General features: G+C 51.9%; 7 protein-coding genes across 14 annotated transcripts; 4 read left to right on the plus strand and 3 right to left on the minus strand.

Moving 5' to 3' along the window:
* The first annotated feature begins 152,882 nt into the window (after window positions 1-152,882).
* On the plus strand, window positions 152,883-397,124 carry SDK2 (sidekick cell adhesion molecule 2). The gene is made up of 45 exons (XM_045182412.2): window positions 152,883-153,829; window positions 267,319-267,478; window positions 295,256-295,362; window positions 303,488-303,635; window positions 309,609-309,742; window positions 314,955-315,066; window positions 316,718-316,908; window positions 317,037-317,120; window positions 318,705-318,899; window positions 320,068-320,184; window positions 321,761-321,928; window positions 322,949-323,051; window positions 328,787-328,963; window positions 329,548-329,684; window positions 330,291-330,438; window positions 334,283-334,423; window positions 336,171-336,352; window positions 336,767-336,882; window positions 344,323-344,518; window positions 344,704-344,802; window positions 345,201-345,392; window positions 346,538-346,659; window positions 347,954-348,063; window positions 348,166-348,316; window positions 350,551-350,788; window positions 351,509-351,624; window positions 352,298-352,487; window positions 353,766-353,864; window positions 354,827-355,021; window positions 356,041-356,242; window positions 357,079-357,182; window positions 357,721-357,791; window positions 358,643-358,778; window positions 360,254-360,310; window positions 361,507-361,608; window positions 361,721-361,836; window positions 366,095-366,281; window positions 368,812-368,949; window positions 371,234-371,395; window positions 373,824-373,949; window positions 377,798-377,962; window positions 379,252-379,392; window positions 379,660-379,798; window positions 381,955-382,081; window positions 392,608-397,124. The coding sequence occupies exons 1-45, from the start codon at window positions 153,766-153,768 to the stop codon at window positions 392,959-392,961; spliced, it is 6,519 nt and encodes a 2,172-aa protein (XP_045038347.2). The 5' UTR covers window positions 152,883-153,765; the 3' UTR covers window positions 392,962-397,124.
* Window positions 397,125-411,666: 14,542 nt separating this feature from the next.
* On the plus strand, window positions 411,667-431,350 carry CDC42EP4 (CDC42 effector protein 4). Its single transcript, XM_024573292.4, has 2 exons — window positions 411,667-412,173; window positions 428,531-431,350. Exon 2 carries the CDS (start codon window positions 428,637-428,639, stop codon window positions 429,696-429,698), a length of 1,062 nt encoding a protein of 353 aa, XP_024429060.1. The 5' UTR covers window positions 411,667-412,173; window positions 428,531-428,636; the 3' UTR covers window positions 429,699-431,350.
* A 12,392-nt stretch (window positions 431,351-443,742) lies between these two features.
* CPSF4L (cleavage and polyadenylation specific factor 4 like) lies at window positions 443,743-451,481 on the plus strand. Its single transcript, XM_053911640.1, has 6 exons — window positions 443,743-443,905; window positions 444,348-444,398; window positions 446,026-446,178; window positions 448,930-449,025; window positions 449,955-450,048; window positions 451,357-451,481. The coding sequence occupies exons 1-6, from the start codon at window positions 443,803-443,805 to the stop codon at window positions 451,448-451,450; spliced, it is 591 nt and encodes a 196-aa protein (XP_053767615.1). The 5' UTR covers window positions 443,743-443,802; the 3' UTR covers window positions 451,451-451,481.
* A 2,176-nt stretch (window positions 451,482-453,657) lies between these two features.
* Window positions 453,658-468,301, minus strand: MTNAP1 (mitochondrial nucleoid associated protein 1). Of its 6 annotated transcripts, XM_045182216.3 has the most exons (7): window positions 468,194-468,292; window positions 467,661-467,916; window positions 467,400-467,509; window positions 463,966-465,466; window positions 458,594-458,701; window positions 457,952-458,056; window positions 453,661-456,913 (listed from the first exon to the last, which is right to left on the minus strand). In XM_045182216.3, the coding sequence occupies exons 4-7, from the start codon at window positions 465,437-465,439 to the stop codon at window positions 456,894-456,896; spliced, it is 1,707 nt and encodes a 568-aa protein (XP_045038151.2). In that variant the 5' UTR covers window positions 465,440-465,466; window positions 467,400-467,509; window positions 467,661-467,916; window positions 468,194-468,292; the 3' UTR covers window positions 453,661-456,893. The 6 variants fall into 6 exon arrangements, with proteins under 6 accessions (XP_053766365.1, XP_045038151.2, XP_024428726.2 ...); XM_024572958.4 differs by lacking the exon at window positions 467,661-467,916 and having other exon boundaries at window positions 468,194-468,301; XM_024572957.4 differs by lacking the exons at window positions 467,661-467,916; window positions 468,194-468,292 and adding an exon at window positions 467,957-468,168.
* A 36-nt stretch (window positions 468,302-468,337) lies between these two features.
* VCF1 (VCP nuclear cofactor family member 1) lies at window positions 468,338-485,700 on the plus strand. Of its 2 annotated transcripts, XM_024572961.4 has the most exons (4): window positions 468,344-468,614; window positions 473,088-473,187; window positions 481,609-481,668; window positions 483,345-485,700. In XM_024572961.4, exons 1-4 carry the CDS (start codon window positions 468,394-468,396, stop codon window positions 483,585-483,587), a joined length of 624 nt encoding a protein of 207 aa, XP_024428729.2. In that variant the 5' UTR covers window positions 468,344-468,393; the 3' UTR covers window positions 483,588-485,700. The 2 variants fall into 2 exon arrangements, with proteins under 2 accessions (XP_024428730.2, XP_024428729.2); XM_024572962.3 differs by lacking the exon at window positions 481,609-481,668 and having other exon boundaries at window positions 468,338-468,614.
* On the minus strand, window positions 484,572-497,093 carry COG1 (component of oligomeric golgi complex 1). The gene is made up of 14 exons (XM_053910389.2): window positions 496,739-497,093; window positions 493,738-493,979; window positions 493,411-493,592; window positions 493,101-493,271; window positions 491,104-491,260; window positions 490,498-490,708; window positions 489,319-490,110; window positions 488,662-488,808; window positions 488,046-488,207; window positions 487,083-487,225; window positions 486,458-486,566; window positions 485,952-486,061; window positions 485,795-485,873; window positions 484,572-484,765 (listed from the first exon to the last, which is right to left on the minus strand). The coding sequence occupies exons 1-14, from the start codon at window positions 497,051-497,053 to the stop codon at window positions 484,628-484,630; spliced, it is 2,958 nt and encodes a 985-aa protein (XP_053766364.1). The 5' UTR covers window positions 497,054-497,093; the 3' UTR covers window positions 484,572-484,627.
* A 16,035-nt stretch (window positions 497,094-513,128) lies between these two features.
* On the minus strand, window positions 513,129-519,221 carry SSTR2 (somatostatin receptor 2). 2 transcript variants are annotated; one of them, XM_045182396.2, is made up of 2 exons: window positions 519,148-519,221; window positions 513,129-514,641 (listed from the first exon to the last, which is right to left on the minus strand). In XM_045182396.2, exon 2 carries the CDS (start codon window positions 514,548-514,550, stop codon window positions 513,441-513,443), a length of 1,110 nt encoding a protein of 369 aa, XP_045038331.1. In that variant the 5' UTR covers window positions 514,551-514,641; window positions 519,148-519,221; the 3' UTR covers window positions 513,129-513,440. The 2 variants fall into 2 exon arrangements, with proteins under 2 accessions (XP_045038331.1, XP_024429228.1); XM_024573460.3 differs by lacking the exon at window positions 519,148-519,221 and adding an exon at window positions 518,669-518,884.
* Between the last annotated feature and the right edge of the window lie 39,513 nt (window positions 519,222-558,734).

Raw genomic sequence — 558,734 nt, forward strand, 5'->3', positions numbered from 1 at the left:
GAAGCCCGAGAGAGTGCAAATAAGAGAAAGCTAGCCAGTGAGAGCTCCTCGGCAGCCAGCCTGAGGAAGTCTGAGAAGGAAGCAGGCAGCCCTCATCCTCGGCCCCCACCAGACCTACAGCCCCCTCCAGGCTCACGACAAGCCCCACTGTCGGCATTAACATGGGCTCCGAGCCCCGTAGATGTGGCTCCAACCCAAACGTCACCACCAGGGTGAATTTTGGGCAAGGTGCTGAGCCTAAGTCTCCATTTCCTCATCTGTGAAGTGGGGATAATCAAAGTAATGGTGCTTTGGGAAGACTGACAAAGTTAATCAGTAACCCCCAAGGCTCAGGTTGAAAATCAGTGGTGCCAGTCTTTTACCCACCCTGCCTGAGATCAGGGACCCAAATGGGGATCAGAGCGACTGGTTTATCAGCAGCGGCCCAATGATGCCAAAGCAGATGGACAACTGCTGCCTGTTTTTGTAAATAAAGTTTTATTGGAACACAGCCATGCTCATTCATTCACATATTGTCTGTGGTTGCTTCAGTGTCACCAGGGCAGAGTTGAGTCATTGCAACAGAGCCTCTCTGGGCCACAAAGCTGAAAATATTTGCTCTCTACACCTTTATAGGAAACATTTGCAGACCACTGCTCTAAAGCCCAGGGCTCCTAAAACAGCTGGGCTAGATGAGAGAATGCCCCCAGGGCCAAGGTCAGGGCTTCCCACACCAGGTCCTAACCTGAGATTCTGCATGGGTGAGAGCTTGGCTGGCCAAGCAGGGTCACTGCCCGCCTCGCAGACCCTATCACGAGTAGATTGGAGAGCTGGCACCAGGAGATAGGGCATGGTGGCCTCCAGGCTGGCCTCAGGAAGCCAGGCCCTAGCCTGGAGCATGTTGACAGTAGGGGACAGGAAGTCCAGCCGGGTCTGCCCTTCTCACCAGGTTCTCACCAGGCAGAGCCAGGGAGTAGTCACATGTGACCTGACTGGGGACACAGCCCAGCTGATGTCGGGTTCTGTTGAAACAATCCTGCTTCTCCTCCTTTGGGAGGAGGGAAGGCTTGTCCGCAACATGCTCCTGGAAGGTGCTGGATGGTTCTCCTCCATAGCCCCAGATGGAAGCCTAACCGGTAGGTAGGAGGAGAGGGACCCCTTGTGCCTCACACACCGTAAGTGCTGGAGAAGGCTGGCTCTGCTGTGCACTGAGCCCCCACAGCTATAAACCCAAATGTCTCCGTGCTGCTCCTACCCACTGGTCCCCATACCGCTTTCCAACACTTCAGGATAAACCTACTCCCTTTTCAATAGGGCAGCTTTTAAAAATATTTGAAGGTTCTTGCCTCAAGTCACCAAGGGACAAAGTGGCAACTCATCCCACCTGATTTTTAGCAGTTTCCATCAAACCGAGTCACCTGTTTCATTTTCTCAGCGTGGAGAAGATATACTGTTGGAAGGGATAAATAAATCTGCAGTATATGTAGTAATCCTGTAAACCACAGTATTTCATTAGAACAACCTGTTCACAGAACTTTCTGGATACATTGAAACTAAGGCACCAAGTATAGTTTGAGTGCTCAGTGATCATTACAGTATTGGGTAAGAAGCAGATCAAACTGGGCACTGGAGGCTTAATTCTGCCATTGCTTACTCATGCAATTGAAAGGAGACACCTCTGCATACCTCCAATGTGAGATGGAAATAACACCCCCCTTCCAACCTGTGGGATTACAGGGAAGATGCTGTAAACGTGTTCTGGCCTCCTGGCCTCCTGACCTCCTGACCTTCTGTAAATGCATTCTGGCCTCCTGACCTTGCATGTTGGAGGTGGTTGCACCTTGGTTTGCAGACCCACGCTCTCTGCAGTGAGTGCAGCCCGTGTATTGCTTTATGTGTATCTTTGATAAATAGCTGTACTTTTATACTCTAATTGGTAACAGAAACAACACCTCAGAGGCCCAGAAGAAGCCCCAAGTCCCAGCTCAAACGGGAGATGAAAGGGTTTCCAATGAGAGGCAAAGATTGTTACAGGAAAAAAAATATGCAGGAGGCAGTTGGGAGAATTCTCAGGAAGTGGGGACGAGGGAAAAATTTGTTCTTGAAGACAGGAGATTGGGCCTCCCGGACTTGGAGAGCAGACAAAAGCAGCTGCTTCCGTGGGGTCAGGGGAAGGGTAGGGGTGCAGGGAGTTGGAAGCAGGGGTAATTCTCAAGTGGGAAGTCAGTGTTCTTGAATATCCAAAAAGAAGGCTGGGACACGGCCAGACACAGGTGATGGCCAGCCCTGGAGGTAGAAAGAAAAACATCCCATAAGCTGGCCCCAGACGGCTCCACAGCCGCCCTAGTTCCCCGGGGCTTCTCAGCCCTCCGACGTGTCCTCGAGTCCCTCCTCTCACTCCCCAGAAAAGCAGAGCTGGTGCCAGGACAAACAGCAGAGAGTGCAGTGTGGTTGGTCGGTCACTGTCCTGCAGGATAGGCCCTGGAGCTCACCCTGGGCCCCCAGGTCTAACTCGAGTGTGCAGATTCCTGGTCAGCACGGAGGTGGGGCTGGGACTCTGCCCATCAAACAAGCTTCCAGGAAACTCAGTGCTGTGGGTGTGAGGCCCACTTCAGGGAGCGGGGGTGGGGGGTGGGGGTAGGGGCGGGGTGGGGGCGGGACAGAGAGAGCAGTGCTACTAGGAGGCTGGTCTTTGCAGTCAGCCAAGAGTCTAGGTCCTTGGTGTGCTGCTTACTTACGGACTGTGTGACCTTGAGCAAGTTGCTTAGCCTCTCTGAGACACAGTTTCTCCATTTGTCAGATGGGGATAACACAGCATCATAGGATGGCCAAGAAGTTGCGCTCAGCATCTGGGTTATACTGAGTCAATAGGCGGGTTTGAGTTATTACTAACGATACATGCCTGGATGTCAGAGCCTTGTCAGGAAGAGTAGGGTGAGAGAGGAGGAGCATGGTCTCATGGCCTCTGCTGCAGGAGGTCACCCAAGCTCTGGGTGGTGACCCCAAAGGCAGGGAGACTGCTCTCATATCCCTGTGGTATTAGGAAGGGACAGAGGCCTTAGGGCGACTGCATAGGCCCACCCACCTCCCTCCTCTGGGGCCTTCTGGCTTCAGGCCTGTCACAGAAAGATGCCCAGTCCAGTGGGAAGCCAGCAGGGAATTGGAAGGTGTGGGGGAAGTTGTTGAGGTCAGGGAGAAGACTGAGACACCACCCCCACCACATGCCTGCCTTATGGATATCCCAGGACTAAATAAGAAATAGGGCCTGTGCCAAAATGAGGAATGATCCCATGCCTTCTTTTATTTACTACCGACCTACTATTTAAGTGGCACAGCGGCCCGTGCAGCCTAGCAGGTGAGCAGCATTAGTGTGGTGGGTGCATGAGACTCTCAGAGGTAAGGAGCCTGCCCTAGTCAGCCCTGACTCCATCACAACCCACTTAAAGCCACGGCACTTGGAATGCACGTGTGCGTGTGCTGGGAGGACCTGGGTAGACGGTCAAGGTGCTAATCTGAGGAACAAATGTGCGTGGGGAAAGCCAGAGGAAGCCCCCTGGAGGCAGGTCAGCCAGTCGGCACCAGGATTTGCTCAGAGCAGGTTTCTCAGGCCAAGTTCTACTGACAACATGGGTGTGGTTGTCTTGTGGGGGAGGCCGTCCTGTGCGATGTAAGATGCATAGCAGCACCCTGGCCTCCACCCACCACATGCCAGGAGCACCCTCCCTGAGTCGTGACCACCAGAAATGTCTCCAGTCACTGCCATGTGTCCCGGTGGAGAAGCCACTGCTGTGGTTTTGCTACATCCTCCCCTTGGCCCGGATATGTCTGGAGGAAGCTGGGGCTGAGGGTCTGCGAACTTGGCAGTGGGCAAGGGGATGATAAATAGACACATGAGCTGGATTTCCTGTCTGCACGCGACCAGGAGTGTGCAGTTGACAGCATCTCAGAAGGCTTCTGTGCAGAGCCTTTATCGCTCAGCCTCCTCTGGCTCTGGCGGGAGAGGACAGCCTGGCTCCCGTGCAGGAAGCTAAGGAGTGAGGGATCCTGTGGGGACAGGCCCAGCAGGCAGCAGCCTCACCCACGCCCTGCATCTCTGGGGCCCAGAGGTTCCTGGCCCAGCATCTCTGGAAAGGGTAAGGCTGGAGCTGACGCTGGGCGTTCTTTCTGGAGAAGCCACGGGATGCAGGGGGAGGCGGGGGCTGAGTGGGGAAGAGAATGTTATCACAGAAACCTGATTTTTCTACACACTCTATCGGCTCCCCATCTGTTCCTTGATTAAATGTATTACTGTGCTCCCTCCCCACATGCCTGCTGCCAGGATGTCTCCAGAGCCCTGATTACATCTGTGGAGGGAGCCTCAAACCTCACAGATGAGCAGGCCTATCGATCAGCCTGGCAGCTGACGTGTGTTTTATAATCTGGACTAGGGTGAGGAGCAGGAGCAGAGCTGGGATCTGCAGGAGGCTTCTTACCCCGAAGACACCGTCTGTCACCCTCTTTTGCACCTTGACAATTCAGAGCCCATGGCTTAGGTCAGCGCCAAATATTGATCCCAGCCCCTAAACTTGGGCAAGCCTACTACTGCCCCTTCTTGGCCTCATTTTCCTTCTCTATGTCACAGGGTTGTGGAAACAGGTGATTTGAGAGTCTTTCCCAGAGCCAACACTCCACAGCCTGGCAGTGCTAAGCATGAACCTGCAGCCAGGCATCCCCTAGGAACTTGTTAGAAATGCAGGCTCTCAGGCCCAGCCCAGGGCCACCGAATCAGAGCCTGCCTTTTAACAAGACCCCCAGGGCCGCATGGGCACAGCTCCATTCATCTGGCTACTTCGGAGGTGAACTTGAGCAAGAGATCTCTCAAAGGGAATGAGTCACTACGTTCTCTGGCCTCAGAAAATGTTTATAGAGATTTTTTTTTTTCCTGCACAAGAGCCTTCACCTTGAAAAGGAACCAGCTCTGAAACTCCAGCCACTTCCTGTGGCTGGAGCTCCAAGATGGCAACAGTCACTCAACCAACCTCAGTAAAAGCTGGGGGTAAAAAAGTGAAGCTGGACCTACTTCCTGCCCTCTGGGAACCCCCTCTCTAGTGGGAACACACAAAGCCCTCCCTCTGGCTTGGAAAGATAAAGAGAGAAAGGCTCTCAGCCTGTGTGATGCTCACCAAGCATCTCACTCTCCTCGGGATCTGACCAAATCCCCAGGGGCAGCGCCAGTCTCTGACTCCCTGAATTCATGTCCTGGGGCTGCTGTAATCAATCACCAGAAACTTGGTGGCTAAAAACAACAAAAATGGATTTTCTCCCAGTTCTAGGAGCCAGAGTCTTCAATCTGGTGCTGGCAGGACCCAGCTCCCTTGGGGGACTGAGGGAACTCTAAGGAACTGTCATCTCTGCCTCTTCCAGCTTCTGGGAGCTGCCGGCCTTTCCGGCTGCGGTCACGCCACTCCCCTCTCTGCCTTCTCCACTCCTCTGTGGAGGCAGAGCTCCTGCAGCCTTCTTAGGACACTTGTCAGGGCCTTTAGGGCCCACCTGGATAATCCAGGATCATCTCCTCTCAAAATCCTCAACCTAACATCTGCAAAGACCCTTTTTTCCAAATAAGGCGACACTTGCGGGTCTGAATTTGACAGGGCTACCTTCTGGGGACTACTTTTCAGCGGACACCATGCTCCAATCAAGATGTGGCCTCCCTGTGGGATCCTGGTGAGTTACCCAACGTGGCTGAGCCTCAGTCTCCTCCCCTATAAATGGGGACAGTGCTTCCCCCAGGGCGTGTGAGCTTGAGTGTGCATTGTCATCACCTGGTGGTCTTGTTCAACACAGGCCAGGCCCAACCCAGGAGTCTCCATTCAGAGGGTCTGGGAGGGCCTTACACATTTGCATTTCTAGCAAGTTCCAAGGTAATGCTGAGAGCCACTGGATTAAATAAAGTGATGCATCTAAACTGGCTAAAAAGTCCTCACCTCAAGTAAGTTCTGAACAGATGAACGTTGGTGGACAACCCACGAAAATGGCTGCTTGGGAAACTGGAGAACGGAGCAGTAGGCTTCCAGCAGAAGGCTAGTCCCTGTGGGCAGGGCTGTGTCTATGAATCTTCATCCACAGCTTAGCGCTTGTGGTTCTACACTATCCCACTGTCACGGGACATGAGCCAGGCATTGTGCTGGGCTGGGCCTTGCCTCTATCAGCCCTGGCTTATCCAGGGGTCTCCCATATAGGAAGATATAGAAATCAGACGGAGGAGGGAACGATGATCCCCTCCTGAAGAAGGCCCCCAGGAAGCAGTGGTCCTGGCAGGGTTTAGGGAGAAATAGACTTGGTAGCTGCCGTGCAGCGAGTGGGCATTACAGGCAGAGGGAGCAGCATGTGAGGTCGCATGAAACATCAGTGTCCATAAGTCCCTGGAGAGCTCAGGAGAGGGTCAGGGACCTCGGTACCAGCTGGGAGGAGAAGAGCCTCTCTCTATTTAGGAGTAAGGACATGTTTCCTGCCGGCAACATGGGGACATTCCAGGGCTGTCTTAGGGAGGGAGACTTGTTTAGCTTCGCATTGGGGAAGACTGCCCTGTGGTGGGGAGTGGATTGAGTGAGGGAGAGACTGGACACAGGAAGATCATTTAGGCAGCTGGTAAGACAATTCAGGCAACAGATGATGAGGGCCCAGGCTGAAGCATGTGCCAGGCGTGTGTCTGGCTTGATGGATGAAGGTGTGAGTGAGCAAAAGAGCTTATCATCCATTAGGCTGGTTTCACCCCGTTTCAGAAGAGATAGACTCAAGGCCAGTGCCAGTGATGCCTTGATGTCCTTGGGCCATTTACACTAGGAGCCTTGGCGCTGGCTTCTGGGCAGGGCGTCCAAATTTCTTCCACACCTCTGTCCCCTCTCTCCTCCCAGGAAAAGGCGCATCCTCCGTAATTACATAGCACATGTTCTGCTGAGCATCCCTCAAACGTTAAACTGGTTAATTTCTGTGGGGATTTTTCTTTAAGCCAGCATGACACAGGCTTTAAATCAATTTGAAATCCATTGTCTACAGATCCACATGGAGCGGGTCCGCGGAGGATGGGCACCAATTATTCTCATCAGTCAATGGGGACAGAACAGGCTGTGATGGGTTTGGGCCGCAGTGGGGAGACACAGGTTTCCATATGCTGAAGGAGTTAGAGGCCTGAGGTCTCCCAGGAGGGCTGGATGCTCAGTGCATAGGGACACTGCCCGAGGCCATAGGGAAAGGGCCCCAGCGTAGGGCTGAATGAAAAATAGAAAGTCATTTAAAAGGGCTGGGTATGGTATTGGGGGTGGGGGAGGTATAATATGAGGTCCCTGCCAGGTTCAAGGACTTTGGCCTTGCCTCTCAAGGTCACTTTCTCTAGGATTCCCTCTATTAAACAAATAAAGTTGATAAAGTAGGAAAGAGGGGTAGGGTCTGGGTGGGGTGGTGGTGATGTGTAGAGGGAAGGTCAAAGAAACTCATTAGCAGCCATTGGCAGCCCGCTTTGGAGCTCAAGATCACGGACAGTATTTATGGATAGAATCAATCTTGCCCCCGATACAAGGAGACAAGCCAAATTCACTGGCACCATCTTTACATCCAAATGGCTCTCTTCTCCTTCAGGATATTGCTCTGTAATAGAGCCCATCCTTGTCATCCTCTCACCCTAGGGAGGTTTCTAATTTGTCTGCCCTAATGTGAAGGACTCACGAAAGTTGCTAATTCAGCACTGACCTTGACCAGACCAGCAGGTGGACTGGGGAGGAGGTAAGGAGAAAAGCTTTAAGGATGTGCAGTGGACTTTGTGTATCTCGGGTAGCCCCACAATGTGGGGAGAGTTGCAAGATATAGCTTTGCTGCTTTCACTCCTCAGTCCAAAAAAGGGACTCTCCTTTCCATCCCCCTGATAGTCAGGGCCAATAGCCAGCGCCCAGCCAGGTGACTAGACTGAGCCAATCCTGACAGCCAGGAAACAGTCAGGTGACCCAGCTTGGCCAATCCCAATAGTGAGGGCCCAGCCAGATGAACCAGTTTGGCCAATCCCAATAGCCAGCAGCAAGGCAGGTCACTCAGTTTGGCCAATTTCAATAGTCAGGGCTCAGTCAGGTAACTTAGATTGGCAAGTAATACATTCCAGCTTTGACTTTGGAGTGTGCGATAAGAAGACATTAGTATGTTAGAATTGTTTGCAGTGGTCTGTTGGGGCAATGACCATGTCCAGTGACCATGGTGGCAGAGGTGTCACCACTAGATACATTCTGCTGCCCAGCTTCTAGGAACCCCCTTACTCTCCGATTTCCAAGCTATCTCTTCATTCTCCCATTGACACTATGAGCCCCAATATCCTTCCAGAACATCCCCTAGTGTAGGTTTCTTTTGCTTGCAACCAGAACCCTGATGAATTCAGAAGGAAGTCCTTCCAAGTCTGTGAAAGACAGAAAAAGTATATTTGCATGGAGGGGGAATGAAGTGTCCTTTGTCTGCACAGAGGCTGGAATGCTATGCTGAGTTCCCCTCCTGCTTTTTCTGCTACAGTGACTTCTTCCTGGAGGGTGAATAATAAAGAATAAATTGATCCTCTTCCCGCCTCCCCAAAGAATGGGAAGCTCTTTTATATCCAGTTCTTGCTGAGGCCTAGCCTGTGCCCCACAGCAAGTCAGAGGTGACAACAAAACATTTCCTCCCAACCTCAAGGGCAGCAGCCTGGTCTCATTTGTGGCAGTGGCCTTCAGGAAGAGGCTAGTAGGGATGAAGCATAACACGTCTTACTTACAGGGCTCTCCCTCTATGCCCAGTTGTTATCCCACGTGCTTTACATAAATAAGTTCACTTCATTCTCTCCTTAGCTCTATGTAGCAGGTAGTGTTATTGCTCCATTTTACAGTTGAGAAAACAGAAGCATAAAGATGTTAAATAACCTGCTCAAGGTAACCCAGGGGGGCAATCGTGGGATTTGGACCTGAGCAACAGATTGCTGGCCTTGCAGAGAAGCTGAGGGAGGGAGGGAGGCGGGGGAGGAGGCCGCATGAGCCACGTGGAGCATCAGGTCCTGGAGTGGGTGGGGTGAGGGTCTCTGGCCCTCCCAATGACCCTCCCCAGACTGGAACTGAGAAAAACCAGGTCCCGAGGGCAGCCTCCACACTGACCAGAGCTCAGCTTTCCTTGAGTCATTGGACAAGTTTGACTAATGACTGATCAGTTCCTAATTTGAAAGTGGCTGAGTGGTTGGTGTTGTCATCTCCTGTCAGCAGCAGCCCTAACAGGCTTTTCCTCTGAGACGTGTGTTGTCTGCTCTGCCAGAGCCATAGCTCTGGGCTTAGAAGCTATTCGCTCCAGGCAACTGGTCCTCTGAGGGCAGGGCCCCAGGGCCAGCTCCCTGAACTGCTTCAGGTTCATGTACATTCCCCTGAGAAAGACATTTAGGCCTGTGTCTGGAACTACTTGCACTAAACTTCAGGGAGGAAATTTAGTCAACATCTGCAGGTTTACTAGGGGCCAAGCAGAGTAAACAAACGAGCAGATGTCAGGCGGAGTCTCCCTGTCCCTAGACACCTAGAGAAAGTGGCCTGGTCCCCTTCCCTCCCACGGGACGTCTTGGCCATGTCCTTATGGTCCCCTCCAGCTCTGGAATCCTCTTCCATGGGTTTGATTTGACTTCTGTCCCACGCATGCTGTCCCTGTCCTAGGCCATATGGCAGGTAGACCCTGTCTTGTTCCTCATCAAATAAACCAAAGCTACCCTCTTCCTCCTCCTCCAGCTTGGGGGTTTGGAGGGCTTGAAGCTCTGTAAACAGTTCCAGAACTTCATGCTCAGAAAGGCCTTTGGCCAACACGATGGCATCAGTTATCACCAGACGCTTTGTTCCCTGTATGGCCGGCTTCCTCTCTCCCCCTTGCTGGCTCCTTCCCTTATCCCCATCCCACACCCTCCAATCCCCATCCCTCTGACCTCAAAAGCTAATCTACCTGTTCCTCGGTCAAGGAGGGAAGCTCAGCTTTCCCAGGCACTCATGCAAACCCCAGGCCCATCTCTTTATCTCCCAACCATCAAGGCCCAGAACACAAAGGCCCCCATGGCACGAGGTCTACTGCATAGAAGCAGTTGTGATTATACATGGGGAACACCTGATTCCCTTGAATGTATTGTTTTGTGTAACCTCATTAGAGCTCTGTAAGGTGGCTACATCTGAGAGGACAGTTAAACTGCAGCTGATGGCAGTGATGAGGGTCAGAGGTCAGAAGAAGGGATGGGGGAAGGGATGGGTGAGCCCTGAGCACATGAAGGGGACGCAGGCTGAAGGGCAGGTGAGGTGAGAGAGCCAGGCTGGTCAGGAGGCCTGTGCCTGGAACCCCAAGTGCTCCTGGATGCACTAACCTCTGTCCTTCAGCTGTGGCTCCAGCCATGTGGGTCCATACAGCCTCGGCTTCCTGTCCCCGCACCTCCCTGGGGCTCCAGTGATCTGTAAAACAAACCTCGTTCCCAGCTGTCCCCTCCTTGGCCACACAGGTGGCCCCACAGAGCTCCCTGCATCTATGTCCTGCCCTCTGCAGACTTGCTCACTGGGCTCCTCCCTGGGCAATGTCAGAGGCCCTGCAGGTTCTTGCATGCTCCTCATCCAGGTCACTCACTCCCTAAAAACTGCAAGGCAAATGAAAAACCCACGGATCAATGCCAGAAAAACGACCGTCTCCACAACTTCCCACCCCGGCCAGGAAAGAGGCTTTTGGCTCTTCCACCTTGGGTGCAAGAAGGGAGGTGGGGTGGGAGCTGAGTGCTTTCAATCCTTTACGTTTTGTCTTTTCTTGGGCTGTGCATTCTACAGCTTGGGGCCAACTCATTTACCTCTCACAAGCCACTGAGGCGGTCACGACTATTAATGTGGCCAATGGGGTGTAAGGGTGAACTGTAAGCCTTGCCTCTGGCTGAAGATTTGGGGCATGCTCCAAGCACCCCAATACTAATGTGCCTCTGCCTCAAAGCAGATTATCAGATGCCAAGTGGAATGCCTGAGGATGGATGGCGAGGCCTGGTGCTGCCTTTCACCCAGTGTGTGAACAGATATTAGGGCTTATTCATGCCGCAGCTGGAGTTGGAGCTGCTGGCACCTCATTGAGGGTGTGGGGAAACCATGGTGCTGCCTCTCTAGAATTTGGCAGCCAATGGGACGGGAGCCCCTGGGCCACCCAAACCATCCTTCTTCATCCAGGGAACAGCCTCTTCTACGCGTAGGGCTGTGCCTACACAGCACTCAGGCCAAGTCACAGGGGAGGGAACTTCCAGTCTGGATTTCCCCCAAAGCAGACCCTCAGATGAAAATTTGATGCAGGCAGTTTATTTGGGGGCTGATCTCAGGAGGTATGTGAGGGGCCAGGAAAGGGACACTGGGAAAGAAAAGCTAATAAAGGGGTGCCATAGTGAATGAATTATTGCTGCAGGCACCACATTCATCCATGGGCCCAGGATTGGGGTGCTTCCCCACTGATCCCCCCGATCTTGACCTGAGAATGGCTCCTGAAGGAAAGGAGTGACCCCCGGGACTTGCAGAGATCCCCTTTGAGCGCAGGAAGCCTGGGTAGGATGGCTCTGCATGCAGGTGGGCTCTGCAGCAGCCCAAGGTGCTATGGGTGGGCACTGGCTGTGCCAGATAGGAGGGGGCCCTGCAGCGAGGGACATTCAAAGAGGTAGCCAGAAGTCATTTAGGATGACATGGCTTCCTTCCCTGGAAGGGCCTGAAGAGTAGGTCCTGGGTCAAGGCCCCTTCCTCCTGGTCTCTCTCTACCACCCCCAGTCCAGGATGATTTGTTTCCTGGGGAAGCCAGCCCTGGGAACCCAGCCTCCGTAGGCCAAGGAGAAAGAGAGATGAAACAGGAAGAGGCCTTAAAATACCCCTTAACTGTTTCAGGATTAGAGATCCGCACTAAATCTCAAGGAAAAGGAGTAATTACGCTGTCAGCAAAGGTGATATAATTTTTAAGACTCACTTCCACAGCCGTAATTTTTCCTCATCCTCCCCTTGTCTCCTGGGGGATTTAGGGGCCAATTACCTGTCAGTTTGCTTCGAGGGGCTGTTACCAGGCAGGACGGCATCACCTGCTACGGCTTCCTAAGCCCCGCTCAACAGCAGGGGTGTCTAAGTGTGTCTGGGTGGGGCAGACCTCACAGCCAGGAGGGGGCTAGCTGTCTTCAGTCACAGGCAAGTATCCATGGAGTTTCAGGGAGGTGCCCAGGAGGACAGCAGAGGCCAGCCCTGAGTCAGGGAATGCCATCTGGTCCTTTCCCAGTGAGACCAACCCAGCCAGAGGCCTGGGTGCGGGCTGGGGGTCAGGTGGGGATGGGGCAAGGGGCTGTGGTCTCTGGGCAGTAGGGGGTCTTCTAATAGACCCCAAGCCCCTCAGGGAAGGCCATACCCCTTGAGCTCTGTATAGGATTGCCATACAGAGGGAATGGCCTTAAACACAGAGGCTCTGCATTTGGAGTCAGCCCAAAGGGAACCCTGGCCCATGTGACTTTGCACAGTTACTTTATCTCTCTGTGCCTTAGGGGAAAATAGGCTAAGGATGAGACCCCCCCTCATCAGGTTGTCCATTATCATGATATAGTCCTACCCCTATCTAGTGCCATGTGACCACCACTCCATGCCTCAGTTTCCCCATCTCCACAATGGGGATGATATTTGAGTTGTTGTGAAAGTTAAAGGCATTAACTTTGAGAGCATTAAGAAGTTCCCCATGAGTGTCAGCCCACATCATGAGTATTTTTTGGCAATTTACCTCTGACCCCAGGCTTACCTGCCCCTCTACAATGCAAAGTCTTACAGGTAGCCCACCACCCTCCACAGAGAGAAGTCTCATGACTATTGCTGCTCAACTGCGTCCAACCTCCCCAAGCTTCTTGTCCAAGGATTCCTCCCACTCTCCCTGGGATTTCTCCCTTGGTGACATCCCAGTAACTTTTACTAAGTCTTGTGGATTGGCGTTTGGACACATGCCCTATTTGGCTGACCTGCTGCTCACCTGGCCCCGACTTGGAAGAATCTCCTTCTTCAGGAAGCCCACCTAGGTCTGTAGGATTCGAGGAGCAAACTGCATCCACAACACATCCTTTGGACACCACTTCACATCCTGATGGGACTTATTCATGTTCGTTTTCCCTTTTTTGAGTCCTTGTAACTTAGAGACCCAGCATTTGAACCCATGGCCAACTGCATGAATAACTAATACCTATTCTTCTATGCTGTAACTATCTTCCCTTCTCCCCACCCCCTCCCCATAATCTCACAGGTTCCAATACATAGAGTCATGTAAATTATTCATTTCTTTCAGTTTTGTGGTCCGGGCATTCTATAATGTTAGCTTCCCACTAGGGCTGTGAACCTTAGACTGTGGGTACGGTTTGAATTGTTGTCTAGGATGACTAGAGGTTCTTTACTGGAACATCCAATGCAGTAGCAGAGCTGGAAAAACTGTCTAATGCATTCTACTTATTTTATACCGGGGAAAGATGAGGAGGCTGGGCGGGTTGCTGATGAGTTAGCTGTAGGATAATGAACAATGGCAGCACTAGAAATTGGGAAGGATTCTTCCATCCACCCACTCATCCACACACATGTGCTGATAAGACACACCAGGATCCAATGAGCTCCCTTTCCCTCAGCAGACAAGTCTTAGCGAGCATTTGAATATAGAAGGTCTTGGCTATCACCAACCCGGGGCTCTTCCTTCCTCAGAGCCACCATGGAGAGTTGTGGTTGAACATGATGTAGTGGTTAAGGGCATGGCCTTTGGCTCAGGCCAACCTGGGTGACATCCCAAGCTGGCTGCTTGTGACGTGCATGACAGGTGTCATAACTTCAGGTTCTACATCAGTAATATGGAGATTAACAGTATTGGATCAGCGTGGTTATAGAGGAATTTAAATGTGGTCAGGCTCACCAAGCACCGGGCACTCAGAAATGCTCAACAAATGGGTTGTTTCTGTTTTTACTGGAAAGCAGGAGAGGACACTTCACCACTATTTTGGTACTTCCTACATTTGGTAGGGTATGTGATCCCAGCCATGTGGGGACACCCAAGTTTCTGGATAGGAAGCAAAGCAGGGACCCCTCCCCTGTACCTGAAGGCCAGCTGCTCTCTCCTAAGAACCATGGAAACTGGGTATATTAACACTGTACATGATCCAGGCAGTGGGGAAAATAAGTGCTAACTTGTCATTTTTTTAATGAAGTTCTGGAGTTAGAGATTTATAATTGCTAATGAGCCAGGCTAATAATTAGTTGCTTTATAATAAGGGCAATGATCACTCAGACAGAGGCAGTGAGAGCCAGGCTCTGGCCTAATTTTTCTCCTGTAATTATGTGACATGCCCAACTGCCTGGAACTCCTCTTCCCCTTCCGCCCTCCTGCTCCAGCATGGTGCCAAGCTCCCATCACCCCTGTCTCTGGACCCCAAGGGCCCAGCGCCACCTGCCAGGCATGCATTCTCCATTGTCTGTCTCTGTGCTGTCCTTGTGACCTGAGTCCCCTCTCCCCTTCCTCTAGAGCAGGGTGGGCTGAGGGCTGGTTCCCCCAAGTTGGAGGCTGAGGGGGGCGGGAAGCTACTTGTTTCTGGACTGCTCCCACCCCCACACTCTCCACCTTGGAGAGGGAATGGCTGCTTCTGTCCTCCCCCATGGTGGCTCTGCTCCTGCACCAGGCAGAGAGGGGTCCTGAGAATGCCATGACTGTATCACTCTGGATGATGGAGCAGAGCAGTTAGCAGGGAGAGAAAGCCGGCTCAGAGTAAAGTCTTCTCAGCTTCCAAAGGCAGAGGGGCTTAGCCCTGGTTGGGGGGATGGGGGGGGTGCCACAAAATGGCTTAGAGGCCATGTCCCCATTACCTGGCTGGTGACATCTTGGGGCCTCGGTTTGCCTAGAAGTAAAGTGACAGAGTTGTACTAAGGACTGCGGTCTCCTCCAACACTGAGCGTCTGGAGAAGCAATTTTCACCCTTTTTCATCTCTTGGCACACACAATCTAATTACTAAAATTCTGCAGCGCACCAAAAAATTATTTTTTGCCAATCTGACAAAAAATAGGTATAATTTTGATTCGTTCACACTGGTCAGCTATCATTGTCTTCATTTTTTTATTTGACAACCTAAGGGAAAAGAGGTCAGCACCCTTGACTAAATAGTCAAGTAGTGCATGTTTTATAAATTCTTGTGGCACACTGGTTGAAAATCAGTGCTCTGGGGGTTGAGGGCTTCTGTGACAAGGGCATGGTTTCTCAAAGAATTCAAGTCCACAAGCATATGGCCCCCTGCAGTGATGAAATCTCCAGCAGCCCTTGGAAAGTACGGGCTCACAGGAAGGGGGGTGGCCAGGGGAGCCAATGACAATGGTCCCTCTATCCCGTTTGCTTATGGCCCTGGACTTGGGAGAGCAGACACTTATACTGCTTAGGGGTAGACCAGATGTCTGAGCAGCCCTTGTCTTTTTATCTGCATCTATGTTGAATCAAGCAAGTAAGCCACAACCTGGAGAGTTTATTCATTTTTCCATGGTGGGAATGATTATTACTCCCCCCCCCAACACACACCTCTAGGAGCCTCCCAAGGCGGATAGGGCTCCTATGGTGTGACTGGGAATTAGTGAGAAAACAGACCCACGCACAGACCACAAACAGTACACTAACCTAATGTGGGCTTGTAGCCTGGGGTCCGTGATAGGTTCAGGGGGCCTGTGAACCTGAGGGGGGGACAATTCTTTATTTTCATTAACCTTAAATATAATGTATCACTTTCTTAAATTATGGATGTAGGCAACAAAGCACAGGAATATCAGCAGCACGTGCGACTTTTGCACCAATAGAAACCACACGGATTTTCACATTGGGCTACAGTTGTGGCAGATATCTCAGAATATTGTTTTCACTTCTCACCACTTTAACATTGTGGTCGTTATTAGACCTGAAGCTACACCTTGTTTTAACATGTTAACAAAAGAGCACACGAATTATATATATTGTATATCAGGTTTTTAAACTACAAATTTCTACAGATTTGGGTTTTTAAAAAAATAGGTTGATAACCGTGTTTCAATATAATTGCTTTCCTTTGTAATTCTATGTATTTTGTTCTCCCCCCTCCTTCCCCTACCCCACATTCAAAATCCACCCTTCCCTTCCTCCATCCATTCCCAGCATGGGACAGGTTGCTGTGATAGAGAATTGCTTTGGATAGAGACTGAGAATTAATGCTGGAGGCTTGACACAGAGGAAGCCAGATCTTCAGGCAGGAAGCCACAGACTAGGAAGGAGAAGACATTCAGGCAAAGGCTGGTCTCAGGGCACTGTCCTTGCTGGTTCCCTGCTGGCCAAAGAGGTGGCTACCTGGGGAATCTTGAGGTGTGAGTATGGAGACCTGAGCCCACATTCCTGGTTCCCACCACATTTTGGAGTCTGTGCATGTGGGATTACATTGCTGGAAATAGAAGAAAACAGATAAAATTCCGAGTATGCCAGGCTGTGGTCCCACTCCCAGCCACAGCCACTGTGGGATTCCTCCAGGATGGCAGCCAGGATTGTAGACCATGCCTCGGTGGCCTCTGGGGAGCCACCTGGACAGTAAGATTTCATGGTGTTGACTCTCCCGCCTACTTCCTTCCAAGATAAAGAGCATGTTCTAGGAATATTTTTGTTCATTTTTTTATTACTTTTGCTCATTCATTTAACAAATACATTGAGAATCTACTGTAAATAGCTCTTGCTCTCATGAGCTCAGGTTAGAGCTGGGGAGACACCCATTAGGCAAATAGTATGCCCATAATTAATGACAATTAATAAATAATAGTAATGATCATTGATGTTCAGGGCAGTGAGCAGCTCTACTAGAGACGTCCTCGGGCCCAGCTCTCAGCAGGCGCCTGCACACTGCTCCTGTTATGTCACCTGCTTCTGACTTTGTCTTGTGGAAAATTTCAAGATTAGATTCCCTGGGCCTACAATGGTTACTGTACACCCTGGATTTTTTGGAACAGCTTCGATTTCAAGACTTCAATTCCTTCGTGCCCATAAACCATGGAAATAAAAACATTTCAGCAGTAGAACACTGTCCCAGGTGTCCATCACCCAAATATTCTCACATGCAAATTCTCTCTGGCTGGGAGTCCTGATTCGGAGTCCGGAAAAGGTCTCCCTGGGCTGTTCTGCTGCTTGTCCACTCCTGCTTCCTCCTCCCTTCCTCCCAACTCCCCTCCCGGCTCAACCCTCCCATCTGTCTCTGCCCACGCGAGTGCAGGAAATGAAAAGTCATTCTGAAATTAAAGTAAGCAAAACAGAATGTGGAGGTAAGGCGGCAGTATAAAGAGGTCATATAAATACATTCTTGAGCCGAATGGGAAAAGAGTGTTTCTTCCCTGCCATTTGTATAGATAATTGAGCATTTTCTGTTCCCTCACCCAGTACAGCCTGTCTCCTGAGACTCTGTGCGCATCGGAGAGGACTGAGTAACTTGTGAGCAGATGGAGTAACTGGGGAAGTTAAGTCTGAAGGGAAAACCCTGCTCGGGAGGTGCAGGACTCGCCAAGGAGGAAGCTGGCACCTGTGCAGGGGTGGGTTTGTGCAAGGGGGCTATTGCCTTTGTCTGTTGCATGTGAACCAAGATTTCTTTACCAAAGGCAGATGTAGAATAGTAGAGTTCCAGTCCCCTGGGAAACCATCCTCCCTCCTTGACAGACATGGTTCATCATGAGGTAGCTGTCATTCATTGAACACATGCTATGTGCCTGGCCCCTAGGAAAGCATTTTCATGTGGGTTACCTCAGTTAAGCCTAACAGCCCTATGAAGCAGGGACTATGTTTTTAATGAGAAACTGAGAATTGCAGGGAGGAAATATGTCATTCACAATAATTGGGTCCAAAATGCCTCCTCCAGGAAGCCCACAAAGATTGGTATCTGCTTTGGTCTAATACCATCTGAGAGCCTTGATCCTAACAGATCCTCTAACAAATACTTATTGAATGAAAAAGTGGTTGAATGAAGACACACCTATTTTAATATCCCCTTAAGAAGAGCAGATGCTCTCTCTGGATTGGGGTCAAACTGCCCACCTCTTTGGCCCTTGTTCTGTCCTTGTCCATTTTTCCTGGTCTCTTATCTCCTGTTCTCACTTTCCCTGCCTTCTCCCATTAAGAGCTATAAAGGCAATATGTGGCTCCAATGCTCCATCCAGCTGCCTCCTCACTGCTGCTGAGAACCATGGCATAGTATTTAAATCCTGTTAAATAACCTGTTTCCATGGGCAATCGCAGTCAGGTTAGTAAATCCCCGCACGCTCACTTTAGACAAAACCGACATCCCAGGTCCACAGAAAATTGGCCATTGTCCTTTAATGGTGGAATTGAACAGAGCAAATGGTGGCACTTTAAAAGAAAGTTGTCCCCATTCAGGCCAAAAGTTCAGCCTACTGCTCTGGAAATTTTTAGTTCATGGCCCATTTCTCTGCAGGTATAAAGGAGAAAATAAATACCCTTGCAAAACAAGTGATTAATTTCAGCCAGCATGTCCGAGCCTTCTGCTAATGGCTGGCTTTGGGGCTCTTAATCAGTGGCTCTGGTCGGGTCCATCTCTGGGGTTTCCACCTGGCAACTTCCCGGCTGGCACATGACTCTGAGGCCCAGGAGGAATATACTTCTCATATTCCAGAAGACGGAGCAGTGCTCAGCAGCGGAGACTAGTGGGCGATTACTCATTCTTTTCCTGAATCTTGGTGGCTTTCACCTGGGCTTCTGTCAGGATCACTACCACCACAACCTCCATGCTTTTATTAGACACCACTGTGTCCATTAATTACATTAAGGGGAGCACAGAGGATGCTGGTAAGGTGTGCATGTATGGGTGAGTTTGACAGCATCAATTTGTTTCTGAGGGTGGCTCAGAAGGTGTCCAGGTTTTAGGCCATTCATTTTTATTATACCCAGCAGCCCCCAGAAAGGCACCACCTTCCTGCATTTGCCTGAAGCCAGTCACATCTTGTGAATCATCTATTGCCGTGTAACAAATGACCCCAAACTTGGTGACTATTTACTCAATCTTGGTTCAGCTGATTGCCACTTCGACTGATGTGGACCAGGCTTCTCTGAGCTCAGGAACTCAGCAGCTCAGCTGGCTAGGTGGGGGCCTGGCTAGTCTAGGATGGCTCAGCTAGGTCAGCTGAATGACTGGGCCCCTCTCCATCTGTGTCTCATCCTCCACAGGCTAGTTCAAGCTTGTTCCAGGCCGTCTCAGCATTCAGAGAGCAAGAGCCAAAGCTTCGTGGCCTTAGAACCAAAACAAACATCATCACATCTACCACATTCTATTGGCCAAAGCAAGACACAAGGCCAGTTCAGATTCCAAGGGTGGTGTCATAGGTTGAATAGTTTCCCTCCAAAATGCATGTCCACTCAGAACTTGAAAATGTGACCTTGTTTGGAAATAGGGTCTCTGCAGATATAATTAAGTTAATGTTCTCTGAATAAGATCATTCTGGATTTAGGATGAGCCCTAAATTCAATGACTGGTGGTCTTACAAGAGAAGAAGTCACAGGAACAAAGAGACGTGTGAAGCTGGAGGCAGAGATTGGAGTAATGCAGCTACAAGCCCAGGAACGCCAAGCATTCACAGCAGTTCCCAGGACCTGGGAGAGAGGCCTGAAATGGATTCTACCCCCGAGGCTTCAGAAGGAGCACGGCCCTGCTGATGCCCTGAGTTTGGACCTCTAGCCTCCAAAACTGTGAGGGAATAAATGTTGTGGTTTAAGCCCCCCAGGTTATGGTCGTTTGTCCCAGCAGCCCTGGGAAACGAATGCAGATGGGAGGTAGACATCTCTTGATGGGAGAAGCTGCAAAGTCACATTGCAAAGGGTGAGGATACAGGAAGGAAGAGAGAAAGGGAGCCACGCTTGCGATCTTGCACCTCGCCTCACCAATCCCCACTCTGTTCTTGGCGGGCACCTTAAATCTGATGAGCAGACACAGGATGCTAGGTGCCAGACACTCACTACACTAAGCGAGTGCTATTCTGACCCGGGCTCCAGAAGGAGTGCGGCTGTGGGTGCTGATGCTCCTCAACACATCCAGCTCCAAATCGCCTCCGTCTCAGAAGGGGCCGAGGAAGGCAGCCAGCCAGGAGATTGGGGCTGGCCACGTGCTGGGTCCAGCCCTTCAGTGCCTCAGGTACAGTGGCCTACAATGAGCAGACCAGACCCCAGTTTGTCCCTGTGCCCAGGAAGGAGCATGTCTTTGAAGTGACTGACATCATGAGGGAAAGGGGTGTTGGCAGAGGCTGGAGTTCTGGTTCCACTGACACCTCAGAGAGAAGCCTGCTCTCTCGGAAGTTCTGACTGTGGCTTCGTGGCGTCATACATGTGTCTCAATACCTATATGGCGTCCAAGCTCAGTGTGGCATGCAAGGGGCTGTGTGACCAAGGCCTGCCCTGGACAGCTAGCACAGTCACTGAGGCTGCTGAGGTGGGCTTAAGGAAGCTGGGAGGGGGTGCAGTGAGCAACAGAGACAGTCCAGGGCTGTGGTGGGTGCCTAGCCCAGGGTCTGTGGGCCGTGGTAATGATTTATATTTCCTTCTAAGAACAATGGGGAGTCATCAAAGAATTTTAAAGGAAGGAAGAAAGATGATTGGAAGTCCATGTTTAAAATCAGCTTCTCTGTGAAGAGTAGATTCGAAAGAGGCGAGAGCTGGCAGAGGACAGCCACTTTGGAAAAACAGTCTGCAGTTCCTTAACTCTCTAATAAGAAAGTCACCACATGACCCAATAGTTCCACTCCTTGGTATGTATGTACACAAGATAATTGAGAACATATGTCCACACAAACACCTGTGCGTGAACGTTTATAGAAGCATTATTCACAAAGCCCAAAAGGTAGAAACAACACAGTGTCCATCAACTAGTAAATGGATGAACAAAGTGTGGCATATCCACACAATGGAATATTACTTGGCCATAAAAAGGAATCAAGTACTGATACACACCTCAGGATGAACTGACCTTGGTAACACCAAGGTGCTAAATGAAAGAAGCCAGTCACAAGAGACCACAGAGTGTATGATTCCATTTATATAAAATGTCCAGAATAGGCAAATCCATAGAGACAGAAAGGATATTATTGGTCGTTTAGGGCTGGGGGATAAAGCTAGAAGGGCCTCCATGCTCTTCCTCCGAAGCTCAGCAGTTTTTACAGCAGGAGTTCTTCTCCGCTGCAGCACTGTTACTCCTGAGCTGTACAGTTCTCTGGGGCGGGCGGTCCTCTGCATGCAGGGGGTTCAGCAGCATCCCTGGTCTCCACCCACTGGACACCAGCAAGACCCCTCCCTCCAAGGATGTGGCAACCAAGAATGTCCCCACACATGTCGAGGTGGAAGCATCTCCCGAGGGAGGCAGAATAGCCCAGGTTTGACAGGCACTGGCTTGGGACCCCTACTGGGAGGGAGTGGGGAGGTGAGCTCTTCTATGTTTACATAAGAGCTCTTAACTGGCCTGTCTTGGGTCACTCTGACATCACTGTCATGAGGATACAGCTGAAGAAGAAAACCATAGCTTCTGGATTAAGAGAAGACCCTACCACATTTCTGGAGACCCTGAGGAATATTCCAGAAGGTTGGGGAGGAGGCAGACAGTCAGTTCCCAGAGACCTGGACTCCCTGGAGGAGCGGAGTCCAGCTTCTCTCCTTGCTCTCCTCAGTGGTGAGTATACCTTCCTCCTTGGTCTCCTTTCTCAAGGTGGCAGACAGGAAACCACAAGGGGCTTTGAGGCCAGAAGACACAGGTGTAATTCCACCCACCAGCTGTGTGATCTTGAACCTGTTTCATAACCTCTCTGAGTCTCTTTTCTCATCTATGAAAGACAGCTAATAATAGCTGGGGTGTTCCAAGATAAAAAAAGAAACAAACAAAAAACCGTGTGTGAAACCCCTGGCGCAGAACTCACTATCTGGAAGCTAATATGTTTTGTTCTAACCGTGAGCAAGGCCCTAACCCCCTGGAGCCCTCATTTGTCCCACAAGAGCCACAGGAAGAATACTGGCTCCCCCAAGGGGGCAGAGACAGCTCAGAGGGAAGATTGTGAGTGAAGAGCGAGGAGCATAGTAGAGGTGTGTCTGAGAAGGGGACTTTTCATACTTTCGTGAGTAATTAAAACTGGTGTTTGGTCCGCCGTGGAGCCTCGGTGAAAGAGCTGTCACACGATTAGCTTCAAGGGTGGCAGCATTCCCCAGATGCTGGCACTGACTCTGCTTGGTAGCACTTACATCCCCATTAAGGAGCCGCTGTGGCTGCAGGCAAAGCTGGGCCCACGCTCTCCTTGAAAGAGATCGAGTCCTCTCTTGGAAATTTGATTTTAATTGTGATTGTTCTTATTCATTTCGAAATTCCTTTGAGACCGTAAATCCACTCTTTCTGCCTTCCTCTCTTAATTCTTTGAGGATTAAAGTGATGGAAAAAAATATGCTTCTGAATACAGGTAAATGAGCCGGGGCTTTGATTTTGAGCAAGAGTTGACTCATACAAGGGAGGGTCCTAGAAACTGTGCATTAAGGGCTCTGCCTCTGCTTTAAAGTTCTCTTACAGGCTCGGCAACTCCTTTCAGATACTACTGAAAATCTAAAAGAAACATAATTCTACCCTTGAGGAGCTGACAGTCTAAACTTTTTAAGGAATGAATGCCAACCTGTTCTCCAACTCCACATAGAACAACACAGAAGAGAATCTTCCAGAGGAGAGGAGAGTTTAGCAGAAGAAACTTTGTTCTTACAAATTCTAGAGCCAGCAGAGACCTGCTTGAAGTGTCCTTGCCCTGACCCATCAACTTCTTTATTTGCAAGAATAACATTTCTTTACTCTTCAAAACCTCTAAGAAGGGCCACCTCCTCTGGGAGGCCTTCCAGGAATACCCCTAAGGCACAAGTTAGTCTCCCCCTCTGTACTGCATTTACTTATTAGTGCTGCTGATGTCTGTCTCCCTATTCATTTGAGTTCCTTAAGTATTTTTGTCTCACTTGCCCCTTTGGCCTTTATTTGGCAATTAAATTTGGCAATAGAGTCACTTAAAGATAGAAACCTGGCCCCATGACTCCTGGAAATTCCTGCATCCTTCTGGAGTTTCAGAATTGCTCTTTCTCCATGAGACAGATACTTGGCCATTTAGTGAGGAAAATGGAAGGATAATTTGCTGACCTTTATATGCAAACTGAGATTTTTCTCAGCGGTTAATGATCAAAGGGCTGCCGGGCCTCTCTCAGCACAGAAGTAGGAGGGTGCATACCTAGCTGCCAGGCTTCACAAATGGCTTTAGACAGTGAAATAGCCCAGGCCTCCATAATTAAATTTTGCACATTAATCTGAGTAGGATCTCCCTAAAGCGCTTCCTTTGAGCCTTGCAGGGCTCATTCAGGGGAGCCCCCACCCCCACCAAGCCACCATTAGGGGACAGCCTTTGTGAAACAGCTGCAAATGAGCCTCTGTGAAATTGGAAACTGAATGGCTGCCACCTGCAGGCTGGGCATTGAAAGTGACCGTATGCTAATGAGGGTGCCCCAAATCCTGGGGAAGAGCCTGTGTCCTGGCAGTGGGTGGGCCATTTTGTGTTATTCTTTCCACGTTTGGAAATGAAGTTCTGTGGGTGAGCTCTGATCCCTGGATATTAGGGAAGCTACATTGCTACAGAGTCTGTGCAGGCTTTGAGGCTGGGAGGGGGGGTGGGGCAGGGGATGCACTCTCTTGCCCTGAGGGAGAACTCATTTTTAGCCCAAAATTGAGGACCCATAAGAATTGCTTCAGGGAGCTGGTTTACACCCAGGTTCCCAGAGTCTGGAGTGAGCCTGGCGACCTGGATGTCAAGGAGGGCAGCCTGATGCTGGCACTCACATGACCCTCACGCATATGGACCTCTCTTGGGGAAACCCTGCCCCACGTGTCCAGATGAAAACAGATGGATAGGCAAGGCTGCCCTGTGGACCAGAGGGACCCTACAAACCCTGCTCATCAGAAAGCAGAGCCCATATTGACTTTTTAATTACAAATGACACTGTGCAGCTGAGACCTTCTCTCTGTCCTCCCACACACTTGGACATCAACTCCCATTTTGGGATACAACAGAACAAAATGATTACAAACATTTGGGTAGAGGGAGAGTAAGTTTTCTTAAACCTCATACCACGGGGCAGACTAGATGCCTGGTCTGCGAAATCTCATTTATTCTTCTATTAACCCAACTAGCGGAGCGTTATTATCATTCCCATTTTAAAGCTGAGAAAATGCAAGCTCAGCGAGTTTAATTGACTTGTTCAGCATTGAACATGTCTGAGCAACAAGGGCTGAAATCCACCTAACCTGTGTTCTTTCCACGATGTCCCTCTGCCTCTGAAATATCACCACATAGACTCATAATAGACACGCTGGTCCATTTGTCCAGACTGGTTAAATCTAGACCCAGCAGGGATGCGCAGAGTGGACAATGAGACCACGTGGTCTTGTACTCACACAGCCATTCATCCATTGAACAAATACTCCTCCCAAGCACCATGCTAGGCATGGGGGCATCTCAGCAAAGATGCAAATCTAGGCCCTTCCCTGGCCCCCTGATGCCAGTGATGTCTGCGAATGCTGGGCTTCCAAGTGGCACCAAAGACTTGCCCAAACACAGTGCTAAGATACTTGACCAAAGCTCAGCCTGGCTCCCACCTGCACTGGTCTATGTCCCTAAAGGTGACCCCAGATCCATGCTGAGTTTCCACTCAAGAAAATGCAATTCTGCCAAAATATGTTACCCTTTCTCATTTCTCAGTAGCCCTCTCTGTTCACCCTATCTGTTCCCCCTAAAGGGTCATCTTCGTCTTAGTTGAAACCCTTAGTTGAAGACCCTCAGTCATCATTGTGTTAGTTGAGGGTGAGCTCAGTTTATACTGGAGACTCTCTCCCTTACCATAGCATCTTAATAAAATTTGTCTTTCTACCTTTAATGAATGTCCCTTGCTGTGTTCCTTTGACACTGGCCCCATTAGAACACAGAGATGAGGTCAGGGAAGGCTCTGGAAAGTGGATACAGGTCATAGACGCCATGCTAAGGAGTTTGGCCATTAAGAGAATAATTTTGTTTGTGAAGCCATGACAAACAAGTTAACCTTCTCTTACCTGGGAATGCTGAATATGCATAAGAGCCAGCAGGTCCCCCCAGGCCTCTCTGCTCTGGGTTAAACACCTTGGGTTCCAACAGTTCTTCCAATGACACAGTCTGAGCCCCTCCCCATCCTGGTTGTCCTTTGAGGGTGCACTAGGATTGGGGGAACCCTTCGATTCCCAGTGTTGAAGACACAGGCATCCCTCAAAACAAATTGAACCCTGGCCATCTGTACTTTGTTCAGCTTTTCAGAGCATCTGTACTTCTAAGTAACAAGAATGCCCCACTGTGGGTCCTAGTGGGCAGCAGGCGACTAACTGCCGTCCAGTTCTCCACCCCAGAAGTAGGGTGAGCACACAAGGCTGGAGTCAAGCTCTTCAATATTTCCAGAGGACACTTGAGTATTGAGGGAGCAACACAGGCTCATCAGGGAAGAGGGGCGTCCCTGCAACAGGGATGGCTGAGAGTGTCCTGAGCTGGGACTATAAGTGGTGGTTGTGTGCAGTGCCCTAGCCATTTTGTCAGCCTGCTGTCTTTGATTCCTCATTTCTTCAGCTCAGTTCTCACTGTTCCCATCAACTCTGTGAGCGTCCTGCTTTTTTTCCTAAAGCAATCTCTTTCTGCAGAAGTTAGCCAGGGTTGGCCTCTGTGGCTTGCGACTGAGAACCCATCTGATGTTCCAAAAAGGCTGCTGGTGGGTGAATACTATGATAGTGTCATCAGCATTCTCAGGTGGCCATGGCATGGGGGGAACAGAGGCAATAGGTAAAGCACTACACCAGGGGTGTCCAACCCAGGGTGGCTATGAATGCGGCGCAACACAAAATCATAAATTTACTTAAAACCTTTTTTTGCTCATCAGTTTTAGTTAGTGTTTGGGTATTTAATGTGTGACCCAAGACAACTCTTCTTCTTCCAGTGTGGCCCAGAGGCACTTATGATTTGTGGTCACAGAAGAAAGCCTGCAGGTGGGGAAGCTCAAGAAGCTGATGGACGTAGCTTGGACAAACAGCAAGGGACCAGCATTGGCCCTATAGGGAGAAGGTAGCAAGTAGACAGAAAGTGGTACCTATGAAGCTCCTGGGAAGCTGGGCCTTCCCCAAAGCAACAGCCATCCCCAATAAAGCATCCTGTTGTTGGGATAGTGGTGGCGATGGTTTAATGAAATCATTCCTGCTCTTTCTCTTTCTCCCTAGTCTGGGAGGAGGATTAGCTTTACTCCCTGTTTCTAATGTTGGTTAAATATCGACAGGGCCTCAGAGAAAAGCTAGGAACAAAATCTTATCACCATATTTCATAGACTCTAAAACACTACCGATTCTAAGATGCATCATTTTATGTACCAAGGAAGAAAAAAGAAACCTGCCAGATAAATTATGACATTGATTGTAAATTGCATCTAATTCTGGAAATATTAAAATATGAAAAACTCTGTCTTGGAATCAATACGTGGTAATAATAATAAAATACTAACCTCAGCTCTTATTTGTGAAGACCTGTGCCAAGCTCTTTGCCTCTGTTTTTTCATTGAATCCCTCAGGAGCTTATGTGGCAGGTGCTATTATGATGCAGCAAACATGAGGCTTAAAAGTTTGAGTAAATTGGTCCCCCAGCCAGTAAATGATGCATGCTGAATCTTGGGCTCTCTGACTTCTTTGGGGTGAGCTGGAGAAAAGGTCAGAGCCAAGGAAGAGAGAAACTTGTCTGATTGCTTATTGCTAGAAACGCAGATGCTCAATAAATAATTGAAGGGAGTGGCTTGTCCAAAAACATAAAAGGTGTTCAATTGATTTTTGATGGGGGAACAAACTCTGCCTCCCTGTACCCCTCATACTTTCTGAAAATCTAAGTAGAAGGTAATATGTGAACATACTCTCCTTGTGAAAAATTAAGGCACTGTAGTTAAAGCTAATGTCCATTTGACCACGGACCTAATCACAGTGCTATCCCCTACCTCCAGCCAGAGGTCACAATACAGCCACTTGGGTTCCCTCCTTCTGAATATTTCTATGCCTTTGCATATGCATATAGAAATGTGTATATTTGCACAACTATGGAAAACATATGTTATCATACTATGGGGTTCCCCATGCAGTTTCTTAAAATTAGCTTTACTGAGGTATAATTTACATCAAACAAAATGTATTCAGTTTGATCAGTTTTCACAAACATATACATCCATGAAATCACAACTCCAAACACCAAACAATACAAAGTGTCCTCTTGACTATTTACAGTCAAACCCCCTCTCCCACTGCCGACCAGCCCTAGGCAACCTCTGATCTGCTTTCCGTCACCATGGATAGTTTGTCTTTTACAGAATTTCTTATAGCAGAACCATACAGCGGCTACTCTCTGGCATCCTTCACTCAGAATGTTTTTGAGGTTCATATGGGTGTTGTACATATCAGCAATTCATCCTCAGTATTATCAAGTAGAGCTCTATTGTATGGATACACCACAAATTATCCATTCTGGTGGTGGGACTTCCCTCAATGAAGCCACTATGAATCTATGCAGACAAGTCTTTGTACAGACATGTGATTTCCCTTCTCTTAGGTAAATAAATATGTAAAAGTAGAATTGTTGGATTATATGTTAAGTGTATGTTTGGCTTTATAAGAAACTACCAGATTGTTTCCCAAAGTGGCCGGTCCATTTTATACTTCTACCAACAATGTGTAAGAGTTCCAGTTGCTCCACATCCCCCCCAACACTTGGAATGGTGTCTTTTTTAATGTTGGCCTTTCTAGTAGGTCTGTATGGTGGTATCTCATCCCTGATGACTAATGATGTCGGGCATGTTTTCATGTGCTTCTTTATTTTAGTGAAGTGCCTATTTGAATCTTTCCCCCTTTCTTCCATTGAATTGTCTTACTGAGTTGTAAGAATTCTTTATAGATTCTGGATACAACTCTTCTGTCAGGTGCATGTGTTGTGACTATTTTCTGGCAGTCTGTGGCTTACTTTGTCACTTTCTTGATGGTGTTTTTGAAGAGCAGAATTTTAAAAAATTTTGTGAAGTACGACTTAGCCATTTTTTCATGCTTTTTGTGTCCTAAGAAGTGGTTACCTAACTTCAGGTTACAAAAGGTTGTTCTACATTTTATCCCAGGAGTTTTCTAATTCTTTATTTTATGCTCAGGTCTATAGTACATTGTACTGATTATGCTGGTCTGTCTCCCCCAGGGCATGAACAACCCAGTTGCTTGTCGGTGGTTAAAGAAGTGTCAGTGTTCTAGGTACAGACTTTCCTAGTTGCATGCAGGAAAGAAACCCACCTCTCCTCTCCTCCCTCCCATCTCCTGCCCCTCCTAACCGCCTTTGGAATTCCCACCCATCCATCAGAACTTGCCTTTTTAGTGAACCCACCATAGGCCACCGTATACGGTGGTGAGCTTGCCTACTCCGGAATAGTTCTGGCCTTTGCCGTCTGCATCTCTCACTTGGAACTGGGCAGATTGCACCTTGTAGCATTAGCTTTTTATGTGCAATCCCTTAAATTTATGTGATTAAATTAAAGGAAGTGATGTATGTGTGCACACCTTTATCTAGCGCTTTCCACACAGTATCCCAATGGCTGGTTGGCGCATGTTTTCCCACACTAAGCTGTGAGTGCCTTGCATAGAGATGTCGTCTGCCATCCCTGTATCTCCAGTGCCCAGCACCCTCCCCCCCACCACAGTAGATGCTCAACAGCATTTGAATGCATAAATCTCTGAAAGCATTTTGTAAACTGTAAAGCACTAAATACTCCCAGAGTATGGTGATGATGAGTTTTGATGATGCTGTTTACAAGTTAGCAAGGACTGCATTTTCTTCTTCCACGAGTTCATTACAAGATTCAACCAGCTGCCTATGTGTCAGGCGGGCAATGCCTATACCTGCTAATTAATTTTAAGCAGACTCTGGAGGCCTTCTCATGTCCTTGGCGGATCTCTTGGAACGTGCAGCCAGAGCTCTAAGCCGGAATAGGGAGAACAGAAGGGTCCTGCCTGCTTTGCCTCTTACCAGCCAGGTAACTTGGGCAGGTCCCCCATCGTCTCTGAGACTTCTTTCTCATTTGCAACACGAGAGGCTGTGCACTTGATCCTGAGGTACATTGGGCAAACTCCCATCTCATCATGGGGCTATGTCACCAGCAGGGACCAGGGAGAGCTGGGGTGTCAGACAGATGTTCACAAACGCCACCTCTTCCACAAAAAGTCTGGGGAGAGGGAGGGAAGGGCTGAGGATCAGTAATCAACAACAGCATACGAGTACATCTGTGATGGGGAGGAAGCTCAGCACAGAACCAATCTCCCTTTAAAATTCCAGGCCCCATTGTGTGCCTTGGATAAAGTTCAGGTAATTGTGCCTTCGGCTTCCCTCCCCTTCCCCTGCCTTTACCCTGCTCCGAGCTGACAGAGTTATAATAATTGGGTGCCGCTGCTTAAACTCATCAGCTCCCGCTTCCTGAAAGGAACGTTGCAATTAGCAGTCCTCACCCTGTAATAAAGCCTTTAATATCCACTTTCATGGTTCATATTACAGTCATTCAGGCCTGTCCTCTCGCACATAGCCTGTCAGGCAGCAGAGCTGGGTGCCCACGAGGGAGCTGCCTCGCTGAATGTCTTGGCAAACAATTGCTCCAAAGGCCGAGCAATCGGGGCCAGGCAGCTGGGGAATGGTGCTGGAAAATGAGAAGGGATATTTCTGCCTCCATGGCTTCAGAGGACCAATGGGGGGAGGGGCACAGGAGGGAGGAGGAGGGGTCAGCCTTCCACCAGTCCTCCAAGCCTCCCAGCAATGAACTTCACCCAGAGCCACCTTTATAGTCCACTGCTGGAAATTTTATAAGGGAAGCAAGAAGGTGGAGCTGGTACTGGGGCTAAATGGAAGATCCTGGATGGAATGTCTGCACTCGTGCACACCTGCTGGGACAGGTCACAGACCTTGGGTGGGGGGCATCCCTGAAAAAGGAGGGTAGTGAGGAAGTGGAAAACAGCTTCCACTGGAGCCTGACCACTTGCACCAGAGCGGGGAGCCATCCTGGGAGGCACCTGGCCTTTCTGGAAAGAACATCTTCCCTACAGGTTGGGCGAGTTATGATCAGTCTCTCACTTCATCGTTAATTTGCAAACATTTCATGAGATTAGTTGCCAAGCACAAAAATAAGTGAAATACAGACCATACCTTTCAGGAGCCAGAGAAAAAATAAAAAATAATTGAGATATGTGTGTGTGGACACTAGAAGCAGGCACAGGAGTAGCCTAGAGGAGGGAGAGGGGTACCTTAGGGCTTCCTGGAGGAAGAGTGGTAGACTAGGTTTTCCCAGAGTGGCCACATTTCTGTTCAACATGGTCTCTCAGAACTTTGCCACTCCCTAATTAAGACGTGGCATCCAGTGCTCACTTCAGTAGCGCATGTACCAAGATGTGGCCTCTGTGTCTGTTCCCTTCCCCTGAAACTGGGCAGAACCTTGTGACAACCTCAGTAAAGAGAATGCAGAAGGGACGCTACATGACTTCCAGGGTTAGGTCACAAAACGCCAGCAGAGCTTCTGCTGATTTCTCTTTTAAGATGCTTGTGCACAAACGTGGCTGCCATGTTGGGAGGAAGCCCAGGCCACATGGAGAGGCTGACAGCCCCAGCTAAGGTCCCAGCTGACAGCCAGCATCAACCCTCAGGCCTGTGAGTGAGAGAGTGCTCGCGGTGACCCCTGTCTCAGCCACTGTCGGACTGCAGCCATTTGAGAGAACGGACAAGAACTGCCTGTCTACGCCGGGTCAAGCCCAGAACTGTGAGGCAGAATCCTAAAACGATTGTTGTGGTTTTCAGTCACTGAGTTTGAGGTGACTCATCACACAGCAATAGATAACCAGAATACTGATTCTTACGGTACAACAGAGGCTGGCCGCATGGTAGACGAATGGTCACCCAGGCAAAAGGAACAACCCACACAAGGCACAAAAGCATGAGCTAGATCTTTACGATTAGAGACCCACAGCAGCTGGTATCCCCATGGTGCCTGGTGGGGAAGGGCCTAGAGGGAAGGAAAGGCATGCAAGTTTGAACCGAACAGGGGTGGGACTTTCTCCTGCGCATCATGGGGAGTCACTGAAGTTTTCAGGGAGAGGGAAGACGATCATCTTTGGATCCCAGGAAGAGGACAAGTAGCCATGTGGACAATGGAAGGGAGGGAAGTGAAAACAAAAAACATCTTTATTGCCATCCACCCAAGTGCCAACCTCCACTCCACAAATTTGTTCAAAAAGGAAGGCAGTGTTGGTGAGGGTAGAAAAGAGAATCCTGGGATATTTAAGGTATAAGATCAGTTTTATGGCCAAATAACTAGGAGAAATGAAGGAGAAGAGGAATTTTGGAAATTGTTAGAGTAGGGGCATGCCAGAAATAGCTAAAGGAGGAAAAAGAGGCCTGGGGAGGAAGACAAAGAGGCACAGGGATTTTTTAAGTAGACAAAGATATTCCACAGGCTTCTAGATTGACATATTCTGGACCTCAGAAGAAACAGCTGAGCTTTAAATACAGCTATGGGCTTTATCTGCAGTGTGAAGCCGTAGAAGGTTCCATAAAATGGGAAGAGAGGAGGGTCAAGGGCAAAGGCCTGGAGAGAGCTGGTGCAGGAGGGCAGAGAGGAAGAAGGGTCAGAAGAAGAGGGAGGGGGATACAGTGGGAGAGATGGGGCAGCTGGGAGAGCATCCAGGAGCCAAGGACAGAGAGTGTGTGCAGCCGACAGGTGTCAGGTGGCCATGCCAGGCATATGGCAGCATGATCAGCTTCTAGTTCCTTGTGTGAGAGGTCGGGAGGACAGGGAGGACAGGGAGGCAGAACAGGGGAGGGCAGGACACAGGCATTCCTCTCCGGGAAAGGGTGGATTGGATCTCCACCAAGGGACAGGCATTCCTAACTGTGGAGGAAAAGGGCTGATGGGAGGCTGAGGCTCACCTCTTGTCCAAAGTGAATGTTGGGCAGCAGAGAACCAGTGGGACTTTTGGTCTTTGCTGCAGACATGCTGGGACCAGAACCCAGTGGCCCAGCCTCCCAGGCCCATGTTCTCATCCTTCTTCCCCACTAAAGTCGCAGGAGCACCAGCAAAGCTGAAGGTTCTCCCATGGACAGGTGGTTTTTGGTCTTGGGCTGATGGCTGTCAGTCCTGCGCCTCTCCCCGTGCATCCATCCTTCATCCTTCAGCATGATTGCTCCAGATTCTGCTCCAGCTGCAGCGGTTTCCTCCCAGCCTTCTCAGGCCATTGGGGACTTCAAGTCCAGTGCTCTGGCCCCTCAACCTGTCACCAAGCTCACAGAGGCCCCCAGGATTGGGTGGTGGTGGGCTCAGGAAGGCCAGAAAAGTAAGGGAAGGAGCGGGATTGGGGGTGTTGGCTGGGTTTAGGGAAGGCAAGGGGCCAGAGAGCAAGGGCACCAAGAGTGGAAAGCTGCAATGCTCTCCCAGGACACCCCTGCACCTTCCCCCCCTACTACCCTCCTACTTCCCCACCAGCCCGCCTCTTACCTGCCTGCCTTCCCCGGCACCTACGCACTAAACTGCATTAAGAGAAGCCAGGCAGGTGCTTAGCGTCTCTAATGTGTTCCATTACAAATGCTCCACAATAAGGTAATTACGTTAGAAAATAATAAACGTGTCAGTCTTTCTGGAAATATTTTTACTTCTAGTGAGGGAAAACAGCACCATTGTTCTTCAAGTGCATCTCTGCTCCTGTACATATTAATTAACTGTGCTCCGGCTCCACCACCTCGCAGCGTTTGTATTATTCATAAATGTCTTGGGGCTGCCGTGACTTATGTACTTCCCTCCTTGGCTTGGAATCATTTTTTAATTTCAAGTTCTTTTCTGACTAATTGCACTTGTGCTTTGTGCCTCCTGTGCCAGAGCTACATGTGCTGCCCGTGTCCCCACGCTCTTGTCCCTTCCTTCTCCCTCTGTGGCTTCTAGGGTCTCTGGCTCTCAAGATCCTTGTTGGGTCCAAAAAAAAAAATAGGCAGGTTTGAGCTTTGTGTGGGAAAAGTGGCTTGAAGAAACCCCGGGAAACTGTGCTCTTCGCTGGCAACGGTCTTCAACCTCCCTCCTCCTCCTCACCTGCACCAGAATAATTCCCAGAATTATTCCACCCTTCTCAGTATTTTTTTTTACCTTGAACTTTTAAAAGAATTAAAAGACTTTATTATTTTGAGGAGTTTTAGGCTTAAAGAAAAATTGAGTGGAAAGGACAGGGATTTCCCCTGCACCCCTCACCTCTACCCCAGTGTCCCCTCTTATTAACGCCATGGGTCAGTGTTGGAACATTTGTGTCAGTGGATGAGCCGATGTTGATACATGACTATTAAATGAATCCGTAGTTTTCAATGGGTTCACCGTTGCTGTTGTACATTCCATGGGTTTCGCCACGTCTATTTACAGCAGAAGCTGAGAGTCCAAAGTCCAGGCTGGAGCAGCTCTGGAGGGCAGCGTTGGTGCAGGCCGGCCTGAAGGCATGCCTGGTTCTCTCTCTACCCTGATCGACCCTCAGACACTCCCAATCAACAGTGCTGGCGGCCAAGGTGTTGATTCAAAGCTTAGAAGAGGATTCTTCCCGGATGGACTCTGGGTGGTGATTCAAAGTGGACACTGCTTTCTGGGATTTAAGTCTTTCTCTTCTGGGCAACCCGAGGCTTTTTCTATTCTCCCACTATCAGTTTTGTTCTCACATAAGGAATTAAGTTCTGGGCAATGGCTGAGAAAGCTTGAGTGGAAGCAAAGGCTTGGGCTCTGCCCTGACTGGGGTGGCTCAGTGGGTTGGGCATCGCCCCGCAAACTGAAATGTCACCAGTTCGATTCCCCATCAGGGCATGTGACTGGGTTGCAGGCCAGGCCCCCAGTTGGGGGCATGCAAGAGGCAACAGATGCTAAAGGCATCCGATCGACATTTTTCTTTTTCTCCCTCCCTTCTGCTCTTTCTAAAAATAAATACATAAAATCTTTAAAAAACAAACAAACAAAAAAACCGTGGGATCAAATATATCTTGGCCAGTATGCGCAGAGTCCCGTATCAGAGGATGCGTGTAAGGTAAATAGAGTCCTTCTGCCCCATGGGCACATGTTGGCACTGTCCTACTCCATGGGTTGGGGTGGGGTGTCTGGGTAAGCGTTCTCCCACCCATCAAGACTGGATTACATGTGGCAAGAATCTCCCTGGGATATCCTCTGGCCAAGCAGCTGGGCCACCCCTAGCCCCAGTGTGCCCTGCTCCAGCTGCCTTGCTGAAGCAGGGTCCCAGCTAGTGCACACCCCTCTGGCCCCTGGCCAGTTGAGCCTGCCATCCTCCAGCTCAGCCTGGCTGGCTGCTTTACAGCCAGTTCTGGGAGGCGGTGTGGGTGGCAGTGGGGGAGTAGGGATGGGAGACGCTTTAGCCCTCCCCAGGGCCTCCATCACCACCTCACTCACTGGCAAGGTGAGGGGTGAGGCGTTCTGCCTCACCCTGCTGCCCAGGTGTAATCTGAGCACTCCCACCTCACTGCTCTTGGGTGCTAATGTTGAAGTGTCCTTTGCATCTGTGCCTTTTTGTGCCCCGCTACTCCACAGCATGGCTATGTAGCAGCCGCCCTTGTAGGAGGAGACCCACTCTGGGCAGAGCCCATTCCTCCTGCCCACACCGCCCCCTGCCCACCCCACAGGTGGAGGGAGGGGCTGTCCTGAAATAGGCAGGTCATGTCCATATTTAGGTGCTGACTTTTTTTTTTTTTTGCCTCTGTGCTACAAAGACAGCCCCTCAGATTTTTGTTTTTGTTTTTTTGTGTGTGTTTTATTTTTATTTTATTTTATTTTAAAATTTTTATTGTTATTCAATTACAGTTGTATGCCTTTTCTCCCCATCCCTCCACCCCACCCCAGCCAACCTCACCTCCCTCCCTCCCCCACCTCCACACTCCCCCTTGATTTTGTCCACGTGTCCTTTATAGTAGTTCCTGTAACCCCCTCTCCCCACTGTCCCCTCCCCACTCCCCCCTGGCTATTGTTACATTGTTCTTAACTTCAATGTCTCTGGTTATATTTTGTTTGCTTTTTTCTCCGGTTGATTATGTTCCAGTTAAATGCAAATTAAAGCCCCTCAGTTTTAAAGCCACAGGTCCTTGGACTCAAAACTGACTCAACTCCTTACAGGCCTTGCGGACTGCAGACAAGTTAGACTCCTGCAGCTCAGTGTTCTCATCTGTAGAGTGGGAGTAGCCAGTGAAGGAATGCTGTGAAGGCAAAGGAGTACTACTCATGAAGTCTCTAATTAGATCTTGGTTAGCAGTAGCTGCTCAGAGCCTCAGCTCCTTTCAAGAACCTTCTTCTTAAGCTGAAGAACCCCTGCATGCTCCATTCCACCAGGCGTCCTTGTCTTCTTCCCTCCTGCCTGCCTTCCTCTCTCCTTGCTGTGCCACCTTTTAATGTCACCTTTGCAGTTCTTGTGTATGTCACTGAGCAGTAGAGTTTGCAGCTCTCTCCTTTTGCTTATCCAATAAATATTTATCAGATGGTCACCCTGCAGCAGGCCACGTGCCAGGCACTGGGGTGACACCTGTGAGAAAGACAGGCTTGCTTGCTGCCCAGTAGAAATGCCACTCTTGGTAAAGAAGACCGATGTTTTTAAAAAAGCCATTTACATAAAGAACAGGAATTAGCGGCACTTAGCACAAGGCTGTGAGACCAGTCCTGTCAATCAGGAAAAGCTTCTCTGAGGCGGCAGCCCATGAGGAAAGACTGCAGCCGGGCTGACCCGGGGATGCTGTCCTTCGGCCACAGGAGCAAGTTCCGTCCTCATCAGATTCACTGCCTCTGCCTGTTTATTTACATATCCACATGCCACTTCATCCCCTCAAAGGATTCCTGCTATTTTACACCAATTCCTCGAAGCAGGAAAGTATAATGAAAAATTGATACCAGGGTAAGCAGAGGAACCTAAGGTCAGAGGCAAAGGCAACATGCAGCTGCTGGAGCCACAGGGACCCACTGTCTCTAAATTGAACCACAATTTAATTCTGCACAGCTGAGCAGCTGATGTAACAAGACAAACATGATTAGTGACAAAATTCTCTTTGTCCTTCATACCTCATGTTCCAAGAAAATAAAGCTTTTATGGATGGTTGTTAATATGGTGGATGCTGGGTAAGACAATGAGAGGCGTCGCCAATTTTCTCATTTGCAGAGTAAACTCAGTAACCAGTTGTGTGGATGATTCTTAAAGGGTCTCTCAATGGAGGCCAAGAGGCAATTCGAGGGTGAGACAACTCCAAGACCTGGAAGCAATCTGATCTAATCTAGGGCTAAATGCTGGGGCCCGTGCTTCTTGATCTGCTGATGTCTGAATCACCTGTAACACAGATGCTGAGGCTCCTCCCCAGGAGGTGGATTTTAGCAAATTTCAGCATCTTCTGATTCACAGTCAATGTTGAGAAACACTGATCTCTACTAAGAATTCTCAAACTGTTCTGTGAAGCCCAGGCATCCCGCAAGAAGTCCTGGGGAATGTTCGGTGACCTCTGGGCTCCCTGCCTTGGCTATTGGCAGAGGTGGGGTGCTATGGGTGCCAGTGGATGGCGTCTGGGGCCAGGACAAACCATGAATGCCTGGATCCTCCATTTCACCTCTTGTTCAGTCCAGGAGGTCCCCAAGGAGGATGATGCACAAGGAAGGCTATGGCTGGGACAAGGAAGCAAAGTGGTAACATTAGCCTCCATCCCTGCAGAGAGAAAGGCAGCAAGCCAGCTGAACCAGGCATTCTCTTTCTTAAGCTAATTAAACCACAGGTCTTTCTGGTCAGCTCTGTCTTGTTCTTCCTCCAGGGCAGGAGTGTCAGACTTGTTACTGCAGTGGGAGGAGAGGTGGGTTCTGCACACACACAGACAGAGACTGAAGCAGAGGAAACAGGAGGGACAGTGTGAGCCTGACATCTAGGACCAGGGGCTCTGAGGAAGGCAAGGAGGCAAGAGGCTCCTCCCCGATGTGAGCTCATGCTGGCCCTCCAGGTGCAGCCACAAGAAAGGAAGGATGGCAGGTGAGCCACACCTGTGAGCACATCCTCACAAAACAGTGCCTCTAGCCAGGAGAGGAAGATAAAAGAAGAGGCTTTGAATTCCTTATCGTGGGGACAACAGCCACCTCCAACAGGGCAGCTCTGCTTTTATTGGGGCCTTATACCCCAGCTTGCTAGAGCGTTCCTTAAGATCTCATATGAAAAAGAATTTCTTCAGCTGAAGCAACAACTAAAACACAAGATAAAAACACAACCTTCCAAAATACTGAAACCAGTGGTAGAGACAGTGAAGGGCGTGTTGTTCAAATGAGTCTCTGTGAATATTGTCCTTCCCAGGCCAGCTTTTGATAAGAGCTGAGCGGCAGACAGTTCAGGTGTCTCTCTTCTGGGATGTGGATTTTCTGTTGCTAAGTGTCTGCTCACAAAGGGACTATTTCCCAAGGTGAGGGCAGAGTGGGTGGGAGCCGGTAACTAAGGGCTAAAAGCAATGCAGCTGTTTTCCCCCAGAGCTGAGAGGACAAGCGAAGGGACTAGTCCACTACCCAGGGCAGACTCCTATGGAAGAGGCAGTCACAGAGGAGCCGTGGCCTTTGGTGGCAGGACCCAGGCCCCCCGAGGTGATGCCTTGCAGGGTGGTGGCCAGAGGAATGAAGACCCAGCCTGACTCTCCTCCCTGTCTTTGATCTGTGGCCAAGGCGCCATGGGATGAACCCCACTGGGAGCCACAGAGCATGAGGGCCCCCAGGTGTGGTCCATTCTGGTTGACCTCCCTGGGCCCAGAGCAGGGTGGAGAAGGGCAGGGAATGAATGTGAAGCACAAAAAAAGACCTCAGGACATGTGGCTTTCTTCTCACAGCCACTTCCAATTTCCACTACGGGACCCTACGTGTGTATGTGTGTACGTGTACAGGTGTGGCTTTGTCATGCTAAACCTGACTGTGGAATGGCAAGACCCATAATGCACCCAAATGTGGAATTGATAACATCACCTTTCATGGTCATTGATCCACTGATAGGAAGTGACAGCAGAGGCCACAAACTTGAGGCACTCCAACTGGTATTTTCAGTGACCCCTGAATACCAGAGTTTCACACTGGAAGTCAAATGGTCCTAACTTCCCTTAGGGCTTCTCAAGGTCCTCATCGATCAGGCCCAGTGACTGGCACTCTCTCAGCTCCTTCCTGGCCCAGCTCAGCCACAGGGTGCAGGTGGAGGGGGGCCACAGATAATCTTAGCCAGAAAGAATCCCTGGGGATCCCTGTGCCTACAGACCAGTGTGTAAGACATCACAGCCTCCCAGAGATAAGAGCCTAAGCCTCCAGAAACCCAGGGATGCCAGAGTTTATCCAGGCCTTTCTCAAAAGCCCTGGGCAAACACCAATTAGTTCCTCTTCCTTAGAAGCCCTGCTGCAGCCTGAGAAACTTCCCCCTGAGGGCACACCCTCTTAGGCAGCTACAAAAGCTTTCAGAAGGGAAGCTGGAGCCTCTGCACCTCTCCAGGGTGAGCTCAGCATTCAAGACTTGTCCTGGGGTCCTGGGGTCAGGGATGGCTCACATGTGTACCTCAGCGACCCCACCGTGGAAGTGAAAAGCCCAGCTTGGTCTGGGAGTTTCTTCATCCACGTGTATGTGTATCTGGAGAAAGGGAAACAAGGCGGCGAGGGAGGGCTGATGGCTGGAGGAAGGGAAGGAGAGAGGGAGCCAGCCTGTGCACAGGCACGCAAGGGGTAAGAAATAGAGAGAAAATCTCAGAGTTTAAACATAGGAGTATAAATGCTTGAAAATCGGGGGAGCTTTACACAGGTGGAAAACGCAAAGGTGGTTTACGAAGTCAGATACCAGGAAGCAAATTATTCATTCTCTTGAAATATTGTAAAGGGAAGACCATGTCTATTAAGAAATCTCACACAAACCGATGCACACTCAATTGTAGGAGCATAAAAACAGTGACATGGAGACAGAGAAACGTGCACCTTGATACCCAAATACACAGAAATAGAAATACATTAAAATATGTACACGTATCTGCCTTTTGCCTTGAAGGTGTCCATCCATCCATTCATTCATTCACAATGATCATTGAGTGCCTCCTGTGTGCCAGGGACAATCCTGGGCGATGGGGTAAACAGGGCCCTGGGTCCTCACCTCATGGAGCTTGTAGCCTACTGACATGGCCGAGACCTAACCCCACACGTGCATGGGGCCCCAGCATGGGGTTGGGGCATTAGGGACTCTGCACCACCTTGGACTCACCTGTACTCTTAGGTCTCTGAAAAAAGGGAAGGGTTTGCATATTGTCAGCTGGAGTAGAGCCCAGGGATGGAGGAATGCTCCACTGAGGCCACCTTCTCATCCTGCTCAGGGTGTGTGTGTGGGGGTGGGGGGGTGTTGTTTGTGAGAAGCAACCGATCCAGGTTTCCCTCCCTCCCTTCCAGTTTCTCTATAAATACATAAAATCTTAAAAAAGATAAAATAAAAAACTGTTGGGGCGGCGGGGCCGGAGGTGGAGGTGGTGGAGAGTGATATCTAAGAGGTGCAGGTTTGCTTTTGGTGGGATGACAATGTTTTAAAATTGACCAGTGATAGCTGCACATAGCTGGGAATAAACTAAAACCATTGAATTGTGTACTTGAAATGGGTGAAAGGTATGTAATGGGAACTATATCTTAATAAAGCTGTTTTTAACGGGGACAGTTGGGTGTAGAAAGAAAGGTTTAGCTTTGGGGCTGGACAGATACAGCTTTGGGTTCATTTACTAGCTCCATTAAACCTCCTTGAATCTTCAGCTTCTTCGAGTTAGAATACTTTTCAGGTTATCGAGTAGACCGAAGATGCTTTATAAAGCACTTTAAAAGTTCTTGGCACATAAATGGTACTTAGTTTTAATAATTTTAATAATTATAATTAACACCTGAAAATTATACAGAACCTGCTACTATAAATCGCCATTTCATATTAAATTCTCATTTGTTAGAAGAGAAGGTAATTAGTACTAAAAAGAAGCATTCTTTTCAAAATTATGTTTACCTAATAACTGGGTTGGTTTAAGTAAAGAATTAGGTAAGAGAAGGGCTGAGAAAGAGACTCAGTATGATTATAATCTGTCTTAAAAATGCTGACCTCCAAGAGAAATGATCACAAATGAAGAGACATGAATGCCACTGGTGTTAATACCAGGAGAAACATCATTTCTCTCCTATTTGGAAAAAATGTAGGTAAAAGGGGGGTCCATGGGTTTCAGGTGCAGAGGCAAGAATAGGACCCAGATTCAATGATCAAGGCCTGGAGGTTGTTCTGTTGTTCTTGAAGGAAAAGGAGACATAGCTTAGTACAGCTTAAAATCAGGCGAAATTTGGGACCACCAGGGCACCATACCAAGCCCAAGTCTCGTATTTCTTTTAATTCTTCATATAGATTGAATTTGTTTATTCATCTCACAGGAAGGGGAAAGAGAACTAATCTGTTACTATTTTATATCTAGAGGAAAAGCAATCATGATTGAAAGTATGTTTGGTTTGTTTTAGTGTCGCCTCTTGCTTATCTATCTCCTAAGTGCCCAAGTTTTCAAGGGAAGCAGATTTAGATGCCAAGTCCCACCACACATTACGAGTCAGCCTGGCCTGCCACAGTTGCTTGGCGTGAGCGGAAGACGTGAGACTCACGGGTCCGAGACACAGGATAGATTATCACAGCAACAACGGGAGGCAGGGTATCACGGTGTTGCAACGGTTCCCCAAGGCACAGCTCTGATAAAGCAACGCAGAGAGCCAGGTGGCCCCTGCGCATACACAGTACCGTGTGTTCAAAGAGAGGAGCCTTGAGCTTGGGGAACCTGAATCTTTCATGAAGGACAGTCAACATGCCTACCGTGTGCTCCAGAGGGTGACATTATGTCTTCCAAAGCTGTTCACCACACAAACATCCTTACAAAGATCAAAACAAAGGCAGTCAGCTTCTCTGCTTGCAGGGAATACAGAGATGTGAGAGACCCACGGAAAGTTGTCTCCCAACACTCCATAGCTGTATAATCTTACACCTCAGTTTCTTCATCTGTAAAATGGGGACGATATCTATCTGGCTCAAAGTTGGGGAGAATAAATAAGCCTTGTCAGTATAGTCTGCCAAATACAGTTTCTGGAACACAATAGACACTCAAGAAATATTCATTACTTCCTCCTGCTGCCTCCTCCTTCAGCTAAATGACAGTTCAGTGAAGACTCTATTCTGTGCGAATTTCACCGCCTTGTACCAGTTCTCATTAGAATCCATTAAAATAATATCCATATGAAAACCTTGCCATCACTGTTTTTTTTTTTTTCAAGATGGCAGCCTTCCCAGGAAATGGAATCTAAGTGTGTCTTGATCCCATTAGCAGAGCTTGGTCAATTTCAGCCCACAGACTCACCATTAAACAATTAAAAAATCCTAAATGTGCCAGCTCAGTGAGTCTCAGATTTTGTTGTATGTTAAGTCACCTGAGAAGCTTTAAAAAATGCCCCTGCCTCCCATACCAATGAAACCATACCCTTGGGGCGCGAGACTAAGGCAAGAGTCATTTCAAAAATTCTCCAGGTGGTTCCAACAGGCAGCCAGGGACAGACAGCTGCTCAGTTGCTCTCTCTCTCAAATAACTAGGATAGTTTGTATGTGCTGCTTAGCCATCCTGAAGCTGTTTCACCCAAGTGTAATTGGTCTAAGTCTGAAAAGGTCACTAGATATTTGCAGGTGTTTCACCAAATGCAACAGGGAGTTGCGGCCTGAGCAAGGGGAGTGGGCACACAGAAGAAATGACAAGGGGCAAGTGGTCCGTTCTCTGAAAGGAAGTAGAGGAGCACCCCTGTGAACTTTGGAATCCCGCCAGGCCTGAGGAAGAGGGCGCTGCGGGGGCCCAGACGCTCCATGAACGCTTGCAAGTGGTCTCCAGCTCCTCAGCTCCGCCCTCCAGGCATCAGGCATTCTGCATACACACTTGACTTTGAAAATAACTTCAGTCCTTGCCTTGCTCCCTGGCAGACTAGATTATAGGATTAAATTTTCACCTCCTGGCTGGGCTATGGGGAAATCCTCTCTCCTCTCTCTCCTTGGGCATAAACAATCAATAATAAAGATTTTCTCACTTTCTTCTCCGGTCTTTCTTTGGAGCTGTTCTTAGGCCGTGACTTTTGTTTTGCTGGCAGATCCTGGAAGAGAAACTAAGGCAAGACCCATCACCGGGGACGGTTGAGCCTCCTCTGTCTCCTGTTCTGTGGTCACCTGTGACACTTCTCACCTTCCATCCCTGCCATTCGGGAGATGGAAAGCAGAGCTACACAGGCGGGACTAGGGGAGGCAACATCAGAATTCTGAGTTTGCTTGGAGCTGGTGTTCAATCCCCTCACTCATAAACATGCAAATTACTGAGGTCACTGAGACACCTGAAGTCCAGGTAAGCTTTACTTCTTTACAGAATTCAGGCTGCAGGACACACTGCCTGAAACTCAGGTAAAAGCGGGCTTTTTAGACGGTAGAGCCTGCTGGGTGGAGTCTTTGTTTCCAGACAAATGGGACAATTTCTTCTCCATGCCTGGCTGGAATGGAAGGAACCAGAAACACTCAGGGAGTTGGAGGAGCAGTTCCTGGGTCACTGAAATAGCAGCCATGGTCCCAACGTGGCTCTGAAAGCCGCAGGCACTGGGCTTTCCTGCAGACCCCAGACTGTAAGGCAGGGGCCCTAGAGCTGGATTCTGCTGGGGGTGGGCACGCAAGCTGATGGGTTGAGCCTTCCTTCATCTCACACCATCAGAAGCTGCAAAGGGTGAGGGACAGTCTGTGGAAAATGACCCACTGGGGAAACTGAATCCTCCCGTGACTCACTAGGCAGTTTAAAACATAACTAACTATTCAGGCCGGAGTGTGGGGACTGGGCAGGAGTTTGGGGAAAGGGGTTAGGGGACCTCTCTCCACCTTCTCTAGCTGAGCTCTGAGAGTTGGGAATAGTTTCACCCTTCAACCTGCCCCCCACCCCACCCTATTTCCACACCCCCACCCCGGATGTCCATTACCTAGAGATGATAGCACAGAAACAAGAGCTTTGTTCTCTCCTTTTCCTGGGCACCTGCTGCTCCCATCAACCCACCCAAAATCTCACAGGCCTCCACAAGGGACATCACAGGCCTGTCACCCCAGAAATGGACAATGAGGTCAGGCAGCGTGGGCTTAATGGCTTCAGACAGGGAAGGAGGGGAGCGGAGATTGAGGGGTCCAGGTTTCAGGGAATGGGGCTCAAGAGGGATTAGACTAGGCAGAGGGAGAATGAAAATGCACCCAGAGAGCTTCCCAAAACAAGGGCAGCTGGAAGGCCTGGCCACTGCTGAAGTGCTAAGGTGATTGTCACTTGCTGCAGGAGTCGCCCCCTGCCCAGTGCCACACCCTGGAGCTCGGTTGCCTATTCAGAGCTAGTTCTACTTGTAATGTGTTGGCTCAAAGGTTGGAATGGACTTCTTAGAAAAACAGATTTCCTCCTGGCCATTCTTTGGAGACTGAGCTTTATCGATACCCATTGTCCCAAAGTTTAGCCCAGGGTGGGCATCCTGTTGCCCCTGGGGGTGGGAGTGGCCTACAGGGGAAGGGAAAAAAGAAAAGGCAGAAGAGAGTGGGGGCAGGGTCTCTATGTCTAGAGTGGCAGGGGCTGGCCTAAGTGTGAGGATGGAGGACATGGAGGGCTGATGAGGCCCCAGAAGGCAAGGAGGGAGGGCACTTTATAAATCGCCAGCTCCCCTTTAAAAATAGAGCTTAACCTCCCTTAGCTTTGCCTTTGAATGTATTAGCAGTTTCATTTCCTTCGGTAATAACTCATCTCGTTCTCAGCCCAGGGAGCGGCGCCAGCCCAGATGTGGCATTTACCTTCCACACCTTTCTGTGGTGCTTTTTCAGCTGTGTCATCTTCAGATCACTCTCAGCTCTGGCTCCACGACCCCATGCACTCCATGGATGTCACAGAGCCCCTAGGTGCAGGTGGACCGACTGGAGGATGATGTCCAAGCCGGCCTGGTGTCCCGGCACTCCTCTGCCCGCCTCACCCACCGGCCTATCTTTCTGATGCTATTTGCACCAAGGCTCCCTTTGGGCCGAGCCTCTCTCTTTTGTGAAGAGAGACAGCTGCAAGTTGTGGTGAGATAGAGCCTTTCTGTTGGAGTCGAGATAACTGCTGCAGGCAGGGAACCGAAACCGCATGGCGGGTTGGAGGGGGCCACAGTGTCGGCTTAACTGGAGGATCTGAAAAGCTATTTCAATCCCATCTCCAAGTGGGAGACAGGCATATGCCCTTCTGTGGAGTGAAAGTTTCCTCCATTCTGTCTGCCAAGGAAAAAAGCTTGATTACCAAGGAGAGTGATGGTGCTTTGTCACCAAGAAAACGTCCTTTCCCCAAATCCCTTCTCTCCTCACATCCCAGAAAAGACCCCAGCCTCGCCCCCAGTCTGTCAGGCTTGGAATGAGCAGAGGCGTTCTTCCCCTCACTAGCCAGTCCCCTCCCGAAAGGATGAGGGCAGCGGGTTTCTCCTGAGACATCTCGTTTGTGACATTAGTCCGATTGGCTGGGTGCTTACTCTGCAAGGAGTTTGCCGAGTAACCTGTGTCCTCCACCCACTGTTACGGCTCCCTTCTACAGGCAGCTATGTGGAGGCTGGCTCCATCCTCTGTAGCAGCGGGTCCCTGATTTGCTGCTCTGCCCAAGGCCAGACCAATGAACTCAGAAGCTCTGGGATGTCAGTATTGCTAAAGTGCCCAGGGGATTCCCACAAGGGCCATGTCTGAGAATCACTGCCCTACAGCCTTGCTGCCGCAGTGCAGTCTGGGACCTCAGCATTGCCGAGGGCCTTCTTCGTACTGCTGGCCCTGGGCCCCACTCCAGGCCTGATGACTCAGAATCTTCATGTTAACACGATCCCAGGTGACAGTTGAGTTACCACCACCTCCTTCTGTTCTAAGAGGCCTGCTGTGCTGTATGTGGGGTCACAAGTCCCCAGGGTAGGAGAGAAATGACACCTGCCTCCTGGTTGTTATCAATTTGCTCCAACTCAACCTATCAGAGAAAGGGGCTGAAGAAAAGGGGTAGAGAGGAGAGGAGGGCACCTCCAGACTCAGCATGCCAATCTCACGCACATCAGCACCCTGGAGGCTTTTCATATCAGGACTGGAAGAGCTCGCAACCCTGCAGGTGAGATTAAGAACTGGTGGTGAGGTTGGGGACTGCCAACACTCTAAATCCTCTCCTCCGGGCTAACAGCTCCCGTGGACCCAGGCCTGGCTCCGGAAGCATCTCCAGGCTCCTTGCAGGGGAAAGGCTGGCAGAGTGACATCTGGTGGGGGCTCCTCCTCCCAGCCAAAGCCTCCACTCCCCGCTGTTCCTTACCAGAGCCAGCAGCTGTGACTGGACTGTGGGGCTCTTGCCATCTCACGCGGCTGTGTCTTATTTGTCAAAATCATAGCTCAGTGTCAAGACCTTAATGGCTGAGCGTTTCCGTCAGATTAGTGCTGCTCTCCTGTTAATGGGCAACACCTGTGTTTTGCTGCAGCGGGAAGGCCGCAATGGGGGAAAGGCTAAGAAACAGCCCAACTTGTTCAGCTCAGCTGGGGGTCTCAGGCCACTGGGGGCCGCTCCTGAGCCACAGGTTGCTGCCTAGGCCTGAGATCTGCATCCCTTAGCCCTAGAGAGCTGCCTGGGAAGATGTGTGGCAGGTGCCGTCCTGACTCAGCTGCCAGCTGGCCGAGCCCTCCGGACCTGCTATGGGGTCTGTGTCTATCCTGTCTGCATAACCATCACACACGAGGATCTCTCACCTGCCAGGGAGCTGCCTTCCTCAGATGGCTTCCTCCTCCTCTTCAGGTTCCTCCTGGTACAGTCTCTCTCCCAACACTAGGTTCCAAAAGTAATGGAGAAAGGGGGACACTGAAACTGACACCCTGAGGTCAGAATTCAAGACCAGGCTCTGTCATGTATGTACAAGTCACATGACCCTGGACAAGCTATGTACCTTATCTGAGCATCGGTAACTTCATCTTCCAAAATTGGGAAGAGTTCAGCTTTGCCGAGTTGTAATGGGAATAAAATAAATACGATAAAGCTCCTAACACAGGGTGGACATATTGGAGGTGTTTAAATATATATCCATGTATAGATTCAAAGCCTGAACAGTTAGTGTAATCCAGTAGTTCCCAGACCAGGAGCAGCTCCAGGGAGCTTGTTAGAAATGCACATTCTTAGGCCCTGATCCAGACCAACAGAATCAGAAAGGCTGAGTGGGGCCCCTCAGGTGGGCTGCTGCACATTCAAGTGTGAGAACCACAGGCGTGATCCCTAAATCCTACACCTAATAAGCCATGAATCACTGTGAGCTACCTTCAATGTCACATTGATATGAAGGGGCAATAATGTGTAAGAGTTCACCAGAGAAAATGAACAATAGCAGACATGGGTAGGTAGGAAGGTAGGTAGCTTGACAGGTAATAAGGAATTGGCTCCCATGATTATGGAGGCTGACTATAGGTGTGCCCTTGATCAGCCATCGACAAGCTGAATGGAGACCCAGGGAGGCCGATGGTGTAGGAAGGCCTGAGAGTCAGAAAGCTGATGGTGAAGATTCTGGGCCAAGTGTGAAGTGCTAAAAACCAGGCATCTCCTGCCCAGGGCAGGAAATCAATGTCTCAGCTCAGGCAGAGTGAATTATAGGTCCTCTGCCTTTTTGTTCTGTTGGGGCCCTCAGTGGATTGGAGAAGGCCTACCCAGCACTGGGGAAGGCCCTCTGCTTTCCTTGGTTCACAAATTCAAATGCTAATCTCTTCCTGAAAGACTCTCACAGACACACCCAGAAATCACAGTCAGCCAGCTCTCTGAGCATCCCATGGCCCAGTCAGGTTGACACTTAAAATTAACCATCACACAAAACAAATACAGGAAGAGCCGCTTGCACATCTATGGCACCTACCACATGTGAGGTGCTCTTCTACTAACCTGCTTCATCTTCACAACCACCCTGATTGTAAGGCACTGACGCTATACCCATTGCACGGAGGAGGAGACTGAGGCAGCCAGAGGTAAGTTGGAGGGATCTGAACCCAAGCATTCTGGCTCTGGAAGCTGTGGGTGGGGCTTCCTCACCATTCGTTGGAGGATACTGAGGATAGGGAGCAGGAGTCAAGGGAACAGGAGCAGGATGCGGCTGCTTTGGGGGATCCAGACTCCACAGCTACTTTGTGTCAGAGCTGGATCTAGGACCAGTGTCCTTTGATACCCAACCTGGAGCTTTATTCCTTGCACCCCCTGTCTGATTCTGGCTAGCCAGACGTCTCAGCCTCACGTAGGCAGAGATACACAGGGCTTGCTGACTGGTGCACCCCAGCAGCCAGGACCCGGGGGATCAGAGGGGTCAAAGGTCAGAGCCTGGTGCAAGAGGGTGTGTGCACACACAGCCACTCACAAGTTCTCCTGTGTTGTGCTCCTAGCTCCCTGAGTGTCTTTCAGTGCATTTATCACTAAAGAACATCAGACGTATTAGGTTATTATTTGTTCCATGTTTGTATTTCCCACTAGGCTAAGCTCCATGAGGGCAAGGGCCACATCTGTCGTGACATATGGAATCCCTGACATGGCGTGGCACCTGGCACACAGGGGACGATAGTTGCTGAATGAATGAACAAGCATGAGTGCGCCAACCCTCCCCCACAAAGTATTTATTTGCATGTCTGTTTTCCTTCCAGACTGAGACCCCCATGGCCACACAGACTGTCTCGGCTCTGTGCACATAGTCCCCAGGAGCAGTGGCTGGCTTTTCACATGCTTTTGGAGTTGAACACAACCAGAGTCTGAAGTCTAATGGGCCATCACGTCTGCGTGGGGCAGAGGGACTGCTGGATCAAGAGTCTCCAAAACACAGGACTGGGTTTTCACAAGTTTCCCTCTTCATGCTGTACCCACAGATTATAACTCCCTGAGGGTGGGACCCAGCATCTCATTTCCTGGGTACCAGGACTGAGCTTGGGTAACAGGCAGCTTAATCCACCTGCTGGAGAGGCTAAAGCTTCAAGGTAAATAATTGCTACAAAAAGGCTCCACTTAACCCTCTTTTTTGCAAACCTAAGATTGTGAGTCAACCCTCAATTAACCTCTCCTCCCAGATTCTGCTCAATGCAAAAGGTTGTTCTGAAGGCAGGAAAGCTGTTTTAGAATTACTTTTGTTGTTGTATGAATACCAAACCAGAATAGGTCAGCACTCTTTCTGTGCCACCAGAAATACATTGTCACAGTCACCAGCTGAATGTACAATGCATGCCCCACCCCTACCTCCCCTCCCTTGTACACCAGGGCGGCTGCAGAGAGGCGTTAGCGTTTTGCTTAGAGACTCCATTAAAATGACGAGGTCCCTCTTCTCTCTTCTCTTCCATTGTCTCCTGGCATTTCCAGTTGAACCCACAAGCCATCTTTGGTGGGCAAAGGGTGCATCCTCACATAGGGATACACAGCAAGGCCTAGGGAGGTCTATTTTTGGAAAATTACTAAGCTCATATAGCAACCTTATTTTTATCTCAAACTTTTTTTTTTTCATGAGCTAATAGGACACTTGGCTCTCTGCTCAGGGCGCCTGCCAGGAAACAGAGACCGGGGACACATGAAGACCAGAATGAGGTGATGTGAATAGGTCAGGGCAGGTCATGATGCTAAGGGCTTCTGGTCCTCCAAGAATGCATCATGGAGATATTGATTTGCTTTGGTCTGTGCCTTCTTTATATTAATGAAGTAGCCACTTTGATATTCTCTGAAATGTTCCAAATATACATTCATTGACTGGGGACTCTGAGAGCAGCAGTTCCTCATCCAAGTAGTTAAGGTATTAACGGGTGGTGAGGAGGGGAATGGATGCAGGGGATGGATGAATAAATGATGACATAGCCGCAAAGGAATATTACGTGCCCATTAAAAATATATATGCACAAAGAATATTTAATGACATCGAAAGTGCTCCCAGTATAATATTAAGTAGTAAGAACAGGACTTAGCACTCACGGTCAGTGGAAGCCACACGATGTACGTAGAAAGGAACACAGCCAAGGTTTCCTTCTGTACACGTATCCGGATTCTCCCCATTCCCTGCAGTGTGCCTTCGTCCCCTCTAGGTTTAAACATTTCATTATTTTAAAAACCTCTTAAAGTACAAAATAGGAATTCTCCATGTAGAAATAAGTCATAATCATACAAACATTAATTAATTATATAGAAATGAAAGTTGTTCCCTGCCATCACCACTGTCATTTGGTGTAGTCTCCAAAACATTATATGTGAGGTATGTGTATAATATCTGTGCACCTGTGCACATATGCATGTCCGTGTACACACGTGATGACACTACACATTATAAACATATAAGATATGTGTGCATATGTCCATGTGGATTTTAATACTAAAAGGAAATGATGAGATAAAGTTACACATATAACATGGTATCATTCAGATTCTTTGTTGGATTAAAATTCTTATTAAAGTTATAAAAAGTCCTGAACACACAATCAGTTGATGACCAGTGTCGAACACCGAACCGTGCTTCCGCTGGCTCTAGGCTCCACTTGCCAGGTCACAGCAACACCTGTGACCATCCTCTCGAGGGCTTTTTTCCAGTTGAGGGAGCGAGGAAGACACAGGTGGGAAGTGCCAGAGAGCAAATGACGTTGGAAGCCCTCAACCAATTTCCCGTTGCTGAGGACACCTGCACATCATCTACCCCAGTGCATCTTCAGCTTCGGGGTGTTGCTTCCTCATCCCACGGGGGGCCTGGGCTCCTGGAAGTTAATGAAAGCCTGGGCCTTTGTATTTTAACCAAGCGCTTCAGCTGAGTGCCTGCTACAGACTGACTTGTGTCTCCTCCAATTCAGATGTTAAAGTCTTAATTCCCGATGTGACTGCATTTGGAGATAAGGCCTTTAGGAAGGTAATTACAATTTAATGAAATCATATCTTCTGGACTCACCTACCAAATAAATGACTTCTTCTTGAATCCCTATGTTGTCGGCAGAATAATGGCTCCCCAAACACAACCACGAACTAACTCCTGAAACCTGTGAACATTTTATCTTCAGGGTAACAGGGACTTTGCAACTGTGAATAAATTTAGGATCTTGAGACTATCCAGGTGGACCCAGAGAAGGAGATGTGAGGAAGGTGAGAGGTCAGATAACAGGATCGCTTGGCTGGAGGTACCACACGCCGAGGAAGCCAGGCAGCCCCTAGAAGCCAGACCAGGCAAGGAGCAGATTCTTCCCAGGAGCCCCCAGAAAAGCACACAGTTCTGGTGACACCTTGATTTTAGCCCCGTGAGACCCATTTTGGACTCCCGATCTCCCAAATTGTAAGATAAAAGATTTGTGTTTTAAGCCACTAAGTTTGTGATAATTGGCTACATCCGCCATAGGAAGTTCATGCTCCTTATCTCCTGGCCAACTTTGGGAGGAACCCACCCAGGCCCCGAGATGCCAGTTAATTGCCTTTTGTTCAGCATGGTGGCTCTAGGATGCCTGCCTTCCACAGCAGGAGCTTTTCTACATGTTCTACTTATTCATATATTATTAGGAAAATTGTTGTATGTGGGGGTGAGGGATTGCATTAGCTGTTGAATGCCTACTGTGTGCCAGCTAGTATTTAAGCATTTGGAGTATACCAGTGAGCAAAACAAACATTTCTGCCCGCATAGAGCTTATGTTCTAGCAATTCTGGTTAGAGAAGACACATAGTAACATAAGAAATAGGTGAATTATGTTGTAAGTACATGCAGTGGAATAAAAGTAAAAGCCTAGCAGCAGAGGGAGATTAGAAGTGGGGCTGGGATGAGCAGCTGACTTCATATTTAAATAGTGTGGTCAGCATCAGGGTCATTTGATTTACTGCTTTAGTACTCATGTGTTTCACACTGAGTCTGTGTCAGGTTCTAAGTACCTTAGAAATTTTAGGTCACTGAATTGTCATTTTAACCCTATGAATAAATGTCATTACTATCCCCATTTACCAGATGAGAAGACTGAGGCACAGGCAGGCAAAATAACCTGTGCAAGGCCAGATGGCTAGCAAATGGCAGAAAAGGGACTTGAGCCCAGGCAATGTGGCTCCAGTCTGTCCTCCTATCCTCTACATAATGCTGCCTGCTATTTGGGTAAATACTTCGAGGCATCAAAGAAGTCAGCCATGCAGGTCTCTGTGGGAAAAATCATTTCAGGCCAAAGAAACAGCCAGTGTAAATTCTCTGGGGCGGGGGCATGCCTGGGTTAAGTTATTCGGCCACATTGGCAAGGAAGATAGTGTGGTTGGCAGGGGTGAGTGGGGAGTAGGGTAGTCACACAGGCCACATGTATGGGGCCTTAAAGCCACAGGGAGGACTTGATTCTTGCTCTGAGAAAAGAGGGTACTCTGCAGCATTTTGAGCAGTGGGTGGCTCACTCTGGCAGCTGCGTTGAGTGGGGGTTGTCGGGAGCGGGGTTGGAGCAGGAATACAAGCCAGAGATGGTGGTGGCTCAGCCAGGATGGCAGCATAGCAATGGAAAGGCAAGGATTCTGGAAAACTTGACGTGGAGCAGACAGGATTTCCTGATGCATGGGATGTGGAAAGTGGGAGAAAGAGACACATCTGTGATGGCTTTGAGTCCTGGCTTGAGAAACTAACCAGACGGAGGACCTTGCTCTCTGCTGAGATACAGAGAACATTGGTGTGTTTGCCAACAAGTGGGGCAACTCCCTCTGAGGGTGAATCTCAGCACAGCCCACTGGAATTACAATTCCTCGCTTTGGAGGTGGCAGATGGAAGGAAAGGGCTTTCAAAGGCGGCTGCGGTAGAGATAAGAACACTTGCTTGATGCTTGCCATATGCAACTGGTCAGTGGCCAATGAGCAGGTAGAGAGGAGCAGCAGAGAACCCAAAGGGCTCAAGGCCAAGGGCCAAGGTCATATCTTCAAGTCAGCCTTTGGAGTTAGAATGAAACATCTCCTAACTGCCCCAGTTGGAATTTGGGGTAATGGTGCCATAGGAGCCCAACTTCATCCCCAGCACCTGCTATGGGGCCACACCTTGCTTCTGCCCATGGCACATCCATGGCTGTACATGAATAGCTCCAGCGTCAAGCCTCTGAACTGCCATTGTAAAGGACAGGATGGGATTCATGAATGATTTTTTAATTGGTTACACAGGAATCCTCAGAGCATCCGTGTTTCTTTGCAAGGGGGGCAGGAATGAGGAGTCTTCTTCAAGTTGAACTCCAAGCAGAAGATACTCTTCATGCCAAAGAACTAAACCTCCCTCCCCCACCCCCATCACCACCAAGCTCCAAGAATTCTGACTGTGACAGAGAAACACAGCCAGTGAAGACAGTCGAAACAGGACAAAAATAAAACACTCAGGATAGAGAGACTGAGAGCTGTAGGGTCTGACTATCACTGCCAACATTTATAGAACATATGGCAGGGACACAGAGCCTGTCAAAGAAATTAATCCCCTAAGGAACTCAGTACCCACAGAACAGACACTCCTCGAATGCATGAACAAGGAGAGAGACTGAGTCACAATGGCCTCCAGGCAGGAGCAGTGAGCCTGGTTCCACCCGTATGCCATCGAGTAACGAGGGCTCAGAGGAGGACCTCAGCTGGCCGGCCCGCCCAGTCCTGTGGCTGTGGCTATCCCCTTCTCAGAGTGAGGAAGGCAGGGTCCTGGTAATAGAACCTATAACAGCCCTTCTGGTTTCTTGAACCCAATGAGTTCATAGAGGTAACTCTACGTACAGAGTACAGTCCTGCTATCTTCTGAAGGTGTTCCCCAAAATCCTATGTTGAAATCCTAACTCCCAGGTGATAGGATTAGGAGGTAGGGTCCCTGGGGGCTGATCAGGTCCTGAGGGTGGAGCCCCTATGAAAGGGATTAGTGCCCTGAAAAAGGAGGACCTAGAGATCTCCCACTCCCTTTCTATCATGTGGGGGTGCAATGAGAAGTCTGGGTCCCAGAAGAGGGCCCTCACTTGACCACATGGGTGCCCTGAGCTTGGACTCCCAGCCTCCAGACCTGTGACGTAAATACCCGTTGTCAATAAGCACCCCAGCCTATGGTGTTTTGTGATAGCAGCCAAATGGACTGAGACAGTTCTGATTCTGTGAAGCCAAGAGTCAAAGGACCCTGATAAGCTATTGATATCTGTTCCTTCAAGCGCTCACTTGACAAATATTTACTAACCACTTCCTACGTCCCAGGCACAAAGTTCAGTGTGAGAAGTCAGGCATGGTACTTTCTCTGATGGTACTTTCAGTCTAATGGATGGGAAGGACCACTTTGACAATTTGAGTCAAGGTGCTAGTGTCCAGAGAGCAAAGCCTGGGCCAGCAACCACCTCCCACACCACAGGGTGTGCAGGACCACCCCTCTGGGCTTCCCCCTTCTGGAGCACTTCTAGTCTTTCCTCTAGAGCAGAGCTGGGGCAGAGGATGGAGAAGCCTTTTCCCACCTGTCGACTGGATCCCGCCGGTCATCTCTAACTCTCCTTACTCATCTATGTTTCAACTTGTGTTGGGGAGGGATTTTGCAGGGCATCATGAAAGCTTTCTGTTAATCAGTTGCTCTGTGAACATATATCTGTATGAGGTTTACTTTGTGCCAGAGCTGTGCTAAGCACTGTCATATAATAGGCTCTCAATAAATATTTGTGGGCCTCCAGGGACATAAACCTTATGAGCCTACCTGGGCAGAAAGCCAGTTCTTATCTCCAAGTATTTCCAGACACCTTCCCTTGAAGTGATGTCCAGGGGGAGAGGGCAGTGGGCATGGAGTAGGACACCCAGGACAGGGAAGGATGGGACCCCAGGTGCTCTGCATGGTGTCCACACACACCTGGCGCTTGCCGGACTTGCTATGGCCATGATGTCCCTCCCACCCTGTTAGTCGGCCATCCTTCCTGGGAAAATTCTCTAGCCAAGGGCCTCACTTGGTAAATCCAATCTCCCAGCCCCAGCTTTCACCCTGGGCCTGAGTCCTTCTCTCCAACACTCAGGCCTGTTGGCCAAACTGAACTGGATCTACATTTCTGACTGGCCTGTCACATGGGACCGTAGTCTCGTGCTTTAGAGCTGATGGATCACAGCTTCGGGACAGGTGCCCAGCCTGGGCAGACCCACATACGTGCAGTTGCGCTCAGTTATAAATATCTATAGAGTGCAATACCAAATAATTGTGGGGCATATTTCACCCTGCCTGTTGAACACATTGCAAGAAAGGAATTGATCCCTGCTGTTTCATTTATTAGATGGTGTAATACCACAAAAATCGTTTCCACAATATCCCAAACTAAATCATTTATTCTTGACAAAAATCCAATAAAGAGCTCAATCCTTCTCCATAGGCAGATAAAGCACAGATTAATGGGGCTGCCTGGATCAAAAAATGCTGGAAAAATGAAAGCAAGATAGGGAGAGAAGGCCCCTTCCTCCTCCTCACTTCCCCAAGGCTGCCTGGGCTCAGGGCTTTATTACAAAAAAGCCGCCTAAGTATTACATGCTAATCCGTAAATCCCAGCCTAGTAAAATATGTGACGGATTTGTAAATTGTGCCCTTTACAAATCTGATTGAACTTTTTTTTTTAATCAGGAGTTCTGCCTTTCTCCTCTTTCTCTTCTCACCCATCCCTGCCTCTCCTCGCAGCTCAAGGCCCTGCACTGGGCAGTGTGGGTGCATGCAGCTTCCTTCCATGACCTTTTTAAAAAAACACTTTATTTATTTATTTTTAAAAAGAGGAGAAGGGTGGAAAAAAGAAAGGGAGAGAAACATCAATCAGTCGTCTCTTGTATGCACCCCGACCAGAGACAGAATCAGAAACCTAGGCATGTGCCCTGACGGGGAATTGAACCGGTGAGCTTTTGCTTTGTGGGACAACACTGCAACCCACTGAGCCACACCAGTCAGGGCCATGACCCCTCTCTGACTTGACTTATGGAGGGTGGAGATTGTTGGCAGTACAAGAGACTGAGAAAACCATAAGTCTCTTTTTGTATAATGTCTACAGGAAATCAGATTCTGGTGGGGTCAGAGGCTTGGGGCACACTTGCAGCCGAGTGTCAACATGGTAAAGAATTATGGGGCTCGGGGTTTATACCTCATTTCCAGCGGAGAGGGGAGAGGATCAAGCTGTTGATCCTCAGAGCCATAGATGGGCTGATGGGAAGAGACTTTGCAAGCAGATCTCATTCTGCCCATGAACTTGAGGCTTAAACTATGGTAAACCCCATGGCAGGTGGGTCTCCAAGGCCCATTGTGTGTACCCATCCCACACTCTCCTCTGTGTGCACTCCATCCAGGTCTCCATCTTAGTTTGCAAGGGATTGAGCAGGTCCCCAAAGGCAGGACTTTCAGTACTAAAACCAAAGAAATCCCTGGCAAACTTCTCTACCTGGTCTGCCAAAAAGTTCTGATCTGCCTGCACTGTGAGAAGACCTAATCGCTCAGGCTGACTTTTAGCTCTCTCTGCCTTACACCATTTCCCTTGCAGGGTTTGGGTCCAGGATCTGTCACCTACTACCTGTGCACATTGGCAAATCCCATAGCCTTTCTCAGCCTCAGTTTTCTCATATGAAGAATTGGGTAGAAATCCCTGCCTCGCAGAACTGCTGTGCAAATTAAAGAGATAATGCAAGTGAAACAATAGTAACAATATTGCTGTCATCATCACTGACATCATCACCATCAGAACACAGGTCCTCAGGTAAGGCTGTGAGACGGAGGATGAAAGTGGTGAAAGGCCCTCCTGGAAGTAAGAGAAATGACATCCTTCCCTCACCAACTCACAGCCAATGCAGCCCCTCATCCCTGCAACTTGAGACCTGGCTGGAGCCCAGATGTGAATCTTTAAAGGAGCCACTAAAGCGAGCAGCTGGGAAGCAGATGGTGGGCTGGGGACCAGGTCTTTCTGCTTGGCACTGTGCCTTGCATAGTTGTGATCCTGTGGGGCTGCACCCCGGCACCCCAGGAAAATTACTGCTTCCTCTCCTTAAAGATTTCCAAAGACAGAGGAAATGGGAGTTGGGATGGTTGCCCTGGCAACTCCATCACCCTTTCCCCGCACTTAGGCCCTGCTTAGGGCTGGAGAGAAACACCGAGAGGGGTAGGCTCAGGGTCCAGCAGGCTGCAACGACGTTTGCAGGTTTATGAAAAGTGTGACAGACCAGCAACACTCCTGAGAACCACAGCACTGTTCCCCCTGGTTCCTGCTCATTTCCATCGCTGCCCCTGAAGCAATCATCCGGAGTGATGACTGCTGGGGAGTTCTTCCTGCCGGTTCACCTCCATCCTTTCAAAGCAGAAAGGGTGCATTTGGTGCAAGATGGAGAAGTCTCAATCCAGCAGTTGGCCCTGCAGATCTGATGCCTTCCCCAGGTCACAGGAACACCATGACATCACAGTGTTGCTCGAGTGCTGAGCTGGACTTCCTACAGTGCCCTGGGTGCATAAGGAGACGGATGGAGGGAGGAAGGGACAGAGATAGGGCCAGAGGAGACGAGAGCCTCTTGGCTGCTCCCACAAGAACATAGAAAACCCAAGCTCTCTGCAGAACAGAAAGCAAGAACAGAGGCTTCGATGAGCAGGTGATCCAGGCAGTTGAAGAGCAACTTGTGGGTAGGCCATTTGCTTCCCAAAAACATCCTAGAAAAAGTGGGGCCCCCCATCTGCTGCGTTTCCAAAAGCAGCAGGGCAGACCATGTGACCTCAGTCTGTGCCCACAGAGCTGAGATGCTGCTCTTTTGTCCCTGGGAACAGCCACTCTGTGCTCTCTCCACTTCCCTCATTAACCTTTCTCCCTCTGGTTCCAGCTGAGGTTTAATCCTATGTCCTGTATTCAAGGTATTTGGCCTGGCAACCCAGAGAGCCACTCCTTTGTACCTTTCCCAGGCCCTGTCTCAGCTGAGAGAGCACAGAGAATAGCCTCCTGCAGCACTTGCCCTGGAAGGAGCTCTGTCTCCTGCCCTCTTGGTTCTTGGCATCAAGATACAAAGATTCAGGTTAGCCTCATTATGGGATGGTAGTGCCAGTGGTAAGGAAGGCAAAGGACAGGGCAGTGGAGGGGCAGGGACAGTCCCCTGAGCACCCAGGTGTGTGTGTGTGTGTGCAGTTACACAATAGAGACATCCTCTTTTGTGGACTCAGCTTTATGGGAAATGGCTGCATGGAGATGCTTTTTTGGCTTTGAGGAGGGGGTGGCATGACAAAGCAGATGCAGAAGAACTGGAAAAACAGGGCTCTCCATGGTGCCTATCTCTCCACCCACCACTCAAAAGGCCCAAGTTGTCAAGGCGTGGAACTGGGGGAGATGGCACAGCCTGGGGTCCGGATGCCTCCTTAGTCACTCTATGGGCTGTCCAACTCTGCTCTCCACAACATCCCCATGATCCTTCCGAGAGGCCTAAAGTCAAACCCCCACAGATGTGGGCACTTGGGCTCCAGCCAGCCCCTGTAGGGCCATTGGCGTGATGGGTGGAGGGACGGGCGGGAGCAAACCCAGCGGAGTCAGGGTGAGCGTTGCAGTAACCCCTTATTTATTGGGCTCCTCCAGCCCCATAGTTGCTGGTTCTGCTCAATATTTCATCCCTGTTGCACCTGCTCAGGCAGCAGGCTGCAGGCGTGTTTTGATAAATGGATTGAAAGGTTTGTCTAGTTCTGCTGAAGCTTCGGTAAGTGCCTCTGTATCTTCCACCGAAATTATATTGCCCAACTTCCTATGGTGATTTCTCTCCCCAGTGACTCCTCTCTCCCTGTTTGCTAGCTCTCATGTACTCTCTCTCCTCCCTCTCTATGCACAGGCACGCAACATGCAAAGATACACGAATCTGTGCGCTCACACACTTACCCGCACACAGGATCACTCAGGCACTTGATGTACAAGAACCAGCGAGTGAACCTACCCACTGATAAGGAAGTACAGGCATGCACGTGGCACACAGCCTCACTTGCATCAGTGCAGGTACAGTGAAGTCTTTAGACTACCCTTTCCGCACCCATCTGATCTCTGAGTTCTGCATGAATGACCTGAGGGAGGGCTGCAGAGACCAGGGTGGAGCTGGATGGACAGACTCCAACAGGAGAAGCATGGTGCCCAGGGATCCCTGCCGAGTGCCCAGTGAGGCTCCAAGGAGCCCTCCCACCCCATCAACTGGCTGCCTCCCCCAGGCTTCCTCCTTCCTCGTCCGCCTGCCCAGCCCTGGCGGCTCCTCTGGGCCAGCTGGAGGCTTTATCCCAACCACATCTGAAACAGCTCTGGAGCTGCTGAGTCTGGCCGCCAGCCTTTTCCATAAATAACTTGCTGGGCCTGGCTCCTTGCCCTCCTGGTGATGTCATTGGACACTGGCCCAACCGGTGAGGTCACAGGCTTCCCTTTCCCCTGTGCTCCCTCCCGGGTGGAGCACGAGATCCTGTCACAGAGCCCGTCTGCACCCCATCCTGTTCCAACCCAGCAAGGCAGTGGATGTCAGTTCTCCGCCATCTGGGACTGGCTGCGTGGTGGTGTCAGACAGCAGCGTTCTCCCTCCTTGTCACAGTTACCGAACAGCCTCCCAACTTTCCATCTCCCTGCTGGCTTCTCCCCTCCTCTTGATGGAGTTTCCAGGTGACAGCAGATTCTTGTGCTCCCAGAGCTGTGGTGAATGGCTGGCACCTCGATGGAGCCCAACCAGGTCCAAATCCTGGCTAACCCACCGGCTAGCTGTGTGACTTCTGACAAGCTGCTTAACCTCTCTGTGCCTTTGTTTTCTCAATCTCTAGGTCAAAGCTAATAATAGGACCTATCTATCTCAAGGGTGGTTGTGAGGCTTCCATGGGCTCATGCATGTAAAACAGCACTTTAGTAAGCAGTGAACACATGGATTCTGTGACCACAGTTCCATGCACGTAGACAATAGGGTAAGCCTGTGTGTGTTGGGGAGTGGGAGACCCTAGCTTTTTCCATTATCAAATATGTGATGGACAGAAGTGTGGGTGGTCTCCCCTCCATGGCTCACAGTCTCCAAAGCTACCACTTTCCCAGTCCCCTCAGTCTGTACCGATGGCATCCTCTGCTCATTCCCAGAACCATCGCCTGGGCACTGGAACCAGGAAGAGCAGGGGGGTTAGACACACTTTGGAAGCAGCTTCTGCAGGGGGTGCTCCGAGGCCCCACCCCGACCCCACCCTGCTATCACCTCCAGCAGAAGGAACCTGGCTCCCTCCCTGGTCGGCTCTAAAGTCACCAACACAAACCAACACCCTAAGACACCCCTTGACCAGCCAAGAAGCCCTCGGCCTTTCGTCTGCAGATGTGCGTGTCTGGGGGAGCACACTGAGGCGACCATGGGTGATGGGCCATCGGTGTGCCACAGGGGAAGTTTTCCTCTGTGGTTTTCTACGCCAGTCCTGTCCCAATGGGAGCCACAAGTCACACGTGAGCATGGACACTGGGCCATGCTGTGCTCTAAGTGTAGGTTACACACTTAGTACAAATAAGAATACAAAGCAGCTCACGAGCAATTCCTTTTAGTCATTACATTTTGACACGATAGTATTTTGCGTGCTTTGAGTTAGATAAAATATACTATTAAAATTCATCTCACCTGTTTTATGTTTTGCTTGTATATTTTGGGGTTATATTGTGTGTGTGTGTGTGTGTGTGTTTACCTTTTCAATGTGGCTGCTAGACAGTTTGAGACCGCATGGGTGGTTTGCACTGTATTTCTGTGGGGCAGCACAGGTCTGCCGTCTGGCTGAGTTCTGCAAACACACACTGTCCTCCCTGCCCAGGGTTCTGACGTGGTTAGCGTTGTACCTTCCAAAGCCGAGGGCTGCTACCTTCAGCTGCAATATCCCCCCATTCAGTGTTCCCAGTGAACAGGGCTGCTGAGCAGATATTCTTGCCTGCTTTCTCCCCCTTTACGGCCCCTGCCCACCCACTGCCCAACACCCTGAGCTCAGGCTTACCTATTTAAGGGGAGGCTCCCCAAAGCTGGCCAAGACACCAACCTCCAGTGCCAGGTGGCCCCCTCTAGGTTTGTTGTCACACCTCCGTGATTTTGCTCATCGTGGAGCTCCTGCCTAGAAATGTCGCCCCTCTTCTTATGGGTCTTATTCATCCTTTAAAATCTAAGTCAGAACTCACCTCCTCCATGAAGCCTCCCCAGACCTCTTCAATAAACAAATCACTCTAGGCCATCATAGAACTTTGCCCCTGAACTCAGACTCTTTATCAAACTTTGCCCTGACAGAAAGCACTATGTAACAGCCACTTCTATTAATATAAATCCTCAGAACAACTTTAGAAGGAAGCTACTCTGATTATGCCTATTTGCTATGTGAGGACACTGGGGCATAGAGAGAGGAAGCATATTGCCCAGGACGGCAGAGTTTATAGTAGAGGAAGCAGAGTTCCAGCCCATGGGGTCCGGTGCCCTGGCCACTCCTGATGGTCTGTCACCGTTAGCACAATTCCCGGCACCTCCAAAGCACAAGAGGGCCTTGAGAACAGGACCCAGTTTATCCATCGCTATAACCTCCCCGCCATCAAGCCAGGTCTTGATACATGTGGCCTGAATGATATCAGCATCGAGTTATTGGCTCTTTAAAGCCCCCTCCTGACTGTGCTTTGAAATCGGACTCCGGTGCCCGCACATGCCACGGCTGCCTCCCACCCCTCACTCCATCTCCTCCACTCCGCTTCCCCTGTCTCCCCAGGGTCCTCTCCATGCCTGTTTAAAACTCAGTTACTATCCTTCGACCTCTGCCAGCCGGGAATTAATTCCCCTGGTTACCACTGCATAAAAACTAAACTCTCTTTTTATGGTCTCTCCATGCTTGCCCTTCCCTTTTACACAGCTCCCTCTGCACTTCGCAGGAATAAATAAATGCAGTGGAACTTTGATGAGCCTTGATCAGCTGTAGGCCTCAGGGCTCTGTCTGGAACTACCCAGAACCTCAGCCTCAGCCAGGGGTAGGAGGTGTGGGACTGGAACCACTTCAGGGGGATCGGGCACCTGAGCCTAAAGTTCTCTGTCTCAGCTCCCTGGGTCTTCACCTACCAGGCACGGCTCCCTTTGTGGTCCTCAGCTGCCCCCTCCTGTCACAGGCTCCCTCCAGAAGAGGCTATAGGCCCTATGCTGCACCTTCTCCTGAAATGTTTCCAACCAGCCCTTCCACTGGGATGCAGCTGGTAGCACCTGGAGAAATGCTCCCACATTTCAGGAGTGGGTCAAGCCCCAGCACAGACAGAGGCTGGGCCTGTGGGCACAGGGTCTGTGGTCACCCTGGAGAAGTGAGGTGCCCTCCCCCCCCAGGCTCTGCACAATCTCCATCTTGCTCCTACCTGACCACCTGGGACCTGGACTCCATGCTTTGGCCTGCTGCCACGGAATCAAAGGCCTGCAGCCCCTGATGATGTTTCGGGTCGGGAAGGTGGGCGGTCTCTTTTTCCCAGTTCCCATGGAAAGACCTGCATGAGGGTCCAATGGATACTCTCTGTTGGATCAACCCCATTTTGCAAAGAAACATCCCTGTTGACAATTGTCTTTTAAAAAAGGTTTCCCTATATAGTACATGATGACTAATACCAAAAATTACGGGCCTCTTTCCCCTCCTTTCTAGCTTTCTTATGTCTGAATCCCAAGGCAAAAAAGCTACCTTGATCTGTCGGTTGCCTAGTGAGCACACCCACCTGGATCCACGAGGGAGCCTCTGGTTTTCTGTCCCAGCACTCAGAACGAGGAGTGCCTTCACCGCCTCCAGCCCGGAGCTCTGTGCCGCCTCCGCTGGACCCAGGCACTGCTGGGGATGATCGATCGTTCTCATGCTTGGGAATCGTGGGGATTGTGGGGAGAAGGTATTGGGAGGGTGGACCCTGGGGAGGGGTGGCTGCAACAGACACTAAACATGTGTCCGTTGTTTATCTGACATTCCCATGCATCGAGGCACCCCATTGGGGGCCTGGCAACCCTAGCCCTTGGCTACGGGCTCAGGCTCGAAGAGCTGGTTAGGTGTGTGTGTATCAGGTGCCTACTCCCCATCTGTGACTGTGTGAAGTCTACGCACTGAGATGGGTTAGCCTCGGGCTCCAGGACAGGCAGCTTGGGGCGGGGGGTCCAGCTCTGCCCTCCCATCGACAGGATGAAGCCCCCTCTCCTTCTGTCCTCCAGGACTCCCAACCTCAGCTGGCTTGCTCTTGCCTACATTAAAGGACCTGTCACCCCCCTCCCCCCAACCTGAATCTACTCTGCATTCTTTGGGGCTTTTGTGGGCTCCATTCTCCTGGTATGAGTTAGTTGCCATGAGTGTTTGGCTCCAGGGATGGCAGCTTTCGGACCAGTTGGCTACTTTCAAGCATGTCTTTGAAGTCCATTCAGCCAGCTCTGCAGTGGCTGCCACCTTCAGCTCCACTCCGCAGAGAAGCCTGCTGTTAGGGTGTTTCTATATCTGGGCCTTCCCAAACACTACACCCCCGTCCTGCTCCTCCCCATCCTCCATGAAAATGTTCCTGGGGCTGGAAGCAGCTATATCCGAGATAATTGCTTAATTAGGGGGAAATTACTTAAATTTCAGCAGCAGCAGCAGCAGCAGCAGCAGCCACTGGGCCATTCTGACTATAAAAGAGTCTAAAACTCAGCTCTCTTAGCTAGGAGATCACTGCCCACTCATCACCCACTCCCTCTTCTCCAAAGGGAAGGGAAGGGAGAGTCTGGGGTGTGTGTCATTGCTGGGGCTGGGGCCCTTTGGCACCCACATTCACACAAGCACACACACCTGTACCCACATAACCCCCAGCACCATCTCAGTTGGGTTCTGATGGACACTGACGAGGCTGTGCTTTTCTCCAAAGCCAGGGGCCACACTTCTTGGTAAAGGGTCAGAGAGTAAATATTGCAGGTATTACGGACCATATGGTCTGCTACAAATATGCAGGTCGGCCCTTCGAGCAGGAAAGGCACAGACATAACGTAAACGAATGGACATAGCTATATTCCAGCACAACAGATTAGGCCCGTAGGCCAGCTTGCTGACCCCCAGCAAAGGCTAATCGCTGGGGATGCAGCTGGTGGAACTGGCTTCGGTAGTTCTTGGTGCAACAGGGTGAAGAGCCCTGTGAGCAGCCCACACCCGCCACGGGCCCAGGGAGCTCTGTGGGATGACTGTGCTCAGCAGTCACAAATACAGGCTTTGCAGAGGGGTAGTCCTGGCCACCAGCCTGTGCTGTGTGATCTTGGTCCAGGTACTAAACTCTCTGAGTTTCTGACTCTCTTCTCCAGATTCAGAATAATAATCACCCCTTCCTCCTAGGGCCATGGCGACCATGAATGGGAAGGTGCACGGGAAGCTGTGTTTGCTCTGCAGTAAGCACTTGGCAGTGACAGCTTCTACAAGTGGTGTGAGAGAGTTTTTATCTTCCTGTTTGGCTCTCAGGAGAGTCCTTGCAGGAAGGATTAGGATTTCCATCCCTTCTTTCCCTAAACATATAATCCCATCTTTTCTTTTGATTGTGCTTCTAGGGGACCACTGAGCTATTCCAAAGTAAGTGGAAAGCTACAGGGTGGGCTCCCCTGACCGGCAGCATCTCTGGCCCCCCTGATGCCCCAAGCAGACTGCTGCCCCCTAACAGCTGCCCTTGCCTTGCTGTCCCGCAAGGGGTGCTGTCCGGGCAGGGAAGGGCACCTTGCCCAGATGCCCCCAGGGGGCGCTGGAGAGCAAGCCCCGGGACCCCTGCTCCTCACTACACCCAGTCTTCCTGCACTCTGTTGATTCTCTTCCCTCTTTCTAAACTGCTTCCTGCCCTCCAAGTGTCCCTTAGATAGGAACACCAGCCAGAGACACTCTCCTCTGCCCCATGGAACATAAGCAGCCTCCTCTTCAGTTGTCGTGGGCCGGGGAGAATCCTCAGTCTGAAAGGAGCAGTCAAAGAATGTCACTGGGCTTTTGAGCCCAGATGTCCCTACTAATGTGGGTACCAGGAGAGATAGTGCATGCCTGCGTGAGGGTCAGCTGCTGAACGTGGGGCAGCCTGGTGGGGAAGAGAACGGAAGCCCCAGTAGTGACAATGTTGCCATGAGTGTGACCGGACAGATTATGACGGAACTTGGGGCCACGGGGTCAGCAGTATGAAAGCAAGAGCAACTCAAGACTAGGATCCTGGGGGTGGGGGCAGATGCTCAGGAATGAGCGGGTTGTGGGCATGGAGACCCCACAGATCTTGCAATTGACCCCAAAGAGGCCACTGCACTGGGGTTACTTCTGGGAGAACAGTCTTGGCTGGGAATAGCAGTGCTGGGATTGCGACGGCCAGAACGCTGGCACAGAGCAGTGATCATGCTTATTATTGTCTGGCCCACATAAGCACAGGCACCGGTGAGCTGCTGAGTCCACGCCCATGGGAGCTGAGGCCCATGTGCTTAAACTGCAACTGGGTATCAGCTTCTCTTAAGTCCCGGGAAAACAGTTTGTGTACGTTAAATAAACTGCTCAGTGGGTCACACTGGCGAGAACACAATGGAGGAGGAGGGAACAGGACTCAGATCCAGGGACACTAGCGGCCTTGGAGACACAGGGAGCAAGCACCAGGAAGTTGGGGAGGTAGCTGTTTGGTCCCCTTAGCTGACAATGCCTGGCCACATCGTCCTGGGATCTGTTTGCTCCCCCATCCCACCCACAGTCCCCTGCCCTGTTCTTGGGCTGCTGCCAGAGCAGACGAAAACACCGCCTACTGCTCTGCCCACAAATTCTGCACCCCTCCCAGGAGATGGGGAGGAGATCAGGCTGTGCCCTGGCTTTGGGGCTGGGTCTGAGCAGGATTCATGTCACTGGGGAAAAGTCTTGGGTCGAGTCTGTCCGTTTTGATGCTCCTGGGCCTCAGCTGCCAGTCAGGGGCCAGCCTCAGGGCGCTTTGACTGGGCTGGTGCATGACCACACAGAGTAAATCAGATTTTCTCCCACCTGGGCTATTTCTGAGCCAGCTCTGCCTGACTCACCGCCCTCACATAGGCCTGACCTTCCAATCCAGTCCCACTGGCAGCTGCAACCTCCTCCCAGACCTGAGGCCTGACTGAAGGTGGGAGAGTTTAATGAGCCCCCAACTCTGCAAGCTGAGCAGGAACTCTGACCTTGGCCCGTGTCTGGCCTCTGGCCTTGTTCCCAGACCGAGCCCTGCTCCTGTCCCACTTCCATCTCTCCGCTCTGCGCTTGTCGTCGCCTCTGTCCATCACCTGCCGCTTCAGCAAATCCAAGACTGTATCATGATTCTGCTCCCTCCCCCCACACCTGGGCCCTACGTGTCCCCGGGCCACCATGTGGGTCTGTCCGTGCGCCTGCCCACCTGAGGGATCTGTTAAGCCCATCTCTTCATCATCTTTCATTGCGTGACCATCTTTTCCCAACTGGGCTCTGCTTCCAGCACCCGCCCCCAACGCCAAGCCCCCAACACTGTGGTTTTCAAAGGGTAGTTTGGGGACCAGCAGTTTGTTAGAGATGGAAATTCTTGTCCTGCTGACTGAGAAACTATGGGGCGGGGGCCCCAGTGTTTCAATGAGCCCACAGGTTGGGAATCGCTATGTCTAGCACAACCTCCCCGCAACTTCCAGAGTGTTCTTTCTAAAACCGCGGTCTAAGTCCTCTCTTTCTCCTGCTCAGCAGCAGCGGATAACTTTCTCATGCCTTCAGAATTAACTTTTAATTAATTTCTTAAGCACAGTGTTGGAGGCCCTTCACCATCTGGCCCAAACTCCCCTTCCAGACCACCCCCACCCCAACTCTCTCTTGGCCCAGGCCCTTAAGCATCCAGCTCTTCTCTTTGACAAATGAAGGAATGAAGGGCAGGTTCACCAACGATGCCTCTGTGAAGTGTTGCCCATCCTCCTCGTCCTCCTGGGGGGCATAAGTATACCCTCAGCACTCTGAGCTTCCCCCCTAACATGCCATGAGTACCTGGGGACACGTTGGCCTTGTCCATTCACAGCCAGCTTCCAGACGCAGCAATAATGGTCTTCTTCCACATCATATCCCCTGAGCCAGGCACTGGGCTGGGGTAGAATAGTCGCCAATACATATTTACTGATGACAGGAACAAATCTATGTCTTTATCAGAGCCCCACCCTTACCCCCCGCCAGCCTCCAATCCTACCCACCCCAACATTTCGATCCACTGCCCACCTGCCTAGGCGCTCAGGGCCTCCTGAGACCTCTCTTGATCCCTCCTGTATTCCTGTGCACCCATCTGGGTTGAGTCACATCCAGCCCAGTCATTCCACAGCCAAATGAGATGTAGGAAGAATGAGGGAGGAGGCACCTTTGGGCTGGTGTGAATCTCTTCCCCATCACAGGGGTGGGCTGGGGGCTATCTTCTTTCGATCCTTCAAACAATAATGTCAATCTCAACATACGGGGGAAGGCTGAGACTGGATACTTCAAACCAGCAGCCCACCCTCCTGGTACTTGACTCAAGATGCCAGCATAGGGTTGGGGGGTATTTATTTATTTTGCCTGGGTGGTTTTCTTTTTCCACTAGATTTACCTTCCTAATTATGTCTGTTTACACCAGTCTTAAAATGTGTTTGTATTCCCTGAACGCACGGCAACTGATATAATAATGGCAAGGCGACCGGGGGCAGGGCTGTCCAGAGGCTGGGTGGGTGGCTGAAAATCATGGAAATTAAGCCTCTGCCTCAGCCTGCAAAATGAACAATTCCCAGGTAAGTAATCAAGAGTTGTAGTAATTTTTTCAGTGGGGCCTCAATGATCTAATTACTTTCTAGGGGATATTTTTGACCGGGTAACAAATTCAATCTTTAGGTGTGTTTGACGAATAGATAGAGCCAAGACGCCACACAGTGGGGCTCTTGCCGGCTGCTCGGGCCGGCTGGAGGAGCAGCAGCAAAGTTATGCCCCTCCACGGTGCTGCCCTTTAGGACTCGGCCCAGACCCTCTGCTGAGCCCTGAATTCCCTCCCACCGAGGGCCCTCCTGCGTCTTTCACACTTGCATGTTGGAGACCCTCTGTGAAGGGAATGTACTGTCCTCGCCACCTCCTACAGTTCAGCTGTGTCACATTAAATCTCAATTATGATTAAGCACACCCATGCCAAACCCAGGATGATACCCAGGAAAACAGAGCAAGCCTGGGGGTCCCCTCTGTAAGTGAGAGCACTATACCCATCTTCAGCTTCCATCTCACCTGCCCTGGATGTGATATGATGGAGACCAGTGTGGTACTCTCTCCCCAAACCTGGTGCTCAGGTTGCCTAGCAACTCTGACAGGCGGCCAGCCTGGCCAATCACCTGTGGCTGCCGACATCCACCTGCTTCCCAAGCTAGAGGGAGCCTGAAAACCAAGCACGTCCCCCCCTCCCATACCCGCCACCTCTCAATGACACTCACCCCTTCGAGGCCCCTAAAGAGGCAGGCACAGTGACCAGTTTCTCACCGCACCCTCTGCTCCCCACCTGAGGCCCATTCTGGGGCTTAATTTGTGACATTTAACATAAATAGTTTTCTATTCCCAGCTGACCTTTAGTGGCTTTTATCATCAGCTGTGGTTCCTGGCAGCCGTACAAGAGCTGCTGTCTGCTGCCTCAGTCCATTCCAACAGAATGCCCCTAGGAGGCCCCACAGTTTTAGCCACGTGAAGTCTGGGAGCCCCTGGAGATGTCTGCCCGGACGTGAGCCTGCCACTCTCCGCCCGGAAATATCATTACGTGTTTCAATTAGGATTAGTGGGGAAGTCAGTTATTAAGTGGTTAGTTATTATGGTAATAGAGACACTCCACGTTAACTGGAGCCAGCCGCGCTCGCCTTCCTCTAATGGCCACTTTTTAAACCCAAATCCCTCCTGACACTCAGTGGCAAATACAGCAAGACAGAAATGGGAGGGAGGGCACCAGACATGGTGGGCATTATACCCCCTCCACCCGGCCACACCCCCACTTCCCTCTCCCACAGACACCATCCCCAGGAGGTAACGTGCTGGAGTGACATTAACAAACCCTCCTCCTGAAACCACAAGTCACATCTTCACACCACCAGAAGCAGAAGCAAGCCATTGTCAAAGCCAGTGCCCGCCGCCACCAAGCCCCCTTCAGCATGTTCTCTCCTGCTCGGTGTGGGGGGGCTGTCATCACAGAGGGTCTTACCAAACTCCTTCTGCACAGCTTTGGGTTTGGGCAAAGGCCCTGCAGATACTGAGGGTGCAGACGAGTGTCAGAGACCCCTAGGCTGGAGGGTAGGGGAGGCAAGTTCTGGTCTCCTCCTTCCAGGAGACCCCAGGCAAATCACATGACTTCTCAGAGCCCCAGCACTGCCCTGTGTACTGAAAGTCCGGGTCAGCAGTTTCTGACCCGCTCCAGCCTGCCTGACGGACGCAGCATTCCCTGATTGGGCATGCTGGTCTGCTGTGGACCCAACTGTGTCCACCTCGGTTCATGTTGAAGCCCTAACCCCCAATGGGATGGTGTTTGGAGGTGGAACCTTTGGTCATTAGGTTCCATGAGGTCATGAGGGTGGGGCCCCCATGATGGCATCAGTGCCCTTATGGGGGGCTTGCTCCCCTGCCCCAGCACTGCACAGAGAAGAGGCCGTGTGAGCACACAGCAAGGTGGTGGCTGCCTGCAAACAAAGAGAAGAGGCCTCAGAATGAAACCTACCTTGATCTTGTACTTCCAGCCTCCAAAACTCTGGGAAATAAATGTCCAACACTTAAGCCCCCAGTCTCTGGTATTTTGTTATGGCCACCAGGGCTGACTAAGCCAGGGTCCATTGCAGCAGAAATTCTCACGTCAGGCAGGCCTATATCAGGGTCCGGAGGGGTTCTGGGATCCTGCTGCTCCCTCTCCTACTGATGCCCAGTCTCCTCTGTCTGGAGGAGATGCCCTCAGAAGTGCCTTCCGGTCTTGCTTTCAAACATTCCCTTCCAGCCATCTCTTTCCCCTCCTTACCAAGACCGGACCTCGGGCAGCAGGCCCCCAGCCACCTGCACAGTCAACAGCTGCGCTCATAACCCTGGTTCCAGCCTTTTCCGGACTTCTGACCAGAAGCCACAGGACCACCAAGCCTCAGTTTCTGTACCTGATAACATCTGATGAGGATTTACAAGATAATGCAAGAGAAGCACTGCACACAGGGCATGTCAGAGGTAAGTGCTCCGGAACGGGACATTATGGTTGCTATTATTTTAAAGATCATCAGAAGGGGTGGTGGAGAAAGCCTACAGTGGCTTCCTTTTGCTTTAAATCTAATGAGTATTTAAGGAGGAGAAGGGGGAAAAAAGGCAGAGACCAAACAGGAGGTGAGAAGGGACAGAATGAAGACAGCTAGGATGGAAAGCAAATGAGAGAGAGAGAGCAAGAAAGAGAGAACGAGTATAAACAAAGTTTTCTGGATCAGGAAGGGGTGTGCATGATGGGGTGGGGAGGTGGCCGAGGGAGAAGTGTTTAATTTGTTTTCTCCTGCTCAGCTGTGCCAACAAAAAAGGAATGTGAATCCGAGGAGCCCAGACAAAGCTGTGGAGACTCGGTGCTGACAAGTGGCTCAGTAAAGGCGGCAGAGGCAGGCGCGGGGCCCAGAGAAAATTATCTTTCTAACCACTACCTTGGTACCATAATTGCCTTCACGCAGCAGCTCTGGCTCTTGGGGGAGGGGCTGCTGGAGAGCCACTTGGGTTGATTCCTTTAATCTTTTGACACCGCCTGTCACGGAGGAGTGTGTAATTAGGACGCACTCTACCTCCCCAGCAGCCCCAGCCGCTCATGCCCTGGAAGATGAGAGCCCGTGCTGCCTGGGCCTCTGCAATGGGCTGGGCTCTTAATTGGCGCATTTGCTTCTCTTGGAGTCTGTTCTGTTTTTCTAGGGATGACACTACCGCCCAGACCTCAGAAGCCATTGGGGCAAGTCCTCGGAGCCCTCCAAGGGATGAATGACCCTGCCATGATGCTGTTTTGGGAGGCAGGGTGGTCAGTAAAACCATCACCAGCCTGAATCCCCAGCTGGAGATCTGTCCACAAGCCAGAGGCCTGAGAGTGCCCACCTGCTCCCTAGACTGGGTCATCCTTGACCAGAGAGACCTGGCTACTCACAGGTCTGAACCCCCATCCCAAATCCCTGCCACTTGCTATTTTATTTATATACATAAAATATATGAGATATATATATATAAAATCAACTCTGGAGACACCCCACCAATCACCCCAGCACCAGGAGTGACATTGTACTTCTCTGTGGGGGAGGACAGGGTGAGCCTCTTGTTTTCCATGCGGGGAAGTGCCTCAGGGAGGGCTGGAAGCTTTGGAAAGGGAGAGGAGATTGGAGGGAGGTGTTGAGGTGAATGTTTGCAGAGAAGAGGCAGAGAGAAACAGGAGGTCCGTTTTGACCCTAAATGATGTGGAAATCGGTGCCCGTTGTCGACCCCACAGCCCACACGCTGGAGGTGTGTATTCAGGCAATGCTGCTACTCAGAACCGGCCGCCCCTCCTTCTGCCCAGGACCCGACCTCTCCTTCTACGTTCGGGAATCTTGCCCTCCATCCAGCAGTGGTCGCAGAGTCCCTAATGAGGGTGGCTGTTTTTCCCTCGTCCACAGCTGGTGCCCGTTCAGCAGCCCCCATGGTGGTAAGAGCTGCAGAGGTGGCCGTGTCTGATCATCCTGTTGGGAATACAGGGCTCCGCGTACAAGTGTGGAGGAGGCCACATCTAGGGACCCCTGCCCTGTACCTGTATTTCCTCATCACTGGGCCTGGAGGGTGAGGGCATGGCCATGAGGACAGGACACCGTATGAAGCATCTACAGGATCCGAGAAGACTGTGTAGTACACTGGCAATCAGGACAGGGTCCACAGTCCACAGGCCAGGTCAGCTCCCAGCCACGAGACCTAGGGCACACCTCTAACTTCTCTATGCCTCTGTTTTCTCATCCGCACAATGGGACAATAATGAAATACATGAGTCGTATGGGGACTAAAGAAGATAGTTAACACAATAGCTTGGCACCTAGGGTGAGCTCCACAATGCAAACTGTGGGATTCCTTAAGCATCTTCTCCTCAAGTCCCTGCACCCCAGGCAGGGCGAGAGTCCAGGCAGTTTTAAGATCCTAAATCGTTCCATGGAAAGGTGTCTCCCAGGTCTTCCGGCCCAGCCTTCTCCGGGACATCCATCTCAGCCACCCCAGGTCCTATTTCATTGCTCAACGGCATTCCAAGAAAGGAAGGTTGGGTTTTACTTTGGCCTACTTATGGGTCCTAACAAGACTCCCCTCTCCTCCCTGCCTCCAAGTAGCAACCCTGAATGTTCTGGAAACTGAGCACAAGCCTCTCTGGATCCTGCTATGCAAGGGGTAGTCCACGCACCTGCAATGCCGCTATCGCCTGGGAGCTTGTTAGAGGGCCAGAGTCAGGGGCCCCACAAGGCCTGCTGGGTCGGATCCTGCATTTGGACTAGACCCCAGGTAACTGCGCATACCAACCTCGAGAAGCTCTGCTCTACAGCAGTGTTGAGTCTCAGTGATGTGTCAGGAGGAAGTAATAATTTACTGCCAGTAAATTATTATTAATAATGCTGACAGTATCAACATCTGCAAATAATGTCATTTTTTAAAAAGAAAATTAGAGCTGATTCAGGGTGATTCTTATGGTGTCACTGTCACAGACGTGCCTTCTGATCTGCTTTCTTGAGTGTGAGCACGACAGTCATGACCCCCACCATCCCAGAGATGCCCACGGAAATGTGTCCCACAGCCTGACCCATTCACCAGGTGTTCTTTGGGGACAGGACAGGGATAAACCATGGATGCAACCTGCCTCCCTTCCTGAAGCAGGATTCCCGGCCAACACATGGTCCATCAGATGGTGAGCCCAACCCAGTCATGTCATTGATTGATTGACAGCTCTCATTCCCAGAAAGTTCTTTCTCTGAAATATGACCCACCCAAACCTCCACCCATGAACCCTCATTCAGTCTCTGGCACCACACAGAATTAGCCCAGCTCCTTGTTCATATGATGTCTGTATTTGTTTCCTGAAGCTGCCATAACAAACTTCTGCCAACTGGGGGCTCACAACAACAGAAACTCATTCTGTCACTGTTGTGGAGGTCAGAATCCAAAATCATGGTGTCGGCAGGACTGTGCTCCCCCTGCGGGGTCTCAGGGAGAATCTTCAGCCAGTTCGGGCTACTATTAGAGAACACCATACAGGCATGGACAAAAGTATGTTTACAGTTGTGAGTACATGAAACAGAACTTATTCTTGTACTATCATTTATTAATTATTGTATTGTTTGCCATGCGAACAACTGTAAACTTACTTTTGCCCACCCCTGTAGAATGAGAGGCTGAAACACATTTATTTCTCACAGTTCTGGAGGCTGGAAGTCCAAGATCAAGGCACTGGCAGGTCTGGTCCCCGGCGAGGGCCACATTCCTGGATTGCAAATGGCTGTCTTCTTGCTGTGTCCTCATATGGTGAGAGCAGAGATCAAGGAAGCGGGTCCTCACGTCCCTTTTGTAAGAGCACTAATGCTATTCTTGAGGGCTCCACCCTTATGGCCTAATCACCCCACAAGGATCTCCACCACCAAATACCATCGCATTGGGTTTAGGGCTTCAACGTATGAATTTGGGGGAGTGGGAGGCACTGACATTCAGTCCATAACACCTTCTTGTCCACTGACAGCTTCTGGAGGCCCCTGGCTCCCTTGGCTTATGGCTGCATCGCTCCAATGTCTCTTTTTTTTAATCCTCACCCAAGAATATGTTTATTGATTTGAGAGACAGAAAGAAACATCAATGTGAGAGAGAAACATTAATCTCTTGCCTCCCGTAGAGCCCCTACCGGGGATCGAACCCATAACCTAGGCATGCGTCCTGACTGGGAATCAAACTCACAACCTTTTGATGTAAAGGATGATACTCCAACCAACGGAGCCACTCAGCCAGGGTGGCATCACTCCAATTTCTGCCTCCATCACCACATGGCCTCCTTCTCTGCCTGAGTCCCAAATCTCCCTCCAACTTTCTCTTATGACATATGGCAGTGGATTTAGGGTCCAAAACAATCTCATTTTGAGGTCCTTAACATAGTTACATCTTCAAAGACCCTTTTCCAAATAAAGTCACATTCACAGATTCTGGCAGTTAGGACATGGGCCAATCTTATGAGGACCACATTTCAACCCACTGAAACATCCATTCAAATATTTAAAGATGGGTTCTTGATGTGTCTCCTCTTCCCCAGGTAAAACCAAATCCCAGCCAGCATCCTTTAACAGCTCTTCAACTTGACCTGCCCAAAGCCTGGCTAAGCCCCACTGGACACTGGCAGAGGCTGGTCTTCTCTTCTGGGCAGACAAGAAGAGAGTTCCTAACCTGTTACGTAGGGTGACACAGGGTGGGCTGTGGGTGGCATTTGGGCAGAACACTTGAAAAAGGAGGTTCCGAAAGCAGAGTCAGGACTAGGGTGAGACAAGTGAGGTATCCAGGAGGAAAAACTTAAGGTGGCCTCACTCCAACGTACCTGGCAGTGAGCACTACCTTAAATTTGCATGCTGGGTACCCCTCTCTCTCACCCTAGTCCTGGCCCTGACCTAAAGAACCAGCTTGGATGATCTCTGTGGTCCCTCTCTTGAGAAGTGTCCCAAAATGGAGATATGGACCCGGGGGAGCTGCCTGGGAAAGTGAGGGGCAGACTCCCTGCACAGGTGCTGAGAGGCCTCTGCAGCTTCCCTGTCCCCATCTGTGCTGTGCAGAGTCAGGCAGGGCTCTGGGTGAAAAATGGCACAGCGCAGAGAATTCCTTTCCCTAAGGGTCTGAGCCACTGCACCGAGGACAGTGACCCAGGAGTCGGGGGGTAGACGGGTTCCGCGGATGAGGGAGGGATTCCTGCAGAGCCCAAGGGCCCCGCATCCTTTCCATGGACCCCTAGTCATAAGTGTCTCAGACACTGAGGGTGAGTTTTGTCTAGTGTGGTGCCCTCCAGGTGTCATGCAGGTAGCCTGCTGCCACCCCTGGTGGCCAGTCACTGGCAGGTTTCCTACCCTCTGTCCTTCTCGCTCACCCTCCTGGACTCTACTAACAACTATCATTTGTACAGCTCTTCTGCAATTTGCTAAGCACTTTTTACATCCCCTTTCATTGGACCTTCACATTAGCCCCACTTACCAATGGTGCACCTGAGGCTTGGAACAAGAAAGCTGCCCCGGGCTCCACAGCCCAGAGGCAGGGCTCAGGCCTGGAATTCACTCGGCCCTCCAAATGACTTCTGCTCCCCATATGCCAAGCACCTTGGGCTAAACATCCAAAAGGTGAGCCCAGTGAGTCCGGGGTGGGGGCAACAGGACCACGGGCACTTTGCCCAGAAACCTATGGTCACTTCTTCTGACCAAGAAGAATCAAAGAAAAACGGGCCTCTCAGCCTGGCAGGAAGGGGATTAGTCTGGTTACGGAAAGCTGCCAAGGGGCCCCGAGGAGACAACCAGCAGGTGCCCAGAGCCGGATGGGCCAGGAGAAAGCAAGACGTCAGGTTTCCAGCCATCAGCCTCTCTTGCCCTCGAGCAGCGATTTCTCAGGCTTCATTCACAATCAGCTCCCACCTGAATTGCTCATTCCTGGAGGATGCTTTCCAACGGGCCCCCTTATTTCTCAGCCACTGGCCCGGGCCTGGCATTGCTCTATGCTCCATGTTCCACCCATTCTACCCTGGTCTGGTCCACGGACAGCCAAAAATTCTGCAACTCATGCCCCCTTGTTGACTTCCAGCTCCAAGGGGCAGGTGTCTAAAGCATAGGGCACGACTGGCCCATCTGAACCCACTTGGGAAGCTCCAGGGAATGGCTCTCCATCCAAGCAGGTAAAGTGAGCACATGCCCAGCGCATGCCCAGACTCATCAGGGTAAATGCCACTCATGGGTGCTCAGGCCCCAGGGCGGCAGGGCCCTCTGAACTGATCTGAGATGACACTTGTCTTGCTGCCAGCTACAGCAGTATCCATCTCAGGGTACAGGGGTCCCATCCGCCACTGGTCCTCCGGCCTGGTTCTGTAAACCCACCCGGGTTTACTCCTTAACTCCACTATTTACTGGGTGACCTAAAACTAGCGACTCAATGTCTCTGAGCGTAGGCGTCCTCTCTCTGAAGTGGGAATAATAGGACCTCCTACCTCACTGGTTGTCGGGAGGATCACATGAGTTAACTGGTGGATGGAAAAGTACTGCGTGTCTGCCATGTGCCTTGAGTGTTGCATTGGAGGGCAAAGCTGGGCAGCAGGAGCCCCCTCTGCCATGACATTGACCTTTCTGCCCCCTTCAGGATCCCAGCAATGACCAAGCTTCCAGTTATAGCACCAAGATCCACTGCTATTGTTATGGTGCAATTGTGCCCCACCCCAAATTCATAGGTTGGAGTCCCTCAAGGAATGGACCGTGATCCAATATAACTGGTGTCCTTTTAAGTAGAGGAAATGTGGACACAGACTCACACAGAGGCACAGGAAGAAGGCAGCCATGTACAAGCCAAGGAGAGAGGTCTGTCTCGGAAGAAACCAAACCTGCCGTCACCTTCGTCTCAGTCATCGGACCTCAAGAATTGTGAGAAAATAAATTTCCGATGTTTAAGCCTCCCGGCCTGTGGGACTTGGCTGTGGCAGCCCAAGTGAACTAACGCAGCTGTCACCACCATGGGCTCTGGGGAATGTGGGTTCTGTAGGGTGTCAGTTGGGGTTCTGTTGCCAAGCAAGTTTGGGAACCACGAGGTTGAACAAAGCCACATGGATTTACTTTTTAAATGCCAGACGCTGACCTACGACCACGCTGGCAGGTACTTTGGATCTCTGGGAGGGGACAGGCTATGGGGCATTTCCCAGACTTACTTGAATATGGAACCCTTTCGTGGGGAAGCAGCCATGAGATTTGTATTCTGTGTAGAACATACCGTCCCATGTTCTGGAAACCTCCACTCCAAGAATCATTCTGTATGGAGGGCCCCACCTTTTGCTCCCTCCTCCTCCCTCTCTCCCCACCTGCCAGGGGGCGGGGCCTGGCCCAATGGGGGTGGGCGAGGCCAGTGGGTTCCTCTGGCTCCCTGCCATCTCCCTGCTGCTGGGGAGTCCGTCCATTTGCCTTATCAGACAGGCAGCAGGGCAGGCAGAGCTCTGTGTTTTATGGTCCTATCATGTGTGAGATCTTGCCCATTAGGGAGAGGCTGTCAACGCAAAACATAGATTTCGAGACACACTTTCTACTCCAGGATTATGAATAACCCCTCCGATCATTAGAAGCAGAGCATTTTTTAAAAATCCAATTTGTTTCCTACCTCGAAACCCATTTACTTTGCTTCCTGCCCTCCATGTTAGGAAGGGGGGCTGGAAGCTGGAGCCTTCAAGAATCCTGGCCCTGAAAACTTCACACCCCCAGAAGCAGGGCAGGCCCCTCATCTGAAATCTGGATTTTCCCTGGAATTATCTGTTAGCCATTTCCTGTGGCTCAGCATGTCTTTCTATGGGAAGGTATCTCGTTATAGTCCAACAGAGCAGGAGGCGGCCAGCGTCCCCAAGGAAGGGTGGGCACGCCCCAGGGGGACCTGAAAGGGACCACAGGGAAATATTCAAAGGGTTCCCCAGCAGGAAAATTTGGGAAGGTGCTGATTTTGATTTGGCAAACCTAAAACGATGTACAAATCTGAGACGAAAAGAAAACAAACATACAGAGTTAGGCAAAAGGGCTTGGAAAATCTCCATCTCTGCTCTCTCCTCCTCGGTGACCGACGCTGGGGCTTCCGAGAAGAAACGACATGTCCCCACCCCCACTCCGTGCGGCCTCATCATCACTCTGCAGTGAAAACTGACGCGGGAGATTCATCGGCACAGGTGCCCTCGTTCGACTCTCATCAGCCCACCGCAGGGACGGGAGCTGTTCATCTTCCTTTCGGCTCACATTGCAGCCTCTGAAACACTGGTGAGGGCACCTTGCCTGGCTCCATGATCAGATGAGGCAGGGGACCCCTCCCAGAGAATGCTGGCATTCTCTGAAGTCACAGTTTGTCCACTGGTTCAGGCCAGGCCAGAGTGGACCATGTCTTCTCAGCAGGCCAGACAAATCTCCTGGCAGGCTGGGACTGCCCAGGTTCAAGCTGGCCTCCTCCATCACTCACCACACCTTCGTTTCTGTCCACCTGGTCCTGCACTGTGCGCTGGACACAGCAGTGAGCCGGACACCTTCCCTGCCCCGGAGGTCAAGGTCTTGGACACAGAACAGATGTTTATATAAACTCAAGTGCTGTTGCTATGATGGAGCGAGGGCAGGAATGACCAGGAGCCCAGGGGAGGGGTGGCTGACCGCTGGAGGCATTAGGGACATTCCAGAGAGGGGCTGCCAGGCCTGGGCCTGCGAGGACAGTGAGGCGTTGAAATGCTGTGCTTTCCTTGCTGTGGCCAACACTCGCTGAAAGGACCTTATTTGTGCATAGCGACTAACCAGTTGTCTTTCCATAGCCCTGAAATGTCTGAAATCTCCATCCTCGTAAATCAAACTCAGCGAAACCATGGTCTTTGTCTATTTTGTTTGTCTATATGTCCCCAGTACCTAGATCAGTGCCTGGCACATAATAGGTCCTCGAAAAAAATGTGTCAAATGGTTTGGAATTAAGGCAGAGGGAAATTAAGGCATATGGGAGGGCCAGGGTGAAATATCTTTGTGCAAGAATAGTAAGTACCTGCTTTGCTCATGGTCTTACAGAAATCTGCTCCAGACTTCCCAGCCGGACAGGTACCAGGTGGCCTTGCCAGGAGATCAATGGCCCTGACTATTTTCATTATGACTCCCAGGTCCCCAGTGCTGCCATGGAGAAGGACCCAAATGAGAGCCCTGGGCTATGTCCCCTGGTTAGCAGGGCCAGGATGGTGCGTGGGAGCCACTGACCAGCCAGCCCTGCCCCACACCCATCTTGATCACCCACGCGGCCCAGTTTCTAGGGTGCCCCACTGCCCTCACTTCTGCCTCTACCGAGCCCTGGTCCTTTTAGCTCTCATTTGTCAGTGGGCCTCAGCCCAAGCAAAAGATTCAGCAGGAATCCGGCCGGGTTCCCAGACACTTAATTGGAGCTGGGCTTTTCATTACCACACACCTGTTCCCCAACAACATATGGTCCGAGGTAAATAGACTGTAATTGTTTATCCAGAGTCAATTCTGCCAAGGGGGAGGGGGAGGGGTGCAGGGCCACAGCCGCCAGCTCCCCCCCTGCGTCGCTCCAGCTGCCGTCCATCCCCAGGCTGCTGAAGGACAGAGCTCTGCCCAAGGTGAGGGAGTCCAGGGCCCAGACTGGAGCAGCTTCTCTAGCGACTCCAAGGCCCTGGCTGTGTTAGCTGTCAGAGCTTGGCAGCCGCGCCTCTGTGCCCTTGCCAATGTGGCCGAGCAGGTGGGCACCTCTCAAGGCCTCGACTCATTTGCCTCTTTCCCCTGAGGAGGCTCTGAACTCGGCTTGCAACCTGCCACCCTCTAACTCAGTGGCCTTGGGCAAGTTTCTTAATATCTCAGACCCTCGGCTGCTGTGTCTAGCAGAAATAAAGGTGATGACTTCTGCATCCCTCGGTCATTAATAACAGAAGGAGCTAACATTTCCGGGGCGCGTCCTGATGCGTCGGGCATACTGCCAGATGCTTTAGATAGAGGCTCTCGTTGAGTCTTTGTAACAGCTCTCGGAGGTGGGGACTTGGATTACTCACATTTACAGATGAGCACATCGAGGCTTAAGGGGGTTAAATCACTTGTCTGGTGCCACCCGGCAGCACCCAGGGGAGCTGAAATTCTCCAGCTCTGTCGCTTCAGAACCCAAGCTCTTTACTGCCATGCTATCTTCTCATCATGAGATAATGCATACAGTGGGGCTGCCACGGTGCCGGGAGCGTAAAAGGAAATCAATACTGCCCATTCCCTTCTCTTTGCCCTTCCTTTAGTGAGTGTATCCCTCCTTGACCCCACTCCAGCCGCTGCACAGCATCCAGAGCTTCAGGCTGCCCGCACGCCTTCCCCCACCACACAGTCTACATAAGGCAATCCCTGCCCCCTGCCCAGTTTCCTTGTCTTTGCTCTCTGACCAGTCTGCTAGGGAGAAGAGGTCCTTCCACCAGGGAGAGCTAATCCCTGGTGGGCCTGGGCAGTGATGTAAACAGGTACAGGCCAAGGAGGAAGGCAGCCAGCAGTGTCCCTAACAGCAGAAGGTTCCTGGCTTTGGAAGAAGTCAGACGAGTTCATCTTAAGAAAGAATGAGGGCCCCTGAGCATTTTTAGGGTTCTAGCCAAAAAGGTAGCTTCATGCAGGAAGCAGACTGCTTGGCTCCTGGGAGGGAACCAGAGCCACTGGAGTGGCACCCCACACCCACCGAGGGTATCATTTCAAAGTCCAGGGAAAGGACTCCTCACCATGTTGCTACCTGGGTCCTTCCCTTCCCAACCTAGAGCTCTCAGCCTACCCCCAAGTGGCTGCAGAAGGGTGGATGGTTTCCCAAAGCCCAGGAGAATAGATGCTGTGTCCTCCTCGTCTGTACCGAGTTGATCCTTAATATGATGAAGGGGTCCCAGGCCTCTCGGCCCTGATGGATCCCTCTGCAGCAGAGACACTGGGCTCAGATGCAGCTCTGCCCCCATCTAGCCGGCTGCAGCTGCCCCTGGGCCCAGGCCTTGAACCAGACCTTGCAGGAGGCTTGGAGAAAGGACAGCACACAATTCCTGTCCTCTGAGATGCTGTCATCCCTCTGGAGAGATAGACATCAAGTTTCCCACAACACAAACACTTATCAGACCTTAAAGACAAGCTCAAGTCAAACATATGACCACCAGGAAGCCTGGACACCTGAGGAGGGACACTGGAGGCCTTGGGGGTAATTAGGGAAGTCTTCCCGCAGGAGGTGCTCCCAGAGGGTTTGAGACCTCTGATTCCCATAGGCTCCCTGCTCGCTCTGTGAAAGTTAGGGGTTGAGGCAGGAGCAGAATTTCCTGAAGGAGAAAAAACATGTAAGAAAAAAAGAAAAGAGCTTTTCCTAGCAAGTCTTCCATCTGCCCAGAGGGATGCCCTTTGAAGAAAAGCCTGGGGCCCTGAGCAGCAGCCGCTGACTCCCACGTCTCCAGGAGAAGGAAGGAGTTTTAAAAGATATTTAAGCTGCTGCATAAATTGGCCCCTCAGGGGATGCCTCTCGGTTCTGCCTTGGATTGGTGAGTACAGGGGCATGTTCAACCCCAGGCACCCGGCAGGAGGCTGCTAGAGTGGCTGGCTAAAGGGGCATCAGCAGGTGCCCTCTGCCTGGCAAAGGTGCACAGTATCCCAGACCTGCTGACTCCCTCACCCCTGGGAATGTAAGTCTCAGAGGAAATCCTCATAAGTCAAAATATTCCAAACCAGAAGTGGTTTTGGGTGGCAGTGGGGCAGTGAAATGATTGGGAAGGGAAATGATTGGGCACTGGGCTCTTATTCTATGGCAGGCACAGGACTGGGCAATTCATGGACAATGCATCATTCAATCCCCTAAACCAATGCTGCAAGGTGGTATTGCTCCCATTTCACAGGTGAGGAAACTAAGAGCAGAGAGATTAAGTCACTTGTTCAAGGTTACATGACCAGAGGTGCAGGAGCTGGCATTCAATCCCAAAACACACTCTGGGCCTTTCCTTGAATGCTGCACTTGGGGCAGTGTCAGGGAAGGGGGAGCCGCTAGTGAAGCCCTGGTCCTCTGCACCTGGCTGGCATGGTGTCGGGTCTGATCAATCCCAGCGCTGGCAGGGAGTGAGGGAGGGAGAAGGGCTCCTCCCCAGGGCTCATCCTCTGATCAAAACACACATTTCCAGACCTTACAGCCCATCCATCAGTCACTGCCAGTGCCCTGCCACCTCCTGGGCACCCACTGGACCAGCATCGGTGACTCTCCAGCTGGGGCCAAGCTCAAAGGCCTGGGGAGCCAATGGCCCTGGGAACTGCCTGGTCAACGTGAGATCAGAATCAGAGGATGAAAGCTCTAGCTTCCGTCCCTGGGCGGGATGACTTTGGGGTGCTCCTCACCATCTCCCCAAGTTCCCCAGCAGAGCTGAGCATGGTTGCGCATGGTATTAACCTGCTCGACAGCACAGCATCATCCCTAAGTGGCTTCCTCCCCACTCTGGCTTCACTTCCCCACCCATCACTGGTGCTTCCTAGGATCTCATCCTGCATACACTGCTGGCACTCACTACCCCATCTCAGGTCAGCCTTCGGGGGGGCCCCACCCTAAGGCCTCCTGTGTGTCCTTCCTCCAGCCTGCACCCTCGCCAAGCCTCCCATCCACCCGACTCCCATTTATCAGAAGAAAGGCAGTAGGTTTTTTCCTCGAAGTGGCATAACTAATAACCAGATCACAAGGGACCAAAGACACAGGATCAGATGTTATACAGCCTGAGTGAGATCGCATCTCCATCTGCAGCACCAGCTTTATGGCCGCAGCTGCACCGCCTGGCCCTCCCATTGATGAAGTGTGTTGTAAGTGCTAAGTAATAATAATACCGTAAAATGCTTCAGTGCTCGAGCATGGGCTTTGGGCTCCAGATAAAATGCCAGACAGATTAGCAGGCGGAGGAAGTGTTCTGGGAGCCGTCTCCCCACACCTCCCGGGGCCTAATAGATAGGTCCAATCAGACCACTTCAATTACTACTCAGGGACTAATAGCTGAGAGTCTGATTAAACCTCTGCTCCACACTGGTGTGACGTTGCGCGTGCTGTGCAGAGCTGGTGACAGCAGGCTCAGGAGGGCAGGGCGCTGAGAAAGGGGAGGAGGGGAGGCATGCTCTTTTGGGGGACGAGGTTCCTGCAACTGGTCTTCCGTGCTGATCTGGGAATATCTTCCTGCAGCTCCCCAGTGTGTTCTCACTGAGGCGTGCCTGATGCCCGAGCCCAGCAGGTCTGGCATCCTCTGCTGCCCTCCTTGGCCCTCTCTTCTCCTCGGGGCTCCAGGGAGAATCCCCTTCAGCCCCAGGAGAAACTTTCCACTAAGGAAGATCTGAGTGTCTGTCACTTCTAATGAAGAGAAAATGAAGGGACTGGACAAGGCCAGAGAAAATCAGGACAGGTGATTTGCTTGTCTGGGGGTGGGGTGACAATTGGGGTGAAGGGGGTGGCTTTGCCTCAGTGGAGGGCCATCAGAGCCAACCCGAGGTGGATGGGGCAGGGGCCATGAGAAATGGTTGGAAGCAGAGGTTCTGGCTCTGGAACACTGCCTTCCACGGGGAGGCACAGGTGGTGACACCCCCGGGCCACACAGGGAGAGTTGTGCCTCAACCCCAGTGTGTCCCACACCTGCACCCTCTGCCCGTCTCCTTCTAAGTAAGAAACGTCAGAATTGCCGCTGCTGCTGAGGGCGTTTGAGTACCAAGGGGCAACACAGTACTTCCCCAAGCAGAAAAGTACCATGTGTTTTGCTGAGCTGGAGAATCTTTTTCCATAGAAGGCTGTGGACTATCTATAAATTGTTTGACTCAAGGTACATACCAGGAAAAAAAAAAAAAAAAGGAGACAGAGGAAGGAGAGAGGAGGGAAGGGGGCAGGGAAAAGGAGGAGGAGAGGGCAGCAAAAACAATTTACACCAAAATCTATACTTGAGTGCTAAAGTAAGAAAACATTTGATTCCTTCAGAGTCCTTCAGGGAACACAGCGGTATGGATGTGGGTTGTTTTTTCTTTTTTTAAATGAAAAACAGTGAATGTAAAATCATATCCCGTGCACACAACAACTAATATTTAGATGTTCACCATCAGGTTTATTGACCCTAAGGGACAGTGGCTCGAGGGGAAGCCAGAGGTGTGCCCCATCAGGAAGCTTCTAGGTCCCCGATACAGTGAAGCTAGTGGGATGCACCTCATGTTGGGGAAGAACACAGAAGTATTCCCACTTATGGAGATGGAATTCATACATTTGAGTCACTTGTAAGCCAGAGACAAACTGACAGGAAACAAAAGTGTGGTGGACAGTGGGGCTGGGTCCCCATGGGAGTAAGGAGGGGCAGGGGATTTGACAGTGTGGCCGAGGGGAGAGGAGAGGCCCAAGGCTTGGAGATGAACCAAGGGCAGGAGGAACCAAAATGGGGTCAATGAGGCTAGCGGAACAAGACTAGGACAGGTGGCTGGAGGATGCGCCATCTAGATAAGACACCAAGTGGGGATGCATTAGAAATTCGAAGAAAAGACTCCTGCTTCCTCCTTAATCTGGAGGATTTGGGGGTGGGGTCCAGGTGTCCCCTTGAGGTGGGGACAAAGCAGGCCCCCTCATCTCTAAATTAGTCACATTCGGAGGTACTAGGGGTCAGGCCTTCAAGCCTCCTTCAGGAAGTATGAAGGTTGGGGTACACCCAGCCATGAAACTCACAACAGAGGTGGCACATGACAGGGGTTTAAAAGTCGGGGCCCAACTGCCCACACTGAAGTCTGTCGAGGGGACTTCTTTTAATCCCCCCAGTGGTGTCCCGGCCAGTGACCTGGGCAGAACGCAGGCAGCCCCTCACCTGAGTGAGCCCCAGCTTAGGTCTCATGCATCTTCCAGTTCTTTCTTTGTCTGCTTGGGCAGGGCCTGCGGTGCCTGTCACCCTAAGTCTTAGGCAGCAAGTGGGACAGAGGCCCCAGAAGGGGGGACCTGGCTATTGTCATCAACACCCCTGTTCTGCCTTCTCCCAACCTCAGGGCTTCGAGGAGGCCAGAGGGCAAGGGGTCTGGATCAGCTTTAATGAAAATGCGCCACTGAGGAGACTGAGGCTGGGCCACTGCTGATGAAGAGGACAGGGAGGGACAGCAGTCAAGGGCATCCATGTCACTTAAGAGGAGGGAAATAGAATTGATATTTGGCCACAAGCCATGCTGTGGAGTGCTTTGCATGCATGATTTCAAACCCACAGCAACCCTATGAGGAAGGTCTTACCATCGGCCCCATTTACAGATGATTAGACAGAGGCAGAGGTGAGGGACTTCCCAGCACTACAGTTTGCAGGGGGAGGCCAAGGAGTTTTCACCCAGGTTGTCGGACTGGCCAGCTCCCTGTCCTTTCTGGCTCACAATGCCAGTTATGTTCCCCAGCTGGAGAGTGAGGCTCCTGGGGTGCAGGAACCAAAGGTTAGAGCCAAGTTTCCCTAAATCTCTGAGGCGCAGGGGGTTATATAGTCACCGCTGGACATCAGTTGGTCCTGATGAATCTGCTAGAGGCCAAAAACATGAGCCCCAGGTGGAGCTGGCTCCCCATCCACATGTTCTCAAGGCTGAAACCTAACATCTCAATGAAACCAAATAGACTTCTGCACTGAGGTCCCCACTGTGTAATTTCCCTGAATTGCAAATGGCAAAGACAATTGGATGTCAGAGATGGTCTGAGTCTCCATTCAGGCCAGTGACTTTTATGGAATTCCGGAGTGACAGCCTCCAGGCTCGGGGAAAATTTCCCTAGTGGCCGCACTCTGCTCCCAACCTGCCGTTCGCCTCTCAGCCAGCACGCTATTGAGTCCTGTGTGATTGTCTCCGGGGCCCAGACTGGAATTTTATCAGGGATCCTGTAACTGGAGAGCTTATTTGCAGCCTTCTGCTGGCGGCGGCTCTGGATAAAGAATGCAACGCGGGCTCCGGTGTCAGAAACTGTGCCTGGTCACCATCCATCACCCTGTCAAGGCGTCACTCCGGACAGCCCTGCTTCAAGCAGAATCAGGTTGGGGTTTTCCTCCCAAGAATGACAAATAGCAGCAAAGTCAGGTTGGGGAGTCTTTGCTCCCCATCCTTCATTACAGGGAAATGAATTTAGGGTTTCCCCAGGTTGTCCCTCCTGTCCCCCTTCCATTTTCTTAGAGCCTGGAGAGACAAGAGTCACTCACCCTCATCTGGTTCTAGAAGCCTCTCAATATCACTGTGGGTTTGTAGCGTAGCAGGTAAGATGCAAAGACTGAGATGATAGAAATGCTTTGCATGCAGAGCGCATTTATAAAATTCATCCATGGCCCTTATCCCATTGATCTTTACAGCCACTCTGTTAGGGAGGTATTGCAAACCTCCGCTGACAGATGAGCCAAATGAGGCTCAAAGAAGTTAAGTGACTTGTCCAAGGTCATCCAGAGAGTCAGGAGGAGTTAAAGCTTGAAGGTCTGTTGATTTCAAAGCATGCACTCTTTCCACTCCTCATGTTGGAGCTGTTCTGTCCCCCCACCCCCAGGCTCTTCCTCTCTGCAACCCTCTTTCATGTCCTTCAGTTGCTGTCTGCCCCCCAAACCTAATTCCCAAGCACAAGTGCTGCCCTTGGTAGTCTGCAGGAGAGGGCTCGATCTTCAGCCAGGCTGCCTCCCTCCCCTGAGTCACATGGAGCTGGGATGAGCGAGGGGGCTTGGCGCCAGGGGTGTGGCAGTGATGCAGTTACTGTCTTTGATCGGCTAGATCCAGGAGCCCAGGCCAGGACTGTTCCCTCTGGTGAGAACGTGCAGGGAGATGAAGGGGCTGGACCTGGCCCCCTGCCCCTCTCCCCCACCCAGTGCAGCCATCACCTCCAACCAGGAGAGTCAGCCCCCAGAGGAGACTGCAACTCACCCATCTGAAAACGACGCTTCTGATGGAGTGATGGCATGGACCAGGGTTTCCCCCTGGCTTACTCCAGTGACATGGAGCACGGTTTCCAAACCAAATTGTCACCGGGGACCCAAAATGAGGGAGGGTTGGAAGGAAGAGGGAAAGAGGAGCAGATCTGCTTCCAACATCACTGAGCAGAGGGTATAGGAGAGAGAGGGTGCCAGATACACACCTGCACCTGTGCCCCTTTGATTGAGAAGCACCCGCATAATCTGCAGGAGCCAGAGAGGAAGTGGGAGGCGGAATAATAGCTCCCCACGGGATGCTCCCATCCTAATCCCTGGAACTTTACCTAATGTGGTAAAAAAGGGACTTTGCAGATGTAACTAAATTAAGTTCTTGAAATGAGGACAGACATTATCCTGGATTATCTAGGGTCCCAAAAGGATCACAAGAATCTGTATAAAGGAGGCGCAGGAGATGTGACCACAGAGGCAGAGCTGAAATGGGGCAGCCACCAGAAGGCAGGAACAGTCTTCCCTGGAGCCCCCAGAGGGAGTGTGGTCCTGTCAACACTTTGATTTGGGCTCATTGAAACTGATTGCAACTCCTGGCCTCCAGAACACGGAAGAACATATATCTACTCTCTAAAGCCACCCGATTTGTCATAATTTGTTACAGCAGCCGCAGGAAACTGATACCAGAGACCAGAACAGCACTAGTAGTAACCACTGATGTGGCAGATCTGTGCAGAGAGAGCCAGGCCCAGGCCCTCAGGAGCGGGGGCCCCCACATAGAGCAACGGCCTGTGCCTCTGGGAGAGGAGGTGGCAGTGAGCTGGCTGACAGGTCTTCCATTTCTATCCAAATCGAATGTGATGTCCCCTATCTCTCCTACTCACTCTTCTCCCGTCTCCTTCTCTCCACCAACCCCACCTACCTCCCAAGAGGTGCTGGCCTTTGTCCTGTGGTTTCCCTGGCATTTACATGACAGTCTCTCTCTCCCTGGTGAATCAATATAGTCCATGTCTGCATCTGTGTCTTAGGGGACCTCGTCCTAGAACTGGGACCCCGACTGTGCATCTTCAAGTCTGACCTGGGTGATAGCTGTCTGCCTCACAGCCTCAGCCATGTCCCCTGTGTGGAGAGGAGAGTGTGGCCAGCACATTTGCTCTGGGCAGATGATCCTCCTTTGATGCAGACCCAGCCCCCAGGGTCTTGTGGACACTTCCCCTCACACACTCAAAGGTTAAGAGTCACTTCTTGGGGGCCATGTCCCCCCTGTCGGGGTGGTGTCTGGATGGGGGGAGCAGGGAGAGGAGACGGTGGCAAAGCCATGCAGATAAAGCAGGTATGCAAGTGGGCTGAGGGGGGGGGGTGCGGGGGGACGGGTCAGGGACAGGAGAGCATCATGGGGAAGTTTCTAAGGACTCAGCTGGAACATGATGGGGGGAGGGAGGAGGGGTGAGCCAGGGGCCACAGGGCGGGAGAGTTAAAACAGAGCAAGAGGCCAACTAGGTAAGGATAAGGAGCCGTCCTGGTGACAGCCATCTAGAGGAGAAAGGGGGATCAGAGGAGGAGGTAGGCAGGTAGAAACAGAGCAACCTTTGGAAGTTCTTGCAGCAGCCAATGATGGTAGAGCCCAGTGAGGTGGTAGGGCAATAGTAACACCGTACAGAGAAGTCCTTCATTTGTTCACTCACTCACTCACTCACTCACCCCTAGGCTGGCCCATGCTCTGCGCTGGGCTCCCTCCTCTGAGAAGGCCAGGGGCAGAGTCTCGGCATCCACCCCAAGTAGATCCCACGGGAGCAGGGCGTGAAGCCATGATAGAAACAAGCCAAATGAAAACTGCAGCTGCCCCCAAAGAGTTAACTATCAGCATGAAACTGTGAGAGAACAGAGCATGTTTCAAGGCAGCACTGTGCATGATTAATTAACAAATAAATTGCACAGGCTAAAATTGTTTAAAAGTTCAGAGGCCAGAGAAAGCACTTAGGGTGTCCATTGTCAGGAATGGATTTCCCAAGAGGCAGGATTTGACATGGGCTTTGAAGAAGGAGGTAGAATTGTACAGAAAAAAATGGGGGAGGGGGTGCAGAAAAAGACTGGAGCTGAAGGTGTGCGTGAGGGGGCACGGGGCCGAATGTCCAGGCCTGCCATCTTGGGTGATCAGGGGTCAAGACCTGGAGTCCTTGAGAGGGGAAATGTGGCCTGCGTGTCAGGCCAGCACTCTGGACTTGGTCCTGCCAGTGGCTTGGGCAAATAAAGGATTCTTAAGCAGGGAAAGGATAAACCCAAAGCACTCTTCCTATAGTTAACCTATGGGCTGGATGGATTGGAGGGGCAAAGGAGCAAGGCAGGGCCTCTCGGAAAGCCATGACAGCCACGAGAGCCACGAGGTGATGGACAGCATTCGAATGCAGTGTTGGCAGCCAGAATGCAAAGAAGGAGGTGGTGGGAAAGAACTTTCTAGAAGACTAGAGGTGGAGGATGGAGGAGTGGGGAGGTGTTGGTTTGGCTTCTGCAAGCTCAACAGCTAAGACCCTGGAATGGAGAGCCCCCCAAACACCCCCACCTACCCACACAGGGCAACTTTGTTTACTTTGTTTTACCTTATTTTTTATTTTGGCCGCCATATGGAACCAGCAGGGCTGGAAGCCCAGAGCTCTGCTCAGCAGCAGGCACCCAGGATGATCTGGGGAGGGGCTGGACAGCTCAGGGGGCCCGTGAAGAATGCCAGACCCAGGCCCCTCTCCAGGTGACTCCAGTGGAACCACCTGCCCTCACAGCCTGCAGGGCATGACTCCCTGCTCCTTATCACCTCCTGCACCTTTCCCAATAAATGTACTGAAGCAGGTACAGGAAGAAAGAAATTCATTCTGGATTCCTGTCCCCGACTCAGAGCTGTATCTTGCCCACAGCCCTATTTCCCAATCTCTCCTCTGGCATGTTTTAATATTTATGGCTGCATGGACAGAATGTAGAGTGTCAGAGCGTGTCAGCCTTGGGAGCAGACCTAGGAGAGCTGCCACCCATTTGAGGCCCCACAGGGGCGGCCCCAGGGCCATTCACAGCAGCTCACCCGAGATAGGCCCTGGTGATTGTCTGGTCACTTCCCTTGTTTTTGCCCACGGCTCTCCCTGTACCACGATTCTCTTCCACTTCCCTCATCCCCATCCATCCCATTGCCTGACTGCCAGGACCAATTTCCCTTTCTCCAGTAAATGTTTTCCCATGAATATATGTTATCTATTGCTACATTTAAAAATAACCACAAAACTTAGTGGCTTAAAAGAACACATTTATTATCTCAGTTTCTCTGGGTCAGGGATCTAGGCACAGCTTCCCTGATCCTCTCACCAGCTGCCATCAAGGTGTCACTGGGGCTGGGTCTCATCTGAAGGCTTGACTGGAGCAGGATCTACCTCTACGCTTACTCCCTGGTGTTGGCAGGATTCAGTTTGTCGTGGGTTGTTAGACTGAGGCCTTTCCTTATCCAGGATATCAGTGTGTTCTAGGGCCGTGGAGTCCTTCATCTGCTCCCAGTTTGGCTGCCTGGGAGGAGGGAGAGTCTTTAAGGCTCAGGCCTGGAAGTGGCAGCATCCTTTCTTCCCAGATTGCATGGGCCAGAACTTAGCCACCTGGCCCCCCAGTCTGGTGGCGGGGCTGTAGAGGAGCCCACATGTGTGGGCCCAGGAGGAAGAGGACTGGGACACTGGGAATAGTTCTCCAGCCTCTGCCCCACACAGGGGATCATAGAACACAGTGGGACAGTTAGTTTTGTGTGTCAACTTGACTGCACAGCAGGTGCCCAGAGAGCTGGCTAACCAGTACTTCTGGGTGTGGCTGTGAGAGTGTTTAGAGAATACATTAGCATTTGAATGGGTGAGCTGAGTAAAGCCGAGGCCCTCCCCGGGCTGAGTGGGCCTCCTCCAATTTCCTGAGGGCCTGAATAGAACAAAAGGCAGAGGAAGGGTGAATGAGTGATCTGCCAGGCTGCTGAGCTGCAACACTGATCTTCCCTGGACCTCCACATGGCTGATTCTCAGGGCCACAGACTGGACCGGAATCTTCGCCATCAGGCTTTCTGGCTCTCTGGCCTGCAAACTGCACCACCGACCTCCCTGGGTCTCCATCCAGCTTACAGATGGCAGATCATGGGAAGTCCCATAGTCAGCCTCCATAATCAAATGAGCCAATTCCTTGTAATAAATCTCATTGTGTAGAATGATGTATATGCACATACATAGATATGCACACACATATGTGCTGTTGATAATTATGTGTACATACTACACATATATCTAGACATACATATATATGTTCACACCACTGTATATCCTATCAGTTCTATTTCTCTGAAGAATCTGACGTGGTTGGGGACAGAGCCAGGCCCTTCCCAGCCCAGGACTTCTTCTTGCTCCCTGCTGCCCACCATCTCCTGGCCTCTCCCCAGCCCCACCCCCCCAACACCTGGCCTCACCCCTCTGACCTGCTCCCACCGAGACTGTAGACGTGGGTCCCTGGGTTCTAGGAAGTGGCCCTCTTCCACAGCTGCCTCTTCCCCAGCACTGCACAATCATTCATCTTGTGGAACCTCCCAGGCAGACAGTCCAGCTCATTGTCTCGCTGGCAAAATAAATGGAACACTGGGCTTACAGCCCAAAATCTGACTTCAAGTCTGGTCACTGCTCCTCTCTCTCCACTTCTAGGTCTTGTGCTATCAAACAGTGGGAGCGGGTGGGGGTGGGTAAGGGGGAAGGTGGAGGAGAGCTTTGAGCTAAGTGATCTCTAAATCCCTTCCTCCTGTTTCTCACCTTAACTAACTCAAGCTTTGCTTTTCACCAGATGTTCTCAGGCAGCTGCTTCCTGAGTCCCCATGCCCCCACCCCACTCCCACGCTTCTGAGTTCCCACACATCTGTCACTTGCCTACTTACCATAGACACCCACCCTCCCCTGCCACCCAATGAGGGAAAGAGCCATTAGGTGAGAGCTAGGGCTGGTTGGGTCCTCTGTCACACATAGCTGCATGATTAAACACTCGACCCACGCTGCCCAATAGAACTTCCCATGGTGATGGAATTTCTCTATAGTCTGTGCTGCCCAATCTGCAGCCACCAGTTACAAATGTGCCTTGAATGACTGAGGAGCTAAATTGGTTCATAGTATTGTGTTTCCGTTCGTTTACACATAACTGACAGCCACATGAGGCTGGTGGCTACAGCCTTGGGCAGTATCAGAAGGCGGGGCTGGGGCTCAGCCCTCTGACTTGCCCCTGAGGTTCTTCCTCTTAGTTTCAGGAACCTCACTGGAGCCTCACATGGCTACGGGGCTAAAGAGAACCAAAGCACTGCTTCTCAAACATTCATGGGCAAACCACCCACCTGATTAAAAAGCAGATCTGGACACATGAGTCCGGGGCAAGACTGAGGTTCTCCATTTCTAACAAGGTTCTGGGGGGTGACAATGGACCTCCACATTGGATAGTAGGGCATGACCACCTCCCACTTTCTTTGATAGGCCCATAGTCCCACTTTTTTCTACCTGTCTTCATTCACCCCATTTCCCATAGCCTACATTCTGCATTTTTCCATCCCCCTTTCCTCTGGAGGCCTCACCCAGGCTGAAATAATGGAAGAAGGGCCTCTGGGTCCCCCACACCAGCTTGGCTCAATCTTCCCACGTCAGCCAAGCTGTTTAATAATGGTGTCTCACCAGCTCAACATCAGCCTATTAAGTCCAAGAGTCCAAGACAGGAGTCCCAGAACTTCCTTCCTACAATGCACCAAGCCACCTTCTGGGCATTTCACCGACTTTTCTCAGTCTCACTACCCTCTGTGTGGTGGGCACTGCTATGAGCTCCTCTTATAAATGCAGGAGCTGAGGCACAGAGAAGTTGAGCATCTGGTCTGAACTCACACAGCAGAGCCCCAAATCCAACCCAGGCAGCCTGGCCACTTGCCTGCTACGTCCTGCCTCACCTGTTGAATGGAGGGCCCCAGGAAGTGACAGCCTTACCGCCTGCCCAGGAAGATGGAGAAGATCCCAGGACACGTGGTGTAGGAAGCCTTGTGGGGTCTAAGCACTAGGGAAATACAGGTTATTGTTGGAGGGGCTTGTTAGGGTGGAGGGGAGAGGATCCCAGGGAACAAGTGGCCCCCCTTCCCCCCACACACCCATTGACTCCCATCTGACACCCTCCTGGGGAAAGGGCCTGTCAGTCTTATTTATGTGGCACCCCAGGGTGCTCTCTGAGCAAATATCCTCAGGGTTCCCCTATCCACACAAGAGTCCTTCCCTCTTTCTCTCCCCCACAGGCACAAGCTTCTCTTGGACACCTCCCTCCAAGAACTACCAGCTCTCCAGTTAATTCTGTCCCTGTTAATGGGTGGTGACAGCCCCTCAGGCCACCCAGCACCCATTCCCATTCTTGGGTCTTGGGCAACATCATCCTTCCTCTATCCAGTCCATATGGGGCTGGTCCCGCCCTCAACTCCTGGAGCTGCAAATTAGCGGGCACAGGATTATTTCCTGGATCACCATGTGACGCAATTCAGGCCAAAGAGAGTGGCTTGTGTTGGTCAAGGAAGAAAATCCACTCTTTTCCCAAGGCAGGGAGCTGAGACCAAGCGCCATCTGCCTCAATTGCCAGTGGGGAAGGAAGCAGAGCTGATGACCTCATCTGTGCTCCTGGAGTCAGGCAAGTGCAGGCATTTCAGTGAAAGGAATCAGTAAGTGACCTCTCCACCCCCTAGCTTTTCTGAAGCCATTTTGGGGTGGGTTTTCTGTCACCTTCGGCCAAGAGGCCTGACACAATTTTTTCTCTCTCACCCTGCTCCCCACCTCCACTCCCCAACCTCCAACCCTACACCACAGCGTCCCTGCCCCACACCTGCAGACCCGGGCTCTGCGAAGGGAGGTGCTGCCACAGTTCCATGGGTATGGAATAGGGTGGGGCCCAGGGGGCTGCCTGCTGTCCTCCTGTTCACTGGGCAGCCACCAGGCTTGGCCACCCACCACCAGAAATCTGACTCTGTACTTCTCTGCAGAGCGAAAGCCAGGCCTGTGCCCCGGGCAGGGCTGCTTACTGCCTGCTGTCTGGCTTCCTCTGCACTCAATGCCCTGGCCCGGGGGGGTGCCTAGGCAGAGAGCTGTGACCCCAGGCGCCACCGAGCAGGACAGTTCTTGCCCCTGGCTGGGACCTTAATGAAGACAGAGCTGCCATATTGATCAAGCCCTGGGACAGCTACAAAAACCCTCCGACTGCTAGTCAATAGTTTGCTGCCTTCTCTGCCCACACTGTCAGGAACACAGATAAATGTGCAATGCTGTCATATGTCCTGAGCCACTGGCCCCTCTGCCTTCCCATGGCCTGACAAACAAATAACAGCCCTGGGTGAGGAAGGGCACATGGACACCACCATCACAGGAGCTTTATTGAAATCTTCAGAGCTGAAGACCCACTGCCCTGGAAGCTTGTCTAGCCTTACTGTGCCTGAGTGTGACAGATCCGAGGGACCCCAACCCTAGTGTGTCACTTACCAGCTATCAGACCTTATGATGAACCTCTCTGGTCCTCAGTGTTCCTGTCTGTAGAATGGGGCCACAGCAGCCCCTCCCCAATAGGGTTGAGTTTAAGACAGACCAAGGTGATGGGTAGAAATGTCAGGTGGTTGTAGGAAAATGATGCTCATTAGCACTGCCCTTGTTGTCACTGGGTTGGGCTTCACATTTCCTATCCCCCAACATGCACAGGCCTTCTACACACATACACACACACACACACAGTTGTCATCATCATCCGTTCCCAGTTTTCCCAAAGCAGATTTCTCCTGAAAACCTAAAACTCGTTGCTGGGTTCTTCTTCCTGGCTCAGCATGCACAGGCTCTGGCCCTCGCTCTGCCATAGGCCAACGGGTTCAGGAAGGGAAATTTGTTGAAAATTGGAATCTTAATGTGTTCCAAATAGGAGTGAATTTTGTGTTATTGGCTGTTTGGGCAGAACCGCGAGGCTACCTTCTCCACAGTGTGTATGGGGGCAGTTGTGGGGCACAGTTATCATTCAGGGTTGGAGGCTGCATTTGAGTCTGTCATAGAAACAGTCCAGAATCTCAGACGAGAGGCAGCTTGCATTACTCCTGCAGGGGCGCTCAGACCAGAGCTCCAAGCTCAGCTGCTCTGACAAAGTCCAGTCCTTTGTCCTGTACCCTATGTGGCCAGCAGCAGCAGCATCTGAGTCTCTTCCATCCATGGGGACATTTGCCAGGAGCAGAGTTGGAACAGCCAGCCCCCTCGCAGGGAAGGAAACCCCCAGGAAGCCTGAGGCCCCAGGAAACCCCTGCCCCTCTGGGAACTTCAGTTGGGCTCTGAGATCTCAGAAGCCCCTTCCATTGGTGGCGGTCTGAATTTTGTCCACACCTGTGTGGCTGCCAAAGATCCCACAGTGGGCACATCAGGGGGAAGCTGCTGGAGGGTGCTTCCCTTAGGCCTGCAGAAATGGGGGCCTTCGACTGCTGGACAGACCAGCTCCACCATCTCCCAGCTTCCCTCTCCATCACTTCCAAGCAGAATTGTGAAGAAAGGGAGCTACGCATTCAAGTGGCAACTAAAAGGCCCTCACCAGCTCTAGGGTTGTGCTGAGAGCTAGGCAAAGCTTAATTAATTGCTCCAGCCCCTGGGAGCCGTGTCAGCCCAGCCAGGAGCTCCATCTATCTGTACTCTCATACCTGAGAGGGAGCTGGCAGCAGAAGCCAGATGGGCACAGGGCTGTGGAGGGGACTGACCCCAGGCTAGAGGAGAATGCTTTTTCTCTTATTGCCTCAGAACACAGCCACTCATCACATATGCAGACACACACAGCACACATATACACATGCCCATACAAAGTGGCAGGGCCTAGGGCCACAGGAATCTCCTGCCTGTTTGCCTGGACACCTTCCATTTCTCCCTGTCATTCTGTGTAATTATTAATAGTGCCCCTGCTAGTTTAGATGGTAACTTGCGTGGTCACTCATCCGGGGGGAGCTTAGGAGAGACGTGGAAGTAGGTGGAGCAGACTGGAGAGATGCTATGGAGAATGCAGACATCAGTCTTGGTTGCTGTGCGCTCTCTCCAGAACATGTAACCTGGACAGGGACCCAGGCAGGAAGAGGCTCAGGAAGACTGCCAGGTCCTCCCAACCCAAGCGAGGATGGTTCTCACTTCAACTGCAGGGGCATGGATCACGCGATACTGTGATGTGAGATCTCACAGTGTGGCAAAAACCTTAACTTTTAGGCAAGGTGAATGGTCATCTCTGCTATAATTGTCATTAAACATTTTTAATCAAAGTATCTACATAGCTATTACATGTTTATCTGTGTCAGTGAATCCATTTTAAACTATAAGCTCCAAAGACAGACATGGAAAATAAGTTTCATCTTGAATGCTTGGATCTTAGTGTTCTTCACTGCCCAGGGAAGAATATTAAGAAGGACTCTGAGGCTTTATCCCAGTTGCTGTGTCTGAATGGGAAATAGAGTGATGATATCCAGCCTATTATTTGTTCCTCTTGACCCAGAGGGTGTTAGGAGGCTCAGGGTCTTGTTCTGTATGCAGCCTTGTTCTATTGCTATGCTTGTGTGACTGCTTGTGAATGACCTTGGGGTCCTCTGCAATGCCTGTGGGGTGGCCTCTCCACCCTGCTCTCTCTCCCACTGCAGTACAGCCTTACTTCAAAGAGGGCTCAGTGTCAGCTGCCTCTCCTCAGGAAGAAAACCAGACAAGTCTGAGAGCAAGAGATAGCTTGGGCAAGATGCCTGCTCAGATTAGCATCAATTCTCCAGGAAAATTTCTGCCTGAGAACAGGGCCAAGCGGAGCTGTGACACTTCCAGGGTTGACACTCTCACATCCTCCCCATCCCTCCCCCATCTTTCTCCCTCCAGACCCCAGCCCACAGCTTCCCAGGTAGGTCAGCAGGGAGCCTGGTGTGAATCCCTCCCTCCCACTCCCAGACTCCACACGCAGCCACCTACTGAAAAACTCAAACCCCTAGACAAACAGGCAGTGACACATGACTTCTTGGCTCTGCATACAGACACTGCTACTTCTGTGGCAGGTGTTTCTTTGAGGTCTGCTCAGTCTCCTGTGTCCAACCACCCACCCAGGACAGGATGTTGTGTGTACGGGGTATCTAAGGAAGTATTTGCAAACAGGCCCATCTGTCCCCATGAGAATCAGGCTCCCCTCCTTCCCTGCGAGGTCACAAAGCCTAAGGTACCCGAAGCTTTGTATGATGGTCTATTATTTGTCCTTTCAACCAGCTGCAAATGAGAGCTCAGCTGTGTTACTTGGCTGTCAGTTCTTATTCAAACCATGTTGCCCATTTGTTTGACCCAGAATGGGGTGGTCCTCTACGTCAGCCATTCCCAATAAACTCCATAAAGGATGGAGTCCACAAGGTGGGCTACCGTGGTGAAAATAAATGATGAGTATTTGCAAAGTTTGTTCACAAGGGACCCAAGAACAAGGTGAGCTTTGGGAAGCAGGTGAGGTCCAGGTGGCCATGGAGTCAAAGGGCTCAGCTCCTCCATTTATAAAATGAAAAGGTTGGCCTTTGAGATGCTATGACTGAACTGTGGCCAATGTGGAGCTCACCCAGGAAACAGCCACATCAGCTGAACCATGAGGCTAAGGAATTCTGCACCAGAAGTGCCACTTCCCTTGTGGTATTGGCAAAGGAATGCCCAGTGTCCGTTTCTGGGTGATGAGAAGCCTACAGTTTTCCCCCTTTCCCTTAATGCAATGTTACATGAAGTCACAGTTAGCAACTGAGATTCAGCCCAAATCTCTGATTCAGAGACTGGAGTTGAAAATGGCTTAGAATTCCAACGAGGAAGCCTATTCCCACTTTGGGGGGAGACGGAGAAGACGGAAGAACCCTTTCCCCCTGCGACTGCGGTATTGCACCGTCTAAAGGGCCGGTTGATGAGTCTTCGCTGGACTCCAGTCACATTCCGGGCTGACCCAGAGCAAAACGATTAAACAGGGAAGTGCTGCTCTCAGTGTGCTCATCATCTCTGCCCCATGGGATCTCTCCCCTGTCCCGCCAGAACATTGGCGGGTTCTCGGTGCCTGGTTGAACTGCCCTAAAATCAACCCATATACCCACAGAGGCTGACATTTGCCATCCTGGTCTCAAGATCTGCCAGACGGGAGCCTCTGAGTCACCCCAGCTGAGGGGCATTCACACACCTACCCTCTTCGGTCTGGGGGGAGAGCTGCCCAGGAAAGAGGATTTCCGAGAGCTCCCCGTGCTTCTGGCAAAGCAAACTTTTAGGGTTCAGGAAAAGCCCTCAGGCAAAAATATGGGGCTACTAGCAGGTAGATGGCAATAGGGGACCCTCGTGGCCGCGGGTCCCCTATTGGGCATTTGCTATCTCATCTTGCCTTCCCTTCTGTGTGCCCTGTCCCATGCCAAGAGACATTGGGGACAGAAGGCCTACACGAGCCTTCCTGCTCAGTCCCAGTAGCCCCTGCACCCTCGTCTATGTCCCTTTTCTACTGCCACCTGGACCACAGAAGGCAATATACACTTCTAGAAATATCTTGGAAGTCCTTAGATCCATGACTCAAATGCAAGTGCCCCTGGGGCTGCAGACAATTAAGAGTGATCACAAAAGGGCCCCTGTGTCCTTTCCTTTCAGGCAGCAGATGTTCCTGTCATGTGGTCTGAAGAAGTCAAGATGTGTTTGCACAGAATACAGAGCCAGAGCCTCCCAGGAACAGGGATGAAAGAGCAAAGACCCAGCAGCTGGTCTGCAAAGGAGGCCAGTGCACACTGTGCCAGGGCAGGAGCCTGTGCACACCAGGATGGCTGGGCGTTTCTATGGAGAAGGAGCCAGAACAGTGGAGCATGGCCCAGAGGCAGCAGCACCAGACGCCTGGGCCCTGCAGTGGTGCTGGGCCTCCTGGTGTCTGGGCCCTGGACAGGGGCAGGTCTAGGCTTGGAGCTGGAGCACACTGTGCTGGTGTTCACTGGATAGGGAACCCCAGGCATCTTCCTGCTCATTACATGTGTAACACAGTACACAGTACAAATGGGACATCAAGGACAGCAGGCAGGCAGGGGCACAGGTGACAGAAAAGACAGTGTGACTCATCACAGCACTGGGTAAGGGACCATGGGGTTGAGGTGGCATTTGGGGACATAGGTGTGGGTGAGAAGTGACATTCCCCCAAGTGTTCACCCCAGCTTTCTCCACTCAGTAAACAGCATTTCTGCCCTCTTGATCCTCAAGCAAAAAATCCGAGAACCATCCCCCACGCCTCTTTCTCTCCTCCCCCAGTCTGAACACTCTGCTTTCAAAGTGGATCTAGAGTCCAGCCACTTCCTCTGTCATCACCATGGTCCCAGGTGCCATCAGCTCTGTCTGCACGTTAAATAGCTGCCTGTGCCCCGCCCCCCCCCCTGCCCTGGCCGCCTTCTCTGCTCCAAGTCATCCATCGCCCTTCTCTGCACTGGACACACATTCAAGTGTTTCTTTGGCTGTGGCCTCTGTCTCCCTCTCTTCCCAGTAGAACAGAAGCTCCCTGAGTCCCTGACTTTGTTTCATTTGGCCTCTTATGCTTCCCAGTGCCTCGGACAGTGCCGGGTACAGAGCCAGTAAACATTAGTTGAATTAATTCTAGCTGAAGACTCAGGACCCCGTAGTGTCACTCTGCTGTGGGTTCACCTTGTCCCCTCCCTCAAGGGTCCCAAACCCCTTCCTGATTTTCTCCCCATAGGTGGAGAAGAAAGAAGCAATCTTAACAGAAGTGCCCAACGGTGATAAACACAAGGGTACAGACACTGGGGCCTCACTTCTGTTGTGCAGCCCCACGGGAGTGGAGTGGTGGAGGTGCTCTGGACACAGATGTTGAATGGAGTGACCAGCATGCCTTCCCCATGGCCCAGGCTGGCTGCCCGGTCCTCTGTGCTCTCTCAGTTCCCAGGGCTTCTCTCTAAGGTGGTGCATGGGGCAGAGTTAGAGCAGGACTCCTAGGGCAGCAATGGGAGTTGGGTCTCTGTGTCCCTAAGTGTCCTCGGGATGTCTGGGTCCGTGTGTTTGATCCTTGGCAGCTATCCAATATTGCCAAATGATAAATGAATGAAGAACAGAAAAATCAGGACGGTGGACCCCAGACCAAAGTTGGCTAAGCCTCCTAGTACCGACTGGGCACACGCCACCGCCCACAGCTGGGTAGGACTGGATGAGCCAGGGGAGATACCTCCCACTCAAGTAACAGGAGAGGTGCTTGCGGACGCTTCCAACAATCATACAAGAATGCAGGCATAGCTGCAGCAGCTGCTCAGGGTCCCCTGAGCAACCCGGGACTCCAGTGGGTGACAGGCACGCCACAGCCACCGGAAAGGCTTCCTGAGCCCTGGCAGCTTGCATGCAGGCGGAGCCCTAACTCCGCTCAATTGCAATCTGTGTTTATGGGCCCATAATCAAATGGAAGCGGGAAGTTTCTCACGAGAATCATCTGTCAGAATTGTGTGGTGTCCAGGCCCCGCGCTGGGAGATGGGGTTATAAATACCGAGCTCTGCTCCAGCTCCGGGTATCTCCAGAGACTCGTGGGTCATTTTTCAACCCAGCACTAATCCAAGGAACTGGATCTTCCATCAAACACTGTGTCTAACAGGCTGGGTATTTGAGACACTGATTGTCCCCCATGGATCGGGGAGGTGAGAGCGATCGCGGGAGATGAATCCAGGAGCCCGGCTTGCCTGGGCTTCCGCAGACGGACTCCACGGCCCCCTGCACCCCGGACTCTGCTGGGCAGCTGCCTTGCTCTGAGGCAGACGCCTCCAGGCACCACCAAGGGCTCTGCCGCAGAACCATCTCCTAAAAAAATTTAAAAATTTCCTTATGCCAAAGGGGGCTCCATGCAGCAAACTTGGAAGCCCAAACAGCATAAGAAGAAAAATTGCCCATAACTCCATCCCCTGGAGAAAAACTCTATACTATTATGGGAGCATAAATTTCCAGACTTCTTTCTCTCTTCCCCCAATATTTTCTCTCAATAAAATATACCTAATACTGTACCCGCTGTTGTCTCACTCGCTTCCCTGGCCCCCGCTAACCGTGATATTGTGACTATCCTGCCCTCCACTGCTTTGCCCACAGTGTGATTTTTAATAGCCACATTAATTGTCTTGGTCAGGCCCTTTCATTGAACATTAGTTGTTTTTACTTCTCCAATCACATAAAAGGTGTCATGAAGAACATACTGTGTGTAGCTCTCTGTGCAGATCTGGCTATTTCCTTGAGTTAAGTTGGTAGGGGTGAAACTGTGCTGGCTCGAAGAGTACGGACACCTTGCACCAGTCGTTGGGTACTGTCTACATTATCTCTCATTGCATTCCTGAGCTTTAGGAAGAGCTAAACGTTTTTGGAACCCTTTTTAACCAGTGGCCACTGTCGAGGAAGAGCCAAGCAAGGGAAGTGACTTCCTAACTTACTGTCTGTCACAGAGGTGGCAGATGGTCCATTTCTCTGCTTACACTGGCTGTTTCCGGAATCACAGCTTACCTCCTGTGGCAGCGGCGGATCTGAAGACACAGTTGCGGATGGGAGGAGTGAGTCCTCTCAGAAAAGTAACTCTGAGCCTCCAAATGCTTTCTAACTCTGTTGGGTCTTTAAAATTTATTCCAAAGGTAAGACTGTACCTGCTCTTTGCTCTTTAAGACTGACCCGAATTTGGTTACTTAATTGGATGAACAGTGAGGGGCTGGTCTGATCAGGTGGGAAGATAGGGAGACCCCTAGAATTGTTCTGAAGAGCAATTCGATGAGAAAGGGCCTTGACCTTCCAGGGACTGCAGAGGGCACAGAAGCCTCTTGCCTGGTGCTGGGCTGTGTGCAGGCTGTGTGCACACGCTGCTGATTGAAAGCTTGCAGACTGCTTGGGTGGCCGATTTAAGTGCACCTGAAGAATCAGGGTTGGGGGAAGCAGAGTGGGGTTGGTGACTGCTCCTTGCCCTTTGCTATCTAATAACCATTCATTCATTCCTTGCACGTGCTTCCCATGCAGAACTTTCCCTTGAGGGTTACATATCATGGCACCCAGGGGAAGGGCCAACATTCTGAAAAAATGTAAATAGGGCCAAAATTGTTTGGGGGTCCTCTGACCTCCCTGGCAGTGCCCTTCTTCCCCCATTGTTGGAGAGCCTCCAGCCAAACCACCTGCCGCCACCCTTGACAGACAGCTGGAGAGGAAAGAACACAGTCTCTCAGGCCAGAGAGATCTGTGCCTCAAACCCAGGCTCTCACTTCGCTCTGCAACCTGGGGGAAGTTACTAAGCCTTTCTGATCCTCCGTTTACTCATCAGTACGATGGGAAAAAAATGCTTGTCTCACTTCTTGCTGCTGTTGCAGGGTTAAATGAAATGCCTACTAAATCAAAAGTGCCCGATGCACTGCTTGGCACATGAGAGGTGCTCATTGAACATTATTTACCATTTTTTTCTATCTCCAGATCCAGGGCTGCCACTCGCAAGAGGCCCCCTGAACCCCGTACCAGGGCCCTGGCTCCAATCTGCTTGCTCTAATCACTCTGGAAATTATCAGATCAGCTACATGATGCTAAATGGTGAGGATCCTTCCAGAAATTCATCTTGAGTAAATAATCATGCATTTCCCACCAAATTGCTCTTGACAACATTGTTTATAATACCTGAGGGCCAGATGCAATCTAAATGCAAGATACAGCAGACCAAATGCAATATAAAACATCTATACTATAAAACACTGCTCGATACAAATTTCCTTCAATCGTTGAAGTAAAAAAAAATGGTAATGCCATTCCTGGTCTCCACTTACATTTCTTTAATTATTTAATGAATTGCTGAGTATCTTTTCATTTGTTCATTGATTCACCATGTTTCTTTTTGTGCGCACTGCCCACAATGTACCACGTTGAAGGTACATCTTTAAGTTGGGTTATTTTAATGCTTTTTTCTCATGGGTTATCTGAGCATTTTGTACATTCATAAATTGGCTTCTTGCTCTGTGCTGTAAATATTATCCCCTGTTTTTCTCTTGTCTTTTGACCTCCATTTGTCCTTTGTCTTTATTTTCTCCACACTGAAATTTTACTTTTTTTGCGTTAGATTAATCCATCCTTTGGCTGCTGGCTTTTGTGTCCCACTTTGAAAACCTGTTTCCAAGTCCAAGGTTATAAATATACTCACCCAAATTTTATCTATAATAAAATGTTATCTTTTATTGCTTCGTTTTTTCTCTTTACCATGGAAATCCTTGATCCACCTGGAATGCAGTTTGGTGTAGGAGTTAGGTGAGGATCCAGCTTTATTCCTCCGCAAAGCTTAGCCAGTTATCTCCATACCATTTACTGGATAGCCCTCCTTTCAGACAAACCCTTTTACGAGGGGCGTCAGAGAACCCTTTGATGAAAGCTATGGACCTTCTCCCCAGGAAAAGAAAATGTACGTATAATTCACACTAAATTTCACAAACAATTTCAGCAGAGCCCACAGACCTTCCAAAGCCCATTTGCTGATTCCTGAGGGGTCTGCAACCCCCTGTGGAAACCCCCAACTTTAGATGAAAGAAACAGCACTTACATGGTGGGATTCCAGGCTCCAACGCAGGTTAGCAAGAGATGATTTTGTGGTGGACAGTGTGCTGAAGAATAGTCCCAGGACCTCCTCGGGCAGAAGTCCTCTTGGCCTAGCCTCAGAGCTGTGGGACAAGCCCAGCATACCATCCTCCCATGTACTTGGAAGTCGAAACCCTTCTCTTGTCATTCTTCTGGCTCACAGCATCTAACCAATACCATGAATGTCCACAGCAGACTAGCCTTCTTTTCTAGGGTGCACGGAGCTCCCTCCTGAACCCCAGGGCAGGTACAGGTACAGTGCTTCACGTGACTCGGTTTCCCTTGATTTGACCTAAAGGCTCAGCCCATTTCAGACTCTTTGAAACCCTAAATCTGCCTACTGCTCCAGAAGCCCGCTCTTTACACCATATGTGCCTTTCTCATGCCCTCACCCTTAATTTCTTCCCACCCACTGAAGGCCGGAGCTCATCTTTGTCTCTCTGGCCCCTGAGGGGTCAAGGTTTGACCTCAGCTGCCCTCAGTGCCCCCCTTGACCGCTGACTCAGCAGCAACTCTGACCTGGTCACAGGGCTTGTCTGAGCTGCCTTTCCTCCTGCCTCAGCGCCCCAGCTCCCAGAATGTTCTAAGTTCTCACCTAAGAGCTTGTCAGTAATGCAGATCCTTGGGTCCCACCCTGAGCCTCTGAGTCAGACTTGCTGGGAAGGGACTCAACAAGGTGGGGTTCACAAGCCCCACAGGCAGGACCAGCTATATCAGTGGCAGGGCGCCGCACAACATGGAACCACAGGGCGCCTAGCTCAAAAATGATGAAGAATCTCGAGATGGCAACAGCAGAGCTTTAAACCCTCTGGGCTGCGGGGTCTCTCTGAGTGTGGGGTCCTGCGTGACTGCGCGGGTCACAGGCCCCCTTCTGCCCCTCTGCCCCATGCCGACACTGGTGCACTTGGAAGGCTGAGACACACTGTCCGAGTTAACCCTGACGGCGCCGCTCCATGTATTCCTCACCTGGCTCAGGAGTGGGTCCAAGGCGCATCCTCTCATGGCCCCCATTGTGGGGACTGCCACCAGCTCTGGGGTACTCTCCTCCAGTTCCTCCCTCTCTGGCCCTGGCGCTGTCAGACTAGTCTTAACACTCTAGATTGAATTTCTACTGCTAACTATGGGTATCTTGTTCTGGCTTCAGCTGGATTAAAGAAAATCTCAGATCCACATTATTTACAGGGATAAAGGTCTGTTACACACACACACACACACACACACACACACACACACACACACAGAAGATGGAAGATGGACCAGGGCTGACCAGGGTGAAGCCCAGGTGTCAGCTGCCTGGGGTGCACAGCCCCTCTGCTTGTTGTGGCACAGCTGGATCCTGGCAGGTGGATGGGAACAGGCACCTGCCACTGTGAGTCCCCGTTCTCCAGATGCTTCATCGGTTAGGTGCCCAGACATGACATCTGTTTCCAGTCCAGAGGCCTCTGCTGCCCCTGGCAGCCTGCAGCCTCAGGGACCACCTCCAGGTCTGAGCCCAGGGCCCTTTCTATCCCCCTCTGTCCCCTCCTTTCCCTCCTGGTCGGCAGACCTTGGGACAGGGATCCGAGCCTTTCGAACAGTGTCTGACTCAGGGGAGAAGGGGAAAGGCAGTGTCTGCAGAGGGAGCTCTGTCCACGTGGTCCTCTGCCCCTGGCCTCAGTGCTCAGAAAGTCATCTCATTTCAACACATGCTAGTTTAGTATCTACTTAGTTCCAGTGCAGGGCACTTGGTTACTGTGCAGGGCACTGTGGGTAGCTGGTCATTAAAACCCAGTCCCTGATCGTGAGCGGCCCACAGTCCAGTTCCTGGGGAGGGAGACAGCTGTCACAGTGACACTTTGGAACCTGCTCATACCAGCTTGCATGGACTCATACTGGCTCTTACCTCCTTGCAAGAACCAATTGCTAAATTCTCAGGAATAATGTGAGCCCATTATGAAAGCATTGGTAGCATGAAATTGCCACTTTTAGACTATTTACACGAAGCAAATGGGCAAATGCGACAAATTAGACTTTTTTTTGGAGGACCACTGCAGCTGTGTGCTGGTGGGCAAGTTATCTATCCTTCTGAGCCCCCATTTTTTGCATCCTTAGGCAGAATCGTAATTGCATCCACCTCACCCACTGCGTGAGGATGAAATGAGATAATCCACAGTAAGTGCCCAACAATTCACAGCTGTTCTTTTTTACATGTAAGGATATTAAGTGACTCTAACAGTGTGCTCAGCCTTGTGACGGTGTTGCAGGAGTGCAGAAGAGAAGCGGTTAATTCTGCTTGGGAACAGGACAGCCGTCAGGAAGCCTGAAGTGTACGTCAGCGGTGGCAGGTAGGGCAGGTAGGCCAGGAAAGGCAGGGAGGCGTGGAGGGGCTGGCAGAATGATCTGAAGTGCCCAGCGCAAGGGGCCAGCAGGGGAGAGGCTGGATATAGGGTACCTCGGGGCTCTGTCCTGCACCAGCCTGCAGGATGACCTGCTGTATCCAGAGATGGCAGGGAACATCCCCAAGAGTTACTGACAGGTGCAGCACCAGGAGACATCACTGCTGAACCCCAGCACCAATTCTCAAAAGTAGAGGGAGCATCTGTGGCTCCCCAAGATTCTCAAAGGCATCTCCCATTATCCCCCAGGTCCCTAAGGCCGGCCCTCACAGCACCATTCCCTTCCAGCCCTGTTGAGACGAGAGTGGCGGAGGTTTGCTATCACACCCACATCGTCCTCATGCACACATTTATTCTGTACCTTGCTCTAAGGGCTGGGATGTGTTGATACAGCCACTCAGAGAATGACTGATGAGACGAGTCATGATAGATATTCTTTCATCAGTCTGTTCTCCCCCCCATGACCCTCTCTGCCTCTCAGACGCCCAGGAACTCATCCCTCATTAGCAAGCCCATGTCATTCCTCCATTGGCCAGAAGGGGTCACTACTTCCATGTGCCCTAAATCTCCTGGATAATGGGATTTCTGGCCAGCTCACCTCCATCCTTCATCTCCCAAGGGAGCAGCAGAGAGCCCAGTCCTCCACCCCCATCAAAGGCTGTGTCACCTTCAGAGAGACTTGCCTCAATGAGCAAAAGTGGCTCACAGCAGATGGGCCTTGGCCATTGTCACGGCTATAAAAAACCATGTTTAACTACTCTTAAGTGATCTTCTTTAATACCATCATCATTACCACTTAACACAGGTAGGTGAAATGAAGCCAGCTTGACCTCTGTTGACCTTTGTCATTCTAAGGGTGCCCAACCCAAGACAGGCCCAAACCAGCTTCTTTACTTCTGCCAGAGGGACAGGTCTGGGTGAGGGTGTGTAAATTAATGGCAAGTATGTCTATGATTCCCACTCCTGTGCCTGTGGCAGGCATAACTAATGGAGCCCTGATCTCTTTCCCCCTGAGTCCAGAGGCAGCCTCATCTTTTCAACACGGCACACCTAGAATCACCACCCATTTCTTTGTGCTAGAATTTGAAATGAAATGAATTTGCCCTGGCTAGTGTGGCTCAGTGGATTGAGTGCTGGCCTGTGAACCAAAGGGTCACTGGTTCGATTCCCAGTCAGGTCACGTGCCTGGATTGCGGGCCAGGCCCCCAGTAGGGGGCATACAAGAGGCAACCACACATTGATCTTTCTCTTCCTCTCTTTCCCCCTCCCTTCCTCTCTCTTTAAAAAATAAATAAATAAAATCTTTTAAAAAACTAATTTGCTATCTTGGGTCTAGAGTAATCTTTCAGAGTCTAAAAACAATTGTGAAAAAATGATTTTCCAACCACTCATCTGGGCACAAAGTACAGAGAAGTACATAATGATCTTGCAGAACACTGAACTATGGAGATATTAGGTTTAGCTATGTAATGTTCTACTAAATCCTACAGCATTTTATCTGAGACTCTGATATTGATGATAGAATAAGTGTCTAAAGGCTGAGAAAATTTGGACAAAAGCCGAACAATTGAAGAAATTATATGTACTAACATATTCTATCTGCAAATTGAGAAAGATAGTCATTACCCTATTTCACCAGCAGAAAAGGCACCTCGGTTCAGCATGGAGAACCCGAGTTTGTTCAGAGCAGAGCCCAGGAACCAGAGCATTGAGGAAGAAGCATGAAATTTGGAGTCAAGGGCTAGAATTCTGGTCCAAGCCCTGTTAGGAACAATGTGTTGACACCACTGTTGGATTGTGGGCACGGAGCCCCTGCAGCCGCTTTGCTCACTGAGGTCGGCCTCCCTGAAGGTGGCAGACCTGTTGGTGGATATGGAGAACTGGATTCTCTGCTGCTCCGCTTGGGCAGGATGCTCAACATCTCTGTGCCTCAGTTTCCTTATCTGGAAAATGGAGACCATAATTTCTACTTTGCCTGGCTACTGACCAAGTTAAGAGCGATAATATATGTGTAAGTGCTGTCTGACCCCTGAACCAGTGCTTCTAGGGCCTGGCAGAGATGGAGACAGGACCCTGAGCTGAGGCAGAGAAGACAGGTCACGTCCTAGTGCAAATGAGCAATCCCAGCAGGCGGGTGCTATGGCTGTTGAGCACCTGCTCTTGTCCATGCTTTCTTGGTGGACGCTGGGGGAGCAAAGCACCTGGATGCTCCCCCAGGGGTAGTTGAGTCTATCCAGAGAGGCTCCCAACCATCTTCCTAATTTCTCCATCCTTGTAAACCTTCTCTTTCTTCTCCTTCCTCTACCCCTCTGGTTCCCTCTCCCATCCTCTAAGGATAGCAGAAACTGCAGACAGGGTCACCTCAGAGTGTCTGTATGCTCACCTGGGCAAGTGGGGTCCAGGATGGGGGTGGATACCATGGTCTGTGGGCCAGTCACTCAGCCAGGGCTGGCAGGAAACAGATGACATGCTCAGATAGGGTGGTTGGGAGACTTTGTTAAAGGGTGGACTTCAGGGAGACCCAGAGGGATGGTGTAGCATCCCAGTGTTCCAGGGCTGAACAGCGCAGGGTGGGAGCAGGTGCCAGAATCTTGGCAAGAGTTGCTGCAGCAGGGAGCAGCCCAACAGGGGTTGTGGCCTTGGGTGGAAGGACATGGACAACCCTGGCCACTGCATGGAGGAAGCTGGGGAAACAAATACTCCACCCCCTTCTTCCCTCACGCAGCACAGCCAGGAACTAGAGAATTGTAGAGACAGAGCAAGCTGACTCAGGGGTAGCCAGGAGGTGAGAAGCAAAGAGAATCACAGAGGCCTGGAAAATAGAAAAGGAAAACCTCTTTCAGAGGCTCAGAGGGAGCCTGTGGACCACTGTTCACCCTTGCTTGACACAGCTCACCTTCCAGCCACCTTTACAGCCAGGGCTTGAGCACATGCAACATCTATGGCCGGTGGGACCTGAACCTTTTGGGGATTCTGGAAAAGGTTTCACTCCCTGATACAATGAGATATGGGAATAGAACCTGCTGTTGGATATGGCTGTGTGCAGCCTTGACGTTAGGAGCTATGGCAGCCATTTTGCAACCATGAGGGGACATATGTCACACAGAGAAGGACAGATCATAGAGACAGAAAGAACCTGGGTCTATTATCACTGAATCATCACACAATTTTGGAGCCACTTCACCTCCAGGCTTTCTGTTGGGTGAGAAAATAAATATCCTTGGTTTTTAGCCCACTGGCATCTTGTCTTCTGAGATGCAATTGCCAATGTCTCAGCTGATAGGTTAAAGTGGGGGGACTGGCTTGGGCAAATGCACTACGCTCTTTTTTGGTCACCACTGTTTCCTGGGACTCAGCAGAATGCCTCACGCACAGTAGGTATCCAGTAAACATGTGTTGAATGAATCAGTGAAGTAACGACCGGGTAGACATGTGAGTGAATGCCAGGTGTCACTGCAGCCTTTTCTCTCTGCCTCTCCCGGTAGCTCAGAGGAACTGCACCTCCCCGAGGGAGGAGAAGGTCGAGGACTGCCAGAGCATCTTTAGGGGGAGCACAGGGAGGCCACAAGGCTCTGCACATACAGATGACTCATAAAGGAGTCTTTTTACCCCCTTCAAATGGTGATGTTCCTGTAATAAAGAATTTAATAACCCGCTGTGCCTGTGTGGAGAAAAAACTCATTTGTTTAATAGGCAGCAGTTTGGCTTTGTCATGTTCATTTAGTTTTTAATGACACACAGTTGTGCCAATATTGATTTTAGCTTATAGGGACTCAAAAAATTTACTGTCTGGATGGATCAAGATGCAGCCGTTTCATCTTGCCTGCTCTGAAGACACATTGCCCGCAGCTCCGGCCTGGGAGGGGTCTCGAGGTCCAGGGGCTGGCAGTGCTGGCGGAGAATATATAACCTCCTCATTGGCAACACCCTCCCTGTTCCACCGTCTCCCAGCCTCACCTCCTGCCCTCATCAGAGGGGAGGGAGGCCGCTGCTGTGGGAGGCGACGTGTTTTCCATCTTGGAAAGCAGAGCAAGACTGTGTCAAGGAAACGAGAGTTAATCTTCCAGGCACACGCTCAGCCATGAGTTATTCGCGTGCATGCGCGTGCGTGCGAGCGTCCACTCCAGCTCAAGCCCAAAACGAGAATCCCACATAGAGCTGGGGCCTTGCTGGTTATTCGGGGAGCAACTTCAGATGTCACGCAGACCCGCTGGGCTCAGGCACCTCTCTTTAACGTTACTTACGGTTTTGTTTTTGTTTTTACTTTTAACTGGGGGCTGGGTAAAAATAGCAAAAGGGATCCCAGAGACCAGGCGAGCCTTCCCTGTGTTTTCTGGACCGCCCATTTAAGCATAAACACGTCCGGCAGACCCTGGGTATTTGTGGGTTTGACATTTGGGATCTCAACTGTGTGCAGCTTCCATTATCTGAGGATGGCAGCACTGAAGAGTGGCCTGGAAGAGCAACCGCCACCATTTACGCAGCACGTTCCACGTGCCAGGCACAGAGCCCATTGCAGTTTGCAGGTCACCTGATTCGATCTCCACATCAAACCATTACGGTGGGGAGGAAAGTATTTTTATCTCCATTTTAGAGGAAATTGCTGTTCTCAGAGGTAAGGTGACCAGGCCAAAGTCACAGAGAGTGCATGCCTCCAAAGCCAGTGCTCTGCTGTGCCCTGCATTTTCGATGGTCCTGAGTTCAAGTGCTTCTTTTTTTAATCTTTATTTATGTATTTATTTGAAAGAGGGGAAGGAAGGGAAAAAGCAAAGGAGAGAAACATCATGTGAGAGAGAAACATTGATTGGTTGCCTCTGGTACACGCCCCAGCGGGGTGGAATGAACCCGCAACCTAGGTATGTGCCCTGACCGGAAATCGAACCAGTGACCTTTCGCTTTGTGGGACAACACCCAACCAGCTGAGCCACACTGCTCAGGGCCTGAGTTCAAGTCTTAACCAAGTGCTGTAAACTGGTGTCCAGAGTGTGTCCCCCTCTTCGCGAGTGACCCTAGCTGACCAGGCAGCGTCTGCACCTGGTGGCAAGTGCGTGTCCGGGCAGGGCCACTGCTGCATGTCCAGGCCACCGCCGCCACACATCCGCCACACATGTACCATTGGTTTCTCTGCTGCAGCTGGACACGGCCTGATTTTCCCCAGGGAGCCATGAGGCATGTGCTCTGTGGCTGCCTTGCCTAACCCGAGTGTTGCCATAAAAATGAGGCAGGCATTAGGGAGAATAGAGATGGCTCTGTATATAGCACATTAGGGTAATGAATCATATTAGATATAATTTCACGTCGTTGGCCTATTTAATCTTCTTATGTAAGTTTTAGCAAGCACTTTTCTTCATGATGGGAGAGTCATTGAGAATTGATTCTTAGATTCACAGAATTCGAAAGGACCTATAAATCATGCATACAGGCCCTGTCCCCAGAGAGGTGAAGTGACCTGCCCAAGGTCATGCAATTAAATGGGAAGTTGTAGCCTTTTCTAAGAAAGGTGGGCATCGGACCCTCAACAGGAATACAAGCCTTGCAAGGACCTCGGTGCTATTGGATAATTGGGTTTTGCACGCATCATTTCAACCAGGAGCCCCATTTTCAGGGGAGTTCTCACCACGCTCATTAACCACCCACCTGCTGCCCACAGCTGCTGCTCCAATGGCTGCCATGGCCAGCCTCCTGTCACTCTCCTTCTGCCTGCCCAGATCCTCAGTATGGCACACAAAGGTGGCCCTGCAGGGTCTGGGCCCTGTGCTCCTCTGGCCTCCCCTTGTTGCCCATCCTACTTCCTGCCCCAGGACCTTTGTTCATGCCAGAACCCACCTCCTCTTACCCCTGTGAAGTTTCCCTTCCCTTCAGAGCTCAGTCAATCACCCCTTCCTCAGGGCCGCTTCCCTGGCCTCTCCTGGTCAATGTACTTTCATAGTTTTTCAAGGTAGCACTGACCTCAAACATAACTTTGTGTTAATTTGTAAGAAACTTTAACGTCCACCTATCCTACCAGACTGCAGACTCCATGAGAACGTGTTCCAGTTGCCTGTTGCCATGTAACAAATCACCTTCAAATTTAGTGGTTTAAACAGCCATTGCATTTCGCTCCTAGTTTTCTGGGTCGGGAACTTGGAGGAGGCTCCACCAGGCAGCTGTCACTTGGATCTCTTCTGCAGTGGTAGTCAGATGTCAGGCGAGGCTGTGGTCACCAGAAGGCTCAGCTGGGCTGGACACCCAAGGTGGCACACTGGCACACCTTGCAATTGGCCACTGCTGGCTGGACACTCGGCTAGACTGACACCGGAGTATCACTGCGTGGCCACCCACGCATGCCAGTCTCAGGGCACGTGAACCTCTCATAGCTCCCCAAGTGACCTGCGTGGCTTTTTCTGATCCAGCCTAGAAGTCACTCAGTGTCACTTGACTTCAACTACATTCTATAAGCTGAAAGTATGAGTCATAGAGCCCAGCTCGGATTCAGGGAGAGGGACCTGGGCTCTACCTCTTGATGGGGGCGTGGCGAGACCACATTGCAGACGAGCGTCTGGGATGGGAGACATTTTTACAGCCATTTTTGATAAATGCAATCTGCCACACAGCAAGAACAATGCCATTTTTCCTCCTTCCACTGAATCCCTAAAAACCAGCACAAGAACCCAAAAACGATTTGACAAGTAAGTGGACAGACAAACGGATGAATAAATATATATAGTGCTACAGTCTGAATGTTTGTGTTCACCAAGAACTCATATATTACAAACCTAATGCCCGTGATGATGGCAGTGGAGGAGGGCCTTTGAGAGATGATTAGGTCGCAAGGGCAGAGCCCTCGGGAATGGGTTTAGTGCCCTTATACAAGAGGCTCCAGAGGGTCCTAGCCTCCTCCACCATGTGGAGGTACAATGAGAAGTCTGCGGCCAGGAAGAGGGCCCTGCCCTGACCGTGCTGGTGCCTGATTTGGGGCTTCCAGCCTCCGGAACTGTGAGAAATGAATGTCTGTTGTTTAGAAGTCCCCAGTCTAAGGCCTTCTGTTGCAGCAGCCCGAGTGGACTATAACATACAGAAACATGAAATCAGAAAGGAAAGGAAGGAGGGAAGAAAGAAAGGAAGGGAGGGAGGAAAGAAGCAGAGAGAGAGAGGGAGGGAGGGAAGGAGGAAGGGGAGTTAAGGAAGGAGGGAGGGAGGGGAGTTAAGGAAGGAGGTGTGATTAATCAGGAGAGCAGTAGACACACCTGTGGACCTGCAGGAACACTAACCCTCTCCCGCAATGGACTTTTCCATGTTCTTGTCCAAGAGGTGGCTGTTCTTCAGCTCCTACCTGGCACATTCAGGGACAATTCCCTGTCAACTTGTGGGCATGAACTCAGAAAGGTAAACTGATTTCAATATCATTCAGAGAAAAAGTAAATAAGAAAACAAATCTTCTGTAACACACAACAACAGCAATGGAGGAAGCAGCCAGACAGGCTCCTAGTGCATTTCGAGGCTCAGAAGAAATATAATTTAATGATCTAAGCATCCTAATTTTGCACCTGTCACAGTGGAGAGGTGGCTGTGTTTTATGCTGCATCGCACAGCTGGGGACATGGAGCAGAGACAACGTATATGTTCCTAAGGCCAGCGGTTCAATAACGTGGACTTCGGTGATTTACTCTCCTCTGTGGGTGGCAGGTTAATAAAACTTCAGTCAACTTGGTAAATGGCCACCCGTCCTGGCTTTCCTGACAGGGCGGAGCTCCCGCAGAAATCCTCACGTCGGTCTGATACCAAGAGAGCCACTCCCTGGGCCTGCCCCATGGGCCCCAGCACCTCCTCAGGTCTTGGGTGCTGGTAGTCCTGTGTGGCCAGCTGGGGACAGGTTCTGGCCAAGCCACTGCTCGCCCACAGCCACAGCCTCCTTGCCCTGGCCAGGCTTCTCTCGTTAGCAGGAGGACAGGAGCCCGCTGAGCCTGCTTGTCACATGGGTCAGGAGCCTCATGGCTCTTGCACAAGCAGACCCACACACATTGGTGCACCTTCCCTGTCAGCAGACCCCACAAGCTCTGAGTCCCTTATCCCTCCTCCCATTGTACAAAGTGACAATCGACAGAAAATTGTATTGACAGAACCTTATTGAATATAATTACCCAACAGGAACCATCCTGAATCCATTAACCAGAGTAGAACTCAGCTGTGATTCTGCCCAGGATTCTGTCCAATCAACAGCCGGGTGTTAATCTTTTAAAAGGCCCCCAGCCTGAAAAAGGGAGGATCCAAATGGCACATTCTCCTCTCCAGTACATGTTTTACCTACTTCAATAAATAGCTCTTCTCTGCTTATTGTTAGTAGTGTTAGGTGCTTAAACTATTATTTCATTGTTACTATGATCTACTGAGGTGCACAGCATCATCCTTCACATACAGGTGAGGATACTGAGGTTCAGAGAGGTTAAATGGCGGGCTGCAGGCACTGCAGCTGGTGAATGGCAGGAATGAAACTGAAGCCCAGGTCTGCAATTCGGAAGCAGGATCTTCTCCCTGTTTGCATGCTGGCCTTCCACCGAGAGGGCTTGCCCCTCCTCCTAGGGACAGGGGTGGCTGTCCTGCAGCGCAGAGGTCTGCCCAGTGTGAGTGGACCAGTCCCTTTGCAAACCCAGCCCATAATCCCTCGGGGCTGGGAGCCTCCCAATTCTCCGTTTCTGAGGCCTGAGAGGAAGTGGTCCTTGACCTTCACAGAAGGTCGTTCAGAAGAAGAGTGACCTGGAAGAGGAGGGGCTTCCAGCCTGAGCTTTCAGAACTCACTGGGGTCAGCTCACACGGGTGGAGACAGGGCTGGCTGGGGCTGGCTCTGTTCGGGGTGCTTTCTGAGTGCCCACATCCTGCGTTCTCCTTGTAACCACCCTGTGAAGTCGCATTGTCATATTTTATAGATGAGCCAACTGAGGCACAACAAAGGTGAAGAACTTGCCCTGGGCCACACGGCCATGAGTGGTGCAGCTGGGATTTGACGCTGCTAACCCACAGCCCACCCTGCAGCCACTCCTGCTGTCTAACACGGCGGTGGGCAAATAGAGGCCTCACCGGGTGTATGTGTGTGAGTTCCCGTAACACAGGACTGCAGACTGGGGGCCTTCAACAAGAGAAATGCATTTTCTCACTGTTCTGGAGGCTGGAAGTCCAAGACCAAGGTGTCAACAGGTTTGGTTTCTCCTGCAGCCTCTCTCCTTGACTTGCAGGTGCTGTCTTCTCACTGTGTCCTCCCATGGCCTTCCCTCTGTGTGGGCACATCCCTGGTGTCTCTTTGTCTGACCAAATCTCCTCTTCTTATGATGACACTAGTCAGATTGGACCAGCGCCCACCCTAATGGGCTCATTTTAACTCAATCACATTTTTAAAGGCCCCCACTTCCAATACAGTCACATGATGAGGTACAGGGGGTTAGGGCTTCAACAAATGAATGGGGGGGTGCGGTACAACTCAGCCCATAACACCTAGAAACTGGGGGCTAGGACCAGGGACAGAAACAAGAGGGAAAACCTTCAAAAACCATGGGATGGCTTTTTGTCTTTCAAGAGGCTGGAGTAGGTTTTCCTTCTCCTAAATAGAGGAGGGTGGGAAAACTACTGGTCCTTCAAGGGAAGAAGGGCAAGACTTGGGCCCCCAGACTGGGGTGGTGCAGGGAATAAGTTGGCTGGGAGAGTGAAGCAGAGAGCACCTGCTGGGAAAAACAGAACAGGCGGGCACTGAGACAGACCTGGGAGGGCAGCAGAACAAAGGACAGCCCTGGGGCCTTGGGAGCGCGAGCAGAGAGGTGGGGATTCCTGCTGGCTGGTCTTATCCCACCAACCCTGGCATGTGGGACATTCGGGTAATTACACCTTCTTCTCCTATGTGCGGGGGATGCTGGCAAGTGGGGAACCCAGGCTGTTTAGTGGGGCTTATTTCTCAGGTTCCAGGCAGGGGTATAATGTTTAGTAAAGGAGTTATTCCCAGAAGAGTGACCCTGGAGCCGCCCCAGCACAGGGAGCCCCAGCACAAAGACAGAAGGTAGTTGCAAATCCTCCTGTGAGCGTGCAGTGTGCTGCAAAGGGAAAACCAAGCAAGAAGCCAACAGAACCAATTACCCGGAACAGCAGTACCCCAAACACTAACAAGGAGATCGTTTGCTCTAAAGGGGGTTTCTCCCTGGGCCCCCAGGACGCTGGGGTTTCCCGACAGCCCCTGCCCCTGTGATTGCAGCCGCCGCACTGCCTGACGAGAGGATCAATGGAAGAAGCGCTGTGTTTTTCCACACCTTGAATTGGAAGCAAAATGCATGGGGAAATCGAGAAATTAATTTCCAACCTTGGAGACTTGCTAGGAGATCATCCTTCTCCCCAGAAAGTGGAAATGAAAGGAAGAGTGGGGGCGCTGGGCCCTCAGCCAGACCATGGCCTGGAGGGGAGGCCTGCAGACTGGCCACCAACGTCTCACCCTTGAAATGCTGAGTCTCAGGAGCCATGGGAGGGGGCAAAGACCCCTACACCGGGATGTGGTGTGTGTGTGTCTGTGAGTGCGTATATAGCTGGGTGTACATGAATGTATGGTCGTGTCTGTGTGTGCATGTATGTGTGATTTGGGGGGTATGGCTATGTGTGCCTCTATGTGTGGTGGCTATGTTAGCCTGTGTGGGTGTGGGCGGATGGGGGTCACACTAGCGAATCCTGAGATTTGCAGCTTCCCCGGAGAATGGAGGGCAGGCTCCTAGCCTGTCTGCACTAACTAACCACAAGTTCCCTGTGGTTTGAGCTCCGGGAGGGTGGGACCCAGTCTTGGGACAGGTCTCGGAAAGCAGACCTGTGAGGGGGCTTCTTGTGCGTGTGGTATGAAGACAGTGATCTCAGGAGAAACAGGTTAGGCAGTCAGAGAGTGGGAGAGAAGAGAGAGAGAGTTAGGCCAGAACTGTTCAAGGGGTGTTTAGCTTCCGCCTGACACCTCCCCCACCCCCGAGAGCTCTGGAGAGTGAAATACCCCACAGGCTGAGGCCCTTGCACCTGACATCAGTGGATCACTGGCCATGATCCCCACCCCCACCCTGAGAGGGGTCTGGGGAGAAGTAGCCTCCAGCAGGGCCAGGTGCAGAGCCCTTCCTATCACACACCTGCAGCAGCTGGGAGCAGCAGCTGGGAGCAGCAGCTGGGAGCAGCAGCTGGGAGCACCACCAGCTTAAGGGGATCCAGGTGGGCCCTCAATGGTATTTGTGAAAGACACTGTAGGGCATGTCCCTCCTGCCGGAGGCTATCTGCTGTGACCTCCCGCTGCAGCACCGGTCCCTTTGGCCCTGAGAGGGAGCAGCTGCATTGAGTCCCCATGCTCATGGGGACCTGCAGGGTGGGCATGATCTGAGGTCAGCAGGAAGCAGCTGGAGAACGGCTGCAGAGGGGTGGAGCAAACCTTCCTTCTAGAAGGCCTCTCTGGCAGCCTACACCTGCTCTTGGGGCAGCACAGAGCCCCAAACTTCACTGTCACTCCATGCAGACCCTCCTGAGGCCGTGTTCGGACGCTGCCAGGTAGGTCTCCACTGACGGGGAGCACCCTGAGGGACAGGTGAGGGGCAGTGATGTAGACACTGGTATGGGAGCATTTCCTTTCCCAGGGTGATGGAGCAGCTGCAGTACAAGGGGAAGTGGGTCAGCCAGCATCTCAGACCTAGAGAGCCCTCCCTCAGCTGGGGACCAGGGACCAGGGACCAGGCCTGTCCAGGCACAGCCTGGTGCAGAGTGTGCCCCTGAGGTCCAGGGCCAGGGGAGAGGGGCCCTCCCACATGTCTGTCTCCAAACACAGAGATAGGAGGCACCACCTTGGGCAGTGTCCATAGCGACTGGCACCACTTAAAACATAAAGATGACAGTCCCACCCTTTGAGGCTAGAGTTCGGTTCAAGCAGCTCTGGCCACAAACTCTCTCTGAGAGACAGGTGAAATCTCTGCCAGGTGGGCTTGTGGTCTTTCCACAAACGCCATGCAGGAGCAGAGAGGACCTGACCTGTTCTGCTGGCCCACTCCTCACTTGACCCTCCATCTTGCTTCCCACACACCCAGCCGCACCCCTCCTCCCCTCCCCAGTTTGAGGATGCAAACTTCATGCACACATACCCCAGAGGATTAAGCTACAGGAGGAAGCGGCCCAGGCCAGGCCCAACGGAGGACTTCCCATGGCTTGGAACCACATAGAAAAACCTTCAAGTCCTACTACCTTTGGCTCACAGCAGAGTGAGGACTGATCTCGATCCTTTTCTCATGGTGGAGCGGGAGAAAGATGCAGAGTGGTCGCTGGGCCTGCAACCACAGGTGAAGATACAATACATACATTATTGATGTGGCCGTGATTGATAAAGAATCCATTTCCAGACACTATGGCCACCCTGTACTGCCCACTGCCCAGGCTTGTCAGAAAGATTAAATCAGAAAATAGCTTGTGCCGAGTGCTCCCTATGTGGTAGACAATTCCGAGTCCTTTATGCATGTCGGCTCATTTAATTCTCCTAAGAAGCCCAGGAAGCAGAGGTTATCTTGTCCTAAGGGACAGATGAGGAAATTGAATCAGAACGGTGTTGAGTAACTCAATCAAGTGGCAGACTTGCGAGTGGATATGCACTGGAGTGGAGGCAGGGAGGTGTTGACCCTGTTGACCGTCGTGTTGTGACTGAATGCAGCCACCTCCGCCAAGGACATACCGAGCCTCGCACACATTGTGATCTGCTGGCGGTGGTTGTCATGGAAGCTCAGAATAGATGGGCTTGGGGTTATGCGGTCAAGTGGCCTCCTGGTACTGGGCTCTCCACCCCACCTAACGTCATCAGACACAAGAGCTACCTCTTATACAGTGGATTTAAGAGCAGGTGTCTGAGCTGACTTCCAGTTGTGTGTGTGTGTGTGTGTGTGTGTGTGTGTCTAGTTTTGGACCATTGGCGTTTCCACAGTGAAGAGTCAGAAGAAATGGGAATCAACCCGTGTGTGTGATCTTCCCCCAGCTATGCTCCTCGGCTATGTTTGAAAGGCAATCTGGCCCCAGCCAAGGCAAGGAGACAGGACACTGTCTCATGATGGAGAGCCACACTGTACTCCCAGCTCTTTGTGTCCCTCAGCTTGGCAAAGCACAAAAACAGGAGGCAGACTTGAGCCAGCTCAGATGCCTGGCTCCGACAAGCACAGCCAAGATGAAGAAGGGGAGGGAGGAGAGGCCGAACACAAGAAGGAGAAAGAAAGGAAAATCTGCTGCTTGGGGTCAAAGCGGTGAGAATAACAAGAGAAGGCTGCCAACTGAGCGGAAGCAAGACACCTTCAAGGTTGGAAATGTGACAACAGAACTGTTGTCGCCTCTGGGCTGGTGTCACCATCGCGGTCCCACTAAAGACTGAGATGCTGAGTAGAGGGCTCAGTAGGGGAGGCCCGCTGGGCTCCAGATCTCAGATGGGGGTGTCAGATCCTCCCAAGGGGGTATGGGCAACTGGCCATAGTGGCCTCATGACCACAAAGGGTGGTGGCAGGAGGGCCTCTTTGACTCTTGAAGGCGACTCTTGAAGGCTGATGGCACAGGGCTTTGACGGATGGTGTGGAGGGGATGGCATGCAAATGTATGCAAACGAGACCCTGGTGGTGCTTTCCTTCGTTTGTTTATTTAGTTAAGACAGAAGAAATATATGCTCATTGTGAACGAATCAGAAAAGACAGCTATGCCCAAGGAAGGAAATCAAAATCCTTGTTAGCCCACCACCCAGAAAAATACAAAACATTGCTAACATTTGGGTATATATTCTTCCAGACAGTTTTCCACCCATTCATGTATAGTTAAGGTTTTCTTTCCCTCCTAACCAAAATAGGTTCTTACTTTACAAACTCTTTTGCAGCCTGCCTTTTTGCATTGAAAATATATCATAAGCGTGCCTGTGGCACTATAATTTATTTAACAAACTCCCTATTGCTGGAAATCCAGTTTGTGTTCAGCTTTCTTAGCCAAGGTTAAAAGGCCCCCATGGCTCAACTGCAGGAGGCAGGCTGAGGATTACAAGATTTAGGGGAACCCCACCATTCAAAAAATGGTGCGTGTGGCTGGGATTGGGGTGCACAGAAGAAGCTCAGACCACAGGGCTGTGTAAATAGAATTATTGTTATTCTCTTAGGGGCCCAGGGGGGAAAGTGCTGCCCCAAAATTGGGCCTGAAGACCAGTTGCAAGTAACCTAGGGCCCCTTTTGCCACCCTGGCAAATAACTGATAGGAGTTCAGCCATCTGGAGGTATGGTCAGGCAGCTTCCCAGGGACAAGGAGAAAGGAGACGCATCTAATAATTCACCATCTCCTCTGTTAGCATGAAACATTTGGCAGCCCCAGCACGTAGAGAGAGCCCTGCATCAGCTCTTGTAAAGGACAAATAGAAGCAGAGATCACCCCAGTCTGAGAGGAAGACACAGTTAAGGGACAAAGAACATATCCACTGCAATACAAGAACAAGAATGCTCCACAAGAGTTCTGGGTCTAAGTTGCAAAGGTGCAGGATAATAAGGTGGTTCGATTAACTTCAGCTGAATATCTGCTACATGCCTGACTCTCTATAAGACCCCTCTGCACAGAGTATCTCATTGAACCCTTGGAACATGAGAGGAGAAAGCAGCCTTCAGTGGATGGGGACCAGAGAGAGGGAACGTCTCACCTAGGGTCACACAAGTCACTGGAGGGCAGAGCTCACCTGTGGAGTCAGCTCCTCCCTAAGAAGGAATGTGCAGTCTGCAAAGGGTGGGGTGAGGAGGAAGGCTGCTGGGAGAAGGGGCTGCTGAGACCTGCTTTGCAAACAGGAAGGGGCACAGAAGGTGAGAGAAAGGGAAAGGGTGGGGAACAGGCTGCAAAGGCCACAAACAAACCAGGAGGGAGGGAAGGCAGCAGGTCAGGCTGACAGTAGAGGAAGGTCTGAGCTTGGAGGGAAGAGGTGGGTTGTGAGCTTGGAAGGAGCAAAGCCCCCAAGAGCAGGTCAGGGCAGGAGCAGAAGTGAGGGAGAGGGAGCCGTGGTACATGCCCTCCTGGGGGGACCCAGGAATCAGCATTCTGCAAAGCAGAGTGAGCGCTCTTCCTGGGCCTGGCTCCTGGCTGCCCCTCCCCCTAATGACCCTAAGTGAGAGCCACTTTGGGCAAGATTTACTAGGCTTCTTCCTCTGAGGTAGAGCTCTGTTGGTTGTGCTCCATATTTGCTGGTGGTTCTGGCATGAGGTTCATGGCCTGTGTGGAGCCCATGATGCCCTTGTGTCCTCTCGAAGCCAGAGGGGGCAGCCAGGCTTTTTATCCACCCCCTGGCTTGCTTTGTAATTATGCAGAGCGGGCAGAGCAGAGTACTGCGGCAAATATTTATCATTATTGTTATTATTTTCACTACTAATAATCCTGGCAAATGAGAAACTGTAATCCAGAGGATTTGGGTTGTTAATTGAAAAATAACACCCAGAAAAGATGCAACGACGTGCGGATAGAGCTGCAAGCAGAATGGGGCCGGCTGTGGGGGAACCCACCGAGGCCCTCCTTGCCCAGCAGAGGGGGCTGACCATGCCCAAGAATCCCAGAGAACATCTGAGGGGGTTTTTTTTGGGGGGGGGGGGGGCGGGGTATTGTTTTTTGTTTAATTTGGGTTTGATAGTATTTATGGGCTCCAATGGACCCCTCAGGGGTGGGGGGTGTAGGGTGGAGGAGGCAAAGCTAGTGGGCAGCCAGGAGGAGGCAGATGATCTTTGAGTCAGCTCCTTGATCAGCCACCCCTACACCCAAGACTGTAAAAGGCTGGCTAAAGAAACAAAAAGATAATGTGCACTGTCGGCAAGGAGATGGGCATCGGCTCTCCACCCCACCGCAGTGACAGACTGGTGCACCTTCACCGGGAAGCCATTTGAAAAGAGGGATCAAAAAAAAATCTTACAACTGTGCATTCTCTTTGACCCAGCAATTCTGCTTCTCAAAACGTATCCCATGAAATTCAGAGATAAGGACAAGGGTGGATGCATCCATGGGGACTTGGGGACCAAAGTCTCCCAGTCCTCCCCACCCACAGAGGATGGGCTGGAACCATGCTGTCCAGTACGATAGCCGCCAGCCACATGGGCTACCTATGTGTAAATCAGGGAGCTGCACCCAGTCCCTCGGTCGTGCGACCCACATTTCAGCAGCTCAGTGGTCACATGAGTTGAGTGGCTGCCAAATTGCACAAGCACACACGTTTCTGTCATCCCAGAGAGTTTCACTGGACAACGCTGGTCTGGAAGTCACCCTCCAGCCCTGGTCTCCACTCAGTAACCCTGGAGGATGTTTTTGAAGATGTAAATGTAATGTCATTGTCCAAACTATTCTCTCTGGCCTCACTTGGGCCAATCTCTGCCTTGTCAGAGTTTAGAACACTGGCCTCCAATGGGTCCAGAATAGGCAAACCATTTATAACCCCAGGGCCCTTGCACTGGCCTTTCCCTGAGGCTACAATCCTCTTCACTATATCCCAGGCCTGACACAGAAAGGTGGATACAGAGCTGGAAAACAGGCCCAGGAGCAAGTATATTTAACCAGGCCCTGGTAAGGAGGAACTTCACATGCCCACCCACCACTCCCTCTAGAGATGGGGCCCTCTTGGAAGTCATCTTGGCCTTTATTCAAGAAGTGGAAGGTTCAGGCTCTGAACTAACTTTTGATGTTTTGGGAACAGTGAGTGTAAGGAGAGAAACAAGTCCAGATCTGTGTCTCCCGCCCCCAACCAACATATGTGCCTATGATTTCTTTGCCTTATGGCAAATACACAAGTTGACAAGTTTAGATTTCAAGGTCATGGTAGCCATGTTTCCATAATCACCAGGCAATAATGTCTCCATAATTCCAGGCAATGGCCATGAATGGTAGCTGTGTTTTCTATCAGCCTCTCCGGACTTCCGGCTCCCTCTACCAAGCTGTCCTTTCCTCCTGGGGGTGGCCAGACCTCGCCTCCCACCCAGAGCACTCACTAACGACTCCTAGGGCTGTCGTTCTGAAAGGAAGGCAAGTTCCCCAGGGACAGGGCCCTGTCTTGTTCATATTTCCACCCCCAGGCCCAGCTGAGGAAGTGTGGCATCTAGTAGGTGCTCAATAAATACTTGTTCAAAGCCTTTCAAATTCAGCTTTATGAAGCAGGCTGTTGAATTCAGCCTTACTGATCCCGAGAAAAACTGAGCCATTCACATCTGGGATACTAAATCGAGTTGAGGTGTTCCTCGTGATCTTAATGAGTATTGTTATTTTAAATTAACTAATTTAACATCTGATCGAATTTTAATGTACTCTAACAATGTAGGCTCATCATCATTATTAACATTATTTGATAGCTCTGATGAATGGAGCCTTGCAGAGCAGCCATGCCCCTGTCCACCTGGTGTATCACCACCACTGACTGTTTGCGTACAGATGTCTGGGCTCCATTACAGACTCCAAGGACTGACACTAATGTTCGTTCATAGCCACTGGACTAGCCTGCTACTAGTGTTGTTATTGTTTAGAGCATGGTTTGAAAGTCCCTCTCCAGGGGGTAAAATGAAAACAGTGATATGTGCAGGAATATGAGATATACTACATGAGGTTTCTCTCCCGTCTCCTCTCTCCCTCATTCTCTTTGCTCATGATCAGGGCAAGCTCCCCTCATCAAGCCTGGGGTGTTGGCATCCTTGGTAGTTCATCGTCCTGCCCCCAGTTCTTCTGAAAAACACCCCACAGTGCACAGCCAGCATCACTTTCCCAAGTCTGGCCTTCACTCCTCTCTTCAACTTACTGTACCTTCTACTCCCTGCTCACCTCCAACCAAATCCCCTTTCCAGCCAAGCTCTCTATCTACAGCCAGCCCTGTGCTCAGCCTGGACACAGTAAATGCATGGACTGGCCATGCCTTGACAGGACTCAGTCTCCTGGAGCAGACCCACGTGTAAATAAAGAGAGACCATGTTAAGAGCACAGTGGAGCACAGAGTGCTCACGGAGGTAGATACAAGGTGCCGAGTTGCCCAGAGGAAGGAACCTTGCAGGTTTTGGTGGAGGGAGGGAAGTCAGGGAAGGCTTCTCAGCAGAGGTGATGTTTGCATTGTTTTGAGGATGAGCTGTCCTGCAAGTCACATGTCCATATCCTTGTGTCCTCACTATTTTGTCTCCCTGCCCACCCTCCCTGCCTCCTCTCTGCATACATAAACTCTCTCAACTACCGTAGTTAGCTCAGTCTGACCTCTCTGGAGGGACCCCAGGACTCTGAGCCCGTGGTCACCTCCACCTCCTCTGAGTACCTCAGTCACAAGCCCCCTGCTGCACTTACAGGCTGCCCTGCTTCGGCATTTGATCTCCAGGTAAGTCTCATCTTCCCAGCTGGATGCAGTCTTTTGGCCAAGTTCCCTCTGTCTGGACTGTTCCCACCAAATGTCCTCAGGGTTCACCCCTTTGCCTCCTTCAGGTCTCTGCTCAAAGTCGCCCTTCACAAAGGCCTTTCCTGGCCCCCCAATTGAAACAACACACCCCTAGCCCCTGCCGTGCACTTCCTGTCCTAGCACTCTTGACCCCCTTCCTTAATAAAAAATATAAATAACTCTTTCCTGACTTACTTCTCTCCCTAGCTCTTCTCATCATGCAATACACTGTGTATTTCATTGTTTATTGTTTGTCTCCCTTGCAATTCCAAAGCCCGCGCACCCAGCAACTACTGGTTGACTGATTGTAGGCAATCCTAGAGGTCCGTATGTACCCAGCCTTCAGCAATGTTCTTGTGCACAAGAATCACCTGGAGATCTTGTTAAAATAGATTCTGACCAGCAGGTCTGGAGTGGGGCCTGAGATTCTGCATTTCTAATAAGCTTCCGCAGGGGGTGCTTCTTATACAGGTTCATGGGCCCCACTTGGAAGAGCAGGGGCTGGCGTAGGGGTCTGATCCATAAGCAGAGGACCCTGGGTATCCCCAGAACTGCGGCGAGGAGAGGCCAGGCAGTAGGCTCTGAATCCATGAGGGCCCAATATTGCCTGATATCAGAATCAATTACACGTCTCTCGAATATCTGTATTAGTATTCCTCATGCTGGCGAGGATGAATAAAATACATTCATTTAAAATCGTGACTGAATTCATAGTAACTTTTCAATTGTTATGCATTTTTCCAACTGATAAATGCTGAACATATGAGGAATGGTGGAAAGGGGCTCTAAGGGACCTTTTAACATTTTTTAAAAACAAGGTTTTTAAGACATGTCTGAAAGATTCCATGGCCTGTGCCCTCCTCTCTTCAGAGTCTAGTTGGCAGGAAATAGGTGTTACAAAGAAGAACACCCTGAGGGACCAGGGAAGAGAGAGAGGAAAGGACAGGGCATGGAGAGACGTGGAGAAGCAGCTTCCCCTGGAGCAGGGCAGAGGATGCTGTCATTGCATTCAAGATACTCTCTTGGTTGGCATGGCAACAGTTATCATTTATGTAAATTGCTGACCCATATTTAATTGATAAAAAGAAAACAAGGGGATGGGAGGAAGAGGGAGAAGGGTAGCCAGGCTGACTCCTCACCTAGCAGAGAAAGGATTGCCAGGCCTCTACCTGTGCTGGTGAGACAAGACACTGGACACGTCAGAGCTCTTCTCAGGGAGCCTCCGCGCCCCCCCTGTGGGAGCAGAGCGAGGCCCTGGGCAGTGTACCATGGAGCAGGGACTCAGTAAACAGAACTCTACAGTAACCAGAGCAGCGGCCATGGCAATGGCATTGATGATGGTTAACATTATCCTGTACCAGGTGCTTTCCCTGTATCACTTTATCCAGTCCAGACAAGGACACTGAGATAAGCAATAGCACTATCCCATTTTAAAGATGAGAAAATTGAGGCTCAGAGAGGTTAAATGACTTGCCCAAAGTCACATGGCTAGTAAGCAGCTGTGGTAGTCTATCCATCAGTCACCTTTGTGCTGTCCCTTCCCCTTGAATCAAGGCTGGCCTTGGGACATACCTTAACAGATGCAATGTGACAGCACCCAGCCCAAGCTTAAAGCTGGAAAGCTCCTGCTTTGTACTCTTGGGAGACCTGAGCCACCACATGAAAAGTCCAGTGATCCTGCTAGAGAGACCACATGGAGAAGGAGAGGTTCTGAGAGGTCACAGGAAGAGAGAGTGGCCCTGCCCAGCCAGTGTCCCAGCCAATCTGGCACTGAAGACCACTGGCAAGGCCAGCGGAAGAACCCCCCTGCTGAGCGCACTCCAGACTGCCAATCATGAGCTAGGAAAATCGTTATTCCTTTGGGTCACCAAATTCTGGGGTTGTTTGTCATACAGCAATAGGTAACTAACCCAACCAGGTTTGTCTGAGTGATCTGCCCAGCCTTGCCACTACCGATGTCCCTCGTTTGTCCTTCCTCAATGAGTACAGACCCCCTGGCCCACAAAGAATCACTCATTTCTCCATCTTGTGGCTTTACCTTCAAAATATAGAGACTTCACCTTCAAAATATCGAGAATCGGATACTCTCCCCCTCCCTCCCCACGGCCCCTCTGGCCCAAGCCCCACCATTCCCTACCTAGATGATTATGGTGACCTCCTAGGCGGTCTCACCACTGCCCCTCTCTCCCTCTCTAATCCAGTCCCCATGTGCATCTGACTATGTCACCCCCTTTGTCTCTTCCTATCTGAGTTATGAGGTCCAGCCCAATCTGGTCCCACTCAGCCTACACCCAGCCCATCTGCCGGCCCCCACACACATTGGGGTCTTCTCTCTCCCACCTCCAGGGCTTCCTGAATGTGGTTTCCTCTGTCTGGAATGCTCCCCTTCCCTTCACCTGAGGCTCATTTCTACTCAGTCTTCAGGACTTGTTTTTTGTTTTTTTTGGTGGGGAAGGGATAAGGTATATTTTATATACAGTAAAATGCATAGCTTTAATGCATAGTTGGATAAATTCTGACAAATACAGGCACCCACGTAACCATCACCCAAAGTAAGATATACAGACCATTTCCAACAACCATTATTCAAATTAGGATGAACACTTCCATCACCACAGAAAATCTCATGTCCCCTTCTGGTTGTCTCTACTTGTTGGTTACTAATACAGTGCTGTGAACTGGACGTTGGCCTACAAAGCCTTCGTATGGACACATATTTTTATTTCTCCTGAATAAATACCTAAGAATGGAATTGATCAGTTGAGGAGTAAGTACACACTTAACTTTATGAGAAACCAACAACATCACAAAGTAACTGTACCATTTATATGCCCACAGGCTATATGGAACTTCCTGTGCCTCCCATATGCTTGTCAATATTTGGTATTGCCTGTCTTTGTTGGTTTTTTGTTTGTTTGTTTGTTTGTTGGGTTTTTTAAAAGATTTTATTTATTTATTTTTAGAGGGGAAGGGAGGGAAAAAGAGAGGGACAGAAGCATCAATGCGTGCTTGCCTCTCACACGCCCCCTATTGGGGACCTGACCCACAACCCAGGCATGCACCCTGACTGGGAATTGAACCAGTGACCCTTTGGTTTGCAGGCCGGTGCTCAATCCACTGAGCCACATCAGCCAGGGTGCCTGTCTTTTTAATTTATCCCTTCTGATGGGTCTGCAGTGGTATTGCACTGTGGTTTCCATTTGAATTGCCCTGCTGAATAATGATATTAAACACCTTTTCATTTGCTTTTATAGGCCATGGTATGAAGTATCTGTTTCAACTGTGTCCTGGTGTGAAGTATATATCTGGGAGTTTTATCCATTTTTAATTGCATTGTTTGTCTGTTTTCAGCTGTTTTCAGAGGGCATCCTCTCCCCCACCTGCCACCAACATTTTGTTTACTGGCTATCCTTGTGGATTTTATCTATTGTTTTTCCATTTTCTGTTGTATGGATTTTGGCTCCTATCTTTAATATCTCTATCCTCCCAGTTTGGGGTTTAATCTGCTTTTTTCCCTAGCATTTTAAAGTGAATTTTAAATCCTTTTTCTTTTCTATTATGATCATTTAAAACTATAAATTTCCTTACATTAGCTTCATTTCACAACTTTTGGTATTTGGTGTTTTACATGCAATTTAAAATATTTTGTAATTGATTTTGCAATTTCTTTCTTTGACCAGTAGATTATTTTGAAGTATATTGCTTACTTTCTGAGTATTTGCAGATTATCTAGAATCTTATTGTTATTGATTTCAAATTTAATTATGTAATGTATAGAGAATATACTCAGTGAGATTTCATGTTTTTAATCTTTGATGGATTTTTTTATTCAGCATGTGGTCAATCCTGGTGGATATTTATGTACATTTGGAAAACATGTGTAGTCAACACTTGTTGACTGCAGCCGTGATCTATAATATCAACTACTGTGTATGAGATTATAAGAACTATTCACCTATAAGGTTTTTGGCAGTATTGTTCAAACCCCGTATGTCCATTATGGATATTTTGCCTGATTGTTACATCAATTAATGAGCAAGGGGCATTAACATCTTCAACTCTGATTGTGTGTGTGTCTATTTCCTCTTTAGTTCTGTCCATTTCACCTCATGTACTTTAAAGTTCTGTTACTATATACAAATCAGTAACTGTGAGGTATATACAAATACAGTAACTGTTAGGTATATACAAATTCTGTTAAAGTTCTGTTAGGTACGTAAACATGTGAGGCTGTTAGGTCTTAAATTCATCCTTTTATCAGTATGGAATATGAATAGGATAAGATGCTGTGAGTACTCCTTATTTTCAAGTCTGCTTTGTCTGATCACGTCTAGACACATCAGCCTTCTTATGTTTGCATTAGGACCCTTTTTTACTGTTCTAAACTTGTCCATAATTTTACATTAAATTGGGATTTTTATCAATAGCATATAGTGAGATCTTGCTATTACCCATTCTGACTATCTCTGTCATTAAATTTGAGTGTAGTAGGCCCATTTGTAGTTTTAAAGATTATTAATATGGTTGAATTTAAGTCTACTTTCAATATTGCCTTTGTATTTGTCTTATTTGTTCCCCTATTCTCCATTCCTTGTTTTCTTATTAGATTTATCATTTCCAGCGTTCCATTTTCTCTCTTCATTGTTTTTTAAAGTAAAGCTCTTTGTATTAATTTTTAGTCGTTACTCTAGGTTACAATATATTGGCATAGTTTATCTTCACATCATTTTGTATTGCTTTACGAACAATGTTAAAATCTTCCTACGGCATCATGTGCTTTTGCTGTTATACATTTTACTTCAAAATAAGGTATAAAGCCACACTATGTGGTTATAATTTTCACTACAGTCAGTAGTCTTCTATAGAAATTTAAAGCTATCTTTTATAAAATATAAAGATAATTTGTAATTGTCCTCACATTTACACTTTTTGGTGCTCTTCTTCCCACATACACAGGCTCCCGTCTGCTATGATTTTCTGACAGTCTGACTAACTTCTTTTAGCATTTCTCGTGGTGCAGACACGCTGGAAAAATCTGCTCATCGCTTTCATCTGAAACTGTTTCTGTTTCATGTCGATTTGTGAAGAACATTTTCACTGGGCATAAAATTCTACATTGACAGCTCGATGTTTTTATTTTTAACACTTTAAAGATATCATTCCATTGTCTACTGTCCTCCTCTTTTAAGGAGAGGTCACTCATTATTCTAATTATGACTCCCCTTTATGTATTTTTTAGTTGGTGGCTTTAAAATTTTTCTCTTTACTTTTGTTTTTGATCGTTTGTCTATGTTATAGGTAAGTATGGTTTTAAAAAAATATTTATTCTGATTGGAGATTGTTAAACTTCTTAGATCTGTAGATGTCCTTGACAAACTTTGGAATATTCTTGACTATATCTCTCCAAAGGTTTCTTTTGCTGAAATTTATCTCCTTTCCTTTTGCAACTAATTGTACACATATTAGCACATATTGATATTGTTCCTTAGGGCTCAGATAGTCTGTTCAGCTTATTGTTATAGATTTCTTTTTCTACTTAATCAGATGATTTCTATTGACCATTCTTCAAGTTCACTGATTCTTTCTCCTCTTATGTCTAGTCTGATATTAAGCCCTTTGTTTCTGATTCAGTAGCTTTTAGGTTTAGAATAATTTGGCTGTTATAATTTGATGCTGAAATTTGCCATCTGTTAACATACATCATTTACTTTTCACACTGAATCAATTCAACTGTTTAAAATTGTTATTGTAAAGTCTGTTCTCATAGAAATATCTGAAATATCTGTGGTTCCACTGCAATAAATTCTTTCCCCCTCTTACTTATAAATCACATTTTCTTGCTTCATCCAGTGCTTTGTAATTTTTAATTATATTTCAGACATTGTAAATAAAGAAGTAGAGATTAAGTACATAATAATTACTAACATGGGAGGCCAAGTCAAGTTAATCTGTGATTGAGATGACTTCATAATCTGAGTTTTATTGCATCTTTAGTTACAGCCAGTCCACTGACTTCAAATGTTGTAAGGGTTCAATCAGAACTTTCCCTGTGGCTTGGGATCTGAACACCTGCTAATCTTCTGAACCACATGAATGTCTCTGTTTCAGAGACCAGGTGGTTGGGTTTGAGGTCCACTGGGAGTTTTTTTGCTCTCCAGCTCCACACCTGGCTTTCTTCCTGGCAAAATATCTCTCCACCCTTCATCCCTGCCCATATGCTTGGGTGGATTCTGCCTTGCACTTGGTGAAGGCCTGGTGTACAATGAGGACATCTTTCAGCTCTCCTGACTCACCTTCAGCCACCTCTGTGCTCTTAGGAAAGAATTAGAAGGTATGGCTGGGCTCTGCAGAATATAAATCTGTTGTGTTAGCCTCCATGCGCCTATTAAAAATTATTAAAATTCGGCTTATTTATTTCCACCTGTGGTGGGTTTAGCCTTCCTCCTGACATGCCCACAGTCTTGGGTCTCTTCTATCCTAGAAGACTTGTAAATTTCTGGAATTTGTGTCCTCAGCTCTCTGATGGGTTTTTTAAAACGTACATATGTAGTTTATCCAGCTTCTTTTCAATTTTAGAATAGAAAGAGCAGAGTGGCTGGGGGAGTTCTTGAAACTTTCTACAACCTAACTGATAGCAAAACTCCATTCTAACCAGAAGCAAATATCCTAATAAATAATTATTAGATAAACGAATATTCCTCCTGGCAGCTCCTGTGCTCATTGTCTCTCTGAAAGATGCTTACTCAGCCCTTCACCTCTTCGTCCTTGAAATCTTTCCCAACTTCTCCAATAGCCTCGGGTACTTCTTATTCTAGTCTTCTCTGTTCTTTGATCTTGCCTATATTAATCCCATTTTTCTCGTTATATCATAATTGTTTGTAGATTTGTCTTCTCTGCTGAACTTGGAATTCCTTGCAGGCAAGAACCCTGTGGTTAATAATAAATTACAGAGAGAGAGGGAGAGAGAGAGACTAATTACTAAATCAATGTGTGCTTATTGTAACAACTAACACATGAATTATCATTTTTTGTGCCCAGGACCAGGCCCTAGTGCCCTGTCTGACACATGGTAGAACACTATACATATTTGTGGAGATAATGGATAAATAAATGAGTGAAGACACTCTCTATTCTGAAGCTACGTCAACATAAGATATGGTTACCACCTGCTAACATGTGATCTTTTATTTTCTGCTGGCTTGGGAGAGGAGTGTGTGTAGGCAAGTATTGATTTCCATATGCAAATTTGTGACTCAGTCTGAGTATTCTAAGTTTGGGATGTTTGCTTTAAAGATTAGATTTTTGGCAGCATGAACCAGTGTCCAGAGATGGCAATAGGCAAAAGATTTTGGAATGTGCCCAAAGCAGGCTCGTGGTTAGTAAAATCGACTCTGAAGGGGAAGCTGGGCTTGGAACACTGAGATGCTTTGCCAGAAATGGTCTTAAGTAGGCTGGCACTTCCTACTTCTATTCTTAGAATTTCGGATCCAGTGCAGGATGAAGGTATCAAGGGCATCTTATTCTAACCCTTAAACCAAATCAGATGCTTGAATGTCTCTTTCCTATCTCTCCTCTGCCCCCAGAATTCTCCCTTCCTACACAACTGCTCAACTATACATAAGATTTGGAGTTAGAGAGACCTGAGTTCAAATCTCAGCTTTTCGATTCTCTGAACCTCTGTTTCCTCATCTGTAAAATGGGGCTATCAATGCCCACCACTCAGGGTTGGTTTAAGTACTCAGTGAAATCCTGTTTCTGAAGTGCTTACCTTCTCTGGGTTTCTTCTCTTTCCCACAGACTTCCACCCACTTCAGTCTAAGCATCTCTCCGTTGTCGCTAGGAAAAGTCCTGCCAAGGTACATCACTACACTGTCTAGAGGGCACAGTAGAGTGGTCACCTTCATTCTCCCTCTTCTTTGTCATTTCAAGGCTGCACTCATAATTCAAGGTCAGTCAGGGCAGGGCATGACCTGGAGAGAAAGGAGCTGGGAGAATTCCATCACCTAGGTGCCAAGAACTTTGAGGTGACCAGGCCAAAAGAAAGTAGGTAGGGATGGTGAGCGACTCCATGCATGTGAGAAGGAGTAGAGCCAGTGCTTCCTAGGGGAGGGCACAAATAGTCCCCACCCCTGCCCTGGGTCCAGAGAATTCTGCCCAGACTCAGCCCTGCCTCCATGGAATCTCCAAGCTGGGCCAGGCATACCAAGGTGGACAAATAAATGGGCCAGTAGCTGAAAGCATGGCCAATAAAGAGAGATAAGCACATGATTTGATAATAAGAGAGTATTTAAACTCCAGCTACATATTAATTTTTAAAAATCTTTTTATAAATGCAAAACAAGGATAAGTGAATAGAGTGAAGGATGTCAGGGAATTAGAGCTGGGACTCCAAGTGAAGAGTGCTGATCCTCTACCAACCCAGCTTAGTGAGCAGAATCATAACAAAACAAGAAGAACTGGGATCTATAGACCACCTGCTAGGTGGCAGGCACCCAAGGACAGCCTCTCCAATCTTCACAAAAAGGCAGTTAGTACCCCTGTTGTGCAGATGAAGAAACTGTGCCTTGTCAGTAACAAAACTGGGATGTATTTGTGGGAGTGAGTGTCAGAGGGCAAAGTAGAAGCTCTTTCCATAATCCCAGCTAGACTGCTGGTCAATGGAGTAAGCCTGGGTGGGCAAGTTGGGTTTGCGTGTGTAGGACGTGATGGACTCAGAATAGCAGTTACAGTAACCAGTTATCTCTAACCAAAGTGTTTGGATTTTCTTAGAGGACTGAGTGTGACACTGTGTGAAAGAGAGAATGAAACACACATGGGTGTTTCTCTCCTTTCATAATAATGGATAGTAATTCTGAGAACATTCCCTTTGCAGGATTCAGGCTATGCTGGGCAGTGTGTTTGCCCACTCCCTGCAGAAAAGTTCATCAATTTTAGAAACAGCCCCTTCTGTATCAAGATGACAACTGGGAAAACAGGGATTGGTTTTTTAGCTGCTGGGTTTGCTGGGTAGCCCCCACCCCCTACTTCTATGGGACCACGATTGGCATTGAAATATCTCAACAATAAGCAGCTATTGATGGCCCCTGAGGTCAATACTAAGATTCATTGACCCAGGCTGCAAATATGGAAAGCAGAGAGTCCAAGGTCACTATTTACCTGAAGGGAGGAAAAATAAATCTTGATAAGAACCAAAAATAGAAATCAATATGCGTACTGTGGTGTGCATTGCATTACTTCTCTACAGCAGGAGGCTATTTTAGGAGGTTTTGGGAGCTTCTGTGCCATCAGAAGCTCAGTTCAGGATGGGAGAGGAAAGAGGCAGAGAAGATGATCCTTCTCTGGCTGCCCTAACCAAGGAGAACAGGCACCCTACACCACCGGTGGGGATCCGCCCCCTCACCACGCAGAATCTCAGCCTCTGTGTCTCCAACCACTCTGGCCTCATCCTTTGGAGAAAGAGCAGAGTGGAATTTCCAAACCACCTGTGCTATGATGAGCATGGCATGGTGGTCAATATTTCACCGAACGTTGCCAAGCACCAGCTGGAATGATTAGCATGACCTTCACCTTTGGAGAAAACTTCAGCTTTGAGTCTGATGGGGGAGGGGAGACCTAGGTCACCAGTTGCTAGACCCAGCCTAAGACAGGTGGAGCTGGCTACCTGGTGGGGATGCGCCTTGCTTTCCTAAACACTCTGAGGCTGTGAGTTGCTGTGCTGTGACATTTCCTCTCCTTTCAAGGCTATTTTTATAATTATTTGTTTAGGCTTAATTAACTTTTTTCCAATTACAAAAGAAATGCATGTTCTTTGTAGAAAATGTCAAACCTATTCGTGATGATCCTTTTAATCTCACCCAGAGTACTCAGGCTCTCTGATGCAATGAGCAAAGTACGGGTTTGGGGTTCAGACAGACTAGAACTGAGACTGAGTCCCAGCTTTATAACTTTAGTAGGTGTGTAGTCTCAGGTGAGGAAAGGAATGGTATTCTGCCACAATTTCCTGATATATAAACCTCTTTTGTGAAGTTGATATGATGATTAAATCAGGATTTATGGCAAATACCAATATAAAATAGACAAATGTGTGACAAATTTGATCACAAAATACAAATGCAAATAAATGACTTTAGAAACAGAAGTGGAAACATACCATATTTTTCAGACTAATAAGACACACTTCACCCCCCTCAAATTTGGGAGGAGAATGGGGGTGCGTCTTATAGTCCCAATGTAGCTTACCTGGCTTGCGGGGGGGCGGGGCGGGGAGGAGGTGGAGCGGGGTCACAGGAGACAGGAGCAGGGTCTCTGCTGCAGGAAGTCTTATGGTCTGGTGCATCTTATAGTCCAAAAAATACGGTAACTACTAAAGCAAAGATGATTTTAAAAATTATCAGAGAACACTATATACAACTTTATCCTAACAAACTTAAAAATTAACATGAAATAGATGGCTAACTAAACAAAATAAGTGATTAAAGTTGATTAAAGAAGTGGTATCAAATCAACATCTGTATGAGCTAGGCATCAATCAGAACATAGAAATCATGCTAGGTCTTTCAAACCAAGGGAATTTAATACAGGGAATCGGCTACATAGGTGATGAAAGAGCTGAGAAAGCTCACAGGTTGCCTAGCAACAGTGGACTTTGGAAAGGTAAGGAGAGGAGGTATCTCCAGCAGAGGCCAGTCTACTGGAAGTTGGACCCATTGAGGGAGGGACTGAGAACAGTGACTTAAGCCACCAAGGGGATGTAGCTGCTATCAGAGATGTTACCCAAAGAAGGGTAGCAGCTCCCCATTTCCAGTCTTCCACTTTTCACCTAGTGCCTCCCACTGGCCAGCCTACCTGGAAGCCAGAGGGCAGTGAGCCTGGAAATGCAGCTCTCTGAGATACAGAGCAAAGCAAGGGCAGAGTGGGAAATGGGTCTGAGGGCAAACAGGGCATGACCGGTTCAAGGTCATAGTCCCAAATAGTTGATGGGAAAGTTCTTCTAAACTGTCAAGGAACTGTCGATTCCTATGACAAAAAAACTATTCAGGAACATAGAAAGAAAAGACAGTGTTCCAAACAATTCTATGAAATAGTCACATGGACACCCAGCCTGCAGTAGCACAAAAAGTGAGCAAACACCTAACCAACACCAGTTTCATGATTAAAAATGAGAGGCAAACAAATCAGCTTTATCAGTGTGTTCAAAATAATACATTACACTCAAGTTCAGTTCGTTTTAGGAATAAAAGGATGTTTTGATATTAGGAACTATATTAATGTAATTTCTTACATGAACAAATTAAAGGGAAAAAGATGTTCCAGTCATTTCAGTGGATAGTAAAGAGAGATTTGATCAAATCCAACACTTCTCTCATTAAAAATGAAAAGTGTTGGCAGTTATGACAAGGTTTTTCTTGCAGAATTCAATTCTGTGATTGGAGCTACGTTTTCCTCCTCATTCTCAAGAGGAAACATGAATCCACTTGGTATCCCACCTCCGCTGGTGCTCAGGTGGCCCATGGAAGTTTGAGTTTACCTGATGGTTTTCTGGGCAAACCTCTTCTGTTCCCACTGACTCTCTAACTGACATGGGGCCATCTCAATAATAAATGATGGATGGAGCGATGAAATGTGTTTCAACCTGGTCAAGGTTCCTTCACACCAGTGTCAACTTAGCAGTCACCAATTAAAATAATTTTCATGAGTGCTTCCTTCGATAGCTCAGTTGGTAAAAATAATTTTCACTATAAACAGTTTCAAGAAAGGTTTAAATGCCATCATTGCTACCATTTAACATTGTAGTAAATGTACAGGCCAGTGCAACATGGACTGTAACTAAAATCAGGCGTAAATATTGCTAGAGGACAGACCAAACTGTTGCTATTTGCACACAATGTGACTATCAACCTTAATAATACAGGTGAACCAACTGAAGAGCCATTAGAACAAATAAATAAAAGTAAGTTGAATGTAAAGTCAACATAGAAAATCCAGCCGTTTTCTAATCACTAGCAATAAGCAATTAGAAAATGTGATAAAAAGGATGTCACTCATAATTATAAAAGGAACTATAAAATACCCAGCCCAACCTAATAAAGCATACAGATAGGAAATAAAACTTCCCAGAAAGACAGAAATGAAGGCTTAGGCAATATTCCTCTGTGGAAACACTGAACCTTAAAAATACATTAATTTTCGTTATATGAATATATACATGTAAGGTTATCTCAATTAAAACCCAGATAGGAGATTTTTCACTTGATGAGCCGATTCTAAAATTCATATGGAAAAAATGCCCGAAACCAGCTGAGACATTTTGGGAATGGAAGCACATTGAAGGTAGCAAAACATACTATACATGCATTTGTTAAGATACCTTGGTAATGAGGCAAGAATGGAAAAAGCAGACCAAGAGAGCAGGAAAGAGGCCAAACACATGTACATCTACGCCAGGTTATTTGGTTTAAGATTCAGTCGGAGGACACCATAGTCAGTACATTATGTTAGGGCAGGGGAGTGAGGCCCTGAATCACAAAAATAAACTCAAAATAAATTAAAGATCTAAACATAAACAAAATCCAGCCTTTTATTTAAAATATTAGGTTAAGACCACTATTTAAAAAAAAAAACATGATAGGGAAAAATTTCCTAAGAAAAATACAGAGAACCTAGTTGTCATAAAGATATATCCCAACAAGTGTTCTTAAAAGACATGCCAGATCAAGAATGGCAGTCTGGGAGAGCATATTTGCAACGGGTAAACCAATAAAAGAATAACTCACAGTAAGACAGGAAGCATCCGCAAGTCAATAAGCAAAGCCAAAATACTTGATTTAAAAGTGGGAGAAAAGACACAAGTAATTTACAGTCTTGAATGATTTAAAAAAATGGCTAATAAGTATTTTTCAAACTACTTGCTATTAACTGGTGATCGGGAAAAATACAAATCAGGATAGGAAGATACCATTTGTTTGCAGTGTTCATTAAACGAACATTGTTGCTTGCTGTGGGCCCCACGCCCCTTTTGTAAATCCTAGGTTCGGGTGACCCTACTTCTTCCCTTTGGCGTCCCCGGTCCCAGGGGTGGCTGCGGCTTCCTAGTTCGGTGACCTCAGCCCTAGGCGTGCAGTAACATCTGAGTTATCCGGTGTCCTCTGCTCCTCTTTTAACCTCTTGACCCCCATGTAACCAATTCCCTCTATAAAGTCCCTTCAACGTGAAATCTTTAATGTGGCTCTCTTTTCCCACAGGGGAAGTAATTTAATAAATCATGTTATATCTATGTCATACAATACCATACAGCCATTTAAAAAAGTAAACCCATAGGCATTGTCATGAAGAGATTTCTGAGGTATATTATTCGATGACACCAGCCACAGAAAAATATGCATACAATTATTCGACTTACATTAAACATATACACATTTGTACACTGGAATGCACAGAAGGGTGACAAAGTTGATTCATCACCAAACCTGTCGGGGAGCAACCGTAGAAAAGGTAGAAGAGGTGAAAGTGAGCAGTGGGAGAGGTTTGCTTTTCTCCTTTATATGTTCCTGCTCCGTGAGCCTTGAGAAATATATTTACAGAGAAGGACGTCTTCTGTTATGTTTCCTAGGAGCAGAGTCCAAGACAAGGATTCTTGTGCATGTAGTTTTTTTTAAGATTTTATTTATTTATTTTTAGAGAGAGGGGAAGGGAAGGAGCAAGAGAGGGAGAGAAACACCAATGTGTGGTTGCCTCTTGCTCACCCTCCACTGGGGACCTGGCCTGCAACCCCTGTGTGTGCCCTGACTGGGAATCGAACCAGTGACCCCTTGGTTCACAGGCTGGCATTCAATCCACTGATCCATACCAGCCAGGGCTGCATGTGATTTTTGTTTGTTTGTTTTGAGAGAGGGCTCCTAGGAGGAAGAACCTTTTGGGAAATGGGGATAAGAAATAAAAAAGGGGAAGAAGTTTAAGCAAAAATGTGAGTTTTGCTGACATTCAATCTCAGCCTGAGCTCACAAGGTTCTCTGGAGCATAAACAGTACACAGAGCCAGCCCTTTTGAGGTAAGGGGGCAGAGGGACTTTTGTACCCCCATACCAGTGTCATTGCTTGCAAGTGTCCTCTGAGTGGGGAAGGAATGTCACTGCTCAGTTTCTCCAGGGAAGGCAATTCCTGATGCCCAGGGTCTCAAAATCATGCTCAAGGTCAATTTTCTAGACAAGGACACAACTGCTGAGCCATAGGTGTCAATTCTCAACTGGGGAGTTGGTGCATATTCCTGGCAAAAGCATTCAGGACAGGACACCAACATCACCCTTTACAGCCACCCTCTTGCTTCTCACTTTAAGTTCACTCTATCTAGGTCAGCTCCTCCAGAATTCTGTTTGGTCACAATTTCTGGAGAAACTTAAAAGAGGAGGGTTAGTGGGACAAACACTTCCCTCACTGTTGCAGCTTGTCCTGAGGCCGTAATTAATGTTCATCATCTCCCTCTTTTGGCATCCACTCTAGCTCACCTGCCGCTGCTGGTAGGTGGCTTGTCCGTGAGCTCTGAGCCCCTGGATGCCCTGCTTATCGGGCCACAGTGTTGTGCTTGCCTGTTTTCAATAACAAGTATACATGAGAGTAACAAGAGATGCCCAGTTGGTCACCTAAGTGTTAACACACCCCTCCCTGCACCTCTCCATTTTGACACGAAGAAATTTATTCCTTTCCTTGCTGCCCTACTGGAGTGAAGACCCCCACATGGCCAGGGGTAGCAGCCACAGCTTCAAATTTAGGGAGATCTTACTGTGTGCTCAGTGGAATCATCCTCCCTGTGGGAGCTGTATTCTAGACTTACAGACCTGGGATGCAATGGATGGGACACACAAATGACCCGAGTGAGTCCCTGGGACTGAGAGAGCAGCTGCCACTTCCATCCCGTGGCTTCAGAGCCTGTGTACCCCATCTCCTGTGGATGCCGCTCTGTAAAATGATCATCATCTTGAGGTGCATGCCACATGCTGAAGTGCAGCACCCCACCCCTGTGGGCTGTCACCTCCCATCTTGTGTCTCAGCAGCAGAGGCCACCCCCCCGGCTCTGTCACACTGATGCTTCTGGATGGGGCTGTGTGTGGTGGGTGGCCCAGAAGCAACACTTTTTCCTTTATTTTGGAGGGAATTTCCTAGCATGTCCCAGATTACAGGACTCCTAAAAATTCCAACTGATGTCCCAGATTCCGGAAATTTTATTGGGCTACTTCCTACCCTTGGGAGAACATATGTCCTGCCAAGGTGTCTGGAGCACTTACACTTCTTGTTGTCAGGTCTGATGACCAGGATGCCAGCCACAGAGTGCCCAGTGTAACATGCACGGGACATCCAGACATCCAGGTCCCTTGGGGAGGGAAACCCTGGGCCCAAACTGTGGATGTTTACTGACGACTGTCTTAAACGAATGCAAACTGCTCAGAGCCTCCTTCTCGACAGACATGGGAAAGAAAGCATTTGCCCGATCAGTATCTGCTTGTCCTATACCAGAAACCGTGTTAATTTGTTCTGTGAAAGATTCCACAGTAAGCGCAGCAGCCACAGTCAGAGCTGCTACTTGCTTACGTGTGTGGAAGTCCCCTGTCATCCGCCACGTTCCATCGGGTCTCAACAACACGAATTCGATGAGGACCAGCACCCTGCATCCTGGAAGCCCCTGCAGCCCTGACCTCTGCCATTGTTCCCAGTGTGCACCACAGTTTTTGACGTACTGCCTCAGTCAGGTAGGGTGAAGCAGTCAGGTTCAAGGCCTTCTTCCACTTGGCGTTTTTCCCCCCAAATAGCTCTTTCCTACTACGATAGCTCTTACTCTACAGGCCAAGGAATGAGGTGAGGATTATGCCAGCTTCCAGGCGTGTTAAGGTCAATGAGACATTCATGAACCAGGAAGTGACCACCCACTGCGTTCATGGACCTAGTGGGGTCACTGTGAGATAACCCTGGGCCAGGGTCAGGGTCATGTATCACCTGACTCCATGTGTCGCCTGACTCCCCCCTTTCTGTGCTTCTAACAGGGGAGCCATGGTAATACTTTGGGTCCCTGAATGTCACTGTCAACTTGGACCTGGTTTCCAACCCTTGAAAGACTGGATGGTCCCTTTCCCTGATGTACAGTTGCCTCAGTTAATGCACGCTCTTCCTACAAGGGGGATTGGGCCACTTCTGAAGGCCCCAGGGGTTCAGAGGAAGCCTCCAGGCTCCCAGTTATGTCTATATGGATATAAGGACTCCTAAATATGATGGCCCTTCCTGTCAGGGACCCGTTGTTGGCATGGGAAACCTGCCAAGGCTGAGAATTCAAACTTCTCTGATGTTCTGCATTTCATCATATCAGCCAGTGAGCCTGGATTTCAGCACAGACTTCCAGCCACAGGTTCAAAGCCAAAGAGGTTCTATAACTTTCCCACTTGGCTCTGAATCGGTGATTAATTGGCTTGGGCCTACTGTTTTCCTTTCTTTGATGTACTGATGGCTCTTAGAAACAGCCTCCCCGTTCCACAATCCTTATAATTACTACCTCTGCTATCCTGCTCAGATGCCAGAAATATCACAAAAGCCAGTACATCCCCTTCCAGCTGTGAGCTGTCACAGAAATAGTGTTTAACCACATGCCAGGAGCAGTCAAGTCTCCCCTGACCACCAGCATTGGGGTCCTCACTGCCAGCAGGTCATCCAACTCCAGACGCCCCTCCTTAGAACCCGCTTCTCTTGGCACCAACTGTCTTAGGCCAGGTGCCCTAGAACAGCGGCTCTCTCAGTGTGGTCCTTGGGCCAGCAGCATCGGCATTAACTGGGAACTTGATAGAAATGCACATTCTTGGCCCCCTCCTTAGACCAGCAGACACAGGAGCTCAGAGCGAGGCCCAGCAATCTGTTGTAGCAAGTCCTGGAGGCGATTCTGATGAATGCTGCAGCTTCAGAGCCATTGCCCAAGAAGTAGAGCCTGGGATAGGCTTCTTGTATAAGTGATTTCTCAAATGAATGCTCTCAGGAGGAAGGTGTGAGTAAGTGAGGGAAGCTGAATAAGTCAGAGGAAGGAGAGAGGCCAAGATGGGGTTTCAGCTGAAGTTCAGCCTCAGCCTGATCCCACAGGTGGCTCTGAAGCGTAAATGGTGCCAGAGTTGTCCCACCTTATGGCCACCTTGGTACCACTGTATTGTAACTGCAGGCAGGTCCAGCTGCTCGCCACTGCAAAAGCCAATACTTGCGAAGCAGGTGCTGATGAAAGGGAAGGTGGTTTATTCAGATGCCAGCCATCTGAATAAACCATCTAGAAGATTGGGGACTCAACGTCACAAAGCCCATCTCCATCTCGAAGTGGAGGTAGAGGTTTTTATAAGGAGGGAGAGGGAAAGTAGAACAAAGAGATCAAGGGAGGGGGTTGAAAAGTTCTCTGCACGCAGATGAGCACGGTCCATTCTGATAAGGACAGTGAAGGTCCAGCATGCATCATCCTGGTTTAGTCATCCTGGCTTCATGTCATCCTGGCTCCATGCATGAAGGTCAGCAAATCTCCCAGAGCTGGGATACTTGAAGGTTGGAGTCTATATCTTCTAAAGTTAGTTCCTAGAATTCTTATATGAACACCCTGTTTATCTGCAAGCTACATATTAGTCAGAGTCAGCACTTACAGAAACAATGCTAAAAGAATGGTGGGGTGGGTTACAATTTCCCACTGCTACAGTATCATTAGTCACTGGCTAAGGAACCGCCCCCCACCAAAGACAGTTGAGACAAATTTCCAGGCATCTCCAAGTAAGGCCACTGCAGATGGTGTGGGTAACCTCTGAAGAAGAGACAGCTGGGAGCTGTTAGCAGCCAACACTTCCAGTCCCCAGGGCATGAGTACAAGGCCTGGTGAAGGGCATCTGGCTGGTGCACCAACACCATCGACTAAAAAGTGCTCGGAGCTTGTTAATTTTCTTCGCAGCATAAAAACGCAGGGAGGCAGTTGGGGCAATAGAAAATGCACTGGGGAAAAAAGTGAGACAAGTGGGACTCGAGCCCTGCCACTGAACTACAGCTGCGTGTCCTGACCCGTGACCTCAGTGCCCTCACTTAAAATACGGGACGAACACCACTCTCCCGCGGTTGTGAATGAACTTAGAGAACATGGGAAAATGTACTGTACACTTTACAGTGTAAAGGAGTATTGCATATTTTATGCTTTCTGTTGAACAGAAAAGAAATATATAATTTCCTTTTGGTGATAAGTATTTATTACAAGGGAGATTTGCTGGGCCATGAGGTTGAGCATTTTCATTCTAACGAGATATGATCAAATTGCTCTCTCAAACGATTATATCAACTTCTACTCCCACAGCAGATGAGAATTCCCATTTCCGTACAACCTGGCCAGTCCTCCCTCATTTGTTTGGGCCAGTCTAATGGGGATGAGGGGCATGTGCACGGGGAGACACAAGTTCAAGTACATTCTTCCCAGCATTTTTGTCAGAGGTAAAATGGGGGATAAGCCTGGTGCACCTCATTAAGGAAATGAATAAATCAATTGTGGTGAATTGATACAGTGGACTGCTATATTACATTACAACCAAGGAACTAATGTACCACCTGCGTGCACCCGCACACCCACACATGACAACGTGGAGTGGAAAATGGTTGTATGACCTTATATAGCATATCATGCCATTAGCACCCATTTGAAAAGCATGTAAAACAATAGTATGCATTGGTTTGGGATACACACGTCTGTGACCGAAATGTGAAAATATGCACTGAACATGCACCAAACTCACAGTAGTGGTTGCTCATGGGGAAGGAAGGACGTGGTCTGGGCGGGGAACCCAGGAGACTCTAATCTTTCTGAAGTTGTAGACCTTATAAAACGACCATAAAAATATGAAAAAAGTACTTCACGTTTGTTGATCTGGAGTAGCAGATACATGGGTTTTCAGATGCTTGGTACTTTATTTTTCATTTTAAGTATTGTTTAATTGCCTAGGGAACATCGCTGCAGAAGGGGAACAAGGGCGTGGCAGCTACCTCATTTCATTTTGCAGCCCTGTGCGGGTGTTGGTGTGCACACTAGGGAACAATATAGCCGTGAACTTGGCCCTCATGGCACGCACGGCCTCATGGGATAGAGAAACCCAAACGGTGGTAAGTGCAGAGCTGGAAAATTATAGGGTGCTGTGATAAAGTAAATGAGGGAGGTTAAATTCAAATTGGGGTATTGGGAAGGGCATTTCTCAAAGACTGGTTTTAAATTGAGGCCTGAGGATTATCGGGAAGTAGCCAGTGAGGAGTGGGGGGAGTGGACTGGATTCTGAGCCTCGGGAACAGTGTGGGAGAAACCCCCCGGGGCAGGCCAGAGCATGACTTCCCTGGGAACCGAAAGGAGAAGCTGCCCGGGCAGGAGGCTCGCAAGGCAGAGCCCGGGGGAGGGGCTTGTCCGTGGCAAAAGACGGGCCAGAAGCAGGGGCCGCACAGGTTCAGGCCAGAACGCGCAGGCCCCAGTCGGGGTGTTATTGTTTGTTTGTTTTAGTCTCATGAGTGACGGAGTATCTTTGCAAGTTGTTTTTGAATCTTATGAGTAATGAAGTATCCTGGCAAGTTGGTTTTTTTAACTTGCTTGTTATAAAATTTCCAAACACACACACACAAAAATAGAACAGTGTGGTGAAACCCTGCGTGTCCAGCTTCAGCGTGGCCAATCTCTCAAGTCCCCTGGTCCGCCTGGCATTATTCTGGAGAGAATTCAATACACGATATCATTTCACATGGAAATATGACAGTATGTGCCTTTAAAGGAGAGGAAAAATAACCAAAATGCAGTATCATACCTAAAACCTGAATAATAATTTCTGAATAACATCAAATACTTGAAGAGTTTTAAGAAGGAGAACCACATCATGGGATTTGCTTTTAATAAACAGTCCTGGCTGCGCTGTGCAGGGTAGACTCCGGGCAGGAGCAATGGAGGCAGAGAGTTAGGAGGCCAGGGCCGAGGTCCAGCGGGACTTGGCGGAGGCTGGACCAGGGCAGTGGCAGAGGACGTGGACAGAAGAGGACATAGATGGCGGGTCTATCAGAAAGGGATGTGCACACACTTGATGATGGCTGGGATACAGAGATTGAGATAGGGGAGATTCCAAGGATAGTCCTTAGGCTCTATCCTGAGCGCTAGGGAGGGTGGCGATGCTACTTACTGAGATGAGGACCCTGGGTAAGCAGTGGCGGAGCAGGGGCAGGAGAAGGGGAGATGGAGACTTCAGCTTTAAGGACTCTTTGCACTCTAGGGTGTTTACTCAGAGGGGTGATGAGAGAGGTGCCTGCCACACTCCTTGGCCTCCACTGCTCCTCTTCCTCCTGCTCCTCCTCCTCATTTACACCACTGCGCCCTTGCAACATGCCCTGGGAGCAGGAGGCCTCATGTAAATGTTATGCAAGCTGAGTCTTCAGACAAGGGAAGCAGAGAAGCCACTCCATTTCCTAGAAGGGCCACACATGGTCTGTGGATGGCCAGGGGCTTCATTCTCACTTGAGGAGTGAGTTCTGCCCTCTTAAGCCCCTAGGATGCCTCCACACCCTGGCCCTGAACAGTCGTCTCTGCAATATTTTCATGCCATGGCTATAAAAGAGAATGGGAGTTTTCCAGACATTAAGACAATTGCTTTGACAAGATGCCCCAAATTGGCATATATACTAGAAAGAACATAGAGGAGGTATACCACTGTGCCAGGGACACTGCCACCCCATGCAGTGTCTTTGGGCTAAATAGAAGATTTCTAGTCTATTTCTATTTCTCCTTGGGCAAGGGTAGCCCCCAGGCACATGACTTTGAAGCTAGATAGTATCTTCGTGAAAATGAAGAAAAGGTCTTCCTGTTCAGGGTGGTGCAACTCCTTGTCCAACTGTCCTCAGGTCATGGAAACAAAGCAATCGCTCACAGCGGCACTGGCCTTTGTGATGGCCTGTAGTAGCTTCTAATCTGCTTGGTGGGATGAGGAGCACATTGCAATAGTTACATTATTCTGTGCTTTGTCTCGGCTTTGTGTATGTGTGCCCCCAAGGCGAGACTTGGGCGGGAACTAGATGGACTCAGTAGATCCACATGAAACAGGATAGCCAGGAAAAGACTCTTGGAAGTGGCCAGGTTTGAGCTGAGCATTTAGGGAAGGGCAGCAGAAGGAGACCATTCCAGAGGAGGATGTCTCCACTCCGTCAGTGGGATAAGACAACACCAAGGTGACATGAAAATCAAAGGAAGGGCATTATCCAGAAAGGCTACAGGGGTCAGCCACAGCCAGTGCTGCTAAAGGAACCAGAGAAGAAAGGCTGAGAGAAGACCTTTTAGAAAAGTTTTTTCAGAGCAGTGAAATTTCAAGGGGTTAAGGAAGGGAGGTACATAAAGAAACAGAGGTACAGCCTGTTTTGCATGAATTCAAGAAATCTGGCATAAAAAGCCAGCTGAGAAGTGGGATGGTAGCTGGAAGAAGCAAAAGGGTCAAGTGAAGCTTTTTCAGGTGGAACACGCGCTTGCTTCTATTTAAAGGTGCTATGAAAAGAGCCAGTGCGAAGTCAAAGACTGAACATCCCAGAGGGGAACAGTACCCAAAGGAGGGGGATCCCTTGGGACCTGGAGGAGAAACACCTGATTTCTAAGCCTGGTAAGATGAGAGGATGTCTCCAAGACAGATGTAGTAATAAGTGACAACTCTTCAGGTGTGTAGCCTCGATCATTTAAAGCAAATATGAGGTGAGAATGAGTTAGAGCACCATGTCTTTAAATGTCTTGTGCATACACATCCCTAGGGATCTTGTTAAATACCAATTCTGACTCAGTAGTTCTGGGGTGAGGCCCGAGCATCTGCATTTCCGACAACTTCCCAAGTGATGCCCCTGCTGCTGGTCTTCCTGTACAATACACAACTGCTGAGAGCCTTAGAAGTCGTAACAGAGAATGTGGAGAAGAGGAAATAATCAAAACCTAAGCCGGAAACTTCCTTGAGGAGAGTGCAGATCCAAGGCTCCAGAATGAAAGGGCTTCCTAAGCAGGATGAACAGGAAGTCAACAGAGACATGCTGGTGAAATTTCAGAACGAGGACAGGAAGTTCTCTCAGAGATAAGCAGCAGGCTGTCTGTATAGCTTTGAGGATAAAACCGGTATCATGGTTTTCTCAGACAGACGTGGGCTCAAATACCTACACTGTTTTCAGGGAAGAGAACTTGGAACCTGGGATTTATATACCCAGCCAAACTGTCCCTGCAAGGAGATGAGGCTCTGGTGGGAAGCACAGCTTAGTTAACAAGAAACTTGGGGGTGTTTCTCATGTCATCTTTCCGTGGGTCCACTGGCATAAGGGCGACCTGAAATTCAGTAAAAGCAAAGCAGTAAACATAATGAAGTCCAGGTCCACAGATCTGACTTCATCTAGAGGAAGTCAGGAGTTGAAGGAAATAGGAAAAAATGAGGTACAGTCATTTATGAATGCAGGGGGAAGTGACGTCATCCATGAAAGACAAGGAGAGGCCAATGGCAGAGACTTGAAACAACAGATGTGGAATCTCAGCGTGAAGAGGCCTACCCCATCCTGAACTGAGAAGGAGAGGTGGTCCTATTTTTTTGGAGACATCTTTAGGGGGGATTCAGAGTTCCGTTAAGATAGGGAGGCAAAAGCAATACAGAGGAAATTGCTTTAGGGTAAAGGAAACGCCTGCCCATAACAAAATGGGGTTCCCCAAAATGCAGTAACAAACCAGGATGTAGAGAGATTGATTTGCATTGGGATGAGCTGGGTGGTTATCAGCATGTGAAATAGGACGGCAAGGAGAGAGCAGCTGTCAATCAGGGGGACACAGGGGTTTCCAGGGAATCCTTAAGCTTCTTAAGTTTGTAAGAATCATGGAGATTTAGTCCTAAACAGAGTATGTGGTAAAAGTTTTTTAAATGGGAAAAAATGCCCAAACTCAATAACCCCAACTAAACTCCCTGCTTGTATTGGTCAGTGCCCTGGTCAGCAGGGCTTCACTGGCCCGGGCAGACCCAGGCAGATCCAGGCAGGGCTGACCTCAGCCAGAACCTTCTATACAGAAGGGTCAAGCCAGCAAGGGCCCAGGATGGGGAGGAGTCGGTGTGGATCAAAGCAGAGGAAAAAGCAGAGAGAGTGGACCTGAAATTGGCAGGTTCCTGGGCAAAGAAAGCGGTACCAGCCAAGCAGGCTGGTGCTTCTGCACACAAGACAGAAAGCATTCTTCCCTGGACTATGCTTCATGTCGTATGAATGTCTACCGGGTGTGATTGTCAACCAGATAAAAGTCAGCAGCAGGGAAGCTAGGACCTTCTCACATCACTAAGCTGCTTGCTGCCCTCAGGGGGCCTCAGGCACGTGTGGAGGGCGGGCCAATAACTTCGCCTGCAGGGTGGTGGTCAGGCCACGTATCCTCAGGCTCCTCAGACAGGCATGGATGGGGCTGCTTGCCTTCATCTCCTTCGAGAGCAAGAGTTGGCACGCTTTTCCTGCAAAGGGCGGATAACTGATATTTAAAATCTCTTTGATGCCACATCCCAGCTCTTGTCCACCCTTGCATGTTGCCTTCTAAAAATCACCTCCATTTCATCCTCGGCATGGGTAGACTTTGGTCTTTGGGTGTAAATTGAATCACATTGGCTGTGCAGTGGCTTTTAAGAATTCTGTAGTGTAAACTTTTATAAAAAGAAGAGTCCTTTTCAGAAACCTGGTAAGCCTGCCTAACTCCTCCATAGCACAAATTAGAATGTTAATTGCCTAGTTGCTGAGAAGTGGCCTCGTGCCTGAAACGCACGCCACCTCTCAACTTCTTTGGCTCTGCAAAAACCTTACTTCTTAGAAATTAAATAAATGTGTGTGATTGTATATGTTACAGATATTAGTCAAAGCTTGGGTTAATTTTCAGGGAGCAGTGAATGTTTGTGGTAAATACAAATATCGGAAAACACACATGAGGCGTAAATAGCTTAATTTGCAAAGTCAGTGGCAGGAAAGACACAGTAAAGAAATTGAAAGGCTGTTCACACTTTTTTTTAATACTTTCCTGTTGTTTTGAGTTCATTGAACATATGTCATTGCTTCTTGGTCTGTTTTTGATTATTTTATAAGTAAACAGCAAAACAGGCAAAAATCCCTACCTTCAAGTTGCTTACATTCTAGTGGTAGGAGAGGGGCAATAAATACACTAACAAGCAAAACGTGCAGCCTGTCAGGTGGTGGTGTGTGTGTTAAGGGGGGAAAAGTCAGAAGGGAGGACAGGGCGAGTGGGGTGCGAGTGTGGACATGCACATGTGTGTGTGTGCACATGGGTGGGTGAGTCAGCAGGGCGGACGCACGGCAGGGTGGCCTGGCGGCGCAGCCCAGGCAGCATCTCTTCTGATCGCCCTCCCTCCGAAGCGGATTGCTTTTCCAAAGTGGTTAACAGGCAGGCCTCCCTGGTCAGGTACCATTCAAACAGGGGCACAGTGAAGGTGGAAAAGTGAGCCACGTGGACACTTGGAGGAAAGGCATTTCAGGGCCGGGGCAGCAAGAGCCAAGCCCGGAGTCAGGCCTGTGTGTGGCATGGTCACAGACCAGCCAGGAGGTGAGTGTGGCTGAGGTCATCTGTGCCCAATCAGAGGCATTTGCACTATTGGCTGAGAGAGCTGCCTTTGATGGCGTGGAAAGACAGATCCACAGTTTCCTCTTATCCTAAGCAGATTAAATAAACCCTGTTCAAGTTAGAGTTCATGGCTCTGTGATTTTGAATGGCCCTAAATGATTCTAAATCCTTGTCCAATTTAAAGATCAATGTCTTGGCCACCTAGAGGCAGGCTTCTGCATGGTGCTTATATACCTTATTGTAGACACAATCATGAGTAAAATGTGCACTGGTTTTCTTTCCGAAACTACCACAAAGTACACATTCTGCCCTAACTCCCGTCCTCCTTCCTGGACTTTCTAGCAGTGTGCGTTGATAGCGCCTTCTCCTGTCCAGCTTTAGCATTACGTTTCTCCACCAGAGTTGGTTGCACCCCTGACAGGCTGAGCCCAGGGCTCCGAGTGACTGTAACTGGCCCAGATATAGAAGATGTCTATGTTTCCTCATGCATCCACTTCCTTCCCCAGCCTAGCCTACATTTAGCAGTTTTATTGTTTAAAAACACTGTCTCCTGTGGTCTGTTAACCTCTATTCTTGCCGGCTTGCATCTGGCTCCTGACCAGCAAGCCGTTGCACACTTCTGCATGAATGTTGGCGGCTTTCTGCTCCATTTCTCCGTGTCTCTTTTCCCTTTTTTCCTGGAGAACTGGTGAGCAAAAGCAGAAAGAACCACAGAAGACGAAACCTTAGTCTGTTTACGTATATTCCCAGCCAACCAGAGCCCAGGGCTTAGAGGCCAGGAGCTGAACCCATGGTAGTTCTGTCCTTAACACAGAGGAGTTAAAGGTGCAGGCTACCCCCCAAACCAGCCACGGACATATACTGGGCTCTTAGGTCCTTCCCCCAAGGGAGTGAAAGTAAATTATAACAGTATTGGAAGATGGGGTGGAGCCGGAACTGGGGGACTGCTATGAGCTAAACTGTATCCTCTCAAAATTTGTGTGTTGAAGCCCTAACTTCCCCGCCCACCCCAATGTGACAATATTTGGAGACGAGGTCTTTGGGAGGTAATTGGGTTTAGATGAGGTCATAAGTGTGGGTCCCCTGGAGATGAGTGTCCTGGGGAGAAGAAGATGAGAGACCAGACCTCATGTGCCTTCTCTGACTTATGAAGACAGAACAAGCAAGTGGCCATCATCTGCAAGCCAGGAAGAGAGCCTTCACCTTGACCAGGGCCAGCACCTTGATCTGGGACTTCCCTGCCCCCAGAGCTGTGAGAATACATGTCTGTGGCATTTTGTTATGGCAGGCTGAGCTGATTAGGGAGGGACCCAGAGCCTTGCTAGCTTCCAATGGAGATTAATAAACCACTTCTGTCTATTCTATAACTCCCCTTTTCCCATCTGTAAAACAGAACAAAACAAAAAAAAGAATGTCATTAATTATTTACTGGAAGCCGTGTTTCAAGACAATTATTTGTCTGAGTTCCCTTCAGGTGGAGCAGAGATGGGTCTCCTGAAAGTCCCTGCTCTGGGGTGGGGGCTCCTTGCCCGGCCCCACCCTTGACACCCCCCAGAGCAGCTGGGGAAAGACGAGATGGCAGGGATGGTGGTGTCAGGGAGGAGGCACAGGTGTGGGAAGCACCTTGCCCCGAAACACCATCATTGGGAGGCCACGTCAATTCTGACTCTTTCGAGCCTCCCTTTCACTTTGCTTCTACACTGAATCATGTCCGACTCTTATCCCCCGGTCTTGATGGTCACTCTTCCTGCCTACTTATCCTCAGCAAAGTAGCCACAGAGAGAGCTTCTGGGCTGAGCGCAGCAGCTGGAGACTTGGGAAGCAGGGAACAGGGGACAAGGGAGTGGGGACAGGGCGGGCATAGGGAGGGGACTCATGTGTCTTTGCCTCTTCAGTATCATTGCCACGTGCCTGGTTCCCACTGGTGACTCTTGTACCCGACCCTGCGACGGAACACTCTGTTCTAGCTGCTGTTGTTACATTTGAGATGAAAAATAGGAAAAATATACAATAATCACATTGGAAAGCCAACTCTGCCCTGCCTGCCCTTTGGTTTCTGTGTGTGCAATGGGGCAGAGCACAGGTTTGCTGCTGGGGGATGGTAGGGTAAGGAGGAGAGTGGCCTTCTGAGATACTGAGAAGCTCCCTCTGACTGTCCTGGGTTTTGTCTTCTTACTCTGGTCTGGCACGTGGTTGGATGCGCCTCCCACTCCGAAGGCCCCTGGCAAAGCCCTGCAGTAATGCTCTCTCACTGGCTCTGTGTGTGCAACAAGACAGTCCAGAAAAAGTGGTCTTGTTGGGGTGCAGTGAAGGTTTTTCTAAGAGGAGAGTGACTTTTTAAACACACATCATCCACTTGGAAAAGAAGAAGGGGAAAGGTGAAGCAGACTGATTCAGGTCTTTCCTTCATTTTTGAAATGAATTGTGTTACTCTCTGCCACCCCCCCTACACACACACACACACACACGCACGCCCCAACCTTGAATTTACAGAGTGAAATATACGGACAGAGCATCTCTGAGATGAAGAGCCTTCTACAAAGTGCTGGCTCTGGGGATGGAGGGAGATGGGATAGAGAGGAGGGAGAAGACCCAGAGCCTGCCCTGCGTTTTCCGGGAGAGCTGTAGGCACAGACTCAAACCAGAAGGGGCATGATTGCAACAGGGGGGCAGAGTGGAGCCTGGGAAAGCCGCTCGGCCTCTCCTGATGGGGCACCCATGGTCACTGCACCGTTTGCAGCCTTTCATTACGCCGCTGGTGGCAAGAATGAGGTCATGGTGTCTGCAACTAACTTTCCCAGTAATGAGCCCCTCTCGAAGTGGCAGGCTCCCTGCTCAGCCTCCTCCTGGGCCAGAGAAAGTCGAATAAGAAGCAACATCAGATAGTTCCCTTCCTCTGTGTGTGTGTGTGCGCGTATGTCCAGGTGGAGCCCAGAAAGATTCCATGAGTCCTCTTCTCCAACACACAGGGATGGAGACAGATTTGTCTTAAGAATAGCTAGTGGGGTATGGTCCCCTCCGCACTCTAACATGATGGAATGCCTGTCAACTTCTGTCACAAAAGAAAAGTCCCTGAAGCCCCTGGTTGGTGCCCTGCCCTGGCCTTTGGGAATTAAACTCCCAGAAGAAGGTTCTGGGGCTACACCTGGTTGTGCAACCATGTCTCTCCTTTACAAAGAGAAAAATGCTTTTCGGGGTCCCAGGAGCATCCTGTTCAGACTCCTGGCTTTCGGAAGTCTGGGACCAGACATGAAGAGGGTGGAACCCACCAAGCTCTCAGACAGTTGTGTAAATGGGAGCTCCCATCCTCTGAGAACGGAAAAACAGCCTTTCTGCCATTTGTCTGCTGACTGAGGAGGAGGAGAGGTTCGTGCAAACCTGGCTCTCAGGCCCCCTCTGTGAGCGAAGGAGTGAAACAGCACCCTGCAGACCACAGCTGTTCGCCATGGTCTGGGAGCGCAGGAGCTCTCCAGCTGTCGCTGGGGTGGTTAGAGCACCTGGGGGTGGGGGGGATGTGAGGTCACAGCTGGGCATCCCTAAGCATCTGACAATGGTGTGGCCAGCAAGGGGCAGGAGGATTGGCCATATCTAGGCCACCTACACCCAAAGCCCTCTCATTTACCCATTAGCCAGCCAGGAGGGCTCCAGCCTGGGATGGAGCACAGGTTTCCAGGGGGAAATGGCAAAACATTGTTCGAATTAGGTGACTGAAGGACTATGGGCAAGGCAGGCTAACTTCTTAACCATTTTTAGAAAATGCCACAGTTCTTTTTCAGAGGCAGATGGAATGAAAATACAAAGGTAATGAAATGTTTTTGGTGACTGCCATTCCACAGCGATCGGACTGGGTGCCCTCAGGGTGGAGGAGGCCACCAGGGAGAGAGGGGAGAAAGTGCCCTGGCAAAGGCAGGGGGTCTCAGTGGCTCTCTGCTTGCCAAGTGGACGGGCCCGCTCCTCCATGTGACTCAGCAGGCAGGGAGTCCGTGAGCACAATTGTTTAGGGGCCCACGAAAATATTTAATATCTTTTAAAATCGGAAGAAATAAATGAAAATTTTAGGTTGAAGAAAATGTTTTAGCATGTAATATTAATATATTTATCTTTATGCCAAAACAGTCATAAAATATTAGTTTTAATGGAGGAAGGGAGTTGGGGAAGCAAAGCTGTCTGGGGCCCGGGAAAGTTTAACTGGGTGCTGCAAACTGGAGTCGGGCTTCTCGCGGTGGAGGTGCTGGCCCTCCTGCCCACTCCTCTGGACCACAAAGGAGGAAGCCTCCCAGTCCTCTTCTTTGGGGCTCGCTCACCACTTTCCCTTCTCCCCGTTGCAAACAGAGCTCAGAACAAAGAATGCATAGATCTTGGCACCAAATTCACTTTCTCAGCCATCTGTAAGTCCCTGGCCTCCCTTTTGTCTTGCTCTCTGCCATGAGCATTTCCAGACTTTTGAAAGCCTGACCCGGGAAGAAACTAGAATCAACCAGTTCACCGACCCTCTCTGCCCAACATAGCCTCCACCTCTGTCACTTAATGTCGGGGAAGGGTGTTGGGGTTCGCGGCTACGGGAGAGAGTGGGAATCCGATGAGGCCTTTGAGAGAGGCGTGGGGGCCCAGACAGCGGAGGGGCTCAAGGCGCATCTCTTCTCCGTACCGTTAGAGGTTGGCACTGCTGCCCCCCGGCGGGTCCCAGAGACCGTGGGCGTCCGCGGCCGCGCACACGAAATGTGTTTAGCGGGGCTCGCTCCCGGGCCTGGCTCGGGGCCGCCGCCGTCGTCCCCCTCCTCCCCGCGCGCAGGCTGCTCTCCAGTCGCGGCCACTGGGTAGCGCTCGGCCCTCCTCTCCGCGTCGCCGCCTCCGCCTCCGCCGGGCTCGTCCCCGGCTCACGCTGCCCCCGCAGCTCCGGCTCGGCGCAGGCAGGCAGGAGCGGTTCTCCGGACACCAAGCCCGGGAAACGGGGCGGCGGGCTCGGCGAACGGCAGCGGCTACCACGGCGGGTGGCGGCGGGGCCGCCAAGGTGCTGTGGCGGGCGCAGCGGCCGCTGTTCCTCAGGCCGGTGCTGTTGGCAAGGGCCGGGCGTCTGAGGAGGCGCCGCGCCCCCGGAGCCTGGGCTGCCCGCCGGGCTCTCCGTGCGTCTCGCCGAGAGCTCCGGCCAGGGCGCGGCGGAGGGCAGAACCGCTGGTCTCCATCCTCAGGGCGGCAGGAGGCTCTGTGCCCGGGCGCTGGCAACAGCCCGGGTCACCGAACCCAGCAGTGGTCCCCGCTGCACGGCAGCCGGCACGGACAGGGACGCGCGGGGCTGCGTGCCGGGCCGCGGGACCCGCAAAGTTTGCTAGCCGGCTCGGTGCGGAGGCAAGGGCGCGCCCGGGCCCAGCGCTCCCGGGAGGGACCGAGAGTCCCCGTATTGGGCACCAGGGCGGTGGAGCCGACAGAGGTGGCTCGGCCCCGTCATATGCCGCCTGCAAAGTTAGAAAGAAGAAAACTTCAGCTCCAGGGAGATTCGGACCGCGATGCAAACCGCGCCCCCCGAAACCCGCGCCCCTGAAAGAACCTCCGCACCCACGTCTGCCGCCGCACTTGGCTCCAGCCCGGCCCCCGGGGCGCAGCGCCTGGAAAGGCAGTGACTGCGTCCGCCTGGACGACCCAACCAGGGGGCGGGAAGGGGGCGGGGGGCGGGCAACGTGGCCACAGGAGGAAGTTTGCTGAAGTTGTCCTTTTATTCCGGAGCCCGGCCAGCGACCCAGCCGAATCGCAGAGGCCTCGCCGCCTGGGAGACGAAGTCGGAGTTAGGGTGCTAAGGGAGGGAGGCACCCTGAGTCTGAGAGCGCGGCTTTTTCTTTTTGCTCGCCCATCGCCTACCGGGCGCGCTATCCCACCGGCATCGAACTTGGACAGAAGCGGACGAGGAAGCATTAGGGGCGCCAGAGCTGCCCCTCTCGGGCATATACCGCCCCGGGCCAGAGCCGCGTAGACAGTCTCCCGGGACGAAGCCGCAGGGTACTGGACCCCACCAGGATTATAAAACAGTGCGGAGGACCCCCACCCCACCGCCCGCACCATGTGGGGGCTGCTCATCTGGACTCTGCTGGTCCTACACAGGATACCCAAGGCCAGAGCCCAAGGTAGGAGAGTCACCCCCACGTGGGGCTGGGAAGGGGGCTAGAGGAGGAGGTAGGGATGGTGCTAGAGGAAGGGGCTGAGACAGGGCGGGAACCTGCTGGCCTCATGGTGGCCCCCTGGACACCGGGCTTGGCCCGGGCAGAGCTTTCTCACGGGAATTTCAGGAACCCCTCCTCGAGTTTTGGGGGCTCTCTTTGGGGGGGGCAGTCTTTCTGAGACTTGTGGCTTCCAAATGAGGAGAGAAGGTGCGGTTCCGTGCCGGGAGGCGTCGCTCGGGAAGGCTGCGAAGAGCCTAAGATAAGGTGCGTGGGGAGGGGGGTCGCTGCTCTCCCACCCGCTGTAGGTACCCCATTGGGCCCGCGAGGGAGGGGCGCGCCACTCTGAGCCGGGCTCAGCCCCCGCCTCCACCGAGCTCCTCAGGCCGGGCTCCTGGTTCCCCGACCAGTGTCAGCGGAGAAGGGCAAGGCCCTGCCAGGCAGGCGCAGACCGCCCCAGGGCGAGGGTGCGGGGTAGGGGGGCGGCGGGAAGGAGCCCGAGTCGGATGCTGGGTGCCGGTTGGTATCCCGGGGAGGGCGACTGCCGGGCCTGGCCACGTACGGAGCCTGCGCCTGGTAGCTTGGCCCGCTGCTGGGGCTGGGGGCGCTTCAAGGTGCGGGCGGGGAGCCCTGGTCGTGGTGCAGCCGCGGACGCACCAGGGGGTGGTGCACAGGGAGGGTCTGAGACCCCCTCTCCTCCCACCCCTCAGACACACACAGCTCCTGCCTTTGCCTTCAGCTCCGCGGGCGCTCAATTGTCTCTACAGCCGCCGCTCTGACCTGTAGCTGCCTGGAGCAGCCTCGCAGAGGAGAAGGGCTGGTGGATTTGGGGGTGGGAGTGTTAGGAAGGATGAGGAGGTGTGATCCGCACTGCCCACCTCCAGAGGGCGGATGCCCAAATGTCCTCCCAGCCCCCTGGCAGGTCCCAGAAGGGGAGGGCGGCTGCACTGGCACTTCCTTGCTTTGGGGGTTCGAAAACCCAGACAGCGGTGCCAGCGGTGTCCGAGCGGCGCCTGCTGGGGGCGGAGGGAGACAAGCCTGGACTGAGCTCCAGGACTCGCAGGGCTTGGCTTTGTGTCTTCCAAGCTCGTGAGGGGCCTGCCCCTCCCCCGACCCGAGGCTGCTCACTGGTGGAGGCTGCCGCCTGGAAAGGGGCCCTCCTTACTTGAGGGGTTGCTGAGCGGGGTGGGTTGAGGGAAGACCCCAGTGCCCCGGAGTCATTCAGGCCAGAGGGCCAAGATCAAAGAGATGAAACTAATCAGCTCTCACAGAACTGAGGGGAGGATTTTACAAGGTAATTTACTTTAAAGCACTTAGGAATTTTGTTGAGGGGCCCTGTAAATGTAAGGTAATAAAAGTTATTATTATTTTTATGATCTTCATAAAATCTTCCAGCAGGCGGGACCTCAAAGGTCATCTTATACTAGCAGCCATTTACCAGGTGGGAAAACTGAGGTCCGGGGGTGTTAAGTGACACGACCAAGGCTGCAGGGAGTTCTGGAGGCGGAGTCAGGGCTGGGCTCTAAGCCCCTCTCCCTGGAACGGGGTCATGTGTAGCTGGGGTGCACTTGTCCCTCCCAGGAAGACTGTGAGGCTGCCAGGATAGGCACAGATTGTAGTCTGCCCTGGGGCACCTCCCGGGTTTGCTCTGAGATGCCCACGGGGTTACCAGGCAAAAGCCAGGAGACAGGAGGGGCTCCAGGGGGTGTCAGTCTCCCTCTGGATGCTTCTGACTAAATCACTGCACACACTCCAACAATGGCGTGATTTTCATGGCCAGGTGGCTCCCTTCTTCTTGTCCCATCCGGGCCCAGGCCCCTAAGGAGTCCCCAGCACACCTGAAGGTGCTTCCTTTTGAGTCACCAAGTCTCTTTCATGCCCCACTTCCACACCTGTCCCCTCCCCCTGCAGTCGAGGTTCCCACCCATCCTGCTGAAGTTAAGGCCAGGCTACCCCCTACCCCTGTGCCTCCCTCGGGAGGGGCTGGCCCTGTCAGCAGCAGTGAAGGTCTCTTTGATTGATTTACTCCCACTAGGGCTTCTCTTGTTTGCTGCCTTTTTGAGAGTGGCTGCCCAGGTCCCTGGCTGCTCCATTTGTGTTCTCGGGTCTGAGAGAGTGTTTTCCTCCCTCCATCGAGTACTCTCCACCTATTTGTCTCACGGGCGGCAAAGCATGCAAGGGATTGTGGGAACTTGGTCTCGGCCCAGGCTTGGGGGCAATGTTGCATTGCTGGGTGGGGGGGGGGGGGGGGCGCGTGCAGGAACAGGTCACAGGCTGGGGGATACTTTCTTACCTGCTTTGGGGTTTGAGAGTGGAGTTTTTCCTTAAGTTTGAGGTTGTGTCATTAATCTTTGGGGTGACTGAGGCCACCAGCACTCTTTGTCGCTTCTGAGCCCGTGAGCCGCATTCTCCATTCATGACACAGAGTGAGAGACCACACGGTGGTCCCCCCTTGAGACAAACCTCACATGGACTTCCACCAGATTTTATCCGGACTCAGCCTAGTCTTTCTCAGGTACTGGACCCAGGCAACATCAACTGTTTATACCTAAGTCACCGTTTGATCATTTTTCCTTCAAGTGGTATTGCTCAATTCACACTTGTCTTCCTAAATGAGTAAGCGATGTTGTAGAAAGGGCAGAGACGCCGTGAGGATTTGAGGTATTGGGTAGGGGAGGAACAGCAAGTGCCCGGCACAGAGATGGTGCTTAAGAAAGGGTCATTGTTGTTACTATTATTGTTGTTGTTGTAATTTTTACCCTATAAGCCAAGGTCATGGGGAGTGGTTCCCAGCCCCCCACCAGATAGGCCTCGAATGCCTATTCCTCACCCAAGACACTTCCTTTACTTCCTTCCATGGCTCCATCCCTGTTTCTCAACTTGCAGGCTAGCAGCCTTGGGCTCCACTCCCAGGTACTCTGATGGGAGGCGTCTGGGGGAGCCTGGACGTCTGCATTTTAACAAGCACCTGCAAGGGTTTTCATGTGCTTCGAAGCGTGGGCACTGCTGGTGGACATCCTGAGGAGGTTGGAAGGAGGGCAGTAGCAGGCCAGCCAGCTGGTCTGGAATGTTCTTTCGGGAGAATGGTTCTAGGGGGAGGGACAAAAGGGGGTGTGAGCTGAGTGAGCCAGGCAGTGGGACCCTGAGTGAGGTGGGGAAGCCAGCTCCTGAAGGCTCCAAAGGCAGAAACTTTAGTGCTGGGAGCTAATCACAATAAAAGCCAAACAGCACGCAAGGGAGCAGGATGAAAGTTTAATTACATGGTGTGGCTAAGCTGTAATTATTAATTACTGACAGCAAAAAATAACTTATTGATCAGGGCCTCTTGCTAATTACCACAAGGCCAGGTGTCATGCTTGCCTGGGGCTCAGCTGGTACGCATCAAACACCCCACACAAGAGTGGGCCAGGGGTGTCCCTGCTCCCTACATCTCCTTCTCCCAGGGCCAGAGAGGTGGCTCTCAGCCCCACACTCCTCTCTCCTCGACCTGTGCGCCCCTTGGTTCAGCTGGAGCGCTGTGGAACATTCTGGCTGTGGTTCGATGAGCGACACAGTTTGGTGCTTCTGTTCCCTGCAGAACTCCCCTGCCTGCGCTGAACAGACTCAGGACCCCCACCCAGAGTCCAGATCACGCCAGTGGCCTGAAACCTGCCTCAGAAACCTTCTCTTACATGCATTTGTTCGGCAAATATTTATCAACCACCTCTCCCTACGTCCCCTCCTGGAAGGCCTAAGTGGGGCCAGGAACCTTGTTCCATCAGGGAAGGGAGGCTGGGAAAGAGGCCAAGTCCTTTACAGCAGTTCTCTGTTTAAACAGTGCCTGAACGGCTGACTTTAAAATGATGTGTTAAACTGTATTGGTATGCTTTGACTTTGTACCGTAGGACACAGTTGGGCTGTACGCTAACCAGTGAGGGAGAATGAACTCATCCTCCGTCCTCAGGACTAATGTGAGTCAGTGTATTAGACTTGAAAGAAACATGAAAAGGCATCTAGTGCTGTCCTTTGCCCACAAACATGGGACAAGTAGCCCTCTAATGTCTGCTTGCATACCCCTGGTGATGGAGGACTCACTACTTTATAAAAGCTGCTTGGTAGACAGTTGGCTCTGTGTTGATGAAGCAATCAACCTCCCTGTGGCTGGTTATCCTAGGACTTGGCTGCAGTTGAAGGAGTCCTCCGATTGGCTGGAACCTCCCTCCCCATCCCTCTGACTCCTGGGCCCTCGGGGAGTCAGGAGACGGAGTTGGAACTGAGGTTGGGTGTCAGGGTGCTGCCTGCAGGATTCCCACCCTGGATCCCCCTGGAGCACGTCACCACAGCTGGCCCTGGAGCTGCCTAAAGCGGCGGGAATTAGTCATCATAATTTGGGGCCTTGGGATGCCAATAGCAACAAATGGGCCAGCAGCGACTGCCGGCAGCGCCCCAGGCCTGCAATGGAAAGGAAAACAAGCTGGGTTGCCGAGACATCCTGGTCACTCCTTGTCATCCCACCCCTGCTGGGAGAAGGCAGGGCCAGTGAGTGGTGCTGGGCAAGGGACAGGCCTGGAGGAAATGGAGGGAGGGCTGCACATCTGGGCTCATCAGACTCCCCACGCCAGGTGCCCGGGCCAGGAAGCCCCTCTGGGCCTGGGAGCCCTAGGAGGACACGGCACACAGCTCCCAGTCCGGGTTCTAGCCCCTTCCAGTCTTCCCTCCACCTCTGAGTGACCCTGAGCTAAGGCTCAGTTTTCTCATCTGTAAAATGAGGACAAGTTAAAAATAAGTATATGTATCTCATAAGGGTTTCTTTTCTTTTTTTACATTAAAGGAGATTATCCCAATCCCCTTTAAAATGCTTGTAATGAGTGGTAAGTGCTTATAACGTGTTGGCCACAAGGTATGAGGGCGTCATAATCCTCACCCGCTCCATCCCACTCTCCAAGCTCATCTTCTCTCACTGCCATCCACAGCACTGACCACCTTCTGCTCCTTGAACTTAGCAGTCAAGCTCTGGCCTCCCACCTGGAACTTGAAGTTCCTGCTGATCCTGTGTCCACACCCACTCCTCACTCACTTTCTAGGTCTTTCCTCTAATGTCCCTTCTCTGGCCCTGAATGCCCAAAATGTGGCGTCACCCTTCCCCTGCTTTGCTTTCTCCACAGCACTCAGCAACATGGGACATGTATTGACTTGGTTATTTGTTTATTGTGGGTCTCTCTCATGGGGGCAGGGACTTTATTTCACTCGTTGCTGTTGCATTCCAGGTCTCGAGGGCAGTGCCTGGCGCAGAGGAGAAGCTGGACAAATGTGAGTGAGTGAATGAAGAACGACTGACTGACTGGAGGGATGGATGGATGGATGGATGGATGGATGAATGAATGAATACTTCAAAAGGCACGAAGCCCTTTGTCATCTGGCCTTTGCCTACTTCTCTAGTTTTTGCTCTGGCCACCCATCCACTGTCACAGGCCTGTTTGCATGTCACATATACCCCCCGTGATGGAGCCCTCACTGTGCTGCACGGCCGTGCACCCCAAGGATGAGAGCCTTGCCCTCCAGAGAGTCCAGCCTAGGCTTACATCAAATAGAGTAGTGCTGCCCTGGAGCCCAGAGCCTCTGCTCAGGCTTTCTCACCCTCATTCTCTGCTCTTCCCACCTCTGGCCCAACAGGCGAAGCTGCCGCTCGCAGCCTGGCCTCTGCGTTGGGTGGCCCCTGGGTTCTTACTGAATCCCTACCAGATGAACTCCACCTGTGGGATGTGGAAGAAATTTGGAAGACAGGTAGCGGGCTTGTGGGGGTAATGCCCATCCATGCAGAGGGGCACCATATGACATCCATAAGAGAGGGAAGAGGAGTTGCACCACCAATTAAATACTGTAGCCTCTATCATTTCCCTTGCAACCCATTGGCCAGAGCTGATCATGTGGTCCCACCCAAAGGGGAGGGAGCTGGGAATGCAGGCTTCTGTGTGCTGCAGAAGAGACCAGCATCTCCATGTGCAGTGGAGATGCCTAGTGTCAGGGGCCATCCCTAAAGCATCCCTGCGTTACCCCTAGTCTGTGCTATTACTTTCCTGCTTTTCGGGGTTTCTTCTTAAGCTGTTGAGAAGTGACATGGATAGTGGTCGGTGCCTTGCGATTGGGCCAACCTGGGTTCATGCTCTGCTACTTTGCGTGACCCTGTGCCACTGTGGGTTCAGTCACTCACACTGTCGGCCCCCATTTCCTTGTCAATGAGATAGCAGGAGCAGAGCACTCGACCCCTGAGCCTGACAGACATAGTGTGAACATTTAATAAGCTAATTTAATTATATTTGTGCTCCTGTGTTTGCCCCTCCAAATGGTCTTAAGATAGGGTGTCAGGTTGCGTTTAGCTTCAGATTTTTCCTTTCAGTATCTTTCCTCGGTACTTCCCCCACATCTTCTCTTTGCCCTACTTCCTTTGCTTCATCCCCAGTTCGGAGTAATTTGGTCTTTTCTCCCCATCCTAGGATCTACAGAGGGGGCGTGTACTCACATTTGGTGTGCAGTCTCTTTGTGTCACAGGTGTCAGGTGCACTACCACCGCTACCCACCTCCTTCCTCCCTCGACTCCAGCATGCGGGTAAACGGAGGCTCAGAGTGACTAACTGCCCAAGGCCCCATGCCCAGGAAGCCAAAAGGTCAGGATGTGAACCCAGGGTTCTATGGCGGCAACACCTGTCATCTTTCCGCTGTTCCAGGACGCCCTTTGCCTCCTCAGCATCCTTCACTGGTATCTCCCCAGGGAGAGATGCTTAGGCAGGTGAGCTGTTAGAAGACCTGGGTTGGTCCAGGGAGGATAGTAGAGTTTGGGAATAACCCTGGAATTCTGGATCCTCCTGGCTCTTGCCTCCACCCTGGTCGTGTCCTCCTGGGCCTCAGGCTGGCAGAATTCAAGAGGTGAGGACAAGAACCCCTCTTTCCTCTGCTGCTCTCCTTCTCTCCCTGTGCCCTCCCTGGGGTTGGGGTGACCTAGAGATGTTTGGGAGTTTCTTTAAGGTCATTTGGGGCTTTCACGATGGCTTGCCAGTGTGTGAGCCACTCATCTTCCACACTGAATGGGGTAGGGCAGAAAAGCGGTACAAGTGTGACACCATATAGGAAGCTCTCTGTGACCCCGAGGGGCGATAAAAATTTGACGATGTGATGATCCCAAGAGGAGGAGATGTTATTTGTCATAACTTGGCCCATTCCGGGACTTTGGCTTCTGGGGTGGACTCCACTGACTCTCAAGGGCCTGCTGAAGCCAGAACCCTGAACACACACCCCCAACACCTCCCCCTACTGCCCAGGGCACCTCTGTGGAGGTGTGAATGTGCAAACGAGGGAGGCACTTGCCATGCCGCAGAATCTGAGTCATGGTCAGAAATAATGGCTGGACACCTGGACACTCAGGTTGTCAATACTGAGTGTGAGTCAGTTACGAATCTGGTACAGATGCCCTGTTTCCTGCTTTGGGCTTTGAGAGCTTGTCCAGAGTGTGCCATCAGGGGGCCCTGTACCAGATTCAGCACAGGCCTCTAAGGACCCCGAAACAGGGATGACTCCCCGGGTTCAAATTCTCCTCGTCATTTACTGCCTGGGTGACCTTCAGCCAATCTGTGTCTTGGTTTCTTCCTCTGTGGAATGGGGACAACAGTGGTCCTTACCTAATTGGGTTGTGGCTGGGTTTAGTAAGATAGACGAAGCATTTAGGACAGCACTCCCTGTATAGTAAACTCTGGGTAAGTGTTTGTTGTCATTATTGTCCTCTTGGTGTCAGGGAAGCAAGGCCAGCTTTGCAGTTTGGCACGTGACCTGTCTTCAAATGCCTCTGCTCCCTTTAGCTCCCATAGACCTGCTGCTGGCGTCTGAACTTCCACTATTAGGGATTTATGTGTTTGTTAAGACATTAACTGCCTCTAGCTAAAGTTGCAAACATGCCACAGAGAGCCCACATATTAAACTGTTATCCACTCTTCAGGCCTTAAGGTGAATGTTTTTCCTAGATCCTTTCAAAAAAACCCTCCACTTTCTGTGGGTATCTTTCACAGACATCTCATTTTCTCTTCCCCCCAACCTGTGAAGCAGTTTGGCCAGCAGGTATTACATTACTAACCTTATTAGCATTGAAGTTCAGAAAGATTAAGTCACTCGCCAAGGTCCCAAGGACCGTTGCTTTTGAGGAAGACATGTGCCTCCAGGAGCAGCTCCCCATGCTGCTTCGGGACTTGGGAGCTGCCTGGTCCGACCGCAGGCTTCTCCCCAGAATGGGTGAGCACAGGGGTAGGGCATGGGCTGCCACCTGATGGTCTCTCCTCCTCTCTTGGGGCCCCGTCTGCTGTCTTGCATGGTCTTAGAGACAGGATCTGAACGCTGAGACCCCTCATGTCACCTGCTCCCCCACCATCGCTGGGCTTCGCCCTGGTTGCTTCCCTACTGCTGTGGCATCCACACCAAGCCCTGCACAACCAGGCCCTATGTACCGCTCCGGTCTCCCTTCCCCATCCCCCTGCATTCTCCCCTCCCCCTCCCTCTGCCTAGCCATCTACCCTGCTCAGCGGCCCTCACCACCTGGAAAAGCCATCAGCCCCCTTCCCTCCTTTCTCCTGTCTCCCCCCCCCCCACCGCCCCGCAGGGCCCAACAGCTGTAATGCATCCTCCCCAAATGTCTCCGGGCTCTCAGGATGCCAATGGTCTAGATGTGTCATTTAGCACTTCGGCCTCCTTGATTCTGAATTATCTTTTAATGTCTGTGTGACTGATTTCTTTCATTACGAACCCCTCGAGTTTAGCTGAAAACCCTTCATCAACAAGGATGGAGGTATTAGACATAAATTATTGTTCCCAATTAATGAACTTAGCCCTTTAAAGAAGGATCTACAGGGGTAACAGTAATGTCAGAGAGAAGGTAACAGGTGCGTCACGCCATGGAGGGCTCAGAGACCGAGACTGATTCCCAGGAGTTCCCTTTGGGCCCCGTGTCTTCCCTGGGAAAATGCGAGGCATAAGTGCAGCATCTCCAAGCTCTTCCGTGAGGGGCTCCAGTGATGGGAGAGGTAGGGCACGGAGCCTGAAGCTGCCCGCTATCCACATGCCCTTTTCCTTTCTAGTATTTTAATTTTTAAATACATGAAATTTTGTATTCCACCCTACAGTCTCTCTGAATTCTATTTTCACACACAAAGGGCATTTTAAAGCCAATTAACGCTGCTGGAAGATGTGGTACCCCTGCCCCCTGGCTCCCTGGACCTCCGGGGATATATGTCAAAACTTGGTTTTGAAAGACTTGAATGAAATGATCTCCTGGGTCACATCACATGTAAGACTTTCTGATACTTTACACATTTCAACCATTTGCATTTAAATTTTTCTATAATTTTAACCTACCTCCTAAGGCCATTGTGTCCTGGGCCACTATAACCATCCTCCATGACTGATGCAGTGCCTTCAAGGGTGGTGGGTGTGAGGGTGAGGCTGCCAGTGCCTCCCAAGGGCACCCTGCTGCAGGGGTGGTTGGCCTTTCCTGGGCCCTCTGTTAGCTTCAGCCAGGCTGCTCCACACCATTAGGGAACTTGTCCCTGGACCGGGGCGGTGCTTGACTGGGTCAGCGATCCAGGCATGAGCCACGCCATTGGATCGTGACTGAAGAGGTGGGGGCAGGGCACTGAGTGAGTCTCGAAGACTCTCCTAATAGGAAGGTTTGGTCCATGATAACTATGTCCACTGCAAGGGGCCTTTTTCATGAATGTGTGGGTGCCTTTGAGGAGACCTGAGGGTACTGAAAGGCCATCCATCCTCCAGCCAAGTGGGGCCTTCGCTCTCCTGCATCAGCTCTAGCAGCTCCAAGCTCTGTGCCCTGCCCAGGTAGCACTAATTAGGTATTCTAGGTCATCAGTTTCAATCACCCCTCCTGATTCCTCCTGAGGTTCTTGGGCTTCCAGGAGGAGAATCCAAAGCATCCATGTACTCCCAGGCTCTGTGGGGCAGCCAGCCTTCTCCAGCACTGTCTACGTCTCTCGCTGCCCTAACTCAAGGACCCAGCACATGGCCAGAGGAAATGCTGCTGAGCGTGCCCAGCACTCACGCCTCCTTGCTCAGTCAACCTTGACATCTCCTTCCCATGGGCAGCATGCACATTGGCTTCGCCCAGCTCTGGCTGGCTTGGCCAAGTAGCCCTTGACCTCCCCACCTGGAGCCCCTTCTCCCAGCCCTGGCAGAGTAAGAGGAGGCAGGGTGTCGGCTGGTGGGCAGGCCATCAGGGCCCGGAGCTGCCGAGGAGGGCCGAGGGGAGTCCCATCTGTATTAGCTCTGCCCCAAGCTCATTATCGGGCTGTGCATCACTGGGTGAAAAACGGTTGTCGTCAGGACAGTAATAAATACGCTGCTGTCAGTGTTGATGTGATTGCACTAATGAAGAGAAATCAGCCAGGGTGAGCGCAGCCGCTTCTGGCTACAGCTCCGTGTGGCTGGAGAGCTCTGTCCTGCCCATTTTCCCGGCCCCGGTTCTGGACATCCTGGAGAAGAAGAGAGGTGTTGGCACTTAATCCCTCTCTCCTAAGGCCTTGGTGGATGAAGAACCTAGAAGGTGCTGGAAACCTCCAGGAAAGAGGAACATTGTTTGGCCCCAGGGCGCGAGGGAGGGTGTGATAAGCAACCAGCAGGGACCTTGGGCAGAGGCGAGTGGACGGGCTGGGTGCTTTTGATGGTTCAGCTCCCCCTCGGAGCCCTGGTTGAGAGCTGCCTTAGGAAGGCGTGGGGACAAACACAGGCCCATTGTCTGCGGCCCCTGCCTGCCACCTCACCAGCAATGTTAAGACTTATTGTCTCTCCAGGAACTTGGAATGTCCAGCCCAGGGTGCAGGGAGCAGGACTTGAACTCCAACTTGTCTTGCGCCTTTGCTGTGGAAGAGCTGGGCTCTGGGTACTCTGAGTCAGGCTAAGAGGTCAGGCTGAGGCAGAAACATGCCTCTGAGTTGCTGATGGATGGGGAAGGGAGTGGCCCCATCATAGTGCCAGGGCTGCGGCTCCTAGGGATTGGAGGAAGGCCAAATGACTGAGGGGTGTCCCTGCATCTGGGGCCTCAGAAGCACATTCTTGGAGCCCACATGTAACTTGCCCTATGATGGGGGTGAGAGGGTGGGCAGAACATACCTGAGCCTGCATCGGATCCCCTGGAAGGCTTCTATTCAGAAGAATGCAGAATCCTGGCCCCACCCCCAGAGCTTCTGATGTGGCCAGTTGGGGTGGGGCCTGGGAATTTGCATTTCTAACTAGTTCCCAGGTGCTGCTGCTGCCCCTCACTGTTTGGGGGACCACACACTTTGAGAAGGACTAGCCCTAGGTTTGAGGACAAGTTGGAGGGCTGTGGTGGTAGCTGTGCTAAGCCACTTTTGCTCCGGGGGACTCTGTCCGCTTCTACCACAGAGTAGTAGAGGACTAGGGGAAGCTCAGTAAAGACAACACATGAAATTTCTGCAAGGCCTTGTGCATGGAGGTGCAGGATCCCTGCTTGTTCCTTTCTTCTTTCCTCCTCATCGGAAGCTCTTGCTCCCAATGTCCTTCCTAAAAGCAAACAAAATTCCAACCCAGAGGACTCCTTCCTGGGAGACAAAGGCAGGAATGACCTTATCACTGGCTGGAGCAGCTTTTGCTGGAAGCTCCAAAGTAACCCTAATGTGTTGATGGATAACAAAAGCTATGAACCTCTGTTCGCTCATTAAACATTTTCTAAGCACCTACTGTGCACCAGGCACAGTGCCTGGGATCCAGCAAAGTCTCAGGCAGATCCCTGTTGTTAAATTGTTTGCCATCAAGCTTGTGGCTGGTAACACAGGGTCATGTGACAGATGATGAGAGAAGGTGGGGGGAAGATGATGAGAGGGAACCAGGGGATCGGATGTCCAGAGGGGTGACCTGCAAAGCTGCCTCAGAGGAGGTGACCTGGAAGCTGAGGTCTTGTAGGATGCCCTGTGTTCTTTGGGGAACACCAGGGGCTGTGTTTTTGTTTTGGCATAATAAACTATACATGTTTAAAGAGTACAACTTGATCATTTTTGACATCTGCGTGATACCTGAAATTATCACCAAAATCAAGGTAACACAACTATCACTTCCAAAAGCCTCCTTGTGCCCTTAGTAACCTTTCTGTGCCTGGTTGAGGTACTTTTCTTTTTTTCTTCTCTTTTCTTTCAAAATGGTTATCCAATTGTTCCAGCTTTCTTGTTAAGAAAATATTCCTTTCACCCCCCCCCCCCCGAATTACCTCTGGACCTTTTTGGAAGTCAGTTGTCCGTATATGTGGGTCTGTTTCTGGACACTGACGGCTTCATTTACCTGTCCGTCTTTACACCGGCAGCACGCTGTCTTGGTTCCTGTTGCTGTGCGGGAAGCCTGGAAACCGCGTAGTGGTACCTCTATGAGTTTGTTTGTTCTCAGAGTGGTTTGGGCTGTTCTAGGCCCTGTGTACTTCCATACAGGTTGAAGAATCAGCTTGTCTATCTTCAGAGTCAGTTTGCATTTTGGTATGAGTTTTAGAATCCTATTTTTTTCAAAAACTCCAGCTGGAATTTCTGACTGGGGGTTGCATGAATAATACGGATAAAAATGAGCGTTCTCATTTCAACCACCTTGAGCTTTCTGGCCTATCCTTTAGTTCTTTGATTTTGTTTAGCAACGTGTTATGAGTTTCAAAGTACAGGTTTTGCACGTTGCTTGTCAGATTTAGCCCTAAATATTTCATATTTTTGATGCAATTGTAAATGTTATTTTTTATTTTAGCTCCCCGTTGTCTGTCTCCAGGGTACAGAAACACAGTTGATTTTGACATGTTGATCTTGTACCCTGCGACTTGGCTGGACTTGATGATTAGTTCTGGTAACTTTTTTGTAGACTTCATCAGATTTTCTACATAGATGATCAGGTTATCTCCAAATGCGGCACTTTAACTTCTTTTCCAACCTGGATCCCATTTCTCTTTCTCGACCTGTTACGCAAACAACAACCTCTAAGGGCCCTTTGTTTTCATCCTCTCTGTTGCCAAGCAGCAGTTACGGGCAGCAAATTTGCACTTTTGTGGCCACTAACCACTGAGGTCACACTGTACTTAGCCACTTTCTTGAGTGGCTTGCTGAGACCTGGCCCCGCCCTCAGGGTGCATCCACTCAGGGGCACAGGCTGTCTTTGGCATCACCGGCCTGTAAAGGCTCTGCCAGCTTCAGGGGAGGAGCAGCACTCAAAAGCACAGCAACTCTCCCATCTGTCCACGTGAGTGATGAGCACAGGTGTTTGGGGCTTGCGGTCTTCTTCCCCGCACCCCTCCTCTTGCCCTAGGTCCTGGAGACTCCCTAAGGGGCAGCAGATGACCTAAAACTGTAGGAGAACTCAGAAAACCACTGAGATCGGATTACGAAGCCTCCTCATTTTTATAAAGGAAGACATGGGGACAAGGGAGCCAAGGGAGGCATCCCAAGCCACAGGGCTTGGGACTTCAGGCCCCTTTGCAGGCTCCACCCCACACAGATATTGGCCTTCTGGTTTTCACCTTAGCTGAAAAGCTGGCCTCTGGCAGGACTGTGATGTCTCGGAACCCTCTGTCTCTGCTCTATGTGAGCTATGGGGAGGGTCATGCCAGCTGAATTGGGAGGTGGGAGACATACAGAATAGCTGGGGCTGTGAGCCAGAGGAGCGGGCTGGGGTCCAGGGCATCTGGGAACAGACAGCCTGGCCATGGAGCAGCTAAGGTCATTGACAGGGGAGGAAGAGTGAGTCAAGGGCCAAATCTACTGGGGTGTAGATTTGGAAGGGGTCTACCCTCTCACCCTTCTGCCCCCATGCCCCAGGCTCCCTCTGGGTTTGCTCTCCCTTTGCAGGAGTGGGAGGCAGGAAGGCAGGGGTGACGGGCCATGGGCTGGCCCCACAGCAGCACAGAGGGCCAGCCACTGCTGTCGCACCCCTCACTCTCCTGTTCTGCCACCAACGGCTGGTTGCTGGTTTACGGATGAACCCCCACCCCCACCTCAAGACGTTCCACTTATGTTCCCCCCCGCTCTCCCTGCTCTTAGCCCAAGACACACAGGGCCCCAGACAGCAAATTTGGTGTCCCCAGAACTCAGCTTTTGTTTGGGAAAACAAAAGCTCCCACCGACAGAGCCTTTGCTGGGAGCCAGACATTGTTCTCACTGCTTTGTTTACACGGGTGGTCTGGGCCTCTCAACAACCCTTTGAGGAAGCATACCTTCCCATTACATGGATTTGGAAACTGAGGCCCAGACACATGGAGCAACTTACCCAAAATCTCATAGCTTATAAAGGGTAGACTCAGGAATGGACCCAGGCAGTTGACTCCAGAGCCTGAGTTCTCAACCGTGGACTGTGCTTGGAAGGCCGAGGTCCCATCCACGAGCCTGCTCTGCCCCGCTGCTTCCCTCCAAACTGCTGATGAGCAAAACAGTGCGGCCCTGTTTCCACAGCTGCCTAGAGCGGGGCCTGGCTCTGCCACTTACAGGCTAAATGACCTTGGCCAACTCTCTCAGCTTTTCTGAGTTTCAGTTTCTTCATCTGTTAAGCGTGGATTTAACACAAACAAGCTCCCTTACACGCATGGGGCTGTTGGGAGGGTCGTCTGATAGGATCTTGGAGAGCAGACCCAACATGGAGCCTGGCCCATGGGATGTGGCCGTGGGAGTCAGAGCCCCGTCCCACCCACTGCCCTGCCTGACCCCTCTGCCTAGGACTCTGCCCGCCTGTCACAGCCTCTGCCCATGACTTTGTGTTCATCCCCAGGAGCATCCTACCCTGGGAACCCTAGGTTCCTCCCCTCTCCAGCACCCTGCGGTCGCCATCCCTATTTCCACATGGACCAGGGTGCCCAAGAACACCCCACAACTCGACTCCCAGGGAAGGAGGTGGCCCTGAAAAAAATGTATCTGATGAGTACAATCACCATCGTCATCATCCCCTATTTGATTGAACCTAAGATCCATTGTAAGTCGTGTCATTATTTTATGTGCCCCTAAGAAAGAAGAAAGTGCCGCTATTTCATCTGCAGTGAGATGCATTCTGGCTCTGGAGATGTAAAATGCATTTGGAATCCACAGGATTGGGTAATAGCCTCTATTTATATAATGCTAACCCTCCCCGGGCTCTGCATGTATTAGCACATTTAACCCTCACAGCAGCCCCCATCCTCTTGACCACAAATCAGGCTAGCAGAATTGATTCAAAAAATGTAAGATGTTCCCATGAGCCCCAGGAAGGCCAAAATGGATAAGAGACTGCTGACTCAAGAGGCCACCCCAGTAGGCTGGAACCTGTCCCCAACTCAGCCTGTGGGCTGCATGGAAGTGTGGGCTTGCACTGGCCTGCGCATCAAATACAGCTCTGTCTAGTTCAGCGCTGCACAGTTACTGCACAGCAGTTCCAAATTCAAGGGTAAATCCAGAAACCCTCTGGGACCCACCATTAACCAGGCCCCTGGGGCTGAGACCCCTGGGTTTAGCCCCAAGGCACCAGCACACTCTGTCCTCCCTTTTCACTGTCTTCCTAGAATGTGCTGGGTGCTGGGCCCAATGAAGTCTCTCTCCCTGTCCTGCCACAGGCTCCACATTCCTTCCTCAGCTCTGCCTTATGCCAGCACCTGTCTCCTGGGGACAGTGGCCCCAGAGGAATGAATGCCCAGCTTTGGTTCCTCCCCTCTGAGCTGGGACTTCCAGGCCAGAACAGAGCTTCTCAACCAACTGCACTTGGCTCTTCTCTCCTTCTTTGGGCAATCCCAGAAGTCAAGCAAAGGGCTTGGCTCCTATTATATGGAGACCCGGGGACAGGCTGGCACAGCTGAGCACCCTGCATCTGCCCAGCCCTCAGGGTTCGGATGGTGTTGGGTGCTGGTTTCCTTGGAGAGGCCGAGGCCCTGAAGACAGCTGGTTCCTCCGGCCCCTCCCCGGCCCTGGCAAACCCATTAGTCTGTCACCGCAAACCGAGGAGGACATGGGAGCTGTTCTAGGCCTCCCTGAGGCACATTTCTTGGATGGCAAGTTTCCTGGCCCTGAGATGGGCCTTCCTCCGGCCTCACCTCCCTGAGGTTTCCATTCACGTTCCAGTCCTTCAGGCTGTGGGCTGCATGGAAGTGTGGGCTTGCACTGGCCTGCCCATCAAATACAGCTCTGTCTAGTTCAGCGCTGCACAGTTACTGCATAGGAACGGCCCTGAGACAGGGTACAGCCCCAGCACCATCTCTAAGCCACTGGCAGGACCCGTGACATAATTTACAGGGCACAATGCAAAATGGAAACGTGGGCCTCTTCTTAACAAAGCATTAAGAATTTCAAGATGGTGACAGCAGAACATTAAACCAAGGATGGGCTCTTCTGAGCATAGGGCCCCTGCGACTGCACAGGCTACTCGCCAGGAGGCTGGTCGCGCTCACTGGGGAGAGCCCACAGGGGTTCCCCTCCCCTCCCCTGGCTTCGGTTTCCCGATCTGTAAAATCAGACCATCCAGCATCTAGGATCCTCTTTTCCAGCTTCTGCCTTCCCCGGGCTCTGACTACTTCTCCCCGGCTGAACAGGCCAGGGGCTGTCTTATCTCAGGCCCCAGGGTAAGACGAGGTGAGGCAGAATGGTGGGCAGGCTTAGTAGAAACGTCTCCAGGAAGTTTGCCCTCTTGTCCAGGAGATCATCTCAGTCATCCTGGCCAGGACAATGGGGCTGAGGGATCTGGAATTCAGCCCCGAGTCTCAGGTGCCTGCTTGTCTGGTCCTGTCTGGTATGCACTGTCTCTGTCTCCTTATCCCATGAGCATCTGTGTACAAAAAAGCCAGTCTTCAAAGCCCGAGCACACTGCAGCCAGAATCCTGGCCCTGCTGCTTGCTAGCTGTAGGGCCTCAGCCAGATACTCAAGCTCTCCCAGCCTCTGTGACCCCATCTGTAAAATGGGCCAGCGATACATATGGCTCAGAAAATGTTAATTCTCCTCTATCTAGTTTCCTCCTTGCTGTGGACTGTCTGACTCTCTGAGGGAGGTCAGCAAATTCCTTCTGCCACACTGGATAGATTCTCCTACTATAGTCGGCAATGGCATGGGGTGCCTGGCACATAGTAGGTGCTCAGTAAATACTGGATACTATTAACAGCCTTACCACTACCTCCATTATTAGGGTTGTGTCTTCCCCAGGTTAAGTCAGGTTGATTCAAGCTTTTGGCTGCATCTGTGCATGGGACACTCTCCCCACCCCTCTACCTCCCAAACCAGCATCATTGGGAGTCAGCTACAAATGCAGAATCTCAAGCTCCACCCCAGAGCTGATGAATCAGCGTCTGTATTTTAAGATCCCCAGGTGATATATAGGTACATTAAGGTTTGGGAAGCACAAGAGCTCATTTGCCACTGTTGCTATCTTAAGATAAATTCTAAGAGGGCAGAGGCCCTTCTAAAATTGTGCTATCAGTAGAAGCTGCCGGCTGCCTAAAAGTGGTCTCTTTTGGGTCCCACTTCTCTCTGCTCAGAGGGTAGCCCTGCCCCTACCCCTGCCCCTGCCCCTGTCCCAGCAGAGAGGACTGGGAGGGAGCGAGGGGCCGAGCTGTCCACCTAGTCCTCCTGGAAAAACAGCCCAGAGGCCCAGCTTTGCTGAGAGTCTGTCTGTGGTGCCGGCTATGATGTGAAGACACAAAAAGGAATCACCTGTTAAATAAAAAAGCTGAAAATTCTCCAGGGACAAGCACAGGAGAGCTCTTGTGGGAACTGATCACTTATTTAAGGGCAATTCTCTGCACAGCATGGACCCACTAAACATCAGGGAAGGCAGAGCATCCCAGCCGGACTCACAGGTAGGGACAGCATGGGATGCCAAACAGAGTGAGCTGGGGTCCAGGCGGAGGTGGGGTGCAGTGGAGTTGGCCCTGTAGTGGGGTCAGAGTCCCACAGCATGAGACTAGAATTGTGACACCCTCCTGCCCTTCCTCACCTTTGCAGAGCGGAGAGGGCGCTGAACTGGGTTAGGGTGCAGTCTTATTTCCCCAGTCTCTCCCGCTCAAGCTCTGTGGGTCTGGAGGGGGAAGGGAAGGCCTCCTCCCTCCTTCCTCCCCACCCCTGGGGCCCTGGACAGAGTTCTATGGTTTCTGTGCCTCTGCTCAGCCCACTGATGGGGCCTCCAGCACTTTACAGACAGTGGAGAACTAAGGTCGTGGATAGAAGCTAGGATCCTGGGGCCAGACTGCCTCTCTGGCTGTAGGCAAGCAACCTAACCTCACTGAGCCTCAGTTTCCCTACCTGTAAGGTGAAGATGACAATACCTGCTTCATGAGGTTGTTGTGAGGATTAAACAAGTTATTATTTGCAAAGATCTTAGAAGAGCTTCTGGTATATAGTTAATGTAAGTGTTTGTTAGATAAATCATAATTCGTTATCATTGATTTGTTAAATAAATGAAATAGGAAGCAATTATCAAAAGGGGAAGAGATGCCATCCTCCTGGGGGGACCAGGAAGGACTTGGGGAAGATGGGACATTTGAACTGGGAACATAAGGGCACTCAGCAGTTGGAGTGTGGAGATGCCAGCTCAGAAAGAGAATTCCAGGCAGAGGCCACTGCCGTGGAGGTGACCATTAGCCAAGTGCTGGATGGAAGAGGAAGGGAGACGGGTCCCTGCTACCTCTCCTGGGAAAGACAGGGAAAAGGCCGATGGTCAATGCCCTTGACTTCCAAGCTCAAGGGTTTGGAGTTCAGGTCCCCAAAAGCTGAAAGCCAGCCCCAGCCCCAGCCCTGCCAGACTGATGCTCATGCATCATTGATCTTGGGCCGTCCTAGATCTGGGGGACCCCCTGAAAAAGCTGAACCCCTGTGGTCCTTCTGGGACCCTTGTCCCATGGGGGAGTGGGTGAAGCATGGGAGAAAGGATCACCTCTCCTTACTTTGTCCAAGTGTCCTTTGCAAGTCCCTTCACCCCAGGTAATGTGATGGAAGGTTCTGTCTCAGCACCTGTGACAGCGGTCCCTGCCTGACTCTACTCAAGGGAGGAGGAGGAAGAAGACTGAGAACTATTAAGTTCCCTCTCTGACCCAAGAAGACTTGTCCCAGCCATAAAAACAGCCCCAATTTCTATAACCCAAAGGGTGATGCCACCGGTCAAGAGGTACTCACAGAAGGAACCAAGACCTCAGCCACCAGGCTTGAGGAATCAGTCTACACGTGGACATAGAGACAATGGGGGCATCAGGGACAGTCCTGGGTCCCCTTTCTGTTGTGTTAGCTGACTTCCTGGCAACCCAGGGATAAAAGGTTTTTTCCTCCTGTAGGGGACCTCTACTCAACAGAGAGGAAAGTACTAGGAGTCCGAATCTGGGTGGGATGAGCCCGGGAAAAGCCTGCTGGAGTTAGGAGGTTTGGAGCGCCCCATCGCCTGTGCAGTGTAGGATGTGGGAAGGGGTGGCTCGCTTCAGAGGACGATGGATTGGTCTCCAGGGTGTGTCAGGCCCTCCTCACTCTTCCACTGCTGGGGCACGAAGAACAGGGGTAGCTGAAAACAGGACATGAAATCCTTTGTCCCCTTTGTCTTTACCTTTGGTGTTCAGAAGTTTGACTCTGATGTGTCCAGGTATGGTTGTATTTTACTTGTGTTTATCCTGCTTGGGGTTCATGGACCCTTTTGAATCTGTGCAGCAATGCCTTTCACCAAATTGGGGAAAATGCCAGCCATTTTTTCCTCAAATATTTTTTCAGCCCCATTCTTTCTTTCCTTCTGGGACTTCACCAAGACCTATGTAAGATGTGCTGATGCAGACCCCTGTGGCTCTGCTTACTTTTTCAGTCTTTTATCTCTCATAATTTCTATAGGTATGCCTTCAGATTGACTATTTCCTCTATTGTCTTTATTCTGCTGTTAAACCCATCCAGTGAATTCTAAAATTTTATATATTTTATTTTTCAGTTCTAAATTTCCATATGGTTTCGTTTTGGGGTTTTTTTTTTTCAGATTTTATTTATTTTTAGAGAATGGAAAGGAGGGATAAAGAGATGGAGAGAAACATCAACATGTGGTTGCTTCTCGCATGCCCTCAAATGGAAGACCTGGCCTGCAACCAGGCATGTGCCCTGACTAGGAATCAAATCAGTGACCTTTTGGTTCACAGGCTGGCACTCAATCCACTGAGCCACACCAGCCAGGGCTCCATATGGTTCTATATATTAATATATATTGTCTAGCTCTCTAAAGATTTACTATCTTTCCATTCATTATAAGCATTTGTCATTTATCTCGTTGAGTATGATTACAATGACTACTTTAAAATCAGTGCTAGCTAATGGTGACATCTAGTCGTTTCTGGGTCAGTCTCCATAGATTGTCTTTGATCTTAAGAATGAGTCATAGTTTTCTGGTTCTTCATATGTGGAGTAATTTTGGAATGTATCCTGGGTATTGTGATTGTTATGGAGAACCTGGATTCTGTCATATTTCTTCAGAGTGTTTATTTTATTTTTGTTTAGTGGAAATTAACGTAGTTGACTTAAACTGCAAACTCTCTTGGGGTGGATGCTCAAATCTCACTTTAGCTCTTTTATCCTCAGCTGGGTTACTTGCTGCCTGCCCTGAGCATGCACGGTTAAAGGGTCAGCCAGAGATTTGGATAGAGTCTACATACAGAATTGGGGACTCCTCCCTATGGCTCTCTCCTTTCCAACACTCACCCCCCACTTTCCAGCAGCTATATCCTGTAATTCTTCAGGCCAGAGAGACTGTGAGTTTTCTATTGGATTTCTTTTTTTTTTAGGTGAAGTTCATAGGACAATAAATTAATCATTTGAAGTGAACAATGAGTGGCATTTAGCACCTTGACAGCGCTGTGCAGCCATCACCTCTATCTGGTTTCAAAACATCTTCATCACCCCAAAACAACACCCCATGCCCATAAGCACTTGCTCCCCATTTTCCCTCCTTCCAGCCCCTGGCAACCACCAGTCGGCCTTCTGTTGTTCTGGATATTTCATATTAATGGAATCGTAGAATCTGTGACCTTTTGTGTCTGGCTTCTTTCACTGGGCACAAGGTTCTTGAGGTTCAACCACACTGTGGCGTGTATCAGGGCTCATTCCTTTTTACGTCTGAATCATTTTCTACTGTATGGATGCAGCATAATTTGTTGATGGGCATCCATGCTGTTTCCACCTTTTGGCTATTGTGATAGTGCTGCTGTGAATGCGTGTGTGTGGGGGGTCTGTTTGGATGTCTACCTAGAGACCTAGGGGTAGAATTGCTAGGCCATATGATAATTCTATGCTTAACTTTTTAACGAACTGTTTTTCACAGTTACTGAACCATTTTATATTCTCACCAGTGTTAACAAAAAGTCAACCCAGTCAACGTACAGCTCTAATTGGTTTTATTGAGTGATTCATAAATCAGGCAGCATCCCATCTAGTAAATAGAAAGGTTCTTTGAGGAGCTGTACAAAATGGAAGGCTTTTCTAGGCAGAAATGGGGTAGGACAAGGAAGTTGAAAGACTGTATTATTTCAGGCAAGGTCACCTTCCCTTAGGGGAAAGCAAGGGGTCTTATCAGGCAGATCACCTCTCTAGGGCCGACCAGGAAATTCCAGACTGATTGGTTTAAAATTCCACTCCTGAGGGAGGCTGAAACTGAAGCGAGGTTAGGTCCACCTTCACTGTTTCCCTTTGTTGTCTTATCCAAGAATCCGTGGCTAAATCGAAGATTACCCCTGTGCTTTTCTCTAGGAATTTAATGGTCGGGCTCTTCTGTTTCAGTCATCGACGCAGGGGGTTAGTTTCCGACTCCCAGTTCTATCCCGTTGGGCTCTGAGTCTGTCCTGTCACTTTGTTCTGTTTGAGGTTTAACTCTGTGCTTGCTGACGTCAGCCTGCCCTCAAGTTAGAAGCCACCACACACAGGAACTCACACTGTGTCATGGGCTTCGGCCAGCGTCCAGTCTTCTCCAGAGTCTTCGCTCCAGTCTCTGGGGCCTTCGGGCAGTTGCTCTTTCTGTATTCTGTGCAGAGTTTGGAGCTGTGAGCTGTGGGGTTGTTGCACTGGCGGGGGTTTAGTCGACTGTGCCCATGGCAGAAGTGGCTACCTGCCCAGGTACTTTCTCTGTAGAAGACTTCTTGCTGGGCCCATGTTCCGTCCCACAGGGACAGGGGCGAAGAGAGCTGCTTTCCTTACTCCTCCCCCTCCTGCGCCGTTCCTGGAACCAAGTGCCCTAGAAGTTGACTCCAGAAAGAAATACCCTCTGTGTGTGTGAGGTGCATGTGGGACCTCCCCCCTTTCCCTTCCACTTCTCACACTGGGCATATGGAAGGTGTTCAATAGCTCCTCATTGAAAAATTAAGTGGTTGTGACTCTAGCAAGGAAGAGGAGTGACGCTTCCGTGATTCCTTCTGGCTCCGCAGCCCTCTGGGGCTGGCCAGCCGCTGTCCCAGGAGGATCTTGTGCTGGCAAATTATAAATGAATCAACAGACACACTGAGCTCTTCTTCCCAGAAGGAGAAACAAGTTGGCATGAATGGCCATTCCTGCCCCAAGCCAGAAGCAAGACTTTAAATGTGGCTGCACAGAGGTGGTGGTGGGGGGTCTAATTAGGAGGGACATTCCTAAGTATCAGAACTATGTCATTTGCAAGCTAATGAATGGGTCTTGCTTAGCAAATTACCATTTTGTGTATTTGCAGGTGAGGAAACCTGCTTATTGGACCAAGATCTCTCCAGTTTGCCCTGGATTAAATGAACCACCTCTCTGTCCTTGAATGGGCTTCCTTCGCTGACCCACCACATTCCACAGGCCTCCCGGCTCCTTGGCACGCCAGGCTCGGTCTAGTGGTTAACTCATCAGAGAGAGCAGCCTGGCTGGGTTTTGACTTGTTTCTCTTTGTTCTGTTTTGTCTTAGGCATTTCGATCTGGATGTTTTCTCAAAACAGTGCTGTTGGTTTGTTTTCTGTTTCGCCGTATTCTTCTTTGACACAGTCCTGCCCAGAGGCAGGGGGGCAAATGGAATGACTTCCAGAGATCTTTGCAGGTTCCTTCTCCTTACTGTCCTTTCTTCCTGGAAGCACATCAAGAATTCTTTCGTTAATGGGCACAAAGTGCTTCAAAAACACAACCTGTTAAGTGGCATCGGGGATAGGCTCACTAATTATTTATGATTTCAGAGCGAGTTAATTCACCAGGAGAGGGAGTCATATTGGCAGGGACGGTAAATCATTCAGAGGAACACGTAAATAGCAGGGACTCCCCCCATAAGCTCCATGTCCCCTGGAGACTCAGCCGAATAAGCTGGATGGGGATGGGGGGGGGCGTGGTTCTCTGCAGCCAGTTGGATGAGGTCTCTGGTAAGCACCACCTGGGACCTTTTTCCTCACATGCTTGGAGTTTGAAGTCAAAGCCAGGAGCCAGATGCCACCCCCCCCAACCCCATGGGGTCTCAGGTTCATCCAGTTGCCTTAGAGCAAGACTTCATTCAAACCATCCTGGTAAAAGAAGGGTTGGCTTTTCCCCTGCACACTCTCCATCCAGAGAGGCAGTGTAGCCAGAGGCTTCCCTGAGGAAAGCCCTCCAGCATCCCCCTGGTCTGGAATCAGAAAGGCAGTGCAGGTCCTTCCTGCTGCTGCTGAAATTCACACCCCCACCCAGCCACCCCTCCCTTCCCCAGCCCTCCACCTCCTCCACTAGATGTGAGGGGAGACCCGCCACCGCCACCCGCCACCTCCACCACCGTGTGCTCAGAGGCTCTGTCCTTCCTCCTTCACTTAGTAACTATTTGTTGACCACCTCCCGTGTGCCAGGGTGGGCCTGAGAAACACCCCCATCCCAGCATTTTCCCTTTCTCTCCACTCTTCCTAGGAGAGTATGCATCTCTGCCCACCTCATCCACCCCCTCATTCGCAGCTGTCCCCACTTGAGAAGGGGCTCCTGTGACCTGAAATCTGACCCCTTCCCCCGGCATCCCATCTGAGACCTAGAAGGAAACTATATGCTTGCAATTCTGCCTCGCACCCCCCAGCCCCTCTCTCTCCGGCACCTTTGTAAGGACTGAGCTGGGAAGAACATGACTTCATATCCTTGCGGCGCTCCTGTTTTTCTGCAAGTAGCTGCACCCCAAAGCAAGTTCGTTTCTTCCTTGTTTTGGACCATCTTGGTACTTTAATTTTTCCCTGCCCCCTACACCCAGAACTAAGACTCCATTACTCCAGAAAAAGGATCTGCTGCCACATGGTAATTCAGCCCGGAGAACAGAACAAAACAAACCAGAGGCAGACAAATACATGAGCAGGGCTGAAATTACAGGCCATGGCACTAAAGGCAATTGGTCCTCAGGGGCATCGGACAAGTCACTTTACTCCTGGGGCCCCAAATTCTCATCTACAACATAGAGTGTTGAAATCCATGGATTTAAGGTTATCTTCTTGCAGTATCTTTCTAAGACTCTCAATAGAATCTGCACTGTCGAGCGGACAGTTTTAAAGTTTACCGAGTACATGCTTGTGGTACACCAGGCACTGTTCTAGTTGCTGGTGAAGCAAAAACAAGAATGAGGACAGTGGCGATAGACGTGGCTCCCGCTTACAGAGCAGAGCACCCACTCTGAACCAGGCAGCTGAGGGAAGAGCAGCCCCTATGAACTGTCTTTCTAAGGTGCCTACAACGTGTGCTGTGGTCCCTGGCCCCAAGTCTAGCTGACACCCAGAGTCTAGTCTGGGGGAGACAAGATATATCCAGAAAAAGCCAACAGGACAAATCAAGTGCTGAGAGGATGCACCACAGAGTCCTGCCTGAGGTCAGGGAAGGCTTCCTGGAGGAGGAGTACCTGTCCTGAGTTGTGAAGCAGGATAGGAACCAGGCCTGCAGAGGAAGGTGGGAGGACGTGCCAGAGGCTTGCAATGCCATAGTGTGCTTGGGAGCGAAAAACAGCTGAATGTAAAGCACAGGGCAGAGGAGAGGGACAGGAGAGTGGGGAGGGCAAGGCTGCAGTGGAGACCGGTCCACGGGAGCACTGGACTTCAGCTCTGCATCTCGTGTGCCGAGGGGGTGGGGGCAGGGGCTTTTTCCTTTGGTTTTTAATAGCTTGGTCTCTCTGCTGCAGCAATTTTCAACCTTTGTCATCTCACAGCACATAGAAAGTCATTACTAAAATTCCATGGAGCACCAAAAAATATAGTTTTTCCTATCTGACAAAAAAATTGGTATAATTTTGATTTTTCACACCAGATGGCTAATGTTGTGTTGGCTATTGTCGTTTTTTTAATTTGACAATCTAAGAGAAAAGAGGTCAGTGCCCCTGACTAAATAGTCAAGTATTGCATGTTGTAAAAATTCTAGAGGCACACCAGTTGAAAATCCCTGCTCTACTGCACCAGGGAGAATAAATTTAGTTACGAAAGTACGGGTCCCTTTACTTCTCAGAGCTCCCTCACTTGCAGGAAGTCGCTGGAACTTAAGTCATTTGCTTCCTTGTAGAACTCCAAGAAACCCCCTTTCTGGGCCCCCCCTTCTTACTTGCAGGGGGCTTGGCTGATGGATCTCAGCCCTGTCCTGCTGTGGGCCCAAAATAGAAGGGAAGGTGGAGCAGCTGGCAGGGGAGTGAGGCCCAGGATGCCATTGGATGGGGGTTGGCCGGCTAACAAAGGGGTCCAGGACAGCGTGATGGATGGATGAGCACAGGCCAGCGGGGGAGGGGCCGGCGGCTGGGGGTGGGGCTGCACCGTGGCTCCGATTTCAAAAACCTGCCTCCCAAATGCCTGCGAACAGCTGACAGCCATGGCAAGGGGATGAAATGGGATTAGAACATCCTCTCCAAAGAGAGCACGGACTGCAGAGCGTGACAATATGGTCCCTGTCCTGCTGGCTTCGTGGCTAATTCTGCCAACCTCAAACCATCTCTCTCCAGGGACCTGGGGCCAGGGGGAGGGGCAGGGGTGAGCAGGCAACTCATTGGTGTCTCCAGGGAGACCAGGCTTGGAGCCAGAGAGGGCGGTGGGCTGGGAGGATGGGTTCCTCCAAAGGTCAGCTTGTCCATCTCTGCCTAGCCACAGGATTAGGGAGATCTTTTCCAGAGAAAACTAGTCTTGCTGTCTTTAACCCAGCCCTCACTTAATTCTGCAGAAGAATTAAGGCCCCTGAGCAACTGAAATCTCTTGGGATGACATGAAGCCACACTCAGTACTGAAAGGGGCTGGAGGGGGCATAGAGGCAAAGCCGGGAGCTAGAATGGGTCAGTCAGCCTGGGCTTGCATCCCTGCTCCCCAGCATGACCTTGAGCAGCTCAGTGTTTTCATCTATACGATGGGATCGTATTCCCTACCCTGTGTGGTTAGTGGATGGTCAGAGAACACATAGCACAGAACCAGTACTCTGTAATTGTCCCGTATACTGCTGCTATCATCATCATCACCATCACCATCACCATCACCGGGCTGTCCAGTCCTCTGGGTCCCTCCTCTTGCCTGCACCCCTATAGCACGGCTCCAGGAGTCGGACTGGGGTGAGGGGCCTAACCTGGGGAAGCAGAACCTCAGACTGCCACCCTGGTCTTGTCATCTGCAGCAGAACCCCCTTACCCATCCCCACCCCAGCAGGGCCATCCCTGTGAGGGAGGGAGGGACCCGGCCCAGGCCAGCTCACAGCCACAGTGCTGTTGCTTCGTAGCTTATTGTACTATGGTGTTTATCTTCTGCTGCTTGAAGAGGCTGCAGCAGGGGTGAAAGGAATTGATGTTTATTTTGATAACGAGTTCTCAATGCGTTTGCAAACTAATAAAATCAACTCATTAGGCTGCATATTTAATTCACAACTGTACTGTGGGGAGACTTCCCTGGTGGCTGATGGGTAATACTGGCTCCCTCCTGAGATGGGGATAGTGTCTTCGGTATTTAAACTCTCCATGACCTGCAGCACATGTTCAGGGTCCTCCCCTTCCCCACTCAGGCCCCAGTCCTGGCCTAGGGAAACCGCCGTCTACACCCAGGACTCGGGGGCATCTCCCCCTGCATGAGCTTCAGGGAGCTGGAGAAGAGGAGAGGCTGGATGGGACTACCCCCCTGTAGAGCTGGGAGGGATGTGGATCCTAACGTGAGAGGAGGGGCCTAGGAGGGGTGGGTCCCACAGAGCTGACGTGGGACAGAGGACCCCTTTTCTGAGCCTGACGATATGCAGACCCTTGCTGGGTTCTTTTCCATACTGCACCCCAGGGGGACAGCATGAAGTCCTAGGAGAGAAGGTGTCAGGACCATTGGTTTCCAGATGGGGCATCTGAGGCTCAGAGAGCTTGGGTAATTCACACAGACTCAACGCCGGTCAGCACACAGCACAGCCGGACCTCAGACTCGGGCCTCAGTAACTCTGTGCTTGTTACATGACCACAGGAGCATTGGCTCTGGGTGGATAGGCACCGGGTCTCCTGAAGGAGCCTGTACCAGAGGCTTTGGAGTCCAGCAGCGAGGTGCACGGGGGCCACACTCAGCCCCTACCTTGCTGTGGTCTGGCTGCCTGGAGCTCTGTCCAGGTGGCTGGGAGGAACGTTCCTGCTGGCCAGAGGGGGCTAGACTTCGCCACAGGGAGAGTGCTGGCTTCATCGTGGGCCTCCCACGTCGGGTGCCAGGGTGGGCCAGGCCTTCTGAGGGTGCTGTCTCTTCCCAGAGGGAGGTTTGGGGAAAGCCAGGGTCATAGCCTGGCCTCCTGGCACAGCCTTCACACCAGGAAAGGGAGGGAGGGACACGGCCCAGAAGCCTGAACCCAGGTGAAGGGCCTTTGCCTCTTAGTGACATCAGGGGAGAGAGAGAGAGGAAGAACATAAATCACCCTCTTTGGGCACTGATATCCAGGGGAGGGGGCTGGGGAGACCCACGAGACGATCTCCATCCCGCCATCTACCTTGAAGCAGTGACCTGGGCTGCTCTGAGCCCCTGGGGAGCTCACGCGTAATCGCAGCAGGACCACGCACGACGTTTGTCAGGGCACGATTTCATGGATTTCTAGTAAAATGTAATTTCCCTCTATGCAGAAGAGATAGAATTGAGACCCACGGCTAATTTCACATCCTTTGGGGAGTTTTACCACGTGTCTGACAGATCTTCATGTTTATCCTGAGACGGTGGGGGCCTGTCTCCCCTCCATGCTGTACTGATCTCCACACCCCGCCTCCCTCCACCTCTCTCTCACACACACACCTGCTCACACACCTTCCCGGTCCTTCCTGGGCACGCATAACACACACAGACACACACTGTTTACACATCTGCCATCACACCCAAACGTATCACGCACACACACGCAGAAGTGGCACGTGTACACATGTCCGTGCACACACATGCCCCCCCCCCCCCCCAGCCATCGGCTCTCCTGGCTGTCAGTGTCCTGACTGCACCAGAGCAGCCCTGTGAGTCACAGACCTGGAGAGTGACCCAGATACCGATGGTCACTGTCCTTGGGATTTGCAGCCGTTTTGGACATGTGTGATGGAGCAGAATTTGGGCTGATAGCAGAACAGCTAATTGGTTTTATTTCTCTTTCTCCAGGCTCTATGGTCAGACAATCAACCTCTGGGCTTGGAGTGGGGGACAGGGTGCATTTTGGGATGCCCCAAGCTCTCCCCAGAAAACATGCACATGGTCCTGGATATCTCATATTTAGGGTATAATTTCAGGGGGTGTTTAACCTCTTGTCTGGGGATCCCTGGGGGTGCAGTGACTCCAAAGCACCCCCAGGGATCCCCAGACAACGGGTTAAACACCCAGAGACCAGTGTGGTCCTTGGGGATGTGGAAGGGGGGCCGGGTGTCTTCCCCACCCCACCTCACCCCTCATCTTGGCAGCGCTGATTGGGGTGCATCAGGATGGGCAGGTGCCCTTTTCTCTTTGTGCCTGTAACAGTTGCTTCCAGGGCAGCTGCCTGGCTGGGCTCTGTGCGGCTTATCACTCCAGACCCAGCTCTTCTCCTGCTCCAGGCCTTCTGCACTGTTTTCATCTTCTGACAGCTGCCTGTTGATGGCCAGAACAGGGCACATGCTCAGCCAGCAGGGGCTCTGTCTCCATGCCCTCGGGGGCTCAGTGCCCAGGAGAGTCTCCTGCTACCTCCCTCTAGAGAGTCCCTGGTGACCGGTTATAACATGCATGTAGGTGAGAGAACCCTGGCACCTGCCTCAAAGGGCATTTCCATGAGTAGGGAAATGTGATTTCTCCCAGCTTAAAAAACAAATCTCTTGAGCTTACGTCCCCTGAGGCTCAGGCCTTGGCTCTCTCCTCTTCCCTGTGTGTCCTCACCCCCTTGGGGATCTATTCATCCAGCCCCTGTGTCCGTGACACCCAAGTGAACCCCTGCAGCCCAAACCTGTCCCTCAGGCTCCACACTCCTCTCTCTAACTCTGTATCCACTTGCGTAATAGTCACCTCGATTCTGATCCGTCCCAGGCCTCACTGAGGGCAGTGCCAAGATGCAGTTGTCTACAGACAAAACCTCCTGGCCATGCTTGGCGCCACTCTTTTTCCTACACCCACATCTAATCAAATAGAATAAGCTAATTCATCGATTGTATTTTATTAATATGTGCAGAATCCGGCTGCTTCTCACGTTCTCTGCTGCTACGCTGGTCCTAGCCGCCATCATCTTTGCCCTGGGCTGCTGGAGTGACCTCCCGACACTAGACAGAAGGAGCCTCAGGGACCCTTTCAAGTAGAAGTGACCTGTCTTCCCTTCTGTGTGGGCTGTGCTTAGCACACTTGCTTTGGAAGAGTAGGGTATGGAGAGTGGAATTTAAAAAGTGGCTCTAGTGGAGGAGCTCGGCCAACCCTCCCTCAGCCAGGTGATCAAGGTCAACATCACCAGTGATGTCATGTTGCAAGCATGGACCCCATGATGTGATGTGATAGGACGAGAAGGGCAGTTCACCTCTGTGTTCCTCTTTCCTGAAACCCATAACCCTAGCCTGACCGCGAGAAAAACATCAGACAGACACACGAACATTGAGGGAGAGTCTAGAAACCCCTCAGAGCACGCCTCCAAAATGTCAAGGCCAGCAGAAATGAGGAAGGCCTGCAGCTGTCACAGCCCAGAGGAGCCTAAGGAGACACGACGGCTGAATCCTGGATGGGATCCCAGGACAGAAAAGGGTCATTGGGGAAACTCCTGACGTCTGTGTTCACTGTGGACTGTAGAGAATAGCAGTGTCCCAGGTGGGTTCCTTGGCTGTGACGAAGGTACCTCAGGATGTGAGACATTAACACTAGGAGGAGCCGGGTATGCGCTAGATGGGAAGGGAACCCTCTGTTCTCTCTTAGCGACTTTTCTGCAACCTAAACTGTCCTGCAGTAAAATATTATGTTAATAAATACACGTACACAGAAGTCAGAGCCTCTGTCCTGTGCTCAGAAGCCAGCAGTGCAACTGCCCCTCCCCCCGGGGGTAAAGCCATGGTCCTTACTCTGACTGTTTCTTCTTTGAGCCCCTTCGCCTCTGTCCCTCAGCTTCATGCAGGTGGCCTCTGTGCTGCTCCCCACCAGCCATACATTCCCCTTTGGGCCAGCTGCCCCCAGTGCTCCTCGCCCAGGAGCTATTTGGTTCTACCTTCTGCTCTGGTGTCACCTTCTTAGTGGGGTCTAGCCTGACTGTAACCTACCCCTAATACCTGCCGTCCACACCCCAGGCCCCTTGCGCTGCTTGATGTCTTCCTTTTTCCACATCATGTCTCACCTTCCAACATATTAGATCTCTGACCGATTTATTATGCTTAGTGTTTACTGTGGCCCCCTCAGCAGACTGTCAGCGCCCCAAGGGCAGGGACCTTCTCTCAGTGTTCACGGTCCATCCAAATGCCCAGAACAGTGCCTGGTACATGATAGTCAGTGAACAGATACATATCTGTCGAGTGAATGCATGGATGAATGAATGGATGAATGAAGGCCTGCTTTCAGGCAGGTAATAGTTAAGATAGTTAACAGTCGGACCAGCCCATCAGAGTGGGCACCTGTAATGCTGTGATTTACAATAAGAAAAATATATTTGGTCATAGTCCTGGTTCCTCCTCAGAGCTCCTAAAACTCTTAGAATTTTCTAAGTGAGATGAATGATAAAGGTGCTTTTGTTATGTTGATGAGGTGACTTTTGGATCCTGCAACTAAAGGTGGGGGCTGATGGCCAGGGGGACAACCTGTGACAGAAGGGCTAGGGCTTTGAATCCCACCGCAGACCCCCAGGGAGGGCTGGAGGTTGAATCAGTCACCAGCGGCCAATCCTTTAACTCAGGGGTGTCCAACCTTTTGGCATCTCTGGGCCACACTGGAAGAAGAAGAGTTGTTTTGGGCCACACATTAAATACATTGTGACATGTAATCACAGAAAAAAATTTCCTAATGTTTTAAGTAAGTTTATGATTTTGTGTTGGGCTGTACTCACAGCCATCCTGGGCTGCATTTGGCCCACAGGCCGCAGGTTGGACACCCCTGCAAAGTTTAATCGGTGATAGCTGTGTAATAAAGTCTCCATAAAGCCCAGAAGGACTTGACTGAGAGCTCCCTGGGGATCTGGGGCAAGTGGAGCACGGGGAGAGGTTGTGGGAGCTCTCTACCTTTCCCTATGTCTAGATCTATCCATCTCTTCTGTCGGTCTATCCCTGACTTATATCCTTTTATAATGAACCGGTAATCTAAGGAGTAAAATTTTTTATGATATCTACGGGCCACTCTAACAGATTAGCCAACCCCAGGGAGGGGGTTGTTGGAAGCTCCAGTCTATAGCTGGTAGGTCAGAAGCACAGGGGACCACCTGGACTTGAGATTGATGTCTGAAGTCGGGGAGGGTGGTCTTGAGCCTTAACCTGTGGGATCTGATGCTGTTGCCAGGTGGAGAGTATCAGAACTAAGTTGAATTGTAGGAAACCAACTGGTGTCTGAGAATTGCTGGGTGTGGGGGAAAACCCCACACGCTGGAACAGGGTGTTGGAATCGTTAGCACCTCACCTGTGCCCACCTGTGCCCACCTGTGCTCACTCACGTGGCCCAGCCTTCCGCCTTGGACTTGTTCGTGTTAAGACCATCCTGGTGGTAAGGACAGCTCATCTCTTCCCTTTGAAGATCTGGAGGATTCTATGAAGCACTCTTGATCAGTCGTCCTCACCTCTTATTTGGCACTTGAATCACCAATTGCCTCTTAGGGACACACCTTATCTCCTGCGGGCTGAGGGACAAGATGCTACTCATGGAAAGGTACTTGAATGGACAAGGGAGGAAGAGCCTCACTGTCTCACCCCAGGCTGTGGCCCACAGCCTAATATACTGGAGACCCTCAAAAACATTGGCCACTGGGCCATTCTGGTGCTTTTCATCCCGGCAGCAGGAAAGCCGTCCTCACACTCTGTCTTTGACCAGTTAGCCCTCTGCTAGTCTTGGCCTTGGGAACCTTCCCCTGAGCACGGCCTTCACCTTCAGCTCCTTCTTAGGCCCTCAGTCTGGGCCCTTTCAGAATAAAGAGTACCAATTTCCATTACTAATATAATCTATTTCCAGTTTCTTGTATTTTCCCTTCTTCTCCCCATTCTCCGGATTGAAAATCTGGATTCCCCGTGGAGGAAGTAGATAGAGGCTTTCCCTAAGGAAATGGGCTGGGTCCTAAGTTGTCCATTTAGGAACCACATCATGTTGGCCAGTTGACAGTACCCCGTTGAGACTCCTCTGCAAAACAGAAATAGCCACCCCTGCCCTCCCGGTTGTTGCGAGGGTTACATACGATGTGTGCAAAACAGTGGGAACATGGCAGCAGATAGGTGGGAGGTCTTAAATCCACCATCCCACTGAGAGCTCCTCCCAGCTGTCTGCTCCCCAGCCCCTCAAGTGCCCACTCAGAAGAGGGGCTGCAGGGGCACCCCTCCCCAGCACACCCCACCTCCCCAAGGGCTGCTTCTTGGACTCCTGCTGCTGCCTCTGAGAGCCTCAGCCTTTCAGCACAAGTTTGTCCATCCGTGGTAGTTGAGGCGTGAAGCAAAGTAATAATAAGAAATGAGTGTGGTGTGCCCTCACCAAGCACCCCACCAGTAAATAGGGTGTTTGCAAAGGAAAACCAATGCAGCCCCATCTCTGCTAATTAGATCTCATCAGCACTTCAACAAGGCCACTTCATTTGCTTGGTGTGAGTGGATTGTTTTTTCTTACTTTACTTAAAACATAGGAGGAAAAATGCACACTCCACAGTTTTCTGCGGCCTCTCTGGGTTGGCAGGAGAGTGGGGTGTCAGCTTTCACCGACTTGGTGAACCCCGGGAGGCTGAGTCTGTAAGTAGAGGGAAGAGTCTGCAGGTAGGGCTGTTAAGTCACTCAACCAGCATTTGGAGCCCCTGTCATGTGCCAAGCACGCCGTGAAGGGCTGGTGGTACCCACGTGAAGGGCTGGTGGTACCCACGTGACCTGTGAGCACGTGCTTGGCGTTACTGACAACCCACGCCCCCGAACAGAACTGGGCTCTGGTGCATGTGTTAGCTGTGCAGCTGTGCAGGGTCTCGCCAGAGCTGAGGGGAATGACAGGAGATGCATCCAGAACAAGGTAGCAAGGAGGCCCTCCTGGGGAGGTGATGCTAGGCTGACTCGGGAAAGGAGAATAGGGAATCTGGGACAGGAGTTATGAGTCACTCTTCCTACCTTTGCCACTCCCTCCACCCCTTAGCTGATGGCCCCACCTGCCTCCCCAAAGAGAAGAGAGACCTCTCGATTCCAGACTTCCAGCAAACCTCCTTCCATTCCCTCTATTTTCTCTTCCACTCCTATTTCCTGTGGTCAAAACCAAGCCTGGACCCTGTCCTGCTCCCCCACTCAGATGCTCCCTTCCTCCTGTATTTTTATCCTCCCCCTCTCTGTCCCAACTGAGTCCTTCCCACCAGTTCACACCTGCTAAGTCTCTTGCATCTTAGCAATTTCTCTTGACTTCTTCTGCCTCTTCCCTATGTCTTCCCTTCATGCCAAACCTTCTCCAAGGGGCCATCTCCATTTGCCTCCCTTTCCTTCTTGCCCAGAGTTGACCCAACCCAATGGCGACCTCTTTCTGGGCTCCCAGAACACCACAGCCTCCTGCGGGTCCTCCTGCCTTCTCAGCTCTCCTTCCCAAGCCTGTTCAAGCGCCTCCTCTTCCTGCAGCAGTCCACTAAATGTGGGGGCTTGCCCGTGTTCTCCACCCCCACCCCCACAGCTCCGGTGCCATCACTCTGCCTTGGCATGCTCACCACAGCTTCTGCCAAAACATCTGTGATGAGCCCCAGACCACCTGGGTGCCTCCATTTCTCCATCTCCTGGCCCTTCTCTCAGGACCACCTCCAAACTGAGATTTCTACACCCCCAGGAGGTCTACGCCATGTGCCTGCTGTCCCAGAAAGAGACTCGCTTGTCACCCAGTGGCGTGGGGTTATCTTTTCTTGCTCCCCTCCCCTCCCCCCATCTTTCAGTAGCTCATCAAGCCCTGCCCATTCACCTGGACTTTTGCAACAGTGGCCTAGCTGTCCCCAGAAGGGCCAGGAAAAAGGGGTGTCAGTGGGAATCTGAAAGTAAGTGCCTGTTCCTTCAGGCTCACCTCCCACCGGCTCTTGGGATACTGTGGCTGTGATTGTGATACTGTGTGTTGGGGCGGTGGCTCCCCCTGGGCAAGCTGAGGTGTCACAACCACTAGTCCTTCCCCATGCCTGCAGTGTTTTGTCCTCCCAGGGGGACGAAGTGAAGGATGTGGCAAAGGCGGAGGGGGTCTGGCTCCGACGGGGCGTTGGTCTCTGAGTTGACTTTTCCACCCTCCTGGAAGGCGGGCTCTCCAGACGGGCTGAATGAGGCTCTGTTCCTGAGCCTTGGCTGAGGGCTGCTGGGAGGGCCTGTGTGTGAGCTCGCTATTTCCATGGACCCCCACCTGGAAACCACGCCCGGCCTCACCCTGGAAATAAACACTCCCTGGCCAGGGAGGCTGACGTGTTGACGCTGGTGGCCAGGACCTGGCTGGAGTGGGTGCCCCCCAGTGTGGCAGTCTCCAGGAGACCTGCTGCCCATTTGGCCCTGGGTTCTGAGACAGCCATTGTTTTCCTGCCAGCTGACAGTGTTGGTAGGTTCTGGGCCCCCCTTCTTGTCCCCATCCTCTTCTCTTTGGTACCTCCTTCCCAGGGCCCCTGTTGAAAGGAAACTCACTGTGACATTGCCTTCTGTTCCCCCAAGAAGTGGCCCAGGTTGGGGACTTCATCAGAGGATCCTCGGTGTGCCCAGGCCTATGTTTGGGAGACAGAGAGCCTGGGCTGGAATCCCGGTTCTGCCACTCACAAGCTGTGGGACCTCTGGCAACTTTCTTAACCTCTCTGAACCTTGATTCCTCTTTTTTAAAATGGGGCTAATAAAACTTTTCTTACAGGGTAGCTTTAAGGAGCAGGGGTAATAAGATAATGTTTTAAAAGTAAGGTCCCAACACAGAACCATAAAACACAAGTGGGTGCTGTCCTGTTTAGAGATTCAGGGTTGGCAGGGGATGGAGTGGGGGGTGCGTCAGGGACCGAGCCCCCATGGCATGGGTGCCTGGGCAGCCGTGGTCTGTCTCCCTTCCTCTGGGATACACATCCCCAGCTCCATTAGCCCTGTCTGAGGGCAGGCCCTGGGCTTGCTTTATCTCTGCATTCCCTGGGTCCAGCCCACTGTGGGCTCAATGGCGGTGACTTTCCCTCCGGGGACACGTGACAATGTCTGCCCTCCTGTAAAATTACTCAACCGCATGAGTCCCTGTGGCTGCCACAATTTTCCACAAACTGGGAGGCTGAAAACACAGAGCAGGAGGCCAGGAGTCCCAAGCCCAGCTGCGGGCAGGGTCGTTCCTTCTGGAGGCCCGTTGCATCCTTGAGGGAGAATCCGCTCCGTCCCTGGGTCCCAGCGCAGGGTGGCTGCCGGCAGTCCATGTTGTTCCTTCGCCTGTAGACACATCACTGTAGTCTCTGCCTCTGTGGTCACGTGGCCTCCTGCCCCGTATCTCTGTCTCTCATCACCTTCTCTATGGGCACGTCTCTATGTCCAAATTTCCCTCTTCTTGGGGCACCATCATTGGATGAGGGCCCAACCAATCCAGTATGACCTCATTGTAGCTTGATTACAAATGCAACCACTTTGTTTCCAAAGAAGGTCACATTCTGAGGTTCCCAGTGAACAAGAAGTTGGGGATTCACTGTTTAATCCAGCACACCAGCTCAAGGGGTGGTTGTAGTTACACTCCGCTCATTCATGAAGGCCTGCAGGCCTCTGTCTGGTGGGTGACCGTGCACGTGGGGCCTGTCCCGCAGACCCTGGCTCCCGTTCCCCACTGGGCCACCCTGCTGGGGCAGAGATTGGAATGCACAGGAGTGAGCAGCCCAGGATTAGTGGGGCTGAGCTACTCCAAGGACAGGTGAAGGAGAACCAGACGGGGAGTAGAGGTGGGAGTGGTGGGCACTGGAGGGAGGGGGTCCTGTTTGTTTTCACAACAATAAATGGCTCTTGATGGCCTGTGGTTTCCACAGGGACTTGATGCCAGATCGAGTTGTCTGCATTGATTCGATGGCCACAAAGCCTTGTCACAGAGCAAGAGAGGAGCTGGCAGGATTTGCCTGATGGCCTGTCCCCAGAATGTCTCCAGCCATCCTTGGAGTCACTTAGGGAGTTAGGGAGTGAGTGACCAAAGTGAGTGGGGCTCTGCCCTGGAGAGGCCCCAGTTCCCTAGCCTTCTGCCTCCTCCGCCTCCCTCCCTAGGGGCAAGCAGCAGCCCAGAGGTCCATGGGGTAGGTGGCCCATTCATAATGAACAAATTACCGTCCTTGTTAACAGCACAAACAGGGCTTTGGGGGATCAAGCAAGCCGGAGTTTGGGAAGCAGCCACTAATGTAATGAAGAGGATGAGTTCCAGATGTGGCCCCTGGCCCAGCAGACAGCCGCCAACCCTTGGGCTTCTGGGGTAAACCCAGAGCTCCTGCACAGGGTCGAGGGTGAAGTGGGGCACGGTTGGCACGAGGGTGGTCAGGCTGCCCAAGGCTCAGGCCCCATGGGGCCAGGGTCTCTCCTTTCTCCAGCACGAGGACCCCTCTTCCAAAGAGACTCAGTGGATCAGCCCATGCTGGTGGTTGTTCATTTAGCAACTGCTGTTTTGAGGGGACACGTGACCAAGGGCTGCTATAAATTCAGGATTGCTTTTAAATGGATTTTTATCTTATTAATCACAACAGCAGCCACACACTTTTGACAAATGGCCATAGGGGTGTGAGGTGTATTGATTCTGGCAGCAGACAGAGTTTGGCGCACGCATGTGCTGGACAGCCCCACCCCCGCAACAGCTCAGGGGCCCCAGCCCCCCCTGTTGGGGACACTGGCTCAGCTCTCCAGATCCTGGGAACAGGCTGGGTTCCTGGGGTTGAGGAGGGGCCTCTGATGTCATCCTGAGTCCCAGGGAGGAGAGTGGGGCTCAGGGTAGGGGAATGCACTTTGAGCTGTGCCTGAAGTGACAGACAGAAGGGGATGGATTAACCTGTCCCTCCTTCCTCCCTCACTCCCTGCCTCCTTCTGCACACGAGCATTAAGCCCTGCTGGGGACTCAGCACTGGGACAGGCCCACTGTGCCAGACTACACGATGAAAAAGACCCAGACTTAGCCTTCCAGAAGCTTCTAAACTTCCACTGGCAAAACAAGAAAAGGGTGATGCCTTCAAGGTGGACGCTGCATGTCCTACTTGTTCTTTAACCAGAAAAGTATTTTCAGCTGTCTTCCCTGTTGAGGATCTAAAATTTCACTTGAAGAAAGGGTTCCACCATTTTAAAACCTATTTGGAACCTATATGGAAGCCACTGATGCTGAATTCACCCATCTCACTACCTAAGTGGGGTTGGAAGGTCGGAGAGGCACTGTGACTGACCCGGGGTCACACCGCTCAGGGGCAGCAGCCCAGCCAGGAGCCAGGCCTGCTCACCCCCCCTGCCCAACCCCCCACACTCCCACCTTCCCAGCGGGCAGACTTTGGGGCCATTCTGGGATGGGTCTGTTGTTCCCAGGGGTACCATTTGAGTCCCTCGTGATGGCCAGGACCAGCGATCCCTGCTATTCCCAAAGCGTCACACTGAGCGGGCGGCATCCTCTCTGCGAGGGTCATTTACCGGCAATTGCCGGTGTTAAGTGGGTCCAGTTCAGCAAGTGGTTTCTATAAAGAGCAGAGTGTCGTCCCCAGGGAGCGGGATCCGGGTGGGGGCAGCTGGCGGAGGGGGGACAGGCACTATCTGTGTTATGGATTTTATCGAGTCGTAACAAGGCTGGAGAACAAACAATTAAAACTGCCTGATGCCCGGGGCTGCCTCAGCCAGCCGGCTGTCAGGGAGGCCTGTGCCACCCAGGCTGCCCCGACAGGCCCAGCGCAGTTGCCGTGGAGCCCGGTCATAGGCCGGACAACCTGACCCAGGGGAGGCAGGGGTTCGGTTTGAAGACTCCCCTCCTCACCCCATCCCCCAACCCCAGCACTGGTCTCTCAGCTCCAGCAGACCTTTTGAGTCTGCATAGGCTTCGATGGCTCCCAAACAGTGATGGATAGAAAATGGTCTGTGGGCTTGTGTGATCTGGCTTGGGGGGGCTGGGGGGGGAGTCTGCTGACACCTTCCCCTGGGAAGATGTGACGAGGCAGCCCCTAGATTTAGGGCACCTGAGAGCAACTGTCCACTGGGCGCCCAGCTGCCCGTGACCTCCAAGCAGTGGCCGAGCCCTCTGAGGCTCAGCACTCTGTGTGTGAAACCGGAAGGGCGCTGAGGCCCACAGGGAGAGCATAAAAACCGAAGGAAATGGCGAGCACAGAGCACCAGGCAAGCACTCCCGTGAACGTGTGTCTGCGAGGACTAGGTCAGGACATCTGAGAAGGCTACCGTGGCCTGAGACTTGGAGCCAAGATGAAAGGCTTGGCCGGTGACATCTGTGAATTATGTGCCTGCCTCGTGCCAGGGACTGTGCCAGCCAGGTACGTACATAACCCCGGGAAGTTTTATAAGCAAAATATTGTGATCTCCTGTTTTGTAAAGCTGAGATCAGAGAAGTTAAATATTTTGCCCACAGTCAGACAGTTAGTTATAAGTGGCTGGGCTGAGATTTGATCAGGGTCTTCTGTGTCATGAGTCCAGGAACTTACTGCTACAGGTCTCATCCTCCAGCCTGGTCGGCTTTCCCTTCTATGTCAGCAGGGGGAGGGGCCGGAGGCCCAGGTCAGGGGGTGCTGGTAGCCAGAACTAGGGGACAGTCTCTCCCCTGCAAGCCCCCTGGAGATGCGGGAGCAGACAGTACTCAAAAGTCAGGACCCTGAGTGTTCAAGGGGAAGGAAGCACTGGGGCGCTGAGGAGCAGCCCAGCAGCTGGCAGGAGCGAGCACAGGTGTGTACAGGTGAGCTGAGGGCCATGCCCCTGGGCATGGCATGGCTATCTCGTGGGGTTAGGAGATGGTCACTGGGGCCCCCAGCTGGCCACCAGGGTTTCCATGAAGGAAGTGGTCAGGGTCCTGCCCCTGCCTTCCTGGGCTGGAAGCAGAGGGAGGCAAGCGCCAGCCTCTGGTGACAACATCATCGCCTCTCGCTCCAAGCCAGCTGATCTCAACCCTTGCTCAGATGCTGCTGGGCTGTGATGTGGAGCTGTCTCCAAGGACCTGTTATCAGAGGCCGTGGAGGGAGGGTGGCCTGTGGGAGCTGGCAGCAGCCACCCTGTCCTTTGTCCTTTGCCCCTGCCCCTCCTCACCTCCCTGTAGGGATTGGGGGAGATCCCAGTCAGCTGTACCCTGCCTCTGGGGCTGCTGGGAAGGGGGTTGTCATGGGCTCTGGACACTGCCCTGCAGGAACCAGATCCGCCATCAGTCAGCACCTCCCCAGAGGGGCCAGGACCCTGGGGCAGGGAGGCCAGGGAGATGCAAATGCGTACCTGAGTGAACAAACACAGTGTGTGGGGGTGGGGGCTTTCATACACATGGCAGACCTCGCCTTATAGATAATGGCCCTGAGGCCTGCAGGGGCTGAGAGGAGGGACCTGCCCAGGGCTCAGGCCAAGTGTGGAACTTCTTTGGGCCTCTGTGCCACACTGTGCACCCTCTCCAGGTCATCCGGCTCAGAAGAGACAGAGTGTGGATGGGACTCAGGGGTGCTGAGAGCAATGCCAGCCTGCCTTCTCTCACAGAGGCCCCCTGCCTGCACATCCACACCACGGGCCCCTGCTCCAGTTCCCCCAGCACTCCAGATTGCCCAGTGGTTCTGCTCCGGCGCTGCCAGGACCCCTGTCTTGCAGGCCTCTCACTGCCTCCAGCTAGGGCATCTGTGTCCTGTCAAGCATGGGGACAGGAAGGAGCCGGTGGGGAGACCTGCCTGGGACGTGAGGCTGGCAGGGTCTCAAAGGTCAGGACCATTCCGCTTGTGCAGTACCATGTCTCAAGGGCTCCCTGGTCAGCCTGCCTAGGTCATGTCCACCACACCCTCAGGCTGCTTGGTGGCTGGTCCTGGGCAGCAGGGAGATGGACAGGATGGAGCCTGTCCACCCCCTCCTTCCCCACCCTCCTGGCTGCCTCCATTCTTTCCCAGAAGAATGGGCCCTTGCCAGGCCCGTACTGATGCTGCCCCCACCAGGCCCTTCTTCAAATTGCCTCTGGGCCCCCTTCAATGGCAGCTCTCTGCACCCCAGCTTCCTGCCTGTCCCTGGGCCTGTGGTGAGCAGCTGGGGCCATCTGGGGCTGGCCCGGGTCCCAGGCCGCCTTCCTGTTCTCCACACCTCGTTAGGAGGCAGCCTGTGGGACTGGCCAGTCTGCTGACCCTCCAGGGGCTGCACTGGAGCTGTCCTTGTGACAGGCAGCAGATGACCCAGTCCCACACAGAGCTGAGAGCCATCCGCGTGGCTGCTGACAGGGGACAGTCTCAGGGCAGGCAGGGGAGCCCTTCCTTCCTGAGCCTGTTCCAGGATTCTGGGAGCTTTGCGGAGACTCCGATCCCATGCCTGGGTGTCCTCAGGGCCCCTCTTCAGCCAGGAGCTGAGGGTGCTAGAATCATGCAGCAGATGCCCCCCACCCCAACCCCACTGCTCACACCACTCTCTCCCATGTGTGTTTTCACTTCTGTCTCAAACACACTGTTCCCACACCACCTCCCGTAGGAAGTCTCCCCCCCACCGCCCCCTTCACACAGCCCCTCCTTTAGCCCCGAGCCTCCTTCTCCTGTGTTTATCTCACACGCCTTCCTCCCTTCACGCAGAGGTGAGGGCAACCTCCCCCCTTTCCCACACAACCTTTTCTCCCCACACTTCCTCACTCACACCCACACTCTAACGTGAATTCATTTATTCCATAGATGCTAATCAGACACCCCCTGTATTTCAGGCACTGTTCTAGGAGCTGAGGATGCAGTTAGTGGGGAAAAACAGGCAAATATTTCTGTTCATCTGGCATTTACTGGTACATTCTGGTTGGGGAGATAACCAGCAGAATAGATAAGTAAAATGTATATATTTAGGTATATTTAGGTATATTTAGGTGTTGATAACGTAATAAGTACTAGGAGTAGCATAAAGCAGGGAGGACAAGTGGGCCTTTTGGTGTGTGCGTGTGTGTCTGTGCCTCATGGTGTCTGATCTAGGATGGCCTGAGGACGTGTGGCTCAGGCCCTCTGGTGCCCCAGCGGGGAAGGCAGTGGGGAGCCCGGGAAGTGGTCTCTGCAGCGTGTGACCTTGTCCTGGAGCCTGCGCACCTGCACAGTGCTGCCTTCGCCCTGCCCAGCATTCACCCACAGGTTGGCAAGGGTGGCCAGTCCACGGTCAGCCCCAGGAAGGGGGAAATTGGCCATGACCGGGTCTGGGAAGACGGTTTTTGAGATGGCAATAGTATCAGGCAGACCTAGATTGGAATCCCAAACTTACTATATATAACCACCAGGTACGAGGCGGTTTTCATAACTTCTAAGTCCATTTGTCCTTTCATGAAACGGGGGTGCTGAAACCAACTTTGTAAATTCCCCACAGAGGTTAAAGGAGAAATGTAGTGGCCAACACGGAACCGGCCGTACAGAGCCTGGGATCCAAGAAGAACGCACCTGAGATAGGGCCGGGTGGCTGAGTGAGGGACAGGGACGGAGTAAGAAGAGGGCTGAGGAACCAGGGCTCGCCCTCCCCCCCAACACACACCTTCACCCTGCCTCACCCAGGAGGGAAGGAGTGGGGATGGCGCTGCTGGAATCCAGCCCTTTTCGCATGCCCAGGCCCCTGTGGTATTTAATAGCCACTTCCAACCTGCACCTCTTGGAAGCCTTCTGCCTAATCCAGTTAACGCTTCCTGTGATCTGATTACTCCGTGTAAGGACCCCCAGATCTGATCAGAAGGTGTCATGTGAGTGGCACAGGTTGGAGGGGGCCATGCAGAGAAAGGGTTCAACTTTGGGTGCCATCTGCTCCTCCCCTGAGGCCTCTGGCAGGACGGGCAGATGCCTGGGCAGAGTCCTGTGCCACCACTGTCCTTGCCCAGTCCCCCAGAGATCCAGTGCCTTCCAGCTTACCTCCAGCCCTGTGAACTTGAGGTACAGGGTGGAGGGTGGAAGCTGTCCCCAGCCCTGGCCTGCCCTAGAGATCCATTGGGTGGAGACTACCTGCTCAGTAAGGAGGGAGGTTGCTATTGAGGCAAGGTGGGGTGGGGGCATTTGGGGCTCCTCCCGCAGCTGGAGGAGCAGAGGTATTTGGGCCCCTGCCCTGCGTGGGCCCTCTCGAGCAGCTCTGAATCCAGGGTTGGCAGTGGGACCCACAGAGGTCTTCCTCTGCACAGAGCATTGTTCCAGGTTACATGTGCATGGGCCGAAGCGGAGCACGGGATGGAGGCCATCAGCCTGTTGAGGGAAGACCTAGAACAGGAGCCCTAATATATCCTTTGGGGCAGGGGTGGGGGCTGGTGGTGCTGGATGCTGTGAGCTTGGGAAAGCCCATCCTCCTGAGCCCTCATCCACCGTGTGTATAGAATGAGGAAGTTGGACCAGCTGAGCTCAAGTGCTCTTCCCACATTGCCCTTGCATGACCCTGGGAATCCACGGTTCTATGGACTTCCCCCTCCCCTCACAACCAACATGTGCTATAAACACAGTGCTCCCGGGTGAGCCAAGGGTTCTAGCCTCCCAAATCTGCTTTGGAGAAGAGCGCGTGGACAGTCACGAGCCCACTACCCTTTATTCTGTAATTTCCCCAAAGCTCATGGTCTCATGCAGGGCATGTTGTAGACCCTCTATCCCCGTCATTCTGGAAAGGGGCCAGAAGCCACCAAGGCATTCCTGCCCATTCAGCCTTTCCTCTGACCTGTGCGTCCTCGGCCAGCCTCCCTCAGCGCCTCGCCTCTCCATCCTTCATCCCTCCCTGGACTCAGCTACGAGTGACGGCTCCTAGCATGTCCCGGTTAGACTCCAGACAAACACAATTCTGGAAGGGAGCTAACCAGGCCAGGAGCCAGTGGGGACAGATGGCTGAAGGCACTGAGGGGGCATGGGAAGGAGGTCGGCACATCATCCATGGAGCTGGCCTGCTTAAAAAATAAGAAAAAAATTAACATTAAAAAGCCTCAGACTCTTTTCCTCCAATGCTTCCTCTTTGGCTGGGTTCCGACTCCTTTTAATCATTTTAATTTTTATTATCCCGGTAAAATCTGCTGTTATACATTCTGATCATACAGGTATAATCCTGCCGGCAGGTATGGGGCAGCAAAGGGTAGCCAGCCTCTAATTCCCGCGTGATGGGGCAGAGCGGCCTCGATCCTTTGGAGTGGTAAAGGTGCCAAACTCCTGGAGGCTTGGCTGGGGCTGCAGGATGTCATAGTCTGCCCTGGCTATGGATTGACCTTTCCTTTTTTGTGTGTCAGGAAGCTATTGGTGGGACAAGTTGCAGTGGCCTAAATGTGTCCTTATTGACAGATCAAGGCAGGCACCTAGAATCATCACCAAGTTTTTAAATAGAAAAAAGCCACAGAAATCAACTCCCTCCTCTCACAGGAGAGAAACAAAGGCCAGATGTGTTGGGAGCGCCCACCCTGTGTCCCTAGAGAGGCTGAGTGTGCTGTTGGCTGCCTTTGATGTCGACTACATTGTCCCCAGCCCCTCTTACCTTTTAGTACTTGATACTTTTCATCTATAAGGTTTCCTGACAGTTCCATGTTTGCTGCCTTCAGGGATCACTCCCATTTCACAGGAGAGCAGTCTCAGCCACAGGGAGAGCTGGAAGAGGGCCCCGGTGTCCTGGCATCCAGGGCACCTTTCCTCAGGTCATGGTAGTGCTTGTGTACCTGGTGTCTGCAGGTAGATAGAGCACCAGGTAAGACACAGGACAGCCAGGTAAATTTAAATTGCAGATAAACAAGGGCTCATCTTTTAGCGTATGTTGCATGTGTATGCTGCGTCTCCTGCAGGCTGGAATATTGAAAACCCCAACTGTCACAGTCCAGGAGCTGAAAAGAAATGCACATTTAACTGGTGTACCATGTTTTGCTCATCTAACAACCCCAGTGTGAAGGAGTGCGCAGGTGAGCTAGGGGAGCAGAGATAGGTCTGGGCGACTGTATGCCCTGGCTGTGTGCCACCAGGCACAATGTCCCAACCATCTCTACTCACCTGTGGACTCTCTTGACCTCATCAGACCCCTCCCTGCCCTCTGGCTGTGACCCCCAGGACAGGTGCAATAGGAACCAGCTGCCACCAGGCAAGGAGTCCCTGAGCAAGGTGGGCACACCAAGGAAGGATAGAATTGGCCAGGCCCTGGGAGTCAGAGTCTTTGATCCATATTTTCTGTTGAAAACCCCACGTCCAACAGGCCAGGCTCTGAAGGGGCAGAGTGAGCCTGCCTCTTCCATAGATGGTGCTGGGTTTTGGCACACGTTCTCAGGGATGGGCAAGGTTGGCTTTGAGTCTTTGGTGTGTTTCCTGTGGGACCTTCAGGCGTTAGAGCATCATCTCCAACAGGGGAAGCGAATGCCTGGGAAGGAGGTATCCCTTTCCAGGCCCCACTGGTTCTCACGTGTTCCTGGTACCCAGCCGCGTTAGCGCATGCCTGGATTACGGTAACAGCGGTCTAACCGACCCCTCTGATCCAGCCTCTCCTCACATCCATCCTGCAGGCAGCTGTCCGATTCGTCTTGCTAAATGTCCTCTTTCATCTAACGCCTCCCCCTTCTCAAAGGACCCCACTGGCTCTGTTTCCTATTGAGCCAAGTCTTCGATTGCCCTCGCTTTTAAGAGCCTGTAAAATCAGCTGCATCCTTTCCGTGCACTTGGCTTCCCCCAGGCCCTCTGGCCATTTGCAAGAGGCCACATCCTGGAGAGGAATGGATGGTTGGCAGACATCCCCGGCCCCCAGCTGCCCGCTTTCTCTTTAATGCTCTCCCCTTCTGCAGCCTTTTTTAGTTCACCTGATTACAGCAAGGACAAAGGCATAATTAGGTGCTAATGACACTTAGCACCTCTGCCATGCCTGCTAATAGCAGTGTCTCTGCTGGAGTGCTCAGAATAAACTAGCTGCTCCGCCCTGCTGGCTGGGATGGAGCTTTGCTATCACCTCTACACAGGCACTCTCGTCCCTCTCACCCAACCTCGCACCCCAGCTGGGACTCCTGTCTCCAAGAACCAGAGTGGGATTCTCCCTGCTTCACAGCAGCCAGCGCTGTGAGTGGCGCCAGCACCTAGTGCTTCACCACGACTTCCGGTTTCGTCCGTGCCCAACACCATGGGGCAGGTGGCAGTGCGCCCACTGTGTAGATTAGAAAACTGAGGCAGTTTTTCCTTCCTGCTTAAGCAGATCACTGAATAACAATGGAGCATCTCTCCTTGAGGAGGTCATGTGTGGCCTCATGGTGAGAATGCTGGCTCTGCCTTTGGCTACTCTGGGTCCCCACCCCTGCCCTGCTGCACTCTTTGGGGAAGGCTCCCAGGGGAGGGCCCCTCAGCGAGGACTGTTGGAGTGAAGTGGATTCACGTGCAAACTGCACCGACAGCTTGCAGAGAAGAGCTCCCTGTTATCATCCAAAGCTCCTGTGTTTGGGAGTCTGCCCTCAGTTGTGCTACCCTGGCCTGTAGGAACTCTTAAGGGGCACTGTGACATTCCCTCACCCTTCTCAGGTGCTAATTGCAAAATAATCATCACCTGGATGGGTCAAGAGCAAGATTTCTCAGCCTCAGCACCCTGGCACCTTGGCCGGAGCAATCTGTGTTATGGGGAGGGGGAGCTGTCCTGTGTGTTGAAGGGTGGGTACCAGCATCCCGGACCCCTATTCACTAAAGTGGACTGCGTGGGCCCCACTCCTTCCAAAGGGCCAGAAAAGCCTGGAGAGACAGTGATCCTCAGCCCTGCATGGGAAAGCAGAGTCCTGTCTCATCTCAGAAAGAGCCCGTGCCATGGAACCCCGCGAGAATAACAGAGATAATGTGCAGAGTCAGTCCTGAGGCTTCCCTCAGCCAAAGGGAAATTACTTGGAACTTTCAGCTGCTAAGTAGAGTGGAGATGCCAGGGCAACCCAAGGAGAGCGGGGTGCTCAGGGGATGCCCCGGGGGGGTGGCAGCTCAGAGTTGCTTAGCAGCCTCAGCTAGCTAGGCTGGCAGAAGTGTCTTCCCTCCAGGCTCTGCCTCAGCCTGTCCTTGGTACCTGCAGCTCCTGGCTCCACCTCTGTCCTGTGGCTTGTGGACACACACACGGGGTGGGCATTTGGCAGGCCAGGAGTTGGGGGCAGGCTGAGTGGGGCTTGCTCAAGTGACCCCACTGGAGCCCAGTGACCCCACACTCCAGAACCTCGAGATGAAATTCCAAGGGTGTGGAATTTGAATCAGGGTCTGTGTTCAGGCTCCTCCCTTTGTAGCTGGATGGGTCCGCTTGGTGGAAGACCTCTACCCTGTGCAGTGCCTGCCAGGCACTGTCCTGGGCCCTTTACGCTGACACGTGCCCTTCTCACATCAAAGCTACAGAAGGCGTTACCTTCCCCCGTGGACAGATGAAGAAACAGAGGGTCAGGGTGGTGGCTAGAAAGTGGCAGAGCGAGAATCCCATCCAGATCTGACTCTCAAGAACATGTTCGACTTTGCTTTTCCATCTCTAAAGTGAGGTTTATACTTCCCACCCTTTGAAAATCACATGGGATATAAGAAAGGCATTATAATGCCAAAGATTATAATCATGACAATTAACTTCAAGTTTTAAGAGCCAAGCCTGCTTTGCCTCCAAACATCAGGAAAGGTTGTTTAATAAACTCAGTTGGCTGACCAGGGGGATGGTGCCGGGACTCAAGATGAGGGGGCAGGCCCCCAAAATGGTACCCACCACCTCATGCTGTCCGCTGAAGCATCAGAAATTAAATTTCGTGGCTGGGTGCACAGAAATACCAACTTGAGCTCCATGTGTTTATGGCTCGAGGAGGAGATAAGATTTGATTAAGAAGACTGCTATTAATTTATGGCAAGTATACTCTCACTAAGAGAGAGGCTGCCTTTAATTAATAGCCAGAAGGAATTTACACTCTTGGTCTCAGGAAGGGGGAGCCGGGTGGAAGGAGGGGGCAGTTGAACAAAGTGAGTGATGTGGACAAATTGATTCAACTGCACACACAACCTCCTTTCAAAGAGAATAGAAATAAATAAAGGGCAATGGGGAGAAGAAAGGCATTCCAGTTCGGGAGACTGGCGGGTGGGCTGGGAGAGCCAGCCAGCTGGAGACGGATAAGAAGGAACAGGACCAGAAGCAGCCCTGATAGTGTATCGAGGGCTCCCCATGTGCCAGGCATTACGCTGGACCACCTGACAGCAGCCCCATAGGCAGTAGAAAATCACGTGGCACCCCTAGCAGGAAGTGGGTGGCATCGGGGAGAGAGAAGACGTCCTCAATCAGACAGATCTAGGTTCCCATCCTGGCTCTGCCTCGAGCTGTGTGGCCTTGGACAAGTTACTTAACCTTTCTGAGCTTCAGTTCTTCACACCGCCAACAGAAACACCTTCCTTGCAGGTGGCTGAGCAGACTCAGTGAGTTGGTCCCGGCCATCGTGGCAGGGAGAAGCCAGTATCCCGTCACTGCTCCCTAACTGCCCTGTGACGGAGAACAGGACCAACCAAGCCCATGAGCAGAGAGTGCACTTATTGGCCACACTGGTCCCCACTTGTCCCCTTTCATCCCCTTCAGTCTTCCAGTCTTTATAATCAGCAGCAAGCACAGATGAGTCGCCACCAGGATCCACCACCTGTAACAAATCAACGGGCTCTGCGAGCTTCGCACTGGCCTCTTCACGACCACCCTGTCCTTCTCTGCCGTGGAGGCCTGAGGGCTGGGCTAGGTAGGGTGGGGCAAGGGCAGGGAAGCCCTCGGGCAGAGGGAATCAGAGAGGGAGAAGCCTCCCTATAATGTCAGAGCAGGAGACCCCGTTTGGCATAGGGAGTCTGACCCTCGAATTTGACAGTTGGGGAAACAGGCTCTGAGGGGCACCCATTCTGCCCAAGGTCACTCTGCAGGTGGGTGGTAGAGCCAGGAGTAGAGCTCTGGCCCTGGAGCCTTGGCCTGGAGCTCAGGGCCCTCAGTCCAGCCCTGGGCACACAGAGGGTGCTCCGTGTGTGTTTCCTGGGAGCTGATTCCCTCCAAAGCCTCATGTATGGAGAGCAGGACAGTGCAGAGGTGGCATGTGCCCTTCTGAACATGGGCTGATGCTCAGTTTGGGGAGAAGGGAAAGCAGGTCCCACAGCTAGACATTCAGTCAGCAAAGTGCTGCCCTTTTCTCCTTTGGAACAGATGGCACTGAGTGTGGCTACTGAGGAGCCTTCCCACCACCAAGCCGTGGTCAGCCCTGCCCAACTCTTCACTCCCACCCTCACCCTAATCTGGGGCCTGCCACCACTGCCCCACACCCTGCGGTGGAGCTGGGAGAAGCTGTGAGTGAGGTTGGGTCCCCAGCAGCCATGCCCAACTGCCTCGCTCCGCAGGTTGGCCAGTGTGTAGGACATGACTCGGGAGCCAGGGGCTTGCATGTTTGGGGTGCAGCTGGGCAGGAAGCCAGATGCACTCCCCACCAGCACTGCTAACGAAGGCCTGGCCAGCTTTGAGGGGCTGCAGCCTCCTCTTCCCCTCAGGGACCCTCTCCCACCCCGAGCCTCCTCACCAATCAAGCCACTCCAGGTGGCTTCTGTGGCCGTCTTGCATTAGAAGTCGAAACCTGCACTTTGATGGGGACAGAACCCTGGTGGCAGGCAGACTGGCCCAGCAGTGCAGGCATGCCTGGTGCTCGCTCTGCCCTCCACATGCTCACCTGGATGCCAGGATCCCTGAGCCTGAGGGTGCAAGTCCCAGAAGGAGTTGAATGGGCAGCTCGTGCCCTCTGTGCTGTCCCACTGGGCGGTGTCCACACAAACCTAGGAACTCACTTGGTTGTGAGCAGGTGTGAGGGCCGGGGACTGTCACTACAGCCAGGACACACTGCACAGGGTGATACTGCTAACTTTGCCTCCCAACCTTTGAGACCTGGTTGTGGGGCGGGGGCGGGGAGTACATTGGCTTGCTTATTCTTCAGAGCCCACCCACTCCTTTATTTTGAGGACTAGGGAGGGATGCATTACAGAGATGCAGGGACTGTTGTAGAAGAAGGGGCTGACTGCACCCCCATGCGAGACCCCCAGAGTGCTTGCTTGAGTAGGAGAGAAGACAGCAGTGCCTCCTGCTCGTTACACAAAGTCTGCATGACTCAGGGCTGGTCCTACAGCGCTGACTCATTCATCCGAGGAATATTTATTAGGTGATTCCTATATGCTGAGAATATAGCGAAGGGCAAGAAACCTCTGTTTGCTCTCAGGAAGCATATTGTCTACAGGGAGACAGATGTTAGATTAAAATTATTTAATTACAATAGTGATTAGCCCCAAAAGGCAAGTTCCACATTCTGTAAAAGTATTCAAAAGGGGAACTCTGACCTAGAACGGGGGGTCTGGGAGGACTTCCCAAATGAGGTGACCTTTAAGCTGATCCCTAAAGGATGTGTAGAAGTTAGTAGGCAAAGAGGTCAAGGATGGGTGCCCTGAGTGAGGGGACAGCGTCTGTAAAGGTCTGGGGGCAGGCCGGGGGATATCGCCATGTTTATGGGGCTGGAAGGAAGCTGATGTGGAAGCTTATACAGTAGGGTGTGGTGTGGGGCAGACGGATGGGATGCAGGCTCCTTTCCCTTACACACACACACACACACACACACACACTTTTGCACACAGAGGTAACAGTGTAGTGCTGTGGAGGATGGAATCTTCTGGAAGGCTTGCTGGGGAGACAGCTCTAAATCCTACATCTGATGGGTGAGGGGAGGGAACTCCATTCTGGTCTCAAGGGCCAGCTGAGAGGAGCAGGTGAGCACACAGTCAGGAGGGTGGGCACAGCCTGTCGCTACAGTGAGGCCACCCAGGCAGGGTCAGAGGTGAAGGGGTGGACAGCAGGGCCCAGGCTCTCTCTTCCTGAACAGGAGGCTGGTGGGGCTTCTGCATTATTAATAGTGACACATAGTAAACATTCTGATCATTGTCACAGCCACAGGCTCTGAGATGCAGTGCCAGCTGTTGCCAGCATGAAAAAAAGCAAACTGCCCCTTGCACGCCCTTCTCTCTGCCTGGTTTCTTCTTTCTTCCCATAGATCAGGGCTTCCTGGGCTCAGCCTGAAGTGGGGTGCTCAGTAGATAGAGAACTTCCCCCCAGCCTGCCCCATCGGCGCCCTGGTGGGGGTGGGCCAGGAGAATCAAGAGGACCTAGGTTCCAGAAAGAACTCCAGCCAGGGTTCCTGTGCTGAATCCCCCACATAGTATGGGCCGTGCAGTTCCCCCAAGTCGCCCTCTCCCCAAATAACACAATCCCCTGCTCCCACCCTCTTCCCAGTACCACTGCCCTTGAAAGATGACCAGCCAATCTGCAAGGCCCTGAGTCAGGCTGGGACGGGCTGGAAAGCCACGTTTCCCCTGGAGCCGAGGGGGCCCTGCAAGGCTGGCATTCTGGGACTGTTGCCTCTGTGAGTGGGTGGGTGACTGCTTACCCAGGGAGCATCTGCTGATACATGGATGGAGGGACGTCTCAGCAAAGTGACAGCCACTGTCCTTGGCTCTGCCCATTTACCATTTTCACCAGGGAGTGAAACCCTGGAAGGCATATATGGTCAGAGCTGAGCAGCCAGGCGGGCACAGAGGATCACAGGCCAGGATTCTCCGCAGGCCAGAAGGAAGGTAGTAGGAGGTGTAGGAATGAATGTGGAGTCCCTCTGGGAGGCTCCAGAAATCAATAAGAGAGAGACACTAACCTTACTAGCAGTTTTGGGGGAAAAAAACAGGGGTTTGGGTTTTCCTTAAGTTTAACGTTGGGCAGTCTGTGTCATTTACAAGACCCAGAGCAAAATGAAAACGTGGACCCTTGTTTAAAAAGCAGGCAAAAAAGTGCTGTCAAAGGCACCAAAATGTCAAGCTTTTTTCTTTCTCCTGCAAATCTCTTCTCGCATGCATGGGCCATTTCTCCAATGTACTTCACCTACAAAGCACAAGTTCAAAGCTAAAATTATTGCACATTTCAGGACGGTGACAGCAGAGCATTAAGCGTGGGCCCTTCTGAGCGTGGGGCCCGAGTGACAGCACAGGCCTCATGCCCACAAAGCCAGCCTTGGTTCCATGTGAGCCACGTGTTGTAGAGAAGCAAGTGCAGTTGCCATCAGAAAAACTGTCCCTGCCAGGGAGGGGACAGCCCTGCTCAAGGTATAGTACAGGGCACTGGGGCCATACGTGGAGGGGGAGATGACCCCTAGGAGTGGGTGTTAACAGACTGCAGCATGGAGGGCAAACCACCCAGAGGAGGAGCCAGGGGAGAAAATGGGGCTTTGCGGTCGAGCAAAGAGAAATGTAAAATCCTAAGTCTGTACGGGCCAAGAGGGAGAAGAGGGGATGAGATGGGCATATAACAGGGAGGACCCGCCCCCCCGGGCAGGAAGGCACCTCCATCGGTGTGGCCATGACACAGACCACAGGCAGGCAGCTGAACAACACCCAAGTCCTGGAGGCCAGCAGCCTGAGGTCAAGGTGTCGGCAAGACTTGTTTCTTCCGAGACTTTGGATCTTGACCTGCAGACGGCCGTCTTTTCCCTGTGTCTTCCCATGGTCTCTGTTCTGTGTGTGTCTGTGTCTACTCTCCTCTTCTTATTTGGATTAGAGCCCACTCGTATGATCTCATTCACCTTAATTACCTCTGCAAAGACCCTGTGTCCAAACGCGGTCACGTTCGGAGGTCCTGGGGGTGAAGCCTACAGCACCGAATTCTGGGCAGAGACACAGTCCAGCCCATGACGGCTTTCCAGAGGAAGTGCTGTGTGCGCGCAGGTCTAACCATGGCTAGAAGGTGCTGATGGAAGGGGAGGGGGGCCTTTTCCAGACAGGCAACAGCGTCCGAGAAGCCCTGGGGGAGAGGGGCTGTGTGGTGGGCAGGGCTCTGGAGAACATTCCAGTGAGTCACACCTGATGAGGATGTGGAAGGTGGCAGGGCCTGAAAGAACCCCAAAGAGAACCATGGTCTCTAGTCTAAGAACCCAGTAAGATTTGATCTTGAAAAGATCACTTTGATGTTTGACGATGAGGAGGAGAACTAATGGTGTACTAGCCTGGAATTTCCAGAGGAACAGAACCAACAGGATGGATGGGTGGATGAATGGATGGATGGATGGATAGATAGATAGATAACAGGCCAACCATGTCCCAGCGCAGACAGGAAGAAAAGGGGGCGGATTCCTCCCACCTCCACCTCTTGTTCCGTTCTGGCCCTCTGGACTGATTGGACACTGCTCGCCGTCACTGGGGTGGGTGATTTACTGAGCCCACTGATTCAAATGCTGATCTCATCTGCAAACACCTTGCCAGACACACCCAGAAATAATGTTTCATCTGGGCACCCTGTGGTGCAGTCAAATTGACATAAAATTAAGCATCACAGATCGGAATGGTCACAAATGTTGTGGGGGTCCAGTAACAGATTCTTGAAGAAGACAGGCAAGAGATGGTGGTAGTGTGGGCCAGGGCCATGGCAGCTGAGTGGTGTTTCTGCACAGAAACGCCAGAGAGTGGGGAGGTAGATTAGACAGGGCTTGGGGAGGACTTGGTTGAGGTCAGTGATGGGCAGGGAGATGTTGGGACTGCTCTTGGGTCCCAGTCCTGGCCGACTGGGGGTGCCGCCCCCTGAGGGAGCCCAGTGGGAAAGGAAGCCTGAGACTCACATGTGGCAGGGAGGTGGAGAGCTTGGTGTGGTCCAAGGTGGCTCTGAGACAGCGAGTGGAGGTGGTGATTGAAGGGACAGGCCCAAGCCATCTGGGATGACCAGGGGCACAGCACAGAATGGAAAGCATGGCCTTGGCTGTGCTCTGGGACAGGCCAGCATTAATGGCCAGGTGGAGAGGGTGAGCCCACCCTTATCTGTCTGACTTCCTCTGACTGGCTCATTTCCTCATAGTGCTCTGGCCCTTTGTCCTGGGTGTCCCGCTTTCCCATGGGGTCCTGGACCTCTGCCATCTCCAATAGGAACCTCCACCAAGCCTGGCCCCAGAACCCTGCTTCACGGTTCCTCAAATACTAATACCCACCATGGGTCTGCATTTGCCATGTGTCACTGAGCCATCAGTCACCACAGCAACCCCGTGGGGTAGATACTGCTGTGATGTATGAGCTCCCTGCAGCTCAAAACAACACACATGGATTATCCAACTGTGTGTGGAGTTTTAGAGGTCAGAACTCCAGAATGGGTCTCACTGCGCCAAAATCAAGATGTTCCTAGTGCTTGAGGCTCCGGGGAGAATCCTTTCTCATCTCCTCTGTTTCTCAGGCCACCACTGGCTAGCCCCGTGTGCATCTCCCTGACATCAGCTCCCTTCCACCTCCATCTTCCACCGTTCAGGCCCCTTGTGATGGCATTGGGCCCGCCCGGATAATCCAGGATAGTCTTCCTGTTTTAGAATCTGCTGATCAGCCATCTTAATTCCATCTTTTGGCTGTAAGGTAACACCTTCACAGGTTCTGGGGATTTGGACATGGGTGTCACAGGGGCATGATCTGCTGACCACTTGTGATTTTCATTTTACAAATGAGGAAGCTGAGGCACAAGAAGATGGAGGAGTTGCCCGGCGTCGCCCACCTGGGAGGAGAGAAGCCACTAGCCCCTAAGGCCTCCCCTGCCTCTCCTCAGGAGGGCTGATTCTGGCACTGGCAAAAATGAGGGTGCCTTGATCTCCCAGGGGTAACTGACCCCTCGATAAACAGTTCTGTAGGATGGGGACCACCTCCCTCCAGTGTTCACACCAGCTGGGGAGCCCTCTCTTCCCCACTAGCTGCCAGCTTTGCCGGGGCAGGGGCTGTTAGCTTTTGGCCTTCATGTCCCTGGCAGCCCACCCTGTGCCTGGGATGTGGGAGGTACTTGGTATATCTTTGTTGGGTAAATAAAAATACGAATGACAGGGTCTAGTCCTGGGACTCTGGTGCCAACGAATCATATTTAAGAGCCTTCTGAGTAAACTCAACCGAAGACTTTATAGGTCTCAGAAAAGCCCTAAACCATAGCTAGCGGCACTCGGGGGGGTGATTCCTTCCCTCCCGGTGGTCCATCTCTGGGCTGCATTCCAGCTCCCAGGAACTGAGGTTCTCAGGGAAGTCATCCAAAGCCATTTGAGGTCCACACCTCCCCATCCAGTCGGTCCTGTCCCCTAAGCTGGACCCTGCTGCAGGGACACACACTCCCCAGAAGGGAGGGCCCAGTGCCCATGCTGCCTTCTGCATGGTCCCCAGGGTGCTCTGCCATAGGAAAAGAGCCAGGACCATAGGTGGAGCTTGGGCGGGGTCCAGGGAGATGGGACAAGGGCCACTACTTCACTCAGAAGTCCCGGAATGCTAATGGGGTGGTTCTGATGGTACCTGGGGGCGCCAGCCTCAGCAAAGCGAGGTGGTTAAGGCTGAAGGACAGCTAAGCACAGTTCCACCAGGAGGTGGGAAGACCTACAGGTTCTGGTGGCTCCTGGAAAGGAGAGGGATCTGGTCCCCGGGAGCTGGCAGCCCTGAGCTGGGGGGCACCCCCCAAGGTGTGTATAGGGCCCTTGCATGTTAGAGCTGGGAGGGACCTTGGAGTCATGTCCACCCTCTTCCTCTCACCCAGAGGAACTGCAACCCAGAGGGCACGGGCAGTGGCTCGATATCACATGCACAGTGACCCAGGGCTCAGGCTAGAACCCGAGTCTCCTGACGCCCAGCGCAGAGACCTCTCTTGAACAGACCACACTGTCCCCTGATGATAGAAGCAAGCATCCTGGCACCTTGTCAGCCCCAGGGACCCCTCCTGGCCTATTCACACCCATCCCGACAAGGCCAGGTGCCTGCACAGAGGTCAGAAGTGTGTTACCTGCTGTGGGCCACCCCCTGCAGAGGTCCTATGGGATGGACCTCACCAGCCCCCAAGGCCTGAGCCTCTGCCCTCTGGACCCTTTTCTGCCCAGGGTCTCCTGGGCTGACCCTATACTCTCTGGCCTGGTCTAGCCTGGGAGGCCAGTGGAGAAGGACCCTGACCAACATCACAGAGTGTTGGCACGCCTCCCGTCTTATTGAATAGGAGAGGCCAGCAGCTCTTGGGGAAGGTGGCAGCCCTGGGCCTCTCTGGAGGTCCGGGAAAGTATGCTACGCTTATTATAATCACAAGGGTCCTTTAAGAAGCACTGACTTTTTCTTTGTAATACATTAAATTGCATTTTCCTGGGCTGTATTGTTCAAGCGTGACCGGTGTGTTGCAGCCAGCCTGTCCCTCCCTTGGCTTTCTCACCCCACTCAGGGATCCCCCACCTGCACCCAGACCTGCCTGGCTCCCTCTTCCTCCAAACACCTTTCCTCTCCCAGCCACACCCCTTGGCTCTGGCCTCTTTCCTGCTTGGAATTTCCTTGCTCATCCCCATCCTTGGAGTGCCCATCCTCATGGTCCTGTCATCCCACATCTTCCACAGTCACCTTCGCCCGGACAGCCCAGGCTCCCTTTTGCCTTGGAAGTCTGGCTGCTGTTCAGTTCTGTTCACTAGGAACCAGGTGGCCCCTCCCTGGTCCTGGGCACAAACTCTCTCATCCCACGGAGGGCATGTATCCTGCAAAAATCATCTCCAGGCCCTTCACTGGTGCCTGGCACATGGAGGTGACACATACTGTGGGCTTTGGGGTGACTGGTTCTACACCCTCTGTCCCCTCTCCCCATAAGTCTACAGCCCCTTGGAGCAGAGCCCCTCCTCCTGAGAACCCACGCTCTGGTCCTCCCCAGCCCCAACCGTCACACTACAGGTGTCTGGGAGTGTGCTGTCTCCCACACTGGGCGGAGGTCCTCTGGCACAGAAGCTGTCTATTCATCGTTAATTCCACCGTTACAAAGACAGCAATCACATAGCGCTTAGCAAGTGCCAGACACAATTCCGAACACCTTCCACATAATAACTCGTTTAATCCTTACCAGGAACTTGTGAGATAACGTGATGACCCCATGCTCTGCAGATACGATATGGTACAGCGCATGCCGAGAAACTCCATGCTTTGCCCCAGGTCAGCACCGGTGCTTTCGAGAATCCACACTCTCATCATGTCACTGCACGCCTTTCACACCCCAGCACAGTGCCTGGCACTTAGCCGGAGTTCAGGAACTACTCGATGAATGAGTGAATGAAGTGCCTGGTTTGCAGTGACTTCTGAGAGCATTAGGGTGACCCATCCACTATGGGAATTATCCCAGGGTGGCCAGGTCAAGTGAGAATGCAGCAATCGCTTTGATCTTTGCAGAGGGAAGTAGCATGAGCCCTATTTAAATGGAGGAGGCTGCAGCTCCAAGAGCCTTCATGGCCTGCCCTGGTCATCCGGGGTATGACTGGCAGAGCTAGGATATGCATGTCTGCCAGATTCCCAAGCCTGGATAGAGCCCAGCCTCCCTCTCCAGGAGCTCGAGGAGGATGGGTTATCCAAGGCTGTAGGAGCGATCTCTTCGCTAACCCACCCCTGAAACCCTGAGCAGAGTTCACATGGCTCCCCACAGCTGGGCTGGCTGCTGGACTTGCACTCCTGGTCTATCCGTGCTCCCTCCACGCCCACGCCTCTCAGGCTGTGCCGATTGGGCTCCCACTGGTGAGTTGCACTTCCCAGAACTCAGAACTTGCCTTCTTGGTTGTCTTCCTTGGATCATTATTAACGTGAGCATCCGATCTTCTGGCACCAGCTGTGGTGAGAGAAGGTGTCTAGAGACCTGCGGAGAGACAGGGAGTCCAGACTGGCACTAAACGCTCACTAAAGTAGCCAGGGCAAGACATCTATTTGTTCAGGAGGGGAGGCAGGGGGTGTTGTATTCATGGGGGCTTTTGTCACCTGGCCGACAGCAGGGCCTGGCCAGGAGGGGCTAGCCTGAAGGACAGCTCTACCCCATCCTGCCCTAACACCCCCCCCCCCCGCCACGATTATCCAAAGTTGTTGCTGCTGGGAGAAGGGAGAGGAAAAAACAAGGTTTCCAGTCTGGGTGGCTCCAAGAGGTTGAAGGTACAGAGGGGAGAGATCGGCAGCTGGGCATTTGTGTTCATGTGCACGTGTGTGCGTGCATGCCTGCTTGCACACGTGTGTGTGTGTGCATGTGCATGTAATATCAAGTGTGACCTGGGCCAGGATCTGTTGTGCGTCTCCAGACAAATTTAACCAAGAGGGACTGATGGGTTAATCAATTAACTGATTTTTAAAATACTAATTTATGCATTTAAGAAATGTTTATTGAGCACCTTCTATGTACCAGGCACAGTTCTCAGCACTGAGGATACAGGAGCGAACCAAGCCAGATGAAAGCCTTGCGTCCGTAAAGCATGCATTCTCGCGAGGTGGGGCGGGGAGCATACAGATGTCTGTAGATACAAGAGCAGGAGGGACAGGACCCATGAGAAAACCCAAGCCAGTGGGGGGAGCAGCACTGGGTTACCTTGTGGTGCGCGTGGTCAGGGAGGGCCTGTTGAAGAGTTGACGTTAGGAGACTGACCCAGATGAGGGGAGGGAGAGTGTGGATGTGCTGAGGGCGCCCCGAGAGCAAGGCTCTGATGGAGGGCCGGACTTGGCATGTGCTGGGAGGAACAGAGGGGCAGTGTGGCCTGTGTGAAGGGAGACTGGAGACACTGTCCAGTCTACATGGGGCCTCTCAGGTCATGGTGTGGACTTTGGACTGTACTCCGCATGTGAGTGGGAGCCACTGGAAGCTTTAAACAAGGCAGTAGTGTGACCTGGTGTATGCATTCCATTGATCCCTGTGGGTGCCAAGTGGGACCAGACCTACCAGTGAGGTGGTCCAGGCCAGGGTGGTAAGAAGTGTTCAGATCCTGGGTGCTTGTTGAAGGTAGAGCTGGCAGGATGCTGAGCTGTCAGCTTGGATGTGAGAGAAAGATCAGATTCAAAGACAACTCTGAGGGTAGTCCTAGCAGCTGGGCGAATGGTGGTGGTGACTCAGAGTGGCCTGTGGGCATTGGGAAGGGCAGAGAATGTGGCCAGTCCCCTGGCCTGGGGGTTGCAGGTGCCAGGTATCAGTATCTTGGTACTGATAAAGGAATGAGGTGGGAATCTGGTGGTTAGGGCCCCAGTCCATGATGCCCAGGGCTTGGGGCTCCTCTGTCACCTTACTTAGCCACATCACTATCTTGTCATAGAGACAGGCCCCAGCCACCTCCTGCACCCACTACCCATTGTTCCCATGGAGCAGAGAGGTACTGCAGGGGGACCCTGGTCAGAGAGGGCAGGGCAGCTAGCCAGGCCCCAGCTGGGTTCACCTTTCCTGGAAGATGGGCCAGGCGGGAAGCAGCCATTCCAGTAAGAAGGCACAGCACCCCCCCAGCTGCTCACACACCCCCTCACTCGGAGAGGAGAGAGCTCTCTGTGCTCCTCGGTGGCCCTAATGAGTGCTGTGGAGAGCTGTTTGCAGCTAAGTGAGCTGTAATGGCTTCTGTGGTCATGAGACACAGGCTGCTGGGAGCGTCTGCAGGGCCTCCTGGGCTGGGCTCCCACTTGCTCTCCAGGGGCCCAAGCAATAAGCTGGGGCTGGGCCTGGGGCTCGGCGGGACACTGTGCCCCTGCATAGGTGGCTGCTGTGGGCCACACTGGGGCTCACATGGGGCCACCCTTGACCCCAGGCCATGAGCTGGGGCTGAGTGGGGGAGCTCCTGGGAATGAAAGGCACAATGGGGCACAGAACTTGTGGGGGTGGCCATGTTGCCAAGGGCTGGGCCTGGCCAGGGGAACTGCTTAGGGTTAAATCTGCTTCAGTGCAACGAGGATTGGAAGGAATGGGAGAGTAAGGCCATTCCCAAGGGCTCCAGACGTGGCTCTGATCTTAGTCAGGCCACAGGCTGGCGGTATTACCCCTCTGAACCTCAGTCTCTCATCTGTAAAATGGAGCTAAAACAGCATCCTGGGTGGCAGGGCTGTGAGGATGCAGTGAGGTGACGTGTGTGCAGTGCCCAGCACACAGTGAGCGCTCAGTGGAGGGTGGCTGCTACGTCATCACCACCGTCATCATCGTCAGTATCACCAACACCATCGTCATCACTCTCCTCCTCATCATCAATCATCACCACCATTATCATCGCCATCATCACCATAGTCATTACCATATAATCAACACCACCACCATCATCATCACAATCATCATTATCCTCCTCATTATCATCATTGCTACCATTATCATCATAATTATCACCATCGTCATCATAGTCACCACCACCATCATCGTCATCATCACCATCATCACAGTCGTCGTCGTCATTGTCATTACTACCACTACCGTCATCATCACCACCACCACCACCACCACCATAAGACAGGTGTGCTCAGTGGGCCTCTCTCTCGGGTTTTTTGTTTGTTGTTTCTTTGGCTAATCTAGTGTCAGATGGCATAGCTAGCTGAGCCACCTACTCACCCAGCCACCCAGGCAGCGGTGGGAGCCTGGCTCATTCAGCCTTAGGTGCATTTGCAGACTGTTCCTTGAACAGCTGCTCAGTGCTGGGCTTTGGGGAAACAGCAGGCAGGTTGTGTGGGTTCTGGGGGTGGTGGGAACAGTGTCCTGAGGCCAGCTGGGTCTAGGAGTAGGGGTGTGAGCAGTGGCAGGGAGGGGAGGTGGATGTTGCAAGGCTGTGGCCCCATCTCTGCCTTGCCCAGTGCAGACTCCTTTCTCCCCAGGACTATGGGGCAGGCCCAGGGGCTCTGGGAGAATAATGGGCGCTGTCTGCTTCTCTGCCTTCCCCCCAGCCAAAGCTTGGAAGAGTTAGGGCTCTGAGGTCTTACTGCTCATCCCTTATGCAGAGTAAGTGTGCTGCGGCTGCTCCCATAATGCAGGGTCTGCTGCGGAGAGGCTCGGGGCACTCCATCACACCCGTATCTTCTAGAGCCGAGAGCAGGGATAGCTGGGTACCTCCTAGCAATTTGGAGAAGAGACAAGGCATGGAGGGTCACTAACTTACAGGTCTAGGCCTGGAGCTTTGTTCCCAGGGTCTTAACTGAGGGTTCAACAGCCCACCCACCGTTGTGCATGCGGTGGACCAAGTTTCTTCCTTTGGTATTTTCAAGGCCTCAGCAAGGTGTACACAGTGGTTCTCAACCCATGACGCCCCTTAAAATCACCAGGAGGGGCTTTAAAATTTCCAATGCCTGTATCCAACTCCAACGGACTCTGACTTAATTTGAGGAGAAACTGATTTTTGAAAAGCCCCTCCCTGTTATGTGATTCCAGTGTGCAACCAGGATTAAGAGGCTTGAATATAAAGGGGGGAAAATGGGTTTTGGAGTTGGGCTTCCAACCCTGGCTTTACCACCTGCTGTGAGATCTTGAGTGAGCTGCTCAGCCTCTCAACCTTAGTGCTGATTTCCATTTGTGATCAATTAATTCGTAAATGAATAAGCAAACCAAAATGGAGACAAGAGTTCCTGATTCTTTAGGAAGTAACTGTGAGTGTCAATTTTTAAAAAGTGTGCAAAGGCACTTAGCTCCTGCTGGGTACTTTTGTAGCCTCGGCTCCCTCTTTAGAGAGAGAACGGAGTATGTCACATCTGCCACAGATGTGCACACGGCCTGCATGTCTAGGATTTTTGAGGGAAAGCAGGAGTGGTGGTCGCTGCTTCCGTGAGTTGTGGGTCACCGACTCTGACTCTTTGTATGTGTCTCACTTGGAATTCATCGAGTACCCTGAATCTGAAATGTGTCTTTCTCCAAATCCAGGGGGTTTTCAACCCTTATTTCCTCAAATACTTCTTTCTGGGAATCCCACCCTCACTTTCCAATTGCTGTGGTTGCCCCCAACTCTGTCCTCTGGCCCTTTAAAGCCAGTAAGATTGTGGCTTTTTGGTCTGGATTTTAGTTGGCCCACTTGGCAGAGTCTGGGGCCTGCCTGCAAACAAAACCCCGTAAATACAGGAAGCCCACCTGGTGCCATTCCTGTCTTCTGAGTATTGACCCCCCTCCGGTGTTGCCTGCTTTGGTTGCTCTCCAGTGTCTTCTGATAGTCGTTAGCTGTGGATGGGGGTTAGTCTGATAGCAGCCAAAGCCCAAGCCCAGCTGTTTAATCTCTCAAGGGTTTTAGGGAGTGGGCTGGGAGGACAGCAGGCACTGGTCTGCTCACACCTGCGCCCAGTGGGATGCGTTCAGTCACTGTTCACCATCACTGAATTGCCCAGGAGCTCAGGCCCAGGAGAGGATGCAGACCAGCCTCGCCTTCAGACAAAACTGATGCTGGTGGACTTGACGCTCTGAGCCTTCCCTGTCCAGGTGAGCTTTCTGAGCAACGGGACTCTTCTGTACCCTGCACAGCTGCTGTACTGGACAGGGCAAGTCTCAGCAAATGCAAGAAATCCAAGTCTGCAAAATACAAAACAAGGGACCTGCAAAATTTACAAAAAAGGTTTACTGTAGCCCTGATAGGCATCGCTCTGTGGGTTGAGTGTATCCTGCAAAGCAAAAGGTCGCTGGTTCGAGTCCCAGTCAGGGTGCAGGCCTGGGTTGCAGGCCCAGTCCCCTGTTGGAGCACGTGTGAGAGATAACCAATCAATGTTTCTGTCTCTAAAAGTAAATAAATAAAATCTTTTTTAAAAAAAAGATTTACTATAAGAAAGAAGTGAAAAGGAGGTTCACCAAGGACATTTGAAATAGGATTTTATTTGTCCTCCTCCTCTCCCCAAATAGAAGTATGCCTAGAACAGACCCTTTGAGGGCCCTGTGTCACTGTAAAGTGGCTCGTGGTACTTCACACGGAGAGCTGTCTTAGGAAGCAATTATAAGGCTCACCCGTTGTCTCCCCAGCCCTTGTCCAGCACCCTGGATGGATGCTGGGAACTGCCCCAATAGCCACTCCTCCCACACCTGTCTGCTTCTCTGGCTTCTCTTTCTCCTTTGAGAAGCAGTGGCCTCGTGACCCCTTCAGATGGCAAGTAGCTGCTGTTTGCTCATAGTTTCACCTGCCTGATTCTTGGAGAGGAGGAGGGAGGAACAGGTGCGCTGACTGGATATGAAGAGAAAAGAGAAAGACCCAGCGAAGCAGGGTCAGGTGAGTGAGGCACTCGGTCTCAAGCACAAAATTGAAGGAATGCACAGGAAACTCAGTAATCAAGATAAATAGCATTTTCATGCAATATTTTTTAAAAATCCAAGGTAATACAAAAATTCCACCATGAACAAAAGATCAAAATGTTCAGGAGACCAGGGCGTGACCTGCACTGACACAGCCCACCGCCCTGGCCTTGCCAGCCCTGGCCCCGAGCCTGCCTTTATTTAACCCATTGATATTTTGTTCATCGTGGAATTGCTTATGCTAATTTGTATATTTTGAAATGTTGTAGTAAAATATTTGTTTTGATGACTGAGGTTTTTGGCACCCTTGCCCTAAATTGTGCGCCCGATGCCTCGCTCTCCTCACCCTGCTCCCAGCCCCGGAACAGAGAGCCCTTGAGAGCCAAGACCCACTCTAGGGGCTGAGAGGTGACAGTCCCCAGGTGCCCCTCTGGCTTCCACCGCTCAGGGCCCCTGCTCTTTGTTTAGCCTTGTGGCCACAGGAAACTGGGGCAGAGCCACACACAGGAAGGTCCCCATGACAGGGTGATTCCGGTGTCCCTGGATTGCCCCTGTGACATGTGCCTCTAAGGCCCATGACGACAACCACACAGTTTGTCCAGGAGAAGGAAGCCAACTGCTCTTTCTCCCTGGCAGCCCAGAGAATCGTGTCTTCTGGGCCAATTCCCTGCTGCCACCTCACCATTTGGGGGCCTCCCAGGCCCTGTGCTGACATCTCCTCTCCCCACCCCAGCCCCTGTCTCAGTCTCCCCTCCACCTCCCCTTCCCCCTCAGCCTCAAAGTCACCTCTGCTGAGGTCAGACTGAGGGCTGACCGAGCACAGGGGCGGGTGTGGTGGCTGGAAGGGGTCCAGGTGAGGGGCCCAGCCCTGCCAACCCCATCATTGCCTCCCTTTCATGCCCACCACAGCTCTTTCCAGTCCCAAAATAACTCCCCCAGCCCCTCCCTTGACCCCATCTCTCTGGAGCTTGGCTAGAAACGCCCAAACCATGGGGTCAGGCAAGTGCTCACCAGGTCCCCCAAAGCCAGGGTAGAGTGGTCAGGAGCAAGGTGAAGTCCTCACTCCCGCCTATACCTGTGGGCAGTGGGGGAAGAACAGAGTATACCATCCAGGGTGGGACAGCAGGGCACCAGCCCAACCTTTGTCCCCATCCCACACCAAGTGTCCTGACCCCCAGGGCGTCCTACCTCCTGCCACAGTCCTTGCTGGCAAGTGGGAGCTTTGGCCCAGATGTTGTTCCCAGGTGGGGGAGCCAGGGGAGGGGTGGCCGCCAGCAGCCTTGTGTGTGCACCCGAGATCTTAACCAGCCTTCCCAGTAACCCTGTATGTGGGGCACATGATCTCCCAGAATTCTCTCTGTCAACATGCTGGGTGTTTGAATATTGAAGTTCTTCTGCATTTACACAGTCGGTAAATAACTGTGGCCCTAACTCCATGTTCCAACAACTAAAGGGTGAAGGCTGGGCACACAGGGCCCCCCAGCAGGACCCCCAGCCCTTAGCCTGGGTGGCATTCCAGGCCAGCAGCACCCAGGTGTTTCAGGTTCTTACACATCTTAATGACGCCTGTGTGGAATTTATGCTGATGAGTTTTGGCAGTGGTGCTGGTTGTGATGGCATCTTACAGATGAGAAACTGAGGCTCTTAGGGCTCAAGGTGTTTGCTCAAGGCTGGATTCGAACCCGGCTCTGTGGGTCCAGAGCCTGTACACTGTTCTCCACATTACTCCACCTTTCCAGGCTGTGTGGAGGCCCGACTCTGGGATGGAGACCTGCCTCCCCTGGACTTTTTATCCTTTGAAATGGGACCCCCAGAGGCCCCCCAACCCTCCATGCTGACTAAAGACCAAGAGGCAATGCTCGTGAAGGGGCCGTGACAAGTAGGGGCCAGCCTCCGGCAAGATCAGGTTCCAGGGTAAAAGGCTTTGCGTTGTCTCCCCCTCTCTCATGTCCTGTCTCAGCAAGGCCTTTGTGGGCTCCTGACCCTGGTGCACAGACATTTAGGGACATGTCCCTATCAGGACAGGAAGGTGTGAACACAAAGGGGAAGGGACTAGCCTTATCTGCCATCCTCCTGTCCCAGCTATGGGGAGGCCCTGTGCCAGCTGGAAAGCAGCCACACCCAGGTGTAGTTCATGGCAGAGAACGGGGAAGAGAGGGGGACAAAGGTGCTGGCACATAGCAGGGGACCTGCCCCCCACCCCATCCTGCTTTCTTGCTCCGAGCTTAGGGCTCTACCTGCATGTCCTTAGCCGCTGGTTATTCCTTCTTCCAATTCAGCAGACCATTCTCAATCTCAAGAACCCACAAAAAGAATTACAATACACCTTGTAATATATTACATTATTATATTCCATCATATTGTATTCCGTTGTCAACTCCCTGCTCTGTGCCAGACACCATGCCAGCGGGTTGACACGCACTATCCCATTGAATCCTTGGAGCCACTCTGCAGTACGAGTATTACTGTCATCTCTGCGTTACCAGTAAGAAAACCCAAGACTCAGAGTGGTCAAGAGATTTTCCCAGAGTCACACAGTCAGCATATGGATCCTGTGGCATGCCGTCCTCTTTTTGGGGTCCCTCTGCCCCTGTGGTCCTTGGCTTCCTCTCCAGGCCTCTGAACCTCTGCGGCACCTCCAGTGTCACTGTAGTGAGTCTGATGTTCACAGACTAAATGACTAGCTGCTCCGTCAAGTCCCCTTTGGACTGGGACAAAGTACTTCCAGGCCTGGCCCTTGTTTGCAGGGCCCTGGTGCAGGCAGGGATTCCAGGTGGGCAGCAAAATAAAGCAGCCTGGATTTGCTCTTTCTCCCCACAGAGAATGCAGAGAATGCGGGGAGGAGGCTCCCACCTTCCTTCTCACCTGGGTTTGCCTGTCTCAGTTTGCTTCCTGGCTGACTTTTTATCCTTTGAAATGAGACCCTGTCCTGTCCCAGGAGCCAGGCCTCTGGCTGGAAGAGGCAGGAAGCAGGCTCCCCTGGGACTGCTGGGTGGGAACACCTCTCACTCCACAGGACCCCCCACCACCCCACCCTGCCACCCCACCCCCGCCCCGCATCCTCTCGACTCCAGGGGTCACCTAAGACTAACCTCTTAGGAGCAAGGTGTTGCTGTAGTTCCCATTTGACAGATAAGGAAACTGAAGCTCAGACAAGTTAAGTGACTTGCACAGTTTCACACAGCTAGAATATTCTGGAGGATTCAAACACATGGAGGCTGACTCTAAGTCTGCTTTCTAACCCCTGCATGGGCTTCTTCTAGCTCATAAGAAGCACTTTACAGAGCGTTTGTCCCATCTCCATAACAGCCTTTATCGAGCTCCCGCGGAGTCCTGTGCTGAATTCCTTGGGTGCTTTATCGCGGGTGATCTTCACAAAGGCCCTCTGAAGGAATGTCTGTTCTAACCCTCACACCTGTTCTACAGAGGAGGAAACTGAGGCTCAGAAAATCCACCCGAAGTGTCACGAGCAGCAGATGGCAGAGCTCAGATTTGAATGGCGGCCTGGCCCCAGAACTGGTACTGACAGCCTCAGGGCTGAACTTGTACCTGGGCAAGTGGGGTTATGACCCGCTACCAAATTCCTTTAAAATTGGGAACAGGTTTCCAAAGGGGACAAAAATGGAACAACCACATGACTGTTAACAGCAAAAACAACTACAGAAAAATTAGCAAATGTTTTTTACAAAATGTGTGCTTAAAAGAAAAGTCCTGTGTGGGTCAAACAGGACCGCCCCAACCAAAAATGACTCATGGTGTGTAAATACCCGGCCACACTCTGCCTATCATCCAACCTGCACCCCGAGAGAATGTCACCTGTGACCATAGGTTCCCAGCCACACCTGGCTCTTCAGATGAAGCTGACTGCGGCGGGGGGTGGGGGGAGGTGGGACGGACAGCTCTTCACTCTTTCCTGGCTGGATAAGGTGAGCTCTGACTGATCTGAGAAAGGTGTCTTCCTTTATTTAAAAAAGAAAAAAAGAAGAAAAAGAAGCTCATAAAGTGAGAGCTCGTTGAGCTTCTGGAATTGTTCATGTTTAACTAAAGCTGTTTACTGTTTTGTTCTGTTGATCCGTTTGCTTGGAAAGAACCTGCCTCTTCCCATCTTGGCGATCCACCTCAGTAGCTGTGCCTCCATCCTCACTGTCTCAGGTCATCAGAGGGACAGGAATGGCCCCTACATGTGTCACTTCCTGGCAGTGACTTCCACTGAGTGACATTGCTTTGCCAGCTGTCCACCCCAAGCCCAAGCCCCACAGGCAGTGCCCTCATGTCTCCCAAAGCTGGTCCTTTCCCTGGAGCCTCAAAGCCCGGGCCTTCTGCTGCCACAGCCTCCCTCCCTGCCCTTCACTGCTTCCAGCCAGCAAGGAGGACTGATTGCCTGTCCCTCTTGTCCCTTTGTTTCATACCTAGGACCCTCTTCCAGAGGCGCAAGGCTCCGAGACGCCAACCCTCCCCAGGTGCTTGGAGTCTGCAGCTTTTCAATTGCGTGTTTGCTTTTTATGAAAGGGAAGCGATCCTGTCTGCAGAATACTAAGTGGCTCGGGTGGCTTTGGGAAGCAGAGCTGCTAATCTGCCAACATCTGCTGCTTATGTGATCTTGATCTTGGCAGCCCTGCGCCCCTATCCCCCAACCTGAGCTCTTCCTCACCCCTCATCCTTCAGTTCAGCCCCGTGGCTTTGAGGTCCAGAGGGGGCTAATGGGTAGCTGAATGGGAGTCCAAGCTAGCCCAGCCACGCTTGCCTGATGGCAGGGCCTGAAGCAGTGACTTCCAAGTCTCCTCACAAGCCCAGGGCAGTAGTCCAGCCAAGACAAGTGGCCTTGGGCCAGCCCCTTCCTGTCATGGGCTTTAGTAGACAGGGCTTCCTGTCGGTCCCTCAGTAGACAGAGACAGAATAGGCTGCACAGAATCCAAGGTCAAGTGCACCAGCCAACATGCACCACCCCCAGGCCTGTCTGGCCAGGCTCTTTTCACATGCCACATCTTTGCATGAGCTGTTGTCCCCAATGGGGATGTGCCCCTTTCTGCCCTCAACCAGTTCAAGTGCTGCCACCCTTCAAGGCCAGGTCAAGACCCGTGTCCCCATGCGGCCCGCCCTGGTTCATCTATACACACTGTGCCTCTGCTATTCTTCCTGCTTTCTCTGGTCCCCACCATCTCACCTGCTGGATGTGAGTCTTCTGTCCTCCTGTCCTCTCCACCACCCCAGGGGGAAGATCCAGGGTTCCAGGAGGACATCTTGGGGCCACCAAATGTCTCCCCTCAAGGAGGGCTTCTGGAAGCCAGACTTGTACCTGGGATGGGAGGGGGGAACCGCCCTGAGCAGCCATCACTCCTGCATCCCCTCTCTCTCCCAGCACTGGGGACTTCCAAAAGGGCTCATGGATATGCCCCTCCCCCTGCACCCCTTCCAGAAGGGGCTGACTCATGTCCCTGGGCCTTGGCCTGTACTGTAAGGAGGCAGAGAGCTGGGCCATTCACCCACCAGAGGGTGGCAAGCAGTGGGCACAGGCCCAAGCAAGGAGGTCAGAGGTGGGATGGGCAGTGTGGCCAGTGCAGTGGCTCGGGGTGAGCCTCGGACTCCCTCCTCTCTGTCTTCTTCTGTCCATTCTCATGCCTTTCTGTCTTTCCAGAGGGTAGATTTCCATTTCATGGAAAGGAGCTCCCGCAGAAAGGCATGGAGGTGACCCCCTGCTGGTCTGCCCACTATTACAGTGACTTTGGGCAAGGCTTGTTTGACCTCTTGAGCCTCCGTTTCCTTGTCTTTACCAAGGGAATGATGATAGCCACTTCTCAGAATAGCCAGGGTATTAAATATGTAGTGTGAGTGCGCGAAGCCCTTGACACCACAAATGGTTCGTTGATATCAGTTTCCCTATTGAAGGCAGCCTGGGGTTCCCACCACTGGCCCCCTGTGCTATCTTCCCCCTCTTGGCTCCCATGGGGTCAAGAATGAACAGTCACCCCAGAAGGTGTTTGCAAGCTCAGCATCACCTGTAGGCCCAGAGTGGGGTGCCACTTTGGCCCCTTACTCACACCAGCCCACCCTGGTCTGCCCCTGTCCATCCACAGAGCAGTGTGACACTGGAACCATCAGCCCTGGCCTGGCTGCTGGAGCCCACCCCTAAGGGCTGGGATTGGGACACTCCCCAAGACCCAAAGGGACCTGAGCTCCTCCTTTAGAGCTACTCTCCAGCCAGTCCAGATATCTCTGCATGCCAGCCAGGCCTCAGGGTGAGGGCTCTCGATATGAGAGCTTGCCAGGGATGGAGCTTACAGTGCACTGTAAACACAGCCAGAGCGCCAGTGCGAATGAGCCGATTTAAAGACGAAGTCCCTAAGGGCACTCTGAGAAGCATCCCACCCAAGACTAAGAGCACTGGGTGCTGCTGGTCATAGCACCCTCCGTGGGCTCTGCGGTCAGCCTGGCCATGTGCAGATGCTGTCCCCACCTCCTCTCCATTGAGATATCTCTGGGACAAGTTGCTCAGTCTCTCCGAGCCACAATTCCTCATATCTAATACAGTGATAAGTGCCACATAATGGTGTTTTTGTCAACGATGGCCTGCATTTTATGGCAGGGGCCCCGGAAGATTATAATGGAGCGGAAAAATTCCTGTTGTCTAGTGACATCAGAGCTGTCTTAAAGTCATAGCACAGCATATTTCTTCCATGTCCGCAGTGATGCTGGTGTGAACAACCCACCACGCGGGCCATCGGGTGAGAGCACAGCGCACACAGTTATGTCCGGGAGGTGGGGTGCTTGGAAATGACAGTAAATGATTGTGTTGCTGGTTTATGTATCTGCTAGATATACTTTTATCACTATTTTATGTCTTTTAGCATATAGAATTTTTTATTTGTTGAATTTATGGGGGTGGCATTGGTTAATAAAGTTATGTAGGGTTCTGGTGTGCAGTTCTATAAACACCATCCGTACATGGCATCATGTGCTCCCCCCCCACTAGAGTGTACTTTCTACTTATTTATTTATTTATTTATTTTAAAGATTTGCTCTAAAGCAGTCTGCCATGGGTACCACACCCCTTGGCTGCGTCATTTTCTCTTGCACATAATTTAATCTCGTGTTGTTTTGTACAGTAACATGCTCTACGTTCTCCTAGTCTAGGAGCAATAGGCTACACCGTGGAGCGTAGGTGTGCGGTAGGCTAGACCGTATAGGTTTGTGCAAGTGCACCCTGGGACGTTTGCACGACAACAAAACCGCCAAACCACGCACGTCTCAGAACAGATCCCGTGGTTAAGCGGCACGTGACTGTGAGCCTACGTGCTGGGAAGCTAGTCCAGGTGGCAGAGGATAGGTGCCCCATAACCGTTGGTCTTTATAGTGATCTCATTGGGTGGCGGGAGGCAGGGGCAGAGGCCCAGGGATCCTTAGTGCAGCCTGCTCTCAGTTCTGCAGCAGCAGGCTGTCTTCGCGGCAGGTTATCTTTGCCCACCTTTTGTCTGTCCTCCAAGGGACTCTGGGCTCCAGCTGTGTGTGACAGTTTAGCAGGACAAGTTTCCAGAGGGTCTGAGCCCCTGCTTCCCTCCATCAGTGCAGGAGGAGCTGCACTTCTAGTCCCTCCTCCCCAGGGGCCACAGGGAGCTCAGCAAAGTGCTAGTGGAGGATGCATCTGGGAGGCCGAGTGCGTCTGGCACAGTGAACTGAAGTGCATTCTGGAAGATTCTCCAGGAGGCAGAGGTTGACATCTGGCTGAGAGCCCTCAGGCCTACGCACCTACCATGCCCCATCTCTTGGGCGTGTGGAGTCCACCTCCTCTGGTCCTCTGCCCCGTCCGATCTTCACTCATGACACAGATGTCAAGAGTCATCTCCGAGCTGCTCTAACATGAGGGAATTCTATCTCAAATATGTTGCACAAATGAATAATAAAAACAAAGGAAAATTACCCTCTTTATTGAAACTCATTTTATGAATAAAACAATTATTCTGGTAATTGAAAAAATGTGTCGTTAAATTAAATGCAGTGGTTCCTATTAAAATTTTAGTGCATTTTTGCTGCTGCTGGCTAGAGGCTGGTAATTATAGTCAAGAGTTTCGCTTTCTCTTTATTGTTTTTTAATCTCTGTGTGCTGCAGCTCTCCGATGATATTTTATGTCAAAGAGATTTAGAGCTGTGCTCCAGAGGGTAGGGAGAAGCTGGCCAGGGTGGGGGGCAGGCAGCAGGGAACTGCAGAGGCATCTGCCTCTGACACTAGGTTGGCTGTCACTCTGGCTACCCAGCAGTATTGGTTGGTCTCTTCAGCCCTCTATCAGCCTGGCAGCAGCCAATCACAACCCTCAAAATCCAGTGCCCTCCCACCACTGTCTCTCTGACCTCTTTGCAGAGGTTAAGAGAAGAAAGGAAGCCTGGAGTTGGGTCTGTGGACATCTAAGTCTCAGCACCTTCTTGGAAAGGGAGTTTGGAAAGCAGCAGAGTCGGGTGGGGGTGGGATGGACCTTCTGAAAGTCTTCCTGCCCTTGTCGATTGAAGAAGGCTGTGGAAGCTGTTAGTGTGCAAGCACCATGAGGGCAGGGACCACGCTTGTCTTGCTCACTGTTGGATTCATAGCTCCCAGCACAGTAAGTGGTGCATTGGAGGCTGTTGGTTCTTGTCGAGAGAGGGCAAGAAGTAGAAAGAAAAGCTATGATAGAGCCTGCTTGGTCCAGGATGGGTTAAGTAGTGAGTAACAAGACAGAAGAATGAGAACAGCCTGGAAAAGCTCTGGGTTTCCTTTTAAGGAACCTCCCTTCCCCCATCCCTCCATGGCAGGAAGAGAGAAACACCAAAGACAGCTCCCTCTTCGTTCCTGGCAGGCGCTGCAAGGCTCCTTGGCTGGCTTAAACCCGTTGGTAACTGCCCTTGATGTGTTACATGTCTCCCTGGCTCCGGCTGCGGTTCTGTTCTTTGTCTGGGAGATTAAGCTCCTGGTGGGCAAGGTCTCTGGCCTTGCAACCTGCCACCAGGAGCTTGATGAATCAGTGGGCCTGGGAGCTTCTGGGCATTTATCACCAAGGACTGGGAGCTGGGCAGGAGTCCAATGCCATTGTCAAGCATTGTCAGATGAGCCCTCGGTGCTGGGAAGGAAGGAAAGCAGGCCGGGCATCTCAGAGGCCCCGGTTTGCTCACTTTGCGACTTGAAGGCTACTGTCTTGACTCACTGTGCCATCCTGGGCTGTTCCCTCCCAAATCCTCCCCTTGTTCTGCCTCTGCTCTGTCCTGTCTCTCAGGCAGCTGTCTCCCTGCTTTCCCAGGCTTCTGCGTCAGCTGGCTTCAGCCCGGTTTGGCCATGGAGAGGCACTGACAAGGGATGGGAGGTGGGAGACAGAGAGAAGTGGGGTGATTCCCCCCAATCTGTGTGTGCCTCCACTGGCATTCCTTGAAGCAGCTGTGTCTCATTCATGACGCCAGCTCCTGGGTGACAGGGTGCCCTGTTCTAGTTGCCTACTGTGGCCCACCTTGGGCTCAAATCACCCCACTTCCTCCCAGACCCCTCTGGCCTCAGGGCAGTAGAGCTTTCCTACGTGGCTAATCTCTGGCTTGCTCACTGTCCCTCATTTGCCTTCTCAGCTCTCCAATCACCTGTAACCAATCCCTGTAGCAAATTCCCTCTATGTTAATACACCAAGACATTTCTATTTCCTTTGGACTCTGGCTAGACGCCTGTCCTCTGAACATCCCAGGAATGAGTGACAGACGGGCTGCCCAGCAGGGGGCGGGGGAGTTGAGGTTCCCTTCAGCCCCGCCTACCTCTCCCACTGCCCAGGGGAGGTTGCTCTGTCCAGCCTGTCTCTGCCTCTTCAACCAAGTGGTCACTCATGTCCAGCCCAGTCTACTGGTTATTTTATGCAGATCCATCCACACTGGACAGCCCCTCGTTTTGTAATAATTGAGCTATTTTCCCAGCAGGGCAAAGGGTTAGCAGGCTAGGGGCCCTTTCCTGGGGATGTTGCATGTAGCACAATAACTCACAGAGCCATTAACCCTGAAGCAGAGTGACTGGGAGGCCGGGGGGAGTCCCTTTCCCCTGCCCCCTACTATGTCAGGTCCTTAGCCTGGACTCCACCAGGCACATGTCCAAGCCAGGCCAGCTCACCTTGATCTGGAAATAACTGGGGCACTAGACCAGAAAAGAGAGCAGGGCAGGTCATGGAGGGAGGGAACAGGTAGGGGAGGGGCTGGATGGTGCCATAAGATGCCAGCTGACCCAGGAGCCAGGAAATACAGAGCTCAGTCAGATAGCGATACAGTGCAGAGAAGCGGGAGGGTGGATGTTCCTTGAGCACCTACTATGTGCTAGGTACTTTTATTATCTTATTTGATTCTTATTACATCCTGTGAGTAGGGATTGTTATCCCCATTTCATAGACTGAGGAAACCGAGGCTCCAAGATAGTAACTAGCTTGCCCAAGGTCACACAGCCAGGGCCACTTACTACACACCCTTGTCCTCCCTTTCTTCACAAATTGCCTTCCTTGTCACCTCCTACGAGTCTTACTAAGTAGCCTGTGCTGGGCCCTTGTTTCTGTCAAATCCTAGGATTCTGGGCGCATATAGTCTAAAATAAGCCCACCTACACAGCGGCACAGGCACACACATGGACACGTCATTCATTCATTCACTCCCACATGTTGACTGCATAGCCTCCATTTGCCCAGCACTGTCAGGGCACTAGACTTAGAGTTGTGAATTAGTCAGATTTTGTTTTCATCCTCAGAGAGCTTGCAGTTGAGCAAGGCACACTGGCGTTAGGAAGACACGTGCCCAGTGAGTAATGGCGATAAAGTGGGGTGCTTACAGTCAGCCCTCTTCAGCAGTCTGCTGGCTGACCCCTCATAAAGGTTGTGTACCCTTCAGGGCTCAACGCACAGGCTGCACCTCTTCCCTTCTCCCCGCCCTCCCTGGCTGGCCCATCACTTGCCCTCACTGCACCAGTTATCTCTAAACCCAGGCCCAGCCCATTGCTCTCTTGAGCACAGAGCCATCCCAGTTTCCTTGCCTTTGCTCTGCTTAAATGTACCTGAGAGTGGAGAGAACAACGGTGTGCTGGTGAATGGCTAACAACTGGCTCTGGGCTCCCTGTAGCAGCTGCCAATTTCTGTGGTGTAAATACTCCCACTATGGCCGATTTTAGGCTCCCAACCTGACAGTACTGAACACAGAGTTGGAAAGAGAGAGGCTTCATGAGCGTTCATGAGCCAGTACAATCTGGCTCACACGCACACCCGACAAGACCATGTGGACGTGCATATCCTTCCGCAAACAGGCGCCTTTTCCAGGATTCCTAGTCTCAATGGTACCAACAGCCACAAGCCTGGAGTAATCCTCCACTCCCCTTTGGGCTGCTTTCAGCCAGGCACCCAATGCAGTCAGTTCTGACTTCTTCACTTCTAGATGTCTTGAATTCATCTGCCTCCCTCCATCCTCACCGGCATCTCATTCTGGTCACCACCACCTCTCACCTGATCATCACCAGTCTCCCACCCCAGCCAGTCTCCACATTGCAGCCAGAGTGAACTTTCTGATACAGAAATCTGGTCTATTACCTGCTGAAACCCTTTCTTGCCTCCCTGTGCCCTTGCTTACCTGGTGGGCCTCTCCTGGAACCACTCTCCCTTAGTCCCTGCCTGCCATAGCCCCCCTCAACACACCCTGGCAAGTGTTGGCCTGCCATGTTTCCCTCTGCCCTCTGGGTCTATTTTGCATGTCTCCTCCCCCAGAGCATGCCTTCTATTGCTGCTTGGCTGTCTCCCATCTGTTCTTTAGGGCTGATTTAGGCAGCTCCTCTTCCAGGAAGCCTTCCCTGAAGCCTCCAGGCTAGATTAGTCTTCCTCATTCCTCCCATAGCACTTTATAGTGTCTTATCCTGTTTATATTTACTCTTTTCTCCGGGTCTGTGAGCAACTCAAGGATGTGGGCCACACCTTTGTCCACAGTGCCTCATACATGCCCGGCTCCCAGGCAGTGGTGTTTGAGTGAATGAATGAGGGATGAAATTACTTAATTAAAAGGAATTAATCATGTACATGCTAAAGGGCAAAGAACGCCTGCAGAGCCTTCAGTGATGAAGCTGTGGGATGCTTTCTTGAACTGTGAGCAGCCCCAAGATGCTGGCCACCTGGTCCACAGCAATCAAGGAAGGCTGCCTAGAGGAGGGAGCCACTTCACTCCTTGTTCCTTCTCCTCCTCCCTACTCCCCACTTGGATTTCTCTTGTCAGCCTCAGAGTTTCCTCATGAATGAAGAAAGTGCTGCCTGTTGGTTTTTTCCTTTGGCAGGAAAATCATTCCTTTATCAGCCAGCACCAGGGCCAGGGCGGGAGCTGCTGGCGCCCAGTGTCTCTGCAAATAGTGAGAAGGCCGATGGCGTCATGGTGACAGAAGTCCTTGACGTGTCCCTTTAGGAGGCTGCTGGGGTCGTCACTGAAACCCAGAGAGCTGAGAAGGAGAAAGCTGACAGCAGCAGCTGCGGGTGCGGATGGCACTTCTGGGGGTGTCTGAGCCAGTAACTGGGGCCTGAGGAGGCTGGGCTGGGCTGGGCTCTGGGGTAACTGGGGCAGCCACCTTCCAGATGTGCCTCCCCCCTTGGGACAGCAGCAGGTCAGAGACTCTGGTCCCAAGGGGGCTAACCCTTTAGTTGGTGAGAGGAAGGCCTGATTTCCTCCCCACTCTGGTTGGCCTGGACAGGGCTGGGTACTGGGCAGCGTCCACGGCCACGTCCTCCCCAGGCTATCCAGGGCCTCCCTGGGAGCAGGCGCAATACCCTCTGGGCACAAAGAGCCAGCTATTAGGAACCCAGCAAGGTTGGGCTGTGGAGGGTTGAAGGGGGAGGCCCGTCAACAGAGAAAGCCCAGTGCTCCTGGCTTCTGTGCCAGATGGACCTGGGCATCGGTTTCGATATCCCCCAAACAAGACCGGATTATTAATCTGCCCGCCCAGGAGGATTAATCGCCTTGTGTTCCGAAGCTGCGGGGAGGGGCTTGGAGAGGACCAGGGAGCCAGGTTTGATGCTGCACTGTCAGGAGGTTCCCTTGGGGTAGAGGGGGGACAGAGAAGAGGGGACAGGCACGGGCACACTTTAGCAGACCTCTCCCAGCAGGAGTGGGCTGAAATCCTCCAAGCTTTGGGGTAGCGGGAAGGACACAGGCCCCAGGCTTGAATTCCACCACTGTGGCTTCCTAGCTCTGTTACATTGGGCATGTGACTTAATTGCCCTCAGCCTCAGTTTCCCCAGTCTGTGAAATGGGCTGATCTGATTAAGATAAAAAGTGTGGCAGCAAACAGCACAGTCCCTGAACATCCTGAGATGCTTAAAACATGTTCATTCTTTCCTCCCCTGCCCTTCCGACCCAGAGCCTGGTGGGGACCCGCGAGAACCTTCGGGACATCTTCATGGCATCCACCCTTCCAGGGTGGTGCAGGCAGGCCCTGCCCAGAGGGGAACACAATGCAGGGACTAGCTGAGCACCCACAGCCTCCATCCCCACATCTGCACCCTTTGGGGGCTCCCTTTGCTGCAGGCTTGCCCTTGATGAGCCCCTGTCACACAGGCACAGACACAGGCCGTTCCTCTCCCTGGATGTAATGGTTGGTGTAGTTTCAAAGCCTCCGACCCCCTGGAGCCCAGAGCCTACCCCACGTCCAGGCCTGAGGGTGTGCACACTGTGTGAGGGGCTGACCGCCTCACTCAGCGGCTGTGTCCAGAAGACACTCCTCGAAGCCAGACCGGGTCCCCTAAGGTGGGCAATAGACAAGCACAGCCAGACTGTCCGGGAACTTCATGCAGGCGAGTGGTGGGGAGCACCTGGGTCCTGGGCCTGGGCCTGGCTCCCCCACTGTCCCCTGGAAACAGCACAGGGGAGTGGCTGAGTGCAGACTGGGAGAACCCGGCAACCTGGGTTTGCAACCCAGCTCTGCCAGGGATAAGCTGTGTGATGAGAGACAATGCGGGTACCTCTCTGAGCATCCCTGTTCTCTGCCACTCGGAGAGGTTGGGCATTGAAGACAATCCATGAATTCTGAAATCTAAATTCCCCCGGAGCAGAGATCATAGAACCTCAGCCATGAAAGGGACTGATGGATCCCTGGCCCAGCCCCTCTGCGGACCCATGAGGGTCCTAAGGCTCAAAGACTGGAAGTCAGGTCTCCCCTCCAGATCTGTCCTGCTCTGCTCTGGTCACCTGGGGATGGAGGAGGTGTGACTTGCATAGTGTTTCCGGTTTGCCTCTGCCCCTCTCCTTACGGAGCGCTTGCCCCGCAGCCACTCCCAACATGATTCAGTACACCTCATGCCGTAGAAGAAGCAGCTGGCCCAGGTGTCATTTCTGAGCAGAAGTGCCCATTAAACCGCCGTTGGCTCCCAGGCCTGCCGAGTCCCAGAAGCAGTGTTCACAGGCATGTCAGCCTAATGAAGTGATTGATTCTTTCCTCCTCTGCCTGTCATGAGAGGGAGGGGAGGGGGGCGGAGGGGGTCCAGGGGACCCACCCAGGCTTCGCCCCCCATCTCCTTCCTCTCTCACCTCCCTCAGGGCTCTTCCCCCCACCCTTGCCTGAAGCACCCTTTCAGCCACTTTTCCCCAGCCTCTCACAGTCAGCCTCTTATTTTTCTGAATTAAGACTTTATTTTTAGGGCAGCTTTAGGTTCACATCAAAATTAGACAGCCTACAGAGATTTCCATGTAACCCCTGCCCCCACACGTGCACCCCCCCCAACAACGTATACTCCCCACCAGAGCAGTACGATTGTCACAACTGATGAACCTACGTGACATGTCGGCACTGCCCAGAGTCCCCGGTTTCTACTGCGGTTCACTCGTGCTGGTGCACATCCGTGGGTTTGGACAGGCATGTGATGACATGTGCTCTTCATCAGAGTACATACAAAATAGTTGCACTGACCTCAAACTTCTCCGTGCTCTGCCTAGTCATCCTCCGCCCCGCCCCCCGGCCCCTGGCAACCACTGATCTTCTACTGTCTCCACACGTGTGCCTCTTTTAGAACGTCATGTGGTTGAAATCATGCAGCCTGTAGCCTTTTCAGATTGGCTTCCTTCACTGAGTAACATGTATTTAGCTTTCCTCCCGGTCTTTTCATGGCTTCATCGCGCATTTATTTTTAACACTGAATAATATTCCATTGTCTGGGTGGACTACAGTTTATCTATGTACCTACTGAAGAGTGTCTCAGTCCTTTCCAGTTTTCGCAGTTATGAAGAAAGCGGCTATAAATACCATGTGCGGGTTTCTGCGTGCAGGAAATTTTTCAGTTCCTTTGGCTACAGTTCCTTGGAGCGTGATTGCTGAATTGCTTGGTAAGGGTGTGTCTAGTTCAGGAGGAAACCACGAACGTGTCTTCCAGAGTGCCTGCTCCCCTTTGAATTCCCACCAGTGAGAGTTCGTTCCTCTTGCTCCGCAGCCTGCCCAGCATTTGGTGGTGACCGTGTTGGGGATTCTGACCTTTCCAACAGGTGTGCAGTGGTATCTCATCGTTGTTTTAATGAGACGTGTGATGCATTTTCTGATGCCATATGTGACGTGGGCCATCTTCTCATGGACTGATTTGCCCTCTCTCTGTCTTTGGCGAGATGTCTGTTAAGGTCTTAGACGCATTTTTTAATCGGGTTATTTGTTCTCTTATCGTTGAGTTTTGAGAGGCAGTTGTACAATTTGGATAGCAGTCCTTTGTCAGATGTGTCTTTTGCAAACACTTTCTCTCAATCTGTGGCTTGTCTGTTGGTCCCCTTGAGCATTGTCATCTTCCGAGGTGGGGTCCGAGTCCGCGGTGAGGTTTGGCCTCGCCTAACCTGGGTTACACCAGCCTCCACTTGCAGCCCTGCCTCTTCCAGAGTCACCACCTCCCAGCTCATCTGACGGGACCCAGTCCCGAGAGGCAGAGGAGCAGAGCCCTGGTCCCCTCAGAGACCCTCTTCCAGGCCTCTGCCTGACGTGGTTTTAGGAAAGCCCCAGATCAGGGGGTTGGAGGGGAGCAACCTGGGGGGCTGCAGGGGCCTCCAGAAAAAGACAAGGTCCTGGAAGAATGAGAGAAGAGCCAGTCCAGACAGTGTCCCTGCTGCCCGACGTCCCTGGGGCAGCCCCGTGTAGCAGAGGGGCACCTGAGAGCAGCCGGCACCTGCACCCCCTGACCAGGGGGGCCTGTCATTAATTGGCATTAATCAGGTTGGGGGAGCAGTGCGAAGGGACAGTGCTGTCCCTCACTACCTCCCAGCATGACATTCATCAGCCTTCTGGGGCCTGAGGCCGGGGGTGGGGTGTGGTAGGAGGTTCTCCTGTTTGTGGTCCTTTTGCCCTCTTGAATCAGGGCATGTTTAGCTCAGACATCTGAGTGCCTCTTTCTCTCCCCTCCTTCAGCCCCAGTTGCCCCCCACCCTGCCTCTCAAGTAGCTCTCAAGAGTAGACCTTAATTAAGGAGAAAGTCTTACTCGGAGGGTGACACGTTCAGCTCTCCACAGGGCCCTCTCCTGCTGTGGGACCCACCTACATGCAGGGGGCGCAGCAGGCAGCTGGAGAACAAAGGGCAGGAGGTTCAAGCTGGGCCAGTAGGGGTGAGCTCCCAGCATCTCACTCCCCAAGGGTAGGGAACCCCCACAAGACATGGAGGGCATGACATCCAGCCTGGAGAAGAGGATGTGGGGTCCAGAGACCTGTCCCTGCAGGGAGACGGGCAGGGATTCACTCCTACCTGCTAAAGACAGGCAGCCCCCAGTGTCCGGGTAGTTGACAGGCTCTGGCGTGGGGGCTGTAGACCTGGGCTCCGACTCCTGCTGTCCCCCTGCTCTCCCCAAAGGTCTCCTGTGAGCCATTTCCCCTCCCTGAGCATCACTTTCCTATCTGAGAAATGGAGGGACTGGATTAGAGGATAGCTGAGGTGATTCTGGGCATGATTCCAGGAGAGCTAGGTACCCCAACCATCCATCCATGCATCCTTTTTTCCATCTGTCCATCCATGCATACATGCATCGTCCATCCACCCCTCTGTCTCATCGGACATTCATACATACCTCCCTCCCTCTGTTAATCTGTCCATCCATGCCCTTGTCCATCCATCCACCCACACGCCCCTCCATCCCTCCCTCCCTCCCTCCCTCCCTCTCTCTCTCCCTTCCTCCATCTGTCCAATAGATGAAGCATCTGCTACAAGCCAGATCCTCTTGCAGACTCTGGTGATGGTCTGGGGGCCAGCTCCCTCCCTCCACCGTGACGGGCTCCGTGAGTCCTGGGCACGTCAGAGGGTCCCAGGAGCTGAGAATCTGAACATACGACCGCCCAATCATATGGCACTTGGCAGTTTGCACCAGGCACTTCACAGTCTCACAGCACCTGTAAAAGAGGTGCAGCTCGAACCATTTGTCAGCAGGGGAAGCTGAGGGGCAGAGGGGCTGGGGGCTGTCCTAAGGGCACACAGTCAAGAGCAGTCCAGGATTTGTAGCCCAGACCTCAGACTCCAAGCCCCTACAGTTTCCACCAAGCCATGAGCCTCCACTGCCTAGGATCTGACGCTGTCCTCTAAATCCATATTGTCTGTGGGTGGATTCCTTTAGTGACAGGTTGCTTTGAACTCAACTTCCCATCCTCCTGCCACTCATCGAGGGTCCGCCCCGTGCCCCCTTCCTTCTGCTGTTGTGCATTCTGGGAAAACTCATTTTCATATCAGCAAACAAAACAAAAGCAGACTAAATCGGGAAGGTAAATACGCCGGGAGAATTGCAAAGCCAGGAGGGAGAGACAGGGAGGATGGGGCGAGCTCTGGCCTCACCCTGGGCTGTGAAGCTGCCTATGGGCAGGTGACCTGCCCTCTCTGCGGCCTCAGTCTTTTCACCTGTGAAAGGGGGATGGCGCAGCATTGCCCTGCTGAGACGGAGGTGAGGACGCCGCAAGATGAAGCGGGTGCAGTATTCAAGTGGCACTTTCCAGGTGCACAGGCAAAGCTCACTTTGGTTCTCCTGGTGCCATCTGCAGTTTGGGGCTTCCCTGTGCCACTGTACAGCTCAGCCAGCAGGGACAGCAAGGGGCTGGCGCTGTGCCCTCTTTCAGGGTTCGCAAGCTTTTGATCGCAGCCTTCTGCGCACGCTACAGCCCACACCCTCCTCCCTTTCGCTGGTGCCCCAGCCCCCGTGGGCCCAGCCCCTTCTCCCCAGCCAGGGCTGCCCTCTCAGCTGCTGAGAGGATGCTCACACCACACTGGCTAGGAGTGGGGGGTGAGCTTCAAGAAGGGGGCATCCCCATGATGAGGGCTGGGCAGCAGCTGGCAGAGCCCCACTCACAGGCCACCATGGGCAGCTTGCTCGACTGAGACCACAGCTGTGTGTCGGGGTGGCAGGGTGAGGACTGGGGCGAGCTGGTAGCCACATTTGCACCCCATCTCTGGCTGGGGCCAGGACCTCAGGCGCGTGACCCTTGTTCCTGATCTAGTGAACATGCTGTACCACTGACTTACCTCCTCATCCCTTCTCCTGCCTTCCAGACAGAGCTTGACTTCAGGAGCAGGCTGAGCCTCCATGGAGCAGAGAGGCAGAGGAAAGGGCCCTGGCCTGGGAGCTCAAGCCTGGTACTCTGAGATTAACTAATGAGTGTTCACAAGCTTAACCTCTCAGCCAGCCTCTGTGTCCTCTTTTATAAAGTGGGTGTTATAATAAATGTCACACCTAGTACCATATTCTGTTAGGAACATCGGAGAGGTGATAAAAGGGAAAGCCTATGGAAGCTATCATAGTATCACTGTTACAACAGGAGGAAGTGAGGTTAGACACAAAGAAATGTGTTTATTCAGTATATGTGTGTGAGTGCCCCTTCCCACTGGTCTTTAAGGATTAAAAGGAACCAAGCAACCCTTATAGAGTGACATTCTACAAAATACCCAAGATCTTCAAAACTGTAAGAGAAATCCCTGGCTGGTGTGGCTCAGTGGATTGAGCACCAGACTGCAAAGCAAAGGGTCTCTGGTTCGATTCCCAGTCAGGGCACATGCCTGAGCTGCAGGCCAGTTTCCCCGGTGCAGGGCATGTGAGAGGCAACCACACATTGATGTTTCCCTCCCTCTCTTTCTCCCTGCTTTCCCCTCTATCTAAAAAAAAAAAGAAATAAATAAAATCTTTTTTTAAAAAAAACTGTAAGAGCGGCACAGACAAGGAATCTGAACAACTGTCACAGCCTAAGGAAACGGGACAGCTGGATTTAATGCCGTGTCCTCGATGGGATCCTAGAACAGAAAAGGATGTTAGGGAAAAGCTAAAAAGAATCTGAATAGATTATGTGGCCTACTTAGTAAGAATGTATCAATGTTGGTTCCTTAGTTGTAACAAATGTATCATAATACTGTGAGGCATTGAGAGTAGGAGAAGCTGGGCGTGCGGTATGCGATGCGCAAACTCCAAACTACCTTCATGGCTTTGCTATAAATCAAGATCTACCCTCAGACAAAAAGTTCATGAACAGCAATCACCACCTGATACTCCCTTCTCGGGCCGAGTGACAGGTTTCCCTCTTTCCTGTCAGTCTTGTATTAGCCTTGACCTGTGTGTGATGCAGACACTGTCTCCCCAAACCTTGTTCTATGTGTTGTCATGTCTAGTTGAGCCCCCGACTGTGTAGCAAGACTGTCCATAGGGGAAGAGGCAGGGTTGCCTAGTGGTCAGGAGCAGGGACCCACCCCCGACCCCCCACGGTTCCACAGACCAAGGCTGCACCCCTCATCGTGGGGTCTTGCTGAGCAAGTGACCTAACCGTTCTGAGCCTCAGCTCATCAGGCCCCGGTTCTGTGTGCGGGCTGAATGGGGAACCCCTGTAAAGCCCCCAGCAGGGGCACGGCCTACTGCTGGCATGCGTGCATTAAATGGAGGTTGTGGGTCTCCCTACAACGCCGTGAGTGTTTGCCGTGTGCACAGGGCCGCTTCTGCGTAGTCCCCGAGGCCTGCCCATCAGAAGTCCTGAAGGGCTCAGAGTTCTCTGATGGCTGCGGACAGCCCAACCCCAGTGCCCGAGAAAGAGCCTGGAAACTTCAGCCTCCTTCCCTCACTGCATTCCAACAACCTGGGACGTTTCTGCTGCCCAGGCCAGGGCCACCGTGCTTCCGCCCTTCCTTCCCTCAGCCGAATGAGTCACCGATCCATCATTCACTGCTCACCCCTCCATGAGTTGGGTGTCCTCTCTGTGCTAGGCTCTCTCGTTGGCCCTGGGAAGCAGCCGTGAACGCACAGATGAGTTCAGCCCCATGTCAGGGCAGGAGAGACAAGCCAGGGGGCGCTGAGCACGGCAGGTTCAGGTGGCAATAACTGCTGAGAAGGGCGGCACCAGGGCAAAGTGGAAGAGCTCACCCGGGGCACAGAGGGAGGCCTGCTTAAGGCCGGCCATCGAGGGAGAGGCCTGGAGGAGCTGACATTGGAACTGAGCTGGCCCAGTGGCCTGGGTAGAGGGAGACCAAATGCAAAGACAGGGGTGGCTTGTTGGAAGGGCTGTGAGACACCATCTGGAGCTCAACAAGTCACAGAGGCCACTGGGCCCAGACCACGTGGGGCCTCATCAACCACAGAAGGACAAAGGCCAGTGGGAAGATATGGAAATATGATTTTTTTTAAAACTTTTTTATTGGGGTAAAAATATACGTAGCATAAAATTTACCATTTTTACATGTACACTTCACTGACATTAGGTACACTCACACTGGTGTGCCACCATCGCCACTGTCCGTCTCCAGAACTCTTTTGTCTTCCCTAACTGGGACTCTGTGCCAGTTAAACACCAACTGCCCCCGCCCCTCCCCCTCATCCCCTGCAGCCTCCCTTCCACGTTCTGTCTCTGTGGGCCTGACTCCTAGGGACCTCCTGTAAGTGGACGCACACAGTATTGTGTGGTCTTTTTGTGTCTGGCGAATTTCACTCAGCACAGTGTCCTCAGAGCTCATCCATGCCGCGGCCTGTGTCAGAATTCCCTTCCTTTTTAAGGCTGAATGTCATCCCATTATCTGTAGAGACCACGCTTCGTTTATTCTGTCAGTGGACGCTTGGGTGCTATGGCCACGGGTGCGCACGCATCTCCTAGAGACCCTGCTTTTGGTTCTTTGGGGCACATGCCCAGGAGTGGGACTGTGGGATCACATGGGAATCGGGACAGTGTCAAACGTGGGAGGGGGGTGGGGTTGTGTACCTCCTGAAAATGGCCCCTGGGGCTGAGGGATAGTGAGACCAGGAAAGCAGCCAGGGGACAGGGGACAGTGGGGCCAGAGAAGCGGATGGAGTCCGGAATATGTTTTGGTGGAAGTGACTGTAGAACTTGTCCACTGATCAGACATGAGCTGAAGGACACAGAGGACCAAGGCCAACTCCTCGGTTGGGGCCCACGAGCCGGGCGGATGGTAGCACTCCTCCGTAGAAGGCATCAGTTCGGAGCTCATTGGAGAAATCAAGTCGGGAGTCGAGTGGACTCTTAGGACTCGAATGAGTTCCTGGGGCTGCCGTAACCAAGGGCCACAAGCTGGGTGGCTGCAAACGACAGGGATGTGTTGCCTCCCTGTTCTGAAGGCCAACGTCTGGACCCTGCTGTCAGCAGGGCTGAGCTCCCTCAGATCTGGGCAGAGTCCTCCCTGCCTCTTCCTGGCTCCTGCTCAGTCCCTCGTCCCCATGGCCCTCACGGCATCACTGCAGTCTCTGCCTCTGTCATCCCTTGGTCACCTCCCTGTGTGTCTGCCTCCGAATTTCCCTCTTTCTGAGAGGACACCAGTCATTCTGGACTAGGGCCCACTCAAACAACCTCATTTTACTTTGGTTACGTCTGCAAAGACCCTATTTCCAAATAACGTTGCACTTACAGGTACCAAAGGGGAAGCCTTCAACATATCCTTTCGGGGCGGGGATGGGGTGGGGGGGGGGCGTGATTCAGCCCATAACAGGAGCCCTGCACTCAGCCAAGCCAATGGCTTTGTAACCCTGGTTCTCTGTCACTTTTTTTCATCAAAAGGGTCCTATGCCTGAGCCTCAGCTCTGCTTTCTGTGACCCCCCCAGCTTCCACACCCCAGCTTCTGCTTCCTCCTCCTCCCCACCCCCCTGGATGTCCCCCTGCCCCTCCCGCCCCGTGGGCCCCTCCCGGTCTGGCTGTGCTCAGCAGAGCGGGGCTGATGTACCGCTGAGTGTTTCATCTGTCTCCCTTCCTGCTGACCCTTTGCTCAGTTAGCCTCCTGGGCTGCCTCCCTTACGGACTTCACTTCCCTTTGATGACAAACGAATGATTTCTCACTCTCCCACTTATGGTTGTTTTTCCTCTTTAAGAGGCCTGCTCAGCCTGTCCAGTGAGTGATGGCCAAACAAATTTCAAGCGACAAGGAAATGTCCCCAAGTCTTCTCCTTAGTTCTTTGGGAGAACTCGGGGGGTGGGGACAGAAATGGCTTCCTCCCCCCTTTAGGGCTGGAAGCTGCAGAGGAACTGAGGCAGGGGAGCATGCGTGTGGCTCAGGTCAGTGGGGGCCAGCCCCCTATCCTCCCTCTGGCCTTCTGAGGTCACCTGCCCCCTCCCTCTTGTGGGGGTCACTTTACTCCAGGTGACACTCTTGGGCTGTGTGGAGGCAACCACTGGATGAGAAACTAAGTCCCCTGAAGGTTAGAGCAGCAAAGGGGTGACCAGAACCCCCCAGGAGGGCAAGTCTGCAGACCTGGCTCCAGACCCTCTCTGCTCCCGACTGGCCAGTTCCTGCAGCCAGGGACTGGGGACCCTACTGCCCAAGTCCTCCCAGCTGTTTGCATCTGAGGAGAGACAGCCATGGTGGCATGTAGTGGGTGCCCAATAAAGATTCCTTCCTGCCCTCCTCCTCCTCTCCCACCCCCCAGTGCAGCAGAGATTGCTGCTCTCAAAGGAATTAGCTTATTTCTCAGTAGCAGCCCTCGCTGGACATCCCATGCAGGCTGGGCTCAGGCCAGGTGTCCGTGAGCGTGACCTGGTTTGACACTGGTCATTAGGAGCCAGAAGAAGGTTTGAGCAGTTAGCTGTCTTTGCAAATGTCACCCGTGCACTTTTACTTATTTATGTATTTATTGGAAAAGCTATTCTCGCACATTTTAAATCCGGAATCCTGATTGAGGGCCCCAAGGCCCCAGCTTCACTTAATGAGTTTCTGGCAGAAAACCCTAGGAGACCCCTTTAAAGGGGGCGATGCAATGAAGGGTGAGCACATCAGGAGTGCAAGCAGAGGAGAGATGCTGGGAGCCTGGGGTCGGGGTGCAACTCAGGAGCCAGACAGACTGGTCTACTGATGAGCTGTGTGCCTTTGGGAAAGCGCTTAACCTTTCTGTGCCTCAGTTTCTCCATCTGCGAAATGAGACCAGTCGCAGTGCCTACTTGAGACTAGTCTGTCTGGCTGCCGAGTCTGGGCTGTCATCCGAATATTCACCAACCCCTTCCTGCCAGGCCCAGTGCTGTGACAACCATCATGTCTTGAGGTCACGAATCTTGAATCTTCATCTGCCAGGCACCAGCCAGCGTCCCCCGGGGCAAGTTGCCTGCCTGCACTCCTGTCTTGTGGGAATAAAACCCCCTGTCCTGCAGATTAAGCAGGGTCACAGCCATGAAGCAGCGGGTACCATGTGCCAGGCAGGGGTCAGCCGTGGGGACAGGCCAGGTGCCCTCCTCCCCCTTCCTTATTCCTATTGCTTTCAGCCACTGGGCTGTTTGTGAATGGAGAAGCTGAGGATTCTTTTTCCTCCAGGACCATTTTTCACTGTAAGAATGGGTCCAGGGTGCCTCCTGGCAAGACAACAGAGAAGAGCAAAGGGAATTCAAAGTGGGAAAACTGAGTGAGCATATCAGGGAGGGATGCCATGGAATTGGCACACAGAGAAGGGCCTCCACCCTCACCCCCCACCCCTGCTCCTTGGACCATCTTCATGCCTTGGTTGGGTTTCCATGTCTTCCTTCACCCCCAGGCTGGGCACATGTCCACCTGCCTAGGCCTCAGTCCACTGTGGAGAAGACCCCCCTCCCAAATATAAAACCTTCTTTCTTCCCCCAGCCCCACCCCTCAGGCCCCATGGCCAACCTGTCTACCCCTTCCCACCCCTCCCCCTGCCTCTCCATTATCAGATCTGGAGCTGATAAAAGAAGCCCTTATAAGTTGGGTCAATAGATCCAACTTTGGGAGATAAAAGCATGGGGGTGGGAACAAGTGGGAGTGGATGGTAGACTAGGCAGGAGTTGGGGGGAGGGAGAGGGGGCTATCGAGTTCCAGAGGCCCCACAGCAAAATCGACAGATTGAAAACCTGCTTTGATGGCCTCTTGGTTTATCTCCCTCGTTAACAGACATGGCCATTTGGCAGGGGTGAGGGGAGCAGGGCCGGAGGCTGGCCAAGTTTCAGTCTGATGTCTCCGGGCTTACGATGCATCGCCTCTTTGCATACAAAGGGATTACTGTCTGTGGCCGAGTTTTAACTGAGCGCCCAGACACTTACGTGCGCACACGCGTGCACACGCATCGTTACCCCAGCCTGCTGCCTCGAGTCATCCCAGTCCTCAGGTCCATCCTCACTGTCCCCCAAGCCTCAGGGTGGGCCAGTGCTCCTGCACCCCAGATTTTACTTCACCCCCCAAGCTGCCCTCCAGGCTGGTGAGAGGACCGTTATCCCTGGCCACCCCCCACCCCCCACCCCGCCCCATTATGTAAATAAAGTACAGAGACAGAGATTTGATCCCATTTGAGGGGATTGGGAGATTAGAGTGTCAGCAGGAAGGGGCAGGAGGGGGCCACAGAGAAGGGGGCTGGTCTCTGCACTCTGTTCAGAACCTCCCAACTTAAAAGAGGCTCCAGGAGTCCCTTGTCACCTGCCCCCAACATGGGCAGGGGGTGAGAGAGGGAAACTAGCTCTGGGCTGCTGAGTTCTCTGCTGGTTTGCCCATGGATGGGACTCCCTGTGGGCCTGGAGAGGGAGGGAGGAGGGGGAGACCAATGGATGATTCAGTGAGGGACCCCTCATTAGCTTGAGGGGTCTTTCTGCTACGAGCAGATAGTCCTGCTGCCTCCGGGCCAACAACCAGCAGCCCCAGCTGTCTCTCTGTGGCCTACCACATCTAACCCCATTCCAAAGAGAGGTGGGAGGTGGCCAGGCGGCACAGCCCAGGGGCTTGGAGAGTATGGAAGGGAGAGAAGTGGGAGGTGGAACCTTATGCCTCCCAAAGCTGGCTATTGTCTGAATGAGACTGGAGAGGATTGGAGGTGGAAGGCAAGCAACGAACCAAGTCCTAGCCTGCCCTGGGGTTGGGAAAGAGCCTCTGAACTCCGCAACCCCCGAGTCCTCTCCAGCCCAGCACTATTTACCTTCCCGGGGTGACAGATGCTGCTTGCTTATCTGGCTGTCCCTCTAGATTAGGGGTTCTCAAAGTGTGGCCCTGGACCAGTAGCAGCCACATCTTCTGGGAAGTTGTTAGAAATGCACATTCTACCTACAGAATCAGACCCTGCAGGTGGGGCCCAGCATATCTTTGTTCCAACAAGCCCTCACGTGGGAAGCCCACTGCTCTGGTCAATAAACTCTATGGGGCGGAGATGAGCCTCTTTGCCAGGTAGGCAGAGCACCTGGAGGTTCTGAGTTTAAAAGAAGTGACAGTGAACAAAGTGTCAGGATAGGTGGGAAGGGGAGGAGAGGGTGTGGCTGGTGCGTGGGTGTCATGCACACAGAGGGTGCATAGCGTCCCAGCTGCCCTCGCCCTCCTCTCCACCTCCCGTGCCCACGCAGGGGCATGTCCACTCATGGGCAATGACCACCTGTGCTCAAGGCAGCTCTGTGTCCCAGGGGCCCCATCGGCCTGACCCAGGTCCCCGAACAGCCCCTTGCCAGTCACACCCACCGATGGATTTCTGCTCCACAATCCTACGTTGGTGACATGCAGGTGGTCATCTGCTAGAACTGGCTCAGTCAGCGCCTCTCTTCCCCGTCCATGTTCCTTGATGTTCCCCTGATAGCTTGAAATTGGCCATACTGGAGAATTTACACCACGAAAAATGGCAGGCATTGCAAATCAGGGCTGTTTTGTTTTTCCCAGAGACAGGGCTGTTACACATTCACCAGTGCGCTGCTGCCTACTGGGGAAGATGGGGGAGAGGGACAAAGTGTGTGTTCTCAGGAGGCAGCCAACCCACCACTCACTCAAGTACCTGTGGAGTACCAGGCACTGTGCCAAAGAGAGGGAACAATCGTCTCATTTGTCCTAACTGCAACCCCACGGTACTGACATCCCCATTTTACAGCTGGGCGAACAAGCTCAGAGAAGTTATGGGTCATAGCCTAAGTCACACGGCAAGAAAGTGCGGGCATGGGGAGGGCGGGGCGTGGATTAGATCAAGGCTGTTGTGTCTTCCAAGAGCCTGCTCTCAGAGAAGGCGCAGGTGAGACATGCATGCAACCTGCACACAAAGGAGGGCAGGTTCATCACGCATGGACGAGGGTTTTGCGTTGAGGTGACCGTGGTTCCCTGGCCAGGGCTATAGGGCTAACAGTGTCTTCAGAGGTGTCACCAAGAGAACAGTAGAGATGAGGTTCCGCCGTTTCCCCTGCAGATCCCAGGGTGTCTTGGGGGCTTCTTCCTTGGAGCTGCCCTGGCACGTCCTCAAACCAAGACTTGAGCTGGAGACCTTGCCTCTCAGAGGCTCAGGCTAGTGCCTCCTGGGCTTCCGAGACCCTGGCCAGCAGACAGCTGGTCTCCTGGAGTATCCCCGGGGCTGGCCCCTTGGCCCTGCTGGCCACAGCGTAATTAGAAGGGAACTTTGGGTAATAGCAGCCACTTTCTCTGAGATGAGAGGAAGGGAGGTCAGGGCCTGGGCCCTCTTCAATCCCAGCTGTCATGGAAATGGATGGTTTCAATCGAGGCTGCCCCATGGGCCACAGAGATTTCTCAGACGCGGTCACTCCTCCTCCCCTGAGCCAGCATATGACCCTCCCTCCCCTTTCGCAATGGCCTCTCCTGCTCTCTCCCACTTTCTGCGCCTTTGTGTCTGACTGTCTGCCCCTCTTTGTCACCTAATCTTCTGTCTTTCTCCTTCCTGTCTATCTTTCCTCCCTCCTCCCCACTCTGCCCCACACCCCCAACCCAGTACCCCAGAGGCCTTCCAGAGGTCCTGTCTCAGCCTGGATCGTGTCCCAGCCACCCTATGCAGGGTCACCCTCCACTGAATCACGATGGCTTCTTGTCTTGCACCTGCGAGTTAGTTTCACTCCTGTCTCCCCAACAACACACCTGGTTGAATCTACTCGTTGGTCCTCATTCATTCATTCATGCATGCATGCACTCACTCATTCCACGAGAATATAACATCTTCACCATGACCTGTGTACGAGGGATGCTGAGTAAAAGAGCGGGCACCCCCCCCCCTGTGCCTTTGGGGGCTTCCTGGAGGAGAGGGGGAAAGAGGTGCAGAAGGAGGGGCAAAGGAGGAGGCTGAGGAGGAGCAGGGGCGGGAGGAGCAGAATGATGTCTTGGCTCCAAGCGGGGAGATGCAGATGTTGTCCGCATAGGCAACCCCACGCTCTTCCTGCTGCCTGTTGTGTTTGGAAGTGATGAATTTCAGCACCAGCTAATTAGTCTCTAATTAGCAACTGGAGTGTAAACAATCACAACAGATGGGGGAGAGAAGGCATTAGCAATAATGACCCTTCTTCAGGGGCAGAGTCTCAGGGAGAGGCACTTCCTTGAAGGCGCTGGAGGGCAGGCTGGAGGTGGGATCGGGACCTGCTGAGGGTGAGTCCAGAGCTCCTTGGGAAGGGAGTTTCTGACTAGAGGGGAGGTCCCCATGGGTGTGATGATGATGATGATGGCCCCAGTGTTGACCCAGAGCCAGGGCATGTCCCCTAGTGGGCCTTGGGACTTGTGTCCAGGACGAGGGATTCCCAGACTCTTTATACTCTTGCCAGGGACACACACCTGTGTCACTGCCCACTGCCCATTGACAGATGGACTGCCAGGAGAAGTGCTGTCCTGCTCCAGGGATGTCATCTTTCCAGGCTCGGCAGCTGGTCTCTGAAGCCAGCCTAGGCCATGTGCCAGTGGGCACGAGTTGGCCCTGGGGAGCCCGAGCATGTCCTGGCTCCACGCCCCCTGTGTCCAGGGCTGCAGGACTGGGTTGGGATGCGGTGGCTGGCATATCCCATCAGCACTACCAACTGCAGGGGACAGAGGGAGGCCTTCTCTGTACTTGCCTGGCACAGTGCTGCTCTGCCAGCGTCCGGCTGTGGCACAAGGGCCACCTGGAGGGTGGAGGGAACAGCCCCCAGAGAGGTAAGAGCACGACTGGGCATCCAGGGAGATGGCAAGAAGGAACAGAGATGGAACCTGAGAGGGAAGAGAGGCCTTTGATGTTTATACTGCTCTTCACCCAATGCCTTCATGAGGTGCCTGTCTGGGCAAACTGCTGCACCGGAGGCCACAGGACAGTCACTGGTCTGTCCCCTGCCCTTGGGAAGCCTGGGACCAAAGACAGTGGCCGTCTGACCCCTTGGAGCTGCGGCCACAGTGGGAGGCAGCCTTCCCCCCTCTCCAGAGAGTGACAAAGTCCAGCCTAAGGCTCCATCTGATGGTACAAGAGAGCCCCCAGTCCTCTCTTGCCTTGGAAAAATTGTCCCCTCTACGGCTGTCATTACAGGCCTAATTAACAGGCTTGTTGTCTCATCAGCCTGGCAGTCAGCATTGGTAAGAAGGGCAATTTCATTGTCTGGCAGCGTTGTCACAGTCCTGGCAACTTGTTAGCTAAATTGGCTCATCCAGTGGCCCTGGATCCTGGAGGAAGCGGCTTCTCTCTGAAGGACGAGTTCTCAGCTGCCTCCCTCCCCATCACTGGACTCGAGGGGCTGGGAGACAGCCAGCAGCCTTTCTCTGTGGCCCAGGCCTCCCGCTGGGGCCGTGACTGGCTTTTGCTCTAGGGCTTCAGTGGGGTGTGGAGGTGCTCACTCGGCTAATGTGCTGAGGGCCGACAATGCGGCAGGCACACGGACAGGCCCTGCGGAGGGGAAGAAGATAGATGTGGTCCCTGCTCAAGTCTGGACCAGGGTTTCTCAACCTTGACACCATTGACATTTCAAGCTGAATGATTCTTTGTCCTGAGGACTGTCCTGTGCATTGCAGGATGTGTCACAGCATCCCTGCCCTCTGCCCACTAGATGCTAATTGCTCCCCCATCCCCACAGTGGTGACAACCAGAAATATCTCTAGACGGTGCATGGAGTGGGGGTGGGGGCACAGTCTTTTCTGGTTGAGAACCACTGGTCTAGAAAGAGAGGAGGAAGCACACTGCAACACGTTGGAGGCTTGAAAGCAGATAAGGCCCTCCCCCTTGGTGGGCGGGGCAGGGGCAGCAGTGCAGGGGGAGGCTGAGTGGTAAGAGTGAGGCAGTGAGGTGGCAAGAGAAAGGACCCAGGGGTAAGACTATGTGGCTTGATAAGAAATCACGAGTTATTGAGTTCTCCCATTTAACCAATATTTCTAGAACATCCACCACATGTCTGGTTCATTGACAAAAAGGGCTTTGTATTCCTTGTTGAGTATTTTATCCAATATGCAATGGGGTGCCACTGAAGAAATTTAAACAGGAAGCACGTGGTTAGAAATCCCTTTAATTAAGGAGATCGCACTAATGACCAATGGCCAGGAGGTTAGTAAGGGCTTGGCAGAAGAAACCTAGATCAGAGATGAAGGGGGCAGGGGGCAAGGGTGGCTTGCTGGTTTGAGGAATCTTTAGACGGGTGAGGGGATATAGGGGACAGGGAGGAGAGGAAAGCCAAGAAAACGTCCACCATTGTTCCCGGCTTTGGTGCCTGGGTGAACGGTACTGCTGACTGAACAAGAGAATCAGTGGAACTCCAGAAGGTTGCAGAGGCCTGAGTTCAGCTTTGGATGTCTTAAACTCCAGCCTGGAGGTGATCAACATAGAGTTGATCCATTCAGACAAGAGATCAGAGTTAGAGGCCTAGGAAGCATCTGCATCCAAGCAATAGCTGGCCTCAGAAAAGAAAAAGGGGCTTCTCCCCAAGGGGAAATGGTGGCAACAGGAAGGACCAGAACAGAAAGCTGGAAACACCAGCACTTCCAAGGCCAAGGTGGCAGAAGAGCAAACCAGGGAGGCAAGAAGGCAAGAGAAGAACTGGAACAAGGTGACGGACACCCAGGTGCAGAGAGTTTCAAGGAGGAAGTAAGTGATCAGCACCCCAGAGACGTTCCACCAGCTTCTGTAGGTTGGTGATTGGGAGGAATCTGACCCCGTCGTCAGAGAACACAGACACGCTTACATTTCCCCAGGGAAAGATGCCTTGCTGGGGGTCTCAGGGGGTATGGTGATTCAGAACTCGCCACAAACGGTTGCCTTCTGAAAGGTCATGTGGTGCCGTGACACTTGTTAAGACTGTAGGAGGGGAGAGGTCAGAGGAAGGTAGGTGATGGTAACGTGTAAGACCAAGTGAAAGCTGGGCAGATGGATGGTGGTGCCCTTTTAACCACCCTCCAGCCAACAGTACAAGCCCCCTGCCCCTCACCCAGACCCTGTCCAGGCCACAGCTCTACCCCAGTTCATAGGGTTGTGGGTATTCCACGGACCCCAGAGAGAAGAGGCACCAGAGACGAAAACAGAAGCTGGAGCAAAGCGCAAAGAAACTTGCCCCTCCCCCTCTCCTAGTGCTGGTCCAACCTAGACTGTGAGACAGTGGGGGACAGTGCTGCTCCCCCAACTCAGCCCAGAACTTCACCCACCCCCACAGGGCAGACAGGAAGGGGTCCAGTATGGAGGAAGCACCTCTCCTCCTACCACTGTATTGGTTTCCTGTGGCTCTTGGAACAAATTACCACAAATTTGCTGGTTTAAAAAACAGGTATATAGTCTCTCACAGTTCCGGAGCCAGAAGTCCAAAACCAAGGTGTCAGCAAGGTTGGTTCCTTCTGGGAGCTCTGAAGGAGGATCTGTTCCAGGACCCTCTCATGGCTTCTGGTGGCTCCCGCAGTCCCTGCCTCCAACCTCTGCCACCGTCTTCACATGGCCTTCTTCCCTGTCTCTCTGTGTCTTCCCACAGTCTTATAAGGACACCTGTCACTGGATTGAAGGTCCATCCTAACCCAATATGACCTCATCTTAATTAGTCACATCTGCAAAGATCCTACCTCCACATTCAGGTCACAGTCTAAAGTTCCAGGTGGACATGAACTTTGGGGGGACACTATTCAACCCGGTATACTAACCTAGCTTCGCTATCGCTTCTTATAGGCCCCCTGTAGGCCAGCTCCCTGGGCCATCTTGTTGAATTGCCTCACTGCTCTTCATCTTGACATCACTTCCTCCATTTTTAGATGAGAAGATTGAGGTATGGGGGGTGAAGCAGATTTTCCAAAGTTTCCCGTTGCACATCAGTGGAGAGGGGCCCAAATGGAACCTCTCCACATTCTAGCCCCGTTTCCCTCCATAACATCCCAGCTCTTCCCGTCTCATCACTCTTTCCTCACAGCGTGGCCTGGCGGCTGTTCCTAAGTGCTTCTTGCTACAAGCTAAACCACCTCTTCTCTCTCCAGGATTATCTTTCTTCTGGACAGGGAAATATTTTCTCTCTATGACTGAAAGGAGACATTTATAAGAAGTTCAAGTGGTCAAAATTGTCTAAGAAGACTTAGACAAAATTGTCTGGAAAGAGACAACAGAGGGAAATAATAAGCAAGGCCCATGAGAGCCACCCAAGGGAACAGAAGTGGGGGAGAGTTCAGGGACTCCAAGGAAGACTGAGGTGCAAGGGTGAGGCCTGCTTCTCCCGCCTGTGTATCTTGGGGCAAAGGGGGATGGATGCACTGATTGGTCCATAAGTTATCTGGGACTGGGCATGGCCAGAGGGACTCTCCTCTCACCCTTCTTCTCACCTGGAAATAAAAGCTTTGACCTTGCGGGCAGAGATGTACTGTGAGTGGATGAGCCATGGGAGAGATTGGTCTGAATCTGCCGTTGAGGATGCGGGTTCTGCAGTGTCCAGGAATAAATAGAGGGTGGGAGAGGGATGGAGGATGGAAGGACACAGCCACAGGGGCAGAAGGAGAACTGTGGGGGAGGGAACAGAGAGGCCCCTGCTCTCCCTTCTGGGGCCCTTCTTATGGCTGCCCCTATGGACTCTTTCCCCCAAGTAGTGGCAGGGGAGTGTATGTGCCCACATATGGGGCTTCTAGGGATGTGGTCCCCTAAGCCTCACCCCTGTGTGAGGGCTGGTGCTCGGGTGTGCCCTCTTGACCCTCAAACTGTCCCAGGAGAACACAGTTCAAGCAGCCCTTCCCATTCACCAGGGGCCTAGCAAGGCGGTAGGTCTCCTTGGGAGAAGAGCCTTGGCCTGGTGTGGGTATGAATCCCTCCTCTGCCTCTCATTCTCGAGTGATCTTGTGCAGATCCCCAGCCTCCCTGCACTGCTGCTTTCCCATCTGTTGGAGGGGAGGCAATGACCTTGAAGGGCTGTCATGCAGATTTGGTGAGATGTACATGTAGAGCACATCTGGGACCACCTGGCATGACGCAAACACTTAATACACATTAGTTCTTTCATTGTGTGTGTGCGGACTATGAAATAGGCCAGGGCTCAGGTGGGCCAAGACCCCCATGAGACTTGGGAGACACACTCAGCGGTGGCCACCCAACCAAACCCCCTTTCCCTCTGATGCACGCTGACTGATGTCTGCACACCTGTTCCCCAGCCCTGGGCTCCAGCCCTGGACATCCAACAGGCCTGTAACTGGACTCGAGACCTTTCTCCCAAACCGGCTTTTGCTCCAGCATTTGGGTCTCAGCAACCAGCAGCATCACCGCTGACCCTCTCCCTCAGATGAGCGCCACCTCCAATCTAACAAGGAATCTTCTCCATTCCACCTCCAAAATAGCTCCCAACCTGTCCTTTTCTCCACCCTACTGCTATCACCAGGGTGCACGCTAAACCGGCTCCTGTTCCTCAGCATCATTCTGTGGACAAGAGAGTATGTTCCCCATGGGACAAAAAAGAAAGTGGAGTCCCCCAGAATTCCCCCACCTTCTCTCCCTGGGCTCTTAACAAGGAAGTAGCAGCTGCCAAGTGGAAACCCGGCATCCGCTGCAGCCCCCTCCCATCCATGCACCCCTCACTGCCAGGAGGGGCAGAGAAACTGCAGACCTGGCCACGTCACATCCATGGCTTCCCACTGCCCTTGGGGAAAGCCCCAGATCTTGGCTACACTCACTTGTGCACCTACTGCCCTGCCATGTACTACCTTCCATGCCACCTCCCTTTCCCGCTCTCCTCACCACTGGGGCTCCAGTCACAGCACCTCCCCCCCCAGTTCTGAGCCTGATGAGAATGGCCCAGGCTGCTTGTCCCCTCCAACTCTCTAACCTGCTCATCACTCTGCCTGGCATCGTTGCTTCCACTCTCACCTGGCTTCAGTTTTGGTTCCCGTGTCACCTTTTGGGAGAGCTCTTTGTGAGTATGTTCCCACTGCCCCCCCCTACACATCACTTTCCCAGCACCTTCATGCCTGCTGTCGCTTGTTTAACATCTGCATTTCTGGGCAGACTCTAAGCTCCATGAGCCCGCAGACAGCATTGTCTTGCCTCACTGTCCCAACGTATCACAAGGGGGCCGGTGCAGAGCTGACAGCTCAGTGCCACTGAGCGGATGACTCGCATACAATGCTCCTTGCGCCACGCAGCTCCCTGACTGCCCGCCCCACCTTTGGTGGCCCCACTCGGTCCCCTGCGCACATTGCACCTGGTTACTGTGTCTGCAGTGAGCTGTACCCTGTGACGCCTCACACTGTTAGTCATCCCTTCCCGGGTGAATTCTATCTCTCCTGCCAGCTTGCAGGGCCTCGGGCTAGGGCTGTGACTTTGCCTTTTTGTGTTCCCGGCCCTGGCCCACAATTGGTGCTCACTGATCAGGAAAGGTTGACCAGGTGAGTCATGACCTTGAGGCTGTCTGTGCTGAGAGGTTGAGGGTCCTTCATTCCATCCTCATCAGGGGTCATTCAAGACCATTTCTAATTTCATCTTCTCTTGGAACTGGGTTTGACTGGCTTCCAGGGGAACAAAATAGGCGAGAACTGGGAGAGGCTGAAGAGGGAGCTTGGGCAGATCCCAGCACCCCAGCAAGCCCCCCGTGCAGACACTCACACACACATACTCAGAACCTCCAGTGCCTCTCCACCGCCCTCGGGATGACATCCAAACTCCTTCACACAACTGATGAGCCCTTTATTCTCTGGGGCCCCCCACTCTGAATGAACATTCATTCACTCAGAGACCAGAAGCTACAAGGAGACAACTCTGCATTTTCTCATTTATTCTTTGTCACAGTTCTGTGAGGCAGGTGCTATTATCCTCACCTCATTCTTCTCAAATGAGAAAACCAGCTCAAAGGGGCTAAGTGATTTGCCCAAGGTCATGCAGCTCCTAATTGAAGAAGCCAGGGCTTGAGTCCAAGTTCATCCTATACGGGCACTTTTCTGGCTGCCGTGCCAGCCTGCCTCATCTCTTCCTGCCTCACAGCCCACCACCCTTGCACCTCTATCCCCGTCATGCTGAAATACTCAGAGCTCCCAGGAGCTGCTATCCTCAGGATTCCTGGCTTTTGTACAAATGGCACCCACTGCCTGAGAGTTTTCCTGGCAGCCATCTCCCTGGCGCAGGTCCTCCTCTCCTTTTAAACTCTGCTGGGGCCACCTTCCCTGATGGTCCCCATGGGCCTGGCTGTCGGCCTGACGCATCATGGGATTCATTCTATCGTGTGCTCATCCCACTGTCGATTGTGTTCATCCACCTCCCTATGAGCAACTGGGGGGCACATGGTAGGTGCTCAAGACGCATTTGCTGAGCTTTGAATGAATGAATGCAGGAGTGAAATGCATACTCTGCATACGACTGAGGGCCAAGAGCATTTGTGCAAGATGGAAGGCCAGGGCACCAGAAATCTGGGGAGCAGGTGGGGGCCTTCGTGGCAGGTGGGGATGGAGGAGCCAGTGAAAGCAGAGGAGGAACAAGTTCAAGGACAGGAGGGGGTTTGTGCAGAGGTCAGCTGGAGAGAAGCGTCTGGACCCAATGCTGAGTGTGTCGACTTGACGGAAAGGGGAGGCCCGACAGTCAAGGAGAGGCGGAGGAGATGACAGAAGGTCAGGAGGTCCAACTGCCCCTCCACCACCCGGGAGCCCCTTTCCTTCCTTTTTCTTCACTCCATCTTGCCTTCCCATTCATCCTTTTGACAATCTCACTTGGGGCCTTTTTGGACCACATGTTTTATCCTTTGTCACTAGCCAAACAGCCCTATTATATTAATTTATTGGCCTTTCCAGTAACTTGTAGCCTTCCTGTAAATTCCCGCTTTCCCATGCTGGGTTTGCCCATTGCCAGACCACAGCTCCCAGACCATTGCTGCCTGTGCCTGAGCATGGCCAGATGGGAAGCAAACGTCTCCCAGGACCCCCCTGGCCTTAGCCCTTTGAGGGTGGCTTCTGGGGCCTGCCCTCTCCTCGTATGAGTTCCCCATGGGAGCCTCTCATGAATCTCACACTGCTGGTGACAAGACCCTTAATGCCCTGGCTTCATGCCTCAATTGCCATCTCTTACTTAGTCCTGGGCATCCCAGGGAAGGGTGGGGAGAGATGAGCCTGACTGTGACCTAAAGGGAAACTGAGGCTTGGAGAGCTAACCTGGCTTGCCCAAGGTCACATAGGTCCTAGGGGAAGTGGGTCTCTTGACCCCTCAACCATGTGCTGTGTGTAGTGGTTTGACCTCTGTGGAGGACCTGGCCCCGGCCTTTCCCCAGCGACCCCAGGCCAGTCCGTGTCCACGGGAACAGTGTGCTCACAGTCGCAGATGGAACTCATACCCTGCCTCCCTGAGACTCATCCCTGGTTGAGTCTTGGCTTCTTGCCTTTCCAACCCCCTTCACATGTTACATGTGGACTTTGGAGACAGAGGGTCCTGAGTTCAAATCCAAATGTCCACAATGGCCACCTGTGTAGCCTGGGCTGAGTCACTTTATGGCTTGGAGTGCCAGTTCTTCCAGCTATACCGTGGGACAATCACATCTACCTGGGCTCAGGGATCACACACAGAGAGCACAGAGACACCTGACCCTCATAACTATGGACAGAGGCCGAGCCCTGGGGTTGTGGGACCCTGGCAGGGGAGCACGGGGAGCAGGCCAGAAGGGAGAGGACAGGAAGTGTGAGTCTGCCAGGTCACTGCCTCTGATGGGGGTGTCCCTGCCAGAAAAGGGGGAGCATCAGGACTATGTCATCTACTTCTTGATCCTGTGGAAGTTAAACATCGCATCCGCCACCATGCCCCAATCGCCAGGGAAGGACAGGGCCTTTAGCTCTGGGGAGGAGGGGAGACCATGGAGGAAGAAGGGGGGTGTGCTCATGTGCAGGAGTGGGTGGTGGAGGGGCTTGCTGCTCTCCTTCCCAGAAAGACTCGCCTTCCGGGGAATGAATTGGAAATGGCCTTGCAGGGCCATCAATCACGCCCGTGCCTCCTGCCAACCTGCCAATCCTGCCGCCCGTGTGCTCCCTGCCTCGCAGGGTGTCGTCAGTCACCATTAGCTGAGCTCCAGCCCCGCTGCAGAGCGGCTGGCACATGTCTCTCTGGGGCCAGGCAGGGCGAGGTGAGGCCAGCACGTGGGGAATTGACGAGTGAAAATGGTAAGTGATAGGTCAGGGACCAGTTAGGGATGGTCACAGAGTCCCCTAGAAACAAGAGAATCTTTTAATTTGGTCCTTCGTTCAGTATTGAGCTCCTACTCTGTGCAAGAAACCGGGTGAGAGGCTGTGTCCCAAAAGTGACCGGGATGTGTCCTCTTACAGCTTAGAGTCCAGGGGGGCATTTGGAAGTTTGGGGGTAGCCTAGGGGGTTACTGATGTGACAATAGATGTGTGTGTCACTCCGGGAGCCCAAAGAGGGGCCTCACTGCGGCAGGGGGGTTGGGGTGGGGGGCCGCGGCGCAACTGTGAAACATTGGTGGAGCAGGAAGGGTTTCTGCTCATTTGCTCAGTGCTGGCTTTTTTTTCTTTTTCTTTTTCTTTTCTTTTTTTTTTTATAGCACAGGGCATTAGTGAGGGGCTGGACTCATTTCCTAGGGCTGTCATAACCAAGTACCACCAACTGGGTGGCTTAAAACAGCAGAAATGTCTTGTCTCACAGATCTGGAGGCCAGAATCCAAATTGAAGTGCCAGCAGAGCCGTGGTCTCTCTGAAGGCTGAGCGGGAGAACCGCTCCTTCCCTCTCCCGGTTTCTGGCGTCGTCAGCAGTCCTTGGTGTTCCCCAGCTTGTAGGTGCATCACTCCTGTCTCTGCCTTTGTCGTCACCCGGCCACCTTCTCCCTGTGACAGTCATATTAGATCAGGGACAACTCTAATGACCTCATCTTAACTTGGTCACAACTGCAAAGATGTACTGCCCAATAAGGTCACAGTCACATATTCACCGGGGTTAGGACCTTGATATACCTTTTTGGGAGACCCAGTTCAACCCACAACAGGGGTATAGCAGGAATCCGTGAAGAACATTCTAAAGCACCCAGACCTCACTCCATCAAGAAGGGCAGCTGGGACTCTCTTGGGGGAAAGACGCTTTTCTAGCATAAGCCAGACATTTCCAGGAAAGCTCTGGAGTGGAAGCTAAACTTGGAAGATGGCAGGGGACATCTGTTAAGCCTTATGTCCATTTTATTGATGGGGAAAATGAGGCCAAGAGCTGCCAAGTGAGGCAGGGTGACTTGGTAGCAGAGAAGCTGGGCTCAAATCCTCCCTTAACCTCTTCTGCCTCAGTTTCCTCATCTGTGGACCAAGGGCTTCCCTCAAGATGCTTAGAGCCTGGAAGAGGCCAAGGGCACCCATCTGTTAGGGGCAGGGCTAGGTAGGACTGGGCAGGGCTGGCCTGCAGCCCAGGGTTTTGTCTGATGTCCAGCTCAGCAGCTGCTTCCTCCCTCGCCACACAGACAGGAGCACTGGGCACCAGTGCCAGCAGCACAAACCCATCTCCGTGTGAACTGCAGCCCCGCGGGGATGCTCCTGGGAAAACTGGCCTGTCCCTCATTAATATGAATCTCCCTCTGGCTCAGTCTCTTTTGTTAGTCCCCCAGGATCAGCTACCAGGCCCAGGCTCCTCTGGAGAGGCTGGGAGCCCTGATTGCATCTGGGGACGTGGCATCGAGCAAGGGAAACAAGGGTGGGGGGTGGGCGCTGCTGACCAGAGAGGGGGCCACCTGACCTCCCTGGTGGATAAGATCAGGGTATCAACAGCGGAGTGCAGATACCACTGTCTCCTCCTGCCACCACCTTTAACACCCAACAGATGGACTCTGGGTCTGCAAGGCGACAGAAGGTAGAGACGGGCGGGGAGGGGGGGGGACGCACGGGGGCGGGTGGTTCCCGTGCAAGGATAATAAATGCAGCCCCCTTCTAGTGTGCTCCCTGGAAAAGCCACCTGCCACCAAGCCCTGTGAGCAGGGGCAGCCTCGCCAAGGCAAGGGGGGCAGCGGGAACATCTGCAGCTGGGATGGGGGGTCGGGACAGCCTGTGGCTCAACCTCACACCTGCCCCCCTTACATGGGGGACAACCTGTGCTGCTTCCTCCCTCTCTCATCCTCACAGTTCACCCTCTGGGTTGGCCTTTGATGACACTGGATTTTGTGGGAGGAGCAAGAAAACTCTCAGTGCTCACCTGCAAGTCCACCTGGCCACTTCCCAGTTATGGGACCTTGGCAGTGACTCAACTCTGCCAGTGCCACCCCGCTCTGTACAATGGGGTCTTTAACAGTTCCTTGTGTGTGGCAAGAATGAAAGCGTGAGCACAAGGCTTGGCAGGGAGACCCCCTGTGGCAAGTGCTGTGCCTCCAGGCCTATCTTCCTGCTGTTTTAAGTTCTATCATGATGGGTTCTACTGAAACCCAGCGGGGGGAGAGGGGGTGATGCAGAACCCTGCTTGTGCAAGTGACAGCTAGAAAGCCTAGGTGCCAATTCCACATCCAGCAGTTTGTGTAATAAATGGGGAGATGGGGCTCATTCCCCATTGTCCACCTGCAAATCCAAGGTTTTCTGCCCTCATGCCAAATAGCTCATTAGCTTGGGCAGTGGCTGGGGGTGTTGTCTGGAGCTAGTACAGGCTTTTAGCCTGTGCCCATGAGACTACTTGAAACCCAGCCCCACCCTTTACACCCCAAAGAGTGGGCCCTCGCCTGACTCATGACAGGAGATGACAGCAGGGGCTGGGTGACTTCTTAGGACAGAAGGAGCACTCAGCAGTTTTCCTCCTAAGGACCATGTGGGGCTGGGGGCGGGGCCGAGTGGAGGTGGGGGGACAGGAAAAGACCTTGTCTCAGATTCCCTTGTTTTTTTAATTGAGATGAGATTCACAGAACATGACATTAACCACGTTCAAGTGAACAATTCAGTTGCATTTAATACATTCACATGATGTGTAACCATTATCCGTACTTACTTTCAAAACATTGTCATCACCCCAAAAGGAAACACAGTACCCATGAAGCAGCCAGCCCCCACCCTCTTCCTCTCCCACACACCTGGCAACCACCAGTCTGTGTCCTGTCTATGAATTTACCTATTCTGGATATTTTATAGACCAGAATCATACAATGTTTGACTTCCATTGTACCTGTTTCATGGGACGAGGGGGGAGCTGTGGCTGGAGGCCCCTGAGGACTCTGCCCCAAAGCCCCTGCCTCCTGGAAAACCTCCGGGCTGCTCAGAGGAAGCTGCCAGTCTGCCCCAGCCCCCTGGCAGGCCTCCCTCCACACGGTTCTCCATGTCGTGGTCTGGGCCCCGGCAGCCCTGGGCTTGGTGTCAGCGTGGCAGCTATCGTGGAGCCCCGAGGCGAGTGGCTGCCCCTCCTGGGGCTCCAGGTGTCTCATCTGTTAAGTGGGAGGTTGAAGTTAGGCGTCTCAGTTACTCCGGTGCCCCACATGCCCCTTGTGAGGTTGGAGGAGGGAAGCGGGGCTTCTTGTGGAGACAAAGGCGCACCACTGATTAGAGGAGATGCAGAAGCCCTTTCTAAATCAGGAGCAAGAGATTGTGGCTCCTGCACTTGGTCCAGAAAGGGGCAACAAGACTTGGTCCCTGGTGGGCTTTCTGCTGAGGAGGCAGGACAGTGAAGGCAAGGAGGGCAGCTGGGGAAGAGCCTGGGCCTGGTGTCCAGGGGGACAAGGTCCCGTTTCCCTTCAGGTTGGGCACGGTCCCCAGGTGGGTGAAACAGGAAGAGCAGGTGGCACGTGCACCCATGCAAGTGGCTAGGGAGGGACCGTGTGTACCGACCGTGGGCGTGTGCAGGCCTCTGTACAATCCAGCTTGTAAATTGCTCGAGGCCTATAGCTGCTAAAAGGGCCACAGAGCACGTGGTGTTATTATTTATGATGAAACACAGAGGTGCCTGCCGGGGACTGGAATGGGCTGAGCGCCGTGTGGGATGGACGGCAAATTGAACTCCAATTTTCTGCTCCGCAGTCTTTGTTACATGCCACAAAGCGCCGGTACACCCAGGTCACCAGCCTGATGGATGTGTCTTCTTTAGCGGCAGCTTCCATCTCTCAGCCTCTGCATGGAGGCAGATGCTGGGCTTTGTTTTTCCCTCCCCAGCCAGGCCCAGCCCCAGACTCCTTCCCTGCGATCCAAACACAGCACTGACCTGAGAGGAGATCAGATGCCTGGCAGGGGGCAGGCGGCCGCAGGTTCAAAACCAGGCCCTGACTCGAGGCTGACCTCCTGCCTCTCTCTGAGCTTCGGAAGAGAGAAATGAAGGGTAGTAATAGTAATAACTCTCCCCCAGGGTGGTCGGAAGGTTTAAATGAGAAAACAGAGGGAACTGGGAGTGGGTTATGTCCTCACAAACAACTTTCTCTCCCCTTCTCCTGGGCTGAGCGGCCCACCCTGATGCTTGCGAAGGGGAGGCCTCAGGGAAGCCACTGGCTGGGGGCGATGCAGTTAAGTGGGGAGCCCCTCAGAGGCCTGCTGTCCAGCTCAGTTCCGTAAGATGCAAAAGTCACATCCACCAGTTCCTGTCTTTCCTCGCTCCCTGTTTCCACTTCTCGAGCCCAATGAACCATCTCCCTTGGGTGCTGGCATTTCTCAAGGGTGAAAAAGAGGAGGAAAAGGGGGTTGAGCCTGGGAAGCATGCTACCCAGAGCTTGGGGCCACTTGTCCATTTCTTTCATCATAGCCTGTACCCTGTGTCTGGTGGTGCCACCACTGGCCAAGGTGGCCTTAGAGGCACCCACTGAGGGTTCTTGGAAGCATCCATGGGCCCGCCAGTGCCTTTGCTCAGCTTCCCCAGGCTCGTGGTAGGCAGATGTTTCTCCATTACCAAGGTCAATGGTGGTACCCATGTGATGGAGGGAGCTCACCTGCTAAGCAACCTTCAGAGGAATCACCTGGGAGAATGGCAGACACCAGACACCAGGTGGAACAAGCCCCCATGGAGCCACCCCAGCCTGGCTAGGGGACTGACCCCCAAGGCTGGAGGACTTCATGTTCAGGGGCCCAGATCCCAGCTGTAAACAGGAGGATCCAAGCATGTGTCCCAACTCCAGGTCACCGAGAGAAAGGCGAGTGTCATCCACACAGCAAATTGAACTTCTTGGGAAGAATTCCAGGAGTTAGTGAAAATTTTACTATTGCTGCTCTTACAACTCAAATGAATCTGAATACATTAAAATGATAATATCACCGTTAGGCAAAAACATTCTAACCAATGGTATAAGTTTAATCTCTGAACCCTCCAGTTGAAATGTGAGAAAGCGCTCCCTTCTGCTCTGTTAGTAGCAAAATAAACCCACCGAGAACGAGAACCATCTTCTTTCCATGCAAGGCTGGGGATGCTTTGGCATTATTTACCTGTGAGGTTCAGGCCCAAGGCCGTGGCTGTGAGACGGGCTCTTAGTGCCGAGTGCTGGTCTAAGTGCTTTCTCCTGCCAGTAGGCCTGTGAGGTGACATTACTATTGTCCCATTTCTCAGTTGAGGAAACTGAGATGTGGAGGGGTTACAGAGATGCCTGGGGTCACCTAGCTGGTGAGTGGCCAACTCAGCATTCAAACCCCATTCCAGGACCCAACCCACACTGTTACTCAGATCTTGCAGCATCAGAGCTGGAAAAGAACATAGGGAGTCCCCAGGAATGTCAGCCCCCAGGAGGGAGGTGACATGGCCAAGTTCAACAGCAAGTTCATTTGTTCACTTTTTCACCTGTGGGTGTTCCTTGGCTTGTAGACATACCACTTCAGTCTCTGCCTCGTTGCCACGCGGCCGTCTTCTCCTGTGTGTATGTTTCTATTCCTCTGTCTCTTCTTTTATAAAGATACCAGTCACATAGGGTCCACCCTATTCACCTCATCCTAGGATTAGGATATGGCCTCATCCTAACTAATTACATCGACAGTGACCCTGTTTCCAAATAGGGTCTCATCCTGAGGTATCAGAAAGGACATGAATGGGGGTGGGGGCCAGGCAACATTCAACCCAGAACAAGTATCAACTAGTCCTGCCTGGAGTTGATGTTATCAGCATCCCCTAGCTTTCACGTTGGACCACAGTGTCAGTCATTCATTCATCCATCCATTTCTTTGCCTCAGAATCTGTGCCCAGTGCTGGGGCAACAGAAAACCAGGAGGCATCATCCCAGACCAGTGGCCTCTGTGTGCTTTGTTCTTTCCTCTGTGACTTGTTGGCTTGACATACAATGAGCTGAGCAGCCTGGGTGGTGGGCTTGGGTCACACACCCCACCTTCCCCAGGCTGGACCCCTCCACCCCTCTCACTATTCTACAGGGCCATGTCGGGGCTCAGTTATGCTGGCTGCCCTGATGGCTAGGCCCCCCTAATCAGATTAGATGTGTATTCAAACAAATTGATGATCCGTTCCATTAGATGCTTTTTGAACACGCTTTTCTGAGTGAGAAATCCATTCAGCAGCAGCTGCGGAGGCAGGGGCATAATTGATTGTCGCACCCTCCCAGGCCCCCGACGTCAGAAGGTGCCTGGCTCCTGAAGGTCACTGGCGATGATTAGATGAAGGAGGTTGAGAGCCTTCTTTCTTGGCTAATGAAGCACTTGGCATGCAGGCAGCACCAGGGCTGAGCCGGGCCAGGCATCTGCCAGGAGAGAGGGGAGGAGCATAAATTAGCATCTCATTTGTGGGAGCAGCAGAGAGGATAGGGAAGCTGGGGTGGGGGCCTGAAGAGCTAAGGTGCGGCCATGCCCTGCTGGGTGGGGCAGGAGCAGGCCGGCCAAGTTGGGCATGGGGCTGGAAGGGAGATGGGAGCAGCTGGGAACCCTGGGTCCTGTGGTCTTTCTCAGCCTCCCAGAGCATTTCCTGTGGAGGGCAGGGGCTGGGACAGGGCCCACAGCACTCGCTTCCTGAGCCCCCTGCCATGCTTAGCACCTCCCTCACCTGGACTGAGGTGGAGGAGGGACCAGCTGGAACACTGACAGTGTACGAAACCCCCCCGCAACTCCAATTGTCTCCACCCGGCCTTGAGCCTTTGCTTAAGACCTAACAAGCCATCGCTGGGCAAGACTTGGTTCTTGAGCCAGCTGGGAGAAGCCGTGAGGGAGCTGAACCTGAAGGCTTAGAGTTGGGACATTCAAGACACTGGGAGCTCCTTAAAGGGATGGCTCTGAGATGCAGGAATCGGGTAGAACAACCCTAACACACCCTGCCCCGTTTCCCAGCTCCTCCCCATTTGATTACCTCCAAAGGTCCACATGGCAGGAAGAGCACCCAGTAGGTGCCAAGTACAGTGCTCTGAACTTGACTTACCTTAGCTCACTTGGTCCTCCCATCAGCCTCTGGGGCAGGGGTTGGAAGCTCTTGGTTACTCTGCTCAAGGTCAAACTTCAGTTAGCACAGCAACTGGGGTTCATACCCAGTTTCTTTTCTCCTACTGGGACCTTCAAGCCAGACCCCTGGGCAAGAGTGGCACCTGGAGGCTTACATGGTAAGCAGAGCTATGGAACAGGGGGCCCAGCCCAGCCTCTCCTTCTTCCTGAGGAGCCCCCGGAGCTCCAACCCCTGCCTCCTTCTCCTTGGCCCCTCACACCCGTAGATCTGTTCGTCTTCCGCACTGTCTGTCCTCCTTTACTCCCAGGCTTCTCATCCTGCTCCCACTAGCCCATCCCTGTGAACCCTGCCCCGAGGAGGACCAGTCTCACCCGGCATTCTGCTCCCTTATCCTTCCCGCTGATTCTCAGGACCCATTCCCAGCCAGCCTGCCTGTCTCACCCTCGGCCGCAGATTAGTTCTGGGGCCTCACATTGGAAACTGGAGAAACTGGGGTCACACAGCCAACATGACCCCTGCTTGTGGCTTCAAAGCCAGTGCCCTGGGAGAGGCCACCATCCCTCACTTGCCACCCGAGGCCACAGGTCAGAGTGTGAAGAGTAGGACAGCTGAGGGAAGCCAGGGGTCAATTATGGAAAAATCTGGAACCCACCAGATCTGAGTGCACGTCTGTAGCAGAGTCAAGTGACTGAACCCTCCTGCGTGTCCACTTTCCCATCTGCAGAAGGGGGATGGTGAGAGAGCACCTTTTTGAGAAGTTCTCGTGACTTCACGGAGACACTGGACAGAAAGTGCTCAGGTGTGGAGAGTTCCCTAAGTACAAAAGTGTGAGATCGGGGCAGCAGGACCGGGCGTGTGGGCACAGCAAGTGTGGGCAAAGGGGCCAGCCCTGTGCCCTGCTTCCTCTGGCCTGGAGCCTGGCCTGCTCAGGTCAGTGGCCAGCCAGCTCCAGGGAGGGGACCGGGTTAGGAGGCCAGCTCCAGGGAGCACAGGCTTTCCAGCCAGTGACCAGACAGCAGGTCGTGGAGGCTAATCCAGGACAAAGTGCCTGGATTAACGTCACTGGGGGACGGTGAGGGGAGATCTTTTGTAAGAATCCCAACCTCCACCTACTTCCACGCATTCCAGAGAGGTCCCCATGACTGAGTGGTCACTGTGGGCCCAGGAGGAAGCTGCTAAAAGAGAGAGGCTTTGGGCCCTGGCCAGTGTGGCTCAGAGGTTCGAGGGCCATCCCATAACTGAAAGGTTACAGGTTCAGTCCCCGGTCCGATCACTTGAGGGAGGCAACCAATCGATGTTTCTCTCTCTTCCTTCCTCTCTCCTGTCCTCTCTCTCTAAAAGCAAGAAAAGAATGTATTTGGGTGGGAATTTTGAAAAGAGAGAGGCTTTGAAGGGTTTTAGAGCTGGGAAGGGCATTTGTCCAGGCCTAGTGCCCCTTGAAGCTGGCCCTAGAGGGCAGATAAACATCTTTTGGGCAATTAGGTGGCCTGGGCCTGCTGGGAAGTCAAATTCCCGGGGAGAGAGAGAGACTCCAGAGAAAGATGACATTATTGCACGCTCGCTGGGGGCTGAGGGGAGGGGAGGGGTTGAAGTTGAGATAAGTTTCTGTATGGGGCCATTTAGCCTAGAGCCCAGAGGGAAGGATGACAATGGGGGTATTTATTGGGAATATCAAGGGAAAGAGAGGCAGGGGCCTGCTGAAGTGGTATGAGAAATGAAGAGGCCCCGGCCCCGGACTGAGGCCTCTTGTCTGCCTCTGAAGGCGGCTCTTCCTTCAAAGGGTCTCAGGCTCGGGTGGTCAGAGACCCCCAGCCTTGCCGAACCCCTGTGTCCCAGGCACACCAAAGGCCTGCCTGTGCCTCTGTCGCCAGCAGGACTGCCCTGGGACTGCTCTCCCTACACACTCACACCCATGTGTACACATGTATGTATCAATCTGATTATGAATAAGTGACCCGTTTATGCCTGTACGACCCAGCATGAAAGTTACAAAAGGTATAGAGTGAAAACGAGTCCCCAGCCACCCAGTGCTCCCTGAAACACCACTGAGCCCAGGGTCTTACGTAATACCCCCCAAAAAACCTACGCTATACAAGCAAATATATTTTTATACTTGAAGAAGAAAACACTTGTACACAAATAGTAACAGATTACACACCCCATTCTACACCTTCCTTTTTTTTCACTTAACAATAGTTCTCAAAAATGGTTTCAGAGCCTTATGCAGGAGAATTCTGTTATTGGGAGATGCAATTATTTCTTTTGTTTTTTTTTTAAATCCTCACCTGAGGGTATGTTCACTGATTTTGGAGAGACAGGAAGGGGGAGAGAGAGAGAGAGAGATGAACGTGAGGGAGAAACATCTATCGGCGGCCTCCCCTACACGCCCGACCAGGGGTCAGACTCACAACGCAGGCGTGTTCCCTGACCAGGGGTCACACCCACAGCACTTTGATGTATGGGATGGTGTTCCCACCAACTGACCCACCTGGCCAGGGCCGTGCAATCATTTCTTTAGCCAGTGCCTTCCTGACAGACGTTCAGGGTATTTCTGAGCTTTTGCTGTTCCAGAACAGAGAGCGGCTGTGAAATGCTGCCGTGCCCCTTGCCCAGGTCTGTCTGTGGAGGATAAATTCCTTGCAGAGTTGGTGGGTGAGTGGAAGGGTGCATTTTTCATTTTGGTGAGAATTGCCAAATTGCTCCCTGTAGTTGTCTTCCCAAGTGACAGTTCCCAGGGCTTGTGCGAGCATGCCTAAGTCTCCAAAGGCTGGCCAACTCAGGGTATTATCACACGTTCAGATCTTGGCCGGAAGTGATAGGAAAAGACGGTATCTTAGTGAGTTTCAGTTTGCCTTTCTCTTATCCTGAGGTTCAGCATCTTTGTATGTGTCAGAGTTATTTGTAATTCTTTTCTGCAAACTGTTCGTATCCTTTGCCCATTTTTCTGTTGGTTTGTTTATCTTTTTCTTATTGATTTATGGGAATATTTTTTTATATCAAGAAAACGAGCTCTTTGTCCATGATAAAAGTTGCGGATATTTTCCCCCAGTTTGTCATCTTGTCGCTTCTTTTTGTTTATGGGTCTTTTTTTACCCCCATGCACAATTTTTATGTGGTTGAAGGCATCAATCTGTTTTACGACTTTCTGGAGTTTCTGTAGTACTTAGAAAGTACTTGGCGAATACTTCGCTTTGCCAAGTTTATATATTTTTAAACCGCTGTGATTTTTTCTAGTTCTTTTAGAATTTTATTTTTCATGTTTAAAACATTGATCCATCTAGCATTTATTTTGAGGTAAAGTGTGAAGAAGAGATTCAACTTTTTTTCTCTCCCAAACGGCTCCCTAGCGGTTCCAAAGCCATTTGTTGAATAATCGGCCTTCCCCCCACTGACTTGGCATTCTACTTTCATCATATATGAAATCACCCCATATGTACTGGGGTCTATTTCTAGACTTTTTAGTCTATTACTTCATCCGTCTACTTGTACAAGAACATATTGTTTTAATTATTGAAGCTTTAGAATATGGTTCAATATCTGTGCTGGTCTCCTCTACTTACCATTCTTTTTCAGAATTTTCTTGGCTATTCTTTTGCGGGTGTTTTTTTCAATGTGAACTGTAGAATCTTTTAGCCTAGTTTAAAAAAAAATCCATCCTGTGTGTGTATTTTCAAAGTGAGGAAAACTTTTAGAGAATGACTTGTGCATAATGTCGATTCCTCCTGACCACAGTTCTCCTCTCTGGGGGCCCCTCCCCGCAGAAGTGGCCGGCGGGGCTGCGGGTACACTCGGCAAGTCGTGCACCGCACAGTCCAGGGACGAAGGCTGAAGGGAATTGCCGGCCCCTGCCAGTGGGGGCTGAGCTCTTCTCTCAGGAGTCATCCACACATACGATCAATAGTAGTAGCGGCTGAAAGTGCCACTTTTCTAGGATTTTATGTTAAATTATTGATCCTCCTAACAATTGACAGCTAAGGAAACTGAGGTACAAAAAGGTTAAGTAACCTGTCCAAGGTCAGTGATTGGTGTTTCTGTGCATTCAGGGCACAGAAATCTGTTCCTGCCCGGAAACGCACACGCACAGAGATCGAGATGCACACAGACACACACACACAGAAGCTCACACAGGTGCACACACATGAACACACACCCGCTTAGCCTCTCCCAGGCCACCTGGTGAGAATAAAGTGGCATGAGGGATGCAGAGCACCCAACTCAGGGCCTGTGCCCAGCAGGTCCTCAGGAAGGGATAGCCATCTCCCGCCTCCCCACCCCCCGCGGCTTCCCCCAACATTTTCTGCAGCCGCCGCTGGAATCAACCCGCCCAAGCAAAAGTCTTTCGGCTCCAGGCCGGCACCCCCAGGAGAGCCAGAGGAGGGAACTGGCAAATGCAGAGCTGGGAGCAAATTGCTCAGCGAGCGGTTTACAGAAGCGAGGAGGTCTGGGCGCAGAGCACGTGTGTGCGCGTGTGTGCGTGCAAGCACATACACCCCCCTGCGCACACACACCCCAACTGTGCTGGCTGTGAGTCAGCCCCACATCCAAGGGATTGAATCACTCCAGGGCTGGGAATGTTATTGTTTTAAAACAAACGAGTGATGACAGGAACTAACAGAGGGTTTTTAAAAACGCGATTCAAAGGGCTCTTGAAAGCTGCTGGAGAATATGAATGAGGCTTTGAAGTGCGAATGTGCCCATTCGTTAAACTGAGAGCAGAGCTGGAGGCTTCAATGGCAGGCAGGCAGAGAATGGGCTTCCCCCCCCCTTTTTTTCTCTTTTTTTCTTTTTTTCCTAGGCAAATGAGTGGCTGCTAGCCTCTCTGCCCTCTGCCACTGGCCGGTGGTGGACTGAGACCCCAGCAGCCGGGGACTGGGGGCACTAGCCACTCCGCTGAGTACAGGCTGTAAAAGAGGCACCTTTCCAACGTACGGCGGTGTGCTGACATGACAGTCGTTAGGAGTGATGGAGAGACGTGCACAGAAGCAGCACCAAATCCACAGCTGAAACATCGGCGGTCACACGGAGACAGTGGTCCAGGGTGGCTTTCTGTGCGGGTCTGCGCTTCCTCTCCTGGCTGCCTGTGGTCCTCCCTGGTCTGCATCTCGGTGGCCCCCACCGTGAGGGTCTGCAGCAAGAATGGGGTTCAAGGAAGACTCCACCAAACATTTATAATTTAGACACTCATCAGACTGTGACGTTGGGCTTGGGGTGGGGGTGGCTAAGCAGCCTAGGTCCCAAACACACATTATGGCTTCTCTTGAGTTACCAGTCTGTGCTGGAACCCAGCCTGTGGCTTTGACACAAACACTGGCCCAAACTGACCATGGATGCCCAATTCTGGCTAAATATGAGAATGAAAGGATAGGCTTCAGGTCCAGGGCTCCAGGCCCCACTGACTCCCTCAGCGGTCACCTGCCATGCAGGAGGGGCCCATCTTCTCCCATTCCTAGTGGGCCGACCAGCCCCTCCCAGTGGCATCTCAGTTTACTCCCCTCCACCTTTACGTCACCCTCTCCCCAGCCCCTGGCACTTGCCCCTTCTCTTCTTCCCTGGCTTGAGTCAGTTTCTTAGCCCCAAAAAGTAGTGTCTTATGGTTTCTACCCTCTAGACTCATAGAGGAAAGCTAGCTCTGGGCCAAGGCATGTGTGGGGCTCCAGCCAGCACTAGATGGCAGCCCCTCCCTGGGAGGGACATTCATGCTTTTGTTTTAGGGAAAGACATGAACATTTGCAGAACATCTACCCTAGCATTTTCACAAGTATTATTTCATGTAATCCTTATGACATCGAGGTACTGATTTCTCTCCGTATCTCTTGATGGAGAAATTGAGACTCAGGAAAATGAATACTTGTCCTCACCCACACAGCTGAAGTGGTAGGCTGAGTGCAGTCAGAATGTGGATGATGGGACCGTCACCATGGGCCTGGAGGACAGGACACCCACTGCCTGTCCTGCCAGCAGCTTCCTGCCTGGCTTTGAGCACGTCCCACCCCTCAGGCACAGAGTGATGGCAGAACATGCTGGACTTGGCCTGGCTAGTCTGGACCTGGGCTTAGCGGCCACGTGGCCATGGGGTCACTGAGCTGTACCCCTTATCACAGCAGGAGCACTGCTTCGAACATCGTGAGTACATGAGCTATTGAGGGGTGCTCTGCGGACCCCGCTTGCTCCACTTCAAATGCAAGGGCTCAGTGGCACATGCTCTGGGAATCTGTTTGCGTATTAAAGCTATCTCCTCCCTTCCACATCCCAGCTTCTTCAAGTCAGGTGCAGGGGCAGGTAGGTGCTCAGCCTCTGGGCTGGCTCTGCCCCTCCCAGCTGTGTGACCCCCAGCAGGCTTCTAACCCTTCTCTAAGAGGTGGACTTTGATCCTATCTTGTTGTGGGGTTGTATGTGGAGCGAATGAGCATTGTTAAAGCATCAAACAGTCCAGAAACTAGCAGGTGCTTTAGTCCTTTTTGTTCCAGATGTGGGTGTCTCCCCTGGCCCCACCCCATCCCCCAAAGGGCAGGCAGGCTCAATGATGCACGTGGAGGGCCCCCTCCCCGTTCCTCTCTTTCTCCCTCTCCTTTTGTCAGCCCCTTGTCTGTTTTGCCACCCCTTCTCTCCCACTGAGCAGAAGAGCAGGCAGGTCTAAGTGTTCCCCTGGAGGCCGGGGCCTGGAGTGCATTGTGTTCGTTGAGGGAAGCTGTGGAGGACTTGCGCTTGGGTGGGCTGACTGAGTCAGGTCAGAAGATTATGGTGACTCTGCAGAGGTGTAGCAATGACTGGACCCCACTCCCACAGCCTGGGAAGGGGCGCTTCCTCTGTCCAGGGAGCTGACCTGGTGTGTGAATGGGACAGTCAAGGCAGGCTGGCGCAGCACCAAGGACAGGAGGATCTAGCAGCCTGGCAGTGGAAGAGACCCCTTGGGTGGACTCTGCCCTGGATTTCCCCTGAAGTCAGACTTACTCAAGTTCAAGTCCTTCCCTGCAAAACCTTGGGCAAGTTACCTGGCTGCACCTGCTCCTTCTGCCTAAGGGCATTAGCTCTCTAAATAAGTAACTGAATAAAGGTGAGCAAAGATAACAGTGGCTTGTGTCTGTTTCCCACAGATGACGTGGCCCCCTATTTCAAGACAGAGCCGGTGCGGACGCAGGTGCACCTGGAGGGAAACCGCCTGGTGCTCACGTGCATGGCCGAGGGCAGCTGGCCGCTGGAGTTCAAGTGGCTCCACAACAACAGGGAGCTGACCAAGTTCTCCCTGGAGTACAGGCAAGCCACGCCTCCCCTCCCCTTCCTCCTGGCTGCCAGGGTCACTGCCATGCCCTGGGTACCATGGGCATGAAAGAGTACCAGGGAGGGGGTCCCGTACAGCAGTTTGGGGACGGGATTCCCGTTCCAGTGCAACTGAGAGTCTGGGGTAGCAGAAAGTGGGGGCCAAAGACAGCCCTGCCCCAGGCATGGGAAGACCCGTCCCTGCTGAGCCCAGAGAATGTCTGGGAGGTGGGCCAGGGCACTGTCCAGACAGGGTGGCCCTCAAAACAGTGGATGGGGAGGAGGGGGTGATGGGGGAGGGGCACTCACCATCAGCAGCCAGGCTGTTGCCCTGGCTGTGACCAGAGCCCCTTCCTTCTCTCCCCACTGAGAAGAACCTTGCTGTGTCTATGGGGCACTATAGGTGGGGCCTGTGCTCAGCAGAGGGGTGCGGCTGAGGCACCCCAGGCCCAGTAAGAGAGGAGCATGTCTGTTTGGGGGAACCATTGCGGTGGGACATGGAGGTGGCCCAACCAGGGTCTCTAGGTTATCTCCACTCCCTTTTTGTGCCCTCGCACTGAGCTCTGGGCTGGGCTGGCCCCTACCTCCCCAGGACACTGCCCAGTGGGGACAAAGGAGAGGCTGGAAGGAGAACAGGGTCTCAGAAGGAGGGTTTGCTGCCAGAAGTGGTCATGGGGGGCAGCTACTCCCCCAGCCCAGCTGGCCTCCAGCCCTTCGGGCCCCTCTCTGGCTCCTCTCCTCCCCTCCCCTCTTACTGGTGAGTAATCCCCAGCCTGATGTGCATAATCGGTTTTGTTGGGGGGAAAAAAGCTTGTCTTGCCCTGAGGATGTGGATACAAATCTGCCCCCAGGGACAGGAATGCAAATGGGAGGAGGGAGTTCAATTGCTAGAGGATCTGCCCTTTCAAGAGAATGATCCTCTTCTTTACAAAGAGGGAGACCAGAGTTTGGGTTGACTTCTGCCCCGACCTTGGCCTGCATGGGCTAGTGGGTATGGCCACTTTGGCAAAGGAAGGAGCAGGGTGCCGGGGCAAGAGGACCACCTTCCGCCCTGGACGGTGAGAGATGGACCACGAAGCCAGAGACCCTCCATTGCTGGCTACTCCAGGCATCAAGTCTCCAGGGAGCCCATGAGGAGACGGGGTGGGGGGCGAGCAGTGAGTGGGGAGGCACTCTCTCCCTGAACAGCCCCTGCAATGGTTTATAGTGAGGGACTCAGAGGCACTCCAGGCCACTGTCTGGCAGCACTGGGCAGTTTGACAGCCTCTGTGAGGAGCCCCTGCATCCTCCTGGGTACAGCATGTACCTGAAGGCACGCAGATGGCACACCACGGGTGGCAGGGGTGCTGGAGCCTCCCAGCCTGCCCTTGACTTCCACTGGCAGAAGCTGGAGGCAGGATCTAGGAGGAGGAGAGCTGGTTCTTTGTCTTTTGGTGCCTGGGAACCGTAAGGATGCAAGCAGGGGCACCACACAGAAGCAGGTTGCGTGCGGGTCAGACTTGCCCCACAATGGAATGGGCTTCCTTTGGCAACAGTCAGTTCTGGGGGCATCCAGCTCATAGTCAGAGTCCAGCTGTTGACAGTGGTCACGATGACGATAATAATCAGAACTGATATGGTGATAGACGTTGTGATGTGCACTCTGTGGTTATCGATCTTCTCCTGAGAGCAATCCTGTGTTCCCCATTCTGCAGATGAGCAAACCGAGGCCTAGAGAGATTAAACAATTTACCCGGGGTCAGACTGTTGAGCTGGGCTTTAGTTAGAAGTCGTCTGACTTCTTTACCATCCACATGGCCTCTCATTGAAGAAGGATCGCTTCCTTAATGTGTACCCCAAGCAATCTGTCTGCTAACTGTGAACCGTGCTCTCCAAATTCTAGAAAACAAAGCAGTGGAGAGAAGGCTAATATGCCATCTCAGAACTTGGTTGGGTGAAGCCATTCAGGGTACACAAATGAGTTTCCACTAGGGGCACCTGTCCCCAGCCTCCTCACCCCCAGTAAGGCTGGCTGAGGAGCACTCTGATGGGCCAGGCCTCCATCGGGCCACAGGGCACCGTGTGGCAGCCCCACACTAGAGCCACATGGTGGGAAGAAGGGTGAGAGCTGTTGGTGGAAGAAGGAAAGGGGGGACAGAAGTCACCAATGCCCACATCACCAGCCCTGTCCCCAGTGAGGGCCTGGCTCACAGCAGGTGCTTCCTTCCTTCCTTCCTTGCTTTCTTTCCTTTCCTTCCTTCCTTCCTTCCTCTCCTTTCCTTTCCTTTTAATTTTGAGGTTTTCAAGCCTTAGAAAAATTGTGAGCATAGCACCATAAATCCCCGTACACACGTTGCCATTCACCAGTTGTTACCATTCACGTTATGTCTGTGCTCGCTTGCTGTCTCCACACACACACACACACACACACACACACACACACACACACGCACTTTGTTGCCGAGTTACTTAGGAGTTGCAGACCTGATGTTCCTTTACCTCTAAGTAGAATTTACTACAGAACCACAATACAATTTTTACCCCCGAGAAATTCCGCATGGATACCGTGCTACTGTCTACTACACAGTCCCGATTTCTCCGTTTGTCCCAACTATTTCCTTCGTGGTTAGGGTTAGTGTCATTGCTTGATACGGGATCTGATGAAGGAACACACGCTGAATTTAGTTGTCATGACTCTTAGACGTTAGACTCCTTAAATCTAGAACTATTCCTCACTTTTATCCTTTCACAGCATCAACAGTTTTGAGAGTTCAGGGACTTTTGTCCTCCAGTGTGGACTTGTCCGGTCATAGCTTCATAATCACACTCACACTCAACTTTTTGGGCCAGAATATCACACCGATGTGCACCCTTCTCCTTGCTTCACCCTTGAAGGCACCAACTATTAGTGACGGTAGGTTTGATCAGCTGGTCGAGGTGGCATTCGCCAGCTTTCTCCATTGTCGAAGGATGGAGGTACTTTCTCCCCTTTGGATGACAACTTGGGTCTGTGTGAATATCCTTGTCTCCAGGAGGCCCACACCCATTCTTCGGCATCCGCCGATGAGCCGGACCTGAGTAAATGATCACCCTGGTGGTTGTGATTAGCAGGTTTTCTTTCCTTATCATTCCCTTTACTTCTACTGGTTGGCGTCTTTCTGTCAGAAAGGAGCTGTCCTCTCTCACCCCCTTTGAAGTATTAGCATCAGTATGAGCTCATGGATAATTTCTCCTCAGTGTGTTTCTATCCCTCCCCGTCATTATTCATTTTGGCACACGTACTAACCCAAACTTGGCCTGGGGAGCTTCTTCGAGCCTGATCCTGGGTCCTTCGAACATGTCCCCATTACATTTCTTATGCTTTCTTGCTTTCGGCTCCAACAAAATGTTCCAGATTCAGCTTTTAAATAAGTACATCCTGAAAATTCATTATGCAGGGGGTTGACCAGCTTCGCATCCCATGGTTCTCTGGCCACCACTTGCTGCTAAGGCCTTCCTTGTCTCTTGCAAACCCCAGGCTTGAGGTCAGGTGACAATATCCAATTTTCAGGCAGAAAAATGGCTGAATTTACTCAGCAGGTCGAGAGAAAATAAGATTGGAAGTGCTGCCATAAATTTAACTATGTTTCCTACCCCATCGCCAAAGGAAGAAGTTTGCATTCACGTCCAGCCTCCAGAGGTCTTTGTTCTCAGTGGGATCTGTAATAGAATGGGCCATGTGTGCACACACACGCGCATACATGTGTGTGTGTGTCGTCTGCATGAAGGAAGTCCTATGTATCCCTTCTGAGTGCAAGTAACTATGGCAAGTTTGTGGGTCCACATCTGTCTCTGGGGGGCAGAGTGGGAATAGGTGGGCTCTGTAGCATGAACCACCTGAGTCACGCTGCTACCCCTTCACTAGCCCTGTGACTTTGGGGGGGGGCAGGATTCCTTACCCACCTGTCCTTGTGTTCCCATCTTGGAATCGGGCACAGCAATGCCTGCTTTATTTGAGAGGGTTATAGTCAGCGTTAAATGAGATTCTGTGAGACAGGCCCAGTCCCCGGTGCAACAGACGTAAAATAAATGGTACCTGTTGGGATTACACAAGATGCCTGGCTCGATAGGATAATGGGGACAAATCTGGTCGCGAACCCACCCAATGTCATGTGCAGGTGGTCACGTGCACCCATTCCAATGACATTGCTGTGGTCCAGGGCCCTTTTTGGAGCTCCTCTTGTCAGGTGCTGTGAGAGCCCCTTGTTGGTGACATGCTTTATCCATTTTGAAGCCAGCCTTAAATTTCCACTTTGGGGCTATAATAGCTGGGGTACCGCACTTGGGTACAAAGCAAAACTTAATTCTTAAAAGAAATGAGATTTCTTTTCCCATGTGGGTGGGATATCTCTTGGGAGGACCCTCCCAAAGGTGTGGGCTCTGGTCCCACGGCCCTCCCTACAGGTGGAACAGGCACACGGCCTCCCAGGGACTACAGGTGTGTGTTGGGGTAGGGGGGGAGGCTGAACACAATACTCAGACATATGTGGTCTCGTGTTTGTTAGAGTGCGTGTGTGCACCCGATTCCCTCACAGGCTTGCATGCATGTTTAATGGTTGTGAGTGTGTCTGTGCAAAGCATGTAGGTGTGTTTGTATAACTTCCTGACTTTGTGGGGTGGTAACTCACATAAAGGGCAGGCCATCTGTGTTGCTGTGGGAGCCTCTTTGTCAGACTACAACCCTGCACTCCCTGCTCTCAGCTCCCCACCCCCTCCCTTCCCCCCCAGGGGCCGTCACCCCAGGCTGAATCAGCGCAGCCTCAGTTGGTATCTGTTTCCCCAGCCAGGGCTGCGAGGCTGCGGAACACCCCACCAGCTCAAGAACTGGCAGGTCGGGCCGTGGCAGTGGAGGAGGGAGGGAAGATGGATGGCAACCACCTGCCCTTGTGACCACATCATGGCAAAGTCATCAACCAGATCATTTTGTCCCGCCCTGATAATGCCTTCTCCCATAGTTATGCTCACACTTAAAATTAAATAGGAAAAGCAATCAGCTAGGCAGATCACACACACACACACACACACCACACACACATTCCCCCACATAATCAGGGCTCAAACCCGAAGGAGGTTTATGGAGCCTCACTCACTGCCAGGTATTTTCATACGTCATCTCTCAGCAACACTGGGAGGGAAGCGTTATCATCACCCTCCTTGGCAAACGAGGGCCCTGAAACTCAGAAAGTCCAGCACCTGCCTGAGGTCACCAACCACCAACAAAACAAGTGGCAGCTCCAAAGATCTGTCTGACCTGACTGTGTTCTGTCCTTCCTGCACGGATACACACAGCCTCCTGATGGGGCGGGCCCCTTTGGCAGGAAACCAGGGGCCCTGAGGCCCTTCTGAGGGGCAGGCATGAGGGCGCGAGACCAGCTGAGGCTGAGTCCTGCTCCCACGGCCCCAGGCGGCCCCTGGTTGGCAGGGACAAGAGCAGGTGTGTGGATGGGAAGACCAGGTGAGCCATGCCGGGCACGTGGCTGGCCCCAGCCTGGGTGCCCAGGTGTGTCTCAGGAAACCGCACAGGCTCAGTAGTGGGGAGAAAAAAGTCCCATGTGTGTGACAGCCCTGGTGAGGGGTACAAAGCATGAGACACACAGAGAGACGGTGCAGCCTTTGAAATTCTTCAAAGACAAGCATGAAGAGAAACTCCCCGGGCCAGCGGCTTTGTCTCTCGCTTATCCCCTGACCTCCCCTTAGAAGTGAGTGGAAGTGAGAGTGGGCAGCAGAGGCTGGGGAGGCAGAGGCGGGCTGGCTTCCCAGAGGGCACCAGAGCACATGGCACGTGAGTGCCAGGAACCAAGCCAAGCTTTTACTGGCAGTTGTTCTGAGAAACTGGTACTATTGTTATCTCTGCTTTATAGCTAGGAATCGCAGCTCAGAGAGATTCAGCAAATTGCCCAAGGTCACACAGCACTGCCTGGAGAGTCAGGTTTCACCCTGGATCATTCAGACCCCAAGCCTGGGACCCTCTCCCTGCTCCATGCATCTTGCTGTGCTTGTCCTTTCCCAGGATGGTGGCACTGCCAATGCTCACCTTTCTGGGGACAGCCCCACCAGCCTTCTAAAGAGCTGCAGAAGGGGAGTGATTCACAGCCAACCCATGAATCGTACCCTATCCTAAGTGTTTCACGTAAGTTAACTCTCAACAGTGAACACTCTGGTCATCTACATGGCACTGGGCCCGTGCCAGCTGCTTCCACTTAGTCTCTTTTCTCCAGCCCTGCACACCAACGCCCCTGCAGGGCGGCAGCAGCACAGTGAGGAGTGCAAGGCTTCCTGGGTCAGTTCCCTGCCCGAGACCTGAAGCCACAGAACTGAGACAAGGGTTAGGTCCCGCCCCTCCAAGCCTGAGGAAGGAGATGCAGATGTTTGTCCCTTCATCAGGAAGAGATTTCAGACCTTCTGCCTGCCTGGCACAGAGCTGGACCCGGAGGACAACAGGACAGAAGCGCCAGTCCTGCCCTCCCGGCCACTCTTTGGAAACATTTGCTTCTAGCCGAGGAGCGAGATATGGTCTTGTGGCCCATAGTGCCTGGGCTAAGGAGCCACAGCAGGGGACAAAGAACATCCTCGAGAAGCTTGGGGAACTTGAACAGAGGGGAAGAGCCATTGATTCTGAACGGGCTGTGAATGGGGCATGGCCCTCCTGGCATGCAGATGCTGGGTGCTGGTGACGTGGAGCTAAATCAGACAGGAGGGCCCTTGCCCTCATGGAGCGCCCAGAGCAGAGGGGAAGCAGATTTCAATAATTCTGCGGGGATTAATGGATTCCAGTTTCGATAAGTGCTATCAAGGAAAAGCAAAGGTCTGAGAAGCTGTCACTGGAGACACTGAGACCTACAGAATGCGTGGAGGGAGCCAGGACTGGGAGTGGCTGGCGGGCAGGGGGTCCCCAGGGAGCCGTGTGTACACAGGTTGAGGTGGGAAGAGCTGAAAGACAGCCAGAGGGGACAAGGAGGGCAGGACCCTGGAGAAGTGGACAGGGATGACCCAAGTGGGGGCTTGTGAGCTACCTTAGGGAGCTCTTATGCCGACAGCTATGTGGAGCTCTTGAATGGTTTGTCACAGGGAAGGGATGTGATCAGATGTATGTTTAAAACTAGTTAGCCGGGGTGGAGAGTGTATTGGAGGAGAGCAACTGGGAGCTGGGCTGGTCAGTCACGGTGGAAGCAGGTGATGGCCTGGGCCACATTGATGGCAGCAGAGATGGGAAGAATGGATGGTGTGAGGCATATTTAGGAGGTACAATTGGTGAGATCTGATGATCAGTGGGACTTGGGGATGAGGGAGGGAGGTGGGTGTCAAGGCAGTTGGTGAAGGAAACCCTGGAAAAGCAGGGGTTTGTGGGAAGTCACTGTGCTCGGTTTTGGGTGCTTGGTTTTGGGTGCTCAGCAAGGCATTAGATGGAGATGCTGTGTAACAGGCAAGTAAATGCTTGTGCCTGGAACTGAGAAGAAAAGCCTGAGCCGAAGAGGCTGAGTGAGGAGTCACCGGGGTCAAGGGGGAGGTTGACAAATTGAGAATGGGCAGGAAGAGGGAATGGACGTGGCACCGGAAGCAAGAGCTCGAGGGCCCAGAAAGAAGGGAAGTAAAGGAGGTGAAAAGCAGCCCAGCCAGGAGGCCAGGGTGGAGGAGGAACACCTGGAGGTGGGAAGGAAAGAGGGTGTTTCAGGGAGGACCAAGTGGCCAGCTGTGTCAACTGCTGCCGGAGACTAACAACTATGGGCTAGATTTAAGGACATAGACATCTGGTGACCTTCAGGAGAGCGAGGATGAGTGAAGAGGGAAGGGGAGGATGGGGAGGCAGTGAGCCTACAGGGTCCTCACAGGCATGGTCGGGGTGAAGAAGTAGAGGCAGGGATGAGCAGACGGGATGGACCAGCTGGCGCACAGTGACACCATGGAGAAGGGGGGAGATGGCACGAGATGACAGGAAGGACAGCGAAGGCCAGGAAGAACATTCTGGGCTACAGCCTGCAGGTGCTGGGCAGTCTTTAGAGGATCTTGGTCAAGGGAGCTCAAGACCCTGTGTATCCTGAATGCCCCCCCCCCTTTCCAGCCTCCTCTCTCACCAACCCCCTTTGCTAGTGGGCTGAAGGAGTCATTTACCAAGGGTCTCTGCTACCAATCTACCCATACTGTCCTTATTTCCTGCAAGATTCAGCACCAAGATCCCCCAATATGAATCCCAGTCCTGACCTGACTCACTGTATGCCTTTAGGCAAATTACTTAATCCCTGCCTCGGTTGCTGAATCTATTAGGTGGGACTAATAAAATCAGTAGCTACCTCCCAGAGGGCTGAGTGTCACATGAGATCAAGCATGCAGAAGGGTGTCTGGTCATCAGTGTTTCGAAAGGGTGGCCTGGAAGCCACCAAGTAAATCCCGCTCACCCTTCTCCTCCCAGTGGGCAGGCTGTGCCCACCTCATTCTTTCTGGCCACAGTCTCATTCCCACCCTCCTGAGAAGTGAGCTCCTCTTCCTCAACGAAGCCATATGCCATCTGCCCAGTTCCCAGTCTCTTCGGAGATTTGCTCCAGTTCGGCCAAGAGTTTGGACGTCTTGTCTGAACATTGAAGGCTGCTGGTAAAAGAGCTGAAGTGCAGGAATTAGTTATGATGGGCGTAAATTGAATTTTAATAGAGATGTACGTGGCATGGAGCCAGTGTACTCAGGCAGAGGGAAGGTAGTAATTAAAAGTTAACGAGTCTAGAAATGTGCGAATCCTCAGGGAGGAATGGGGGAGGTGGGCTGGGCAAGCACCAAGCCCCCAGCCAGGCGGAGGATCCAGAAGGGAGGAGGGCTGACCTGCCCACCCCTCCATGTCTGCACACAGAGGAGCCCTGGAGCAGCAGGGTGGTGGGGAGTCTCAGGGACCCTCGGACAACACCCTGTACTGCTGCAAGAAATGCAAGGACTACAGCAGGGTCTGGAGACCTGTGTGCCACTAGCTTTCCGGGCAGGATCGTTCTTTGTTGTAGGGGACTGCCCTGTGCATTGTGGGATATGTGGCAGCATCCCTAGCTTCTGCCCACTACATGCCAGTAAGCCCCCTTTGGTTGTCACATTTGGATGTGACAACCAAATATGACTCCAGACATTGCCGGATGTGCCCTGGGAGGGGGCCCACATCACCCCCACTGAGAGCCAGATTCCCAGAGCTAGCTGCCAGTGCCCCCCTCGCCAGACTCCCGCAGTGGGAGCCAGAACTGGCACTCTGCGTGTAGGCGACCTGCCATGCACGGCTTGGGGGGCTGGCTGGGCCAGGGCCCCACTCCTGCCCCCCTTTGACTTTTCGTGACAATCCCAGTAGAGAGCACTTCACATTGTTGTGCAGAGTGGCTTTCCTTGCTGCTTCACTGGGTCCTCGGTATAGAATGAGCACGGCAGGTGTGACAATGTCACTGCACAAAGGAAGACGGAGGCTGGAGAGATGGAGCACCTGGCCCAAGCCCATGCACCATGAGCAGAAGCCTCCAGCTCCCTGAAGCAGAACAATGCATGCTGGTCCCTTCTGGGAAGCCCTGCTAAAAGCCTGCTGGTGCCAAAGGGGTCGAGGCCACTGTCAGAGAACAAGACATCTTGGTGCCCTGTAGCAGCCCTGACCCGGTGTCCACAGGTGCCCAAGAATGCCTGCTTACATGACCCTGAGGCCCTAAAGCCTGGTCTATCCCCCCACCCTGTGGTGGAAGCCTCCCCCTGCTCTAGCACAAATTTTTCCTGGACCTGAAGCCTCAGGGTTTGCGGGTGACAGGGGAAGCCAGGAGAGAGATGGGCAAGAGGGAGAGAGGCCAGAGGGAGAGCCCTGGAGGGCGGTCAGGGCAGGTGGCAAGCAGCGAGGGCACAGCTGGCTCCCTGGGCCTCAGGTTAACGTTGCCATAATTATGTCAATTAAGACAAATAAGTTCAAAATGTACGAGGAAAGAGAGAGGGAAGAAGCAAACATCGCTAAAGCATTGGCTGTCTCCGTTTCCATAGCAACCTGTATCCTCACACTCTCATCAATGGGTCCTGGCTTGGGGAGAGAGAAAGGGCCCCACTCCTGAGGAAGCTGGAGATGGATGGTGGCTGTCACCTGACAGGACCCAAGCTGAGGGCATCGAGGTCTGGGGAGGACACACCCAGGGCCTTGGGAGAATGACACAGCCACAGAGCGGCTCTGCTGGCACCTAGGCCAAGCCCCTCTGTCTTACTGTTAGGATACTGTGGCTCTGAGATTGACTTTTCTCAGAGATGGGGGGGCAAGTTAGTGTCAGAATTCAAAACCAGGCCCCCACGTCCCCACCCCAGGCCGATTGGATTTCACTGCAGTGTTCATGCCTGCAGCGTTCAGGCTTGTTCGAAGGCACAGGCCATGAGACCCAGTTGGATTTGGTGACACTTCCCTCATCAAGCCGAGCACCTCAGGATATCGGGGTGCACACCGTGCCGGGACATACCCTGCAAGATCAAGGCCCGTGTTCCAATCACCAGTTCTGCCCCCGTCTCTCTCCCCCCTTGGATGTCTGCTGACTTCTCTTGGTGTCCTTGTGCCCCCATGGTGTGGAGCATCACTCCAAGGTGTCGGTGCCCTGAGAACCCTCGTGGCTGGGGCAGGGAGGACATGTGCACGAAGCCGTGGGTCCCCCTGAAGCTGGGGGAGGCAGGGAAGAGCTGCTTTCTCACAGGCCCCCGTGTGCCCACCCTTCAGCTAACGTGCTCAGTGGGCACAGCTCTGCGTGCCCATTCACAGTCTGTGTGGAGTTCAAGCATGACCCCACACAGGCACACACGTTAGTGTGACTGCTGTTCATCTCACTGGGCAGCCTGTGGAGTCCAGAGCAGTTACTGGGCTTCCCACTTTACAGACGCAGAAACTGAGGCCCAGGGAGAAAGGGGCACATCCAGGGTCACTGCATGTTAGGGGTGGAACTAGGGACTCGGACCTGTGGCTGACCTCACCAAACAGAACCGTCTAGAATACACAGGTGTGCTCGCTGAAGACACGTCCTCTCTTCTCCCCACTCCATCTCCCTGCTGCCTGACACTGACAGATTTTCCTCCGCTGGTCCTGGAAGCCCTGGGGACAGGTGGCATGCAGACTCCCCAGAGTGCGGAGTAGAGCATACAGATGAAGCCCTGGCTGCCACCTTTAATGAAGGAAAGCTCCTCTCTGACGAACTGAGGCTCTTTATTTCAACCCCAAGGAAACTTAACATGCATATTAGGGATGGTTTGATCATCCATCACCTGAAATTGACAGGTTTGAATTTGGCCTTGACCCCTGGTAACCAGTGTACAGGGATGGGCTAGGGCAGTCCTGCAGGCAGGGCCCAGATCCTTGGGGAGGCATGTATGTTTTTATCTGGGATATTCCAATATATGGAAATGAGGTCTTCATCCTTTCTCCCCACACAGCTGGGCTGGGGATCCCACCTCCCCCTGGGAATCTCCCTCTTCCTCCCCTCCCCCACATATCTTCCTATCCCCCCCTCTTTGGCTCTCAGCCAGGACACAGAAACTAATTAGGCCTTGACTCAGTTACTTGCTCAGGCAGGCAAACGGTCTAGACAGATGCCTGGGGAGTTGGTAATGACCCTGCTTCCTGGAGCTGCTCCATGCTTGACTCCTCCTCCCCACTCAGACCCATTCACGGGATTTCTCAGTGTGGGAGGGTTCAGATGGCCTCTCCCTGTGTCCTCTCCCCCATAGAGGAGTCTCTGCCCCAGCCCCTTTTCTGCTCTCTGACTAATGGGGCACCAGGGTGTCTGTGACTGAATTTCCACCCAGCCAAGGGAGAGGCTTGCTCCCAGCTGGCTGCCCAAGCCCCTGGGGCACAGAGCTTCCTGGGAGTGGGCTTGGAGGAGCGGGCAGGGGTTGGGAGCACAGATTTCAGCTCCCACTGGCAGCCCCGGGGGTGGGGTAGGGGGTGCTGGGAGATGCTGGCCAGTTCTCAGCTCAGTGTGTGAGGAGCAGGTGGGGGCTCCCAGAGGGAGGGTTTGGGGAAGGGACAGGCCATTTGTCCAGCAGAATGAGTAATTGTAACCCAGAAAGGCAATCCCCCCAAAAGAGACGGCACAGACCCTGGCAGTAAACCCACAGCATGTCCAGAAGCTCCAGCCACTGCAGCCTCTCCTTGACCCTGAACCCTGAGGGAACACACAGAGAGGGGCACAGCCCAAAGGAGCAGGCGCAGCCTGGCCCCAGCCGCGGCCTCTGGGCAGTTAGCTGTTGCTGCCCAGAAAACCCCAAACCTTAGTGGCTTCAACAACCACGGTTCACTACTTCTCTGCGCGTCTCCTGGGCCTCCCACAAAGCTGCACTGGACTGACAGTCAGCTGGGGCTGGGCTGGGGCTGGGGCTGGGCTGGGACGGCTGTGGTGCCTGACCTCCTTCCTCCTGTGGTTTACTGTCCTTCATGGATGCCAGTCTCCAGGCAGGGGTCTGGGGGAGTGAATATAAAAGCTGCAAGGCTCTTGGGTCCTAGCCTCCAGAATGTTCCACCACCTTCTCTCAGTGAAAACAAGTCACAAGGCCAGCCCAGATTTGGGGGTGGGGGCCAGAGCAGACTCCACATCCTGACTGGAGTTGCTGGAAAGTGTCAGGGCCATGTGCCTCAGTGTCACGGCCTGGCAACCACTCAGGTCACCTTTTATAGATGGTGGCTCACCTGTGTGTCCCCAGGGCCTCATTAACACCATTCTGGCCTGGGTTCCCCACCAAGTGTCTCCTAAGTCAACTCTGAGTGTGACTTTGAAACCCAAAGAGAACAGGCCGAGGTTGGAGGTGAGTCAAGCTGGACGAAGGCCAGAAAGGTAGGGCAGGTGGCGTTGTTTCTGGGGCCGGCTACCCAGGGGCTGAGCAGGTGTGTAGAAGGCAGAGCAGGGACTTGGCTCTGGGCCCCGGAGCTCAGGGCACCCACTTTGCAGTGACACTGGATGTCATGGCAGCTGCTACTCAGGCTCTGCTCCTGGGCTGGCCCTCTGGGAGGGGCTTGTGTGGGCACTGTGCCTGGTAGGAGGGGCCGCGAGAGGGGCTGAGGGCAGGCTCCCAGGACAGATGACTAAGTGAATATTACTAATGTCAGTGATCCCAGCTCCTCGGGAGTGCTGACCACGTGCCCAACGCCAGGCCCGGCCCCCAGAGCACCTTCCGGCAGGAACTACAGAGTGGTGGTAGGCAGCGCAGAATCTGGAGACAGCCTCTTGGAGCTCTGCCACCTACTGGCTGTGTGATCTTGGGCAAGTTACTGGACCTCTCTATGCCTTTGTTTCCTCATATTTCTCATTGGCCAAATTTGGATAAAATTAATCTCACCTCACAGAGTAGTTAATGAGGAGTAACTGAATTCTCTGTCATATGTAAAGTGCTTAGAACAGTGCCTGGCTGATATATTATAATTGTTGCTATTGTTATTACCCCTATTTTATGGCCAAGGAAATGGAGGCACAGAGAGCTTAGGCAACTTGCTCAAGGTCACACAGCAAGTAAAATACACAGACAGTCATTAACCCTGCTTCTCCACCTGCGCCCACCCGCCCTTAGCGTAGAGCCACTTAGGCAGAGCTTAGCAGGGTGATGTGACTTGGGGCCCCTGGGTGCTGTGCTTTAGCAGGGTGTTTTCGAGCTGTGCAAGAGGTCCACCTGCCCAGGCTTGCTGAGCACCACGTTGTGGGAGGCAGAGGGTCAGCCACGGAGCGGGATGCTACAGTGGGAAGGAAAGACAGGAGGCTGAAGAACTGGCAACGAGCCTAGTAGAGAAGTTCTGCACCTGCGTGGGGACCTCAAACACTGGGACCTGGTAGCGAAGGAAGGTCCGGGTGGAGTTCTGCCAGGTGTGCTCTGAAGTGACAAAAACCAGGGCAACACGATGGGTTCTCATAAAGCCAAATTCATTCGATATATAAAACTCTCTGTCCCTTTTACTCCTTTGGTATTAAAAATCTCCTTTAGGAAATTCAATGAAACCTGCATGACAGATATTTTGTTCTCATTGGCTTCATATCCTTTTTGTTCAAACTAAAGTTAGCCACCCCTACGTACCCCTATATATGGGTACGTACATTGATTTGGAACTGGATAATGGACATGGATGTTAGGGTGAGCGGGCAATTTTACCGGGCTGTGAAAGCGCTACATTTTTGCTAGACCATTCATGTTTCTCAAGGGGGGAATGGCGTCGGGTCACATTTGCCCCGAAAGCCCCCAGCACAGCGCTGGACATGAGTAGTTGTTGGTACGTGTTTCTCACCTTGGTGGAAGGGCAGCCGAGGCTCTCCCTAAGGGAGATACAGCCCAGAGCTGGGAGCTAGGGGAGGGCTCAGGGAGCACACAGCTTCCCTACCTGCACAGCTGAGCCTTGGGCTCGGACAGGAAAAATGCAGGTAATAAGAAAGAGCATCAGCTCTGACCTTGAATCGGGCCTGCCGGGAGAAGGGCATGGGCACCTCACCACGCACCCCCACCCTCCCCTGCCAGGGCTGCCAACAGCAGGTGCCGCAAGATGGCCAGGGAGGCCTCTTCCCAGCTTCCCTTGGCCTGACCTGCCCTGGCAAGCTGGGGGAAGCCCCAGAGAGACTGGTGCCCTCCAGCCTTATCAACATTCATTAATCCCACAAACATCTGGCCTGGGGAAATCAGGAGCCCGGTAAAGACCAGGGGGTAGGGCTCAGCCAGGCAGGACACTCGGGCTGGCTGGACAGAGCCTGGCAGGGTTCACACTTCCACTCACACCACTACCACCCACCCAAGTAGATGCTTCCCACGTACATCCACCCCACCCTCCTAGTATTAATTAGCCATTATCCTTTGTGGTAACTAACGGGGCCATGACAAAGTCATTCTGCTCACAGACGAGCAAGTCTTCGTTCCCTTCTGTTCCCTGCAATTCAGAGACGCCGAGGGGCCAATGTTGAACTCTTCCCTACGGCCTCCCGGGGAATATGTTGTCCGGGGGGAGCAGCAGGAAGTGAGTAGACTGGGAGGGACCTAGGGACAGGGCGTTTCTAAGCAGAATAACGTTGCCATCTGAGTGCAAGGAGCTGATGCCTGCACAGTGCCATGGAGACCACGGGCGTGCTATCTATGTTGTTGTTGTCATTACTGCCTATACCCAGAGTCTGATACAGTGCCTGGCGGGCTGGAGGCACTCCAGTCTGAGTCGAATGATCAGGAATAGTAGTAATCACGTCAGGTCACATTTATTGAGGGCTTACCGAATGTCAGGCACCGTGCTAAGCACTTCGCAGTCAGTTCTGCTATAATGTGCCATATAAGCGTTTGTAAAAATCACCACACTATGCAAAATTGCACAATAAAAAACACATGGCCAATGGGGGAAATGGGGTGAGGGAACAACAGTCAAAAGCTTCACCAGAGACACTTAATAAAGATGATCACACGGTTGTGTGCATATCCAGTGGTTCAGAAATGCATAAATACTACAATAAATATGGCGCTTTGCCTTGGGAAAGGCCTGGAACTTGCTCGAGGGGTGGGCATGGGAGGGCTGCAGCTTGTGCGTTGTTGTGACGGGCGGAAGGAGGGAAGTCTGGAATCAGAAGGAGAGGTGTCAGACCAGGGGTGCACAGGTGAGCTCGTTTCACGCTCAGGGAGATGCAGATACCTGGGGTGAGGTGGGGGGCACATCACTGCAGCTCCTTTCAGCTGTGTGTGTTTGTCCACATTTCCTTAGTGTTTCCTGTGGACAAAATCACGCATGAGCAAACACAAACTTTGAGTAAGGCATAGATTGTCCTCTGATGTATCGATTGTGCTGGAACAAAAGCCTCAGCCCCAAACTGCCTGGACTCATATTTTCTATAAGGCACCTCCCTTATTGTACCCATTGTACAGATGGAGTGCCCGAGGCTTAACGAGGTCCAGCCCTTCCTAAGGTCACATGCTGAGTAAACCTGAGGCCAAAGCAATGTCCTTAAAGATGCTAGTTCTTTGGGACTGCGGGCAGACTCCGGGGCAGACTTGGCGGCACTTGATTGGTCAGCCCCGTCATCGCTCCCCTCATCCTTGGCAAAGACCAGACTGGCCTCCAGCCGCCTGGCCTTGACCGCCTCCACTTCACTCTCCGCCCTGTAATCAGAGCCATCTTCGTAACGGCATACATCTGCTTATTTTACGCCAAGGGTTGGCAAGCGTTCTCCAGAAAGGGCCAGGTAGTGACGATTAGGCTTTGCAAGCCACACAAGCTGTTGCAACTTTTCAGCCCTGAGGTTACAGAGCAAGAGCAGCCAAAGTCAATACACCAGGGAGTGAGCTGACTGCGTTCTGATTAAGACTTTATTTATGGAGGCGGAAATTTGAATTTCATACAATTTTCACCTGTCGTGAAACATTACTCTTCTTTTGATTTTGTTTAACAATTTGGAAATATAAAAACTATTCTTAGTATACCTTGCCGTATGACAGAGGGTGAGGTAGATATTTGGGCATAGCGTGGCTGCAGTCGGCCAACGCCTGTTTACACGCCTGTTTTCACCCCTGCCTGATCCCTCAACAAGTTCCTGTTGTCCTTAAGAAAAAGCCCAAACACTTCAGCCCTGCCCACAGGCCCTGTGGGGACTGGTGCCAGCCGCGAAGCCAGCCTCTCCCCTGGCCAGAACACACTGAGTGGCTCCCAGTCTCGGTTCTGCCTCTGATGCCTGTTCGTCATGCCTGGCACCCTGACTCACCCCTGTGTCCTACCTTGGACAGCACCTTCTCCTAAAAGCCTCTCCTGTCCTCTGCAAACCCCGAGCCTCCAAAAGCCCTCTTCCAACACTCCCACACCTCCCCCTCCACAGATACCCTCCCCAGTCTCATCACCTCCAAGTCTGGCAAGGTGTGGCCTCTGGCATGGCAGGACCCTAGGCTACCCTCCTTCCACCCAGGCAGGTCTAATTAGGAGACTGCCCTCTGGCCACAGGTGCTGAGAGGTCTTTAGAGGCAGCCTGTCCCCTGGACACCTGGCAGACGGGGGAGGGCCTGGAGAAAGCAAATAGATCAGGGAGCACAGCCCCCACCCCCACCCCCACCCCTCCCCTCCACCACCACCATGATTAGGCCACAGAGCACAAGCTACTAGGTTCCTTGAGGCCAGATTTCCACAGAGCCTCTTTAGGGGCTTGTTTTAATTTGCTTGTTTTCTGATCCACCTCGGCATGAAAGGAGCCTGGGGCATCTCAGGAAGGTGTCAGGAGACAGGGCAAAGGAGCCCCCTTTGCTCCCCAAGAGGTAGAGGAAGCAGGGAGCCATGGGGGAGATTCCAGAACATCCTTGTAAGCAAAATGAGAGGCAGCCCATTTTCTTGCCTTTCCGTTCTTTCTTTTTTCTTTTCTTTTTTAAGTGACCACCCTGCTCCCCTCAACCCTCAGGATTTCTTCTTTCTCAGTCACTTTTTTAAAAATCCAAACTGAAACAGCCTCAGGTTTTAACACCTTGAACCCTGGACAGATCTTGCCTTCTCTGTCTCTTCATTCCTTTCTGTCCCCAGTAATAAATGCCATGTCCCATGTCACTCTCTCCTTTTCAAAATGATCCCCAGAGCTCATTATTGTCATCTCAGGGTGGGGCTCCTGGGTCAGGGAAAGGACTGGGCAGCCCCCCTGAAGCATCTGTCTGTGGGATGGGAGAGAACTGCCTACTGAGCAGACCGAGGACCCCAGGACAGGTCAGGGGACATGCATGGGGTGGGGACACGCTTGGGGTCAGATGGGCCTGAAATCAAATCTCACTTTGCTGCCCTTGAGCTGGGTGACCTCAGGAAATTTGCTGAACCTGTCTGAGCCCAGGTCCCCTATAAAATGGGTAGGAGCTTCTTCCCCCACAGTAAACCTGGGGCTGAGCCAGCTAATGTATGTCAAGTGTTTGCTTGGGACCCAAGGCCAGCATCATTGTTATCAGAGGGAGGGTCTCAGCTGTTACAGTCCCACCCACGCATGCTGAGCGAGCGGCCATCTCAGGCCCTTCACCTTCCTGCCAGGCCTCCCTCCTTCCCCACCTGTCTACTCACCCAGAGTCTGGGGAACCACCGTGCTGATGGAAATCCTTAATGAAGTTCTTTTCCCTGCTCACTGAGAGCAATTCATCTGTCCAGAAGGTCACAGAGCAGACAGACACCCTCCCCCGGCCAAGAAGCCAGGCTATCACGGTGTTACCCACCCCCAGCTTGGTAACACTGCTGTCCCTCCGAGGTCCCTCTGAGGATCCCACAGGCCCTGGGATCAGAGCAACCCAGTTCTCCTGGGGAAGCAGGGAAGCTCAGGGCCACACACCAGGCTCAGGGGCAGCCCCAGAAGTCCAGGCAGGGAGCCCCCCACTTCTGAATCCTAACATTCGTCAGAAGGTGCTCAGGCAAGCCCACAAGCTCTGTCTGGGCTGAGCAGCCTCCTTCAGGCGATTCTGAATCTAGCTCAGCTCCGCCCCAGGCTACCTGCTTCTGAAGGGTCTGTGGATGATGAGCAGCATCCACCCTCATCCCCCATCCTGTGAGTACTCTCCCTCCCACGTGGTCAGAGTCTTTTCCTGGCCCTGGTCTCATCCCCAGCCTGGAGGAAACCTGGCGGTATTAGTTTCTTACAGCAACTGTAACAAGTAACCACAGACTTAGTGACTTAAAACAAGGCAAGTGTTTCTCTTCCAGGGCTGGAGGTCAGTCTGGAAATCAAGGTGTCGGCTGGGCAGCGCTCCTTCTGGAGGCTGTAGGGGAGAAGACATTTCCTTGCCTTTTCCAGCTTCTAGAGGCCGTCTGCACTCCTCGGCTCATGCCCCCACACCCCTGCAGCCTCTGCCTGTCTCTCCACATCTCCTCTCACTCTGACTCTGCTGCCTCCCCCTTCAAAGGACCCTGGGGATCACAGTGGGTCCACCAGGATAAGTCTCCTCATTCGAGGTCCTGAACGTAATCACAGCTGCAAAGTCTCTACCATAAACTGGTGGCTGAAAACAATAGACATATATAAACTCTCTCCCAGCTCTGGAGACCAGAAGTCCAAAGTCAAGGTGTCAACGTGGCCCCCAGGGAAATGCATTCTGTGCCTTCCTTCTAGCTTCTGCTGTTGTTGGCAACCCTTGGCATTTCTGGCTTGTGGCAGCATCACCCCAATCTCTGTCATGTGGCCTTCTCTGCATCTGGATCATGTCTCTTCTGATAAGGACACCGGTCTCTTTTTATAAGGCCCACCCTGATGGCCTCAGCTATACTTGATTACACCTGCTAAGACCCTATTTCCAAATAAGGTCCCGTTCACAGGTGCTGGGCGTTAGGACGTCAGCATACATTCTGGGAGGATACGATCCAACCGTCATGCCCTGTAACATGTCCGCAGGCTTCAGGAAAAGGGATGTGGACAGCTTTGGGCGGGGGCGATATTCGGCCTCCCCCACCAGCCATTTCACTCATCACCCAGAGAATGTTCCTTGAGCCTGTGCTGTTCTAGGCACGATACATGGGGGCTTGGGACAGAGTACGAGACATGGCTTCGCGGAGACACGCACAAGTACGTAGGACATTAGCTTGTGGCGGAGGTACCAGGTCTGGCAGGAGAGAACCCCATGGTGGCTCAGAGGAGGTTTGAGAAGGATTCCCGGGGGGGACATCCTGCCGGCAAGCAGAGAGGTGCCCAGTGGGCTGGGAGGCAGAAACTGCCAGAAGGTGGTAGAACTGGAGAGGGAGGCTGGCGGGGAACTTCCCACTTCCTTGAGGCGGGATTCCTTGGGAGCCCCGTGCCCAGCCATTCCCTGTGTGCTACAGGTGGTAGAGACAGCCACCTGCAGATGGGAGCGAGTCCCAGCTGCTCACCTGCACCACGAGCGGGCATCCCCAGACCCCCCTGTGCGACGTGCAGAGACGAGCACATAGACCTGGCACCTGTGACCCAAAGTCACTTTATCCCCTGCGCTCCATCGGGCCCCTCTCCTGCTCACTGTGGTAGTACCCTCCACCCTGCAGGCCTCCAGGTGGGGGGCACCCACTGTGCTCAAGTCCCCCACCTCCCAAGGCCATCCAGTCCTGTGCTAGCCAAATGCCCACAGTCTGCCAGGGGACGAGTCCATGACCCTCTCCCGCCTTCCAGGGACTCCGGAGGACAGCGCTCACCTCTCCTGGACCTCACAGTGAGCTGCCTCTCCCACTCCTGCTCCTGCCCCCAGAATTGAACCTCAGTTCTTCCTCAGCCCACCCCTGAGGCTGCTACCTCCTCAGAGGGCCACCCATCCCCTGGCCGGGAGCAGAGCATCTCCCCTCCTTCCCCAAAGCACCATTAGCAGAAGCCACTTGTGCACATAACAGACTTGCCGAAGACGTGGGAGGGGATTACAGTGTGGGGTGGAAACAGCTTCCAGGAGGAGAACAGAAATCACTGTTCCTGAATGGCCTGTCCGTCAGCCTTCCCCAGGCTGCTTCTGCTTCCTGTGTCCCCAGTCTCTCTCTCTGCTTCTGTGTTTCTCCTTCCCCCTCCTTCTCTCTGTCCCTCCTCCCCACCCCCGTCTCATTCTCTCTCTTTCTCTTGCTCCCTACCTGCTGTGAGGTCAGGATTCCTCGTACTGCTGCCAGGGGGAAAACTCAACATTCCAGTGACTGTGTCACATACAGCAGTTTAGCTCTGTCCCTGACCCCTCCATCCCTGACCACTCCACCCCTGACCCCTTCCATCACCAAAGTCCCACTGAAGGGTTTTCCTGGTCAGTCAAGCTCCTTCCTCCTGGGTCCTCCCCATGACTAGACTGGCCAGCACTTAGCAACAGCTTCTCTGTGATGTGCCCCAGACCAAACCCACGGGCCCCGCCTGATCAGAAGCATCCCTGTTCCCTCCGTCACCAAGAGTGTCTGTGCATCAGGGGAGAGTAGGCCAGTCAAAACTGTCCTTCTTTAAAGCAAGTGCCAGGAATGACAGACCCCAAACTATTGGGTATGTGTCCAGTCAAGGTTCATCTTCTCTGTGGCCTGGACTGTCCCAACGTACCAGGTACCCATTAGCTGTGTGACCTGGGCGATCTGCTCAATCACTCTGGGCCTGTTTTCTCACCCATAAACTGAGGTTTCTATCAGCACAAGCCCTCCGCAGTACTATGAGGATTAACTGAGTTGATGTATGTTGAAGGCTTTAGAACAGTACATTTCTCATACTACTAATAATTTGTTAATTATACAATGGTGCAATATTATTATTATTTATTACCTGGTACATGCACTTTTCCCTTTAAATCACCCTGGACAGTTTTACCTTCTTTCCTGAAGAATCCTTTGCAGAAGCAAACCCACAATACAAAGCCCACTTCTAGCCTGCCACCACCCCTGGGGCCAGTTCCTGGAGCACCAACCCCAACTGTCCCCCTACTGTAGGCAGGGGCATGGCAAGTGTGCCCGCAGGTTTCTGAGGACATGGTACACATGGGTATGCACGTGCTTGGGCCTGCTGCCTCTCTCATTGCCCAAAAGGCCTAAGGAAGATGGAGGGAAACCTGAGTCCCCAGACCTGAGCTGCCTGTCACTGATCTTACAGCCTCTGTCGGCCTTGGCCATCTGCAGTGACATTCGCAGGCAGCGCATAGAGGACCCAGCTGGCCCCCCTGGGGAGGTAGAGGCCCAGCAGCCTTCCCTCCCAGAGCCCCATTCCCTAGAGGAGAAGAGGCCTGGCAGGTGCCTGGCAGAGCCCCTCTGTGAGGGAACCTGGGGAAGGAGCCCAGGGCGGGTGGTGGTCTATTGCCCTGAACCTCAGTGCTATGCCTCCCTCCCCTCCCAGCCTCCCTTCCCTACACAGGACCTTTGGAAAGAAAAGCCTCAGGACCAAGGGGTCAGTGGTTAGAAATCCCTGTCCCTGAGGACCACCTAGAACCTCGAAATGTGCTCTGTGTGAGGGAGCATGTGTGGGTCTAGGACTGGCCATCTGTCTCTCTCGAGTGCATATCAATGAGGCAGCCCAGGTGCCTGCCCGCCGTGCCCTCAGTGCAAGAAAGTGGGAGCCTGGGACTGGGCAGCGTGGACTTGTGTGCCTGGGGTGACCTGGGGATGGGAGTAGCCATGGACATATGTCCACCCTGGGAGTGTTTCTTGTGGACTGAGTGTATGTGCATGCATGTGGGGATTGTGTACACATATGTGCATGTGTGTATACAACAGTGCTGTGCATGAGCACATGGATGCATGTGGGTGAGCATGCACCCGTGTGTGCACATGTTAGGGTATGTGTGAGTGTGGGTGTGCACACATGTGTGCATGACTGCATGTGAGTTTGTGGGGTGATTTGCATGAGTATACACATATGTGTATGGCTTTGTACATTTGTGCTTGTGTGTGCATGTGGGTGTGTAGGAGTGTATGCATGGGCGGGAGCCCGTGTGTGTGCACAAGTGTGCACGTGCACAGATGTGCATGTGTGCACCCAGGGGTGCAAGCACACAGATACCTTTCCTCCGTGTGAGCATCTGTGTGCATCTCTGGGCACCTGATTTATTAACGAGGACAATAGAAGGAGAGTGTGCCTATTATTTCTGGTGTCCGCATCAGCTCCTGACAGCTTCGTGGAATTGAAATATCTTATTTAATATGACTAAGAATCATTTTAAATATCAACTGTGACACTCAAGGACTCGAACCAAAAAGGGCATTGTGTGTTTCCCCGTGCTGGAGAAGATGCCACATTTGTTAAGCAGTGATTTTCTCCCCTGCCTATCTCATGTCTCTAAAAATCCAATTATCCGTCCTGGCTCTTCCCTGTGTTGTTGTCGAGTGCCCTCGCCCAGAGCTCATCTCTCCGTCTCGGAACTGTGTAGACGTATGGGTTAAACCAGGACACCCTGTGACCAGGCAGAGGGACAGACTCCTGGTGTGCCTTCCCGTCTTCCCAGCCCGGCCCAGAGCGCAGCCCCCAAGGCGCTCCCTTTGACCATCACTGGGAGAAAGCAAAGCTTCCTCCACCCAAGAGATTTCGCGCTCCTCCGCAGCTGTCAGAAAGCCCGGGGAAGCTGTAAGTGCAGTTATGGAAAGAGTTCCAAGATATCTTGTCACATGCACAAAGCAGGGGACAGAACAGCTCAGGGAGGAGGCCCTGTCTCCTGCCTAAAAGTGGGGGGATTAGGAATTTGCAGAAAGAAATTCTGAGAGGAGGCTCAAGAAACTAGTAACAGTGGTTTACAGGAACAGCGTGTCAGGAGCTGGGACAGACCGGGCAGCAGGGATACAGGGATGGGAGAGACGTTTACTGTGCACCTTCTCTTTCACGCTTGGCACGTTGAATCCTGTGAATATATTCCCTATAATAAATTAGCAAATAAGCCCCTGGGGCCACGCCCTGAGACTGTTCCTCACAGGATGGAGAAGGAGGCTGCAGGTCAGCCGGGAGCCGTGCCTCCTGCCCACCTTCACTGCCCCTCACCCCAGAGGGGCCAGGCTTGGGTCCCGCCCCCTGGAGGGACCACATAAACAGGGGTGACTGGGATCTTGGGAGGTGATGCTGGTGAAGAGAGGTTCATTGGGGTCCAGGGGCTGACAGGGGTGGCCTTTGAAGAGCAGCTGTCATCTCCTTGCTGTCCCAGCGTCCCTGAGGAAGCAGGACAGTCTCTACCGGCAGCGGAGGGGCTGAGGCCAGGCCCTATATCAGTAAGGACTGTTGGGTAACCCAGGGGCCTAGCAGATCCTTTGTTGGTGGCTGGGGACCATTGGACTTCACATCCATGAGGAAGCCAAAGAACTTGCCAGGCAATCCCACCATGCTTGGCACAGAGCCCTTAATGAACCCCGACTCGGATGGGGTTCGGGGGTTCTGGCACACCTCCCTTGTCTTCCTCCCTGAACCTCCCCATCTCACCCCAACACCTCCCACTCCCCACCAGTGACTCATACACTCGCTCCCTCATTTGACAGGCGTTTGCATCCTCTTGTAATGCTCACGTCAAACACAGCCCTCATTGTCCCCGTTTTACAGACGGAAAAACTGAGGCTCGCAAGGTTCCACAATGTGCCTGGGCCACACTCCTAAGAAGGAGCAGATGTAAAGTAAAGTCTAAATTTCTCTGAGTCAGAAGCTACGGCACTTTCTCCACGTTTCCCTTGTGGCTGGGTCAGGGGTGCGCCGCTGCACAGGGCATTACATCCATCCCCTGCGCCCAGAGAGGCCGGGCTTGTCCGGTCACTGCCAGGCTGGCAGCCACAGGTGGGTGGGGCAGACTGAGCAGCTGGCTGAGTGTGTCCCCAGGGCCGGGGAGGAAGCTCTGCTGGGATAATGATCGCTGTTACTGTCATTATCAAGGGTGCTTACAGCAAACTGAGACATTGGCCAACTGCCTCTGCCGCTAGCCTGAGAGGCAGAGGGACCAGAGCTGCAATTTGGGTGGAGTGAAGTGGGTTTCCCTGCTAGGGAAAGGCAATGACGGAACTGTTACTTTAAATAATGTTGCCTACAAGCCAGAAATGGCGGTCCGGGGGAGGGAGGCAGGAGGAGCAAGAGAAGGGCTGTGTGCCCTGCCCTGCCCTGCCTGGCCAAAGAGCTCCTGCCCCCAACTACAGGGCTGGGGTGGGGGGACCAAGTCCAGAGCCAGCCCAGCATCAGGGAGGGGCAGGCCTGCAGCCAGCTGGCCTGCCTTGGAGCCCCAGGTACAGCCTGGGGGTTTCTGGCTGAAGCAAATGGCCATAGAACCTTCCACAGAACTCTACTCTTATTAAAGTTTAAAATTCACCACACATCACTGACACCAGCAAACAAACCCAGACCCAATGGGTCCCCGATGTCTTTTTTATAATGTATACTTAAATTACATGCTCGCAGTGCACTTTTTTAACTTTATTTTTTAAATAAAACCAATACATGCATCCAGTAAAGAAAATTCTGTTGGCATAGAAAGGCATAAAATCCAAAGCAGAAGTTCCTCTCCCTCCCCAGCCCTGGTACCTCTCACGCATGGGAGATGACGCACACCGCAGGGCCCATCTCGGAAACACTGTGCACACAGGCCAGGTGTATGTGTCGTTGTGTAACACAAATCCATGTGCTTGCAGTTTACCCACGTGGCGGCACACCATTTGCACTATGCTTTGACTTTTTCTTTCGTCCACAAACTCCAATTACGTTTACTGGGTCAATTTGCATGACCCTAAACATTAAACTAGGGTTTGGTAGCTTGTATCGATAAACAACAACTTAGCAAGAGAGTTGAGAATACATGACCGCTCTTGCCCGTGACACTCAGCTGGGATATCGGTTAGCTTATTACTCCCTCGTGCTTCTGTTTCCATGCACACCCCGCCCTCCAGCCTCTGCCCCGTGCTTCGGGCAGCCAGGCGACCCGCTCAGCTCATTCCGTGCAGGGGCTCCTGTGTCTCCTGTGGCTACAGCCTCGTTCATTGAGCCAACCCATTTCTGGCAGGCGCTCAGGGTGCTTCACGGTTTTTGTGTGTTTATCCCTGCCGCTACCAGCAACACTACAGTGAACGTCCTTGCACCTACTTTTTTTTTTTTTTGCCACGTTTTTGCAAGTACATCTAAGAGGCCTGCTCCCGGGAGTGCACCCACTGGGTGAAAAGGCTTGCGTATTCTTATCTTGACGCATTTTGTCCAAAGACTAGATCAGTTTCCCCTTCCACCAGCCTGTCTGATTGTATGCCTCCCCTCCCCCTCGCTCCTGCCAGCACTGGGTGACCATACATGAAAGCCTCTGGCAGACTCATATGTCAGCATGGTTTTGACTGGGCTTTGTTTCATTGTGACAGAGGCTGAGCATCTCTTTTGACAGTTTGTTGGGCCCTTCTGCTCATTTTCCTCTCCCTGGTGTTATTTAATAATATCCAGCTCCATTTCCAAAGAGAGAGAGCTTTTCGAGCCAATCTCTCCCTCCATCTCCCCTCTCAGGTCACCCCATCGCTTTCGAGACCCAAACAGTTTCCCCGAAGCTGTCCCCCCGCCCCTCGGGAGAGATGGGGGCAGAGACAAGAGAGAGCCCTGGTGAGCGTGAGGGTAGGTTTAAGGAGAACCAGAAGCTTGCCAGAGCTGGGGCACCCACTATCTCCCCATCATCACGCGCCGTACACAGTACGGACAGACAGATAAGAACTGCAGCTGGTGGCAGAGATAAGAGGCTTGGAAGGCCAGAAGGTCCTGGATAATGCTTGGAAGCCAGAGTGAGTTGGGGCTCTGTCCCAGGACAGAAAGTGGGGCTGGTCAGCAGCTGGGCTTGGAGTCAGAAAGGCCCTGGCCCCGCCTCCCACTTCCTGTAACGCCACGCGGAGGAGACATTTGTGAACCTCAGTTTCCTCACCTCTGAAGTGAGGGTAGCCCCCACAGGACTGGCATGGAGATTAAGTGACAGGCTCTCCAATGCAGATGCACGACCATTTGCGCCTGTCCACACAAAACGAGGAAACCGAAGCTAGCGTAGTGAACTTTGCAGAAAATTTGTTTAAAATTTGCTCAAATGGCTTTTATGCTGAGATTACATTTCTTTCTTGTGGTCTCAAAAATGTCCTTTATGTAAAATGCTGACCATTTCTATTTTTCTCTCCCTGCCTGGCACTTTCTCTCTCTCTTGATTTGATCCTCATTTTTTTTTTTGTCTGTTTGCTTTTTGGTTGGCTGCTTTTAATGATCTTACTTGGCAAAATAAAAAGTGGACAATCTTATGTCAACCCTATTTCTTTAAGTGTAACTGGTCTCTGATACCCACTCGTCCGGGAACTGCTGTGTGAAATGAAGAAATGTGCGAAAAGTACTTAATACAGTGTCATCGTTGTGAGATGATGATGATGATGATGATGATGATGATGATGATGATGATGGGCCCCAGCTGGAATTCAAACACAAGTAGACTTAGCAACTCCTGGGAATAAGGTCACTCTGTCCCAGGGTTGGCATAGCCTAGGGGCGGGTGGCAGTGAGTTTATCCACCAGGTCAGCTGGGCAAGCCCTAGGACACCCAAGGATGGGGGAGATAGCCTCGGCACAAGCCCCTCAATTCACTGAGGTCTGTGCTGGGCCATTCATCCCCCGGGGGCAGGAAAGGTGGTCCCAGAGCGGGTGCCAGAGGAATTAGCACCTCCATCCCAAACAGCCTCACATACCTGTGTCTCAGTGCCAGGCGCTCCTCTCGTGGATCCAGCCTGGCCTCCTCCCCACTTCTCCGCCAGGTGAGCTCCCCACACTCCTGCTCCTCGGCTGCCTTTCCCCCAACACCAGACCCTGCCACTTCTTGGGCTAGTCGCACGGTCCCAGCATGGGCTTCCAAGGGGCCCCCTCGGATTCATACACCCTGGCCCAGGGCCCTGAGTACAGAAGGCCACGCTGTCCTGCTCAGAAGTCTCTGCTTCTCCCCTCACAAAGCTGCAGGGGCACTGTCTGGAGTTTTACGGGTGGTGCAATGCAAGGCATTTGGGGAAACATGCGGGTTTCCCTGTGTCTGCTGCCTCCATCCATTCTGATTAACATTACAGCACAGTCCCACCCCTGGCCAAAAGAAAATGCCCCCACCTTTCTCAGCTATGTGAGTCCCAGAAAGGGGAGGAAGGGAGCCTCCAACAGACCCGACACAGTGCTGGGAGGCCTGGTCACAGCGCCTCTCCTCTTTGGGAAAGTTCAGGCTACTTCTCAGACATCTGAGCAAATTGCCTGTGAGTGGGACTCTCCTATTGATAAGGGCCTTTCTGTGACCCCGTGACATGGCCAGAGAGCCAAGAGCTCCCAGGTGCTCTTCATACCAGAAGAGGGTGGTGTGGTGACCTCTGCCCTCTGACCCCAGTCAGAGCTGTGCATCCCTGCAACTACCGGCTTGCTCACTGGCTGTCTCATCTGCCCCCAGGTACATGATCACCAGCCTGGACCGCACCCACGCTGGCTTCTACCGCTGCATCGTGCGTAACCGGATGGGTGCTCTGCTGCAGAGGCAAACCGAGGTCCAGGTGGCCTGTGAGTACAAGGGTGGCTGGGGGCAGGGCAGCGAGAAGCAAGGGAGGGTCTGCGTCCACCAGCCACACTCCTTCTGTGTTCACTGGGTACTAATGGTGGCCCCCCCTGCTTACCCGGGCCAGTACTCATTCTGCAGTCGATGCAACAAGGCCTAGGGAGGTGGCAGGAGCTCTCGAGGCCACATGGCTGATAAGTGACACGCAGACCCACTGGCTCTGAGTTTAGTACTCTTTAAATGGGACCAGCTGCTTTGGTTTTTAGAAGGAGACCCTGTCACCTGCTTCAAGGGTTTCCTCTGGGGTTGGCCTCCCCCTTGGAGGGGGGTCTTCCTAATGGCCAACCTGAACCTCTCTTGCCTGACATCCCGGTGCCCCTTATAACCTTAACTTTCCTACCCTCCAACTCACTCAGCCCTGGAGCAACACAGTGTGAGGTCCCCCCAACCCTCAGAGGGCGTTGGGAGGTGCCTCAGGGTGGGCACCATAACCCTAAGAGGGGAGATAACAAGTGGGGGTTCCTGGGAGAGGCCAGTAGGCAGAAGGTAAAGTGGGAGGCCCTCACTGAGCCTTCAGGGTAACAACCTTCTCTCAAGTGCCGCCAATGCCCAGAAGGACAGACAGAAAGGGGAAGGCAGCTTCAGGAGAACCCAAGGGCCTCTCAGGGCCCAGACCCCAGAACACACGTCACACCCTCCCCTGCGACTCAGTCTCCCCTTCCCTGTCCTGCCCCTGGTCCTAAAGCAGCTGCTGTGTGCAGAAAATGAGCCGCACATGGGCTGTTTCATGCTGAGTGTTTTAGGGGGAGAGGTCCAAGGATGCCCACTCCCCCAGAGCCCGCAGGGGCTAGCCTCCGACTTCGTGCGGGAGAGAGCTTGCTGCAATCCTTGGAGAGAAGTGGCAGAGAGAAGCCCAGTAGGAAACCTCAAGTGAGACAAAGAGTGTTTATAGTAATTATGGAAAACAAGCATAATCAGAAGTGGAGGACAGCTTGTCCCCATAAATCAGCACTAAAGGCAACTCGACTTACTCCAAAGAGTGGGAACGTGCTGAATTGAAATGGCAGATCAGGGTGGTGTCAGGTGGCGGGAGGACTCCCTCAGAGCTTCGTTTAGCTGGTGCCCCGAGTCCAGCAGGGCAGGGCAGCTGTGGGGCAGCCTCCAGAGAGACGGCGCATGCGTGTGTGTGCACACAGATGTGCAAGCATGGGGGCACTGGTGTGGGTCCGTGCATGTGTGTGCAACTGTGTGTGTCTGGATTCGTCTGCTTCTCTGTCCCCATTTGTGGGAGAGAGCATGTGTGTTCACATGTGTGTGTCCGTGAGTGTGCATGCACGTGTGCAGATATACATGGCTGGGTTGGTCTGCCTCTTGGCCGTCCAGGGCTGGGGTGAGGGTGAGACAAGTGAGGCATGGAGGATACAAACCTTAAGGAGGCGTTCCCTCTCAGGTACTCACCGTGCACTTGCAGGACCACAAGAGTGGGTGCCTCCTTAAATCTTTTACTTCACTCACCCTATCCCAGTCCTGGGCCTCTCCCAACTGTGTGCCCTCCAGTCCTCCTGCATCTGTCTGTCTGTCTGTCTGTCTGTCTCTCTTACACAGTCACACAGTCCGAGGATGGGTGGAGTGCGGCGGTTTCTCCAGATCCCCGTGTCTCTCCTTGGCAGTTTCCACCTCCCTGGGCAGGAGGGTTTTGTCCTGGGATGGCGAGCAGCCAGTCCCAATACCTGCTGCCCTAGCAGCTCTCTCCAGGGATCCCACCCTCCCTCCTACCCCCTCCCCAAAGAGAGACTGTGAATTGGGTTCTAATGAGAAATGAATAAGGCAGCTGTGCTAACAACTACTGATAATAGCAAAGTCATTACAAAAAGATTCTTTACATGTTTTTAATTACAGCAATTAAGGGGAAGTCAATAAAACATCAACCCCTCCCCAGCTCCCTTCCTGTCCCCATCTGAGTCTCTTCTTTGTTTTGTTAAAGTCTGCATAAATTTCTAGCATGCAACAAGTGGGCTGGATGGCTGAGAGGGTTGGGAGAGCCTTCCTGACCTCCAGGTGTCTACATCCAGACCCCGCGGGCACCCCTGTGTCCCCTCCCCTAGTTGGTGGTTGGCTTCGACTCCAAGCCCAGCACCAAACCTGTCCAGGCTCTGCAGGGCAAAGGGGTCCTGCCCCATGGGGAGCCACGCTACTTCCCGTGATAGTGGGAGCTCAGTCAGCTCTACAAAATGGGACTTGAGGACATCAAGCCTGTTGTCAGGTGGGCTGGTGCTGATGCCCTAAATGTCACCAATGGACTCGTTTTTCTTAACTCTCAACCCGAGTGTATGGAGCATATGTAGGTGCCACGTGCTGGTTCAGGATGATGTTATTGTGTCTTTCCGGAGCACCCATGTTACCTGAGCATTCAATTCCCTCGTGAAACAACTGTAGCTGCCCACCGCCTGCACGCCAAGCTTGGTTCGTGCCGTGAGGACACAGGGGGCAAAACCAAGATACTCGTCCCTGCCCTCAAGGCAAGCAGTGGGGGCAACAAAAGTTAAAAGGAGAATATAGGACAGAATATAGGCGGTAGGTGGCCCCTGAAGAAAAATAAAATGTTGTAAGGCAAAATGAAACCAGGTAGGGCGGATGGAGGCTGGGGCAGGGGTCCTATTTGAAATGGAGTCTGAAGGAGGCCATCTGAGGAGGTGGCACTAAGCACAGTCTCAACGGAAGCGAGGGAGTGAGCCACACAGACAGAGAGATATGTCTTCCAGGCCAGGGAATAGCTAGTGCAAAGGCCCTGGGGTGGATTTGGGTGTCTGAGGCCGGTGGCTGGAGCAGAGTGAGGGAAGTGGAAGTGGAGAGTAAAAGATGTGGCGGAGGAGGTGTGGGTTTGGGGACAGACAGTGGCAGTCTAAGATGTAGTCGGTACTTCGGGTGTTACTCAGAATGCAGTAGAAGTCATGGATGGTTGGGGACAATGTCATGATACCATTTGATTGGAGGGAGAAGCATTATTTTATAACAAACAAATAAACCCACAATGAAATGCCACCCCATGCCCACCAGATCAGCCAAACCCAAAGAGTCCAGCAAGACCAAGCACTGGCAGGAACTCCCAGCTCTGCTGGTGGGAGTGTGTAAAGAGCTACATGGTGCCAGTTTGGAAAACAGTTTGACACAATCTTGTCAAGTTACAACATTCACAGCCTACACGCCAGCAACCCCTCCTTCAGGCACATACTCTGGAGACGGTTCTTAGCAGGCCAGCAAACCACTGAACACCAACCCAGCCTGTGGCAGCACCATGCAGTCTCTGCCCACGGGCACCCGTGTGGCCGTGAAAATGACCAGACTGAGTGCAGGGACATAGACAGAGCTCCAAATATGTGTCGCACCAGAAAAGCCAATCACTGTCGATGACATGCAGAATAATCCCAGGTGTGAAGGGCTTGGGGACAGACTGAAGTAACCGTAAATTGTTTACAGACGGGTCCATGTGGTGACACTTGGTGGAGGGGACAGCAATGGCATGACCAACATGGCATGCAAGATGGCAGTCCCTCCGGAGAGGACTGCAGTGGGGGACGGCACGAGGCTTGTTAGAGTTCTCATCCTTGAGCTGGGTGCTGGGCACACGAGTGCTTGTTTTGTTCTTCTTTAAACTATACATGTGATTATATTCATGGTTTTGTGTTTTGTGATGACATATTCCATGGTAGAAACTGTTTTAATAATAAATAAAAGCAGTGAATACAATCTCCAGGTGCATAATGTACAAGACTTTTAAGACATAACAAAGACATCAGGACTAATCTGGGGGCACCTCCCACTGTGTCCCAAGCCCACGCTTCGTTGCTCGTGGAGCACCAGTTGGGCAGGTCGGAGCAGCACGGCAGGGCAAACGTGGTGTTTTAACAGGCGTGAGCCTTGGATAGGAAGTGCAGTCAACCTTGTCTGTTTCTGCCTCAGTGTGAGGAGTTTTGTGGGAGATCCTGGACCCCCAGGCCCTGTCAGCGTGTGGCCCTCCTGCCCTCGAGCCTTTCTTCTGCATGGGGCGGCTAAGTGGACTCCCTCTTAGCGGCCCCTGCTGCTGCTGTTCCATACATGCGTGGCTGTGCCCTGGGCCTGTGAGCAGAGGCAAGGGGCTCCCTGAGCAGACCCAGGAAGCCCATTGGACAAAGCGAAGTGGAGAGAATGGGACGGTGCTAGGGGCCTGAGAGCCACGGTGAGGCAGAGAGACTGTGGGACGGAAAGGTGGAGGACAGCATCAACTGCAACCCTGGAACCAAGGCGACGTCCTTCATCCATCCATCCCACCATACATACACACGTACACACACACATATACACATGTGTACCTACATGCACCCACCATGCACACGTGCACACATGCATGTATACATGCATGCATGCAATTATCCTTGCCTTCATTCCCCTTTTCCTTCATCTATCCATCCCACCATGCATGCATACATACACACATGTATACATACAATTAATTGTCCATGCCTCCATCTCTCCATCCCTCCCTTTATCCATTCATCCCTCCACCTATCCAGCTACATGTACATACATACAGGCATTCATTCATACAGACAGGCAATTTTCCATGCTTCCATCCCTTCATTCCTCCTTCCCTCTATCCATCTACCCCTCCTCTGTCATCCATCATTTGTCCATCCATCCATCCATTCTTTCACCCTTCCACTCACCCAACTACACATATATACATTCATCCTCCATGCCTCCTTCCCTCCTCCCATTCATTCCACCATACATACAAACAGTTATCCATGCTTCCATCCCTTTATGCTTCTTTTCCTCTGTCTATCTACCTCTCCTTCTATCATCCATCCATCCTTTATCCTTATCTCCATTCATTCTTTCATCCCTCTACTCATCCAACTACACACACATATATACATATATTCATCCATCATCCATCCTTCCTTTCATCCCTCCAAACATCCATCCATCCACTGAACAAACCCATGACCCTGCCCTACTGGCATTCTTTTATTTCCTGTAACTAGCCCTTTTCTCTGACCTCCCAGCCTTCACATCCCCTCTTCCCTCTGGACCATCACCCGCCCCCCAACAAACACACATGCACACATCGTGCTCTTTATTTATGTCTCTCCTTAACAGGAGCCTCACCCCACCTCCCCATCTAAAGTAGGTTCCCCTGCCTCTGCCTCTCACATAAGGACCCTGTTTCTTCTTCCCAATAGTCATCACAGCATGTCACTGAATGTTTGTCTGTGGGTGGGTTTGCTGATGATGCCTGTCTCCCTGACCTGACCAGACTAGATTCTCCACAAGAGCAGGGGCCAGGTCTTTCTTCAACCCCACCCCAAAGCCTGCCTGGCCCACAGTGGGGGCTCAGGAAGAGTCACTACATGATGGCATCTGATGAGTTTAGAGAGAAACTCCTGTGTGCAAATCACCGGGCCAGGTGTCTTGTAGGGATTTGCTCATGAGTACAACCAAATATAACTGCCTCTTAAAGCTTACAATGTATTAGAAAGAGATAAAAAATGTGAATGAAGAATTTTAACGTGGGGTATGAGTCATGAAAGATGTGGAGAGAGAATGCAAGGGGGGGCCAGGTTTGAGTGCTGGCCCTGCCCAGCCCGAACTGCTCAGAGTGGATAAGCCACTCCATCTCCATGAACTTTAATTTCCTCACTGACGAAATGGAGCTAATAAAACTTGAGAGAGAAAAAAGAAACACTATTACCATGAAATTGCTTTAAATTGTTCAAATATATCTTCAGAGTTCTCTGAAAAGTTTTTTTAAATAGATAAAATTATTGTAAGAACTGGAATCAATGTGATTTATTGATGCAATTTTTTATAGGCAGAGCCAAGGACTAGCAATTAATAAACAACTAAACATGTTTGTTTATGAAAGTCGAGCTCCTGATGTTATGATGCTGACCGAACGAGACAAGGCACGCGACGTCCACCTTGAAAGGACTCGATGTAGGGTCGACGTTCAACACGTCTCTGTTCTCTAATTCTGTTTGGGTGGTGTGGGGTGATCTTTGTTGAAGTAGTTAATGTTTAAACTAAGCTTTGAAAGATATAGAAGATTCTAATATTTTAACACTACAAATATTAGGCCTAGCATTTAGCACTTTAATATACTCTTCCAGTTTCCATGGCTGCAGAACAGCCTAGCCCAAAACATTATGGTGTGGAGCAGGGGTGTCCAGCCTGTGGGCCACACGTGGCCCAGGATGGCTATGAACGCGGCCCAACACAAAATTGTGAACTTAATTACAACATTATGAGATTTTTTTAAATATGTAATTTTATTTTATATATATATATTTTAGTATGATTATGTGTCACAATGTGTTTAATGTGTGGCCCAAGACAACTCTTCTTCCAGTGTGGCCCAGAGACTCCAAAAGGTTGGACACCGATCATTTCTTATGCTCACAGATTCTGTGACTCAAACAGGGACAGGGCACAGTAGGGAGAGCAGGTCTCTGCTCAGCAGTGACTAAGGGCTCAGCCGGAAGACTCGAAGGCCGGGGGCTGAAATCATCTGAGGGTTCACACATGCATTCACATGTTTGTGCTGATGCCAGCTGTCATCTGGGCCCCACCCCCTCCGTTCCTTCCCGCCTGAGCTGTTCCCACATCTGTGTGGACTAGATTGAGCTTCCTTCCAACATGGTGGCTGGATTCTAAGCAAGAGCATCCGGAGCCAGAGATCCAGGTGGGAGCTGTCTCCTTTGGATGACCTAGCCGGGAAGGTCACACAGCTTCACTTCCAGCATATTTATTCACCAGAAGAGCACACTGGATGGGAGATAAATATGAGCGCCACCATCTTTGGAAAGATACAGCCTGATGCATCTATTATCCTATGACCCCTACTATAGCCTATAAGGGAGGCACTCTTCTTAGTTCCATGTTAGAGAAGAAATTAAAGCTCAGCAAGGTCAAAATGTTGCCCGAGGCCATGCCTCATAAGTAACAGAAGTCGAACTGGAACTCAGGTCTCAATGACTCCAAAGCCACCACCCTTACATCCACTGCCTGCCAAACTTAGAACATAGAGGCCAACTGCGGGTTTTATTTCTTGAGACACTTAATTGGCTAGGTCCCTCTGGGATGCTATTGATGTGGTGCCTTGGTGAATCTGGCTTGTTCTGATAGTGTTCCACCTGGGGCCCCACGCAAAGAGAAGCCTGAGGTGAGACGCAGGTTGTAAGTAATTCAACGTGGCAGGAAGAGCACATCACATGGTCTGGGCATTAAGAGAGGAATGGTTGGTTGGGGTCAGATTAGGGAGGGACCTTAAACTCAGGCAAGGAAATTTAGACTTTCCTGTGTCAATGAGGGGATGCCAAAGGTTCTAAGCAAGTCGGTGACAAAAATTAATCAGGAACAGTGGAGACAGAGGGGACCACGTTGGGAGTCAGTGCAGGCAGCCAGAGTGACAGACTCGCTTAGCTTGTGGGTGGGGCCTGCCGGAACAGAGGGGCCTTGGTAAATGCAGGTGACATCCCAGAAGAAGAGCCAAGGGACTTCTTAGGGGACAGGGAAGTGTAGCACCACAAAAGTTTCCAAGGGTCTGAGCGGAGGTGATCTAGTCAGATGCTGGGGAACCGGGGGGAGCTATTAACAACTCAAAAAGCAAGAAAGGCCTGGCAAGGACATAAGAAATGCCCAATATTTTCTGTTGGAGCTCAGGGAAGAGCCTGAGCAGACACGAGAGAGATTGGGGTCAAAACCATTAGTTTAGGCGAGGAGAGAATCAAGTCCAGTGCTTTGGAAAACAAGAGGGCAGGCTAGTGGTTCTCAAACTTTGCCCTGCAACAGATTACTCCCAGGGAAAGTGGGGAACTCAGAGGCCCAGGGCAGTGAAGCGGGGTCTTTCTGTGCCCTCGGGAGGCAGGAAGGGTGGGGGGAATCTGTGGGCTCACAAAGTTTCCAGGGGATTCTGAGACCCACCAAAGGGTAAGAACCACAGGCTTGAGCCCAAACAGTAGTTCTCAGCCTCGGCTCATGTTTGAACTATCTTTAGAAATACCAACATCTGGGTCCCACCTACCCCAGGAACCGGGCAGTGTCTGCCGCTGGCCTGGCCCCTGACGCCTGCATGTGCTCTTCCCTCCGCAGTCATGGGGAGCTTCGAGGAGGGCGAGAAGCACCAGAGTGTCTCCCATGGAGAAGCCGCTGTCATCCGTGCCCCACGCATCGCCAGCTTCCCCCGACCGCAGGTGACCTGGTTCCGGGACGGCCGCAAGATCCCGCCCAGCAGCCGCATGTGAGCACCCTGCTCTGGGTGGAATGGAAGGGGAGGGGCTGGCCCTGGGAGAGGTCTGGGGCCAGATAAAGCCCCCAAATGCTGAGCAGGGCCCTATTGGCTGAAGCAGACTTTTATAGCTCTTCTGGGACATAGCCAGACTGGGGACCTCCCAGATGACAAAGTTTGGTTTACGAGGGCCTTTCTGGGAATGTACGTGCGAGGACTAGGAGCCAGGACAGCTCAGTCGCCTTCTTGGGGAATCCCGGGCACTGGCTCCATTCTCGGAGAAGAACAGTTCTGCATCCCAGAGCACTTCAAAAACCCAGACAGGCACAGACAGAAGCGCCGTCCCCGTGGCTGTTGGCCCAGGACTCAGGCCAGCGAGGGCCAGGGGCACTCTGTGGGGCACTCTGGCATGTTCCAGGCAGAACGGGTGGACCCTGGGTGTTTCCGGTGTGCGTCCAAGGCTCCTGGGTGTGTCTGGGTGTCCATGGTGTGCTGGGCCTCTGTGTGTTTTGGCTGCCCAGAGGCGGAGAGGCCAGGGGGCCCAGCAGGAAGAGAACACAAGGCTCTTTCAGCCCTAACAAAACCCCTCTGTGTGGCCCAAGGCGTCGGTTGTGGCAGCCTGGCTTGTGGGCAGGAGCAAAGGAGCCAGCACCTCCACAGAGGGCCAGTGAGGGTGGGGGGGTGCAAAGCATTTCCTCCCTGGACACACCCGGGCCTCCTGATCCCCATCAGGCTCGGGAGCCAGCCCAGGCTTTCCCTCCAACCCTCCAGCTTCCCCTACTCCCAGTAAAGGAGTAAGACCACCCTGTCCTGGTTTCCTGGGAAGGCAGTGGACTGCTGGTAGAGCCCATCCTGGTCTCTGTAGGAATCAGGAGCTGAGATAGACAGTCCTTGCCTTTGGGGACCTTGACATCTAGTGGGGGAAGCATAATAATAATAACACTGGCTGTCACTTAATGGGGCACCTGCTGTGTTCTAGGCCTGGGTTAAGCACACCCCACAATCACCCTCCCCTCTGGGACAGGTGCACACTTCCAAGGAAGAGAGGCTGTGTCTCCTTCCCTTCTCAGTCCCCAGAGTGCATGCTCCAAAACTAGGTGTGGGAAGAATGACCCCTATAACAACCCCGTGATGCAGATAGTTGTGTCCCCACTTTATGGATGGTAAAGGGAAGCCCCCCAAATTTAACTTCTTTGCCTAATCTCACCACAGCTGGTTCTAGGCTTGCCGACTCCAGGGTTAGGGTCCTTGATTCCATCTAGCATAGAAATTATGTGAGAGGAGGTTCAAAGTTATGGGGGAAAAATAGATGAAGTGATTGTGCATGGGAGGAATCAGTCCTGGTATAGTGATTCGCAACCTGGTGACCTACTGAAATCATTTGGGACAACTTAAAATATACTGATCTTTAGATCCTACCCCGAACACATTCTGCCCTCATTAAATGGGATGTCCCTGGCATCAGGATTTTTAAAAGTTCCCCAGCTATTCTAATGTGCAGCCACAGTTGAGAACCACTGTCCTAGAATGTATCAGTTACCTATAAACATAATAATGCTGTCTATTTGTCATGATGAATCTGATTGGGGCTGGGCTCTCTCACTTGTCCAGGGTCGGCTGGCTATTAGCACATTAGAATGGCCAGGTGACTCACCTGTCCTCCACATGTCCCACCCTCCAGCCAGCTAGCCTTAGCTTCCTCTCAGGGCAACTGCGAAGGAGAAGGAAAGGAAGCAAAACAGATTTTTCAAGCCTCTGCTAACTAGTCATTGACTAAAGAAAGTCACATGGTAGAACTCAGACTCAAAAAGCAGAGAAACAGCCCGGGCTGGGGTGGCTCAGTGGACTGAGCACCAACTTGTGAACCAAAGGGTTGCCGGTTCGATTTTCAGTCAGGGCACGTGCCTGGGTTGCAAGCCAGGTCCCCAGTTGGGGGCAAGTAAGAGGCAACCACACACTGATGTTTCTCTCCCTCTCTCTAAAAATAAAATATTTAAAAACAAAACAAAAAAGAAGCTGAGAAACTGAGTCTGCCCCTTGAGTGAGAGGACCTGCTAAGTCATATGGCAAAGGCTACAGATACAGAGCGGGTGAGGAGTTAGAGTAAAACCCCAGGTTGGCAGGTGGCCTCCTGCTATGTGAGCCCGAGCATACACACGTCCTTAAACCTAACTGAGGTTCAAGAAACCAGCAGAGTATGGGCAACCATCAACAGCAGAAGTGAGGATGCATCGCAGAACGCGATGCCACACAGGTGCTGAGGCAGGTGAGTCCTGCCCCTTCCTAACTTCCTTTTCTGAAGTTACGGCACATGTCCAAAGTGTATCAACGGTGGCATCCTGCAAGCCACCACTTGGACGTGGCTTCCTGGAATGCTGTGTTGAGAAGGATTCTGAGACCTCACCCAGACTCATGGGAAAGAGTACTATGAAGGGTTAATAATGTGTGGCTTGGCTGCGGGAGGGGACACATTGCCGTGCAGTGACAGGAGAGACCCTGTCCCCATCCCCACTCCTGTCATCCCCTTTCCTGACACCTTTCCACCTCCTTTTCTCATTCCTGGCCTCTGTCCTCACCCCCATTTTCATTCCCCACAGCCTCTGGCCCAGGACAGAACTGTCTTAGGGAGCACACATGGGGCACACCCCCACCTTGCCACGTTCTCCGGCACTCTTACCAGACATGAGCGTGCACTGTGGTAACTTTTATCTCAGCAATTACAGCCGAGTGATATTCATAACCGGAGGAAAGGTTCCTGGTGGCAAATTCTCTGGTGTCTGTTTGCCAGAGATACACATCTGATGAACGCGATCAGCCAGAGGGGTGTGCGGGGTGCTGCTCTCACTGCCGGGTGCAGATGGTGATTAGCGACACCTCCTCCTGCATTCCCTGGTGCTCGCTGATGACTAGGAGACAAGATTCCTAACAAAGACGCGTGCTGGGGGCTTGGGGCAAGTTCTGGGATGATGTGTCTTATTCTTAATTAAATTATCAATTGAGCCCCCATGGAGCCGAGAAATTAGGCTGGCTTATTGAAGTACTGGATGCTAGGTGGGGTGCAGAGACCTAGTAAATTGAAACCAGAGGAGTATGGCTGAAAATAGAACCCAGCCCCTGCCTTTGCACTGAGCCCCACAGGCCACAGAACTCTGCCAGCTTCTTTCAACATGGGTGCATCTGGGGGCAGCTGGCTGGACCCCTCCTGGGTGCCAGAAACAGCCTGTGCACTTTGGAAGAGAGGTCCAGGGTTGTTCCAGAACCATCTGTGGAGGGCTGTAAGCCCAGGGACCTTCCCTAGCCCCCGCTGAGGGCAGAGGGAGGGTAGGCCAAAGGCCCACTGCCACTTCTCAGTCTCTCTGCCTCCAGTTCCACTCCACAGTCGGAATGCAAACCCAGGCCCTGTGGGCCCTGGTCCAGAGTGGTATCCTCTGGTGCTGGTCAAAGCATCTCTAGCTGCAGAAACAGACTCCCAAACTCAGGGCCTTGGCCCCATAGATGTCTATTTTTTGCTCATTTAAAGGCCCACCATGGGTGAGGGATGGGATGAGTGGTCCCCTCCACAGTCATTCAGGGTCCCTGGGCTCCCCAGTTGCTCTGCTCTGACAGAGGAGCAGCAGGAACATGGGAGTCACTCAGGGGTTCTTGTGGTCCAAGCCGAGAATCAGTGCACATCCCTTCCCCCATACCCCACCAGCTCAGCCATATTGCCCCACCTGGATGCAAGGGGGGCTGGGATGGGTGGCCCCTGACCTCCCAACAGCCACCCCACGCTATGGAGGGCACCCCTGAAGCTGAAGTGGACAGCGACTGTCTCTGCCTCCTCAGTATGCCACCCCACCAGGACAGGGTGTCTCAGCCACGACACAACTGACATTTTGGGCCCCACAAATTTTCATTGTGTGGTGCATTATAAGGTGCTTAGCAGGATCCCTGACCTTTACCACCTGTTGCTAGTAGCAGCCCTACAGCTGTGACAACCAGAAGTCATTCAGATATTGCCAAATGTCCCCTGGAGAGCAAAGCCACTCCTGGCTAGGAACCCCTGACCTAGAAGGATCAGTCATAACAGAGACAAGCTATAGCCAAAAGGAGAGAAGGCGATGGTAGAGTCTTCCCAGTCAAGGAGAGAAGGGACTGGAGGTGAAGCCTTCTCTGGAGGCCAAAAGGGGCTCAGGACAGGCAGGTGCACTGGACAGTGGGACCAGGCCGTGCCCCATGTGACCACCCCCCCCCACTGCTCCGCCAAAGGCTGCCTTCGGCCTGCTCCCACGGTGCCATGGCAGTGGGAGTGGTCCAAGTGCACACCTCTCATTAAATTAGCCCTGACCTTGGGCTGTGTGCCAGGTAAGGGCTGTGTGTGAGAGAGGAGTCACCTCAGGCCAAATGGGGACAGAACTGAAGCAGCAGCAAGAATCAGAACCCCTCACCCTCGGGGCTGGAAGGAACTCACACACACATGTGCCTCCACCCCTAGCACAGATGAGGGGACTGAGGCCCAGGAAGAAGGAGGCTGGGCCTTACAGGCCAGAGCCAGAGCTCCGTTCCCAAGCTTCCCCTCTGTCTTCCCCGGACAGAGCCCAGCCTCCCTCCCCCCACCCTTGCCCACCCCACAAACTCTACTAAAGGACAGGGGCCCTGCAGGAGACTCCCAGGTGGGAAATGGTCATCATCCCTGGCCCATTTTGTTGCTTTTTAACTGTTTTAGCCTTGCTCTATCCCTCCTCCCATTGCCTCATTAGCTGGAAGTCACAAGAGCTTTCCAGAAAAAAGAAATGGACATTACTAGGGTGCCCAAGAATTGGGACAGGAGAGCTTTGCCTTCCTACTTCCAGCCCTCTGCTGAGAACTCCCCCAAACTGCACAGGAGCCCCCCCCCAAACCAGGAGAGGCTGGGAGAGAGCAGGCTAGAGAGGCATTAGTGTGGCTGTTTATTTGAGAGCTTGTTTAAAACTCTGTAACATTCACCTAATGGGAAAATTTGAAAAGAATTCAACTGGATTTGTCCTTGTTAAACTAACATTAAGGATATTTAACAGCTGTCTCGGGCACATCACATTAAAATCCGGAGACAGACTTGACAAACTAATGGCTTTGTTTGTCATCGGGAGAATGGGTGCGAGGAGATGACAGGCAGAGCCGCCTGGGCAGTGCCCCGGCGCTGTTTCACCCACATCGAATGGGGTCCCCAGCACCCCGCCTGGACAAGCCCTCCTTCCTGCCTGCAGCCCTGGGTACGGAGGGGCTGTGTGATGGGGGCCAGCAGAGAGAGGTGGACTGGGAGCAGACGGCCCATGTCTGCTCCCCACTGCCCGGCAACCTCCTTTTCCCCTCTCCACCAGCCCAGCTGGTCCACTCTGTGAACCAGCTTTGGGGAGGTGGGAACTGTTACCACAAAAGGGGGCTGGTGGAGGATGTGAACCCCAGAAATCCATGTTACTGGCATCCTATGGCCTTTGAATCAACCTAAACAAATTCAGGATTAGGTTAAGGCACTGAGTCTGGAATGGTTCTGTTCATTTCTAAATTTATTATCATTGCTCATCATTCATTCATCATTCATTCATTCGTTCATTCATTCGTTCGTTCATTCATTCAAGGACATTTCTTCCAGTGTCTGGATGCTCCTGGTACATCCACAGAGATGAGACAACCACACATGCACATAGCCATCGATGCTGTGACAGGACAGAATTCTGAGGGACCTTGTGGGAACAGCCCCCAGCCCGGGTTTGGGGTGAGGACAGGGTGACCTCACATGGACGGCAGTCCGGGACCTCTGGACATGGGCTATACTTGGGTCTGGCCCTCAGCGCTGGCAGCATGCTCTCTGCAAACTAAGTGTGTATAGAGTTCAGGCATAAGTGGTTCTGGGAGGTGGGCTGGAGGAGGGTTTCTGGGAGCCACTAGCTTCGTGTCCTTGCTCCCATCCCCGGATGCTGAGAGCCCCTTGGGCCCCTGTCAGATGAGTTCTGTTCCCCTTCCCAGAGCCATCACCCTGGAGAACACCCTTGTCATCCTGTCAACGGTGGCTCCCGACGCAGGCCGCTACTACGTGCAGGCTGTTAATGACAAGAATGGGGATAACAAGACCAGCCAGCCCATCACTCTCGCCGTGGAGAGTAAGTAAGCAGCAGGGCCTGGGACTGCTGCGGAGCTTATCATTAAATCTTGAGAATGGGACTCCAGGGGGTCATGAGGAAGATGGAATGGTGCTGGAGGGGGAGGCTGGGGGAGCACAGGGGAGGAGCCCTCCCAAGGAGGGAGCGACCCAGCTGGGGTACAGCGTCAGAGCAGAGTCAAGGGGGGCACTGCATTTGGGCCCCATTCCCCTGCATCAGGAGAGGGAATGCCTAGCCTGGTGGTCAGCCGGGCCACTGGAGGGCCCCGGAGGGTGTGGAGTATAGGAGAGAGTGTGCACGTGGGGGCTAGCCACCCTGGGGCTCAGGTGCAGACAGGGAGAACTCGCCAGGCGGTGGGAAGCTCATTTTTAAACAAATAGACTAACTGCCTGCATTCAGCCAGCACGTAAAAGTGCTGCTTCTACTCGGAGCCGGGCCATCCTCACGGATGGGGACACAGGCTGTCTGCTACACCCCTGTCTGGAAGTGCTTCTATGTCTGTCCCCAGAGACCACCAAATGCCCAGGAACAGAGAGGCAGAGCCCTCCCCAGTGGCAGGTGCAGAGGGTAGCAGATTAAAAGGGAGGCTCCTTGAGTTTCCTTTGGCAAAGAGGTATTTGTCCAGTTAACACTGAGCCATGAAGGAAATGCTGGGCTGTCCTCCCTGGCCAGGCTGGCCCCCTCCCTCCCTGCTCTACCCCTGGGGTTGAGAAGGTGGGTGCCACCCCAGCAGCTGGCCCAGGCCAGAAATCCCAGAGTGTGTGGGATGAGGCCAGAGCTTCCCGCAGCAGCAGAGCAGCCACACAAGCTGGGGGAGCCAGATGTTTACGTCTGTTCACATCTGTACCAGCCCTGCTCCAAACCCAAGTCTCATTTATCATCCATGGTCACTCGAGGATGCACGGCCAGCAGCAAGATGAGGGTGTGGGCCAGCATGGGGCCTTCCCCCCTTCTCCCTCTAATCCCAGCCACTGTCTGTCTGCCAGGGCCTGGGAAGCCCAGAACATTTCCCAGCCGCTTCCATCCCCATTCCTGGGCCTTCTGAGCACTCGCAGCACCCCTCCCATTTCTGCAGAGGTCTCTTTCCTCTATCGCAGGTTCCAGTCTGCTTAGAAAGAGACCTGGATGCAGGGAAGAGAGTTCCCTTCTGGGTACTGACCTATCAGGGTCACAGGTGTAACCTTTGACATTGACATGGGCCAGGGTCACAGTGAGGATGCTGTTTCTGTGGGAAAAGGAATTTAATCACCAGAAGATGTTTTCCCCGTATATTTTCCAGTGATCAGAATAGAATACCTAGCGTCTAATGGAATCCAGTCATTGATTGGATTCATGGTCCAAGTCAAGGCCAGCCATCTTCCTGGGTGACTCAGTTTACCCTGAAACCAGAGGTTGGAGCCTCCCGTTCTGCATTCCTCTCCCAGCATCCAACTCTCCTGTCCAACTGCAGGGATCGTTCGCTCTTTCTCCACGTTAACACCCGCAACCCTCCAGCTGGCCCGAGGGAGACAGGCAGGGCCCCTCCGCACCCCTCGGCTACCAAGCCTCCCCAGTTGTCTGTTTCTCTCACCCCACTGCCCCTTGCCTCCTGCTCTCAGGCAGTGATTTGTACGGGATGGATAGCAGAAGCAGCTGATTTTCACCTAATTTCTCCTCCCACAAGTGACTATGCTTCAAAATCCTGCTTTTGTCACTGACCCAAATCCCCAGCCTGCCTGCCTGCCAGCCAGTGTACTAGGAGCAAATGCTGCTTCTCCTGCCACTGGCTCAGCTCACTCGTCCCCCCACCCCCAGCCTCCTCGCTCCTGTCCCTGCTTACTCCCCTCACCCCCTCTTCCCTCCTGGGTCAGGGCAGCGCAGCTTGTCAGCAGCGCCCCCCCTCCGCCCCTCCCACACACCCATGCTCTTCGGAAATAGAGGAGAGAGCCAGGCCAGTGACCCCAGGCATTGCCCCTGCCCAGGTGTAACCCTGCTGACCTCACACGGGCTGTCGCAGCTCTTGAGAAGTCCACGGTTGGTGGCAGCCCCACACCTAACGATCAGACCTGCACTGCCCAGTAGAAATATGATGTGAGCCACATGCGTTATTTAAAATTTGCCAAGTACCCTGATTTTTAAAAGAGGGATGAGAAATAGGTGAAATTAATTCTATTAATATTTTACTTAACAACATGTCTAAAATAGTACCGTTATAACATACAATCAATATGGGAAAATATTAATGAGATATTTTACTTTTTTTTTCATACCAAGTCTTTGAAATTGGCATGTATTTTATACTTCCAGCGCTTCTCAATTTGGATGCAAAATTTTCATCTGAAATACTGTACAGTATTTCATCTAAATACCGTGACCTGTATTTAGAGTTCATCAAATTTACTGCTGAAAAGGTGGAGCCATGTGCCAGGTTGTTCCACACTCACTTAAAAGTATTCTAATGGCTGATTTGGGGCCTGTTTTTAATTAAATGCAAATTACCCAAAATTAAATCCCATTGAATCAAAGAAGCACGGGTCACATTTCAAGAGCTCACAGCCACCTGTGCCAGATGGGGGAGGTCGGCCCCCTGCTCCTGGGCAGCTGGAACCTGCCCAGGATGGAAGCAGCTCACCCCCTCCCACCATCACTCACCTGACCCGTGGCCAAGGTGAGTCATGTGTCCGTGAGCCTCAGTTTCCTCATCTGTAACACAATGCCTGTGGCAAAGTATAGCTGGGAAGAGTAAAGGAGGTGACTCTGAGCGAATGGACCTCAGGGGGTGTCCCTCGTGCCTGGGACCAAAATCGCCCTGGAGCAGCAGGGTCCACCTGTGGGGAGCCCCTATACTTCCTCCTGCTCCAGGCGGTCCACATCAGGAGCTCACCCTGAAGATGCCCGTCCTCCTTGCTCTGGCTTGCTCCAGGTGTCCCCAAGCACAGGCAGGCAAATCCCCAGGAGGAAGGACTGTCTCTCATTTATTGAGCACCTACTGTGTGTTGGTAGTCGCTCTCATCCCAGACCAGCTTAGCTCGGGGACAGACCAGGGTGTTGAACCAGGTCTTCCTGAACCCCTGGCCACCCAGTGGCCCTCCTTCACTGGGTCCAGGGTCCCCAGCCACTGCCTGTCCTTCCCTCCCAGTCCCACAGGCTGTCACCTGGGCCCGGACATGAGCTTCAGAGTTCCTGAAGTGGGGGGGTGGGGTCAGCCATCCCTCTACTCTCCCATAGCTAACAAGCCAGTCCAAGGCCCTGGGGCGGCCTCATATCTTTAAACTCTGGGGGCTCTGCCTTCCCAGCTGCTCCGTGGGGCACCACTTGGGCCCTGTCTGTCTCCTCCTCGGGCCCCATCAATCTGGGCCCTGGTACCTGTGCACCCAGCATATAACAAACAACGTTGAGCACACTTTTATGGATTCAGCTATATCAGCAGCTTTCAATCCAATCGCTCTTTATGGCACCTACATGAGACTTTTATATTGTTGCAATTATTTTGTTTTATATGCTTCCTTTTGCCCCCTCCCCCTTCATTTTACTTTATTTTTGACATTTTATTCCCATTTGACCTGGGCCTTTACCAGCCAGGCCTCGAGGCCAGGCAGAAAAACCTGTCCGGGGTAGACCAGGGTGGCAGTGGAGCCACGGTGTGCCCTCCCCATAAAGGATGACCAACCGCTGTCGCCTAGGGGTATGCGTGTCACTAGGGCCTGCCCCTCCCAGCCTCCTGGAAAGGGGCCGACTAGATGGATTCTTTTGGTGAGAGAAAAAGTCCCCGGATGTATTTTCAGGAGCCATGAGCAGATGTACAGGGAATATCGGAGTTTCTGCCAGTATTGGGCCCACACTGACCCACGAAGATAAGAACGAGGCCACTTCTTAAAGGAAGTGTTACTGCCTCTCTCAGGAGTATTGGGGTATTGTTCTGTTTTAGTAAAGCCCACTCACGATTGGTTCTCATTCATTTCCACCAACGCCCCTGGGGGTGATTCAATGATAGTTCCATTCATTTGTTCACCTAACAGACGTATTCGAGCATCTACTCTGTGCCAGATGCCGTTTCTTGGTCTGGAGACGCGGGGGTGTGTGAGACTGTCTCAGTCAGCCCAGACTCCTGAAACAATACCACAGACCGGGGGCGTCCACACAGACATTTGTATCTCAGAGTTGTGGGAGGCCAAGGTCAGGTCGGCAGCAATCAGGTTCTGGTGGGGGCTCTCTTCCGGGTTTGCAGATGGCCGCCTTCTCACCGCGTCCTCACACGGCAGAGAGTGAGAGAAAGCTCTGAAGTCTCTTCCCCGTAGGACCCCACCCTTATGACCTCATTTAACCCAATTCCCTCCTAAACATTCCACCCCCAAATACGGTCTCATGCGGGTTACGGCTTCCACATACGAATTTGAGGGGCGACAACTCAGCTGCAAGCACAGATCCATGAGTTTCCTGTCCCAAGGGGCGTATGAGTTTCCTGAGGCTGCTGCAATAGAATTTTGTCCTCTCGCAGTTCCAAAGGCCAGAAGGCTGAAATCAGGGTGTCTGCAGGCCCAAGACCCTTCCCTGTCCCCCCCAAGCTTCTGGGGGCTGCCGGCAGTCCTTGGTGTTCCTTGGCTTACAGATGCACCCCCACAATCTCTGCCTCTGGCTTCCCCTGCCTCCTCCCCTGCGCATCTGTGTGGCCGTGTCTAAATTTCCCTCTCGTGTAAGGACCTGTCATATTGGCTCTAAGGCCCACCCTGTGCAGGAGGACCTCATCTTACCTTGGTGACATCTGCAAAGACCCTTTTTCCATTTATAACTGCTGTGGACATGGATTCGGGGGAGGGGCAGGGGGCACTATTCAAAGCAGTACAGGGAGTTTGCATTCTGGTGGAAGAGGTAGAAAACAGAGAAGCCAACAAGATAAATGCAGGTGGAGGGAAGGATTTGGGAGACTAAGAACAGGACGGGAGGACGAGGGGCAGGTGTGTTGGCAGGAGGAGTAGGGAAGGCCCTGGAGGTGTCCCGTGGGCCCTCTGTGGACCCTGTGCAGAGACCACCAGCAGAGGAGGAGAGGCGAGGGGGTCCCTGGGGCCCCTTCCAGTGTCTGGAGGTTCAGCTCAGGCTGCTTGGGCAGCTGCCCCGTGGCCACTGGTCCCACTACACAAGGACAGCTGTCTCTGTGACGTCAGCCTCTAAGGGGGGCTGGGCAGAGACCGGGTTTCCAAGCTCTGTCCCCAGCTGACACCTGACCTCTCCCCAGATGTAGGGGGCCCTGCAGACCCCATCGCTCCAACCATCATCATTCCTCCCAAGAACACCAGCGTGGTGGCCGGGACCTCGGAGGTGACCATGGAGTGCGTAGCCAATGCCAGGTGGGCAGTGCTTCTCCCTCTCCCCATCTCTCTCAATTCCAGGGGCTACTCCTGACCTGTGGGCTCCAGGGAGACTGGTCGGTATTCGGAAAGGCCCAGGAGTGTCATAGGAGGACCCATGACAGGAGAAAAGGCATTTAGCCCAAAGGAAGGACAGCAGGTGGCCATGCCAGCTACTGTCACAAGGTTATTGGAAACAAACAGGAGCCTGGTGTCTCCTGGTGGACCAAAAGGAGACACCAGGCTCCGAGGGGAAGTTATGGGGCAGAAGGTCTCAGCCCAGGATATTGGGGACAGGGATGTCCTCTTACTTCCAGCCCTCAGAGGATCCTAGAGAGGGGCAGGGCCCTCTGCCCACGGCGCCACCTTGCAGGCAGGCATGTGCAAGTGGGAGGCTGCGCTAGGAGACATTTCCCGTGGTGGACTTTGCAGGAGGGCGGACCTGCTGTCAGGTGCAATCGAGGCCCCTTCCTAGCCCATACACGCCCCTCACTTTCTCACACAGGAAACAAATAATTCCACCCTGTGTGGGTGCTGTGCTCACCGCCTTCCCACACAACCTTTTTCATCCCAACAACTTCCCGGCATAGATGTCACTACCCTGAGGCTGGGAGAGAGCAAGCAACCTGCCCAGGGTCGCCCAGCTGGCTGATAGCAGAATTGCAGTACCACAGGCCTCCCCAAGGCCCGTGCTCACTGCCAGGGGCTGGGCTGTGAAATGGGAATAATCCGAGCACCTGCCTCCCCAGTGAGGTGCGTAGGCGGAGTGATGAGCCCAGCATGCCCTGGCACCTCGTAAGTGCTCAGGAAGGATGATGGGTGCTATGGGTGGGGAGTGAGGCCAGTGACCCTGAAGGAGGCCACCTCCAGCTGATTCCCAGAGAAAATGTCCCTGTAGCAGGGTTTACGTTCCTCAGAACCCAAGTTCTCCCGAGTGTGGGGAAGGCCACCAGGATGAATGGAGCAAATGAAGCAGGTGCGGTAAGGATGCAGAGAAGGCCCTCAGGAAAGAGCCTGCCTAATGTCACTCAAGCCATTGTTGCCCCAACTTATCTGACCACAGAACCCCTCTTTCCTGGGACCACTCTAAACACCCTGTGCAACTAACACAGACCCCCCTCACCCCCACCTTTGGCAGATTGGCCCTTGGGGATCTGCCAGGTGCTAAACAGGAGAGCCAAGAAAACCCAGTCTCGGGGGCCTTGGGGTGCTAGAGTCAGTGATGATGGGAAAGGGCTCAACCCCCACCCTCACCCCATCCAAGGTCAGGGGCTGGTACACCCACCCGCCTGCCTTTGTCCCCCCATCTCCAGACTTTGGGTGCTTCTCTCACATTCCTCCTTGTCACTTCCCTCACCTTTAACAGTCTCCTGTCCAGCTTCCCTGCTCTCGAGAGCCCGGGCACTGAGTTACTCCCTCACAGGAACATACAGCCTGTTCCGAGGCTATATCTGCCTTCATGCATTCGCCTTCACCCCAGCCCCAGTGAGCACGGTTGCCCCATTTTACAGAAGAAGAAACTGAGGCCCAGGGCACTGAAGAAACTTGCCTGAGGCTTGTACCTAGAACAAGGGCAAACTCAGCACCCCACCCCACCCTCGGGCCTCCGGAAGTCCCAGTGAAAGAGTGCCTGCTCCCTGCCCCCCTCCAGGCCCCTGATCAAGCTGCACATCATTTGGAAGAAGGACGGGGTGCTGCTGGCAGGTGGCATCAGCGACTACAACCGCCGGCTCACCATCCCCAACCCCACAGGCAGCGACTCAGGCTTCTACACGTGCGAGGCCGCACTGCGCAGCAGCAGCGTCCCCTCCGTCATCCGTGGAGCCTACCTGTCCGTGCTGGGTGAGACGGGGCAGGGGGCCCCCAGGGGCAGGGGCAGCATGGCTGGGGCCTACTTAAAGGGGACCCAAGCAGAGGCTGTATGAGGAGGAGCATGGCTCTGAGCCCCTCCCCTGTATTTCTTCCTGCAGAGCCTCCTCAGTTTGTCAGGGAGCCGGAGAGACACATCACAGCGGAGATGGAGAAGCTGGTGGACATCCCCTGTCGGGCCAAAGGTAACCCAGTGGGGGGCGGGAGAGGGGGCAAGAGCCCGCAACCCCTCAGTCTCTCCTGTCTGTCATGGACTTGTCTGAATTCCACCTCCTCCCAAGGCACAGTGACTGAGCAGAGAGCCAGTCTGGCTGTGAGCAGACACCCAGGAAACAAACAGGCCAAATTACCGTAATCTCTGGACTGGGAATCAACCTACGTTGCCATAACTTGAGGGTTACAAATGAACCCAAATTACTGTTATTTCAGAATAGGTGACAGACCCAAATTGCCCATAATTCGAGAGTCGTAGACACTGCCGAATTACTGTGATGTTAAAACTATGAGAATGTGGGTGCCTCAGAGGCTCCGCCCAGTTTCTGGGCTATTCTGTTCCCCCACCACCACCACCATTTCTACTTAACCCCCCTTGTCAGAGCTCCTGGAGAATTTCTGCTCTTCCCACCCCCACCCTCCTTCCTCCCATTGCAGCTGAGCCCAAACAGAGCCTGAAACCCGGGTGAACTCGGGGTGCCATGGGGGGACATGATCTAATGTTGAGCTGAACGCAGTTCAAGCAGGAGGGAGAGTGACAGCGGAGGGGGACCCCACAGTGGGGGGCCAGGATTCATCCATTCATCTCACAAGCCTTTTTCTGATGGCTCACTCCGTGCTGAGCCTGTTCTCGAAACTGGGGAAGACACAGAAGGGGCCAAACAGCCAGACCCAGCCCACAGGGAACTGGCATTCCATTCCCGTGCGGGGAGCAGAGAAACCAATATGCAAATAAAGATGCCTTATTTCGTTTCATCTAAAAATGCCATGGGTTGTAAGACGCCCCATTATTTTATGTACCACTAAGAAAGAAAAAAGACCGCCAATTAAATTATGACATCCTGTCGATTGTGAGACACGTCCTGATCGCAGAGATGTCACAGCGGAAAGAATGTGCATTATCGAGCGGATGACATGCGGGGCCGTAGAATGTCGGGGTGAAGAGCTCTGGCGAGGAAAAGTAGCGGGCTGGGGAGCGCGGAGCCAGGGCATGCCCTTTTGAACGGGTGTGGGGAGTGCTCTGGGGAAATTGCGTTTGAGCAGAGAGCCCTAGAGGGAGAGTGGGGAGGGTTAGGATGCCCGTGGGAAGGGTGTGCCAGGCGGGGGAGCAGTTTGGGCAAGGCTGAGAGGCAAGGGGAGTCCCTTGGTGCAGACCAGGCAGGAGGGGGCTGCTGAGGGCCCCGAGGACCACTGGTCCCTGCTGCGTGCTCCTCGACGTGGGGCTCTGTGGTCGAGTGGATCTGGGAAACCAGCCCCTGGCTGGAGGTTCCCAGAGTACCCAGGAGTCTCGGCTAAACATTGAGAAAAAACACATAGTTTGTCCAATCCAACATTCCCAAGATAAACTGATCCTGGGGCATTTAAATTTTTCTTGAAATGCCTCCCATATAAGAATTTGAAAACTGACCCTCCGAGAACAGCCTCCCACCCTCCCAAGGCCGTAAGCGCCCACCTGAGAAGATTCTAGAGACCAGGTTTCCCCAAGGATGCCCTCACAGACCCCTGGCCTCCATGTACACACAGGAGGCAGCTGACTGCAGTCCCCTCACCCCCAGGTGTGCCACCGCCCTCCATCACCTGGTACAAGGACGCGGCCGTGGTAGAGGTGGCGAGACTGAGCCGCTTCCGGCAGCGTGGGGACGGGGGCCTGCAGATCAGCGGGCTGGTGCCTGACGACACGGGCATGTTCCAGTGCTTTGCGCGCAACGCCGCCGGCGAGGTGCAGACGTCCACCTACCTGGCCGTCACCAGTAAGTCCTTTCCTGCCCTTCTCCTGAGCACTTCCTACCCAGGACTAAGCTCTGCTCCAAGCCAGGGGCCTCTTGAGAACAGAGACAGGATCCCAGAGGACTGTCCCTTGGGCAGTTGCCAGGGTGGCAGTTGCCGGGGTGCCACTTATGCCCGCTGCCCCCACAGCCCTGCGCCCAGTGCCAGAGGAGGCCTCTGGTCCCTACCTGTCCTCTTGGTGACATGTTCCTGAGAACATGTTCCCTGGCTCTTTGAGAGACGCTTGGGTGTTTCAGCTGTCCCCAGTTCCCTCCCCGACAGGCTGTCACAACCCCGTCCCAGCCAAGCCAACATGCTCGCTTCTCCAAGGAGGGGAACCAGCACTTTATCTTCAGCTCCCCAACTTGCAAATCCTGTCCCCCCGGGGGTCTCTTTGGGGGTGATAGTAGCAGCCCTGCCCACTTAATGGAGCTGCCTCAGCCCTCAGATGACATCGTGAGTGGCCACATGGAAGCTCTGTGCAAACGCCGCGTCCCACTGGGCCCCCCTGTCAGCGGCAGGGCCCCTCGCCAGGACCCACCAAGGCCACGGGGCGGAGGGGAGCTGGGCCTGCCAGGCAGGTGCGATGGGGTGGGGCAGCTTCAGATGAGCACGGGTGGGGCAGGTTTGTGTGTAAGCCCTGCACCCACACACGCCTGGCTGGGTGGCTCCTTGAGGGAAGGGAGACAAAAAAAAAGTCCGTGTTGACACCTGAGGAGCTGCAGCTCACCCCTGCAATGGGCTCTCCAGGGCCAGGCCTTTGAGGAAGCAGGTGATGTTCTCCCATTGGCCATAACGGTCTTCTGTTTAAGAAGCCAGAGCCCCGGTGTCACATTCAGTGAAGGGTGGATCCACTTACCTTGCCAGGAGGGTGTTCTTGGGAGTCCTCAAGATTCCCGGGGATGGAGGCTTGAGAACAAGGCCCAGCGGGAACTGGTGTCACCTGGGTCCCTCCACAGGGGGGGTGACATGGGGACCCCTGGGGGACCCCTGGGCTTCTTCCTGTTGCTGGAATCCCATCAAGGCACCTGCATCCTTCCCCACTGGGGACCCACCCAGCCGGAGCAGCAGAGACAGGCGAGAACCTGGCCCTCTGGCCCTGGCCGCTCCTCCCAGGGTGCAGCTAAGAGGCCCCGCTGTTTCCACCTGCAGGCATCGCCCCCAACATCACCAGGGGCCCCCTGGACAGCACAGTGATTGACGGCATGTCAGTGGTGCTGGCTTGTGAAACATCGGGGGCTCCCCGGCCGGCCATCACGTGGCAGAAGGGTAGGTGAGGCCAAGCCGCGGTGGAGGCCATGGGATGGTCCGGGGCAACCCTCAGCGCTCAGCGCTGGAGCTAGCCAGGGTGGGCTCCCAAGCACAGGTGTGAGGGTTGTGCCCTGCACAACTCAAGAGAGCGCCTGACACACACAGTGAGCACCACCTGCTGCCCCACCAGGCTCAAGGCGCAGCTCTGCGTCTTCTGAGACCTGTGACCTTGGCTGAGGTGTCCCCTCACTCTGAACCCCGGGGCCCCCATCTGTGAACAGGACAGCGTGCTGCAGGATGGCAGGGTAGACGGAAGTGCATGTGAAAGGCCCGCACGGTGCCGAGGAAGGGGCACGGCCTAACGAACAGCAGCTGTCTGCTGGTTAATATTACGAGGGCGGTTGGTGCCGGTGGGAGGGCCCCAGACACCTGAGCCAGCAAAGCGCAGCCATCTACTGGAGCCCACCCACCTCTGTGCCTTCTCTCCCCTCTGTGTCGCACACTCGCCTGCACAACTATCCCCATGTACACACACACAAACACACGTGTACACACACACAGTCAGTCCCTCAAGACTCTGTTCAGATGAACCTTCTCACCCTGCCCCCGAGCCCCAGGTCCTCCCCACGATCCCTCCCTGTTTTATTTCCCCACCTTCTAATCAACAAGATGACTGATTTTGCATATTGCCTATCTCCCCACAGAGGCAGGAGTTTCAGTTTTGCCCGCTGCTATCTCCCCAGGGCTTACAACAGAGTCTGGCACATAGTAGGTGCTCAATAAATGTTTGTGGAATGAATGTCAGCACATCCCGGTGTGTGCCTAGACAGAAATAAACACGCCCACTTACCATGCTCACTAGTTCAGTGAGCCTGCACATGTGTGCAAACAGACACACTCACCCACAGGCTCACACCTGCAGAGTTCCCTTGTACAGGCAGGTGGGGTTTTCTGTAAAATAGACTGTTACAAAAACCTGCACTCTCAGGCTCTCTCACACATGGCACGTTCCCTCTCTCTGTCTCTCTCCATCTGTCCCTCTCTCTCATTCTCCAGGTGCCAGGCCTCCCTAGGTCCCACTGCACAGGGAGGTCTGTCCTGGCCACAGCTGTCCCCTGTCCCTCTCCATCCAACCTCCACTCCTTGCTGCTCCCACCCCTCACTTCCCTCCACCCCCCTGAAGGTGACCCTCCAGAAGCATCCTCTGCAGGATGCCCGTCACCACCTTGTCAGAGCTGTCTGCCCCTCCCCCCACAGCCCAGGTGCCTGCTGCAACAGGAAACAGTGTCTGGCCATCTCTGGTGAAGGGCAGACAGTGTGGTGGGTGCGAGACAACAGGAGACCTGGGCTCCAGGCTGCCCGCTCTGTGACCAGGTGCCCTTGCGCCCGCCACCAATCAGAAACCTCAGCCCCCACCGCAGCCCTGTCACCGCCCCCATCCCAGCACTCCCAGCATTTCTAACCCCTGGAGGCTGCCTGCCACCACCCACCCCAGAGCAGGAGGTGTGAGGTGTGCGGTCCGGGTACAGGGCAACCTCAGAGTACGGGGTGGAGGGGCTACAGCCTGAGCCTACCCACTGCGTGCTGCCCACAGGGGAGCGCATCCTGGCCAGCGGCTCTGTTCAGCTGCCCCGCTTCACACTCCTGGAGTCGGGCAGCCTGCTTGTCAGCCCCACGCACATCTCCGACGCCGGGACCTACACCTGTTTGGCGACCAACTCTCGGGGGGTCGACGAAGCCTCGGCCGACCTGGTCGTGTGGGGTGAGTGTGCAGAGCAGGAGCATGTTACACATCTCTGTGTGAGAGTGTGCTGAGCACACTCGATCCCCCCACAGAACACACACTCACGCCACCAGCACCTCCACATCCCCCTGTCTGTCCAGCTAAGGGGCTTCTTACAAGAGGGACTCAGACAAATTAATTCAGAGGAGAGGGACCAGGGAGGCCAAGGTTCTGTGGCTGGTGCCGGGTGATCGAGGGGGCTCCTGCCCGTGCTTGGCCAAGTGGAGAGAACGTAGAGGTGACTATGGACAGCTGTCTTCGTATCCTTTAGGTCAGAAACCGGCAAACTTTTTCTGTAACGACCAGATGGTAAGTATCCAGGCTTGTGGGCCAGATAGTTGCAACCCCTCCACTAACCCCTCTGTTTCATCAAGAAAGCAGCTGTAGACGATATTGATCATGGGGCGTGGCTGTGTTCCGGTAACAGCGTGCTCACCCAGCCAGCACCGCCCCCCGCCCCCCGGCAGATTGACCCCCACACTGTCCTTTGTTGACCCCTGCTTTAAGGAAACGTCTCGAGTCCTTTCCAGCTCTCAGACTGCACCTGCTGGGACCCGCACCCAAGGCAGACATACATGTGGGCCTCCCGTCTAGGCTGGGGGGCAGCGGCCTACTGCTGGGCAATGCATTAGACCCAGGACCAGGCGAGCCTCTTTTTACCTGGGCTGGACCACCGATGTGCTGGGAATACGACCCTGATCCTCCTCAGGTTTCCGTCTTTTTAGCCCTCACGTGGATGTGTGGGAGCGAAATGAAATGAGCCCCCACTAGGCACATGGCTCCCAAGAATTCAGGTATCATGGAAGCACATTCTTTTTTACGTTCTGGGACATTCACTGTGGCCTACCTGTTCACCTGTTGGTCTGCCCCCCTCCCCCTGCCCACAAAGGCAGCCGCACAGGCTGGTTCACCCGCAGACACGTTCCCCCCAACCTGCTCCCGCCCTTAGTCTGGAACCCACGCCCCTTCTCACTGCGCCAACGCCCTGCTGTCTTTCAGCCCGGACCCGCATCACCAGGCCTCCCCAGGACCAGAGTGTCATCAAGGGTACGCAGGCCTCCATGGTGTGTGGCGTGGCCCACGACCCCCGAGTGACCATCAGGTACTCCCTCTGCTGTGGCCCCGGGGAGGCAAAGGGGAAGCGCAGCTGTAGGGGTAGCTGGCTGCTAGGCAGGTTTCTACACCAAGGAGCTAAGTATGGCCCGGGGGCCAAGGAACATCCTTAGGGGGACCATTCACAGGGCTGGTGCTGGGGTTTCGGGCCCACTGAGCAAATGCCTTGGGACAGAGCAAGCCTGAATCAAACAGGGCGGTGTCAGAGGCCAGAGGGAAAGGGAAGGGGTGTGGGCTGCTCTGGGGCAGAGTGGTGGCGGGCAGGCTCCCAACCTTAGAAGTGCTGGGGTGCAGGAGGGAGGAAGGAGGGAGAAAGAGTCATTGGGAGCTGCTGGCTCCCCCAGACCCTCTACTCACTAAGGGGACGGCAGAGAGGTCTCAGTGAACAGGTGCGGGAGAAGTGATAGGGCTGGGGCAGGAGAGGGCCCTGGGGCAGCCCTCAGAGAGGCACCTTGAGGGAAAAGGCCCCATACCGAGGCCTCCCCCACCATCCACCAGAGGAGCCGGGACCTCAGCAGCAAGCTGTGGAACCCGATGGAGAGGCCCCCTGGGACAGGCAGCCCAGGCCAGGAGCAGCCAAGAAAGGCTGGAAAGCCAGGACTCTCCAAAGCTCAGAATGAGGACACCTGGGGGACTAAAACCAGGAGAAAATTGACCTTTTGGGCTCTCCTTGGAGCTCCGGAATGCTAAGTAAAAACTTTAACTGCTTCCTTAGAAATAAATTTTCCCTCCATGTTGCTTATGAATTTTATGGGCAATACCACTGACAAACAACTGGCCTGGAAGTTGGGAGAGGCAGGGCAGATGCCACTTGGAGCAAGGGGCCCTCCACAGGAGACTACTTCGTCCTGGGGCGCCATCTGGTGGCCGCTGGGCATGTGACAGTCTACCGCCACACCACAGGGACCCTGGAAGCCACGGTTGGCCTAAGGGGTACTAGACGTTTAGACCGAAACCCGTTTATTCTCAGAGAATCCATGTCGAGCCCCAGCTTGAAAACCACTTCATCTAACATTCCACATCGACTCTTTCGGACCGTCACCATGTGGCGCCAGCACAACTGCAAAAAGGAGCCTTGAAACCACATAGATGTGACTAGAACATTGTCAACAGCTCACCCAGAATGTGCTTATTCCTGTGTTTATTAGATTTTTGTCTTAAAAACTAATATGCCAGCTCTAGAAACCAAGAGAACCCACACCACCCCCCACAGAATACTGCTGTGGGTCTCAGACCTGTAATAAATAGGAGCTATAATCTTAGCGCCCATTAATTGAAAAATTTTATGCCAAGAAGCTATAGTAATTCAGTAACACTAAAATAAATTGGTTTTTTTATGTATAAAAATGTTATCTACTGAAAATTGGAAGCCACTTGCACATTTTGTTTGTTCTGTACACAATTCTTTATGAACAAAGGGATTTGGGGACCGAAACAATATACGCACAGACTGCACTCCAGGACCCCAGTGACCAGAGGTCACTGCGCCCGTGCACTGGAGGGGCCTCGCCTTAGAGTGGAGCCGCCCACCCAGGACAGTCTTTTCTAGGTGGGAGCAGAGAAGAGAATTGGTCCCTCGTACTCCCAAAATTCAATGTGGCCAAGGCCACTCTCACCCCCCCCCACACATGCACACACCTATCTTCCTGGGACTTGGGGGGGGGGGCTTTCTGGCTGCCCTCCACCTTCTGAGGTGAGCCTTGGGGGCAGGGTAGGCCCTGGACTTCAGAATCTTTTAGAAGTCCCAAGGTGATTCTAATGTGTAACCAGAATTGAAAACTCGGTCCTGGACACACTGGGGTTCCCTGAGTGGACAGGCCAACAGGACCCGAACAGCCACGTCAGGCGAACATGCTGGCCACTTGTTCCTGCACTGTGCGTCCTCGAGACGCGGCAGGGTCCAGGGTGGCGCCCAGCAGGCAGCGGCTCACAGCGGGGGGAACTGCTGGACAGCTCTAGCTCTGGGCCCCATCTGAGCAATCTACTTCCGGCCACTATTAATATTAGTCAACATTCTATTGATGTTCTTCTTATTATACAGCTAATAGGTGCCCATTTTAGGAGGAAAGCAGCAAGTGCAGATAAGCCAAAGAAGTGGAGAGGGAGAGAGAGAATAAGGAAAGCACATTTGCCTGTTTCTCTCCATTGGAGACAGTAATGTTTCAATATTTAGATGCCATTTTGTAAAACTAGAAACACAATGTTCACGAATGTGCTTTTTCCCTTAAGGACCTGTTGTGAAACTCTTCCTCATCAATAAATATTTCTGCGTAAACTCAACTATATGATTATTCGGCCACCCATTTTGTGGATACCATATGATTGATGTTACCAATTCCCTCACGCTGGGTACTTGGGCCATTTCTAAATTCTTACTAATATTAGGAAATATCATTATGAATGTCCTTGTAACAAAATATCTGGGCACATCTTTGACTTCCTGAGGACCATCTGATATTATTTCAAGCGGAGGGGCTGCCTGGAAGCCACTCATCAGAAATGTTTCACCTGAAGAGAAATGAACTGACGGGGTTTTTAACACTCTACTATGGAAATTTTCAAACATACCCCAAAGTACAGGGAAATGTATCATCAACCCTCCTGTACCCGTCTCTCGGCCTCACGATTATCAGCATTTTGCTCATTGCGTTTCATGTGTCTCCCACACACATTTTTTACGGCTACAATATTTTACAATCAGATCTCAACATGTAATTTCACCCTTACGTAGGTCAATGTGCATTTCTTACTGAAATGGACTTTTCATTAAACATAACCACCATGTACCCCCGTCACACCTAACAGAGTAAACAGCAGTTCCCTGAGGTCTGTTAATACCAGTCTGCATTCCAGTCACCCTGCTTGAATCAAGGGTGTCTTCACAGTTGTCGGCTGAACACATTGTGTTTGGTTGGTGCATCTCCCTTGTTCCACACCACCCCCGCCCTTATTTATATCTTTGTCTTTATTTTGTTTTCACGCAACAGACTTGTTGGAGAAACCAAGTTCTACAAGACAGAGGTCTACAAACTTTTTTTGGGGGGGGCAAACTATTTTTTTGTATTGTTGTTCATGCAAACATTTTTTGTAAAGGACCAGAGAGTAAATATTTTAGGCTTTGAGGGTCATTGTCACAACTACTCTATATAATTACAGATTATTTTGGAAATGTGTTAGCCTAAGTTCAATGCAAATATACTCATTAACATTATGGAAACAAGTGGGCATGTCTGTGTTCCAATAAAACTATTTATACAAGCAGACAGCGGGCCGTAGGTTGCCAACCCCCCGTGGGCTGCCCCGCCTTCTGCATTTGGCTAGCTACTTTTCCGTGGTGCGGTTCAATTGTTCTCCTGTCCCCTATCTTCCGAATTACGAGTAACTGCCCATTCGATTCCAGTTGAGTTGTTTTGCCAGAAACATGCATCACAGGTGAGATGTGTCCTCCCTATGGCACCACATCTTGGGACCAAGAACGTCTGCTTGCCATGGGTGGTTTCTTAAGCAGAATTCACTCTCTGCAACTCGATATGCTTTTAAGCAAAATTCTGCCCATCCCCTCAATGCTGGCAAGGATGATTCTTTTCTAGAGATGAATTGAAGGTGATTGCTTTTGGCAACGTGTAAATATGTATAAAAAGCCTGAAAAGTTAACTCAGCGATTGATTGCACTGCTGAGAACCTGTCCTTGAGGAAGTGACCTAGAATGTGTGTAAGTGTCTTGCTGCAAGGCTGTTCATTACAGCATTAACTATAATGTCAGAAAACCAGGAGCTAACCTGGACCCCAGCTTTACGGGATCAATTACAGAGCATCCGTATTTGAAGCCGCTGACAGAAACCATGGGATGGAAATGCCTCGTTAACAAGTTTATGATATTATATTGGGTGGAGAAAGCAATGGATGGATGGATATATTGAAGTAAGAAACATCCAAACCTGTAGAGAATTCTTACGAGTTTAGTTGAGCCAAATTGACAATTGCCGGGAAGCAAAGTCTCAATGGATTGAGAAAATGCTCCGGAGATTCGCCGTTTCGCAGCTTATTTTATACATTAGAATCAAAGGAGGAAGTTTAAGGAGGGTCACATGAAATCCATTGGTGGTAGATTAAGGGGGTGCGAGAAGGCAAAGTGGGGAAACCTCTGGGATTGGGTAAAAAGTGGAACAAAGGGACACAGGCTTCTGTTACATTGGTGGGCGGGGTGATTAACAATTAGCGCGTACAGCTCGGGGAGGCAGTGCGCAGCCCGCAGGAAAGCAATGAGGGGTCTGTGGTCTCCTGCTCTGGTGAGCTGGCCGTGCCCTGAGGGGTCTGGGAAAGAAAATCACTCTGGCATTTCAAAGGTGTATGTCACCTGAGATGCAAAAAGATAACAGACTGGCTCACTTAAGGTAAAGATCGACCTCTGTCAGGGAAGCTACAGGCCCAGGACGAAACTCCTCCCCCTGACCTGCTCTTCATTAGGACTGTTTCTGTCCAGACCGTCCTGTGTGGTTACTCTCCATCCCTGAGTGTGTGAGGCCGCCCGCCGTGCCGGCCTGCCCTGAGCTCATCAGGTGTGCATGGGGCCTGGTTTCGGTCCACAGATAGATCGCTGCATCCGGAAACAATAACAGCTAACCTATTCTAAATATTTGGTACGAACTCTCACAGTCCTTACAGCAGCCCTGTGAGGCGGGTGGTGTTATTTTCCTCCTAGGACAGATGAGGAAACTGAGGCACGGCGTGGTTAATAAACATGCCCAGGACCACAGTGCTGGTGAATGGACTCAGGGGGTGCTGAGTCCAGAGCAGAGCAGCAGCCCATGGGGGAGGCCAGAAGGGTCTAGAAGATGTACACACAAATGTTAATCATGGTCTCCCGTTATGGGAAAACTTTTCAGTTCTCCTTTTTCCTTTGTTGTTTTCTGTACTTGCTACTTTTCTAATTTTTAAATAGGTTAAAAATATTACAGCCTCATTCTCCTTAGCAGTCTTACCTTCTCTTAACCCAGAGAGTTCTAGGACCCTGTGGCTCGGGCCTACCACCCTGTCACCCAGGAGAGTAGGTGATGGGTTATTTGCAAAGCATCTCAGTCCCCACCCCATTCCCTCCCCTGGCGCTGGGCACCCTGATCGACCTTGGATGCGGGGGAGACCTGGCACCCATGTGTGTTAAGGGCAATGAGGGTTGTATTTCCTGCAGAACAATTCCAGAGAAGATGTCTCTTATTGTCAGACACAGGCACATGTGTAATTCCTCAAGTCCCCCCTTCCTACGGACTGAGCGGAGCTAAAGAGATTTTTTTGGTCACGAAAGTCATTTTGTCACAGTGATGCATCGATCTAATGATTCTCCTCATAAAACTAATTCCAGAATGTGGTCTATGCGGAAGCTTGCATTCTTTTTCCAGCTGTCATCTGTTAACCTTTTGGGAAGAATACCTTTTTGCCAGATCTTTTGTACAGGCTGCCAGGCAATGGCTTCCGGCTAAAAACATAAAGGCTTTGACCTAGACCTGAACTGAAGGTGTAAATGAGCGGTAAAGACACGGTGTTAACTCTCCCCCGACACACACCCACCCAGCAGGGATGACGGACAGCACCCCGCCCAGTGCCCTTGCTGAGACTGGCCTCAGACTGCCTCCTACCCACCCTCGAAACTCTCTCCTGCAGAGCAGCCTGGGCAGAGAGCACCCCTCCTTCCCTACCTCTCTTTACTTACTGGTTCTTCTTACTCAGGTACGTCTGGGAGAAGGACGGGGCCACCCTGGGCACGGAGAACAACCCCCGCATCCGCCTGGACAAAAACGGCTCCCTGCACATCTCACAGACGTGGTCGGGGGACATCGGCACGTACACCTGCCGGGTAGTGTCAGCCGGGGGCAACGACTCTCGCAGTGCACACCTGCGAGTCAGGTAAGAGCCACCTGCCCAGGCCCTGAGCAAACAGGTGCAGGCAGCAATGAGAAGCCACATTTTGGCAGGCCACCAGGTGACCTGGGACCACACACCTTCTCTCACGGCACGCCCACGCATCCTTCCAGGTTGGGGCCCCTGCAAGAGCAGGGGAGTCTGGGTATGGCTTTGGACAGGTGGGCTCCAATGCCAGAGAGAAAGATCTGCAAGTAGATGGCCCAAAGGCCAGTTTTCTGTTTTGTTTTAAAATTTTTAAAGACTTAATTCATTTATTCTTTAGAGAAGGGGAGGTTATTTATTTTTTAGAGAGAGAAGGGAAGGAGAAAGAGAGGGAGAGAAACATCAATGTGTGGTTGCCTCTCACACACCCCCAACTGGGGAGCTGGCCCACAACCCAGGCATGTGCCCTAGACTGGGAATCAAACCAGCAACCCTTTGATTCGAAGGCTGGCGCTCAATCCACTGAGCCACACCAGCCAGGGCCCTGAGGGCAAGTTTTATGGCTGAGCACCAGGTATCCTGGAGGTTCAGTCCCAGTCCTGTCTGAGACTTCACCTGGGGCCCACCACATGTCTCTCCCCCAGGCAACTGCCTCATGCCCCCGAGCACCCAGTGGCAACTCTCAGCACCTCAGAGAGGCGGGCCATCAACCTGACGTGGGCCAAGCCCTTCGACGGCAACAGCCCCCTGCTCCGCTACGTCCTGGAGATGTCAGAGAACAGTAAGGCTCAGCTCCACCGCGGCCGGCAGGGCGGGGCATGTGGGGCCGCATGAGCCAGCTGGATTCCAGCACCCCACTTCCTACTACTCTGCTTTTGAGCTGCCCCCTCCCTCTGGAAGCCTCAGCTTCCTCAGCTATCAGAGGATGAATCTGCCCCCTGGGGTCGCTGTGACAGCTGTGACAAGACACCCGGGAGGTGCAGCACTCGGGCTGGGCCTGCCACACCAGCAGCCTCTAGACCGTGGGGATTCTTTTCCTTTTTATCCTCCAAGTCCCCGGGCTATGAACTCCAAAATTAGCAGGCAACATTTGAACATTTTTATATACAGTTTGCGTAGAGCTCATCGATTTGAAGGGGGAAAAAGGTGGAAGGACCAATGCTTCTCAGTTCCCATGAGCTCTGCTGACCCCCGGCACCCTCCATACCCACCCCACCCCCCCACACACACAGGCTAAGGGGACCTAAAACATGACGTGACTGGCCTCCGCTGGACCAAGGTGATGGCCTGTGCTAGCCACAAATGAGGGTGGACCCCTGCTGGGAACCAGGAGTGAGAAGCATGGTCCCCAGGATGCCCACCTTGCCTCCACCCTCCATCCCTGTAGACGCCCCCTGGACCGTGCTCCTGGCCAGCGTGGACCCCGAGGCTACCTCAGTGATGGTCAAGGGCTTGGTTCCCGCGCGCTCCTACCAGTTCCGTCTCTGTGCCGTCAACGACGTGGGGAAAGGACAATTCAGCAAAGACACGGAGAGGTGAGAGAGAGGTCTCAGTGACTCTGGCTGAGGGAGGGGCCGAGAGGGGCTGCCTGTTGCCAAATCCAATATGGCAGAGTGGGGCTAGGCTGCCCAGCAGGGCCTGGCTGGTTGTCTTGGAGCTCTCCAGGCCTCAGGCTCTGCATCTACAGGATGGGGGAACAACACTCCCTCCTGCCTCATAGGCATGTGGTAAGGATGAAATGAGGCCTTAGCAGAGAGAGAAGCAGAGAGAAGCGCTGTGAGCAGGCTAGGAGCGCGAGCACCAACCAAATTTAGCTGTCCCACCAGCTGCGAGCTAGGCGAGTTCAAAGACTCACATGCTCTGCCTGGCATGCCCTCAGGCTGCTGGAGGGAGGTGGGGTCTGCTCCCATCCCCCTAGCCAGCGCCTTGCATGATGCCAGCCCTATTAGGCTTTCCACACAGCTTTCTTATAACGATGGGAATTGAATAAAAACAGCAGGTCATCCATTTTAAAACATCACACAGCCAAACCCACTTATGTAGGAGGCGCATTCCAGCCACCTCCACCCCGAGGAGCGGCCACCTCTAATGAGAATGAGACATCAAGAGGTCAGAATGACAACAGGGATTGCATGTGCCAAAACCGTGCGCTTTGCTCTGTACTTTTTATGTTTGGTTTTATTTTTTTCAGATTTATTGATGTGTAATTGACATACACCATTGTGTAAGTTTAAGGTGTACAGCCTGTTGATTTGATACAGTCATATGTTGCAAAATGACACCACCCATAGTTAGCTAACACCTCCATCCCATTACCTATTACCCTTTCTTTTTATGGTGAGAACATTTCGTATCCACTCTCTGAGCAACTTTCGAGCACACAGTATTATTAGCTGTAATCCCCACGTGCCCATGAGATGACCCGAACTTGTTAATCTTACAACTGGAAGTTTGCACCCCCTGACTGATATCTCCCCATTTACCCCCCTCCCCAGCCCTTGCTAACCACCAGTCTACTCTCTGTTTCTCTGACTTCAGCTTTTTTAGATTCCACGTGTGTGTGCCACATCTTTATTCATTCATTCTTTGATGGACACTTAGGTTGTTTCCATGTCTTAGCTATTATGAATAATGTTTCAATGAATACGGGGGTGCGGATATCTCTTCAGGATTCTGTTTTCATTTCCTTCGGATGGATATATATCCAGAAGTGAGGTGGCGGGCTCATATGGTAGCTCTATTTTTAATGTTTTGAAGAAACTCCATACTGTTTTTCATAGTCACTGAATCAATTTGCATTCCCACCAGCAGTGCACAAGGGTTCCCTTTTCTCCACGTCCTCGCCCACAGCATCTCTTGTCTCTTTGATGATAGTCATTTCAACACGTGTGAAGTAACATCGCATTGAGGTTTTGATTTGCATTTCCCAATAATTGGTCGTGTTGAGCACCTTTTCATGTACCTGTTGGCCATCTGCGTGTCTTCTTATTCAGTTCCTCTGCCCATTTTTTAATGGTGGTTTTTTGTTCCTGTTGTTGCTGCTGTTTTTTTGGCTATTGAGTTGTGTGCGTTCTGTGTGTGTTTTGGATACTAACCCCTTATCTGATACAGGGTTTGCAACACTTTGTCTCGTCCCATAGGCGGCCCTTTCCATGTCGTTGCCGGCCCCCTTTGCTGTGCAGAAGCTTTTTAGTTCGACGTCCTCCCACTTGTTATTTTTGCTCTTGCTGCCTGTGCTTTTGCTGTCACATGCAGGGAGTCACTGCCAAAACCAATGGCAGGGAGACTTCTCCCTGTGTTTTCTCCTAGGCCTTCTATGGTTTCCGCTGCTATGTTTGGTCTTTAACCCATTTCAAGTTCATTTTTTCGAGTGGTGTAAGATAGGGGTCCACTTTCACTCTCTTGCATGTGGTTATTCAGTGTTCCCACCACTATTTACTGAAGAGACAATACTTACCCCACTGAGAAGAATTAATATTGTTAAAAATGTCCATGTTAAAGCCATCTATAAGTTCAGTGCAAGCCCTATCAAAATTCCAATGGCATTTTTCACAGAAACAGGAAAAAACCCCTAAAATTTGTATGGAGCCACAAAGACCCCACATAGTCAAAGCAACCCCGAGAAAGAACAAAGCTGGGGGCACCATGCGTCCTGACCTCAAGCTGCACCACAGAATGGGAGTGACCCACACGGGATGATGTAGGCATAACAACAGACACAGAGGCCACTGGGAAAGAATCGAGGGCCCAGGCATAAACCTTGTTTATCAGTAAACTAATACTGAAAGGGAGACAAGGCACTCTTGGGTGTGTACGCGGGCCTCTGGCTTCCGTCGGTCGCTGTGGTTTTGCCACAGTTCCCACGAGCTGTCTCTGGATTTCACTAGGGGGATGCCCCAGGGGCCGCGGCACTCCAGCCGGAGAGAAGAGTGGCAGACGGCAGCCTAGCATGGAGCGCAGTTACAGGAGAACTTTCTCGTTCCCTGTTGGCTGAGCACCTGCTGTGCTCTAGTGGCCACGTTTGGGCCACTAGAGACGGTGCAGGGACCGACGTGGACATGGCCCCGGTCCTGCGGAGCTGCAGAATCCCGATAAGAAAGGGGGCGGGTGAAAGTAAAACTCACAGACACAGACGACAGTGTGGTGACTACCAGAGGGAAGGGTGGGGGAGGAAGAAGAGGGTGAAGGGGGATCAATGGTGACGGAAGGAGACTTGACTTTGGGTGGTGAACACACAATACAACATACACATGATCTATTGTAGAACTCTGTACCTGAAACCTATATAATTTTATTAACCAATGTCACCCCAATAAATTCAATAATAAAGTAACAACTATATGCAAAGCATTACATAGGGATGCAAGTTAATAGTATACGGTCTCTACTTTCCCTTCCAATCTAGAGGAGGTAGCCATGAAAACAATTAGCCTGGACAAACAGAATAAAATACTACCTATTAGACTGAAAAAAAGGAAGGGGAGAAAAGGCCTCAGAATGCAGGGGAAACCACCCGTAACTTCTCCGGTTCTTTGGGCTCCACCGATCCATCTTCCTAATGAATGTGCACGCGAGTGGCCCTGAGTCACCAAGAAGGAAGTGAAGTCACCCTCACGGCGGGCTTCCCTGTGCCGTATGTTCTGGAAAGCTGTCCGTCAGAAAGCAGAGTCATAAAAACATGAGAAAGGGAAAGACATCCATCAAAAATAATTAACTTGTGTTTTTAGTGCATGCATGTCAGTTACATGACAAACACACTGAGGGAGAACACTGTGTCCCCCGGCAATGCCCGAGAAGAGATGCAAGCCCTCAGCTTCAGGAAGCCAGCGGACGGCTGGCTGTCACCCACATACCATGTCACCCCCAGCTGCCCCCCCTCGGGCCCCAGCCTGGGCTCAGCTTAGGAGAAGGGGCGCGTAAAGGAAGCCCAGTAAAGGACGCCACCAACTGGCAACTGGGAAGCGAGGATTTAACACTCCTGCTTCCAGAACACTTGAATACTTGTGACAGATGTCATCAGCCCCGGCAGCTGCTTCTTTGACAAATGGGAAACTGAGGCCCACATCCCTCAACCACACAGAAAATACACGCTTCTGGTGCTTTACCTTGTTTTCAAAAGACTCACACCTACATTGCATCATGTGTGCCCCAACCAGACTTACAAAACAGGCACGTGGAGCCTCATTGTATTTCTTCAGCAGATAAGGAAACAAGCTCAGGAAGGGTAAGTGACGTGCCCAAAAGTACACAGCAATTGTGCAGTCACCCAAAAACAGAGCAGGGCAGGGCTCAGCCCCCTGGCATCCCACGACACTCCTGTGTTTGCCCTCGGAACTAAGAGTGGACAAACCCACCCACCCTGGGTGTTCTCCTCTCCAGGGTCTCCCTTCCCGAAGAGCCCCCAACTGCCCCGCCGCAGAATGTCATCGCCAGCGGCCGGACTAACCAGTCCATCATGATCCAGTGGCAGCCACCTCCTGAGAACCACCAGAACGGCCTCCTCAAGGGCTACATCATCAGGTCAGTGTTTGTGGGAGGGGAGGCAGGGGAGACAGGAGAACAGCCTGGGGCGAACAACAGGTGGGGGGGGGTATTAGGAGTGGATGGGAAAACAGCAAATGCATGGTTCCTTCTCCATCTAACAAGGATCCAGCAATAAAAAATGCCTACCGTATGGTAGGAAGGATTGAGGTTAGACATCTAGAAGAACTTCCAGTAGTGAGAGCCTTGGAAACCAAGGGGAACAGTTAAGAGACCAGATACAATATAATCTCCTAAAGGCTGGGGGGTGGGCAAGGCTGATGCCAGGGCTGCTGCAAAGAAATGGGGCTACGGGGAGGCAGTTAACTATCAGGAAGGGCATCCACCTGGGAGCCAAGAATAGCCCACGTCAGGCCAGATTTCCCTGGGGACGGACCACAGATGGGCCACCCACTGGGCCGAGAGCTGTCACGAAGCGGAAGTCCTCTCTTAGGTCCTCACCGCACAACAGGGCCCAGGTCTGTAGACTGTTATGTTTACGTTTGACTGAGGGGACTTGGCTGGTAACCTTAAAGAGAGTTGTTACGTGTCACTAAAAGCCAGCGCTCATCAGTTAACATTAGCCTGTTCTTGGACGTTGCTGAGAAGGCCCATCAATACTGCGAGTTCTGGCTGGCTGTGAAGCACCAGGCGAGCTCGCCTGTCCCTTTCCCACGCGTGGACCCTCTCAGGATTAGGATTCCCAAAATTCGGAAGAAAGTCTTGTTGGTTTGGCTGCTCCATTAGCGGCTCACCTGGGGAGGGTTTCTGGCGAACCTGGAGGGCAGTGGTCCCACAGTGGGTCCCTGGACCGGCAGCAGCAGCAGCAGCACTTTGAGAATGTGACAGAAACGCAGCTTCGCAGGCCCCACCCCCGACTGGGATGGGGAGCTGGGGGCAGGCCCAGCCATCTGTGTTTCAACAAGCCCTCCAGGTGTTGCTGGGGACCACCAAGGCTTTGAGAGGCCCTGCTACAGGGCAAAGGGCTACCTTAAAATCACTGGGGGCCGCTAGTTTTCCATTCCTTAGAATCTAAGGTGAGTTTGCGTTGTGAGCTCCCCAGCCCCCCAAATTTGCCTGTATAGATTTCACTTCTTCGTCACCATGTGTTCTGTTTGCCAGTGGCAGGTGGACTTGGCTAGAGTAGGTAGCCTCAGGTTTTTTTCTCTCTACCTAAGTGAGTGATCATTCAAAGGGTGAGCCTGACTAATGTGGTTGGAGCATTGTCCTATATGCTGAAAAGTCCCAGGTTGGGTTCCTGGTCAGGGCACATGCCTGGCTTGCAGGTTCAGTCCCCCACTGGGGCACAGGCGAGAGGCAAATGGTTGATGTTTCTGCCTCTCTCCCTCTCTCGGTTCCCCTCTCTCTAAAATCGATAAGCACATCCTCAGTTGAGGATGAAGAAAGGGAGAGAGAGAGAGAGCCAACCAGCCACTGTATTAGAGGGAGAAAGAAAATGAGCCCAACCTTTGGAGACAGCTCTCCCATCAGTGACCCCTCAAAGCTGACCCCTCCTCCCCCATCAAGAAAGGATAGCCCAGACACTGTGGCTGTTTAAATTAATTAAAAATAAATACAGTTCCTCAGTGGCACTAGTCACATTCAAGCATTCAGCAGCCACTGTCGCTAGTGGCTCCCGTATAGGACAGCACGGATTTGGAACATTTCCACCATCACAGACTGTTTCCCCGGCACGAGGCATGCATGCTGACGCTGATCCGCTGGCGTCCCGGCTTCCTCCCCTCAGGTACTGCCTGGCCGGGCTGCCTGTCGGGTACCAGTTCAAGAACATCACGGATGCTGATGTCAACAACCTGCTGCTGGAGGACCTCATCATCTGGACCAACTACGAGATCGAGGTGGCCGCCTACAACAGCGCCGGGCTGGGTGTCTACAGCGGCAAAGTCACCGAGTGGACACTGCAGGGAGGTGGGTGTGCCCAGCTACCCCGTGGGGTGGGGAGCCTGCGGAGAAGAGGAAGAGGTTGGAGGGGAGCGTGATGAAGGCAGAGGCTTCAGGGGTACAGGGACCTTCTGCGAACGTTCACATTAACTGGATGGTAAAACAGCTTACATTAAGCATTGGCCCCAAACGCCACCCCAGGCATTGTCATATCCATGACTTTCCTTTATCAGCCCCCAATGAGATGGGTCGGACAAGTTTTATTCATGCAAACCAACCAAGAGGAAGAGGGCATCTGGCGTCTACCCAGCCAGGGAAGAGAGGACAGACGATGGGGGCCAAGCAGGGTCTGCAGACCCACCCCCGTGTTTTCTCTACCTCACTGGGCAAGACAGACTGACTGGGCCCCTCCACCCCACCCCACCCTCTGCTCTCCTCCAGTCCCCACGGTCCCTCCGGGCAACGTGCATGCCGAAGCCACCAATTCCACGACCATCCGATTCACCTGGAATGCCCCCAGCCCCCAGTTCATCAACGGCATCAACCAAGGCTACAAGGTACGTGAGGCCTGTCCTTGTCCCAAGAGGAAGCTGAGAGACGCGAGAGGGCAGCCACAGGGGAGGGACGCGGCAGCAGGCGGTCCCCCCTCTGTCTCTGAAATCACTGGTTCAAGCCAGACACTCGTGATCAAGGCAAAGGGCACGAGGACTCTCTCCAAGGACAGGTACAGACCACGGGGGGCACAGACACTACCGAGGCTGCGACCCAGGGCAGGGGCACTGGCTTATAAACAAAACTGGGTTTGTTTCACGCATAAAAATCCAGAACCCACATCGTACCACCACGCTGTGGCTCTTACAGGTGTCCTGCTGGGTCACGTGTCCTTGGGCTGGACTTGACCCCACCCTGCGTGAAGGGCACAGGACTAGGACTCTCACAGACTTGGGTTGAAATCCCAGGTCTTCCTCTTGCTGGCTCCCCGGACAAGTGCTGTAATCTCTCAGAGCTTCCTTCAATAAGTATTTCAATATTTATTGAGCCCGACGTTATTTACTGTTCTAGCTGCTGGGGAACGAAAATAAACTCTGTTCCCTCTCTTGCCAGCAAAGAAGATAATAGTGTGTATCCCTTAGGGCTGTGTGAGGACTAAATGAGATAATATTTGTGATCTGTTGAGCACAATGACAAACACGTAACAAGTGCTCTGAAAATGACTGTGGTAATAGCATAACAGAAATGTATTCATTTGCTCGGGCTGTCGGAACAAAGTATCACAGACTGCAGAATGACAGAAACCGTTTTCTCACAGTTCTGGAGGCGGGAAGTCTAAGATCAAGGTGTCGGCAGGGTTGGTTTCTTCTGAGGCCTCTGTCTCGGTTTGTACACGGCCGTCTTCTCCCTGTGTCCTCCTGCAGTTGTCCCTCTGTGCGTGTCTGTGTGTCCAAATCTCTTCTTAGGACAGCAGTCAGACTGGAGTAGGGCCCACCCTAACCACCTCACGTTAACTTAATTGCCTCCGTAAAGACTGTCTCCAGATACAGTCTCATTCTGAGGGCCTGGGGGTCAGGACTTCGATGTACCCGTGTAGGGAGAAATGACTCAGCCCGTGGCCAACAGTAGAGGCAGCAGCCGTGAGAGCAGTGCCCGCAGCACCAATAGCAGCAGGGGTGACGGTGATGGTGGCGGCAGTATGTTTGCTGTCATTGTAACTGTGCTAAAAGCCAGGACTGCTCAACCATCCCCCCTAGAACCCAGAGCCGAACCCCACTCCTGGCCCCTCCTCTCACCTCCCGAGGAGCAAGGAGCATGGTCTACACCACATTTACAGCGGGACCCCCGCAGCCTGGGGCAAGCAGGAGGGGAGGCAGAGCACCTGAGGAGCATGCGGCAGGAAGCCAGCTGGGACCGGGACCAGGCCAGGACCGGGGGTAACTGCAGGCTCTGGCTTTGAGCCCAGGGATCTGGTGATCACAGACACTTTGGGAAGGTTCCCGTACCCGCTCTGTGCCGTGTCTGCACATGTGCAACAACCGAGATTATTTCTAGGACTAGCAGCTTCGGCCATTATGACTGCAAGTTGGGGGTGGCTGGGCAGGAAGGGACTGAGATTAAATCACAAAAAGATGGCCTGCAAGCTGAGGGTTAGGGGTTCTCTCGGCCGTCTCTGGGCCTGCTCTTGTTACTCAGGGTTAGTGTTGATTCACTCCATTAGGTCCTTGGTCTCAGATTCTAAGCAGACAAAGAGGGAGTGGGCCAGAGCTGGACACGCCCAGGTCACAGCCCTCACATCCCAGGCCGGTGGGGCACCAAGGCAGAGTGGGCTGTCCTGGGGCAGGTGGCGTGGCTGAGTGTTGGCAGCCTGACCGGCTGCAAAGCCTGTTAATTGGGACTCTGGGGGAAGCAGGGAGAAAAGGGGAAGGCCCAACTCATGCTGAGGAGTGAGCAGGGAACAATTAGCTTCTGCTGCCAATTCTAAGTTTTCTCCCACATATGGGAGGGCTGGGCTGCAAGCTTCTAAGACAAAGGTCTCCTGGAGGGCGGAGAAGGACAGCCAAATTGTCAGGACAGTTAGGGCAATGACCCATTATGACCCAGAAGAAGAGGAGGCTGCAGATGCCCACCCAAGCCTGGTCAGTGCCCAGCACCCAAGAGCCGCTCAATCCAAGTCAGCGGGAGTGAACTGCCCAGATACCTTGAGCGCAGAACCAGCAGAAAAGTAAGAAGAGCTCGCACTTACGGGGCGCTTTCTACATGCCACGCGGGATGCGAGGGCTACACTCGCCTTCTTCTCCCACGCCAGCTGCAGAAGAGCCCCGAGAAGTGTTACTGTCATCACCCCATCTTACAGAAGAAGAAACCGAGGCACAAGAAGCAAGTGACTTGTTCCAAGTCAGAGGAACAGCAGAGCTCAGATTCAAGCTCCAGAGCCTGAACGTTTTCTTGCATTAAGAAGAAAACGTGTCCGTTGGCTTAAATTAAAATAATAAAGGTAACTTGATTTTTTTCTAAGTACAAATGCATACGAGCAGGGATTCTGTTTCTTGCTTCTTTGGCCTCAGTATCACAGGGAGAAAAAAGCAGTGTTTGTCCCCTGCAGACCTCCAGTGAAAATGGACGTTCCCCCTTTTCATCAAAAAATACTTCAAACATCTAGAAAGTAGGGGGAGGCCTGTAACAAACCCATTCACAGCCGCGTGTGTTCCGTTTACTTTCCAGCCTTCTGCCCATCCCCTGCAACAGTTTGAAGCAACTCCCAGGATGCAGCCTTTCACCTATAAATATTGCTGTAAAGAAATATTATAAAGTATTTAAAACATTATCATTCCTGTGCCTAAAACATACCAACAGTCCCCATCGGTGTGGAATTCCCCCCGCGGCAACACCATTTCTCTTACTAGTTGGTCTGTTTGCTTTCAGATCCACAGAATTACATTTGGTTGGGGTTTTTTTTTAGGTCTCAGCTGATCTATAGATTCTCCATCCCTTCCCTTGCTCTCTTTCTGTTTCTAGTAATTTATTGAATAAAGAATCTCAGTCATTTGTACTATGGAATTTTCCACAGCCTGGATTCCATTGATTGTCTCCCGGTGGGGCCATTGAACACGGGCCTCCGAAAACTGTATTTGCAGTAAATTGGAACTTAGAATGAGAAGCTTGATCAGATGCAGGTTGGAGGGGTTTTTTCCCACGATATTACTCCCTCGACGGTGTTGTGTGTTTTCATCAGAAGGTATCAAGTGTGGCTGTCTCCTACTGGGATGTGACCGTTGACCGTCCTTGTCTGATCTATTATTTCAATAGGAGTTGCAAAATTGAGACCGTCAAATGTTATAATTCTGCCTTGATTTATTAGCTGAAATACTTTCAAAAAGGAGAGTTTTCTCCTGACCAACTTGTTGGTTATCCAACAGTATGGTCCATGTAGGAAAAGCATGGGAAACACTCACTTCTTTCCCATGACTTACCGATTTTCAGAATAATGACGTGGTTCCTTAGCAACATCAACGGTGACAGGTGACTTTGGATTGGGGTGAGGGAGGCATCTTTTTGTTTTGTGTTGTTTGGGGTGGCATTATATACTTAAGGATTTTTTAAATACCTTTGATATGTCTCAATCCACTGTCATTATAATTCTTTTTTTTTAAGATCTTATTTATTTATTTTTAGAGAGAGGGGGAAAGGAGAGAGAAAGAGAGGGAGAGAAACATCAATGTGTGGTTGCCTCTCGCACACACTCTACTGGGCACCTGGTTCACAGCCTGCACTCAGTCCACTGAGCCACACCAGCCAGGGCCCATTATAATTCTTATTGATGCCAAATTTACTCATCATTGGCCTCTTCAGGTTGACTCATGAAAGCACTTGTCATGGCCCCAGTAGTCTTTAACCCCCTCCTTGCTATCCATGGGACAAGATGTTCCAAAGTTTCCACATTTCCTGCACCATGCCTGGGATCAGCCCTGTCTTCAATAAGTCGTGTTCCTTTAGCAGGAAGGATAGTTAGATAGCACAGTCTGGGCCCCGGGGGTGCTCCTTATTCCAGCACCGGCTGCTGTTTCTACGACAGCTAGGAAATACTTTTTTTTAAGATAAAACACTTACTGATACTTCCAATTCAATTTCAAGACTACAAGCTCCTTAATAATCTCATTAGTCTTTTGCCTGCATCTTTTTTCTCCAGCCCGAAAACGCAGCTCCCAGGACACCAAGATAATTACCCGCCTCCCCCACCCCACAAACGCCCACCGCGGTTGCAGGCGGGAATACCAACACCGTGATTACTGAAAGGCGTTTCAGATCACTGGCCGTTCTTTTCGTTTTTCGAGTGTGTCCCAGTTGGGATGTTCTTCACACCACACATCACGGAGCTGCTAAGTCTTTGGAAATAGTTTCGCACTGTGTCGTTTTGCTGCAACTCAATACACGGTTAAGCTCATTTGTTTCATTTTGGTTTCGATTTTTAGGGATTGATTTTTTTAATTTAATTTCATTTTGTAATTATGTAGTCTCTTTACATGGCTCTAAAGTTAAATCTACAGAGCAAAGTAAATTCCGGGGAAATCAGCCTGAGTTCTGGTCCTCTGCCTTCCCCACAGGTGTGCTTTCTTTTTGTTTGTTTTGGCTTTTCCTCACATTGGTTTAACATAAGCAGGTCCATACCTATCTAAAGGCATAGCTTCTCCTTTCGGGATGAGTGACACCGTACTCTGCACACTCCCCACCTTGCTTTCTTGTCTCCGTTCCATCCGGAGATCACTCCACGGGAGCACTGTACAGAAATGCTCCTCGTCCCTTCCCTCACATCTGTGTCGTTCTCCACCACGTCACTCTCCCACGGTGCAGCCCACCTGCTCCCCAGTGAAGACATGCTTGGGGTTTCCAGTCAAAGGATATATATATATATAACCCTGCTACTATTGCCACATTCCCCCATTATATTTTTAAATTGTTAGTTTAATTTTTGAACAAGAAAGAAATTCACGTGATTCAAGCACCAGCAGATGTGAAGAGATGACCCACTCCAGGGAGCGGCTGCTGCTGTTTTCTTACATTCCAGGAGGTGTTGTGTGAGTCCGTGCAGGTGCAAAGGGGCAGACAGAGAGAGGGAAAGACAAAGGATGGGAAGGAGAAAATTTCCCTTTTTTTATTTTTAACTGCAGAAGCTAGCAGGCCACATACACCATCCTAATCCCCAACCCCATAATGCTCCCACCAGGTAGCTACGACTGTTCCCTAGAGTAGCCTGAGGCCCAGAGAGGTTGAGTGACTATCCCAGGGTCACAAAGCAAGTAACAAGAGCAGGCACAGATGGCTAAGAGACCCCCTAACCCGCAGCTAGCTGTGGTCTTCGTCGAAGGTCTCCGGTCCTCAAACCAGAAGCCAGATCCTAGTGTCAGTTCCTCGGCCACCCTGAGCCTCAGTTTCCCTTTACATAACAGCACGGGACAGTGGTCCCCACGTGGTCCTCAAGGTGCTGAGGGACTGGGACTGGTCCGTGATGGCTGAGCCCAGGGCCAGGCCCACAGTAAGAGCCCCCAGACGGCAACCTGCCGGGTGTCGCTCTCCCCGAGGTCCCTTCCCAGGGCTGCCTGGAGCCCAGCTCCTCTCAGGCGATGGAAGGTGCAGGAGGCAGTTAGAGTGGACCCGGCCCTCAGGGAGAGGCCTCTCAGCACTAAGCCTCCTGCTCTTCAGATGCAGCTGGAGGAGGACGAGTGGCTCGAACCCCAGAGTTAGTATTTTGCCGCCGTCGTGGGCTTCGGGTCTGAAGTCACTGTTGGGAGCGCAAACCACACTGCAGGTACCCTGTGCGCTTCTTCCGGGCCCTTTTAGGAGACAGTTTCGCGTGGTGATTGTGTTAGAGCGTCTGTAAAGACACACTTTGTGCTTTTCCTTTCATTCTTATTTTATTTATTCTTTTTTAAAATCCTCAGCCAGAGACATGCTGATTGATTTGTACAGAGAGGGGAAGAGAGGGAGAGAAACGCCATCGGTTGCCTCTCCTATGCACCCCTCCTGGGGACCAAACCCACAGCCTAGGCGTGTGCCCTGACCAGGGCCTGAGCTCACAGCCTTTCAGTTTACAGGACGACGTGCCAACTGACTGAGCCACACGGGCCAGGGCACGTCCTTACTTTTTAGAGGGTAGTAAGTGCAATTGGCCTAAACCCAATAAAATGATATTCACCCAGATTTTGCACTTGCTGGGGAACACACCACACAATTCATTCTAATGGTGTAATTAATTCAACTTTACATTAATTAAATTAAATGAAAACATTAAATTTGTTCTTAATCTACTCCAAAGAAGTTCAGCGATTTAATTGCTATGAAACAAGATAACCGAAATAAGGAAGATATTTAACATACTTATTAAATGCCACTTAGGATTTCTGATTAGTATTTTTAGGGTCTAATTAGTATCTGATTAACTTGCTATAGGCTATCTTTTCACAATACCAATTAAATTTTAAAACACCCTGTATAAACACATGTTTGGGAAGGGAGAAGATTAAGCATTGTCACGGGTGTGAGTTAATCAGGAAACATCAGCACGGTGCTGTTTTCTCTCTATAAATACCCATACTTACTAAAACTCGTCAAGTATTGCTTTTCACCATTAATTGCTATTTAATCAACTTCAAATAAAAGAGGAAATCTCTGAGACCAGCTGTCATTGTCGGAGACGGATGAAGGACTCAGAAAACAGGAGTGTGAGGGGAGGGGTCAAGAGGCAGGAAGAGCGGAAGGGGGGCAGGAAGCCTAGGGAGCCATGGGTGCTGCTTGTGGAGGGGAGAGTAGACAAAAAGAGATGTTGAACTTCCCTGGAGTTTTCTTGCTGGCTCCCACCTCGATGTGACGGTTAAGATGGAAAGAATAAGAGTTATCCACGAACCAAAGTTCCAGCTCTGTGGGAGCGCCCCAAGGAGGCTGCCGCCCCAGCCCAGGTGGAGGAAGGTGTTGGGATTAGAGATCCTCCGCTTCCTGCTAGCTGTGTGATGCAGACTGAGTCACTTGGCCTCTCCGAGCCTCAGCGTCCTCATTGGTAAAAAACAGGGACGGCTTCACGGGCGCTCAGCCCATGCAGTCGCCCAGGGCCCCTCACTCAGAAGGACCCCGTTCTGTTCAGTGCTCCGCTGCCGTCATCCTGAAATCCTTAATAATTCTGGCACAAGGGGGCCCTCCAATGTCATCTGGCACTGGATCTGCAAACCATGCAGCTGATCTCGGTAAAAGGTCAGATCTCTCTTTTGCGGGGTCGCTGCGGGAGTCTACAAAGCCACCGTGACTCATGGTGCCCTGCCATCACCAGAGTGACCACCCGGGACAGGCGCCCCAGGGCCCTGTGGGCATCTGCACAGCCCTCCCTTCCTAGGAGGAGGGCCAGAGGGACCTGGGCTCCTGGACACTCTCTGTCCATTAACCCAGCCTGTCGCAGAGCGCTTCGCCTCTATTGGAACATTCTTGCTGCCCTGCCTTAATTGTTGGCCTCTCCCCAGCTAATTGCCTGGGAGCCAGAGCAGGAAGAGGAGGTTACCATGGTGACTGCCCGACCCAACTTTCAAGACAGCATCCACGTGGGCTTCGTGTCTGGCCTGAAGAAGTTCACGGAGTATTTCACTTCTGTGCTGTGCTTCACCACTCCTGGAGACGGCCCCCGCAGCACCCCCCAGCTGGTGCGCACCCTTGAGGATGGTAGGCACCACCCAGCCCCTTCAGTCTCTGCCCCACCCACCCACCCTTGGGGCAGGCACAGGGGGTCCTGGTCTTGTCTGCCATCCTGGGGCACCCCTGGAACACCACAGGCTGTCTTGCAGATGGTGGTCTCTCTCTGGCTCTAACTGGTGTTGGGTGGGGTGGGGGGCCCTTTTGGGGAACAGTGCCTGGGCCTGTGGGACACCTGAGCTTCAGTGAAATCCTGGACACCTCGCTGAAAGTCAGCTGGCAAGAGCCGGGGGAGAAGAATGGCATCCTCACAGGTAGGCACTGTGGTGTCACTGAACCCGGGTGAGGAACAGGTCATTCAGTCCATCCCTCAGCCTCCCACCTAGTGTCCACTCAAAGCTCCCAGCAGCCGTTCTTTCTTAGAGGGGGCTTGGAGGGGCTCTCGGTCCCTCCGCTCTGTGACACAGCCCCAGGCCTCAGCGGCCACCCCGATGACTTGCCCTTCTCCTGCAATCCCCTCCCTACCAATGGGGTCGATGCACCGAGGGTACCCCTGGGGCCCCGGGCAAGATGCCCCCACCTGCCTCAGCCCCAGAGCTTCCTGTGGGTGGCTAACTGCCAGACTAGTGAAGAGGTGAGGAGCAGGAAGAGCAGGAAGGCCAAGGCCAGCTCACGGCCACAGCCAAGCTCATGCCACCCGGGGCGTCCCCAGGGTACCGGATCTCCTGGGAGGAGTATAACCGAACCAACACCCGCGTGACACACTACCTGCCCAATGTGACCCTGGAGTACCGCGTCACAGGCCTCACTGCGCTCACCACCTACACCATCGAGGTGGCTGCCATGACCGCCAAGGGCCAGGGCCAGGTGTCCGCCTCCACCATCTCTTCGGGGGTGCCTCCAGGTAGGTCCCCACTCGGGCGGACCCCCAGCCTCTTGCATCCCACTCAGGAGGTCCCTTCTCTTTCAGGAATGTTGGCTTCCTTCCCACTGAGCTCTCCCCTCCCTCGGGACCATGGTCCCTTGGGTTCTCCCTAGAGCAGGCTCTTTCTCCGGATTCCAGGGCTCAGGGGGGAGGGTCCATGGGCTCCCTGCCGCTTCCTCCCACAGCTCTCAGAAAAGCATAGGCTCCCAGAGACGCCACCCTTGTCCCACCACCCCTCTCCCCTCTCCTCCACACAATTCCACACCAGTTAGCGGTACCCGTGACTCAGGGGAAGAATTCCCACTGCTACGCAGAAAGTCTAGATAGGATTCCAACCAATGCAAGTGTTGGCTGGGGAGGGACAGAGCAGAGTGGGAATAACCTTGGACCCAGCCTGAAGAGCCAGCTGGGATCTACTCACAACTCTAACTTATGCCAAGCTCTGCGACCTTGAGCAAGTCAGTGCCCCCTCTGTACCTCAGTTGCCCCCTCTGTATTGATGAAAATGTGGACCAGAGAGCCCTGCGGCCCTGCCTCGATCAGGGAGACTATGCTTGCCTGACCTGGCCAGACCCCACAACCTGCCCACCCAGTTTTGGTCAACCCCAAGTGACAATGGCAGTCACACTGAGAAATATTTACATGGTGTCACCACACTCAGAGCTAAGTGCTTTATCTGCATGAACTCAGTCCCTAAAGTAGGTGACACTGTGATCATCTCCATTTACCGAGAAGGACGCCGAGGCACAGAAAAGTTAGCTAACTTGCCCAAAGATACACAGCGTGGAAGCAGTGGAGGTGGATTCTAATTCACCGACATCTGACCCCAGAATCTGTACTGTTTCTGTTCCTCCTGAACCCCAGGGTTCCTGGTCTGAAAACAGGGTCTGCCTCCTGCCCCCACCCTCCGTCTCACTCCTTGGGTTTGGGAGGGGAGGTCGGTTTGGTTTCTTCCTAAGCCCAGCTAATTTTGTGTGGCCTCCAGCTCCCTGTGAGCATCTCACACACACCCAGACCCCAGCAGAGGAAGCCCTAGGAAAGTGTGAGACGCAGCCCGCTCTGTGCCCGGACGGCAGGGTTCCCTTCTCACCCCAGACCCTCTCCCCTCTGTCTTCCTTTGTCAGAACTCCCAGGGGCCCCCGCCAACCTGGGCATTTCCAACATTGGCCCCCGCTCCGTGACCTTGCAATTCAGGCCGGGCTACGACGGGAAAACCTCCATCTCCCGCTGGCTGGTAGAGGCCCAGGTAAGACCTGTCAGAGGGGCGCCCTGGAGGCCAGGCAGCCCGCTCCCAGCCTCGGGCGTGTGCATGCTCTTGGGTACAAAATCATACGTGTTTCTACCTACGTGAATTTTTACATGCAACCATCAGATGGCCAAGCACCCGAAATGCCCATATTCCCAGCACTGTCTCACCCCCACGTCACCTCCACACCTGCACACCTGTCACACAAGTGCACACCAGTCCCCTCAGGGGGTTAGTGACTGGCTGGCCTAGGAAAATAACCAGCCGCCACCCACAGCTCTTTATTTGCTGAATTTTATTATTATCGTCATTATTACTACGTTCCCATTCCCCCACCCTCTACCCGTTGGCAATCATCAGCTTGTTTTCTGTACCTGTGGGTCTGTTTCTGTTTAGTTTATTCATTTGGTTTTTTAGATTGCACATGTAAGTGAGATTATCTGGTATTTGTCTTTCTCTGTCTGGCGTGTTTCATTTAGCATAACACCCTCTAGGTCCATCCATGTTCTCACACATGGCAAGATTTCCTTCTGGTTTTTGGCTGAGTAATAGTCTGTGCATACATATATGTACCACATCTTTACCCATCCATCCAGGCGTGGACACTTAGGTTGCTTTCCTACCTTGGCTATTACTAGTAACGCTGCAGTGAGCATAGGGGTGCACATTCTTTCTGAATCAGTGTTTTGGCTTTCTGTGGATAAATACCCAGAAGTGGAATTGCAGGGTGGTGTGGGAGTTCTATTTTTAATTTTTTGAGGAACCACCCTACTGTTTTCCACAGCGGCTGCACCAATTCACGACCGCACCAATGGTGTGAGCGGGGTCCCTTTTCTCCACCCCCTCGCCAGCGTTCGCTGTTGGTTGATTGATGGGTGATAGGCCTACAGCCCTGTGAACCCATGATTCTCAGCCTTGGCTGCACAATGGGAGCATTCAGGGGTTCCAGCGACTTAGCTGGGGTTTTAGAAGCCTGCCAGGGTGTTCAGGGAAATTGCCTGGGGAGCCTGTTGAACACACAGATGTCAGCCTCAGGTGATCAGCCAGGTGCTGGGCCCACACAGGAGCAGGTTTATGGCATGAGATTCTGATGCGGGAGGGGCTCGGGGTCACACATGAAGGCATGTATAAAGGCCTGGACACATGGCGGCCCCATCTGGTGCCCTCCAGGTGAGCCCTCGGGTTTAAATCAAGACCTTCCCTGGGCAGGGCTTGAACCCCTTAGAAGCTGGGGCTCAGAGCACCTGCCTTGGGCCCGCAGATGGGAAGGTCTAAGGGCATCTCCCTTCTCCAGGTGGGTGTCGTCGGGGAGGGAGAGGAGTGGCTGCTGATTCACCAGCTCAGCAACGAGCCTGACGCCCGTTCCATGGAGGTGCCCAACCTCAACCCCTTCACCTACTACAGGTAATAGAGCAGGAAGGAGAGGGCTGCCCAGACCGACCGGATGGGCTTCGGCCCTGGGGTCCTGCCCTCACTATCTTGCTTATCCCCTTCCCCCTACCCCAGCTTCCGCATGCGCCAAGTGAACATTGTGGGCACCAGCCCACCCAGCCAGCCTTCTAGAAAGATCCAGACCCTCCAGGCGCCCCCTGACATGGCCCCAGCCAATGTGACCCTGCGCACGGCCAGCGAGACCAGCCTGTGGCTCCGCTGGATGGTGAGGTTCCTCAAGGGTAGCGGGGGTGGGACGTCTCACCATCCTCATCACCTGCAAAGGTGTCATTGCCTCCAAGGGGCCACATCAAAGGGGCATCCACCAGAACGCCTACAGCTCACTCCTCTCATTTACACCGCAACCTGGAAAGGTACCTGACAATCATCCTTAGCCAAATGCCCCACCTGAGGAGAGGGAGCTAGAAACAGTGTGTTGGGCATTGCCCTGTGCCAAGCATTTTGCATTTTTAATTCCATTTAATTCTTCCAGTAAACCTGCAACAGACATGTTCTTCTCCCAGTTTACAGGCAGGGTCTCACCCACAGCCACCCAGCTTCCAGGGGTGAGCCTGAGGTTCAGGTGTAGGTTCTACCCACACCAAGTCGGGAGCGAAGGGTAGCTTCTGAGGTTGAAGGGGAGGGGACAGAGGGGCCGTCAGGCTCTCAGACATACTCACAGGTTAGAGTTGTCACTCCCCCAGGTGACGCTGCAGGAGGAAATAATACTAACCTGCGGAGGGCGTGCTCTCCGTCAGGTACTGTTCCGGGTGCTTTATTCCAAGCCATGCTTTGAACCCTGTCCACACGCCTGCTGGGGGAGTCTGGGCCCCAACACTCACAGCCTCACCACTGGGCCCACTGCCATCCGTCTTCTGGGGACCATTCTCCCCAGGCTTTCCCCCAGGACACCATGTCCCTGCACGGATCCCACAAAGCGGCACTCCGGGAGGCGCTCAGAGCAAATGGGAATTCCTAGACAATAAATGGGAGAACAATGAATGCCCCATAGCCCAGCCCCTCAGAGAATCCGCGAACAACAGCTTTGGGAAGGGCCCGCCCCCCAGGTCCCCGCGGCCACACAGCTCTTTGTTTGCACATTAGGGCTCTCACTAGCTGAACAAAACAGAGCCGCCAAGTGCTGGGCTGTGGGCGGGGTTACAGAGAGCCGAGACTGCCTTTCTCGGTGGGGAGAGACTGATTAAAGGAGCTGGTGGCTCCCTCGGCCCCGGAGGAACGTCGATTGTTAATCAGGAGTCCCCTCCCAGGTGTCGGCTGCGCTTCAGGCTCAGACAGGCTTCTGTCCCTGCTGGCCTTTCCGTCCCTTTTCCCCCAGGCTCTGCTCCCTTCCGGGCTGGCCCCTGCTAACCTCCTGTGTCGCACTTTAAAGTTCCCAAATACTAAAAGGCTAAAGAGTCTGATAGTGAGGGGTGGGAGGAGAATAAAAGGCGGCTGCCCCAGCCCCTCCAGTCCTGCTCGGTGGTACCCGGCCGGTTCCCTCTCCTCAGCAGGTAAGGGAGCATGCTCACAGGCCTTCGCCAGCTCTCAGGCCCATCCAGCTTCACTGAGGACCTAGGAGCGGGGCTAGCAGGAGGGAGGAGTGTGTAGGGAGTGGGGCAGAGGCCGAGGAATGGGAGGAAGTGGGTTAGACTGTGGGGAGCCCTTGGGAAAGCAGAATGGGGGTGAGAGCTGAGGGTTCCCCAGCTCCAACTCTGCCACCTTCAGAGGAGAATCTGAAGGTCGACCCTCAACTGACACAGGCTTCAAATCACAGTCTCCCCGGATGTACATATACCTCCACTGCTTCTCAGCATTGCCCAAGTTCATCCAAACAACCTTGGGCCAGAGACCATAGCCCCACTAGCCTAGTCAGAAGGCCCAGGAAAGGAACACATCTTCCTTCTTTGCTGAGACTCAAACAAGGAGAAAGAGACTGAAAATGCAGCACGAGAGACTGAAGTTTGCGGGACAGAAGGACTTCCTGACAGTGACTGCTGCCCCACCCTTAGGCGGATGCCATCTCCCCACACTGATTTTTCCAAGGCTGGCACTAGCTGAGACCAGGCATGTAGGAGGCAATACATAAGTACATGTTGGCTGCCTGAGAGAGGGAGTTAAGTGGTCGAGACAGCCAGGGCCAGGGATGCCTCGCTCATCAGTGTGTTGGACAGATAGCCTTGGTGGGCCTGCCTCCTGGGTCCAGCTCCCTTGGCAGGGTGGTTAATTCATCACATGCATAATGAAGAATGGATGGTGCCTCTCCTTAAAGCCTGGCATGGAAAGATAGGGAGATGGGGGCAGCCAGAAACGCAGAGTTTCACAATCTAAGCCACACCCAGGTTGGATGCTGGGCAGAGTAATCTGGAAGGCTTTCTGGAAGAGGGGACACAAGCCGGGCATTCCTTTGTACACAACGTAAGCCTGTCCTGACAGCAGTTCTTTCCCCTCTGCCCTCCGCAGCCTCTTCCAGAGATGGAATACAATGGGAACCCTGAGTCGGTGGGCTACAAGATTAAATACAGCCGGGCAGATGGCCACGGCAAGATACTAAGCCACGTGGTCCAGGACCGCGTGGAGCGAGAGTACACCATTGAGGACCTGGAGGAGTGGACAGAGTACCGCGTCCAGATCCAGGCCTTCAATGCCATCGGGAGTGGGCCCTGGAGCCAGATGGTGGTGGGCAGGACGAGGGAGTCAGGTACTGCCCCCTCGAGCCAGCCACCCTGTGACTTCCCGTGACCTGTGGCACAGACATCCCCCACCTTTGTCTCTCTGTCCACAGGGCCTTCCCAGGGCACAAAAGCTGGAGCTGTTGTTCCCACCCCACACAGCCTGGGCTCCCTGTCATGTTTGTGCTCAGTCTCAGCAGAGCCCTGCATGTTGCCTGTCCCACAGCCTCTCACTGTTCACACTGCCTGCCCGCTGTCCCCGTCTCTGTGCCCTCACCTTTAACCCTGATGCCAGGAGTGCCCGGAAGAACCTTAGCATAGGGGTTGGGTTAGCTCCCAGAACACCCCAGAAACACAACCAGCAGCTCCTAGGGGCCTGGCAAGAGGTCACCTGCAGAATGTGAGCCCCCAGCCTGCAGGCAACCCTCATTTGTCCACACGGGGTTTGCCTCACAGTGGCTTTTTCCTGGTACCTTTTACTTCCACGCTGGCCCGGCCCCACCCCTCACTGCTGTGCAGGCAGGAAATGCAGGCTCATCCTAATGTTAGGCTGAGCAGGGGGTGAGGAGGGGGCCAACCTGCAAAAAAACAGCATCTGCAGCATTCCAGAGCGAGAAGGAATCCTGGCAGGGAAATCCTCTGTTTGGGGCCGTGCTCTGCTTTCTGCCCCAGGCCCCCCTCCACTCCCGTCCACTGTGGAGTCCACTTTGGGTCCTGACATCATTCTCTTTGGCCCCTCTCTCCCCCAGTGCCCTCCTCTGGCCCCACCAACGTGTCTGCGCTGGCCACCACCTCCAGCAGCATGCTGGTGCGCTGGAGCACGGTCCCCGAGGCCGACCGCAATGGGCTTGTGCTGGGCTACAAGGTCAGTCCCGGATCTGAGGATGGGACAGGTCTGAGGCTCTAACCTGGCTTCCCCAGCCAAGGTGCCCTGTCCTCATGACCCCTGGTGCCCAAGGCCCTGCCTTCTAGAGTGACACAGGGAATCTGTCTGACTTCCCATCCACTGGTGGCCAGAGAGTCCTCCCTTAGGGGTGGGGAGGCTTCCAGGGAAGGCACAAGGTCCTTGGGGCGCTCCACCTCCCCCAGGAGGCTACACTGGCCACCCCAGGCCTTACTCTCAGCTCCAATGGCCCCAGCTTCAGTTTCTATAATCTTCTAGAATTCTTGCCCAATGCCAAGCCTATCTGCATAGTCCAGCCCCGGCCTAGAAGTTGGGAGATGTGACTTCAAGGTCCTGGCTTTGCCACTAGTAGCCATGTGACATTGAGCAAGTCACACGCCCTCTCTGGGCCTGTTTTCCTACCTGGATACTCTCTAGGGAACCTTCCAGCTCTGCCGCTGAGTGTGTCTTTGTGTGCCCCCCCCTCCTGGAGCACTAGCTTTCCTGTTCCCATGCCTCCCCAGGGCCAAGCCATTCCAAGGAGCCCAAACCTATCTGCTCCATCCCACCCTCGGCTCCTGGGGAAGGGACTTAGGAAAGGGGCTGGCAGAGCAGACCCAGGCCAAGGCCCTCACCCTGCACTGCGCTCCAACAGGTGATGTATAAAGAGAAGGACTCGGACTCCCAGCCCCGGGTCTGGCTGGTGGAAGGCAACTCGTCCCTCAGCGCCCAGCTCACAGGCTTGGGCAAGTACGTGCTCTACGAGGTCCAGGTGCTGGCCTTCACACGCATCGGGGATGGCAGCCCCAGCCGCCCTCCAATCCTGGAGCGGACACTGGATGACGGTGAGTTCCGGTCCCTGAGAGCCGGGAAGCCGCCCTGCCTCCCACCCCTCTGGGTTCACACTCTGTCCCTGAGAGCAGCTGGTCACTGTGCGCCACCAACCGCACTGCGAGGTGATGCTAAGTAGAGACTGAGCGTCCATGAGGAAGAAGGGACCACCCGGGGCAGTTCAACATCTGATTCTCGTGCTCTCTCTGGGTTAAGTGTAAGGAATACAGACTTTGCGCCCATTTTGATGTCCTGCTCACCTGGAGCAGGTTCACTTCGAGTCAAGGTCGTGCAAGGAAAAGGCTGGCTTCTTCCAGAGCACAAGCCTCCAGGTCCTTTTTGCAAAAGTGCCACCCCAGCGGGGCTTCGGGCATTCACCCCTGCAACCAAGGCTGACTGACAGGCGCCCCGCACCCTCCCCGCTCCCCTCACACACACTCGCAGCCTGTGCCCCACATACATTTGTGGGTCCAGACAAGAATGCAAAGGAAGCCCAAATACCATATGTCTGCATATTCTAAAGTTATAAATCAAGCTAATGAGCTGTTAAATTAAATATGTTCTATCCTTCTGCCTTGACAAATGTATCCTCAGATGACCTGGAAGGCCAAGTTCAAGTTTAGAAATCTCAGACTTCTGGGTGTACTGTGCTAGAATGAGGCATCACAGGAAGAGTCCCACCCTCCACCCCCAGATCCCCCTCCACCTTGGTTTTTCCCACCCTCTCCTCTAGCCCACGTCATTCAGTCTCCATTTACATGCCCCAAACACCTACCCCTTGGCCATCCGTCAGCCCACAGGCTCAAGACCACACGTGTGAACCTGAGGCACAGGCTCTTGCAGACCCTGGCAGCATGCTTGGGGCCGTCTGGGCAGGGAATTCCAGGATCCCTGGGTTCTGGGGCGAGGTGTAGGAAGAGGAGGGTGCTGGCTCAGTGTGGGCGCGACCCCTGCTCCACAGCTGCTCCGCCACACAGGGGCAGGAGGTCAGGCCTGGGGTGAAGTGCCCAGGTCTGTGGACACGGACATGTGTGCATATGTGCACACACGCTGAGCTCCAGGACATAGAGCTCTGGTCCTTCTTGTTCCTGCCAAATAATGCCCATTTGGGGGCAGAAACCTCCGTGATAGCCCCTGCGTGTGAAGATACCGTGCCAGGCATGGAGCAGCACTCCACGAAATTTTGTGGAGCTCAGCGCCACCCTCCACGCTGCTCCTCGAGACCTGAACTGGGCACAGAGCTGAGCAGCAGCTGCACTCACTGTCGCCCGCCTCTCCTTTGTCCCCTCCAGTCCCAGGACCACCCGTGGGCATCCTGTTCCCAGAGGTGAGGACCACCTCGGTGCGGCTGATCTGGCAGCCCCCTGCCACCCCCAATGGCATCATTCTTGGTAAGCGTTTACCCTTTCCGTGCCCTGCCACTGGGAGGAGGGGTGAGATGCGGATGGGAAGCACACTTGGTGTTGGTGTTGATGGAGGGGGGGGGGGGGGGGTGTGGACACGACGAGGCCAGGAAGTGCCCCATCTCCTCGAGCACAGTTCTGAGTCTTGTTTCTGCCACCAGAAATCTCAGTCTGTAAGATTATCAGTTAGAGGGCAAGGTCAGGGCTCAATGTACCCCCAAGAGCCCCAGAGCCTCTGCCTCGTGGTCATCTGAGTAAAGCTCAGCTGCTGTTCCTAAGTGTGACCAGGGGAGGGCGCCCTGGCTGGCTTAGCGAAGCCATGCTCAAGGGTGGGAAACAGGAGCTAAGGCACAGGGAAGGATGGGGCAGATCAGTTGTATCATATCATATTCAGGTCCCCCCCCAACACACATACACACACACACACACACACGCAGCCTTGTGGGAGAAAACTCGAGTTGAAAACTTGAGCAAGTCAGCTCCCTGCATGGCCTCAGCCCCCTCACTTGAGGGCCGGACCCCACCACCCTGTGCCTGGCCCAGGCTCTCAGTCCTGATGTCCTGCAACACCTGGCCCAGATGAGCGTCTCAGAAAGCAGACTGCAGAAGGGCAGGTGCTTTGGACTTGGAAATATCTGGGCTGGAGTTCTAGCTCAGGCACTTCCTAGCAAGTAGTCTGGTCTCTCCAAGCCTCACGTTCCTCGCCTGGGGCTGTCACAGGGTCACAGACACTGTGTATAGAGTCCCCGTCCATGGCCCCCACACAGTCACACTCCTCACGTGGCAGCTGAGGACACAAGAGTGACCAAGAGGGCTTCACGCAGACGGGCCCCAGCCCAGGAGGCCCCCATGCAGACATCGTGGTGGCCAAGGAAGCAAAGGCCCTTTCCCGGGGTTCTGGGGGCAGCTGGCCCTGCCTCTTTCTGAAGCCTGTGTCCTTCCTCCCCCAGCCTACCAGATCACACACCGTCTCAACGCCACCACAGCCAACACTGCCGCCGTGGAAGTGCTGGCCCCCAGCGCCCGCCAGTACACGGCCACCGGCCTCAAGCCAGAGTCTGTCTACCTGTTCCGCATCACTGCCCAGACCCGCAAGGGCTGGGGAGAAGCCGCCGAGGCCCTGGTGGTGACCACCGAAAAGAGAGGTGACTACCCACTAGGGCTGAGGAAGCCTGAAGGGTGCAGAGGGGCCCCAGCCCATGCTGGGCGTTCAGATCCTCTCCTAGTGGACAGATGGCTGGGATCAGCCAGCTAGGAGTCTCCTTGCCTGTCCTGGGAAGGAAAGTGGCTCATGTGCCTGACCGTCAAGGTCAGCGAGGGCTCTAGTGGAATTCCAGAGCTGAGCTGGGAGCTCCCTGCCAAGGACCCTGCTCCGCCCCAGCTGCTGGTTTTCTAAAGGGCAGACTGGTGAGACCTGCTTCTGAGACTGTCCAGCTGGGTAGAGGATGGGTTGCAGCTCTGGTGCCTCGCCCAAGGTTGGGTTTTCCAGAAACAGATGAGACCCACATTCCTGTGAATGGGATTTATTAGGCAATGTTCCCAGGAAGACCAGAAGGGCAGTGATCCTCAGCCAGGGGCTACTTTGCCCCCCAGGGGAAATGGGCACTGTCTGGACACATTCAGGTGGTCGCACTAGGAGGGAAGCGCTACTGGCATCTGGTGGGTAGAGGCCAGGGCTCTGCTTCACATCCTACAGAGCACAGGACGGGTCCCATGGCAAAGAAGCCTCCGCACCACCTGCCAGCGTGCTGAGGCTGAGAAGCCCAGCGGTAGGGCATGGGCCGTGAGGAGGAAGCTGAGGTCAAACAGGGTATGAAGCGATGTGCCACAGAGGGAAACAGTCCCTGTCCCATTCAGCAGCAGGGGACAGGATGGGTCTCATCTCAGTACTGTGGCAGTCAGGGAAAAGGAGATGGGGTGTCACGTCCTCCTCACTGTCCATCTCTGGCTGGGCTGCCCTCTAGAGGTGTCAATTCCCAAGCACCTGGGCCTCCAGCAGCCTGAGGACCAGTCGCTGACCAGGAGCCACACTGGGGCTGGCTGTCTGTTGGGATGGGGCAGGGGCCTCAGGCCTGAGCCCAGAGCACCTCCTTCCCCTCCTTGAGAAAGCACAACCTCTCCACCGCCAGCTCACCTGGCTCACCTGCTCCGCCCCACCCTGCAGACCGCCCGCAGCCCCCCAGCAAGCCAGTGGTGCTGCAGGAGGATGTGAAGGCTCGCAGCGTGCTGCTGTCCTGGGAGCCGGGCAGCGATGGGCTGTCCCCTGTGCGCTACTACACCATCCAGACCCGAGAGCTGCCCAGCGGCACGTGGACGCTGCACTCAGCCTCTGTGAGCCACAACGCCTCCGCCTTCCTGGTGGACAAGTGAGTCAGCCAGCATCTCCGCCCCACCTCTCCAGCACAGCCCATGCCCCCAAGGGCCACCCCCCTGCACGCTCAGCCCTGCAGGCCTATCCTAACCACCCTCCCTCTCTGAAGCTCTGTTACAGCTGCCTCTTAATTATCTGTTTCCGGAGCCCAGAAGCCCCCTTAGTGAAGCGCTCGCCATCCTTCATTAGCGTTTTCTCCCAGCCAGGCAGCCTCTCCAGCTTCATCCTTAATAGGGGAGTGGAGCCTCACTCCGAAGTTCTGGCTTCAATGTAGTTCCTAGTGGGCCGTATTTTTTACGTTCCAGTGGACGTGACCGAGAGTTCTGAGCAATACTTTCCTCCTCACCCTCCACCCCCAGTAAATCATAAAGGAAGCCGTTTGCCTGGAGAGCAAATGAGGCTTATAGAGCTGAAGTGCGGTTAACTCTTGAGAACCTCGACCCTCGCTAAATATACTAAATTCAGGAAAGGGATGGCAGTTCCCGGAGGGGGTGGGGTTGGTGCTTTCCTAGCAGCACAATTCTCCCAGGCGGGGAATATGCAGACCCTTCCTCCTGGAGACCTTTCCTCCTGGGAACCTTGTCCCCCGGGTTCCTATGGCTTGTAATGGAGCTAAAGGCGTGGCCACACCCCAAGCTGGCATGGTCTGGGGATGGCCTGGGAGCTCCGGACCCACATGACCTGGCCCCTATTTGTCCCACATAACAGACCTTCCTTCTGAGCCTCCACATTCCCTGCTGTGCAAAGGATCGGCACGATCCCAGAGCAGAGGTGACAGGGCAAGGCTGCTAGCGGGGATACCTCCACTCATTGAACCTGGTTCCCCCACAGGCTCAAGCCCTTCACATCCTACAAGTTCCGAGTGAAGGCAACCAACGACATTGGAGACAGCGAGTTCAGCGAGGAGTCAGAACCACTGACCACCCTGCAGGCCGGTCAGTGCCCCCAACCTTGAGTGTCTTTCTCTTGGCCCACTGGGCACTGGGCAATCTCTTCTGGGGGGTGGGGCCTCCAAAAATGGGAGGGGCACTGGGCCTGCTGGGCCCTTTGTCTGGCTCCCCGGGCAGAGTCCCATGGAGGTTTGGGCCAGAGGGGGGCCTTTGCCAGGGGCTCAGCACCCACACTCAGCCTGCCTCCTAGTGTGTTTCCTCTCTGACTTCCTCCAAGCTGGTGGCCAGCCCCAGAAAACCAGTGAATGGGAGTGGGGGAGCCTCAGCAGCAGCCTCCGAGGCCTGTGGCTCTAGGAGCAGACTTGGGGGGCTCTGGGCCTTTGGGTCTGGGCTGTGGTCAAGGCTCCAGCCCCTCTCTTCCTTCCTCCTGGCCCTTTGTGTGGAACTTGGCATGATGGCATGGCAGGTGACTCACAGTGGAGCCACCCATGGTTCAGAGTCCACAGGGTCTGGTCCCTGTGGCCTCCCAGGGGGCCTAATAAGTCCCAGCCCCCAAAGCTCACCTGTCTGCCTCTCTCCCCAGCCCCTGATGAAGCGCCCACCATCGTCTCGGTGACCCCCCACACCACCACCTCCGTGCTGATCCGATGGCAGGTATGGCCCAGCGGCAGGGAGTGGCCAGGCACAGCCTTTGCCACACGCAGGCCCCCTGAAGGGAAAGCCCCTGAAAAGAAAACAGGGAGGGGCCCCCCAAGCCCTCCCCCAGCCCAAGACCTCCTCCCTCAAATGACAGTGACCTAGTGCAGCTGGGAGCCCGGAGAGATTGGAGCAGATCAGGGCCATTGTGGCTTAGGGCGCTGGGAGGAGCCAACAGCTGCTAAGGATGCAATTAAGGATCACATAAAAGGCTGGATCGTTGCAGCAGGGTTTTTAAAAGAGGTATCATAAAAAGTAGCTTTCTCCTTCTCCAGAAGCCTGTTCTACTCAGTGGTGGACGGGAGCAGAAAGCAAAGGAGAAACAATCAGGGTGGAGGGGCACCACATATACAGGCGTGACCGCCCTTGTTCTGGCCCAAGAGCAGAGAGAGGACTGGACTCCCGGGAAACTCCAGAAACGCTGCCTGGGTTGCAGTCAAAGGGATCGTGTCAGGAAGTTCCTAGGCAAGGACCAGCTGTATGAGAAGAGCCAGGGTCAGGCAGAGGCCCCAAAGGGGCTGTGTGACCTTGGGCAAGTGCCTTAACATCTCTGAGCCTCTCTTTCCTGCTCTGTTAAATGGGAGGGCATGGTGATGCCTGCCCTTCCCTGCCTCTCAGGGAATGCTCCAAGGATGAAATAACCTCTCTGGAAATGCTTTGTGAATTAAAAATGCTCCATGTCACTCTGATTCATTTTCCTGTCCTGCTCTGTGGCCCCAGGAGGCGGGGGGCGGGGGGGGGGAGCAGAATGGAGAGAGGTTGAGCTGCAGCGATGCCAGCCCCTCTCCATTCCCCACTCCTCCCTGCAGCCACCGGCAGAGGACAAGATCAATGGCATCCTCCTGGGCTTCCGGATCCGGTACCGGGAGCTGCTGTACGAGGGGCTGAGGGGCTTCACACTGCGTGGCATCAACAACCCAGGGGCCAAGTGGGCAGAGCTGACCTGTGAGTGACACTCTGTGGGACCCGGGAGGGTGGGTGGGCACACTCTCCTCCCTGCCTGCAGCTCTCAGCTTCCCAGAATCACTAACCTGAAACCCTGCCACCTACCCCTTTGTGTGCCTCTCACCCCTGCCCCCTTTAGGCACGGAACGAGTGTGTACTGAGCACCTTCTATATGGCTCAGACCCAGTGAACAAAACATTCAGGGTCTCTGCCCTCTCCGAGCTCAGGGGGAGGAGCCAGGCACTCAAGCAGTAAACCCTGAAACAGACATCTAAGACGGTTGGCATGACAGCAGAGGAGGGCAAGTTCCAGGAGAGCCTAAGCCAGTGTCAGAAAAGCCTTCCCTGGGGATGGACACTGATGGATGGTTTCGTGTCAGTCGGTCCAAGGGGAAAGGGAGAGCCCAGCATGTGCGAAGGGCCTGAGTGGGAAGGAGGGCCAAAAGCTAAGCCCAGTCACCTCCCAGGGTAGCAGTCTGGCCGCCTCTGGTTTTCTGGGAAGGTCCCTGTTCTGCTTTGGGATCCTCAGAATCCAGCCTGCCACTGGGAAAGGTGGCAGTTCCAGGAGAGGCACAAGGGAGTGACCTGTTGCATTTTTAGGTTAGGAGGGTTACTCTGGTGGAGTGATGGCTGGCAATGGGATCCAGAGGCAGGGAGGCCACTTAGAGGCTAATGCCATAACGTAGGCGAGGGCGTGAGGCTGGAGCCGGGGTGGCTGGCTCAGGGGGAAGTGGGGAGCCAGTATCGGAGAGGACGTGCCGTGGACTCCACGACTGACTCATGTTGGGGACTGGGGCCAGGTGGGAGAGGGGGGAGTCCGAGGATTCGGGTGCCCAGGTGGGTGGTGGGACTGCTCACCAAAACTACAGAGACTATAGCAGGAGGAGAACATCCTCTGGGCTTTGATTTTTCCTCCCATAATTCCCTTAAACCTTTTGGGCCGTGCCTTTGAGCAAGAACCAGCAGACAGCAAAATGATGGAATGCGCAGCGAGAGCACGCGAATAAAGACTCGGAAGCAGTGGAGCCAACAGCTTGCGTTATTTTATTTATTTATTTCGCAGGCGAGCTTGTGCTTGTGACTTTATATGGCCTGTGTGTAATACGGTCATATTTCCTGGTGGGGAAATAGTTCCTTGTTCATATGAGGAAATTATGACCACTATTTCATGCTGGTTCTGCACAAGCTTAGGCAAGGGGGCGAGTTGAAGTGAAAGGGCCCCCCCAGCGCTGTCCCCTGGGATGCCAGGCTCCATGGGGCTCACAGTGCCTTGTTGACCAGGTGGGGGCAGCACTGTCCTGGGAGCTGCCTCCTTCCCGTACTCCTGCCCTGGCCCCTTACTCCCGGTCAGGGACCCAGAACACCGTTCCCTCTCTCCACCCAGTTCCCCTCATCTGGGTCTCTGTGGAGGGAGTGTGTGTACTAACCTCCTCTGTCTGCTGTCTCCCTCCGGCCACCCCCCTCCCTACCCAGTAGCCTTGTTCTCCGTGCGGAACCTGAGCCGGCCCAGCCTCACACAGTACGAGCTGGACAGTAAGTCTTGCATGACAGCTCCCGTCTGGGGCTGATGCCCACTGCAGGGATGGGGGGCAGGGCCTCTGAGGACTGCTGACCACAGGCCGAGTGCTGCGCCCACCTCAGGCTACTTCAAGGATGGGACCACCCTTAGCATGCATGAGTTTCCCAAAACACAGGAAAATGTAGGGGGTCACCCAGGAAGCTGTCATCCAGACCCCCATCCATCGGGCGCGGAATGGAAAAGCAACCAGCGCTGGGTCGGGGTCATGGTAGGAGCTATTGGTTCAGCTGGCTGGTTGGGCAGGCGACCAGGCCCCTGCTGCCCCTTCGGCCCGTCAAAGGCACTGTGAGGCATGGCTCGGCGCCCAGGCCCCACCCCCACCTTCCTCCCAGGAACCCAGAGGTATTCCCACTGGGTGCAAGGCCCAGCCCTTGCTACATTTCTAAAGTCCCAGCTGTGGTTCTCCCAAAGGCCCGGGGCCTGGGCACACTCTGCAGGACCAAACTGTCCCTCTCCTCCCTTCCTCGGCAGGTGGCCCGCGCAGGCTGCACAGCGGGCTCACCCCACTCCTACTCCAAGGGGCTCGGGAATGTCTGCCCAGGAAGGGAGATGGGAGGCTAGTCAGAGACAGGGTCACTGAGCACCCAGCGGGGACAGCATCCTCACCCAGGGTGCCGGGGCCCATTTCCTGGACTTACTCCCCTCCCAGTTTCTGTCCAGGCATCTCACCCAGGGGCCCCAAACTCAGCAAAAGCACAGGGTTTCACGGCCCGGAATTCACATCCAATAAGCTCCTTCCCTTAGGGCTGAGCACCCCGTGTAAAGAGCGGGTGCTGGAAACTTTACAGCATCTGCCGCGTGGGAAAGGAGTGACCTGTGTGCCGGGGCAGTCTTGGGTCACACCAGTGTCCCAGCATAAACATTAACAGTGCCCCTTTCAGTCGCAAGAGTGTGCCCTGTGTCACCATGGCCAGGAAGCCAAGCAGCAGCATCGGGGTCCAGGTCCCCAGGTTGAAGGTGGAGCCCCCAGCAGCAGCCACCCCTCCTCTTGCCTGTTCTTTCCTGAACCTTCACGTGGGGACTAGAATCTCGGTGGTGCATCATCCCAGCCGCCCCCCACCCCAGCCTCCATCCTCCACGCTGGCTGTGCCCCCTGCGGGACTGTGACCTCTGTGTGTTTCCCCCCTCCCCCACTCTCGCCCACCCACAGACCTGAACAAGCACCGGCGCTATGAGATCCGGATGACTGTGTACAACGCCGTGGGCGAGGGGCCCTTGAGCCCCCCGCAGGAGGTCTTTGTTGGGGAGGCAGGTGAGCCCTGCCTGCCCTGTGACCCCAGCACGCCTTTCCCAGCCTGCCGCAGCCCCTGCCCCCCCCTACAGTCCACTGGCACCGCACACTCACCACCCCTCACACCCTCCAGTGCCCACGACAGCACCCCGCAACGTGGCCATCCACAGCCCCACGGCCACACAGCTGGACGTGACATGGGAGCCACCCCCACTGGAGAGCCAGAATGGAGACATCCAGGGCTACAAGGTACGGGGTGCCAAAAAGAGGGTCCAGGGGTCCAAGGGCCAGGTTGGGGGTTGGGAGTGACCCACGGAGGCAGTAGGAGAGGTCCCCAAGTCCACCCCTGCTCCCTTGGCTGTTTGTACACAGTCCCCAGAACCACTGTGAAGCTGGCACCAAAGCACAACCACCTGTGCCACATCCTGAGGGCAGGCTGAGCTGGGACGCAGGAACTCGGCCCGTGCCTCACTTCCGTCACCTCCTGGTGCCCAGCCCCACCCCAGCCCACCAGCTCCCAAAGCCAACATCAGACCCTGCAGAGTGGCTATTTGGCCAACCCTAATTTCACTGATGCTAATTGGATGGCCAGTTAGCAAAGGACCTCTGTCTAAGACTTGGAAATCTGTGTTTAAAAATCATTTCTCGATTTGCAACGATGTCACAGGTTACGACAGGATTCGGTTCGTCTCTAACGGTCACAGAGCCCGTTAGCAGTCCTTCGTCCTCGTGAACGCCCAGTAAAGCTGGTAGATTGTGCATGTTTGTGCCCACTGCATAGATGGGAAAGCGGAGACCCAGTTTAGGTGGCCCGGCCAGGGCACAGAAATAGCAGGTGGCAGAGAGTCAGACTTCAGGAGTGCCGGCCGTCAAGGGGTGGAGAGGAAATGCTGAGCACACAGCCACCGGAAGAGCCGGTAAAAGTAATTATAATCCTGGGTGTCTTTGGATGGGGCCTTTGGGACACACGGCCTCAGCCACACTTGGAGCCTGCCTCCTGGTCCAGTGTCCTGCTGGTTGTCTGTTATCACAGAGAGTGGCCCAGGGCAGAGGCAGCTGGGCAGGGTCAGGGCCACATCATGGTCACCTGGCTCAGCCATCGATGCACAGGCAGAAACTGAGTCTCGGCCAAGGTGCAGGGCCCCCGCCCGTCACGCACTGGTTAATGCCAGCGGCCCTGGTTTAAGACAGAATACGGAATAGGTGTATCTTTCCATCTGGGGCGAAGGAGGCAGGAGAGAGGAGGAAAGACGTCTTTCCAAGGAAGCTCTAAGTATAGCTGACACGCTTGGAGTCCTTGCCCAGGAATGCCAGCTGGGAAAACTAAATATCACGTCCCGAGCACATGCCTCCCATGGGAGGGAGCGGCAGCCGGGCCGAGCCGGCAAAGTGTGGCAGCCAGCAGGCAGCTGAGGTGTGGAAGTCTCCAGTTAATGTGCAGGCTCCATAGATCCCACCCCCACCAGACGTCTGGGAGCTCTGGGCGCCCTCGCAGCCAGGGACCTTACCTGGGGAAAGGGAGTGTCCACCTCCCCGCCATGGATGTCACCCCTCCTGTACCACTTATGACGTGACAGTGTCACATGGCAGTGAGCACAGCTGAAATGAACTGCACTTGGGTCAGACTGAGCGGTGACGTGCGTACAGGCAGGCACGTCCCTGCAGCTACTGTCTTTCCATGACGCATGTTTATCGAGCAGTTACTTTGTGCCCGGAGGTGTTCTCGGTCAACATGAGCGTGAACTGTAAGGGAAGGAGACCAGGGACGCACAGAATAAACAGCAGCCTCAGGCGGTGGGGAATGAAGCAGGCTAAGGGGACAGAGACCCAGGCAGAGGTTTGAAAGTTTAAGTAGGGTCATTAGGGACGGACTTGATGAGAAGCTGACACCGGAGCAAAAAAGCAGGAGCACAGGCGTGAGTCGTGGATCTGGAAGAAGAGCATTCCTGAAAGAGGGAAGCGAAGAGCAAAGGTCCCGGGGTCAGCGGGGTTTGGCGTGTACCCAGAGCCCTGTGCCTCAGTCGGGGCAACGTGATGGGAGGTGGGTCTGAGCGGTGACTGGGGCCACGTGGTCGCTGAATGAAATGACAGCCTAGGAGGGTTTGGGGAAGAAGGAGGGATGTGGATGCCTCGGGTGTTGAAAGGGCTGTGCTGGCCGCGGTGCAGAGTGGTCTGACATGGCGGAAGCACGTGGAGGCAGGGTGGTGGCCAAGGCCGGGTGGTGGCATGGTGACAGGGTTTGCTGTCCAGTTCCATCTGAAGGGCAGAGCAGGTAAAACTTGCTGGCCAAGTGAATGCAGAGTGCAAGGGAAGGAGAAGCAACAGGCTTGCCAAGCAGTTGGGTGATGGAGCTTGCAGATACGGTGCAGGAAAAGGCAGAAGGTGGTGGAAGGAGGAGGCTTTAGGGGTCAGCCGGAGTCAGTTCCAGGCATCTGTCGGACCTCCCAGGGAGACACCATGGCTGGCTGGGTGTCTGGGGTTCAAGAGTGGGTCTAACCTAGAGCTGTGAACTGTGGAGTCCTCCACACATAGGTGTTGCTGAAAGCCCAGACATTAGATATGATACAGAGAGAGCACAAGAAGTCTGAAAACTGAGCCTTGGGATCAAAAATAAGTTAGTGAAGTGTCCAAGCCCACATGAAGAACATGCCTCCTGGAGGCGGGTGGAGTCAGATGTGCCAACAACTACTGGGAGAGCTCAAGCAAGATGAAATCTAGGAAGCAAATATTCAGGGATTGTCAGACTACAAGCCGTGGGCCAAATCTGGCCCTCCACTTGTTTCTGTAAATAAAGCTTTATCGGAACACAGCCACACTCATTTGTTTACAAATTACCCTTGGCTTCCCGAGTCCCCAGCGCGGAGTTGAAGAGTTGCGGCAGAGATGTGTGGCCTGCGAAGCCTCAAATAGGTATCACCTGGCCTTTTACAGAAAGAATGTGCTGAGTTCAGGATTACTGCTGCAGTTTCTCAGTGAAGGGTCCTCCGCTAAGAGAGGCCGCTTGCAGTCCCACCCCCACCCCCGTCTCTGGAGCCGACTCAGAGTAGGCTCCACCCACTCCAAGTAGGCTCCACCCACTCCACCGCCACCCGCAAAGTGCTTCCGGTCCCAGCCACAAGAGTTTCCGTGTTGGTCATCCGTGGTCAGATGCAAGCCTCGTCCTGCCTGGCTGAGCACCAGCGTTTCACCTTTCCCTCCTCCAAGAAATGCTTTCTCCTCTCCGCTTCCCTCACTGGCTGTTCCTCACTCTCCTGGGCTGTCCCAACCCCTCTCCCCAACTGCTCAACACCGAGGCCCCAGGAACCGCTCCGTGTCCCTTTCTCTGCGGTGCTTCTCTTCGTGTGCCCTCGCCCATCTCTGTGCTGACGACTCCCAGACGACAGCCTTCGCCTGGACCTTCTGTGTACCCCAAATTCAGCAGGAACTCGGCCTACTGTTGTATGCCCATTACTACCTCAACGCTCACTCATCTACCCACATCAGAAGGGTCTGTAAAAAACGGGGGGAAGTAGGAAAGTGAAAAAAGCAAGGATTTCAGAGTCACATGGTGTCCTCACCACGGTTCACACGTGCCAGGCAGGGACTCTTCTATTAGCTCTCGCCCACTTTTACTACCTTCCTCCTGACAAACTAAGCAATTAAGCCCGTAGCAAGCAGGAACCTCTTCTGCCAGCAGGTGGCGACAGATGCCCACTAATCCTCCACGCCAAGCAGCGTTGTTTCAATAGCTTTCCGGTCAGCCTGGGGTCAAAGTGAAGAATCTCTGAACTTGGCTGACCACAGGGTATTAACTACCCCTTCCCCCGCCCCCCGCCAAACATGAATTAATTAATTTCACTCTTTTACTCCTTATGATCTTTGCTCCTCACCTTGGTCCTGGGAGTAGGTGTCCTAACCCCACGTACAGACAGCAAAACTGGCTCAGGGAAGTCACGGGCCAGGTCACAGCCTTGGTAAATGGTGCACAGAGAGAGGTTCGGCCCCGGGCCGGCCAGCCTCTGCAACTGGCTTTGCAAACTGTCAGGTGCCAGTGAGTCACCAGGAGACTTGTCCACGTGGAGATGTGCCTGACACCCTGCATCCCTAACCCGCCCCCAGGTGATACAACCCACTGGTCCCTGCACCCCACTCTTTCTTGGGGCGGGCTCTCCTCTGCCCTTACCTCCCATTGCAGGTTCCTACAGAGCCGAATCACCTATTTCCCCCGTGACTCCATTTTGAGGGCTGGTATGCCAGTGCCGTGCTCAAGCCTGCCAGCATTCAGCGGGTCTGTGCCCTCGTGCAGTTGGTTCACAGTCCAGCAGAGACGGGAGTATTAGAAAAGGAAGGTTCTGGAGGGGGTCCTAAAACAGCTCTTAAATGCCTGTACACTCTCCTGGGTCACTCACACACCTACCGTCCAGTGTGTGGATGGTTTGAACGCAGGTGTTTCTGAGACCCTGGGGCAGGTGGGGACAGGAGGAAAGCTGTTGTCCACCCCCTCTCTCCCCGTCACCTATGTCTGCAGATTTATTTCTGGGAGGCTGAGCGGCGGAACCTCACCGAACGGGTGAAGACGCTTTTCCTGGCTGAGAACGGAGTGAAGCTCAAGAACCTGACCGGCTACACCACCTACATGGTCAGCGTGGCAGCCTTCAATGCCGCGGGGGAAGGGCCTCGCAGCACCCCCACCCGGGGCCAGACCCAGCAAGCAGGTGGGGGAGAGTGGCTGAGGGGGAGGGGGAGCCAGCCTGGGGAGCTGAGGCGGGACCACCTGGCCCTGGCCTCTGGGCTCTTGTGGGGAGTGGAGGCCCCACCTGCTGAACATCTGGGCTGTCCTGTGGGATGCCCTCCAGCGTGCAAGAGCACAGCCCCAAAAGGGGGCCAAACGTGATGCTCAGAAGAGAAGCTGTCTCCATACAGCCTTGGGAAGAGCCCTCCACCCCACCCCCACCCCGTCTTGCCCCTGCCGCCCACCTTGCCGATGGCCAGTGCACACCCAGCCAACCCACCTCTGCTCCCTGCCTGTTCCCCAGCATGTGCTAGGTGCTGGGACCACACAGTGAAGGAGACGGCAAGAGCCCCCCCCCCCGCCCCCTCGGGGAAGGAGACAGATCACAAACAAGCTTAGAGGGGCATTAACCTCTGGTGGCTCTGTCAGTGATCCAAGGACAGAGGCAGAGAGTGGACAGATGGCTTTGTTTGCTTGTTTGTCTGTTTTTATCCTCACCCAAGGATGTGCTTATTGATTTTAGAGAGAGGGGAAGGGAGGGAGAAAGAGAGGAGAGAAACATTAATAAGAGAGAGAAACATCCACTGGGACTGAACTCGAAACCTAGGCATGTGCCCGGACTGGGAATTGAACCCTCGACCTTTCGGTTTACAGAATGACACCCAACCAACTGAGCTACACCGGCCAGGGCTGGACAGATGGCTTGGGATAGGTTTGCCTGCAGAGGCGTCTCTGAGGGGTGACATCTGAGCTGACATTCGAGTGAGGAGAAGAGGCCAGCCCTGGGAAGTTCTGGAGGAGGGTGTTCCGGGCTGAGGGAACAGCAGGTGCAAAGGTCTGGAGGCTGGCGGAGGTTAGAGGGACAGAGAGAAAGCCAGGTGGTTGGCAAGAAAACGGGAGTCACATTCTCGAGGGTCTGGGGGTCTTGGAAGGAAGTCAGGATTATCTAAGTGTGGCGACAGCCATTGGCAGGTTTAAGCAGTTGGGCGACAGGGTCTGGTTTGTGTTCTCTAAAGATCGCTCCAGCTGCTGTGCAACAGACAGATGGGGGGAGAGGGGCGGCAGGGGGCCAGTAGGAGGCTGGGTGGCAGGCCAGGGCAGAGGAGAGGAGGACACTGAGGATCCTGCTGCCCACACGTGCAGCGCCTGCCCTCTAGGTAGGGTCCAAAGTCACTTTTCAGACAGTATTTCGCTTGATCCTTCTGGAAGCCCCAGGGGTGGGCAGGGCAGGTGGCGCCCCTATATCACTATGAGCAATGGTGGCCTGGGGAGTGATGCACCCCAGGGTCCCCCAGCTGGACATGGGGAGCAGAGGCTTGAGCCCAGATATCTGAGCTTGTCCTAAGCTATCATCAGCCCCCTCCTTTGCCCGTCATGGGGCTCTGTCCTCGTGGATTCGAATACAAGCCTTTCATCCTGACCCCCCTTAAGTATCTTTTCCAACCTGCTGCCTCCTGTCCTGTAAATTTCCTTATCTCGTAAAGAGACATCAAGGCCCGTGGAGTCAGTTCCTAAGCATTGTTCTCTTTGGGGACAAGCCCTGGCTCCAGGAAAACTCTTCCCCTCCACTGGCTCCCAAGGGTCTGTCTGTCTGCCTGTCTGTCCTGACCATTCTCTGTCGGTGTCATCAGCCGGATGTGAGCCCCTGGCAGCCTGGAAGCTTCTGTCACTGTAACAGCAGGACACAGTGTTCTGTCCCACGATCCTCTAGCCGAGTGGAGGCAGGAAAGGCCCCCTGAGCTCGCCTTCCTTCTTCAAAGACTGCTCCCTGACGCTGCCTGTCCCGGAGCTGGACGCAGCAGGGCCGGGTTAGCTCCGGCTCTGTGGGGGTGGCCCCGCCAAGAATAGCCTGGCCATCCCGCCAGAGCCAGCTCAGGATGCTGCCCAGTTGACGCTTCCTTCCCGTCCTCTCTGTCCTCCCCTGAAGAACCCCCACCCCCAAGGTTTTGGATTCTCAGTCCAAAAAAGCGTCTCTTCCAGAGGGTCTGACTGTCCCTGGCTCAGGCTGCTTCTTGACAGTGTGGTCTCTGGGTGACGAGCCTTGAGCCCTGGGGATGAGAGACACTGCAGCTCTGGCACCTTCTTGTTCAGTGCCCACTGATGCTCTGAGGCCCAGACACCCCCTGTCTCCTCCCCCACCCCTGGGAAGCTGAAAGAGAAGCCCCACAAAGCTAGGACATGGCCGGGCCCTGCAGACACCCTGGGGTGGGACACAGGCTTGTCCTGGGCCCTTAGCCAGGGCTGGGGGCCCCTCAGCAGGAGGAAACGAGTTCTCCAACTTGAGGGAAAAGAACACTTGACTCGGATGTTGGAAAGTGAGTGTTAATGACACAGGGGGAGGAAAGGCAGTCCAGTGACCCTGGCAGCCCCTCCTGCTTGGAGCCCCTGCTCTCCTGGTCTTCCGGGGCCCAGAGCCCCCCACCCCTGCGGGTTCCCTGGACCTGCGCAGGGCTTTGCATATCCAGGGAAGGAGGAAACGAAAACCCTGTGCTGTCTTCCCTCCACACCTGCAGCCCCCAGTGCTCCCAGCTCGGTCAAGTTCAGCGAGCTGACCACAACCTCGGTGAACGTGTCCTGGGAGGCCCCGCAGTTCCCCAACGGCGTCCTGGAGGGCTACCGGCTGGTGTATGAGCCCTGCACCCCCGTGGACGGTGAGTGGGGGCCCCAGCACGGCTCTTTAAACACCCCTTGCAGGGGCTCTCTCAGGCGGGCTCCCCTCCACCGCCACTGTAGTCCGTGTGGCCAGTGTCTCCCAGCTTACAAATGGGAAATGGAAGCCGGACCTGTGGGGGGGACGGGTTCCAAGGTGAAACAACAGGTTGGGGGCAAAGCTGAAGAGCAGCCCAGGTGTCCTAATCCCAGGAGAGAATTTTCAAATCTGTTCTTCCCTGTCTGTTGGTGGCTGTCAGGGGACAGGAAGAGAAGCCTGTGAGAGGTAGAGCACCCTGAGCTGGATGGGTCTCTTTGGGGCCCATGAAGATGGGGATCCCCTGACAGTCCTGGCCTAGGCATGCCCCGCCCCCAGACTTAGGTCTCAGCCTCACTCTGGGTTCGGCTGTCTTTGCCTTTCATGGAGTCAGGAGCCCCGTTAAGAATCTGATAAAAGACTGGAGCCTGTTCCCTCTACAAGCCTCAGATCACAAACCCCACGCTGCAGTTTGCCGCCCTCCAGCCCTGAGCCCCATCCGTCTGAGCCCCATCCATCCTCGGAGTGCCCCCTGGCCAGACCCCACCCCATTCCCTGCACCCCAGAAATCAGGGCTATTTACTTTGAGAGGCAGGAAAAAGACAGGGGTGCAGACGCCTGCCTCCAGTCCCAGAGCCCAGCACAGCCTTAGGTGTGTGGCTGGCCTACCAGGTGGCGCCTTGGTGGCCAGAGGTGACTACCTCTGAGCTCACTCCTCCTGGGCAGCGAAGCCTGGCCAGAACAAGGGGAGGAGCCATGAGAAGGCTGCAGGGCCCAGCAGTTCTGGGTCAGCCGAGGGGACAATGGCCCTCAGTCTTCTTCACTGCCACCTGTGTGCCAACAGCTTCCTGCTCCGCAAAGTAGTGCTGTGTGCCAGGACAGCAACAGGGAGCCAGCCCCAGGATATGTGGCCAGGTGCAGGGCTGGGAAAGGGGCCGTTTCTCCAGGGCAGGAAGGAGAGGACAGAGGTCATGGGGAGGAAACACAGGAGGACGGAACAAGCACTCACCTGTCACAGTGGCCGCCACCTGGCCTGCCCCGGGGGCTCCCACACCCTGAGAGGTATGAGCGCCATGCCCTTGGTTCCTCGTCCAGCAGGGTCCAGATCCCATGGCTGATTCCACACCCTCACATACTCCTGTCTGCCCCGAGACGGCCATGCCAATAGGACCTTTGAGCCCCGTGTGCAGCCAGACGATGACCCGTCTGGCCGCACGGCATCTGCACTTGCTTCATGCTTCCACCCCAGGTGCAGGTCAGCAGGCCTGGTGGGAATCCAGGACCCCTTTCCTGGAGGGAACACCAAGGCCCAGTTGAAGAGGGGTTTGCTCAGCAATGTCAAGGAGCATGTAGGTACCCAGAGCTGCTCTTCCAGGGCCTGGGATGTGTTCCCACGTTGCCCCAAAGGTCATTTCATTCCTGCGGGAAGCACCTCTTAAACACCCCTTTGTTTATTCAACAAGTAGCTTGGGTACCTACCACGTGCCAGGTGCTCTGCTGTTCTATTTAACCTCATAACATCTGGCCTAAGATGCTCTTGATACCCTCAACAAAGTGAAGCCAGAGTAGAGGACATGCCACAGACCCCTGGGGCCAGTGCAGGTCAGAGCACAACCCCCTGGAGGTAGGCCAGTCCCCCAGTGGTGGCGGACATGCCGGTCCTGGCCCTCGGGGAGGGCTGGCACATGGGGGGATTTGGGCCTGTGCAACACAGAGTACAAACTGTCACCTCCTGGAAACCATGCAGGCTTCCCCTCCAGTTGCCACAGTTTGGGGTGCAGTTGACAGAGGGGAGCTGAGGTTGTCCCCGCCATAGGGGTTGAAGCTGTCCTCACCTGGCTGCAGGTGCGCCCCCTCCAACCCCAGGCTGTGCTGTCTTCACAGAAGCACTTCCTGAAAGGTAATCCATAGAAGTGTGGTGGGGGAACAAAGACGGGGTATAAGATGTGTCTGCTGTACAGTAGTCAAGTTAAGCAGGATGGTGAGGTTTTTCCCCCTCCAGATGCAGAAGGACCCTGTGCTTATTTAACAGACAGTCTGCAGCTTTTCTCAAGCAGACTGGGCCGTGGAGACCTCTGTGCTAAGAACAGCCCATAGGACTGTGGTCTGAGAAACCGTCTGGGAGACACTGCATGTGGCCAAGGGTGCCAGCCCTGCCTCCCGCCATGGGGCTTTGGCCCCCTCGCCCAGGGCACCCGCCTGCCCCACAGTCCCCACATGTTCTGCCTCCCACACCCCCGTCCCCACAGGAGTCAGCAAGATCGTGACAGTGGACGTGAAGGGGAACAGCCCTCTGTGGCTAAAGGTCAAGGACCTAGCAGAGGGCATGACCTACAGGTTCCGCATCAGAGCCAAGACCTTCACCTACGGGCCTGAGATCGAAGCCAACGTCACCACGGGCCCAGGCGAAGGTAGGGGAGCATCAGGCCCACATGGGAGCTGCACCCTCCACTCGCAGCATTCCGCCCCCAACGTGGGGAGAGGTGTCCAGAGCTGGGCTGGGACAAGCAAGATGGGGTCCCTGGCGGAGCCCGTGGGCTAGGAGGCCAGCAGACACAGAGCCCACACACAGGAGAGTACGGGGCGGGGCCTGAGGCAGGAGGGGAGGGGTGGGTATGGATGGAGGTGTGGGAGAAGGTGGCTGGGCTGTGGAAGGTCACCCGTGGCATCACATGTTTCTCAGGTGACACTTACGTCAGAACCACTGGGGTTCTTTTGACACATGCAGGTTCCTGGGCCCCAGGGATTCAGGATCTCTGAGCGTCCACCCTGGGGATGCACGTTTGAACAAGAGCTGAGTGTGACTCTTTGGTACACCCTGTGAGAGCCATGGTGGGGGAGGGGAGGGAGGCACGAAGATGGCTCTGGCAAGGCTAGAGGCAGAGGCACCTGCCGGCTGCCTCCTTCCTGGACAGGCAGGGTTGGGGGTGGGGGACAGGAGCAAGGCAACAGAGCATGGGGCCTGAGGCGGGGGGAGGGGCTAGGGAGAGGAGCACTAGGGACCAGAGAGGAAAGAGTGGCTTGGTTTGGGTTTTGTGACACCTCTTGAGGTCATCCTTGAGCTGGGGAGGTTTTTCAGGGCTCCCACAGTGTTTGAGGAATAGGTCTCCAAAGTCCCTGTCACCCATACAGGATATCCCCTCCTGAACACAAAAGCCACCCTCTTCCCAGGCCACTCTGCTTCCTCCCTTCCTGAGAAAGGACACACACAGCCCATCCCAAACTTTCCCTAAAATCCCTCTCCTGCCCTCCTCCCTGCCCCACCAACCAGGTGTGGTCCGGGCCCCCTTTAACCCAGGCCTGGCTTCGTCTGAGCTGGGCCTGGAGAGGTGGCCTTCCCTCACCTCTCATGAGGGGTTTGCCCTCCGTGCTGGTTCGGGCTGGTCGAATTTCACTCTCTTTCTGGGCACGTTCTACCCCCAGCCCCTGCCCTGCAGAGGTTGTCTGGCTCCTGGGCTCCACTGGCACAAAGCCCACAGGGCTGTGGGAAGAGCTCACCCCGGAGCCTGCTCTGCCTGCACCTGCCCCCAGCCCCTCCCCTGCGCCTCTCACCTGAGCTGGCTTTCCTGGGAAACAAAAGCAGGAAGAGCACTGTCAGGGCCAAGCAGTGGCATGGGGACAGGAGAGGGCCATCTGGAGGACATGCTGTTCTAACCTGACACCTGAAGTGTCCCATGCCAGGGCAGGAAGTTCAAAAGAGGTGGGGGGCCCTTCCATGGAAGAACCAATCTGCACCCTGCAGGTGTGAGTGAGGAGGGGTCCGAAGGGGGAGGATAAGCAGTCCCCATGTTCCCCTCCCCAGGCCAAGCTATGGCTGCACACAGGACGCTGTGGTCCAGGAGGAGACAACAGCTCCTTCTCTCAGCCCTGAGTGCTGTCCTGTGCAGGAGAGAACACGGGGTGCTGAAGCTCCCACCCCACCTTTCACATCTCCCTGGGGCTGCGTCCCACACCCAAGCCCTCAGCTGTCTTTGCCTGTGCCATAGGCAGGACACACGTTAAGGAAGGAAGGAAGCAAGGCCCTCCGAGGCCAGGGTCAGGACTGACCATGGGGCGGGCGGTGGGCTGCCAAGCTCTGTCAGAGTCCCTGGCCTCTGGTCCAGCCTGCCAGCTCCTGTGCCCAGAGACCTTCCATCCGATGCTGGATTGTCAGCACCTTTCCCACCAGGCATCCACAGGGGCCACCGCCCTGGCTCGGCCAGCCAGTCACTCTTACTTACTCCCTGTAAGCAGCAGAGGCCCAGGACGTCCTACGGCCCCAGGCCTCCTCCCTCCTCACCTTACAGCAAAGCAGCCATGGTTGGAGGGTTTCAGGCCGGAGGTAGGGGGACATTGCCATTATAGACCAGGAAAGGAGATGTCAGGGGGTTCTTTAGCCCCCCAAAAGCAACCTCCTCTGATCATGGACCTACTCTGCCATCGTCACACCCACCTTCACTGCCCCCCATCAAGCCTTGCATTCCAAAAAGCCTTTACAGATGGGGAAACTGAGGCCCTGGGGGGCTATGTGAATTGATCAGTCACCCATCTAATGGTTCTGGGTTAGAACTAGAAAGCCAGGTTTCCTGAATCTGCTGCAGGGACCTGTCTGACGTCACCCAGAGACTTTCTACTGCCCAAGAACTTGGAATTCGGGGGTGTAGGTGACTCAGAGGAGCATGTCCTCTCAGAGGAGAGGCCGGGTCTGAGATGCACTCCTAGGGCCTCGGCACTCTCAGGGTTTCCAGAGACTCTGGCAGGGGTGGTTTTGGGGCCCAGCCTCCCTGCTGGAGCACTGGGGGACAGGCCCGGTGCACGTCCGGCTGTGTACACCCCTTGCCCACTGCGTGCTGTTCACAGGAGCCCCGGGACCGCCTGGAGTGCCCATCATCGTGCGGTACAGCTCCGCCATCGCCATCCACTGGTCCAGTGGAGATCCCGGCAAAGGGCCTGTCACCCGCTACGTCATCGAGGCCAGGCCTTCAGGTACACCTGCCCTGGACTGGGCTGCTGTCCCCGTGGAGCGGGAGTCCATGTCTCACCTCCTCCCTCCTTCCTGAGTAACCTCCACTGGGTGCGCCTCTGTCTGTTGTCACCTGAGACGGCACTTGTGCCTCTCCAGGTGAGGCTAGAGGTGTGAGTGGGAAACAGGCCACCTCCAGCTAAGGTGCACCCTTCGTTAAGGGACACCCGAGGTCCCTAGGGAACTGCACTCAGTGCCCGTGAGGACCAGGCAGGTGGAGGATCATTCAGGAAGCCAGAAGAGCGAAGGGTTAATCGCCTGTGTCCTCCACACAACCCCACTGACCAATGCCCTGTAAGGAGGCCAGCTGTCCCCCAGAGACCTCGGCCGCCTCTTTAAGGCCTGTCTCTGCCATCACAACTGTCTTGGCAGTCCCTGCCATCGGACCAAGCTCTCCTGTCAAGCCTGAAATCGAATCACAAGAACTTCCAAAGCCATCAGGAGATGAGTGGCTGATTAGTCGCTCCAGGGGGCTGCACTGCACGCTCCTGTTTCACAGTCGCCGCTGACGCCTGCTTCTCCTGGCTCCCCTTACGCACGGGAGCCCTCGGCCACTGCCAGCTCCCGCCGTTGCTAGGCTTCCGAGTTAATCAGAAGTGCCAGAGTCAGCAAAGGCTGGAGGCTTGTCCTTGGTCTTCCATGGACCTGTGATTAGGCAACTGAAGTTGAGACGTTATTTAAACAAAGATTTCGCTGCCTAGCACGAGCCGCAAACAGTAGTCATAACAGGGAGTAGTCAGGCATGGCGGTAGCTAATACTTCTAACAGGGGACATGGAAACATCCCAGTGACAAATTGTTCATTCCTGGCAGTAGCTGAGAGCTGGTCATCTCAATAGCACGTAGTTCATTTCAGTGGTTCCAGGAAGCAGCTGCCACCCCATCTTTGCCATAATCTTAAGCTAATGATTATGGTCACCAATAGCTAATACACATGGCGGCTCAGATGCAGCATGTAGCCGGAGGGTGTGCATGCAGTTGGCTCTCTCCCCACTCCAGATGGTCCCTCCCCAGCCGTCCAGTGCCAGCTGGGTGCAGAGTTGGCCAGGAGACCGCTGCATGCTTCTAACCTGGGCCTGAGCCCTTTTTTTCCACCCAAGTTGGCCAGCCAGGGTATCAGGCTGTGGGATGTTGGCTCCAGACTGGAGTCTGGCCATGTTGACTTTCCACTGTTCCCTGGGAGGCCCAGCATGGGACCTAGTGTTCTGGGTTTGGGGACCGTGAGTTAGTCCACACAGGTGGGATCAAGGACTGAGCACAAGAAGAGAGACCAAGGTAAGGTCCCCTGAAGGATTGGGACTCAGAGCAGTGGCAGAGGGCTGGTGACGGGGATGGCAGGTGGTGAGGAAAGGACGGAGGGCCCAGGGAATGCCTTGCCTCTCTCCACGACTCCTAGTATGGGTGGTCACCTTCCCACCTCCACACCCCTGGTGGTGTGTGACCTCACCCTCTGGCATCTTCAGGATGTGCTTTTGTGCTGGGCAGACCCAACTAAACTCACCCGCTTTCTATGAACCATGGGCAGCCAGGCCAAGGAGACACGCACTTAAGGTTTTCGGGCCCACAGCACTCACCCTGCTGATCAGCTGACTCCCAGGGCTAGAGGCCAAAGCCACACAGCATGACATTCCAGCAGCTTCTGGTCTGGCCCAGGCGCCCTAGCCCTACCCTTTGTTTCTGTGTGGGGCAAACCGAGGTAGCTCAGACAGCAGGCAGGAGACCCCAGCTTCTGGGAGACAGCAAGGTCCTGGACCAGCCCATCCAGCAAGCACTGATTCAGCTGCTGATGGCTCTGGGTGACCGGAGGGTGTTCAGTGCCAGGAGGAACCGGATAGCTCTGGGCTGAAACCCCAGCTCTGCCACTTACAGCTGGGTGGCCGTGGGAAGATGAGTTTATCTCTCCAAGCCTCGGTTTCCCCATCCATAATGTGGGTACAGTTCCTCCTTCCTGCTGTTGCTGTGAGCATGAAGAGTAAGGCCCTTCGAGCCACAACGCTTGATGAGGAATGAGTGTCCCTGTGGTGTGGTTGTCACCACATCATCATCCCTGTGACTGTCACGAACGAGAGAATTCAGAGTCCTGGGAGGAAAATGGGTTTGCACCCCAACACTTGGATTTTGAGGTACGCAGTACTGAAATTGAGGCACATAATGCTGTGAAGAGGTGCGGAAGAGAGATTTGCATTCATTCATTCCACATTTAGAAGATGCCTGGGCCAAGTGTGGGGCTATGCAGACAACCTGGGCGTGATCCCTGCCCTGGAGGAATTTCCCAGCCTAGCAGGGGTGAGAGGGAGAGACATTAGACAAAAGATGGGATGCGCAGGAGACCGGAGGCACCCAAAACCAAATAAAGATGGCGGAAGGTGCGTCCAAGTCTCGGGACGGCAGCCTTTGGCCTCAACCTCAGAGAGCAGACAGGTCCCCACAGCCGCCTTTGCATTGGAGAATCTGGGTGGGAAGGGCGGGAAGACAGCCTCAGGGGGTCCCACCCCACTCTTGGTCCCAAATTCCAAAATGCTGATGGAGGGTGTGGCACCTCCGCTAGAGTTCTTGACCGGGGTGGATCTGCAGAAAAGCGAGGTGTGGAGAACAACCCAAAACCATCTGCCCCACAGAAGGGCCGAGCTGGAGCCAGGGAGCCTGCGGGTCTGAAAGGCAGCTCTTCCCAGAAGGAGCTTGGAAGCAGCCGAGGAAGAAGGGTGCCCGGGGAGGGCAAGGCTGGAGGCCCAGAAGGGGCGTGCTGGTGGGGTGGGTCCAGGGCAGTCGCAGCCACTGGTCCCTGGGTGACCTGGGTGACCTCCCTGGAGCAGGTCACGGAATGAAGGACCTGGGAGCTCAGCCCACCAAGGTCCTTCTAAGACCTCGGGACCCCTGGTCCACGTGAGAAGGGAACCTGGCCAGGGCCCAGGTGGCTTGACATGTCGGTTCCCAAGTAAGCCCTACACCAGCGCAAGCAAGAGGGCTCACCCACTTTGCCAGGGCCAAGCCAGCCCCACGGACCCCACGCAGAGTAGCTGGCCAGGGCCCCTCCCAGTCTCTGCACGGTGCCCTGGCAAATGCTTGCCTCATCTCTAGGCTAAAAAGTTTAGACAATGGAGGCTGGGAGGGCCTGAAAGGGAAGTCAGGAGCTCAAAAGTTGGGATGGTTGGGGACCACAAGGGTGGAGTACAGACAGGGGTCCCTCTGGCCCTCTCTGGTCCCTGTTTCTCCTCATATCCCTGCCCCCAGGCACGGAGGGAGCGAAGGACCTCAAATCCAGCTCCTTGACCAAACGCTTATGGGCAACCCCAATCCCTTTTTCAACTGTAAAAAAAGAAGAGTCCTCTTTTTCGTCCGATGCCACCCCTCTGTGTGTTTTGAATAGGAACGGGGATTAGGAACAGAGGACCTGGTTTAGTACAGGGGGTGGGGGGCACAGGCGGTGCGGTAAAATCCTCCATGGCCACTTCAAGTCATGCTGCCCAGGGCTTTTTAACGCTATGGAAGGTGGCGTGTGTAGAATCCGGCCCATGAGGGCTCCAGAGGTGAGCCTGTCTGTCTGGATGTGCTATTGGTTGCTTGTTACAGTATTTTCTGTGTAGTATACATTTATAATGCTTTGTAGACATTTTAACAAAAAGAATAAAAGGGTCAGGTGCTACGAATGGCATCATTTTAAAAAAATCCCTCCTGAGGACCTCCTAAGTGCCACATGCTGGCCTTCAGTGTTGATAGGGCAGAGCAGACAGGCCCAACTCTCAGAGCAGCAGGCAGGCAGAAGGGGGCCTCCCCCTCACAGGGTGCCTCACCCCATCCCTGCGCTCTTACAGATGAGGGGCTGTGGGACATCCTCATCAAAGACATCCCCAAGGAGGTGACCTCCTACACGTTCAGCATGGACATCCTGAAGCCGGGCGTGAGCTACGACTTCCGGGTGATCGCAGTCAACGACTACGGCTTCGGCACCCCCAGCAGCCCTTCCCAGTCTGTGCCAGGTACTGGCCTGTGGGGTGAGGGGTGGGGGACGCCCTCCGAAGAGTCTGGGTGGTGAGGAAGGAGGAGGGGCAGCAGAGGCCCAGAAGCACTGAGGTGGGGACGGAAACGCACTCTGCTCTCAATACTCCAAAGCAGTGAGCCCGGGGCCAGGCCCTGAGTCAGCTTTCCACTGTGGAAGAAGCTGGGGATGTGGCTCTTTCAGGTTCCCTTTCAAGGACTCCAGAAGCCCTGGGCAGGGGGCCCAGTGGACTTGTGCACAAATCAGTGGGCCCAACGTGAGAGCTTCCATGAGCTCATCACCCAGGAGATTCAAGGGTGCCAGGCCATAAACTCTGTGTTTCCATAGAAACCACCCCCAAATGGACAGAGTCAGCAGCCAGTGGAGCACAGTGTCCAGGTGGGGTGGCCTGCCATCCACCCTTTTGTCCTCACCACGTTCTTCCCATCCAGCATGTCTCAGAGCTCACAAAGGACTCTAATCTCGAAACCCCTGACCTTACATCTAACCACGAACCACTTTTAGTCCCGGGGCCTCTTCCCTCAATGCAGGAATATAACTCAGAATTTCTACTCACCAGAGGAGTTTCAAACACCCAGCTGCCTCCCTCCTCCCACACACTTTCGCCCTTGTCCAGATGGACAGGACCGAATCGTGGGAAATAAACACTTGAGGACAGAAATAGAAGCCAGCCCCTCATCAGGGTGGATGAGGCGGCCTGGTGCAGAAAGCGTAGTACTGGGGACTGGGGAGGAAGGGAGCCCCACCTGGAGAGACATTTGAAAGACCCGCTCATGTCCACCTTCCCAACAACCCCGCTTTCTGCTACCAGAAAAAGATTCTGTCTGGCAGAGCAGGGACACACCCTGCCAGGCCCACCACAGGCCAGAGAATCACCTTCCCAATGCAAAGTTGGGTCTGCCCATCAAGGTAGGCTGTGGGTGGCAATGGGGAAAAAGGAAAAACAGCAAGCACACCACCCCTCCCCCACTCCATCCTGGGTCTTTGGCAGACATCACTAATCAATCCTGGCACTCTTTCCATGTGAGTCCAGAAGCAACCACAGAACTCTTCTCAAAACAGCCCTGCAGGGCACTCCATTCATTGGTCAGAGCTGGCACTAAAAATGATTGTCCCTCCCAACATTGTCTTGGGTTCCACCTGTTCAGAGAGTACAGACCCCTGCCTACACATACACTGAGGGCAGGAGGTAGGGTCCCCGCTGGAGCTGGAGGTTGGGAGGCAGGAGGGACTGAGCACCCTGGCCCTGACACCCACTCTGCGTTCCAGCCCAGAAAGCCAGCCCGTTCTACGAGGAGTGGTGGTTCCTGGTGGTCATCGCCCTGGTGGGCCTCATCTTCATCCTGCTCCTGGTCTTCGTGCTCATCATCCGGGGCCAGAGCAAGAAGTACGCCAAGAAGACAGACTCGGGTGAGCCGGCACCCAGCCCTGCTGGCTGGGCTGGACTTCCCCGTGGCTGCCTCCCTTTCAGCAGGGGCGGTGGGGGGTGGGGGGGTGTCTCTCTCTCTCCTGGAAGTGCCCAGGCTTCCTACACAATCTCCACCTCCAATTCTGGTTTCAGCTCTAACAAGAGAAACCAGGCAACCCAGCCAGGTGGGGAGAAGGGGGGAGGGGAGACCACCCAGTCTGAAGGAACAGAGTGAGTGATCAATGTTGATCTGCCCCCGTACCCTCCAGGGAACAATGCCAAGTCTGGTGCCCTGGGCCACGGGGAGATGATGAGCTTGGATGAAAGCAGTTTTCCTGCCCTGGAACTCAACAACCGACGACTCTCTGTCAAGAACTCCTTCTGCCGAAAGAACGGCCTGTACACCAGGTAGCGGGCTCCCTGCATGGGGTACCAGGGGATGGAGGCCTGAGGGCCAGCAGGGCCCAGGTTTGGGAGGGCCACAGAGCAGGCTGTGCCCACTCGGCCTTGCCCTGTCCTGGAAACCACTTTCCACCCCAATGAGTGGGAACGGTCAACAGAAAGACACAGCAGGGCCTGGGCAGCACAACCAAGGGCCAGGAGCCACAGCCTGGGGGAGGGCACACTGGGGAGAAAGTCACAAGGAGCTGGGTACCAAGGGTTTCTGCCAATGACAAGGGACAAATACACTGCACAAGTTTGCAAACCAACCCACTGCTATTGGAAGCCAGCTGTTCCTAGGAATAGCCTGAAGCCATGACATTCACTTGCCCCAAAGGGGAGATGGACCTCGAAAGAGTAGGCTGGGCAGACACACCTGAGTGAGAGGGGCCAGGGGCTCCCTATGGTTGCTTCTGCCCTACCTGTCCTCCTCCCAGTTCTGGAAAGAGGGCTGTCTGAGTATAGCCCCCTGAGTCCTCTCTCATACCTGCTATAGTGGTAGAACAGTTTTCTCCCACCTCCCCGCCCCCCACCCCAAGTCTACACTCTCAGCTTCGTCCTCAAAGGGCAGCATCTAACCTTAGCAAGGACGAGGCAGGTGGCAGGCTCTCTCCTCCTGACTTCACTCCAACCCCAAGCCCTCCTAGCCCACTCCCTGTGGCCGGCCACCCCGCCCATTTGCAGAGGCAGTGGCAGCTCATAAAACTTCTCTGTCTGGTCTCGGAGGGAAGAGGCGATGTGTGTGTTCTTCGGGAGGATGGGGGGCCAACTGTCACCCTCTGCCAAAGCCAGCTTTCCAAAGAAAGGGACATTTGAGGCCGCGGTGGTAGGCCCAGCATGGCCACCGCAGTCTCGCCAGGCTGGCTCCAGGGCCCTGCCACATGGAACAAGGGGGTGTTTCACCAAAGGCCTGGCCTCGCCTGCCTCTCACGCCCACAGTGTATGCGCACCGCGGCCCCTGAGTGACCCTACGCCACCGGGCATACACAGAAATCCTGTTTGCACCAAAGGAGCCCCCGGCTCCGGGCCCGACCCAGCCACAGTGACGCCGCCAGACCCCCACTCACCTGCATGTCACCACGACAATGTTAGCCGGGCAGCCCATGCTCTCCGCTCTCTGCGTCATCTATTCGCTGTCTTGTCTACATGAAGCTGCGGCCAGTACTGCTATTATTTTATTTTCCGTGTAAAGATGCGCTTTGTCAATTGGAATGTAATCAGTGCAGATACAGTACGGGAAGTCGGGGGTGAGAGGGTGGGGGCTGCTGGTGACAGATTCCCAGGTCAAGGGACTCCTCTCAGAGCAGCGTTTCTGCAGCGAACGTCTCTGGCCCCTGCGCGGATGGCTGGGGTTCAGAGCCTCAGTTCCAGACAACCTTCCTGGAGCAGGCGGGGCTGGTGTTGGGGCGCCAGGCCCTAGGCAGTACCTCCCTTACCCCCATCCTGAGGGCAGAGTCGTGGAGGACCCCAGCCCTGCCCACTCTCCAGGCTCTAGGCTGCTCCCCACCCCCATGGCAGGTGGAGTGCCCAGGTGCCCTACCTTGGGTGTTAGTTCTGTCGACTCAGAGCCAGGCTCTAAGCCACCAGGAAGGGCGTGACTTAGCCCGGGAACCACTTCTGGTCTCTGAGTAGATCAGCAGGAGGGAAGCAGTGCTTTTCCTTTCTCTCCTAACCCCTGTGCCAACTCTCTAAAGCTCACCTTGGGAGTTTAAGGATCTCATGGGGAGTTGGTCTGCAGTGCAGTCTCCGGGCCTCACCTGAGGAAGCAGTTCCTGAGGACCCAGTGGGGCCCAGGATGCTTTGTAACATTCACTGCCAGATGGTCCTAATGCCGGAGGGCTTGGAACCACAAGTGGGGAATCTAGGTGCCTCCCCCACCCACCATTTCCCTGGAGCTGATTCTGGAGGTCAATCCGGCGCCTTCGGCACCCCGAGCCTTCCCCATCCCAACAGAGTCCCTAGCCCATGGTCTACCTTCCAAGGCACAGCCTAGGAAGAGCAGACACAGTAGGGGAAGGGATCCAGGGCCTTTGTGCCTCCAGGCCTCAGTGTGGCCTCCCCGACGAGAGGAGGCAGGTGGCTCTGAGTGCCGCTGCCTCTCAGCCTCACCCCACTCTCCCTAGGTCTCCTCCCCGGCCCAGCCCAGGCAGCCTGCACTACTCCGACGAGGATGTCACCAAGTACAATGACCTCATCCAGGCGGAGAGCAGCAGCCTGACCGAGAAGCCCTCAGAAGTCTCTGACTCTCAGGTAAAGAGTGAGAGGGCCAGGCGCCCTGACGGGATGTGGAGCAGCCCCTTTCCAGAGCATTGGCCTGCACAGAGGCCCAGCCCTGGGGGCCCATCTCACGGACTCCCTTCCCTCCTTCCCTTTGTGGGCCATAGAGACTGACAGGCCCCAGGAAACTACCCAGAGGTCCTACGTGCGTCAGCTGCCACCTGCCGTGCTGTGCTCAGAGTTTGTACCCAGGGCCCATGGGTCCCTGAACCTTGATTGTCTAAGATACCCAGGACCATGGTCGTTACCCTCTCATGGGGTGAGGAGTCACCCACATACTCGGTCATTCAGTGGCTCCAGCCTGCGAGGATCCTGAAGGCGAGGGGAGGGAGGCTGACACAGCAGCCTGTCCTGCCGGAGCTGGAGAACCAAGACTAAGCTGGTCAGGGTCAGAATGAGCACCAGAAATGAAAGCCGGATGCCCTGGGGCCCCAAGGATGGGAAGCAGGAAAGTCTGGTAAGGCATTAGAGCTTTGGAGGCCCAGATCTGAGTTCGAATTCTGACTCTGCTGCCAGTGAACTGGGGCGTCCTGGGTGTGGTAGAAAAGCCTCTCTGAGCCTCAGTTTCTCCATCTGTAGAAGGGGCAGGGGTAACAACAGGCTCTCATGGGGCTGAGATCAGGTGCAGAGAAGCTTAGCACAGGGCCTGGCACATGGCAACTGGTGAATAAATGTCAGCTCCCATATTAAGAAGGAGACAGTACCTCTGGGAGACCCAGAGCTTTAGAGAAGCTGCCATTAGGTGGGCCACTCGGGGACACTCTGTCCCAGGCCAAGGGGAGAAGAGGCAGAGTGCATTCCAATGAAGGGATGTGACAGCCTCCCACCCCAGCCCTCTGGGCCATGGCCAAGCCTGGTAGTTGCCGAGGAAGGGCCAAGAAAGGCCACTGTGTCCCACGCCCTGGACCTTTTCTGCCCGGTCCTGGGAGAGAACAAGAAGGAAGAGATGCCAGCAGGGAGCAGGGCTGTGGGCTGTGTAGGAGGTGCCAGCAAGCCTGGGATCCGGTTGTGGGCCCCGTGGACCGAGGGCCTCTCGCCCACTGCTGTTTTGTTCAGTCCAGGGTCACTGCTGGGCTGGGCAGAGCCAGGAAGGCTGGAGCTCACACCCCAGCTCAGCTGGCAGGAACAGAGACCCCCAGCTTAGCCTGGCTTACTCAGGGACTCATGTGATTCAGGTCTCGGCATCTTGTTATGAGTACTTAACTCCTTGCAGCCATGTGGTACAGGGACTTACAACGCCATGCTTCCCTGAAGCAGGATGTTTTGTCTTTCTCCACAAAGAGACTGATAAGCATTTAGATTCTACGCACTCAAGGTAAAATTCAAAACGATAAACTTGCTATGCCCATGGGGCTACAGCAGAGGACTCCCTAAGCCACGCTCCTATCTACAGAGAGCAAGGCAGTGGGCAGCCAAGGGACTCGCCCTGTTGCTCTTAGCCAGCCTCCTGTGACCTTCTTCAGAGGGCATTGTTAACCCCCGGGGGCTGAGCGCCGACCCTTCAGGGACCAAGCCCTCTGAGTGCAGGAGGCACTTTCCGATGTCTCCAGAGCTTTCTCAGCCATCGCTGCGTGGGTCTGGAGGACCCTCACAGGGGAGACAAAGCTGGTCCCTGAGGCCATGCCAGACCCCCCAGCCATCCCCAAGGCCATCCTTCTTTATAAGCCCCCCTAGAGTGGCAGATACTTGGGATCCTCTGCTTAGCCATGGGCCTCATTCCTTTGAAACAAGCCCATCAACTTGAACACTGTTTCCATAGCAACCTGGACCCAGTCACACACACACACACACACACACCCCGAGAACACATACCCTAGTGAGAGGCTTCCCAGCCTCTCCAGAGTCAGCTGTCACAGCAGAACGCCCAGACTCCCTCCCAGGGCAGCGGACCTGGAAACTTCGGGATGGTTTGGCGTTTGAGATGGGGGCTGCATTAGATTGAGTTGGGTCTGTTTATTCCAAAAGCTAAGCTCCATGAAAGCAGGGACATACGACAGTTCTGATGGCTGTCGTATCCCCAGTGTCCTGCATGGCACCTGGCACATGTCTCTCTGCACGTTCTTGTTGAAAACATGAAAGGGTGTTGGAGAGCTGGTCACGCTGAGCAGACTCCAGCCGGAGCATGGTTAGTGCATAAACAGATTCGTGGTTGGCCTAAACGTTATTCCCTGTGACCAACACCACGACTCACACAGTCAAAGAGGTATAGCCCTATTGAGTAACACCGATGTCGAGGGCCACACTCCCCGGGATTTGCTCAAGGTCCCACAGGCCTCACCACTTTACAGCATTTCCGCGACCCTCCGAGGCAGGCGTTAGTGGGAAACGGAGGCTCAGAGAGCTTAAGCAAGTTGGCTCAGGTCCACCCGCCGGAGGGCAAGCCCTGGATCCCGCTCCCACGTTGGAGAGCCAGAGCCCGCTGGCTGGCCCTCTGACACAGAGCCCCTCGGCCCCTCGGGCCTACCCCTGTGCTGATGCTATCACCCTCATGGCAGAACTTCCTGGAAAGGCCTTAAGAACTGACTGATGAGAGAGTCTTTAGAACAACTAACTGTAGAGTGCAAAAAATAAAAATAAAAACCCTCAAGCCCATCTTCAAAGGATAAAGACAGACACTCGGAGGGAAGTGCTCCGGGCACTAAAGTTGTTCCCAAGAAAGGCGTCCGGCAGGGACGGTGGCTCCCTGGTGTCACAGTCCAGCCCCAGAGAGGGCTGCTTTGCAGGGCAGCCGCTCATTTGAAAAGCAGCAGCCCCAGGGGGTGGTGGTTGGTGTGTGGCCCTGGGTTGAACCCCAGCTCCGCCTCCTACTGCCGCTGGATGGGGCGGGGGTCCGCTGCAGCCTCACCCACACAGAGCAGCAGCACCATCACTCCAGAGGGCTGTTACACAGAGTGCACTAAGAGAGAGAGTCCAGCCTGTGCGGTGCCCATCAGCATCACTCGGGTCTTCTGGCTCGGGAATGGGCCTTTGGCTTTCGGGCTGCAGCAGGTAGCCTGGGATGCAGGAGGCTGTTGCCAGAGCATCAGGGTCCTCAGAAACGGGAGAGCCCTGGGAGACCCTGAGAGGGTGCATCTGTCCATACCCATGTCCCCCCTGTCCCAGGGCACTGGTTCCCTGCACCATCGTGAAACGTCCCGTTGTTAAAATGTTGGATGGCTTTCATACCTGTTGGTAAACAGCCACCTCCCTGAGCCCCTGAGTGTCATCAAGAGGACCCCAAGCAGACTGCTTGTCATTCTGCAACTCCAGGGTTGTGCCTGGTTCAGCAAGGGGAATGCGGGACCCTGCTTCAGGACCCTGGCAGCCCGTCCCCTGTGCCTCCAGCATCAGGTCAGAGTTTGTGCCTTAACAGCTAGGGAGGCCCAGATGTCAGTGTTTATCCCGCCAGGGTGGTGAGGGCTCACCAATGGGGGCGGGGTGGGGGTGGGCAGGCGCTGATTTCTTCGCACTCATTTCTTGAGCTTGTACTCTGAGGACATGGAGGTGATGGAGACATGGTCCTGCCCCCTGGGAGCTCCAGTGGGCTGCAGGGAACAGGCTGGACACAGCTACCGGCCTCCTTCCAGTGCCCCTATTACCAACATAGTAAGTAAATCCTGGGGCCACTCACCCACCCCCGTGAGGAGCCTCGGGACTACAGATAAGTGTGTGGGTTGTGGGGCGTCTGCCATTGCGACATTCAATCTGGGACTTATGGGAGTGTCACCTAGTCTCCTGCTCTGATGGCATGTCCTGAAGGGTCAGGGGCCACACAGGCTGGCCCTTCTGTGTCAGCTGCTCTGGAGGGTGACTTCCCGTCTTTTGAAGTCCCCCTCCCCCAGGTCCTCTGACAGTGAGTCTTGCATGTGCCACCTGGTTTATATTCTAACTCAGACCACCCAAAACTCACTCTCCAGAACCAGTGGGGATTTGCCAGCCGGCTCCCTGTGATACAGTGATAAACAAAAAGTCGATGTTTTTGCAAACAGACAAACATGAAGTGATGTGAGAAAGGCCATGTGGGGCTGTGGTGAGGCTGGGGGGCTGGCTGTCCCCAGAGGGCACAGGGGTGGGGGTGGGGGCTGCGCCTCCAGGGCTGCAGGAGAAGGGTTCCAGGCTGCTAGGCAGGAGCCACACAAAGGCTGCGGCTTAAAGGGCCTGCGGCTTGCCTGCTGGAACTTCTGAAAATGAAGGATGGCTTCAGTCCAACTTGGCTTTCAAAGTAAGAGCCCAAGTTTGGTATAAAATGTTCATAGGTAACACACAAGAAAATCTCAATGGGAGAGAAATTCCAAGCCATGGCACCTTCCCTAGTCGCTGTTCAGGTCTTTGTGCGACCCTGACAGCCCCACTGAGCTCATTATAGTGGAATTAAGCCTATGCGGAAAAGTGAGAAACTGTACTGACAAGTTAGATTTTCTACATGGGATTGGCCAAAAAGTCCGTTTAGTTCCTTCTGTAAAATAAAAGACTCATTTTTTATTTTCACCAATAACTTCATTGATTTGGATATTTTGCGTATGTCGGCTATCTTCCACTATTGGATTCTAGTGGGTAGAGGCCAGGGGTGCTGCTAAACATCTTCCAGTGCATAAGACGGCCCCACAGCAAAGAATTATTTGGCCAAAATGTCAGTAGCACCAAGAAACTTCGCAAACCACTTTTGTCACAGCTCCTTGTCCATACACTGCACACATCTCTTTTTTTTGTTTCAGTTGCATTTTTACCTCTCTTTTTTAAAAGATTTTATTTATTATTTTTAAAAAGAGGGAGAGAAACATCGATATGTGAGAAATACATTGATCTGTTGCCTCTCAAATACCCCCAGCTGGGGACCTGGCCCACAACCCAGGCATGTGCTCTGACTGGGAATCGAACCGGCAACCCTTTGGTTCACAGGCTGGCACTCAACCAACTGAGCCACACCAGCCAGGGTGCATTTTTACCTTTCTTGAAATAATAAAGCATAGTATGCCGAAAATGTTGCCTGTCTTCTTTCATCTTTAATATTTAAATAGCTGCACAAAAAATTACCAATTTTGATAGTTTTTTTTTTAACGCATGCTGATATGACAGCTGTCACAGTACAATCTAATAAAATTGTCCTGAATAAAGTTAAAGACAACCAAGCACTACTAGAGCCATTGTATGAAAAAAAACTAAACAAATTTTTGGCCAACCCAATAGTATGTTTTAAACACCCAATCATAATTGTGAACACTTATGGAGCCCTAGTAGGGAGCCAGGAATAAGTGGGGAGCGAAGATTATTCCGGAATGTCACCACTTAGCCCTCTGGGAGGCCTGGTGGGTTTGTGACTGTTTCAGATAAAGACAAGGAGGCCCCCAACACAAAGCCCAGCCCCACCTCTCGACCTCCTGCACACCTGTTGTGCACCACGTGCAGGCTGGCCCTGTGTGGCACCTGGGAGGCGTAAGCACTGGATCTGCCCTCCGTGGAGCCCATTCCTTCCTTCCTTGGTGCATTTACTCAGCAACTATTTATTTGCACCCGCTAAATATACCAGGCACTGTTTACATGTGGCGGCTAAGGTGATGACCAAGACAGGCTCTTATGAATATTGCATTATGATCTATTGGGAAAGACCACATGTGTGTAAGTAATCACATTTCCATTTCTCATTAAAGTGTTATGCCCGCAGTAACTACCTTCAGGAGGAAAGTGATGAACAAAAGCCTTCTACTTTCCTGTGGCGCAGATAAAGCACTGTGAGGAATCCTGGAGGAAGGTTGTGTCCTCCTGGAAGCTCACAGAGGGCTACCTGGAGGAGGTGGCATTTTAGCTGGGCCCGGAAATGTGAACAGGATGGGATCATGCATAGAGGGGAGGAGTGCAGGTTCATGTTTGGCTGGAGTGGTGGTGGTGGCGTCACCTCCCTCCCTCTCTTGAGTGTCCTACCTTTTGCCAGTGTTTGCCTCTTGTCCATCAATCGGGTCTTACAGCTTCAGCGAGGCCCATCTCCTTGGTCTCACCCACAGAGGCCCGGAAGCCCAGCTTGTGTCAAATGAGAGGCATACTGATGTGGGCCAGAGAATGCCTGGGGAGGAAGAGGAGCCATGTGTGGGGCACCTGCTGTGCTGGACTCTGAGCTTTATACATTCTCATTTAACATCTAACTGCCCTGCCATGCAAATGGGAAGATCCCCATTTAACAATTGGGGAAACTGAGGCTCAAAGAAGTCAAGCAGCCAGTGGGGATTCAAATCTAGGTCCGGCTGGCTCTGAGGTGGTGCCTGCTGCAGCCTGGCCTTGCCCAGCTGCCTGGCACAGGGGAGGTTGTTGGAGGGAGGCCTTCACTGACCCCAACCCCACTCCGCATCCCAGTGACCTCAGGGAGGCCCCTGACCACAGGTGTCTCTTACAACTGAGAGCTGACACACCCTGGCTGTTACCTGATCTGTAAGGGCACAGGTAGCCTATGTGACATTGTGCCTGAGCTGAAATTTTCAAAGGACATTCGTGGGAGATTTCCAGCTATTTTAGTACAAGGAGCCCAAGGCCCTGACAAAATTGAGCCTCAAGGGAGCAACCAGTGAGGGAGATACTCAGCATGTCCCCCCACCTCACCTCTGATCCCCAGCCCTGCAGCCCCTGCAGGAGGGGCCCTTGCTCGCTCAAGGATAAGGGCATCCAAGGGGCCAGACTCACACAGGGCTTCAGGCTGGACTGGGCTCAGGCCGTACCTGGGACCACAGATCAGGGAGGGGCTCCTGCTTCCAGTCCCTACAGGAGCTGCACAGGGTGACCCTCCCGTCATAAGGGGCAAGACACTCCTTGCAGGACATCACGAGATTCAGCAAGGTGAGGGCGCCCTGCCTGGCCGCAGGGTCTCCACGCCCATCCACAAGCCTGTGTGGTACCCTTCCATCGCCTGCTGAGTCTAGTGCAAGAATCCCTGCCTCTCGAAACCAGCAGAAAAGCAGAAGGCTTTCCTTTGCCCCCTCTCTTTTGTTCCCGTCTTTTCTGTGGGCCCCCCTCCCTACTCCCATCACCAGGCCTGGAGTCTGCACCCTGCCCCTCCCCAGACCCCCGTAATTGCTGATTGAGTGGCTTTGAGGAACTGTTAAGAGGCCCAGGAGCCGAAACAGTTGCTTGATTGCCTGGCGGCCTGGCGGGGCTGCCCATGAAAGGCCCCCTTTGTGCTGGGCCGGTTACTGGGAAGCTGCATTCAATTACCGAGTGCCACGTGAGAGTTGAAAGCCCGGAATGGGAGCCCCTGGTCCCCCCTTGCTTGCTTTCTTCTCTCCTCACCCCGCCCCCACCCAGAGAAGAAACAGATGTTCTCAGAGATGGAGTCTGGAGAGCAGTCGCTGATGCGAAGACCGCCCCCCTTTGGCTTCAGAGAGCTGGTGGGGGGAGGCAGCCGGGAAGCTAACCCCCAACCCATTTGGCTCCCAGCTCTTCCTTCTCTCCCTTTCCTCTCTGCCCCAGGAATGCTGCCCCCACAGAGTGTCTGGCACACAGTGGGTGCTCAACAGATGGTAGCTGGCTGGAGGGAAATGATTGGACAAATGGGCTTTGGGATTCAGGGGCCCCAGGAGGGCCAGAGAGACCAGTTCTCCAGCCTCGCAGCCATGCCTCCCTCTGCAAAAAAGGGGGGGTCGGGAGGGGTCGGAAGCTGTCTGAGCAGGGTCAGCCTGCCCCACCCCCCAACCCCGGTCCCTGGGCCCCTTCCCATCCCTCCTGGTGGGGCTTCAAAGCCCCACGCCCCCAGACCCACCCTTGCTCTCTCCCTAATATTACCTATCACAGCATTCTTTCACTTGTAGCTCATTTCACCGTGACCTGCAGGGACCTACCCATCTTACAGACAAGGATGCTGAGGCCAAGTGAGCCAGGGGAGGGTGCAAACTTTCCTAGCCTGTAAGGAACAGAGTTGGAATTGACCCACACCACAGTCCCTGCTACCCCAGACACTCATTTGCTCTGGGATGGGCCCAAAATGATTTGGGGATTCCTCTCCAAGACAGCCATCCCAGCCAGCTAGCAGGTGCCCTACTAGACAGGCCTAACCTGCAGGGGAAACTGTGGGCACCCCTGTTTGCCCCTCCCACACTCACAGACCCTTGTTGCCCCTGGACCCAAGGGAACCCCAGCCTCCTGCCTCATGGCATAAGCACAGTCTGCTCAGACCTCTGCCTCCTGGGGCCAGCTGCACCACAGCCCCTGGCATTATGTAACCCCCACCCCACTCTCGGCATATGGAGCCTTCCGTCTGCGCGGGGCTGGGGGGGCGGGGGGCGGCCTTTGTTCCCTCCTGGGCCAGCAGCTGGGCAGTAGGCGAAGAAAGGGGCTCACATTATGCTGCACTGCATCCTGGGGAGCCCAGGCAGGGACTTCTCATTGTCTCGTCCTGCTGGGGGGATGGTGAGGAGGGTTAAGGTTAGCGGCAGGGACTGTGGAGGGGTGAGAAGGAGGGGGGACCAGAGGACATAAATTAGCGGGTTGACTGGGACTATTGTCACCCAGAGGGGAGAGCGCTCTCATTCCCCATCTTGTGACCTCTAGGCAGGCGTGGGCTTTGGAAGAATCAGGCAGCGCTGCCGGGCTCCTCGTTTCCTTGGGCAAAAGTCACTAGTTCCAGCAGAGAGGTGTGAAAATTCAACCTGGGAACATGAGTCAGCGTTTCCATGGTTGGTTTCATCCTGGTTCTGTACATTGGGGCTCTTTCTCTTGAGGGTCTAGATGCCGTGGATGAGAACAAGGGCCCGTTGCATCTCCCACAGCGCAGACCGTGTGGGCAAGGCCCACTCTCCGGTTTCTTTACCTGCAAAGCCGGACGCAGCTGATCATCCCGGACTCGTTTGCATTGGGCTCACTGGGTTTCCTTGCTATGGTATTTTTCCAAAGTATGTTTTATTTAGGTTGATGAAATTAACTTATGCCTCCAAGCACGTGTTCACTGGGCAGACGCAAGACACCCTGGGCATGGGCTTCTGAGTTGTATGTTGTCACCGGTGTGCTGTTCACTAAAATCAGAGTGCCTCTCTTCCAGAGAGTTCTAACCGAGTTCCCATCTGCTGTCTTCTCAGTTGCTGGGAGCCGAGGGTGGGGGAGGGGCGCAGGGTATTTTTAGCTTCACAATTCAGATCCCAATGCTCTCTCACTTTGCAGCCCAGATTGACTTTTGTCCCGTGCTGATTCCCCAATAGGCAGATGGAGCCCATACCAAGGACACCAAAGGACCAACGAGTTTCAGAATGATCTAATACGTTATATTTCCTTTGAAAAGCTTCAGGATAGTCATCGCGTGACAACCCAGAACTTGGGTTGAGACTTTTCTCATGCGTGTCGTATGTTTTTATTTCGGATCACGCGTGGGCGAGCAGTGTCAGGAGCCTCTACGGGCCTTGTAACCTGGCCCCGGCTGTGTCCCCAGTCACAGACACAGTAAGTCAGAGGTTGGGCCGAGATTGGAGCTCAGCACATCGCGCACAGTACTCTGCCTGGAAATGTACCTTTTGTTGTTATTCGGGGATGGTGCGGCCAACAGGTCAGGAGCCAACTGCCCCTGAAAAGATAGTCTGTTCCTCACAGTTCTCAAGAAGGGACACACTATGCCACGCAGGGCCACATGGGGAAACACCAGAGTCGGAAGCCTCTACTGTGGGTCCCACAGGGACATAAAAGCAGGGGAAGCAGGCTTAGGCTAGTTTGAGTAAATTCAGGGGTTCCGGAGGGGAGGGGCTGTCCCCTGTCATCTGGTACCTGGCCCTGGGGTGAGTAGGGAATAGTGGGTCAGCAGGTGAGAGCCCATTGGAGGAGCTGGTGAGCAGTGGGCTCTGGATATGAAATCTCCTAACTGTCCCTAAGAACAGACCGGCCCTGGAGGGGCAGTCCCTTCTGGGTCAACAAGGCCCCAATGTCAAAGCATCAGGAATACCTAAAGTAAAAAGACGTGGTTAACTCAATCTCAAAAACATTCTGCTAAGTGAAAGAAGCCAGACACCAAAGTCACATATTGGCTGATTCCACTTGTATGGAATTGCCGGAATAGGTAGACCCATAGAAACAGGAAGTGGATTAGTGGTTGCTGGGGCAGGTCAGGAGCGCGAGCGGCTGGGGAAGAAGGGATGGGAAGTGACTGCTAATTGGCCCAGTGTTTTACCGGAGGAGGGGCATTAAAGTGTTTATGAACTGGATGGAGGTGATGGCTGCCCAACGTTGGGAGTGCACTGACTGCCACTGGAAGGTACACTTTCAATGGTTAACTTTAGGCTGTGTGAATTTCACCTCAATGTTTAAGAGATTGGAACTCAGGTCTTCTGATTCACATCAAAAATCCACAGGCTTTGTGCTATGATCTTCTCTGAAGGAAGCAAAAGGCAGGCCTGGGGGCACCGTGCCCTCTGGGAAATGCAGGGGCTGAGGGGCCCACGGTCTGGGGCTTGGAGCAGGCCGAGCGGGCGTTCAGACCCGAGCCCTCTGTGCCTCCCAGCGCTGAACATGCAGACCTGTCCCCACTGGGCCATTGACACCCCGGTTCTCTGTCCTGCCAGGGGAGCGACAGTGAGTACGAGGTCGACCCGAACCACCAGAAGGCCCACTCTTTTGTCAACCACTACATCAGCGACCCCACGTACTACAACTCCTGGCGGCGGCAGCAGAAGGGGATCTCCAGGGCCCAGGCGTACAGCTACACGGAGAGCGACGCAGGGGAGGCAGACCATGCCACCGTCACCAACAGCAGCAGCGTCCAGCAGGGCAGCCTCTTTCGGCCCAAGGCCAGTAGGACCCCAACGCCCCAAAACCCCCCAAACCCCCCGAGTCAGCAGAGCACCCTCTACCGCCCCCCCAGCAGCCTTGCCCCTGGCTCCCGGGCTCCTATAGCAGGATTTTCATCATTTGTGTGACTTCCGAAGAGGAAAAAGAAAGACGGCACCAAACTCCCCCTCTACCCCTCCCCGCACCGCCTGCCAGAAAACAAAAACACCAAGAAACCAAGTCAACTGTTCACCTCCTGAGTTTATTTTTCCAGAGATTCCAGGGCCAGCAAAGCCGGAGTGAGAAGAAGGGAGACGAAAACCATGAGACGACATGTGTGGCCAGCAATTGGTCAGCTTCACAACTGTGGGGTTGGCTGCTCCTTTGGGGAAAGTGCAGAGTTAGGGGTGTGGCTGGGGCAGACAGAGGGGGTCGAGCCCCTGGAGAGGGGGTGGAGAAAAGGCAAAGGGCCAGAGGGCTGCAAGGCAGACCTGACTGAAGGGAGAAGCTTCTGGAATTCTAGCCAGCTGCCCCTCTTCCCGCCTGTGCTGGAGTGCTGGGCCCGTCACTGGCCGATGATATGCAAGGATGGGTGTCTCTAGGCAAAGCTCACCTCCTCTCTCTTCACCCAACCACTGCCAAGTGCGTCCCTGTCCCTGGCAGGCATGGATGGTCCCTGCCACCCACTGCCCTGCTCCTCACCCCCCACGACCCCCTCCCTTGCTCAACTTTTCCATCAAACATTGGGTTTATTTAGAAAACAGAAAACAACTAAAGGGTGAGAATTTGCCTAGCTAGCTCCTTGTTCCTAACATATTTTTTCTTGTAAATCCAAGGAAGAGGGCCCCTAGGGTGTAGGAGAGCCCCCCTCCCCCGCCACTGAGCCCAGCCATCCCTTCACTTGAACTCACTGTCCTGAGCACAGAGGAGCAGAGAGGAACTCGGGGAGAGAGTAGGGGCGCAGGCCCGTCTTCGCTGGCACGATCGGGCGAAACGCAGGCAGTCAGGAATGTAAGACAGCTGCTTTGCCTTTCCTGTTTCTTCCAGTTCAGGTACCACCTGCCCCAACCCCAAAGGAATAGGGGAAAGAGAACAACTGGGACGAGGAAATTCAGCCTGCCTGGGGCTGGGAAGCTAGTGGGGGTGAGGGATGGCCGTGGCAGACACACCTCTCTCCCTGGACAGACAGCTTCCTCCTGTCCCACACCCATGTGCACACATGTACACACATGCCACATCCCATGCACTGGCACGGGAAAGGGCCTGGGTCCTCTCCAAGAGAAATCCCTTTGGGTTCTTCTAGCCAAACAAGACACTCACTTTCAGATCTGTGTTCCTCTCACGCTCACCCCATAGCTCTCCATGTCTAAAACATCCGCCTCCTAAAGCACAAGGGCTCAGGGGCCCAGACGGGCAGCCAAGTCCCTGGTCCAGAGGCCAAGGCTGCTCAAGTTTGCCAATCTGCTCCGCACCCAGTTTACAAAGAATCGAAGAGCATCCCAGTCCCCGTGATGCCTTCTAGGCTTGGCTCAGCCCAGCCAGGGCCTGAGTGAGCAGGGGCCATCCAAGCTGGACATAGTCACTGAGATGCATAGCCAGGCAGGCCGGAGGAGCAGGTCAGATGGGACCAAGAGCCAAGAATAGCTGATGGGAGGCAAAGCTCTTCACCATGCACAATCCGCTCCAAGGAATGTTCTTTAAAAAGCCGCTCCAGTGGCCTGGATGTTCCCATCAGCTTGGGACTTCTGGGTGCAGGGGTCAAAGGGGGAGCCTATCTAAGCCCCTGGGCCACTGGCGCCCCCAGAGTTGGAGATGGACACCTGCCTCTGGAAAGAAAATGGCCAGCCCACCATGTTTGGTTCGGCATGGGGCACCTTAGTGGGCAGGACTCTCTGGGGTGCCGAGCACAGCCACTGTGTCTGCCCAGGGGGAGGTGGTAAGAGAACACGTAGGGGGGCCTGAGTGGAGGATCTGGAGGTGAGCCAAGGGAAGATGGGCCTGTATACCCAAAGCAGGGCCAGGAGCCTGAGGAAAGGGCTGGCCCAGCCATGGGCTCCACACACTGGGACCCCCCGGGAAAATGTGTGTAGGGGAAGTCGGGACACAGCTCAACAGACAGGCTGACCCAGCTCCGGGGTCCAAACACAGCCTCTCACAAACGGGAACTGGGAAGGGAAACACAGTCTTTCCCCCAAAGGAGGACATGGCCTGAGGTCCTGCTTTCGTACACATCTGGCATCTCCATAGCAGCATCTGCAGCTGCCGAGTGTGACTGCACCGCTGCGTTCTCTTTCCGTTCTGCTCATCTTCTCTCTCTCTCTCTCTCTCTCTCTCTCTCCCTCCTCCCTCCCCCCCCCCACCACAGCTGTGTCTTTTCTCTATCTGCTGTGTGTTTAACCATTTAAGGAAGTTCCCAGTTTGCATTAGGGAATTATCTTAGCCCAGCCTGGGGAGGGGTTTGTGGGGGGGGAAGGAAGGATGAGTAAAAACATTGTGTGTGTGTCTGTTGTACATGAGGCCAGACTTCCTTTGCCTTTCATGAATCACCTGGTGTACCAAGGTGTTCGTTTGCCCTCCCTCCTCCCGCATGTGCTCATTCACATCCGTGCCGGCACACACGTGCAGGCTCACACACATGCACTCGCAGACACAGAAAACACATCGCATGTGTGTTAGCCAGGGGACTCTTGCCACGACCTCCGATGGCTTAGGTTGTCTCCGCTGTGGGGCACCGGCAGCCCGAGTCACTCCCACTTGGGGAGCGGCTGGGGTCTGTTTGAGAGAACAGGGACGCTGTGCAAACCGACACTCTCAGATGAGTCCCTGAAGGCAGGCTGGGCCCAAGGTGAAAGTCCACCCTTAGCCCTACCCACCCACCTGAAATGTGGCCTCCACTTCCCCAGCCCAACCTGGAAGCCCAGGTCTCCAGCTGCAGAAGGCTAGATTCCTGAGCGGATGTTTGTTTGTCCTTGTTTACATATCTGCTGGGACAGTGAAGGCTCCCAGCCCCGGTCCAGACCCCTGGCTGCTTGGGCCTAGGCACTGCCCATGGGTGCCAGGGAGCCTCCCTGTCCGTGTGACTCCACCAGATGCAGGTTCACACCAGGACACTGAGCACCTGGCACCTTGGGCTTTGCCTGACTGTGGCCTCGGGAAATCTGGTGTGGCACTCAGCAGCCCACACACGGCACACCGGGGCTGCCTACCCCCTCCTGGCCGTGCCTCTGGTGTTCACATCAGCTCTGCACCCAGACTGCCACGACAAACCAAAAAGCTGCTCGAAGCTCCTCCCAGGGCTCCAGGGAGTTTACAGACCCAGGCTGCCCACCCTGGGTCTGTACCCCGAGCCCTGTCCCCCACCTGACACTGCCGAGACTCAGAGGGAACAAGGACCCCCCACCCAGCACTCGCTGCCTCGAGGCCTTCTATCTCTGCCCACACCTCCCTGGGCGGTGCTTTTCAAGGTGCCAGAGCCGCCCCATAGCCCACCCTGGACAGGGGCTTCACTCCTCTTCCCACGTGCACATCCGAGGGTGCCCACACTGCGGGAGGGGCCGGAGGGCCGGAGGGGGAGAGGGGCCATCTGAGCAGAGCCACAGGCTCCCTAGTGGCTCTGCGTGGCCCTGCCCGGCACAACCCTGCCCTGACCGCCACCCTGAGCACAGGTGCCCGCTTGGGACCGCCCCCTTCCATCTGTTTCTGTGAGAATAACCAAAAGCATTGAAACCTGTTACCTTTCTTTATGCATAGACTCCAAAAACAAAAACCAACACAAATCTTTATTTTTTGATTTAAAAGATATAATGAAAAATTATGGGGAGAGTATTCATTATGGCAGGTGTCTATGTGTAAGAAAATATATATATATGTCATATAGCTTATTAGGTTTATTTTTTAAATGAAAGGTGAGAAAGAAATTGATTTGAAATATATACCGTGAGAAGTCCCATGTCCTGTCAAACTTGTCAGTATTTTATAAATAAACTTTTTTTGGGGAGTTCTGAAGCAGCATGCATTTTTCTTCTCCCTGGAAGGTAAATGGGAACACCTACCCCCATTCTGTTCTCAAACGGTCTGCTCCCCAGACGCCATCCGTGTTTAGCCATGCTGTGCTTCTGCAGAAAGAGTCCAGGGTCCCACGTACTTGCTTTCTTAACTCACGGGGGAGTGGGCACCTGGGCCTTTAGGTGACAGGCATTATTTTATTTATTTTGCCCTTTCAGGACAAGAGCCACTCAGATCCTGCCCGGTTATAGGCAGAAGTGGTAACGGGGAATAACAACAGTAACGGCAATAGCTAGCACGTGTGGCGTCCGCCCCATGCCAGGCTCCGCTCTAGTGGCTTCACATTGATTAGCTCATCAGATCCTCGTGACGACCCCCTGGCAGGGGAGCTGGATCGAGGAGCGTTTAAGTGGCTTGCTCTTGAGAATTGGAAAAGCCAGGATTTGTACTCAAACAGCCTGGCTCCCGGGACAGACGTGCTGCCTCTCTGATGTGTTGAGGCAAGTTCCTTGCCTGTTGTCATTTTAATTTCAACAAAGCCAGCACCCCAGGCCCTAGGGATCTTGAGACAGTGAGAACCGCTGTGGTGTTCGGTGGATCTGACCAACTTAATCCACCCAGGTTTAGCGTTAAGACTTGAATCACTGAATTTATGAGTAAGGTACAGCAGTGTTACATTACACCACATTTATCTCACATGCATTAAGTCAGATGGATTCAAATAAAAGAGAGCGGAGGCAAACGTGATTTTAACAGCACATGTAATGTCACTCACTTGAGTACACTTCAGTCTGTGTTACTGTATAATGTACGGTAGACGTATTATTCATAGAGGCTTCTCTGTATAATCAAGACATAATTAAAGCAGGGAATTATATATGTATATAAACACACATATATATGTATATACTTTACTTTTACCTAAAACTCACAAATGTAAATTCATTTCACCAATCTCTTTGCTAAGGTTGAGCCATAGCATTTTTCTTTTTCTTTTTGGGGGGAGAATGAGCTCAATATATGGAATTTTTTATTATGTTTCTTACATAAATCACATCTATAAGGCATCATCAGTGAATTCCATTTTCTATCTCTTTAAACTAAAGCAAAAATTTATAGACATTATGAATCAGGGGCTGCCGGTGTCCAGTTCTGCACATAAGGAGCGTGGAAGTCCCTATGGAAGTACAAAGCTAAACACACTGGAAAATCAACAGCTCTCCTTAGATCCGCCAGAAAAGTGAAGTCACAGGACAGACTGCTGCCCCAAAATTGGGGAGACAGACAGGAATCTGGAGCACCTGGATTTACCAGAGCAGAAAATATGGATTGATATAAGAGCGGAATTCCAGATTTTATTATCTTGCCCTAAAATTTTACAGTTCTTGTCCATTCTCATTCAACACACTCCCTTATTTTTGCAACTTTTTCCTTTTCTAAAGCATTCGATGTAATTTTCAAAGAAATAATTATTCTCCTTTTGCACCCTAATCTTAGCCACTTACATCATATTTAATTCAATTATGTAGTTACTATAAAATGTACAGCAGCATAAACAAGTTTGAGAACAGTGATAATTGACTCTTTGTAAACATCCAGCTGCATTCGGCAGGAGCAGATTCCACAGGGCTCTCCGCCTTCAGCATCCAGGGACTATGGGCATCTTCATGGTTTGCAGACAAATACAGGGAATCACTTAATATGGCCAGTTGGTTAGGTGGAGGTCAGATAAGAGAGCTTCTCCTATCTGTATTACAGTACACTTTATTGGTCATAAAGTACAGCACAGTGTGTTCCGTACTTTATGACCAGTTTTCCAAGTGATTAAGGGATTTTCAAGGGTAATTTTGACTACCCATAACCTTGACATTACACACAATTTAGAACCCAACCCTCCACATTAGAAGTGACTCCGCTCCAACTGGTTTGAGGATGTTTGGTTAAGGGATGTAACATGGAAGACGTTCTAGAACGGGAGTCAGACGAGTGGGATGTGGTTCTAGAATGGTCAGTTACACACTGTGAGTACTCTGCCACCAATCGGATGGACGGAGAGAACCAGCGACATCATGGGATTCGAAAGAAAAGGCTTTGACCACCAAAAGTGTGTCTTTCTGGTGTTCGAAGCACCTGTGTTCCTGACCTAGAAGTCTCATATTAATATTCTTTAATTCCAATCTCCCTCCTCCTTCATTTCTAATGCCAGACTGGCCCGTCCCTAGCCGTGGCCAGTGGATGTGGGATTTGGCTGTCTCCAGCTTCATTACCAAGTCAATACACTAGGGAAAAACAGACTGCCTGCACCAAAAAAAAAAAAAAAATGAGGAAGGTAAGTCTGCTGAGAAGGAAGGGGAGGAGAAGGGAGGAGCTTTCCAAAGCCACGGACACATGATGTGGTATCATGCACTGGTTTGCATTATACATACTACTCTTTTCCACTGAGATGAGGTAACTGCACCTAGAAAACATCAAGGAGACCTCTCAGAACTCAGTGGAGTTGCTTTTCTTAGAGCTCCCAGGGTTATTAAATGGGAAAAGCATTTCTGATTGGTGAGGCTAACCCAAAAGAGCAGGGAGTCAACAGACATGGGTTCCTACAAATTCCAGTTTGAACTTGAACATGAGCTCAACCTCTATCAGCCCCTACTATCTCATCTGTGGAATGGGTACAATTTCTGCCTTTTGCAACATCAGACTCATGGAATGAGGTACACAGAAATAACCTCTCAGACAGAGGTGACCTCCCTAGGGGTTCTCCCCTGACTCCTTTTCTATTCTGTCCCAGTTTCTTTGTCTAAATATGATGTAAGTGACACATGGTCCAGAACCATCAGAGCTGCTACTTTTTTGTCTTTTTTTTGTCTTTTTTTAGTTTCCCAATTTTGATGGCAAAGCATTTTGGCAGTGAGGCTTGGCTGGAGTCAACAGATGGAGAAAGCAACTACTATTTTTCTTTCTGATGTCGTAGCTTCTGGCAGGGAGGAGTCACTGAAGCAGCTGGCTCCGGGGTTTGGGGAGGAGGCCCTGCCACTGTGCGGTGCAGGAAGGTGAGGGGAGATGAGCCTTGAGCGGGGGGCTGAGCAGTCAGCTCCAGGTGGATCAGGTCAATTGGCTTCATCAGGCCTGAGATGAGCTGCCTCCACCACCTGCTGCGAGGCTCCAAGCACACATTGCAACCAGCCTTTTCGAAAGCTGGCTCTGAGAGGTTCCAAGGAAATTGAGACCTCACCACTTCCCATTTGGGGACTGTTTGGGCTGTTCAGAGCCAATTGTCCAGAAGCTAAGCTGTACTGTGGGAATGAGAATGGAAATAATTAAGTAGTGTTTGGTTCACTTTCCTCCTCCCAATGTTGATTGTCCAAGTCCACCAAGCCCTGTGGATTGGGGCTTATCACTCCCCTAGAGCTTCAGCCAGGGCAAGGGCTACCCCAGAGGGCACCGGGGTTCAGAGTCCAAAGAACATCACCCATTGCTTCAGAGCATCTGGATGCAATGACACTCTCAACCGTGACCCCTGGACTCTACCCTGGACAATTGGACCCACTCTACCACCGACCTGACTCCGAACATGCTGCTCAGGTAGAGGGGGCTGCTGGGTAGTGGGGCTGGGCTGGCTGGCTGCACCTCCCCCTGTGCTCCGACTCCCTGCACCAACATCTACTTGAAGGGTTTAGAATCTACATAGCAGCTCCTTGTGGGGCCCAGATGAAGTAGCCAATGAATATTGTTACCATAGGTCCTACTCGCTACCAATTGTCCTGATATAATTATTAATCATGCTCCTTTTCACTTCAGTCAAAACATTACCTGGTCCTCCTATGATGGCCCTGGGACTGCCGTGTGAAAGGTCTGGGAGAACTAAAGGGCCCGTCTCCTGGGCACAGCTGTGATTTGGGGCCAGGGGAGATGGCATGGAAGACCCAGCCAGTCAGGCGCCTTCCGGCGCTGGATCTCCTGTGCAGCTCTGCTAGCCAGGGCAGGACGCTGCCATCCCAAGTCCAGAGGGCAGCTCACCTCTCGTACTGTGTTCTCAGACCCTACATCCTGCCCCTCGAGGGTCTGTGCTGTCCTCAGCTCTCCCTACCGAGGGCACTGGGACACTAACGTCCAGAGGACACTTTCCTGCCTAGATCCTTCTGAAGGAGCGGGTCTTCTTAATAGAGTTGCCCAAGAAAACAAGAAATACTCTTCTCTTCCTTCTATTGGCCCTCCCCTCCCTCATCTCCACCTCCAGTCCCCAAGAACTCCTGACGGTGACATCTGGTGGAAATTGGGGGGAAATCCGCATGGGGGCTGGGCTGTCTTCAGGAACCTTACTGGTCAGCAGAAAACAGGCTTTGGATAGAGGAAACCTGGGTTCGAGGTAGGGTTGCCGGATAAAATGCAAACCAAAATGTGCTTGGGACATGTTTATCCTAAAACGTTGTTTATTGTTTATCTGAAATTCAAATTTATCCAGGCACCCTCTATTTTTATGGGCTAAATCAGCCACCTGGCCCAAATTCTAACTCTACACGAGAGGTGGGGTTTCATGCAAAACTTTCAGAACCTCAGTTTCCTCCTCCGGGAAATGGGGATGCTAAAAACCGCTCTGCGTTCCTCACCAAGAGGCGCCTGGGTATTAGCAGAGCGATTACATGTGAACGTCATTTGGAAGCCACACAACACTCTACACACGTAAGGGATTTTCGCTATTGTTCATGGATAAAAGGACACTGGGATACCCCAGGGCTTTGGCTCTGGGCACAATTCTGGCTCAGCGAGTCCCAACCTAGTTGGGCTCTGCCTGCCTCAGGAAATGTCTCAAAAGAAAACTTGGCAATCTTGGAAATTTAGGACTCTTGCAGGGAGCAAAACTGGCCTTTCAGAGTGTATCAGTCACGCTGGAAGTAATAGTACATTCAAATTAGGGTCATCTGAGGAGAGTTTCATACAAGGAGCTTGACAGGCCCTGGGGTCAGAAACAGCGGACCACCCAGGCCTGACAGGGCAAGTTCCTGCAGCCTGCAGACCAAAAAAGGCTGATGGAGACACAGGCACTTGGAGAACCCCCATCTCTCCCCCTGGGCCTGGCTCTCCTTCTGTCTTCCAGTCTCCTGCCTGGGCTCCTGTGGTCCAAGCTCAGCGAGAAGTCGGAGGGCACTGGAATGTGGTCCATACGGGCCAGCCTCCCCCAGGGGCACAGAGCAAGGTGCAGTGTGGACAGGAGGGTCACACGGGCGCCAGCAGCGGTGCTCACCTGTGCCTTCTGATGCTGTTTTTTTCCATGGAAACTTCCACTCCTACACCTAAGGCAGATGACAGGCACTTTCTCTCACTCTTTTCTCCACTGAAAAAGAATGGAGTTGGTCGCAGAGGCTTGCTGGGAGCTTTCACCACACAGGAGGGATTTTCTGACGTAGCAGAGAATTCCAAAGGTCTTCGACTTTCTGTGCCCTGCCACCTCCCGCATCAGCTAGCGCTGCAGGGCAACGGTGACAGCAGCTGAGCTGTGTTGACAGGTTCTGCTAAAGGCCTTCTGGGCAGCACCGGTAACCCCACAGGAAGCCCACGATGAGGAATTTCACCTCTTCCCCATTTAACAGATAAGGACCCCTCACAGGAGAGCTGAAGGGGGAAGGGACCTGCCAGGTAAGTGCCAGAGCCAGGATTGGACCCCAGGCCTGGCTGGCAGCCTTCACCCAGGGTTCAGACACTGCTCGACCTGCAAGAGGGGACCTGGAGGAGGTGACCTGAGCCCTTGGGGAAGGCTGTGTGTTCTGGGAGGCCACAGACTGGGCAGGAAATGCTGTATTAGGACAACGACATGCAGGTACGCTCGGTTGGACAAACATTCTCCCTAAAGGGCCAGAGAGTAGATAATTCAGGATTTTTGTCCACAATCTCCACCCTAACGAGGAAGTAAATGAATGCCTATGGCTGTGCTCTGATCAAGTTTTACTTATGGACACTGAAAGTAGAATTTTACATAACTTTCACCTTTAACGAGCTATCATTCTAGTTTTTTCTCTCTGAGTCATTTTAAAACATAAAAATCATTCTTAGCGCACGGGCCACCCCAAAACTAGCAGTTTGCAGACCCCTGGTCTAAAGTAGCTTCTGGTCAATCAATACTTGCTGACACCTCTGTGGGGTTCTGGTGTGACCCCCTAGATAAGGTAGTCAAGGGTACTATAACAGATTGAACAGTGACCCCCCAAAATTCACGCCCACCTGGAATCTCAAAATGGGACCTCGTTTGGAAGTAGGGTCTTTGCAGATATAATTAGTTAATATGAGGACAGACTGGAACAGGGCGGGTCCTAAAGCCAGTGACTGGTGTCCTTAGGACAGGAGAGGACACAGAGACACTCAGAGGGAAGTGACACATCTACCAACCAAGGAACGCCAAGGCTTGCAGGAGCCGCCAGAGGCTGGAATAAACAAGGACCCTCCCCCAGAGCCATTGGAGGGAACAGGGCCCTGCCGGCACCTCGATTGTGGACCTCTAGCCTCCAGAACTGTGAGAGAATAAATTTATTTTGATTTCAGCCACCCCATTCAGAGTAATTTGTCATGGCAGCCCTAGGGAAAGAGTAATGAGTTCTGCTTGGTGCTCCAATGTGCATCTCTGATCTCTGAGAGTTCAGGTTCAATGATGGCGGAGGCTGGGGGGATCGCAGGACCCGGCCCCCCCCAGACCTCGGGCCTCCCCTCCCCTTCTGTCCCAGCCATCTTCCATTTTTGGAGAACAGTGCCAGCCAGCCCTGAATTAAATTGCAACTATAGGATGCCTGTTTTCCTGTCCCTCCCTCCCTGCCCCCTTCTTAAATTGTGTCCACCTCTCACTAGGAGCCAAACAACAGTCCTTCCCCAAGGTCAGAAAAACCCTCACCACCCACCCCCCCACAACCAACCTGCAAAGTATTGATCACAGATGCTGGTGGCAGGAACTCCAGGGGCCTCTCTCCCTCTTTGGCTGTTGCTGGGTAAGCTGGGGATGCAGGGGGACGGGGGGTGGGGGGAATGCAGGCGGCCTGCATGTGGGTAAAGGCAAGGACTGCCTGGGTCCTGGACCTGGCACCGCACCTGGTATGTCATATCTGGTACGTGAGGAGGGCGAGCAGGGTTCTCTCACAAAGTAAGGTTTGCCATCCACCAACCCCTACTAGGAGCCCACAGCACAGCAAACTGGGCGGAGGAGACCCACGCACATGAACAATAGCTCGCGCTCCACCAGACCACCTTCCTAAGTACTGTGCATCAATGAACTCATTCACTCTTTCAAAGGCAGGAGAGGACACAAAGACGGGCCAAAGTGACCTGCTGGTGGTGACAGGGCCGGGGTTCCCAGTGACATCCCCAATGCCTGGGGACCCACCAAAACACCACGTGTCCCAGCTTAAAGAGAGCTCAGCACTCCTGGGGCGAAGGGGTCTGCCTGTGCTCCCGTGAGACTAGAACTCCTTCCCTGACTCCTGGTCCTGGCCTGTGTCTGTTCCCCTGTTGCTCCTGAGGGGAAAATCACTGCTCTCAGGCAAGGCTCCTGGGATGACCAGGAAATATGGTCAGTCGGTAGGCTGCCCCGGCATTGCTGACTTTAGAGGCCTGTGCTGCAAAGGGAGCCCACCCGTAGCAGGGAGGATCCTGGAAGGCTCTAATGGATACGGATGGATGGGAATGATGGGAAGTCAGGGAAGCCACCGCAGCGGTGGTCCCCAGGTTATTTCTTGGAATGAGATCTGTGAGGATTGGACAGGGCAGACAGGAGTGGGTGGGCGGGGCCTCAGAGTGTGGATCTGACCACATCTGTTTGCAGTTTCCAGCTCACCTCCCCACCCCCACCTCACCCTACCCTCCGCAACCAGCCAGCTGCCTGTGCTTGCCCGCAGCCTCCCGGCTAGACCAGTCCTGCACACGCTCTGCCGTGAATCACAGGTTGGCTCATTTCTGTTGCCTTCTGTGGGTTCCTGGAGGGGTTCCAGGCATGACACCATGACTTCACCTCAGGGAAGTTCCCGGGGTTCTGCCCCTGGAGCTTCCTCTGCGCAGTGTGGCCTAGGGGGTGGGGGGCACCCCAGATCCCGGGAACTGGCAATAAGGACCTCCAGGAGAGAAGCAAGTGAGTATAAGGGAAATCACAGCTATGCACATTGACTAGATGGCAGCTGGCATTGGACCCAGAAGAGGGAGATGCAGGAAGTGGGTCATATCACCCACCAGCCTCCCAGGAGGGGCAGCTCTCGCTGCCTGCTGCACCCAAAAGTGAGAGCGCCATGCTGCCAGGTCTTTCCAGTTCTTCAAGGACCAGAACCCAAGTTTTATGTAAACTCCCTTGTGCTTAAATATTAGCAACTAAAACATATACACATATTTTTATGTTATATATATACACACATATATATAACATAAAGCATGTTGTGGCAGATTGTACCTTCCAAAGATGATTGCAATAGTATCTCCCGTTGCATGGGCTCTTTTTATAATGTAACTTTGATACTTCTCCCACCCAAAGGTGGAGTCCATGTTCCCTCCCCTTGAACCTGGTGGGGAGGGGCCTGTGACCACAGCAGAAGTGAGGCTATGTGGCTTTCAAGGCTAGATCATGGTCATGGGTTGGATTGTGTTCCCATAAAGATGTTGAAGTTCTAACTGCCAGTACCTGTGATTGTGGCCTTACTTAAAAATAGGGTCTTGGCCAATGTTGGAGGTAAGATGAGGTCATTCGGGTAGGCCCAAGTCCTTACAAAAAGGGGAAGCTTGCATTCAGAGACAGATACGCACAGGAGAGCTGGCATGAAGACATGGGGAGAAGGCCACGTAAAGACAGAGAATTAGAATGTGCTAGAAGCTAAGAGAGAGGCATGGAAAAGATTCTCCCTCACAGCACTCACAGGAACCAACCCCGCCAACATCTTGATTGTGAACTTCTAGCCTCCAGAACTGCGACAGAGTAACTTTCTGTGAATTCATCCTGTTTATGGTACTTTATTATGGCAGCCCTAGGAAACTATTGCAGTCATAAAAGGTCATATAGTTCCTGCCCGACCCTCTTGGACACTTGATCTTAGCACTTGGCTGCCATCTTGCCCAAAGGAAGTCCAAACGATTCCCCATGGAGAAGCCACACACAGGTGTCCTGGCTGACAGCCCAGCTGAGTTTCCAGCTGACAGCCAGCATTAACCACCACACACGTGAGTGAGGGTTCTCCAGGTGATCCCAGCCCCAGCCACTGAGTCACACTCAGCCCAGCCCCTGTCCTCGAGTCTTCTCAGTCGACAGCCCTCACGTCATGCAGCAGAAGCAAGCCATTATTTCTCTGCTCTATCTAAATTCCTGAGACCCAGAGAGTCCAGAAGCATAATAAAATAGCAGTTTTGGATATTTTTAAAAAAGAGGTTTTTTTGTATTAACTAACTGGGACAGTTATGTGAGCCTAGCAGAATATATGTTCAGGCTGCGTCCGACCCACAGGCCACAGTACTGGCCCAGGGTTAGAGGAGCTTCCATCTTGTCCCAGGTTCTGCTAGTAGCTGGCTGTGTGACCTTGGACAAGTCACCTCAACACTGGATATTATTTTCTGTGCTGTAAGGTGAGTGGCCTAGGTGATCACTACTATTGCCCAACTATTTGCTCAAAAAGAAGGGGAAACATTCTCTTCTGCAAATTTCCATGTAATTAATTTATTACAGTTTCAATTGCAAGGTCCATAAGCCTTGCCCCAGCTTTCTTCCCATTACCTACTGGTGGCCTTGGGTGAGCCAAGTTTTGTTTTGCTGGCGGACTCCATGGATGCCACGCCGCCGGGACTTTACTTGCTACTCAGAAAGTCCTTTGATCTGGACCTGAGGCCTGGGCCCAGGGTAATCTGCTGCCTGACACTGACTCCGCATTGCTAGCTGACCTAACATGTCTTTTGCCTTCAACCACACTGCTTTCTGGAGAGCAACTGGCTTGGGGAGAAGAGAAAGCTAGCGAGCGTCTGCAGGCATCAAGCCATCAGGCTGGGAAGTATAAATCAGCCTTGACATCAGGCTAGGGTGAGTTATTGTTATGTCTCAAAGGCTTTGCAGGAGCAGAGGAAGGGCACACACATACACACTCACACACATACACACACATGCATGCATACACAAATACAACACTTAGGATACTGAACAGTCTGGAGAAGGGAAGATAAACTCTGTAGCCATTGCGATGAGCTTTGACAATTACACCCAGCCCAGAAACACCGTTTCCTGTGCCTCTTGCTTATTCTCTCCACAATCAGAAGGGACACAAGGATACTCTGGTTTCTCTTCAGAATGCACAAATCAGAAAGGGCACAAGGATGCCAGGCCCTTCTCCATTCTTTGCGGCCATTGACTAGAACACAATCCCACCGGCTTGAATGTGAGAACAGATCTGTCTAGTCGGGGCAAGTCAGAGATATTGCAAAACCCCTTCTTGCAGAGGAGGCACCCTCGGCGTGTCCAGGGGACTAGGAAACTAGGGAGACCCCAGAGTCAGACAGAAGTACACAAACATCGGATACTCAACCCAAGGGTCTGGGATTTGGGGGACTCAGTGCAAAGGGAGGGAAGGCTATGAGAACACCCCAACAAAATGCACAAGCACAAGAACCCACTGATTGAGGTCACTGTTTTTTAAGCACTGGGAACATCTGGGCCACGTGTCACATCACATTGGGATGGAGAGGATGCTGAGTGATGCCTTCAGATCCCATCATCATCCACTTCACCCTTGGACCATGTACTGGGCTCTGGGAAGGGATGTAATTGGGGTCTTTTGTTTGGATGTGGGCTGGGGGAGGCAGGGTGACAGGGACGGGGGTTGGAGGGGACATGACTGTGGCCTTCTAAGAACTGCCTCGAAGGGATATAGGACCTTCCCAGGCAGGTAGGAGTCTGTCTGCTTGGTGAGATGGTGCCCGTCTCCTCTCGTGAGTGGCCTTCCCCAGCCCACCAGGGCTCAGTACGGTAGCGAGATCACTCACACTTCACCTTTCCTGCTGTCTCGTGGGTTTGTGGCTAGAACCGTGGGCTCTGGAGCCTGACTGCTTAGAACTTTCCAGTCCAGGATCTGGACTTAGCTGTGGAACCTTGGGCAAGTGATCTAGCTTTTCCTGTTTTTAATCTGAAAAATGGGAGTGAGATGCAAAATACTGAGCCTACAGGAAAACACTCAACAAATGACAGTGACCTGGCCTTCTCTGTGCCTTCTTTGGGCCGCATTTGCCTGCAAACTGGGATCTCGGGGAGAAGAAAGGCCTTTTCTGGGCACAAACAGATCCTCTTTCTGCCCCCCTAGTCCCTTTTCTTACCACCTCTCTGGGGGTCCAGGAGGGTGTCTGGCTGGTAGGGGCTGCCCCCCAGCAGAGCAGGGTCTCTGTCCACCCCTCCACAGAGACAATGACAGAAACTTCTGGTAGGCCCCCAGATCCTGACAAACCCCTTTATCGAAGCCCAGGTCTGCCTCTTGCAGATAACGAGGTTCATTTATTTTTTCTGTTAGCTCAATTCTAGGAAACACTAAAGGGGAGGGGCCCACCCTGTCCAAGGATGCCCAGGAACAAACTTGTCCCAGGAGGTCACCCTTGGGTCCTTAATTTTGAGACAGGCTGGCAACCATGTGGGGGGCTCTCCATGTGGCCCCAACTTTACACTGACCTCTGACCTGCATTATCTAACAACCTCATGCCAACTACAGGGGGTAGGTACCCAGGTGAGCCCCATGGAGCTCAAGTGACTTCTCTCAGGTCCCACAGCGACAGTTGGGATTCAAGCCCAGGACTGTGTGACCTTAGGGCCTGTGTTCCTAATCCCGATCTTTGGGCCTTGGAGCACCAAGAGGAGTCGTCCGCTGACGGGCAAGTTTGGGCTCTTCCACTTGTCATGGGGGGGACACTGGTGGGCGAAGCTCTGGGCTTCAAGAACCTGGGGACCACACAGAACATTCCTTTCAGGCTTCTGAGGCTTACTGCCTTTAGCTGACTTCTACACTATCATGCCGAGGAGGCCAGAGCTCTGGTTATATCTTTCTTGCCCATCCTTTTCTCCCTCCCAGATAAACAAGACATGTGGTACCATCTCCCACCTCAGTGGTCAGGGGTAGTGTGCTAATGACATGATGACGCACATGATGGACGGGACTCTTTGGTGGGGTGTGGGGTGGGGGTGCCGTCTGCTCTTTCCCTGGCAGAGGGATGGAGGTGACCACCGCGGGACCCAGAAGCCTCAAGTATGACTTAGCAATAACAAAATAGTAACCAGCGTCCCTTACATTGGACTCGACAGCTCCCAAAGCAAGGTCACGTGCTTGATGTCCCTCTATCCTCTGGTAGCCTCCTGTGGCTCCGGATTGTTACCGTGCCCCAGATAGGACTCAAAGAGACGTGTGACTTCTCCAAGGTCACACGACTCAGGTGTCTGACCCCGTGTCTGAACTCATTTCCAGTAAACTCCATAGCTCTCTGCTTTGCCACCACCCCTTGACCCACATCATCATCACCTTCTCAGGCCTCACTCAACCCTACTGATGTCTCCACCCACTGAGAGTCCCCAGCCCAGGGAGGGGCAGCCCTCCCTCCGGTCAAGGGTCTGTGGAGACAGCGCCTCCCTCATCTCCGGAGCCTGGGAGCTGCCATCCTGGAAGGATGTGCCACCCTGTAGATGGCCCAGCGAGCTTGCTGAGAGGGTTTCCAGAGCTCACCTTGGGGTCAGGGTTGTATGTAGTCAGGTGAAGGGAGGGCTGTGGGGCTCCAGACACGGCCCATTCATTCATTCATTCATCTAGCTAACGGACTATGTGCCAGCTCACATGGGGAGTCAAACACCAATCGGACACCACCCTGTCTCCAAGGAGCTGAGGGGTGACCTGCTGTTTTACTCTCTAGGTGCACTGGCTGCCCCAGAGGCCTGATGCACATTAACTCCCTCAGAGGAGGGTTCATGGCCTGGAGCCTGGGGCTTTTCCCCACAGTGGTGGGGAGCCTTGTCCTGAGCTCCCAGGGATTTTCCCAGGCCACTCAGCAGAGGTTGACCTGCCTGAGAAAGGGCTCCAGGTGGTTCCCAAGAACAGAGAACTGAGGAGTGAAAGAGCCTCTGCCCAGTGGGGGAGGAGGGGAAATGAATGGCCCAGGGTGGGGGCAGGGCATCGGGTTGCAGAGGCTCCACTCCCAACTGTGCTGACCTCAGGCCCCGGTGACACCCTGAAGTGTCCATTCAGGATCATATCTGACAACCTGAGTGGGGGGAAAAGCTGGGGGTGGGGGACTCAGGATAGAGGTGGGAGTCATAGAGCGTTTGTGGGAAGGAGAACGTTTGTGCCTTGGAGATTAGCTCATTCCAGGAAACGAAATGGCCTGCCAAGAGTCAAATTTTATGGCAAACACTGGACTAGATTGAGTGGAGCCTCCAACTTTTCTCTAAGGAAATAGGATTAACTGATGTTATGGATCCTAGTGGGGCTGGGATGTGAGCTACAATGCCCAGAACCCAATGCTGACAAACCGCGGGGAGGAGCTCGGCCCCCGTGGTTGTAAGGATCAAGTGTGCCCAGATCCCAAGGGTGGGCCCCAGCCCGGGGGACAGGCAAAGACTCGTACCCAGGCCTGAGGGCTTATAGGTCAAGTTACACCAACGGTGCAGTTAAGACCCGAAATCCCCCTCCAGAGTCAGGGGTTTAGAGTTTGCCAGAAATTTCAAGGTAGGTATTCAAGCTTCAGGTTTTTTTATTTTGTTAATTTCCTCTGAAAGCTCTGGTCAGAAAGGTCGCAGCAACACTTCACCTCAGCGGATACAGAGGAGGAAAAGGCCACCTGCAATTCACAGGTCGGGGATTCCAGATATCGGAGAAAGTCAGCACTTCCTTCCAGCCAAGCTCCAGCCAGGGCACTGGCATTGCCGTGCGGGGTAGTGTCCGAAGCATCTGACCTCCTGCCCTGGCAGCTGGTGTCCACTGTGGGCCTCCCAAGAGCAGGATGGGGCTTTCTTCAACCCTGTCCCCACAGGCAAACGTCAAAGGTTAAACGTTTCTGGAAGAAGCCTCAAAGGCAGTGTATTAATTCCCAGAGGGTCGAGAATGACAAAGAGAAGGACTTTGTCCTGGAGGTGTACTTAATTGATATGTAATCTACCTGGGAAGGCCAACTCCCAGACACCTGTGAAAAGAACAGATTACAGTCAGCTAGCCCTAATGACAAAATAATTTGTTTTAAATGAAGGGAAAGGGAAGGGAAGGGAGGAGATGCCTCCCGAGAATCTCAGTTTTCATGGGACAAATAGGACCTGAGCTGTGAGGGGACGTGGGATGGGCGAATGGGGGAGGAGATGGAGGGAGGGCTTAGAGCCCGCAGCACTGAGGGGAAAGCGCCCGCGGAAAGGGCCCCACAGAGGGTCCCATCCAAGGCCACGTTGGTAGGAGGGAGCCTGAAACCTCCACTCCTCCACCCCACTTCCTTGAAAACCCAGGTGAGGGAGCAGCTAACAGCAAGGGGACTTTGTGCTGTGTCCACTCTCCTGGCACGGCTGGCATTGGTGAGTGATTATCATTTACACATGGAAGCTATTTCTCGGAAGAGTCAAACCCAAGGCAGGCTTTCTCCTAGGACGCAGGCCCCGGGATGCAGGAGTTCATCCCTGTAAGTTTCACGTGGAAGAGAACTTAGCCTCCGCAGATAATTAGGCACAGGGCACGGCTGGAAAGGCAGGACGACCCGAGACAGGTCGCCAGCCGACACCCTCTCCGAACTAGTCCGAGGCTGGCCTCAGGGACGGCTGCTCCACGCCCCTCTCGTTTCCAGGGTGTCCGGGATGGAATCCAGGATCCTGACGGTGCCGATCCTCGCCTTGGGCTCCCATCTCCGGTCGGCACTGCGGGGAGGAGGCGGGGGGTGTCGGTGTCTGGTCACCTCTTGGACAGGGAAGAGCCTCAGGAGGACCTCGCGTTGGGGCCCCCGGGGAGAGTCGCGCTCTAGGCCCCAGGGCTCTAGGTGGTACTGGGTCCGGGAGCGCAGCGAGGCGAGGGCGCCCCAGAGCCGCCCCCCAGCCCGGGGCCGGGCCCCAGCGTCCCCGCCTCCCAGTCTCCCCGCCTCGCGCTCCGAAAGCCTCAAGCTCTCAGATTTGAACCGAGAAGGCCGAGCGGCCGGGCTACGGCTCCCTCCGGCCATTGGCTGCGGCGGCGCGGTGACGTGGGGGCGGAGGTGCGGGCGGAGCCTGGAAGGGGAGTGTCCCCGCGGCCAGAGCCCTGGAAGCCGGAGAGAGAGGGAAACCGACGCCGCCGCGGATATGGGCAGCCTGCCCCGGCGCCGCGCGGAGCCCACTCAGCGGAGAAAGCAGTGCAGCGCGCCAGGCGCTCGCGTCTCTGGGAACCCAGGTAGGCGACTGTGACGGACGCTTGCGCCCTCTGAGGCCCGAGTGGGCTCGGCTTGGGGGGCTCGAGCCTCCCCGTGGGGCAGAAAGGATTGAAAAAGCCACGATAGGGGCCGTGGGTCGGGGACAGGGCACCGAAACCCACCTCCTCCGAGCCGCTGCTCAGCACCGCGCCGCCCGCGGATGGCTGGGCTGGGGCTGAGGACGGGAGCCATGCATCCTGTTGTCCAGTCTTGCGGGGTTTGGGGAGGAGGATGTGGCAGAGAGCCGGGCGAAGCCCCGATTTCCTCTCCCAGACTGGCGCTCTCCGGCCCGGCCAGGGTGCTGGGGTAGGGGTGGGGATGAGGGTGGGGTGGGATGGGTGCCGCGTTTAAAGGTCCACCCCCTGCCCAGGAGTGGGGTGTGTGTCGGCACTATGGTTCGCGCAGCACAGCCTGCGGGCTCCCGAGGGGGGCGTGTGTGCGCGCGGAGTTCTCCTTGAATAAGAACAGGATTATTCGCTTGTCGTGGCAGAAGCGTGTACACGCGCTCTCGCTCTTGTACACACACTGCAGCACACGCCACCCAATGTCACCGGACTTGCGAGAAGAGAGAAAGACCCGCCTGGAAGGGAATAGCTAAGGAAACAAATACTATCCCGCCCCCTGCCCCCACCGCCTTCCCTGGCCAGATCCAGCCCCGCCTGCTTCCTCGAGAAGACCGGGAGGCCGCGGCAGGGTGGGGCCCAGCGGAGCAGGCAGCTTCTTTGGAGTCTGGGGACAGGACTACGCGCGGGACCTGCTTCTGGCGTGGCCGGGGCCCAGAGCTGTTAGTTAATGATTTAATCTCCCGCTTGGGGTGGTGGAGCTGCGATCGGCAGTCTCTGGCTCCTCCCGCTCCTTGGAGCGCCCCTAGCTGAGGATACAAAATTGCCCCCTGCCTGTGTTGCTTCCCCCACTGGCTTCCCTGTGGGTTGTGCCGCCGCCTGTGACCAAGCCCGGTCGGGAGAGCGGGACGGTAACCGGGAGCGGGAGTTGGAGGGCCGAGGCTGGGCAGGCTCTCTGGGAGAGTACCCAGCCGGAGCCTGGGTTGTGCGTGAGACGCGGCGGGGGAGGTGGGGGGAGCGTGGGGGGGGAGGGGTGCCCTCTGCTAACTCAAACCAGATTCCTTGTTTCCCAATGAGATACTGCAGTCTGGGCTTTGGAAGTTTTCTTTCTCTCCTGGGAGAATAGAAAGGAAATACAATGCTTTTTCTTTCCTTGTTGTCACCCCTTGCAATCTGACCGGCTCCCACGACCCCCCTGAGGCGTCCGCGGTGCCCATTCTTTGCCATTGTGCGTGAGCTCTGGAGCCCCTGGCTCCAATCTAGAGAGTTCGGGGTGCATCTGGACCAGAGAAAGCTTTCCTCATCCAGCCCGGGTAAACAATGAGGGGCCCCGTTGCAGGAGGGCCTCCCGCAATGCAACTTTGCACAGTCTGGGTTTCTAATAACTCCCCACGCCTCCGCCCCTTTTTGAGGCTGGGGTGGAGGAGGGGACCACCGGCAGGATGGACTGAATTTTAAGAGAACAAAGAACAGGGCACAAAGGAAGGTGGAGCTGCGCTGTGAATTTCCCCCAAAAGGGGAGTTTGTGGGCCCAGCCAGACCTCTGCGTGACCCCAGGGCTCCCAAAGCAATAAATGGAGCATCTGCAGGCCACTTGTGAGGCTCTGTCCTCGGTGGTAGCGTGGACCCCGCCGTGCGTGTGGGGCTGCCGTATGGGCTCCAGCTTTCATCAGCTGCCCTGCGTGAGCGGCCATGTGACCAACAGATTAGAGTGCTTTATCTCCTCCCACCTTGGACTTTGCCTGCCCCTCCACTCCTTGAGGACAGTTGCCCCTTCCCACAACGGGGTTTCAGGGAAACTTGGGAGATACCCACCCTCTTTCTCCTGGTCTTGCCGGGGTTCCTGGGACAGGCCCAGTGTGATAAAGTGAGCCTGCTCCCAGGAGGCAGCCATTTGGGGTGGGTCCCAGCCCCTGAGGTCATGGACCCTGGTCACTGATGGCCAAATGCTCAAGTTATCCTTTCTAGCTCAGGCCTCTATCTTTATCTGGGGTTTCCACCCTTCCCTCATTCCTCTCTTACACCCACCCACCAATGCTCATCCCAAGCTGTTGTCCCAGCCTAGCCAGGACCAGAGATCCCAGAGACCCAAGCAGACGAGTCTTATCTACAAAATGGGGCAGGGTGGGAATGGTAGAGGTTGACCTGGAGGAGCATCTTTGACCCTTCTTTACTAGTAAGGAGCCTCGAATTGGCTGTAGCTCAAAGAGTCCAGTCCCCTCCCCCTTTTGGTTGATTGATTTCTGTAGCCAGGACAGGCTGTGCCCAGGTGTGGCAGGCATGGTGTTTGCAGCCTTTCTCCTGTTTCGCTCTCTTTCTTTTTCCTGCTCTAGTTTGGATTGGTTGGGAGTAGAGGGCGCAGAAGCCAGAGCACCCAGGATTGCTGTTGGGCAGACTCCAGCCTCCCTTGGCAGGAAGTTCCACAGGCTCCTAGGAGCCTGTCCCTGTGGAGGAGGGAGGAGCCTGCTCTTTGGAGGAACAGAACCTGGGCTGATGCCAGAGATAAGGCTTGGGGGTGGAGGGAGGGAGAGGGGTTGAGCAACCTTGACTGGGAGCCCAGAGAGCTGACCCAAGCTCAGGTCTTCTGACCTGTGTACCGGAAGGCTTTTCCTGAACCTTGGGAAAAGGGACCAAACCCTGAAGCTTCTGGCAGAGTGTCCCAAAGGGGACTGCTGGGTGCTCCAGAGGGGATAGGCCCAGGCCCTCTTCGGACAGGGACCGGATAGTCATGCTGGGCCTGGGGGTTCGTGTGTGTAGCGGACGTGTCCCTTCTCTGCTTGCGGTAAGCTGCAAAGGAAGCTTAGCCATTTCTTGCCCACATTCCCATTCATTGTGTCCCCAAAGCACCAGCTAAAAACCCACTTCTTGGGGAGCCTTGGTCCTCCTTCCATAAAAGGCCACAGGTCTGAGGAGAACAGAGAACCCCCCAGGCACTGCCAGCTTGCAGCTCAGGGCTCCAGGCTGGGGTAGCAGCTCTGGCATCCAGCGCCCTCCTTTGCTGAGAATAGAGGCACTGGTGGTCTCTGCTTAGCCTCCCGAGAGGAGGAAGAAGGGTCTTCCTCTTGGGTCAGGTGAGGGCGGTGTGGGGCGTGTTCATGAAGGAAGGCTTAGATTTCTTACCCAGCTCTGCACTGCTGATATTTCCCCCTCGTTTTTTCCCCCCAGGGGCTGAGGGCATCTGAAAAGCAGCAGGGCCAGGGCAAGAGATCCCTGACTCTGTACTTGGGGACAGCCTCCAGTTTCCCTGGGGTAGTTCTCCTCAGACCTGTGGCCATGCACTTCTCATGGGGGCTGAACTCGGTCTGCAGGCTCTGTCAGCTCTGTCCTCTGCTGCTCCATCCTCTTCACCCTCAGGTCCCCACTCAGTGCATCCCTTCCCCATCCCTTAGAATGTTGCCCTTGGTCCTGAAGCATCCAAGCGGACTGGTGTTCCTCCCTTCCCTGTGGGGTTTACGGCTCAATCAAACAGTGGGAGTAGAGAGGCTGAGAGCACAAAGAACTCCTTAGGGCTGGCAGCACAGTTCACAGGCACCTCTAATGAGAATCTGGTTCGGCCCAGGGACCAGGCTGTATTTTATTGGGGGGCTGATCATGCTGAGGTTTTGCGCATGATTTGCTGCAGGTAGCACCCAGGGTCCCCCCACCTCCTGAGTTATGGGGGAATGGGAATAGAGTCTCTCTCTTCCCACCTCCACTTCATTCACCTGGTCCAAGCGGAAGTCGGATAGAGTTTAAGTCCTGTCTGCGAGAAGCCAGGCAGGCTCCTTCCTGCGGATTCATTGAAGGCGAAAGGGGAGAAGGGAGGGCCCAATGGGGGAATACACCCAGTCACAGGCTGCTTGTCCCCTGCTGGTGGGGACTACAGCCTGCCCCTGGGCCTCAGAATCTTGGAACACCCCCTCCCCCACCACAGTTCATCATGGGAACCCCCCAAGGGCTTCAGAAGGGGTCAGCCCTGGAGCCTTTGGATTAGATGTCCTCTGGTAACACTGGAGGTATGTGTCCCAGGTTAATAATGTGTCTTTTTTGAACTTAGGAGAGTGACAGTGGCCAGAGTGTCACTGGAAATGCTAGAATTTTCCTTCTACTCTTCAAGGGACAGGCATAGGGCACCTGCTGAGAGCGAGAACACATTCCAGCACCCCCTTCATAGCGCAGCAAACACAGGGGCTCACTGCTTATGCATCCATGTGTTACGGGCTTTACGTGTATTAGCTTATTTAATTCTTATGATAAGGCTAAGACATATATGTTATCAATCACTTTGAAAGCTAGTGAGGAAACTGAGGCACAAGTAACTTGCCCAGTGTGGCTGAGCCAGCTCATGTAACCTGGGGAGTCTGGCTTCTGGTCCCTGCTGCTTGCCACCCACCTCCCACTCTCCCCCCAACTACATTCTCTGGCAGGACTAAGACAGATGCCAGCCTGCTCTGGAGCGAATCCAGGTCACCCAGCTCCCCCTGGAGACCCCAGAGTGTCTTTCGGTCCCCACTCCTCAGCTGAGCACTCCGATCTCAGGAGAAGCAAAGTGAAACCAAACCAGGCCTGGCAGATCTGATTTCAAGCCCAGCCGCTTCCTTCTGAGGCCTGGGCGGGAGCGGGGAGCAAGGGCCGGTCCCAGCTGAAGGAGACCCAGGTGCACGGGGACAGTGGGGCCCCCCACCAGGCACCCCTTCCCCTCTCCTGGCTCTCCCTCTGGTGGATTGTGTCTGGCTAGCTGGCGACCAGTGGGGGTGGTGGGGGGACACGTTTCCAGGAAGAGCCCTGTAAACAAGCGAAGTTGCAAATGTCCTGAGTCACTGGCTTCTCTGTTGCCTTGACTCCTGTTTTGTCTCCTCCTGTCACTCCCAGGTCATGGCTCACTCCTTTCTCTTCCCTTACGGAAGCAACTCCCAGATGGTGAGGATGGGGCTTTCTCCTTCCCCTCCTGCAGCCTTCCTTCCCCAGGCCCATAGTCCATGGCTCTGGGGTGAGGAGAGAGGCAGATGCAGGAGCAGAGTGGAGAGAGTGGCCCGCTCCCAGCCCAGGAGGAACAGGGGTTCCCTGTGGGGGGTGTAGGGTGTTTTGTATTTCCCAGAATTTATCTGTACTTTCCCTGGAATGGTGTTGAATGGGGTGACCAGACTAGAGAGGTTTTAACCTGAAATTCTGTGCAAAACCATGCATCCATCACCTTCATCACAGCTCGGAGGCCTGGGCCCAACAATGCTTGTGACCCTCCTGATACCGCTGAAAAGGCCCAGGGTTCCGAATCGGGCAGACCTGGACTCTTCTCTCGGCTCTGCCCTTAGCGGCCATGTGGCTTGGGCAGATCATTTAACCCTAAGCCTTCATGTTCTCATGTACAAGATGGGGGTGATGCTAATAACTCCATGGGCTTGTTTGGAAGAATGCATGAGATAAAGTCTCTCAAATGCCAAGAGAGTGTATTACTTGTAACTTTTTTTTAAAAAAGCACTTTAATGAAAATAAAGCTTGGTGCAGAATAAAAGCTCAGTGACTCAGTTCCCTTTCTCACACTTCCATTGTGCCCGTGGTCAGGAGCTAGGAGGGCATGTCCACCTGGGGCCCAGGGGTGGGGTCCAGGGTGCTGCTTCCCAGAGAGGGTTCCTCGCACCCAGTCTTGATAGCTCTCGCTGTTGGAGCCCCCACTGGGAGAGGCTATCCACAGCTCTCAGTCCGCAGTTCAAAAACGCAGGCAGGTGAGATTAATTTCAATGTTATTTAACCTAGTATATCCAGAACATTGTACTCAGAAAGATATGAATCAGATATTTTACAGTAGCTCTTGTACAAAGTCTTTAAAATCCGGTGGGTATTTTACACCCATAGCACACCTCAGTTTGGAAGCTATTACAGCCTCAGTCAGAATTTGGACAGAAATGTACAGTTGAAAAAGTAGATTCACATACTCAAGTTGTTTGAAACATACTTAGGTTTTCCATTTACATTTAAAATAATTAAAATAAGTAAAGTAAAAACTTGAGTTCCTTAGTCTCGTTAGTTACACTTCAGGTACCCAGAGAGCCCCACGTGGCTCGTGGCTACTGTCCTGTCGAGTGAGGTTTGGAGTATCACTGCAAACGCCAGGCAAGATAAGCATGAGGAGTGGAGGGGGCAGGATCATTACGAGTTGCAGCTGATGCAAAGCCCAAATGATTCAGCTATAAAGTTGATTGAAGTGTATGAGACAGGACAAGTTTAGTAAGGTAGCCATTAAAAATATGTATATATAAAATAAGCAATAGGGAGCATGCGAAACCCATTCACAAGAGACTATAAAATACCCAGAATAAACATGACAAGAAATGTGTCAGGCTCGAAGGAGGAACCACCACAAAGTCTAATGGAGGACGTCTGAATAGATGGAGGTGAGGAGTCGATGTGATAAAGCCAGTTCTTCCCAACGTGATTTACTGTTTCCTTTCGATTCCAATATACTCCATCAGGAGTTCTTTTGGAACTTAATAAAATGTTTCAAAAGTCCATCTGGAAGACTAGCTGCATCAGCAAAGCCAAGAAAGTTTTAGAAATACGTTAAAGGTGAGATATTACCCTATTAGATACTCAAAACATTTTACAGAGAGACCGGGCAGGCCTAGCAGAGCAATGACCAGAAAAGGGAGTCTGGAATACACCCGTGTGTGCGTCTGTATTGTGTAAAGACTTTAACATCTAGTGAAGGTAGCATTTGATGCTTAACTCCTAATTCTATAAGGAATCAGTAACATTATTGCTACATTTTAATTTTTTATTTTCTATTTTAAGTGACCCATAATTTTACAAGCTCCAGGCATCTTTGATTTGGTGTATTTCCTTCTAGATTTTTTTCTTGGAGAAGCTTTTAATTACCTGATAGTTTTAGAAGTGTGTATTTCCATAAACTTGGGAGTGGGAGTGTAAAATACTCGTCATCCTCATTAGTAATCAAAGAAATGCAAATTGCAAAGGAGGGCGGTGGGGATTGTGGTTTGTTTTCAAGTCCGTCATCCTATGTTGGACTGTAACTTGGTGAAACCTTCTGGAGAACAAGTTAACAATAAGAAACAAAAGTAATTTTACTCACTCAGAAGTCTGCATCCTCCGGAAATAGTTAAGGACTTGAGCAGACCTAGCTGGAAAGGTATTTGTTACAGAATTCAGATAAAACTGAAACAACCTAGCCTTCAGCAGTGGCCCACTGGATATGAAATTTAGGCGGTCAGGATTCAATCTAAAATACTGCAACATGTTTTACTAACATGTTCGTATTTTCACCCAAATGTAAACAATGGCTAGCTTTATTTTATTCATCTACAGCGGAAAGTACTGCTCGTCCAGTAAAAGGGGAAAATGTCTCAATCGGCACTCTCCAATAGAAGTATTGTGCCAGTCCTGTGGTTGGTTAACTGACGTTGTTAGTAGCTACATTTTAAAAAAGTAAAACAAAATACGTGAAGTTAACATTTTATTTAACCCATTATATTCCATATGTTATTTTAACATGTAATCAGTATAAAAATATTAGTGAGCTGTTTTACATTCTCTTTTTTGTTAGAATTCTTTGAAGGCCAGTGTGTTCCTTTCAGCACCTGTCAATTTGGACTCGCCAAATTGATCTTTAGCCACATAAGGCGGTGGCTGCCCCGTATTGGACAGTGTAGGTGTAAATTATTTAAGAACCCCTAGGGTGGCAGCAGAAAGTGGAAGTCACTGAGAAGTTCTGGCCTGGACTGTTCATTCTTCCCTGAGCAGTGAGCCCTGCCCAGCAAGAGCCTAGTGTCCTGATGACCTGGACACTAGGTTCACCCCCTCCCTGCAAGGATGCTGAGACATGTGTGTTAGCAGCAGTGGGGGGGATGTAGTGAAACCCCAGCCTTGTTCACTTCCTTTTCTTCCATGAAGAGGGACCAAAGCCGAGGATGTTTCTCTCCAGGAAATGGGGTGTGCCCGAGAGTGTGACTGGGCAGTGGCACCCTTGGGCCAATGGACCTGGTCTGGATTGGCTGGCAGGCAGGGAGGGTGAGCACGCACAGGGCACTCAGGTTGGGAGACTTTGGGGACAGAGTATGGGTCAGGGTTCTGGTCTTCCTTCTGGGCAGCTGGAAGCACCAAGGGACACAGACCGGCGATGGGGACAGGACAGGCACAAAACCACGGAATTGTGGCCTTGTGTTGGGCCCACTCCTAATTATGTGGGCCGGTGCTGGTGCTGCTTCAGGCTGGCCCTCCCCTCTTACCTCCCAGGGAATCAGAACCAGAAGTGGGGGTGAGAGGCAGGTCAAAAGGGGCCCCTCTGAGCTGTGCCTGGAGTGCTCCCTCCCCCGATGTGCACATCTGCAGTGAGGCCATCCACCAGGCTGGAGCGGGGTGGCCTCATACAGCAAATCATGTTCCAAGGTCTGACAGAAATGGGTTCAAATCTCTGCTTCATAGCTGTGAGAGTGAGCAAGGGAAATCACCCCTTCTGAGCCTCAGTTTTGCTTCCCATAAAATGGCGGCACGCATTTACGGTGCCCCAGGCACCCAGGGACAGGGAACTGCTTACAGCATAGCTCCTGCACTCAGCTGGGTGGTCTGCTAGCAACTGAAGCTGGATGGGAGGATGGGGCGCTGGTGGTCCTGGTGTGACCCCTGCCCGCCCTTGTTTCTTCTGCTCTCTGCAGTCACCAGAAGAACTGAGCTGAGGCTCTAGAAGCCGCAGAAGCAGAACCTTCACCTGCCCAGGGTCTCAGACAGCATCCCACTTCAGGGTCACCCACGTGGGAGGCTGGCCTCCAGCTTAGAGCTTCAGTGTCGCTGGGAATTGGCCTGTCTCCGGGGTGGGGGTGGGGTGGATTGTTATCTCTTATCTCCTGCTCAGTGGAGGTGACTCGAGCACCAGGAAGCAGCTGTTGGAGAGTGAGTTCTTTTGGGGGCGTCCTAAGCTCCCTGTTTTCCCTGACACCAGGTTGTTAGAGATTGCCCACTTTCTCCTCCCAGAGAGCATTTAGCATGAAATGAGAATGTAATAAACATGTCCAGCCTTGGCAGAGTGGGGGGTGCAGGGGCGGATTCTGGGGGAGAGAGGGAGAAAAAGAACAGACTTCAAGGGGAGATTTTTCCAAATGAGCGTGGACTTTGACCCCTGCTTACCCAGCCCCACCTCGCTGCCTTGTACTGAGTCCCGAGAACTGGATAGTTTTAAGCTGGTTTTGAAATTAGAAGATTTTCCTTAAGCCTTTGATGCTTTGGGATTTTAAAGTTATTATTACAGTAGTACTACCACATTAAAGGAAACGTCTTTCTCAAAAGCCTGTTTTCTTCCTCTGAAGCCTGACATCAGTCCTGAATTTCTCCGGTGCCCTTTAAGTCTCCCTTCCCGAGTGCACCGCGGTGCGGGGTTGCGCTCCCTGTGTGAACAGCGTTAGTTCTGCCTCTTCCCTTCCACTCGCGGTGCGGGGGGGAGAAGTTTCCAGGCTGCAGCGTGGTCTGCACATCCCCCACTTTCCGTGCCCTCGGGACGACCTGTTCAGTTCACGGCTCGTAGAGTTCTCAGCCTTCTCCTTATTGTTCGATATTAGGTTGTGTCCAGGCTTCTTACTGTTAGGAATAAGGCTTCAGTGAGTGTCTGTGTTGGTGACTTTAATAAAATACTTACTAGAGCAGGTTTCCCACCGTGGAGGTTGTGGAATCCCACTCGTTTAAAAGCCATTATTTAAAGCAATTGCCATAGTAGCTGATGCCACGTGATCACGCCATCCTGGGAGCATTTTGACTTCGAGCAGCTCTTGGTCCAGGGTTGTGTACCTTTCTCCCCACCTGGTGGCACCTAGGACCTGCCACTTGGTCAGGAGGATGTCCTTCCCCCTTCCCTGTCCTAACTCTTCTTGTGGGCAAGATGGCAACAGACTCTAGAAGGTGGAGCCTGGGGCCTGGCAGTGAGTCAGCCCCAGTGTTATCTGGGAAAGACCTTTAGATGGGGAGGCAGGAGACCTTGGCTAAAGTGCCACCTGGGTCACTCACCAGCCCCATGCCCTCTGGCAAGTTCTTCCCCTGCCCCAGCCGTTGGACGATCTCCAGGGCGTCCTCCATCTCTCAGTCTTGGGATTCGAAAGCTGTAGGCGTCATGGACGCCGCGGCGGGAGTCGCATGACACCGGGAGCTGTATTTTAGCAGCCCCAGGGGTGTGGGGAGAAAACAGCAGAACCTCTGTGTGTGCTGTTTAAAACACTTTTTCTAAAGGGAAACTAAGACTTACTAATTGACGTATGGAATGATAGTAGACATGTATGTAGCCCAGAAAAATAAGCGCATGCGTGTGTGTGTGTAATTATATAAATATACACACACACAAATTACGCGTTCTGTGTTTTTATGTGCTGTGGCTGTTTGAGTGGCTAGCACCCTGAGGTGGGAATGCAGCCTTGGCTTCCGTCCGTGACCTAGGGCAAGTCCCTTCAGTTAGTCTGTCATCTCTGAGAGCACAGTTGCTCCACACCCCGGTACTGTAAGGGGATATGGACACAGATACACGGGGCAGGAGTTAGAATGGTGATCACTCATGTTCCTATCCTGGGCTTTTTAAAAATAATTGTGGTGGTTTGGGCACAGATGATTTTAAGAGAGTGCTTTTTTTAACCTCCTGGTGCAAACAGACACTTTCAAATACGAGGGCTTTCAGCAGAACACGTGGAGGAGCTAAACGACTCGGTGTACTGCAGTCAGCTGAAACCCCAGCGCAGCCCCGCCGAGCAAGGCCCCCTGGCGAGGCGCACGTCGTGGGTCAGGGCATTTCCGTTCTCCTGTCACATCTTCCCATGGGCCCTGTCTGCTGCTGGAATGAAACAGCTTCCGCCTTCCCCCGGACTCCTTATCTTCACAGGATAAGGCTGCAGAGCTTTCCAGAAAGCGTCGCCTCTTCCTCCTGTGACTAGGGTCCAAGCCCCTCACCTCTTAGAGAGCGGTGGCCCGCCTTACACTGAATTTCCTGCACGGCCCCTTTAGCGAGCTGTTCCTGCGGACAGACTTGTAGCAGAATGCTCCCTGTTCTGGCATCGTTGCGGTCTACCTCGTGGGGCATGTTGGCCATCCATGCCCCTGAGAGAAGGCTTGCTAGGTGAGACCTACCAGTGGAAAGGACGCCTGGGGCTCGAAGTGGCTTGGGGTCCCCTTTGACTCTGTCCTTTCTCTCCTCCTCCATCTGCCTTCAACAGATCCTGGTGTCTCTACCTTCAAAATGTGCCTTGAATGAGGCCCCCTTGGTCCAGCTCCTTAGCGGCCCCCATGTCCTGGCCCCTTTCCTCTTCACCCTGAATTCCTGCTCCCCCTCCTCCATGCCTCCAAGGCCAGCTGCCATGGGAACTTATGAAGACTGGATGACTTGCCTGCTTAGAAGCTGCTACTGGTTGCCTTGTGCACCTGGAACGCCATCCAAACCCTACCTGGTCTCACAGAGCAGGCCCTGGGTTTTCATTCTATTCCTCAAACATCACAGGCGTGCTCCTACTTCTGAGCCTTTGCCTATGCTGCCCCTTCTGTAGGAATGTTCTTGACGGGTCTGGTTCCTTTCATCATTCAGTTCTCAGCTCACAGTGCCCCTTCTTCAGGGTCGGGGGGTGGTGCTCCAGGCCCCGGTACTCTCACCTGGTTTCCCTCTTGACGGTGAGGACACCAAGGTACTGCTTTATTTACCTGTTTACACCCTGGCTCCCCACCCACCCACAGTCACCCGCAAGAGTACCAGGGAGGCAGGGGCGTGGCCTCCTCGTTTTCGCTGCTCTGTCTCCCAGGCCCAGAAGGGTATGGGAAAATTGGTGGGCAGGCAGTAATCAGAGAGGGGGACAGGGAAAGAAAGAATGAAAGAGAGAGACAGAGAAAGACATGAAGCCTCTGGCAGTCATTCCAAGCCCTGGATGAAGTCGTGCCCAGCGCCCCCTCTGTCCAGCCGTGTTGCTTGGTGCTGGTAGTGGGTAGATGGTCAGAACACCAGGAAACCATGGAGGAGGCTGCACAGGGGCACTGGGTGCAGAAGCATGTGAACTCTGTACCAGGGTGAGCTGCAGGTCAGCTGGGATGTGGGAGGCCAGCTAGGCTGCCCCTGGGGAACTCAGGTCTGTGTCCTGCTGAGGCCAGGCTGCCAGGGACAGGCCACTGCTGGGACTCTTGGGCTGTCTGTCCAGTCACTGATCTGGGAGACAGGGGTGAGTTCCTGTAGTCCCAGCATTGGACTGGAGCAGAGTTGAGCTGAGGGTGTAGTCTGACCAGGGGCTGGACTTCAGATGCTTTTGCCTTGAAGGAAGGTTCTGTGGTCAGTGGCTCCGAGGGTTGGGGCTCTGGTTCCAGCAGAGGCTGGAAGAGTCAGGGAGAGCTGTGAGTGCTGCTGTGGTTTGGCTCTGCCAGGAAAGTGGGATGTGGCTTCCGGGGTGGGGCGGTGGGGGGAGGTCCCCGCCCATGACAGGCTCTGGGGAGTGGCTGCCCTGTCCTCCGAGCCTATTTTAGCCACTTCCCCAGAGCTGAGTCACTGCACTTAGCAACACCCCCTCCCAAAGCCACAGCTCCCTTGGCAGGTCCCCTTCCGGGTGGGCACCCAGGCCTCCTGAACTGGCCCCAGGGCCACCTGCTTGTACTTGAATACTGTGTTCCACCTCTTCACCCCCAAATTGTTCTGTTAGACGTTTCCAGTGAAGATGTCACCCCAGGACCAACAACAACCCCATGAGTGAGTTCTCTCTAGGCCCCAACTCCTGGAACCTTTTCATGCTGGATATTAAAGATGGTGTGGCTTTTCACAAGCTAGGGAGCTGGTTCTCACCCCCAGGGAGGAAGACCGCAGGCAGCAGAGATCGCTGGCCAGACCTGTCTCTGTCTCCTCGGGGAGTGGGCCGTGCAGGCTCCTGGCGATCCCGGGGCTGGTCCGGGGTTTCCCTGCTGGCGCCTGTCACCGCTGCAGAGCCCACCCGTGAGGATGTGCTGCGAGCAGGGGTTAACGGGAGAGCCAGGACCCTCCTGTCCCGTGGCCTTGTGGCCAGGATACCCAGTCCCTGTGGGTGGCCGCAGGGGTCTGCTTCATCCCCGCTGAGCCTTGGGCCGCTGGGCCTGCGGTTTCCCTTTATTCCTCCAACACTTAAGATCTGAAACCACAGGCCCGAAGTTGCTTACTGGGCCTGGGGATTCCTGCTGAGACACTGAAACCCTTGCACAACTCTGGACGTTTATGTCACTGTTCCCACAACTCTGACCTTTTACATCCCCTCCCCCGTCTCTCCCTCCCTTTTCTTTGTGTTTCTTTACCTTTGTTTACATGCTTTATTTTCACCTGTGTGTTCTCACTTCTGGGCAGTGGTTCTTAACCCAGGGGTGCTGGTGCCCCCCCAGAGGACACTTGGCATTTCTGGGGACATTTTGGTTGTCACAGCTGGGAAAGAGATGCTGTTGGCATCGAGCGGGTAGAAACCAGGGGTGTTGTTTAACATCTTAACTGTGCGCAGGACAGCCCCCACCCCAAAGGAAGATCTGGCTTAAGTGTCAGAATCTGCCTAGGGCTATACTAGAACTTTCTCCAGGGAGCATCCAGGTTCCCGTTTCTCTGGACCACCCCCTCACCCTCCACCCCAGCCAGAAGTGGGGAGGGCTGCTCAATTGGTCGTGGCAACTGAGCGGTGCTTCCCCTTCCCAAAGGCCCAGGGTGGGGTAGGGAGAGCACTGGACCTGGGGCAGCAGTGAGGGCGTGACCCCAAGGCCAGTGCTTTTCATGTGTCTAAATTAGGAGTCAGCAAACTGGCCTACAGGCCACATCAGGCCCACCATTTGTTTTTGTAAATAAAGTTTTATTGGGATGCAGCCACACCCATTTGTTCACAGAGAGTCAACCACCACTTTCCTGCTACAAAGACGGTTGCATAGCTGCGACCAAGACATTTTTTAGCCACAAGCCTGAAAATATTTACTGTGGCCCTCTGTAGAAGATGTTTGCTAATCCCTGCTTTAGCTGTTCCTGTCTGATTGTTTAGAGCAGGGGGGTCCAACCCACAGCCCACGGGCCACATGTGACCCGGGATGGCTATGAATGTGGCCCAACACAAAATTGAAAGTTTACTTAAAGCCTTTCTTTTGCTCATCAGTTTTCGTTCGTCAGTGTGTGTGTATTGAATGTGTGGCCCAGAGACATCAAGAGGTCAGATCCCAGGGCATGGGTGGGAGGGTTCCGGTGAGGCGAGGAGAGGCTACTTTTCCTAGGGTTTGGTGGGAGGAGGGAGAGCTGCCAGGCATAGGGGTCATCTCAAGGCCTTCCAGGACAGTCCTCACCGGGCTCTGAGCCCAGCCCGGGTCACCAGCATGGCAGGGCTGCCCTGGTGCCTGGCCCCTGCCGCCCCCCCCCCGCCCCAGAACTGTTTGCTGGAATGACTAGCAGTGTGGCTGCCTGGGGGAAGGAGGGGCACTTCCTGGTGGGGGAGCCATGAGGCTGGGCCTCAGCAGCTGGTCAAGGAGGAGAGCGTGGGAGTGGGGTTAGAGGACACAGGGAGGTCAGGCTGCGAGCCCTGGAGCCAGGCTGTAGGCGGAAATGAAGCCAGCACTGTCCTTGGCCTTGAGAAGGCAAAAGCTTGGGGATGGGAGGCCAGAGGGCATTGGCCTTTCTCCACAGGTATTTGAGACCAACTGTGCGCTGCACTGCTAGGTGGGGTCCAGCAGTGAGCAGGCCTGTCGGGATGCTCCAGAAGCTCCTAGTCCAGTAGGAAAATGACAGCCCAGCCGGCAGGGGTAGAACATGTAACTGTGCCTGCCGGGAAAGGGGCCATCCAAAGTGCTGGCGATGGGGAGGCAGCTGGCAGGTCTTGACCTGGCTAAGGACCGTCTCCCAGAAGGAGTGACATCTCAGCTGAAGGATGTTGGGTGAGCCAGGTGACAGGGTATTGCAGTGGGGGACTGCAAGTGTCCAGTCCTGGGGCTGGGACAGTGCGGGCATAGGGGAGTGGCAAGCAGTGGCATTCTGAGTGGGCATGTCGGGCCAAGGGATCCTCAGTAGGGAGTCCAAGGAGGGTTTTGCTTTAACTAAAAGGTGAAGGGTGGACTGGAGAGGGACAAAGTATGCAGGGAGACCTGTGGGCTGGTGTCAAGGGCCAGGTGGGTTGTAATGGCCTAGCTTGGGGGCAGTAGCCAGGGGTGAGGAAGAAGCTTGTGGGGCACCCACAGGTTGAGCTTTGCATCGGGAAGGATGGCTCCACAATGGGGGTGCTGTTGAGAACTGTGCTGTTAGCAGGACTGGGGGTCCTGCACCCCCCCCACCCGCTATACTTGGTTAAGTCCTTGCACCCATCCCTCTCCACCCTGCACAGTCCTATGCTATTGGGTGTAGCATTTGGGGCAGGTCACTCCTGAGGGAAAGGGGCTGGTTTGGCTCCAGCACTGAACTTCAACTTCTTGCCAGGAGCTGCGTGCATGGTGCCTCGTGCGTTCAGATGGCCCTTTGCCATTCAATCACCTGGGAGTCTGCAGAGCCCATGTCACCTGGGGTTAGTCCCTGCCTTCTTGCACCCCTAGCGATTAAAGACATTGGGAGACAGTCTCGCAGTCTCGATCTCCCCAACGGGCAGAGGGTGGATCCTTGACAAGGAGCTTGGGGCCCCACGATGGAGATATCACAGGCAGGACCCTCATTTAAGTGATGGGGAAGGCTGGAGAGCCGGTTGTGTGGATCCCAGCAGCCCCACCCCAGTTCTGATTCAGAAAGTGAGCCGGTCCGCCCACAAATGTTGCGGTGCCAGGCGGCATCTCCCCGGGGCCCATTCTGTCCTCTCCCTCTTCTGAGGATGATGACTCAAGTTGAGGTGTCAGTGACTTCACAGGGATTGAGGTCACACAGCAGGAAGAACTCCCAGCATGTCTCCAGACTAGTTGTTCAGAGGAGTCAAGTTATAGGCTCAGTCTCTTTCCTACACTGCTTTGTGGAATCACCCGTGCACCTCCTTAAATGTAGTCCTGCTGGCTCTGGCAGCATCCTGGGTTGGGAGGAGGTGTGAAGGGGTGGAGAGACATTATTGTCCTTCAGAAGAAAGATCTCTTTCTCTCTCAGGCTTCAGGGAACGTGTGTTTGTGTCTGTGGCTCCTTGAACGCCAAACAGATTTGTAAGAAGCACTCCCCTAACTTGAAACCTGTGGATGAAGAAAGAGGCACGGTTATGAAATTGACTGCTGGCTGGGTTCATATTGTTTTGTTTTGGTAGGAGCTGGGGTTTGAATACCAGCCTGGAGGCAGATGGGGCTTTTGTGCTGTGAGGCCAGCCCAGGTTAACCCTTTCCTGCTGTTCTCTCCTTGCAGCTCTCTGAGCTCCTCCTCATCGCCCCTTCCACCCACCAGACTTCAGATCTGACTCCAGACCTGCCAGCTGCCTTGGGAGGCCCTGCCTCCCTTCCCCTCGGGCAAGATGCCCATCCTCAAGCAGCTGGTGTCCAGCTCCATGCACTCCAAGCGCCGCTCCCGCGTGGACCTCACAGCGGAGATGATCAGTGCCCCGCTGGGCGACTTCCGCCACACCATGCATGTGGGCCGGGCGGGGGATGCCTTTGGAGATACCTCCTTCCTCAACAACAAGGCTGGTGAGCTGGATGGTGAGTCCCTGGATGAGCATGCATCCTCCTCTTCGTCCAAACGCAGCCTCCTGTCCCGGAAGTTTCGGGGCAGCAAGCGTTCACAGTCTGTGACCAGGGGGGACCGGGAGCAGAGGGACATGCTGGGCTCACTGCGGGACTCAGCCCTGTTTGTCAAGAATGCCATGTCCCTGCCCCAGCTGAATGAGAAGGAGGCTGCCGAAAAGGGCTCCAGCAAGCTGCCCAAGAGCCTGTCGTCCAGCCCTGTGAAGAAGGGGAATGGCGGGGAGGGTGAACAGGAGGCGACTCATGAGGAGGAGGTGCCACGGCGGAACGGGGCCACTGGCCCGCACTCCCCTGACCTCCTCCTGGAGGAGAAGGCCTTTGGGGACCTGACGGACCTGCCCGTCATGCCCAAGGCCGGCTTCGGGCTGAAGCACGCAGAGTCCATCATGTCCTTCCACATTGACCTGGGCCCCTCCATGCTGGGCGACGTCCTGAGCATCATGGACAAGGAGGAGTGGGAACCAGAGGAGGAGGGTGGTGGTTACCACAGCGACGATGACCTGGGCTGTCTTCTCAAGGCTCCCCCTTCTGTGTCGGGGGCCCTTCCCCGAGCCAGGCAGGAAGGCAAAGCTGGCCAGGACTCACCCCCACTGCCCCAGGCTCAGCAGGACGAGGGGTGGGCGGCGGCGGCCCCCAGCCCCGGCTCAGCCCGCAGCGTGGGCAGCCACACCACACGGGACAGCAGCTCCCTGTCCAGCTGCACCTCCAGTGTCCTGGAAGAGCGCAGCCCTGCCTTCCGGGGGCCAGACAGGGCCCGGGCCACTCTCCCCAGGCACCCCGACAAGGAGTTCTCCTTCATGGATGAGGAGGAGGAGGACGAGATCAGAGTGTGAGGCAGGAGGAGGTAGGGCTCCACGTTCTTGGCTTCATCTCCCTGCCCCCAGCCCACCACCACCTTCCCCTCCCTGTTCAGGGGCAGCCAAGAGCCTGGCTTCTGCCACAGACCCTGGACCTCATGGATGAGGGGAGTTGGCTAAGCCTGGGGGCCCGTGGAGGACTTGAGGAGCTGGCCTGGGTGCCAACTGGCTGCCTGACTTTGTGGCACAGCCTGGCCTCCCTGAGCTCTGTAGGACAGGGCTATGTTCTTACAGCAGGGATCAGTTTCCTTTTCTCCACTTTGGCCTCAAATGGATGCTGGATGTCAACCTGAGTTCCTGCCCCGCCCCCTACAGCAATGCAGGTCGGCCCGGGGCCGCCTCGGCGCCAGGGCTGGGGACACTGGCTCTCCTTTTCTCTCCTGGAGTTTCTGCTGTGACCTGGCAGTGACTTCCTGGGTAAATGTGTGTCACAGGAGGAATGGGGTGGACATGTGCCCTGCCGCATCCCCCCCCCCCCCACGCCTGATTCATGCACCAGAAGCCTGGAGCCCCTTGGAGTAAAGCCAGAGGAACGTGAACACTAAACGCAGCCCCTTTCAGGGGAAAAGAACAGGGTGGGGAGTGGAAGGGAGGCCCCTGGGCTTCAACTTCCAAGAAGGGGCCCCTGCAGGATGACACAGGAATGGGCTGTAGGTGTCCCTCAGCCCCAATGGGTTTGTTTGTCCTTCCTTATCATATGTAGGTCTTTCTAGAGCTGTATCAGCATCAGCAAGAGCGAACATCGACTCCTGGGAGACACCTTTATACTCAGTGCTTCCCAACTTTTATTCAGAATTGTATGGAGTGGGCATCTGCGGGTGTGCCCCCCGCCCCACCCATAGCTGTTAACCGCTGATGGCATCCAGTATAGAGTATTTCTGGAAAATGACTTTTTAAAAGTAATATATCTTTCCTGTGGGGTATAAAAGCTTTTTTTGTTTTTTGGACTGAGTTATTCCCTCCCTGCCCCCACTACTACTTCTCCTCCCTTTCCCAGGCCTCTCTGCCAGCTCCGCCCACCCCCTGACTTCCGAGGCCAGGGCCTGGAGGGTCTGGGTACACGGTTGCCAGGCTGAGCAACAAAAGAAACCAGAATGTTCAGTAATGAGAATTTCAGGTGTACAAAAGGCAGTTTCTCAGTGTAAGTGTGTCTTCTTGCCGTAGGTGGAACATAGCTGACATTAAAAGATTATTTGTTGTTCTTCTGAAATTCAAATATCATGCTGTGCCCTGTAACCCTGCCCACGGGGACGGAGCAGGAGCTTGGGTGTGAGCCCCAGGGTGAACTGGGGATTGGTTTTCTGTCCTGGGAACCGGCTGACCCACCTCCGCCTGTCCCCTGGAAGCCAGTGGGGGGAGGGGCTGACGATGCAGGACCCCACCAGGCGTGGCTGCCCCCTCCCGCTTCCCACCAGATCCTGACTCAGAAGCAAGTCCGTTCCTCATTTCAGTGCGGGCACCACATGGGTGCTCGGTTTCCATAGTGCAGCCCCCACAGCCGCCCTTCACACCCCTGCCAGCGGTGGTCAGTTCCAGATTCTGAGCTGTATATATTTTTCCATGATATTGTTAAAACAGCGAGGCAACAGTAAAAAAAAAAAAAAATTCCCTCTCGTATGTCTGGTGTTCATCTGGTGCTTCTGGGGAGGGTTATGTTGGGATGTGGGTGGGAAGGGGGGAGGGTGTGGACTGGGGTCCTGTGGCTGCCTGTGCCCCTGCGGCACTTGGTGGCCTGAGGTGGCTTCTCTCTCAGTCCCTGTGGGGCTCTCCATCCTCTGCCTGGGCAGACCTCAGGGGCTCTGGGTCTTTGGTGTCCCAACTGCCACTTATCCCTCTAATCTGTCGGGGCCCTTGGGCACTTGTCACTTGGCTGCTTTGTGCCTCGCTCTCCTCACCTGCTAAGAGGGGGCCCTCCGCTCCCACAGGGCTGGGCTGCAGACACGTCCCTGACAGGGTATTTGCAGAGTTGTCATTAAGCCAAGGAGGCTGTGTTCTCAAGCCGCAGGTGCCGACAGGTGTGGGATCCGTCTCCACCAGGACACGGCACGTGCCTTTTGTACCACTTGACCTGGAAAGTCAACGTACAGGCGGCATGTTCCTGCTCTGCCACCCAGGCCAGTGAGGTGGACACTGGTGACCCCATTTTATGTCCCAAAAGGCCACGTAACCACATGGCCACTTTCTCCAAGTCACCAAAGAATAAGAGTCAGAACATTACTGATTCAAAATGCTTTCGCCTCATCACTCACCTTGGAGCTTCATTACTTGGGAAAGTGAGCTCAGGGGTGTGTCTGCCCGGGGTGGGGACCTGGTGACTCCCCCACCCATCTCCTGCCCCCACCTTCCCCGCTGGCTCTGCTAGCTGAAGCGCCTCATACACCCTCCTCTCCACGTGGGGCCCAGTGTGGCTGAGTTCTGGAAACCCATCCCTGTCCCCAGCATCTACAGAGAAATTTGGGCTGTACTCATCTTTTCCCTGGGAGGCAATTAGAAGCATAATTAAAATATCCCTCTGTCCCTAGACTGGCTCATTAGAGCTAATGAGGGACGTGGCTGGAGCCAAAGGTGTGGTGGCCCAGAGGGAGGAGAGGGGGCGGGGCGGGGGTTCCCTTCCCCAGCCCAGCAGGATGAATGCGCCTGGGGGCTGCAGCCCAGCTCCAGAGGCCATTGCAGAGCCAGTGCAGTGCTCAGCGTGGCCCGGACGGTGTGGGAAAGCACCTGAGTGGGGCTGTGCTTCCCAGACAGTGTAAACCCCCTACTCTCCCCACAACCACTCAAGCAGGATTCTTGAGGGTCTGGGAGAAGCCAGCCACCCCAAGCCCCAGACCTGCTTTTTGGATGGAGAACTTGATAAACTGCTGGCCATTCAGGAAAACCCAGGGGCCTGCGGAGAGATCTAGCTAGACCCCCACCTTTAGGAGCACGAATTCTGGTTGGGGGCCCCACAGGCCCACCAAACAAGTATGGGATAACCAGGCAGGACGAGCCTCGCCTAGCTGTAGCACTCTGATCTTGGTTTGCTGTGTGGCCTCAGGCCAGTTATTTTCCCCCTCTGGGTGGCTTCCATTTTTCCATCTTTAAAATTTGGCATTAGCTCAGTTGTTTTCAACTTTTTACCAGAAGTATGATTGGCAACAAGGTTGTAGGTTAAAACCCCGATACATGACAGGCTGAGCCAGAGCTTCCCTGGATGGGGGTAGAGATGGAGAGTCCTTTCTCTCCTTTGGTCACTGAGGTCCCCTGGAGAAACCTGGGGTCTCACGCATCACCTCACCTTAAAGGTGTTGTGTAGGCCTCCTCTACCTCCCACAACTCAAAGCGGGAGCCAGGGACTACTTCTGGGTAATGACATAGTAATTTTAATTCAGATCGCAGCTAACCTTCCCCAAAATGTGAGGGGCCCCCAAGCCTCCTGCTCCGGGCAGAGCTGCAGTCACAACCCCCAGATGCCTTCATGTCTCCCGCCCCGGTCCAGCCGTTGTGGGGCTTCCCCCTGCTCCCCACCCGCAAGGGGCTCTGGGGCTCTGCTGCTCTGCGCTCATGATCAGGGCTGCGTCGTCTGTGTGGGCTGGCACGCGCCAGGCCCTGATGTTTGTGTTGGCCTCACTTAATTCCTGTGAATTCCCGTGACCACTGTGTGAGATCCATACTATTCCTGTCGCTCCCGTTTTACAGATGAGAACACTGAGGCAGCTCAAGGTAAAGGAACAGGCCCTGGACCACTGAGCTAGTTTGGGACCCAGAATGACCAAGTAGGGCCAGTGACCTGGCAGGGCAGAACAGTGCAGAGATGCCCAGCTGGCAGACCTGCTGGCCAGGGTGTGCCCAGGGAAAACGGGTGCTTCTTGCTGCAGGTAGGTGCTGGGAGCTCCAGGCCTCTCTCAGCAGCTGCTGCTGATTCACCTTGTTCCAAGGGCTCTGCAGGTAGTACAAAGGCCAAGTGCACTGGGCAGAGCTGGCCCTGCCATTTCCAGGGTCACAGGCTGGCTCCATCTCTGCTGGGCAGAGCCAGGACTCCAGCTGGGCCCCAGCCTCTCAAGCCTTTGGCCTCGGGCCTGTGTTCTGCTGGTGCCCAGGCTGGTCCACTGAGGTGCTCACCTTCGACTCCATTCTCTCTCTCTCTCTCACACACATACACACACAAACACACATACATGCCACCCACTCCTCTTCACCAGGGTTCGCCATGCTCCCAGGAGAAAGTGACAAGAGGCATAGAGGAGGCCCAAACACACAAAGGCAGTGGATTCTTAAGATCTTTAAATTTTAGGGTCTGGTTCACCACCTCCTCCTACCCCCACTTTATAGAGCCTGGGAGAAGACGCTGGCCAAAGTCCCAGGAGTGGAACAGCAGAGATTGTGAAAGGGACCGGGCTGGCTTGGAGCCAGTGGGCAGCATGGGGTGCAGCTGCTCATTGAGCTGGGTGTGTGGTAGGTTGTTGGGGTGGCCAGTGGGGCTGGGGTGGGGTGGTATGCTGCAAACCCCACCCCTCCCTGGCTCAGGCTCACCTTGGCCTTCACCCACGGCTCCCGGAAGTGCCTGGCTTCCTCCACACTCAGGCAGGGCCTCCCTGCCATGGCCCCTCCCTTGCCATGGTCACCAGCATGCAAAGACTCTCTGGCCCCCAGACCTTGATTGAAGATGCAAGAAAGGAATAAAGTTAGGAATAAAACCAGGAGAGTTTGTCTGCTTCCCCTTTGCAGTCTCCTCTAGGCCCTGTGGCCTCCTGCCAGCAGCCAGATGGGGGATTGGAAAGAACATTTTGGGGAGAGGGAAGGTATTTGCAGGCAGATGGATGCTGGGGGCTTTGCCTCTAAAACCTGTTGCTCTAACTCACGGAGCTGTTGTTATCCAGGACGAGGCTCCCAGGAGGGGACAGGAGGAGCCAAGGAGAGCCACCTTCCCGGCAGGACTCCAACCCTGAAATGACTTGGCATGGTAAAAAGTACCCCTCAAGGCCACACGGCTCTGCTGAATTTTGTTTTGTTTTGATGCCCTGCTTTGTTCCAAAAAGGGTAGGAGGCAGCTTACAAAAATACGCAAATTACAATAGGATAAAAATAGATCAGAGGGAAAACAAGGCCGGAACAAACACGAAAGAACTAAGAGAGTGGCGCCTGCACTGTTACCAGCGTTCAGACCAGCGGACGGACCCGCTGGCCAGGGTGTGCCCAGGGAAAATGTTGCCAGCTTGTGTTACCTGTATGAGAATGGGCCTCCACCATTCTCACAAGCAGACTGAAAACTGGACTCTGAGCTTCCTATCAGTCAAAGCAAAAAGGGAAACCCACCTGTTACGAGACTCACAATGTCCACGAGGTTGGAAGGGTCCCAGAAGCAGCTCAGCTTTTTTGGATCCTGCAGTCTGAGAGGAATTCTTGTGAGCTCTTTGGAGGGGGTTGGGCTGGGGTTCCAGACAATGTCCTCAACTATGGTCTCGTAACAGATACAATCACGCAAACCCCAGAAGGCCGCTTTTCCGCTCAGTATGAATTGAAGGCTCAAGGCCAAGACACAGATCAATAAAACCAACTCTCAGGAGGGCCAGCCCCAAGCCGTCTAAGTCATTCACCGAAGACACGATTTAGATTCTTCCAGAGCCGGGTTTTCCAGCCTTGGCACTCTTGACACTTGGCGCCAGGTCGTCCTGTGTTGTAGGGACCTGCCCTGTGCACCACAGGACGCTGGGCACCACCCCTGGCCCCTGCTCACCAGTCCCGGTGGCTCCCTCACAACTAGTCATGTCAGTCCAGCATGTCCCCAAACACTGCCCGGTGTCCTGTCGGCTGCTGAAAGACCACTGCAGTTACAGGAATGGTGGGATGCCTTTTTTTTTTTTTTTTAACCGTAAGTGCCAATTTAAGACAGAAAAAAGTGTTTCTAGCTTACGTGTTTTTGGTTCAAAGCCAAAGAACAAAAAAGCTTATGAAATCCCATAGGGGGAAATGTATGTACTTGCATTTTAAGTTACCTACTTTATTGAGAAAACTGACACTTCTTTTACCACTAACATTGTTACTATGGGGGTATTATTTAAGAAATAGCCACGCAGAGGCACTTTCTAATTCCTCACCTGGAGCCAGAACGAGGACCGAGGACCGAGGACCGTGTTGAGAAGGCGCCCTGGCCCATGGTCTGCTCTTTGCAGATCTAGGGCGGCGAGTGGCCCGTGTCATCTCCCAGCTGTCCCGGAAGACGGTGCTGCCACTATGTCATTTCTCACAACCAAGGTCCCTCTCCGCCCCCAGCCAAACCAGGGCTGCCTACAGAGACTTTGAAGCTGTATTCTCTGAAAACAAATCTACAGCACAGATTCATTTACTCATCAGGTATTTACTGAGCACCTACTGTGTGCCGAGTGCTCTGAGAGGCGTGGGGTGGGGGAATGAGAGTACACAAGACAGACACGGCCCCAGGGTGGCCTGCGGCTTTCCTGGACCCCTTCCTCCATAAAAGTTGTTAAAATAGTATGTTATGACCACGTTAGTAAGCAAGATAATGCATTAATGTCACATATTAAAACTTGATCTTCGACCAAAAGGCTCATGGATTTGCTTCAGGTTTTCATGGGCCTGCTGAGCCTGATGGGGAAGTCACATGATGGAAGCATGGGCCCTGCCCTCCAGGGCTCGGGGTGAGGTGGGGGTGGGGGAACAAACAGACCATCACCCAGCAGGAACATAAATGGACACGTTGCCTGCGGTGCCAAGGATTCTGGAGGAAATGGACCCGTGGGAGCTGGAACGGAGTGCCAGATCTCACTTGGGGGGGGGGGGGGGGCGGGGGATGGGGCGGTCTCTCCCTGAGGAAGTGCTCCTCAGACCAGGCCAAAGAATGAGGCAGGGTCTGGGACGTGACTAGCAGGGACCAGCACGTTTGGGGGAATCAGGGACACCTGCAGCTTTGGTCCCAGCATCTGGGTGGCAGTGACATTCCCAAGAGGGCAAGACAGAGAAGGTGGTACCAGTTTCTGGGAAGTTAGAGTTTGGTCTCAGGCACGTGGAGGCCATTTCAAGTACAAATAGCAACAAGACAGGTATCTGGTGGACAGATGCAAAGGACTGAATGTGTCCCCCCTAAGTTCACGTGTTGATACCCTAACCTCCAGAGTGATGGCGCCAGGAGGTGGGGCTCTGAGGAGGTGGTCAGGGTTAGATGAGGTCAGGAAGGTGGGCCCCACGATGGGATCAGTATCCTTATAAAAAGAGGAAGAGAAACCAGAGGTCTCTCTCCGCCACGTGAGGACACAGCAAGCCAGGAAGGAACTGAAGCTCCCAGCACCTGGATCTTGGACTTCTGGCCTCCAGACCGTGAGAAGTCACTGTCCGCCATTGAAGCCCCTGGTCTGAGGTGTTTTGGTGCAGCTGCCCCGGCTGACCAAGACGGTGGGCAGCTGCCTGCGTGTCTGGAGTGGCACGTCTAGGTCGGAATTTGTGGCTGAGATGGAACTCAAAAACAGGCCAGGAAGTGAGACCAAGGGCAGCTCTATGGTTTTGATGAACACAGGAAAGAAGGTCAGGACTGTGGGCTTCCCCCAGGGCCCTGCTGACTCCCCTCCAGCCCGCAGCCCCTGGTCGGGTGGTTTATCCAGCCTGGGAACCAGGACGGGCTGCCCTCTGCTTGCCAGCCACGGGGACTGGACTTTCAACGCAAGGGTACAATTGACTCCTTGTCTGTGGCCAAGGCCTGGAGCATTTTTCCATCTACCCTCTGTCCCCTGACCCAAGAATCATTTAGAGATAACAGACTGGAGGGCAGTCTATAGTGATGAAAATGAAGTTTTTCTGCCAGACTCAAATGACCTAAAGGCAGATCAAACGGGTGACCTTGGCCCCCAATCCATCAAAGTGAGCACCCCAGGCTGTGGCTGGAAGAATTAATCCATCACAGTGTCCCTGGGCCAGCTGGCAGCTCTGAGTTCTATAGAAACCCATCTCTCTCTCCTCCAAGTGAGGGCGAGGGGCACATTGCTCCAGGAGGTACCCTAGAATGTGGGGATGGGTACTGGAACTTTGCTAATGATTATGGTCTATCTTGACCTTCTAGATTTTTTTGTTTTACCAAGCACAAAGTATCTTCTTTCTGGGGTGGCTTTTCAGCCAGTTCTGGATTCTGGCATGTCCACAGCTGGACCCCCCTTTGCTGGCCCTTCCATGCAGAGTGGTTCCAGGTTTGCAGCCAGAGGGCTCTTTCTAAAATGCAAATCAGACCCAGAGCTGAAAGGCTGGCTCCTTCAGAGATTCCCAAGGCCTCAGGTTCAAGGCCCTTCCCCAGCCGGCTCCCAGGCCCTTGAGAATCTCAGCAGCGGCCTTACCTCCACGCTGCTCTACAGATCCAGAAGCGGCTTCCCCAGCGCACTGTGCTGCTACCAGTGTGGAGAACGTGATACCCTCCCACCTTGGCAATGCTCTCTCCACCTGCAGACAGTTTTTTTCCTCGTCCGTCCTCCCAGAAATCTTTGCTACCCAGGCTGGGCCTGGGTGGTCTTGCAGTACCTCTGCAAATGCCCTCTGTTCCCCGCATGGCGGGTCAGAAGGCCACGGTGGCTTTTCCTGAGCTGAAGCCCAGGTGCCAGCAGGCCTGCATCCCAGGTTCCAGGGCAGAGTCCATTTCCCTGCCCCTCTAGCTTTCAGAGGCCGCCTGTGTTCCTTGGCTCAGGACTCCACCGTCCACCTTCAGAGCCAAGAGCGTAGCATATTCAAATCTCTGATCTGTCTCTCTTTCAATCTCCATCTCAATATCCATCTCTTTCTTATTCCCTCCCCCCCTCTGGCCCTCCTGTCTGCCTCTTATAAGGACCCTTTGATTACATTGGGCCCACCCAAGTAATCCAGGATAAGCTCCCCACCTTAAGATACTTCACTTAATCACATCTGTATGTCCCCACAGGTTTGGGGCATTAGGATGTGGGCATTTTGGAGGCCATTGCTCTGCCTGCCACACCCTCCTAGACAGCAGCTGTGTCTTGTTCATTCTGTATCCCCCAAAGTGAGCAGAGGCTGAAAATATTTTTGAATGAGCAAGTGAATGAATGAATGAATGAATAGCTTTCCCGGAGGCTAGGTGGGGGCAGAAGCCATAATACAGAGTTGGAAGGACAGTGGAGAAGTAGGAAGAAACCAGAGTGTAAACTGAGCTGGTCTCATCCTGCACTTCTGCCAACTCATTTTGCCCGTGCTGTCGGCCTGCGGTGTCCCCTGAGCTGCTGGTGACAGGGCTACCTTCCCTCGGGGCACAGGGCAGTGAGTGGAGCCAGGCCTCGGAGGCTTCCCTCTGAGCCCCAGGAGGCTTAGGGAGCCTCTGCCGAACCTCGAGGGGCTCTGGGCACAGAAGCAGAGGAGAGCAGAGGGCGACCTGAAGACTGAGCCTTGGTGGTGACAAGAGTGGAGGGGAAAACCTATCCAGACAGTCCCTGGGCCAGGGCTGGCTCCCTGAGCACCCAATGTCCTGTCTCCTGGATTCTCGGACCCGAAGTACAAGCCTCATGCCCACACAGAGGCCCAGTCACACTCTCAGGACACTGCTCACCCCCTCCAGGACCCCCGCACCCACCTCCACCCTTCCTTTCTCACCCCACACTACTGCCTGCCTGCTCTGCAGCTCAACAGGCTGGAGGAGCTTGGCTTTGGGGTGGGGCAGACTGAGCTTGTGGCCTTTGCAAAACCTTAGAGCCTCCGTTTTCACGACTGTAGGAGAGAAATAACGATAACTCTCTTCATGGGGTTTGGTGGGGATTAGAGAGAACACAGTGTAACAGTGAACCTCTACCAGTTAAGTCTTTGTCACTGGGAACAAAGGTTGGGATTCTAGGTCCCTGTTCCGACATCGAGGTCCCAGTGTGAGCTTAGGCGATCTCTTCACCACTCTGGGCCTTGGTTTCTTCATCTGTAAAACGGGTAGAAGCAGCTTGCACAGCGACAGTGAGCACTGGAAGAGGCCCTGTGAGCAAGGTGGGGAGGCTCAGGAGTCCTGTCACTGTGCCCCAGTCCCCGGGGAGAAACGCCTTTCTGGAGAGTAGCTTCCAGAAGCCCCGGACACTCAGAGACTGGGCTCCCAGGCAGGGACGGAGCAGGACCATCCTGGCTGCTGCATGTTACTGCCCTGCACTTCAAATGCCTATGGTGAGGCCAGCAGCTGTCCCCACCAAGTGGCATCTCTGGGGCACAAGAGCAATGGAGAGAGCAGGGCACACTGGCTCGTTGTCCCTGGAGCTGAGCGGCAGCAGCTGTGGGTCACAGGGGCTCCTCCTGACCCCACCTCCTCCCAGCACCGTGGCGACCCAGCCCTTCCTGGTGGACTAGGGACAGGCCCTTCAGCGGCACCAAACAGCATGGAGCCCCCGCCCCACAGCACCTCCCCCCAGGGCCCTTAGGAATAATCGATGTGAAGGAGGGGAGGCACCGTGGACCTGAGGGCAGGACGCTTGGGGCCTTGAGCACCTGGCCACACCCATCCTTAGTGCCTCCCAGCGCATTGCCCCCAGGAGGGACTGCTCCCCATGTCATGTGTCATTACCGGCAGCCCCCCAAGGAGGTCCTGCTAGGGGGGGCAGGTGCGTCTCTGGGGCTCAGAGAGCTGATTATATGACCGGCCTAGCATTTGAACCCTGGCCTGACTGATGCCACAGTCTCACCCTTTCAGGGTGTCCGAGTGGGGAGTGGGGAGATAGGCCGACGCACAGGCGCCAGAAGGGGGGGAATGGACACATTCTGCCCAGGGAAGCGCCGGCCATGGTTGGTCCAAGGCTTGCAGGGCTGGGCACAATGACCCCTATTGGTCCCTGGCAGCTTGAGAATTCTAGGGCTCCCTGCACCCCCTGCAGAAGTTCAGAACAACTCGTTTACCCAGGGAGAGGGGCAGGGTGATGATTCAGAGAAGCTGCAGCTGGAGTTAGATGAGAGCCTCATAATGATGGTGATTAAAAATTAACACCATGGTTTGTATAGCGATTTACGCGTCCACTTTGCAGCCATGAATTAATTAATCAATGAAAACACAGAGCTGGGGAGATGCTTCAGAGCTCAGAAGAGCAGACTGTGAGGTTCCAGAAGGACATCGCCAGGACAGGGGACGCTGGTCCACCAGGTAGTCACGAGGTGGCAATATAAATGGGGGAGGGGGGCTGAGTGAGACAGAGGGCCCACAAGGTGGGAGACCCAGGGCAGACCCCCAGTGGACACTGATGAGCTGTGGGACCTTGGCAGTCACTCAAGGTCTCCGTGTTTCGTTTTGATCGTCTGTAAAAGGGGTGAGTGAGGCCTCCGAAACCGAGTTTCTCAGTGGAACGATGCTAGTGTCCCGGGGCTGCCGCGACAATCACTGCGGAGGTGGGGGCTTCGAACAACACAAGTGGGTTTTCTCATGGTTCCGAGGCCAGAAGTCCAAGAGCAGAGCTTTGGCTCCTTCTGGAACCTGGTAGGGGATGGGGGGTGCAGAGCAGGCACGCCTTCCTCGGTGTTCTAAGGCCACTGGCCTACTCCAGTCTCCTCCTCTGTCCTCACATGGTCTTCTTCTCCAGGTTTCGTGTGACTGTGTGTGTCTCAAATCTCCCTCTTTTTTCTTGTAAGAACACCAGTCCTTTTGTTTAGGACTCACCCTAATTCTAGGATGATCTCACCTGGAGATCCTTAATGACATCTGCAAAGTCCCACTGCCGAATAAGGTCATATTCACGGGTACCAGGGGTCAGGACTTGGACTGTGTTGGGGGGCGGTGCAATCCAACCCACTACAGAAGGGATTTTGGAGACACGGAAAGGTGCTGTCGTTCTCATGATGAAGACTCGGGAGGAGGGCATCCATCTATGTGACACCCTCCCCACGCCTTCTGCTCTCCAGGCACCCAGAGGTGGCATGGGAGTCCAGGTGGAGGGTGGGCCCTTGACCAGGAGAGGAGGGGCACTTGGGTGGATGGATGGAGGAGTCTCTGCTGGAGCTTCCTTCTTCCTCAGCCTCAGGACGAACTCTCACGCCCCTAGCAGGCGGGGAGGACCTCCCGCTATATCTCTGGGCTCTGCGATTAGGTATCACCCTCTAGGCAGCCTCCTGCCCCTGAATTTCCCCCACGAGCCTACCCAGGGGCCTGTGTGTTGCTCTCTAGTTTTCCCCAGGCCTCCCATTGCCTTTCTCCATGATGATAAGACAAACAAACAGCAAAAACCAAAAACCCCACCAAGTCCTAAAAGATACTCCAGGTTCAGGCCCTACTTACTTCCTAATCTTGTCACCCACCACTCCCCTTCCCTGAACCCATGCTTCCCTCTAAGCCAAACCCTTCACTGGCCCCTCAGCCTGACTTGTTGCCTCATGGCCCAGTGCCTTGCCCAGGGGGCCTGTCTTCTGGAATGTTCTCCCCCACCATGGCCAGCCTTTCCCCTGAGAGCCCTCCCTGCCACCCCTCTCTGCCCATGCTTAGGTGGCTCCCTGCTTGCCATTACCACATGTCACCAATCACTCCTTTGTATAATTGTGCTGTTGAATGTGCCCCCACTTGACTGGGTCATTCCTGAGGGGCAGTGACACAGTCCTTTGTTCTGGGGTCCCCGGTCCCCAGTGAAGAGATGGTCCACGGATGTTCATAGAAGGAAACCATCGAGTTGTGGATTTGAATTCCACTGTTACCACCTCCCCAACCATGCGCCCTTGGCTTTGCTGGGCCTTGATTTCCTTATCTGCCTGCCTGCCTTGCCAAGCTGGTCCACACCAGCCTTCGACGAGCCTGTGCTGACAGAGGAATGTGTTCTTGGACTAATCAGTGCACACACATAGGGCCAAGAGAAGCAAAGGCGTCTGTCTTCCCCTGGGACACGACCCTCTGTGGCCAGCGGCCCTCAGCTCTGCCCTCCGCCTTCCTGGGAATGTGGTTGGAGGAGGCCCGAGCTTCTGGAAACTCTTGGATCCCCTCCCAGCCTGTCCCGGCTTTGCCTCGGCTCCAGGTGTCTACCTCTCCAGCTATTTTCTTTTCTGATCCAGAGTTCAAAAGAACAACAGAACTAGGAGCCACAGCCCTGGGAAGACACAAGCCAGCAGGCTCATTCTTGTTGGTCCTGCTGCAGACCTGCAGGGCGAGGTCCCCCTCTCCCTGCTGGACCGGGAGGGAGGGCAATTGGGTTCTGTGGGCATCGGCTCCAAAGCGACTGGAAAACAGCAGCTCCAGTTAGAGCGAAGGCCAATTAGGGGGCCAGAGCCAGGGGAGGGGAGTTCTGCCCTAGTTAGAGCCCTACAAAGCGCCTTTGAAAGCATTTTCAGATGTCCCCAGGCCCGGGGGAAGGGGTGGCGTAATAATAATAAAACAACATTTGCATAGAGATTTCGTTTACAAAGCACTTTTTCAGGGGCGGGGAGGCGCTGGGGTGGCCCTGTGGAATCCTGGCCGGGAGGCCGCAGCCTCGGCTTAGTTCCACCCCCAGCCCAGCGCGCGATTGTGTGCGGGGTAAACAAAGCGCCATTCATCCAACTATTTCCGATTCCTCCGAGTTTCAGTCTCTTTTCCCTCTCTCCCATGAAGAGCTCACTCAGAGCTTGTCACTCAGGCCAGAAAAGGGGTGTCAGAAGTCCCAGAGGGAGGGGTTGGCGGGGCCCTGGTTGGAGCGAAGGGGGCGGCGGGGGAGAGGGGCCTCCATCCCTCTGCACCCCAGCCCCGCCCCCACACCCTCGGCTCCCAGGCGCCCGCGAATCAGAAGAGCCTGGCTGTGGTTGGTTTGTGCAACTTCTCTTGCTAGCCTGGGCTGTGTCTTCATGTTGAAAGTATGAGTGCAGGTTTGGTAATGTCTGTGCATATGCTGTGTGTGGGTTTGGGAACGGGCAGAGATAAGCAGCATGTGGGTCTCTGCTAATCCCTCCCAAGCAGCAGTGCCCTGGGATGGCTCTGACTTACACAGCGTGGGGGTGTGGGGGTGTGGGGCCCTGGGGCATCTGCACCTACATCAGGTGGGAGAGGGCAGACAGCTGGGTCTACAGTATGGCCTGCCAGTCACCTGGCCCCTGGCATCAGACCCTGGCCCCTTAAGGGCCTCCGTGAGCTATATAGGGTCCACCTGCCGGCTGAGCAGCTTTTAGCTGCCCCAGCAGGAGACGGAAGATGGAAGAGGTCATTGCCGGGCTGCAGAGGTTCACCTTCACCTTGGAAAAGGATGTAGAGATGCAAAAGGGCATTGGACTCCTGCCTTTCCAGGGCATGGACAGTGAGTGAGGATGGGTACCAACCATCCTTCTCGGGGGACCCTGCACAGCCCCATCCTCCCTCCCCCAGCCTGCTCTGCAGGCCTCTCTGCTCAGCATCCTGCTGGGCACAGCCGGTTCTCTCTGAGGCTCACCAGGGGGACTGAGCTGGGGGCTTGGGCCCACAGAACTGGGATTCCCAGCTTAGCCACTCTCTTCTCAGGGGCTCAGCCCTCTCCTCCTACATCCCATGCAGGATTCCAGGGAAAGCTCCCAGGCTGGCCTCAGCCTCTGGTGCAGAGTTGGGGAGCTTAGGTGTTGAGGTTCAGAGGCTGGTTCCAGAGGCTAGCATCCAAAGGCAGGACTTGGGAGCCCCAAGCCCCAGCCTTGGGGAGGTACTGGGGAACTTGCTGATGGGGTAGAGGCCCTCTGGAGAAGCTGCCCCTCTCCTTTTTCCCCTTCCAGAGTCGGGCTCAGCTGTGTGCAACTTCTTCGCTAAAGGGCTCTGTGAGAAAGGTGGGTCAGCTGGGGTCCTGGGCTGGGGCGGCAGCAGAGTCTGTGTCTGACCAACACGGGGCTTAGCTTAGCCTGGATAGGGGTTGGATTTGCACCTGGGGAGGGGAAGTAGGGATGGGATAGAATTTTAATCTTGTAAGTGGGCAATGGGCAAGTAGGTGGGTCCATCAAGAAGCCTGAGCTCCAAGGGTTTCCCTGACTCAGCAGCATTGAGTAGGGTGGCCAGAGCTGCCCGGAAGGGAACATTCCTTCTTCCTGCCTTGCTGGGGATGGCAGTGTCTGTGGGCTCCAGCCTGTATGCTCCAGGGGAGCCCTGACCTCTTTCTTTCCCTCCCAGCCTGGAGAGTGGCATCCTGCCCCCACTCTTGTCCTCTGAATCAGTAGGGGGCCCACTCAGCTGTCCCATCCATTCCCTATGCCCCGAGGTAGCTCTGGCCACCGTCTCTGAAATGCTGCCAACAAGTACCTCTAGTTCTCCGCCTCCCCAATTTGGATCGACCAGTACCCTCTTCCAAGCTCCTCTGCCCCAAGAGCCTGGCTCAAATACAGGAGTTCTCAGCTTTTCTTCTAGCTCATGAACCCCACTCTTCCTACAGAAGTACACACTTGCCCCCAAAAGTCTTGAGTCCAAGGTGGAGCTTCCCAGTCCCTCTGTAGGCCCAGGTTACGTACGTACCCTTGCTAGTATGAATGAGTTTAGGGCCTGCCTTTGGGTTTCAAGATCAGACGATCTTGGGAAGCTGGGAGGGAAAAGGGGCCCAGGCAGGGGGGACCTGGAGCCGTTTTTTGCCACGTGCCTCTTTTGTCTCTGGGCCGTCCCTGGACAATGGGGTGAGAAGGGAAGCGAGCTCAGCCATGGGCCCTGCCCTCAGCTTGGCCCACCCTGTCTGCAGAGCAGTGTGTCACAATGACATCCTCTTGCAAAGAATCGAACTGTTTTTGTGGAAGGTCAGATCCCAGCAAGCCCATGGCCAGGGGTGGAGGGTAAGGCAACTGTAAAAGAAGCTTCCTGGGCCCCCCTCACATTCTATCAGATGCATGAGACCCGTCCCACTTAGAAACCTGGGAACTGGGGTTCCTTCCTGCTGATGATGACACCATGTCGGTGAAGATGATAAAGAGTTAAATATCACATTCCCATTTCCTTCTAAATCCTTGCAGAGTTGGCTCTTCCGTCATCATCACGTTAGGTCTCTGGAATCAGGAAGCATAACTTCTTTTTTTAAAGACATGAATCCAACCGGCCCTTAATGAGCAGTCAGTACGTGATAGGGACGGTGCTTGTGGGGGTTGGGGTGTCTGGATCTGGAAATCGTGGCTCTGCTCTCTGGGAGGAGCCCTGACCATGAGCCTGGAGGCTAGAGGGCTGTAAGTGGCCAGAGGGGGTGTCCAGACAGCCTGGGGTTGACAGGGACACCATGCCACACAGAGAGGAAAGTTTGGGCAAAAGTGTGGTCATGGGAACAGCCGCCTGTTCAGACAACAGCAGGTCACCTCTGGACCCCAGTTCTAGCTGCCACCAGGGTCCAGGGGAGGGGATGAAAGGAGGGCCGGTGGGTCTGAGCCCAGGAATAAGAGGGCCCAGGCTGTGGGTGGGGGGCTACCAGCTGGGCACTCTGGTCCCTAGGGAAGCTGTGCCCATTCCGGCATGACCGTGGGATGAAGATGGTAGTGTGTAAGCACTGGCTTCGTGGGCTGTGCAAGAAGGGCGACCAGTGCAAGTTTCTGCACCAGTACGATGTCACCAGGATGCCCGAGTGTTACTTCTTCTCCAAGTTCGGTAATGTCCCTCCCTGGCTCCAGCCCTTTCCCCTGGAGGGTGGCAGCAGGGGGCTGTGGGATGGGACATGTGGAGGGACACCCCAAGGAGGCCTTCTGTGTCTCAGGTGGCAGAGTAGGCCTGTCTGAGACGCCTGCATTTCCAACGTCACAGAGAAAGTAGAACTGAACTCTGGTCCCTGTTTATCTGTCCCCATCAGGCTCAGGCGCACACAGCGTACCCCAAGGGAAGGAGAGGGTGCAGTTGGAATCAAAGGCCGAATTGTTTCCCTCCACAGTCCTGGCTAAGTCACACTCACTGTCCAGAAACAGCCTCGAATGGGCTGTCTCTCTCCCCTGGGCTTGGGGAGTGGGGTCCAGGCCGGCCATCCCCTAACAGCAGGGGGCAGTTTTGCAATGATGCTTGTGATTCCCGCAAAGCACCTGTCCCACTGACCTGCATCACCGTCTATTTCAATTGTCTTGCTATTTTAAACTCTTATTTTAGAAGAAAACTTTATATTGCTTCCATAAATGGAAAACTAGCCTCACTTACTGGCCATAAAGGGCAACTGTAAACAAACAACGATGAGCTTCATAAGTATAGCCCCTAAAATTGGCATGTGTGGTCAGGGCTGGGCCAGCGTCTCACCTCTCAAGTCCTTCTCTTGTCATCTAAGGGGCTGCGTACGGAGGCAGGAGCCACGGCCACTTCCTGCCTCACTTAAGCATGAAATCTGTGACTGTGTTTCCATCTCGTCCTTCTCCATACAATGCTACAGCTCAGTGCTTTTCAGAACTGGAAGGAGACTGGAGGATTATCTAGTCCAGTGGTTTTCAAATCGAGTTCCAGAAAGAGTGGCTGGGAGGGGGAGAGGCCTGGGACAGTCTCCAGGGATGCCTCTCATGGAGGTGGCTTGGCTTTGAAACTGAGCCAGCACTGGGGGCAGGTGTTTCTCATTAGTGGGGAGGCGGGGGTCCTGGGTATGGGGTAATAATGCAAAGCACCCCCTAGGTCAGCAAGAGCTCCTTCCAGGCTAGAATCTGTTTCCTGCCTGCTCCTCGGAGTTGAGGGTTGTGGCAGTTTATGAGGGCTGCTGCATGTGTTCCTTGAAGGACAGGACAAAGTTGACTGACACCTGGCTCCCCTTAGTCACCGCCTAACCCTCTTCCACTTTGGAATACCACTTAATTTACTCCTTCAGTAACCCTAGTTGGTTGTCTCTTGGGGACTGAGTACTGTGCTGGACGTGGACACGGGAATAGGACCAGGTCTCCCTCTGCCCTCAAATAACTCCCATTGTGAAGGGCAGACATGGAAATTGGTGATTACAAAACGTATGTTTTTGCTCTTACAGTGAGTGAACGAATATCTCTTTTTAGTCTCATACCAAAGTAATTATCATTCTTCTGGGAAGTAAATTGTTTTACTTTTAAAAATATTGTTGGGGAGTTATAGGAGTGGGAATGGGGCAGTTGAGAGGGGTGAGGAAGCCTGTGGTCTTTGGCCCTGCTCCCGGCTGTTGCCCATTAAAAAACTACCCGGGTGGGGAAGAGGGGTGACTGGCTGGGAACCTCTGGAGGGTGAGGTGTGGGCGCCACCTGCTGGCTGTGAGAGGAATGCAGGGACGTGCGTCCAGGGCAGAAAGGCAACACCTATCAAGCTCTCCCTATACCGCCACCGCCCACCCCCTGCCTCCCGGACCCGCGCCGGCCCACAAGTAGGGGTTGGGCCGTTGCCTCGATCCCTTAGACTTCTCAAGCCCAGAATCAGCTGCACACTGGTGATGAGCAAGCGAATGATGCCTCTTCAGTGTGAGGAGGAAGCCCTGTGAAAATGGACAGGACAGCTCCCCTGCCTGGTCACTGGCATCTTCGTTTGTGAAATGAGACGGCTGGGTTCGGGGGAACCCTTGCAGTGCGGAAGCCCACTGCACAAAACTGACCTCTTTGGAGCCGTTTGAAAACCAATGGCACAGACAGTATGGAGTTCCTTTAGTCTCTGAAAGGCACAGAGTCGTAGACTCTTAAGGAGGATGACACTGGAAACACCAGTTCCTGACTTGAATGAGATAGGAAATGGGCTGTCTTCCCCCATGGTGCCTTCAGAGCCCCTGGGTCCCTGAGAGACATCTAAGAGGGTTCTCACCATCACTCGTGAGTAGTCTATGAAAACAGTGTTCCTTCCAGGGGCCGTGGGTCTTGATCTCTTCCACAGACGCATTACAGCAACCACAGGTGTTCTCTGTGTGGCACCTGTCTTCATCCCTGAAGCAGTGGTCTGCTCTCTGGGCGATTTCACTGAAAAGAGCTGCACCCCCAGGCTCTGGAGGCAGGGTCGGTCTCATTGTGGAGAGGGAGAGTGGGCTTGAGTCACAGCACATGGCACCATCTCCTTTCGGTGTCTTGTGTCTTCCTTGGCCTTTAGCTGCCAGCTGTGGGTGCCCCCTTCCCCGTCTCTCCTGGTTCCTTCTTCCCTGATGGTGTCTAAATGCCTTTGGTTCCAGCCCCCACCTCCCGGATATCTGGCCCTGCCCCAACTTCCTCAAATATGTGACTCACCCCAAGTCCTGCTTAGTGAACATTATTGGGGTCCAGCCTTCTTAGATGGCAGGAAGGATGAGAAATCCTTCCTTACTGTCTTCAAAAGCTGCTGGTGACCACAGGAAGGCAAGTGGCTGCTCTTCGAGGGGCGGGGTCAATTCAGTGTGGGAGGGCAGGCGTGACCGTGAAGATGAGCCTGCTTATATACAAAGAATGCTGGAATTTTCAGGTGAGTGCAGCAACAAGGAATGTCACTTTCTTCACACGAACACAGCTTTCAAGACCCAGGACTGTCCTTGGTATGACCAAGGTTTCTGCAAAGATGGTGAGGCCCTGAAAGAGTGGGAGCAGCGGGGGATGCGGGTGACCAGAATGGGCGGTCTCCCCGTGGGGAGGATGCACGGTGCTGACGAGGCCCCGCTGAGGTGAGGTCTGTCTGCCCCTGGGCCGAAATCCCAACTGAAATCCTCTCCATAGTTCTCATGCTCACTCCCGTGGGACAGCCCTCTGTGACACTGGGACGTGTAGCCTGGCTTACTCAGGTTCTATGGCTTCAGGAGATATCAGCTGCTTGACTTTGGACAAATGACTGAACTGCTTGTTTCCTCACTTATGAAAAGGAGGGACACCTCCCTCCTAGGGCTGCCAGGCCGCTTAGATGCAGTACCCCACAGGGAGCCATTGGCATAGGGCCTGGCCCACAGGGGGCACTCAGTTTACCCAGCTGAGGTGCCACTTAAGCATGTTCCGCCTACCCCAATACAGTCAGCCTGACTTAGGAGACAGGGACCGTGTTAGAGTCCCTGCTCTGAGCATCTGAGTCCTTTCTCTTCCTGAGACTTCAGGTATGTTGTTCTTACTGAGTGCTTGGCAGGGTTGCTTTTGGGGGGCGGTTACCGGGGAGGGGTGCTGAAGGAGGATTAGTGAGATGTGGGGTTGGCCTTGCCTCAGCTGTTCCTTCTGTGGCTAAACAGATAGAGGACGGCAAGTTCCAGTCCACATCTATGCAAGTCCTTCAAGACACAGCGTGTTAGGGCCACTTCCCACCCTACACAGTCCAAGGTTCCCTTTCCCATCTCAGCCACATGGCTAGGAGGCTGGTGCTCCGGGGCAGCATGGAAAGGATGGGACGATACATACCCCTGCAAAGTGGACAGCCTATGACCATCCACGTCCTTTCCAGCGAGCTTTGTCACGTGTTTTCTCCTCTTTGCTAAAGCAGATTATTTTGGCTGGTTTCTCTTTCCCCGGCAGGTCCCCTGTGTAAATACCGCCATGTCCATAAGACAATGTGTATTAACTACTTAGCTGGCTTCTGCCCCGAGGGACCCAAGTGCCAATATGCACAGTAAGTACGATCCCACCCAGTGCTGGACCCCTCCTCTGGCTTCCAGATCTAGATCCTTCCATAGCCTCACTGGGCCAAGCTGGTAAATGAAGGGTCTGGCAAGCACCTGCCCAGTGTTCTCCGTGCATTGCTCCCCGACACCCACCCCTCTGCAGTGCTGTTGGCTGCACTGAACTCTGACCCATGCTGCTGGTGTATGTTCCTGCCGGGGATGGGCAGGTAGCTCTTCACAAACTGTTCTAGAAATAACAGTGGAAACGTTTAACTCCCAAATCCTCTGCAGCTCTGCCTCACTGCCTGGATAGAGTTCAGGCTCCTTCCTGGGGTTCTGGAACATGAAATCTGCTGCTGCTGGTGCAGCCCATCAGAGAGCAGGCGATGGGTGGGTTAGGGAGCCTGGCTGTAATCGTCTCTCTCTACTTCCTCAGTCCCAAGATGAATCTTTTATTCAACCCAAGTTACATGAAGGTGAGTGCAGGCAGGGAGGGGCCAATGCGTCTCATGCAGTTTAATGCCTGTGTTCCCTGGGGAACTTGGAGTCCCTAGCATGGCACTGTCTCCAACCGCTGTCACTCTCACACGATTGGCTCTATGTCCCAGTTCTGGGGAAGGCACATATGTGTGTGTGGTTGTTCCTCCCTGACCCCTCCAGCCTCTATAATCTCTGCTTCAGATACGACTTCTCAGCTTTCTGCCCCCAAGGCCTCCCCTTCTCCTTAGCTGGCTGACACATGGCCGGTTTTGTTAAAGAACACAGGCTCAGCTCAGCACTTGCTGTCCAAAGTTGTTAGGTGAGCCAGGGCCATCCTGGTTGTGTTGGGTCCCTGGGGGAACAGAACTCTTCCTACCGATACCAGGACTGATGACAACCTCTGGCAGGGTCAGCAAACTGCAGCCTGTGGGCCAAAACTGCCCCCACCCCGCTTTTGTACAGTCTGGGCCCTGACAATGACTGTAGCTGAACTCTTGTTAATTAGCCATCCCGTGTGCAGTGGATTGCAAGAGGGCCCAGGCCAGGCTGGGATGACGATGACGCGGGGGGAGGGCGACCCCTGCCGGTGCTGTGTGGCATCTCCGCTGAAGGTGGGACGCCATCTTCTGTAACTGGGGAATTCCTAGGCCCACCGCTAACTTCCATCAAAAGGTATGCTTTCGGCAATTAAAGCACATGATAAAAAGGGCATTTCAAAACCTGGCTCTGCCCGACCGCCTGGCCAGAGCCCCTGCCCGTGGCATGAGATCGCCATGTCTGCACAGAAGGAATGTCTGCAGTGTCTCTGCTTCCTCACGCAGTCCCTGTATCTACAGTTCAACAGGCCACGGGGGTCAGCACCTCCAGCCTCTACCTGGGGACCTCGCAAGCCCCCTCTCCCAACAGACTGGCTGCCTCTCTCTGCCCTGATGAGGCCCCAGGAGCAGCTGGTCCCCTACTGCCTGGGGCTCAAGGCACAGGAGCGGGGCCTGTGCTACAGGGTGAGTAGGAGCTGAGGGGTACGGGCTGTTTTCTGTTGACGGCTGGGGGGGTGGATTGGAGTGGGGAGGGGGCACTAGCTGCAGAACCTGTGACTCCTTTCCCACCACAGATAGGAAAACAGTACTTGGGTTACGGGAAGGAGGGGATATACTGGTAAACCAAATGTTGACTGGTCTCAACAATCCAGTCTTATTTTTACCTCCTGTCAGACAAGACTTTATTTCTTTAAAAGGCTACTAAGTTAAATGTCCTTCACATTTTATTTTGCTGCCTACTAATTCTCTGCAGTTATTTATATATATCATCCTCCAGATTCAGGGGGGAGGTTGGGAGGGCGGGCATGCAGCACCTCTGTTTTCTTTTTTGCTATCTTTCGGTTTATCGGGACATCATGTTTGATCACACCTTAATGAGACAGCCTCTGAATTGTCCCAAGCCCTGACTTCTCTCTTCTGCCAGAGACAGTCCTGTCAGGATGAGAGGTAAGGGCAGACCCTTGCTTTCCTCACACACTTATTAGCCTTTGAGTGCCCAGAGCCCTGTTCTCTGGGATGGTGAGGTCCGGCTTGAAGCTCAAGGCCTCGAGATGGGGCTTCATTTATGACAAGCCACCAAATTCCTTAGAAAGCCAGCTACTTTCTCCTCTGGTTCCCCAGACAATTTAGGATTTTTCCTTTGGAGTCTGAATTTTCAAAAACTCACGCCACTAACCGTTCCTCTTTCAGTGTTGAAAATGGGCCAGTGTGCCCCTCACTTCAGTGAGACTGAATGGGAAGAGCTACCAAAACCACCCCCCCAGCGTGTCTGCAGGAGTGGAAGACCTGCCCGTGGGGACCTCCTCGGCCACTCTGTGGGCCTCCCTGTTCCCAATGTCCCTGGGCGCCCGCTGTTGGCCTGAACAGGATGAGGAGTAACCTGCTGCATTTAGTTTATTTGCTCTTATTCTGTAAGTGAACGAGCTACTAAAAATACAACAGGCTCGGAGGCAGACTGTGACAGGACGAGTTAAATGGGGGAGCAAAAGGCAAAAAAGCTCGAGTTTACAGACACAGTCGACCTGCTCTGCTCAGCCCGTGCACTTGCAGGCAAGTCGGGGCCGCACGCAGCAGTTCTGTGCACACAGGGAGGCGGCTACAAACTGGCAATTAAACTAAGTGGTGTTCTTTAGCACAACTGCGGCTTCCCTGTGTGGCTTAATTTAAGGCTGTAGTCTGTGCTTGCCAGGTGCAGGGAATTACAGGGAGATAGATGGTACAGAAAAGGCTCATCCTGGGAGGCAGGATGCGACGGGAGACATTTAGGGCTGTACTGTGTATGCCGCTGGAGAAGTGAACACTGAGGCGTGTAATCCCCTGGGAGACAGGTGGGGCAGTAAGATGTGCCTTTCGGGGAAACGGAGGGAAGGGCTCCTAGACAAGGTGTGCGGTAAGCCTAGCTCCCTCGCTTTGGCAGGTGGAGACAGCTCCCTACCTGCCAGAACTGGAGGGTAAGGCAGCCTGAAAGAATGCTGGCCCAGGGGACAGGTTTGGGGGGTCTGAATGCCAGCTCCACCTGGGGCCGCTTTGTGACAAATGCCACACAGCTTTGTAGGCACACTACTTACCCTCCTCAAACCTCAGTCTCCTCATTCTGGAAAACAGCACAACAGTACCCGCCTCACAGGGTGGGTGGAGGACGAGAGAAGGCACACGAAGAACTCTGCACAGCACTTGGGGCCGACAAAGCAAGCACCCCAACAGTAGCTGGGGTTCGTGAGGACTGTGGTGGTCTCTCAGCTTGGTTCAAGTTTGCAATCTGAGTACTCACCAGGTTTAGAAGAGCTGTTATCTTAATTCCTACTGTCAGACCTTGCTGGAACTCAGAGGTGAGAGACTTAATCTCACCAAATCTCTGTAGGTTAGGGCTTTACGGTCCAGACCAAGGAGGCTCCAAGAAGGGAGGTAACTCACCCAAGGACACAGGCCAGGGTCTGGAAGAGGCAAATGATCAGAACTGAGGGTTGTTTTTTATTTAAAGATTTTTTTAGAGAGAGAATGGTGGTAGTACTCTAGGAGGAACATAGGGTGGGAGCAGGTATGGAGAGTTCATTGGGAAAATCTGTAAATCAAGATAAAAAGGACGGATAAGAACAGTGGCAGCGATAGGGTTCCCCATTAAGTGTAAAGCACCCTACTGACAGTAAGACAAAACGGCTTTATTTTTAATAGCTAAAATTTTAATGTGCATTAGAAAAAGTGTACTTTTCCAGTAAACTCAGTATGTCAGACATTAAATTGAGGATTAAACCCAAGTAGGCAGCACCAGGGATAATCTACTTCACACAGACCATGGGTTGCCGCCAGGGTTCAGGCACGCCGGTGAATACTTGAGACCTTTAGTTGCGGGACCTTCCCAGAAGGCTTCCCCAGGCTGGCGAGGGACCTGGGCGTCACCATCTGCGGGACGGGTAGGAAGGTGGAGGGGGATTACTCAGGTGGACTCAGGCTGGTTTTCTGTGCACGGTGCCAAGACTTGGTCTGGACTTCAGGTTGCTGCTCAGCTAGGGAAGCTCTTGCCAATTCCACGGAAGATGTGGAGCATGAGTTTGAGACAAAACTCAGGAGGCTGTTTAAAATGGCAAACCATGTAAAGAGCACTCTTCTTCTCTGACTTTGCAAAGATAGTTACTCCTGCCTCCGATCTGAAGCTCACTGGCTTTTCCATGTGGCGGTCTCGCTCACCTACAACTCGTTCTGAAAAGACCATAGCCCTTCTGGATGAAGCTTTTACTCTGCCAGATCACATACTTTAGGGACTGGCGTGGAAACGAACTGATCTTGCAGGGGCATTTGCATATAAGAACAATGAACGTATCCTGACTCAAAAGGCAAGTTAATACCAATACTGTGAAGTAGAGCTATGAAGTGTAGTCCTTCATCATTGAGTTTAGATCTCAGTCAAGGGAGAAACGTGATTATACATTGACCTCAACACCTTCCTTCAACTATTTTGGACATTATGAAGAAATCCTTACAAGATTTGCTAAAAGGTCAAGTATCTTCCCACCTCAGACAGCAGCAATGAGTAGATGGGGAGCCCGTTCCATCCGCTAACTTTGAACACGACCAAGTAACTCGAGAGTCTGGAGAGCCTGCGGATGGCTTCTTCAAAGTCACTGCCATCGTTTTAAGACTCAGTGCTCAGTCTAATTCTAAGGAATCAGCTAAGATCTGCCCTCTCCTGCTGGATTCTTGGTACTGACCACGTCACACTAAAAACCCTCTCGTTATTGGAGGATCTTTTTCTGAAACTTGGGCAGATGAAGCAGACAGCCCTTGAGGACTGATGGGTTATTTTGTAGTCCCTCCTTCTCATTAAGGGAATTGTTTCCAGGGATATGTAAACTACTTGCTGTGGCGTAACTAACTTGAACCTTTCCATTGTTTTCACATTCTGATTATGACAAGCGACCCTAGTTTATTTACAATAGTGACACAAAGGTTCTTGATAAAACCCTTGGGGGGCTTCCAGCTACCCCTCAGTGCTACCACCGCACTTAATGTGTTGTGGGTAGTTCAGGGGACCACACTAGGGCACTAAGTTACTAGGTCAAGAAAGGCTTCTGCTTTAACGTTTGCTAACCCTAAATGATGCAAAGCAGCAACCCCATCTCCACCATTCCCACACGGAGACCGAGAGCCATCCCATTCCTCTAGGGCAGGAGTCGGCACATTGTTCTGTAAAGGGTCAGACAGCTGAGTACTTTCAGGTTGGCGGGCCACACGGTTTCTGTTGTAACCACTGCCACTGCAGGGAGAGCGGCCACCTAACCACACGGGCAGGGCTGTGCTCCAGGAAGGCTTGATGGAGACCGGCAGTGGGCGGCGGTCGTCGGAGGAACTGAGAAAGCGGGCACCGTCGACTGGCTGCCCTGAGTTTCTGATCCAGAGTGAGGACAAAGTGGGAGGCCTAGGGAGACTGAGTGTCTGCTAAGGGCATTTACTAAGAATGGGCACAAAGCCCTTCCAAATGAAAAGGGAGTTTCTGCAGTTCCAATTAAATTCTTAGTAATACTGAACTAAAATAAGGAAACGTAGTATTCCTTCCCTCAACCACGAACTTTTCCTTATGGAGAACTCTAGTATACCGTTCCTTAAACAGAAGTTGATGCAGCATTAAATTATTCCCACTGGGGATAATTCAAGAGGAAGACAGAAACAGAGGGTTGGTATAGAGAAGGCAGATTAAGCAGAAGATCGAGCCAGAATGCAAGTTCTGAGAAGGGATGTGCAAGGAAATAAATGCTGGCCTTCGAACAGCACACCTGCGTTTGGGGATGTGAAGGAGCTAGGACAGAGGGCCTGACTCACGTATTCTGGCTCGAGGATAACACACCAAAAAGATACGCGCACGCACACAGGGGCGGGCAAAAGTAGGTCAAACAGGAAGTGTAATAATTACAATAGTACAAGCATGAACTCTGTTTCTCATACTCACAGCCGTGAACTCTCCCCCACCCATGTGTGTGTGTGTGTGTGTGTGTATTTATATATAAAATCTTTAGACAGAGGCATATCTGTATGTGATACGGAATCAACCCCCTGTGCTAGAAAAGGGGTTGAAGAAACAGTTGTCCACCAGTTTTGGATATTTACAGATAGGTATTTTTAATCTCTAAATATCCAAGTTACTCTCTAGGGGCCAAAGCAGAAGTCATAAAATTAGAAAACTTAGAAAAACATGGAATCTCTTGAAGGGGGAAAGAGTCACAGAAAATCCACCAGCCTGAAACAACCCTAACAAAGGGAAAGGAGCGTGAGTGTCGCCCTTAAAGTTCTGAGGAGGGCCAAGGGCAGCGTCCGGAGCAGTTTCCAGGAAGAGACGACAAGCTGGAACCACCTGCTCACCGCTGCAGTCCCTGAAGATGCACAAAAGGTGATCTGACACTGTGTCAGGCACATGCAGCTCTGATCTAGTACAGACGGACAGTAATGCACCAAGGTTTAGGGAATGTTAGGGAGAAAGATTTAAAATGGAGACGTCAGTTTGTACTGAGAATAGGGAAATCACTACAAGTTTTAAACAACATGTTGTCATCGTCACGCCCCCCTGAGTAACATCAGCCTTTATGATAAAACAAAGTGGTGTTTTTTCCAGTAACTTCCAGCCACTTTTGAAAGCAAACCAAGAAATATACACACAGAACTAGATCTGTCCACATTAAAAAGCATACTTCCTAAATAACTGCTTTAGATTCAATAATTTATTTTTTCCCCTCCCTCTTCCTGCCCCCAGAAGAACTGGAGGTTGTAAAACGGTCCCACAGTTGTCTCTGCAGCCCACGCTCCTTGGCACTCCAGGGTGTTCTTAAGTGGCGTCGAGGTCACCATTACTAACGCCAGCGAGGCAGCTCTTTGGATAAACAGAGATAAATGTAAGGATTCAAGAGGCCACTTCAATCGACTTTTTATCTCTTGCCTCTACAGATCATGCTGTTACATTGAGAAATAAAGTCTTAGCCAACAATGAGAAGATTCAGCTTCATTTTCTGCAGCCTCAATTCACAGGTGTGAAAAATAACCTCAGGTGTCCCTTTCATACAGGTAAAGATTGATGGTCTGCATTAATGAGGGGACGGTCAGAAAAGAATTCCTCTTTCTCACCGATGCCCAGGTGTGTTAGACTGGCCCTGCCCAGCGCTACCAGTCACCGGAGCACAGGAGGAGCTTCAGTCTCATCTCTGCCACTTGGCCTGCCCTCCGACTGACTGGCACTGGATCAGCCAAAAGGTCCGACGTTTTGTAAGTTCATGAATTCGACTGGCCGTTATTAGTGTTAATGGTTACCTTGCATTTTCACACCAAAAGTTTTCATCTGAAAGTGTTGGGGCTCTTTTAATATCTTTCTATATGTCTTTTTAAACTTTTAACTGTATTTTTATACAATACATTAAAAAATGAGCCAAAGGCATCGTGAACTAAAAGAAATGAAATCCAGGCATTTACCTCCTAGCTAGAAGGGTGTTTTTTAATTGCTAAAAGTAGATCAGCTCTGACAGCTATAAGCTGATGAGTGACAGGTGTATTCTGCTTCTCTTCTCTTTTGGGGTAGAAAGCTGGTTTCAATCTAAAAGAGAAGTTCTTAGGAAGGAATTAAAAAGTCACCAAGGAGAAGAGCCCCAGTCTTCCAGGAGGCAAACAGATCTCCAGAGACAACCTTAAATGGAGCAAAAGAGCACCTGTGTAAACTCTCGTCAAGTCTTACAAAGGCCATTATAACCAAAAACCTCTTAATAAAAAGAATCCCAGTGCCTCGGGCACTAGCTCACTCACTAGCGGCACTAAACTGTGCCAAACTGTAAAGCTATAAAAAGAAGTTCAGAGAATCCCTTGGAGGTCCCTATAATGGGATGTGACCTGTAATTGAGGCTGAAAATATAGAAAGGCTTACTCAGATGCCTGAAACTCCAGCTACAACAGAGAATGAAGTATCCAGTAAAGAGCATCGTGACGCCACCAACTCCACTCTTCACCGAGGTGCTGCACTTGATCCAGCCTGTCGAAAAAGGAACAGTGTAGCTGTGAGCTGTGCCTGAGGCTTACCCGCGAGTCATCCCAGTTAGCTTGGGCGATGGAACTGTAATTCAAAGAATGTATATAGTGCCAAGCCTATGTTTAAACAGATGAAAAGGCCAAAGTCTAGAAGACCTTCATTTGAAGAAACTTAAATTACTTTTGTTTTTGGCAGTTTGGTGAAAACCTTTAATGGGGAGGAGACAGATATGACTGACTGGTCAACCTAAGGTTCAGTGTCTTCCTGGCTTTGGGACAATCCCTGTGAGCCAGGGAGAGATGGGTGTGGGTAGCAGAGCGGGGGGTAGGTATTGACAACTGAAAGTTGTTCAATAAATGGCAGCTGCTATTTTATTAACTTGGGTGCTTCCAATGATGTCCGTCTCCAGAGTGAAATCAAACAGAAGAGCAGGAAGACCACCTCGCATTTATCTTCTCCTTAGCCGCGCAGCAACAGTCACGACTAACCCAATGCTTGGAACCAGCAACAGAACCCAACAAGCAATGCTTGCAGCCTCACCTTTCTGCACAGCTCCCAAGAGCCTCATCAGAGAGACGCTGGAGGTGGCAGGCCTGGTCGGGGGTTCCCTACTCCACAGAGCAGTTGACCTTCTTTCCAGCAGGGGAACTGTGGTTCCAAACAGAAGTCACAGTGACAGTTCATCTGAATCCACCCTCTTCCCCAACACTCAGTGCCCCAGGTTCCCAGGGCTGGGCCTCAGGAGGAGCATATTCCCCAGCTGCGCACGGGGCTGCTGCTGCTCCAAGTGCCCAGAGTCAGAGCAGTCCAGCACAGGTCAAAAGAAAGCTCTTCAAAGGGTGGAGGGAGCCCTGGGTCAGGGCCTGGACACGCTTCTGACCTGATGAACATTCTGCCCAGGTGATCTGTGTGCACATGCTTAGTGAAGTGAACTGTTCTTTTTTCCTATCATCTGCTAAAAAATCTTAGTGAGAAGCATGACTTCCACTATAGCTACTTGTCATTGTATCTGTAATCAAATGTCTGTTCTAGCACCCCATCACTACGGCTGACCAGCAAGCACTTCTTATTCATGTTCAACACACAGCTAACTAGAACCAGAAAGGAGGGTTTGTGCTACGTATTTAATTTTTCCTGTACCTGTTTTTCTCTATGTTTAATGGTAGGTGGGGAATCTCTTCTACTGCTGGTTCTCTGGTCTTGGTTTGGTTCATCAGGATAAAGGATAAATTAAGCAAATATTTATGACAGATTTAGCAGGTGTGGTAAAAGTGGCTGTGGATGTAAAAATACTAGCCAAATGACTATCACTACATTAAGTAGCAATGAAAAGAACCGTGCTGGCTTCTGAGAAATTACACAGAATTCTCTTGAAAGGTGAAGATCAGGCTCTTAAAAAAATAAAGCATGATTTAACCCATTCATCTCGGAAAACATCTGAAGGAAAAGATGGGGTGAAGCAAATTCATGAAAATCGCAATCGTACAACTTTCTCAGCAGCATCGGGAACTGGGTGGCTCCTTGACTCTGTTCTTCCCCACCCAGCTGAGCCTATTTCCTTCCTTATAGGTTGTCAGAATTCCGGGCACGACATCAGTTCAGGCCCTGACCTGGGATGCAGAACCCACAGTCCTATTAGTTTTTCCAACGTCTTCTAGCTGCCCAGCTACTCTGGGTTCCGATTTCCATCCTTTGGGGCCTGGGGCCTCTGACTCCCACTGCCATCTCATCTCCCAGACATTGTCGCCTGACACCTGACAGTGTCCATGTCCTAACATTTAAACTCAACACGCATGGCTAACCCTCCAGTGACCCTGGCCCCACTCTCTAACACAGCTGCTGAAAACCCTCAGCCACCCCCTAGACCTCTACCACTTCCTATCATCGCTCTGGAATCCCCAGCCCTTGATCTGACGTACCCCTCAAGTCTCTGGCTATTGGTTATGCACATGCTCCTTTATCTAAAACAACGCCTTTCACGAACTGTCTGGCCAACAGGGGACCTAATCTTGGCCTGTCATATTCCTGCTTAAGTCTGATCCTGACTCCCCTAAGCCCTTCCCCATGTTCCCCATCTCAGACATCTCACATGGATACCCTGTTGATGGAAAGGCTGTTTGAAGATTAGAAAAGAGACTTTATTTAGCTGTGTTTCCTCTCTCTATCTGGTTTTCTCACTTTACCTTCTGGTCTCCTCATCAGCCAAGTTTTGCTTTTAGTAGTTACACAAATTATGTTTCTCTCCAACCACCCTCCCCCTCCCCAACCACCTGTTGGAGACCATTCCCCTGCTGGGCCCCACATCAGCAGTTCTCTATCTTGGCTGCTCTTCAACACTTAGGAGATGCCTGACAACATGAATTCTAGGCCTTCACTTCAGAATCAGTCTCAGGATATGATGCCTAGGAATATCTAAGCACCCCGAATTCTGCGAAGGCTTGGCCAAGTGCTCCCAGCTGGACATTCTCCAAGCTACGGGGTCTCTGAAATCTTTCCTTTGAACAACGGAAACTAGTTCCTATGGCCAAGGACTCACAGACAGTTGTACTTGTTGAGTCTTTTGAGATTTAAACCTTGTACTTAAAAAATCTACTTTCTTCCAGGCCAGAGAAACTACTAATTTTTGTAAGTCCATGAAAATCCTCACTGAGCCTCAAAAGATGCCTCCTGATGCCGCTGAACTCCTAAGTCAAATTCTCACTCTTGACTTACTAAAACCCTGTGGCACCCTCAGAACTACTGGTCTGCACTGGGATCTCCCAGCCTAGGCACCAAAGTGCATCCACTTTCCGTCGGTCATGAGAGCTTTGGTTCCGTGTTGTTTGAACAAAATGACAAGGTAGTCTTTTATGCTTCTCCAGACCCAGGGTACCTTTCATCTGGTGGACTCGCTTTACATTTTTACTCAGGTGTCCTGTGTATAAGGACTAGCTGCTGCTACAGGTCTCCCTATGGAGGAAAGCATACCTGACATCATCTTGAAGCCCACGTTCCAACAGAAGAAACACTGCCCAGAAAAGCTTGGCAAAGGCTATCAGGCAATGTAAGATGCCATTAACTGAAACTTGATGTTGGGCAGGTTACTGATCCTCTCTGAAACTCAGGTACCTCATCTATAAGAGGGCTGAGGACAAGTATTCTGGGATTGGTAGATACGCAGGCATCACAGCTGACATACAGTTAACTCAGTAATTGTTAGCTCACTGGCCCCGCCTGTATCAATGAAACAAGTTGGCTTCCTGACATAAAGGCTGAATGGTAGACCAAAGGTCTTGCCTGAGCAAGGGAGTACAGTCCATGCTCTTCTGCAAAGATTCCATGAAAATTCGATTTTAATTTGCAGTCACTGGAGGTAGCCATTGCCTGGTGAAATGACAAAGCTGAGTTGCCACACTGCCTTTTAATCCTTGTGGACTTAGATGACTTTGAAGTCCTTGGTCAACTGAGCAATCAGGTCAAGACCTGGGATCCTAGGGTCTCATTCAGTGAGAGCATCCAAGTCTGAACATGAATCGTGGAACTAAGTGCTATAGTTTCAGTTCAGAACAGAAGTAGAGGCCCTGGGATGGCGACACAATGACAGAAGGCATGCTAACCAATTATTGTGGATGGGACCCGAAAGGAGGGAACATAACAGTTTCTAACTGCCACTGTGGAGGAACTTACTGCTGAAGGAAAGATTGTTATTTCTCCCTCATATTCAATCTCGTGAGACCAGTGATTTGGTGACATATCACTGCTATCTCTTACCTTATTATTGCTATGTTCTTGGGACCCATTAAAGTGAGTGTGTCAACTAATAACTTACATCGACCACGATACTGACCACTAAGTGCCCCAAAGAGCAGCCTGAGGCAGTGTAAAGACCACGGGTGTACAAGTCAGATGGACCTGGATTTCAATCCTGACTGCCACTTACTATAGGAACACAGGCGAGTCACTTAATGGCTGAGGCTCAGATTCCTCACCTGTGAAAAAGGGTGGGTCAGCGACATCACTTCAGAGTTGTTATAAGGGAGAAGTGACATCATAATGTAATGTATCAAGAACAATGAAACGGTCATCATGTGACAAATGCCAAGTCCCTCCCCTTTTCTTCCAAAAAAGAAGAGGGGATGTATCAGGGACACTCCTTAGCACTATAAAAGATAGCTCAGAAAGTAAAGAAGTCCTTCTCTGTGCTGGAGAGATTTGCTATGGGCTGTGTGATCACGCAACTGAAAATCGGACAAGTACAGAGATATGACAAACTTCTACATTTCTAGTTAGGGCATGTTTTCTACACCATGGTTTCACGGAAAGGATTAAACCAGGCCTCAGGAGACCGGGTTCTACTTGCAACCCTACCGTTTATTGGCAGCATGACCTTGGACAGATCACTTTCCCCTCTGTGCCTATTTCATCATCTGCAAAACAGGTACAATCACTCTGCCCACCTCTCACTCAGAATGGTGAGGTCAACACAGGAAAACAGGCAGAAGCACTCTGAAACCCACAGAGCAACACCAATGTTAATAACCATTCTGTGGTTAATATTGGGAAGGGGCTTGAGACAACTTTGTAAAGAGAGCCTAGATGTTTGTACGAAAACCAGTAAGTGCTGAGGCAGTTGAAGAAAATGGAGATCTGGCCAACACTCTTTACCTAATACACTTCCATTCTGAAATCTTTAGAAAGGGATAATTACAATACAAAAGAAAACGCCTGAGACCAAATTGGTGTTTAGTGAATATGTGATCATTTATAGAATATACCAGAGGGGGAAATATGTCCTTTTAGGAAGAGACAATACAAGTTTCTCAGGCGCAAACCTGTTCTGAGTTGCTATAGGTCTCCTGTCAAAATAAACCTGAAGGACCAAAAACACTACTTGCGCTGTGCCCCACCCCCCAAAAAAGATGGATGCTATTTAACATTTAATTATGCCCCTAGAAAACTTAAAAACGGGGAGGGGGGGAAATCCAAACCTTCCTGATGAGGAAAATAAAGAAACTTTATGTACTGCAGAAGAGAGGGAGTCCGACACCTGAAGATGACAATCAGGAAAAACCAAGGATATCTGAACTGACTGCCAGGAACCTGGATGGGCTCCTACGTGGGCCTAAGTCCCCCCCACTAGTTAATCTATTGCAGGCATCAGGAAGGAGTATCTAGAAAGCTTCTGAAGAGACTGACGCACAGTCCAGATGTTTCAAAGTCCAGTCGATGTCCCCCCAGCTACCCTAACCACTCGGCTCAAGGCTGAATCTCTGGTTCCACTCTTGGGTCCTGTTCTCCATGGACTAATTTTTCGAGTGCACGGACTTCCACACCTTTCTTGCCACACCCTCTACTCCTGAACCTCCACCTCCACTTACCTACTTGAACTGGTGTGCGTCCCTGGACAGTTTTAATCCCATCCTGCCCCAAAATCCAAACATAGTGTCTGCTTATACCTTCTTTGCTATTCTAAATTCCCAGATGTTGCATTTGACCTTAAACCTGGAAACTATTTTGTGTAAACCTAGTCCTGATTGAAATCTGAACACAGTACTTGTTCTACTTAGGTGGACCCTGAAGTCTTTTTCTTGAGTCTGTTCAGCTTGAATGCCCACCCAGTTTCTTCTATTGGCCATGCCTCTTTCCAGTGTAGAAATTCAACTATTGGGATTATCACCAGCCAGCCTGGCCTAGCCCAACCTGCAACTATCAGCGGGGAAGGGAGAGTGATAAACCAGTTACCTTGGGGGCAAAAAGGAATGTTTTCAGAACTGTAAGTCCAGTGTACTTAAATGCCTCAGTAAAAAAAAAAAAAAAAAAAAAAAAAAAAAGCGCTAAATGAATGAAAATATTAGTATTCTGAGTCTTATTAATTCAAAAGGCACAGTGTAGTGTGTATGAGCTGGGGGCCCCTTGAAAACGAGCATGCTTACCTTGTGACAGTCTTTCCCCCTCTGGACTGATGGGCTGAGGCCTCTGGGCCACTGAATTCCAATCCTGAGGCTTCCCTGGTAACACCCCTAGTCCAAGATAACCAGGATAGAGCTCTGGAAACCACTCCAGCCCCAGGGAGCTTGGAAGGGTCTTCCTGTCGACAATATCCATCCGCCTGGTGAAGAGGCTTTTAGAAGTATAATGCTTAGGTGGAGGTAAAGACTGCCAGCACTCAGGGTGTGAGGCAGGCGGCCCAAGGCCAGACTTGGGCACCATGGAAGCTTGCTCCTCACTCTCGGTCAGTGCCTTTACATCAGGGACTTGATCATGATCAAAGGCTTCTGTCTTCTCTTCTTGAAGAAATTTTATGGCCAGAGAGGCAAGACTTTGATTACATGACTGTGATATAGGAAGAAACTCATTGCAAGTCGTCTCCCTTGTTGTGAATGGATTTAAACTGGGACCCTCATCTTGAAATTTCTTCTCTGCAGCTGACTCATCTGTGCTGAAGTTCTTAGAGTCATCGCTCATGGAAGAGCATTCCTGCATTTCTGTAGCAGATACGCTTTTCTCTGCATGTCCTTGGCTCCCATGTGCCTCTACTCCCAGGTGAAATCCTTTTCCTGGGTTCTCCTTGAGTTGGATTTTACCTAATGGGCTAACTTTAAAACCTAAACTTTGTGATTCCATGTTCTTGTCCTCATTCTCAGAGTCTCTAACCGAAAGGTGGCCCCTGGCCTTGGAACCTCTTTCATCACTTGAACGTGACGTTCTTACTCTTTTATCGCCATCATTGAGATTCATGGGAGAACTATGATAATCTCCAGTAGGCATTTCTAGTAATTTTACTAGATACTTCTGTCTTGAGGGATCAATTTTGTCCAAGTTTCTATCAGCAGAAGTGGTTTGTACATCATTAGATAAGGCTGAAGAATATTTTCTGTCTTGATTTGACGAAGGTTCCATTGGGCCAAAAGGTAAAGATGCTTTAGTTTCTGAAGGATTACTTCTACTTTCCTGTGATTTAGACAAATCTTTGGCAAGTCCTCTTTTAGGAAGAGTGGTCTTTGATACACAAAACTGAGCCTTTGTTTCTCCCTTGAACAAATCCTTTGGTTCAGGATTTAACATTTTGAGGGAGAGTTGAATTTGCTTCTTGATGTCTTTACCTGCCTTGGTATTACTTGCTTTTTCCAAACCAACAGCTAGTAGTGGAAAGGACTCAACCGTCTGTTCTGGTTTGTCCCTTATCAACTGAGTATTTCTTTTCTCACTCTTTGTCCCCAACTCTTTCCCGTTTGTTTTAATTAAGTCTTTGACTGGACTTTTCATTTTTTTGGCACGTGGGAGTGTAGCCTGCTTGGCCTGACAAACATTTTGGTCAGCAGGTATCGTTGACTGTATCATCTTACAATATGGCAGGTGGGACTTTAATCGTTTAAATGGCTTCTTACAATAAGGACACACTTCCATTCTGGGTGGAATGTCACGCTCCTATTCCTGAAAAAGGTAAATATGAGATTATGAGGAGCACATAATTTATAGAGTGTTGAGAACCGCCCTGCCTGGTCTCAGAGGCTGTAACCCCCCATGGTTAAGGCTAAGTCAGAGTTGGGACCATAAGCCACTAGGGAGACAAAGCCTATCTCCCTGGCAGAAGTGCCACCTCTGCCCACTTCACCCTGCTTGGCCCTGAGCTTGGCCAGCTAGCCAATGACGGGTAAGAATCCTCAAGGGAGGATCAACCTAAGACAGGCTCTGGTCACCAGGGATAAGGTCGCAGGGAAGGACTCGGGGGCTGTGGCAAAAGGGGGTGATGGAACCTTGCCCCTAGGCTTTGAAATAGCCTGAGTCCTCATATCTGTCTGCAAGAAGTCTCCTAATCTCTTGGCTGCTTTACTTCCCTGTCTGACTGGAGCCTGAAGCGATAACAGAGGGTGGTGCAGTCCTGTGCTGGGAGAGGCGGATTCCCTGGGGAATCAGGCCTAAGGAAAATACATACATTCCTGTGAAACCTACTTAATCTGTACCCTCAGCTTAAAAGATAAGGGTCCAGACCTGAGATGAGTCTGGCTTAAAGTTTTATGGCCCTCTAGCTGATCGGCTGTAGCTCAGACCAAGCCCTGGAAGTTCTCTGTAAATCCTGTATTGTTTGACCCTTACTGGCTGACAGTGATTGATGAGCTTTATCTACATTCCTATGCGAATGAACCTAGTAAAAGCCCATGGAGGGAAAGGATCAAGGCCCTTCTCCCTTGAGAGATTGGCCACCTTTCCTCCCCAAGCAGATCATGTCTTGGTAGTCTTTTTCTTCACCCGTGGCGGAACTGGGGGGCTGCGTTAAAGACCCCCGACAATAGAGTAAATGCCAGTATTTAGCTTGTTTTATACCTTTTAAAATTCATTTGGAAACCCCTGGGTTAAAGATGATTTTTAAAAGTTTGTTTTAATCTATTCTTTTTCTTACAGAGGTAGAGAATAGAAGACATAGTTTTATTTTTAGATAAGTACCCCTGGCTCCACTTACACTTGGTATTTTGCCTTAGGAAGTCTTCTAGGAATCAATCATTACAAAAGACCATCAAATCCACCCCCCTGTCTAGGACGTAAGTAAGACCAGTGGAAGGAAAAGATGTCCAAATACCAGTCAGAATAAAAAGTTTGCTATTTAAAATTGTAGCAAGTCAACTGGATATCACATGAGTGTAAACAAATTGTTAAAAACCCTTAAGCACATCATTCCAAAAAAAGAAAAAAACCAAACCAGGATATGATGTGAAAGTGGCTGATTATAGTAATGGTTTCTAAAGTGATATATATAGAAGATTCACTGGGTGCAAGAAGAAACTAGAACTTCCATTATCTAAGCATGAGAAACGAAGCTCCACTAACACTGAACACAGACGTTGCAGAGGCAAGGACACATCTATTCTGTAAACAGCTGTATTCTCAAAACCGAGTACTGAGCCTGGCATGGGATACGTGCTTAATGAATTCCTTCTCTGCATATAAACACCCAAACGCTATTATAAAGCGCTATGTGTATGGGTTTCTTGTGACCACTAAATAGGTCAAAAAGTGAGACTCTGAAACCATTTACAGAACAAATACACATAATCTTGGCCACACCATTTATGAAAGCAGCCAACCCATCTTATCCTGCATGAAGTCAGGCAGAACAAACCTTTTTTGCCAAGAGACTTACAGTGATTACTCTTACCTTGGAGGTACCCCTCTGACAATATAATAAAAGTTACGGGTCGTTTATTTACAAAAACACAACCGAGGCCAGTCCCCGGGCCTAGGCGAATTACTTTTTGAGACCTCTGTTCGACTGTCTGCCTCTACAGTTCTCCATCTTCACACTTAATCTTACCAGCCAATCCCGTTACCCTCACAGGGTAACGTCTTATCGTGGTGCCTGACTGCTTACCTGGCCTTCTCTGTAAGGATGCTAAGTTTGCGGTGGTAGCTCCTGGATCTCCATGCTTCCCGATCGCCGTTCCCGGGTTTGACAGAATGAAACTAGATTTTAATGTCAGCCTGTGCAAGACACAACCAGATAAGTCGACAGTACTGAACAAAATTGAAATGACTGAGTAATCAGCAGAGCAGTTCTCTTTTGGAGCTCCGGACTTCACCAGCCTCCCGGGCACAGGGCCGATCTTAAAGTTAGGTTAATCTTTGCCCTCACCTCCTGCACTCTCCAGCAAACCTTTCCTCCGCCGGCCGCCTGATTTCGCCTGCCCTCCTCCCTTACTTTTCAGAAAGCTGTCTTGCAGCGTCCAGCGGAGAGAGCAGGGACCGCCGGGCAGCTCCGCGGTCCGAGGCGCTGGAGTCGCCGGGACACCAAAGGGGGCTCATTTTGCGACTCCAGGAAGCCCCCGCATCTGGCTCGCCACCTGATCGACTCCCCTCTCGGCTCAGGACAGTCACTTCCAGATCTAGGGCTGGGGCCGTAGAAGAAAAACCCCGCCCGTCAAGACTCACCTAAACCAGAGTCCCCACCTCGCCGGACATAAATGTCCAGGAAGCCCCCGCGACAGGACCCCCAAAGCATTTCACGCGCAGCTGCTCAACTCCCGGTCCCGGGACCCGCGGCAGGCCGTCCTACCTGACTGCCTGATGCCTCTCAGCTATTTTAAAAAAATTTTTACCTCACAAGGACTTAACTCAAATACTTAGATCGTATTGTTATGACATAATTTCATTTCATTTAACTCTTACTTGACTTTTACGCTGTTACCGCTAAGCTGCGAACAGGCAAACGCTCGCGACACTCCAGTGAGGTCCTTTTTCTCCCAGACGTTCCCAGTAGCTCCTCCCCGCCCAAGCCCGCCGTTTCCTGTGGGCGGGGTTACCTATCGGCGCGGACGGGAGCGCGTCACTGCGCAGCCGTGAGAGGGCGGTACCACGGCGGCTGCGACATGGGGGGGCGCGGAGCAGACGCCGGAAGTAGCAGTGGTACGGGTCCCACCAAGGGGTACTCACCACCAGCACAGTCCACCCGAGCCGCGGCGAGAGCCAAGGCCCGAGGGGGTGGGCGTGGCGGCCGCCGAAGCACAACACCCTCTGTTCCCTCTTCTCGCAGTGCGGCTCCGCGTCGCTCTCCTCCACCGGCTGCCATGAGCGAGCGCCTCCGCCCCAGGTGAGACCATAGGGACCCCCCTTTCCTTTCCAACCCCTTGCCTCTGTCTTGAAGGATGGAGTCGATGGGGGCGCACAAAGCGGGATCCGATCAAGCGTGGGCTCTGCGGGTCTTTATCTGGGTGCTCTAGTCCGGGGGAGGAGGGAAGCGAGATGTGAGAATAATCTGGTACCTGATCCCTGAGGGTATTGGTGGAGTGACTCCAGGGTCCAAGTCTCCCCCCAACCTCATCTTTTCCCAACCTCATCCTTCTCGATTTGAGATGAAGTCTGGTTGGTCCCGGAAGAGACTGTGGCTCTAAAGCGTCTCTGTCCTAAATTTAGGAGGGGGGATGGGAAGAATGTCTATAATTTTCGAGTAGGAGCCCCTGGTGCATCTGTGAAGGGGCGGGGAGCTGCCTGCTCCCCAAGGTCAGAAAGAAGGATTGAGCTTAACCCTGCAGCTGGAAGGGATTAGGTTAGACCGAAGAATTTGTGCTCTGAACGGTTGTGAACACAGAAGGGCAGATGACCGGAGTGCCTGGTGGAGTCTCTCTGGTCCTGGCGTTAGAACAGTGGATTCTAAACTGGATGCGGAGCCGTTGCCTTCCTAGGTGGGAGGGAGGGAGGATTGTATCGCGATACAGTACTTTCCCACGGAGCCTGGCCTCAGACCTGGGTTATGGGTTTCAGGCTTGCTTGACATACGTTGAGCAGAGTCCGGACCAACCTGCGATTCTTCCTTCTTAGTTACCTCTGTTACAATGTGGAGAGGAGAAAGTTGGGATTTCGTACCCCAGAATGAAGAGGATCAGCTTTATTTCAAATTAGAAAAATCCATCGTGGAGTTTGAAGTGAAAACATTTAGATCACCAAGTCCAACTCAGTTTTTCTGATGAGAAAACAAATTTAGAGAGCTCAGCTGACATACCTGGGTCTTTCCAGGTTCACTACTCTTTCCTTTATTCCATAATAGTCTCAGTGAGTCCTCAGTGAATAAAATAGTATTGCCTTGACAGATTATACTGTATATTTTCTTGTTCTGTGTTTTCATTGGCTATGAATGTAACTGACAGTCTTTCGATGAGGATCCTGCTCTGGAGGATAGTTAATTCATGGAATTAAAATTCTGGAAAGCTTCCTGAGGTTATTTGGTTTAATAGTGAAAAGCTATGGTTCCTCAAACTTATGCATAGGAACATATTGGGTCATGTAGTGAGTGAGGCATAAAGCCTCTTTATATAGAAAATAAGAGTGGACTAAATTTGACATTAGGGGCCCAATTGCCACTGACATGTCAGAATTAGTAACAAAGTCCTTAAGTGTAGTAAGCCTGATCTGACTGCCATTTTTTTTCCCTTCTCAACCCCAGTTTATAGTGTTCTGATTGTCACAATCTGAAAAGTTAAAATATTTCCTATGAAAATATTCCTTTCATCCAACACTGTATACAAATACTCTGAATATATTTATATTGGTAGCAGGTTCCTTTTCTTTAGTACACAAATAATGTCGACATGTTTATACTGGTAACTTACTACTATAAAAGAGGTCATTTGATTTGGATGGGGGTTTCTTACCTACTTTGCACCCCATGTTTCATGGTGCACAATGGACTAGTTCTGCCAGCTCCAGCTATCTTGGTGTCTCCGAGTTAATTCACTTCTCTGGTGCTGTTTCCTCAGTTTTAAGATGACGAGTTGGTCAAAGATGGTGGCTTTTCAAACTGTTTCATGGTATACTGGGATGATAGCCAGAGAGGAGTGGGTATGTGGAAAGGAAGCCCTTTCTTTACCCAAAACAGATCCTTTATCTCATATCCTGAGGGATTTGGCGGTGGGGGGAGGTAGGGAGAAAGGGTTCTGTTACTTGTTAATAATTTTTTGAAAACCACTAGCTTCTATGCCCAGTCTCTAGGAGACAACAGAAAGATTGCAGAGAAGTGAAATGATGAAGTGATGTAATCAGCTATCCTTAGAAGTAGCAGATGCTAAATAATAATCTGTAACTAGATGGTTAGGGAGAATATAATCAATTATAGGACGCCTGCTAAAATTATAACCTGGTCTATGGCATTAATGTTGAAAGCTATAATCTGACTGATTGTGTGGATAGGCTTGAGCATGAAACCGTAATCTTGCCAATTATTGATGATATTGTTGAAAGTAGAATCTGGGACAGAATCTGCAAAGAGCCTGGAAAAAGGAGAAGTGAAAAACAAGTAGAGCTCATTTTTTATCCCGTTCCATTCAAAAGAGAGGGCCCTTACCAGGCAAAAGAGATAATTCTGGTACTTTGAGAAATCAGCTAATTATGAGGCTGAGATAGTTCATGTGACTTTCCCAGAGTTCAGTTAAAATCTGCAAAATTAGCCTATCCTCTGTTTTCATACTCTTTCTGCCTTGCAGTCTTCTTGACATTTGTATTCATGTCACTGGAAAGACAAGAATAAATAAACGAGGAAATCGGAAAGTTTTGGTCAGGTTTCTGAGTTTGGTAAGAGTGAGTCAGCAGCCCAAAGCACAATCAGCTGTTGTCACTGATAAAAGAAGAGTTTGGGGACCAACATAGTGCCATGTCATGAATTTCTCTTCGGATGTCAGCTGGCCTTCCATTAGACATTGCTCTGTAACTTCTTCCTATTCCCATGAACATTCTCTGCTCACAATAGGATGAAAGCAATTTCTTGGTTCACATCTATGATAATAACATGTACTTAGTGATTATTAAAAACTGGTATTCATCTAGTTTTAGCTTCCAAGTATTTTAAGATAATGTGTAAATACGATCTAATCTGGGAGAAAGGTAGGGAGGAGAAATGATGATTTTATTTTCCAAAATGCTGAGCCTTAGAATGACGTAAATGGAGTAGCCCTCTGCTGGTTGGTTGGTTCATGCTTTATCAGAACTATACACCCAGTATTTATCATTGCAAGCCTAAACTGGATCCAAGCTCATTAATAACGTTAGATGTATCTCAGAATGTTGCTGAGTACAGGGAATTGAGCTCAGGGTGATAAAGTTTCTTCAATATCCAGACCTCACCTCAGGACTTTAGGATTAAGGTCCTGCCCCAATGAGCCACCATACTCACATAGAAGGTATGTAACTGTAGAGAAGATACCATATGCTGAAATTCAGTACTTTCCAAAAAGCTGTTTCTCCCTCCAGCTCTAAAAATGTGAACCTTTCAGAGTTTTCATTTTAGTAGGTTATGTCTCTTTGTGTAAATTGGCCTCTGGGCAATACTGTCCTGTAGCATTTTCTGCAGTGATGGGGACCTCCTGTGTCTATGCTGTTCAGTGCAGTGGCCACTAGCTGACATGTGGCTAGGATGACTAAGGCAGTGGGCTTTAAATTTTATTTAATTTTAATTAATTCAAATTTAATTAGCCACATATGCTAGTGGCTACCCTATTGGACAGCACAGTTCTAGGCAATTTGACTTAAAATAATACCTCCTGTAATTTGTTTTCAGCTGGGGTTTAGAAGTTCTTATGACAACACTTGATTCTTGCATAGGAAACATTCACGTTCTGTCTCTCTTGCACATCTGAGAACACTTGACTGAGAAAGGTGTCTGATTTTTCTCTTTAAAAAATTTTTTTATTTATTTTTAGAGAGAGGAGAAGGGAGGGAGAAGTAGGAAGAGAACCATCAATGTGTGAGAGATACACTGAGCAGTTGCCTCTGGTGCGCCCCCAAGTGGGGACCTGGCCCCCAACCCAGGCATTTGCTTTGACTGGGAATTGAACTGGTAACCTTTTGGTTTGCAGGCTGCCGCTCAGTCCATTGAGCCGCACTAGCCAGGCCTGACTTTTCTTTAAACCTATACGTTTTAAGCAGCTTGTGCTACAGTCTCAAAGAAACAATCTGGGGAAGTAATTTATGTTGTAAGCCTAGGTGCTGTGCGTAGCCAGAATAATCAAATTTGTGTCCAGGAGCAGCTTTTCCAGTGCTTTTGTTTAACATGATAATTGGGAGAAAATCAGGGATGAGGAAAAACTAAAGATTAGCAGCTACCACAAACCTCTGTGGATATTGTTGTGTAGCACCAAAATTTTTATATGGATTTTCAGGGTAAAATAGGCAAAGGCAGCTGTTCCTGTCGTAAGTGTTGTCATGTGGAAGGGAGGAAAATTAACTTGGAATTGTAATTTCAGGAAGTGTAGAAAGATGAAAACCTTAATTAGCTGGAGTCAGAAAGCTTAGTCATTACCTTCCTGCTCTGATTTATTTGTAGTAGGCATTTAAAATTGTCAAGCCTCATTTTTGGAATTAGTCACATTAATTTAAGTTTGACCTTACTGCTACTATTTTATGTTTGCTTTTGTGCCTAGTGATAGTGTACTTCCAATTTTAACCTATTGGGCTATCTGATGAATTACATTTTCTCAAGTGAGGGGCAAGTTTCTATGTACTCATGGTTTACAGTTTGAAGTGTCTAAAAGATGAATTGTTGAATTTGTTTTTTCCTCCTGTGATTTAATTTCAGGAAAAGGAGAAGGAATGGCAATGAGGAAGACCACCACCTTCCCCCACAGACCAAAAGGAGTAGTAGAAACCCTGTCTTCCACGATTCCTGGGACACAGAGGTAGGAAGTGTGGTCAGAGTCTCTGCTGTTTTCACTGCTGGAGCAAATAACCCTGTTCCTTCCATGTAGTTAAAATTACGCTTTGGATAAATAAAAGTGATCTATTTGATTGCAGTGGTTTCAACCTTTTCTTGAACCATGACCCCTTTGAGGAAGCTATGCACCTCTCCCCAGTCCACGCCCCCACCCTAGTCATACATACCACCCCCCCAATTGTTTTTATTAGAAGTTTTATGAACTTTACAAGCCCTTCTTTGAACACCCTAATTGATATTTCAGAAACCAACTTATTTTTAATACTTTATAAACCATTAGTGTCTGTAAGGCAAGCATATTTTGTTGCTTCAATTCACATATTTTTAAGAGAAACTGTAAGCATTCACAATACATACTGTGTATGTACACAGAATCCTGTTTTTACTTTTTCATTATGTTCTAAAAAGGGCTGCTGCAGGAGGCAGAGTAGCAGGCAGAGAGCGTGGAAGGAGGGGGAAGAAAGAGCTCCCAAGGTTTTGGCTTCCTAAGAGTGCATCACAGGCACACTGGAGAGAAATTCTCCGTGCACCCACTCGAAAGGCTGAGCCACAGCGTGGAAGGGAAGCTCACATTAAAGTGGTGCTACTATTAAATTAGGTGCCGTAACAAGGAAGCTCCTCAGTGGCAAAGATGCCTAAGCTCTAGGCTCATAACTTCAAGCAGAATTCTGTATATCACAATTCTTGCACAACAGGATAATTTGTAATTTAATTAGTTCTTGATAATAGAGACTGACCTATATCTAGTCTTTGCCAGAAATCCAAAGTAACTCCCTCTGGGGTGGGGGATCAGTAACTCTCGTGTGGGTAAGACTTCCCGAGGAACAATTAATAAAAAGCGCAAGTAGGTCCTTTTATGTGGAGACTTGAGTTTCTGTAGCTTTTATCCCTCTTTTAAAAATCTTCCTATAACACTTTTTATTCCTTTTAAGAAAAATGATTAACAGAAAAATTACTGAGCTTTGTTTAATGTGGTGATTGGGGAGTCTCACGGATAAAAGAAAACCAAAGATTAGAGGCTACCACGAGCATCCAGTGCTAAAGTTGTGACATACTTGAGTCTCCATTACTCTTTTGAATTACAAGGCTATTCTTTAAACGTGTGTACAGTGAGTGCCTGCTTTGAATATTTCTTTACTTGTATCTGTATGTAAATTTTGCTATATGATACTCACATTCGAAGGTATAGTAGTAGTGGGTCTAATTCTTCGTATTGGTCTTTTTCCCTGTATGTATAGTTTTCTCCACCCTCCACCCCCGCTTTTTAAAAAGATTTTATGTACCTATTTTTAAAAAGAGGGGAAGGAGGGAAGAACAAGAGGGAGAGAAACATCAATCGGCCACCTCTCACATGTCCCCAACCAGGGCCCTGGCCAGCCACCTCTCACATGTCCCCAGCCAGGGCCCTGGCCGGCAGCCCAAGCATGTGCCCTGACCGGATGCCCAATCCACTGAGCCATATCAGTCAGGGCCTGTATGTATAGTTTTGATGCCTGAGAACAGGAATATAAATTGTCATATTTAAAATATTAAACATTTCTGATCTCTGTTTTTAGTCTTAGTTCTTGTTCTGTTTTAATTACTGTTTGTGGAAAATGACCTTCACGCCCTTTCTAAAACTTGTTCATTGCTATCACAGAAGAAAACAAGGTGTTGTTACTCAGCCTGGAGGTTCGTGAGTCTTGTTCTTACTTGTCCAAAGAAAGTCAGTGGTTGAACCACTCTGCCAGGCTTTAGTCTGGGGAGGACTAGATCACGTTCGTGATCACTCACGGTCGGCCAGGCACTCTTTATCTGCCGTGGTAACCTGAACGCTCCTGCGGCCCTCTGTGTCAGCCTTGCCGCCGAGCCTTTACCAGCCATCTGAGCAAATGGCCTCTGGTGCTTTGCTTCCCCAGTGGTGGCATTAACCAGTAATGAGGCCCAGTGAACCCAGGCAGAGCCAGAGAAGCAAAAGGCGGGGAAAGTCTTTAAAATGGAAAGTTAAGCCCTAAATAATTGAATTGTCACCACTGGCCCCGGTCATTATGCTCACAGCACAGAAATAGCAAGGTTGGGGCATTTGGCTGCTTTTTGACAATTGTATATAAAAGGGGAAATACTAAAGTGATTTATTATAAATGGATTATTAATTTTATTAGTTTATATAACAAGTTATTGTATTAGTGAAAATGTTACCTTTTAGTTCTAAGGTAGGGAAGAGGCAAGTTTCCTTAAGACTAACTCATTTAGAGAAACTTACCTTTGTCCTTCCTGAAATACTTAAATCATTTTAGAATTCTTTTTCTTGCAACTTGAAGAACTTTCATTTGGAAGGAACTTGATTTAATTCTAAGATTTAAATTTCCCAAAAGTTATATTTTTTAATGTAATAATATTGGCAAGTACTGGGAATGGGAAGTAAGATGTGAGCTGTTTGGTTTCTGTTAAACTGTTAAACCATGCCACAAGTAAATCATAATTACCTGAAAATGGACATAGTACATGCCTCTTTTTTCTTAGATACTATGAAGATAAAGAACGTGAACTGACTTGCTAGATGAGTTATGTAGAAAGAGACTTTTACTCTACTTGGGCATTTTCTTCCTGTCAGTTTAATAGGTATCATTATTTCTACTTTTCAGATAGAAAAATTGGGGCACAGAAAAATAAAGTCATTTGTGCAAGGATACACAGCTAGTAAGAGGCAGGGTCAGCATGCCCGAGAACATGAGTGTTGAGCAGCTTGGTCGGCACTAGGGTGCGTGCTGTCTCCCAGAAGACAGGGTGGGGGTTCTGAGACACCGTGGGGTGCTAACCCTAACAAGGGCCAGCCGGGTCCTCGGCTGCTCTGGAGCCATAGAAACAGAAGAGCAGCTGGAAAGTGGTTTCCCAGTTCAGTGCTATGATACGGAATTAGCTAGAAAGCCATTTTCGATTTCTATCTAGAAAAAGTGAGGACTTTGGGGTCTAGTGTTTCCCCCCCAAAAAATCTAATTGGTGTTTGAAGACCTTGAATTCCAGTGTCTTAGATTTAATGACTTGTGAGACTTAGGATGATATTGTTTAAATTGACATTTAAATTACTAGTGTAGGAGTAAAACTTTTTTGGTAAAAGCCATTCTGTATGAATCACGTTAGTTACTAAGTCTGGCTTGTTTTTCTCTCGGTGAGCAAAAAGCGAAATGATATATCAATTTGTGTCTTCCTGTCGGGTCCTGTACAATGGTAGTGACATTTCCTGATCTTGGATAATTATTTGGATGGGTAAAAAGTAGCTCGATTTAACTTACAAATTTGTTCTTTTAGGGGCTGGCCTTTTTGGTTTGAATTGTGTCTTGTAGGAGTAATACTCTTTGCCTTCAGTTTTAATACCTTTATCTACGAAGTACACTAGATGTTTCCATGTAAATCCGGCCTCTGGGACCTAGGTGGATGCCTTATAAAAAGTGCTGCTGCCTGAGTAAATGAAAGTAGAACCTTCTTACAAGACCCCAATTTTTGTACTCTAACTTACCAAGACCATCTTGATTTTTCAGATCACTGTGAAGTAACTAGTAGAGGGTGAGGAAGAGCGGAGATAAAACAGAAGTGGCTTACCTAGAACAGCCTCTGCCTTTTTCTTGTCTCTACTGGAAGGGGAATGTTTTTGATGTCATAATCCTAAAATCCCAAGGGTATTCCTATGGGAATGTAGAGGCGTGACATATTAAAAAATAACAGAACCGGGGAGTCCATGTATTGTTAAAATTAGGATTCTATAAATCTATTCATTTTAAGAACTAGATGGAGCTGAATGTCAGGCGTTTTTTTTTTAATAGGGTGAATTTAGATGACAATGGAATATTTAGCATTATTTCTCAAAGGTATCCTAAGGCTCTTAGGTTTTGTCCATTCTCATTTTTACTCCATTATAGGGTGGTAGGCATATCCCGGGAAGTGTTTTAGGTAAAACTGTCAGGGTATGTGCTGAAAACCCTGCAGCAAATTAAGTCTGAAATTAGTGTCTAAAAAGGTCCGTTCACAATGGAGGAGCCGTCCTCTCAAAAAGTTAGTCTGATTTGTACTGTATATTTTAAGAAACTTTGTTCACAGTTTTAAGTCCTTGAAATGTTTGTCTACATCACATCGAATCCCGGTATCCAAAGCTGCCACAAGCAGTTTCATACTGAAACTGAATGTTAAGTCTGTAATGTTAAGTAATGAGGGTCCGTGCATGCACGTGTTTTTGTCCAGGACAGATTAGTTTTTTGGCCTCTTGAAATTCAAACAAAATGAAGTGGTAGGTCATAGAATATTTTAGTTACAAAGAAACTTAAAACTCATTATACGGTTCAACGTTATAAGTATTGACAGAGAAAGTGACCGCCTGCATTTTCTAGCCCTGCATCTTTAAGAAAGCGGTGTAAGTAACCCACTGACGTCATTTGGAATCTCACTGTCTCGCGGGTATAAGTGGACCGGGAGTGCTCTTACATAACTGGGCACCTCGGAGGCACAGGATTTCACACTCGATGTTCCAGTCGACTTGCCTAGGACCATCTTTTGCACTTAATCCAGATTCCACAGCAGCTTTAGAATGAACTTCATTATGACTCCAGGGATATAGTGTATAGAGTGAGTGAGACTTCTTTTTTCTTTTGAGGCTCACGTAAACTAAAAGCACCAGTGAAGGGGGAGATGGATATGAGGGAAAGCTGCGGCTTGAAAGAAAATCAAATGCGCTGGTGATCTGCTTTTCTAGTTAAGGAGAGAAAGCAATACAGCTTTAGGTAATAAATATACACATTCATTCTGATTCTGTTTTTATGGAGCAGCGAGACTCGATAATTAACATTCCTGCTGGGGGGGGGGGGTGCTTTCTAAAGGTTATTAGCAGGAGTAGTCTTTAGAGGTGATTGACTTCTACCATGGGTATTTACTCCAGTTATCTCTTACCCTGACTTCATGCCTTGGGAACATAAAGGTAGGCATAGCTGAGGGACCAAGAGTTCTTTCCCTGTGGTGTATAGAGGGAGCCCTAAGGACTAAGAAAATGAACTTCCTCAACTTCCCAATCTCTGCATCACGATGTCCATATCTTCTTGTAGGAGTAATACTTTCTGCCAAAGAGAAGGAAGTGTCCCTCTGCCTTTCTTCATCTGCTCTACATTCTAGCAAGGATCCCGAAAGCCGCTTCTAGTATGTCGCCTTCCTCTGCATCTCTTCAGTCTCCTGAAGCAGCCACTGCTTCTTTCACTAGTGCTCCCGTGTTCTTTCCCTTCCCTGATTTTCCCGTCGCTCACTGCTGCCTTCTCTTTCCTGCTCACTGCCAGCCTCTCCCTTCTCTGCAGCGGCTGCCAGTGCTTCCTGTCTGCCCACCTGTCCTCTCTGGGTCCTGGCTTCCTCCTGACACCACAGAACTTTTCCCGAGGCTCACTGACACTTTCCATTCATCATCTGTGTATTGAGCACCCGGTGCACTTGGCCCTTGAACAACATGCATTTGAACTGTGCGGGTCCGTTTAAGTGTGCACTTGTTAAAATACAGACGTACCGTACTGTGAGTGCATTTTCTCTTCCTTACAGTTTTTACATCTTTTCTTTAGCTTGCTTTATTATACGGATACAGTGTGTATAATGTACAAAGTATGTGTTAATTGGCCGTTGGTGCTATTGGTAAGTCTCCCAGTCAGCAGCGGGCTATGAGTAGTGAAGTGCTGGGGGAGTCAGAAGTCAGACGTGGATTTTTGACTGCACAGGGGTCAGCGTCCCTAGCGAACCCCCTCGTGGTTCACGCGTCAGCTGTATTTGGCAAGTGTCTAAGGTGTGTGGTGTCAATTTGGATGTCTCTCTTTCTGAATCCCTTCCATCTCCCTCTGGGGTGTGAGACACACCCCTTCATTGACATTGCCACGCTCCTCACGGCGGCCTGCTCTGCTGCTTGGTGTTCTAGAAAACTTCCCTGTCGGCCTCTGCTCGGTCTCCCCAATCTCACTCATCTCAGTAGGTCCCTAGCACCCTCACTCCCAAGTATGGCTCTGAACGCATCCTACACACTTGGAAACGGTTCCTGCAGGCTTTGGGCACTTATCATCCAGGGCCTCGCATGCACGAGTACTGTTGGCTCACTGATGCTCCCTGGAGTGGGCACAGCCACACCGCACCATTAGCTCTGCCTCCCCAGGACACTCCTGCTTTTGCTCATTGTTTCCCAGGTTGTTCCGCCCTCCTTATGAAGATTCTTCCTCATCCACCAGGCCCAGTTCAAACACCATCCATTTTAAGGAGCCTCTCCTAGCTCACTCCGTCCATGCTGTTTGCTAGGTTCCTGTCACTGCATTGGCCATGCACTGTACTTCTCAGTGACTGTGTTGCCACCATATTCTTGATGAAGCTCGGTAAATACATGACTAGGGAGCCTTAGTGCAGTGTCTCCCGGTACACAGCTGGGGCCCACGTGTGTTTGGACACTGACTGGGCATCAGAATAATCTGCCCCCTTGAGCCAGGTTTTCCTGAGGTGGGACCCTGGGCTGTACACTGCTGAAAAAACCTCCAGGGGGCTCTAAAGTAGTCTGCATTCTTCTGGGTCTCACCCAGGCGTCTGCAGTTCCCAGGGCACACAGGTGGATTTTATTATTGCCTGCGGTAACTTGGAGTCCTCCCTTTTCACACAGATCTTTGCCGTGGGATTCTTATGAGTTGCCTTTGTACATTTAGAGAGAGACTCAGTCAGAATCTTCATAAATTTAACCCTATGGTGGTTGTATACCTGGGTTCACAAGGGGTTGTCATTTCACAGACCACGACCTTATTCTCTTTTACTACGAAGCTGTCATTGAGAACACCCTGGTCAGTGTCAGCACTCAGCCCACATTGCAAGTTCAGAGAAAAGAAATGCTCTAACTGCAGATTTGGGTAAACTGCGTGATGAGGAGTGTCTAAGGAGGCGGGAGCCTGGGGACAGGGTTCCTAGTGGAGGGATCATGCTCAGTCCCAGGGCTTCTGGACTCCTTCAGTAAGAGAACTGGTGCAGGTCTCTTTAAGAACAGGAATGGGAACCAGGTAAACACTCTGTGCCAAGTCTCAACACCAAGCAGTCAGGGAGTGCCCCCTCCTCCCCGACAGATTTGAAACTTAAAGTCCCACTCTGTGCGGAACAAGACTGTGTTTTTTCCTGTTTCAAGTTTTTGGTTTTATAAGACAAAATGATTTACTTCTGTGTGTATCTTAAAGCACTGATAGAGTTAAAAATTTGATTTTGTGCCTTTAGGGTTAAAAGTATATAATGAGTATTCTTTATCCCATAAAGTAGACCACTTTGATGGCCAACAGTGTTAGTGAGACTGGTTACAATGACTTTCCAACATTTCTGACCCTGTTTCACAGAAATGTTTTATACTGTGACCCAGTAGATACCAAATATATTTGTGAATAATTGAAAAAACATTGCACAGAACAATCACTATGTTGCACTGGGTTTTTTTGTTTATTTTTATGCTGCTTACTACCCACCAAATAGGTTTCCCCCGTCCTTTGAAAACACTGGGCAGTCTTTGTGAGGTTACTCTCAAAAGCCTCCCTCACAGTGAGAAGACTTGAATTGGCAGAAAATAGAGCCAAAGCATCTTGGAAGAGATGTGTTATTTTTACCTTTGATAACAGTAGTGTATATCTAATGCTTCCAGATCCCATCCTGGCTCTCTGTAGCCGTCTTTTATCAGTTTGAAAGTGTCATTGGCCTCCTCAATGCAAGTGCATACAACTCAGGATCCATTTTTTCCCTCAAAATATATTTTATTATATACTTTTATAATATTTTTTTTTGTAGAAGCTACTTCTACTAAAAAAATAGAAGGTCCAATAGAAGGCCCAAATTCTAAATATTTAGGCATATATATCCTTCCAGATTATTTTTGGTGTACATATATGTCTACACTAAAAAACATTTTAAAACCATCTGGCATACATACTGTTTTGCAACCTGTAAAAAAGATGTTAAAGACTTCTTTCTGTCTTGGTGTGTGTGTATGTTATTAATAGCTGAATAGAATTTCATTGTTATGAATTATAAGGTATGCATTACACTTTATATACATATATTATAATTACCGGTTTCTCTATTGTTAGACGTTTTGGTTGTGTGCAGTTTCTAGCTGTTACAAACAAGGCCACAGTAAACATTTTTATATGTGTCTTTATAAGGTTACAAGATTTTTGAAATGGACTAGAAATTGCTAGTGTATTTGTGTCCCCTCCCACTTTTTAATGATCATTGTACAGAACTCTTTTCTAACCTGTTTATTTTAAATAACTCTTTCCTCAGAATAATGTCACCTTCGCTGTTATATTGTGAAATAAATATAATTTGAGATAGAAACTTGACTTTACTAGAAACTGATTCTAGTTCTTGCCTTAATTTTCAGACAGTACCTGTAACGAAAAACAAAGAAAACAGACTAAGAGGAAACAAAGTTTTCTGCGCGGTGGGTTTCTTATCTAGTGTAGTAACCTGCTCGTTAAATATTCACAGCCTCACCAGGTGTACCCGCGGCAGTTCTGGGTGGTTACACACTCTAGGTCAGGGGAGGCTTTTAATCAGTTTTTGCTTTTGAATTGGCTTTGACATCTTAAGTCTTTAAGTACATGTAATTATTGCTGCTAACCCTGCCATCTGATGCCACTCAGCCCCTTTATAATGCATTCATGAATTTTTTTTATTGGTAGAAAGATAGATAGGTTGTCACCCACTAGCTACAGGCAATAGGATATGTGACCCTATATCAGGTAGCTCCAAATGACCAAGGGACCGCTACTGTTCCTGGTTTAAGCCTTGTTAATAATGGATGCCTTTTATGAACATCCTTCCTTTGCTGTTTTTGGCATTTACGTACAGACAGGGTGCAGCACAAGTAGGTTCACAGTTGTTAGTGCACAAAACACAGGGTTTATTCTTTTTTTATTATTTGTTATTGTATTATTTTTCCATATGAACAACTGTAAACCTGCTTTTGCCCCACCCTGTACTTTTAAGTAGTAAAATCAACTTAGGCCTCAACCCAATGTCCCTTTATAAATTACAACATAATTGCTCTGAGCCTGCTGCATTGTAAAAGGGCTCATGTGATTCCCATATACCTGTGTGGATTATAATATATGTATTATTAGGTGTGTAACTTTTGGTATTTTAAAAATCATTTTTAAAGTATCTATCTTAAAACAATTTATTTTACGTATACATTTATTTTGATAATGCAAATACGTAATAACCACATTGCAAAAAATTTATAGTAAAGAGTAGAAAAAATGAGCATCTATAATCCCTCCATTTTAACATAACTACCATGGGTTCTTTTCAGTCTTTTTTCTTACGTGTAGATTTTACATTGTTGTAAGCAGACATTTCAAAACATCGGCATCTTTGTCTAAGGGAATATAAACTTAGATGTATCAAAGGGCTAATGACTCACACAAAATTTACACCAGATCATTAATTACTCGAATTCTAACTTCCTCTTGTATTGATTCCTTCAAGTACAATTTTGTATTGAGTTCTAAACAGAGAAGAATGGTTGGGCTGTCAGTTCTTAGAAGTCAAAATTGTGCAGTACCATAATTCTGAAAGGGTCCTTACTGTTGCCTTCTCTTTTGAGGCTCCTACTATGGGGAAGGTTTCTGCATGATTTCTTATTAGGGATTTCTAAGTAGCTTCTTCAAGATGACTAAGACACTTAAGTCGTTAGTTGCATTAAAAAAAATTAGACAAATTCACACACACACACACACACACACGCATATTGAACTGCAAAAACGCTACTATAATGAATGGCAAAGGCAGGCAGAGGAGTCATGTAAAGGAGGTAAGGTGTAGTTGAAGGGATTTTCAGCAGGCAGCCCATGCTTGAATATGGCCCGTCACTTCTTAGGGATGTGTAATGGGTACAGTAACCCCACTCGACTGTAATAACGTAGTTGTGAGGACAGAGTAAAATGTCTGGGTGAATGTACTTTGTAAACTATAAAGCTCAGTATATGTTTTGATGCTGGTACTCCTGAAGCCAGGGAGGGAGAGTATTCTTAAATGGGGCACCATAAATTAAACTACAGCAGAGTTCTTAAGAGACAAAACAGCTGAGTCATGAAACTGTTCTTTTCTTTCCAGTCTTCAAGCAGTGACAGTGGCGGGAGCAGCAGCGGCAGCAGCAGCAGCAGCATCAACAGCCCAGACAGGGCCAGTGGGCCCGAGAGCAGCTTAAACCATGTCGTCACAGGGTCCAGCCCCAACACCCCCCAGCCCGTGCCCGAGCAGTCCACACTGTGCCAAGGCCTGTACTTCCACATCAACCAGACCCTGAAGGAGGCCCACTTCCACAGCCTACAGCACCGAGGACGGCCTCCCACATGATGGGCGGGCGGTTTCTTGCCTTCTGTGAAGGGACAGCGCTGTGCAGATTTGATATTTCATCTTACGATGTTTCAAAAATTGCACAAAAAAATGCCTGTTGGCTTTTCAGTCTATATTTGAAATAACAGGTTAACAGGCCGTTGTTTACTTGTGGTTTTGCTGCACTATTGCAATTTTAAAGGGGCTTTGAAGCAATTTTTTATAGGATTCTTTTGAGGGTGGGTATCAAATCCATGTCAAGGTAATGGTATGAGGACACTTCATCTGCGTGTTGAATCCATAGTTTGTCCAATTCAGACTGATTTCCAAATCTGTCAATTAGAAATTCATGTAAAAAGGCCTTTTAAAAGTGCGGGATCTTCAATTTTTTAAATTCAATAAACTAGTGAAGAGTATAGTTTCCATGAAAAAGCATACATTTTTCCAAAACATAGCTTGATTCAGTCGTGCACTGAAATTGCCATACTACCTCTTAGTATGTAGACGTCCTGTTACTCTCCTGTGTAACAGAACAGTGCGATCCCAGTGAGACTGTGTAAGTGAGCGCCCTCCCTGGTAACTGTCTGCTCTCTGTTATATATTTGTATTTCCAGAGAGGATGTCTTTCAGACTCTTGTGTACTCAGATCACCTGTCACCGTCATTGCTCCAGAGCCCACATCTCAGACTTGGTACAGAACATTGCAGTTCCAACAGTCAAGAAATACGTAATGATTTTTTGTCTCACTCACAGACTTGTTCTGTTGGCAGCTTATGTAATCTCATTGATAATTCCACCTTGTAGTGTCAAGAATTAAGGCATTGTTGAACGCTGACAAAATGTAAGCTATCCGAACTGATGTCTAAAGTCACAAGTGTCGTGAGACTATTGGCCAAGGGTTCACTCTATGCTTAAACTAACCCCCTAATAGTAACAAGGGGCCACATTCCACCACTGAAACTGGAAAAGACTGGCACGGCTTAGAGACAAACGAGCAGAGGCACCTTTAGTAGAAACGACGCAGTAGTATTTATTTGGAGAGTGATGGATATGTCCCCGTGTTATTTAGTCATACTAGAGAGCCAACCAAGTTTGAATAATGAAGGTGTAGACGAGTCTTCTTCCTCACTGACAAGCTGTCTGAATAAGGAGCCAGGATGCATCGGGTCATCTGCTCGGGAGAGTGCCGGGGGGACAACCTGCCATTGCATGGAGAGGAAAGTGCCTTAGAGTCCACCCAGATGCTCCTGCCTGCCCACGCCCTCTGCTCCACTCGGAGTGCACACCGCACACAGCAGACCTGAGAAGCACGGATAGCTCTAGTTCAGGGGATTTGAAAAGGACGTGGGGACCGCTAAACTTTGAAGACAAGAACTATTGTAGGAAAAGGGTAAATTCAGACCTCCTTTCCATGATCTGTTTTTCTACTATGGACAGAATTTAAAAGGTCAGTGACTTGAAGTAGGAATTTAGAATTGTGGTGGAAAGTTACTGTATAGGCCAGTGCTTATGGAGTGGATGGTTTGTGCAAGAATATTTTTACTACCATCTCCCAAGTTTTAAAACCAGAGATGTTTGACAAGGATGTTGGATCTTAATGGGTTTGATGGCAGGGAATATGGAAAGGATTCATTGCTAATATTTTGTATAGCAGTAAAGCAAGTAACGAAATGCTGTAAGAAGCCAGCATTTGAGCTCTCAAACACACATGTATACAACACAATGCAGAAATACCCAGGATCCTCCTGCAGGCTTAATGGATGGCAGCCTATTGAAACAAAACGTGTATTAACAAGAAACTGTAAAACTTGAGAAAGCAAATTTCCTTTTATTTACCACCCAAGTAAAAGAAATGGAAGATGAAACCTTCACTGAAACAAATCAGTTTTTTTTCCATATTAGTATAACGACTGTACTGGGTTAGCAGTTTACCCTTTTTTCCTACAAAAACCAAGGAATAACCTCCATCGTATCTGCATATTTTCTACAGCCTTGGCAGCCTGAGATCCATATCTGTTGAGGCTACTTGATAATGTAAATGGACATCTTTTAAACCTATCAGCTCAAGCTAGTAAAACCTGTACTTCTATATTGCGCCGCCATTAAAAGCAGCATTAGTGCATTTTGTCCTTCAGTTCTTTCTCAATTCTTTAAAGGGGAGCCAACTGGTGTTTGGTGGGAGATGGGACAGGATTAAAAGGGATGAACCTCTTGGTTTCTGCACTAACCTGGGCTTTTGATTCGATGCTTCTGCTGGTGGATTTGGCCTTTCGAGTGCTTGTCATGCTCAGTGGGAGAAGTCCAAACCTCCAAGACAAGACGAAGGAGTTTCAGTAGCATGAACAGGAAGCCAAGGGCCCAGCAAAAGCCTCGCAGAACCATTACCTGATCTGACTCGATGCCAGCGGTAGTATGTTATGGGGTTCTTGGGAGTTGAATGTACTGCTCCTGGGGGTGAACTGATTCTCTGTCCCAGTGACCAGTCCAAAGAGAACCTGACACGCAAAAAAGAATGTACAAAACGTGCTAGGTTTTTACTATCCAGTTAAAAGAAGATCGTTTCTGTTAGTAATCAGTCACTGCTTTCTGTTCCTAACTGTCCTTTTGGGGAAAGTTTTTTTCAGTGTGTTAATGCTTCAAAATTACTGTTATCACTGCACCAGTCAGAATCTCGGTGTTACATGGCTCTTTTATTCCTCCGAGTCCTTGGAAAAACCTGAATAATCCTTATCCACAACTAAAGGGGTCAGATGGTTGCCTCAGCAAGGGATTTTACCTAATCCTCTTTCAGTTTTTATAACTGAACTCAGCTACCTGTGTCTTACCCTGCTCCCAGCACTGCCCCAGGAGCACTAGTGCTAGAGCAGGTTTATTGTTCTGACTTGACTTACGGAAGTTCGCTGCACCAGGCGATTCAGGTTGCTATTGAGGTGGGGTGTGAAAACATCCAGGTCAAATGGGTCAATGAGTGCTTCCAAATAGTCAATCACTTTCTCAGTTCTGAAGAAAAGACATTAGGATGATGATGATTCTTCACATTTTTTAGAACAAACCCATCTTCTGAGATTTGAATGCTATAGAAGTCCTGGAACTGGATTTATTCTCCTTAATTGCTGGCTTAGTACCACTAGTCACAGATCATTGTGCTTAAGTAAACCCGAGTTTTAAGCTGACCATGATGGCTTAAGTTGAGTCCATTCTTTCCCTAAGATTTTAGGGAGGGCACTTGAGGCTCAAATTATACCCAGCAGTTGGTAGGCTGACTCACAAGAAAGAGGAATGGGAGTCTACTTACTACACTTGACCATGGAATTTATCCAGCAGGTGGTCATTATTTATCTTGCTGGGAATATGAGCACTTACTATTTAAAACAAACACAACTGATGTGCAATAAGGCTCATTCTTAGGTGGCTCCCCAGAGGGGCTATGTGCATTTGGAAGAGGCTGTATTGGGAGAGCTAGGAGCGGGAGGTGGGGGGGCGGGGGGGGGGCGGTGGAGGGATGGGTGAGGATACCTGGAGTCCTGTTTGCTGCGACCACTTTTCACCTCTTCACCCTTGGCTGCCAGAACAATGTTGAGATAACGCAGATCATAAAGCAGCTGCAGTGCCCGATTCTGGGTCATTGGAAATGCACCTTCTTTCTGCAAATGAATTCCCTGACCCCACCCATTAAGGGAGATGACTATATGAGCATAATAAACAGCTTTGTGGCTCGGTTGAGTTACAGCTTGTTGTTTCAGAAGCAGCTTTTTATACTGGTATGGCCAGTTGAATCTCTCAACAACACACCAGGTTAGAAACTTGGTCTTAAAATGAAAAATCCCAAAAACCAGGAGGAGACCCTCCCAGCTCTTACAAAAAGGTTTTTGGTGCTGGAGATGGTTATTTTAAAGGAAAAAAGCTCCTTGCATGAGGCATTGCAAGGAGAGGCACTGTGAGGAAGCTCTGGAGAGAAGACTTCCCTGAATCCTTTCCCCAATCGGGAGGTTGTCCTGTCCTAAAAATGTTACTAATGAAAGGGGAATACACAGCAAGGGCAGAATGCTTCATAGCCATTGAGCTGGGAATGGAGGGTTGGAAGACCGGAACTCCCTTAAACAAGTACCTCGTGTGCCACAGGCTGTGCTTTGGAATCCTTCCAACCTTCTCCAGATGCCCCAAGCAGTTAACATGACCACGTTTGACACCGGTGTTAATGGTTTGCCCCAAGCCCGGTGAGCATGGCTGTGCTGGGTGGGGCAGTGGGCCTTGGTTACTCTTGAGGCTTTCTTCCTCCCACTGTACTGGACGGCCCTTTTATGAAGACCTGCCTGCCCCCTAAAAATGGATGTAATTAAACTTGCAGAGCTGGAAACCACCTAAATAGCCTGGGCTCAGTGACCGGTAACACCTGGAACCCTGGATATGCACTGCCCAAACCCAAGAAAAGCTAAGGTTTTATTTCCGCTTTTAATGGAGAAAACTTCAAACACCTACCTTCATCTGGTTTTCTTCAGAGAGTTTCTCATAGGCAGCTACTACTTGAACCATACAGCTTTTCAGCATCTCCTGCAGCGTCACCTTGGGCAGGGCATGGCCTCCAACCCGATTGATTTCCTGGCACAAGCTGAACAGGAAGGACTGTACATACCAGGACGGCTAAAGGAACAAAGGAGTGTCCAGTCGCCAACGCGCACCAATAAATGAGACGTGGTAAAGAAGGGTGTATTTATCTTGGCTTATATGCCAAGACCTTGACCTCTCCAATCAGCCCCTCTTTCAGACCAGTTAACAGATATGCGTGACATTTGCTGTCATTCCCCTGGTGGCCTGGGGTTGACCTGGCTGGTGGCACTGTTTGATGTTGCTGTGTTCACTTTAGGGTAAGTGGTTTTCTAACTAGCACAGGGCCCGTGCTACAAAAGGAAAGAATCATTAAGTGACTCCTCGAACAGTCTATTTACTTGGCCCTACGTCCACTTTGCCCTCCCCCCCACCCCCTCGCCATTAGAAAGTTATAAATATTCCTTGCAGCTCTTCCTCAGAAGCTGTCAGTTAATGATTTTCTAAAACCTTTTTCCTTTCCCCAGAGCAGGCGGGGGCACTGGCTTACCTGGATAGGGAGTCTGATCTTGGATGTGATGCTGCTGCCAGACTCCGCTTCCTCCTGAATTTCTAGTTCATCCCAGCTGGTAGCCGTGGCCAGGACTGAGCCAGCATCGTCTAAAAGCAGTGCCTGGGCGAAGCCATGAGCCAAAACCTGGTAATAAAAGGCAAATACCCACAGAGGCCACTCAGATCCTGTCGAGTTTGTCTCTAACTACTACGGTAATCTTGAAACCAGCTTCCGTGCTTAGGTCACGTGCGGGATGGAAAGTGGCAAACATCACACTTCCTTTGGCAAATTACTGACACAGGCAATGGGAATTTTGTTGCTAACTACTCTACAAATAAGACAGCAGTAGAGAATATCATATCTAGGTTGAGGAGCAGGAAATACAGACTCCTGTCCAGAAAGAGTGTCCTTCTCATCAGATGGAAGGGAAAAAGTCGTGTTTCTATCTATAAAATCCTGCTAGATATGAATGGAAGAGTTTTGACGTTTGCTCCATGTGGCAGCGGTAAGTGAAAGTAACTATATGAAATAAAAATTGTCATTCCCTTATATTAAAAAACCTTATCAAAGTTGGCAAGACTGGACCATGACAAAAGGGAGACCAAATGAGGGTGACCCGGTGAGCATGGAAAAAACACGTGCAACATCACTCACTTTCACGACTGCTGAGCTCCAGACCCGGTAGCCCATCACACTCTGCTGCAGGAGGAGTTCCTTAACCTCCTGCCACTGGGTCTGCGTAGGCAGGACGTTCTGCGCTTTCCCCTTCCCCTGTTTTTTTAGAGCCCTAGAATCCCTTGCTGGTTTTTTGGAGCTCCCAGATTTTCCCAAGATGCACTGCTTCAGGTGAGGACACAATTCTCCCAGTGACTGGCAGAGCCTCGCCATGAAAAGGGCCGCATGCAGCTTGACCCCACTGAGGGCATCCTGCTGGCCTTGCACAACTTCTTCGATGCTCTGCAGCTCTGCCTGGATGCAGTCTGTGATGTGCTTGATGCAGGCCACTGAGTGAGTCCGCAGCATCTCCTGCACAGTCTCAGCATCGGCATACCTGTCAAAGGCACAGTTCTTGGCTTGCACAGGGGAGATGTCCTTGGACAGTGACGAGTCATCAGAGGGAAGGTAAGCAAGGAGATCATCCAATTTCACCTTCAGTTTAGAATCTAGGGCAGCACAGAAGTTCTGGACGCAAGGGCTGACAGCTTGAGCTTTCATGGAGAGCCCACTGCCAGCAAACTGATCCCGGTTTGCCACACTGACCCAGGCGGCATCGGAAGGCAGGTCATTGGGACTCTCGGACCAGAGGAAGAGAGACATGTTATGCTCAAAGTGGATGTGCTTGTTTGAAGTGGACTTGCTGGTGCTGCTCTCAAGCTCCTGCAGAGCGGAAATGAGGAGCTCTCTGGAGCTAGTGGAGATGGAGGCAAAGCCCTCTTTTGTCAGCGACTGAAAGAGAATGAGAAAAGAGTTCTAATCACAGTTCCTCTCAGGAAGTCTCAAAGCGAGAGCTCCAAATGGCCATCTATCCCAGCATTCAGAATGGTCTCCTCTAGGCTCGGAAAGATGACAGGATGTTTGCAGAGGACAAAGTCATCCTTGATGGACGTGGACATGATCCCAACCACCTGACAGAGGCCTGGTCTCCTTTTCAGCACCAGTCTGGATCTCCGTTCATATCCAGGAGAGACACCACTGGAAGGTGTGCTATGGGGCTCCTTGGAGTACCAGGCAAAGAATATACTTACGAAGTGACGGGTGTTAACCCAGACAGTCAGAAGATCACACTAAGATTGGCCAAAACAGACAGATGGACCACGTGACTGCCCACGTTACCTGTAATCGGTCAAGGAACAGCTGCTGCATCAAATCCTCCCAGAACAAGAATGGCTTCTCCAGAAGCCGCCGGCATACCACATCCCAGCTGTGACTGGTGGACTCGTTGGTAAGTAATTCCCACACAGCATCCCGGATGCCTGCCAGGCCTTTCATGCTCTTCACAAACATAAGCAGGTTGGTGATTCCGTTTTTAATGTCTTCATTGCACCTGCAACAAAAATCATTTTCCTTGGGCCTCATTAGATTCATGGACCCACACCTTTATTAAGAAAAGAGCAGGTATCCATTTGAAAACCTCTTACGTGGGTCCCAACATATAAATCTACTGACCTCAGAGCAGTTAAAAACATGTATAAACACAGCGTTTCTAGCTGGATTGGGGGGTGAGAGCCTGTAGTCTGTTCACCAGACCCACCCTTGCTAACCTGCCATGAAGGTAGTGATGGGCGGCTGAGTGAGCAGCTGATATGACCTAGTAGGCAGTGTGCAGAGCATCATCTAAGAGATCAGGCTTGTCCCTCATTCGTCACTGGCCCTTGTATGGCCCCAAACAAGGCTATCTGGGTGGTGCCTGCCAGCCTCGGGAAAGTTCTGGCTACTTACATGTGGATCCATTTCTGCAGCGTATCTGTCAGGTACTCCTGGCTGATGGGATGTGCAAGGGTCCGGAGAGCTGGCTGGAACTCAACAATGGATGCGGGCAGGTGCTTGAACCAGCTGCAGAGCTTCATTTCTTCTTGTAGAACACCAATGCCCTTTTCTAAAGAGAAGGCCAAGTGAGAAGGAATTGGGGCCACCCTCCGAATAGCATATTAAAAAATGGACCAGGCTGGAGCCCTGAAAAAGGGGGGAAAAGCAAGTATGGAATATGTCCAGGGCCTTTGGCATCAGGCAGCTAGCAGCTTCCCTCTGACTCTGGTCATCCTATCGGCTGAGAAGAAGGCAAGGAAAGCGAGGAAAGGAATGGGGAAAAGAGAGAAAGGCGACCTGGGTGTGCGCAGTCCTTGACATTTGCAAAGTAGAACTCAAGCTGTCAAAAAACAGGTGATGTTTCCCTCTCTTCACTGTCTTCTTACCTCCCCTGAGGACCTACAGGAAAACTCAATGACCACCCATCCTGCTCAGTGAGTGAGTGGTTGTAGCTCTTCAGAGATGACCTCTCCACAAGGGCACAAGCCACACTGTGCAACTCTGGGATGCCCACTCATGGTATTCTGTGTGCAAGTATCCTCTAGAGTTTGAATGGGTCCTTCTGAGGTCCCTTGCCTTTGCCCGCCAATGCCACACATGATGAAGTAACCAATAAACACCTTTCAGAGGAGGGAAAATGTACTAAGTGTAAGTACCTGGAGGGAGACCAAGGCCTCAGGAAGTGGTAACCTAGTTGAAAGGCAAAGTAAGCCAGGAGTGAGACTATAACACACATCTCTGAAAATGCCCACATGGCTATCACCACACTGCACTTGTTTCTCTTCTATCTTTGGCTGTCTCTTCCATCTGACTTATGAGTTCTAGAGGTTCCTGAGACACAGTCCTCTGTCATCCTCTTTTCTTACTGATGATGTTGCTTATCCCTGTGGCTTTAAACAACAGCCATATGCAGAGTGCCACTGATGTGTGTCTCTGGCCAGAGGTCCGGCTCTGTTCTGGACCCACAATCGCCTGCCCACTCGCATTCCCATTCCAAGGTGTCAATCGTCCCCAGTGCAGTACTTTCAAGAATGAACTCATCATCTGACACCTCCCTTCCACCCCTGCATGGTCAATCCATCACCAAATCATCTCCTAAACAGATGTATGAGTTGTCCAATGAGCTCCATTCCCTACTTCCCCATCATCTGTCACCTGGGTCGCAATGACAGCCTCTAACTAAGCTCTCAGCATCCACTCCAGCCCCATGGGGATCCACCGCCACATAAAAGCCAATTGCATTTAATTCCAACTGGGAGAAATCCTACCAAATAAAAATACAGGATGCATGGGTACGTATAATGGAAGGACCACCAAGGCTGGAAGGTCCTAGAAGGCTCTCCGTTGTCCTCCAAATAAAGTCCAAGCTCCCTAACATGGCCCACACAGCTCTGTATTACCCGGTCACATCTGATGGCCTGGCCACATCTCTTCTCATCCTGTTCTTCCTGGCATCACCCGAAACCCCTTAAACCCACCTACTCTCTTTCAGTTCCTCAATATACTAATATCCTCTGTGCCTCCGTGCCTTTGCACATTCTCTTCCCTTTGCTTGGAACTCTCTTCCTTGCCTTCTTCACCTAAGTCTTACTCAACTGTTAGGTTTCAGTTTAAATATCACTTCTTCAGTAAAAATAACATTGGTGAGGTCCTTCCATTCGATGCTCCCAAGCCAACCTGTACTTCACCTTTAGGGGAATGGCCAATGTTGATGTTAAACAGGTATGTGTATATTTGAGTTCAAGGCCTGCCGCTACCACTAGACTGTGACTTCTATGAAGGTGCAGTCCATATTTGTCCAGTTCACTGCTGTATCCCCAGAGCCTAGCACAGTAGCCAGCAGATGGTAGATGCTCAATAAAAATCAGCAGAATGAACCAGAAAATAAACAAGGTTGGCTTGGAGCTTACCGGTAGGATGCTGGCCTGTGATGGTCTCCAGAGTTGAGAAGAGCAAGCCACATGGCAGGGAGGGATCTGGCAGCAGACCTTCTGGTAAAGTGTAGAAAAGAGCATGAGCTTGGTTCAAAGTGGTGGCCAGCAACTCCACTATCGAGCAAATCTGAGCCTTGATGCCAGCACCTATGAGAAGAAGCCAGCCTTTTACACAATTTCCTTCAGTAAAGTTAAAAACAAAACTGTGGATGCTTCAGTCTCCCTCAGCTCAGCCTTCTCCATTCCCATGTTTCTGGACCAAATTTTGGGAAGAAGCCACACCCACCATGGTGCGGTTGGTTGAGAAGTTTCTGAATAGCTGCCTTTCTGGCCAACAGGAAGTCCGTCAGGGCTTGGCGAGGAGAACTCTCTTCTAAGAGCATTATAGAGCACAGGGCCTCAGCTACAGCTTGGTCCGACACCGCTTGGCATTTGAGCAGCATCTTGCTTTCATGCAGAATGGTTGACCTAGAATGATGACAGAGGTCACCAGGGAATTTTTTATATCGTGGGAGAAGAGCCATGGTGCATCAGGAAAGAAGACATCCTCCATAAAAAACTGTAGTGGTGAAGCGTGGCCCTCACCAGAGACCTGTATGCTGGATCCACTTACCGGAAATGGCTGGCTGCTGCCACCTGCCGGATGAGTATGGGGAATCGGGAGAGAATGGGGCTGTAACGGGAGCCAGAAGAATCCAACTGGAGCAGGCTGTGCAGGTGGCAGCAGAGCAGGTAGAGCTGTGTGGCGTGGAGATACTGAGAGGCTTCCATCGCACTCCAGATCTTCTCAGGAATTTCTAAGAGGAGTTTGATCTGGGCAGCCATGCTGTAGAACTTCTGCTGGGATGGCTGTGGCTACAGGCAAAGGCACACAAGTCAGAAGAACAAACACAAGCAAGGTCAATGTCTGGCAGGCCTGGGGAGAAGGGTGGGGGTATCTAAGGGTTCAAAGCTTTTATTTAGTCTGATTCAGTGCCATTCACCTGGGCATCGAAGTGTGGTGCCATAGAATTGCTGGAGTCAGAAGTGCTGTACAATCCCGCTGACTTTTCCTACCTATTGGTGCACCGTGGCTGGGTCCCATGGAGAGGCAGGCTTAATCCAGTCACCTCACAGTCTGGTTATCAGTGGTCCTGTTATGCCTCAATAGCACCGAGCCCTACGGAACTCCATGGGACCCCTTGAGTGAGCTTTCTCCTTCCCTTTTCTGATGTTCAGCCTTCCCACATTTTCTCCTGCTTCTTCGAGTGCATCAGAGACTTCCTTGCTGGCTGTCCCTTTTCACCAGCTTTCCACCAAATCTTCACCTGGTTCAGTCCTCCACTCTTCTCAGTCTGTCTGTCCTGTCACTTCAGGAGTCTCTTCACTTAAGCATCACCACTAAGCAGCCACTACCGACCCATCTTTATTCTCAGTCCCCACCACTCCCCCGAATCCCAGCCCAGCCTTTTCTGCTGCTGCCTGGTAAGTTGCACTGCCATTCCATAATCTGCATCCTTAAAACTAAATTCATCTCCCTAACAAAAACCTTAGCCGTCTCCTCCCTGTCTACCCTAGCACATACCACCACTCTGCTGCTAAGTGCCCAGGAAACTCCTGTCCTTCTGATGGGTTCTCTTGATATCTCTACTATTTAAGTTTCTGGGACCCCTTCCGTGATTCTAATACAGGTAATCATCATCTCACACTTAGATTCATCCAAAAACATTTCGCTTGTGCTGTGTTCACTCATTACTCCCTCCCATCTATCCTTTTCTTTTGCCGTCAAATTTACTTTCTTCAAAGGCCACTCAGATATTATCTTTGCTTGGTTCCAAAAGGCTCCTCACTGCTTAGTATCAGCTCAGCCCGGTGGTCAGGGGGTTCCTGTCCTCCATTACTTTCTTCCAGGTTTCCAGGTGTGGGGTAGAGGGGTGATTCCATCTCCCCTGGAACTTCTGGCCGTATGTGGAGACATTTTTGATTCTCACAGTGGGCGAGTGGGGAGGGAGGTACAAGCACCCAGCGGAAGAGGCCAGGGATGTTTTTAAACAACCTGCAATGCACAGGACAGTTGCTGCCTCAGAGAATGACCCAGCCCCAAATGTCAGTAGCGCCAAGGCGGAGAAACTCTGCCTTAATCAAACTGATACGAGTTTTCAATTGTCGTTACATATTTCAGACCCACATTCCAAGTCTCATCTGTCCTTAAGGCCCCTCTTTACTGAGAAGGACCCAAGTCTGAAGCGACTTCCTTCAGAAATCTCATGGTAAATGTGCACAATTATTTAGGGAACCAACCACCATTATCCTGGACTGTTTTCTACTGCTCTTGTAAATTTCCCATATTTTTCCTATCAGCTTTCCATGGATTTAATTCCCAAATAGACTGTAAGCTCTGTCAGAGCAGGGACAGGGCCTTCTGGGTCTTTGCGCCTTGAAGAAGCAGCCTTGAAGCACGACTCAGTTATGGCAAAGGCTGGCCGTGCAAGCGCAACACGCACCGCGTGTGCCGCATGCACCGCTTCCGGAGGGTGAGGCCGCTCACGTGGGGAAGTAGCAATTTCTAGCCTTCTACGATTCCACCCTGTGAGCCCAGCCTGCTGGCCTGAGTTCCTCTAAAACCCAGGCTGTCTTAAAAACGTCCAAAATGAGGCTAAATTGTACTCTCGCAATTTCTCTTTGCATGAGGCTGTAAGGTTGTTCCCCCAAGTTGCTAGGAACAAATTCCTTGTTTACCTTTCCTGCCCTCCCAGCCCTTTCACTGTGTGGGTGCCCCCAAGTCAATGCCCTTTCGGATCACAAAGTGCTGTGGGGGAGAAGAATGCTTGGGACAACGTGATCTGAAGAGTCTTAGTTCTCTGCATGAAAATGTTCTGCTGATAAAAGGTGACGGCTTGGCCCTGGCTGGTGTGGCTCAGGGGCCCGAGCGGGCCTGCGAACTGAAAGGTCGCGGTTGGATTCCCAGTCAGAGCTCGTGCCTGGGGTGCGGGCCAGGTCTTCACTGCGGGGGGTGTGAGAGGCAACCGGTGGCTGAATCTCTCACACATCGATTCTCTCCCTCTCGTTCTCCCTCCCTCCCCTTCTCACTAAAAATAAATAAATAAATAAAATTTATTTTAAAAGGTGATGGCTTGACGCTGGTACCATCTCCCAACAACGGGTAGAATAGCTATTTGGCATTGTGGACGTTATTCTTGGGAATGGGGTGGAGGTGGAGGAAGACTGGGATGAGGAATGAATGACTGGGGGGCTGGGGGACACGGTGTCAACATAAAGGAGAAATCTGTTCTAAGAATAACGCCAGGAAATGTCATATAGAGAATGAACGGAGCCGCCAGGCGAGGGAGACCCCTGGCATTTTCCTCTAACGTCGGAGGAGAGCGCCCAGGGAACCCACGAGTGAGGCGAGGGAATCAAGGCCCGGAAGTCGGGGAAGGCTCCTGAAGAAAGGGTCGAATGACTTGGGGGACGGATCAGCAGCCAGGTGAAGGACCGCCGGCCGTGTCCCCTAGGCAGAGGAGCTCCTAAAGTAGCGGCAGTTTCCTCTCAAATGCAGGTGAGAAGCGGTGGGGCGGGAAGAACCTGCGGGAACTGCAGGGTTGTGGGGCGGGGCTCCGGGGTTCAGGACTGACCTGCGGGTCTCGCGGCGGCCGGGTGGCAGCCGAGCCCGCTTGGCGGAGACGGGCGCAGTACTGGTCGGTGGCCTGCACGGCGTCCACCAGCCCCTCGGCGCAGCGGCGCATCTGGCCGATGGTGTCGGCCGCCTCGATCAGGTCGCGGTACCGCTCGCCTACCATCTGCCGCAGCTCCTCTTTCTTGTGCTCAATCTCGGCCCGAACCTGGCGCTCCAGTCCTCGGATCTCTTCTGTCCCGTGTGTCTCGAAAAGCGCCGCGGGGTCTCGCAGGTCCAGCCGCTTCAGCGCGGTGGAGGTGGCCGCGGCCGCCATGGTGGCCCGTCAGCCACCCGACAGGTCACTTCCGTCCTGCGGCCCCGCCGCGGGGGTGCCATCTTGGTTAGGGGCGGAAGTAGTTCCGCCCCTCTGCTAGCCAGGCTCCTTCCGGCGGGCGACGGACAGCTGGCCCCCGGCGCGGCATTTTAAAAAAGAGAGACCATGGTTAAATTAGATCGCTAAGGCTGGCAGTCTGCCGGGCCAGCCTCACGGGCATCTGAAGCCCTTCCCCGCGCAGGTGGAGCCTTTACTTGTGGGAATTAATTATCGTCATCCAGCTCCCTCCTGCTGATTGTAAAGACTCCTCAGGATGCTCGTGGCCCTTCCTAGGCCAATCAGGACCCCGGACAGTGGTCTTACCCCTGCTACAAGGGGTTGACACTCTCGGTACGTCCCCTTACCTTCGGAATTCTGCAGCCTCCGGATGTCGCGGGCTGACCGCTGATGCTGGACTGCAGCTGGGATACAACTCGAATACGCGCTACCTGCGCTACCTGCTCGCACGTGGCATGCAGCCTTCTGTGGCGTCTTTGTTAGTCTTTATTATCAGTGGTCCTTAGCCGAATGCAAAGCCAGGAAACGAGAAGTTTGGGTCCGTTTTTATTCACTGGAAAGAGTATTTTCACACTTGGAGCGCTGGAGCAGGCTGCCCTCCGTATGGGGTGTGTGCGCATTCGTTTCGCTTGCTTTTCTCCTATTGATTAGTACTCCGGGTTACTTCTCTGGGGTTTTCGTTTGAATTTCAAACCAGTGGTTTGCCAGTGTAGATGTTTTCCATGATACAGCTTGCATTGGAGGCAGTCCGGGGAGGAGAGAGAAAAGACCGCAATCCTAAGAAAACAACGCCTGAGGGATGAGGGCGGTGAGGGTAGTGAGGGTGGGGGTGACTCCTCACCCGGTCTCAATAGTAAAATTCTAGATCTTTACAAGACACTTTATTTAACAAACAAACACAAAATTTATTGAAGTTTTTATACTTGTACTAATGTAGAGAGAATGGTATAATGTGCCCACTATGTAGGTATTATAACTCCGCTCAGTCTTATTTATATTGCTGCCCACTTCCTTTCTCACCCACCACCTCCGTAGTTTTGATGCAAATCCCAGACATCAAAGAATTTCAGACTGTGTACAAGTCATTTGTTTATAACATTCTCGGTTAGCTCACAATAACCCTGCAATGTAGGGAATATTCTCATTTTACAAATGGATAACCTGAGAAACAAACGGACTTACTCAGTAATAGTACAACTTTCAAAGCATGTTCACAAAATAACCTGATCTACACATCAGCCCTGCAAGGCAGGTAGGGATAATTATTCTATGCATGACAAAAACCCAGAAAGCTTATTTATACCTGCCAAGTCACATAGCTAATGAGTGACAGAATCAGCACTTGGACCTAGAATTTTGAATTCCTGGCTCTTCCCTTTTCTACTCTGTCTCACAACTTCCCACAAACTCAACAAACACTCCTGGTGGTGGGTCTGCAATTTGCTGTCACTGCCGTCCTATTTGGTAGGGGACACTTGTCTACTTTTGGCTCCCCAGCATCTGCAGAATCTCTTTTCCGATCTGGGGAAGTCGCCTCTGTATAGCAAGATTTTTTCCCCTTAGAGCCACTCTGTTATCAGCCAGTCAGACAGAACTGCCTAGGAGTTTAAATGGTGAGCTAGGGATGTCAGGAAGAAGCAGGGTCAGTGGAGGTTTGATGGGTGGCTGATGTACCTGTAGCATCCACTCTCTGAGGCAGCAGGGAATGGAATCCAGCTGCCAGTGCTGGGGAGCAGCTCTGTGTGACCACAATGATACTCTCACCAGAATGGCCCAGTGGCATGCTTTGCCTGGGTTCTGAGTGGGCTTAGTTTTCTTTTGTTCCTATCTGTCCCCTGAGCCTGATTCCCTAGCTTTCCCAGAGATTCCATGAGCTATCCGATACCTTGCTGACAAATTTCATTTCTTTGAAATATCCAGTTGGTTGCTTGCCCTAGAGACTTTAAACTGATACACACTCCCTGAGTTTCCAGCTGTATGAGAGTTTGCCTGATGTCTCTCTAACAGCCGGAGGGAGGAATGTCAACACGTCCGTTAGGGTGTGGGGACCTCCGGGTTTGTTTAAGGTGGCTCGCACTTGTGCCTGTCATTACAGGTGTGCAGAGAAGAGGCAGCTGACGTCTGCCCTGTGGGCGTGTTTTGAAGGCAGTGCTCTCCCTAACCTTCCTTTCTGCTTCCCCGGCCAAGTTCACCTGGCTGCCCTGTAGATGCCACTGTTGCTCTTCTGCCTGCAGAACACAGTGCCTAATAGGCTGTTACCAAAGCTTCTTGCCTGGGCACTGGAAGAGCTCCGGGGGCTGGAGGAAATGTGTCTTTAACCCTACTCTCCTGTTTCCTTTCTAATTCTCCCTACACAGAGCCAGCAGCCCCTTCCTCTTCTGCCTTCTGCTTTCTCGCCCTATGAAAACCAGGTCTGGGCAAAGAGCTCAGCTTCAGCACCTGGACTGGGGACAGAGGGGCAGAGATGAGAACTAGTCTCCTTTCCTCAGGGTGGCGTGTGAGTAAATGGCTCCTCCTAGTTTTATATCCATGACCTTGTTTCAGTTTAGGGATAAGTGTGTGTGTGTGTGCGCGCGTGTGTGTGTGTGTGTGTAGTGTGGTGACTCTTGAGGTCAAGTTTTCTTTTCATCTTAAATCTTTAAGGGTAGACTTTTAAACACCCAATGTTTAAGTTCAAGAGATTGTATTTAGATCATCCTGGGTCCCTGAAATCAAACCTAGGCATTCTGCCATTATAGTAGCTGTAAGTTTGAGCACTACCTAGACACTTTGCATATATTATCTTTAACTCTCTGCAATAATCTTTAATTATCTTTAATTGTGCTGCAATCATCCTGCAGCAACGGTGGCCTGACACCAGTCTGATCAGTAAAACACGGTTCAGGAGGAACAAGCAACCTGTCTGAGATGGTCGATGGGCGGGCCTGTCTTTGGACTCCAGTGAGTCCGACTCTCAACATCCTCGATCTTTCTACCTTGTCACCTTATTAGCTTCAGAGATAATTTCGGAACATCAAGAGACAGATGGGCCAACAATTCTGAGCAACATTCAGATGCATTCACACTGCTCCCTACCCTTTGCTCAAAGGGGGGTCTCTGCAACTGCATGGCAGTTTGGGGACTCAAGCTGGGGCAGCTCCCTGGCCTGGGGGCAGATGGTCCATGGGGTGGCTACGCTATTAGCTGAGTGTCTGCACATTGGAGGGCTGTCTTTCAAAAGTAGGAACATATTTTGACATTTTTATTTCTTCTAGGCCCATGGGAACTCTCATTTCATTCTGAACATTGAGAAGGCAGGCTTCTCCTTACTTTTTAATAGGAATATAGAAGCCAAGCCAGCATAGTGCCTAAAATAGAAGGGTTTTCCACAGGTTTTTGCAGCCACCAGATGTTCTCTACCTTTATGTGATATGTGGTCTAGCGTCTGGGAGAGCGCCCCCTGGGCCTTGGTTCCTGAACTGAATGATTCCATAAATATTTGCCAAGTGAGTGAATGCTGACCTGCATGCAGCTGCTCAAAGGGTGCACCAAAAAAGGCGAAAAGGTCTTTTGCCATCAATTGCATAGGACCTGAAATACTAAACGCAGTAGGACAGTTCTCCGTCACACCACACTCATTTCAGTGCCTGGTTTCATGGAAGGCAGCGGCGTTTTAGGCACGTCACTGTTCAAGATGGAGAGTGACGATGATGCTGGAGTGGGGGCTGTGTTCTCACAGGGTAAGGATGGAATGGGGACCGGGCGCATGGGAGAAGAGTTAACCCATGGCAAGGCAAAATTATCCAGGAACATTAAAATGAGAAATTGAACTCTGCTAAGCTAGGAGAAATGGAAAAGGAGAAAACAAGAAGGAAGAAAAAGAGAGTAATTGGACAGCAAATGACCAGAGAGTGAAGAAAAGAAAGGGACATCTGAGCTGGTGAAGGACAGGCTGTGTCAATAAAGGAGTGTCGGGGGCTGGACAGAAGGCTGAACTCCATATTGCTGCCTGGTGGGATTCAGACATTTGGTGTTTGCTCTTGGCTGAGATGCCAATGAGATAAAGAGAGCTAATGCAGTCGTCTTGACATCTTATCTTTATGGCAATGTTTATCGGCCTGTGTCCACTGGAGGTGACATTTGTAGTAGAAGGGGTGGTTATTTGACTTAACTGTTTGCAGATACCTGAGCCTCTGCCCTCAACAAATAGCCAGGCTGGCATCAGAGCTGATGAAGGGGACCTGGACGTCTGGGCTCCACACCTTCCCAACACCTTTACAGAAAAGGTGATGGTGAAGCTCATGCTCCAAACTTCATGTCCTTGACTAGTGTGTAACTGAGTCCTTACTGTGTTAACTAGCTGGATGCTAGGGAGGATACAAAAGATATTTCATTAAAAGTCAATGGCTCTGTACCCAGTTGTCACTTCTTTTCAAGTCTCCTCCCTTGCCTTTTTTCCCTCCCTGCCCTTCCACCCTAGCTGACGAACCTTTCTCATGTAAGTGGAGAAAACAGAAGTAATCAGGCAGGAATGTCCTCATTTCAGATCTTCTGTATCTATCAACCTGCCTGAACATAAGCTCACGCCCTCTACCTTCTCTCTTATTGTATGAACACAGTGTTCCTCGTCCTGTAACCTCTGCACTTGACCTCTGGATCTCACCCCTCTCACCTCTCAATGACCTTACTTCCTTCTCCTACATCATTTTCTCCCTCTCGGCTGCATCATTCCCATTATTAATGTTTTCTAGTGCAAAAATGCTCCTTTGTCTACATGTTTCCTTCCAGCCCCTGCCCATGTCTCCTTATCACAATGAAATGTTGTGGCCTTTTGCTGTCTCCACAAGTCATCTCCCATTGTCTTCCTCAACTCCATCCATCAGGGCTTCTTGCGCCACCACTCTGCCCATTGAAAGGCCTCCCTCTCCATCTTGCCAGTTTCAGTAGTGACTTCTCAGTGTCTGGACCTTTCAGCTGTGTCGGCATCGCTGACCTGTCCCTCACTGACCCTGTTTCTCTAGACTTCTGTGACACGTTCCACTTTCTCTTACCTCACTAGGCTCTTCTTCTCAGTTACATCTGCTTGTTCTTCCTTTGCTTGACCTCTCGCCGTTGCACGGGCCCAAGCTCAAGCTTTAGCCCTGGTCTGTTTTAGTCCACATTCCCTGTCCATCCTGCCTTGCAGCCTGTGATATTTGTTTGTGATATTTGTTTGTTTTTTTTGTGTTTTGTTTAAGTTCTACCAGGTAAATGAGAAACATCAATCCCGCTTGGCCCAAGACTGGGTGATAAAATACTCTGAATCTTTACCTTATGTGAAAATTTCTAGTTTGGGTATTTGCAAATATACTTTGGGAGCAAATTCAGTCAATTGACTAAAATGTATTGAATAGCCAGTTGGTTTCTTAATATGCCTTTGGTATTGGTGGGGGTGGTGGAAGAGTATACTCCTTGACCTTTGAATGTACAGATGAGTTTACATCTTGCAGAGAGAGAGAGAGAGAGAGAAGGGGAAAATAAAGTTGTGTCCTGCGATGTCAGTGCCCCAAACAGAGTGGGATCTTTGGGTGGGGTGTTGACCACCTAGAATACTATGTGACTGGGTGGAACTCTGGCCCTTCATCCCTTTTGCAGCTCCCAAGCTGTCCAATAGTTATTTTCTGAAGTCCAGTTTATCCTCTTAGGATTTAGAGAATGCTTCTACTGTTGGAAGGCCCCAGGAACCCTTCCGTTGTGCCTTCACCTGGGTGGAAGTTTGAATGAACTCTAGCTATTCCAGTAGGCCGTGGGCAGCTCAGAGGGCTGGGGCCCTGAGATGGGAGGTATCCCACGCACCCAGGTGCTGGTGGTTGTCCACCTGCCCCCTCCTGCCACCTCATCCATTCTGTAGCCCTCTCTGGAGGCTGACCTCTGTGGACTGCCTCTCGTGGCTTTCTTGCCCTGTGGTTCTGGTTGAGTTCAGCTATGGGAGGAGATCAAAGATATCAACTCTGATTCTGGCCCTGTCCACATCTGTGGAGTGTCACCTTCCCCATGGCTCTCACTGGGCTCCCACAACATCATCCCCTCCCTGGCCCCACCTTTACCTAGTCCCCAGGTGAAGGCTTCCACTTTTACCTAGTCCCCAGGCCCCTCATCCTTTTCCTGCTATTCCCTTATGCCTCCCCACACCTCTGTCCACAGCGCCTTCATTACATTCATGTCTGTTAAACCCCTCTGAGTGTGCCTTCTGTTTCCAGCTGGACCCGAAAGTGATACAGATGGTTACAGACCCAGGATTAGCAGCTTGATCCTCCCCCTCTGGTTAGCACCAGGCCTCAGGCCAACCATGGCCTCACTCTGGAGGAAGAACAAAGGACTCAGCAATTTGTAATGTGCTAAGTCTCCAGAATGCGTTGGCAGGTCGAGGCTCTGTTTAGGGTGGTGAGAAGTTAGGTGCTGGTCCATTCTGGTGGAGACTGAAGTGCAGTTAGGCTTAGCCAAGGAGGACAGTCCTCTGGCCAGGATGGAAGGCTCTGTGTAGACCAAAAGCGGGTAGACACACAATGCATTTGCTGGTCTGCAAGGGAGTTGCTTTCTTCTGCTGTCATGTGGGTTGGATTGGAACACCAGCTAAGCTTTCCACTAATGGCAGGGTTGGAAGCCAGGGTTTCTTACTAGCCAGTTTGGAAAATGGTCAGTTGATTAACAACCAAAACACTTCTGGTCTTCTTTTGCTGTGATTAAAGGTGAGGGAGCCCTGACATTTACTGCACCTGATAATGTGATCAGTTATGGAAAATATTTTTTTTCATCCAATCTTTACACAGTTGTGTAGGGGACATGGAATTATGCCTGCTTTTTAGACAAGGCAGTATGGGCTCGGACTGTCAGACATTGGCATGGTCCCACATCCCACAGGGAGAAGGGCTGGTGGCAAAGTGTTCCTGGGCAAGAGACACGAGTATGGGTTGTCCGCCCCAGTTTTCTCACCTGCACCATGGGGGGCACAGCAGTACCTGCTTCACAGCACTCCCGTGGGAATTGAGATGAGAGGACGCACATATATAAAGCGCTTCAAACAGGGCCTGGTGCATCGTGAGCACTGAAAAACATGCCCATTTTCTTTTCGGGTTTTACCAGTTGAATTTGTAGTTAAGACTCTGTTTTAAGCAGCTAGGCATTTTTGTTATGTTTTGATTGTGAGTGAAAGGAAGATAAGATGATAAAGAGTTGTTTTCTTTGACCTACTTTTGAAACTCATGAGAATTTTCCCTGGCCGGTTTTGCCGGCTCCAGACTGAGAGAGCCCTGGGGTCTTCATCAGCCTTACAGTGACTTCGCCAAGCTGCTTAAACTGGGAAGAAACCAGACAGGGCCACTCAAAACCAGTCTGTGGACAAAATGGAACTCACCGGTGGTGGTCAGTTTTTAAGCTTATTTTTTTCTTTTGCTGCCAAACCAATGATTGCTAAGACATCTAGAAAACATCTTGTAGGGCATAAAGTTTTCAAACAAATATGTAAAATTCTGAAGTTTCCAGGTTGGTGGTTTAGGAAACCTGGAAAGTATGGGTTATGTCACCTTGGACTCCGGCCCATTTTCTTGAACATGTGGGGTCTTTTTCAGAGGCGGTCAGGGACGAAGGTGAGTTCACGTAGCTGGGCTAATGAACAAATTTCAGGCTGGAGTGTATAAAACAGGACGCTTGCAAAAAAAAAAGTCACTGAAATATTTGCTTTTTCAGTGACTTTGCTTGCTTCTCAGTATATGCAATCAATTATAGCAGCAAAGATAGAGGTACATTTATTTACCTGACACAGAAACATGCATCATCACAAAGGCAGTTGCAGCTTATTCTAAAGCAAAAGCAGTTTTAGCTACTTTTTTTTCTAAAGACCGACATTTAGGAATGACATTAACAAGAGTAATTGCATTCGAAATACCATAAGAATAATAAAAACATCAAGCTTATGTGCACACCTATTCTTGACATATTAAAACCATCAGTCACACCACATAATTGAAACTGTTTCTGCAGTTGGGGCTGCTGAAGGCTTTTTCTGGATGTCCCAGGTTTCCTGGTGGCCACAGAGCATGGAAGGGGAAAGGAAACTCCATAAAACCTCCAAAGATGGGTGGGGAGGAGCCCAAAGGCTCCCATTTCATGATCTCAACCACCTTTAGAAAGGGGCAGGGGGTGGGCATGAGGGATGGGTGAAATGCCATTTGAGAGAGAATGGGAGGGAGGGAGGGAGAGAGAGGAGTTTTCAGTTTCCTTTGATAATGATTGATCTACTGTTTGCAAAAACCTGCTGTTGCTTAGCCATGAGTGACAGCTGGAGAATGATGGGTAGATCATGAAACAAGTGAGTGTTCTTTGGGGAAAATGCACTGTACGTGTTAAAGCTATCTGTAAATACGTTCCAGAAGTCAGCTCCGCACACTCCGCACCCTGACCTTTCCTAGTGAGATGGTTCTCAGGCTCTGGGGAACTCGGATGGTAGCTTTTGAACGACTCTGGGTAGTTGAATTGTCTGCCATTACTTTTGTTCACCATAAATCGGATGAGCTGGGTGGCTGCTGGTGGCACTTCTTTGTGTGGCTGAGTGTGACGCCACAAGTGTGTCACCAGCAAGCAGTGTCCGTGGCGTTGTGGCTGAGACAAGACAAATTCACTCCAAGGACTACCAAGTACTGTGGAGGAAAAGGGATGGCATGGCCACTCTCTCAAGAGGAGAGCCTGAAGACTCTTGCCTTGACAGGTTTTATTCGCTTAATTTGCATAGGAATACAGGGTGTATATGGAAAGCTCATCAGTTATTGTCAGGCAGTAATAATTAAATAGTTAACATTCAAAGAACTCTGAGGGCTTATTTTGAGTCAGGGTCAGATAGCTAAAGGGCCATAAAACTTTGGGGAACAAACTCATTTCATGCTTGGACACTTATCATTTAAATTGAGGGTATTTGCACAGTAGGTTTCATAGGATTTTATGCTTTCTTTCTTAGGCCTGATTGCACCAAGGAACCCGCCCTCTCCCACACAGGGTCACACCCACCTCTGACATTGTTTCAGGCTTAAGTCAGGCAGGGGAAGTAAGGCAGCCAAGAGATTAGGAGACTTCTTGCAGACAGAATGACTCAGGCTATGTCAAAGCTGAGGGTCCATCACCCCCTTTTTCTATAGCCCCCCAAGTCCTTCCCTGAGGGCCCCTTCACAACTGTGCCTGTCTTAGGTCGTCCCTCCTTTGAGGAATCTTACCCGTCATTGGCTAACCAGTCATCTGCCAGGGGCCAAGCAGGGTGAGGTGAAAGAGGGCAGAGGCAGTGCCCCTAAAAGGAAGTAAACGTTGTCTCCTAAGTGGCTTATGGTCCCAAGGTCTCTTTACGCAGCCTTAGCCATGGGGTTTACAGTTTCTAAAACCAGGCAGAGCGGTTCCCAACATGGGTGGCTCATTTCCTCTTGCAAGCGAATGGAAACCAGTCTTCATGAGCTGGCTGTTCTAAATGGGAGCCTTTTTCTCCCGCTCAGCTACAGATTAAACTCCTGTCCCGGGCCACACAGTGACCCAAAGAAGGGAGAGACAGTGAAGAAGAGTGAGGCCTGGCTCTGGGCCGCGCACTGCAGGACCACATGCCTCTGCTGCTGTTTCCTTTCACACTGGTTCCCAACCTGATTTTATGAAAACTGCGTCCCTTTCTGCTGTTCCAAGATGGGCATTGTGGAATTCTCAGAAAGAGAAGGCATTTCTAAAATTTCAAACACTAACTCTAAATACGAGAGAACCTGTTTTGAAAGATAGATCGAGGGTATTGTTAAAGGGAGCAAACTCTGATATGGGTTAAATTAAAAAAACAGGAGACTCGCTGCTCAAAGACAGCATCCCCCGTCCTGACTCCACCACAGTATCAGGGCCTCCGCTGACCTCGGTGCTCTTAAAGGGGACACCAGCCTCCAACCACAGCCTTTACTCCTAAAGTGACTGTCACTTCAGTGCTTCGCTTTGGTTCTTTTCTAGCAATTAGGGTTTCTTTCATCAGTCTTGGAGGGAGGGATCCTCGAAATCCCAAACCTCCTAAATACCCATTTCCACCTTGGCTCATCAGCCCAGAACCATGTTGCTGACGGCTGCTCAGCTGGACTAGGAATGTTCCGTGTAAGATCTAGGAGGAGTGTGTTTCCTTGGCTGTCAACACAGCCCCTAGTATAGGCTCTCTGTGGGTGAGGATGTGATTCTGCCACCTTCTAGTTGGCAGGCCCTTAGAGCCAGGAGGGAAAAAAAGGTGCATGAAGGTGTGGAGGAGAAGGGTGAAACAGCCATGGTCTGCCACATCCTGGAGCGAGCCTGCGGTCACTAACACAGCGCCACCTACCTGGGAGTTTGGAAGAGACATTTAGGAGACCAATGTCATCTGCCAGAAAGCATTAAGCTGAAGCCAAACACGGTGAGTCTTCATCCAGTTGGAGCCTTTGCTCCAGAAGTGTCTACACGCCAGGTTAGCAGCACAGCTGGGACTACGTGAACTTTAGTTAATCTTGAGAATGAAACTGGAGTATCGGACTCTGCTCATCAAAGAAAAGATACAGTGCTCTCTTTCCCATCATGTACTGGCAGGTACTCCAAGAGCACAGGGTGAGCTTATGTAGCTATATACCCAGCCACGGACTGGAGCGGGATGGTCGACAAGGGGCGGACCTGGTTTATGTTGAAGAAGACGCTTTGGAGGTGTGATCATGGCTGAGGGAGAAAAGCACTGCTCATTTTCTTGGTGACCGAGCACCTCCGCCTCCCCCAAAGTGTTCACCCTCAGATTTGTACTGGGGAGCTTGGGGGGAGGAGACCTCTATCATAATACTGCCCTTGATGAGAATCAACTTGAAAATAATTTTGGGTGATTTTTCTGCAAATATTGTATTGTTTTTCTTATCAACAAATGTATTGCTGTTAGCAGAATGTGTGCTTTAAGTTGGTTGACTAGTGGGCATGGTTTGTAGTAAACCGCTCGTGCCCTTTTACCAACTCTATTTCTTTAAAATTAAGTTGAGGGGGCCTGTTATGGCAGGGACAGCTGGCTGGGGCAAGGCGCAGAGTCTGTGATCTGGCATGGACCCACTGGGTGAGAAATTAGCTCCTGCACAATGTCCCCTGCCCCTATCTAGAAAAAAGTGACTGGGTGTCCCTAGACTTCGAGTGGGTTAACCAGGCATAGTTCTCTCCCTCCTTGGAGGATCTGCCTTGAGGTCTTGCGCAAACAGAGTAGAAGGTGTACTGTGTGTGTCACATGTGTGCCGCACGTGTGTGCATGCAATCACATCCACAGGGCACACCCACATGTGTGCTACACCTGGGCCCTGTCGCCTCGCCCGTGTGCCCTGCGCCACACATGTGTGTTTGAGAGCACTGACTATAGTGACAGTCAGGAACTGGACGACTTGGAGGACTGCCCACTTCTCCGGAACCATGCTGTGCTGGCTCATCTTAAGAAAACTAAGCCTGGGTTATGTTATATGAGAACCATTTGGGTTTATTGTTAAAAAATAATACCCATGAGGGAAACACGGACCAAGAAGTCTGACACATGCGTGACTCAGGGGCGCACACGAAAGCTGTGTCGGCCACCCACCAGACCAGTCTTGAAAAAATAATACCCATGAGAAAAAGTACCGGCTTACTCAGTAATCATGGTATGCTGTCGCCTGGGGACAGGAACCCTTGACAGGAACTGGTACCATCTGCCAGGTAAGAGGGGCATTGCCCAGGGGCAACACGCTGCTCCTTGGCGGTACCTGTTGACTTTACAGGTGGTTCCATGAAGCTGACCCTGGGTCTTCACCTACGGAGGTGAGCAGTTTCCCCCCGGGCCTCCCATGCTGGCCATTTTGTAGTCTGTTCTTTGTAAGGACCTGGGACAGTTGTGTCTCCTTCTGGTCCAGGGCCAACCCAGTCTTACTTAGCAGTCCATGGCACGGCCCCTTTCTCTCCTCAGTGACTGTCCCTCAGACACCTTCTCTACTGCTTGAATAGTGGGAGGCCCCAGGCACTGAATCGCTGGCCAGACCGTGGGAAGCTATTTCAGATTTCTTTTGAAGTGGGCCTTGCACCAGGCTCCTCAAGAGGCTTTTCTCAAAGGGTAGGGCAACTTCATCTCTGAGAAGTACATTCCTTTTCTGCCTCCAGTCCTGTCGATGGGATCAGGGTTGGAAGCAAGCCACCCCTCCTGACCTGGTAGAGAGGTCTTCTCACTCTGGTCTGGCCCTTTAATAATGCCAGGAAAGAAGACAGAGATGAAAAACATCAAGCCTCTCCCCTTCTCCATAGAAAATCCCTCCCCACACACCTGAAACTGAGTCTCATGTTTAAAGTCTTTGTCCCAAGGGAGGCAGACGGTCACTGAGCCTCGTGATGAAGCCACAGCATTTCATATAGTGATGTTACCCTCACTTGTAATCTTGGGAGAGTTAGTAATGTTTTATGTTCAGCTCCATTAAGTCTTGGTTAATATTTAGCTCTGGTTTTAGGCACAGTCCGGATACATACAACCTGACATGTCTAAAGAAGAAAACTGTATGATCCACCTGTGTTTGGCCACTGCTGAGTTGAAGGAAGGGGTGGGCAGCCCTGGAGAGGGGCGGTGGGGGGAGGTGTGAAAGCTAGTCCTTGAGGTGTTGCTCTCAACCCCAACGGTCTGCCAACTCCGGTAACAGGGCTCCCACAGCTTTCAGCTGTACGGAGAATGCAGTCCCTCACACCTACTTTCCAGATCAGCTGCTGGGAGAAACATAGAGACTCTGACTGTGGGAATGTTTTCAGAAACTTACTCATTAGAAGCCAAACAACCACTTAGGGAAAGGTTTCCTCTGATGGAGCATTTGATAAGAAATTCCGCGTTTTTGAACCTGGCAAAAATGTGGGTTAGACAAGTGACTGATGGCAAGTCATTACGGATGAGCTCAAATGCTTGGCTTGCCAGCTATTGTGATTCTTGCGATGATACACATGTCAGAAACCCTGTTCGGACCTTCCCAGTCATACAGGAAACTCTGCCATTTCTCTTGCCGTCTTTCATAATAAGGCCAAGGTTCATTGCTGCCCTCCACTGTAACCTGACTGCCTTGGTTGAACAGTCACATTTGGAGCTGACTAGGAACATGTATCTCAACAGCCATTTACTTCCTATCTCAATGACCAGACTGGACACTCCTCCAGCACAGTGCTCCTGTCTAGGGCAGCTGGGGCTGGAAGCTTCGGCAGTCGACACTTGCATTCAGTCACTGCCAGCTATGGAAGTGCCATCCACAAGTCCACGTTTTCTTCTCTGCAGACCACTTATGATACATACATAAATCCATGCCAGAATGAAGGGAAGTGCGATTATAAGGTGAGACTGTAGAAATTGCTACACACACACACACACACACACACACAAACCCTTTCATCTCCTCCTGCCCCTGCTCCTCCTCCTCCTTCATAAAACCAAGCAAAGATTTCAAAGGAAATGCTTTAAATCCAACTTGACCATTATTATAATATGAGGTATTCTAGGGTCTTTGAATAAATGCTGATTTTTACTTAGAGATGGGATTCCAAGGGACCCAGAATAATGGGTAGAAAGAATTTCAAGGCAGATAGATTAATTCTATAACACTCATAGCCCTGTGATCAGAGAAACTGCCTCCAGGGAAGTCAGGGTCCAAAGCAGCCAGCCAAAGTTTCCAAGCGAAACGCATACCCAGCATATGTTGAGTGCTCATCAGCGGGACAATTTCTAAGGCTAAAAGGTGGGGCCTTTAAGATTGAGGCTATAATTCCACCCATCAGGTTTCTACTGTATAACGAGGTATTCTCCACTTTCTGAGATTTCCCTTTCAAGGGTGACTTGCTCTCGGGTTGTTTTCTTGGATCCAAAAGTGGGAATAAACATGTTAAATGAAATGTTAACACAATTTTACTCCAAACATGTAATCTTAGCTTCCTCCTCCACTTCACCCTTAATTGTGAAGATGACTATGCTGGGTGCTGGGAGAGAAGAAAAAAAGACGTGCACTCCACTGGTTTTAGGGTACCGATCACTTGTGCAGGCCACTCCTTCCCTCCAGTTAGCATGGGTAGTGAAGAGCTGATGAACCCTCAGTGGGTTGAGGCAGACAGGAAGGGGAGAGGTAATACAACACTGTGGCCTGTGTTGAATGGTATTCACAGGGAGTTCATTAATATTGGACGTGCAGTTGAAACGTGGGCGGGGTTCATGCCATAGCTTGGGACAATCTAAGAAGACACCAGGAAAGGGACACAGGAGGATGAAAGAACACCGTATTTCCTTTCGTTGCTTTTTTTATAAAGAAGAAGAAAAATGAGGAGGAAGAGGAGGAGTCACTGCCCCTCTGCTGTGGCTGCTGGAAAGCCTGAGCTGAACTGGAAGCTGGCCTATGCTTGCGTAACGGCGTGGGATTTTACTGAGTGGATTTTTGTGTAACAACTTTCCTGATAGTCTCATCTTATGGTTGTACCTCTTTTTACTTTCACATGGATTGATCTATCATAACCTTACTGAGCATATTTTTCTAGGCCACAGTCAGTACTTTTGGGAAGGAGGTGGCATGAATAATACAGGCAGCTGGAATAAAGGCAGCGCATTAACAATGAGAGCCACAGGTGCAGTTCTTCGTCATCCTCACTGTCAAACAGCCCTTGCATAGAGGAGGAAAGCTCACTTTTAAATAGGGTACAATCGCCCTGACTGGTGTGGCTCAGTTGGTTGGGCATCATCCCTGATAGCGAAAGGTCACTGGTTCAATTCCCTGTCAGGGCACAACTGGGTTGTGGGTTCGGTCCCTGGTTGGGGTGTGTACGAGAGGCAACCGGTCAATGTTTCTCTCCCTCTCTTTCTCCCTCCCTTCTCCTCTCTCTAGAAATAAGTAAATAAATCTTTAAATAGGGTATAGTCTGTATGTGAGACACTAAGAGGGAGGTTTTCCTACAAACCCAGAGCTGATGGTGGTGTCCTGACAGACACCCGAGTGCGCATTTCTTCATGCCCTGGAAATGGCGATCAGTCCGTTTCCCATCAGTTGCACACGGGCCCATCTACAGCTTCAGGGGCCAAAAAAAAGCCACTGATTGTGCGACGTGCCTATCTGTGACAGTGCTTGAGAAATGGCTGGGGCCGTGGCGTTGATGGTCAGATGCTCGACATACGCGATGGGCGAGGAAGGTGACGTGGCCGTCCCTGTGAGCATGGGGCCGCCTCCAGCCCTCACACCCACTTACCCTGTAAGGCTGTACAGTGACCCACTGGAAACAATGTCCCCGGGTCCTTAGGAGGCACTGTGTTTTTCTTAGCGTCCAGCTTTGTATCAAGTCCTTAAAACAAACTCCTATGAGGAGTTGTTGAATTGCATTTCCATTTTCTTTTATTAGGAAGCCATGTCTGGCATAAAAAACCCCAGAATTTCATGGTTTCTTAAAAAGATGTACTTTTGCTTCATTCTTACTCATTTATTTTCACGGTAGATAAATTGTTTTCCCATAAGAATTATAGTCTGTCTCTTGCCTTTCATGTTAGTGATCCCCACCCCACCCCTCTTTTCCTTGGCTGCCTAAGAAAAATTAAAGCAACTTGACAATGTTCTGGGTCCTCAAATACCTTCTCTCTTCCCCTTCTTACCTGGATGCAGCTTGTCCGAAATGAATGCAGCAGATGCCCAGGGGCAGATGCAGGGTTGGTGAGGCTGGAGGTTCATACAATTTAAGAAGCCCTCTTTCTTATTCTTAAGAAAAAGAATACAAAAACATCTTCCTTTTATAATTTCTTATAAAGACATATGGCCATGTAAACACACTGCCCAAGCAAGCGAGATCCCTGAAGCTTAAACTTTATTGGCCTCATGATAGTCCATTTCTGCAGGTACTGTATTGTAACAAATGTCCACCTGCACGATACACGCTTGAATTTGCTACTTGTGTATTTGAACACAGGAAATGTACATCATGACTGCACAGGGACTAGATAGGAATATACAAGTATAAATATAAGAACACAAGATTACATATTGGGTTTTAAACACACAAACTCAGGTACAGTTTTCTATCTTCATTGAGTTCCAACATTTCAAAGGCATGATTGCCTCTTTTCCAGACTTTGTCTGCCTGCATTTAAATGTTCACTTTAAGGGGGAGTTAATCAATTTAATAGAAATCATTCACTCAGACAAGCCGACTCAAACACTCTTCCCTGAATTGGACTCATGCTGAGCAATTCCCTATTCTAGAAGCCAGGTGTGATGGGCGGGAGGAAGGGAGTGGGTGGGGGTAGGGAGCACGGTGCCAGTTGGCAGAGCTTGGTGTTATATTTATTTATTTTTTAGGCAGTTCAGATACTGGTCTGGAGGTCTCCATTGAGGAGGGTTCTCTGGGTCTCTGTGGTCTCATTCAGTCGGGATTTGTCCTGCTTACTGTCACTCCGCTCCCCGTCATCAGTGCCGCTCACCTTGACCAAGCAGAGGACATTCTGGAAGCTCTTCTTGAAGTTATCAGACAGAAAGGCATAGAGGATGGGGTTGGCACAGCTGTTAGCATAGGTGAGGACCACAACGAAGTCAAACATGCCTTTGAGGGCTGGAGTGGGACTGATGGCCACAGAGACAGAGGAGACATTGAATATGTAGAAAGGGAGCCAGCAGAAAATGAAGACAGCCACCACTATGGACACCATCCGTGTGACCTTCTTCTCAGACTTTTTCCTCTTGGAGGAACCCACTCGGATTCCAGAGGACTTCACCTTGATGATAATGAACAGGTAGCAAAGACAAATGATGGTGAGGGGCACCAGGAACCCCAAGATGAAGGCGTAGATAATGAACCCTGTGTACCACGCCCCGGATTCACCTGGCCAGTTGATGGTGCAGCTGCTTCTCCCCCACTGGTTGCTCCGGAGCCCAGCGTATATCATGATAGGCAAGATGACCAGCAGAGAGACTCCCCACACAGCCACGTTGATCATCTTGGCTGTCCGGGGTCTCCTCCACTTGGCCGACTTGATGGGGTGCACCACAGCCAGGTATCGGTCAACGCTCATGACAGTCAAGCAGAAGATGCTGGTGAACTGATTGATGCCATCCACAGTCATGACCACCCGGCAGATGGCCTTGCCAAAGGGCCAGTGGACCAGAGCCACCTGCATGGCCAAGAAGGGCAGACCCAGCATGAAGAGCTCATCTGCGATGGCCAGGTTGAGGATGTAAATGTTGGTGATGGTCTTCATCTTGGCATAGCGGAGGATGACATAAATGACAAGCGTGTTGCCACACAACCCAATGATGCAGACCACAAAATATATGAATGTGAGGACTGCATTGCTGGTCAGATCATAGTATGGCTCTGTCTGGTTTGAGCCGTTGGCTGCCGCCACTGAGCCATTGAGGTCAAATAGAGAGGAGAACAGTGATTGGGTGCCATTGAGTAGGTCATACGCCATATCCATGGCTGCCTTACAGTCTTAGGCTAGTTCCAACCAGCCAAAGATATTATTCTCACCTTAGTGGGTCCCGGAGGCAAAGGATCCAATGTGACATCTGCAGGGGAAAAAGGAAGATTGGCTCATCAGTCAGAAGCTACTTAAGCTCTCACCAGCTTTTTGTGTTTCTGGTTTACCCTCTCAGACACACTCTTCATCCCCCCCAAAAGTGTTATCTTTCCACATCCACATAGAGCTACCAGCCCGTTCTCACCAGTTTGCAGAATGGTTGAGATGTTTTTCCAATAGTGGGGAAGAGTTTGGGTCAAGCCATCACAGTTTATCTTGTCAACTTGACTGTGGCTACAAAAAAAATGTACTTTGATCCCTAAGAAGCTGGCTGGTCCAAACCATGAAGAGGTTGGGGCAGCTCAGCCTCTGACCTCAGAGGGCACTGACACTGCTGTTCTTGGCCTTTCCCCACGAGGAATCTGCGCTGACCCGCTGACTTCGGAGGCTTTCCATTCTGAAAACTCAGTAGTGGAAAAATCCCGGACTTTAGAGGTAAAACAAACCGGGGTTCCACTGTGGAGCCCTTGTGCCCTGCACTTAACTTCTCAGACTCTCATTTGTCAAAATGGGGGTGTCGTGAAGGTTAAATGATGAACTATATGTGAAAATGCCCAGCGTTGTGCTGGGCTCATAACCAGAGCTCTATAAATGTTATCTTCCCCCATTTTTCCTCTGCCCTCTCCTCTATCTGTAATTTATTGAAATCTGCCTACATAATGAACCAATTTATAGCCTTAAATATTAAAAAATAAAAATCTGGCTTGCTTTCATTTTTAAAATGTGTGTTTTATGTTATTTTTGTTTCTCCAATACTCAATGCTTGGGCTCCTTACGCCTGGGAGAGCTCTTTCCTAAAGTCCCTCAGCGGGATACTCCAGAATGCTTGTCTTCTAACACCCCAGAGAATTTTCCCGTGATCCGCTGATTAAGGATGAAAACAGGAACCAGGTTCACTCACAGTCATGAAAGGAAGGTCCCAAACACAGGTGTGGCCTCATTTATGCCCCGTCAATCTTCCCATCTACCCCATGGGGTGGGGATAATTGTTTCCACTTTACAGATGAGGAACCTGAGGCTATGAGCATTTAACTAACTTGCTCCCATAATTGGTGGAGCTGGGGTTTGAACACAGGATACCCAGTGGACAGGATACTCTGCTGCTCAGTGGACTGGAGAACTAGCAGCTGACAATGGGGCTTTGATTTGAAGCAGCTGATTCCTGTCTTACCTCCAAGCTGAGAAGATAATTGTAACTATTGGCTTGGCCTAAGGTATAAAACAATAGCTCATCACACAATTGAATGATTTATCCACAGGCATTCAAAAACCATCACTGGGGGCTTCCTCATTCTGGACACCAGGGATGAACAAGAAATGGCTGATGCCCTCTAGGAGGTGATACTTTAGTAAGGGACAGAGGCAGGGAAGCCAGCTCTTCTAGGGTGTGACCTGCATTGAGATGGAGAAAGGACTGAAGAATGCCTTTCTCTCCTGGGGGATTCCCAGGAGGCTTAAGCTGGGTCTTGAGTATAGGAAGAATGATGGAAGGAGGGCAGGGAAGGTGGTCATTCCAGGAAGAGGGAAGCTGGTAAAAGGATGGTGTCGTTTAGCACAACATGGGAATAATTCACTCGGTGGACGCATTTCCCCTGAGTGAGGCACTTTGCCTGGTGCCTGAGTGAAGACTGAAGATTGCCGCTTGAAGCTTGGAGAGACTGCTGATGAATTAAAGGGTACTTAGCCAGCAGCCAGTTCTTAAGGAATCTTGCCCACCTTGGCCTCTGCTTCATTTTGCACTCCAGGCTCATTGCTTCTCTGTTCTGTGCTAATTTCCCCACCACACAACTGTCTGTAAAGTGCGGTCTGGGCTTTGTGGCTGACCTTTCTACAAAGTACTTTGGGGGACCTGGGATTTAATGTCTGCATTGGGTAAAAACCATAAATCGGCAGCTATTAAAAACAGAAGCTGTAAAGAAACCATTTTTTATATCCCTAGATTAACGTGGGTTTTTTCCACTGTCATTTCCAACAGTCTTGTCAGTTACTCTAATTCTACAGACCCAGAATCCTATTTAATCCGCCTGCATTGGAGTGTAATTAATTACTAGCATTTCCAGGATCCCATCTGTATAATACACAAGGTCACACTCCAAGGTCTGGGTAATACTGAAGAGTTCGGGGGGGACAGACACTCGGTCTAGTGCTTTTGGGGATTGGGATGCTGATGGGGCGGACATGTGAGTGAGGGTTGAGTGCTGCTCTCCAGCCCTACCTCTGCCTTTGTGGCTGGAGTCTCACTCAGTATGGGGTAAATTTTTTCCTGAAATGGTCTGAGAAGTAGCATTTCTCCACTTTTGAGAGAGGAACAGTGGGCAGGGTCCAGAGCTTGAGCTTGATGAAGGCAGCAGAGGGAGAGAGCTGGGAAGCCAGTCTGGAGTGGTAGGGCTCCTCCGAGGAAGACATGAGTCGAAATCACAGTGAATCTTATTTCATCAACAATAAAGTTGCTGCCTAAAGTCTCTGAGTGAGACCTTCTGCTTTATTAAAAGTAGAGTCCAGGCCCTGGCTGGTGTGGCTCAGTGGATTGAGTGCCAGCTTGCAAACCTGGGGCTCACTGGTTTGATTCCTGGTCAGGGCACACGCCTGGGTTGTGGGCCAGGTCCCCAGTTAGGGGCACATAAGAGGCAACCACACCTTGGTGTTTCTCTCCCTTTCCCCCTCCCTTTCCCTCTCTCTAAAAATAAATAAATATAATCTTTAATAAAAAAAATAAAAGTAGAGTCCAACGCTGGGCAGTCAACACTTGTTGAATTGTGGTTAAATATGCACAGAAAGTTTGATTTTGTGCTTTTACATTTTTCCAGCCTCAGAATTGTTAGATACTGGAAATGGCTGGTTGTTGGTGTCCTCAGACCCGGAGACCGGGCTCTGTTGGAGACCAGGGTTAGAATGGTCTCAGGCATCTCCCTCTTTTGCAGAGAGGCTGCGGTTACCAGCCTAAGAACTGACCATTGGGATGGAGACCAGGCATGGGGGTGGAGGGAGCTGTGATACTAAATTCTACTGTGCTTCAGTTTTCCCTTTCTCCTCCATGTCCTTTCTATATTCATCCCCCACCGCACTTCCTTTGGGGGCTGCTAAACACAAGTGGATCTCCGGTTGGCGGGAGCTTGAGCCTCACTGGCAGGGAGAGACTACAGCCAAGTGCGTGCCGCCAGGGTGCTACAGAGCCTAGGAAAAGCCCAGGCGGCTGGCGAAAGGGTGAGGGGTGGGGGGTGAGTCTCCCGGCCGCCCAGCTGGTTCCCCGCGCTGGCACAGAAGATCATCTGCCAGGTCATCCCACCCGCTGACCCTCTGAGACAAAGGTTCCCTAAAAGATTCCCTGCCATTTCCAGGACAAGGGGAAGACTGAAGATCATCATGCCAGCATCCCCAGTCTCTATCCGCAAAGAGGGGTAGAGGCTGTCCTTCCGCCCCCGCGCGCCACAGAACCGGACTGTAGATCATTAGGGGTGCGTCTGCCACGGCCGGGCGAGAAGGAGCAGAGAGAAGCCCCTCTTTTCTCCGCTCCGCCTCCTGCCCCTCACAGGCTCAGATCTTGGGGTGAGCGCCCACAGGAGCCCCAGCAGTGTCCCCCACCAACCTCTCCGTTTTGTTCTCTTCCCGTCAGACCCGTTTAAAGGCGGCTGGGAGAGAAGTTGTCCCCGTCACAGCTACCACCTGGACACTCAGCTAGGGGACGAGGACTGGACAAGGGCGCACGTCGCGTTCACTGGCACGCGGCTGTACGGACACGTCGTTTTCAGTACTGACAATCCACAGCCCCCCACTCACACTTGGACTCACACCTGGACTCACACCTATTCTCAGTACCAGAATCACCCCTAAATGGCACAAGGGAAGGGAACCACGCATTGGGACCTACACTCTGGCACACCGAGGCGCGCACCACCGTGCAGCGCAGTGCACTGGGGTGCCCAAGTGCATGTCCCTCCCTCCCTCCCTCCCTCCCTCTCTTTCTTGCACACACACACACACACACACGCGCGCGCGCGAGCCGTCACACACCTCACCTTTGCTTTTCTGCTGCAATCCGATAGCTTAACTCACTGGCACCCAGCAGCTGTCCACAGCCCAGCCGGGCGCTCGAGCGCTCAGCAGCTTGGCAGGCACCCTGCGCTGGGCGTCCCGACCTGCGGGCTCTGGCTCCCGGCTCCCGCCTCGGAGAGCTCGCGGGGGCCGACACACCCCGAGCGCCGATCTGCCAACGGAGGCTCTGGGCGCGGAGGGCTGCGTCGCGGGGACTGACCCTGCGGAGCCCCGGCGGGTCGGCACATTTCCCCACGCCACCCCCCCTCGTTACGTCACTGCTGCTTCGCTCCGCCTTCCAGGTCCTGTGGGAGGACAGGGGTGAGCCGAGTGGAGGATCCTTCTGTGGCTGCTGGCTCAGCTCACAGGAATGGGGCGGGGGGACCTGCGTGCAGGGGTGTGAAGGGTCAATCAGCTTCGGTCTGTTTCCCCAACGCTGGCGGCAGGGACGCGCGCTGCTTACCCTGAGATTTCACAGAATCCGTTCTGTTTCACGGAGCATGTTCCAGGCAGCTGGCATGGCTACCCCGGTAACCCAGAGTCACTTGAGGACCTCTGCCATCTCAGTCTGACAAGTTTGCAGAGCTGCGTCTACTGTGGGTCATCCCTGGGCACCGGGCATGGGGCACAAGGCCAGGGAGAAAATGCATCCAGACGGGAAGCCCTTCTCTGTGCAGTGACCAACATGCCTCCGCAGTGTGTGAGCCTGCACTTGGGTCCCAAAGTTCAGTTCAGGGAGCAGGCAGAGGCTCAGACACATCCCGACTGTGTCAGCTTTCCACAGCACGGAGGCGCAGTGGCCACCCAGCCAGGCCCCTTCCTTTACTCGTCAGTGGGCACCTGCTGGTCCCGGCAAGCGCAGCACCTCCTCCTTCCTGCTGTGAGAGAGCAAAGGGAAACAAGCAAGAAGTGGGAGTTATGTCGAATCAAGTTGCAGCTGTTTATTTTTTGACTGTGATGATTCAGCCTCTGTTCCAATAGTTTAATAAGTCATAATCAATCCTGCAGCCTCTCCTTTCTTACCCTCCTCCAAGGACACACACACACACACACACACACACACACACACACCCCACGCTGAGTACCCTCAGAGGACGGGAGACAGAAAGCTAACGCCAGCTACAGTTTTCTCCGTGGGCTGAGCTGCCTTTGCCCATCCTATTATCCGATTTCCAGTTCACCAGTGAAAAGTTAAAGTCCCAGCTGTTTAGCAGGTAGGGAGAGCCAAAGAGGTGGGCGAGTGACGGGGGGAGCGAATCACTGGGTAAGGGAGCAGTCAGTAGAGCCAGACTGCGTCTCGGGGTCCCCACTGTGAGGGTGGAAATCAGGGCTCTTCACTGGCTTTGTCTTGGAGATGTTGGTCATAATGCAGGTTGAACCTGTCATCCTGGATCTCTGGGCTAGACGGAAGGTGAGCTGGTGATTGTCTCCTGTCCCAGCCGGTCTGGGAGCAGCAGCTCTTTAAGCACCAGGTGCAGGGGCTGGGGCGGGCATCCCACCAGAAGAGGGGGCTCTGCTCACCATTGGCTGGAAGTGAGAGGATGGGGTGGAACTGAGCTCAGGAGAACTGTGCATGTCCGGGGGACGCAGCTGCCACAACAGCACCTGTTGCCACCTCTTGTTTAAAACCAATGATGCATTGGTTTCCAGGAAGAGAAGGAAAGGAAGATCCAGGAAGTGCCCACTCTACCCTCAAATTCCTTTTCCTGGGACCATGTTATCTTTTCAAAGGTCTTCTGCTGTTGATGCTGAGCTCATGTATCCTTTTGAAAAAGTAACCAGTTTTCTCATCTATATAAGAAATAAACTACCGGTTCTCCATGGCCCCCCTCCCCGCTATGGTGACCCTGATGGGTCAATGCATGTTTTTCATTTTTCATTTCAGTTTTAGTATGGGTGCCACCAGTGAAAACAGTGTGTCCCTGGAGGATCAGCTGAGTAAACCATCTCCTTTCAAGGTAGCCTGGGTAATTAGGTGACACCTCTGTACCCCAGGTTGGTAGGTGGCGGTTCTAATAAGCAAGGGGACCTACGTATGAGGCTTGTCTTGGTTGTCTTGGGAGGCCGTATTCTGAGATGTCCTCCATACCTGCCCATAAGTTTATGTAGAACCCGTGATGGGGTTCAGTTATGTATGCCATCCAGGTGGCCTCAGTATGTATTGCTCTCTTGAGGCTGAGTCCTTGAAGTGGCTTCTAGTATGGGAACAGTGGGTAGAACAGACATTCTAAGGACAAGGGTGGGTAGGAGCCTTTGATTGCTGAGGTCCAACTTTCAGGTCACCTGGTGGTCACGTCTTCTCAATGACCTCCTCCAACAAGGCTCTTTATCTCGGATCAACTGCTACAGTGAAATATCCTTTAAAGCCCCTTCCTTGTGATGTCTTCCTTTTCCCTCCCCCCATACGTCAGAGTGGGTGGGCCCAGCCTGGAAAAAGGTCCGACCCCTCCCCCCAGGCACATCTGTCTCTAAGGCAGGGCTGGATGAATGGGGTCTGAAAAACATTGACCTTGACAGCAGAAAATGTGTAATTGAAACAATTGTTGTTGTTTTTTCAGATAACATAGGCCTCCTCCCTACCCTGTACCACCCCCCATACACCCAAAACCCTCAAAAGAGTTATTTGACTTTGCTGCCGCCTGCACTCAGCAGCCACCCTCAGGTTCCGATTCCCTATTGACTCCTAGTGGCTCTCCTTCTGACTTCCCCTTCCACCTGCTGAATGAAGTCTGCGCTGTCGCCTGCCTGACTCTCCTTCCCTTCAGCTTGCTTAGTAACTAAGTAACCAAACCTTGAGCCAGAGAAATAGAGGGGTTGGGGAGCAGATAACCTCTGTACCAGCGTGTTTGATATCTTTAAAGCAATTAAATAACACCCTTCCCTCTTCCAGCAGTTATCAGAGAGACAATAGACAGCAGGAAATTAAGAACAGGAGCAGGACAAAGGGCCAGGCTGGTGCACAGCATGGAACATGGGGAGATGCTGCTCACGGGTCACTCTCTCGGTGAGAAGTTCACAGCCTAGGAGCGCCGAGATGAATGCACAGTCCCAAGTGGGTCAGTGTGTCTCTTAGTGACTTCATCAGTGAGATGGGGGAAATTGTTACCCTGCAATCAGTTCGGCGGAAGGAAGGCTCACCATGAGGCCTCGAGGAAAGCGGGAGAGCCAGGCAGGAGGGCTGGACCTGGCTGGGAATGGGGAATGCCAATCCCAGCAGCCGGGGTGGTTTTTGTCGGACCCGCAGGCTTGCCAAGGATGAGGTTTTCCTTCTCCACTGCTGTGAAGAGAGCCACACTCCCGCTGTGGAGAGCGTACCTGTGTGCAGAGGGAGAGGGGGTCCCCAGTGTCACGATCACATTACCTGGACTTCTTGGGTCACTCCTGTTTTCAGCTGCTCGGTCCCTTGTCACCCACAAAACATCTGCATTTTACCAAAAATTGAGATGTAAGCTTCCACTTCCTATCTCTGAGACTATGCCTTGTACCTAGTGGCCTGAAAAATCCTTTTTGACATCACGGGTCCTGATGTTTAGTTTGGAAAATGTGGAATATGGTCATTAGACATTGAAAAAAATTTTGGCCATTAGGCACAGTGGATTTGATGGTCTCTTTAGATACAGAGGGGTCAATGTGAGGACCTTTCTTCGCTCCTCTTTCCCTCACCCGTTGACAGGTAGGAGTCTGGCTTGCCGCTTCGCCATGCTTCTCCATCAGCGCCCACAGGGAACACATTGGCTAAGAGAGTGAGCAGGCGTTAGCGCCTCTCTGGAACCGTTCCAAACAAGTCTAGAATCAGAATCATGGTTAGAAGACACCCTGGCTTAGATATTATTCCGCTTTTCTCTCCCCTTCCCCATCTTGGCAGAAATGCATGCAAACAGAGAATCTGGGAGCCAGAAGGGACCTCCGAAATTCTCAGGTTTATGGCCCACCTCCCATCGTTATACTGGAAAAGGCACCAGACTCAGAGAGGCCCGGTTACTTATGGAAGGTCGCCCAGCTAAAGAGAAGGAAAGTCAAGAAGTTAAATCAGCTCTTCTGGATTTCAGACACAGGGCCCTTCCCCATGGTGACCAATTGCTGTGGCTTTCATCCTGGCCTAAGTCCTTCATCAGTCCCTTGACAAGGGAGTCGGAAAACATGTGGCCACCCCCTCTGTGCCTTTTTCCAGACTGTGCTTCCTAGAGCATTGGTTCTACAAGGGGCACTGTAGAAAAAGGGCACCAGAAGTGTGGGAGACGCTGCACACACTCTCCTTCCCTGGGAGAGCCACCAGCCTCATTAATAACAGGCACAGGGAGCATTTATTAAGTACGCATTATTTGCACGGGGGAGCTGATTGTTTCACACATCCCTTATCTCATTTAATCCTCTCCGCCTCTGAGGTACATGCCATAATTATTACCAATATTGTTATTTTAAGAACTCTTGCAGTGAAGAAATCTGTTTATCTTAAACTCTTCTCGATGAAAAGCCTTAATTGTTTTAAAGCTTTTTCACTTGCTCTTTTCTTTTCAGTGTATCCCTCAGGGTATCTGCTGATGAGTTCAGACTGAGCCAGGTACCCAGCGTCTGGTGCTCTCCTGCTGTGTCACCTGCCCCACCCCCATTCCCAGTCCCACTAATGCTGAATCTCCTGATGAGCCTACCCCTGGCCAAGCCGCTGACTGAGAAAGGGGACCTGCCTTTAGCATTGGGTTCAGAGAGCACCAGGCTCAGGGCTCACAACCAGGCTGCACATCAGAATCACGGGACAGTTTTAAAGATGAAAGCTGATGCCCTGACTGGTGTGGCTCAGTTGGCTGAATGTCATCCAAAAAGGAAAAGGTTGCCAGTTCAATTCCTGGTCAGGGCACATGAATGAGTTACGGGTTCAGTCCCTGATCAGGGCATGAACGGGAGGTGCATTGATGTTTCTCTTTCTGTCTTTCTCCCTTCCCTCTTCCTCTCTCTAAAAATAGATAAATCAAATCTTAAAAAAAAAAAAAAACAAACGAAAGATGCTCTTGTCCATCCTTAGCAATTCTGATGCAATGGAACCAGGACTGGGTCTGGACATGTTTTTAAATCTCCTGAGATGACTTGAATGTCAGCCAGAGCTGAGGACCACTGCGGGCGAAACACACGCATTTCAGAGGCGCAGGGGCTTTGGATCAGGGAAATGGAAAGTCCGCACTGGGCCAGACACCCTGGCCCTCAGTCTGGTTCATCCAGGCCCACATGGACTCACAGTGCATCCCATCATTCCAGGAATCCTGTTACTTGGGTAGAGGGAGCCCCGGGCAAGGTCTGTGCAGACCTTGGGAGCTTCTGCTCTCCTGGCAATTGGAACCAGAGATTTCCTTCATTAGGGAGAAGCCCTGATGAGTATCCAACACCCTGGTCTCCTAAAGAGACATTGGGTGAGATGGGGGCAGGACCTTGGCAGGGGCGGCTGTCTCTCGTAGGAGCCGGTGGGCGACAGCTTGTGAAAGGTGGGCAGTGGCTGCACAAATGGGCCGGAACCCGACGATGGGTCTGCGTTAGCGGCTTCGTTGGTCTTTAGAGCAAGGAAGAGCAGAGCCGGGCATCCCTGCCCTGGACTGCCCTCCTGTTTCTGGGCTGTCCCCTCCCAGCGTCTGTGCGTCTGGGTGTCTGTCACCAGCAGCCTGGGGCCTTGGTGAGGAGTCCCACCACATCCTTTCTCTACTGAAAACTCCTTCTGGCTGTGGACATACATCCTCCTCGTCCTTTTCTTCCTAGTGGCCGAAATGATAGTTCACCCTGAAGGAGACGTAGAATAGTTACATTTAAAAGGTTTTGGGGAGGCACAAGCCCATCAGAGAGGATGTCCCGTGGAGATGCTGGCCTAGTGTCCACACAGGGGTCTGCCCTCCGAGAGGCAGCTGTCTGATGGGAGAGGGTGTAGTTCTCTCTCCTGGAGTCAAGAATTCCTGTGGCTGAAGGGCTTCTGATCCCCCAAAAAGCAAAGCCAGAGTTAATTCAGTAACTGCAATTGATTTAAATTGGCTCCAAAGAGGCTGCAGTTCCTTTGCTGGCCCCAGGGTGGGGTGAGCGCACAGAACTCGCCACCCCTTGGGAATCAGGCCTTGCTGGATGGGGCCTAGGCCTTTCTTTTCTCCTCTTTCTTCCCTCCCCATCCTCACGCCAATCCGGGGATAGGTTGTAGCCCTGATAGAATCTAATTGATCACAGGGCCTGGGACCCAGTCATTTGCAGCAGGCTCTGGAATCTTCTGAAGAGACAGACTCTGCCTGCCTCCCCTTCCACAGTAGGTGTGTCCCCTCTGGCATCACTGACAAGGATGATCTCCTTTGTCCTGGGCCCCTATAGGACATCAGGGTGGTCTTACTGGGAATGAGCCAGCCTGCCTGCAGCCTTTCCTGGGCTGAGATGATGAGGTGCTGATGGCAGATGCGGGTTCTGCAGCAGAGAGGATCTCTGTGGATTTGGAAAAGGGCCTTGAAGATCCATCTCAGGCAGCTTGGTGCCTGTTCTGGGGCTGTGTGCTGAAGTCCTAGTGAGGCTGTCGCTGAGTGGGATGGAAGTGTCTGGAAGGTAAAGAGGACAGAGTTTCTTTTCTTTCTGTAAGAGGGGACCCATGGCCATTGATGTGGATTTCAGCTACAGCAACAGGAGAGCCTTCACCGAGCCAGGTGAGGCCCCGTGAGGAGGCTTGGCCACTTTCCAGCTGTGAGAGTAGAGCTGCGACTTTTCCCTTGCGGGAGAGCCAGGCTGTCGGCTGTCTGCTGGCTCTGCTGCCAGTCCCTGAGCTTCGCAGTGCCTGCCCACGCACCCCCTGAGCAGGTGGCTGGGTGGGGGAGGGGAGCCGAGGCTTCCAGGCCCCACAAGTCATTGTGTGTGCCCCTCTAACCCTCATGGTCCAGAAGGCTGCTCTTCCTCCTCCTCCTCCTCCTCCTCCTCCTCCTCCTCATCCTCTGCCCTCTCCCCGACCCCACGCTCCTCTAGCCTGATCTCTTCTCTGACGCATTGGCCCCGTGGCTGCTGCCAAAAACTAATGTCTCTGTGCCACTTCAGACCACCCACTCTCTGTTCCTGGCAAGACCCTTTATTTGGGGTTGTGAGCATGCCGATTCCTGGGTTTTGTTTCTAGCCTGCTGGAACATGGAACCCTTTTGAATAATTGGGGGTCAGGGCTCAGGAGGTATTTTTGCTCCTAGTAGAGGTGGGTAAGCTCATTGTGGGGTCCTAATCCGACCAGGCGGAGCAGGTGGCTGGGGAGGTGGGTCTCGGTACCCCTGAGGGACATCGCAGAAGGACTCCCTTTAGGGTTCTTTTAATAACAGGCTCATTTAAACAGAACTTAATTTTTTTCTCACAACCTTTTTACATGTACATGACATATATAAGTTTCAAACTACTTCCTAGAATATGGCTGGTTCTAAAAATTAGGCTCTTCCCTTAAAAATTGATGATTTGGCACCAACAAGTCTGTTCTAAACATTCTGCTTTGGATTCTAAAGTGAAATTTTCAAAGAGGAGTTCTAAAAAGGATTTGGCAATGGTGATGTGGAAAGCATATTTAGTGTTCCAAGATGGGCACTTTTTAGTACTACTTGAAATCTGTTAGACTATTTAGAAATAGTCCTAACTCACTCTGATATAAAGTTCTGATGTTATTGGCACAAAGAAACCAACCCAAAATGTAACACAGGCACCGGACAATGGGCTCGTGCTTCTGAGTATGACGGCTGTGCGTGACTCTGCTATGGAAGTGTGCCCATCCCTCCATTCATCCATCTATGCAACAAATGAAAAGGCCTATCAGCAAAGCGGAGAAACTTATTTCCTAAGCTCTGCGATCAAACTTCTGACCATGTCCTCTCAGGGGGTGGGGCCTCAGATTCCCCACCTTAGGCCCTAAATCCTTAGCAAGTGCTCCAAAAGCATTTGATGGGCCTCTGCGGACCTTTCAGAAATCAGATGTCTTTCTTCATAGACTCTTATATCCCACACAGGAAAGAGACTATAAAGGATTGTCATCTCTAAAACTGTCTTTGTCCCTGCTTTTGGTGTCTCGCCTCAAAGCTGACTCTCCAACCAAAAGCAATTAGTGGCGCCTGACTTTCCAAGAATCCGCTGCCTTTCCTTGGAGGGGCAGGGGCCTGGCCTAGCAGCTCGCCTGGGGGCTCCAATTGCTCATCCTGATTAATTTCCTCTAACGGGGAGCTGTTCTGTGTAATTTGAAGTCCAGAGGGTAAGTGAACTCTATGTGGGTAATGCATGCTGATCTTTAGTACACACTGGTAGAGGGACTTGTTTGGCCAGTGAAATCTTTTTATTTTTCATTTATTTTTATTTCTATCAAGGGATATATTTATACACCAAATAGTAGGACTAAGCTTCTAATGAAAAACAGCAGACCACACCCATCTCCATTTCTGATACATTCTCTAAGGGCGAACACTTCCAGTCTTTTTGCTGTTTTTCTGCTTCTTTAAGCTCCCATGTTCATCACGACACATGTACGTGTACTTCTATATCTTGATTTTTCTATTTTAACATCTTTCGACTTCCGACTATAAAAACCCCCCAACTCCCCATTCGCACAATGAATTTCCCTGCCCCCTGCCTCTCAATACAGTTAACGTCCCTTTTTGTCAAATCAGTGGTCACTGTTTGCATTATTATAACTATGTAAATATGACTTAAAGCTGAGGCAAGCACTATTCTCTGCTGGCCTCTTCTTTGTTGTAAAGGCTTTTGTTTTCCCTGGAGTTAATGATTACCTCTTTGGGAAAAAAACCTTGCTTACTTTTCTATGTAACTGTCAGTAATTCACCCCCGAATTCTGACGGAGCTGAAAGTCGTGTTGACTGGGACCAATGACGGGAGCTGAGACTGGAGAGGCGATGGTGCCCGAGCTCTGCGTGCCGTGCGACGCCATGTGAAGTGTTTGCATTTTATGCTGATAAGCAATAGGGGGATTTTGAGGAGTTTATCAGGCGTGTGATGGGACCTGTTTCTCCTTTCACGGAGACCACTGGCCTGAGTGTGGAAGGGTGGATCAGAGGGGTGGCACTGATTGGGGGGAGGCAGGGCACAAGTTAATGGCTGCTGGGGTGACTCAGGAGAGAGCTGCTAAGGCCTTGAACTGTCGCAAAGGATGTGAAACCAGGACCACAGACTGAGAGCTCCCAGAGGGGAGAGTCTGGACCCCTAGTGGCTTATTGGATTTAGGGGTGAGGGAGTGAGGGTTCAGTGGGGAGATGAGGATCCCCGATTTCTGGCTGCAGTGCTGGGACAGGTGGCGGTGCCGTTTACCAGGAGAGGACTAGAGGAGGAGAGCACACAGTGGACAGAAGAGTGAGCTCCGCTCCGCTGCCCTGAGTGTGAGAGGCCTGCGGTCCAGCGAGCAGGAGTGCCTAGCAAATGCTTTGGTCTATGAGTCTGGTACCTTGAGGGAAGAAACGGAGCTAGACATATACATTTGGGAATTATTGTCCACAGGTAACAGTTGGAAGTAAGGGAGTAAATGAGGTCACCCAGAGAGAATGTAAGGGTGAGATGAGAAAGGAATGTCACCACTTAAGAGAGGGGTCCTACCAGAGAGAGAGGGAAGGGAGTCTGATTGTTGTCTTGGGTGCTAGAAGGGTCGCACAGGGTGGGAGGGTTGGGAAGTAGGGTGACGGAAGAGGAAGTCACTGGTGCCTTGTGAGGTGGTGTGGGCCGAAGGCAGATGGCAAGGTGTTCAGGAGGGAGGAGGCGAGGATGGAGAGGTGGCAGGTGGAGTCAGTTCTTTCAGCAGCTGAGTGAGAAGAGGAGGACGAAGCCACAGTTCGTGGAAAGCATGTGGCTGAAAAGAGTTTCTTTTTTTTTAAAAGGTGGTAAGTGTTATACGTATGTAACAGGAAAGAGCAAGAGGGAGCGGGAGACCGAAGAGGTGGGAAGAAAGAAGGAATGGGACAGCCATGGGGCCTCTCTTGCTTTGTGCCTGGAGGAGCTCTTCCATGTGGGAAGCGACTGCAGTTGTTGGCAGGTGTGTGGATGTGGGCACATATGGAAGAAGCAGGACAAAATTGTGAACTTTTTTTTTTGCCCCAAAGTCATCCATATAACCAATACTTTTTGAATATTTACTCAGTTCTAGACACTGTCTTTCTTGCTGGGGATAAGGAGATGGAAAACACACCCCAACCTGAGGGGCAGACAGACATTGATGGACAAGCATGTGGAATGTTGGGGGAATCCTGCCTTTGCCTGGAGTGGGGTGGGGTCAGGACACCTTCACCAGGTGACTGGCGCCCACCCTGGAGTGAGGTCTCAAAGGATGAGAAAGAATTTTCCAGGAGGACAACGTGGGGGGAAGCACGCACTTGGCCGTTGTTTAAGCACACGTTTGTTAACCACAAATATTTATTAAGTGCCTGTACATGCTAGGCACCGTGCACCCTGGATGTGAAGACAAGTGAGATGCCCTGCCCGCTGGGCAGCATGCAGCATCTGGTGGGACATGCAGATGGTTTCAATGCAATGTGCTAACTGTTCTGACAGTAGACTGGGTGTCCTTTGAGGGGCATAGAATGTAGTTTGGTGTGGAAGGAAAATAGAGCATAGGAGAGGGAAAGGCAGGCAGATCAAGGTCAAGGTTTAAGGGGTCTTAGGTCCTGTTGTGTAATGGGTTGGCTTCCTGGACTGTGTGCAGGTTGTGGGTCAGAGTGCTGTTTTTATACATGGTCTGGCCATTGTCTGTTTGCATGTTCAATTCCTTACAAGGTAAGATGAGGTCATTAGGGTGGGTCCTAGTCCAGTATGACTGGTGTCTTCACAAGATGAGACACAGAGACACAAAGACAAAGGGAGAAGGCCATGTGACCATGGGGGCAGAGATTTGAAGGAGGCATCTACAAGCCAAGGAATACCAGAAGCTGGAAGAGGCAAAGAAGGATTTTTCCCTAGAGCCTTGGGAAGGAGGATATGCTGGCTGACACCTTGATTCTGGACTTCAGGACTCCAAAACTGTGAGAGAATACATTTCTCCGGCTCTAAGCCATGAGTTTGTGGTCCTCTGTTGTGGCAGCCCTAGGAAACCGATGTGGATGTCCTGTGGGATGTTAACTGGGGGAGGGACAGAGTTTCCTGTGCATGTGGCATGTGGGCCACGCGCATCAGATAGACCAGATGACTTTCCAATAATGTTGATTCCAGGCCCCTTGCACATACCTCTGGAAGCGGAATCTCTGGAGAGGGGGCTGGAGAAAGAAGCTGGACTGTAGCAACATTCCCAGGAGAGTCTTTTTATTTATTTATTTATTTATTTATTTATTTATTTATTTATTTAGTGTGTGGTGAAGGCGGAAACTATTCATTGAAGAACAGCCCAACTGCTCAGGCCCCTCCCCTGCTAGACAGCTCTGCCCCCTCCTCCACGGTGTGCTTTGCGCTGCGCTGGGCTGCTCAGCTGTGCCCTGGGCTGCTCCGCTCTGCTCCAGCGAGACCTCTTCGGGATTTATGCCCCACCAGGAAAATGCAGTCCTTGGTGGAAGGGGAAAGTGGGCTTCCCCAGCTGATTCTTATGCTCACTAAGGTTCTAGAACTATTTGTGTTCATGGGGAGTCAGGGAAGGATTTGAGAGAAGGAGAAATGCCATCAGACTGTGCCTAAAAAAGATTATCCTATGGGACAAGCAGTCTGTTTCTTCAACAGATATTCTACAAGGAACACAGAAGGGTGTGTGGGGGGGTAGTCTGTAGATCAAAAGTGTCTGAAAATACCTAGCAACGAATTTAGTGACAGGGTCTGGTCCGTCCATCCCTGAAGCATTTGAGTGCCACACACACTGCAGTTCTCAGAGGAGCCCTCCTGACCCACCCTCATGCCCCCACGACAGACATGTACCCCCTCTTTTGTATGGGGAACACAGTTTCTTTATAGGTCCCTCGCAATCAGCTGTTTTTTTTGACTTTGGTCTCTTTGTTGTTCCTCAAACGTTAGTGAGGACAAGAATGGCCTGGGACACTGGCCTAAAGCCAGACTTCTTAGTTTCATGATGGGGAGGGGCCTAGGAATCTACACTTAAACTATCTCCCCAGGTGACTTCTCCGAGGTCAGCTAGCTCCTGGCAATGAGCACACCGATAGATGAGCCATGACTGCTGTGCTCCTACTGGTAGGTAGGATCCACATCCCCATCCCCCCTTTTCCTTTTCTTCATACTCTTGTCACCTGTTTTAGCCTGTCCAGGCTGCCATAGGAAAACACCCCAGACCAGGGGGCTTACACAACAGACGTTTATTTACTCACATTTCTAGAGGCCCATAGTCCAAGATCAAGGTGCTGGCAAATTCCGTGGCTGGTGAGGACTCTCTTCCCTGGCTTGCATGTGGCATTCTTCTTGGAAGAAGGAGAGAGAGATCATCTTTTTGTGTGTGTCTTTTCTTATCAGGACACTAATCCCATCCATGAGGGCTCTATCCTCATGACCTAACTACCTCCGGAAGGCCCACCTCCAAAAATCATCACAACAGGGATTAGGGCTTCAACATGGATTTTGGAGGGACATAGACATTGAGTCCAAAGCACCACCTCAGCAGGAGATTGAGGCTTCAGGCCATTATTTTTTGGTGGGGTGGGGTGGGGTGGGGTGGGGGTTAAGGGTGGTGGGAAAACCAGTCCTGTGTCTTGCTCCTCATATCCATCTTCATTGCCTCCTCCATCCCAGCCCCCACTCCTGTCCACACCCACTTTCCTGGTGAGCATGCTCATAGAAACACATCTCTTCTTTTAAAAAAAAACCAAAACAGATTATTATTTTTTAATTACAAAATAATTACATGTTCAACAAACATAACTTGGAAAACATAGAGAGGCTCAGAGTAAAAACACCAAAACCCTGGGTAAAAACACCAATCCCTTTCCCAGACCCAGCCTCTGTGAAAATGCTGTGCACGGCCTCCCAGTCTTTTCCTGTGCGGTGTAGCTTCCTATAAACACACCCTCTTCCTCCCAGTGCATCCAGCAGCTTGGTTTCCTCAGTGTCCACCCCCGCCCCACCTTGGTGCCCCACTCCGTGAGATTCCACACCCATCTGTGCACCTCACCAGCTGCCTGCTCCCTGGCTTGCTCCTTCCACCGGAATCACTGTGTTTGGGGACACACTGCAAGCTAATGCCAAATGCTTTTCTGACAGCACTTAATACTCCATCTTTCTTTTTCTTGTCCAAGGACTGGGGCAAGGGGTGGCATCTTCTGTATTAATTTTGTAAGATTTGGCATAGCAACTGAGAAAGATGCGAGACCTAAATTCACTCTGCTAATGGAAAATGAAACAGCTCTGCAAAGGCTATGTCCCTTTGTCCCTCTATTGCCTTAGCAGAGATTGAAGTCTCCAGACAGGTTCTGTCCAGTCTCTTGTTAAAAACACAGAGGCTGGCACCCACTCCCTGCAGTCCTCGTGTCTGATGTTGCCAAATGTCACCCGGGCACAGTGACTGGGGAGAGTTAGGGTATTTTATCTGGGGGTAATAAACATGAGCTGCTGCTTGGGAACCAAGAGCAACTCCTGTTTCCATGCAAATGCAGCTTGTACTAAACACCTGCCAGGACAGAAGTATGGGGGCTGCTCTTCCCAGCAAACTGCTCCCTTTGACAGAGCGCTCTTCAAAGTTATCCTGGGAGTGACCAGAGCAGCTGTCAAAAAGGTTCGCCTCCCAAGGGCTGGGGTGTGTGGCCATTTCTGTTGAATTAAGAAGCGAGAGGGAGGCAGGTTTAGACATCAAAAGGTAAGGCAGAATAACAGCCCCTTTGCTTTTTCAACATTGTTGGCAAAGCCATGCTTTGTTTCGTTTTTAAAAAAGATTTTATTTATTTATATTTAGAGAGGCGAAGGGAGGGAGAGAGGGAAAGAAACATCAACGGTTTGCCTCTCACACACCCCTAACCAGAGGCCTGATCTGCAACCCAGGCATGTGCCCCGAGTGGGAATTGACTGGCAACCTTCTGGGTTTCAGAATGACACCCTACCCACTGAGCCACACCGGTCAGGGTGGCCAAGCCATGTTTTAGAGTCGTATTTAATAGTCCTACCAGAGACGGCAGAGTGGGTGCGGACGAAGATATGGGTACTCGCTCTGTGCTCTCCCTGCGCCTCGTCCAGTGATGTTGCTTTAGGTGCAGAACTCCATCCAACCCTCTAAACACAGGGCAGGCTGTGATCTCCCTGGGGAAACCACTCCTGCCCCCACTCAGAGAGATCATTGACTTGCTTCCGATCTTGCAACTGATTGATGCACACCTGGAGCCACTCCACTGGGAAGTCCAGGTTCTTTCCCCAGGATCTTGCTCTGATCTTTTTCACGGATCACCGAAGGAGCCCAAGGTGAGAGACTCAAGGTTATCCCAGAAGTCCAGAGAGAATGTTGTTATCTCGAAGCTAATGGAAAGGCCCCAAAGTGAACTGTATCCAGGAAGCGGATTTGAAAGAGGACATGACCCCCACCCCCGGCCTCCAACCCCCAGGGGCTCTGAGAGTCCAGAGGTGCTTCTGGAGGAGGGGGTGGCCCGGGAACAGGAGGGTGGTGCTTTGTAGGGTGGCCACTAACAGGTGGTCCAGGAGCCATTTCAACTTCATCTTCCTGACCAGCTGTCACTAGGAAAATGTGCCCTAGGCTGGAAAGGAGCCAGAGAAAGGAGGGGAGAGAGACCAGGCACCCAGAACTTCTTTATTTTTTACGTCCCCCACCCCCACCCACTGCCAGAAGACGGTGGTCTTCTTGGGGTATGGACAGCAAACAGGAGTCTTCCATGCGAACAATGTGTCAGCTTGCTGGGCTCTAAGGCATCTCCAGTCAGTGATTCATTTGTGTCACCCCTGCCCGCACCCTTAGGTCATCCCTCTGTGGCCCATCTGTGCCAGGCTGCTGTTTGCGTGTGCCAGTGCTGGGCTGGTATCCAGCCAGCAGGTGACTGCCAGACCCAAAGGGGCAGCCTGCCTGATAGTCACGTTGCCGGCGACGCTGGACGGGTTTCCCACAGCCCCGAGAGGAAGCTCCTTGCAAAGCTGGGTCTCTGCCCACCCAGTGCCCTGGAAGCACTTTCTGGGTCAGCTCAGCGATGGAGGGACCCCGCAACTCGAGTAGGAGATCCAGTCAAAAGCACTCGGGTTGAGGACAGTCATTGACTCCACGCATTGTGTTTATGACATGTGTGGTACCTGTTTGAACTGATAATTGTGGTGGCCCATGGGGGCCATTTGACAATAGTTTACAAACTTTTTCAGAAAGCATTTTTGTCTTTTCTGCAATAGGATAAAAACCCCCAAACTGTATAAAACTAGAGAGAAAACATCAGATTAGTCTGAAACGTTTTTGAACGAAGGGAGTTTTAAAGATTGACAACCCACTTCCATTTCATCATTCCTGCTCCACTGTCTTGGCGGTGCTTTGTCGATTTTAAGAATTTGTCCAGTCGTTCCAATAGCCAAGTGTGTATTTATGTCTTACATGGGTGTCTATGTTACTTTGTAATCTACCCTAACTCATTTTAATTAATTGATGGACAGTAAGGCTGTTTCTAACTTAGAGCTGGAAATAATTGATTGACAATAAATTAGAAGTAAAAATCAACAAGGCAGAGAAAAATAAAATTGTGGACAAAATAAAGTGTTATACAACTGCTTCAGGAAGTTCCAGAATTACTAAATCTTGGGGAGAGCATTGGAACAGTAGTTGGGATCAGATTGTCAACCCAATTGCCTTGTGTGGGATACTCATCTCCTGAAAACTGCCTTCTGTAGCAGGAATATCCCCTTTAAGAGAGAAAGCTCACCTCTGGAATAACCAGGTGTGGGATTGTCCAGCCCCATTAAAACTGGGGTGTGGGGGCCAGAGCCATCATATGTTCCTACACATGGCTTTGGATGAGAAGCTGGGGACAGAAAGAAGCCAGGACTAAGCTGAGTCCATTCTCATGAGGGTGACAGCAACAGCAGTGATTATGTCCAGGTTCCAGAAGGGATGGGGGCAGTGATTTTGGAAGTGGTGTCCAGGGGCCCAGGGTGCTGCGGAGGCCGGTTAGTTCTGTGGTGTCCTCATAGGACGGCACCTGGCTGTTTGCCTCTGTTCCTCAGGAGTATTCTGCGGGCTACTCAATAACCATTTCATAAATTACATTTCTATTTAGATAAATCAGAGTTAGCTTCTATTACATGCTACTGAAAACTGATAAATGCACATGCGCTACCATTTATTTCCATATATTTACCATGCATATCTTTAATCCAATAATTTCTTGAAACAATAAAATGATATTAGGGCCAGGAAATGCATTAAAGATCAAGAGAGATCTTCAAAGTTTCGGGGCTTTAAAAATTAATACAAGATATTTGCATGATTTATAATTTATGAGTGATTTAAGCTTGAAATTTTATGGAACTCACTGGAAAGTATTCTAGAGGGATTTTTTTTTTTTTGAGCTAATAAATTGGGTCATATAGCTCAAGATTCCAAAGGCCATGAACATTGAGGTGAAAACATTACTTAAAATATTTTCCCAAGTGGGGGTGCATTTACATAATTGTAGGAAGTTTCATCTTGAAGTCTTTTGATTTTTCATGTTGCTGCAATTCTAGCCCATTTAGTCCAATATTATATTATTCATAACTTATACTTGCACATCATTGAAATCTCCATGTTTGGGGAATATCCACGAAAAAGAAAATATTCTATTTCCAGCCATTCTTCCCTCTCCACAAAAGTATAAAGCTGCATGTAGATGCACTTAGGTCAAGAATTTTGTGATTTTTTTTTTTTTTGTGACCATGTGTTTTACTGGGGTCTTGCATTTGGTTAGTGAGGGAAGTTCAAAGGCTATAATCTAGAATGCAAGGAGTTGTTCACACGTGCAGCAAGGATCCTTTCAGCAAACTTTCTCTGAGTCATTCTGAATGTCTCCACACCTCCCTGGTCTAGGTGCCGAGGCCATGAATTACAGTTAAGTTAAACTCCAACAGAAGACACCAAAGAACTGTGGCTTCAATTAGGTAGGACAAGTCTCTGAGTAGTCCATGGCTGGTATTGTATCCCACAATGGTAGCGACCCAGGCTCCTCCTGTCTTGTTGCTTTGCTAGTGGTTGCTTTCATCCCTGAGGTCCTCTGTGGTCCAAGAGGGTTACTACAGTGACAGTCATTTCATAGCATTCTTGCCAGCAGAAGAGGAAGCAGAGAAGAAGAGCATGCTTTCTCCTTTCAGGAAACTTTCTGGTTAGAGCTTACTCACATGACTGCATAGCTGCAAGGGATCCTGGGCAATGCGGTCTTTATCCCAGGTGGCCATGTGCCCAGTTAACACTGAGATTTCTTTAATTGAGGATGGAGAGGAGAATGGATCCCTGAAGACAACCAGTTGTGTCAACCCCAAGCAGTTATAAAGAATAGCATGAGTTCATTTTCTTAGGGAAGAAATCCACACGTACAGTTGTTAATTACCATGCAATGTATTAAACATGTTAATACTGATATATTCAAAGGGCTGTTGGAAGGTAGGAAGGGAGAGGCAGCGCGGTAGAAGCCCATCAAACCTAGTCTAGTGTTTGACTACCTGGGTTTGAATTTGTTTGACATCTCTTAGGTGTCTGACCTTAGGCAATTTGCTCACACCCACTGCTTGCTTCCTAGGGTTGCTACATAAAATATGGGACACTCAGGGTCCCAATATTTGGGACATGCTTATACTAAAAAAAAAAAAAAGAAATATTTGTCTGAAATTTGAATTTAACTAATTGTCCTGTATTTTTACTTACTAAATCTAGCAATCTTACCCCTGCCCCATCTGTAAGTGGGAATAATTCAATCTAATAAATAAATTGTTAGCCAGTGAATATATATATAATATGCAGGACACTGTTCTAGAAATGGGGCATAAGTTTTATACTATGAGGTTATTTAAGGATTAGACGAGAAATCTCAGGATCAGAGTTCATTGACTGGTTATACTGCTGCTAGTCCCACTCTTTGTGGGGAAGCTCTGATGGAGAAGGGGCTGAGGGATCCCAGCAGAACAACTTCTGACAGGTGATGCTTTGGAGGCTGCAACAGGGTAGACGGACAATGACCACCTGGAGTGGCCACGGGATGTGTCCTGACCACCCCGAGACCCAGTTCTTGCCTGTCTCGAAAGCCTTCGGGGGCTCCTCTGACTGAAGCCGTCTGCCTCTCCTCTGGTGTCTTAGTAAATGTGCTCGTACCTCTTCTTTTGGTCATTAAGGAGAAAAAGTCCTTGCACGTCCTTTCGTTCCGTAACGGATTTGAAGTGACTTAGTTGGCAATTCCTCGTTGCCTGTGTTGGCACAGCTCTGTATTCCTTTTTCTTCCCCTGAGCTTTTGCAGTGTTATTTGATGTTCTGTGGACTACCCGCCCCACTTGTAAACTTCCTGAGTTCCGGGGCCATGGCCCCGCAGTCCACAAGAAATAGTTCTTCTGGGCTCAGGAGCTGCAAGGTGACTCAGTGTCCCCTGAGAGGTGGACCCCACTAATCTTTTGAGTCTTTGCATGAAGAATAAGTTCCAAACACCCCCACTCATGCCTCTCCCTGGGCATTACTGGGGGAACCTGCAGCGCCCTCTCCTGGTTGGGCCACCAGCCACAAAACTGTCAGCCCCCTGCAAGACTCTGCAGACTGACCTCGGGAGCTGCCACAGTGACAGAGGGAGGAGTGCAAGTGACAGCAGCCCTGCTTTAAGATACTTTGAATATTGGGCCTTTCTGTGAGATCTTATTTGACTGCATGAAAAGAACAGTTAAAGCCTCTGGTCTAGATGAAGGGTTAACAACCTGGTGTCTATCCGTATGTTTCAAGGTGTCATGAATCCCATGAATTTTATATGCAAACAAAGTTGGTTTATGTATGTGTGTTTGCACTTTTCTGGGAGGGGCCCTCTATAATTTTTGTCAGCTTTCAAAGAAGACTCTAACTGAAGAAGTTGAAGAGTGTTATTCTAGGGGCAACAGAGGGGTGCAGCCTGTCCCCTTGGAGTTCAGCTCCCTTTAGATCATATCTGAGTTCCCCTCGGCCTCCCCACCCTGCAGTCGGTGGGTGGTGGGGGTACTCTGGGAGTGCGGGTGCACCTTAGCATCAGTCTAAGTCACGCATGATTACGAAGATAAATCGGCCCTGGGAAGCAGAGGGAGATGGACGACTCCTATTAGCATCCAAAACCAATTATAAATGCTTTCGCGTTATTCACAGCTTGGGATTTCTGTGCCATCGCAGGCGCAGTGGGAGCTGGCTGCACTAGGCAGCAGAAAAGCAAAAAAACCCAAAAGGGAGCAGGGGACTTGCCATGGAATAAGAAGCCAAGCGCTATGACCTCTCCTGCAGTGGGACACTCTTTTTTTTCACTATAGCAGAGTCGGCAAACTTCCTCTGTAAACGGCCAGAGAGAAAACATGTCAGCTTTGGGGGCCACATTGTTCAACTATTCACCTCTCCCATTGCAGCAAAATGGCCACAGACAACTCCTAGATGAGTGACTGTGGCTGTGTTCCAATAAAACTTTATTTACAAAGAGCATGCAGTGGACAGATGTGGCCCGTGAGCTGTAGTATGCTCACCCTTGAATTAAAGTTTACGAGGGCCCAGTTCTCCCCTGCTTCTTCCCTTCCTTTGAAAGCTTCAGACTGCGCAGGCCCTGTGACTCCCACTCCGTCCCTCCCGGGATCCCACTGCCTCCTAGGAGAGGCCCACTTTGATTGTAAATTGATCTGGATTGTTTTCTGTTTTGTACAGCCTAGTTCTTGGCAAAGAGCGCTTTAGTTGCTTTTTCTTGTTAATGATTCTTGTTTCGTAAGCCGATTTGGATGGTCCCCCTGCAACTCCATCCAGCAGTATAATGCTTTTCCAATCTGTGTTGATGGATTCCTGGGGACAGGAGATGGAGACCAGGACTGACTCAAGGGCATTGCTGCCCAGAGCCTCATCCACAGGGTGGTCCCCACTCAAAACCAGGCAGCGGGGCTCTCGTGGGTGCAACCGCCCTCTCACAAAACCATTATGAGAACAAATGACAGATACACAATTATACATTCATCAGTACATGTTTTTAAAATTGTGGTAAAAAATTTTAAATTGTGGAAAAACTATAACGTAAACTTTACCATCTGTGGCGTAGTTAAAAATACACAGATTGGTCTCTGCCCCTGGTTCCTGGCACAGCACTCCGAACACCCTTGTGCTTTTCTGTGATTAGAGCACCAGGAGTACCTTTTGTTCTAATGAGGTGACTCTGGGTGGGCTCCTGGATGGAGGCAGTCACCGGAAAGACCAAGTCATAATCGGAAGCTTGCAATTTTTAGTTCCCCTTCCCCTTCTTCAGAGAGGAGAGGGCTGGAAATGGAGTTAGTGATCGATCAGGCCTACGTGAGAAAGCATCCATAAAATCTCAAAAATTTGGGGTCTGGAGAGCTTGCAGGTAGGCCAACATGTCCATGTACCAGGAGGGTGATGCACCCCAATTCCACGGGGACAGAAGCTCCTGTGCTCAGGACCCTCCCAGCTCTCAGTCTGTGCATCCCTTCATCTGGCTGTTCTGCTCAATGAACATGTGTTTATCTGAGTCCTGTGAACCGCTCTAGCAATTTGATCAAACCTGGGGGGGGCTGTAGGAACCTCTGATCTGTAGCCAAATCGGACAGAAGTTGTGGGTGACCTGAGGACCCACTGCTTACAATCTGCGTTTGAAATGGGGGGCAGGCTTGTGGGACTGAGCCCTTAACCTGTGGGATCGGATGCTCCCTCCAGGTAGAGAGTGTCAGAACTGAGTTAAATCGTGGGACACCCAGCTGGTGTCGTGGAGAATTGCTTGGTGGGGGAAAACCCACAGACATTTGGTGGCAGGAGTGTCAGAAATGAAGTGTTCTGCGTGAGTAGTAAGGGAGATGCACAGGAGGGAAAGACTGAGTTTTTCTAAGCCACCATCTTTCCCACTTTTAAGCACAGTGTTGTTAACTCTGTGTCCATGGTTGTATAAGAGATCTCTAGGGCTTTGTCGTCTCGCAAAACTGGAATTGTATATGCATGAACTACTTACTCCCTTCAGCCCGTGGTAACCGCTGTTCTACTTTCTAAGACTTTGAGTGCTCTAGGTACCTCGGATGAGTGAGTCATATAGTAATTGTCTTTTTGTGACTGGCTTGTGTCATTTAGCGTAATGTCCTCAAGGTTCATCCATGTTGTTCATGTGTCAGAATTTCCTCTTTTTTAAGGCTGAATAAATAGTCCACTGTACGGGTGGACCACATGCTCTTTATCTCTTCATCCATTGATGGGTATTTAGATTGCTTCCACCTCTCGGCTGGAATAGTGCTGCAGTGAATGCGAATATCCCTTGGAGATCCTGTTTTCAATTCTTTTGGATATACATCCAGATGTGGGATTTCTGGATTGCATGGTCATTCTATTGTAATTTTTTTGAGAAACCTACATACAGTTTTTCATAGCAGCTACACCATTTTACATTCACATCAAAGCACTTATAACTTTTATTTTAAAAAATGGAAAAAAATGCAAACCGGATAGTCTACATAGTTTCATTCCCTCATTCATTTAAAAGTATTTAGTTAAAAGTGCCCACCCATGGCTAAGCACGGGGCTACTCCACTGGACCAGACCAATCCGTGCCCTTTTGAAGTAACAGTCTCGTTGGGGAGATGGCCAATAACAAATAGGCTTATAATTCCTCTAGAGAAAGAAGAGTTCGACTTGGCGGCGACTGGGGGGAGGGGAGTGGCACCGGAGCTCCAGCATACACGTGGAGGGAACACTCTCCCTTAGTGCCTTCCCAAGTCAGGCAAATGCATCTGCAGACGCCCACAGCTAAGTTGGAGCTTAATTGTTGTGAGCCAGTTCGTCACAGACTTTTTTTTAAAAGTTGGGGTGAAATTCTTATAATGAAGTTACCATTTTATGTGAACAAGTCAGTGGTGTTTGGTACATTCACAATATCATGCAACCACCACCTCTATCTAGTCCCAAATCCTTTTCATTCCCCGCAACATGAAACCCCATGCCCATTAAACAGTTACCGCCCATTCCTCCTGCCCCCTAGCCCCTGACCCACTGATCTGCTTTCAGCTCTTATGGATTTATGCATTCTGCCTATTTCATGTAAATGGATCAGACATGTGGCCTTTGTGTCCAGCTTCTATCACCGAGCATCGTGTACTCATGGTTCGTTCACACTGTAGCGAATGTCAGGGCTTCACCCTTTCCCTTTTTACAGGCCACTAAGCTTCTATTTCGTAGATGTGCCTCATTGTGTTTACCCAGTCACTAGGTGACGGGCATCTGCCCTGAGCGTGGGCGTACAGGATCTGTTTGAGCACCTGTTTTCGGTGTTTGCAATCCCAGACTTTGGCAGCGGAGAAGTCCCTCAGGCTCCACCCTTTCCCTGGAAGCAGGGCAGTGCCCTGATTGTGCAGGCAGTCTCATGGGCGGTCCTGACCTGATCCAAGCTGGGCCTTCAGTAGGGACTGAGCCCAGGCACTCTCCCTCTCCCTCCTGTTCTGAATCCTGAAAAGTCCCTGCCCTTCTCACCAGCCCCCAGCTCCTCCAAACCACCTTCATCCACAGAGAAGAACGGTCCACGTGGTCAGACATTCAAGAGTCCCAGGGGGCCCTACCTGCTCTGGGCTGCCTGGCTCCTATCTGTGGGCTCTGCAGGGTCCTTAGCTGGTGTCTTCTGAGGCCCTGACTTCCCCCTACAGTTCCTGATGGCGCTGGACGTAGGACTAGGCCGTCTTTGGGGGCCGAGGTGGAGGCAGGCTCTGACTTCACATCTGCGCCCTGTGCTTGAGGGCAGTGGTAGATGTGATGAGCCCGTGGAGGTGATCGGGGGATGTGGTAGAAGCTGCCCCACCAGGAGGAAGGCAAACTCTCCCCCGCGATTCATCTCCCCCACCGTGGATCCCCCTAGCGAACTCACCCAGGGTAGGGAAGAGGTAATTGTCCCAGGTTCAAAAGATGGACTAATTCTCTAATCAGGTGGCAGAGGGGGCCAAAGTCCTTGATTCCAAGGTTCTATCTTCAGATGTTTGTATTTCAGGGTGAGTGATGTGTTAAACTCCAAGGATCCCCAGTTGGTAATTCCTGGGAGTGCCAGCTCTGGTTAGATTAAATGCAAGCCAGAAAGAGGAAAATGGGAGAACGGGAGAAGAGGAAGAACGAACACACACAGGAGAAGGAGACACACGTACATACAAGACAAACATTCCGTGGCGGAGAGGGTCCTGCCTCCATGGGCCCAGTAGTCCTGATCTCGAGGAGCCGAAGTTCCTTTAGTGTTTAAGCCTCTCCAGCACTTAGCGAAGAGCCCAGTGTGCAGCAAAATTTAAAAATTAATTTAAATTAGTGTTTTTCATCTCATGACACACAGAAACTAATCACTAAAATTCAGTGGCACACCAAAAACTATGTTTTTTGCTGATCTGACAAAAAATAGGTATAATTTTGATTTATGCACACTAGATGGCTATTGTTGTGTTGGCTGTTGTCATTTTTTTTTAAATTTGACAATCTAAGGGAAAAGAGGTCAGTGCCCCTGACTAAGTAGTCAGGTATTGCATTTAAAAAAAATTTTTGTGGCACACCAGTTGAAAATCACTGATTTAAATTATTCCTTTCTTAAAAAATATTTTTTCTTTTATATTGATTTTTAGAGAGAGATGGTGGGGACAGGGGTGAGAGAGAGAGAAACATAGATTTGTTGTTCCACTTATTTATGCATTTATTGGTTGATTCTTGTATGTGCCCTGACCGGGGATCAAACCCACAATCTTGGCAGATTGGGACACTGTTCTAACCAACTGAGCTACCTGGCCAGGGACAAAAACCACTGATTTAAATGAATGAGGTCTTCATTAGAATGCAGATCTCACCAAGGTGCCTCCTGATCCATACCTTTGGGACTCCCATGCCCCAAATGGTAAATCACTTGTTGGGCATCCAAGTAATGCAAGTTACCTCTGCTCTAAACAAAATCAAAATGAAATGTCAACTGGTAATTGGGGTTCAATTCAGGAAATAATCATGTTTTCTGCTCCAGTCAGCTTGGCTTCAGGTCCTCAGTTGTCTGATTGAAAAGGCTTTTGAGAACTTTATTCACATATTAGTCTAATGGACACAGCAGACAGTGGCTTCCCAGGGCAGGGCTGCTGTTATGTGTCCCTGTACTCCTTGGGCATAACTTACCACTGGGGAACATCTGCATTATCTAATTTATTCCTTTGAAGCATTTCATTTTTGTTGGTTGCTCTTTAAAGGTCATTACCAAATAAACGTGGAATGAAAGGTCACAGCACCCAGCGGAAGAATCACCATGAAGCCACTTTGGCCCTGCTCAAGTTCAACACCAATCTCTTCATCGGCAGAGCCTGTTCTTGGTGTAGCTGCTGCCTTTTGCTAGCTGCTTTGGATATGGGGATGGAATTAGCACTTGGATGACACCAGGTACAACTCTCGTTGCAAATCCTTATTTATGGACACGCAGGCTAAGGTGTGGGGGCAGGAGATGGGGATTAAGTCATTTCTAGAGGTCACCATGGAATTAGTACAAGTGCTGGCCGGCACCGCCAAGCTATGTGTTTCTGTTCCAGATGAATTGGATGCCTAGAGACAGGCAGATGGAATTGTAGATTTGCTGAGCAGGATTTTGGAAGAACATACAGAAGGGAGATTATGTATGCACAGACTAGGGGTGCTCACCTTTGTCTGTGTTTTTAACAAGTCGAGAGGGAAAGTACCTCAGTAAGGTACAACATGAGTAGGATCAGTAAGACCGCACAGGCTGAAGCTTTGTGCCGCAAGGAGGGCAGGTGGGGCCGACCCAACCTGTCTGTGTGAGCATTCGGAGAGGGTATTGGCTCAGCTGTACTATACTCCTAGGGGAACAGCTGAGGTGGTGAGGGGCTTGGGCATGGTCACTGGGAAGAACAGCTGGAAAAAACTGTATTTAAGGTTCGAGGAGGTAACAGGAAAAATATGTAGGTGGCTCCAGAGGCAAAGCTGAGCCTACTGGGTGGAAATTCTCTGGGGAAAGATGCAACTGTTGTTAGATTGGTGGTAGGGTCCCTGTCCCAGGTTGTGGTCCAGAGGCCACACATCCATTTCAAGGGAAACTGTGGCCGAGGCCTGTGCGTTTGGTGTGCCGCACCCCCCAACTCAGCAGAGACCGCTGATTGGTTCAGCTATCGAAGTTGCTCAGGCTGTGGTTCTTCACTGGGTGTCTCTGCCCTGGCGCACTAAAGGACTTGTGACCTTTCCATCCCGAAAAGAGTCCCTGGGGCAGTTATTCCCAGTTATAGAACCTTGCCAGCCAACTGAGATGTATCTCAGACACTCTGGTCATTCGTGTGGGGCATGCCTTAGTCTCTATCTGTAAAGTAGGCATAGGGCCAGTAACTAGCTTCATAAGGTTGTTGTGAAGCCAAATGAGTTCTGGCAGGTAAGCTATTTAGAATGGTACTGGGCACATGGGAAAGTGTCAGCTATCATGTAATTTATTCAAGTCCCTGAGACAGTCCTGTTACAGGCCCCCAGCCCTCTCCACCCCATCCCCAACCTGACCAGTTGAGAATCTCCAGGCTAAGCTAGAAGGAGGTCTCTGACCCAGTGAATTCATTGGTGAATTCAGCAAATTCATGTCTTTAGGAGCTGGCACGAGAAGGCTGGACAGTACTGGTGTGGTCCCGTGTGCTTGGAGCGCACGTTCTCATAGGGAAGACACAGACGAATCAATCACAAAACACCACCACCCACCCCTCAAACCTCCCACAACCGAAAACAAATGCTGTCAATGGTGCAAGTTATTTAAGTTTCCATAGGCTGATCCCAAGATCCACAGCCCTATCCATGGCCCCTTCATTCAATGAATACTTAAGGACTGCCCCTAAGTGTTTAAGATCCCCCATGCTGTACACGGCTGTGTGAGGAGTCGCCATTCCTTCATGGTGCCTCGGGTTCCTAAAGTCTGTCCTTGCAGCTGACCTTTCTAACTCCTGATGCCCAGAGAGGAAAAAGGGGCCGGGCTTGCTTCAGATGACTGCTGCTCCCTGAGACACGTCATCCACCAGGCTCCTGTCCCTCTAGGTTGTCTTTATCTGGCTACACAGCAATTATTTCAGCCTCTAGTGAGTTCCTGTTGGATCATCATGGGACTGCAGAACTCAGACAGGCCTTAAGAGATAAATCTGGTTGAAAGATCCACAGGCCAATGGCTGGAAGCATAGATGTTGTCAGGGACTGCCTGTCAGGCCGATGTGCTAATGGTCCTCTCTGGTTTCATGACTTACTTGAGAACTCTGGAGTCCTGGCTACTACAGAGGGGTTTGCAGGCCCTCACTGATGCCCTAGCCCGGCTCATTTTCAGGGGTCAAAGCCAGTCTCTGCGAACAATGTACAGCTGTGGTCCAGGTGTCCAACTTCCTAAACCTGGCAGCTTACCCCATTCTTATTATAGATACTCTACAGTTGGAGGAAAACATCAACTAGTTGGCAGGAATTCAGAGGAAAGCCTCAATGATGCCGAGAGGATTGGAAATTGAGCCGATGGTGAGTTCTGAGGAAGAGCCTAGAGGAGGAAAACAAAGCTGAGAAAAGGCCCATTAATCATCGTTGAGCACAGAACACATTATTATGTGGAAAATAGTGACTAATTGCGGTCTAGTCTTGCTGAAGAAAGGGTTTCAACTGTGTCGTGAGAGATTGTGGTTAGTCCTAGCCAAGTCGGAGAGCAGACTCCTGCATTTTATTGACTCTGAGACTCCATCAACCCGAGGATGCACCATTATTTTGTGAACTGTCAAGAAAGACAAAGACAAGCATCGTGCCCCAAACTATATGACTTGCTTATCTTCTCCTGTTCTCCGTGACCATCTATCTCCTACGGGCTGAGAGAGTCCCTCTCTGCTTCTTGTCCGTCTCTGAGGCCCCGCTGTGAGTTTTCTGCCTGTGCTTTCTATGTGGGAGCGTGATCCAGCGCGTGCTTTCTATGTGGGAGCATGATCCAGCGCGAGGGCTGCTTCCCACCCACCACCTCGCTGATGGCAGTTGTAACATTGCAGGATGAATCACATTTCTGAGATGCCAGCAGAGGGGCAGGGTGGTGGTTCATGCATCTTTGCATCAGCAAAATACTGTACTTACTCTTTTCCACATGCCTGGAGTGAGAGTGGCGCCAGGGCTACTGGGCAGTAAATAGCACTGGGGACAGAGGGGGACGGAGCAGCCAGAGCCCGGCTGGTTATGCCTCCTGTTACCAGGGCTGAGGAGTGAGCCAGCTGGTTTCTTTTGGTGGTTCTAACAGCAACTACCCAGTTTTGTTTTGTTTTTTTAAATGCTGTTAGAAACCCTCCAGTACCATTCAGCCTGGTGCTCCAATAAAAAGGGAAAAGACCTTCCTTGTGCTCTGCGGGTTAAATAACAGAGCAGCTGTGAGTGGAGGGGCAGGTGGCTTGAGCTTATGGCAGAGGGGCTGTTTGTCTTCATTAATGTCATCTACAGAAAAGCGTCACCTTAGACATGACGTGGCCCTTAGGTCACCCAGATGGCTCTCTCCGGCAGCCTGCAGGGATCAGCTTGGCCTAGTTTCCAAAACTTTAATGAACTCCCTGGCAGGAAGAAGCGCCCTAATGTCTCCCTGTGGTCCCTGCTGCTTTAAGAGTGTCTCTTCTTTGTCTGAGATGGTGGTTCTCATCTGGGGGCTATTTTCCCCACAGGAGGCACTGGGCAGTGTCTGGAGACATTATGGGTTGTCACAGCTGGGTGGGGGTGTAACTGGCATCTATGGGTGGAGGCCAGGGGTGCTGCTAAGTAAGCAAGTAAGCATCCTGTCATGTCATGCACAGGACAGTCCCCCCGCCCCCCAATAAAGAATGACCTGGGGCAAAGTGTCAGCAGTGCCGAGGTTGAGAAATGCTAATGAACAACGCAGCCACTGAATCCACGATGTTGTTCTGGACTGTTGCATTGTTTTTTCTGGGATCTGGAGAGGAGAAGTAAGAGAGGAAATGAAACGCTCTCTAGGCAGAATCCACCACAGCCTTCTTGCAGTGCGTTGCTGTAATTGCTAATAACAAGCTATAATCCACTAGGCACTTCTGGATGGTTTCCCTGACACAGACTCAGGCTGCTGAAGGAACAGATTTTATCCCAAAACCCCGTTCTCACGCTTGACTGTGTACAGGAACAGCCCCAGCATCTGGTTAAAATGCAGGTTCTAGTTCATCGGGTTGGGGTGAGGCCTGAGATTTTTGCATCTCTCCTAGGCTCACCATCTGGGAGCTCCCAGGGGGTGCTCGTGCCCTGACCTGTGGGATTCCGAAGCCTGCGGGGGGACTAGCCATTTAAATGTGGATAATGGGAAAACCCTTTGCGAAGCTCTGTGCATGAATGGTCAGCTTTTCTCCACATGTGTGATGGGATGTAGAGTGACCAGCTCATTCTGGGTTCCCCAGAACTGTTCCAATTGAAACCTAAAGTCCTGTGTCCCGGAAACTCCTCAGTCTTTTGAAACCAGGGTGATTGGTCACGTTATGAGCCCTACTATATCTCCTGGGGAAAGGCATGGCTGGACCTGTCAACCTTCCTTTAACGTGGAAAGCTCTGGGTTTCTCCTCTGAGGAAGGCTCTGAGGAGTCGATTGCATTGGGGACTCAAAGAAGGCCTTTTATTTTGTTATTTTGTTTCTCTCCTGTTCTGGGAACAGAAGCAGATAGGAAGTCAGGAACCCTCACTGCCTAATATTGGGACACATTTTCTGTGGCCAGACGGATTGTGGTTCTCATCCTTTAGCTGGGATTTGTGTTCTTCACCGAAAGGTCCCTCAGCCTCCCGTCCCTGCTCCCCGCTGACCCCAGATTCTACCCCGCCCTGTGAGCAGGCCAGGCCCCTACTCTGAAACCTTCAGCATTTCCTCACTCATGTGGTTCTCGACGTTTCTGTCCTGAAGGAAATAATTTCTGTAGTTGGTAGACAAAATGTGTGAGATATTTCCATACTTCTAAGTAGCTTGTGTTCTCAGTGGGTGACAAATACACACGAATCTTTTCTTTATGAGGCCTGAGATTTTGTACAATAAAGGGCCGTGTGCTGGATGTAAGGTCTGTGTTGATGTGGATTTGCAGGTGAATCAAAGTAGAACCAGTAAGCACATTGTCTCAACCCTTTCCAACATGGCTGGACCCGTGTCCGTGTGCTTGGCCAAACATTCCTGGTTAATTCCTGCCCCTGGACCTTTGTTTAAACTGGTCTCCCGACCAAGAATGCTCTCTCCCTTCCTCTCCGCCTGCCTGTTCCCTTTACTCTTCCAGCCTTAATGCTCTCACGTTGAATCTGAGTGACCCTGGTTTCCAACCGAGTAGTCACCCATCTGGCCCAACAAGTGTTCAGAGATGGGGAAGTCAGTCGGAGAGAAGGGAATGAATAAGCACTGTAGGGAGAGACCATTTCAGGGTGAGCTCCTCCCCAAACCTCCCTCCAGCCTAGTCACCTCAAGTCTTATTAGCCTCCTGGGGCAGCAGCTGCACTTCATACTTTGGTTAATTTTGTGTTTGGGTTTTTTTTTGTATGTGTGAGATCATGTTCTAGAAGTCTTGTCTGGGAGTGTGCCCTGTAAGAATTGAGTCTCAGGTCCCTGGTCATTTAAAAAAAAAAAATGCGTTAAGTGTCTTCTCTAGTCACCAGTGGGAAAGCACACCTTCACTGTAATTCCCTTTAGGCTGAAAAACCTTGTTGGTATACAGGTTGGAACAGCAATGGACACAGGTTGGGAGCAATTCACATAGTTAACTGTTGTGCGTGGATATATTTACATTATTGTTTTCCTGGTTTCTCAAAGCCAAGGATTGTGTGTTTCTCTTATTTGTTACCCCCTGCAGCTGTGATTCCCAGCTTTCCAGCTTGGACTTGCTGGACTTGGAGGGATGGCCTGGTATTGTGTTAATCAATTGTTACTATTTCCACAAGCTAAATGAGGCAAAGGCAAATTTAAACCCAATTTCCTTGCTTTGGGCTGGAGTCTCTCAGTTCTGTAGCCCTGGCATCTCATGTTGATTGGAAGCTCTGATTGGTAGTTACATGAGTATGCCTTTGGTAAATGAAAAATGGGGAACCCAATTAATTCTTGCTTAACATAGTTTGTTTGAAAAAACTCTTTCAAACTATTTTTTTGGGGGGTGAGTTTAGAGAAATAATAATAGGTGTCTTATAGTTAGCACAGAGATGATTACTTATTAGATAATCTATGCTTCTTTTTAAAATTTTATTTATTTATTTATTTTTAGAGAGGGGAAGGGAGGGAGAAAGAGGAGAGAAACTTCAATTTGTAGTTGCCTCTCGAGCAACCCCCACTGGGGACCTGGCCCGACACCCAGGCATGTGCCCTGACTGGGAATCAAACCGGCGAACCTTTGGTTCTCAAGCTGGCACTCAATCCACTGAGCCATACCAGCCAGGGCTGATAATTGATGCTCCCTAAAATGAATACAAAGTAGATTTTGGTATTAACAAATCATAGTGCTTCCCCACTATGGCTGTAGAAGGTTCCAGAAGAACTAGGCATAGCCCTCTCAACCCCAGCAGCAGGCACCTCAGGAGACAACATTTTAAAGTCCAGTTGCCATGTATCCCCCCTGATGGCAGCTGGGTTGGGGTTAAGGACCCTGTATGAGGCCCCGCTTTTTGGTAAATTTTTGGTTCTGGTGGGAGGAGAAAAGGAGCCTTAGACTTGAACACTTTGCCTTGAACTTGTGGTTCCCTGGATGTACCTGGGGACCGTTTGAGATGGCCAGAGGGACCGGGTCTCTGGGAGGTGGTGGGATCCCACGTATCCGTGGGCTTTTCAGGGATCATATGTTCTGTCCAAGCCAAGGCCCCGCCAACCATCTGTCTGTGAAACTGGAAGGCAGTGTGACAGGCTCGTCTGGTGGTGACAGGCGGTCCCCAGGGGCTCCTGGAGGAGTGTTTGGGAGTGGGAGTAAGGGAAGGACCTTCCTCGGGCCTTTGGTTCTCCTCACTCGGAGATGATCTACCTCGTTCTGCAGCTGCCCGCGGAAGAGCTAATGAGATGAAGAAAATTCTGAGGACATGATTGATTAACACAAACCGTGGAAAATTTCAAGGGGACTTGGCTTTCTAAAGAGCTGGGTGTTTTAAACTTCCAGGTGGCTTTTGATATAAGCACAGAGAGTCTCTTTTATTAATTGAGAGTCTTAGGCTGAGAATCAGGAATTTCACTGCTGACTTGAAGTCTTATTGTTTAAGCTCAGCGAGCCTTGTTTTCTGTGTTCACCTTTTATTAACACATTTTCACCTCCTTAACATATTTTTAAATTGTGAAAGGGACATAGTACTATAGAAAGGGGAAAAAACTACACTCTCATCACCCAGTGTCCCAGCGCCTTTGATTTGTATGAATTCCCTTTCATCCGTTACCTGCATTTTTACCATTGTAATAACAAATGCCATATCATTTTGTATATTGCTTTTCTCACAAAATATGGTATCATAAGTATTTCCGACGCTGCTACGGTATTATCATTTTGACTCGCTGCGTTTATGTTCCGTAGTTTGGTGAACTATCCTCTTGTGTAGCATTAGAGTGATCAATATCTCCCCCCGCCCCTCATATGTTAAGTAGTTCTATTAGGCATGTTCCTGGGAAATCATCCTGATGAGCGAACCCCATAAGCAGTAACAGAGGGCACCGTGCAATTTGGGGACTCCATCATTCCGTTAAATCAGACGATTTTTTGAGTGCCGTGCGTGTGGGGGGTGTCTGTGTTACCATCTCTTGCAGGTCCCCACCGAGGGTTCCTGACCGTGCAGAAAGACTACAAAGCCTCGCCAATTACGAAGACATTAGGTAAAAGGTCAGCTTGAATCTGTGCAGCTTCAATGACATTGAAAATAGTTGTAGATTTGTCATGAAAATCACTGTAGAGTTCACACTTCTCGTTTTGGGAATGTGTTAGGATGTGGAACGGGAACCTCGGTGGTTTGTTAGTGGGAACGCCTGGGAAGTACTTGAAACATTTATATTAGCGTTGGTACTCTGACCCATTCCCTGTGGTCTTGCTTGCCGTAATCATTTTCACAGTTGAGATGGAAACAGCTATGAGTTAGGATGATCGGGGACTCACGGATGTGTGAAATGTGGGGAAAGGGGGCCGATGGGAGATGTGGGTGCCAGCCCTGCTCGGGCACCACCAGCTCTGCCTCTAGGCATGTGCGTGGCCAGCTGTGAAGCCTTGGACCAGAAGCTCTGGGAGGTTCTTCCCAGCACTCAATTTTATGGTGTAAGCGACAGTCACCTTTGGCCCTGTTTTAGTTAAGGCTGCCTAACAAAATACCACAGAAAGGGTAACTTAAACAACAGAAATTTATTCTCTCCCAGGTCTGGAGGCCAGGTGTTGGCAGGGTTGGTTCCTTCTGAGGTCCACATGGGAAGGATCTGTCCAGGCCTCTCTCCTTGGCTTGTAGGTGGCTGTCTTTTCCCCGTGTCTCTTCGTATTGCCTTCCTTCTATGTGTGTCTCTGTCCAGATTTCCTTTTTATATAAGGACACCAGTCGTACTGGGTTAGAACCAACCCTAATAACTTCACGTTCACTTGGTCACCTCTACAAAGATACTGTCTACAAAGAAGGTCACATTCTGGCATGTGAATTTGGTGGGACACACAATTTAACCTATAAGCTGAATTTAACGCATGGAAGCAGAATTAGGAAGCATGGTTGCCTCCCTGTTTGGTTGAGATAGTTCCCAGTAGCACAGAGAGGTGGCTTCCTCCCCTCCCTCCTTCTTCCTTCCTTCCTTCTTTCTCTTCATCCCTCCCTCCCTACTTCCCTCCCTCCCTCCTTCCTCTCTCTCTCTCTCATATTAAGAATATAGAACTCTTTAAATCCACAACAGAAAATGATTTTCTGTCACAGTTCTGGAGGCCAGAAGTTTTGACATCCAAAATCAAGATGCTGGCAGGGCCACACTCTCTCTGAAGGCTGTAGAGGAAAATCCTTCTCTGTCTCTTCCAGCTTCTGGGGACTCCAGACATTCCTTGGCTTGTGGCCACATCACTTCCATCTCTGCCTGACTTCACATGGCCTTCTGTTCTGTGTTCTGCCTTCTCTGCTTCTGTCTCTTATAAGTAGTGCATGTGTCATAGGATTTAGAACCCATCTGGTTAATCCAGGGTAACCTCATCTCGAGATCTTTAATTAGATCTATATAGACCCTTTTTCCAAATAAGGACACATTCACAGGTGTCAAGGATTAGGGTTTGAACATGTCTTTTTGGGAGGTCGTCATTCAATGCACTACACAGAGCTTCTCAGATGACCTCACACAGCAGCTACGCATTTCCAGCCCTGGTCTTATGCCCCAGCTCAGTCTGACAGGGTCTGGTCCACTCCTTTTTCTGACTACAGACGGTTGCGGGACCACCTCCATACCTTCTTCTCTTCTGTTCTTGAGGGATCTTCCCTCCACACCATCCTGTCCTCTGTGGGCTCCTGCGTAGAGGAATAAAGCTTGTGGGAATCCTGGCTGTTTCTCTATTCCCTGGGGCCTCTTAGGATCCTTGTAGGCCTCTAAAGAACTGCTTTTTTGAGATCTCATCCCATATTGTACCAAGCATATTAAAACACTCCCTCATTCCACATTAAGTCTTTTTTCCCCCTCATAAAAGTAATCAGGTTTCTACAATTTTGCTTTTGAAAGTATTTGGCTCTAAGCTTATTTAATTTATGATTGGCTGTGATTTTTTTAAAGCTATTATGCATACTTATGAGTTCTCCTGAAGTGAGAAAAACTAAGCCTCAGATTGTTTTTCAAATATAATTAAATTTTTATGAATACCAAAGACAACAATTAACAAGGTTTTATATGCATTCAGTGAAACATTTATTAATTTATATTTCTACAATATTTTTTAGCCCAAGATTCAATATTTTGATTTTTTCAATTCTTAACCATTTCCTAGGCCCCTGGAAAACCTGGAGACCCCAGATACTGGTTCACTAGTTTCTGATTTCTGAGAGCGCCCTGCTTTCTTCCTTGTCTGCTTGCTCCTTCCCACTAGAAACTGGAGTTTCTCCTTCCCAAATCTTAGGTTCTCGTAGCAGGGTGTCTGCTGCATCCCTCCGTGGGCTGGGTTGGATCAGGACTTTGGACTGTATTCCTGGTCTCACCTACACTTTCCCTCCACCCTGAACATCCTAGTTCTGAATCTCTTGGTGGACTCCTTTGCTGAATAACCACCCCTGGCCTTGTCTGGCCCTGCCACCCCATTCTCAGTGACAGAGCTGGCCTCACATGACCTGTAGAGTCCCAGAAGACCCCTTGCTCAGAAAGGCTCTGTGCTTGGTTTAATGCTCTGCTGTCACCATCTTGGGATTCTGAAAAGTTTTCTCTCTGAACTAGTGTTTTGTAAGCGAAGTTTGATGAGACAGTGGAGTCGGCAGTGAGCACATCCTGTGTGACATGCAGAAGAAAGGATAAAGCTTTATGTTTTTGCATTTTCTTTTTTTAAAAAAGATTTTTATTTATTTATTTTTTAGAGAGAGGGAAAGGGAAGGAGAAAGAGAGGGAGAGAAACATCAATGTGTGGTTGCCTCTCATGGCCCCCCTACTGGAGACCTGGCCCGCAACCAGGCATGTGCCGCGACAGGGAATCGAACCAGTGATACTTTGGTTTGTAGGCCAGTGCCCAATCCACTGAGCCACACCAGCCAGGGCTACTTTTGTATTTTCAATGGCACTTTTTTTCCTGCCTTTTGAATAAGGGACCTCCCCCTTTCATTTAACACTAGGCCCCGCAAATTATGTAGCTGTTCCTGCCTATTAATGACAGTGGGCAAGGACCAAGGGTGGGTCTGTCTTGGTTGTTCTTAGCATCAGTGGAGAAAGGTGTCTGAAATGTGATGATTCCAGGCAAAAGGAAAGGGATTGGTTTCCTATTGCTGCTATAAAAAATTGTCATGAATGTATCTTACATTTCCAGATGTCAAAAGTGCTAAAATCAAGCGCTAAAGTTGGCAAGGCTGCCTGTTCCTTCTGGAGGTTCTAGGGGAAAATGCAAGTCCTTGCCTTTTCCAGCTTCTAGAAGCTGCCTGCCTTCCTTGGCTTGTGGCTGCATTGCTCCGACCCATGTTCATGGTCACATCTCTTTCTCTTATGCTGACGTTGCTGCCTCCCTCTTATCCCTTTTGAGGGCCTTTGTGATTACAGTGGGCCTGCCCACATAATCCAGGATAATTTTTCCATCTCAAGATCTTAATTTAACCACACCAGCAGAGACCCTTTTGCCGTGTAAGGTACTTATTCACAGGTTTCAGGGATTAGGAAATGGACATCTTCGTGGGGGGCAATATTCTGGCCACTAGACAAAGTTATTTGTTTTCCAGCTTAAATCTTTAAACATCCACCCAGGGTACATCAGGTTCTGGGGGTTCTGAAGCTTATACAATTTTAATAGTCTTTCAGAACATTAGAAATTTTGCTATTAAAGTAAATATTACTTTAGAATGAAAAAGAAATAACAAGATCTTAGATTGAGGTCCTTTTCTTCTGAGGCCTCTTTTGGCGGTTATCAGCAATGATGAAGCACCGTGGCCCCCTCCCCACCCAGAACACTCCCCACTCCCAGTAACCCCCTTGCAGATGAGGCCCTGACTGGGCCACATTGATTGGTCAACTGCCTGTCTAGCCAGCAGAAGGAGGGAGTTATCTCCTGTTGATTTTTCCTCACTGGCTGGAGCCAGCAGTGGAAGGCGTGGGTGTTTCCTGAGGAATGAGAGAAGGAAAGAAGGAACTGAAAAGGATACAACCGCTTTCATGGTAAGCTTTAATTTATAACACATGGTCAATGCAATGCCCAGTGTGTCGAGACCGCAAGCATGGTGAGGGCACAGGCTGTGTCTGTCTCACTTAGTGGTGGGGATCCAGTGCCTCAAACATGCCTGTCACACAGTAGGTACACAGTAAACGTTTGCAGAACGATTGAATGAATCAGCGGGTTGTTCATGTGATCCATATAGCTATGGAGGAACAGGCTCAGAGTAGAACTTATTGATTCAGCGATTCCCCTTTGTGAACTTAGCGAAATGGCCTTCATAGAATTACTTATGAGATGCCAGAACGCGTGTTTGAAGCACACGTGGTAAATTCGGAAAACTGATGGATGCTGATTATCATCTCAGAGGCAGGCATGATTTCAATTTAATTAGTGGTGGTTTTTTTTCTAGCAATTCCATATTTTATTAAGCTGGCACTTGAACAAGAGATTTGCATTTTAAATACCTGTCACAGTGCTGAAAACTTCTCTCCCAACACTAGATTTGTACAAAATCAGTAGAACCTGTACTTTTATGCCCCAGCTTGAGCTCAGTGGTTCAGATTCAGAATCAAACCTTTAGACAAAGGTGAGAAGCGACCTGATTGCTGGCTCAGTGTCTCCCTCAAGCCCTCAAGGGCAGCTCTTCCCTGTGTCAGGCTCAGAAAAGTGGCGTTAAGTTGCTCTTGGCTCCTTTGGATGGTGCTCAGCAATGTCCTCTTTTTTTTTTCTTTTCGTATTTATTTTTTACGAAAAATCCAGAATGAATCAAAAAGAATAATCAAGGATACCTCTGTGCCAGCCTGTGTGTACATGGGATCCTTCAACTAGGAATGTCCTTTTCATCAGTTCATTAGTGACATCAGGGAGCAAATGTCAAGGGCAGCCAGATCTGTTCTACCTGTCGGGGAGTCACTGCCAAAGCCGTCCCAGGCATTTCCATTTAGGAAGCCCTGTGATGTTGTAGTGTCCAGATGATGTCATCAGAAACCTTAATAATCAAGACCCAAAGGGGAAGAGGAAGTTGAGCACCTAGGAGGTTTGATTGTGTGAATATTGGTGCATTGATTGTGCTGGGATATAAAGACAGTTGGGCAATCGGTTCTCTTCTTTCTTGCATTTTAGCGTGAATCAAATGCCACCTGGTGCCTTGACTGAGGCCAGATGCTTCTTGAAGAGCATGTTAAATTTTAAAAGGTGATTTTTATAATTACTTAATACTAAGAAGATTATTTTATGGATTACAGTTGGGTCATTTAATCTTGGCACTATTGACATCTTGGACCAGATAATTCTTTGTTGTGTGGGTTGTCCTGAGCATTGTTGGATGGTTAGCCACATCTCTGGCCTCTACCCACTAGCACTCTCCCACTTGCCTATTGTCCCCTGTGGGACAAAATTGTCCTTAGCTGAGGGCCACTGGAGGACTATCAAGTTACAATTGAACTAGTTGGGACAATCTGACCCAATATACAAATATTGTTTTTCTCATAACTCTCAGGAAGGCCTTCAATATATAAAGTGCAGCCAACAAATAGCATTTTTGTATCTGAGAGACTTCCCTATTCAGTAACTGCTGAACATCTACTATGTGCCAGGTTCTAGGGACACAACATGTGCAAAAGGCGAACAGAGTGCTGCTCTCACAGAACCTGAAGTAGAAGGGCACCGAATCAATAAGAATTCCAGATATCAAGAAGTGCCATCAAGAGAGTGAAGACGGACTTGGAAGGTCAATGCTAGAGTGAGTGTTCAAGGAAGGCCTCTGCTGAGATCCAAGTGACAAGAAGGATCTATCCAGGTGAAAATCTGGAGACAGACGCTCCAGGCAGAAGTTCTTGGATGTGTTCCAGAGGGAACAGCAAGTACTAAGGCCCTGAGGCAGGAGTAAGCACAGTGTTCATGGAGAAGGCAGACCAGCCTGGCTGAAGCAGAGTGAGGAAGGGCTACAGTGGTCCAGAGTGAGCACAGCCAGGCCACATAGGGCTTCATAGATTAAGGGTGGGAGCTTGAGTCCAAGGGCAATGGAGAGCCCTCCAAGGGTTTGCAGTAGCAGACAGATGTGATTGGACTTTATCTTTAAAAAATCACTCTGGCTGTGGTATGAAGAATGGACTATTGGGGGGATGCACAATGGGGAACCAGGAAGATTAATCAGGTGGCCAGGCAGGACAAGGAGTCAGAGCTGTTATTTTGGGCAAAGGCGGCAGCAGAGATGGAGAGAAGTAGATGGATTCTGGCTATATGGGTGGGGGGTACTTAAAAAAATCCCCTAAACAAAACAACAAAACCTCCTTTACATGTCAATAGCACTTGTATAAACTGTCTATTGCTTTTACTTCTAGGATCTCATTAGCATATCTGAATGCCATTTTGGAGGGTGGGCAGTTTATCACCCACTTTGTTGAGGGAAGGAACTGGCTGCCCCAGGCTCCCAGGCTTATCTCAGTGCTCCTGAAGCCTCAGTGGTCAGACTGCAGGGACGGGAAAGAAATGAAAGACATGAAAGGGTGGGGAGGCAAAGCCATGTGTGTTCATTGACTCTCCATACACCAGGGTCCAGCAGAGTGCCTGACACACAACAGAGCTTCATGAAACGTCTCTTGAGTGAATGAATGAATGAGTGAGAGAGGGTTGAGGGGAACTAATCATTCAGGCTGCCATGATGGGTGCTGGGTTCGGTGTTGGGTGCAGTTACAGTAACCTGAAGAGAGTGCCCATTATTATTCCCAGGCTCAGAATGGGGAAACTGAGGTTGGGGGAGGTTGAGGAATTTGTCCAAGAAAAGTCCCATGCTAAGCTGGGATTCCTTCTAGGCTGTCAGATTCCAAAGTCTGTACTCAATTGCTACATTACTTCCTAAGAGAAATGTCATCTGAGAGAGGGAGGGAGAGAAGGAGGGAGGAAAGGAGAGAGAGAGAGAGAGAGGAGCGGGGGAGAGGGGGGGCGCGGGGAGAAGGGAGAGGAGGAGAATGAAAGTGAGAGAGAATGAGAGGAGCAAAAATGAGGAGATCCAGGACTCATTGGGCTGGATCACTTGTGCCCAGCTCCCGTCTCTTCTCCATCTCTCCAACGCTTTCTAAGACGAAGCTGCCTCCTCTTTGCTCGCCCATTCCAATGCTCGCGGGGAGGTGATTCTTCTGGAAAGGGCCTCTGTTCTGCTGCCCTGCGGTTCCTTCACTGATTGTCAACATCAGTTACTTTTATGGCCTTTCCATACTTGGGAGGCAGCCCTCCTGCCTGTGAAGCACCCTGTCACCCTTTAGTGAGCCAGTGCTCTGGCCTGTTCTTCCAGGGTGGAGGGATGGCACACTCCATCTCCATCTCTCCACCCCTCTCCCAATTTATGGAGACTGCAGGGCAGGTTGCCTGGTGGGAGAGAATAGGGATGGGCTGGGGATGGGCTGGGGGTGGGCTGCAGGGATGAGCCAGTGCACTTAGCTTTAAGGAAACTACATTTTCTTTTGGGCAACACTCTGGTACTTCTTACAATGAGGGAATGTGAGGAAGACAGAGGCAGTTTGGGCTGGTGTGTATGTATGTGTGTGTTGGTGGGGGGCACTGGGAAAGATGGTAAATGGTTCGATTTGTCTCTTGGGCACTGGGTACCCCACTTTAGGGACTGGTGTAGTTTAAGGGAAGTGAGAGGGTCTGCTGGTCAGGGTGTTGAGCCCCAGGCTGTGAGCACTGGGTGTCCCAATATCATCTCTGGACTCAGATGGGCTTGGTTTCCCACACTATCCTGTCAACCTGGGGTCACTACAGAGCCTTCCTGAGCCTCAGTTTCCTTATCTGTAAAATGGGGTGTCGCCATCTGTTCATGCTGCTATAACAAGATCCCACAAACTGGGTAGCTTATACACAACAGAAACATTTCTTAGGGCAGCCCCAGCTGACCAACAGCTGGTCTGGCGCCCTCCCTGGCCAGACAAGAACCGGAGGGCAGAGACCGCCCCACAGTGAGAATGCCGTCTTCCTGCCGCAGTGCATGGATACGGCGCCATCCTCAGCGTGAATGACTGGCTTCCGCTGGACAGAAAAGGCCTGCTCCTATAGGACCCTCTGGTCATGGCCACGTGATGATGGGCCGTTTTTCTGCCCCTGTCACCCTCTGGAAGGGTCATCAGATAAAATACAGGATACCAAGTTAAATCTGAATTTCCGATGAACAACAAATATGAAAGAGGTTTTAGTATAGTATGTCCCAATTATTGC

This window comes from Desmodus rotundus, chromosome 9 (genome assembly GCF_022682495.2).
Source record: "Desmodus rotundus isolate HL8 chromosome 9, HLdesRot8A.1, whole genome shotgun sequence".
Classification (NCBI taxonomy): Eukaryota; Metazoa; Chordata; class Mammalia; order Chiroptera; family Phyllostomidae; genus Desmodus; species Desmodus rotundus.

Bases quoted from the DNA above. Each gene is read 5' to 3' on its own strand.
- SDK2 (XM_045182412.2), top strand. From the start codon at position 153,766: ATGTGGGGGCTGCTCATCTGGACTCTGCTGGTCCTACACAGGATACCC. The intron at 346,660-347,953 runs GTAAGACCTGTC...TCCCTTCTCCAG, and splicing joins GCTGGCTGGTAGAGGCCCAG to GTGGGTGTCGTCGGGGAGGG. The intron at 350,789-351,508 runs GTACTGCCCCCT...TCTCTCCCCCAG, and splicing joins GGGCAGGACGAGGGAGTCAG to TGCCCTCCTCTGGCCCCACC.
- CDC42EP4 (XM_024573292.4), top strand. From the start codon at position 428,637: ATGCCCATCCTCAAGCAGCTGGTGTCCAGCTCCATGCACTCCAAGCGC.
- CPSF4L (XM_053911640.1), top strand. From the start codon at position 443,803: ATGGAAGAGGTCATTGCCGGGCTGCAGAGGTTCACCTTCACCTTGGAA. The intron at 444,399-446,025 runs GTGGGTCAGCTG...TCTGGTCCCTAG, and splicing joins TAAAGGGCTCTGTGAGAAAG to GGAAGCTGTGCCCATTCCGG. The intron at 446,179-448,929 runs GTAATGTCCCTC...TGGAATTTTCAG, and splicing joins TTACTTCTTCTCCAAGTTCG to GTGAGTGCAGCAACAAGGAA.
- MTNAP1 (XM_053910390.2), bottom strand. From the start codon at position 465,439: ATGGAAGTGTGTCCTTATTGTAAGAAGCCATTTAAACGATTAAAGTCC. The intron at 458,057-458,593 runs GTGAGGCTGCAA...CTTTTTCGACAG, and splicing joins CTTGGGAGCTGTGCAGAAAG to GCTGGATCAAGTGCAGCACC. The intron at 456,914-457,951 runs GTAAGCCTTTCT...GTTTATCCAAAG, and splicing joins CTGGAGTTTCAGGCATCTGA to AGCTGCCTCGCTGGCGTTAG.
- VCF1 (XM_024572961.4), top strand. From the start codon at position 468,394: ATGGGGGGGCGCGGAGCAGACGCCGGAAGTAGCAGTGGTACGGGTCCC. The intron at 468,615-473,087 runs GTGAGACCATAG...ATTTAATTTCAG, and splicing joins AGCGAGCGCCTCCGCCCCAG to GAAAAGGAGAAGGAATGGCA. The intron at 481,669-483,344 runs GTGGGTTTCTTA...TTTTCTTTCCAG, and splicing joins GAAACAAAGTTTTCTGCGCG to TCTTCAAGCAGTGACAGTGG.
- COG1 (XM_053910389.2), bottom strand. From the start codon at position 497,053: ATGGCGGCCGCGGCCACCTCCACCGCGCTGAAGCGGCTGGACCTGCGA. The intron at 487,226-488,045 runs GTAGGTGTTTGA...GGGTGGGGTCAG, and splicing joins CTGAAGAAAACCAGATGAAG to GGAATTCATTTGCAGAAAGA. The intron at 485,874-485,951 runs GTAATGGTTCTG...CTTGTCTTGGAG, and splicing joins CTGGCATCGAGTCAGATCAG to GTTTGGACTTCTCCCACTGA.
- SSTR2 (XM_045182396.2), bottom strand. From the start codon at position 514,550: ATGGATATGGCGTATGACCTACTCAATGGCACCCAATCACTGTTCTCC.